The following is a 576,716-nucleotide window of genomic DNA, read 5'->3' on the forward strand; positions in this document are numbered from 1 at the left end:
TACTTCTACCGCCTCTTGCCGGAAAAAAGATTTGTCTCAATTGACCTAATCAAACCACACTATGTGGCCGATCGATACTGAGTAGTAGGCCACGTGGACTCCAAAGTAGCAGACACCCTCCTCTCGCTGCAATTCAAGAAGTTCAAACGGAAAGACTCATCACGTTCGAAGAGTCCCCTGCACGGCATGATGGACTATGCATTAATGCTATGGAACTCGTTTCCCTTGAACCTGAAGTTCAAATTCAGAATCAAAATGAAAGACAAATTTCAATTCAACCATATACAGATGTCTACATCAACATGCCTCGACAAGAGCAGACTACGATTTCCACAAATCCTGATGCAATACCAACAACTGATAGAACTGCTTCTGGCTACTTCATAAACTTTGATACGTTTTCTTTGGATCCAAGTAAAACTGAAACGATGCCAGCCCAACAATCAAGCAAGCAGCAAGTTAAAGACTTTCTGAACTTTCTTAAAAAGACTTACCTGGTATCACCTTGGGTAGAACTATGGGTAATTACTGGGATACTTTTCTTTCTTTTCTGGTTAGGCTTAGTAATAGCTTTTAGCATGCTTGTTAATGGAGAATACCTTCAACAAAGCTCTGCAGCCCAAAAGGTGTATTTAATTTTAAAACCACATCAATCATCTCATCGAGAACATAGAGACTTGTCATCAGTGAACATTACAGCAGTTCCTATACCTAATGGTATAGTTTGTGACAAGGTCGATGTCAATACATTGAGTCCGACCGAACTTTTAAGAATTTCTCATTTATTTAAAATATCGTTGAATGACATCATTACCTCAAGTACATTTTCCAATGATTAGGACTTTGAAACTGTAAATAACATGTTGTCAGACTTAGAAAAATCTGCTGCATTTTCTAATAGTGAAACATTAGAAAGCACATCATGTAGTGTAGTTCTGCGCATTGGAATAATATACACTATAGTTGTGGCATAGGACTGAGGTCAGTATGCCTCTATCGAGTACATTAAACGTAATTACTTTATGTGCCAGCTAACTCAAGAGGCCACTAGAAACTCCTTGAATAAACAAGAAGGGAGTAGTTTCTGGCAACCGCATAAACATGACAACTTTGTTTCCCTTAGAATCTGAACAGGTCTCAGAATTGTGGAAACAACAGATAACAGTTTCACTCAGTCAATCGTGCATGCTTAGTTTCTTCAGAGTTACACAGAAATAGATAGATGGGCGTTTCAATAAAAGGATTTATTGAACAGTCTTGTTTCTCGTGTAAGAGATATGAGTTGTTACAATCGCAAGACAGTATGTGAGATAGAATACATACAGCGTAAGCAGTAAGAAGAACTAATACTGCAACAGCATTGTCTTCTAGCTATGACATATATTCATATACACATACATAAATAACATAGGCTAAAAAGTGGTATTCGTTTGATGCTTCTAAATAGTTCTACCCCAGTGTACCTAACCTAAGTGAAGTACAAGGTAAGAAGTAGGTGCTGTATTCTATAGTATGGTTAGCTATAGTTTTGCAAATGCCAAGAGTCCCTCTAGGTTCTAGTCAGCTCCATACCTTAGAATGAAAGAGGTGGCAATCTCTTTCCGGGTCTCAAACTCTAACACCCCGCAAAGGGAGTCAGAACACTGGGAGCTGGATTCTCTGCGAGCAAGGATGACAGCGTCTGGTCAGTGCGTCAGGCGGGGACTCGGATTCTTCTGAACTTGCCGTGGCGAGCCATATCGAGCTGTGCAGCCGAGACGTGGTTTGCTATGGTAAGGGAAGGTATATTTATACCTGGAAGGTGCTTAGGAATGATAGCATTGACGTAAAGTTGGGCAGAGGAAGACGTCATGAATGAACCCCTAAGGAATAGTAGTTCATGCATAATAGATGAGTTCTTGGAGAAATCAATAATCCTAGCTAGGGAAAGTCCCAATGGCTTAAGGGTCTGGTTTCTAAGAACTCGTTGTGACGTGGGGATGGACGGATGTAGGTGACCATGCCTGTATTTGGATAGCACGGCTAATGCCTAAATAAGGACTGGGATTCTGTGCCTATATAAGGGCAATGCGAATTGTGCCTATATAAGGACATGATTTAGGAAAACCTATGTACGGACATCTAAATCGAAACACAACACCCACTTCACTTTCGAATGAACGATAATACTTAATGCTAAACATGAAATGCTAAACATTTAAAACGGATTACCGCATGTTGCTAAAAACATTTGTAAAAGCATACTAAAATAAGTTTATTGTAACAAATGTTTGCTAGACATGAAATACAAAGGTGCTGTACATATTAAATCAATGTTTCATTCTAAGCATCTGTTTACAGTGAATGCTAAGTGAATGAAAATAAATATATACCCATATGATGAAATGGCTCACGAGTACAGAAGAAAAGGTCAAAGCCATTTTATGTCATGGTACATAAATGAAATTGTGGTGAATAAAGGTGACAATGTGTCTCTGGAAGTGTTCAAAGAAGTCTGTTCTCTATGAATAGTTCTACTTTAAGCATATTACTTTGCCATAAAAAGAAAAATTCAATTTTAGAGAGGAAAAAAAAACAAAAACAAATTTTAGGAAAAAGTTCCAAGGTTTTGTATTGTTTTGAAAAATGAAGGCCAAATTCGTAGCTTTGCCGGTACATTGTGAGCCGAGTCAAAAGCCAGTGTAAGGAGCTGGTGAAAACATGAAATCCTCTATTCCTGTAGACAAAAGATCGTCTACCCATGTCGGTGATAGTTGGAATACCTCGTTTAGAAGATTAACTGCACATAACTGTGAAGCATCGTCAGAAGCAATGTTCGTTTCCTTTTTTTTATAATTATATTTTTATTAGCAATTCCAATAAATACAGATGAGCAAGTCGATCGTACAATAAATATAGCAGCAATGTAAACACATTAATACACACTCTATGATGACAATAAAAATACATAGCGGAAGAATACAAAGCAGTATGGAGGGAACAGTTCGAGCTGGGAAAAATTCATAGACTACTTAATATTGCCGAACTCCATTCGCCCAAGCTGTAATCGGTGCCTAGATTTTTTCCCCCAAAATTCTAGACCGCAATGCTCTAGTAGCAAATATGGCTTTCTCTTGATTATACACCCCCAAAAATCTGGCTAACCACATCTGAAAGCTGGGTGGATGCGGATCTTTCCATTGTGCTGCTTGTATGATTCTAAAAACAGCCGTCCCTATAAAAAGACATGCCTCTTCTTCACGACTAAAACCTAGGGTATTATCATATCCGAGAATATAAAGTGTGCTAGAAAACACCATCTTATGACCAAATACCTCCTCCCAGAATCTTAACACCATATTTTTAATTGGTATTAGTGCAAGGCAGTCCGAAAACATGTGAGGGAGAGTAGCCGGTCCTAATCCGCATCTTGGGCAGGAGTCGTCTGTTCTTTTTCCCCATAAAAACAGCTTGGCAGGGGTAAAATACAGATTAAAAATTGTCTTGTATAATTGTGCCTTCAGATTTGAGGATAAGAATAGTTGAGATATTAAAACCAGGCTCATGTCAATATCGATATCGGGGTTACGTAGTTTTTCGACCCATGAGGCTTCAACACTATCTAGATCGCTTGGAAGCTTCTCCTGGAGAGTATTATATATAGTTCCTATCCGAATAGAATCTCTAACAATGACATCCATAAATGGTACAGTTTCAATCGAGATCGTATTGGACCCTAAAATAGAGTTAATTTGAATAAACTTAAAGTAATCATTATTCGAAATTCCAAAAGTGCTTTGTAAATTTAAAAATCTATGGCCTGTCCCAGCCCCCAAGAAGTCACCAACTGTATGTATCCCTGCTCTATCCCATTTTTTTGCAGTTGCATCATTAACATGTGATGGTAGTATCGAGGATTGCCAAAGAGGTGTGTATCTATTAAGTTTCGGGATTTCCATCAGCTTAGCGGCCTGCCTCCAAACCTTCCATGCACTAATAATAATCCTCAGCTTGTTATTTTTATAATATCTTACTTCGGTTTGTCTTAAAAGAAGTCCCTGAGCTTCTTTCCCCAATGCTATTTCATAGATAGAGGGAATCACAGTATCTTGATTATCTACCTTCATCACAAGGAGGGGTGCCATTTGTTGAAGAAGGGCTGCCCAATGGTATAGCCTCAGATTCGGAGCAGCCTGCCCTCCTCTATTTTGAGGAAGAGATAAATATTTCATTGACCTCCTGATTTTCCCATACTGCCATATAAAACTAGACATTTGGGACTCAAGCACTTTCATGATTTTTTCCTCTAAAAACAGGGGAATAGCCCGAAATAAATACAGTATTTTAGGGAGAGTATTCATTTTTAAATAGTTACATCTACCAATAATGGATAGATGTAAGTTATTTACCCTTAGAAGATCTTTAGTAATACTCTTAATTAGAGGATCATAATTCAGGTTGTTAATGTTTTCTATTTTTGCAGTGATGCACACTCCTAGATAGGTCGCATTTATTGCAGTCCGGGGGTCAGTAAATATAATATTTTCCGTACAGAGAATAACCGTCTTGTCTCTATTTAGAGAATATCCCGAATATTGTCCAAATTGACGTGTAATTCTTTCAATTTCGACTATAGCCTCAGCGGGGTCTGATGTTAAAACTGCCACATCATCGGCGTATGCAAGAATTTTAGTCTCGTGTTCCCCAACGATAACTGGCTTTATTTTCTGGCTGTATAATAGTCTAATGATCAGGGGGTTTATATATAGCGCAAACAATATCGGGGAGCAAGGACACCCCTGTCTCGTACCTCTTGAGATATTAATAGGTCTCGATTCACATCCCATCATTTGTAACTTGGCCCTGGGTTGTTGATACATGGCCTTAATGGAACTAATAAGTCCCGGCCCAAGATTACATTTTTCTAAAACTCCCCACAGAAATCTCCAAGACACACGATCCAACGCTTTTTCAGCATCGAGGAGGATCATTGACATCGGGTCCCCCGTTTTTGACATAACATCAAACAAGGTAATAGCCCTGCGGGTATGATCTGTTGTACCTTTGCCCGGGACAAATCCATGTTGCCACGGGGATACCAGATGTTCAATAACCCTCCCGAGTCGATTAGCCATAATTTTTGCATATAATTTAGAGTCCGAATTAATCAGGGAGATCGGCCTGTACGATGTAGGTAAATCTGCTGGCTTGCCTTTCTTTGGGAAGACGATTATGTTAGTATCTCTCCAGGATTCAGGGGGGTTCCCGCTTGATTGTATATCGATAAACAGGTCAACTAAATATGGTAAAATTTGAGTACCTAAAACTTTATAAAGTTCGAGGGGGATCTTGTCGGGACCAGCTGCTTTCCCTGAAGCTAAGTCTGATAGAGCTAATTGAAGCTCTGCAATGTCAATTTCTCTATCCAGATCCTCCCTAGTGTCATTATCAATTATTTTGAATCCTTCCGTATCTCTCATAAATTCCCTAATAAAAGTTTCTATTTCATCTGAGTTATCAGATTTATCCAAAACATCTGAACCCTCTGGGATATCGTTTTGATATAGCTTTTGGTAATACTGTTGGAAAATTTCAACGATATCCTCAGAGTTCGTATATTCTTGGCTGTTAGCTTTAATTGTAGTTATAGTGTTATATGTGGATTTCTGTCTAGTACGCATCGCCAATTGCTTCCCCACTCTATCTCCATTCTCATATAGCTTAGCTCGATGTGCTTGAAACGTCTCTGCCGCTTTCTGATTCAGCCAGCTGTTAAGTTCTGTTTTGAGAACAAGTATACGACACATACTGGCCCCCGCCTCCCCACCATTTGATATTAACGACGTATGTTTCTCTTCAGCTGTTATAAGTTCCTGCATCAGTACTTGCTGTTCACTATTTTGTTTTTTCCGATGCCATGCCACATAACTAATCGTTTCGCCTCTGAGGGCAGCTTTAAAACAGTCCCATACCGTTCCCCTCGGTGCGCTATAGCGATTCATATAAAAAAATTGTTGTGTCCAGTTTTTAATATATATAATGTCGTCCTGATTAGATAATAATTTCCTATTGAATGTCCAGGTAGTGCGAGGTCTAGTGAAATTATCTAATTGAAGCGACAGAATCAAGGGATTGTGGTCGGATAGTAGTTTCGGAAGTTTAGTGATCCCAGCATGATCAGCCAGGTCCGTTGTTGTTAGTATATAATCTATTCTTACGTATTTGCTGTGGGGGTGCGAGAAATAGGTATACCCAGGATCTGAATGTTTTTTTTTTACCCATATGTCCACTAAGCAATGGATATCCATAAGTTGACAAATTGCTTTATATACTTTCGGTTTTCTTCCCACATACCCTAAACAGTTTAAACTTTTATCTGGTAATCTCATAGATATATTAAAATCTCCACAAAAAACCATCGATTTAGGCCAGAACACAAGTTCTGATTCAAGATCTTTAAATATTTGAGGGTCATCTAGGTTCGAGCCATAAACTGAACAGATAGTTACGCCGGAGGTTAGTTCTATAACTGCCCATCTCCCAAGGGCATCAGCTTTTTTGCGCGATGTTATTTGAATAGATGATTTTACTAGTATAGTTACACCCCGAGTGTTAGATGTTTGTATTGTACTAACAGCGATATCATATCCTCCAAATTTAAGCAGATCTTTTTTTTCGCAGGGTAGATGCGTCTCCTGTAAACAAACTATATCGAAAGATTCTTGCTTAATTATTTGTCCTAGTCGATTTCTTTTATTTCTGTCGTTCAGCCCCGCCACATTCCAAGAACAAATTGTTAGTCTACCCATTTTGAGATATTAATTAATCTCCCAGAGCTTATCATCTTGGATATACCAAATGAGTAAAAGAGCCTATATGTAAGTCTTACATTGCTCATCAAAATATGAACCAAAACCATCCTCATAGTTATTTGTTTTGCCACTGTTTTCGAATTATTTATTGGAATTGCTTTTTTTCCCCATTTTTCCACCCACACCCTCCCACACCCCCTTCCTGTACATGACAGGCCCCCCTCCCACCCAACACCCAGAGTGAGGCATACAGACACCAAGGTCTGTTGTGATGGTCGTGCTCGGTACAACCAGAGCGTGTGCCGATTAAGTTTCACATTCACTGTGCAAAGTTCAATTAATCCCTTGTATTATTAAAGCAATAACAATAACACAATAACATCAGCGGAAGAGTAAACCGTCTCATCAAAAGAAAAAGAGCAAAAAAAAAAAAAAAAAAAAAAAAACAGAAAACAAACGCAAGCGCAAGCTACTCTCTAACGGTTGGATCCTAGTTTTATAATTATGATTATATTTCCCTCCATGTCCTTTCCCTTTCTTTTCCCTTTCTTTTCCTTTTTTTCCTTTTTTTTCCCTCTTCCCCCCCTTCCCCTCTCCCCCTTCTCTTTCCCCTCCCTTCCCTCCTTTCCTTCTCCTTCCCTCTCTCCTTCACTCCTTCCCTCTTTCCACTCCCCTTCCCTGCTCTCCCTTTTTTTTCTTTTTCTTTCCTCTCCCCTTTTTAAATAAAGAATTCCGTTTTCTATTCCATTCTATTCCTTTCTGTTCTTTTATTCTTTTTTTTTTCCTACCTCCCTTTCCCTATTGTATCTACTTCAACTCTTCTAAATACTCCTTTGCTTTTATTTCTGAGGTAAAGAACTTAACTTCTCCTCCCCAGATCACCTTTAGCCGTGCAGGATTATTTAGGTAGGCTTGAGCTTTTTTATCCTGAAAAGGTTTAATTAGCTGGCGCAGCCTCCAGCGCCTTTCAACAGTCGAGTGGCAAAAATCTGGGCGAACGAAGAACGAAATTTCATTCCTCGTTCGCCTAGACTCCGGCCTGGCCTTTTCAAAAACAGCCTGACGAAGCAGGAAATTGCCAAAAAAGATAAGGATTGCACGAGGGTAAGTCCCAGTTTTCTGCGGTTGTCTCAAGGTAAATGGCATACGGTGAGCCCGTTGAATTTCTTTGGCCCAATCCCAGCTAGCAAGCTCGGGCATAGTATCACGAAACAGATCTATTACAAAAGAGAGAACATCCCCACTTTCGGCCCCCTCGGGAACCCCCAGCAGTCTTAGGTTATTCCTTCGCTGGTAATTTTCGAATTCTTCCAATTTCCATTTGACATCTGTCAATTCTGCTTCGTGAGAGCTCACCCTAGCTGCAACTGCTGCAGTTTCGGTCTCATTAGAAACAATCCTTGACTCAATCTCAGTCAAGCGCTCACCAAAAGAGCTACATGTCTTTGTTAGTCTGCGCACTACTCCCTGGACTTTGCGCAAAGCAGTCTGTGCCTTACGCCAGTCCTGAGATGTTTCTTCCCGATGTGCGGCAACAGCTTGTAGGATGGTATCGAGGGCCGAAGGTGCAGGGTCTATATGGATTGTGGAGTCGGATTGTTGTTGAGAAGTGGGAGCAGGGCAAGGGGCGATTAGTTGGCTAGTAGGTGAGTAATCCCATGCTAAATCCTTCAAACCTGAGTGAGTTTTTTTCTTTTTCAAAATCGTTTTTGAGTTAACCTCAGTATCTCTGTCCCCTTCCTCAGACCCGCTTTCGTCAGTGGTGCATGAGGCGGATTCATCTGACTGCCCTGCCCCATCCGACAGGGAAAAAAAATCGCTGGGATCTAGCTCGGTATCTAGCTCAGCACCGCTCTCTGCGCTCTCTATATTCTCATTCTCATGAGCGTGTGTGAAATTCAGCGGGCCATCCGAAACAATACTAGCTATCATGTTGCGTTGGGTCTCCGCTTCTAAACACCCACCATTGACACCCTTCCCAAAGGAGGAAAGAACCAAGACAGTCATACCTTCTTCTGCCCCTGACCTGCCAAGAACCGCAGCCAAACTGGGAGCATCAGGAGCATCACGAGCAGTGGCAGCCTCACACCCCCCACCTGACACGGAAAGCGGGGATGAAGCTGCCGGCTCACCCCCATTTTCGGCATCCGTCTCTGTCACCAACGCCAACACCATTACAGGTGTATCAGCTGCGGCCGGAGCTGCATTTCCGCATTCACCAATCTTCCTTTCCCGACCCGGAAGCGGAGCTCTCCGGAACAGCTCGGCCACCGTAGGACCATTCTTTGCATTGCCTTCCTTAGGTTTAGTAGCGTTTCCACGTCCTGCTGCCTTGGGAGCTGCAGGGGCATCGCGCACCTCGTCGGGGGATCTCGCCGTCTTTCCTCCCACCTCAGCAGTCTCCCGCTGTGTGAGTCTTGCCGCTCTCGCCTTCGCTGCAGCAGCCGCGGCCGACATCTTCGGTGCCATCCAGGCGCTCGGACCAGCTTCCAGGTGGGTTACTGGTGCTTCTTGCGTTCTACCCCAGTAGCGTAGGACGGTGAGTCCTATAAGCGTTGCCAACCTTAGTATTGTATATTTGCCCTCGGCGGGATATCCTCCAAGAGGGATCGGAGCCATTCAATCAGTCAGCACTGCACAGCATCTGTCTCAGCCTTTCCATGCCGGCACTGCTCTGGTTAACGGGCACTGCAGCCTCAAGCGACCGCCATCTTGCCTCTTTTGCCGCTCTAGCAATGTTCGTTTCCAATGTTACCTGTGTGCCGGTTGATCGATCTCGTACCTCAGCAGTAGCATGTTGCGTCTGTGAGATCTCAACGAATGCAGTCATCGGGATTGGTAGCCTCTGGGGACAACACAGAGCATGGGCCGTAATCGGGCCCAGCAGAGTATCGATATCCGTTGGCATGACTGATGGGAGTGTTAGACAGATGTCTAGCACGCATTCTTCACCGCAAAGCAGGCAGCGTAGAACAGGTAAGATGCAATCTTGCCAGATTGGTCTGAATGACAGAAACCATGTGGTATTCAATTCTCGTAGACGAGGTAAGCCCAAAAGTTGTACTATGCGCTCACGACACTTCCTTTCCAGGAGAGCTTTTTCCAAGGTGCTGGGAGTGACGCTGGTGGATAGCTTGCCATAGCGTAGTAGTAGGAATAAAAACAGGATTCCTGCAACGAGTGCTAGAATTAGCGGCAGACCACCAAACACCGAGTGCACGAAGTTTGGAATGATTCCGAGGACTGCTTGAAAAGGTGTTAACAGTCCTGAACATATGGTCTTAAATACATGCACAATACCACTCGTATCAGACATGTTTAAGATATGTCCCAACATTTCTGTGAAATGTGTAGGGCAGTTTGTACGTAACAGAGCCTGTATCTCAGCCAAAGTCCTTGCACTTTGTAGATCATAGGTTTCTTTGGCCAAGGTCAAAGGCACGGTTTGTTGTAAAAGAATGGCTTTCATTCTGCTTCAAGTATCAAATCGTATAGAACAGATGTTCAGTGAAGGCCATAAAGGCGACTTCCTGACTGTGTCTATTTGGGGGAACAAAACTTGCATACAGCAAGTGACCCTGGAGCCAACCGTTACCAGATATGGGATGCCTGGCAACATGCCACAACAGCTCTGATCATTCAACATGAGGTAACTCCCATTTGAAAATTGGCCAAACGTTGGATTAATCACAGCGGCTGGTGAACCTTGCAGGTGGCAGGATACATTTGCAGTAGAACCGCTACAGGCCCCGTGTAAACTAATATCCCAACATATGAGTGAACCGCTCAGTGCATTTTCACAGTGTGTACTGCTAAGAAACACTTCACGCCCCCACTCCAACATCTGTGTGTGTAAGGTAAATCCCAGGATGTCTTGATGTATTCTTTACCCAACCTTTCATATTTGCTTGCTTGCATTTGTTTGAGGCAATACTGAAAATGGAAAGTTGTAACAGGCAGAGTTATTTTGCCATGAATGATCCATTCTGTAGCTGGTTTTTCTACTACTGTAAATGGCAATTTTTCCAGTTTTTCAATGCTCAGCACTGTATACTTTGCTCCCCTTTGTGCCAGTTTGATCTGTTTATTAGTGAAATTGTATTCAGAAAACAGAGACGACGTGTTGATAAAACGCCAAGGCACATAGCCTGCATGCAAGTTTTGTAGCTTCCAGCCTAATAACAGAATACAACGTAATTGAGACTGGTCTTGTCGCAGCCAGACCAAATCTTGTTCCACAATGTCTATAGCAGAGGATACAATGTTGCCCGGTGATATATCCTGGATGACAGAGTCGTTAACCCATTGTCGGCCACAGCAAGAGATTTCAGTAAAAAAAATTTGAGTTTTAAAAGAAAATTTTATTAAGGAACAAAAAGATCCATAGTAGTAATAACATACATTATATAAATGGAATACATCGCAAAAAGCTTCATGAAAACAAGAAAGAAACAGAAAGAAGGAGAAGAAAAGAAGAAGAGAAAGAGAGCTGTATCAAGTAACATAGTACAACGATATGTGATAAATATAACAATTAAACAAAAATAATTAAACAAAAAGAATTCCTCTATTAAGAAACTTATAACTCAGCAGGAGGGAAAACAGAGATAATAATCAACAGTCATTAATAATAACAATTTCAAGGAGGTTTGGATACTTCCTCGTTGCAAGGACTATGTAAAGGAAGGGATTGGGCAGACATATTCAGGAAGGTAGTGATGGGTAACCATAATAAGTCCCGCTTAATAGCAAGAGTAATGGGATAACCATAGGCCCTGTCTAGTCTGTGTTTATAGCAAACCCCATACCACCAGGCTTGAAAGGAAACACTCGAGGTATCCTTCCACGCTTTCGTGATTTGTTGAAATGCTACAGCTATAAGTAAATCAACAATGGATGTGTTAATATTAGAGGAGGACCATATCTGTGAAATGCTACCAAGAAAAATATGGGAAAGAGAAAAGGGAAAATTTGAAGAAAAAATTGTATTCATTTGTTGCCACACTCTACCCCAGAAAAGATGGACAGCAGGACATGTAAATAACATATGCTTAAGATCGGCTACCAAGGCAGAACAGGACCAAGAGGTAGACGGAATAGAAGAATCAATTTTATGTAATGTGGACGGGGTAATTAAAAGTCTAATATATATAAAAAATAAAGTTTGAGTTGTATTTGCTGCTCTAGAAGACTTCCTTATTTTGATCCAAATGTTATCCCAGGTGGAAATAGAGAAAGAATCATCTAGATCTGATTCCCAAGCGCATTCCACAATAGATTTCTCTCGAGTGACAGATGTATCTCGCAATTTTTTTTAAATCTGGGAAGCGGAAGGGGAAGAATATAAACATGCTAAGGCAATGGGAGAAGAATTATAATGTATGGAGGAGCAAGTAAGAGTATCATAAGCATTTTGAGCCGCCGTTCTCAATAATGTATATTTGGAATGAAAATATAGGGGAAGAGAAAAAAGAGTTTGAAGAACAGAAAAGGGAATAAAAGATCCATCTTGAAAAAGCTGGTGAGTCCATTTAAGACCGAAACCTAACCAATCATTCCAAAAAAGAGTCCTATTTTTGATTTTGATAAGATTATTATACCAAATAGGAGATTGCAAAAAGCGAGCACGATCGTCCAAATTATTCAAAATAATAGGACGAAAGATTTTGCGAATATTTTTTTTTTTTTTTTTTTTTTTTTTTTTTTTAACCTATCATTAGTTTATATTTATTAAATACCTTTTCAACAAATCAAACACATGTCTGGCATTGCAGTTTCTCTACCTGCCACAGTGCACAACACTCAGTCTTGAAAGGTGACTAAAAATGTCCCATAGGGAGTATGTATGGTGAGTAACCACTTTACCTACAGAAAAAGAAATCTAGAAAGTACAGTGGGTTGACAGGCTGCATTAAATTGGTTTCTAACCTGCTTTTTTTTTTTTTTTTTTTTTTTTTTTTTTTGAAAAAGTTTTTATTGAACAATAATTCGGTTACAAGTATGGGCCTTTTGCGAATATTTTTAAGGATGGGAAGAGAACATTTCTTTGGGGTGTGTGTTAACGAAACAAATTCCTCAAACGTAAAAGGGTGAAAGAAGTGGGAATCAACCTCTACCCACAAAGGCTGAGAACTGGGGTCAGGTATATGGTCAGAGATGGAAGAAGCAGAGTGCGTAAGGAAAAATGAGGTGTGATACGAGGAGAAGTCAGGGAAATTAACACAACCTAAATGTTTAGGAGATTTAAGTTTGGAAAATGAAATTCTGGCTGGTTTGTTTTGCGTAAAATTTTTGATAATATAGAATAAATATTTGTGTAATAAGATTTAGGAATATTAACTGGAAGATTCGACAAGAAAAATAAGACTATTGGAACTAACATCATTTTGATAGAATCTAATCTGCCCCACCAGGATAAGAACAGGGGATGCCATCTGTCCGTAAAGGTAGTGAGGGTTATGAGCAGATTTTTTTAAATTTAATGCTACAGTATCTTTAATAGAAGGTGTGAACCAAAGGCTGAGGTATTTGATTTTAGTTGGACTCCAGTGAAAGGAGGAAGATAAAAAGTCAGCATGAAAACAGAATTTATTTAGAGGAAGGATTTCACATTTGTCCACATTAAGTTTATAACCTGATACCAAAGCATAATCCGAGACCTCTAATAGAAATCTCGGCAGAGAAGTTTGAGGTTTTGAAATAAATAAAAGAATGTCGTCTGCGTAAGCAGAAATCTTTAGATGTTTATCACCATAAGGAAAACCAGAAATTTCGTCAGTCATACGAATTTTTGTTAAGAAGGGTTCTAATGCTAAAATAAATAAAAGAGGAGAAAGTGGACAACCTTGCCGGACACCTCTGAGAAGAGGAAAAGAGGAAGAGACAAGACCATTAGCTAAAATAAAAGACCTAGGAAAGGAATAAAGTAGTGAGACATATGAGAGGAATTTAGGACCAAAACCAAACCAAGAGAGAGAAGAAAAAATAAATTGCCAATTGACTCTGTCAAAAGCTTTCTCAGCGTCCAACGCAACAGCTGCTAATGATTCCTTATAAGAATTAGATTTACTTAAGACATTAAAAAAGAGACGGGTATTGTCAGAAAGGGGACGGCCTTTGATAAAATCACATTGCTCTCTACTAATTAATTTCGGTAGAATTTTTTCCAAACGAAGCGCACGAATTTTTGCAAAAATTTTATAATCTAGTTTAATTAATGAGATCGGCCTGTGAGTTTTACATAAAGTGTGATCTTTATTTTCTTTGGGAAGAAGACAGATTAGAGCTTCCTGAAAAGAACCATCAGATTTCTGTGATGTAATAAAAAAGGAAAATAGTTGGTAAAGTTTAGGAGTAAGTAGGGAGGAAAAATGGGAATAAAACTCTATGGTAAACCCATCTGGGCCAGGTGCTTTACCTCTTTTAAGAACTTGAATAGATTCCAGAATATCCTTATGTTGTATATCAGCCTCCAATGGGGAAAAATCAACATCCGAAGAGGAGGGCGAAGGAATGGAGGACAAATAACGAGTAATGTCAGACAGTAAAGGTGAGGATTCAGGAGTATATCATTTTTGGTAAAAACCTGTTAATTCAGCTAAGATATCTTCATCTTTATGGACCGTAACGTTAGAGGAAGTAACAATGGAATCAATTTTAGTACGTTCTTTTTTAACTTTGAGGAAATTAGCCAGAAGATTACCGGCTTTATTCTGTGCGCTGTAATACTTAGCACTAGACTTAAGTAAAAACAAATTGGCAGATTCAGTGGAGAGTTTGTTAAAGGAGAGTTTGGCCTTAATAAGATTGTCCAGGTCAGATTGTTTCTTAGTTAAATAAAAGGAATGCTCTAGTCGTTTAATTTGAGTGTTAAGTAAATGAATAGAATGAGAGGCTGTACGCCTTTTCCGGGCAACAAATGAAATAATGAAGTCTCTAGAAGAAGCTTTAAAGGTGTCCCGAAAAGAGAGAAGGGGATAACTGGGAAGAGTCATTATCATCAAAAAATAAAGAGGCAAATTCAAGAAAGGCCTGTGTAAATTTAAGGTCGAATAGAAGAAAGTTATTAAACCTCCATCTCCTAGTGCCTTTCACGGGAGGGATTAAATCTAGAATTAAGGAAACCGAGGCATGGTCAGAAACCTATATCAGAGTGAGTATTGTGTTGAATAAGGGCTTTGGAAATAAAAATATAATCCAACAAAGTCTCCAGGAGTCTACTAGAGCTCTTTGAGAAATAGTAGAGGTAAATAGAGAATGCATGGGGGAGGAAGAGAATCTAGAATCAGATCTTCTATCTAAAAATGGATCCATAACCATATCACAATCACCACCTAAAATAAGGTAATCATCAGTGTATTGCATGAGCAAGGATAGAATATGGGGCCAAAATAACTTATCCTGAACAGTGGGAGCATAGATATTAAAAATAGTTAGAGGAATTTTATTCATCAACAAAGAGACTGCTACCCACCTACCCTCCGAATCATTATCTTGCTTAACAAGGTGGACATCCAAACGTTTATGGCATAAAATAGCAACACCATTACGTTTTCCAGATCCAGGAGAAGCAAAAACATGTCCTACCCAATGACGGCGCAATTTAGAAATGTCAGCATCCTTAACATGAATTTCTTGTAATAGTGCAATATGAGACAGAACTCTTTGACGTTTAATGGGGGAACCGAGACCTTTAACATTCCAAGATAAAATATTCAAAGACATCTAAGGATATGAACTAAGACTTAAACTTAGAGAAAAAACGAATGTATAAATAATTAAAGAGTGAACATAAACTGGTACATGTGTAAAAGAAAGAAAAACAAAACATTGCAAGCATAAGAACTATCAAAATATGCAAAGAGAAATAAGTTACATAACCATATACATAATTGAAGAACTGCCATAAACAAATTATATTTAGAAAATGAGGAATTTAGAAAATAGAGAAACATATGAAACTGAAAAAGGAATAGAAGATTGAGACAATAAGATGAAAAAGAGAACCAGGAAATATACCGAATTAAATGAACAAGGAGAGAAAAATAGAGAGAAGGAAAAGAGCAAGGAATGAAAACAAAGAGGAAAATAGATAAACAAAGAGGGAAAAAGAGTCTAAGAGGAACAAAACAAAGATAAAGAAACAGATCAAAAGAAGCTGTTGATATGAAAATGAGAACATATTAACAAGAAGACATACCACAAGAAGACAAGAAAGATGGGGATGGTGGAACCACACAGGGGAGAGGGGACGCGACGAACGGGAAACCGCAGAACAACAACGACAAGGAGGACGTCATCCAGGAAAAAATGAAGGAGATAACATACAGGGGACCATATATTCATATCTGATGAGAGAAAGAAAGAACAAATATGTTAACAGCATATAAAAGTAAATAACGTCATTGCCAAAATACAACAAAGCAAACAACAAGTAACCAATATGAAGAAATTAAGACATTTACGATCTGAATACGTCCATGGAATCATGTCGACAAGTATTCAAAAATTGTTGAAGTATAGCTGGGTCTTCATAATTTGTTGTCTTATTGTTATAAGTCACCTTAAAAAGACAAGGGTGGAAAAGACCATATCTAGCATTGAGACTGCGAAGAGTAGGTCTCATCTCCAGGAACTTTTTCCGACGGTCTGCAGTCACCTTGGCATAATCTTGAGCAAAAAATAGATTGGAACCACGCCATGAAATCTTTCCTCGTTGTTTGGCAGCTTGAAGCACCTTGAGTAAGTCAGTTTATTCCAAAAAATATAAAATAACTCCTCTAGGTTTTGCTGAAGAGGATGAAGAGTGAGAGATCTGACCCAGGCGATGAGCGCGCTGAATATTTAATGGAGGAGTGTCAGGAAGACCAAGAAGAGACGGAAGAAATTATTGAAAAATTTAAATTGGATTAGAACCTTCAAGACCTTCAACCAAACCATAAATGCGTAGGTTATTGCGTCTATTGCGGTTTTCCAAATTTTCAACTTGTTCTTTGAGGTGACCAATCTCTTTATGTAAAATGGGAACTTGATTTATGGAGTCCTGGGCTGAGTCGACTCTCTGCTCGAGGACCACATCCCTTTGAACAGTGTGGGACCAGTTGTCTTCGAGACTTTGTAGACGTAGATTGGTTTCTTCCATATACGGTTTCAGAGCACAAATTTCTTCAAGGAGATGAAGACTGGAGATGAGGGATTGGTAGGGGAAGGAGGATTAACTATCATCCTTTTGCCTGATGTAGAAGCAGCTGGCAGTTTGGAAGCCTGTTTGGGACGAGTGCCTGAAGTAGCAGAGCCTTTAGGGTCAGAAGACTCAATGGGTACTTCATCCATATTGTCATGCAAGACAGTTAAAGGATTAGGATCAGCCAATGAGAGATTGCCAGCTTGTTGCGTCCCATTACGAGTGCCACGAGGCATTGCCATGAAGAAAAGGAGGCAAAATTCCTTACAATAAGGCCAGAAAAAGCCACAAGGGAAATAAAGGCACTGAATAAAAATAAATCTCAATACAAGAAGGGCCAGCAAGGAGCATTTACGTAGAATAAAAACGCACTAACATTCCAGGAGAAAGAAGCTGTAGTGAACACCTCATGAAATAATGAGAAAATGTCAAAAAATGTCAAAAAGAGGTGAGGAAAAACCTTTGAGCAGACATTGGCAGTGTAAATTATGAAGACTGTAGATTCCAGGGAAATTGGCGGCAAGACGAAAGAAGCATTAACAAAATAAACAAAACAAAATGGCGGCCGTAACTCTGACGAGCCGCTCTTGAGGAGAAAAATCAGACCGACATCCTGAAAACGCTCCGCATACCTCTACAATGGTTATAAAGCATAGCGGAGAGGTTCCGACGTCTGAATTGCCGATTTTGGAGGTCTGACACACGAGGAGAAGAGCCTGGAGAATCTTCGTCGCTCACGTTGCTGCGGAGCTCCAGAGAACGGCGGCCATCTCCGACAGCTCCTAACCCACGCCCCCTAAATTTCTCTAAATTAATACGATCAATTTCTCGTATTCTTTCTGCGGTGTCTGCTTGGGTAATCGTCCATATTTCATTATGAGCAGCATAGATGCCGGCATATATGAAACATTTTTGATGCTGTTTTCTTGGACCTAGCAAGAAATCCCTAAGGTCTGCGCCTTCTTTGAGGATTGCCGGCGCCACTCCTCACCACTTAGCGCCTGGGGACTTAGCTGTCCTCTATTCTTTTAGCATTGTATATATCTTAATCTGCTACGCTTTTAATACCTGCCATTACTTTGTGACTGTGTGCTCGCACTTTCGGTGTCCCTGCCCGATCCGCCGCGGCTGCATTGCCGTTAGAGCGGCGGGAGAAAACACTGCAATCACCCAGTACCCACTTCCGGCAGGACGCGGTCTAGTCGTCCGCCGGAAGGGAGGGTACTTAACCACACATGTGTCATACGCGCAGCGGACGAGCGCAGCGGGCGCGCCTAAGGCAAGCCCGTCTGCGCCCGTCCGTGGCAGACCGGGGCACGGGGCCACACCCCCTGGCAGTCTCCTACCAACTCGCACATACACTAAGGTGGAGCTCACCAATCTCCGTACGAAGATCTCTAAGGAGTGTGAGCATGGCATGGATCTTAGTAAGCAAGACCAGAAACTGCCCTGCAGGCACTGTGGATACATAATGAGCGGACACGCCACAGGGAGCCTTTCTGGTTTTCCCAATCCGCTAGGTAACAGCAGGAAGATTAGCTGCGCCCTGCTCAACTGCAGGTCTTTAAAGAAACATAGGCTAGAGATACATGATCTCCTGACTGATAACAGATGGGATATGCTGTTTCTAACAGAGACCTGGCTTGACGAGGACTCGGATCCTGAACTCAGGGAGGCTCTTCCCCAAGGATATGAAATCTGTAGGCAGGACAGACCCAGCGGGAGAGGGGGGGGCATCGCAATAATTTACAGGGAGAGTGTCAAATGCACCATAGAGCCCGCTAATTTAGTGGACAGCGAAACAGGAGCCTTCTCCATCATGATTGATACCAACACGGTTATCAAGGGTCTATTAGTGTATAGACCTCCCGGTGGCAGTAGGGCCTTTACAGACAGCTTTTTACATAACACCATCTCCTCAGCCATGCGCTTCAATAAATTCCTCCTGCTGGGCGACCTCAATCTACACTTTGAAGACGCCAATAATACAGCAGCACAAGAAATGCGGCAAGAGCTGCATACCATGCAGCTTGAACTGTGCTCTACCCTCCCCACACATCGTCTAGGGCATCAGCTGGATCCCATTTTCAGCAATTGGGATAACATTAAGCAGGACTCCCCATACCTCTGATATGGACGGATCACTTTCTGGTCCCATTTTGGTTCCATGTGAGGGTTCATAATAACCAGGGCCAAACCACTGGCACCAGGAGAAGACAAAGGAAATGGGCTAAGTTTTCACAAGACACTTTCAGGGATAGTTTTATCCAGGAAGGTCCCCCCACTGGGCTGGGCACCACTCTCAACGAGGCTTGCGTAACCCTGGACGCACACATTACGCATGCACTGAATTTAGCAGCTCCCTGGTCTAATAAGGGCCCGGAGCGACGAACTAAATCAGCACCTTGGTTCAATGCGGAACTAAAAGAAGCCAAGGCTGCCTGCAAACGGGTAGAGCGAGCCTGGAGAAGGGCCTACCTATCAGAGGCAGGAATGCTGTACAAAGTCAGCCTCAAGAACTACCATGCCTTGATCAGGAAAACCAAGGCAGCGTTCTATGCCGATCGCATTGACAGGGCCAACTGCTCAACCAAGGAGCTATTCACGATCTACAAAGAGATCTCGACACTAGCTTCCACGGATGAACAGGCGGGCGCCTCTGCGCAAGCCTGCTACGAAATCGCTGAGTTCTTCCAAAAAAAGGTGTTGGACATTTATTCCACCTTTCCATGTGACGCCAGAACAGGCTCCAATAGACTCCCCCTCCATGAGGAAGTCAGATGGGGGAAGAGAAGGAAGGCTGCATCAACCTGTTCCATGTTCCAGAGGAGGAACTTCTGATGACAGTAGCGAGAGGAATTATATCAGGCTCCCCCAGGGATCCTGCACCGGCCAGAATCTTGGCTAGTTCTATGAGCTTCTTAGCCCCATATGTCAGACACATACTCTCTCTATCCTTTGACTTAGGCAAGGTTCCGCCTGGGTGGAAACAGGCAGTCGTACTACCCCTCAAAAAGAAACCTCAAGTTAGTGCCACTCAGCTCAGCAACCTGCGCCCGATCTCCCTCCTACCCTTCTTTTCCAAACTGGCGGAAAAACTGGCCAACCAACAACTTACAACACACATAGAGGCGAACGGCCTTTTTCACACTAGCCAGTCGGGCTTTCGTGCTCACCACTCCACGGAGTCAGCCCTCCTCTTTTCCACTGAGGCGCTGAGGAAACATGTGGATGAAGGGCAAGTAGCAGCACTGATACTCCTTGATCTCAGTGCCGCCTTCGACACTGTGGCACACCATACCTTGCTACAGTGTCTGAAGAGAGGGGGAGTGACTGGAAAAGCGTGGCTATGGCTGGAATCATTCCTGACTGACCGTAGCTTCTATGTGGAGCAAGGGGGCAACAGATCAGATGTTTTTGATCTTAGGCAGGGAGTCCCTCAAGGATCTAGCCTCAGCCCCACCCTATTCAACCTATACGTTACACCTGTGGCGCTCATCGCTGAGCAGTATGGGGTTGAGGTAGTAACGTATGCCGATGATACTCAGCTGGTTGTAGCTCTGACCCAGCCAGCTGAGCAGGCTGCTAGAAAGTTCACATCCTGTCTCCAAGACCTCTCAGGTTGGATGGCCAGTGATTGCCTCCGCCTGAACGGAGACAAGACAGAGGTACTTATCGTCGGCAGATCCCCCTCAGTTTGGACCTCGGCCTGGTGGCCACAGGCCTTGGGACCACTGCCGATCCCAAGGGATCAGATGAAGAACTTAGGTTTCTGGATCGACTCAAACCTGACCTTTGACTACCACTCCCGGCGTGTCTCTGGCACTTGCTTTGCTATCCTACGCAAGCTAAGAAAGACGCTCGATTTGCTCCCAGAATCCGCTAGGAAAACCTTAGTCCATGCCCTAGTCACCTCCAGGCTGGACTATGGGAATGTCCTATATCTGGGAGCAAATGTAAGCTGCCATCGAAGACTCCAGACCATCCAAAATGCCGCCGCTCGCCTGGTGCTTCGGCTGTCAAGAAGAGCTCCCTCAAAAAAAGCCTTGGAGAAATTACACTGGCTCCCTATCAAGGAACGTATTGATTTCAAGGCTCTATGCATTGCCCACAGGATAGTCCAGGGGAAGTGCCCGGGCTTCCTGCGCAACTTGCTCCTTCCCTACACTCTTGCTCGACAGTTGCGCTCCCTCGGAGCTGGACTCCTCTCGGTCCCTAGAATTAAGAAGGCTAGGATGGGAGGGAGATCCTTCCGCTCCCTAACTGCCCGTAGATGGAACACCCTCCCCCCCCGACTACGGAAGGAACCATCAGATTTGACATTTCGAAGAGAGCTGAAGACACTTCTCTTCCCCAAAGGATAACCCCTCTGCTTTGCTTGGTCTTGTTGAGTGGGTGCTGCTGTAATCCATGATAGCGCGGGGACACACTGGTAAGTGTAACCAGGCGCTCTACAAATTCAGAAATAATAATAATAATAAAGATAAGTGTTCTTTCACATCCTCTAGTGTAGATTTCTGTAGCCAATCAAGGCATCATTTTCCTACACTGTATTTTGTTACTATCCCTGGATGCTGTCTTTGAACATAACGTGAGTCTGGCCTAATGATTTTAAAACCCTGTATTCTGTTCAGGAATCTTTCTTGACAGATGCTTGTGTCTGTGGGCCAGAGCAACCATTTTTCCCATTCAGGATCTGATCTGTTGTTTTGTAAAATTGTATGTACGTCGACCTCCCCCAGTGTAGTGCTATTACTTGCAGGTGTAGGTATGGACGGTGTGTTCATGTCTTTGATCTTGGCTAACCCAAGGCAAGACGTTTGTTGGACAGTGTCATTCAAAAACATTATTTGCTGTGGGATGATGCAGGCTCTAAACAAAGCTTCTATCCCCGCACTTGCCAATCTTTGTACCCCAGACAGATTTTGTGTCAATTGTGTCTTTCCAAAAGTTGAAACCCTGTCTAGACAGTTGGGCAATAAAGGCTGCAGAATAAATCCGTTTTGTATTAGTTAACATATTTTTCACTCCTGTTTTGTTCACATTCTTAAAGTAAAATGTTTCCGGATTGGATGTATTGTATCCTGAAAAATATGGAAGCTTCATTGCAAACGTTTTTGAGCTACCCCTTGGTGGTGTAGGACAATGTTCCCATCGGTTATACATAAATACATTTCTAGGTGTTGCAGATTTATGCAAGAAATGATGACCATGGTGGTTGTAACAATAAAGCTGTTCATAGTCTGTTGAACCCTCTAAGTATTCATGGTTAGAGAATGCAGCAGACCTTTCTAGATCAGACATCATGTTATTAACAGTCTTAAAGTCCCAATCATCAGAATAGGTACTGGAGGTAATAAAGTCACTTAATGAAATCTAAAATAAGTGTGGAATCTTCAAAAGTTCCAACGGGCCGAATATATCATATAATCCGTTTTGTCCCAAACTATACCATCTTGTATAGGAACGGCTGTGATGTTCACTGCTGACATGTCTCTTGCTTCACGATGGGATGATTTGTGTGGTTTCAAAAGTACGTTCACATTTTTACTTTCTTTGTCCAAGTGAATATATCTTCCATTTATCAGCATGCTCAGAGTCATTACTAAAGCTAGCCAAAGCAGAAAGAAAAGTATTCCAGAAATAACCCATAGTTCAATACATGGTGAAACCAGATAAGTCTTTTACAGGAGATGAAAAAAGTCTTGTGCTCGTTTTTGGAAAGTTCTTTTGGCTGGCATTGTTTCCGGTTCGCTTGGATCCTCAGAAAACGTATCAAAGTTAATGAAATAGCCAGAGGCAGTTCTGTCAATGGTTGAAATTGCATCAGGATTCGTTGAAATCGCTGGCACCAGTTGATCACGTGTTACGTTGGTTTAGACAGGTGTATCAGGACGAGCTGTTATTTGGGTTTCAAGAGGAATGAGTTCCATAGCATTGTTGCTTAGTCCTACATTTCTTACTGCTGACTCCTCGATGGTGATGAGTCTTTCAGTTTGAACCTCTTGAATGGTAGCTAGAGGAGTGCGTCTGCTACTTGGTCGGAGTCCACAAGGCCCACTGCTTAGTATTGGCCACATAGTGTGGGTTGATGAGATCGATTGACAAAAATCTTTTCGGCGGCGGCAGAAGTACTGTTCTTGTTCCGCGGATGGCTAGGACAGGTACTGGTTGTCTGTAAGAAAGCCCAAATTCCTTCTTGTCCGCGATCTTCTCTCTGACGAGATCCCCAAGCTTTGGGATCCAGACAGGCCTTGCTGGGACAGCTGGAATTTCCCCAGCGGTGGTTGGCTTCAGGAACTCGTTGCTTTGTTTCGATCTTAGTTCATTTAAGTCCTGTAAAACAGCCAAACGATCTTTGATTTCAAATGGTTTATTTTCCACCACTGTGCCTTTACATTCAAGATCTGGAACCCAGATTCTTGTCCCAAATAGGACCTCATATGGAGTGACCCCCCCCTAGAGAACTTCTTGGCAAATTGTTTAATGAGCGTTGGAACCCATAAAGATGTTTGACCCACCCATCACTCGAACCTAATACCCTAGCTGTTATAGACTGCTTTATGTCCCGGTTTTTCCTTTCCACAACAGTATTTCCCTCAGGATGAAATGGCAAGGAGTACCGCAATGCAACGCCCAAACTGGCCATGGCTTCTTTGTAAGCTCGAGAGCTAAACGCAGGGCCCTGGTCAGAATGTAGTGTGTCAATTGCGTATGTGCCGATAAAGACTTGCAAATCTTTCATAACAGTTTGAGCGTCAGCCGAGCGCTGAGGCCATATCCATAGGAACCTTGATTTTGTGTTTTTGGGATTGCATTTGTCGAAAAGGACGCCTGCGTGTAGATAGTCTAATGCTGTCTAACAATGGTGTCTGTACTGGGAAGGCTACTTCGCAGCCTGGTGTCTGGTGGCGTTCTGCACAGCGATCTCTACTGTCGTCAATGCAGTTATTGATGAAGATGTGAATCAGTGTTTTCATTTCAGGCCACCAGTACATCTCTTTTAATGTTAATATGGTTTTAGAGATCCCCTGATGTGACGGACCCTCTCCCAGATGTGCTTCATAAATCAAAGCTGCTCTACGTTCCTTGTTTGGAATTACCCTATCCCCCACTCCAGGGATTGGAGCAAAAGGAACGTTGTTCGCATCAATTATATACGAGTATTTGAGTGGAAATTTTTTAGGTAACGCTGCACCACTGCCTTTACTTGGAACATTGACAGCCAATAATATCTCACTGTCTATTCTCATTTTTGAACGAGTGATCGCGGCTTCGTCAGCCAATTAATTCCCTGCAACGTGAAGGCCATCACGTTGATGACTCAGCGTGTGTATCACGTGAGTGTTTTGTAGTACGTCTCGCAACTGAACTACTTCTTCCCAAAGCGTTTTATGCTTGATTGTGCCAGCTTTTGCATCTTTGAAACCATTTTGAAGCCAATTCTGTAAATATTCATTATATGATTGAACACAGTAAAATGAATCGCACACTATAAGTGTGAGGAATTCGCGATCCGTATTTTCAAGTGCCAATTTGAATGCTTGTAGTTCAGCTCGCTGAGCTGTACAATCTCCTAGAGATTGTGTTTTAGTGACCATTGGTCGGAATTTACCATCGCGCATGCGACCTTTAACGATTGCGCACGCTGCACTGCAAGCTTGCTTACTTTCCGTAGCGGGTTGTGCTGATCCGTCAGTATAAATTATAAATTCGTACTGATCAAGAGGGAGAATCTCAATAGGCAGAGGACATTCATGTTCATATTGCAGGAATGCTTGTGTTTTTAAATAAGGATCAAAAACATATTCAACATCTGTTGCAGCAAGAGAATTAACCCATTGTATCCATCTTGGATGTAAGGCTTTTGCATTTGGAATGCTCGCTTTTGTAACTGCCTCTAAGGCTTGTAACGGAGTCACGACAATAATGCGTTTCCCCTGAGGTAGAACTCTTTCTTTTGCTACTGCGGTTTGAACTGCTGTCAGAATTTTTTCTGTCGAAGTGAAGCGCATTTCCGATTGTGTATACAAATGTGATTTGTATGCAATTGGTACTTTTTCACCATTGAAAGTTAAGTAGGTGAATCCGCATTGACCCGAAATTATTCGGGTTTCACTAAATTGCGTGTATTTACACGTGTTTGTAAGTGATTTGTTGCTAACATATCAGCTTGAAGTGAATGCAGGATATCTGTGTGTTCCTGTGTCCAATTTTTTTTTTTTTTTTTTGTTTTTTTTTTTTAAAAACCTTTATTTGTGCATAGTAAAAGAACAAATACGGGCCTACAACCATCAGGCCGGCCACAATACGGTTGAGCACAGAGACAAACAATACATCCCCTGTGCGTCAAGGTCAAGATTAGCAACGATTCAGGATTCATACACTGGAGGGATCCTTGACACCGGGGGAAGGAGAAGTGAAGGTTAATTTTAAGGTTTTCAAAAAAAAATTTTTTATCGAGAAAAAAAAGGCAGTAAAGGATAGAAACAAGGAGATTCGAGTCCGCAAGTCGGCTTCATACACTGGAGGGCAGCAGCATCATTAAAACAGCCATAGAAAATCTCATACAGTAAGGCGATGCAGTTAGATAACAGGATCATCACAGTAGTAAATACGCACCCCCTAAAAGCCGCCCCCACTCAATCCACCCCACACCCGGACCCCGAATCGAAACAAGTATAGCGCAGAGACATGAAAAAAAGAGGCCCATAGAACTAAAAAGAAACAGTAAATTACCCCCCCACCCTACACCAATGCGGAGGCTATGGCCTACCCCCCCCCCCCAGCATAGTGCCTGTCGCCCAATGAACCCGAAATATAGACAAGAGAGAGAGTAGGAATAGAGTAAAGAAACTAAGAGAAGAAAGAAGAAAGGAGGTGGGGAGGAGCCCACGTATCCTCGGAGCGCCCGACACCACCGGCCAACCAATCCTCCACACACTGAAATCCCACTACACCCAAAGGCGGTCGTGTGAAGATAGCATGTAACACCAAGGCAAAGAAGGCAGACAGATCGCGACGAGTGCGCACAACATATGTAGACAATTCCAGTCCCAGTCCAGCCCGGCCGTGAAGCCATGATGATAGAGAGTAATCTAGCCCTGGCCCGATCGCGGGCGGACGATTAGACCCGCCCCCTCGTGAATGCCCCGCATCCCGAACAGACAAAGACAATATGGCCACTTGGGAGAAGATGGAGAAGTAGAGTCACAAAATGGCCGCCGATCATCTATGGAGGTCCCCTTGCACACCATATAAAATCCAGACCTGGCTTGTAAAGTACATGAGTTCCACATAAAAGGAGCCGTAGGCCACCGTGAACGGTTCCTCGAGGTCGCCAGGTGTAGTTCAGCTGGAAACTCCTGCGGGCACGGTGAGGCAGGCAACAACAAAGCAGGCAGCAATGACCGGGGAAACAAAGTGTCTGCCATTGAGCAGGAGAGCGATTGATCCTGAGCGCCGGGAAAGCCAAATGAAGACACCAGTGTAGCACCGTTATACCCAGTCGTTGCTTCCCCGCAGGAGGACCACAGCACTGGCAGACTCACGTCTTGTTGATCACAAACGGGGCGCTCACGGCCCGCAGCAGACAGTGTAGAGTCGAACCGCTCACTCAGCGTTTGCAAGCCGACACACAATTGCAGACGAAAGTCCCGCAGGGCAGCCAGAACGGAGCCGTATGTCAGCGGAAGCTGCGTCCCCACAACGGCAGCAATCCGGGACGGCACTGGGGAACTGGAGTCTGGTAGAGGGAGGGCGAAGCGGGCAGCGGGCGAGACCGGAGCATCACCCCCCAGCAGCGAGCAGGCAATCAGCGCCATGTTTTACCGTTGAACGGTACCGTGGCCAGGGGGGGGATCGTGACAAGGAGGCAATTCCCAACAGGTCTGCGCCGCAACAGGTGAAAGCCAGCAGGCGCTTCCCCTCCCTCGGGCTCTCTTTGCAGCCGACTAGACCATAGAAGAAGGGGGTCTGCAGCCTTCCACAGCGTGGTCCACAGAGCGGGGTAGGAGACCCGCCACACCGGGGCTTACCCTCTAGCTCCAGCCCGTCAGGTGCAGGGTACAGGAGGTGTCCGGGCGTCTCTCTCCCGGCTCTTCTGGCGACCGTACGTGGCGTGAGGCGGGATCGGGACCTCGGGCTCAGATTTGCACCAGCGGGTCTGGTGACTGCAACGCTTCCAGAGGGCCGGCCGAGGCCACAGTAGAGCAAGGGTCCAGGGCGGAGAACAAAGGCACCAAGAACTCCGGCATCCGGGCGGGCTAAGACTTCGGGAAAGCGACGGCGCAGTCAGCGCGTCGTCGCACGCGTTGCACCTCGAAAATCGGCAAGGATAGGAATCAGGATGATAGTCCGAGGCCAAGGGCCGACGGAGCCGGGCGCTCAAGCGACTGCTCCGGTCGCCATCTTGGCTCCTCCCCCCCTGTGTCCAATTTTTGATTTTGAAATCAGTTTTGATTAATTCGTAGAGAGGTTTAACCCTTTCTGCGTAATTTAGAATGTAAGTTCTTCCAAAATTCAGGAAACCTAGAATCGAATAACTGGCACATGCATCAACAATGCCATTTGCGATTCCTTAATAGCGAAAAATAAGGATTCGCTAATAAGCAATTGCAGAAGGCTATGCATGTAGAAATTGCTTACAAAATAGCGATTTCTAAACATTCCTTAATTGCTACTCGCAAATTGCGAGTCGCAATTAAGGAATACCTCCCCATTGATTCCTATGGGCCTAGAGGCCCATAGGAATGAATGGGAGGACTTTCTCAATTTGCTAATCTCAATTAGAGAATCGCAAATTGCTCATGCTATTTCAAGGGTGCCAGGGCGTCAAAAAGACACCCTGTTGCACCCCTGAAATCTGCATATGAATACATCTTGCACACACACATGCCCCAAGGGCATGTGTGTGTGTAAAATGGAACTTTGAAAAATGCACTTTAGTGCATTTTTCAAAGTTTTTGCAAATTACCATGAAGTTCAACTTCATGGTAATTTGCTCCCCCTATTAGCGAAATCGCTAATTTTTAAACTTTCATGCATTGCATTTAAGGAATCTCAATTTGGGATTCCTTAAATGCAATCGCAATTTAAGGAATCGCTATTTAGAGATTCCTTAAATAGCGATTTTTGCATTTGGGATGATGCATCCCAAATGCAAAAATACCGGTCGCATAGGGGCAGATTCTGCTAATCTGCCCGTTTGCGAGCAGTTTTCTCGTTGATGCATGTGGCCCTAAGTTTTTCAGCGTTTTTGGAGGTTGGAGCAGTGCACACTTTTCTTAAAAGTTAGCTGCAAGGCTTTTGCCTTCACTTGAAAGCTCATATCCTAGGAAAAGGACATTGAGATGGGCAATTCTTGATTTTTTTAAATTGAATTTGTAGCCCTCAGAGGCGAAGCCCAGTATAATGATATTCACCCTGTTCAAGTGACTTTCAAGGTCATCGTCTGTCAGATAGATATCATCGACTTATGACAATGCCTCTTCATCATAAATATGTAGTAACTCTGTTGCTCTTGCTGAGAATAACCCCGGGCTGTTCTTGAACCCTTGAGGGAGTCGACAAAAGGGACCCTGGATCCCCATTATTGAGAAAGCTGTCAAGTACCTACTTTCAGGTGCTATGTTTTGACAAAAGAACCCTGTGTGCATTTTGCACTGCAAATGTCTTAGAACAAGTGTTCAGGTGACTGTATTCCAAAACTAGATGATATGTATTGTTAGGTCTCGCTGAGTCAGCGCGCATGCGCTGCTCGGAGAGACATTTAGTAGGTGAGTTTTCAAAGTGCTGCTGGCTGGCCTAGCGCTTGCGTTCACGCGAGCGTGCACGCGTGCTGCCGGCAGCTTTCAGTGCCCGAGGCGCCATCTGGAGCTTTCCCTTTTTCTGTCCCACTCGCGGGTTGGACGGCACGCACCCCTGCTTTTATGTTTTTTCACACGATCGCGATCACTTTCCTTTTGCTTGTTCATGGTGTGCCTGATGATGCCATGTCCAGATGCAACATGAGTTTTTCTGTGTACAAAGCGGCTGTTTAAAACTGGGCTGTTTCATGTTTGAAAGAAAACTGTCTGCGCGTTGCTGTCAACCCCAGGAGCCAAAATACATAGCTCGCTCATATTTGCAGATTAAATAGATTGCACTTTCACAGTTGCACTTTCTGCGTTGACAACTGACTGATTTACTGGTGCAAAATATTTTTCTTTAAGTGCTCTGGTGGTGCAAATATCTGTCACTTTTCAACTTGTCGGGTGTTGTAAGTGTTGATGTAAAGTTGCATCAATGCCAACATAAGTGCAAGATATGTGAACGGGAAATGTTAGAGCACATGTGCTACTCCCCGAAAACGCTTCTAAGCCTCATCAGGGATAGTAAGCGCTATATAAATATAATTATTACACCTGATTGTTATGTCAATTATATAGACACAGCATTGATCAAAAGTACTTCAAGGATGCCATAAATGGCATGCATTTTGCTATAATTGGTATAAATTCAGCTGGTTCAAAAAATAGGAATGTTGAAGCACCACTTCTCCTAACCCTCTAACTCCTTCTCAAATTCCAAGTTGTTAATTTTTTGTGTGCACAAGCCAGTCCTCACCTCATCATTTAAATAGCCTATTCAATGCGTGTGGACCTCAGTGATTGCAGGGCGATGGAGCAGCTAATATCATTTCTGGGGCCTAAAACCTGAGCAATGATTTGCACACCGAACAGTAAGTATATAGGGGTCTCCACAGCCTGGAGCCGCACACCTCAGCGTTTCCTCCTTTCAAAGAAATACCATGAACTAGTGAGGAGTACACGCACTGCGCGCAAACTGACAAATAAACTCAAACAGCTGGAAACCTGTCGCTCCAACACCACTGCGTCATCACGTTTCGACCTGGCGTCCATCTTAGGAAATATACAGTGCTGCTGCTGATAAAGGCGGCGTGACGCACAATCATTATTTTGTATCCACTATCGTTATTAAATCTTGTGTTCTCAGCCCAGTGAGGTTTTTTTCTTTTTTTGGGGGGGGTAAGTTAAGGATAATAACCTCAACGAATTTCATGAACCCTGTGCCATCCATAAACTTTAATTAAACTATTTCTTAGTCGGACTACTACAACTATTGTATATGCGGTACTCCTGACAACTAACGTGGACAGAGCCAACCGCCCCCTTCTCCCCCCCCATCAGTACTCCTCAAAGAACTTTTTTTAGGTTGGTGACAAAAGGTCTGGTGGCAGCTGTGCAGTCAAGCCAGACCTAAAAAAGTAAAACGGGCCCTCATGATTATGTGCATAAACATCTAGTGTTTACATGAACCTGAGTCTAAGACTAAAAATAGGTAAAACGAAAAGATACAGATGTTTACTTATGTATTCTGCCTATACTCGTGAATAGTACTCTCGGTCAATCTCGCAATTATTTGTAGGAAACTTTTAATATTATGGTAAGCACCTGGCCAAAGTAAATGCAACATTCAAGAAAGATTTACTGGTGGTGCCCAGTGCGACAGTGTTAGTTGGCGCCCCCCCCAATGACCACTTCCACCACGGATTCTTTCACTAGCACCCTTTAACAGTGACCAAGTCTCCATAACCACTCTCTCTCAGATGTATAGAATTAGTTGTATAGCGCCACCTATACCAGTAAAGGATGTCAGAGCACTTTGCATCAAACACACATTACACAAAGACAATCAAACATACGTGTGTAAATCAACCTATAGGAAAAATTACATAAGCCAAAGGACTAAAAGTGTAGGAGTCACATGTCATCCATACTGGTAGGCCGTATAGTTTAGGAGTGCTTGGTGTGGAGAAGCACAAAATCAGAGTCTATAAAAAAAAGAAACCGCTTAGTTGGGAGTTTTGTTTAATAATAAGAATTGATTTCTACCCAAATTAATCCTTTTTGCAACATTAATCTATGCTTAAATTTATACTTTGCAGTGTGTATACAGTTCTGTGATGAAAGTTAATACCACACTGTTCTATATTAGGACTTTAAGTTATACATTGCAAGTAACAAAAGGATGTCTCTTTTAAAAGCAGTAACCTGCTGATCAATTTACATTATATGCACTCTGTAATCTACTTGGTACACGTTCTTTGCAGCAGGCATATGAACCCTCTGCACTACCTTCACATAAGTCAAAACATCAACTATACAAAACTCCAATCTCTCTCCAGGAAGAACATTAATCACAGGAGTTAACTTGACATCTTTGTGAGGCCTGGTAATTGCCGGAGGAAAGGAACGCAGCAGCAGGTGCTTTAAAAGCATAATAAACTTGCAAATACTACGCCCCCAGGAAGCCATCACCCGGCGCAGTGGCACCGGTCACACCGCCCCAGACTTGTGGATTACATAAGAAATATGGATGTATCTGTTAGCTTGATCACTCTATGATTTGTTTTAATGAGATGTCACTACCTAGGTATTCTGGGTGAAGAGACCAAGTAACATTTAGTAAAGGTTGGTTGCGTAGTTTCGGATATGAGAATGCTGTGACTAGGAATGGTGTTTTCATACAGTTATAAAATGTAAAGACAGAACCTTAACTGTGTCTCTGGGACTTTAGAGGTCGTTTTGGGAACATTGGAGGCCAAGGTTAATTTTTTTAAACCAAAAAAACAAATATTTATACTTCCATTTAGTTGTAAAATACATACATTAGAACTGTGACTGTTTGAGGGTAGTTAAAGTGTGTTTTTCTTGTCCCTATCCCCCTTTTTCATTCGTTACCTAATATCCTTAATTTCTCTCATTTTCATTATTTGTCATTCACCCCCATCTTGGTGAGTGCTTAGCTGGCTTTGCTGACATTCATTCTATGGCCCTTCAGTCTTTCTGGTTCAGTTCCTCTCGCAGGTTAATTATGGCCCTAGATCTTAGTGCAGATGTAACTGCTGAAGGGGGCCCTGAAAAAAAGCACTTGTCCTCTTGCAACAGTAAGCAAAACAAAGACCACATCAGCAGCAGTTTTCCCTTTTAGAGAATTAGTATGGCACAGGTGACAGCAGCACATGCTTCACTCTTTGGCACAACACATAACGTAGAGGTATTTTTTTTTATATTTATAAAGTTTTATATGGCGCAAACATGGCCTGTGAGGGTATCAGAGCGCTTTACAAATGATCAGAAATAGGAAAACAGGGAAGCAAACAAAAGCATAATCAAAAGAGGTGCACACTGTGTAAATAAAAGAAATTAATTTCACAAACAGAGGAAGGCAGCATCTCCTGGACAAGTCGGAAAAACAATAGAGATTGACGACAGTCTAGTAATACTCATGGGGGCAGATTTTGAGATGAATTATATGGTCTAGGGCAGAAATGAATTTAAATAAGTAGTAATTTACCTTAAGTAGTTGAGGGAATATGTCTGATTTCAGGTGGCAGAGAGTTCAAAATTCTCAGTGCAATACCTGAGAAGGCTCTCCTGCAACTTTTCTTTTTATTGAATTTTGGTGGTTTCAGTACCAAGGTGCTGGTGCTTCTAGAGGATTTGCATCCACTTGATAATTATAGTTTTTGTGCCAAGTATCTTGAGGCATTGTAATTCAAAGTTTTAGGGGTCATGAAAGCAATTTTTACCTGCATCTTTGCTTCATATGGGAGGCAGTTAAGGGATTTAAGATCCAGGGAGATGTGATTGTTCCTTTTTAGGTCGAGCCAAGCGCTGCGCGCATGGGCTGCTCTAAGGGAGGCTTCTTGTGAGGGCTCAAAACTTCTCCGTGTGGGTCGGACTCCTCCCACACATCTGATTGGCCTTTGCATGTGTCTTTCAATAATGAAAGCATGCAAATGGCCAAAGGCGGGTGCATGTCCCACCTCTTCTTCAAATGTTCACTCCCACGGCGTTTTGCTCTTGGGAGCGAGCAGAGGTGCGCAGGCTGGCAGCTGCATTCCTCCCTCGTCATGGATCAGGTTACTAATTAGCAGCCTGCGATCCATGTTTGCACCCCTCCCACTCTTTGTTTGTTCTTTGTAGCGCGGTCCGGTTTCACTTTAGAGACCGTGGACCGCGCTTGCTGAAAGTGACAATGTATTCCAACAGTGTGACTTTTCTTTCAGTTCATAAATGGCACGGAGAGTAAAGAGAGAAAAGCAACCCCCCATGCCGGTCCACTTTTCTACCAGTTGAACCCTCTATTCTGTCTATAAACACCAATTTCATCACATCTCTCAAAAAGGCACACATTTTGGGGTTAACAAGGCTTTCGCATGTTTACATCGTTTCGTTTTCAACCCATCATGTGTTTTATTCATCTTTTGATTCCTCATCTAGTTGTGAGTTCCCTTCTAGTTATGTTTCTTTCATTGTACCTCCCGCTGTGGATTCCCATTAAGGTTCTCTTGAAACATGGATGGATGTCTGGCAACAGGGGCGCTTGTTACCACTCTCTCGCTTATCCTACTAGTTTGCGTTCATACTTGCTTCCTCTACTTCATTGTTTTGCCTGTTGTCGGTTCCCTCAGTCGTTCGTGTTATACTTGTCTCTGACTATGCTCTGTATTCCTTGTGGACTACCCGGGTCTAAATGTACCTTGGATTTACCACTGTATATGACAGCACAACTCTGCTTCCCAGGTGTAGTGCTATTTGTTTCTTCGGTTCTTGAGCAATATTACTGGTTTGCCTGGGGCTAGTTACAATGAGACTCCAAGTTGCATGGAGATTATTAAGTTATGCTCCATATATCATGTTTGTGACGCTGTGCAGTTCTGTGACCCTGAGAGTCCACCCCAGGTCTTTCACTCTCTCACTGTCTCTCTCTCTCTCACTGACTGACTCTCACTCTCTCTCTGACTGACTCTCTGACTCTCTCTCACTGACTCTCTCACTCTTTCACTGACTGACTGACTGACTAACTGACTCTCTGACTGACTCTCTGACTGACTGACTCGCTCTCTCTCTGACTGACTCTCACTGACTGACTGACTGATTCTCTCACTCTCTCTCACTGACTGACTTATTCTCTCACTCTCTCTCCCACTGACTGACTCTCTCTCACACTGACTCTCTCTCACTGACTGACTCTCTCTCACTGACTGACTCTCTCACTGACTAACTCTCTCTCTCTCACTGACTCTCTCTCACTGACTGACTCGCTCACTGTCTCACTGACTGACCCTCTCACTGACTGACTGCCTGACTCTCACACGCTATCTCTCACTGACCGACCCACTCCCTAAATCTCTCTCACTGACTGACTGACTGGCTGACTCTCTCACTCTCTCTCACTGACTGACTCTCTCACTCTCTTTCTCTCTCTCACTTACTGACTCTCAATCACTCTCTATCTCACTGACTGACTCTCTCAAGCTCTCACTGACTGACTGACTGATGCTCTCACTCTCTCACTGACTGACTAACTGACTGACTGTCTCTCTCAATCTCTTTCTGACTGACTGACTCTCACTGACTCTCTGACTGACTCTCTGACTGAATGGCTTACTCTCTCACTGACTGACTTACTCTCACTCTCTCTCTCTCTCACTGACTCGCTCACTCTCTCTCTCATTGACTGGCTCTCTCAGTCACTGACGCTGATTGACTCTCTCACTGACTGATTCTCTCACTAACTGACTGGCTCTCTCACTGACTGACTGACTCACTGACTGACTGACTCTCTCACTGACTGACTCTCACTGACTGACTCTCTCACTGACTGACTCTCTCACTGACTGACTCTCTCTCTCACTGACTGACTGACTCTCTCTCTCTCACTGACTGACTCTCTCACTAACTGAGTGACTAACTGATTGACTCACTCTCTCTCTCTCTCTCTCACTGACTGACTGACTCACTGACTGAGTCTCTCACTAACTGACTCTCTCACTCACTGACTGACTCTCTCACTGTCTGACTCTTTCTCACTGACTGACTCTCTCTCACTGACTGACTCTCTCTCTCACTGATTGACTCTCTCTCTCAGTGACTGACTCTCTCACTCTCTCTCACTGACTGACTGACTCTCTCTCTCTCTCTCACTGACTGACTGACTCACTCTCTCGCTGACTAACTGACTCTCTCACTGACTGACCGACTAACTGACTCACTCACTGACTGTTATCCAGGTACTATTTCCCAACCTTCACCCTCCTGTTATTTATGCCCCCCCATAACAAAAAAACCCCATAACCAGCAACCATTGGGACAGGCAGATAGAAATTGCCAGCATTAAAAGGACAAAAAAAAAACGAGACATTATTTATTGTTAATACTTTTTTAATATGGTCGTTCAGTTGTAAATAATGCTTTCTTGGTCATTTATAAGGTAACAAAAATGCTTCTGACATTTCATAATCATAAGTTTTCAGCATGCTGCAGACTTCTGTACAGCACAGCTTAAAGACATAGGCAAAGTCAATATCTCTGGCTAAACAATTATAAGGTCCCAAAGGCGAGACCTGTTGGCTATGCCAATGCTTGTCTGGTTTGGAGACAGGAAACAAAGGATTGTTCATTGATGAGGTGCATGTTTCAATCACCCCTTGGTATTCAAGTTGACCTAAGATCTCCCTGACCTGTTTTTTAGCTTCTTGCTTAATTGGGTACTGCCTTTGTGCAGTAGGTTGATTTTTAACTGTATCTTGTGGTGAGGTGAGTCCTCATCCCATCCTACATGATCTTTGTATAATGCTGGGGCCTGGGCAACTGCCCATTTCCTGGCATATGTATATTTTAGGTGTATTGGAACATGTTTGGAAAAGGCTGGCATAATGATGTCTTCGCCATGTGGGCACTCCCTGACAAATTCTGGTGGCCAGTCCTGTTCTGCTAGAAGTATATCATAGCCCCTTGAAAGTGTCTCCCAAAAGAGTGCTCTCACTTTTCTTGGTAGGTCTCCCTCCATCCGGAGCGTTATTTCATATAACCTTTGAGGAGTACTAACCCTGGTGTCTACAGTCTCAACTGTGATGTACTCATTCAAGTCCACTATCTCCAGAAGTTCCTTCAGGTTCTGGTGAGCTATTTTTACTTCTGCTGCACTGTCCAGCATTGTCTGAGCCCATTCTCTGTTCTTGAGTTGTGTTCTCAGAATTCTCGGCATGTCTGATCTTCAGACCTGCTACCTTCTTCTTAGTGAATTGAGGTTTTGGTTTGTTTTTCTGAACGTGTTGTTCGTCTTTGGACTTTATGCGTTCTTCTTTGTGATCTAACCGTCCTCTTCTTTCGGATGTCTGTGACGATATCCGAAAGGTACGAGAGGAACGTGTATCAGTATCTTGATACCTGTCGTGATTTCTCAAATTATCCCTATTCCTGAGGTTATACCTCCTTTGAGAGGGTTCCTTTTGGGGAGACCTACCTCGGGATTGAGAACGTTTCTCTTTTGAATGTTGTTTGTTATTTTCCCACTTCTTTTTAGATGTAGGATTGTGTTTAATAGAATCCTTCTCAGGACCTTCAGACAGTTGTGGTTTAACTGGCTTCCCACCCAAACTATCTCTGCCTAATTCTTCATAGGATTTTTCTATTATTCTGGGTAGTTCTTGTTGATGTTCTGTTACATCAAATTCCCTTAAGCGTTGGCGGATCGCCACTGATGCTGCCTCCCCTTTAATATTAGATAATATTATAGTTGAGACATGGTTGAAGTTTTTTTAGTAATTTCATACCTAAATTCAGAGCAGGCTCTGCCCCGTATTAATTTCGAATTTGTTTTAGGACATCGGGTATTACCGCAATAGACCGAACGCCATGTGTTTTAGTATAGATAGCAGCAAAGACTGTGCCCCAAGTGGTGCAGCCTTCCAGATGTGGTGTGATCCCCATTGGTAAACAGATTGTTAGGATTCTGTGTTTCTCATAAGGGCTAGTATTAGGAAATACTACTTCGATTTGAGTAATTTTTTGAGCTACCCAGAATGGAATTTGTTCACGTTTTGTGGGCATTTTACCCATGACTGCGTGTAAAGTCTGTGGAGTAATTTTTAGTGTATTCCCCTGGTGAGGGGTTTGATTTGGACTGGTTAATAGTGGTTGGCCTGTGAAAGTCCGCATGACATATTGGACTAATTGTCTGTAAATTTGTATTAACTCTTTAGTTGAGTGAGTAATTCATTGTCTGACATCTCCTCGATGTCAGGATGAGGTGTGTAGCCAGCTAAAATCGGCCATGTTGCTCCTGGTCTACCTAGTGGACCGAGCCTGGTAATGTGATTGTAATGTTTTAGGGCGCCTTTAAACCAGAGATTATGTTCCTGGTATGTGAGTGGAATTTCAACATCCTCGAAGGGAATATATTCCTCAGGTGGTTCATCTTCTTTATAGAAGTGAAACACTTTTGTTAAAGGATTTGATTCTGGGAATACTATCCATGAATAGAATACCTCTGTCTGAAAAGATTCATGTGCCTCTATCACGAAAACTGCTCTACCACCTCTTGGTGTTAGGCCATGTTTTATAAGTTTTAGAGTGATGGCTCTCCTTAAATTTAGATGGATGTTTAGAACACCCTCATCGGTTTCATTTAAACCTGTAAGATTAAAAGCTGTTACGACTTGATCAGTCGTAGCCTCACCGGTCACCGTATTATTATCCCCGTTTTGGGACATTGTTTTTGAAAAATGTAGAACAAGTTTCAAGGAAACAAAGATAAGGTGCACAATATTTTGGAACACTGTATCCTTCAACGTTGAACAAACCAAACAGCTAATACATAGGATTTTTGTCCTACTCAGCTATGGCGGATATTAACCCTACCCACTCCAGACGTCTTATGGAGTATTATGAGTAGGGGTCTCTGAGAAAAGCACGACTGAGTTACTTCAGTATCTAGCGTTAAATTAGTGCCTTACCAAACATGTTGGGGGCCATGTAGTGTAGTTCCTATTTCCCTTATAGGCTCTGCGCATTGGAATAATATACGCTATAGTTGTGGCATAGGACTGAGGTCAGTATGCCTCTATTGAGTACATTAAACTTAATTACTTTATGTGCCAGCTAACTCAGAGACCACTAGAAACTCCTTGAATAAACAAGAAGGGAGTAGTTTCTGGCAACCGCATAAACATGACAACTTTGTTTCCCTTAGAATTGTCTTCTAGCTATGAGATATATTCATATACACATACATAAATAACATAGGCTAAAAAGTGGATACTCGTTTGATGTTTCTAAATAGTTCTACCCCAGTGTACCTAACCTAAGTGTAGTACAAGGTAAGAAGTAGGTGCCGTATTCTACAGTATGGTAAGCTATAGTTTTGCATATGCCAAGAGTCCCTCTAGGTTCTAGTCAGCTCCATACCTTAGAATGAGAGAGGTGGGAATCTCTTTCCGGGTCTCAAACTCTAACACCCCACGAAGGGAGTCAGAAAACTGGAAGCTGGATTCTCTGTGAGCAGGGATGACAGCGTCTGGTCAGTGCGTCAGGCGGGGACTCAAATTCTTCCTAATGTGCCGTGGCGAGCCGTTTTGAGCTGTGCAGCCGAGCCGTGGTTTGCCATGGTAAGGGAAAGTATATTTATACCTGGAAGGTGCTTAGGAATGTTAGCATTGACGTAAAGTCGGGCAGAGGAAGACGTCATGAATGAACCCCTAAGGAATAGTAGTTCATGCATAATAGATGAGTTCTTGGAGAAATCAATAATCCTAGCTAGGGAAAGTCCCAATGGCTTAAGGGTCTGGTTTCTAAGAACTCGTTGGGACGCGGAGATGGACGGATGTAGGTGACCATGTCTGTATTTGGATAGCATGGCTAATGCCTAAATAATGATTTAAGAAAACCTATGTACGGACATCTAAATCAAAACACAACAATCAGATTTTGAAACAATGTATTGTTATCAACACTAAGGTCAACATTTTCTGCATGAATCTGCTAATCCTAGTAATGTGTTCACGTACCATCAGTGGGAACATTGTCCAACACCGCCGAAAGGCAGTTCAAAAACATTGAAACAAAAGTTTTCATATTTTTCAGGGTTTAATATGTCTGACCTAGCGTCATATTATTATAAGGTTGCACCAACATCAGCACAGAAAAATATGTTAACAAACACCAAACAGATTTACTCTGCTTCCTCTATTACCCAGCTGTCTGAACAAGGTTTCAACTTCTGGAAAGACACCATAGACTTGAAATAAGTCTGGGGTACTAGAGAATGTCAAGTTCAGGGAACTGAACATTTGTTTAGAGCATGCCTTATCTCTCAACAGATCATGTTTTTGAACGAGAAAGTGCAACAGACGTCTTGCCTTGGACTAGCCAAGAACAAAGACTTGAGCACACCTCGGCTGCCGACTCCATCACACACCGAGGGTAACATAACATCACAGAAAGAGATTACAGTAGATGACATTATACAATACAAGAGATCAGACCCGATTGGAAGAAATGGTTGATTTGGCCCACAGACACCAATAGTTGTCAGGCGAGATTCATGGGTAAAACCGAAGGGTTCAGTATCCAATCAATCAATCAATCAAATAATTTGTAAAGCGCACTACATACCCACAAGGGTTTCAAGTCGCTGAGGGTGGGGAGAAGGGGGTGCTGTTGCTACTGGTCGAACAGCCAAGTCTTGAGTTGTCTCCTGAAGGTTAGAAGGTCTTCGGTTTGTCGTAGGATGAGGGGGAGGGTGTTCCAGGTCTTGGCGGCGAGGTGGGAGAAGGATTTGCCTCCGGCTGTGGTTCTACGGATGCATGGGACGGTAGCCAGGGAGAGGTCTGCGGAGCGGAGTTTCCTGTTGGGTACGTAGGAGAGTCGACTGTTGAGATAGGCTGGGCCGGTCTTGTGGAGTGCCTTGTGTGCGTGGATCAGGAGCTTGAATGAGATTCTTTTGTCGACAGGGAGCCAGTGCAGGTTCCTCAGGTGAGGGGTGATGGGGTCGCGGCGCGGGACGTCGAAGATCAGGCGTGCAGAGGCATTCTGGATTCTTTGCAGTCTGTTGATGAGCTTGGTCGAGTCTGCTGCTGACTAGTGCCTTGGTGACTGTCTTCCTTGTGTCTGTCGGGATCCATCTGTAGATCTTGCGGAGCATACGGAGGGTGTTGAAGCTGACTGGAATTGTTGCAGTTGGAATCTGGATTGTTTTGTAGGTATCGACGGTGGAGGGCTGATGAATCTGAGAGAATATCCATTGCGAACAATATTCAGCATCCAACTGTCTATTGATTTTTTGCCACTCTGCCAGGTAATGTTGATTGATTACCCCTACCGGAGCAAGTTTTCTACTTCATACTGGCCATTTCTTAGTCGGCGTGAGTGTCGAAAGGAGTTGTCCCCAAAAAAGGGAGATTCAGGATGCGCTGTTGTGATTCAGGTTTAAGAGATGTCAGGTGCAGTCATGAGAGCCGCCGAAGGGCCACGCCGTGCGGTATTTGTGTGCAGCAAGAAGAGATGTGTCCGCTGCTGTGCTTAGGACTTGATTAGAGACCACAAGACATTCTGTCAAGATCTCATTGCAGTTGTCTCGTTTGTCTCTAGGGAGGTAGTCCACAAACTGTTGGAGCGATTCCCACAGTGCCCTGTCATATCTGCTTAGTAAGGCTGTGGCACTAGCTGCTTTCATGGTAGTCGCTGCTGTGTTGCAAACCTTCCTTGCTACTGAGTCTATTTTTCAGCTCTCTTTTTCCGATGGCACTGTCAAAGCTGGAGCCATAGCATGTTGCTTCTTCGCTGCCACCACAATGATGGAATTGGGAGCAAGGTCTGTCCTGCAGGAAAGCTGGGTCCTACTCTGGAGGACTGTATTTCTTCTGCAGCTGGGATGGAGCTGACTAAATTAAAGAAGGCGTCAGAAAGAGCTCCATAGCAGGCTCTAGGAGACCCGGAACAAGAGGCAACAAAGGGCATGAAGATTGTCTTTGCTGTAGAGTCTCAAATATTACAAACGTTGTAGGTGTTGGAGTGGACACTGGAATATATAATTTCGAAGCACCCCACACCAGAACATCTTGAAAGATTGAGATCTCATCCACCGGTGAAATGCGTGGGGGAGGGAAGTCCGAGAGTGTCGGAGTGTATCTCCCGGTGCTTGAGTAGGAGGTGTCCTAGGTATGTCTTGAATGACAGATTGGCAATGACGGAATAATTTTTTTGATTTGAAGATAATTTGTATCTTCAAGTCTCAGGTACTTCGATGGGCAGTATTTTTGCCCCTTCGTTAGCCAATCTGTATGTTCATGCTTTTGAACACAATCACGTACTTACTTCTGACAATCCTTTCCGTGATCAAATAATGGTGTGGAAACGCTATATAGATGACATTTTTGTCATCTTTAGAGGTACCGTTCCAGCTGTCACTGAATTTCACGACTGGTTGAATCATCAAAATCCCTTTTTAAAATTCACAATTGAACACAGCAAAGAGAAGTTACCTTTTCTGGATATTTGTATTTATCCTGTAGAAGGGTTTCTAGGCAGTGAATTATACAAAAAGCCTATGGCCAGAAAGTCTCTTCTCACTTTTCAAAGTCACCATCCCAGAGCATTGCGGGAAAACCTGCCGGTGGGCCAGTTTCTGCGTGTTCGTAGAAACTGATCAGACACTGATAACTTTCGAAAACATGCTCAGAATCTCTCTGTGTTCAACTGCAAGAGTGTCAATATCCTCCACATCTAGTGAAAAAGGCTTTGAAAAGGGCTCTGAACAACAATCGAGAAGCCCTCCTTGAACCATCTGTCATTAAACCTCCACTTACTAGACTCACATTTGTACATACTTTTTGCACACTAACAAATAGGGTACAAAAGAGTATACGCAAACATTGGCGGATTTTAAATATTAGGCCAGATACTCTACCCATGCCCCTTTTCTTATATAAAAGAGGAGCTAATTACGAGACAGTCTTGTACATACTAGACCTAAGACCTCTACACCGACAAGAATCAATACGTTGTGGGATTTACCAATGGTACAAGGACATTTCCCTTGTGGTTCTTGTACAGCATGCCCACAGACTCAACCGACTAAACAAGTGGATATTGGTACACAGAAACCATGGATAATTAAGAAAAACACAAATTGCAACTCTGAAAGAGTCATATATCTGATTACATGCCCGTGCTCATTGAGGTATGTCGGAATGACGAAACGCAAAGTGAAGCTGCGCATCAATGAACATAAAAGCACCATTCGGTGCAGGAAGCAGGCGACGAAACTCACACAGCACTTTCTTGCATATCAACATAAGGCAGATGAATTGAAGTGGACGGTATTAGAACAACCCTTTATTTCCACACATGTCAGCGATATCACTCGATTCCTGTTTAAAAAGGAACAACAATGGATTTATAAACTCCGTAGTGATACTCTGGGTCTGAACGATGATATCCCGTGGACTAGTCTTTAAATTGATGGTGGAACATTTGCTGATGATTGTCAACGATATCACTACTCTCGTACAAGTTTGAGTGTGGCCCCGACTTTGATGGCAGCGTACATCCCGGTGTTTATATCTGAGGGCTTTGCTATCACTTACTATCAGTATTCAGCATAGTGTAATTTATGCAGGGTACAGATACATTAAGGTCTTGCTGTTTAAGCTCTCATTACGCATTTCCTTATAATCTCAGTGGTCATCTAGATCGACATAAAGATTGCGCTATGACTATTCTAAGGTGTTGAGCTAAGCGCACTTCTGACCTAAGTTGATTTGTAATTTATACATAACTAATGTCAATCACAGCTGCATGACACCACACTGCTTTTGTAATCTCAGAGCGGTGTCTGTGACGTCCGGATGGATACGATGAATACTATGAAACTACATTTCCCATGAGCCCTTATCGACGCATTTCACGCTGGCACACACACATTTATACGAGTCACAATCACGCGCCGGTACCTCCCCGTCCAGCTCTACACAGCCGGAGGTACCGACGGACAGGTTAGTGCTCTCCACACTTGATGCTCTTTACATGTAGCCTATAACCAAATTGTTTGTGTGCCGAGTTTAACTTGGATATTATGGTATCGGACCGGTGCTGTATCGGTCTTCTGAAGAGGTTTACCATGGCCACGTTTTAATAGTCCTGCATTGCGGTTTGCGCCTGAAAAAAACGTTAACGAATTAGCTAATAATTGTTACGGTTCAGATTAGTATAGCCCTCTGTTTACCATAAGATAGTTTGGATAAGGCAACAGCGGTCGCCCAATAAAAAGATGGGTTCGAACACATTGTGTATTTTACTCTTAGGACGATAAACACTGTAGTGAGCAGTTGCCTTCTCGGCACGATAGAATAGTTAACTACAGATAATAAAACTCCTTTATGAAAAGAATGCTTTTCTCTATATTGATACACTTAACATGGTATATGTTCAAAGAGTTCAGTCTTACTCAGCCTTCATCATCATGGACAGACTGCATGTTATGTCTCTGGACTGATTATACGTTGTGTTTACCATGATCTTGAGATGGAAGAAAGCGCGTAGAGATTCTAGTGCTCAATGCAGATAACGTATTGTAAATTATACGCTATACCCATTTGTCTTGATACAGAGCGGGGCCTCATTTATCTGAGCGGATGCCAGGTGAGGTGAGGGGAGTCCCCGTATTTTGACGGGTAAGCGTTTCAAATTTTTAATTGGTTTTGGCATAATGTGCTAAATATTTCGCATTGGCCTACAACAGTTGATTAAATGCTGATAAAATGCTGACTCAAAAGAGCTGTCTAAGCATCTACAAATAAGTTTTTGTTGCGGAAAATGTTTGTGAACATTATTATTATTATAATTTCTAATATTATTGTTTTCAGGATTTGGGAACAACTCCACGATTATTTGGGAGTTTATGAAAACCTGCATTCAAGTAGGTTTTGTATATTTTCATTCTTGGTGTCTTCACTTTTGGACTACACGCCTAGTATAGCAGTAGCACAAGGTTATTCTGGTCCTGACGAAAGCCGGATTGTCTTTCAATCTATAGGCTGAAACATGTAGACCCTGTTTAGGACATTAGCAGTAATTTGGCAAACTGCTCTTGTACTGTTTTTAACTTCATCACTTGGTCAGCTATTAATAAAATGTCTGTTCTGACCAGTTAGATGATTTTAACATTTGCACTCACGTTTTTGGTTCACTGGCACTGCTTATACCATCAACCCCATTTAAACATGTGTTAGCGACATCACGTGGATTCTTGACAAAAGATATGAACATTTGAATTGAATTCTTGTCTCTGTTTATGTTCATATATCATGCAGCCCTCATGACTTGGAGGGAGTTGTATGAATGAATGAATCCCAAATGATGATGTATGCTACTTTTAGTGGCTGATGGGATTCACTATAAATTATATTGTTCACTCTCTTTTTCTTCCTCAATTTTTCAGGATGCTTATTTACAAATTGTAAAGCTCATCGTTATTGACCCTAGGTTTCTTGGATGATGTTGTATGTCTTGAATGAGACCTTTCTTCGTGGCGCCAATGATGGTGAAGCTGAACTCAGACAAAACTTAGGTTCTACTCTTTGGCAAGCAACCCTCTTTCTGGTCTTCTTCTTGGTGGCCTCAAGGGCTGGGTTGCCTCCCCATTCCGGTGCCAAAAGGGAAAAACCTGGGAGTACAGTTTGATGAAAAACTGTCTTTTGTGGGACATGCCAATGCCATTACCTCATCATGTTTTTACATCTTTAAATCACTCAGGAAGGTTCTTCCTTTTATCCCTATGGACATACGCAAAGGAGTGATCAGAACACTGATCCTCTCTAAAATAGATTACTGCAACGGGCTCTTCATGACCGCCCATAAGAAAGCACTGGACAAACTACAGTCGTAGTCCAAGTCCCTCTCCCTACTCCACTGGCTCCCGGTCAAGAAGAGGATTATGTTCAAGGCCTTGTGCAAAGCTTTTAAAGCCCTCCACTCAGAGGGTCCAGCCTCTATTAAGCAACTCTTCCATCTGTACACCCCTGCCAGAACATTAAGGTCGGTCTCCCAGGCTAACCTGGTTGTCCCCAAGTTAAAAGGGCTTCCTGGGGAGGCAAGAGCTTTGCAGTGGCCACTGCCAAACTCTGGAACACGATGCCATCAACACTCAAAATTTCAGGAAATCTTTTCACGTTTCGGAAAGCTCTTAAAACGTATTCAACCACTAGTTTATCCCGCTCCCCCACCCTTCCTGTGTTTTACTAGACTGGTGCTATTTTTTTCTTCAGATCCACCCCCTTCTTTAATAGTCAGCGCCTTGATACCCACGGGTAGTAGTGCGCGTTAGAAATCATTATTTCATTTTATTTCATGGGAGTGTCTTGAGTGAGTAGAGGAGTGTCTTTGTCTGTGAGACCGTTATCAAGTATGAGACCTAGGCTGGACATTGGTCTTGGGGGTGGAGGTGGTGGCAGAGGCGGAGGATGAGGAGGCAGCGGAATTGGAGATCTTGATTCCTCTTCTGGTAGAGGAGGGGAAGAATGCGGAGGAGGAAGCGTTGGTGTCGGAGAGTGAACTTCCTGAGATGGAGAATTGGTCCGGGAATAATCCGTAGTATATATATGTCTTCTCTTTTTGGGCTCTTCCTGAAGCCTTGAGGAGGCTAACAAAGTCACTGAAGATGATTTTTCAGCCGCTCTCGACGTTGATCTACTCGTCAATGGCGACCATCGATGCCGCCTTGATGGTAGGTCATGTTTCGAGTCAATCGGTGGTGTCTCGGCGATAATGACGTTGTCTTGGCGTCGACCGACAGTGGGAGTGCGTCGGCGGTGGTGTCTGGACGTTGAGCGAATGTGGCAGTGTGTCGACGTAGATTGGCGGGGATGGGTTGAAGCCGATAAAGACCTTAATTGCAACCTTCAAGGTGTCGCTGTCTGCAGTGGGCTTCCTGATGTCAAACGGCGTGTCCTCGTCATCGGCATTGCAAATGATGTAGAAATTCTTCCTCTCGACGTGGAGCATTGACGTCTTTTCGACATTGAGCCCTGGGTCGACGGTGAACAGGTCGGCGCTGAACCTCCTCTCGACATCGTCGTCCTCGACTGGGACCGGCGTTGTTTATCAGTCCCTCTATTGGAGAACCTCCAGAGGCTGAAGACCGAACCCTGGAAGAGGACTGACCCTCTCCTCACCCTGAAGTCCCACCTGAAGATTGTACCTGCTGTTTTCGCCGCTCCTCTGCGCCTTGGAGGCGAATCTTCTCCCTGTCACGCAGAGTGGGCTTTAAGAAAGTTTTACAAATCAGACATGAGTCAGGAACATGAATTTCAGTAAACAAACTCTGAGGATCAGTCTTGGCCTTGGCCTTTCTACCACAGTCTGAACACTTATCAAAAAGAGATGACATTTTAAAGTGAAAACTACAAATTCCTGTCAGAAAATGTAGAGAAAGGCCAAAGATGCAGAGTGTAGTAGTTTTTGGGGAGATTCAGAAGTGAATCTTGAAGAAGAAAACAAAATTGGTCGAGCTCAATGCTCCAGGGTCATGATAGCAGGAGTTGTAAAAAAGAACAAAAGTAACTGCCACCAGCTGTGTATGATGGTATACTGGTGGTCTCTAGAGTCTAAAAGGCACAGCTGCTATTTTCAAGACATATAATGGCAGGCTATTCTGTCGTCTCTTTCATCTCTATCATGAAAAAAAGAGTTTTGTGAAGGGAATTCTTCTGTGTGTTAAACACTACAAAATTGCAAAAGATATCGTGTACTGGCATCCTTTCTTTAACCCCTTCAGTGACACGCCCTTCCCCCCTCCTGTGCCGGGCGTTGCATTAGTGGGTGGGGTTCATGACGAGGTAGTCTCGTCATGGGCACAGCGCAACCGTGCTCCATGACGAGACTATCTCGTCATGGGCACAGAAGAGGTTAAGACGAAGATGCGGCCATGTAGCCTTTGTATTTAGGCTGCATTATTGTCTCTCTATCTCTTAAGTGTCTTCACAGGCCTTCCTGACCAAAAGCGAACAATATCCACTTAAGAAGCTATATCTAAAAGAGGTGCTCCAGGGTTCCTGCATGTCGGCGGGACTATTCAAGTGCTCATGACTATACATGGAAATCCCCTACGAGAGAAAACGTACTAACCTGTACACTGTGGTTCTTCATTATCAGTTTTAGTGGCAACAGTGATATAAGCAGTGTTAAAGCATTGGTAGCCAATTCACATTGTTTTAAAACATTCAAACTTCAACCAATCAGAGCAGAGACCCTGAAGCACTCATCCACTGCAGAATCACCATACCTCCGATTCCAAGCAGAAAAATACAGAGATATGTTATTGGTAAGCCTTAACAGGGAGAAGGAAGGGTCGCGTGTAATCCTATGAAAGATATCAATACTGGAGAACCACAGTGAACAGGTAGGTAACTTATTTTTTCTCCAGTATTGTATCTTTCATAGATTCACATGCTTGAATCAGACTAGTAAGCAGTACCAGTGAACAATGGAGGCAGGTAAGGAAACCCATCCTACTGTGATAAGAAGGAAATAATACAGTTATATACAATGTATAAACGTGAATTCAACACAAGGATACAAAAACTAAATGTTTCATACCTTATGAAAACAGGCAGCCTGGCCAACTGCCACATCTGTTTTTCTCCAGTATTCCAGGCAGTAGTGCTTTGTGAAGGTGTGGGCATTAACCCACGCTGCTGCTCTGGAGATGTCAAGCAACGATACTCCTGCAAGCAGGGCTGAAGAAGCAGCAACTTTACTCGTAGAATGTGCCTTCACCTTCACAGACACGGTCTTCCTGCTTTCTCGCGACAGAAGGAGAGTGCTGCTGACACCCAACCAGCAATACCTGTTTGTGACAGAGCTTGTCCTTTTGTTGGTGAAACAAAAGAAACCAGGCGTTGGTCAGTGTAGGAAAGTAAGATCTGCTTCCATGGTTACCCCCACTTTTTGATGATGTTACTCTGTTTAATGACTAGTCTGACTGGGATCCTTACTATGTTTTCTCCTTAAATTTGACAGCGGTAAGTACTAAGGTACCTTCTCAATTGGCCGCTGGATACCATTCTAAGTCCCTAGTATATGGTACTAAGGTACTGAGGGCATAGGTACACCAGGGGTCCCCCATAGGCTGCAGCATGTATTGTGCCACTTACGAGAGACCACTCAAGCTGTGACTACTGGCCTGCCTTGGCAGCCTGTGCAAGCTGTTGCTAGCACCACTTATGACAGATATAAGTTTTCTTTTATCTGAGGTCATTGCACCTAAAACCTGTAAGTCATCCCTAAGGTAGGCCTTTCAATCCTGAAGGCAGGGTGCTCTGTTGTTTCTGTACTCCAGAGATCTCCGGGCTACAAGAAGATCCAGCCTCCAGCATCTCTTACTGCCAAGATCTTTATCCTCACTGCATCCTCTGCACTGTGGGCCTGCAACTTTGGTGAGCTGCTTTAGGTCCTCTAGCGACTCCTGTGCCTTCGGCCTGTGGGGCCCCTTGATGGTCTTCTTTGGCATCAGTGGGCTCCCCTGCTTGCTCGGGAGCTGCCCTGACTTGCCTGCAATTGGCGAGTCCCTTGGACCTTGCTGGTCTGAACGTGCACATTGTTAGTTTCACACATCTGTTGCTGCTACTAAGGCTTGTTGGTGCTCCCGGACATCGACCCCCTGGTTCTCGACTTCTGACGTAGGACAGCTTGTGAACGGCTCCTGGTCTTCCACAGCCTTGCCTGGTCCTCACAGCTGCAGCAACAACGACGACACAGTCATCACTTCGGCATCTTCCGTCATCGGTGGTCATTGATCTTCCGTGCCTCCTGGTCGCCTCCGAGTGGCATAGACTCTGTCCACTCTGCTTGCAGGTTCTTCTCTTCAAGAATCCATTCTTGGATTCCACCGGACTCTTCCACCTTCTTTGCCAGTGGCATCTTTCCTGAAGTCCTCCATTGTGGTCTATGGCAGTTTCCGATGTCACTTCACACCTATGCACCTGGCTTCCCTGGTGTAGGTATACGGGTTCCTGGAGTACCTATGGGTGGGGTAACTCTCCCGCCTTCTGTCTTCCACGGGGTGTCTTCAGGGTCCACTGGGAAGGGTACTTTTTGAAAAATGCAACTGTGACTTTCCCATTGATTTGCACTGAGTACACGGCTGTGTTTCCTCAGTGGGGTTCCTGGGTACATACCTCAGGTGGTTCCTTGTGTCCCCACCTCTTCTAAGTCTCCTGGTGCAAGTCTCGACTTGGGTCGCAGTACGCCTTCCACTTCTTTCGTATATGGTTTGGTTTCCCCTAGAAACCACTGTTTACATTTGAAGTATTGTGTGTATTTGTGATTATATCTCCGAGTAGGAGTAATACCAATGTGTTAGGGAGTGTGTATAATACACAGGCATATTTTTATAACTACACTGTGTGATTATTTTTTGTTTAACTTACACTATATGATTAGTTCTGGTAAAAAAAGCTGCTTAACACTCCTTCTAGACTAAGCCTGAAGGCTGCTCTCCGTCAGCTACCACTTAGAGAGCTTTCTATGGTTGTCTAAGACCACTAAAATCACCATAAAAGTTGTCTGGATTAGTGCAAGGTGCCTCACTAAAATAAGTGTGCACGATATACTAGGCCAGCCTTCTACAGTCAGATTTCCTGAAAGTTTTGGTTCTCTCGAGGTAGAACTTAAGGCAGTGTCTGACGTCAAGAGAATGCAAGGCTCTCTTCCCTGCAGAAGATGGTTTACTGAAGAATATCGGTAAAATGATGGGCTCATTTAGGTGGAAAGATGTTGGTACTTTCGGGATGAATTTAGGGTTAGTTCGGAGAATGACTCAACTTGAAATTACAATTATGGTTTTTGAATTGTTAAGGCTTGAATTTCCCTTATCTCCTCTTGGAGGTGAGAGCCAAAAGAAAAGCTACTTTCCAAGAGAGAAATTTCAACTCAGCCTTATGGATTGGTTGGAAAGGAGCTCTCATGAGCTGAGATAAGACTGTGTTTAGCAGCCATACCACGAGAGGAGGCTTTACTAGAGGGTAGACCTGAAATAAGCCCTTCATGAGCTCCTTAACCAGCCTGTTGGACCATAATGACAGCTGTCCTGAATGTCTCCTGAATCTGGTTGTAGTGGCTAGATGAACTTTAATAGATGAGTGAGAGAGTCCTGATTTCTCTAGCAGTAGCAGATAAGGGAGAATCTGCTCTGGAGCAGATAAGAGATGATGAAGAGACAGAGAGCCACACCATGAGCAAAACCGGTTCTATTTTTCAGAGTAACATTTTTTGGGTGGATTCAGCATGAGCATTTCTGAGAATCGAGAGTCCTGAACTCATTGTTGTGAGGAGCCAAGCTGATAAGTTGAGAGAACGAATCTGTGGATGTACAACTGGCCCCTCATTCATTGATAGCAAATCCTACGCTGGTTGGAATGGAATATGTGGGCACTCCGATAGGCGAAGAAGCTCGGTGAGCCAATACGGCCGTGGTCACGCTGCGGCTATGAGTATGAGATGGCAATGTTCTTGCTTCATCCTGTGAATGACCTTGGAAATAAGTGGCATGGAGGGAAAACATACGGGAACATCCCTGTCTATGCTAACTGGAATGCATTTCCCCAAGAACCCAGTTGAGGGTACCTGCTGGCGTACAAGTTGCATTTCTTGTTGTGACGAGTAGGTAAGCAATTCAGGGTTGGAGAACCCAAATGCTGAAAAACCTGCATTAAATGCTGTTGATGGAGTCCTCACTCGTGGCACTGATTGTCCTTCTTAAGGTGTCCGTCCATTAGTTCTGTACCCCTGGGGCATGCCCTATTCTCAAAGTGATTTTGTTGGCCAGCAACCATTCCTATATTTGTTGCACTTGCGCTGACAGAACCTGTGATCATGTCCCTCCCTGTTTGGTGAGCTAAAGCATGGTTGTAGTGTTGTGTGTTCTCATCAAGTCCGAAGAGTTGCAGAACCTAGAAAGGATAGCCTGAAGGCCTAGGAAGAAAGCTTTCAACTCCAGAAGGTTTATGTGTGACAAAGCCTTATGAACAGTCCATTTTTCAAGAACCTCCAAGTCTTGCAAGTGAGCTCCCCAGCCTTCTAGAGAGGTGTTAGTCATCATCACTACATGTGGCTGTACAGGAAAGAAAGAAAGACCTTGAGAGACCTTGTCCGTGTTCATCCACCAATACATTATCAACTTTATCTGTGATGTAATCGAAATTGTGTCCTCGAAGGTGCCTGGGCAGTAAATCCACTAACCGTCTAGTTGTTCCTGCAATGGTCGCATGCAAAGAAGATAGTTTGGAATCAATGGGATGCAGGATGGCATCATTCTCAACATGGACTTGTAGGTTCTTACAGAAGTGGACCTTCTTGTTGAGAGGGATGCTGTGAGTGATTTGAGACTATGAATTCTATCTGCGGTTGGGAAAAGCCTTGGCCACCTTTGTATCCAGAATTGCCCCTGGATGGAATTAGGCATGATTTCTCCTTGTTCAGCTTGACCCCTAAAGTTTTGAAAAGTCGTAGACAGTCTGAAGTAGATTCCCTTGCCGAGTGATAAGGGGATCATTTTATTAACCAGTTGTCCAGGTATGGGAAAACCTGGTGCCTTGAGTTCCTCAGGAAAGCTGCCATTCGAGGCATGCATTTTGTGAAGTGTGGGAGTCGACCGGAGGCCAAAAGGAAGCACTCTAAATTGGTAATGGCACCCTGCCACCTCAAACCGTAAGAACCTTCTGTGCTTTAAGTGAATGGGGATATGGAAATATGCATCCAGCAGGTCCAGGGATGTCATGCAATCCCTGCATCTACTAGCTGCAGAATCTCCTAAAGGGAAAACATCCCGAAGGGCTGTTTCTTGATGAATTTGTTTGAGAGCCTTAGATCTATTACTTGCCTCTTCTTTCCTGACTTCTTTGTGATGAGGAAGAGGTTGGAATAAAATCCTGTGTTGCATTGATGTAACAGGACTTCCTCTATTGAATTTTTGTAGAGAAGTAAGCAAATTTCCTCCTTTAGCAGAGAGGGATGATGATGTAATGACGTGCTCGGAGGAAGATTGGGAAGCTTTTGAACAAGTTCCAGGGGCTGGATTACGCGCCAACACCCATTTGTCAGAAGAGATGCTCTTCCAGTGATTGTAAAATTTGGAGAGGGGATTTCCGAATTGTTGTTGTAAGACTGAGGCGACTAGTGCCTGTGCCATATCATGGTCTTCTAGAACAATCCTGTGACTTTCCTCCAGCTGGAGGTTGTCTACGTGTTGGCTGCCTAAAGTATGAGGAAGCTGTGGTCGTCCTGTATGGTTAAGAGTATGGTGGTCGAAAAACTTGCTGGGAGTAGGGTTGATACCTACTTTGCTGAAATGGAACTTGAGAAGTAAATTGTCCTCTGACTCTGCCCCCTTGAATGTGCCACTGTTGTAAGGTGCCCAGTGAATGAGCAGTCCTGGTATCCGACTTTATGGACAGCAAGGCATCAGCCACATGTTTTCCAAAAAAGTTTTCCCATTCAAAGGGCATGTCCAGAATGTTTGCCTGCACTTCTGGGTGAAACAACGTTGCTGTCAGTCACCCCTGGCGACGCAAGACGGTCGCTCCTGCCATCTGTCGAAAGGCAGTGAAAGAGACGTCCACGTCTGCGTCAATGATTTCTGAAGAGGCCCTTTACTCTTCCATCAGTATTTCTTGAACTTCGTTCCTCTTGTACTCAGGAAGATAATCCAGGAACGCCGACATGTCAGACCACATCTAACGGTGATATCTCCCCCGGGATGGCCAGCACGTTAGAAGCCCTGATAGAGGTTGCAGCCATGGCTGAAAATTACTTCCCAATATTCCTAATCTGCGACCTTAACTGGAGGGGCTGTGCAAGGTGAAGACGGATTTTTATCCCATTGTTGGGCTACTTGCATTATTACAGAATCAGGACAAGGTAGACCTATAAAGCAAGTTGGTGAATTGTCAGGAGTCTTATGTTTCTTGTTAGGTTTGGAACAACAGCAGACACTGAAGCCAGTCCCTTAATCAATTGCAATCCCTCCTGCCAGATGTAAGCAAAAATGGGAATAGATCTTGCAGTAGGACGAGCAGTGTCTTTAAAATCATAAAGAAAGCATTTGGTTCACTTAGCTGGGAGAGGAAGATCGAAACTCTTGGACACACTTTCCAGGATATCATGAAAGCCACCAATATCTGCTGGAGGCAAATCCATCGGAGAAGGGGTCGGCGAAGTAGACAGTGGTGCTATGTAGTCGTTCCATGTCGGGTGATCCCCTGCGGACTCAAAGGGGATATCCCCTTCCTCACCATCGCTATCACCCAATAAGTCTTTAATTGTAATAGGTGGTAATACATGTCTTTCCCTTTGTTGTGGTCTTATAGGGCTCTGCGAAGACCTACTGTCTCTGGAACGTCTGGAGGTATTGGAGTGTGCAGCGTCTGGGCATTCGCCTCAGGAAACCTTTTATAATATTCGTTTAACATCATGCACAAATGGGTGACCAAAGAGAGACTGCAACAGAAACCCCCATGTGCCTGATGCTGTTCCTCATCAGGCTCCTCATATGGGTAATGTTCTTGGGCCAATACCTCGCCTCTGTTACAAAAAGAAAATTCACCCTCCAGATTCGTAGAAGGACCTTGTTTGGCATCCTCATCCTCAGTTTCTTGGCACTTCACATTTAACTTCCCACAGTCACTCACACCATAACCTGACATTGCTTGCAGCATAAGGGTCTATACATGATAAATGTAAAGACAAAAATAAAGGTCCCACAGTGGACAACAACTGGGAACTGAAACCGGCCCTGGCAAACTGCTCAGCCGGCCCCCCCTGGGGGGCGGGGGGGGGGAGGGTTAGAAGTGCAGCCGAGCTGTTTGTTAGGGACGGTTTCGGCCAATTTTGTTACAGGCAGTGCTTGAAATGGACAGTACCGGCCCATTTAAAACACTGGCTACAAGGGGCCGATATTGCCGGCCCGGTAACAAAAATGGCCCCCCCAGGGGCCCAATACCGGCCCCACCATGGCGGCCCACTGGGGAATTGCCCGGTGACTGCTAGGGTCAGTCCGGCACTGACAAACGCGAGCAACACAGATGGCCAAAACTACTGAAAAAAAGACATTTACAGTGCTCATCAGAGAACAGTGTTGGGTGAAGGACCAAACAAGCAATAGTACGTCACACAGCTTTGCCTATGAGGTGACCGTGTCCACCACAAAAGGTAACAAACTTTTCCCAGGGCCCTGCATAAATGGATTTTGAGGAAGGGCATCTGGGGGGTGAAGAGGATAACCCCACTTCACAAGGCAAGTTGTAAGCAGACAATTGCTGCCACGCAATCTCTATGCATTGAGGTTTAAACTGCAGAGATTTGATGGACGGTACTTACCCTGCTGCTGAGACAGGAGATCCATCCGAAGTGCTAGCCTGATAGTAGGATAGATATTCATGCTCAGGAGTTCCAGGTGCCACATTCTACTGGCCCAAATTAGGGACACTAGGATAAATTGGGTCTGGTTGGTCCTGATCTTCTTAAGAACTTCAGATAAGAGAGGTAATGCATGATTACCATGACCATTCCAGACAAATACATTTCCTAACAAGTGCTCTTGTGGTAATTCGAATGTGCAAAGGTTTTGACAAAGTAGGTTCTTGACAGTGACAAAAAGATCTAATTTCAAAGATAGCAGCTGTGGTTTTAATAGATGAAGGGCGCCTTGGGAGTTTTACACTAATTTGTTTCCAAAAGCAAACTGTATCTCAATGACGGTGCTAGCAGGGAGGGGAGAACCACCAATCTCCTCAGAGTTTTGTGATATGCAATCACAAATACATAAGCAACATTTGACACATCCCCAGCACACGTTAAGCAGTGAAATGCAAATACATTAAATGTATGGCAATAAGCAAAATATTTTCAAACACATGTACATTTTTTCCCTTTTTGTTTTTAATTTCCTTGTATTCCTTCAGACTGAAAGACTTCTCCGGACAAACATAGCCAACACGTGTTTCGTCGCCAAAGGGACAGTATCCCGCGACTTTTTCAAAGCTCTGTCCTTTTAGGCAAATAACTAATAGTTCGTGGTTATAATTCCGTCCCTTACACCGTACTCGGACACTCTTGGATATCGCTTGAAGATCCCTGACTTGGGTTTCTCATTTTCGAAATTTGACGTACAACCATGACTGACTATTTTGACCTTCTGATCTTATACCATCTAACTTGGAACACATAGAATCCCTCGTAGGACGGAATTATAACCACGAACTATTAGTTATTTCTAGATTAAACAAATGCAATAAAACAATTCATAACGTTTCCTAATTAAAAAAACAGTTTTGATACAACTAAGCACAGAGCTGCAGATAATAACAGTTGATAGCGACCTCAGATAATTAAAACCCTCTTTATAAGAACACGGACGAATATCTCTTAGGATAGGCTTAATAAAACGGGCTCTTGGATCTTTATAGTGTGTGCAAAAAAGCATGAGGTGCATTGTGCTCTGCTTGGCTACGTTATTACACGGACAGGGGGTAAGTCTCTAACACCATCCCCCCGGTTTTGGAAAAGCCACAAGAAAGCGCAATGTGCTTAAGCGGAATCTGGTCATTAGGAAACGTAGTGAACATGGGTGGTGAAAGACAGATAAAATTGTTGCTGATTTAAAAGAGCGCGATCCACTATGTTATTGTCCTGATTTGACAAACTTAAAAACTTATAATAGGCATTTTTAATAACCATCTTCACATTTGGTTGAATGGATTCCGGGTTTTTGTGAAAATCTTCAAGGCCTATCTTACAAAAAATTTCTTTAACATAACGAAGCCAGGGGATCGCCATTGCGTTGTCAAGATTCATACAGTCCTTTAGAATGCCTCTTGAGAATGGTAAGTTTTCTGAGGTCCAGATTTTCCCCCAAAGAAGCAAGGGGGCAATATTGATTCTGTCAGTCACATATTCTAGGCCCACCTCAGAATGAAGTAGAAGAACTACTGGGGATAAGTAGGAGTCGTTTTAAAAATGTATTTTCTGATATTCTAATCTGTGCACTTTTGTGATAGCCCCATAGGTGGCCACTGACAGACATTTGGATTTATACAATGTTTTCAATTCAGCTACCGGCTTGTGACCTAGTTTGCTGGCAAAACGAAAAAGCCCCTCTATAGTCCTATTAGTTTGTTGAAGCCTCATCATGATCAAGTTGTCCCAGCTCAGTTTATTATTAAAAAGATTCCCCAAGTAGGTAAAATTTGGCACTTTGTCCATTAACTGTATCATTTACTATATACTTGCGTGTTTTAGTTTTATTTGGGCAACAGGTCATTATAAAAGATTTACTAAAATTAACCAAGGAGGAGTAATCTGCGCTTTGTGGGGTTCCCGGAGGGGTTTGGAGGAGGAAAGATGGAACAGTTCTTGACCACATGGCTTGTTAGTTGGCTTCTTCCGGAATCGTTGTCTCGCTGTTTTGTTATTGAACGGGCTCACAGGGCCCTCATGTAGAGGCTGCCCCCGGGTGCCAGACCACGACCAGTCATAGCAAAAATCTTAAACTACCATGACAGAGACTTCATCCTGAAACAGGCCCGACTCAAGGAACCTCTTCAATTTGAAAACACCTGTATTCTTATATTTACGGACTATACGAGACTGGTTCAACAGAAGTGGCAGGCCTTTATGGCAGCGGAGGTTTGCCTTCGTGAACTGAAACTGCCATATGCCCTTCTGTATCCTGCCAGACTGCGAATAGTCTATCAGTAGCGCTCACTGTTCTTCAAGTCGCCCGAAGAAGTCTTCACTTGGACGGATGAAACGGTGAGGGCGCGGCTGCACACGCCGCCCATGCTGGATTCGGATTCCTCGACTAGTGAAACTGTCTGTAAATCGCCTTAGCCTAAACTCAAGGGGTTCAGACGATCAAGATCCAGGTGCCGCTCCCAGTCTCGTAGCTATGCCAGCAGATCTGCTTCGGTGACTCGGCAGGGGGAATTGGCCTTGTAAATGTATGGTTACTCTTTCACTGGGGGACCTCTCAAGTATATCCGCTCTGACCGACGGGGCAAGTGCAGGGGCTAGAACCCTCGTTTGACCCTCTGTGGTCAGGGGGAATGCCCGCAGCCTATGGGTGGTTTTTGTGGGATCCATTGGTGGGGGTCGGCAGACGGCTCCCATTGGGGCCCCCTTGTCGCGACAGATACTTCAGCTGTTTTGAGGTATTGCGGGGGGTGGGGCGGGGTTAGTTGGGTTGATAACGCTTTTTGTATGCATTGTATTTCTGTTTTTAGGATCACTGTCTGCACTCTAGATGATACTTATTTGATGCACCCTGATCTGGGAGGTTCTTGTTATCTCACTGCACTGCGTTGCCGCTGCCTTGAACTGCTGCCTCCTCGTTGGTTGTTGCCTATATTGCTCATTGATACTACTGGCTCTGTAAATGTCTGCCCCCGCGGATGGATTGCGGACCCCTGCTGGAGCTATCCGGGTGGTGAGCTGGAATGTTAGGGGTGCGCTGGACAAGGTGAAGAGGGGGGCCATACTCCAACAGGCGAAGCTTTATACGGTTGATATCTTGATGTTGCAGGAGACACACGTCTTGGGAACCAAGGCCCTCTGCTTTCTTTGATACGGCTACTCGCAGGTGTTCCATTCTGGGTTTACAGGGGGATCCCGGGGGGGGGGAAGGGTCGCTATTCTCATTCACCGAAGGGTACCGTATGTCCATTCTAAGACGTAGGCAGATCCGCAAGGGAGATACGTCTTCATTAAGGGTATTATCTATGAGGAACAAGTTGTGTTGGGTAGTGTCTATGCCTCCCCTCCATTGTCCCGGTCACTGGTTGAGCGTCTTACGACACTGTGGGGGGAGGTACCGGATGGATTGGCAGTTGTGGGAGGCGATTGGAATGATGTGATGGATATGGCTGTAGATAGATGGAGACGGGGAGGCCCGACCGCTTTGTCCAGCCACCAAATTAAGTTCCCTAGTGTCAGGATTCGGCTGGGTTAATCCTTGGTATCGGCTGCACAGGGAGGAACAGGGCTATACATATCTCTCAGCGGTACATAATTCACTTTCAAGATTGGACTATCTCTTCGTACCATTAGGGGTAGTTGGCAGGGTGAGGGAGGCAGAAATTCTTCCGAGGGGTCTATCAGATCACTCCCCGGTTGCGATAATGTTACAGCTTGGCCCCTCGAAACCACCCTTTCGATGGCGCCTCTCCCCCTGGAATCTGCAGGATGAACAGTATAGAGACCATACAGGACAGGCTAATGACCAATATTTAGAGTTTAATGTTGGTTCGGTGGCAGCAACCGAACCCCCATGGGAGGCTTTGAAGTCGACTATACAAGGCGTGGATATCTCATATTGCACCGTAGCGCGTAGGACTAAGAAGGAGTCATTACTGAGGTCCGAGGCTCATATTATGGAACTCGAACGGGTCAGTAGAGGGGAAGGAGGTGCCTTGGCCAGTTGGTAGTTGCTAGTGGCGAGACAAACGCATGCAGAACTGTTGATGGATGAGGCCCAGCTGGCATGGTTGGCATCCCATAGTAGGATTTATTAGTGGGGGGACAATTCTTGCAAACTACTGCATCACTTGTGCCGGGGAGCTCTGCGTCCCTTGGTCCTGCCTGAGATTTCAGGACCTGACGGGAAGACCCTAGGTGATCCCTCTGCCATTGCGGAGTTTTGTGCAGTACCATGCAGAATTCTATGCCCCGAAGGAGTCCCTATCGGCTGGTATTGTACACCGCTTCATAGAGGACCTTCCGCCCCAGACACTATCCGATGTGGCCCGGGATCTTCCGCTTACGGAAGAGGAGCTGGGCTTAGCTCTGGGTGACCTTAATTCTGGAAAAGCCCCAGGCCCTAATGGGTACCCATGCGAGTTCTTCAAGAGATACTCTACAAAATTGGGGCCCCATCTCCTTCGGGCGATGGAGGAGGCACGGGAACGGGGATGCCTCCAGCGGGACTGGAGGCATGCAGAGGTAGTTGTGTTTCACAAACCGGGCCGACCCCCAGACCAACATGCTTCCTATCGCCCTATTTCCTTATTCCTATTTCCCCTCGTGGTTTCGCCAAGTGAACTCGGCACTGGGGCAATTCTTGTGGGTGGGAAAGGCGCCCAGGGTGGTGCTGCGGATATGTTTTCAATCGACATACTGTGGTGGTTTGGCCACCTTGGATGTCCAATCCTACTACATGGCTTCGCACTTATTGATATTAAATAACTGGTGGTATGGGGACAGGTCTGACCCTGCCTATGCGGTATAATGGAGATGTATGGGGGCCATTACTCTACACACTATTCTTTACTCGACCTTGGTGCGCAATGCCCTGCCGTCTGCCACTAGGGTGGTGTTCCAGGTGTGGAAGCAGGCTTTGTGGAAGATGGGGTGGTGGAGCAGGTTGACAAAGGAGACTCCGCGTTGGTTCAATGGGAGATTGCCACAGCTAGCCGGTCTAGCGGGTTTCCGAGACTGGGACAACATAGGGATCTCTACTCTGGGGGATGTGATGCGTGGCACAGTTCTCAAGTCCTTTCAAGACCTACAGCAAGAATACCAGATGCCAAAGACTCAATTTTATAAATACCTTCAGTTTAGGCATGCCGTCCTCCTTAGTGTCGCAGGATTGAAGTCTCTCCCGGATTTTAGCCCCATTGAAGCTAAATTGTTTATGGGAGACCTACAAGACCACAAAATCTCCAAGATCTACCAGTCTCTGGTGACAAACGTTCCCTCTACACTTGATAAACTGAGGGTGGCTTGGGAAGAGGACCTTGGCCCTTTAGACGGAGAGGACTGGACGGAGGCGCTAGCCTCCGCCCGGGAGGCTGCAATTGCAATGCGGGAAAAAGGGGGTGGTGATGGACAGAGTTTCTGAATGATGCAGAATACTCTTACCAAGTCAAGAGATCATGGTTTTAATCCATCACCGTTTTTTAGCTCACTGCACCATCCCAGCTCAGAACCTGGCTACATGCAAATTAGTCTGTACCTGTCCCAGTGCATGATGGGAACAGGGCAAACCAAACTACCAAGCCAATTCTTATACTGGGAAGGAAACAAGCTTCCGGGGACCGGTTTCTGGCATCACAGCCTTCGTCGGCCCGGCTTGCCTGAATCCTGATGGTGCAATGAGCAAGGGACTCACGTCTGAGCATACCCTCCCACACTGAGTGTGGATAAAATCGATTTGGGAAAAAGGGGGTGGTGATGGACAGAGTTTCTGAATGATGCAGAATACTCTTACCAAGTCAAGAGATCATGATTTTAATCCATCACCGTTTTTTAGCTCACTGCACCATCCCAGCTCAGAACCTGGCTACATGCAAATTAGTCTGTACCTGTCCCAGTGCATGATGGGAACAGGGCAAACCAAACTACCAAGCCAATTCTTATACTGGGAAGGAAACAAGCTTCCGGGGACCGGTTTCTGGCATCACAGCCTTCGTCGGCCCGGCTTGCCTGAATCCTGATGGTGCAATGAGCAAGAGACTCACGTCTGAGCATACCCTCCCACACTGAGTGTGGATAAAATCGATTTGGGAAAAAGGGGGTGGTGATGGACAGAGTTTCTGAATGATGCAGAATACTCTTACCAAGTCAAGAGATCATGGTTTTAATCCATCACCGTTTTTTAGCTCACTGCACCATCCCAGCTCAGAACCTGGCTACATGCAAATTAGTCTGTACCTGTCCCAGTGCATGATGGGAACAGGGCAAACCAAACTACCAAGCCAATTCTTATACTGGGAAGGAAACAAGCTTCCGGGGACCGGTTTCTGGCATCACAGCCTTCGTCGGCCCGGCTTGCCTGAATCCTGATGGTGCAATGAGCAAGGGACTCACGTCTGAGCATACCCTCCCACACTGAGTGTGGATAAAATCGATTTGGGAAAAAGGGGGTGGTGATGGACAGAGTTTCTGAATGATGCAGAATACTCTTACCAAGTCAAGAGATCATGGTTTTAATCCATCACCGTTTTTTAGCTCACTGCACCATCCCAGCTCAGAACCTGGCTACATGCAAATTAGTCTGTACCTGTCACAGTGCATGATGGGAACAGGGCAAACCAAACTACCAAGCCAATTCTTATACTGGGAAGGAAACAAGCTTCCGGGGACCGGTTTCTGGCATCACAGCCTTCGTCGGCCCGGCTTGCCTGAATCCTGATGGTGCAATGAGCAAGGGACTCACGTCTGAGCATACCCTCCCACACTGAGTGTGGATAAAATCGATTTGGGAAAAAGGGGGTGGTGATGGACAGAGTTTCTGAATGATGCAGAATACTCTTACCAAGTCAAGAGATCATGGTTTTAATCCATCACCGTTTTTTAGCTCACTGCACCATCCCAGCTCAGAACCTGGCTACATGCAAATTAGTCTGTACCTGTCCCAGTGCATGATGGGAACAGGGCAAACCAAACTACCAAGCCAATTCTTATACTGGGAAGGAAACAAGCTTCCGGGGACCGGTTTCTGGCATCACAGCCTTCGTCGGCCCGGCTTGCCTGAATCCTGATGGTGCAATGAGCAAGGGACTCACGTCTGAGCATACCCTCCCACACTGAGTGTGGATAAAATCGATTTGGGAAAAAGGGGGTGGTGATGGACAGAGTTTCTGAATGATGCAGAATACTCTTACCAAGTCAAGAGATCATGGTTTTAATCCATCACCGTTTTTTAGCTCACTGCACCATCCCAGCTCAGAACCTGGCTACATGCAAATTAGTCTGTACCTGTCCCAGTGCATGATGGGAACAGGGCAAACCAAACTACCAAGCCAATTCTTATACTGGGAAGGAAACAAGCTTCCGGGGACCGGTTTCTGGCATCACAGCCTTCGTCGGCCCGGCTTGCCTGAATCCTGATGGTGCAATGAGCAAGGGACTCACGTCTGAGCATACCCTCCCACACTGAGTGTGGATAAAATCGATTTGGGAAAAAGGGGGTGGTGATGGACAGAGTTTCTGAATGATGCAGAATACTCTTACCAAGTCAAGAGATCATGGTTTTAATCCATCACCGTTTTTTAGCTCACTGCACCATCCCAGCTCAGAACCTGGCTACATGCAAATTAGTCTGTACCTGTCCCAGTGCATGATGGGAACAGGGCAAACCAAACTACCAAGCCAATTCTTATACTGGGAAGGAAACAAGCTTCCGGGGACCGGTTTCTGGCATCACAGCCTTCGTCGGCCCGGCTTGCCTGAATCCTGATGGTGCAATGAGCAAGGGACTCACGTCTGAGCATACCCTCCCACACTGAGTGTGGATAAAATCGATTTGGGAAAAAGGGGGTGGTGATGGACAGAGTTTCTGAATGATGCAGAATACTCTTACCAAGTCAAGAGATCATGGTTTTAATCCATCACCGTTTTTTAGCTCACTGCACCATCCCAGCTCAGAACCTGGCTACATGCAAATTAGTCTGTACCTGTCCCAGTGCATGATGGGAACAGGGCAAACCAAACTACCAAGCCAATTCTTATACTGGGAAGGAAACAAGCTTCCGGGGACCGGTTTCTGGCATCACAGCCTTCGTCGGCCCGGCTTGCCTGAATCCTGATGGTGCAATGAGCAAGGGACTCACGTCTGAGCATACCCTCCCACACTGAGTGTGGATAAAATCGATTTGGGAAAAAGGGGGTGGTGATGGACAGAGTTTCTGAATGATGCAGAATACTCTTACCAAGTCAAGAGATCATGGTTTTAATCCATCACCGTTTTTTAGCTCACTGCACCATCCCAGCTCAGAACCTGGCTACATGCAAATTAGTCTGTACCTGTCCCAGTGCATGATGGGAACAGGGCAAACCAAACTACCAAGCCAATTCTTATACTGGGAAGGAAACAAGCTTCCGGGGACCGGTTTCTGGCATCACAGCCTTCGTCGGCCCGGCTTGCCTGAATCCTGATGGTGCAATGAGCAAGGGACTCACGTCTGAGCATACCCTCCCACACTGAGTGTGGATAAAATCGATTTGGGAAAAAGGGGGTGGTGATGGACAGAGTTTCTGAATGATGCAGAATACTCTTACCAAGTCAAGAGATCATGGTTTTAATCCATCACCGTTTTTTAGCTCACTGCACCATCCCAGCTCAGAACCTGGCTACATGCAAATTAGTCTGTACCTGTCCCAGTGCATGATGGGAACAGGGCAAACCAAACTACCAAGCCAATTCTTATACTGGGAAGGAAACAAGCTTCCGGGGACCGGTTTCTGGCATCACAGCCTTCGTCGGCCCGGCTTGCCTGAATCCTGATGGTGCAATGAGCAAGGGACTCACGTCTGAGCATACCCTCCCACACTGAGTGTGGATAAAATCGATTTGGGAAAAGGGGGTGGTGATGGACAGAGTTTCTGAATGATGCAGAATACTCTTACCAAGTCAAGAGATCATGGTTTTAATCCATCACCGTTTTTTAGCTCACTGCACCATCCCAGCTCAGAACCTGGCTACATGCAAATTAGTCTGTACCTGTCCCAGTGCATGATGGGAACAGGGCAAACCAAACTACCAAGCCAATTCTTATACTGGGAAGGAAACAAGCTTCCGGGGACCGGTTTCTGGCATCACAGCCTTCGTCGGCCCGGCTTGCCTGAATCCTGATGGTGCAATGAGCAAGGGACTCACGTCTGAGCATACCCTCCCACACTGAGTGTGGATAAAATCGATTTGGGAAAAAGGGGGGAAATAAGTTGGCAGGGTATGCTCAGACGTGAGTCCCTTGCTCACTCTGCCACTGGATTCAAGCAAGCCTGGCTGAAGACGGCTGTAATGCCAGAAACCGGTCCTAGGAAGCTTGTTTCCGGTCCAGGGAAGGCATGGCTTGGCAGTTCGGGCTGGACTGTTCCCATGAGGCACAGGGTCAGACTGATTTGCATATGGCCATATCTGAACTGGGGTGGCAGAGTGGGCTAAAGAACGGTGATGGATCAAACCCAGATCTGTTGACTGGGTGTGAGTGTTTGATTGGTTCTGATGCTCCGTCCATCACCACCCCCTTTTGTACCGCTTTGTTCGCCATAAGTTGGCAGGGTATGCTCAGACGTGAGTCCCTTGCTCACTCTGCCACTGGATTCAAGCAAGCCTGGCTGAAGACGGCTGAAATGCCAGAAACCGGTCCTAGGAAGCTTGTTTCCGGTCCAGGGAAGGCATGGCTTGGCAGTTCGGGCTGGACTGTTCCCATGAGGCACAGGGTCAGACTGATTTGCATATGGCCATATCTGAACTGGGGTGGCAGAGTGGGCTAAAGAACGGTGATGGATCAAACCCAGATCTGTTGACTGGGTGTGAGTGTTTGATTGGTTCTGATGCTCCGTCCATCACCACCCCCTTTTGTACCGCTTTGTTCGCCATAAGTTGGCAGGGTATGCTCAGACGTGAGTCCCTTGCTCACTCTGCCACTGGATTCAAGCAAGCCTGGCTGAAGACGGCTGAAATGCCAGAAACCGGTCCTAGGAAGCTTGTTTCCGGTCCAGGGAAGGCATGGCTTGGCAGTTCGGGCTGGACTGTTCCCATGAGGCACAGGGTCAGACTGATTTGCATATGGCCATATCTGAACTGGGGTGGCAGAGTGGGCTAAAGAACGGTGATGGATCAAACCCAGATCTGTTGACTGGGTGTGAGTGTTTGATTGGTTCTGATGCTCCGTCCATCACCACCCCCTTTTGTACCGCTTTGTTCGCCATAAGTTGGCAGGGTATGCTCAGACGTGAGTCCCTTGCTCACTCTGCCACTGGATTCAAGCAAGCCTGGCTGAAGACGGCTGAAATGCCAGAAACCGGTCCTAGGAAGCTTGTTTCCGGTCCAGGGAAGGCATGGCTTGGCAGTTCGGGCTGGACTGTTCCCATGAGGCACAGGGTCAGACTGATTTGCATATGGCCATATCTGAACTGGGGTGGCAGAGTGGGCTAAAGAACGGTGATGGATCAAACCCAGATCTGTTGACTGGGTGTGAGTGTTTGATTGGTTCTGATGCTCCGTCCATCACCACCCCCTTTTGTACCGCTTTGTTCGCCATAAGTTGGCAGGGTATGCTCAGACGTGAGTCCCTTGCTCACTCTGCCACTGGATTCAAGCAAGCCTGGCTGAAGACGGCTGAAATGCCAGAAACCGGTCCTAGGAAGCTTGTTTCCGGTCCAGGGAAGGCATGGCTTGGCAGTTCGGGCTGGACTGTTCCCATGAGGCACAGGGTCAGACTGATTTGCATATGGCCATATCTGAACTGGGGTGGCAGAGTGGGCTAAAGAACGGTGATGGATCAAACCCAGATCTGTTGACTGGGTGTGAGTGTTTGATTGGTTCTGATGCTCCGTCCATCACCACCCCCTTTTGTACCTTAATTGCAATGCGGCTCCAACTAATTCAATTTAATTACTTACACCGGATATACTATACTAGAACCAGGTTATGGAGGGCAGGCCTAGTGTCGTACCCGCTCTGTCTCAGATGTGGTCAGGAGAATGGTACTCTGTTTCACATGGTCTGGCAATGTACGTCGATTGCAAAATTCTGGCACAGGGTTTTGGCCTGCCTTGCGGAGGTGTTGGGGTGGGAGTCCCCTATTCCCCTATGTTAGTACTGTTACATATAATTGAGGGTGTAGGGGGAAATATATATAAGTGCCACTTGATGTTACTGGGATTCACATTAGCCAAACGGGACATTGCACGGAAACGAAAGGCAAAGGAAGAATGGTCTGGATTTTAACACTGGTCTAGAGACGCCTATCTTTAAAGTAGGGGGGTGCCCGAAAAAGCATTCCAAGATCTGAAAGCGTTGGGCGGATTATAGAGGCCTTTACTTGGAGCCTATTCCTGCTGGGGATGCTACGACTGTGGGACGCCTGGGTGGCACTGTGGTTCAGGGGATCAGTGGTTAAGCGGGATTTGCGATGGATGCAGTGGGTGCGGAGAGGACATTTGAGATGTAGTACAGAGACAGTGCATTGGGGGGATTTTGTTGGGTACATTTTATTATTTCTCTTTCAGAAATGTCTATACCAAATGTCAATGCAATATTTTGTGCTTTAAACAGTAGCAGATAGCCTCTGGGTTACAGGGCTCTGCATTGTATGTGCCACTTGACGCAATAACGTTGTTTCTAAAAATGCCACCTCAGGAAATAGACGGCACTTATAATCTACCAGAGAACATCTGCTCAGCTTGTTAGCTCTGGGATCCCGCCAGGTGACTGGTGACCAGGAAGATGTCTTAGTGTTCTAGCCACCCCTGGAGATACAAAGCCGCCTGGCACAAGACCCAGGACTCCATGTTGCTCTGACTGTTGCAGTACCAATGGCAGTGGCGTTTTCCGTGAGAAGCTGCACCAGCTTCCCCTGGATAAATGGCAGGAATGCTTCAGGGTCAGACAAATAGCCTGTAGCTCCAGAAGAATGCTGTGGAGTCGGCAATCCACTAGAGAACAGAGGCCTCTGATCTCCACCTCCCCTTATAGCTCTTCAACCCAGCAGTGATGCATTGGTCACCACTGTCAGCTCTAGGTGGGAAAAAGAGTGGCATGGCATAGGGTAGATTGTGAATAGTTAGGCACCACTGCAGACCACAGGCCATCTCATTCGAGACTTAAATTGTGCTGGAACAGCAGCCTTGATACTGGGCCCACTGGCACTTTACGTTCCACTGCAAGGCTTGCATACGACACCCTAAATAGCAAGGAGGATGCACAACACAAAGAGGTCAAGGAGTCTCAAATAGATCCTCACAGGAATCCCAATGTGTGCCCGAAACATTGGGATCATAGCCTGAACTTGTTGTGGCAGACGAAAAGCCCTGAGTACCACCAGGTCTAGAACTGCCCCAATGAATAGAAGTCTCTGTGATGGAATCAGCTGGGTCTTAAGCTCATTTATTGTAAATCCCGATGATGTTAGGAGTTTCACCGACTGCTGCATGCACGTCTTCAGCAGCCAGTCATTGAGGTACAGGAATCCAGGAAGTATCAACATCCAAAGATGGGATAGCGACCACTGCTATCTCTTGGGTGAACTACCAAGCTGTGTTGGTAAGGCCTGCAAACTGGAAATGCTTCTGGTCCACTTTTAATCACAGGTACTGTATGTCGGGTATATGAAAATATGCATCCTGCAATTCCAAGGACACCATAAAGTCACCCAGGCCCAGAGAAGAAAGGATCTCAGCCAATATGAGCATTTTGAATTTGTCCTTCTGCTGAAAGGCAGTCACAGTTCTGAGGTGCATGTTCTCAACATTAACAAAAAGATCTAGCCAGGGCTCCCCCCACTAGTGAAAGACCCACTGTGCCAGCTCATGATGTAAAAGACACACTGCTTGGCAGTTCGGGCTGGACTGTTCCCATGAGGCACAGGGTCAAGACTGATTTGCATATGGCTTGGTTCAAACTGGAACGGCATGGTGAGCAAAAAAACTATGGATTTCGGCCCAGATCTCTGTACTGGGGTGAATGTATGACATTGTTCTACACTGCTTGGTCATTCCTAAAAAGAACATGACTATGCGGTCAAACCGCCCGTCTGCCCCCTGCTACACCACTAAGCTTAGGTCCGAAAAATCTAAATGTAAAAGATTAGAAAGAGTCTGGCGTGCCAGCAAAGAAATCCAAGATAGAAGGCTATATAAACTTTCTTTGACCTCCTATCATCTTAACTTAAAACGGGCAAGATGCCAATTTATTCTCAATCAAATTGAAAGCGCGGCAAATACTCCTAAGGCGCTCTTTGTATAGTTAATGAATTTTTATCTCCTCGAGCCAGCAGTCAATCCCCTGTGGAAACACAGGACTTCTGTAACCAGTTAGCTAGTTACTTTCAAGACAAGATTGCCAGAATCTATGCAAACTTTCCATCTCAAAATGTGCCACCCCATGGTGCTTTTGGTTGTAGGGAGCTGGAAAGAAGGACAGGCTGCACTTTGGAGTGTTTTGCCCCAATTACTCTCGAGGAAGTCTCCAATGCACTCGCTTCAGCCAAATCTGGCTCACCAACTGATCTTTGCCCTCCCAAAACAATGGCTGTTAGCAGCCAGTTGTGCGCCTGTTATTCTCCAACTATACAACCTATCCATTCAATCGGGGAATATTAAAAAAATATAGAAGGAGGCTTTTGTGCGTCCCATCTTGAAGAAACCTGCGGCTGATCTGCAGGAACTTGGCAATTATCGTCCGATCTCTCTTTTGCCTTTATTGGGGAAAGTACTGGAAGGCATGGTAAATAAACAACTAAGCCAATATCTAGAATCAAATGAAATATTGGACCCTTCACAATCGGGTTTTCGACTGGGCTACAGCACCGAGACTGCAATTGTGGCATTTACGGATTCGCTTAGGTTACAAATGGATGTAGGGGGCTCGGCAATACTGATTCTGCTGGATCTCTCCGCAGCCTCCCACGAAGTGCTAGCGGAGAGACTGGAATCCTGTGGTATTCAGGGTAGAGCCTTAAACTGGCTACGTAACTTTCTGACCGGTAGATCTCAGACCATCATGCTCGGGCCACACTTGTCAGATTCAATCTCTTTAGACAAAGGCGTATCCCAGGGATCATGCCTAAGTCCGACCCTATTTAATATCTCTATGTCTCCGTTAGCTGGGATAGTGGAAAAATTGGGCTTTGAAATCATCTCTTATGCTGATGATACTCAGCTCATTTTCCCGGTTGGTTTGGACTTAGCTGCAGAGAAAGCTCAATTTGCCAGAGGAATGCTCGAAATTTCAAATTGGATGTCTCGGAACTGTCTCCAGCTGAACCCTGCAAGACCGAGCTAATGCTGATAGGTAAAGCAACTGTCAGCTGATCAGATGACTGGTGGCCAGCCAAATTGGGAGTTGTCCCTATTCCGACTCTATGTGTAAAAAACCTGGGTCTAAAATTAGATCAGGCTCTATCTATGAGGGACCACATAGCTGCGACTACGAGCTCTTGCTATTATAGCCTGCGTTTTTTGCGTAAAATTCTTCCTTTTCTGCCCACTATCCATCGTAAAACCTTGGTCCAGGCAATGGTCATCAGTCGCCTGGACTATGGCAATGCCCTACTGGCCGGGGTAGGAGAGACATTGTTGCATAAACTCCAGGTCATTCAAAATACGGCAGCTAGGATGGTTATGAACCGTCCAGCAGGTTCCGCATCGGGCCCTTTGCTTCGAGAACTCCACTGGCTATCAGTGAGGAAAAGATAGTTTAAGATCTGTTGCCTTACGTATTCGGCACTTAATGGTAGAGGCCCTAGATATCTTCAAACGAGACTTGTTAAGCGCCCTCCTATTAGAAATCTGCGGTCTGGTACGCAGACTCTTTTACAAGTGCCACGCAACAGGCTATGCTGCTCTGGAGGAAAGTCCTTTTCATACTTGGCGCCTAGATACTGGAATGAGCTTCCAGACTTTCTTCATAGAATTACAGTGTATACCACCTTTAGGAAACAATTGAAAGCCTTCCCTTTTTAAACAAACATCACCTGTTCCCTTCCAGTCTTTTTGGGATAACTTTAGCAAGCGCCGAGATGCCCCCGGGTGAGTCGTGCGCTATAGAAGTTCTTCTAACATAACATAACATAACATTCTGTCCATCAACTGTTGTTTTTGCATTTGTCACCCCGAGTGGGAAGGGTATGCCCAGACGTGGGTCCCGTGCTCTCCATGCCACTGGAATCAAGCTATCCTGGCTGAAGTGGGGTGAAACGCCGAAACCGGTCCTAGGATGCTTGTTTCCAGTCCAGGGAGGACCTGGCTTTGCAGTTCGGGATGGACTGTTCCCATGAGGCACAGGGTCAAGACTGATTTGCATATGGCTGGGTTCAAATTGGAACGGCATGGTGAGCAAAAAAACGATGGATTTAGGCCCAGATCTCTGTACTGGGGTGAATGTATGACATTGTTCTACATTCTGTCCATCAACTGTTGTTTTTGCACACTCATGATGTAGACATCACTTATAATCTGCCAGGAAACGTCGGCTCAGCTTGCCAGGTCTTGCATATAGGGAACCCGCCAGGTGACGGGTGACCAGGAAGATGTCCTAGTGCTCTAGCCGCCCCTGGAGATCCAAAGCCCCCTGGCACAAAACCAAGGACCCCATGCCACCCTGACCGATGCCCCCATCCTTTTTTGGAACTAGCAGGAATAACAACTCAGAGCATGGCACTCTATCTGTCACCTTTGGAGAGTAACAGGGATACCTTCTTTAGCAGGATGGCCAGATGCTCCACCAAAACTCTCTGTTGTAGGACTGATACTGGGTGAGGAGAGGTAGGGTATAGCCTTTCTGAACAATTTGCGAGACCCATCTATCAGATGTGGTAGATCACCAATCCAGGAGGAAATGCTGGATCCGGTCTCCCACTAGTTGAGCTTGTGCTGCTGAGGGAAAACTAAAGTGGTTTGTTAGCTGTTGCAGCAGGGGCAGAAGATTTAGAGGACTGATGCCCTTGCTGGCCTGCACAATGCCTCCAGGTACCACCCCACTGAAAGGAGTAGAGTGCATGCTGCATCACTTGCTGGGAAGATTGTCTTTGCCTATACACATATCCTCTGAAATATTCCTACATTTTCTGAACTGGCACAGAAATGATGTGACAAGGGTCAGCAGCCCCAAGGAACACGTTGTAGCTCTGATGTCTTCAAAATGTTCCAAACTAGAGTCTGCTTTCTCTCCGAAGAGGTGAGACCCATCAAAGGGCATATCCATTAGTGAAGCAAGTAGATCATCAGAGAACACAGTGGGCCTCATTCAATGATGTCTATGCAGGACAACACCTGTACTGGCCACCCTGCCTATGCAGTCCATAGTGTCCAAACAGGCATGGATAATATACTTGCCCATCAAGCATCATCTGACCCAGACAGGCTCTCAGATCCTATGAGACTGCCGATAAGATCTTGCTCGCAAGTTACAAAGGGCATATGTGTGAGTCCAATAGGCTGAATGTGTTTACGGATCGCAATACCAGGCTAGAAGAGGAAAACTTGTTGAATTGGCTAGAAATGAGTTAGGGTTCACCATAATAGCCAAGGCCTGTACAATGAGTCTCTCCTGAGTAGGGTCATTGGTGTGAAAATCTGGATCACCGGGTGCAGGCCTGTGAAGTCTGGCCTCTGCCAGCTAACAGGCATGCAAGCACATGGTTTCGACCAGGAAGACATTAGAGCTATTAGAGTATCTGGGAGTGTATCATTAATTGAGTGCAAAGGCACAGATGGTACTAGCCTAAACTGTAGAATTTCTATCACAACATTTGTGTTAGTCTCACTGGAGGGTAGCTGTAATTCTAGCATCTTTTCTGCCCTTCGAACTATCACTGCAAATGAGGCACTTTCTTCCTTCTGTGGCCAATGTGGGGAGTTGAGCTATATCTTAGGAGTTATCAAGCCTACTGGCGCTTTGTAGGCTTGATAAGGCATTGTCAGTGTAGTGAGAGGAGCGCAAGTCGTCAACCTCACCATTATCACTATCTTGTGGTACACCCTGCTGTGGCACAGGAAGACTCATAATCCAGCCTCTGCGGAAAGCTGCAGCACAGTAGGGGTGCAGGGATATTATTGGGGTGCATGACAGCCTATCTTCGAGACTAGCCTGGTCAACTGTATCAGTGGAGGGGGCTCCAACATATCATCACCCAGATTTTCACTAAGTGCATGTCGTGTTCTAAAATATTGAAAGCGGGTGAGAGTCTTCTTAGCTTGTTCTTTGTCTTGAAATGCCTCCCACCCCTTAACCTTCCCATTCTGGAATAACTCCCCCATTGAGGTCCACCCCCCCAGTTCTTTCAGTGCCACTACCAACCCCCTCTGACGAATCAGTGGAAACCCGTAGCACCATTCAATTGAAGCATGTGAGGAACATAATACAGCACCGGCCTGTTGTTTGAGTGGCTGTCGCCAAGCATATGTTACTGAATTAAGAGTCAAAAATGCTATGGCGTCTGGACAGGTTGTGGAACAGAGTCTGCGGGAGTATAAGTGGGTACGCAGCTGCGTCACCCTATAATATAATTTTAAGTCTGGGTTATTCAATCCCCCCCAATATCATACAGCAATGTAAGGATCTTCCACTGAATTCTGGCTTGTTTTCCAGCCCAAACTAGCCGCAATAGCTTAGACCATATCTCTGTAAAGAATGACTTCAGTTAGAGTATTTGCATGTGGCGAAATAAAGGAATCGAAGGAAGACTATTGTTTTTATGAGCGCTATCCTCCCCATTAGGGATAGTGGATCCTGGATATTAACCAGTAATTTATTATGCGGGTGTGTATGTCATGCACTGAGGAATAATGAGTTTATCCTCCGTCTCCTGGGCAGCGGTGTCTCCATATGTCCACTAACCCTGTAGTTTGCTATTTCGGATTGCCCTAGCAGCAGCGGATGGGCGGCGGGGAGGACCCTTCGAGCGATCGCATGATGAATCTAAGACAATTGAAATCAACCCCCCCAAAGCTGTGGAAGATCACCCCACTGTAACAGGCGGGCACTCAGGGACTGGTAGAACTTAGGGTCATCATAACTGGGACCATATACCCCTACCAGCACCACCCTCAATTCACCTTTCCGGCAGGTTGCTATCACGTACCGACCCCCTGGGTCTGGGAACACATGCGTTAAACGTACCTCTGATTCTCTATCCACCCATATCAAGATTCCTACTGAGTGTGTGGAGAATCCGGCCGCATAATAATGTCACTGTAATCGCAGACTGGTTAACACATCGCTGTCTAAAGGCAAGTGAGTTTCTTTAAGTATCGTAATATCTACTTTTTGTCTTTTAAGGTATGCTACAGCTTTCCAGATTTTGCGGCGATCGTTTCCAGACCACGCACATTCCAAGTAATAAATTGCAATGTTTGCCTATTGAGCGGTCCAGACTCTACTTGAGCAGCTTCTTGAATATGTGCCATCACAGCATTGGCTTTAGATCTTTCTGTACTTGTGATTGTGTTTATTTTTTTCGCCCTCACCATGTTGCCAAACATAAAACCCCTTTCCCGCCCACTCTATGCGACCCCTAACTGTACATAGCTAAAACAATGCCCTCCCTTGTCCACCCATGCAATCCCCAGACAGAAAACAAAAACAAACTACGTAATACATAAGGTGGTGCACACACAGGGGTGGATGTTACCAGCTTACTAGACCCATGATCACCCCAGCCTCTTTATCCGATGAAGGAGGAGGATGGGTCTTTGAATATGCCCGCAGCCAGTTTGTGCAAAAAAGCAATTCAGCCCTAATCCACTTAACAGAAACGGTAACAAGTATGTGTAATACTTGACCCCCGCTGTCCCCTCGCATAGTCCAGCCATCAGCATTGCGTCCATAAGGCACCAAATAACAGACCCAACACTGCTAGAGGGTAGTGCCAAATTATAATCATAGTAACAAACATTGCCCCAGCAAATAATTGTATCCTTATTATTAGAATCGGTCTTACCACTGCAATAGTTACTGGGTCCACCTGATATGGCCAGTCTATATTTCAAACTCGGCCATCAGCAACAAAGGTTGGAATTGGGATAGAAAGGGGAAAAACACAAAGGGAGAGATGTCCCCTCGTTCTTTGGCTCAAGTTCCACGTGTCCCACACTTGGAGTCCGGTAGATGGTGAGTCCTGCCCTCTTATTGCTCCAACACTCCTGTAATTCTTGATCTTCCGGTTTGATCATACTGTTCCTCGGTATCTTAAGCCTCCTTTTTATGACCAGGGGCACTACGTGGGGATTTCCTTCTAATGTTGCTTCCCTCCATGTGCTTAAGGAAATGAGTCACCTGTTGTGGGTCAATGAATAAATGCGCCTTTCCCTCTGACAACGACAAGCTCAGTCCTTTGTACTGTAGAGTTTTGAGGTCCCGTGCCTTGCGTAGCTCTGCGTCCCTGTAATTTAAGAGTAAAGTTATTATTGGGTGAGGCCTCGCTCCAGGGATAGGCCTGGGTGCTAGGGAACGATGGGTCAGCTCCACCACAAATATCTCCGAGAAGGCTTCTCACCCCAGCACCGTAGTTAGCAGGCGTTCCACGAACTGGTCCATATTGCCTGTGTTGGTGGTTACTCCAACGATGCATTTATTATTTCTCCTGGAGTGACCCTCCAAATCCTCCGCCTTCATCTGTAGTGAGTGCAACATTTTTTCCATCTTTTTGTGTATCGTTGACTCTGCTGTTAACACTTCTTCCACATCAGACACTCTGTTTTCCACCTCATCCAGTCTCTCTGTATGTTTATTCAGTCATTTCAACATCCTGTCCATGTGGAATGTGAGAGCATCTATTTTTTTTTTTAAACCTTTATTACAAATTTCAAAAAATATACAGACACGGGCCTACAACCTCCAGGCCGTCCGCCAACAAATGACATAATCATAACCACACCAATACAAGCAACAACAACAAATAACCAAGTTGCAGAGTAGTGTCACTGGCGGCGTTGAGAGGTCGCAAACATCACATATAGCGGTTTCATTTTAAGTGATGAAGAACAAACAAACAACGAACAAACCCACAAGGCAGCAAAATTCGAAGTGGCAAAAGGTGCTCATCACAGCAGGGAGGGATCCATAGAAGGACAGTAACAGGAGGTGGGAAGGAGGGCAGGTGGCAGAGACAAAATTATCACAGTAGAACAGGATCGCAGGAATGTGCAGACTAAGGGGACAAGGCATCGAGAGCATCTATTTTAATGCTGATCTTGGTTAAACTCCTCTGCATAACTGCGAGGATCTGCTTCAGTTCGGGTTCAGTGGGAGGATCATTGGACTCCGCTCCAGTCTCCGCAGACGTTGTGTCTGTCTGCCGTGGCTTTTAGGTTTTCCATGAGTCAAACTGGAGCTTGGGTTGTTTCTTATCTGTTGATGGGATCGCGACTTCGCTTGTGTACTTATCGTCTGCTTTCAATTCCCCAGCACCAGGTTCCACGGTAAGTCTAGGACTATGTTCCACGCCAATGCACATCCTAGGTTGTGTTGGATTACTGTCCCCCTATTTGTTTGCTAGGACCAACTCGCTCGTCTCTCCTACTCATCAGTATCTCGAGGTCTCAGGCACTGTCAGAGCTAAGGAGACAGACTGCAGGTATCTTTAATTGTTTCGGGCTTACTGCACTGTCTGCTCTCAAGTCCAACCTTTAATGAGGCTCTGAATCAGGGCACACTGGAACCTGGCTGTTCTCAGGTGCTCTCTGAATATCCCCAGATGGCTGGCACAGTAGCGTGTTCACATCCGGTTCCCAAGTCTCAAGGAGAGGGGCGTTCATGGCCTGTGTTATTTAGGGCCTATTAGCCCCAAATGATGCCGCTGTACAGATACTGTTCAGTCAGCAACTCCCCCGGCCCGCTGCTTTCCATAGGCCTCTGCTCCAGACTGTGGACGCTCACCTCCTCTACATCTCGTTTGGACCAGTCCTCGCATCGATCACACAGAGCAGGTGACCACCGGGGTCTTCAGGCACAGTCAGAGCCCCAGTGGGCAGGTAAGGGAATACACGCCGAGGCAAAATAGTGATCGGCGGGTTAGTGGTGCATCCACCTCCAAGGGCGCGGCCTTGCAGCATGCAGCCCGGATGCGGCAGGCCCTCATCGCCAGGCCCGTCCCAAGTTCTTCACTCCTCGTCACCACTCTTGGGACTGTTTGCAGCCCGGCAACCTGTTCTCAGCGAGGATCCTCTCTCAGGCAGTTTTATTGCGGCAGGATTCTGAAGGATAGGTAACCAGGTTCTCAGAGCCTCACACAAGTGCGCCCAGCTTGGAGCCAGGCAAGCTCCGCCCGCGAGGACCTATATTTATACCTGGTGCCCTTCCTCTAGAAGATGGGAGAAGCTTCTAGAGATTTCCCTTAGGTCCCCAGACATCCTGCCTTTTCAGTCTTGGCTCCAGACGAAGTACAGGGGGTATATAGTCCTTTTTGTGGAGGCAGGACACAGCAGTGTAAGTAGGGCTGTGCCCACCTCCGCATGACCACAAGGTCTGTAACTGCTTTTAAAAAAAGCAATCTTTTTTTTGTTTTATGCAGCCCGATTTCCTTAAATGAAAACGGGATGCATTAGAAAATCAAAAAATAAATGTTTCTTTTTCATTTTTTAAGAGTAGGAAGCAGTCCATGGAACCACTGCCTACACTTAAATATTTTCTTAAACATTTTCAAAGGGTAAGGCTCCCCAAGAGGACCTTTTCCCACTTGCAAATGGGTAAACACCAACTTTGAGTTGGTGACAAAGTACAAATGTTTTGTGATTTCGGTCATAAATATTAGTGCATACCACTAACTTGGTATTTGGAAGGGACACCCGAAACACGTCTCTTCCAAATACCGAATTGTTATTAAGTCACAAACTCAAATTGTGATTTGGTAATGGTTTACAGAATAGCAAGTTGAGTTTGATACAGATAAAAAGCCTTTTTGAGTTTACAAACTGGTTTGCAACTGCAAAAAGGCTTCGTACATCTCGCCCTAAATTACTAGTAAATACCCCTGCAGCTGAAACAAGGCCAAGTGGCAGGAAGATGAATTGATAGTGAAGTTTGAGGACGCAAAAGCGCAGAAATCTTTGAGACTCTGGATACATTGGTATTTGTAAATGTGTGCTCTTGAGGTCTAAAAAAGTCTCCTGGCAAAATCAAAGGCAGGATTGATTGGCTGTTACCATTTTGAATGGATTATGAGGTTAAAAGTATTAACTTCCTTCAAAGTCTATAACTAGGCAGAAATCTGCCTGTTTTTGAACTAAAAACAGGATTAACCCCACCTTTTTCTGCTGTAACCTGGTTGGATATGGCTGCCTTCTCCAGTAGCTTTTGAATTCCTTGTAGTAAGGTTCTATAAAATAGGACCGCGGGGAGCGGAGATGGGACCTGTAGGCGCCTCTGTGAAGATAATCTTGTATCAGTCAATCGTCTGAAGAACGCAAAACGTGTTGACACTGAATAGTGATAAACGCTCGAAAATCTCTTCAGAGACTTCCAACTGGACCATCTTTGGAAAGTTCCCATGACTGACAGGGAGCAGTGGAGGTGGGCCAAAGCTAAGCTTTGTCAAGAGTAGACCCCTCCCCTTTCCTCAAATGAGGCTAGTTTTGATTTCTGGAACCTGGAAAAGGACCAAAAGCTCCCCTAGACTCTGGGCACCACCTCTGAAAAAATGCCCAAATAAGCGCCATCAAGTTTGAGACTTCAGCTGATATTTTTACTAATCTTGCAAGCTGAGGACCAAACAATTTTGCCCAGTAAAAAGTAAATACCTTATCAGAGTTTTCTGTGAACTGTCCACTCTCCAAATGTTCATCTGTTTTTGTCTGCTGTGTAGCTACCAAATAACCAAATGAAGCTGCACATCTGGTCAAATGAAATACCGGACAAAATTGGTGTACAGTCATTCCTTTGTTGCATTCACTCAGCTAAATATTGAAAATCTCAGAGAAGAAACTGAGACAAACAAGTTACTTACCTTCGGTAACGCTTTTTCTGGTGGATACAGTATCTGCCTGTGGATTCCTCACCTTGTGAATATCCCCTGCGCCAGCATCATTCGGAAATTTTTGTAGCTCTCCACGCCGACGTCACAATAGCATGGCTCCGCATGCGGCTCCACTGACGTCACTGGAGCCATAAGAGGGCTTCGTCGGCGTGATGACGTCAGTTCCGCCCTTTTTTTTCGTGCCTTCGAGGCACACGGATGGACCGTCAACAATATATATATATATATATTTTCTCCAAAGCCCTTGCGCTCGAGATATGCACTCAACGATGCTCCGACCCCTTGGTCTGTGTTGGCCTCCATGCAGCACGCTTCCCCTCTGTCCAGATTTAAAAGCTGATACTCGACGCGTTTCGAGGCAGACGCCTCTTAATCATGAGTTGACAAAGGCACAGTAAGCTCACCTGTTGATTTAGCTTGTTATTTATTCAAGAATCCGCCCATCGTGGGCGTGGCTTACAGTAAACGCCACTTTGCATGATGGTGATTGTAGTCATACAGGTGAGTTCTAGTGTTAATCCTTGGTAGGCTCCATGCCTCTGTGTTCAGTGAACTTCTTCGTGAAATCCTTTAGTAGGTAGGGACTTTGGGACTGCGCGCTATTCTTTGCAAGGGAACATCGTGCCATAGAAAGGAATGTGACCTTCCCCAGCCTTTCAATCCGAAATGGTGCAACACTCGTTACCGCGGCCCGGGTAGCCGCGTTCATTTATTTTCTCCAAAGCCCTTGCGCTCGAGATATGCACTCAACGATGCTCCGACCCCTTGGTCTGTGTTGGCCTCGATGCAGCACGCTTCCCCTCTGTCCAGATTTAAAAGCTGATACTCGACGCGTTTCGAGGCAGACGCCTCTTAATCATGAGTTGACAAAGGCACAGTAAGCTCACCTGTTGATTTAGCTTGTTATTTATTCAAGAATCCGCCCATCGTGGGCGTGGCTTACAGTAAACGCCACTTTGCATGATGGTGATTGTAGTCATACAGGTGAGTTCTAGTGTTAATCCTTGGTAGGCTCCATGCCTCTGTGTTCAGTGAACTTCTTCGTGAAATCCTTTAGTAGGTAGGGACTTTGGGACTGCGCGCTATTCTTTGCAAGGGAACATCGTGCCATAGAAAGGAATGTGACCTTCCCCAGCCTTTCAATCCGAAATGGTGCAACACTCGTTACCGCAGCCCGGGTAGCCGCGTTCATTTATTTTCTCCAAAGCCCTTGCGCTCGAGATATGCACTCAACGATGCTCCGACCCCTTGGTCTGTGTTGGCCTCGATGCAGCACGCTTCCCCTCTGTCCAGATTTAAAAGCTGATACTCGACGCGTTTCGAGGCAGACGCCTCTTAATCATGAGTTGACAAAGGCAGAGTAAGCTCACCTGTTGATTTAGCTTGTTATTTATTCAAGAATCCGCCCATCGTGGGCGTGGCTTACAGTAAACGCCACTTTGCATGATGGTGATTGTAGTCATACAGGTGAGTTCTAGTGTTAATCCTTGGTAGGCTCCATGCCTCTGTGTTCAGTGAACTTCTTCGTGAAATCCTTTAGTAGGTAGGGACTTTGGGACTGCGCGCTATTCTTTGCAAGGGAACATCGTGCCATAGAAAGGAATGTGACCTTCCCCAGCCTTTCAATCCGAAATGGTGCAACACTCGTTACCGCGGCCCGGGTAGCCGCGTTCATTTATTTTCTCCAAAGCCCTTGCGCTCGAGATATGCACTCAACGATGCTCCGACCCCTTGGTCTGTGTTGGCCTCGATGCAGCACGCTTCCCCTCTGTCCAGATTTAAAAGCTGATACTCGACGCGTTTCGAGGCAGACGCCTCTTAATCATGAGTTGACAAAGGCACAGTAAGCTCACCTGTTGATTTAGCTTGTTATTTATTCAAGAATCCGCCCATCGTGGGCGTGGCTTACAGTAAACGCCACTTTGCATGATGGTGATTGTAGTCATACAGGTGAGTTCTAGTGTTAATCCTTGGTAGGCTCCATGCCTCTGTGTTCAGTGAACTTCTTCGTGAAATCCTTTAGTAGGTAGGCGGGCCGCGGTAACGAGTGTTGCACCATTTCGGATTGAAAGGCTGGGGAAGGTCACATTCCTTTCTATGGCACGATGTTCCCTTGCAAAGAATAGCGCGCAGTCCCAAAGTCCCTACCTACTAAAGGATTTCACGAAGAAGTTCACTGAACACAGAGGCATGGAGCCTACCAAGGATTAACACTAGAACTCACCTGTATGACTACAATCACCATCATGCAAAGTGGCGTTTACTGTAAGCCACGCCCACGATGGGCGGATTCTTGAATAAATAACAAGCTAAATCAACAGGTGAGCTTACTGTGCCTTTGTCAACTCATGATTAAGAGGAGTCTGCCTCGAAACGCGTCGAGTATCAGCTTTTAAATCTGGACAGAGGGGAAGCGTGCTGCATCGAGGCCAACACAGACCAAGGGGTCGGAGCATCGTTGAGTGCATATCTCGAGCGCAAGGGCTTTGGAGAAAATAAATGAACGCGGCTACCCGGGCCGCGGTAACGAGTGTTGCACCATTTCGGATTGAAAGGCTGGGGAAGGTCACATTCCTTTCTATGGCACGATGTTCCCTTGCAAAGAATAGCGCGCAGTCCCAAAGTCCCTACCTACTAAAGGATTTCACGAAGAAGTTCACTGAACACAGAGGCATGGAGCCTACCAAGGATTAACACTAGAACTCACCTGTATGACTACAATCACCATCATGCAAAGTGGCGTTTACTGTAAGCCACGCCCACGATGGGCGGATTCTTGAATAAATAACAAGCTAAATCAACAGGTGAGCTTACTGTGCCTTTGTCAACTCATGATTAAGAGGCGTCTGCCTCGAAACGCGTCGAGTATCAGCTTTTAAATCTGGACAGAGGGGAAGCGTGCTGCATCGAGGCCAACACAGACCAAGGGGTCGGAGCATCGTTGAGTGCATATCTCGAGCGCAAGGGCTTTGGAGAAAATAAATGAACGCGGCTACCCGGGCCGCGGTAACGAGTGTTGCACCATTTCGGATTGAAAGGCTGGGGAAGGTCACATTCCTTTCTATGGCACGATGTTCCCTTGCAAAGAATAGCGCGCAGTCCCAAAGTCCCTACCTACTAAAGGATTTCACGAAGAAGTTCACTGAACACAGAGGCATGGAGCCTACCAAGGATTAACACTAGAACTCACCTGTATGACTACAATCACCATCATGCAAAGTGGCGTTTACTGTAAGCCACGCCCACGATGGGCGGATTCTTGAATAAATAACAAGCTAAATCAACAGGTGAGCTTACTGTGCCTTTGTCAACTCATGATTAAGAGGCGTCTGCCTCGAAACGCGTCGAGTATCAGCTTTTAAATCTGGACAGAGGGGAAGCGTGCTGCATCGAGGCCAACACAGACCAAGGGGTCGGAGCATCGTTGAGTGCATATCTCGAGCGCAAGGGCTTTGGAGAAAATAAATGAACGCGGCTACCCGGGCCGCGGTAACGAGTGTTGCACCATTTCGGATTGAAAGGCTGGGGAAGGTCACATTCCTTTCTATGGCACGATGTTCCCTTGCAAAGAATAGCGCGCAGTCCCAAAGTCCCTACCTACTAAAGGATTTCACGAAGAAGTTCACTGAACACAGAGGCATGGAGCCTACCAAGGATTAACACTAGAACTCACCTGTATGACTACAATCACCATCATGCAAAGTGGCGTTTACTGTAAGCCACGCCCACGATGGGCGGATTCTTGAATAAATAACAAGCTAAATCAACAGGTGAGCTTACTGTGACTTTGTCAACTCATGATTAAGAGGCGTCTGCCTCGAAACGCGTCGAGTATCAGCTTTTAAATCTGGACAGAGGGGAAGCGTGCTGCATCGAGGCCAACACAGACCAAGGGGTCGGAGCATCGTTGAGTGCATATCTCGAGCGCAAGGGCTCTGGAGAAAATATATATATATATATATTCACTGAAAAAACCATAGGTTTCACACATGTTATAGTTAGTGGAAATTTTACTGATAAAAAACCAATGAAATTGCCCCGTTATAGTTAGCGCAGGCAACTATAACTCACGCGACCACAATCCTCTGCTGATGCTAATACTGTATTTAGACACTTATTTGCCCATGCCTTCTTCCATACATTTTTAGCTATACATATATTACAAATATTTTTTTTTCATAAAGACACATATGTCATCAGCAGAGGATTGCGGTCGCGTGAGTTATAGTTGCCTGCGCTAACTATAACGGGGCAATTTCATTGGTTTTTTATCAGTAAAATTTCCACTAACTATAACATGTGTGAAACCTATGGTTTTTTCAGTGAATTTGCAAGGTTTTTTAAATGCTAATTCCTAACTATAACGTGTGTGAAACCTATGGTTTTTTCAGTGAATTAGTACGGTTTTTTAAATGCTAAGTTTTTTTCCCTTATAATAAGCCCTGTACATTTGGTGGCCTACGGCCACCAAAAGCACAGGGGGTGGGGTAAGTGTGGATAGTGTTTTTTTCCATTGTAATAAGCCCAGCACATTTGGTGGCCTTCGGCCACCAAAAGCACAGGGGGTGGGGTAAGTGTGGATAGTGTTTTTTTTATTTTTATTTTTTTACCGTACGCTTACCGTAAGCGTACGGTAAGCGTACCCCGCGAAATTGCCGAAAAAAAAATAAAACCGTTTTTGCACTTGGGGGATGTTTGGGGACTCCCTCAACATGACTATGTGGGAGGGAGTTGTCAAAACAGCCCCTTTACATGTTTTTTGGCTTCCGATTTTAAAAATCTCTCTCAGTGCGAGAGACACAATGGCGGCCGCCGCTTCCTGGTTTCGGCCGATTCGAATGTTTACTAAGATCTAAGAGCCAATCAGAATCGCGCTCGCGCACGCCACCGTACGCTTACCGTAAGCGTACGGTAAGCGTACCGTAAGCTGGCTCAGATATATATATTGATTTAAAGGCTATTTTCTCAGAATCTACTGAACAGATTTACACCAAACCTACAAAAGGCACTTCCTTGACCTAGGGACTACCTCTCTGCCAAATTTTGAGTAATTCTGTTCAGCCATTCGGGCTGTAGCTCGTTCTAAAGGTCCTATGGAAAAATGCATGGGAAAAACGCGTTTTGGGACCCCCCTTTTATCTCAGCCCCCGCTTGACGAATCCCCCCGAGACTTTCAGGGTAGGAGCGGAGCGTAGCGCCCCACCTATTTTGAGAAATTCGCGAGGATTCGTCGACCGGCGCCAAAGTTATTCAAAATAGAATGTTGAGGTTTTCCTATGGAAACGTGGTCCTAACTATAACTACCTACTGGCTATCGCCAGTAGGTAATATATATATATATATATATACAGTATACACAGTACATAATATTCAAACCAACACACACAGTATGAAGTCAATGCAGGAAAGCAAAAGAAATAACACACTTCCTTTGACAGTAACAGACAAATTTTGTAACATTATCACTATTGTAAGTATACAAGGGTGGACAATGGGGAGGAGGGTGTGTCAGTGAGGAATCCACAGGCAGATACTGTATCTACCAGAAAAAGCGTTACCGAAGGTAAGTAACTTGTTCTTCTGATGGATACATCTGCCAGTGGATTCCTCACCTTGTGAATAGATTCCCACAGCAGTCCCCACTCCCGGAGGAGGGTGTCTACCCTTCTATACCAAAAAGTCCTGAAGGACGGAACGAGCAAAGTGTCCGTCCCTCCTCACCTTGGAGTCTAAGCAGTAATGCTTCGCGAAAGTGTGGAGGGAGGCCCAAATTGCAGCCCTAAAAATGTCCTCCACAGGAACACCTCTAGATAAGGCAGATGTAGAAGACTTTGCCCAGGTAGAATGAGCCCTTATACCCTCTGGAGGTTCCTTACCGGCCAAAGAGTAACAGATCTTGATGCACAAGATAATCCATCTGGAAAGGATGCGCTTGTGCACCACTCTGCCTTTCCTGCAGCCAATGAAGCCCCCGAAGAGCTGGTCACCCACTCGAAAGTCTTTAGTTCTATCGAGGTAAAAACTCACTGCCCTTTTAGGGTCTATGAAAATAAATGAAGGGCAAACCCAATATACCCTTGAGGGCTTGGGCAGATAAATTGTAAAGGTAAAAGTGCCGACAAGGGATTTTGTTTGAAACAAACTACTTGGTTACATATTTCAAAAGATTTGATTGGTAGGTGCATTTGGATGAATTAACACCAGAAGAAAGTCAATCAACTGAACTAATCATCGAATATAGAAAAACACACACGGGGATTCTTATTTGTGAATTAAACACAAGTCTTTTTATATGTCAATCGAAAATAAAAAGGAGTACAGGTGAACCATTGATTTGAGCAATACTTCATGAAAAAGGGGTAAATCAGATCCACAATTCATCAAAACAACATCTATTCCATTATGGTTTGAACAGAGACCAATCTCATTGTTGAGAAAATAATCAACTGTGCATAACAAATAATCTGAAAACAGATGATATAGTCGACGTTTCGGTCTTGGGTGAGGTCAATCCGTCAGACCATCTTCAGGACAATTATTGCATAACAAAGACTCCTATATGAACATAATACAAACAGTTACACAGATGTAAACATGATTGTGCTATCAATATTTAATACAAAATCAATTTAAAAACAACCCGTGTGCGAGAGGTGATTTTCTTAGTATTTTATCAAACATATCTTGTCTCCGTCTTACTGACGTTATCAACAGAACTGTGGTAAATATTTCTCCTTTACCGAGACTGAATTTGATACAGGAACATAGTAAAATAGCTCAATAAAATGAGAGGCAGAATCCGTGGTATTAGAGGTTCGGAATGGGCTTTATTCCATTTATTCGATTATAATCGGTTGCTCCCAATGTTCCGTCACCACGAAGGTTCAGGAAGTGAAGCACACACTTTATTGACAAGAAGTAACTTTTATAGTACATACATTATAATGAAGTGAATACAGTAGGCGTAACAATTGATAAGGAAATTGACGTTTGGTCTGCGTAACCGAAAATGGGTGTAATAATGAGTAAAAAGGAACATGATTGGTTATGATGTCATACATAGGTGGATCTATAAGATAATACTTGGCCTAAATGCGCGCGCAGCAGTATGACGTGTAATTGACGTGTAACTAGGGGGTGACGGGGATTTGACATTTAGCTCTATATGTGGAGACGAGAAGTCTGGGGGGTCAAGTCAACCTAATCCCAAATCATATCTAACATCCCATGTTTAAAGAACTATGTTATCCACAAAAGAAGGACTCTCGGACAGAATCTATTCTATACTGACTGTGCGTGCGTGTACAAGCGTCTAAGTGTCTACACTAAATGCGAGGGGGTAGGAATATTCCATGGTAACAGTGCTATGAATTACTTGCATGAGGACAGAGAAGTTGGGCCTTTTTGCTTGGTAACTGGAAGAATGTTTACTTAAACTACTAGGCAGGAATGCATCGGCTGAGGGGGAGGCAGATAATTCGAAGGTGAAATACAGTTCTTGGCAGAGAATGGGCTGATGTCAGGCTTCGTGAGCTGCGCAGAGAATGAGACAAAGTTCATGGTCACAGATGCAGGCTCGGACTGGAGCTTTCAGAGGCCGAAGGCAAGAGGAATTTGATGACAGAATCAGGGCCTACTTGCCTGGACTGTAAAGTGGCATAAGTGAACCATATAAAGCCGGTGGCTTTTCATACTTAGGAATGGAATATCCAGCCTATTCATGGCGGATCTGACAGAGGACATGTTGACGGTGGACGCACATGTGTTTGCGTCTTTATAACTGGAACTGGAGGGAACATACATGTACTTGTGACATGCACATGGAACCGTTGGGGTCCAAGATAGGGGACATAACTGACCAGAAAAATCCATATTTCCACATTCCCTCCTTGTCCCCTACTTGCCCTTCAGGAGATATCAATCTTCATCAATCCATTGATCTGTTCATATAGCATCATTTGTTCTTCTTTCTTCTTCCGGGATCTTGAATGAAAATCTTGATGTGGAATGCACGATGTGGCACACAGACCACAAATCGCTGGTCCACATTGTAGACATAGACAGCAACTGAATAGTATGAGAAGGCCAATACCTAGGAAGGATAAAACTCTCCATCCCCAGGCCGATACCGCATTCCAAAACTAACTGGACCAAGTCCAAGTGCCTGGGTTCTGGTGTATCTGGCTTACAATCTTATGAAGGCGAGTGATGGCTTTATATACAGATGGCGAATTTTCTGGTATGAATACGCAGCAGCTTGATCCGATGACCCTACAAGCTCCGCCCCTATCAGCCAGGATGACGTCAAGGACAAGACGATTTTGAAGCACAACAATCCGCATAGCAGACTGCTCTTCTGTTAAATTGCCTAAGGCGGAAATAGTTTCATTTACTACTGCTTCAAGGGTTCTAGTTAATCTACGTATCAGCTTACTATTGGTAACTGTACCTATATAGGGAAAGATGCCTTTATTGAAATCTACATACTTGTCCCATGCCGTCTCAGTATAATCGACAATTGGGAGATCTCTCCGCTCTCTATTGTGTACTAAATGAATATTTCTATAATAATCAGGAGGAGCTAGGAAAACAGGTGGCAAAAGGAATGCTATGTAGCAGGTACCATCCCAATCTAGAGGTAGACGCATATATGCAGTCTGACCACATATAAAGTAGGAGTGGCGATAAGCTCTGAATGAAGATTTGCCTTGATCACTGAATTCTACTGTAGTAGTGCATCGACTATGGCCCATATGTATGGAACCAACCTTTCTTACACACAATTCACCTTTTGCTGGGAATACTGACATGGTGGGTAAGACTAGCTCAACTTCGGATACGACATTTAGAATCATGAGATTAGGTGTAAAATTACCTAATCCATACACTTCATTTTCTAGATCAGTTCCTGTTCTTTTGGGGCGACCCTCCTTGTCAGGGTAGCAGACTTTGAGTAAAACTAGGTTCAGGTTTCCCCATATCCAATGATCTTGGTAAACTGCTGTGTCTGAGTCTATGGAATTGATTAAACTGAACCATGCTCCACAGGAGCCATTATGTGTGAATGGATGTGGAAAGAAAGGCAGGACTCCTTCATAATTCTGATAGGGAGGGAGTCGGCCACACACCCAACAAGTGGTGGCATTACTAGTCTGATGGGAATGATGTAACATACTAATGAAAGTGTTATTGCGCAGCGCAAGTCTATAAGACAATTCATGCGGAGGTAAATCACTAAAAGAATGTTCAGCAGCAACATTATAAACATGTCTAGAAATAGGGTAATATATGTGCAACAACATACTTGTAATGATTATTAAAAGACTCAATAAAAACAAAATTAATAATGTCACTATGCAATGGCTACGCAGTGATTTACAATACGCCTGTCGTTTCAACATTTTTCGGGTATTTTCTCTACTCAGGTCCAAGGGATACATGTCAGAGACAATTCAACCGCTTCACCTTGGAGAGGACTTAAACAATCAAATTGCTCGACTGGTTGGGCCTAAGCTTTAGTTTGTAATTTTCAGATTTGTTAGGTTCAACAAAAGGGAGTTTTGTATCAGTCTGTGAGGGAGTGCAGGGCACAATGTCTATATCCGAGGATAGTCCATGAAATTTCTTGATGTGGCTTGAATGAATCCAGCCCTTGCGGCCCTCGATCTTCACGGCTGTTCTTGTGGTCAACAGGACCAACTTGGGTGCTTTCCACCTGGGTTCCAGCTGAGTCTTTCGGTCGAAATTCCTCACAAAGACGAGATTACCCGGAACAACGTCATGGGGTTTCACCTCAGTGTTGTCGGGAAAAGCTGCAGCTACCTGTGAACGAGAAGATTGTAGTGCAGACATCAAGGAAGCCAAGTAATCTGTCAGCATATTACAGTCAATATCAGTTATTTTGCGTGGTATAGGCGTCCCCCACATATTCGGTGGTCTACCGAAGATCACCTCATACGGGGATAGCCCTGTTCGAGAGTGTGCTACCATTCTCATGTAAAAGAGTGCAACTGGTAACGCTACTACCCAGTCGACACCTTTCTCTCTGCATATTTTGGACATTCTAATTTTCAGTATCTGGTTATGTCTTTCTACGAGACCTGCTGCCTCGGGGTGTCGGACACAGTGGAATTTCCACTGATAACCTAACAGAAGTGAAACGTGTTTCATTAATTCGGATGAGAACGGCTGGCCGTTATCTGAGTAAACAGCACGTGGTAAACCGTATCGTGGGAAGAATTCTCGAACCAACTGTTTGGCAGTAGTCGGGGCAGTGTAATCTGAAACCGGGTATGCCTCCGTCCAACGGGACAGAGCGCAAACAACTACGAGAACATATTTGAATCCTCGACATCGTTCCATCTGGATATAATCCATCTGGAGGACTTCAAAAGGATGATTAGGAGGATGAAATCCACCCTGTTCTACGGGAACGCTCTTTCCTGGGTTGAACTGGCAACAGATCATACAGGTACGGACCTTTTGTTTTGCTGCTGCTCGTAAATGTTTATTGAACCAAATGTGTTGAATGCTGTCTAGCATAGCTTTTTCTCCTAGATGTGCTGGACTATGTATAGTGTTAATTATAACTTGGACCATTGAATCAGGAAGGAACCATACAGACTTTTCCTTCATCATCCATCCTTGGTCCGTTTGGATCCCTCCTAATTCAGTCCATTTCTTTATTTCGTCTGGTGTAGCATGTGTCTGTATGTCAATTACGTCAAGAGTAGGATCTTTAACTGTCATACAATGTGTCGGTGTCTGGACTATTGTCTTTGTCATGTCGGGGGTTTGAGTTTGAGCAGTCAGTTTAGCTGTTCTGTCGGCTAGATCATTGCCTTGGGAAATGATATCAGTAACCTTCGTATGGGCCTTACATTTCATAATTGATATTTCAGTGGGTAGATGTATTGCATCTAATAATGCATGAATGAGGGGTCCGTGCTGAATGTGGGCACCGTGGGAAGTTAAATAACCTCTCTCTCGCCACAGCACGCCGAAGTCATGTACAACTCCGAATGCATAACGCGAGTCAGTGTATATGTTGACTTTTTTATTTATGGCTTGAATACAGGCTTGTGTCAGAGCGATAAGTTCTGCGGCTTGAGCTGACAAAGTATTTATACGATTAGTTTCAATGACTTCAGTATCTGTTGTGACTGCGTAGGCGGCTACTAACTCTCCTGTACTTGTTCTCATGCATGAACCATCTACATACAAGGTCAGGTCTGGGTCTGACAATGGGACATCGGTTAAGTCTTGTCTGGGTTTTGTTGTTATTGTAATAACTTCAATACAGTCATGGGCTAGTGGGTCTGTTCCGACTACTGGTAAAAGTGTGGCAGGATTCAATGTGTTACAGCGTCTGATGTCTATATGTGGCTGAAACAATGTAAGTTCATACCCTGTAAGTCGTGCTATGGTCAAGTGTTGTGTTTGTGTTCTATTTACAAGAACCTCTACTGCGTGTGGTACTTGAACTGTCAATGGATGTCCTAACACTATGGCATCGCTTTGTCTGATTGCTAAAGCTGTCGCTGCCACTGATTTCAGACATGCAGGCAAAGCCTGAGCTACGGGATCTAATGTACTAGAAAAATAAGCACATGGTTTGTGTGATCCTGCTTGTTCCTGAGTGAGTACTGACAAAGCAGTACCTTCGCGTTCTGTAACAAAGAGTGTAAACTGTTTTCTGTAACATGGTGTTGCTAAAACAGGTGCTTGACATAAAGTTTTCTTTAAGCTTTCAAAAGCTTGTGTATGTTCTTGAGTCCAAGGGAGAACAGTCGATGTGGCTGCCTCCTGGGTTGTCAACTGAATGAGTGGTTTTGCTAGAAATGCATATTGCGGGATCCACTGTCTACAGTATGAAGTGAGGCCTATGAAAGCCCGCACCTCCTTTTGTGTCTTGGGTATTGGCATGTTAGCTATTAACTGAATGCGGTCTGGTGTAAGCTGCCTTCCCTCCTTGGACAGCGAGTGTCCAAGATAAATAACTCGCTGGACACAGAATTGCAGCTTAGAAGGGGACACCTTGTGCCCTTTTTCGGCTAGAAATTGTAAAACTGTCAGTGATGCTTTTTCACATTCAGGTTCGCTTCGGGCGGTGATCAGCAGATCATCGACGTATTGAAGCAGAGCAGTGTTAACTGGCATGTGGATACTGTCAAGTTCTCGTTTCAGTGCTTGGCTATAGATGCTGGGGCTTTCTGTAAATCCTTGAGGTGCGCGTGAGAATTTAAAGCTACGTCCATTTAAACTAAATCCGAACAAATATTGGCTTTCCGGATCTATTGGGACGCTGAAAAAGGCATTCTTGAGATCGATTACAGTGAAGAATGTCGCTTCGGAATCAATAGCTGTCAGTAATGACGAGATATCTGGGACCACAGGGAATTGTGGCACAATGCATTTGTTTAACTCGCGCAGATCAATAACCAATCGATATACTGGCGGGGCCTTCGGATCTGTTCGTTTAAGAATCGGTATTATCGGTGAATTACATATATTGGAGTCTGTTTCCACAACTACTCCTTGGGCAATGAGCTCGTCAATGATTTGTAGTAAAGCCACTACAGCATCTGGTGGTAACTTGTATTGTCGCATTCGTGGTAGCACCACTCCTGCCTTTAATGTGACTTGATATGGTGTAATATTCATGCATCCAACATCAGTAGGGCCTTGTGCCCATAGACGTGTAGGTAAAATCTGTAATCGGGGATCCATGTCTCTAGACACATAGTGACCTTTAAAATCACGTAAAAACAATCTTACTCCTTCCGGAGAACAACATATTATGGCTCCTAGAGCTTTTAACGTTTTTATTCCTAATAGATTTTCTGGACATGATTTAGTAAGCAATAAATCTGTGGTTCGGGTCAAAGGTCCTATCGTAAGTGGCAGAGGTTGTGACACTTCATTAACAATAGGTTTTCCTGAAAAACCAAGGGAAATATTCTGTGAGCCTGAGAGGGGTGCCCCTGGAACTTCACTACGTTTTATGGTCGTTCGACTTGCCCCTGTATCGAGTAGAAATTTTCTATCTTGGCCTAATAATTCACTATGTACATAAGGTCCTTCTTGGTCTACTGGGATTTCAATAAGGGGTAAGTCAACTTCCCTCTCTAGGCTTGTTCATGCGTAACGCTGATACTCGGGATATTCATACTGTGCGGTCTGATACATTTGTCGTGTTGTTGTCTGTGTGGCAGCAGCAGGCAACGGTGGTGCAGCTGGCACAAACTGTATTGGCTGTTGTGCGGCTGGCATGGCCTGGGCATGCTGCGTAGCTCCTTGTTCATTCTGATCTTGTCTAAGTGGCCGTGATCTTTCTTGTGTTTTACCTATGGCGATATTATGTTTTAAAACTGGACAATCGTGTACGTAATGGCCTGGCTTTTTACAATAATTGCATGTCCCTTTTACAGGTCCTGCTGAATCGGAATGTGTCATACCCCTTTTATGCCCTTCAGCTGGAACTGTCTGGGAAACTAGCATTTTCATTTTCGTGTCTTTCATGCGTCTGTGTTCATGTTCTTGTTCCTCTCTAATTCTATTGTGATGGTACTGTAACATTTGTAACATTTGTGATGGAGTGTTACCTTGCCAGGTACTCTCGAATTTTAATACTCTATTCTTTACTGGGGGCAGAGCATTTTCTACTAATTTTGTTACAAACAGATGTGGGTATGATTCGCTACTTGCTTTTATGCCACTATTTATACCAAAACATTTTTCAAATCGGGCATAGTAATCACTAGTGTCTTCATCTTGCTTCTGCTTACAGGCTGAAATTGTACCCCAATCTTCCTTTTTCGTAGTAAATAAACGTGGCAGTACCTGTACTAGTAGACCTGGTAGTGCTTTAGTTTTGTCCCCAAGCCCCGAACCTGGACCTCGGGCCCTTTCTTCTGCTTCTAATGCTGACCATTCTATCTTTTGGTCACCTACCTCCCACTCTTTTTCCTTGAGTTTCTCATAAATGCCAGCAGGCATCAACACCTTTAATATTGTCATAATGTCGGGGTAGGTATACTCTCCCATGAGTAACATGTCTTTAATTTCTCGGTGCAAACCCCGCTGGGTCTTTGTCATGACTGGGTACCACTTTCTTCATTTCTAACAATTCTATTTTCGATATGGGCGTATATACAAATACGCGTTTAAACTGATTGTCCTCACCCTTTATTGGGTGCACTTCTCGTAAGGGATTCTGTCTATCTATGTGATACGTAGTTCTTTCCTTGACGGACAATGGAACATGTTCTGAACATACAAAAAGAATATACTGCTTTCTTGATTCTAGAATTTCTTTAATTAATTCAGTACCTGGTCCTCTCCATTTATTCATAAGTAATTCAGTCAGTATGTCAGGCAAGGGACCAGGGTCCGAATGCTGACTCCGATATAGTATAATGAGTTGTTGAATCATATAAATCCCAGCTAACCTTTGTTCATCTGGGGTAAGATTCAAAAATGTGCGTACTACTGTATCATCACTATATTTTCCGGGACTGTCCACCCAATGGACAGCTGCCCTGGCTAAATCTTGTTCATCCATAGAATCGAGGAAATGATAACCCCTTCGTTCTCGGAGTAGTTTGTCTGCGGTTTGGAACGAATGCTCGTTAGACCTTATATTAATTATAGGTATTTGAAAATTCCTGTTATTATCTGGACATATCGGATGTATTGAGTCAGTATGATATCTAGTCTGATTCCTATTACAAGATCTTCCTTTACCTACATAGGCTATGGTGTCCGACTGTCCTGTGGGCAGTCCTGACCCTTCTTCCTCGTTTTGTTCGAACTCGTCTACCTCTAATCGCTCTTCGTGTAGGCGTTCTATTTCTTTACGGATCTTTCGGCACATGGCTATTATACAATTTTGTTTATCATGTCTCCCTTCCGATATATTCTGGCTCCATCTTGTAAGAATTTTCATTGCTTCCGGGTCTACCCCCGGTCGGTCTTGATTTCTGATCACACAGTTTATGAGGAAACGTAACAGTTCCCCCTGTATCTCTACTTTCTGGTATTCCATAGCTCTGTAAATACATTCTGGATCTCGCCCCATTTGGACAAAATGATATATATTATCTAGATGCGCAGTCATTCCTGGTAACTTCGCTAAATACACTGCGGCTCGTCTGATACGCAATGATGCCAGGGTCATTTCGTCCTCTTTTCCAGGCACCGGGTCATATCTACAATCTATAAGAAGTTCCTTAAGCGCACGGGCACTAAGGAGTTTGGGTGTACGTGAATGCGCTGACTCTTGAAAAGTAAGTTTATTTATTCTGGGTGGCGTAGAAAAGATATTGGTAGCTCCTCCCGCGGCCCCATCTGGGGCGTCGGGTGTAAAAGGATTCGTCGAACGTGACACAGCAACTACAGGTGTGGGCACAGCCATAGAAGTAGCTGTAGGAGCGGATACAGAAACAGATGTGCTTGCCGGAACTTGTGACTCGATTTGTTGCTGTAGGGATACGGGCACTGGATCTTGGCGTTGAACCTCCCTGGTATGCGGTCTATGTGGGGCGGAATTAGCATACTCGGGAGCTGCGTCATCTAAATATGAGGAAAGAAAAACATCTTCTGCGGTTCTAGGATGCCCCTTAGGATGTACCTTTATTGGGAACAATGGGGTTGGCAAGTCTTTTGGTGTTTCTGGAGTAGCCTTAGGTAATCCTTCGGCCAGAAGGGGATACATACCATTCATAAGGGCATTTCTTTGTCTGTCTACTTGTTCTGATTTCACTCGGATACCTTCCTCAATTAATAGATTCTCTCGAACTTTATTGGAATTCTCTTTACTCTTCTCTTCCTGTCTACGTGCTTTTTCTGTTCGTCTATGTGATTCTTTACGCCATAATTCAACGGCGTCTTTCTGTGACTGTCTGACTTTCCTTTTCCATAACTCTTCCTCGACTTTCATGATGCACTCTGCATCCCAGGTCCCCGCTGTGGGCCACCTCTGACTTTCTGGTAATCCCTTGGTATAGTCTACCCATAAATCAAGAAATAATATAGCGTCTAAGCCATGTTTGTGATACATAAAGTGCCCTGGAGTGTCCCTAGGAGGAATAGGGACGGCTTCTTCGAGAACCCCTTTTCTGGTAGTGATCTGTCTTAATTTCGAAAAGAGCGGCATATTGAGAACTGACCTTATACTTGATTTTTGACCTGATACTTGAATTTGAACAGACTTAATACAATAAACACGATAATGAACAGTCATTCATACCACGATATACAGAACATACTTAAACACTTTAAACATTTAACATTAAACCTTTAACTGAAACAACAATGATGATCGTCTGCATAACTAATCACCAAGCTTAATTCTCGACAATAACTAGACAATAACTAGACTCTTCGGAATACTTGATATACTGCTAAACAGTACAGATACACTGCTAAAACAGTGCAGACCGGATTTGTGTACCCAAACCCGTCTTGACCGGCACAACCTATGTGCACGTCAGAAATGCCTCCCCAGCAATGGTACTCACCGGGTAGCTTCGGAAACGGAAGGCCTCAGTAACTTGAACTTGAACCGGACCGGACTCGACTCGACTCGTCTCGTCGGACACTGGGCTTGACTTCGGACTGGTGGGTCTCTGTATACCTCGGATCTTGCTCTCTCAGCTAGGCTCTGGTCGGGATACTTCGCACTTCTCACCGCCTCGTCTGGGTGTTGATCGCAGTCTCAGTCGCCCCCGCTTGACCGGAGGGAGATACAGGAAATCCTGCTGGTACGCGTTATTGTCCGTCCAGCTGTGGCAGGAGACCGGGCCTGCAACGCACCGCCGGCGCGTGAGATGAGAAAGTGTCCCTGTTCGGGCGCCATCATGTGGTAAATATTTCTCCTTTACCGAGACTGAATTTGATACAGGAACATAGTAAAATAGCTCAATAAAATGAGAGGCAGAATCCGTGGTATTAGAGGTTCGGAATGGGCTTTATTCCATTTATTCGATTATAATCGGTTGCTCCCAATGTTCCGTCACCACGAAGGTTCAGGAAGTGAAGCACACACTTTATTGACAAGAAGTAACTTTTATAGTACATACATTATAATGAAGTGAATACAGTAGGCGTAACAATTGATAAGGAAATTGACGTTTGGTCTGCGTAACCGAAAATGGGTGTAATAATGAGTAAAAAGGAACATGATTGGTTATGATGTCATACATAGGTGGATCTATAAGATAATACTTGGCCTAAATGCGCGCGCAGCAGTATGACGTGTAATTGACGTGTAACTAGGGGGTGACGGGGATTTGACATTTAGCTCTATATGTGGAGACGAGAAGTCTGGGGGGTCAAGTCAACCTAATCCCAAATCATATCTAACATCCCATGTTTAAAGAACTATGTTATCCACAAAAGAAGGACTCTCGGACAGAATCTATTCTATACTGACTGTGCGTGCGTGTACAAGCGTCTAAGTGTCTACACTAAATGCGAGGGGGTAGGAATATTCCATGGTAACAGGGCTATGAATTACTTGCATGAGGACAGAGAAGTTGGGCCTTTTTGCTTGGTAACTGGAAGAATGTTTACTTAAACTACTAGGCAGGAATGCATCGGCTGAGGGGGAGGCAGATAATTCGAAGGTGAAATACAGTTCTTGGCAGAGAATGGGCTGATGTCAGGCTTCGTGAGCTGCGCAGAGAATGAGACAAAGTTCATGGTCACAGATGCAGGCTCGGACTGGAGCTTTCAGAGGCCGAAGGCAAGAGGAATTTGATGACAGAATCAGGGCCTACTTGCCTGGACTGTAAAGTGGCATAAGTGAACCATATAAAGCCGGTGGCTTTTCATACTTAGGAATGGAATATCCGGCCTATTCATGGCGGATCTGACAGAGGACATGTTGACGGTGGACGCACATGTGTTTGCGTCTTTATAACTGGAACTGGAGGGAACATACATGTACTTGTGACATGCACATGGAACCGTTGGGGTCCAAGATAGGGGACATAACTGACCAGAAAAATCCATATTTCCACAGAACAGTTGTCATTTTATATTGAATAGTCGCCTGCGCGAAAAGATAAATTCTAGCAATAAATGAAACATGCTTACTTTCTAAATTTTAGAAATTTCACGAAACCTGTTTAAAATCGTGGTCTAGACGTTTCTAGTTGATGCTGTAACAAAAAATAGAAAACACAGCATTTAACGAAAGTGAATCATTTATGATGATTTGAAAGAAAGAAGAGTCCAGGTAGTGAAATCAAATCCTACCGGGTAGTCTTCGAGATTTCTGACAGCAAAATAGTCTAAGCGCGAGGGAGTCCTTCCTCGTATGATTTCACAACTGTATAATGAAGCAAAAATGCCACAATATTACACAATGACTTATAACTGCACTGTCTGTTCTCTGTATATACAGCGATATCTATCAAAAGAGTAATTTTATTCCCAAAGTTCAATGTTTGAGCAATGCCTTTAACTTCTAGTGTCAGCTTGAGTAAAGATCGGCTAATCAGTGACAATTTTTATTAATCTAAATCACATGAATGTCTAGCTCATGAATTGGCTTTATTGCACTCGTGTGGTGGCATCAGAAAATTCATGCATATTAGCAGACTTATAGAGATGATCTTCAACTTGATCGATATCGTTCACACACCGCCGTGTATGGGTGTAACGACTAACTGCATACATCAGGGGGGATGTCAAATACTTGAGTGCTCACTCGTGTATTCCTCACAATAGTGAGATGACAATCATAAGGCAAAACTGAATATTTATGCCTTGCATCCGATAGTCAACCAGGGGAAGTTTTAATTTGTAAGGTCGGACGGCAACCGGACGGGAAACTGACAAACACGTAGTGCAAAAATTAGACTGTCAGCACACTGTAACTTGATACCCGTATTGGAGTCTCTTAGTCATTTAAAAAAATGTGCTTGTGTATCCTAACGTGTATGACTGAGGGTCTTGGATACATATCTTTACTTTAAAGCAAAGATGTCAAAGACATAGTTGTTAAGAAGCTAGATTAATGATTAACAAAAGTGAGAAATCTCAGTGACTTAATAAAAAGTAACGGATCGCGAGGGTAGTCGAATCTACTTACATGTCTTCTGCAAAAGTCGGAACACGCGGGGGTCCGTCCAAGTCCGGGGAGCCTAATCTGTCTAATGACCATGGAGTGGTTTTAAAGGAAAGCGCTACGACAAACGGAAGCCATTGTAATTAATACCGGAAATGCATCTAGTTGGTTAGACGATGCAAATGGGCGGCCATCTTTGTCTACCTCAGTTATTATGTCTTAACGTGCTATCGGTCCCAATAATCATTACATCCTCATTAGGATTGGAACGTTATTGAGTTTTGGTATCGGGTATCTCGAAGAACGAGTTTGGTCAGGTCCTAAAGGTCTGAGTTCACTTGTGATCGTTAGAATGATAATGCGTCCACCGAGTATATCAGTATGTTCATTAGACAGATTAGGCTCCCCGGACCGAGTATATCAGTATGGTCAGTACGGTCATTAGACAGATTAGGCAGATTAGGCTCCCCGGACTTGGACGGACCCCCGCGTGTTCCGACTTTTGCAGAAGACATGTAAGTAGATTCGACTACCCTCGCGGTCCGTTACTTTTTATTAAGTCACTGAGATTTCTCACTTTTGTTAATCATTAATCTAGCTTCTTAACAACTATGTCTTTGACATCTTTGCTTTAAAGTAAAGATATGTATCCAAGACCCTCAGTCATACACGTTAGGATACACAAGCACATTTTTTGAAATGATTGAAATGACTAAGAGACTCCAATACGGGTATCAAGTTACAGTGTGCTGACAGTCTAATTTTTGCACTACGTGTTTGTCAGTTTCCCGTCCGGTTGCCGTCCGACCTTACAAATTAAAACTTCCCCTGGTTGACTATCGGATGCAAGGCATAAATATTCAGTTTTGCCTTATGATTGTCATCTCACTATTGTGAGGAATACACGAGTGAGCACTCAAGTATTTGACATCCCCCCTGATATATGCAGTTAGTCGTTACACCCATACACGGCGGTGTGTGAACGATATCGATCAAGTTGAAGATCATCTCTATAGGTCTGTTAATATGCATGAATTTTCTGATGCCACCACACGAGTGCAATAAAGCCAATTCATGAGCTAGACATTCATGTGATTTAGATTAATGAAAATTGTCACTGATTAGCCGATCTTTACTCAAGCTGACACTAGAAGTTAAAGGCATTGCTCAAACATTGAACTTTGGGAATAAAATTACCCTTTTGATAGATATCGCTGTATATACAGAGAACAGACAGTGCAGTTATAAGTCATTGTGTAATATTGTGGCATTTTTGCTTCATTATACAGTTGTGAAATCATACGAGGAAGGACTCCCTCGCGCTTAGACTATTTTGCTGTCAGAAATCTCGAAGACTACCCGGTAGGATTTGATTTCACTACCTGGACCCTTCTTTCTTTCAAATCATCATAAATGATTCACTTTCGTTAAATGCTGTGTTTTCTATTTTTTGTTACAGCATCAACTAGAAACGTCTAGACCACGATTTTAAACAGGTTTCGTGAAATTTCTAAAATTTAGAAAGTAAGCATGTTTCATTTATTGCTAGAATTTATCTTTTCGCGCAGGCGAATATTCAATATAAAATAATGACAACTGTTCTGTTGATAACGTCAGTAAGACGGAGACAAGATATGTTTGATAAAATACTAAGAAAATCACCTCTCGCACACGGGTTGTTTTTAAATTGATTTTGTATTAAATATTGATAGCACAATCATGTTTACATCTGTGTAACTGTCTGTATTATGTTCATATAGGAGTCTTTGTTATGCAATAATTGTCCTGAAGATGGTCTGACGGATTGACCTCACCCAAGACCGAAACGTCGACTATATCATCTGTTTTCAGATTATTTGTTATGCACAGTTGATTATTTTCTCAACAATGAGATTGGTCTCTGTTCAAACCATAATGGAATAGATGTTGTTTTGATGAATTGTGGATCTGATTTACCCCTTTTTCATGAAGTATTGCTCAAATCAATGGTTCACCTGTACTCCTTTTTATTTTCGATTGACATATAAAAAGACTTGTGTTTAATTCACAAATAAGAATCCCCGTGTGTGTTTTTTTATATTCGATGATTAGTTCAGTTGATTGACTTCCTTCTGGTGTTAATTCATCTAAATGCACCTACCAATCAAATCTTTTGAAATATATAACCAAGTAGTTTGTTTCAAACAAAATCCCTTGTCGGCACTTTTACCTTTACAACTTTTAGGGTCTAAGCGGTGAAGCCGCTCCTCCTCCTTGGAAGGGTGAGGGGGAGGATAGGAGGCAGGAAGGGTAATGGACTGCCCCAGATGGAAAGGAGTTACCACCTTAGGCATAAAAGCAGCCCTGGTCCTGAGTACCATTCTTTCAGCATGAATGGTCAAGAACGGGGGTTTCGAACTCAGAGCTTGAAGCTCACTTACCCTCCTTGCTGAGGTAATGGCAATGAGAAAAACTGTTTTAAAAGACAATAGCCTTAAGGGACACTTGTGCAAGGGTTCAAAGGGAGAACCCATCAAGTAAGTTAAGACAAGATTTAAGTCCCATTGAGGCACAATTAAATGGAGTGGGCGGAAATGTGTTGGTAAGGCCCTTAATGAACCGTAACACAATAGGTGATTTAAACAAGGACGGCTGATCCGGCAAGCAAAGGAATGCCGACCAAGCCGATAAATAAACCTTCACAGTAGCTACAGCCGAGCTAGAGAGAGAGCAAACTGAAGGATGTTGGATAAACGAGCCCTCAAGGGGTCAATAGACTTCTCCCTGCACCAATGGACACATTTGGACCACCTATAGGAATAGATAGACTTGGTGGAGTGACACCTGGCAGACAAAATCACGTCCACCACGTCGTGAGTGGCAAACAGGTCCACGCGAGGAGTTCCCCACGTCCGAAAGACGTGACGAACCACCTCCGGATGGAGCCTCCACTCGTGGTCGGCAGAGAACTGCAGACTGAGACTGTCTGCACGCACGTTCAGAACTCCGGCCAGATGATTTGCCATCAGACAAATCTGATGATCCTGAACCCAGGACCAGAGACGCAGAGCCTCTCTGCAGAGACAATGCGACCCCACTCCTCCCTGCTTGTTGACATACCACATCGCAGTAGTGTTGTCCGTCAGGACTTGAACCGACTGACCACGAAGGGAAGGGAGGAAGGCCTTGAGTGCCAAACGTATCGCCCGCAACTCGAAAAAGGTTGATATGAAGCAACCTTTCCTCTGGAGACCAAAGACCCTTGATCTCCAGATCCCCCAGATGTGCACCCCACCCTAAAGTGGATGCATCCGTTATCACGGTGGCCACCGATGGAGGTAGCTGGAAGGGCTTTCCTTGAGACAGATTGCCCTCCACGCTCCACCAAGACAGATCCGCTGCAGCTTCTCTGGAGATACTCACTGTTGGACCTGTCAGCCCTTTGGGTGGTCCCTCCTCATCATTATTTATTTTGTCCCACTTTTGCCTCAAACCCTGTTTGAATTTTTCCTTTTTGGGAACCACCAGACTTTTTGGTGTTGCTGCAGATTCAGGGAGCCATTTTACCTACCCCGGAAACTTCTGTCTGAGGGCCTGAAGCACAAAATGGTGGCCACCTGTGACATCACCAGCATCCACTGGAACCTACCAGCACCTTCCAGAACATTCCAGAACCCTGTGACCGTTGGAGGCGGTTTAGAATGTTGGGGAGTTAAGACAGAGAGTTGGCAGTTGGAGCTGGCAGTTGGCACCTGACTGGTGAGGAGTGAGCAGCAAAAACGTGAAGGAGGAAGGAGTGAAGCAGCAGGGGTGGAAACTTGTGCCTGGAGTGGGGTCCATAAACCCACCCTTGATACTAGTCCCTACTGACGGAGCCCAGCCTAGAGCCCTGTGTGGGAAGAAGTCAGAAAAACCATCCTGAGGACCTGGACAGCAGGAACAGGCCTTAGAGACAAGAGAACAGCAAGATCCTGACCTGGAAGCTGGTTTCCCTGAAGTCCGACGTCGAGTAGCCTAAGACCTGGAGCCCGAGGTGGAGAAGCGGCGCTGACTGGAAAAGCAGACGTCGTACCCGGAGCCGCCAGAGGTCGAGAGAGGGCGCCGTCAGAGGTCGTGAGGAATACCAGAGGTCGAGGAGGAAGTCACCCGAGGTCGAGTGAGCGGCGTCAACGGAGGAGTGGAGTTCGCCCTCCGGAGTCGTCGGAGACCGAGGTGAAGGGTAACGGAGGTCGGGAGTGAGGATCGCACTCCGGAGTCGCCGGAACCTGTGAGAATCGTGCCGGAGGTCGGGAGTGGAGGTCGCACTCCGGAGTCGCCGGAAACCTGTGAGGAGCACCGGAGGTCGGGAGTGAGGATCGCACTCCGGAGTCGCCGGAACCTGTGAGAATCGTGCCGGAGGTCGGGAGTGGAGGTCGCACTCCGGAGTCGCCGGAAACCTGTGAGGAGCACCGGAGGTCGGGAGTGAGGATCGCACTCCGGAGCCGCCGGAAGTCGACATCGAGGCAAGGCCGGCCGACGTCATCGAAGCCGAGGTCGCCATCGGACCGGAGCCGCCCGAAGTCGACATCGAGTAAGACTGCCCGACGCCATCGAATCGGAGGTCGAGATCGAACCGAGGCCGCTGACATCGAGACCGGATCCGCCTGCCGGCGTCGTCAAAGAACTGACATTGTGCCGAGGCCGCCGACATCGAACCGGAACCGCCTCACGGCATCGATACGACTCCAGCGGCGTCGGAGCATCAGAAAAAGGGCAGTAAGTGGAGTAGAGGGCGCCTAAGGCCCTGTGGAGACCTGAGAGACTGCTCTAAGAGGCTAGGGAGGTGCTGGAACCAACCTGACTGTGCCAGGGGTGAACTGGGACTAATCTAGAGAAGTTGTGTGGAGAGAGAGAGCCAGGTCTCTGGTATTTTCCCCCTTTATCTACCTCAGTTTAGGCCTCAGCCTTGACCAAGCCAGGGAGTAGACACCCCCAAGCCTTCCACATCCCCACAAGCTGTGCCTGGGCCAAATCAGCCCGTAGGAATTCAAAAGTGATCTGATTCCATGAGTGTCACTGTCAGCTCTTAAGTATTTATTAGGGGCACTGTATTTATTGTATTTAACCTATTTATTGTTCCACTGTATTTATTGGTCCACAGTATTTATTGATGCACAATATTTATTGGGTACAGTATTTATTGCCTCAGAATATTTAATTGCCTGTCTGTATTGCACTTTTATTTATGCCTTCAGTATTTATGATCACCCCTCTTTATTGAATCATTAAGCCAGTATTTATTTGACCTGCACTTTCTAAAAGTTTGTATATTGTGATTGTTATTTATTTTCTCCAATCAGCAACTAAGAGAAAAAGCAGATAAAGAAAGATATTTTCATAATTTTTACGGTGTAGAGTCGTTTTTGGAACGGATGCACGCATGGTTATTGTTTGGGTATGTTGTATGCTTAGCACGGAGCCCGATTCCTGACCACTCGAGCCAAGCTACCACAGTGTGTCCGGAAGACCACCACCACCCCTTCTAGTGTGGGAGTGGTTTTCCAACATAAATTGGTGTTCAGTGGTGGGATAGAGCTGTGCCTACGCATACTCAACAATAACTGTGGGTAGTCCATAGGCCTACACCGGGAGTTTTCTCAAGAGCGGCCTTCCTAATTGTGGGTTTTTGTTTTTTCCAAATTTACTCTGGTGGTGGGAGGAGGTATTATTAAAGGTACCCCCCTGCATAGTTACTGCACAAAAACCTGTCCTCTAACCTGAGTGGGCAAGATGGAGTTTGTACTAGAAAATCTAGAAACGTACACTGTGGCCCAACTCAGGGAGTTTTGCCAGCGGGAGGGGGTGTACTGTCCCCCAGGAGCAAAGAAGGGTGCACTCCAAACCAGCTTAAGGGCTTGGGGGGAGGCACGCCGAGAAAGCAAGGCTGAGGAGGAAGACAGGGATGGAGAGCCTGACCCCGAGGGGGCTGAGATGTACCAACCTGAGGTGGGGAACCTGTCAGCAGGGCCCAGAACCATTTCTAGGAAGGGCAGCAGTGCCTCTAGCGGTGGCTTGTCTGAAGTGGAGCTAACAGACCGGAGGGAGAAAAGACAGCTCACATGGGACTTAGCAAGGCTGGAAAAGGAGAAGGAGGAGCAGAGGATGTCCCATGAATTACGACTGAAAGAAATAGATCTTCAGATCTTGAGAATCGGGGCACAACCTGTTCCTAATGGTGGCAGCCAAACCCAAGAGATCACCAGGGAACCTAAACCATACCTGCCTAAGGACATAGTAGCTAGCTATGGAGTGGGCGACGATATCGCCAAGTGGCTAGCGGCCTATGAGGTCTCATTGAGGGCCCATGGGGTTCCAGAGAAGTACTGGGGAGGGGGATTGTACAAGTACATGCCTCCAGCGGGTAGGGATGCTTTATTGGCCCTCGAGGAGGATGAGCAGACCCACTACCCCACCATGAAACTGGCGCTCATCAGAAAGTTTGGACTAACACCTGAAAAGTACCGACAGAAGTTCAGGGGTAGTCACAAACTGGGCACGCAGAATTGGGTGGACTTCCTGGACTATGCGAAGAAGGCAATGGAAGGTTGGATTCAGGGCAGTGAAGTGAGGAACTACGAGGGGTTGTTTGACCTGGTACTGAAGGAACACCTGCTCGAGAAATGTTTCCCTGAACTGCGGCAACACCTGGTGGATAGCAAGCTGACCAGTCCCCGGAAGCTTGCTGAGGAGGCGGACATTTGGGCTAGTACCCGGGTGTCCACAAGGGGGACTGGAGGGGATACTCAAAAGGCCGGACAGGGCGCCCCCCAGAAGAAAGAGGGAGGGGAAAAGAAAAAGGAGTTCTCCAAAGGCCCCCAAAATAACTTCCAAGGGAAGGGAATAGGATTCACCCCTAAGGCTAACCCGCCCAGAAACCCTAATCCTGGCCAGAGTCAGCAGCCAAGGGTTGTCCATTGCTATGAGTGCGGTGGCGTTGGACACTATAAAGGAGATCCGAAGTGCTTGAAACGACCACCCCCTCCCACTGGAGGAAAGACCCCCGGAGTAGCTAGTGTAGTGCTCGGGGAGGAGATGCCCTTAACTAAGGGAAGGGAGTGGGCGGGTGTCACTTTAGTGTCCCTGGGAGAACGGGAGATGGTTCCTAAGATCCAGGTGCCCGCAAATACCGCAAAGTATGGGCAATGGGTCACCATCAACGGCCAAAGAGGGGAGGCTCTGAGAGACACAGGAGCCAGTATGACTATGGTGCGTAGCCAACTGGTGTCTCCAGAGCAGGTAATTCCAGATGTACTCCACCCAGCCGCGATGGCTGACGGCAGAACAGGCCACTATCCAGTGGCCGAGGTTCCCTTTGAATGGGGGGGGGGGGTTGCAGGTTCACTTCGAGTTGCCGTAAGCCCTGCCGTGCCCGTCGATTGTCTGCTGGGGAATGACATGGAGCACAACGCTTGGAAGGAGGTGGAATACCGGACTCACACCGAGATGCTGGGTACACCTGACTGGGCCTGTGTTAGCACAAGGTCCACGACTACCCGAAGAGGGAGTTCATTTCGGCTGGAGCCTGGAACAAAGGCCCAGCCAGCTGCCAGTCAAGGGAAGAACCGAGGACAGGAGGAGCCTGCCTCGGCGTCCCCACCCCGTAGGACGGATAGGCCACCGGAGGTGGTGGACCAGGAGTCTGCGGTGGGGGACGTTACCAACCTGGAGGACCTACCCATCCCGGCCGAGTGGCACGTGGAGGGAGGCCCGTCCAGGGAGGAATTCTGCCAGGGCCAGAGGGAGTGCCCTACCCTTGAGGGGCTGAGGCGACAGGCCGAAGCCCAGGCAGCAGGGAACGTTGAAGGGAACTACAGTGTTTACTGGGAGGATGGCCTCCTCTACAGTGAACCCAAGGCACCCCTACACGGATCGTCACGAGCCTTGGTAGTCCCTCAACGTTATCGAGCCTTCCTTCTGGAGTTGGCTCACGAGATACCATTGGCAGGACACCTGGGGCAAGACAAGACCTTCGCCCGTCTTGTCCCACACTTTTATTGGCCTCAGATGAAAGTGTCGTCCGATACCTACTGCCGGACATGTGTGTCTTGCCAAGCCAGTGGGAAAATAGGAGTGAAGCTGAAAGCTCCCCTGGAACCACTTCCTGTCGTTAGCACCCCCTTTGAAAGGGTGGGCATCGACATTGTGGGTCCATTAGATCCGCCAACTACAGCTGGTCACCGGTTTATCCTGGTTCTGGTGGATCATGCCACACGGTACCCAGAGGCAATACCTCTGAGGACCATAACAGCACCTGTTGTGGCAAGGGCCCTGATGGGAATCTTTACCAGAGTGGGTTTTCCCAAGGAAGTTGTGTCCGACAGGGGGACCAACTTCATGTCAGCGTATATGCGGGCAATGTGGAAGGAGTGTGGAGTGACATACCGGTTCACAACTCCTTACCACCCCCAGACCAATGGTCTGGTGGAGAGGTTTAATAAAACCTTGAAGGGCATGATCAGAAGTCTGCCTGAAAGCCTGCGGAGGAAATGGGACGTCCTCCTACCCTGTTTACTTTTTTCCTACAGGGAAGTGCCACAGAAGGGAGTGGGCTTCAGCCCCTTCGAGCTTCTGTATGGGCACCCTGTACGTGGACCTCTCAACCTGGTGAGAGACGGATGGGAAAGAACTCCCAGAAAGCTTCCCCAGGATGTGGTGAGCTACATGCTGGCCTTCCGGAGCCAAATGGCTAAGTTGTGGAAGCAAGCTTCTGACAACTTGGAAGCCAGCCAAGCAGTAATGAAGGCGTGGTATGACCACAATGCTCACCCGGTGGAGTTGGAGCCTGGCCAGAAAGTGTGGGTGATCGAACCGGGAGAGCTTAGTGCCCTCCAGGATCGCTGGTCAGGACCCTTTGAGGTGTTGGAGAAGAAGGGTAAGGCTACCTACTTGGTGGACCTGAAGACCCCTCGTCAGCCCCTGCGGGTGCTGCATGCCAACCGCCTCAAACCCCACCATGAGAGGCCCGAAGTCATCTTGATGATGGTGACTGACGGAGGAGAGGACGTGGAAAGCGAGCCTCTCCCTGATCTGTTTGCGTCTCAAGAGAAGGATGGGTCGGTGGAGGGAGTGATTCTCTCCCCATCTCTAACTCCTGAACAGCAGGAGGACTGTCGCCAGGTCCTGGGGCAGTACTCCTCGTTGTTCTCCCTTGTCCCGGGTAGGACTCACCTGTGCGTCCATGACGTGGACACAGGAGACAGCCCACCTGTGAAGTCCAAGATCTACCGGATGTCAGACAAGGTGAAGGCCAGCATTCATAGTGAAGTCACTAAGATGCTGGAGCTAGGAGTGATCGAACCTTCTAGCAGCCCCTGGTCCAGTCCGGTGGTGTTAGTACCAAAAGCTGCACCACCGGGTGCCCAACCAGAACTGAGGTTCTGTGTGGACTATCGGGGACTGAATTCAGTGACCAAAACTGATGCTCAACCGATCCCTAGGGCGGATGAATTGATTGACCGGCTGGGAGCTGCCCAATATCCAAGTACCTTTGACCTTACTTCTGGGTACTGGCAGATCTCTTTGACTGATGGAGCAAGGGAAAGGTCAGCCTTCTCCACGCCCAATGGCCACTACCAGTTCTGTGTGATGCCCTTTGGGCTCAAGAACGCACCTGCCACGTTTCAGCGCCTGGTAAACCAGATCCTCACCGGAATGGACAGTTTCTCTGCTGCTTATCTGGATGACATAGCCGTCTTCAGTAACAGCTGGGAGGATCACTTGCGTCACCTGCAAGCTGTTCTCCAGGCCCTGAGACAAGCTGGATTGACGATCAAGGCCAGCAAGTGCCAGATCGGGCAGGGGTCGGTAGTGTACCTTGGACACTTGGTGGGTAGGGGAGCGGTGCAACCCCTCCAGGCGAAGATCGAGGCCATCATGGCCTGGGAACCCCCCAAGACTCAGACTGAGGTCCGAGCATTTTTGGGCATCACGGGATACTACCGTCGCTTCGTGAAGGGGTACGGTACCATCGTAGCCCCCCTCACGGAGCTCACGTCCAAGAAACAACCTCGACGGGTAGTCTGGACGGAGGCTTGTCAGCAAGCCTTTGAGAGATTGAAGAAAGCCATGTGCGAGGCCCCGGTCTTAAGGGCCCCAGACTTTTCCAAGGAGTTCATTGTCCAGACAGATGCATCAGAACATGGCATTGGGGCAGTGTTATCGCAACTCAACGAAGAGGGTCTGGATCAACCCGTGGTCTTCCTATCCCGGAGACTACTTCCCAGGGAACAGAAGTGGAGTGCAATAGAGCGTGAAGCCTTTGCAGTGGTATGGGCTCTGAAGAAGTTGCGGCCATACCTGTTTGGCTCGCACTTCCTAGTTCAGACCGACCACAGACCCCTTCGTTGGCTGATGCAAATGAAGGGGGAGAATCCCAAGTTGTTGAGGTGGTCTATTTCCCTACAGGGGATGGACTTTCAGGTGGAACATCGGCCTGGAGTGGACCACGCCAATGCAGACGGTCTCTCAAGGTATTTCCGCCTTAGTGATGAGAACTCCCAAGGGGTTGGGTAGCTCTCCCCACTTTCAGCTGGGGGGGACGCGTGTTGGACCTGTCAGCCCTTTGGGTGGTCCCTCCTCATCATTATTTATTTTGTCCCACTTTTGCCTCAAACCCTGTTTGAATTTTTCCTTTTTGGGAACCACCAGACTTTTTGGTGTTGCTGCAGATTCAGGGAGCCATTTTACCTACCCCGGAAACTTCTGTCTGAGGGCCTGAAGCACAAAATGGTGGCCACCTGTGACATCACCAGCATCCACTGGAACCTACCAGCACCTTCCAGAACATTCCAGAACCCTGTGACCGTTGGAGGCGGTTTAGAATGTTGGGAAGCTAAGACAGAGAGTTGGCAGTTGGAGCTGGCAGTTGGCACCTGACTGGTGAGGAGTGAGCAGCAAAAACGTGAAGGAGGAAGGAGTGAAGCAGCAGGGGTGGAAACTTGTGCCTGGAGTGGGGTCCATAAACCCACCCTTGATACTAGTCCCTACTGACGGAGCCCAGCCTAGAGCCCTGTGTGGGAAGAAGTCAGAAAAACCATCCTGAGGACCTGGACAGCAGGAACAGGCCTTAGAGACAAGAGAACAGCAAGATCCTGACCTGGAAGCTGGTTTCCCTGAAGTCCGACGTCGAGTAGCCTAAGACCTGGAGCCCGAGGTGGAGAAGCGGCGCTGACTGGAAAAGCAGACGTCGTACCCGGAGCCGCCAGAGGTCGAGAGAGGGCGCCGTCAGAGGTCGTGAGGAATACCAGAGGTCGAGGAGGAAGTCACCCGAGGTCGAGTGAGCGGCGTCAACGGAGGAGTGGAGTCCGCCCTCCGGAGTCGTCGGAGACCGAGGTGAAGGGTAACGGAGGTCGGGAGTGAGGATCGCACTCCGGAGTCGCCGGAACCTGTGAGAATCGTGCCAGAGGTCGGGAGTGGAGGTCGCACTCCGGAGTCGCCGGAAACCTGTGAGGAGCACCGGAGGTCGGGAGTGAGGATCGCACTCCGGAGTCGCCGGAACCTGTGAGAATCGTGCCGGAGGTCGGGAGTGGAGGTCGCACTCCGGAGTCGCCGGAAACCTGTGAGGAGCACCGGAGGTCGGGAGTGAGGATCGCACTCCGGAGCCGCCGGAAGTCGACATCGAGGTAAGGCCGGCCGACGTCATCGAAGCCGAGGTCGCCATCGGACCGGAGCCGCCCGAAGTCGACATCGAGTAAGACTGCCCGACGCCATCGAATCGGAGGTCGAGATCGAACCGAGGCCGCTGACATCGAGACCGGATCCGCCTGCCGGCGTCGTCAAAGAACTGACATTGTGCCGAGGCCGCCGACATCGAACCGGAACCGCCTCACGGCATCGATACGACTCCAGCGGCGTCGGAGCATCAGAAAAAGGGCAGTAAGTGGAGTAGAGGGCGCCTAAGGCCCTGTGGAGACCTGAGAGACTGCTCTAAGGGGCTAGGGAGGTGCTGGAACCAACCTGACTGTGCCAGGGGTGAACTGGGACTAATCTAGAGAAGTTGTGTGGAGAGAGAGAGCCAGGTCTCTGGTATTTTCCCCCTTTATCTACCTCAGTTTAGGCCTCAGCCTTGACCAAGCCAGGGAGTAGACACCCCCAAGCCTTCCACATCCCCACAAGCTGTGCCTGGGCCAAATCAGCCCTTAGGAATTCAAAAGTGATCTGATTCCATGAGTGTCACTGTCAGCTCTTAAGTATTTATTAGGGGCACTGTATTTATTGTATTTAACCTATTTATTGTTCCACTGTATTTATTGGTCCACAGTATTTATTGATGCACAATATTTATTGGGTACAGTATTTATTGCCTCAGAATATTTAATTGCCTGTCTGTATTGCACTTTTATTTATGCCTTCAGTATTTATGATCACCCCTCTTTATTGAATCATTAAGCCAGTATTTATTTGACCTGCACTTTCTAAAAGTTTGTATATTGTGATTGTTATTTATTTTCTCCAATCAGCAACTAAGAGAAAAAGCAGATAAAGAAAGATATTTTCATAATTTTTACGGTGTAGAGTCGTTTTTGAAACGGATGCACGCATGGTTATTGTTTGGGTATGTTGTATGCTTAGCACGGAGCCTGATTCCTGACCACTCGAGCCAAGCTACCACAGTGTGTCCGGAAGACCACCACCACCCCTTCTAGTGTGGGAGTGGTTTTCCAACACTCACAGACTCCCTGAGATCTCCGTTGTGCTGATACCACTGCCTGCGGAGGCACCACTGGAGCACCCTCATGTGCCAGCGTGCATGGCTGACCAACAGAATGCAGGAAGCAAACAGACCGAGCAGATGAAGGACCTTCAGGACTGGAACGACCGCTCCATTGTAAAACAAGGGAATAATTTCTTGTATGTTGAGAATCCTTTGTGGAGGTGGGAATGCTCAACGCACAGTAGTGTCCAGTACCGCCCCTATGAACAGGTTGCGCTGAGAGGGCACCAGGTGAGATTTGGGCACGTTTATCGAGAAACCCAATTCGTACAACAGTTGAGTTGTAACTTGCAGATGATGAAGCACCTTCTCTGCCGACTCCGCTTTGATCACCCAGTCGTCCAGATAGGGGGAAACTAGAATCTATGACCTTCTGAGATGGGCTGCCACCACTGCAATCACCTTGGTGTAGACTCGAGGTGCAGTAGTAAGACCAAACGGGAGAACCGCAAACTGATAATGTTGCGACCCTACCGTAAAACGGAGATACTTCCTGTGCGACTCCAGGATCAGAATATGAAAATACGCATCCTACAAGTCGATCGACACCATCCAGCCCTTCTGTTGTAGCGCCTGAAGAACCTGCACAAGGGTGAGCATCTTAAACTTCTCCTGCTTCAGAAAAAGGTTCAAGATCCTGGGATCCAGGATTGGACGTAGCCTGCCATCCTTCTTGGGTATCAGGAAATACCTGGAGTAGCATCCCTGACCCCTTTCCCGCTCTGGAACCACCTCTATCGCACCTTTTTCCAGTAGTTAGGACTTCATCCTGCAGGAGAAGAAGGTGGTCCTCTGAGCAAGCACCTTGGCAAGGAGGGTAATTTGGAGTGAATTTCCGAAAGGGAAGAGCATACCCATTTTCCACAAGATTTAGAACCCAAAGGTCTGTAGTGACTGATTCCCAATCTTGCAGAAAATGGGTAAGCCGACCCCTCCACAGGACCAACATGATCCAGAATGGTGGATCTAGGGCTGCTCTGCAGTGGTAGGAGGGAGGGAGGAAGAGGGCTGACGACCTCGTGGGCGACCTCTGTTTCTACCCCTGTAGGTCTTATACAGGGTATTTTGCTGCTGCTGAGGCTGCCTGTAGGTCCAAAAGGACGACCTCCCAAAACCTCTGTACCTTCTGAATGAGGAACCTCTAGGCTAAGCCTGCAGGCCCAGAGACTTAGTTGTGGCTTTGCTGTCCTTGAACCTCTCCAAGGCTGCATCTGCTTTCTTCCCAAACAGTCCAGAACCATCAAAGGGTAGATCCAGAAGTGTAGCTTGCACATCTGGAGAGAACTCCGACGACTTAAGCCAAGCACTTCTTCTAGTGGCAACTGGAGAGCCCATGATCCTGGCAACAGAGTCCGCAGTGTCCTAACCACTCTGTATAACCTGTCATGCAGCACCTTGAGTGTCCGACAAGACCTCATTAAAATTCAGCCTATCCTCCTCTGACAATTTAGGAGCCAGCTGTTTTGCAGAATCCATCAAGGCGTGGCTGTAACGGCCCAAAACTGATTATAGTAACAATGGGGTAACCCAGTATCCCTCAGAACCTGGGCAATCATGTAAAGGTAAACAATTGGTTCTGTCGGGTATAGATTATCTCTTTAAACCATCAGGGCAATCATCGGTTTACTTATATGGAAAACAGTTTAATCAAAAACAACACACATGGAGAACATAAAGGGTATTACAGAAGTTTTATAAATTGCGTCATTTATAAATACCCACATTCATTTGTATGGCTGTCAAAGAAATTATAAAAAGGCGCTGTGATTCGTGACAAGGTGAATCTGGTGCTCAGTGCTGTGGTGAAGGTGTGCAATATATACAAAGTGAGATTTCATAAAATTGTCTTTTTACAAGAGGCCAGTAAGGAACAGATGTTTGAATAGCTCTGTATAATAAATGAATTGGACTTGACACAGAGTCTTTCAACTGGTCCAGCGAATGTGTCGACGTTTCAACCCAGGGAGCATTACTATATTAGTCAATGCGGGTCTTCATCAGGACAGGGGCAATGAGGACAGCCTACGAGATAGTAAAGGTATAGGTCAAGTGTGTTGTGAGGTTACGAGCTATAAACTGTCATAGCTGGAAAGGCGGGAAACTCACCTAAGAAAGCCCATACAGCAAGGATTCTTCCAAACGGGGGGACCCTATTAATAAATTAAGCATAATAAGGAACCAGAAAGCTAACACGTTTGTCTGTTCCCCACTTCCCTGATATTCATTACCGATAGAAACCGTGGATGATCAGAATTAATTTCCTTCACGGGGTGAGTCATGCCTAGCGTTTTGAATAAGCGCTTGCGTACCCTTTCTATTTATTTATTTGTTAGCTTTCTGGTTCCTTATTATGCTTAATTTATTAATAGGGTCCCCCCGTTTGGAAGAATCCTTGCTGCACAGTACACTCTGGTTACTGTCTGAATCCTTAAAGAGATACACACGCCCCCTTGAGTTGTATGGGCTTTCTTAGGTGAGTTTCCCGCCTTTCCAGCTATGACAGTTTATAGCTCGTAACCTCACAACACACTTGACCTATACCTTTACTATCTCGTAGGCTGTCCTCATTGCCCCTGTCCTGATGAAGACCCGCATTGACTAATATAGTAATGCTCCCTGGGTTGAAACGTCGACACATTCGCTGGACCAGTTGAAAGACTCTGTGTCAAGTCCAATTCATTTATTATACAGAGCTATTCAAACATCTGTTCCTTACTGGCCTCTTGTAAAAAGACAATTTTATGAAATCTCACTTTGTATATATTGCACACCTTCACCACAGCACTGAGCACCAGATTCACCTTGTCACGAATCACAGCGCCTTTTTATAATTTCTTTGACAGCCATACAAATGAATGTTGGTATTTATAAATGATGCAATTTATAAAACTTCTGTAATACCCTTTATGGTCTCCATGTGTGTTGTTTTTGATTAAACTGTTTTCCATATAAGTAAACCGATGATTGCCCTGATGGTTTAAAGAGATAATCTATACCCGACAGAACCAATTGTTTACCTTTACGTAACGGCCCAAAAGGCAGGTGGCATTTGTGGACTTCAAAGCCATACTTGCCGAGGAGAACACCTTCTTGGCCGACTAGTCAAGCTTTTTAGACTCTCTATTGCAAGAAAAAGCTCCAGAAGACTTTTTCGATAAGGCAGCTTGAACCACCAGACTCTCAGGAGAAGGATGGGAAGTTAGAAAGTCCGGATCTCCTGGAGCCGCCCTGTACCTCCTAGCAACAGATTTAGACACTGCCGGAGCCGAAAAGGGCTTAAGCCAAACCTCCATAACTGGCTCAGTGATGGCATCATTAAAAGGAAGCAAAGGTTCTACCACAGTGGAGGGGGAATGAAGAACCTCCGTCAAGATGTTTGACTTAAATTCAGCAGTTGGGAACTGCAAGTCCTAAACCTCCGCTGCCTTCCTTATAACCGTGTGGTAAGGAACCACATCCTTAGAGGGAGCATCTGATGGAGGAGAAAGCTCCCATTCTGGGGACATATGAAGGCCACTTGCCTCCTTTAATTCTTCAAAAAAAGTCATCCGACTCCTGAAGTTCACCCTCTTCCATTTCCTCTGCCTGATACCTCTGTTCTTCCAAGACCTCTGCGCCTCCCGCCTGGATCTCATCCTCGGAACCGGCGTCGGCGGCGCCACATACAACTCCGACGGAGCCGGAGCCGGCGTCGAACACGGATCCGGAGGCACAGCCTGAGTCGAACGATGTCGAGCTGGAGCCGGAGAAGAAGGGAGCGGCGTCGATGTCCTCGGCGCCGGGAAATGCCAAGACGGTGCCGCTGAAAAGAATGGCATAAAGGGAGCATGAGCATAGGCCTGAGGAAACCCCAAATGAAAGGCCATTGGACCCATTGGACCCGAAGGTGCTCCAGAGGGGTACATTGCTCTTGAAAAGACACCATACATGGCATTCAAATGGGAAGGATGGACATTTTTACTAGACTGACTCTCCCCAAAATTGTCAATGGAAGAAAGACCCAAGCTTTTAGTAATGCCCGACATTCTCTTGAAACCCGTTCCAAATTGGTATAAGCAATTTTACCTAATTCCTGGGTGATCCTAATTCCCAGGTAGCGCATGAATGGAGTAACGGCCAGGTTTAAGTTTTGGATGTTCCAGGTCATTACCTCAGTCTTTCCTTCGTTGATTTCGTATCCCGAAAACTGCCCGAATTCCTTAGCTCTCTTGATAATAGCAGGGAGAGCCTTCACAGGGTCCGATGTATAGATTATTATGTCATCCGCATAGAGTCCTATCCGCTTAACCCAACCTCCAAACTCAAAAGAGGGAATGTTGTTATCCTCTCTCAATATTTGAGCTAAAGGTTCTATATACATATTAAATAGGAGGGGGGAAAGCGGACAACCCTGTCTGGTACCCCTCGTAATTTTAAATTGTTCAGTAAGAACTCCATTAACCAGAAGTCTGGCCCTTGGGTCGTTGTAAAGAAGCAAGATGGCACGACGAAAGTTATCGCCTAAATTAAATCTTTTCAGCACCGCGGCCAGGTAGGGCCAGTTGACCCTATCGAAAGATTTGGTGGCGTCCAGGGTGAAGGTGGCCAATGGGAGACCGAATGAGGTTGCAATGTCTATTGCTCCGACCAGGTCGTGGGTAAGATCTGCTAACTGTCGCCCTCTTATAAATGCCTTCTGGTCCTGATGGATTACTGAACCGATCTCACTCCCCAACCTTCCAGCAAGGATAGCCGCAAAGATCTTATAATCGTTGTTTAGGAGTGAGATTGGTCTGTATGACCCGCAGTCGGCCGGGTCCTTGCCAGGTTTAGGGATCAACACAATAGTGGCCTCATTCCATGATTCTGGCGGGACCATACCGTCTAAGAATATGGCGTTGAAAAGGGCATTCAAAGATGGAACTATAACTGAACCCAAGGCACTATACACCTCCCCTGGAATGCCATCCGGGCCTGCGGCTTTCGCTCGCTTCAGTTGTTTGATGGCATTCAAATGGGTCTTGTCCCGGGCCAGGAAAGGGGGGGAAAGGCTCAGACTGAGGCATCACCGGACTCGGGCCAATCAGCGTCGACAGTAGAGCCAATGGAGTCGACGACTCATCAGGAACCAGAGCCGGAGAAAGCATCGGCGCTGGAGATGGAGCCGGAGAACGCTACGGAGAAGCTGCAGGCGAAGCCGGGCGAACAGGTGAAGCCGGATTCGACACAGAAGGAGAGGGAGAAACATAGTCCTTACGACGTCGAGGAACTGGTGAAGTCGATCTCGGAGCCATCTCCTTATCTGAACGGCGTCGAGAGCCGTGCCTCTTCCTCTTTTTAGGTTTCTTTGACTTTGAAGCATGACCCGACGTCGACTTCGAACCGGACCTTCACCTCGAACGACTTCGACCTCTCTTCTCCTTCCTCATCTTCGCTATGAATAGCTTGGCTTCTCTTGCCTTTAATGCCTAAGGGTTCATCTTGCGGCAACAAGAGCACCCCTCAACATCGTGATCCAATGACGGGCACCAGACACAATCTTCGTGTGGATCCGTGATGGACATGTGTTTACCACTCTCTACAGGGCTGGACATGTGTTTACCACACTCTCTATAGGGCTTGAACCTTGACTTCCTTGTCGACATCTTTAAGAAATAAGCAAGATGAGACCAGAAACACAGCAGAAACACAAACTAACTAGAAAAGCTACGGAGAGTCCCAAAAAAACGTTAGTGTTGAAGGTGCAGAAAAAAGGGAACGGACGTCATCACGCCGACGAGGCCCTCTTATGGCTCCAGTGACGTCAGCGGAGCCACGTGCGGAGCCATGCTATTGTGACGTCATCCTCGTCGCCGTGGAGAGCTACAAAAATTTCCGAATGTTGCTGGCGCAGGGGATATTCACAAGGTGAGGAATCCACTGGCAAATGTATCCATCGGAAACATATGTTGCATATCTGTTAGTGAGAATAGAGAAATGTGATTCAAAATGTGATCTTTTGACTCCGACTTTTACGTTTTTGACGATGGGTTCGGAAGAACGTGCACCCTCGGAGATTATTGAACCTTGTGAAGAGAATCCAGCAATAACGTAGTGTACCGTTACAACAAGAGGAAAAAAATATATTTCGACCCGAATCCTGGAAAATGTAGCTTTTCCACTTCTTTCCACTCCATTGACAAGAGTTTACATCCAGTTTGCAGTTGGACCTTTAACAGTTCTTTTCACTGGTATTTCTGAAAGTCGTCTTCTGTATCATCATCATCCTGCAGTGTATGTAGTCATATCAGTATCAGGCTGCCATCAAGGCTTCTGGGAAAAGTAGAAACATATTTAAACTGTGCAAAAAGAACAAATGATGGACGGAATACTGATTTATTCAAACATTCACCCCTAGTCACAGATCTGGGTTAAATCCATTGTTTCTTTTGCATGCCTTGCCAGTTCAGACCCAGCCATATGCAACTTAGTCTTGACCCTGTTCCCCATGGTAACAATCCAGCCGGAACTGCCAGGCCAGGTATTCCCTGGACCAGAAACAAGCATTCTGGGACTGGTTGTGGGGTGACACCCCTCACCAGCCGGGCTAGTGTGAATCTGGTGGCATAGCGAGCACGGGGCGCACGTCTGAGCATACCCTTCCCACTTATGGCAACAAATACAAAAAGAACAAATGATGAAGGAATGCTGATTTAATAAAACATTCACAGATAGTCACCGGTCTGAGTTAAATCCATTATTTTATTGCACGCCTCGCCATTTCGGTTCAGACCCAGCCATATGCAAATCAGCGTCTTGACCCTGCTCCCCATGGGAACAGTCCAGCCCGAACTGCCAGGTCATATGAATGTCTTTTGCTTTTTCGCCATTAATGTGCCGGGTATGCCCAGACGTGGGTCCCGTGCTCACTGTGTCACTGGATTCAAGCTAGCCTGGCTGATGAAGGGTTTAGCCCAGAAACCGTTTCCAGGATGCTTGTTTCTGGTCCAGGGAGGACCTGGCTTGGGAGTTCGGGCTGGACTGTTGCCATGGGGAACAAGGTCAAGACTGAACTGGGGTGGCATGGCGAGCAAAAATACAATGGATTTAACCCAGATCTATTGACTGGGGGTGAATGTTTGATTTGCTCTGCCTTCCGTCCATTGTCTTTATCTTTAAACTGTACAACAGCAGCAACTGAATCGTCAATCATTTTCTGCAACAAAACAATTTTTTGAAGTTCAGAAAGAGCATTGGCTGCATTTTCTCTTACAACAATTTAAGTATCAGCCTCAGAACACTCCTGATGTTTGTGCTTGGTTGTGTACCTTTTAGTCTTCATAATGCCCAAAAGAAACAAACAATGTAACAAAGTATACAAATTCTTGAGCCCAGGTCAGATTCATCCGCTTTCTAAGACAGAAAAATTAGGATGTGCAGAGCAGTTTCTGGGCATTTATTTTGATGCTGGGATGTGTGGTGTTTTTTGTTTATTGCACCAGGTAACTCTTGGGGCTCAACCTGTAAGGCCTGAAAAAAGGAAGATGGACCATGAGGCAATGGAATTGACTAGATCTTGATGAAATGCAGCGATGGACTTGCAATACAATTCATAGTTTGAAATAAAATTTAAAAAAATTAAAAACTTTTAAACTTATTTTGACTGCTTGTGCAGCAGAGGTTCTCAGACAGCTAGGGAGAAGAAGCAGCAGCAAAACTACTAATTAACATCTAGCCTATAAAAATGGCCACAATGTGGCGCTCAAGGGACAAGAAACCGAGACAATAAAAAAGACTAAACCACAGCATCCACAAAGCTTACTCTTGCAGAAAATGGCAGATAATGCTGAAATAGAGAGCATGATATTTGTATCTCTATAACAATTCATCTCTTAGAGGTCCCTCACATGTTAACATTGAGAGTCCCAAAACTTGAATATGAAACTTTAGGGCCATCATTCCCAAACCTAAACAAAGTCACTCCTTTTTGCATATGTAAAACAGTGGTATGGTCTTTGAACTTAAAAAAAGCAGATTGGCAAGTAAAATCCTATTTCTCAGGACTTTTACATAAGAAAAATTCAAGCAACTTGAAACTTCTTTAAATCATTTAAAATATTTTAATAAGAATAAATTACATTTTTGTCATAAAATATTATTTTGCTACACATTTTAAAATGAATATTAGCGTATTAAATATATTTCTGTAAGGTGGGCAAAATAATTTGGGTGACGGTTAATTTAATACAAGTAAAATAGCATTTGTACTTTTGTGTTTGAATATTGTGACCATTCCTTCACAGCAATTGTGTCGTTCTAAAACTTGAGTGCAAAAAATGCTGTTCTTCTGTAATTGATAATTTTTTTCAGTAAATAAGCCATTAGTTGTTTTCACTCAAATCAAGATCACATCAGAATTCAATGTCCCACTTATTCATTCCTTAATCCATTTTCACGGTTACTGTTCCTCCTCCGCCAGTTAACCTTTTCAGAGTAGGGAAGATATGATCAAACAGTGCCACTGACAAGATCATTCCTGAAATACAAATTCAAAGAAATAAGAATTTACTGTAAGCTACTGCCTTTCTCAATAAACAATTTTTCTTAACTATATTCCCTCTGCCTTTCCACTTTAGGAGCACACTCACAAACACCACCAAGGGGGTTTCTTTTCCAAGAATGTAAAATGTGGAAAACCCGTACAACGAACAACCAATAACAAATCCAACAGGGCTCAATTGTGACTGTTTTTGTTGTGATGGCTGCAGCTGTTGTATTATACGTTAATATGGATCTATATGCACTACATTCAAAGAGGCACATATATACAGACGCAGACAACAAAAACATAAGCTTACTTAGGTAGGTGCTTAAATGAGACTAATCAACATACGTGGGGGTGCAAATACAGATGGTTAGATGGGTGACTGCATCATGGGAGCAAATGGGATGGGCAAAGAATTTGAAAATGTGTACATTTCACTTTAGCTAAAACTAAAACATACTCGATACCCAGCACAAGAGTGTGCCTCATCCACAAACCTGTCAAAACAAAAGGAGTAGTTTCTTACCTGTAACTTAAGTTCTCTAGTAGGGGTATTTCCATGATAAGACATAAGCACTTGAATAGTCCTGCGCACGTGCCGGGATCCCAGAGCACGTCTTTAGATATATCTTCTTAAGTGGATATTTTTCGCCTTTCTTCGGAAGGCCTGCAAAGACCCTTAAGAGATAAAAAAGACGACAACAATGCAGCCAAACTAAATAGGTTCCAATGGCCAAAACTTCATCTTAAAGTGAAAAAGATAGCCAGTATACTATGTTTTGTGCAATTTTTTATGGTGTTTAACACACAGAAAACTCCCCTTCACAAAACTCCTTTTTTCATGATAGAGATGAAAGGATGGGCTATAGTAGCCCCTTAGGCTGCCATTATAGGTGTTAAACTAGATGCTGTGCCTTCAAGAAAACTCCAGAGACCGCCAGTATCCCAGGATGCACAGCCAGTGGCAGTTACTTTAGTTCTTTTCGAAGGCAATGAGAAATGAATGCCTATTCTGTATGATGGATACGTCTGTCTATTCCACCGGGGAGGAGGGAGGGTTGCTTATGACTTATTATGGAAATACCCCTACAAGAGAACTGGGGTTACAGGTAAGAAACTATTCCTTCTCTTGTAAGGAATTTTCATGTTTAGTCATAAGCGCTTGAATAGACTAGCAAGCCCATCCCTATAAAACAGACGCGGTGGAAGAGTCAGAGAATTGAACTGCAAGTTTAAGCAAAGAGGTTCCGAAGAGAAGCCTGACCTACTTGAGCATCTGCCTTGGCATCAGAGTCCAGGCAGTAGTGTCCTGTGAATGTATGGACTGACTGCCAGGTAGCAGCCTTATAAATCTCCGAAATGGGTATATTACGAAACAAGGCCGCAGTAGCTGCTTTCCCTCTGGTAGAGTGAGCCCTAGGCTTACCAGTAAGGGATTGGTTAGCTTTTTGGTAACAGAGTAAAATACAAGAGACAATCCATCTGGAAATGGATTGTTTAGAAGTCGCTAGACCTGTACGGAGAGACCCATAGTTTACAAATAACTGATCCGCTCTCCTTGTATCCTTAGTTTTGTCCAGATAGAATTTTAAAACCCTGCTTACATTCAGGGAATTAAGCGTTCCCTCCATCCGAGAAAATGAATGCTAGAAAAAAGAAGGCAAGGAAGTCGTTTGGTTCACATGGAAATCCGAAATTACCTTAGAGAGGAATTTAGGATGAGTACTCATAACCACTTTAGATGTATGGAAAACTGTATATGGTTCTTGACAGCAAAGTGCCTGAATTTCGCTAACTCTGCGGGCAGAAGTGATAGCCACAAGGAAAGCTCTCTTTCAAGACATATGCTGAAAAGTAGCCTTATGAATGGGTTCAAAGGGCGCTTTAATTAGCCGAGAAAGAAACACATTAAGCTCCCAAGAAGGGGAAGGACTTCTAATGGGAGCAACAACCTGTTTTAAACCCTCCAAGAAATCTTTATTGACAGGAATTCTGAAAAAGGAAGTTTGTGAAGGGCATTTCCTGTAAGCAGTTGGGGCTGCCAAGTGAACCTTAATGGAAGAAAATTGGAGGCCAGATTATGCTAGATGAAGCAAGTATGGAAGGATAACATATTCCTGGCAAGTGGTAGGGTCCTCATTCCTCGATGAGCACCAAATACAGAATCTCTTCCATTTATGAGCATAAGCGGAGCGTGTGGATGGCCGCTTAGCTTCCTTAAGAATGTCCATGCAGTTGAGGTAATTTCAAGTGTCCATACTACACTAGTTCAGGAGCCATACTGCCAAATTCAAAGAGGAGACTTTGGGGTGCACTATCGGTCCTCCAAATTTTGTTAGTAAGTGTGGTTTGCATGGCAGCCTGAGATGTGGACGGATAGACCGGTGAAGTGGCCATTTCGGGGCTAAGAGAATCATCTTCACCAGTGATTGAGAGAGCTTGATGAGGACTGCTGGGATCAGGGTAACTGGAGGAAAGGCGTAGAGAAATCTGCCTGACAAGTTGATCCATAGGGCATTCCCCAGGGTTCCCGGTTGGTAGACCTGGGAGGCGAAGCTTTGGCATTTGCTGATTTCTGCAGTGTCATACAAATCGTCCTCTGGAGTAACCCATTTTTAGAATACATCTTGTACCACATCATCGTTTAAGACTCACTTGTGATTTTCCTGAAGGAGTCAGCTTAGAAAGTCGGCCTGAGCATTTTGAACACCTGGGAGGTGAGTTGCTGTTATGGTCAGGTTTCTGGCTAGAAGCCACTTCCAGATTATCTGGGCTTCCCGAGATAATAGTCTAGATCTTGAGCCTCCCTGCTTGTTGAGGTAAAACATTGTTGTTGTATTGCCCGTCTGTACAAGCAGAGAGCTGGCACAGAATGACGGCTAAAAAGCTTTTAGAGCCAAATTAACTGCTCCTAACTCTAGCAGATTGATGTGGTAAGGGGATTCCTTGAGTGACGATTTGCCCTGAATTTGAAAGTGATCTGTATGGTCTCCCCATACCAGGAGAGAGGCATCCGTGACTATAGTTTGAGCCGGTATATCCTTGTGAAAAAGAGTTCCTCGAAGTAGATTGGTGGGTGAACACCACCATTTGATGGACCGGAGGGCATGTTGAGACAGTTGAATCCGGTCTTCCCAATCTCCTGTTCGTTGGTCCCATTGGTCTTTCAGACATTCCTGCAGGGGTCTCATGTGGAGACGTGCATTTGTCGTGAGGAATATGCAAGACCCCGTGGAGCCCAGAAGAGGAGACCTTCCTCACAGTCGGGTGCAACATTGTCATGAGAGCCTGAGCCTTCTGAAGGATCGATAGGCGTCTCTCCTCCAAAGGATACACGTTTGCCGTGCAAGTATCAATGGATGCTCCCATATATTGTAGGCATTGTACAAGCATCGAGATAGACTTCATTTGATTCATGTGAAGTCCCAATCGAAGGAGAAGGTCGGAGGTCCAATTGAAATGTGGTTGAGCCTCCTGACACGTGGATGCCTTGATCAGCCAATCGTCTAGATCGGGGTAGACAAACACTCTTTTTCCTCAGATGGGCAGCTACCACCGCCATGCTCTTGGAGAAGATCCTGGGTGCCGACTTCAGGCCGAAAGGAAGTATAAAGTATTGGTAGTAGTGGTTTCCCACTGTAAACCTCAAGAACTTGCGATGTTTCTTTATGATGGGGATGTGGAAGTATACGTCTTGTAGGTCTATTGCGCATAACCAATCCCCTCGATGTAGTTGAGGATAGATCTGGTGTAATGCTAACATCTGGAATCTTTCTCTCCGAATCCATTTGTTGGCCTTCCTTAGATCGAGAATGGGTCTAAGCTCGTTCTTGTCTTTCTTTTTGACGAGAAAGAATCTTGAATACAGCCCTTTGCATCGTAACGAAGGAACAGGCTCTACTGCCTGTTTTCGTAAGAGAATTGCTTATAATTGTGATAGGTGGAAACTTGACTGTTTCGGAGGCACTGATGGTGGAGGGCTGATGAATCAGAGAATATCCATTGCGCACAATGTTCAGAACCCAACTGTGTTGTGTGATTCTTTGCCACTCTGCCAAGAAATGTTGAATGCTTCCCCCTACCAGGGGGAGGACATGATTCAGGGCTTGGAACCAGTAGGCATCTTGTCTCCTTGTGAAGGTTGTCCTGACCTTCCTCTTGGTTGTTGTTTTTTGGTAAGGTTGGTAGGATTGTTGATACGATTGATGTGTGCCTTACTGTCGACCCTTATACCACCGAGGGGTTTGAACCCTTTGTGTTGAACATCGGCGTGAGAAAGGACGGAAAGATTCTTGTTGATTTTTGGGTCTTTCGAGATCAACAGCTTTAATGTTTCCATCTCAGCTTTCATGGGGCCATCTCCTCGTCTGCATGAGAGGGGAAAAGTGTAGTACCTGAGAACAGAAGATTCAGGATGCACTGTTGTGCTTCAGGCAAGTCAAGCGAAGCCATGAATGCCATCTGAGTGGCACTCCGTGACAATATCCATGTGCAGCCAGAAGAGATGTGTCTGCAGCAGCACTATTTACTTGGTTAGATACCATAACTCCTTCCATTAGATCTCGTTAAAATCCTCTCTTTTATCTCGAGGTAGATGTTCCACAAATTGTTGGAGCGACTCCCACAGGGCTCGGTCATATCTACCTAACAGAGCTGTGGCACTAGCAGTCTTCATGGAAGTTGCTGGTGTGTTGCACACTTTCCTTACCAGTGAGTCTATCTAACGGCTCTCTTTGTCTGATGGAACTGTGGATGTTGGATCCGTAGTATATTGCTTTTTAGCTGTCACCACAATGACTGAATCTGGGGCTGGATCTGCCCTTCGGAATGTGGGATCGTGTTCAGGAGGACGATGCTTCTTTTGCAGCCTGGATGGAGCTGCCTTAATGGAAGAGGGTGTTAGAAAAAGCTCCATTGCCGGTTCCAAGAGGCCCGGCACCAGAGGAAGCAAGGGACAAGATGCTTGTCTGTATTGAAGAGTCTTAAGTATCACAGAAGCTGATGGCGTCAGAGTGGAAATTTGAATGATCCATTTGGAAGCCACCTGCACGAAAACTTCTTGAAAAGGAGAAATATCGTCATTTGGCGGTGGGAACGAGTAGAGGAACGTCTATGGCTGCAAGAACGATCCCTCGTGTGGGACTTGGACCGTGTCCTTCGTGGAGTAGTAGGCGGAGGAGGAGGTGTAGTAGGTCGAGGAGGAGGAGGAGGTGCGGTTGGCCGAGGAGGCGTCGATGTAGGTGGCCTAGGTTGATCATCTGGAAGATGAGGAGGAGAATGAGTAGGTGATATGGTCCTAGAGGGAGAGTAAGTTCGGGAATACTCCAAATCCGGAGAGTAGATTAGTCGCCTCTTTTTCCGAGCCTTCTGGAGTAAAGAAGGAGCTGCAAATTCCACAGGAGACCCATCTTTCCCTCTCTACGTTGATCTACTTGTCGACGGGGACCTCCGATGTCGTCCCGAAAGAGAACTTCTTCTCGACATCGACTTCTAGAAAGTCGACCGAGTCCGTGATCGACTGTGTTTTCTCAACGTCGAACTGCAGTGTTTTCTCAACTGCGATAGGTGGAATCGATCGCCGGTGGCGTGGTGACTTCGATCGGCGGTGATGTGTCGACCTCGATCGACGGTGATGTGCCGACGTCAAGTGATGCGATGTTTTTGCCGGCGATCTTGTTACCATTTGCGGTGGGCTTCTCGACGGCGAACGAAGAGTTGTCGCCGTTGGCGTAGCCACCGCCGAAGCTCTTCTCCTCGACGTTGAACATAGACGTCGTTTCGACCCAGAGCTCTCGGTCGATGGCAAACAAGTCGCCGCTGTGACTCCTCTCGACATTGTAGCCTTAGACGTCAACCGAGACAGATGCCGTTTTTCAGCCCTTCTCCTGCGGGGGAGCCCCCCAGAGGCTAAAAGGTTTTACAGATGGAACAGAAATCAGGAACGTGAGTAGCAGGCAGGCAAATAATGCACACTCTATGAGGGTCAGTTTTGGCCTTCTTCCTTCCACAGTCAGGACATTTATCAAAAAGAGATGGCATTTTTTAATGAAACTGTGGTAATTCCTTTCAGGAAAAGACAGAAAAAGGTAGAGAAAGGCCAAAGACGTCGAGTGAAACACTTAGACGTAATATTCTGAAGAGATTTTAAGAAGAAAAAAAATAAATTCAATGCTCTAGGGTCCTGATAGCAGGAGCCGGAAAAAAAACTGAAGTAACTGCCACTGGCTGTGCATCATGGGACACTGGTGGTCTCTGGAGTTTTCTTAAAGGCAAAGCGTCTAATTTAAGACATATAATGGCAGCCTATGGGGCTACTCTGTCCCATCCTTTCATCTCTATCATGAAAAAAGGAGTTTTGTGAAGGGTAGTTTTCGGTGTGTTAAACACCATAAACAATTGCACAAAACATAGTATACCGGCTATCGTTTAAACTTCATGATGAAGTTGTAGCCATTGTAGCCTATTTAGTTAAGCTGCATTATTGTCTTTTCTATCTCTTAAGTGTCTTTGCAGGCCTTCCTGAAGAAAGGCGAAAAATATCCACTTCAGAAGATATATCTAAAGAAGTGCTCCAGGGTACCGGCACTTGTTATTGTATATTGTATTGTAAGGGCGGGACTATTCAACTTCTTATGACTAAACATGGAAATCTCCTACCAGAGAAAAACACATTTCACGCTCATGAAGCTTGCAAATTGTGAATGAAATGTGAGGCTGTAATTTTACATTTCGAAAAGGGATTTACAAAACCCTAATTAATATCACTCAAATGTCTTCACAACACCACATAACAATTTCCGGTGTTCCCTTGTTTAAACTGAGTAATCACACATTGGTATATTTCATATATTCACATGCCTGAATTACTGCAGCAATCAACTGTAGTTAATGTGAAGCAGTAGTGTTGAAAACCCTCATTTGGAGGATTTGAGATATACTCTATCCATTGCTCAGATAGTCATTACCAAATTAAATAGAATACGGGATCATTAGAAATGTGAGGATGTAGCGTCTCATATGAATATGGAAATGTTACTTTTAATCCTGGTTCTGGATCATAGATATCCTCTCTGAAGTCATAATCGTAGTGTATTCCACTCAGTGTAAGGGGATCTTAGAACACTTCTCTTTTATCAAGCAAAAAAATGCGTCTTGAACAAGAGGTAAACACTGCAATATTCCAAAGAGCAGGTCCCTGCAGATTAAAATTGCACAAGATTGAAAACTATGCACTGGCCCTTTAAGAGAATGGACGATCAATCTACCTAAATGCACTGTAGTCTAAGATTGCCTTAAAGCTCTTCTCTTTTTGAAGGAAATTACCACAATTACCACAATACTAAAAGTGTAAGTATTAAATGACAAATGGGGTGGAGGAAGGGTTATTTATAACTTCAGTTGGGATACCTAGAATTACAATTACCATTTCCTGTAAAACTAGTCTGTTATGATCAAAATTGTGTACGGTACTCATGGCAAAAGAACTTAAAGGGTACTAATCTGCCTGTTAGATGTAACTACCATTACGAAAGCTACCTTCCGGGTGTGGTATGTAATGAGGCCTTATGAATGGGTCCAAAAAGAGGAACCAAATTAAGTTCCTATGGCGGAGAAGGCTGCCTTTCTGGAGAAAATTAATTTTCTTTTTTTAACCCTATAAAAATAACTTTACAATAGGAATTGTGAAGAAGGATCTTTATGTAGGTCCTTTTCTGTATATTGTGATGGCAGACAAATTAATTTTTAGGATTAACTGTTTTATTGGCGTATTGTACACATACACCCGCCAATATCACTCAGCCGGTGGTACCTGCTAATTGGTAGTAGCAATGCCGTAGCAAAAATAGGCAAATAATATCCCCCTTACACTCCCCAAGAAATGGCAAATACATGATTCAATGTAGGTCAGTGCTAGTCCTGTCTGGGGGACTCTCATGCAAATGAATGTTTAAAACTGAGTGAGTCATCCTCTTGACAGGAAATCAGGCAATACATATTTTTAAAAGCATCAAATCTATTCCTTTTCAACAAACATGAATTTCTGGCAGATGGACGTAGCTTCCTTGAGAATGTTCATACAATCCTGGCATATGTTCAGATGGCTGAGTTGCAAAGCCTCAATAGCCATGCTGCCAAATTGCACGGATTGAACCTTAGGAAGATGTAGTTTCCCTTGCATCCGGTACAACAGCTAAGTTTGCACAGCAGATTACTGTGAGGTCCCATGGATAAGAAGAAGTCGTGGACCACAACTATCTCAGCCACTAAGGGCAATGATTATAGTAGTCACATTTGAGTTTTTCATCCTTATTAGGACTTACAGGGCCAGCAAGGTTGGGGGAAAGTTGTAAAGAAATTTGTAAGAACAATTAACCAAAAGATCATTGGTCATCAATCCTGCCTCTCAAACCCTGGACGTGACGCTTGACCATTTTGTGGATTGGCAAATGGCAAACAGAATGTTTGAGGAAACCCAAAAAAACATTCTAGTTAAGAACCCATTTGTGGTTGTAAACAAAGTATTTGCTCAAAAGGTTTGGCTGCCAATTTGGATGGCCTATAAGAAGCACAGCTTGAATGTATATATTACCTGCTAGGCGCTGTGTCCTGGCGCCACATCGTTTGAGTTTCCAGAAATAGAACTCTGGATCTTTACCATCCTGGTTGTTGAGGTTATGTACTGTGGTCATGTTGTCTGTAAGGATCAGGAGTCTGTTCACTGTTAAGGAAAGTAAAACAAAAAAAGGCTTTCTCTGCCAGACAGACTGCCTTTAGTTCCTGAACACTGCCATAATGCAGTCGCTGTTCTCCTACTACAATTTCTACACACACACCCTCAGATCTTGCAGATGGGCTCCCCACCCCATCAGGGATGCATATATGTAGGAATGTCTTTGGGGGCTCCTGATGAAAGGGAATTCACTATTGAAGATTGGCTGCCTTGCACCACCATTTGAGAGAATGTTTTACTGGGATAGCCTTAGGTTGCTCTGTCAGTTGTCTTTCAACTAAGACCATTGATCACTTAAGCATTGTTGCAGAGGTCTCATGAGGAGCCCTGTATTGGGTAATAGGAAGATGGAAGAGGCCATTTTTCTCAGGAGGGATGAGGAAAGGGTGTTCTATGAAGGTGATGGTATTTTTTTTAACAATGGTAGATACTTTCTCCTCTGAAGTATACATTAGTTCTGTGTTTGATGTTGCTCCTAGGTAGTTGCAAATTTGTTCAGGGGGTCGAAGTTGATTTCGCGTGGTTGGTGTGAAGACCTAGTGGATGCAGCAACATATTGTTGATGTTGAAGTGAGTTTTTATCAGCCAGCAATCAAGACAGGAATAGATATAAATTTTGGTTTGCAAAGACGAACTGCTAACATATACATGCTTTTTGAAATGCTTTGTTGAGCTGATTTCAAGCTGATGGGAAGGACTGGGTACTGGTAATGAAATATGCCTTCTGTTAACCTCAGAAATTTCCTATGCTTCTTCGACTGTCAAATGCATAAATGGGAACCTTGTAGGTCCACAAAGCACATCCAGTACCTTTTAATGAACAAAGGGTATATCTGGTAAAGAGCTAACATTCTGAACTACGGTTTCTTAATCCACTTGTTAGTTTGTCTCAGTTAGAAAAATAGTCTGAATCCTTGTTTAGTATCTTTTTTTTTAGGGACCACAAATGCCTTGAAAACATGCCTTTTTATCTTAAAGAGAGGGGACATGCTCTACTGAGCATTTTGGAAGAAATTAATCTTCCATCTTTAGTAAATGCAGCTGATGTTTTGACACAGGGTTTGGAGGGATTGATGGAGGCAGAGATTTTAATTGAAGGGTGTAACCACTATGTATAATTTGTAGGCCCTATTTGTTAGTTGTTAACTTTTCCCACTTTCAAAAATGAATTGAGATATTCCCTCCAACCATTGTAGTGAACAGACAAAAAGGAAGGGGGGGGGGTGGAGGGGAGTCATTCTCGTGAATGATATTAGGACTTCCAATAGAAGGAGAGTTGCTGGTGGTGTTGACCTTACCCTTGCCTTGTGACTGTGAGAATTAAACAGAATTGATAGAGTGAACAGGAGGTGTATGATCTTTAACTGAGCGTCAGGATTCAGAGATGTCCGTCGCATACAGGACTCACATCGGAGGCAAATACCACTCCAAAGTTCAGTGACGGCTAGATCAGCAGAATCAATAGAAGAGCTGATTATTTGGTTGGGAAATTGTAGCCTCTAAGTTGTCTTGTCACCAAGCTATTTTAAGAGTTCTTCATTTAAGGTGGCCAGGAACTCCAATAAGGCTCTGTTAAATTCCCCAGAAAGGCAATGGTGCTTGCTGTTTTAAATGCGGTTGATGTGGAACCACAAACCTTACATACCCTGTTGTGTAAATACATTCACTCTCTTCAACTGGGGGGGCAGCAGCATGCTTCTTTCTGATCACCAAGACTATAGCCAATTGTGGTTTAGGCTCTTAGCTTAAATATGCCAGGTCTTGATCTTATACTTTTTTAGTAGTCCCAGGGTCGCCATTTTTTTGTGGCTAAAAAAAGTTTTATTCCCTCCACAAGTTCTGCAAAACCAGAATCCTAGGCAAGGTTTCCCTGATGACAGAAACTGTGGACTGAGAAACTTCCAACTTGTCTGTTAAGCTTCAGCACTCCGCTTAGAAGCACATCATGGACCGTGGTGATGTCATCTATGGATGAAGAGCGTACTGATGAACATGATGGTAACATAGAAGTGTATGATCTATAGGGAATTGGGTAAGTGTTGTCTTGAAGAAGTAAATGTCTGGTTTTATATATCTTAAGAGGTGATACAGGAGGAGTAGCTGGGCGATTCAGAGGTGCATTGGAGATTAATTATGTTTTAGCATTGGTGATATATATACCTATATCCACTTGTGTAGGAGGTTGGCTTAGCATATGGTGCACACTTATGTAAGTGAAGCACCCTGCACTAATCCAGACAACCTTTAGGGTGATTTTAGAGGTCTTTGACAGCCACAGAAAGCTCTCTAAGTTGTAGCTGTGGAAAGCAGCCTTTAGGCTTAGTCCAGAGGGAATGTAAAGCAGCTTGTTTTACCAGTACTATCCATATAGTGTAGGTTAAATGAAAAATAACCACACAGTGTAGTTATAAAAATATGTATTTATATAAACACTCACGAACACATTGCAATATCTCCTACCTGGAGATATAACCACAATACTTTGATAATAGAACACGTAAGTGGCACAAATACACAGTGGTCCCAGGGGGGAGACCAAACCATATACTAAAATAGTGGTGTGTGAACCATGACCTAAGAGACTGGACCCAGAAAACATAGAAAAGCAGGGGACCCAAGGAACGACCTGAAGTAAGTATCCAGGGACCCCACAGAGGTCATGTGAAGAGTGGGAACACGACTGCTTGCTCAATTCAAGTCAATGGGTAAGTCGTGTTTGCAATTTTAAAGAAAAAGGACCCTTACTAGAGGACCTCAAATAAACCCTGTGGAAGATGGAAGATTGGAGAGTCACCCCACATGCGGATACTCAAGGAACCAGTATACCAACACCAGGGAGGCCGGGTGCATAGGTGCGAATTGACATCGGAAACCGCCGTAGACCACAATGGAGGACTTAAGTAAAAATGCAGCTGGTGAAGAGACTGAAAGAGTCCAGGGCAACCCACAGGTGGATTTGAGTTGAGAGGTACCTGCTAGCAGAAGGGACAGTCTATGTCACTCAGGAGGCATAGAAGACGAATGCCCACCGATGTCGGAGATGCAGGAGAGTTGACGGTGCCCTTGAAGTTGCAGCTGTGCAGACCAGGCGACGCTGTGAAAGACCAGGAGCTGTTCACAAGCTGTTCCACTTCGGATGTCAAGAGCCAGGGGGTCAGTGTCCGGCAGGGGTACCAATAAGCCTTGGCAAACAAGGTAGTATTTAAAAAAGGTGCAGTGTCAGGACCAGCAAGGTCCAAATGACTCACCACGAGCAGATAAGTCAGAGTAGGCCCAGAGCAAGCTGGGGAGCCCATTGGAACCAACAAAGACGCTTCAGAGGACTCACAGGCCAGAGGCACAAGAGTTGCAAGAGGACCTCGAGCAGCTGAACAAAGGATGAAGGTTCACGATGCAGAGGATACAGTGCAGGTAAAGATCTTGGCTTCAGGAGATGCTTGAGGCTGGAGCCTCTTGGAGCAAGAAGATCTCTGGTGAAGAGAGTCAACAAGCCTTGGCAACGGCAAGTCGACACGGTGCACAGGGGTACTGCTCCAGCGGTTCTGATGAGGGATACTGGCTTCAAACTTGCTGTGAAGACAGTGCAGGCCTCGAGGGAGTTGCAGAACCACCACCTGTGTTGCTCAACCTTTCGGAGTCCGTAGGAGCTCAGGAACAGCAGACCGGTCAACATTGTTACGGTGCACACAGGTGCAGGGAAGTGAATCCTTCACTCCAAGGGAGATTCATTGCAGTGTCTTGGATGTCCACAGGCCTGTAGAAGAACCCATATGGAGCACAGGCACAGACGACGCAGAAGACTGGCAGGAGGACGAGACCAGGAGCAGCAGGAGTCTTCCTAGTTGCTGTCTCGGTTCCCAAAGCGAAGTCCAAAGTGCCCAGATGGTTGAAGATGAAGTGGTTTCGGATATGAATCTTGCCCCAAAACTAATCCAAGGAACCGCCCTTAAGTATCCTAAGGAAAGGGCTGTGATGATTCAGGGTTCGCTCCACAGGAGGGACTGGACAGTGGGGAGAATACTCCCATGTCCTTTGTCCAGTTTTGCACCAGAGCGGGAGCCAATGACTCCCTGAACTGGTTCCAACTGGAGTATGCAAGGAGTGCACAATATGTGCCCTACAAAGCATTATAGTGGCGCTGGCAATCCCCCCCCCCACCCTTTCCCAATACACTAAGCCCTGTCTGGGAGGTGGTCACACCTCCCTGTGAAAGGAAACCTATTGTCCTGCCTTCCCCTGCTCAAACTTGGCTCAGCAGAAGGAGGGCAGAATCGTGTCTCTGGTAGCCAGCAGCCATAGTTTGCTGTCTGAGTCTAGAAGACTGGTAATGGGAGCACCGAGGGCCTCCCAGAGGAGCTTTACAGTACATGGAATCATACCCCCAAAACCATAAACTGTGTTGGAGGTAGGATTCCAACATGTTTTATACCAAACAAGACCAGGTTTGTTACAGCCAGTTTCGAGTTAGCAATCGTGTAATGACGCATGGCCACTATGTATCGTAATGGCTGTTGCACTTACAACACAGGAGAATGGACTCCGAGGGTTGAAGAGGTGTCCTGCTCATGCAGGGGCACCCTCACACTTACAACCGAGCACCCTGCCTTCAAGATTGAAAGGCCTGCCTTAGGGATGACATAGGTTTTCAGTGCAGGGACCTCAGATATAAGGAAACTTGTATCTGTTGTAAGTGGTGTTAAAACCAGCTAACACAAGCTGCAATGGCAGGCCTGTAATTGCAATTTGAGTGATATCCCATGGGTGGCAGAATATATGCTTCAGCCCGTGGCGGACCCCTGGTGTACCTATGCGCTGGGTACCTTAGTACCATATACTAGGGACTTACAAGGGTACACCAGTAGCCAATCTGGGGTGTGCCCAAGTACTCACCATGTCCAATTGAGGAGAGAAGCACACTACTGGGATCCCGATTAGCAGGATCCAAGTCAGACTAGTTTGTAAAACATAATGACACCAGCAAAAAGTGGGGTTGTCCGAGAACGCAGATCCTACTTCCCTGCACCCTGATAATTGTGACTGGTCTTGGTGGAAGATCTAAAGGAGCAAACGAACCATGGACATTAGAAGCACTGATGACAAGGATGATACCAATGGAGTAAAAAAAAAAAAATGTCCAGTAGGTGATCCTGAAATTACAGACGCTGTCAAGTGCTTCAAAGGCAATCATCTCAATAGCAAACACCTCAACGTTGATCATTTAGAGGGTGTATCGATACTTCTCATTTTGATGGCAAATGTTTTGACACCATCTTTTCGATGGTGACAGTGAATGCTTCAACATCGCATGTGCCAATTGTTCGGTGGCTGGGAAATGAGAGCTTGCCTGATGGAACCTGTATTCCTGCATCAAACTCTTATATGCCACCAGGCTGGACTTCAAAAAGAGAAGACGTTGGTGCCGAGCCATGCTTCAATGTAGCCTGGTGTTTTTAGCAATGGGGTGGGGGTGTAGGATGTGGAAATGATTAAACCTATTTTTCTTTTTGAATTTCTCTTCAAGACACATTTCTGGGGAATGCACGGTCTCAGTACAGGTAGCACCATTGCTGGATGGCTTATGGTGTCTCTTTCCTTCCTCCTCCACTCTGAAATCTTTCAGCATTTCTCTTCAATGAATCCTCTCATGTTTTTAAGTGCAACTTTCGTCATTTTTTATTATAAAACCGCATTCTTTGATTCACTGTGAGAAGAGTAAATGCATCAGAGAAACGGAATGTGAGTCAGAAGCAGTCTAGTTCCCCCCACCACCTCAAGAGGGTCAATTCACAAAAAGTGAAAGCATTTGTGCAGAAATCCCCTCAAAGAAGGTAAAAAAAAAATTTAAGGAAAAATTTCAAACACATTAGGAAGTAGAATGAAAAACTAAAGAAATTAAATTTGGAGAATCCTCACAAATAGGGTAAAATACACTATAGTGTTCGGTAATGCACTCAGCACCAGTTGGAAAAAACGAAAACGGTAAAGCATACTGCCAGTACAGTGCATTATGGACGATGGAACATCCAGGATCCTTAACCCCTTCGGTGCTCATGACGGAACGGTTCCGTCATGAGCGTCGGTTGAGCTGTGCTCATGACGGAACCGTTCCGTCATGACCACGCCCGCGCAAGCAACGGTCAGCACCGCGGGGGAATCCGCCCCGCATTAAAGGGGTTAATGGAGCAGTTCATATTTTTCAACTTTATGTACTTTTAACCTACATGCTCCTTTTCCTTATTTTTTCTCTGTCATATGGGGGTTTAAAGGTTATTCCTAACATGCTTTATCATGATTCTGCAGCACCACCTATCCCACAACACCTGGGATTTGGACCGCACATACAAACACTGGTACTTTGTGAAGGTGTACGTAGTTCTCCATAATACATCTTAGCAAATGTGAGCAAGCTGAATGGCCGCAAAGAACAAGTTACTTACCTTCGGTAACGATGTATCTGTAAGAGACATTTATTAGTTATAGTTTCCTTACCTTAGAATCACCCCCAGGCGTCAGACTGGATCCGGAGGAGATTTTTTTTCCTCAGCAGTGCTCCTGCGCATCGGTAGGTGGCATTGGTCAACTACGCATCCGTCGTCGAGGTCGCCGGGATAGCGTCCCGGTGTCTACTTAGTCGCCGCCCCTACGTGCCAACGTCAGTTCTGACACCACTTTCCACGCCAGAAGAACAGAGCAATGGAAGACACTGACCACTGGTGCACCACAACAAGGACCCAGCAAGGGAGTCCAAAACCCTAGATGTCAGTTTGCACAGCAGGGAGGATAGGTGGGGCGGTAAGGAATCTATAACTAATGAAGGTCTCTTACAGATACATCGTTACCAAAGTAGGTTGTTCATCTGAAAGAGACCATTAGTTACAAATTCCTTACCTTAGAATAGATACCCCAGCAATACCAAACGAGGAGGAGGGTCTGCAAACCAAGTTCACACCAGAAAGTCCTGGAGGACAGAACGGGCAAAGTAGCTGTCCCTCTGGACTTGACTATCCAGGCAGTAATGTCTGGTGAAGGTGTGCATAGATGCTTATGTGGCCGCCTGGCAGATGTCAATAAGTTAGACTCCACGTGACATAGCAGTAGTTGCTGCCGTAGCTCTAGTGGAATGCGCCCGCAGCCCCACTGGAGGTTCCTTTTTTGCTAAAGCATAATAAATCTTTCTACAAAGGACAACCCATTTTGAGATATGCTTTTGGACAGCCTGACCTTTCTTGGCACCCATATAGCCATTGAAGAGTTGATAGTCTATCCGGAAATCTTAAGTGTGGTCAAGGTAAGAAGACCGCGCACGTTTCGGGTCCAGACGGTTGAGTCTCTCCTCCTCTTTGGAAGGGTGCGGAGGTGGGCAATGTGATAGTCTGTCTGATGTGAAAAGGGGTGACAACGTTAGGTAGAATTGAGGGTCTCGTTCAAAGCCCCACTTTGTCCGGATGCTAAGAGAAGAAAGGGGGAATAGAGGAGAAGAGTTTGAAGCTCACTAACTCTGTGAGCAGAGGTGAAGGCAACAAGAAAAGCAGTCTTCAGTGTGAGAAGCCTAAGATGACAGTTGTGAAGAGGATCGAAGGGAGTGCACATAAGTTAAGTCAAAACAAGGTTCATATACCACTGAGGCATTATGAAAGGAGATGGAGGAAAGAGATGAATAATGCCTTTAAAGAACCTACTTACAATAGGGGACTTGAACAAAGAGAGCTGATCTGTTAGCCGAAGAAAAGTAGGAATCGCTGCCAGATAGCCTCTAAGAGTGGACAGAGCCAAGCACTACTGGGCCAAAGAGAGAAGGAACAAAATAACCTCAAAGAGGGGCAGAAAGGGGATCCACAGCCTTTGCTGTGCACCATGCCACAAACTTGTTCCATCGATAGGCGTATACCATCTTAGTGGAGGCACTCTGGGCTGCCAAGATGACATTACAAACTTTGGGTAGAAGATCAAAAGCTGTCAACTGTCACCACTCAATCTACACGCAAGGAGGTAGAGGCTGGACAGGTTCGTGTGGAGAACCATCCCCTGCTGCAGCGACAAAAGATCCTCCCGAAGGTGTAGTCAGATTGGAGGATCGATAGCCATGGTCAGGAGCTCGGGGTACCAGACTCTTCGTGCCTAGTTCGGTGCCACAAGAATTTAGGCCCAGATCTCTGTACTGGGGTGAATGTATGACATTGTTCTGCATTCTGACCATCAATTGTTCTATTTGCATTTGTCACCCCGAGTGGGACAGGTATGCCCAGACGTGGGTCCCGTGCTCTCCATGCCACTGGAGTCAAGCTATCCTGGCTGAAAGCCCGAAACCAGTCCTAGGATGCTTGTTTCCAGTCCAAGGAGGACCTGGCCTGGCTGTTCGGGTTGGACTGTTCCCATTGGGTGCAGGGTCAAGACTGATTTGCATATGGCTGGGTCCAAAGTGGAATGGCATGGTGAGCAAAAAAAACGATGGATTTAGGCCCAGATCTCTGTACTGGGGTGAATGTATGACATTGTTCTGCATTCTGTCCATCAATTGTTCTTTTTGCATTTGTCACCCTGAGTGGGACAGGTATGCCCAGATGTGGGTCTCATGCTCTCCATGCCACTGGAGTCAAGCTATCCAGGCTGATGAGGGCTAAAAGTCCGAAACCGGTCCTAGGATGCTTGTTTCCAGGGTCAAAACTGATTTGCATATGGCTGGGTTCAAACTGGAATGGCATGGTGAGCAAAGAAACAATGGATTTAGGTCCAGTCTCTGTACTTGGGTGAATGTATGACATTGTTCTGCATTCAGTCAATCAATTGTTCTTTTTGCACAAGAATGACTTGGACCCGGTCGCGCTTGATCTTCTTCAGCCCTCGGGGCAGAAGTGGTACCGACAGAAAGGCATACGGGGGCTGCAGTTCCACTTGCGACAAAAAGCATCGCCGAACAAGTGTCGCCTTGGAAATTCTAATGTGCAGAACTGCTGACATTGCGCGCTCTCTTCAGTGGCGAACAGATCTAACGAAGACTCTTCCCACTGCTGAAAGAGAGCTTGGACTACCTCCGAGTTAAGACACCATTCATGATCCACCAGGCACCAACAGCTAAGTTTGTCCGCCCTGGCATTCAGGGAACCTGCCAGGTGTCAAACCACCAGGGTTAAGCCTTGACGTCCCAGCCATGTCCAAAGGTGGAAAGCCTCTTAACATAGGGTCCACGACCCCACCTCGCCCTGTTTGTTGCAGTACCACATGGTGATGGTGTTGTCCGTAAACACCTGCACTACCTTCCCCTTGAGGGAGGGCGGGAAGGAATGCCTTCAGTGCCAGGCGAATCGCTTGAAGCTCCAATAGGTTGATATGGAGCCCGGACTCCGCCGGGGACCAGACTCCTCTGATCCCTGCCTCTCCCAGGTGGCCGTTTGAGTTACAGTTCAGATGATATGTGGTCAAGCAATTTGGGCTAGACTGACCCTTTTGGGCAAAAGTCAAGACTGATGAGCACATGGTTTATTCACTTCTATAATGGAGAGGCATGAACTGGAGTGTATTCACAGTAAAGACCAGTGCTTTACATTAACTGAAGCCCTCTCTCCACCTCTCTGCTTTTTAACAGTGACTGGGGAAACAGGGATGCTTGGGTAAACTTTTCTAAAAGACTGCTGCACGTGTGACATGTGACCTAGGTCCTTCAATTTTGGGTTAAAAAATTCAACAAAATCTCAATGGCAAAACAGACACTTGGCCCTATTTTCCACGTTTTACCTCAATCAGGAAACATGGTAAAACGTAGTTTAAAGAGTGTGAAACAAACAAAAGTTCTTTAAAATGACATAATGTGCATTTCCTTAATTTTAAAATAGTTGTAAAAAATAAGCATAAAAGGTGCAAAGAAGAATATGTTACCCTTATTTCATTAAAATAAACATAATTTGCTTGAAACAGTATTACCTGCAACAGGTCCAAGCCAGTACACAAACAGGTTGTCTGAGATGTTGGTTTCCTTGCAGAAAAAATTTAGTGATAAGGCTACAGCAGGATTAAACATGGCCCCAGTCAGTGGTCCAGCTGAAAAACAAACAAATTAAGGTACTAAAACCATCCACATGATAATTTCTACAACAACAATGAAAAGTGGACATCTTTACAAGAATAGATATTGACGTGTTTTTTAGTGAGATGAAGAAATAACCACATTCAGTTATCCATCAAATCTCACTAAGAGATCTTGGTAAAACAAATTTCAGAAGCTTTGATTTGTTTTCATGGCAATACCATCCCTGGAGAACCAATGTCACAGGTTGGTAATTGTTTCATCACTGGATACTTGTGGCTTGTTTAAATAGGCAAGAAAGAACCATGGACCACAAAGGAGGGTTAGAAGAAGAAACCATTTCAGATGCGACTTTTGAAGAGGAGTGGCCTGCTAGACCATCAACATCTTAATGCAAGTTAAATTAAACATCAGTATTTTTAGCCAGGACTTAATTCGGAACCCCGTTTTCTAATTTTGCGGCATAAAAAGGCTCAACAGCTGTGCACTACTTTTAATGAGGGAATACAAGCACCTCAAACGAGCGGTGCACTGCTTTTAATAGGAGACTACAAGCAACCCTCAGCGCGATGCAATACTTATAAATGCAGACTACCAGCACCTCAAAGCAGTTGTGCAATACTTTTCATGGGAGATCACTAACACCTTAAAAGAGCAGAGCAATACTTTAAATGGGAACCTCCCAGCACTCCTCCGATATCAAGACATGTATTAAGCAATCTTTTTCGAGGTGTCATTAGTCTCGCAATGACAGGTGTGCCTAGCAGGGTGTGTAGAGAAACTGGGCCCTCCTTTCGGACTTCTCTCTCTCAGTTGACGGGTGTGTGTAGTAGTGTGTGGAGTGACTGGCCTCTCTGCAACGATAAGAGTGTGCAGTAGAGTGTGGGTAAGGCCTGGCCCCTCCTTTCATAACTCTGTCTCAGATGACAGATGTGCATAGTGGGATGTGTAGAGGGACTGGCCTCTCTGCTAAGACCTCTCTCTGTTATGATGGGTGAGCACAGTAGGGTGTGGGAAGCGACCGGGCTCTCCTTTCAGACCTTATTTCAGACGAAGAGTGTGCGTAGATGGGTGTTTAGATGTACCTTAACTCTACTCACAACTCTTCTATAACCAATGAGCATAAATAGTAGAGTCTGATAAACACCATAGCCAGTAAGACTCCTTCATACAGTAACAAGTGTGCATAGCAGAGCGTGACACTCCTTCCTATTTTTCACAATCCCGTGAGAGTGTTTCCAGATTGTATTTTTTTTTTTTTTAAAGATTCGGGGGCGTGGCTAACCGCTGAACATGGCGGACGCCGTTTAGTTGAGCTCCAAGCCCGGGCTGCATAATCCTGTTGAACCGCCATCCATAAGAGCCCATCGGAGTCTGCCTGAAGAAGCAGCACGAAGGTGTGTTGCAACTGACCGGGAGAGCTGATTACACCGTTGCTGTCGCTGGCGCAGGGAGAGATTTACGGTGTGCGGCCTACTCATCGGCCGTGCAGGGTGAGACGGAGAAGGCCAGGAACTCGGTGAGGCCGCCTGAGAACCAACGCAAGCCCGACTACTCCCCATTGGGGGCACTGGGGGAAGCTTAGCCCAAGACGCCAGCTCATGCCCTTTTAAAATCTGTTAAGAGAAGCGCAGCGGCACAGACGCCCGGGAGGCCGTCCCACTACCACCTCCCTGCGGACCCTGCTGGAGAGCGGCCTGTGACACGGCAGCGCTACAGGGCACGCTCGACGCCACACACTTGATCCATGGCACAGACTGGGCGAGGCGCCGGTGGCTACCAATAAAAGTATGCCTGCCCATGTCTGGAGACAGCTGAGAAAACGGGAGCGGAGGCACGGAGACACCCTGGGGGCCACTCACTAACCGGCTCTCTGCAGCGCTCACCGGAAATCGGCCCTTGATCCTACTGTGCTGGGAGGCGCGATCGGCGCCATCTATTTAGCTGCAATACCTACGGAGGGGAGTGGCCCGGACAAAGTGGAACGCCAGCGGCTCCTGACGAGCGCGAGTCGCGCGTCATAACGAAGATACAGGGCCTGGAGAGCGGCCTACTGGGGCCAGAGGCCCGGACTGAGATTGTGAAAATTAACATGCAGAAGAACACCTCTTGATACCGCAGGTTAGGGTGTTCCAAGGGGGGGTGGGGTGGGGTCCTTCAATCAATTAATGCTGGCGCGAATCAAAGAACCCCCCCCCCACCCTCCTCCGGAGTGCGACATATCTCACAGGCCTGAGTTGTAATTTATGAGGTCACTAGTTGAAATAAACGCGACTACGACCGGAGCACTAATGCTCCACTGACCGAACCTTTTGGGGATTAATCACACCGGATAGCCAGTGCTACTAGCGGGGAGCACCAACTCAGAATCAAGCAGAGACTGCGGGAAGCTTATTAACCCGACCTGTCTCAAAGAGCTAAAAACAACCGGGGAAACAGTTTGCTAGTGATTTAAATTAAAGACGGAGAGCCTCACTTGCTTGGGAACCAAGAGGGAATTGGCCCCACAATTGACAATTGATGATTTGCTGGACAGTGGCAGGGATCTCCCAACTCTCTCCCCCCCCCTCCCCCCTGTTTACCCCCGCTTCTGGCCAGGTAAAGGACACGTAGCGACCGCTACCAAAAGATCTCGTAAGATGGCAGCATAAGCAGGAATCGGAGTCCTGTACCCAAAATTTGGAAACACAGTGTGTGAGACTAAAGAGTGACATTGTTCAATCAAATTTAAGTGCACACATTGTTCGAAGCTGGCAAGAAGACGTGCCAAAGAGTGCGGTGCGTAAACTGCTGCGTGAGGACACGGAGCTTCCACTGGACCGTCAGCCCTACCCACTTGACGCCAGGGTCTCACATCACCTACGGAAGCCCTCTCGCTCCACTGTAGGTGAAGGCACCGGGAAAGATGCACACAGAAACGACATGGGGCGCACCAAGGGGAAGATTCAGGAGGCGACCACAAACACCACACAACATGCGGAGGACCCAGAGTACACAAGAATCCCGATGACGCTAACGGGTGTACCACCTACTAATGAGGAGACCTCATGGGACAAACTTGACATGATATTACGAGAGGTCAGGGAATCCAGAAAAGCCATTGAACAACAAGTTGGCGCTCTCACAACTGGGTTCACACTACTCAAAGCAGACCACGCAAAATTAGCGGACAAGGTGAAAGCCCACAGCCCAACGCTGGATGAAGTAGTACCACAACACAAGGAGCATGCGTGGCAAATAAAACAATTGCAGAAACAGGTCACAAGCCTCCAGGACCGAATAGAAGACGCGGAAGGAAGGGCCAGAAGTAATAACGTACATGTCATTGGACTACCAGAGCGCAGTGAGGGCCCGGACGCCGCTCGATACATGGAGCAACGGTTCAAAGAAAATGTGGCACCTGAGGGGCTATCAGACTATTTTTGCGTGGAAAGAGCCCACAGGATACCCCCTGGGAGGCCCAAGGCGAGTGCCCCACCTCGCCCACTAATAGCCAGGATGCTGAATTACAGAGACCGCAACACCCTGCTCCAGAAGGCGCAAGAGCGCTCCCAAATAAGATTTGAAAATTGCCGAATATCGCTATAGCCGGATTATACCCTAATGGTCCAGCGACCAAGGTCCTCCTTCATGGCTGTCAAAAAGAAACTAAAAGACATGCAATTGAAATACGCACAATTCCCTGCACGACTGAAAATCATACACAACCATAAGACTTCTTTGAGAGCCCCGAGGACGTGGAGGAATTGACTGAGGTAATGGACCCGGCCACGCTAGCAGGAACCGCCTCACAGAGCCTACCCAACAGCCCAAGACGTACAAACAGGCGACCACGCTGCATGGTGAAATCAGTCCACAAGGCACAATTCTACAGTCCAACGCAGCAACAAGTACAACAAAGTAAGGAACAAGCACTCAAGACAGCGTCCACGTTCAGAGACTGATCTACTTATGGCTTCTGCCTCCTCAGAGGACAACACGATCAGATCGGACTCCGAGAGCAGCCTGACTTTGTTCCCTAGTTTGACGCTCCAGACGGTGGATGGCCTACTGGACTAAAAGGACTGCAAGAATATCCTACACACTCGGACGGACTTACAACTTATTAACTGTGATGCTGAAGTTGGTGTCAAAGCACGTATCCTTTTTCTCTGTGATTTAAAATGGCGTTAATTTAGAATGTACATTAGTCCCGGGATTCACCCCGAGCTCGACCACAAGTAGACACAACACCATGAGAGGTGTTAGTGATGACCCCCTATCTGCGAATACACCATGTAGATACAGTACAGTTACACAGGTTGTGTTTTTTTGCTTGGTCCAGTATAGTTCCCCAACTGGGCCTGGTATTGGAAGTTTAGGAGGGGTGCAGGGGGTTTGAAGCTCTGGTACAAATTGTTTGTCTGATAGGGATTGTGGCGTCTCTTTTATATCTGCAATGTCACCCTACACCTCCACACTGTGATATATATGCTTAACACCTACAACTTAATCACATGAAACGTTTGGGGTCTAGGATCCATACAGAAACGCCATAGGGTACATACACAGCTACTCAGGCGCAAAGCACAGATGGTATTCATGCAGGAATCTCATCTCACAGAATCGGAAGCGGCGAAAATGCGCAAGAAATGGAAGCGACAAATCTTGCCCACCAACTATTCTGCTTTCGCCAGGGGCGCAACGATATGGATCAGACACGGGGTGCCATTTATAGAATTAGAGCGGCGTACTGACATGCAGGGAAGATACTTAATATTACGCGGGACACTTGATGGCATGCACATTGTATTGGGTAATATTTACGCCCCAAACTTTGATCAAGATAAATTCTTTGCTGGACTCAACCAGATCCTAATGAAAATGCACCCATGGATTATAGGAGGGGATTACAATGCGGTCATGGATGTTATTCTAGATCGCCCACATCCTCCCCTACATGGAGTGGGATCAGCAAAGCAGGCAAGGGCTCTGTGTGTGGTCCGATGGATGGGCATTGAGTGATGTGTGGAGACAGACACCCGATACACAAAGAATATTCATTTTACTCTCCAGTTCATTTGTTGCACACGAGGCTTGACAGGATCTTCTGCTCAAGAATGATAGCTAGATATGTGTTGTGTGTGACTTGTGCCGCTAAGACTTTCTCGGACCATAATCCTTTAGAAATCACCTTCTTCTGGGGCAGGATCCCCACCCCAGTACCCACCTGGAAATTGCGACCCCAATTATTAGAAGAAGCGGTGCGCCGCACAACCCTGGCTAATACTAGAATGTGCTATTTTACGGACAATAATAACACTGCGTCCTCCATCTCTGTCGAATGGGATGCGTTCAAGGCAGTTATCCGGGGTAATGCGATTAGTGCTACAGTGGGAGCCAGACAGGAAATACACAAAAATCTAATAGCGACAGAGAATAGGATGAGCATACTGGAACAAGAGGCTGCGAGTGACGAAGCAAGACAGGCCCAACTACAGGAGATACGTATCTACCATGCGGAACTACTAGAGTCCCTTCGGGTCATAGACTACAGAACATATACCTAACTAAAACACGCAGATGCAGACAAATCAGGGATTTTATTAGTGAGATTATTGAGGGATGTTCCCCCGACTATCATAGTAAGCGAAATCACTACACCTAGGGGTGATACTGTCACTACTAAAAAAGAAATCAAAGAGGCCTTTAGCCTTTATTATGCTACACTACATAACAAACCAGATACAATAGACAATGCCCACATAGACACATTCCTAGATAATTTACCCTGCCCACAGCTCACCGCAGAGGCTGGGAAAGCATTGACAGGTCCAATTACCAAGACTGAAGTAAAAGTGGCTATGAAAGGACTCCCACGAAACAAAGCACCAGGACTGGATGGACTCCCGATCAAATTTTTTGACACTTATGCAGAGGCCCTGGTTCCCCAACTGGAGACACAGTATAATAAGTCACTAGAGTTATGTTGCCTACCACCATCCACAGCGCAGGCGCTGGTAGTTTCGCATCCAAAACCTGGAAGGGACAAATCAGATATGTCTGGATACCGCCCATTGTCCTTATTAGCGACAGAATAGAAGATATTGAGCAAAATAATAGCAAATAGGCTCCTACCATTCCAACATAAACTTATACATATAGATCAATGCGGATTCCTACCAGCCTGCAGTACATCCCTAAACTTCAGGAGATTGCACCACATTATGGCAACGACCCTGAAACATTACCAAAATGGCGGCTGCATCGCACTAGACCTACGACAAGCATTTGACACGCTAACTTGGAATTATACGTTTAAGGAGATAGGGAAATTTGGCCTACCCCCAGAGTATCTCAAATGGTTACATTTACTGTACGCAGCCCCAATGGCCAGAGTCCATACGGGTGGACATATCTCAAGTGAATACTCTGTATTCAGGGGCACATGACAGGGGTAGCCCATTGTTGCCACTGTTATTTATACTAGCGCTGGAGCCCCTAGCACTTAGGTTGTGGCTAGAGGCTCAGCACCATGGAGTCCCGATAGGAGACGTAACACATCTGATCTCTGTCTATGCAGACGACATAATAATATACTTGCGAGACCTTCTAGGTGCTCTAGATCCCATCCCTGACTTCTTCAAAAGGTTTGAGCAGATATCAGTCCTTGCCATTAATGGAGCGAAATCCAATGCCGCCTTCTTCCAAGAGAATACACATCCAGAGGTCATTGATTTTGGGACATGTTCCCTCCCAGTGGTGCAGTACACTTTCAAATACCTAGGTATACAAGTCAATCGGTCACATACGGATATGCTAGAGGCCAACCTTACCAGAGTGATTAGGTCAATACGCTCAAGCGTCGCCTTTTGGACCACGCGACCACTTTCTGCAACGGGCCGAGCAGCCATATAAAAATGGTGGTTTTCCCACGACTCTTGTACTACTTCTCCAATGTACCGATAATACTACCATCAGTCACCTTCAAAACCCTAGACATATACTCTCCGACCTTATATGGGGAACCGAAAGGCGCAGGATAAGTCTCAAGAAGCTACAATTGGGAACCAGTAGAGGAGGATTGGGTGAACCCGACCTCAGAGCATATTATTATGAGAGCCAATTGCAGTGGGAATCCTACTGGACAGCTGGCAGCAATCTGCAGGAGATCGGTTACACGATGCATGACATTGACCAGGGTACCTTACATACATTGTTACTGCCACAAAGTAAAATTCCCCCAAACCCACCACCCCTACTGCGTACAGCACTCCACTGCTGGAAAGCGGTGTTACAATACACATCCCATTGACACCCCTACGACGGGAACATCCCACTAGTGGGAATCCCACCAACTAGCAGAGGGTTCACAAAGCGCAGGATGGGAGCCTGGTTGGAGGAAGGAGTTAGCACAGTGGGTGACTTATTCAATAATGGGATACTGATGGACCGCGAGAACTTTGCGAGAGAAACCAGAGTGCCAGATCATTTATACTCGATACATGCCGCACTACTGCAATACATCAAAAAGCATTGGGCCCCTCAGAGACGAGAACCCCCAACCCACAAATTGGTTAAGACGCTATACTGAAGAGGGAGACATCTTATAAAATGGCTACAAGTCGGAATACGGACACACGCCGCAATAGAGCTCATAGAACTACGTGATACATGGGTGGAGGATATAGGGCGGGAGCTCTCAGCAAAGGAATGGCGCTGTCTTTTAGAATGCCCCAAACAAGTATCCAGAAATGCAAAGTTTAAATTTATACAAACTATGGCACTCCATAGAGCTTACCTTAGACGCTACACCGGATGTTCTCACAAACACAACACCAATGCCCTCGATATCACCTGGATGAGGCAGACTTAGTTCACATGATATGGGCATGCCCTCGCTTAAGAAGTTTTTGGGAGTCAGTTAGACTTCACATAGTGGCAGTCACACAGCTAAATGTGGGCAACACCGTTGAGGAATGTATCCTAGGCCTATACAAGCGCTCGACCAAACAAAAAAGTACAGCTTAGGTTCATGGACCTCGCCCTATTAATAACAAAAAGGGATACCCTATGCGATGGAAGTCAATGAAACCCCCTACTGTGCACATTTGGCATAGTGAAATGCTCCACTGGGGTGGAGCTGAGAGCACCGCGATACGGTGGCAGGAAGCTAAGGGTCTGATATCTATGGAATGGGATGCTATGCTGGAAGCCCATAAAGGAGTGGATTTAGAACCTGGAGATAGCATCCCGAACTTGTAACAACACGCAGCATATTTGCAACAAGTGTGAGATACAGTTATGTTATGTTATGTGATATTTATATAGCGCACTGACACCAAAGGTTTCCTGGCGCTTAACCACATAAGAGTGATAACGGCAACAAAATGAAAAGTAACAGTAAGCGGACTAACAAGGAAGAGGGAAAAGGGAAGTTTTTAGCAGTTTCCTAAAGTTGAGTAGGGAGGGACTCGACTTGATAGAGAGAGACAATGAGTTCCAGAGGGACGGGGCCAGAAGCGCAAAGCAGCGGCCACCGAACTTCTTGGTTTTAACTCTGGGAACAGTCAGTAAGTGAAGATGAGCAACGTAGGTTACGTGATGGTCGATGAGCCGTAACTAAAGATTGCAAGAAAGCAGGACTGGTGCAATGAAGGGCTTTATAGATAATACACGCCACCTTAAAAGCTGCCCTTTGTCCAACTGGCAGCCAGTGAAGTTGCTGTAATAGTGATTTTGCTGACTGCCACCTAGGGAGTCCGTAAATGAGACGGGCCGCCTGGTTCTGAACGACCTGAAGGCGGTGCAAAAGACACCGAGGGAGTCCATGATAAATAGTTTGAAAAATCCAGATGGGACAGGACCAGGGAGATAACAACCTGAGTTAATACAGGTGATGAAAGTAAATGGCTGATCTTACGGATCTTCCTGAGCTGGTACATGGAGGAGGAGATGACAGCCCCTACTTGGGCTTTTAGCGAGAGATCTGCATCAATTATCACGAAAAGGCTTTTCACTGATTTAAGCGGGACCGGAAGAGGGCCCAGTTCAGTAGGCCAAAACTGCGGACCCCAGTGAGCAGAACTGGAGCCAGGGAGGAGTAGTTCAGTCTTCCCCGGATTCATCTTTAGTTGATTAATATTCATCCATTCCAGTATATGAATCATGACAGAATGGAAGGTCTTAGCAGCATTAGGGGAATTGAGAGGAAAAATGATTTGTAAATCATCGGCGTAATCATACACCGTGATATCCCAGTTCCTAAGTGAGTGGATGAGAGGACGGAGGTAGAGGTTGAACAACAGCGGTGAGATAGAGGAACCTTGGGGGACTCCACAGGTGGTTACAGTTCTCCCAGCTGTATAGGGGCCTAAACGTACGGCCTGTGTTCTGCCAGTTAAGAAGGACATAATCCAATTGAGAGCGGTGCCCTGGATGCCTGCCTGTGCGACACGGAGGAAAAGGATGTCATGGTCCACCGTGTCAAATGCGGCAGACAGATCCAGAAGCACCAGAGCCTGAGGAGTACCAGCGTCCGCATTACTTCTCAGAGTGTTCAAAACTGCGAGGATGACCGCCTCGGTAGAATGGGCAGGTCTGAACCCAGCTTGATTGGGCTCGAGGTAACTGGAGGACTCAATGAAGTGTGAAAGAAATTGAGTAACACGAGCCTCCAGTAACTTTGAGAAATAAGGGAGGAGGGAAATGGGACGATAGTTAGACGGTTCCCCAGGCTCTGCTCCAGATTTCTTTAGAAGGGGTACCAAAATTGCCTCCTTAAAGGATGCAGGGACAGTACCGCTGTTGAGGGAGCCATTCAACAAAGAGAGGATGCAATCCGGTAACTTAAGGCAGATGTCCCGCATAACTGAAGGCGGGCAACAATCGCTGGGAGAACCCGATTTGACTCGGGTTGCGAGTCGAGCCAGTGAATCGGCGTTAAGAGCAGGGAACGTCGTAATAGTCAAGTGGTTATTGGACGTTGAGTCCTGAAAGGATGGCTGGCCAGGAGAATTAATCGAGTCTTTGATTTTTATAATCTTTTCAATGAAGAAAAGATTAAGAGCATCACATGTCTCTTGAGAGGGGGTCTGAGCAGGAAGAGTTCTATCATCGGTAGTAAGCTCGTTCATAATTTTAAACACTTCCTTGGATTTATTGGTTGCTGAAGAGAGCCTATCCGAGAAGTGGGCTGATTTGGCTAGGGTCATGGCTGCTTTGTATTCTCTACGAGCAGTGATGTAGAGTAATCTAGCTGAATCGGAATAAGTGTGCCTCCAGATGCGTTCCTGTTGGCGTACTTTTAGTTTATGTAATTTAAGATCATGCGTATACCATCTGTGAGAGATGGAGTGCTTAGTAGGGGGGAAACGTGTCAATGGGGCAAATTGGTCACTGGCCGGCTTTAGCCAGTTGGTAATGTTGCTGTCTAATGTGTCAAGATCAGAACAGACTATGGGATCCTAGGCTGGGCTGGTGTCCACTAAGGTCGTGAAGAAGGCCTGGGAATCCAGTGTGCTCCACTTTCGAGAAAGCCCGCCAGCCATACGAGGAGTAGGGAGCCTGCCTGTGAGGGTAATAACAGTGTCGACTAAAAAGTGGTCTGACTAGACACAGGGAGAGACAATAGGCTGAGACAGCACTAAGTTATGTGACCAGATCTGATCCAAAATATGGCCCTTGAGGTGGGTAGAGCAAAGAATCGGTTGCGTCAGGTTCAGACTATGCAACGTTTCAAACAGTTCGAAGGCATGAGAGCCGGCGTTGAGGTCGTTGTACCAGTAATTGAAATCGCCGATGAAGGACAGATTCAGTTAAGTGATGCACACTATAAAGTTATAGAACACACGACCATGGAGTAGGTCCCAAGGATATGCCCATAAATGATGGTAAAGCCAGAACAAGAGCAGGAAAGGGAGGGGTATGGATGGGATAATTTAGCAAATAACTATGTTCATAATTTTTTTTTTTTACCATAAATTAATTAAGAAATGTACAGTTCTTGGCTGATGCATGACAAATATGTTAGTGCCGATACAGATATTATAATGTAATGGGAAATGTATTTAAATGCTGAACACCATGCGATATAACACTGTCTTGTGTGTCCGATTCCTATTACATGGGTAGCCAACTCGACTGTTTAATGGAAAATCAATAACATTTTTATAAAAAATGTTTTTAAAGATTCAAACCTTCTAATCAAAACAGTCATTATCTCATCCACACTTCCTCTCAAACACAAGGACCTCTATATGCATTCCTACGAACAGAGTGCATTGAGAACTCATCTACCCCTTTTTACTATTGAGGATCCCACAAGAGTCTCGCAAGATTGAAGAAAATAAATGTATATTGTTTTAAAGTAACTTTTACAAAGTAGTTATTCCTTAGACACCGCCTCTCTAAATTTAGGTGGACATCATACTTTTCTGCTGCCCCCATACACAGCTTTTTTTTACTTAATTTCCACAACAACTCCAATTTTTCACAGTAAACAGTAATGGTGGTCATTTCATTTCTACCATTCCAACAGCCAGCCAATCAGAGCGCTCACTCTTGCGGGACTCGTGGGAGGCTCTCACTCCCACGAGAGTGTGAAGGCTCACAGGAAAAAACGGGCCCTCTCAACCAATCACAGGGCTCGATTTTTGTGCTCTTTAAAAAAAAAAAAAGCCCTGGAGGATGGGGTCCCCAGGGACTAATAAGGATAGGGGAGGGGGGCCATGCAGCCTCCTCCCTTTAAAAAAAACCTAAAATAAAGTCCTTGTGGGACGGGATCTCCATTGGCCAGGCCCTGTGGTCAACCTGGCAGCGCATGGCCAAAGGCCGTGTGCAGTTGGCTGCCTTAGGTGGGGTAGGCCACAGGGTTTGGCGGCATTACAGGCTTTGTGGTTAATCCCACACTGCGCACAGCTGGCTGCATAGGCTGGGGTTGGCCAAAGGCCTGGCCTTGTAGCCAATCCCCCCCAGTATGCATGATCGAAGGCACTGCACAGTGTGGGGTTTGTTTTTTTGGTTCTTTCAGTGAATATGTATATGCTTAAAATGGCCTAACTTCATTTATTCTGAAACATTTCGCAAAGCTTTTTTGAAGAAAAAAAAGAAAAAGGAAATGAAGGCCAACGTTAGCAGACAGACAGGCTGCACTGTACATGACAGTAAAATTGTAACTGCTTCTGAGGGCTTCACTCTTTCTTTTGTGTCCCATCATGCACAACAGGTGGCAGTTCGGTAGGCTTTAACTATAACGGCTGCGCTTGTTTAATTATTTAATATGTGTGCTGTTCGCTTACACATTATCGGCCGCGCTTATTTAATTACCAGCGCAGGCCACTTTCACTGTAGCAGCCGTGCTACAGAACCATTTGAAATCATTTTTTTCACTTTAACGTTGGCCGCGCCCCTTTGTTTAGACGCTGCTCACTGTAACTTGAATATGCAAGTAGCGTCTAAAAAAATGGGCTCGGCCACCATTAAAGTGCTTTCGCATTTGCGAGCGTTTGAACTCTTGGCATTAAAAATAGCAATGCCTTTTATATATGTGTTTTTAAAAACACATCAATAAAAGGCATTGTCATTTACAATGCCAATAGCTTAAACGCTCACAAATGTGAGACCTACTGCATTGAAAATGCTTGTTAAACAATAGCCATGATTCCCTTGTAGAACCCACGTACCACACCTTTGTGACTTGCAAACATTGGCGGAACTACCCAGTAGACAGAATCTCTTTTCTCCTCATACACTCTAAAGTCACTTTGGTGCTACGGAAATCTGAGGTGAGGAGCTCTGAGGAGAAGGTTCTAGAGAGGAGCTGGCGCCTGATTGGCCGGAGTTCGGACTAACATAATGACAGAGATAGACTACGAATGTCTTTTTTCTCTTTCCATGTATCTCTATGGAAATTTCATATAGGGACATTCTTGATGTTATTACTTACTTATATCTCTGTTTTATATGATTACTTATGTATATGTATATATATATATATATATTATGGCTGTATATATTGCTATATTATTTACCGTGGGACTCCCACTCCGACGACGGGGAATATTCAAGCATGTGAATCTATGAAAGACACCCCAATACTGGAGAATGTGTCATGCTTGCACTCTCAAGGCAAGCGGGTCGAATCTTTTCCTGCTAGTACCGTAATGCATCTCGATGAGAGACACTAAAACCTGTGCATGGGGGAACCCCTGAGTGCAGCACTGTTCTACATACCTCTCATGATTTTGAAAACCATTGGTAACGCAGATTAAACGTATATTGCCACAGGACCCAGCCTCCGCTACTTGTCCCATGCTTATAATAATCTGGGCCGCCTTTCCTGAGACATTGTCTGTACACTTGGTTCAAAGTTAAGAACAGAACAAGATATCCTAGTGTTTCCGTTGCCGCTCGGAGACAACTTCTAACACCTAGACACATCACTGCATCAGAGCCGTACCTCTAACAAAGTTGTTTTATTATATAAACAGTGCACTGTCCCTTTACAGGTCAGAGGGGCATTCCAGTCATGAGGGTTCTGGAATGAAGGCTGCGTTTGACCTGTAGCTCAGCTAACGCTGCAAAAACCAAAGGAAATGATGGACGGAGTGTTGAACACTGCAAGCACTCACCCCCAGTCAACTGATCTGGGTTTAATCCATCACCGTTCTTTAGCCCACTCTGCCACCCCAGTTCAGACATGGCCATATGCAAATCAATCTGACCCTGTGCCTCATGGGAACAGTCCAGCCCGAACTGCCAAGCCAGGTCTTCACTGGACCGGAAACAAGCTTCCTAGGACCGGTTTCTGGCATTTCAGCCGTCTTCAGCCAGGCTTGCTTGAATCCAGTGGCAAAGTGAGCAAGGGACTCACGTCTGAGCATACCCTGCCAACTTATGGCGAACAAAGCAAAAACCAAAGGAAATGATGGACGGAGTGTTGAACACTGCAAGCACTCACCCCCAGTCAACTGATCTGGGTTTAATCCATCACCGTTCTTTAGCCCACTCTGCCACCCCAGTTCAGACATGGCCATATGCAAATCAGTCTGACCCTGTGCCTCATGGGAACAGTCCAGCCCGAACTGCCAAGCCAGGTCTTCACTGGACCGGAAACAAGCTTCCTAGGACCGGTTTCTGGCATTTCAGCCGTCTTCAGCCAGGCTTGCTTGAATCCAGTGGCAAAGTGAGCAAGGGACTCACGTCTGAGCATACCCTGCCAACTTATGGCGAACAAAGCAAAAACCAAAGGAAACGCTACCGCTAACGCTGACCTTCCATCCTCAACTTGCAGAGAGGGATTGCCAATCTTACTCCAGACTAAGCCAGGTATGGGGTCTCGGGCTACCCTAAAAGATCAGGCAGAGGGTACACCAGATATGCTCTCAGAGTAGGGATAGTGATAGCAAGGGATATAGAAATCAGACTGCCAAGTTTGAACTGTTCATTCTTTTCACCATGTTTGTAATGCGGGTTACTTTGCTTTGTTTTATCTGCATAATGATCCCAGCTCATTCTCTCTATGCAAGATTACTATTGTTTCAATAATTGTTTTAAAAACTTGTCAGGTACTTATTTAACGGGTCTCCTGAGTAGTTTGTGTGTGTGCCCAATGTTTCCTAGTCACATTTAAACGGAGACCTCTATGGTGTTAGGGACAAATCCTCCTGAGCATAATAGAAAGTATTATCTTTTTGTCTGTAGGTTGTTCAAGCTTGTACCATTAAAAGTATACCCCACAATAGTTATTCCCTCTCTGAACTCCATTCACTAGAATATTGAATGCAATCAATATTCCTGCTAATTGCAGACCTGCTGTTACAGCACATTTAATATCACATAAGCTACAAAATGCGGGTGGACATTACGTTTGTGGTTGAGTCTCACAAAGATTATAGAACTGAGGTATTCTACTCATGGGTCACTATTCCAGTAATTGATGCTAACACACAAACATTTCAAACATACGAAGAAGCTGCATTAGCAGGCCAATACAGAGCTTATGATGACTTAGAAATACCATTAACATATCAGTAACATCAAAATGTGTTCCAAGGCGGCCTACCACAAACATCACACAATGTCCAACTGGGTCCACTCAACGATGATGGGGTTACATGGTCAGCATTGGCTGGTTACATATCATTCCCATATTTAGCACTGCTAAATGCGAGTAATCTATGCATTCTTTATACTGCTTCACCTCCACTATACGAATACCTAACTCAGTAAAATAAGAACTGTCCCAGCGATAGTTGTTCAAGCTGTCCAGCCACAGTTAGCTGCGACTACAATCAGTCCCATAAGTATCAATGCCATTATGGGTAAGATTCCCACCAGACAGGAGGAACTTCCATTGTGGATTGCATAATAACAAATTAGCCTGAAGCAGTGTTTCCCCATCCGGACCCCTGAATAAACATAGAATTCTTATAATGTACTAGCCACTTGGGATGGTTCCCACTATTGACGACTGTGCCACTCGGGGTACATTTTTTGCTGCAGTTTATACCATAACACACGGTACACCATAATTTGCTGTTTTGCCGGAAATGATAGAAGAAATTCCAAATGAATATGGGGCTGCTCCAGCCCTGAATTTAGGGATGAAATTAATTGACAATTTTGCTACAGTATCCTCAATTTTATTAAGCAATCTTAAAGGGAAAGTAACAACATTGGTGACACGCCAACGCCTCAAGTAGGTTATAGTAATAGTCTAAGAGGGTGAATAACCAAAAATTATTGTGGATACCTATACATCTATAGGTCGAGATACTTTGGGAGCCAGACCAAATAAGCCACAGCTGAAAGGTAGTTCTGAAAAGGACAATGCCAAACAAGTACCATAGTCTTCTAAACATTTCTGAGACAATCAAAAGAAATGAAGAAAAAAACTAAATCACAGGGTGGATCTCTGCAACCGGAGACCTATGATAGACTGTACAATTTACATAATTGTAATACAATAAAACAGCCCAATAGGTATCAGTACACTGATAAATGTCTCTCATTCCTTTCAAGACTCATCGGACAACCGATCAGAGAGATGCAGCGCGATTAGAGAGCAGACAAGAGTATGTGAAACAGAAAAAGGACTCACACCGCTCATGAGACGTCAGAAAAAAAAACGAGAAAAAAAAAAAAAAAAAAAAAAAACTTCCACAACAAAAACCCCAATTCAAAAAGAAGGCGGTTACAGGAATTTTGGCTAAATATGCCACACATATTGAGAACTCTCCTTCAGAAAAAAACTAAGGCAATGACTGCTAGACAGCGCGGCAGAAGACACGATATTTCACTAGATTGTTCATGAGATTCTGGATGCGAAAGCAGCTGACTACTTCATAGAAGTCGAAAGCCCAGATCAATGAGTCAGCGCTCCAGACTTTTTAGATTAAACATAAAAATTTTAGGTGACATAATGTGGACCATTTAGGTAATATTCTAGGAAAATGTAATACTTAGTTATGACATTCGCTTAGCAGAGGTCGATTGGCCTCCAGAGATTGTAAGAACAACCCCACAAGGAGATGAGGTCCTTTTACCATAATTTTCAGTGCTTGCCCTTGAAGAGATTAAACAAACATATTCCGCAGAATGGGCTCTTGCACAATCCCTGGCATTATACCTCAACCATATGTGCTGGAATAAGGAGTTGCCTTTCATTATACTTATAAATTCCAGCCCACAATTGCAACCACAATACCCAATTAAATATGAAGCGAAAACTCCTCTAAGGGAAATTCTCACAACTTGGGCACCAGAGAATAGCTGAACCCAGCGTATCTCCTATGAATAACCCCTTATTTCCGGTAGCTAAACCACATCATTCCTACTGCATAGTCGAGACTACTGACATTTAATCAGTCATACACACCCATTTGAAATTCAAAACTCACACAGTACACCTTTAATGAAAAATATAAAACAACTTTGGATATATCTAATGGTTTCTTCTGCCAAAACATTGCGCCTGAAAGCAGAGATTTAACAGCATTCTCCACGCTCCGCTCACAATGTCGGTTTTGCTCACTCTCTCAGGGGTATAGCAGTCCTGGACTGTTTGCTGCCTGGGTAACGACAATTCTACATGATATTGACCCAGAAACATTGTTCAGTGTTGATGATATATATCTAATGGATGAGGACTTAAACACACACTTACCCAGAGTTAATCGCATTGGATTGTGATTTGCTGAACAAGGCTACAAATTCAATTTCAAGAAAACAAAAATAGTTTTTCTCAGTGTCCTATTTTTAAGGGTATGAGCTATCAAGTGAGGGCAAGAGTCTGGCGCCACATTACTTAGACAAATGTGCCCTTTTACAACCACCATACAAATATTACAATCCTTGTTAGGATTCCTCAATTGTGGCAGAACACACATACCAGATTATGCACTACGCATAAAGCACTTACACAATTTAATCTGCTCTAAGTTTTCCAGTACACATTGGACATCGGAACATGCATAAATACTTGGATCCCCACAGATTGACATACTTGCATCAAGACACTTGACTAATGACATAGACTATGTCTTTGACCCTGCTTTACAAACTCAAGATTTTCTCCAATATGAACACCCCATGCCCAGTAACATTTTGACTCTTGACCAGTATAAACACATCATATATATTAATGGTTCAGTCCAGCCTGCTAGGTACTAAACATCAACTGTCAGCGGCTTGTGCCACCGTACACGGAGTCATTATGGATGGAAAATTCCATCATCAAAAAACTTTTACACAGTCCCTAGGGGATTGCACTGCACAACTGGCTGAACTAAAAGCATTGATTCTGGCACTGGTGAATACGGATCCTGAATTTCCCACACTCCTAGTGTGACATTAGTATTACTTTGAAAACGTACATTTTTGGCACCTGAATGGATTCAGAGACTCAAAGGGGAATATTTTCATGCACATGTTGCTTTGGGGAAAGGTTGCACAACTTAAAGACAGTTAACCACAGGCTCATGTGATACACACATTGAGTCATCAGTGGGTTGGAATGCACGTTGTAGGGAATTAATTGAAGCCGCCAAATTTGCAGTTAAGACTGCTACAGTAACTGTGACTACTCGTTCACATACCAGGATAGATGAAGATATCATGGCTGCCGACTAGTCTTCGAGGCACAGCACCCCTTTACCTAAGAAATATCAAGTACAATATTCCTACCACTTAAGCTCCCAAAATATTCCTTTTGTACTATCCCTGGGGTGGGTGATCGAGTGATTCCCAACCCAGACCGTAGGCTAGAATTAAACATAGCCCCGCATGAGGGTGTAGCGACTGCCCATACGGGTGTGGCACTCACAATTTCTTTGCTAGAGAAGCGCTATTGGTGGCATGGTCTATACAGACAAAGCAGTATGTCCTTCTGACATTTGCCAATAAATCAAAAGCTCTGTTGCACACCCACCGCAAACATCCTTCTTAGTTTCAACAAACCACTCCAATGCGTGTACCTAGATCATTGTGATCCTCTAAATTCGGATGGTACATTTAAATTCATTCTACTAGCTGTAGATTCTTGCTCCAGATTCCAATGGGTGTGGCAACAATGATCAGCTGGCGCTTGCATTGATAGTAAAAATTTGCAAGTCTTTATCTGGACATATGTAGTAGCTGCATTCCACTTAGACCAGGGCCCTACTTTTGCCTGTAAGGATTGCAGGCATACTATGAGAACCCTTGGTGTGGCTGTGCATTATTTCTCGCCCTATCATCCTGAGGGAAATTCGATTGTGCAAAGGAAAAACCGTGACTTAATTTAACAGCTAGAGTATTAGGTTCAGGTCATAGTTGGATCCATCACTTGTATTGACATTTCTAAAAAGCCTGCCAACGATGGAGTGAAGGAGCAACCAGCACCTTCTGGATGAATTTCAAAAGCTGGGATTCTAGTTCGAGAGAAGATTGCAGTAAAGAAGACATTTGGCCCATCATACCATGCACTGGTGCCAGTCCTCGGCGTTCTAGTTACAAGATTCATGATTTTGCCGCCACTTGCTGGTTGTAAAGACAAATGACTTGTCTTCATTGTTCACGTAAAATTGCATCATGTGGCCAGTTCTACAGTGTAGGCCACAAGGACTCCTTGGTAGATCTCTGACCCACTCACTAACTTACGGTAATTTTCTCTACACGTTTTGAACACCACCAATGTTATTTCCCCCACTGCTGGGGAGGGCGGGGAATTAACGATTGTTGATTTCAGTTACTGCTAATACAAGCCATACATCAGATGTGATTATACAGTTGCTTCTGCTACTTCTAACAACAGAGTTGTTTATGATGAACCACCGTTGGAGGTGTCTACCAGTTCTATGCAGCTAACTACAGCTCCTGTTTTTCAGCAAACTGTTTCTGGTTACTTTGTCAATGTTGATGACTATTCTTCTGATTTTTCTGACACTTCACTACATGGTGTACGTGATTTTCTCCTTTGGCTGAAACACACTTATCTGATCCCTCCATGGCATTACATTTTGATTGCCATCTCATTACTTTTCATGCTTCTTTGGATTGAATTTGTGAGTGTTTTTTTGTTGTTAATAGACATTATCTCCCAGAACGCTCTACTGTAGAACTAGTGGTTGAGGTGCTGAAATCTCATTTGTCTTCACACAAAGTGCGAAGAGACCTGTTCCTTGTGAACATTTCTGCTTTTCCAGTTCTTGATAGAATTTTGTGGGATAAGGTCCCATATGATATTTTCAGCCATGTAGAGACACTGCAGATACCTTACGTATTTAAGATCACGATGGGTGATGTGATGTTCTCTAGACATATTTCTGATGATTGGGATGTTAAAACAGTTTCCTCAGTGCTTGAATATTATACTGTATAAGAAAGTGAAGATTTGTAGCTTAACTCTGCTAATTATGGAGAAATGTTACATCAATGCTCATCATTATTTACACAGAGTTAATGTTCCATACACAGTTTTTGATTTCACACAATGGGAACATTGCCTACTGCCCCAGTGGGTAGATCATAAACATGCATGGACAACTTTGCCTATTTTTCCAGACATAATCCGTTAGATCCAGTTTCCTTTTTTTCCCAAACTTACCCCCTTCACAGGCGAAGATCAATATGCTCACCCAAACAAAATTGCTTTATTCTAATTAATTTATTTCTCAACTGGCCCTGGCAAAACACAATTGATTAAAAATCAGTTTGGGGGAAGAAAACATTGGCATGTGCAGGACACAAGCACTTTGTTTAGAACCTGCTTGATTCTGAAACAAATAATCTTTTTGAACAAGTCATTGCAGTTGAGCCTAGTCAAAGCTAAAGAAATACATTTGTTCAGCATTCCCTCAATTGTCTGCTTTGATAATTGGCAACACTTATGAAATTACACTGTGTGACAGCTCAAGGTTTGCGCACAATGGTACATACAATTCAACACTTTCAGATCATGACCAATGTTCCCTCTAACTATTCTTCCTCGTGTGCGGTAATAGAATATTTGTGTGCACACTTTTCTTGTTAGTGTGCGCAACTGAGTGATGAGATGTGCAACTAGACAAATCGACCAGCTACCACTTAAATGTTGAAAACCAGCATTAAAGTTACTCCTTAGACACAGATTGGTCATCATACATGCACTCGGTCACTCATCCTTGTACTTGTGCATCCATTAATCACTTATTCATTCTTGCATTCACCCACTTATACAACCACAATAAAACACATACACAGATTCTTCCATGTATACAAGATAAAAATACAAAACATGTTATTGGCTAAAAATGGCAGATGTATGCTTGCAATAACAAAACTAAACAAAGCAGCACATGGACATCTTGCAATGGTATTGTAAATAGTGGTGGACATCTTGCAGTGGTATTGTACATTGTGTACAGTTACAGCTGACTGCCACGTTAGAATTCTGTAGACCATCTTGCAATGGTAAAACAATGATGCAGTGTGGATAATATCATTACATGGTGGTCAGCTAGTTTAGAGGCAGCAGTTGGGCAAGTTGCAGTGCACTGCAGATGAAGTAAGCGTCAAGCAAGTAGTCAATAAGCTCCATCTTTGGAGCAGTAGCATGCTTTAAAAATGAAAATAAAAAAAGTAAATAGAACCACTTGTAGCAGAAAAGGGAAAACTAAAAGACTGGCCTACTAGCTTTGACACTGAGGTCACTCATTTTCAGACGGATGTGCACATGTGATCAGACAAATATCACTTACAGGGTAAGAGAACCAAAAACTGAAGTGGACTGACCGATTTTCCTATGCTCTATGATGTCACTGACGGAAGAAAAGTGTAAATGACAACCATACAGACCAGTGGCAGAAGATGGTTGACCATAAGCCTCTCTCTGTATCTACAGGGAAGCATATGTATATATATGTATGTTTTTTTTTTTTTTACAAGATCCTGGTATACAAATAAACCTGTCGGGCCTTCCATAAAGATTCTAGCAAGAATTATTACAGTGTGAATTTTGCACCCCTAAGGTTTGTTGAAGGGAGTATTCAACACGAAAATCCTTGCCTAAAAACTGTAATCTGTGAGACTCCATGTAACCAAATACATCTGTTGGTTTTAAGAGGGTCTAGTAAGGATCCATCTATAAATGCCTATTGGCTTTTACAGATGTTTCATAGTGAATAAATCAGGTCTACCGCTTTTTTCGGCACTTTTCATATGAGACAGATCCAAACTATTGCATCAGAAATAACCTTCTCAGTGAACCAATCAGGTGTATAGCTTTTGTCATTGGCTTGTCACTGTAATCAAGTCCGGCCAAATGTATTGAGAATAAGCTTTCCTACAAGGCAACCATCATGTATCCTGCAATAAAATGACAAACATACAAAATTATAGTTCTCTAAAGAACTAACGGATTGCATCTTGCATAAATAAGCATTAGCTTTGCATAATTTTCCCCAAATTTTGGGGAGCTCCATGAATTCTCTACACCCCTAAATCTTATTCTTTTATTGAATTATGTTTTAGTATGCCATGTTTTTGTATTTCGATTTTGGGGTGGCTGGGGAATTTGCTGCAGAATGTATTAACCAAAAGTTATCAATCCAACACATGGTGTCAAATAATGAGTAAAGGGATAGTGTTTCTAGACAAATATCTTTTACTCTTCTCCGAAGAATATGCTAAGCCAGATTTCAGGTTAGGGGGAAGAGGTAAAGGCAGTGTGGCTAACGGACTGTTTAACACCACTTAGGCTCCCTTCAGCAGAATGCTTTATTTTCACTCACCGATTGTATTAATCACTCAAAAACTTCTGCACTAACTCACTTAGCTTGCACGCTGTCACGCTAATTTTTTCTGTATAAATTCAAGAGAAGCTTCAAACTCTTGGTCGTCATTTATTCGTTCAGTCACTTCATGGTTCACTCACTGACTTGCTCATTCACTGACTTGTAAACTCACACTCACTAAGTCACTATCATGTGCTTAGTCACTCACTCATTTGCATACTTCTTCACTCACCTCAATCACTTGCATATATCATTCAGTCGCTTACTGACTTGCACACTCTTGTTTGCTTTCTCACTCACTTACTTGCTGCTCACTCTTTCACTGATTTTTCACTTGCTTATTCATTCACTAATTTGCACACTTGCCATCCTAACACTTACTGATTCATTCACATATGCACTCATTCCCACATTTAACTGCTCACTCACTCACTTGTATAATAACTTCACTCCACTCATTGACTCACTCACCCACTGTTTCACTGATCTACTCACTTGTTCATTCTCCTACTTGCTTGGACAGCCACATATTCATTCAAAAACCCACAAATTGACTTGCCCATTCACTCATTCCATTTCTCTTTCTTTCACTCACTGCTAACTTGCATAATCACTAATCCATTCATTCAAATCAAGTTACTGCATAAAGTTATGATTATTTGAATTATTTTGATTTGCAAAGGAGGAATACAGTTTGTGTCTATCTTTAGCTCTTAATCTCCATTTTAGACTTGCCTGAGAAGGTTGTAAGAGGGTGTGGACTCTGCAGCCGCCTGGCAGAATTCACTGTGGTTTGCCTGCTTTCTAGAAGGACTATTTGATCCCACGGTGGCTCATCTGAAAGGCCCCAGGATATGACAATGTCTCTTGTCTGGAGTGGAGTGAATTGGGAGAGGGCACACAAGGCTGGCATACACTTCAGGTTTCCAGGGTGGCTCTCTGGAGCTGTCTGGAGGTGGGTGTGAGTCCTCAGGGACCTGGCTTGTGTGTAATGGCCTGTGATTGGGAAGACCTCCGCGAACCCTTGCTTTCTGGCTCACTAACCTTACCTAGTATGTGTAGTCTTGTTTTTATAATGAGATAAGTACAATTGTGCAATCACTCTCCGAGTGCCCCTGAACGGTTGATGACCTTTCAAAGACTGAGATCCTGGACATGTATTTTCAGTTGTCTAAAATGCACTCAGTCACCATCACTAGAAGTACCAGCTGCGGGAGAGGGTAATCAGCAACATGAAATTACCTGGATGCCTGAGCAGCACAGACACAACAGCTGTGCTCAGCCTCGTCAAATTAGAAACTCAGAAAACTCTTGCCTCACTTTATTGTGACACACAGGAGAATGTGGAAACTCATTTACAAGTAGCTTGTAAGGCTCTGCTGTATTGTCCAAAACTTGGACCTTAAACACCCTACACTCCCAGAAGAAACCATCCAGCGAGTAGAGCCCCAGGGAGGCGTAACAAAGAATCTGAGCAAAGGATGAAACGGCCTAATTTCACCTTACTCTCGGAGGGTAGGCAGAGAGCCGTGCAGACTGGACTCAGGCTGCAGGGAAAGATTTAAAGTGTTCTCCTGCTGCTTCCGGGCGCCCTGCATGTATTTATATGCCCTCTATTAGCAGTTATAAAGGTAAAAAGAAGTTTTAAAAAAAAAAGCATTCAGCAGCGCAGCTTCATAACTATCAGCGCACTTCAAAGGCTCCAGTAAAGCGTTTCATGAATGCCGTGGAATCCTTTGTAGTGTGTGCTGATTGTACATCTTTGCACGGAGGGAGGCAAAGGTGTGCGCACCCGCGCTGTTTAGAGGGAACTATGGTCATGACCGGTGGTTATTGTGGCCAGTGGACACAAATGGTTGTTATGCACGTTGTTTAAACTACTCACAGGGCTTTAATGCTAGCAGACCAGACCCTTGTTACACCCAGTTTAACACTCAAGAGTCGTTACTACCTATTCCGTTGGAAAATAATGCCAGCGATGGTTGGAACACTCCACTTTGTCTGCAGTGAAAGAACAACTTGCTCTCCTATCAGAGGACATGGATTTTTAAGATTTTTTGCTAGGACCTAGGTCTCCATGCTGTAAAAGATTTAATAATGCTACCTATAATTAAATTTGTAAGTTGTCACAAATGGAAGCTGCTGTACTTTTAAATCAAATTGATCAAGATAATCTGGCAAAAGCTCTTGCTGTTGTTGATAATAGCATGAATACATTGTCAACTCGCAGCTATAATTTGAACAACGTTGTATCGTCTGCAATTGACAATATTAAAAGTGACAAGTCTTCTCTATACCATGGGCAGAGTCAGCTTAGGTCTATTATGCAGTTGAGCTGGACACTACATGTCTTGAAATCTTGTTGATTGCCCTGAAATTTCCTGAACACTACAGAATGTTCTGCCTTTTAATTTAACGTGTAGGCAACAATTAATCGCAAAGAAAGACACTACATACACAATGTTAAACATCGAGAAGTTAGAACAGTTGCCATTCTCAGTAGCGGAGACTCATCAGCAGTATGGTTAATACATGGGATGATCTCATTACTAATTTCAACGTTTCACTTCACATCTTGCATGAAACATTTTTCAGTAGGAGTTTTGAAAGAAGGGGCCCCACATACAAAATATACTTGCTAGACATAGGGAAAATAACAATATAAAGGAAAAAAACTGAGCAAGTGTATACAATAGGAAGAGTATCCAAGCAACATAGCAATTACATAATACAAATCAATGTGCAATGCTTACAAATCTTAGGCATGACGATGTTGAATTTTTTGATAGAAATACTTTATAAATTTTTCAGTAGGTACATATGAGCATTTAGGGAAGAGTTTTGTTCATGAATTGTGGGCCTTGCCCTTTGAATACAGGTGTGCAAGTGGGGAACGAGAGGCATTCCTTAGTGGAAACGAATGTGAATCTTTGCTTGGCCACTCACTCATTTGCAAAGAGGTAACACTGCAGGGGCATGTAATGCGTCGATGGCCAATTTGGTGCATTACTTGGAGAGGTCCAGCTTCAATTCGCCTAGCCATTAGATTACTTTTGAATGGAAGTTATTTGATGTTGAAGAATCAAAGTTGCTGTGGGATGAGAACAGGTATCCCATATGAAGTCTCAGTCTCTCAGATAGTCTCATATTGCAATTCTATGCTATTCATTGTTACAGGAGTAAGCTTGTGGCCTTCCATTCAAACGTTGAAGATTAACTTTGACAAACCGATCAGACTAAAAGCCTGTTTCAGAAGAACGTGGCACATACATCTGCCCATGAAACATCTGAACTTCAAGTAGCAAGGTCATCCTCCAAAATCGAATCGCTACTATGCACAAACCTACCTTGGCATTTTGGTGAACTGGTGAAACGCATATTTAATGCTTGTAGCACTGCGGCTGCTGTGCACTTTGTTTAAGGTCTGGCACTATCAGCTCCTTTCAAACCATTTTTGGAGCGATACCGTCCTTAGTAAATTCTGTTTTCTAGTGTTTTTTGAGGCATACCACTTTTGTTAATCTTGATTTGTGGTATTTTGATTCTATTTTGCAATTGATATTTGACTTCGTGGCCAAATGGCGATGGATCTACCACACGTCCAACTGTGTTGTGAATGCATGGTGCAGGTTTTTAGGAGTATCTTTGCTTCAGAAACGGAACAATAACTAGTTCCAAACTTTTCAACCAGTGTGGTTTACCTGCGTGCAACCTGTTTTTCGCTGTCTGTGGTTGCCTTTCGAATGTGCACTCGACATCTGCCTTGCAATACAATTGGTACACTCTATGGATGTGGATCTGCTGATACGTCCGATGAGGACCCATTTTCTGAGCTGTCCCATGAGATTGCATTTCCTTCAGGATACCTTCTTTGAGCCATTCAATTCTGGGGATATGGATGCTTCGGCTCCTAGGCTCTTGGATCCTGGCTTTTCTAATGCAGGTGTGCTGCAGGAGGACACACCTTTGGCATCAGCTGAGGGTGATGACCACGCATGTTCTTTGGAACTAATTAACAAGGCCATTGCGGAGTTATTGTCTGCGGATGTTGAATCCATGTTGGAATCCCTTGACAATGGAAACATGGATATCATCTTGGGCACCTCCTTTGATTTTTAATTCGCCCATTGTTTTAAGAAATTGTTTCCAACATTGATTTTTTATTATATGTTTTTTTTAAATTGCCATATTTTTAGATGATTTTGGTTTGTGAACGTGGCTATTTGTATTATTACTTTTAGTATAGGTGTAGAAGCGGAGTCTTTTCACAGTCAAGGGGAGGGTGTAGTGAGGCTCTCGCGGACCTACTTTGTTTCAACATTTTAGATTTACATTTCACACATTTTAGCACACTTCATTTTAACTATATTATTTTACATGTTTGATGTCGGAGAAGGCACTGCACATAATGCTTTTTTTCAGGTAGCCTTTCCTGCCACATGGTACACTTTGATCAAGGCTAAAAACAGAACAAGTTATCCTAGTATTTGTGGTGCCTGCTCAGAGACAGCTTCTAGCATCTACACACATCATTGCATCAGTGCAGTGTCCTTTTACAGGTCAGAGGGGCACTCCAGCCACGACAGTCTTGGAACGACAGCTGCATTCGACATGCAGCTCTGCTAACGCTGATCTTCCAACCTCATCTGGCAGAGAGAGATTGCCAGACCAACTCCAGACCAAGTCATCCAAGTATGGTGTCTCAGGCTAACCTAAGAGACCAGGAAGAGGGTACTCCCGCTATGCTCTCAGAGTAGGGGTAGTAATAGGTAGGGCTATATACATGTAGAAATCAGACTGACCTGGTTGGACAGTTAATTCTTTTCACCATTTTAGCAATGTTGGTTACTTTGTTTTATCTGCCTAATAATCACAGTTCATTCTCTCTGCAAGATTGATTGTTTTAATAAATGTATTGAAAACTTCCTTCATATTTTTCGTATTTTTACCAAGGGCATGCATAAGTATACAATGAAAGGGGTAACATCTGTTTCTACAATTTTCTTGGGGATCAGAGTGTCATGTTCGAGGTTTTCTACTCTGGAAGGTTTATAGGTTATGGTGACGCACTGTGAGCTAGCTAGGAATAAGGTCAACTGTCCCTGATGGTGTAGATGGACTCAGTCACTGCATTCTGACGCCATGTTATCATAATATGCAGTCCTACTTTTTCTAGTAGAACAATAACTATGCATTGACCAGGCAAGACTAACTTAGGGCAATGTGTAAAGTATTCATGCAGTTCCAAAATAGTAATAAAATAAAATTACCAAACAATAAAAATCCCAAACTGAATTAGAACAATAGTGTAAGAATTAATAAATAAAAATGACACTAAAATGACAAAATTCCAATAAGGGGAACTGGAGATACTGCTAAAAGATTTAAGGAAAAATAGCACAAAAAACACAAAGTGCCAATGATAATCTACAGTCACAATAGACCAGGACCTAGTCACAATTTCAGTCTGACCAGGGTGGAGAGCAAGTCAGATATACCACCCAGGTTCACCCCGGGAAAATATTGTACATTCTGATTAAGAGTTTAAAGTCCCATTCAACCACAGGAGTACACTTCTACAGCACCCAGCACCCCAAGGAAGATAATTACTTACAGGGTGTCAGGCAGAGGCAGACAGCAAAGTACAGTCCAGGTTCAGTTGCCACTGATCACTTGGGCACTTCCAGGAAAAGGTCTCATGCAGCTTGTTGTCTCCCTGCAGCCACACAGGATGTCAGCCAACTGACTCTTAGAGTCCAGTTATTTGTCCAGGGTATAAGACTGAGCAGGCCCGGTCTTTAAGGGTCCTCTAAGGTCACAGACAGCAGGTCCAGCCCTCTTCTGATCTTCTGCAAGTCCAGAAAGTGGGCACCTGGAGGTATACATTTATACATGCCACCAGCTAGTAGCTGGGAAGATACTCCTGAGCACACCCTAACCAATGGGGCAATGGTTCCTGGGTCAACGCTACGAACATTTTCAGTTACTGTTTGCCTTATTGCAAACAGGCCCAAAATGCCATGTCTCAGGGCATTTTCAAGTTGGGGAAAGTCTTTGGCCACACTAAACTTAGGCTCTACGCTGTTGGGGTGTGTGTGCAGAATGTACTATAGTAAACCTAGTTTCCTCCCACATACAACACTAAAATACAGTTTGAGGAAGGCAAAGTAACTACAAGAAACCCACAGATAAAAATCTGGTAGGACAAAAATAGAGTCCTCCAGCAACTATACACGAGAGACAAGAATTGTCTTGGCATGCTGTTCTCTCCCTTTCAAATATATCATTAAGTGTTATATGTGGCTCACCAGACCTGTCAAGCAGGATTTGACATTGTAGGACATGTTAGGCAGATTTGTAGAGTGCACTATCACCTGGGAGGGTATCCTAGTGCTGAGCTGGTGTGATCCTAGCAAAGTTTAGAGCCTTGTGGGACTAATCGAAAATCCAGGTCTTCAGCTTCTGTGTAGTAGCACCACACTTTAGGGGTGATTTAAGAGCAGGCTTGACAGCCTAATCTGATTTTTCGTAAGTGCAGTGTCAAAAAGAATGCCCACAGTCACCATCCTGCATATTCTGTGGAGTTCAGAGGAATCTGCCCATTCAGGTTAGCATATTGTTTGCTGAGGGGAGGAATTTCACACCAATTCGAGGCTGTGTACAGGCTGAGAGCTGGCAGAGGTCTATGCTAAAATCAATCTGCAGACACATGGGCACCCGTGACCATCGGGCTGCTTTGAGTATCCTGAAATCCTACCCAAGTGTCCTTTTTTCCTGTGGGGTGGTTACGTTTTTAAGCCATGCTTGGATAGTCAGGCATAAAGCCCTGCGTGGGTCGCCCTAATTAAAATCTTGGGTGACACTGGATCTAGGCAAAAAGCCTCGAGAAGCATGCCGCATTTATTAAATTCTTGACCACACGGGGACGTCACCTTAACCCATGAAAGTCTCTTTAGAATGAAAAAGCACTGGCACTTTATATAACACCGTTGGGATGAATTGCTATGTTTTTACTATTTCTTTTATATAATTGTTTTTAATCCATGCACGATTTTATGGCATGAACCTGCAGAAACTCGCATGCTTTTAGATAATTGTTTTTATGTTCTGTGGTGCAATATGAAGTCTAAGAATACTGTGTATGCACAATCTACAGCTCAGTTATGCATCCAAGAATTTTCTCAATCGATTCACCCGTTTTTATTATTTGTACAATGCTTTTATGAGACAAGTTATCAAAATAAAGCAATTGGAAATGGCTAATTAGCCTCCTGACAGTTCAGGCTAGTAAAGGAAACTTTCTTTTCCTAAATAATTATTAAAAATATGACCACCACTGAATTGGAATTTTGCCAACTATTAATAATAGCGGTATAATTATTTTTCTAACTGATCCGTGGGCTGATTCGTCCATTAATCACACACTCCTCTATTTACGATCTAAACTGTCAGAGGTCGTTTATGTTCCGTATGTTGTGATCTTTTTGTTTTGGTCCTATTATGATTGTTACCCACAAATGTGATTGTTTTGTTTCTAGTTCTATTGTGATTGGTATTCACGCTATGATTGATTTGTTCTGATCCTACTATAAAGCGCTCCAATGCGCACTGGACAAGTCTGCGCAACACAAAATTAAAATAAAGTAATAAAAAAAATAAAGTCCTATTACCAAGATAGAGTATTCGTTTTTTATTCTGTACTCTGGTTTTCTATACAAGACAGCTAGACCTGTCACCATGAAAAAAGATTTTAGGGCCTGGTCACAGGAGAGACATGGCAATATTAATGTTCTACAGGGCCCACTTATAAATACCATACACCCTACCTTGTGGGCTACAAAGTTCACCCAGGAGTAATTTGCTAGTTTTCTAGAGGGAGGTTTTTATATGTCAAAAGAACAAGTTACTTACCTTCGGTAACGCTTTTTCTGGTGGATACAGTATCTGCCTGTGGATTCCTCACCTTGTGAATATCCCCTGCGCCAGCAACATTCCGAAAGTTTTGTAGCAGTCCACGCCGATGAGGTCGAAGACGACGTCACAGAGGCATGGCTCCGCTCGCGACTCCACTGACGTCACCGGCTCCATAAGAAGACCTAGTCGGTTCCGCCCTTTTTTCTGTGCCATCGAGGCACACGGACGGCCTGACAGCAATATATACACAGTACATAATATACAAATCAACACACACAGTGTGGATAATAAAATAGAAAGGCAAAAGATACAACACAATGCCTTTGACAGCAACAAATACATATACTAAAAGGTATACAAGGGTGGACAACGGGGAGGCGGGTGGGTCAGTGAGGAATCCACAGGCAGATACTGTATCCACCAGAAAAAGCGTTACGGAAGGTAAGTAACTTGTTCTTCTGATGGATACATCTGCCAGTGGATTCCTCACCTTGTGAATAGATTCCCACAGCAGTCCCCACTCCCGGAGGAGGGTGTCCACCCTTCTATACCAAAAAGTCCTGAAGGACGGAACGAGCAAAGTGTCCGTCCCTCCTCACCTTGGAGTCTAAACAATAATGTTTTGCAAAAGTGTGGAGGGAGGCCCAAGTTGCCGCCCTACAAATGTCCTCCACAGGAACACCCCTAGACAAAACAGAAGTGGAAGACTTCGCTCTAGTGGAATGGGCTCTTAAACCCTCTGGAGGTTCCTTACCAGCCAAAGAGTAGCATATCTTGATGCACCAGACAATCCATCTGGAAAGGGTGCGCTCGTGCACCGCTCTGCCTTTCCTGCAGCCAACAAAACCCACGAAGAGCTGGTCGTCAACTCGAAAGTCTTTTGTCCTGTCAAGGTAGAAGCTCACCGCCCTCTTAGGGTCCAAGCGGTGAAGTCTCTCCTCCGCCTTGGAAGGGTGAGTGGGAGGATAGAAGGTAGGGAGGGTAATGGACTGCCCCAGATGGAAGGGAGTTACCACTTTAGGCAGAAATGCAGCCCTGGTCCTGAGTACCATTCTTTCAGCATGAATGGTCAAGAACGGGGGTTTTGAACTCAGAGCTTGAAGCTCACTTACCCTCCTTGCCGAGAAGATTGCAATAAGAAAAACCATCTTAAAAGACAACAGTCTCAAAGGACACTTGTGTAAGTGCTCGAAGGGAGAACCCATAAGATAAGTCAAGACAAGGTTTAAGTCCCATTGAGGCACAATAAAGGGATTAGGAGGAAACTTGTTTGTAAGGCCCTTTAGAAATCGTAGAACAATAGGTGATTTAAACAATGACGGCTGATCCGGCAAGCAAAGGAAAGCCGACAAAGCCGATAAGTATCCCTTAACAGTAGCCACAGCAAAACCTTGCTGAGCAAGAGAAAGGGCAAACTGCAGAATGTCAGATAAACGAGCCTTCAAAAGGATCAATTGACTTCTCTCCACACCAGAGTACAAATTTAGACCACCTATAGGAATAGATAGATTTGGTGGAATGACGTCTGGCAGACAAAATTACATCTACCACATCAGGCGGGCGAGAAAAAGAATTCAGGTTGCCACGTTCAATCTCCAGGCATGAAGGTATAAGCTATGGAGGTGGGGGTGTAGAACCTGCCCCTCCGATTGCGAGAGGAGGTCTGCCCTCAGAGGGAGACGGAGCGGAGGGCACGAGGAGAGGTGGAGAAGATTTGTATACCACACCCTTTTTGGCCAATCCGGGACGATCAATATGACTTGGGCCCGGTCTTGGCGAATCTTCCTCAGAACCCGAGGAATCAAGGGTATCGAAGGAAACGAGTAAAGGAGTTGAGAGCTCCAACTCAACTGAAATGCGTCCCCCAACGCTCCCTGCATCGGATACTGGAGACTGCAGAATGACGGGCAGTGAGCATTCTCACGAGTGGCAAACAGGTCCACCCGAGGAGTTCCCCACATCCGAAAGACGTGATGAACCACCTCTGGATGAAGCCTCCACTCGTGGTCGGCGGAGGACTGAGACCGTCTGCACATACGTTCAGAACCCCGGCCAGATGATTGGCCATCAGACAAATCTGATGGTCCTGAGCCCAGGAACATAGACGCAGAGCCTCTCTGCAGAGACAAAGAGACCCCACTCCTCCCTGCTTGTTGACGTACCACATCGCGGTAGTGTTGTCTGTCAGGACTTGAACCGACTGACCGCGAAGTGAAGGGAGGAAGGCCTTGAGTGCCAAATGAATCACCCGCAATTCCAGAAGGTTGATGTGAAGCAAACTTTCCTCTGGAGACCAAAGACCTTTGATCTCCAGATCCCCCAGATGCGCACCCCACCCCAAAGTGGATGCATCCGTTATTACTGTGGCCACCGATGGAAGTAGATGAAAAGACTTTCCTTGAGACAGATTGCCCTCCATGCTCCACCAAGACAGATCCACCGCAGCTTCTCTGGAGATCCCCACAGACTCCCCGAGATCTCCTTTGTGCTGATACCACTGCCTGCGGAGGCACCACTGGAGCGCCCTCATGTGCCAGCGTGCATGGTTGACCAACAGAATGCAGGAAGCAAACAGACCGAGCAGACGAAGGACCTTCAGGACTGGAACAACCGCTCCATTGTAAAATAAAGGAATCATTTCCTGTATGTTGATAATCCTTTGAGGAGGAGGGAATGCTCGACACACAGTAGTGTCCAATACCGCCCCTATGAACAGGTTGCGCTGAGAGGGCACCAGGTGAGATTTAGGCACGTTTATCGAGAAACCCAATTTGAACAACAGCTGAGTTGTATCCTGCAGGTGATGTAGCACCTTCTCAGGCGACTCCGCTTTTATCAGCCAGTCGTCCAGATAGGGGAAAACTGAAATCCCCGACCTTCTGAGATGGGCTGCCACCACTGCCATCACCTTCGTGAAGACTCGGGGTGCAGTAGTAAGACCAAACGGAAGGACCACAAACTGATAATGTTGCGATCCTACCGTACACCGGAGATACTTCCTGTGTGACTTCAGGATGGGGATGTGGAAATACGCATCCTGCAAGTCGATCGGCACCATCCAGTCCTCCTGATTCAGCGCCTGAAGAACCTGAGCAAGGGTGAGCATCTTGAACTTTTCTTGCTTCAGATAAAGATTCAAGATCCTGAGGTCCAATTTTGGACGCAGTCTGCCGTCCTTTTTCGGAATCAGGAAATACCGGGAGTAGCATCCCTGACCCCTCTCCTGCTCTGGAACCACCTCTATCGCACCTTTTTGTAATAATTTCAGGGCTTCCTCCTGTAGGAGAAGACGGTGGTTCGCTGAGCAAGCCCCTTGACAAGGAGGGTAATTTGGAGGGAATTCCCGAAAGGGAAGGGCATACCCATTTTCTACAAGATCCAGAACCCAAAGGTCAGTAGTAACTGATTCCCAATCTTGTAGAAAATGGGTAAGCCGGCCCCCCACAGGACCAGCATGATCCAGAATGGCGGATCTAGGCCTGCTTTGCGGTGGTAGGAGGGGCTGAGGAAGAGGAAGAGGAGGAGGAGGAGGAGAGTTGACGGCCACGTGTGCGACCCCCGATTCTGCCTCTGTACCCCTTATACAGAGAGCTCTGCTGTTGTTGCTGCTGTTGCTGTTGGGTCTGCCTGTAGGAACGAAAGGTTGCCCTTCCGAAACCCCTATATCTCTTAAACGATCCTCTTGACTGGGATTGAAGGCCCAAAGACTTAGTCGTAGCCTTACTTTCCTTAAAACGTTCAAGTGCAGCATCTGCCTTTTTGCCAAATAGTCCAGAGCCATCAAAAAGCAAGTCCAACAGCGTTGATTGCACATCAGGGGAAAACTCTGAAGACTTAAGCCACGCACCCCTCCTAGTGGCAACAGAAGACCCCATGACTCTTGCTACTGAGTCCGCTGTGTCCAGTCCACTTTGTATCACCTGACGTGCTGCTGCCTGGGCATCCGTCAAGACCTCATTAAAACCAACCCTATCCTCCTCAGATAGTTTTGGAGCCAATTTCTTTGCAGAATCCATGAGCGCATGAATATAGCGTCCCAAAAGGCAAGTGGCATTTGTAGATTTAAGGGCCATGCTGGCCGAAAGACCTTTTTGGCCGACTGATCTAGTTTTTTTAGCTTCTCTGTCACTTGGGACCTGAGGAAATGCACCCTTAGATTTCCCTGAACAAGCAGCCTGAACCACCAGGCTATCAGGCGACGGATGTGAAGTTAAAAACTCTGGGTCCCCTGGAGCTGCCCTATACCTCCTGGCAACTGTTTGAGAAACTGCGGGAGGAGAAAAAGGCTTACGCCACACCTCCATTACAGGATCTAGAATGGCCTCATTAAAGGGCAACAATGGTTCTGAATCCGTAGTTGGAGAATGCAGTACCTCTGTTAGAATGTCTGACTTGAATTCAGTAGAAGGCAACTGCAGATCTAACAGCTTAGCTGTCTTCCTTATGACTGCATGATATGGAGCCACATCCTTTGAGGGTTCATCAGAAGGTGGAGTAATTTCCCATTCAGGAGATAAATCCAAGCCACTAGCCTCCTTAAGTTCTTCAAAAAAGTCATCAGACTCCACAAGCTCTCCTTCTTCTGCCTCTTCCAAAAGGTACCTTTGCTCATCAAGCACCCTTTGAGCCTCCCTCCTAGACCGGATTCGTACAACCGGCGTCGGCGGCGCCGTGATCGAATCCGACGGCGCCGGTGCCAGCGTCGAACGTGGTTCCACAGGAGCAGCCGGCGTCGAGCGAAGTCGAGTCGGCGCCGGTGAAGAAGGAAGCGGCGTCGATGTCCTCGGCGCCGGCAGATGCCAAGACGGCGTCACCGGGAAAAATGGCATGAAGGGGGCCTGCGGATATGCCTGAGGCACTCCTAAACTGAAGGCCATAGGACCCGAAGGTGCACCAGTGGAGTACATGGCTCTTGAAAATACCCTGTACATTGCATTCAAATAATGCGTGGGATCCTGACCTGGTCCAGGGAACGCAGGGTACTGATCAGACATCACCGGACTCGGGCCAACCGGCGCCGACGGTGGAATTTGCGGGGTCGAAGGCTCACCCGGTGCTGGAAGCTCCTCAACCGGAGCCGGAGACAAATTCGAGCCGGGGATGGAACCGGCGCCGGAGATGGAGCCGGAGAATGAACCGGTGAAGCCACTGGAGAAGAAGGACCAGAAGGTGAATCTGGAACGGGTGAGGGAGACACAGAGCCCTTACGGCGTCGAGAAGGTGACTTCGAAGCCGTACTCTTGTCAGAGTGACGTCGAGAAGAATGTCTCCTCTTCTTTTTGTGCATCTTTGATCTTGAAGTATGCCCCGAAGTCGACTTAGACGCTGACTTCGATCATGACCTCGTTCTCGACTTCCTCCTTCCACTCTTCTCTTTTTTCATCCTTGCGATGAAGAGTTTCGCCTCTTTCCTTGAGAGCCTTGGAGCTCATCTTGCGACAGCAAGAGCATCCATCCACATCATGGTCCGAAGATAAACACCATACACAGTCGTCATGTGGATCTGTGATAGACATATGTTTTCCACATTCCCGACAGGGCTTGAACCCCGATTTCTTTGTTGACATTTTTACAAAAAAAGGACAGAGAAGTCCAGTAGAAACACAAAGTAACAGTGAAGCTACAGATAGAGATTCCCGAAATCCGTTGGCGTCGACGGCACGGAAAAAAGGGAACTGACGTCATCACGCCGACGAGGTCTTCTTATGGAGCCGGTGACGTCAGTGGAGTCACGAGCGGAGCCATGCCTCTGTGACGTTGTCTTCGACCTCATAGGCGTGGACTGCTACAAAAGTTTCCGAATGTTTCTGGCGCAGGGGATATTCACAAGGTGAGGAATCCACTGGCAGATGTATCCATCAGAAAGGGCTATTTTGACAGGTCATTTTGCAGGTTTTCACTACAACAGTCAGGCTACACAGGGTAAGCCTGAAGCCATATTTGCACTGCCTCTATAGTGGATGGGACCATAGACTCTGCAGTCTACAATTGTTATGTGGGATTTATAGAGAGCACAGCTACTCAAAAGTGTGTCCCGGCCCCAACGGAACAGTAAGGGCACAAGAGAGCTATCTAGTGGACAAAGAGCCAGGTTTTAAGCATTTTCCTGAACAGTCTTTTATCCTCCATATGCCCGTGTTCTAAAGGAAGGTTGCTCCAGCCCATTGGCCCCAAAAGAGAGAAAGACAACCCACCACCTACTCTTCCAAGCCGGACCCTCTGGGCCGTGGCCAAGAGAATGTTGGAGGACCGCAACTTTCTCGCCAGGCTGTTGAGGGAAATCCTTGATGACAAATAATCTGGTCCCGAGTGGTAAAGCGCTCTGTGCACAAGGATAGAGGTATTAAAAATAATCCACTTTTGCTCAGGAAGGCAGTGCAAATTCCGCAAATGCAGAAAATATGCTCCTTTCTAAGTAAACTGAGAACGAGCCTAGCTGCAGAATTAAGCATAGTTTGAAGTTTCCTCAACAAATATTGTGGAAGGCCACCATATAGTACATTAGGATAGTCCAGCCTGGACATGACCTTCGCCAAGATCACCATGATCCGAATAGGGACTGACAATAAGTGTAGGAATTTCTTGAGCATACGCAGTATGCCAAAACATTTGCCAACCACAGAATTAATCTGATAGAGAAAGAACAATTTAGTATCAAATTTCACACCCAGGTTATTGACGGTTTCCACATGCCTATTGGGTGGAGGTGCCCCCTCTGGCCAGTGCACTTCAACTTGAGGTCACAATTGTGCTGCACAGAGTACCTCCGTCGTCTCGTTATAACATTTCAGTTGGAAAAAACTCATCCTAATGGAAAACGTCTGAGAGGCATGGCTTTATCACCTTGTTCAACTGGCACCCCTTTATCAAATATGAAAATTATCTGTGTCATCAGCATAGGAGATTATTTTGGCCCCAAAAGATTCCACCAATTCAGCGAGGGGAGCCATAAATATTAAACAGTGTGGGGCTGGAAGGTGACCCCGACAGACATTTAGGCTGCCCGAGAAGAAAGGCGGTAGCCAGACATTTCATCGACTTCCAAGCTTCGTCCTTGATGCCAACCTCCTGAAGTCGGTTAAACAGTCTGGCATGCGGGACCGTATCAAATGCTGCAGACAAGTCTGGCAGTACCAGGACTGCCAACTGCCCAAACTGATGGTGCCTTTGATCATCTCAGAGAGGGCAGTCTCAGTGCTGAATCTTGGCCTGAAGTCAAACTAAGTAGGGTGTAATAATTTATTTACCTCAAGATGCTTAGAGAGTTGGTAATTCACACGTTTTTCCAGCAACGTAGATGACTGACAAAAGGGAAATTTTAGACCTGTAGTTGCGGGGATGTCAGGGTCTGCATTTGGCTTTTTTAGAGCCAAATGCAGACCCTTCATACAGCCAGGGCAAGGATCGGCCGGTGAGTCTGATTTAAGATGAAGAATAGCCCTCCTGGAGTCTTTCAGGGAAATCTCATTAAACTCACTCAAACAGGAAACCACATTAGGTGATTGCATAGCTCTAAGAGCCTCAACATCGAGTGGCACAGCTGTTATTAGACTATTCTGGATCTCCTGAATTTTGTTGTGAAAAAAGAGAAGCCAAATTTAAAACCTTTTTTCCAAGGGGGACTTACTTCTATGGCATTCAACTGGGTCCGAGAAATCTATTACAATCTGATAGATTGCTCTCGTTTGTTTTACTTGACGCTTTTATCCTATATTTTAAAATTCTCTCTTTGAGTGACTTATCAGTGTCACATAGCTTTTTGAGAGCACTTATATTGGCATTCAACTTCCAGGCCCTGGGTGCCCTTTTCATACCATATACTAGGTACTTACAGGCAGTCAGGAATATGCTACTTTATCCATGGTTAAAGGAGGAGTACAGGCACTTTACTACTGATGATGATGAATTGTATTCACGTTCAATCACTTAAAATCAGTACATGACAAAAACAAACCGGTATTGCTAAAATCAAACGATGAGGTATAAAATGAATGTTTGTTAAGAAATTAATGAGTGCATGCAAGACTGCATAGACAAGAACGTCAACATGATTTCAATAGTGCTTGTATATTTTGCAAAAATTAGTGACTCTCTTTAAAGTGCTGATACGTAAAGTTTAAAGTAATTAATATAATACGTCAATAAGTGTTGAGTGCGATATTGCTGTACTCTCGGGCCTTAAGGTTAATAAAACTAAGACCTATTTGTTCCCAATAGCTGGGCGTTTACCTAGGCCAGAGGGGCTGCCGCCTGAATTCCTCTTGGGGCAGCATACATTTAAATATTTGGGCATACATATTTTCCACGACCTGGATGATCTTAAGGACGGGAATTTGGGTTCTCTTCGCTCTAGCGTTAATTTCTGGAACTCGCTGCAGCTGCCCACCATGGCCTGAATTACGGTGTCCAAAATGGTTATGCTGCCCCGGCTGCTTTACTTTTTTGTGAATCTCCCGGTTCTGATTCCGCGGAGTTGGTTTTCGGCCTCTGCACGCTCTCTTGCGGCAACTGGTTTGGGGCGATGGCCGACAGCGAGGGTCCTTACAAATCCTACAGCGCCCTGTGTCGGAGGACGGGCTCGGGGCGCCTATATTTGAATATTACATGTTGGCCGCTTACCTGCAATTGTTAGCCCAATGGGTAGAGGGAGTGAATGAGGGAACGTGCCTCATGGACCCAGTATCTAGCCGAGGACTAGTGATGGCTAAGCTCCTCTTGTCAGTTACGTCTATCCCTTCCTGCTCTCTTTTGCAGCGCATGGCTTTCCAGGCGTGGAGACGGTGCAGTGGCAGTAGGAGGCACCCTGTGAAGTACTCCCCCTTGATGGGCCTTCCGCACGGAGACCCTCAATCTGTGTTCACGGATGCCCAGCTGGCTTGCTGGTCAAGTGCAGGGCTGGAGACTGTAGGGGATTGTTACTTCGACAAAGCTCTGATTCCTTTTGCGGACCTGATGGAAGATAGTGGACTCCGCCCTGGCCAATTCCTGCACTATGAAGCGTTGAAGCGCGCGTTTTTGCAGCTATGGGGCCCCGGAAAGGAGGAGCCCGATACACACCCGGTCCTTCATGCGCTACTTACGCTAGGCACGGCAGGGCACCTTGTGAAGTGGCTCTATGCCGCTCTGGTAGAGGCCACTACCAGTCTGCTGGATAGGTTACGGGCACGATGGGATGCGATGGGGGTAGGGTTCTTAATGACTCAGAGTGGCGTAAAGTATTGCGATATCCTGGGAAAATCTCCCAGAACTCCAGACTGAAATATATACAATTTAATTATACCCACATGACCTACATGACGCCGCATCGGCTCAATGTGACATATGGAGGGGAAGTACGGCCATGCCCCAGGTGTATGCATCCTGATACAGACTTTGTACATATGACTTGAGATTGCCAGAGGTTATGCCCTTACTGGGAGGTTGTGTTGGTTAAGATCAACGGCGTGCTTGGTAGGGAGTTGGCCTTAACAATTCAGACGTGTCTGTTAGGTCTCTTCCCCAGACCGCCTAAACGTAAAGTCGGGAATCGCTTGATAGATCTTGCGCTGGGCTTAGTTAAACGCAGGATCGTGATGGAGTGGAAATCTGCTAGAGGACCGCGGATCTCGGCTTGGGATAGGGAGTGGGCAGGAGCGGAGGGCACAGCATTGGTGTGGCAGGAAGCTAGAGGAGTGCGGAAGCTCCCAATGGCCCAACAATGGTGGGAAGTACTAGCTGCATGGGAGATGCCGGCGGAGTGGGGCAGTGATGAGAGAGGATCAGATGGGTTGTCATGCCCAGATAATGGGACCGAAACGCTTGAGCCAAGACAGTTGGGGGCGGCTGTGGTTTGATGATTAATGAGGGATTGGTTGACTTAGATCATGCTCGACTCTGGTCCGATCTTCGGAGATGGGGGGCACCTAACCGGGGGGGGGGGGGGGGGGGGGGGATGAGGAGGAGAGAACCCTGCATCAGCCCAGTTTGCTTGTATTGGTGGGTTGGGATGGTTCTCAGCTCCGCTAGTTCTTGGCATATTGCTGTGACCGCACCATTCCTCTGCACCAGTTAGCTACTGTTGGGTTATTCTTTGGTTTTATTTTTTCCTTTCTCTTTTTGTTCTTTCTTATTGCTAATTAATGTGGCTTTAAATATTGTCAATGGCAAGGTAAGATCTAAATCATGAACGGACATGTGCAAGATAGTTGGATGCTTAGATCATCCCAAAAGTGCAGGTCCTGGGGGTTCCTAGGAACTACACGACACTGTCCCAGGTTTGCTCTGTACTAGTTTGAGAACGCTCATCTAGGGAGTCCCATAACAAAGTGTATACACAGAGGTAAACACTGTCCTCCAGGTGTTGCAATCGGCCAAAGGGGAAATCAGACTACTAGGCAAGCACATAGTGTTTTGTAGTTCCTACGAGTCCCCCAGGGACCTGCGTGTTTTGGCGGACCAAAACTGAGGGCTTGGTGTCCCAACCGCTTCCGGACACCCCCACAGGATATGTCAGCCGTTAGACTAGCTTACTCTACAGTGCCACTACCACCCCCTGTATTCTACAGTGGTGTAGATAGTCTCTGGCAACCACTGACCATGACAACCCAGATTCCTCATGGATCGTGGAAAACAGTACAGTATGTTTTGCTCAGACGCTCGCGCTTGCTTACTCTCAGAACATACACAGGATGGCGATTAGGACGTTTCAATAAGTATTTAATGGTCCAGGGTCAGCCTTGTGTAAAACATATATGCTGTGACAATCAGTAGACCGAAGCATGCGAAAGAGATTGCAAGTACCAATATCGTAAATAGTAAATACATTGCTAACGTAGTGCTAATAAGATGAACAGAAACATTTCAGATGAAAACAGTAGCACTTGCATATTCCTAAAATGCGTGCTCCAAGTAATTTGCTAAAATGTACCTAGCCTAACTTGGATGTGTAGGTGTATATGCGTATAGATATATATATCTGTAGCCAAGAACCCCCCAGGGAAGAACCAGCCCCTCACCTGATGGTTGGGAATGAAGGACCCCGTCTCTGCGTCGAGGATGACAACCCGCAAGGGATGTCAGACCGCGGCTTGTCAGAGATTCGGCATGCAGGACCCCCATCTGAGCTTGGAAGGAATTCTCTTCTAATTTGTAGGGGGAGTGAGGGTCTTTTATACTAAAGTGGTCACTCCAGGGTTTTATCTTGAATCAATATGTTTTTAAAACAATCATGGATGTTTTGAAAACAATCATAAATGTTTTAAAACAATCACCAATGCTTTTCTAAACAAGTGAGACGATGCACAGCTGGCTGTTGGCCAAAGATGAAAAAAAGTGGTGACCCTTATACAGAATAAATCTGCCGAGCCTGGGGACATGTTTATTTACGTCAGGTACAGGGATTCAGATAGAAGATTAAGAGCCTGGTGTGGAAGAGCCAGGAGTAAGCTATTATGTAAAAGTTCACCTGTTTAGAATCGTTAGTCATTTGGATGGTATAATGTATGTAAAATGGGGTGTACAAGACAGGGCTATCCTAAAGGACGACACCCACTCCTCATCAAAAGGTCAGCAAGGTCAGCTAGGTAATGATAAAGCTAATGCTATTAAAATGCATAAAATCATTTATAATAAAACACTTTAAAAGCCTGAAACATGTTCATAAAAGAAAAGTTATTTTTCCCTAAAAAAAGGGTTCAAAAGGTCCTCTAAACTTGTATATATGTGTGATTACTGCACTGATCACCTTCAAAGCCATAAAGCCCGTTAGAGGCAAGAAGAAAAATAAAAAGTCAGTCAGTTTTGACCTTCAATTTTAGTAAATGTTTAAAAAAAAAGTGGCCAAACGTTTTCCAGCACAGGAGGCCAGATTGTTTTAAGAATCCTGTGCTGAAGACTCAACATCGCTGAACATTGTATCCACTGGTGGCAGTAGCTCCAATACCTCCAGCATCATATCCAGTGAGCAAAGCTGTTCATCTCTGGTTCCCATGGCAGCCACCGAGGAAGCTTTAGATGACTGCACGCCTGATACCGATGCCTGTACCTCTGGGGCAGTGCCGATATCCAGCTCTCGAAATGCCGTCATCAGCATAGGGAATACGCTGGGGACAACTGAACATGTAGGCCTGCAAAGTGCTTCTATGTCTAGTGGTGCAACCGGTGAAAGTGTCAGACACAGGTCGAACACGCAGCCGAATCCGCAGAAGAGGCAATGGAACACAGGCAGGCCACAGTCTAGCCAGACCTGTCTGAAAGACAGGAATCAATACTCACTAAGCTCTTGCAGCCGATGTGTAGTCAGGTAGAACACCATGCCGTCATGACAACGTCGTTCCAGCAGTATTCTCTCCACTTCTTGAGCAATTGCGACATCCATTGCAAAGCAAGAGGATGAAAATTAGGATGCCCTCTACCAATAGCAGGACCACAGGAAGCCCTCCAAAAAAGCTTCCAAGTACAGAGTGTGTCAAAGCTGAAATTACTCCGAAGATGGTCTGAAAGGTGGTTAAGAGACCTGATCCAAGTCGCTTAAATAAGTGTATGATCCCACTTATATCAGACTTGTTAAAGATATGATGAACCATTTCTCTGAAATGGATCGGGAAGTTCAGACGGATGAGGGCCTGTATTTCTTGCAACCTGGAGATCAAAAGTCTCTCGGGCTGAAGTTAAGGCCACAGTTTGTTGAAATAACATGGCTTTCAGTCTGCTCAGCGAATCAAACCTTATACTGGAAACATTCAATGAAGGTCACAGTGGTGCCTTCCTAACTGTGCAAGCCTGGGAAACAATACTTGCTTACAGCAAACAACCCTGAAGTTTACTGTGACTAGATATGCAATGCCTGGCACCATTACACACAGCCTTGATCATTCAGCACTAAATAATTTCCATTCAACAGCAATTCAAAAGCCGGATGAATCAAGGCAGCTGGGGAGCTGCCTTGATTCAGTGATGGTGAGGGATGGATCAAACCCAGATCTGTTGACTGGGTGTGAGTGTTTGATTGGTTCTGATGCTCCGTCCATCACCACCCCCTTTTGTACCGCTGTGTTTGCCATAAGTTGGCAGGGTATGCTCAGACGTGAGTCCCTTGCTCACTTTGCCACTGGATTCAAGCAAGCCTGGCTGAAGACGGCTGAAATGCCAGAAACCGGTCCTAGGAAGCTTGTTTCCGGTCTAGGGAAGGCATGGCTTGGCAGTTCGGGCTGGACTGTTCCCATGAGGCACAGGGTCAGACTGATTTGCATATGGCCATGTCTGAACTGGGGTGGCAGAGTGGGCTAAAGAACAGTGATGGATCAAACCCAGATCTGTTGACTGGGTGTGAGTGTTTGATTGGTTCTGATGCTCCGTCCATCACCACCCCCTTTTGTACCGCATGGTCCAGCTCAAACCGGTTGCATGGGCTACCAGCCCCTGCTCTGGCGCGAAACTGAACAAAGGACATGGGTGTAGCCACCCCTCTGTCCTGACACTCCCATAGGTGGGTCCCCAGAGTTTGTCCCACCCCTTTCTTGGGTATAAAGTAGGAACCCCTGACTACAGGACTTTAGATTTACTTGGACGAAACTCTGATACAGAATCCCAGAACTTCTACTATCTACACGACGTTGGATGACCGAAGAATCTCCCTTGGAGTAAAGGAGTTACTCCCCTGCAAGGCAGGCACCAAAGACGCATCTGTCCGGTTTGCAACTACGCAGCTTCTGAAGGACTCCGAAGACTTTGCAACACAGGAGGTGGGTTTACAAGCTTCCCCGAGGCCGATCCGTGCTCTCAGCAATCCTGAGATCCAAAGCCCTCGTGAGGACCGTGCAACCCGAACCCCTGGAAACCGTGCACATTTGCAGCAGCATATGCTTCTTGGCGATCCCAGAGGCTCACTTTTCCTTTCCATGGCAGCAGCACTTTGCAGCAACTCTCCATTGAAGACAGCGAAGATTCCCGACACCATTTGACACCTATGCACCCGGCTTCCCTGGGTTAGGTAACACGAGTACTCCGGTGCTCATGTGGGTGCTGGCCTTAGAACCTTCTAAGTCTAAAAGGGTTTGCTCCAAGTCCTCTCCTAAGTATCCTTAATCTCTAAAATTCCAACCTCGACTTTCCCATAGGATTGTACGGAGCTCGCGGCTGTGTTCTCACACTGCACGCGTCCCCCGTGGGTCCCCTGTGTCACTACCTTGGGTGGTTCCTTGGGGTGCCAGCGATTCTACGTGCTCTAGGCACTGTGTCTAGTCAAGTCGTGGTGCTTATACTACTTTCTTAATATATGGTTTGGTCTCCCCCTGGGGCCCATTGTATATTGTGCTATTTGCTGTCGTTTTAGAACTGTAATATTGTGTGCCTTGCTCTCTAATCTCATAAAGAGGTTAGCAGAGAGTGTTTAGTAATAAATACATTATATTATGTTTGCTGCTTCATGTTTGTGAAATAGATGGGCTGCTCCGTGCCCATTGTTTTAAGAGGCCACCCTGAAGGGTTGGGGGGTCCTGTACTCGGAGGATTTCTGTGGTTGTTGGAAACGGGTAGCGTGGTGCAGAGCGGGTGGGCCAAAATCTGGACGAAATGTGCAAAGCATTCACGCAGTACACACAGGCGACACACAAGGCACACTACAAAAAGAGACACTACACCAGTTTAGGTAAAAATAACTTTTGTATTGTCAGAACACAGTATATTTGGTAATCTCTACACTGCGCAAAACTGGTGCTCGGTTAAAATTTACAGGGGAGAATTATATACAGGGCAGGGCCAATCGGGCCCCTGCCGGAATCATTGCGACTTAGAAGACAATAAAAATAAATCCATCAGCCTCAGACCTGCAAGGAAATCATCATGGCATAACATTAAGCAATAGTCCGGAACACTTGTAATAAAAACATCATGGCATTCCCCTATGCATCACCAATATGAGTGACCCCTGAGCCTGAGGCAGGAATTAGGGTAGGCAGTTCATTGACACATCAAACCCTGGCATCGCAACACAGCGCTGCACATAGCAAGTTACTAGCACTTCACATATGGCATTCTAACATAGCGCTGCACATAGCAGTAGGCTTCCCGTCCAGTTTAGCATAAGGCGTGACATTTAGGCATCATCCTGGAGCAGTTGAACACCACTATCTGCATCACATTAGGCATACCCACACGTTATGCCTACAGCATGTCATCATCCTGCGCAGGAGGGTGGGGGCCCCTCTGGGACTCTAACAGGAGGCTTTGCCCCACGTTGCTGCAGTGCACCAATAAAGCCCACAAGTTTCTGGCCACGTAGGAGACCCTCTCGAACCTATGTGAGCCCTCACTGGGATTTGTAATTCACTCGATGCTGCCCAAGGTTGTGATGAGGAAGGGACACTGGGGCCCCACTCGCTCCAAATGCGCCCCACAAGGTCCCAAAATGTAGCAAGCTCTTGGAGCCTTAAACGTAGCCAGCGCTTGGAGCATTAAACATTGCCAGCCCCTACAGCGCTTCCCATTATCAGGGGTCCAAGCGCTACCCCTGGCACTTGCTTGGAGCCTTCCTTAGGTCACACTGGTGCCGGGGGGGGGGGTGCGGGGGGGGGGGGCCCTGACAATGTGCCCCGTCGCCCTCACAATCCCCCGCTCCTACAAAAGGCCCCTTCGTTGCAGCCGCCTGCTTCCGCGGTGCAGCTGTGACGGCTGGGGCTGGGGCTGGGGCAGGCACTCGCTCGACTTCAGGGGGCCTCAGGTACCGACCCCGTACCTCGAACGGCCCCCACCGGTCTCCACATGCAGCCCCACTCACCGTTAGTCCTTGAGGCGGTCACCAGGGGCCTGTGGGTAGCCGCTCCTTTCCCTCGGCGTCTCCTTCCCGCAGAGTCAGCAGGCGGGGAAGCAGATCGAGGGGCTCCCACTGGCAGCGGAGCCCCTCCCGTAATGATCGGGACCTGCTCCGGGCTTCAGTCGCGGGAGCCAATGAGAGCGCCGCTTCCGGCGAGGCGCGGCCGATGACGCGGCTGGCACCCCGGTCGCCTGGCAACGCTCCGCCGACACTCACAGGGCCTAGCACCGCCCTCGTTGAAGCCGCGGCGGCCCTCCCTGGACCTCGGAGCCACCGCGACCTCCTCCACCAGAGCGTTTCTCCCTCCCTTGGGCCCGGGCGGCGGTGGTGATCTTGGGACACAGCAGCGCTCTTTCCGCCCGGCCACGCTGCCAGAGAGGTCCCGGCCAGCGGCGGTGAGTTCTGGCAGCTCTGCAGTGCGGGGTGGGCTCCTGCCGTAGGAAATACTGAGCGGCGCCAAAACCGCGGGGTGGGCACCCGCGACAGTCCTCAAATGCGGGGTAGGCACCCGCTATGGGCATGAGAACCGCGGGTAGGCTCCCGCCGGCTTCAAACGGCCAAAAGGGAGGCAATACCCGGGATGGGCTCCCGCATAGTTAAAGGAGTACGTACAGCGCCGCCATTACGCGGGGTTAGCTCCCGCGGCGCTGGCACATAACCAATTCTCCAGGGCCACACAGCGCCCCTGCGCCAGGGAGTATAGCGCTTCCTCGGCGCTAGGCAGTCCCACCTGCTGAACACAGTCAATTCAACTATAGCGCTCGCCAAATATAGCGCTCTCCTTCCACGGGCAGCTTGAATATAGCGCTCTCTTTCCGCAGGGACTGCAGTCCGGGTCCCACAAGGCGCTTGCTGGTTCCTGCCCCTTCCTTGGTTGAGGGTTTCTTGAGGGGGGGGGAAGTTGTATTGGTGGCGGACAGTAGTCTAACTAGTCTCTGCCGGTCGCCCCTGGGTTCTCCTCTCACCGGGCCAGATCAGTGGGTTAGTTCAGGATCCCTCACTCACTTAAAAGGCAGCACCTAAGCCCTGTCACTTTCAGAGGCATAGGTCTCTGACTAAACCCTACCGCCTAAAACTCCTGCGTAGACTTCTCCAGGTCTGTGTGGCCCCAACTATAGCTTTCCCTGCCCTGGGGACAGTAGAGGGGGGGTAGGTAGGCTCAGGGCCCAGCACACAGGCCCATGTGGCGGTAACCACTGGCAGCGGGTCCCCTCTCTCTCAGGTCCACCCTCTGACTGAGCACATGGCAGCCCAGCTCTGCCCTTTATACGCCCCTCACCCCACCTTCCAGACAGTGCCAGAAGCTTCTAGAAGCGTCTGGGGAGACTGGCTCTAACTGGCCTAGGGGGAGGGGTAGAGCACCCTGGGTGCCAGGCTTCCCTCCAAAAGCTGGGTTTGTTGGGAAATAAGAACTAGACTGTTAGGCCAGCTCAGTCAATTGGCACAAGCACACAGCCATGGCATCCATTTTAAAAGTTATATGTTTAAAATGGGGAAAATCAGTCTGCGTACTTTATCGCACAGCATTCAATCTTCGCATTTACACATCATGCGATTTCCCAGAAAAGCGAAAAATTTAGGGAAAAAGGGCCAAGTCCAACAGTGGTGATGTTAAATTGGGAGCATGACCCACTTGCCCTCTCATGACCTACCAAAGGAAATGCTAAACCGAGCGAAATGTGAGAGTGCATGGAAGGGATTCGGGAAGGAAGACATCGTTTCTGATCGTGCTGGAGACGGGCATTTTCATGGCGCTTTGGAACAATTGAGCACTAAGCAGCAACTATGAACACACAGGACCAGTTGCAATTTTATTTGACACACCAACATCGTGCAGATAAAATGAGAAAAGGATTTCCCTACCTGTATTCAAAACAGAACTTATCCTGCATTATGGGAAATGTATTTTTAACAAACTGGTCATGTGACTCAATGGTTTTTAAGCATGCACGCTTGCACTTTGCATTTGATATTGCTTCCACCTGTGAGCAAGGTGGCATTGATCACCGAAACGCGTAAGGAGACTGAGGCTTTCTTGTGCTGCTGTGCCATGAATAAATGCAACTTTTCCAGTATTAGGCCTCTGTTTGCTGCTTCATGTTTGTGAAATAGATGGGCAGCTCCGTGCCCATTGTTTTAAGAGACCGCCCTGAAGGGTTGGGTGCTCCTGTACTCGGAGGATTTCTGTGGTGATATATATATATATATATATACACACACACACACACACACACACACACACACACACACACACACACACACATACATACACCTTGTGTGGTTCTCCTTTCATTTAGTCATTCAAGAGGTTAAAATCTGGTAAACGAAGCTGCTTTACATTCCTTCGAGACTTAGCCTGAAGGCTGCTCTCCATAGCTACCACTAGGATAGCTTTCAATAAAGGTGGTCTTAAACCTAATCATCAATAAGGGTTATTTGGACTGGTGCAAGGCGCCCACTATAACGAGTGGACAGCATATACCAGGCCAACGTCTCACACATGAAGTGACACTTCTTTGCCCGATAAAGACCCACTTAAAGCATTACCGCAGTCAGTACCACTTAAGAAAACGTCAGTGTCCTTATTTCTGCACCTATATCTATACGGCAACTCCCATGTTTCCTTCACCAAATGCCTCAAACCTGCCTGCTTGGATGTATCCAACATAATATTGGAACTGAAATGTCATGATTGGCAGTGTGATACAGCCCTGAATTAACCATTCTGTAGACAGTGACTCTGTTACAGTGAAAGGTAACTTCTCTAATTTTTCAATGAGGAGCATGGTGTACTTTGCGTCTCTGCGTGCCAGAGTCAACTGTCTGTTGGTCAGATTGTAAACCGAGAACAAACTTGTGCTGTTAATGTATCGCCAAGGCACGCAATGATTGCAGCATCCAAACTAAAAGCATAATGGAGCGCAATTGAGATTGCTCATGTTGTAGAATAAACAAATCAAGTTCCATTACGTCGATTGCCGAGGACGCAATGTTGCCAGTGAATAAATATGTGAAGAAAGTGTGGCCATACCATTGTCTACTACAGCCAGGGCCTTTGTTAGGCCAATCCTATCAATTTCACGTAATTTCTCAGCAGCATCCTGTTGGGAGACTTTCCACAGTTCATTCTAGATGGCATACAAGAAGCGTTTCTTACGCGGTTTCTTGGGACCTAACAAGAAATCCCTAAGATCCATGTTGTCTGCTAGAAGGGACAAGTGTTGTTTCACCTGTTGTAGTTCTGAGGTTTTTAGCCATTGTAGGAGCAACTTCCCAACACTATAAGAAGTCACTACCCCTGGGTCGTCTGTCTGTACATAGTGTGGGTCGGGCCTATGGATACTAAACCCTCTGCTGGTACCCTTCAATCTTGCTTGACATCTATTTGTGTCGATAGGCCAAACCAACCATCCCTTCCAATCAGGAGCTGAAGAATTGTATGTACCATTCTGTATCATTGCACCCAGCATTTCCTCACTTATCAGTGTGTCTTTCTATATACCGGCAATAGGTATGGGTGAAGGAATGACTGGTGTTTTCACGTCTTTCATTTTTGGAAACCCGTAGCAGGTAGTTTGTTGTACTGTCCTGTTCAGGAAAATTATTTGTAAAGGAATGAGGCAAGCTCCAAATATGGCCTCTTTTCCCTGAACCTGCCAATCTTTCGTCCCCTAGATGGATATTGTGTCTATCGTGTCCCTCCAATAGTCAAAACCTTGTAGTTGGGAGACGATAGCTGCTGAATATATGAGCTTGGTATTTGTCAGCATCATTTTTTCTGCAGTTGCATTAGTCTGTACTAGCTTATAATAGTATGATATTGGGTCTGATTTATTGAGCCCTGAAAAGTGTGCAAATGTCTGTGCGAATGTGGCAGGTCGGTGGTGTCGGCAGTGTTCCCATTGATGGTAAGTGTTTACAGTGCGTGGAACACTAGATCTGTGCAAAAAGTGCTGACCATAGTGCTGGTAACAATACATACTGTCAAAGTCAGATGTGTCTTCATACAATTCCCTGTAAGAAAAGGCAGCATATTGTTCTAAAGCGGAGAGCATAGTATTTACAGTCTCAATGTCCCAATCATCAGAGAGGATACTCAGGGTAATAAAATCATTAATTGAAATTTTGAATACGTGTGGAATTTTCAATTTTCAGTTGGACCAACTACATCCTTTGAAACCCTATCCCAAACTATACCATCAGGTACTAGAACTGCTGAAATGTTCACTGGGGACAAGTCTCTTTGTTCACGGTGTGATGATGTATGTGGTTTCAAGACCAAGTTCACAGGCTGTACTGTAGAGCGATAGTGGGAGGTAATGTCCATTCAGTAGTAGGAAAAAGACAGTTACTATACCAATCCAAATTAACAGGAAAAGGATCCATAACGCAAACCAAAGCTGCAACCAAGGGGACACATGGTAAATCAATTTCAGCCAGAGATACAATTGTCGAAATTGTTCTTTCTTGGAAATGGGTGGCGTTAGCTCAGGTTCACTTGGATCTGAAGAAAAGTCATCGAAGTTGATGAAGTAGCCAGATGCAGTTTGATCTATCCTTGGGAACTCAGCAGTGTTTGTAGAACTGGCAGTTGCTTCTTGTGAAGACACGTTTATGTGAAGTTCATTGTTGGGCCGAATTGCAATTTGCGTTTCAGTAGTATTTTAGTGTTGTTCCGTTTCAGCTGGTGTGATTCGTACTCTGTTATTGGCAACTCCTGGATCTAGCGCAGAGGAGTCTTGAAACATTATTAGTCTTTCCATCTGAACTTCCTGTATAGTAGCAAGAAGAGATCTGCGGCTACTCAGGATTCCACCCGTTCTGCTGCACATAGTGTTGTTTGATCAGATCAATAGACAATTCTTTTTCGGCAGGCAAGAGGCGAAATAAGTACTGTTCTAGTTCCTTGAACCGCCAGGACAGGTACAGGTGTTCTGGAGGATGGCCAAAACTCCTTCGTCCCATGATCTTTTCGCTGACCAGGTCCCCAACCTTTGGGACCCAGACAGGTCTTGCCAAAACCGGTTTCACTACCCCAGTGATGGTGCATTTTACTTGGAAGTTGCTTTGTAATGCCCAGAATTCAATGAGATCCTGTAAAACGGCCAAACTATCATTCAATTCAAATGGTTTTTACACCCGCCACTGTGCTGGCACAATCTAGGTCAGGTACCCACATTCTTGTCCTAAACAGGATCTCATAGGGGGGTATGTCCTCCCAAGGATTTTCTTGGCATATTGTTTAGTGCCCTCTGGACCACGTATAGGTGATTGACACAACTACCGCCTGCACCTAATACCCTTGCTGTTAAGGATTGCTTTAGGTCCCAGTTTTCCTCTCCACCACCAAATTTCCCTCGGGATGGTAGGGGGAGGAGTACTGCAAGGCTAGATGCATACTTTCCATGGTTTCCTTGTTAGCCCGAGAGCTAAAAGCAGGGCCACAATCGGAATGTAACGTGCCAATTGCATATGTCCCGATAAAGACCCACAAATCGTTTATAACAGTTCGAGAGTCAGCCGAGCGCGGAGGCCAAACCCATAGAATCTAAAGAATCCACTGCCACCAAGATATACTTGTAAGTCCAGCTGAATTTAAGGTGCCGCAGTGGCCGCAGTGATCCAAATTGACACATACTTATCTGAAATGAGTAATGGTGTTTGTGGTGGCCGTGCTATGGTGGAACCTTTCATCTACTGACAGATGCCACACTTTAAGGAAAAAACTTTTGTTTGTTTAGACAAACTCAGCCACCAGAATCGGTGTATCAGTAACAAAACTGTAGCAGTGACTCCTGCGTGTGCAGATCCCAGAACCTCGTGAGCAGCTAGTATTAAACCTAATCTGCGATCCATGTTTGCTATAACTCTATCCCTCACTCCTAGAATTTGAGCATACGGTGTGTTTTGCGCACCTAATTCATAGGAATATTTGAGTGGAAATCCCTTTGGAACAGCAGAGCCGTTCTTTGAGACGTTGACAGCTATCAGTAAATCTTCGTCTATCCTCATGCTAGAATGAGTGATTTCAGCAATGGCAGCAGTTCGCACTGTCGTCTTGGCGGCTTCATCAGCCAGTGAATTCCCTTTAACATGTGCGCCAACATGCTGGTGATTCAAGCGGTGAATAACTGGAGTCTGTGGCAGGCATGCTTTCAGTTTTACCACTTGTTCCCATAACAATTTATGCATAATTGTGCAACCCTTGGAATCTCTAAACCCATTCTGGCCCCAGTAATGAAGATATTCATTGTAAGACCGCACACAGTAAAACGAATCGCATACTATCAGTGTGGGGAATTCCCGATCCGTATACTGTAGTGCCAATATCAGGGCATTCAGCTCTGCCAACTGCGCTGTAGAATCTCCTAGAGATTGCGTAGTCATATTGCTGAGATGGAACTTACCGTCGTGCATACGACCCTTCACTATAGCACATGTAGCGCTATACTGTTTACTTCCTACGGCAGGCTGAGCAGAACCATCAGAGTAAATGATGCAATTATATTTTTTTTAGAGGCAAGGAGAGGGTATTCTTGTTCATACTGCAGGAACATTTGCGTTTTTAGTGTAGAATCATATCTTTAATCTACATCTGTTACAGTGAGAGAATTAGCCCATTGTATCCATCGTGGATGCAGTGCTTTTGCATTTGGAATGCTTGCTTTGATAACAGCTTCTTAAGTTGGTACCAGGTTTAAGACAATTATGCGTTTCCCCTGTGCTAGTGCTTTCTCTCACTACAGCAGTTTGTACTGCGATCAATATCTTTTCTGTTGCTGCAAATCGAATTTCAGCATTTGTGTACAAATGTGATTTGTATACACTTGGAACTGTCTCACCCTCATTGAAGGTGAGGCAAATATATCTTGATAAACCCGGATCACCAAGTTAGTGGTATTTACACGTGTGTGCAAATGTTTAGATGCTATCATGTCAGCCTGAACTGAACGGAGAGTGTCTGTGTGTTGTCGTGTCCACTGATGTGGTGTGAAATCAGGTCTGATTAAGTTGTAGAAAGGTTTTACTCTTTCTGCGTAATCTAGAATGCATGTCCTGCCAAAATCTAGAAATTCTAAAATGGATTGCAAAACTTTTAGATTTTTGGGAGGTTGGAGCAGTGCACACTTTTCTAAGAAGTCGGCTGCAAGACTCTTGCCTTCACTTGAAAGCTCATATCCCAAAAACAGGACATCGAGATGGGCAATTTTAGATTTCTTGAAATTAAATTTGTAGCCCAAATTGGCGAATCCCACAATTATGTTGTTCATCCTGCTCAAGTCTTCAAGTAATTAATTGTCTGTTGGGTAGATGTCATATACGTAGGACACAGCCTCCTCATCGCAAGTTTGTAATAATTCTGACACTCATGCCGAAAATTGCCCTGGGCTATTAATTGGGGAGATGCAAGTTTTAATTACACCTTGGAATTGGAGTTGGTCTAAGATTCCTTTGACCTGTCTTTTTGCATTGTTTTTTATAGGGTGCTGTCTCTGTGGATTTCAGTAAATTTTAATGGAACTTCGTGGTGGATAGACTCCATGTCCTACCCTACATGGTTGCGGTACAAGGCCGGAGCTAGCGCCCACTCCTGCGTCTATGGCTGTTTTAAAGATTCTGGAACGAGGTCAGAGAAAGCACGCAAAATGACACTTTCCCCTTTTGGGCACTCCATCACAAACTCAGGCGGCCAATCTCTTTCTGCTAGCAATATGTCATATCCATATGTTAAGTTCTCCCAAAAGAGACCTTTATCTTTCTTGAGATGTCCCCCTCTATTTGAAGTGTAATTTCATACAGTCTGTGTGGGACACTAACTCTGTTATCGGGTGTTTCCACCGTGATGTGTTCATTCAATACTGCTGTCACCCGCATATCCTTCAGGTTCTGGCGAGCTATTGTTACTTCTGCTGCGCTGTCTAGCATCAGCAGAGCCCATTCCCTGTTCAAAAGCAGAGTCCTCAGTAACCTGGGCAGGTCTAATTTTTAAGCCAGCTACTTTCTTCTTTTTGAATTGACGTTTGGCTTTAGGTTGCTCTTCCTGTTTAGTAATATAATCTGAAGTGCTATGTGTTTCCGTTTTTGCCCTTGGTCGATCTTCTTGCTTTTCCTCTTATCGCCCGTCCCTCTCCAAGTTTTTTGACCAACCCCGAAGGGATCAAAGGAACATGCATCAGTATCCTGATACCTGTCAGGTTTCCTAATGTTATCACGATTCCTACGGTTGTACCCCTTTTCAGAGGACTCCCTATGGGGAGACCCACCCCTTGATCGTGAATTCTTTTCTGAATTGTTGTTATTTTTATGATTTTTGTGTTCCCATTTCTATTTAGAAGAAGCAGGTGCTTGCTTCTAGTTGCCTTTGTCGGGACTACCCACCATTTGTGACTTCCCGGCTTTGGTTCCCAAATTATCTCCACCTAATGCAGCATAGGTTTCTTCAATAATTTTGGGAAATTCCTGCTCTTTATTTCTGGGTGCTATTTCCCTTAGGCGGCTGTGTATGGCCAATGCTGCTGCCTCACCCTTTATATTGCTCAGAATGATTGCAGAGACTTGAGCAAAACTACCCATCAGTTTAATTTCCAAGTCCAGGGCAGGTCCTGCCCCGTACTCATTCTATATTTGTTTCAATACTTCTGGAATGACTGCTAAAGAAGGGGTACCATGTACTCTGACGTAAACTGCAGCAAAGATTGTTCCCCGAGTGGTACAATCCTCAATCGAGGGAACGATCCCCATTGGCAAGCAAATGGTTAGCATTCTATATTTTTCCTATGGACCCGTATGGGGAAATATTCTTTCCAGCTGTGAAATGTTTTGAGCTATCCAGAACAGAATTTGCTCCTGTTTGGAAGGAATTGTCCCTATTACTGATTTCAGTGTATGTGGGTTACTTATAGGTGTGGTCTGATGTGGACCAACTGGAGCATTTCTCGCAGGTTGGACTGTTAATGTTCGCATGACGAACAGGAAAATGTATCTGTATAGCCTGACTATGTCTTTGTATATTGTACGGACTTCATCCACTGAAAGTGTATCTGTCTCAGGATGGGGAGTGTATGTCGCTAAGACCGTCCAGGTCGCTCCTATGCTGAGCGGACCGAGTATCACAACAGATGTGTGTCTTTGTATGAAATGTATTCTTCCGATGGTTCAGTTATAATGTATGTGTGGAACAATTTAGTCACCAGATCTGCAGGTGGGAACTGAACCCAAGAATAAAATACCTCTGATCCGAACACCTCGTGTGCCTCAATCACAAAGGTAACACAGCCACCTGTTGCTGGTACGTCGTGTTCTAACAATTTCGGAGTATCTGCATGTCTGCAGTTCTCTGTGATGTTAAGAGCGTTTGTAAATTCTTCTTCCCCATTCCCTGAACCATTGCTCGTGGACTCAGTCATTCTCAAATGGAGGAGAATAAATGTTTTCAGAAATGTAGGGTTTTCCACAATGTGGGGAACAGTTTATCCTTACAAGCTGGCTAGACCTTCAGCCAATACAGAGTATATCTGCTCAGCTGAGGCGGATTCCCCTTCCCACTTCAGACGTCTCTGAAAAGCGTGAGTAATAATAATAATCCACATTTGTAAAGCGCGAACAATCCCTCGTAAGGGTCTCTAGGTGCTGGGGGCCGTCAGGAAGATTAAGCAAGCTATTGCCCAGAGTCACATGGTGCTGGGCTAAGCTGCCTCCGGCGCCGGGGATCGAACCGTGATCCCCAGATTCCAGAGTCAGTCGCCCTGGCTGCGGCGCCACACCTCTTCCCTAGAGTAGGGCTTTCTGGGAAAGCACGACTAAACTACTCAGATTTTTACTGTTAATATGAGAACAAAACCAACGTTGGCGGCGCCATGTCGTGTAGTTCCTAGGAGTACCCCAGAACCTGTGCGTTTTGGATGACCTAAACTGAGGGCTTTGTGGCCCAACCGCTTTTGGACACCTCCACAGGATATGTCAGCCGTTCGACCAGCTAGCTCTACAGTGCCACTACCATCCCCCTGTATTCTACAGTGGTGTAGGTAGTCTCTGGCATGAACATGACAACCCTGATTCCTCAGGGATCGTGGAAAACAGTCAGTACGTTTCCCTCAGACGCTCGTGCTTGCTTTCTCTCAGAAAATACACAGGATGGCGATTAGGACGTTTCAATAAGTATTTATTGGTTAAGCGACATCCTTGTGTAAAACATTTGTGCTGCGAAAATCAGGAGACAGAAGCATACGAAAGAGATTGCGAGTACCAATATCTTAAATAGTAAATGCATTTCTACTATAGTGCTAATAAGATGAACAGAAACCGTTCAGATGAAAACAGCAGCACTTGCATTTTCCTAAAATGAGCCCTAAGTAATTTGTTAAAATGTACCTAGCCTAATCTGGATGTGTAGGTGTATATGCGTATAGATATGTATATCTATAGCCAAGAACCCCCCAGGGAAGAACCAGCCCCTCACCGGATGGTTGGGAATGAAGGACCCCGTCTCTGTGTCGAGGATGACAACCCGCAAGGGATGTCAGACCGCTGCTTGTCAGAGAGATTCGGTATGAAGGACTCCGTCTCAGCTTGGAAGGAATTTTCCTCTAATTTTTAGGGGGCGTGAGGGTCTTTTATACTAAAGTGGACACTTCAGGTTTTTTTTTGTATAATCGATACGTTTTTAAAACATTCATGGAGGTTTTCAAAATAACTATAAATGTTTTGAAAACAATCACCAAAGCATTTTCTAAACAAGTACGATCATGCACAGCTGGCTGTTGGCCAAGAATGAAAAAAAGTGGTGACCTTTATACAGAATAAATCTGTCGTGCCTGGGGGCATGTTTATGTAAGTCAGGTACAGGGATTCAGATAGAAGATTAAGAGCCTGGTGTCGAAGAGACAGGAGCAAGCTATTAGGTAAAAGGTAACCTGTTTAGAACCATTATAGTCAGGTGGATGGCATAATGTATGTAAAATGTGGTGTACGTGACAGGGCAAAGGACATGACAATAGTAAGGATCCTATGTTTCTCAACAGGACCCGGAAGAGGGAAAACAGCATCAAGATGATCAATTTTCTGAGCAATCCACAGGGAAAGTCCTCACAATTCTGAGGATGTTTACCTATCACCAAATTATTAATAATGGGACTAATAACAAGACCCCCACCGTGTGCAGCCTGCATAGGAGGCGCATCCCCAGGTGGAGCCGCAAGAAAAGCACAGGCAACAAATTGGACCAGGAGTCTCTAGAGAAGAACAGCCTGAGCATATATACTCAAACGTACCTCCGCCATATTGGTGTTAAGATAATTAGGCTATGAAGTAAAACCGGCCAACGCAGGCCAAGTGGCCCCATCAATACTCAAGGTGCCCATTCAAACAGTTTCAATAGGATGGGGTAGGGCACCATTAAACCAAATCTGGGGCTCCTAGGCCATAAGAGGAACTTCAACAACCGCATACTGGCAATAAGCTGCCGGAACAGTGGCAGGAGTGTAATGATGCAGGAAATGTAACCCATGAGTAAAAAAACTTTGAAACGGTATGCTGGGTTCGCCTCGACCACAAAAACAACCGGAAACCTTGCATTAGAGACTCCATGCCGCAACAAATTTTGAGTAACCACCGCACAGTAATGAGCCGGAATCGCAACCGGTTGAGCCATTAAACAGAACTAAGGGACTCAAACTGCAACACCAACAAAGGCAACAAAAAAATCCTTTTAAAACTAAAGCTTGAAAAACCTACAGCAATAGGTAGTCCCTACAAAGTAAAGAGGCAGAGCCCTCCCACCATGGACATCTACGGAAAACGGTGCAAGGGTATTGTGAACAAGCACTATTCAGGGGGCCTGTGAATAAATACCAGACAAAAGTAGGCACGCCATGTTGCAGGGATTCTGTGTAGGTACAGAACTATGCTTGAGCCCATTAGTAGTTATATATCTATATGGGTAGATCCAATGGTACTGGGACCTGGGTATTAAGCAATACAGTGGGGGATGGTCCCAGTAAACAATACTTTGCAACAAAGCACATAAAGCATATATTGTATATTCATACAGGTTTAGAAAAACAATACATAGAAATGGAAGATTGAACAGTGTTATTTATTCACACTGTCATGTTGTCAAATGCATATAGTACATAATCAAAATTCATACAAAAAGTGCCCGGAACGACAGGGAAAAGAAGGGATCATAAAAGAAGTGATTTCGTGAGTGTAAAGTGTGTGAGCAAGAGGTAATTGTGCAAACAATTGAATCGTAGTTGTCAGCAAAAGATTCTAAGCTTGATTATACCACCATTAGTGCACCATTATATACATGATTTATCCTAGCCAGCCTAAAAGATGAAAAAACACAGTGGAGCAACCTCTGTTGTTTGTGGCTGGCTCAGAAAGAAGTGTCGATATTTCGACCCCAAATATTTGTAGGTTGAGTGGCACCTTATGAGGGGGTCTTCATCAGGACTGTGGAGGGGGAGGGGGTGGCGGGTTGTCTAGGGCATCTAGGATTGAAGTGAAAAAGTATTAAAAGTAAGCACCTCCATGGGAAGGGAACATTAAAAGCAGTAAACAAGGGGCCAGATGGTCCATAGAAATTACTGTAGTTGCCCTGCAGGGAGGGCTATGATGGGGCAAGGGTGGGGCCCATGGGCTCCAAAGAACAGAGAGCGGAAAAAACTGCACCTGCAAAAGTAAGGCGTAGTTACAAATCTAAGTCCCTCAAATCACCACAGGGATCAGAGGTTAAAAAGCAGAAATGCGAAAAATTCCAAAAGTTAATCAGGGACACTCATGCTCATACGAGGAAGTCAGGCTTGTCCCAGCCACACTGTTAGAGAAGTCCTGCCAATATACATCGGCTATAAACTAAACAGCACAAATCTGTGGATCCAAAGGGGGAAACTTCCAAAGCCAAAAACTACAAGGACCTTGTACTATCCTTACAAAAACATTACCCACCATCTCTTACATGCATCTGAAAGGGATGGAATACCTGCTCTTTTCTCCAGAATACTGTGCACGTGAGGGCAAAGAATCTGTGGAGAGGGGGCAAAAAAAGAAGGGCATGGAAATAATAAATGCCCAATGGCGCCTAGAGCGCTAAGAAAAAAAGGCCAAGCATGGACTGAGTCCGTGAAAGACTCACCGCTCCTCGTTGATATGGAAGCGTATCCCAAATTGTCAAGGCCGGGCAGTGCTAGATCTAGAGCAGAAAGATAAAAATGCCAAGCATAAGTCCGTGTCCGGACAAAATACAGTAATTTAAAACACGATTTGGGAGTGCATCCTTCAGAGAGGCTTACAGCTACTAGCCAGCTGTAGACTGTGGCAGGATGGAGGGAAACGAACAATCCCTCCGTCATCCTTAAATAAGCATGCGCATTGTCAAACGCGCCAGGATGACGTGCCGGTAACAGTCGCTAGATGCAGGTGAAACTGCATCCCCGCGTTGTGCACCGTTCGAATGGAAAGAGACAATAAACTCACTGGAGGGTTTTTTCGGGTCGGATGGGAATTTAAGAAAGAAAAGCCGTCCCCGCAGGATGCCAAGGTATTAGTGGCAATATAGCCAAATTTAGCAGGGTGCTTTACCATATGGGAAATTCAGCAGAGTTAGCGTTACTGAGCCACTAGAGACGTAGGGCCTATGTCAACAACATAATAAAAAGCGTAAACAAGCGGTGTGGATGCACACTAACGTAACTTTCTCAAGTTCCAATACAAAGGTAAAAAATAACATTGTTAATCAGAAAGCGGTCTCGTAGCATTGGGGTAGTCAATATTACATTTAAGGTCAGAACAAGGTGTAAGGTGTAAATACATACAGGGTCAAGATACATATGAGGTCACTGTTCAACCTGTTATTAAGACAAACAACAACACATGTTTCATCATATTCTTAGTTAGTATAAAACAAGATATTACATCAGATCCATGAGATCAGAAAGACGTTCAAGGGTGCCCTACTGATGCAAGTTCTATTTAGTGATGGAAAGACAGAAAATCAACAGCCCCCTTGACTAAAATGCATGTGAATGAACTCATGTTAAAATTCCATGTGAGCAGTCATTATTAGCACATTGTCTGTCATGTTGATGTATACATAATACATACATCAGAGACCCCACGGGACAGGATAAATAACAACCTGTATATTAGTACATTGTCTAAACCATGGCCCTTCCTGACAGAGTGCAAATATGTAATGAAGCATCAAGTTCATTCGGAATATCAGAATAGGGGAAGACCCTCACTCAGATGTAAGGCACGCTAGCTGTCCATTTTGTATTGAGTCCAAACGTGTCATCCATTTACACTCCCTTACATTGAGGATAGACATGATGTTGCCCCCTCTTGGTCCCAACGTTGCTTTCTCCAGAGATATCCATCGGAGTTCCTCAGCGGTGTGTGTGGCGGCTTTGAAGTGTTCTACTAGGGGGGGGCCCCTGTACATTGCACCATATTCTGCTGCAGTATTTGGGCTTTGATTTTCTGCTGTGTCTGACCCACGTAGATGAGATCGCAGGGGCACAGAATCCCATAAATGACATTGCTGGTATTGCAGTTGGTGAATGCATGCAGGTCAATTTGATGTTGTTTATATGAGAACCTTTTAGTTTGGATGGTCATTGTACAGGCCTTGCAATGGCTGCATTTGAAGTGTCCTAGTAGAACAGGCATGTTCCAGAGGGTTTGTAGGGATGGTGTTGCTGGACTCTCAAGGAAAGAGCGGACCACGTGGTCTTTCACGCTCTTCGCCTTCTTGAATGAATGCATGGGTAAGTTAGGTTGTTCAATATCCTCCGATATAAGGGCCCAATGTTTGTTGATAGCCTTTTTGATGACATTACTCTGGGTGCTGAATGTGGTAACACAGTTCATCCTTTGCAGAGTGCTGTCACTATTGCCCTTTACAGTGAGTAAGGCTTCCTGGGGGCTATACCAAGCCCTCTTCTGTGCTTTCTTTATCAGACGTCTGGGATAAACCCTCTCAAGTAGTCGTTAGCTCAAGTCATCAGACTCCATCATGTAGTCTTCCTTCCTGGAGCAGTTCCTACGAATGCGTAGGAACTGTCCCACAGGTAAATTGACTCTCAAGCCCCATGGATGGTGACTACTGTACCGTAGGGGTGAATTAAGTTCAGCTGGTTTCCGGTATAGTGTTGTTTGTAATTTGTTATCCTCTTGGAAGATCGTTGGTGCCAGTCCAAATCATGAGCACGTCGTCGATCTAGCTTCTCCACATCACCACTTGGTCGCGGTATGGATTATTCGTGTGGAGGACAAATGTGTGTTCAAAGTTATCCATAAAAATGATAGCCAGGTCTGGTGCAAATGCAGCCCCATAGCCACACCCTTGGTCTGTATATAGAAACTGCCTTGAAAGAAGAAAACGTTTTTCATCATGGCGATGGAAAGTAGTGCAATATTGAATTCTGTAGGTACAGCCATAGGTGCAGGTCGCTGGTCAAGTGCATGTCTAATCACTTCCAAAGCTGTCATCTGGGGAATGCTTGTATATAGTAATACAATATCACACGTCACCAACAGTTGCTTGTCAGCATCAAAAGGAAGTTGATCAAACCGGTTGATAGTTTGTAAAGTGTCCCTCAAATAGGTTTCTGCAGCCTCCGCAATTGGCTTCAAAAAGAAATCAATGTACCTGCAGAGTGGCTCTAGCATGGAGCCACAGCCAGAGACAATAGGCCTTCCTGGTGGGTTCAGCATGTCTTTATGAATCTTCGGCAGGGTATAGATGGTCGGTAGCCGAAGATCTTTTTGATTCAAATAGTGACATTTGTGTTCTGACAGGAAGCCTGGTTTCAACACGTCTGTGGTTACAGACAAGATCTCTATTCCCTTCTTTGTTTGCCCTCTCTCCACAGATTCTTTGACCTCGCGTGCGCAGTATTCTGGAGGAAAGAGCAGGTATTCCATCCCTTTAAGATGCATGTAAGAGATAGTGGTTAATGTTTTTGTAAGGATAGTACGAGGTCCTTGTAGTTTTTGAAGTTTCCCCCTTTTGATCCACAGATTTGTGCTGTTTAGTTTATAGCCGATGTACATTGGCAGGACTTCTCTAACAGTGTGGCTGGGACAAGCCTGACTCCCTCGGATGAGTGTCCCTGATTAACTTTCGGAATTTTTCGTATTTCTGCTTTTTAACCTCTGATCCCTGTGGTGATTTGAGGGACTTAGATTTGTAACTACCCCTTACTTTTGTAGGTCCAGTTTTTTCCGCTCTCTGTTCTTTGGAGCCCACGGGTCCGCACCCTTGCACCATCATAGCCCTCGCTGCAGGGCTACTACGGTAATTTCTAGGGACCATCTGGCCCCTTGTTTACTGCTTTTAATGTTCCCTTCCCGTTGAGGTGCTTACTTTTAATACTTTTTCACTTCAATCCTAGACAACCCGCAACCCCCCCCCCCCCAGGTTCATGTTTATTGTGCTGTACAGTATACAGATCTTTCAATCAAGTGGACCGTATATTACAGTGTCCGGTATCACATATCATTTTCGAAGATAGAAGGATAATTTTTAAGAGAAAGGAAAAAAAAACAATTTGTGAACCCTATGGACCCTGATAGTGAATATGTCACTTGAACTGGGGTATAACACAGGAAAAACTAGGGGATGGGTATGGAATTTCACATCCGGGCCTCTCAGACTAATGCTCGGACAGTCGTGTGGGTGTGGCGCCCCAATGGTTTGCGATTGTACCGACTCTTAGGCTCGACCGGCAAGTGTGGCAGTATGCGCTATAATACAATATATGCTTTATGTGCTTTGTGGCAAAGTATTGTTTACTGGGACCATCCCCCACTGTATGAGCCCATTAGTAGGCAGGGACTGAGTCGTCCTACCACCTTAGTACCCATGTGCCCAGGGCCGACTAGCTAGTGTCTCACTTGTTTTGCCCTCCTACTCACTCACAGAGGAACAAGTGATTAGACACCCAAGAACAACACTCCCGACCCTCTCAGGAATCGCGGTTACAGGACACACCCTTTCCCTTCTCACACTCGTACTAGTCCAAATTAAGATCTGATAAGAGACACGAAAACAGTTTAAAATGTTTATTTTTAACTACTGTGCTCTAGTATGCAGTATATGTGCCAAAATATGTAAAATAAAATGCCTAACACTAATACGGTTAGCATAGTAAGTAGTCCATATATCATAAAAGGAGCGGTCATTATTTAAGACAGTGTAGCCTAACCTTCCTCCCCTTCTACAGGAGCAAAATGAATATATATCAGAAGATCTCTGGGTGTTACCAGCAGACCCCGTACCTTAGCATACACAGATGAAAGTTCTACATCTCAGGTGATGTCGTAATCTCTTCCCTGGAAAGATCCCTCTCCAAGTGTGATGTTACCCATCTGTGCATACCTATATAACAATAGTACGTGTTCCCAATTAATAGCTGCATTTGTGTGTTTTGTCCAAGTGCCAGGGCCTGACCAGAAAAATATAACAAGGGGTGTTGTTGTTTGACCTGGTCTATGGTGTGGACTAAATCCCAGGAAAGAACAGAACACAAAAACAGCAGGTTCTGTGTGAAAGCAGTGTGGCACAAAGCAAAATAAGTTTGTATAGTAACGTGCGCAAAGCAGAGGGCGGTCTGCATTGTGCTCATGCTTACATAGGGAAAACAACCATGGACCTGCACGGTACACATGACAGTACGTTGTGGTGGCTACTTATGTGGGAACGTGGAGTTAGCACTATCTCAGAGATGTCAGATGGAGCATCTATATTCTTTGTTTTTAATATTTTATATGGGGTCCAGGTGGATCGCTGGACGAACTGGGTCCCAGAGCGGACGATGCGGCAGGGTTGGACTCTGCACTGATGTATTTGTTTGGCTGTCCATTTGAGTGTGAAAGCATACAGCGCCGCTAATGGACATACTCTGGGCCACGTTTGATATTAGTATTCTGGAGACTGTTGCAGCATAATGGACTTTGCATGAGCAGGCTTAACACTGCCCTGCCAAACAGATATATTTGGGAGCTACGCCTAACACTGGTGGGCCACAGACTTTCACAGAACAGTATACACGACTTTAGTAGGATTGTCATATGATGAGGAATAACTGTTTTTTGACGTTCTTCCCTCTTAATGTACATCAGTAGATCAGCCCTGAAAAATTCAAGTAGACAAAACACGTGTTGGCTGCCTTTGATCTTTTGTATGTTCCTACATTGCAAGAATCTGAAAGATATCGGTAAGATTTCACTATTAAATGGACTTTGGATTACTACATCCATACTGCGTTTTCTTTGACTATTATTAATGTTTAGATTGCATTGTATTGAGTGCTTTGGTAAAAATTATTGCATAAATATGGCGGATGCTTTCCCCTCAGCTATAGTCTTACAACGATTAGGTAGTTTCCTTCTAGGCATTGTGCTGCAGTGGAGGGGCTTGCACGTTCAAGCTACTGTTTATTGGCAGGTTGTTGGCTGATGGATGATTTTGGAGTGCAAAAGAAGGCAGTCACCATGAAGACCCATGACAGCAAGGTGGATGTTCAGGTGGTCACCAATGAAAAAGGTGTGACAGGTGATGGAGGAGCTTACGGAGGGAGACAAACTGCACCAGAATCTAGTCTGCCGTCTCTGCTTCCTTCCGGCTCAAACCTCCAGCCGCAGCAGTAGCACCACATCCACACATCTCCGCCTCTCTACTGATGCACCTCGGCTAAACTGGTCACTCAGACTCCACTTCCTAACAGCACAAAGGGGCCTGAGGAACCTGCTGCAAGGGAAGCAAGGTGTGAAGCAGCTGATGAGCAAGGCAATGTATGGGCCTGGTAGGCTGGGAATGAAGCGAAGGGGGCAGGGTCCAGGTCCAAAAGCCCCCAAGAATAGTGTCTCACTGGCACATTGTTGGAGGTCTGGTGGAAAGGCTGGTAGAACGTATGTAGGGCAGCGGCGTGAGACTAGCAGGAGATAGGCAGCTGGGAGCGGGCAGCAGATAATGGCGTACGTAGCAGATGGTGAGCGATGAACGGCAAATGCCGGACAGTATGAAACGGGGTACCTGGGGAGCAGTGCCTGGAAAATATTAACCTCCCCACCACATTTGCAGCTCAAGCTCACCTCAAAATAGTATGGAAGCAGAAGTGGCGAGAAATCGCAAGTGGGCATGAGCGAAGAAATGGAGGCAGGAGGCTAGAGGTGGAACCATGGTGCAGGCCGTTCAGGCGGATACCTCCGTGGTGCTGTGCAACTGCAGTGAGGGCTCTTGCTGAACTCTGCTCCACTTAGCACTCCGAAGGGGATCCTGGCTCCCGACTTTGCCACAGTGTCATGTCAGCTCCTCTGCTGCACTTGATGATCTTGGTGTTCAGAGTTCCCCACTTTACTACTGGTTAGCATGGGTAAGATGCACAACTATGCAAAGCCAGCAAAAACATAGGGTCCAGCAAAAGATGAAAAATGTGGAATGGCCATACGGAAAAGGCAGATTTCCTATGATGGTATTTGATAACTGAATGTGCCCCAGACCTATTTGCAAAAGCCCTTCACTGGACTACCACACTTTCAAGGGATACAATATTTGATGTTACAACAACATTTTTAGGCCTGGTGAATGTATTCACTCAGAGTCCGAGAGAAAGCCTTGCTCTGAGTGGGTCTCTTCAGCTTCATTTTGGCTTTGAAACACGATATTTAGGTCACCCATCCAGAAAAAACGTTAACAAGAACCCATAAAAATCATAAAATGACAATCAAAATACATAATATTACAAATATGCACAACTGAAAATGAGAGGCACTGTGTTCCAGACACAGACACACCTTGACCCTCCTACCATGTAGTTGGCTCCATATTTCCAATCAAACAGCAGTTTAAACTAACGGTGGGTGAGCCAATGAAAGCTGGAGCTTGGCTTGATTCAGTTGGTTAGCTCTGGCTCGGCTTGAGATCCATAGGGAACGTTGAGCCAAAAGTAAGTGGAGTGGAGAAGCCTTAGCTTCAGCTTTATATGGACAACCCTGTGCACCCTCACATTATACTCCAAGCATCCTGTGCGCAGCAGAGAAGGGGCGGATCAGCAAGGCTGGCTAATTCAAGAAAAGCTTGTGACACTGGTCAGACCCTCCTTTGTTGTACACAGAGGGGCTTGGAGAATGACGTGGTAGGGTGCAGAGGGAATAGGAAGACTTGCTTAAAGGTCCCTAGTATATGGCACCACGGGTACCGAGGGCATGTAAGTTAAAGTTTCCCCTGTGGAAAGAAGCATTTTTGGTACCAGCACGAGTGTGTCAAAGCAGAGCATGACTCCCAGGCTGCCACTGCTTTTAAATTGCTACCTCAACTTTGCGATTTAAAATAATGACAAAGTCCACACTGTGTGTATGTGTGTGTATATGGAGACCTATTGAGCTCTAAGGCAGAGTGCCATATACTAAAAAGTGGAACGTGTTTAACATGTTCTTACAACAAAAATCCCGAATTGTCATTTTTACTGTAGAAAGGCCAGTACCCTGAATGGCAAGTAAAGGGTTGCACAGTGACCACTCAGCTATGCTAACTTCTAAATGGGACTACTAAAGTTGGTACTTCGAGGTATCTAAAGAATTGTTGCATTAAACCCGACTTGATGCTTAAGTCAATTTTAATGTAACTTTTGAGGAAAGGGTAAACCAAAAAAAGCTGCCACTCTGTTGCCCTAAGTTTTCCATTGACCGTTTACAGTTGCTGGCCACAAGACAGCCCTCTGTCCCCTGGGGGAGGAGTGAATGACTCTCTGGGAGGAACACAAAGGGCCTGCCGCTCGAAGAGGTGTTAACTCTCCCTGGCAAGAAGGCCAAACAGGGTGTGAGTCGAAAAGATGAGCCTCAAGAAGGAAGTCCCCTTTGAAGACCAAATGGCAAACACAGACACAAGAGAGACTGCTGTTTTGTTCTGCTAGACAGGTAGGTGTCTGAGAGAGAGGGAGAAACAGTTGCCAAACCAGTTTACCCGTGGGCATGTAGCCCTTAGGTAGCCACCTGCCCCCCCTAGGGCGGGCTACAGAGCTCTCCCCACACAGACAGGGATCCTGCCATCTTGGGAGTGAGCAGAATATTGCATTCTAGGATAAACTGATGCCACACTTTCCAGGAAGTCATCATGTGAGAGGGGACCTGGTAGTCTATTGTCTAGTAGTCCCTGCATCCTGAGGGAACGTTCTGGGCTTCAAAGTGCTAGAATGGGAGGTCGCGCCTTCCGCTTTCTAGCTGCCACGCATTGGAATAAACTCCCCATAGGGCTCCGGATGGAGACTTCGGAGACAATTTTTCGGAGAAAGCTTAAGACCTGGCTTTTCCCATCCGTAAGTTATCCCGTCTAATTCCTCCTTGCTTTCACCTCATTGCCCGGAACTTGGTCTTTTTTGCCGCAGCGCGGGGACACACTAGCTAGTGTAGCCATGCGCGTTATAAATTTGTTTATTATTATTTATTAAAGTGGCACCTAGACCTCCGATCACGTCTTTACTGAAGAGGGGACCGAAGAAGGATTGTCCTGCTGTTCCTTGAACCCAGCAAAAAGAGGCTGCACCAAGACTGGACTGCACTTGCTGCTCCTTCAGCTAGCAAATAGAAGAATGTGTCTGTGGTGCCCTGCTCAAGGAAAAGTCATCCCTGAGCCTCAGACAGAAGTAACTTGGTTGGCTGACTCCCTGTTACAGCTACTGGTAGACCAAATCCCGGCCCTCAAAAGTTGCACCCAAGTCGGCTGGACCCGAGAGAATAGTCAGAGTGCAGTTTGATCGCCCCAGTCAGGAGTTATCACCAGTTAAAGGGAACAGCTGGTTTTGCTGCAACCAGAGAACAGTGGCAACTGTTTGTTTTTTTGAACTTCAACCAGACTTCAGGGGACATCGACCCCTCTTGCGAAAGTCACCCCAGTGAGCTCGTGGACTGAGGAGTAGCCACAGGAAGACCCCCCCGTCACCGGATCAGCACTCAGTATCTTTCAAAATCTTCAGCCTCCTGCATCCCTTGCATCATAACCGCTCCACTGAAGTCTATGCAGTTCGCCCATAGAGCCTAGAACTGAAGACTGCTTTGTCAGCTAGGTAACTGTCCTACCAGGCCTCACTGGCATGTGACTCATTCCCAGCTGAAGTTGGCTGCCCAAAGTGGGACGGAGTAGTAGTTTACAACTTTACTAAAGATGTCCAAGTTAAGGCGAACCGTGGTAGTTGTCAACGCTTGTTTCTGATTTGAATGAAAAGCAGTGATTTAATATTTGCTAATTAATTTATATGTCCTGAACCCGCTGGTGGATTTTGTTCATTTTTGTGTTTCATACAAAACGAAGAACTATTTTTATGAACTGAGGTTGGATTTCCTTTGTATCATCTTTCTTTCTTATCTGACTGTTTTGGTACTCCTAAATGCTTTACACCTGCTCCTTTAACAAAGCCTGACTGCTCAAAGCCACAACTACCCAGGGTTTATCTAAAGATTTGCAAACAAACCCGACTGGACTCAGGATGGGTCGGTGAGTGTATTACATGGTGAGGTCGCGCAACCGCACCACATAATAAATTGCTTGCCTCACACAGAGGGCAAGAGAAAAGCAGTAAGACATGACGGCAAAATTAAGTGAGATATGGGAAGAAGAGAAAGAGAAATCGAGGAGGAAGAAAGCAAGGGACTGACGAGAAAGAGGAACCTGAAAGAAAGAGGATAGAGGACAAAAAAGAGAAAGGCAGCGGGGAAACCGGGATAGAGAGAGTAAGATAAAGGAAAGGCAGATAACAACATACACGAAGAATAAGGGGAAAAAATCTAGAAATATTTACATATATTTTTTGGTGGTTCTGTTTGACTCTAAGAATCAAGCCAGACCCATGATTTGGCTCTAACTTGCGCACCTCTCGTTTAAATAAGGCAAATGACACTGTTTATGCTCACACTACTTCAAGAGCAGGAACCAGGTGTTTCACACCCATCCTACATGCTGTTAAAACAGAACTCTTCGTTAAAAGACCCTCTAAGTTGGAAGTGCAGTGATATACAGGACTAATATTTGATGGACTGTCTCAAACAATGTTTTATAGGACACAGATTTGTCTACGAGATTCTCAATTAAGATCAATGTGGTCCTTTAGGCTGGCCAAGATGAGACTACTTAAAGTGAGATTTACACTTCCGGAGTGACACTTTGGTATACCTGCCACATGTCGACGCTTGGACTTTGAGAAATCTACTCCGCACACATTTCCACCATAGCCCCACTCCACCAAGAAAGTCACTCTGAAAACCAACTCACCTGCCGCTACAAGGCCCGCACAAGTCAAGCCGAGGATGTGTGCATGGTAGCGGGTTTCGAAGTGGGGCAGCATCTGCAGGACAGATTGTATGACGAAGGAGCAGCCCAGCTCCGCCAGGGCGCCCTTTTGCACGGTGGTGTGCAGGTGGCTGGTACACTCTGGCCCCGCGTGCGTGTACAGATTGGTGATTCCTGTAAGGAGGGCTTGCCTGACGCACACCCAGGCTCCGATGGCGCCACCAAATTGAAAGATTACTTTCTCTGTGGTCTTGCCAAAATCCGATTCTCCAATCAGCAGGTGCTGGAGGGAAGTGCAGGGGTTGCAAAGCCCACAGGAAGAGGACAATGTGTGCAGCACAATAGTTGTGTAGACTACGGGAAGCACAATGGGCAGCTTTACATTACCAAACTCGGACAGCAGCAGAAGTTGATGTACGAAGAGACAAAGCTCAAAGGTGTATATGGCCTCAATGGCCAAAACATGGTAACGTTGCGGGATGACATTTCTCAGGCTACGTCTGCCCCCCTCACACACCGCAGCAATGGAGAGCACAGCAACCATCGTTTTGAGCACATTTTCCGTTTCCGGAGATATGGTCGGGATTGAGGTCGAATCTTCCGACATCCTTACCCCAGAGGCCACCAGTAACCTCCAGGAGACACTCGGGGTCCCGACGAGCAGTTGGGCTGAGGGACGCTGCCAGCGCAGCACGACAGTTGCGGTTTACCTTTCAAAAATCGAGAGCGCGTTCCGAGATGGTCTAGGGCACGCGCACAGTACTCGTACTCTGATAAGCTGCTAGCCACCTCTCCTTTTGATTCATTGGCCTGGGGGAGACGGCGGGAGAAATTACGCTTCGTACCACCCACACAAGTGCACTTGGCCTCTCAAACGAAGCTCAGGGCCGGACAGGCTTTTGATTCCACCGGGCTTTTCACCCGGTGGGCTTCAGCAACTGCAGGCCGTTTTTGAAAGCCCAGGGCTACTCTTGGCGCCTCTACCACGAGCACAGGGAGGCTTCAACAGAGAGTGAGGGAAGGCGAACATGCACAGAAAGCCTTCGGAAAGAGGAGAGAAAGAAGAAGCGAGAACGGATGGCTGGAAAGACAGCCATATTACAAGAGGACGAAGAGAGGCGTACTGGTTTGAGTTCCATTAGGTTCTCGAGACTGGCCTTGTCAGAGCTACACACATTTGCTAACTCATGGCATCTTCGCGGCTACCTCACGCCCCATGGACCGAATCTAAACACCGTGGTGCTTTAATTACATGTTTTTAGATACGATAGCCAATACTGTTAAGAACACACGACGGTAAACAGTGAAGTTGAACGAGTTCTTTATTATGATAAATACACCAACACAGGCTCCGGGAACGGAGCTCAGGAATGTGCTGTGCTTTGCTTCCGGTCATCAACTGTCAAGTGACGTTGCCAGCTGAAGAGGGCGCGATCAGTATGGTGTCCTCAACAGGGACACTACTGATAGACATAACACATCTTCCCCCGAAAGAACAGAGATAGAACAGTAGAGGAAAAGAAGAGAAGAAGAAGAGAGAGAAAAAGAGAAAGGAAGAGTATGAGACTGGAGAGGGAAGTAAGATACAGTGTTTAAATACACAATATACAGGTTGCTATTCACAGATGTAGTCAGAAAGTCACACCCTTCTCCCGACTCTGCTCATACTGGGGGCTCTTCACTCATCTCCGGAATGGGAGGCAGCTGTCTGCTGACTCTACCTGTGTTGCCGTTCCGGGGGGGAAGGCTGTACACAGTTTGCCGGCTGAGGTGGAGCTATACTGGTAGAGGTAAACTCATATGTGGTGGGCTCTTGTTCAGACTCACAGTCGGATGAATCAGACAATGGTCTGCTGTTTTTACTCACTTTGGTTTGTTCTTGACAGGATGCCCCTTTAGTAGGGGTGGCAGGTTTCTCAAATATGTGTCTGCACACTGAGAGGGCAGAAAAGTGCCACACTCTTCTGTCGCTTAACTAGGCTGAGTTGCAGTACACCTTGTGTACAATCAAGGGTGTAGAGAACCTTGTCCTGCCTCTTGCTTACGTATCCACTCTTCTTAACCTTAACGGTGTCCCCTACTTTGAGCTGTACTGGTTTGCACCCATGCTTATGATCAAAATGGATTTTGTATTTGGTCTGTGCCTGCTCTACTTTTTTCCTTACTTGGTCGGCTGACCAGTGTACTCTTTTAGCGGCTCTGCACCAACCCACATTGTCTTTAATAAGGGGAGTTTTGCCCCGCATGAGTACGAACGAGCTGTGGCTTGTGGTGTCATTAGGGTTGATGTGGTACACCCACAAGGTTTTAAGTATTTCTTGCCTCCAACATAGCCTGTTGCTGGTAGCTAATTGGATGATGCCCTTTAAGACTCTATTAAACCTCTCCACGGCCCCGTTCCCAGCGGGGTGGTAGACGGAGGTTGTCTTGTGTTCAATTTGATGTCTTTCTGTGCATGCTCTGAAAGCATCTGACATGAATTGTGGCCCATTTTCGCTGACAATTTGTTTAGGTAGCCCTTCTCTTATGAATACGCTATCTAGGAATTCCACAATGTTTTTTGAATCGGGTGTAGTGAGAAACTTGAGTTCGGGCCACTTGGTAAAATAATCTACGATGAAAACGATGTACCATTGTTCATCACGTTCCAGGACTGGTCCCATTATGTCCACCGCTACTCTTTCCCATGGCATGGAGGGGCAAGAGATAGGATGAAGGGGAGGTCTAAGCATGACCTGTGTCTTGTCGGAGTTTATGCACATGTTCTCTTTTACCCTGCTTTTTGTTTTTACTATTCCCAAGTGACCCTCATGACATAAGTCCATTATTCTTTTCCTTAGTGTAACCGGGGGAACTGCTCTTCCACTCCTCAACAGCAAACCCTTTTCGTATGATAGTTCGTCCTTTACTTCAAAAAAATGTCTCAATGTATCAATGAGTGTGCTTTTGCACGCCCACCCTTTCTGTAACATGTCAATTACTTTGCATAGATCAGTGTCTTTTTCCAGCTGTGCGAGCTATTCATTCTTCGAGATCCCCTGGAAGTTCTTGTTTATTCTGGAGACACATGTATCTTCACTTTCTGTGGAGTTAAATTTCTGACTGGCATTCTGCTTAGAAATTCTGCTACCACATTTTTTTACACCTGGTACGTAATGAATTGTGTAGTTATAATCAAACAACTCACCGATAAGCGTGCTAACCTGGGCGATGCTGCATACAAACCTGCAGTGGTGAACACTTTGGTGAGGGGCTTGTGGTCTGTGCACAAGGTGACTTTGTTTCCCCACACAAATTGACGGAAATGTTCTAAAGCCCATACGCATGCTAATGCCTCACGTTCGATCAATGAAAAGCTTTCTTCAGTTGGCGTCAGTGATCGTGATACAAATGCGATGGTGCTTTCTATTCCTTTACTGTCTTTTTGGGTTAGCACAGCACCCAGACCTTAGAACTAGCGTCTGTGGTGATTGTGCTTTTGAGCGAAAGGTCAGACCCCTGTAGTGGCATGGTCTCACACATTTCTTTTTTGAGAGAGATGAATGTGCTATGACACGTCGCTCCCCTCGAATTTGTTCTTTATTTTTAGTAATTGCCTCATTTCGTAGGTCTTGCTTGAAAAGTTTTTAATAAACTTTGCATAAAACTCCACAAGGCCCAGGAAGGACCTCAATTCATCTTTGTTATTGGGTACAGGCGAGTCCCTGATGGCGTGTAGTAGGTCCTGTTTGGGGCGGATTCCATCGCCATTAATTTCATGGCCCATATAGTTTACTGAATTAAATTCGAGTTTGCATTTTTTGTGTTCTGCAGTAAGCCCTTTAGAATCTAAAATGGAGTACTTGTTCAACCTACTCATCGTGTTCCTCTTGACTTTCCCATCACAAGGATGTTGTCTTGGAACATCAGTATCCCGGTCACTCCCTTGAAAATATTGCTCATCAGTCGTTGAAACATAGCGGCTGCTGATGCCAGACCGAACGGGACCCTCGTGAACTGGTAACACCCGAAGGGTGTGATGAAGGCTGTAAGTTTTACTGTCGCGATGAAGCGGAACCTGGTGGTATGCTGCTTTTATATCGATCGTTGAAAACCACTTAACCCCTTTAGTTGTTGCTAACATTTCGTTTATTTTCGGGAGGGGAAATTGCTCGACCACTAGATTACTGTTAAGGTCGCTTAAGTCTATACACAGTCTCAAGCTGCCATTTGGGCGTTTTGCCACAACCAAAGGCACAATCCACTCTGAAGCCTCCACCTGTTCTATAATTCCATCTTCAAGTAATTTCTCTAATTAAATTCTTACTTCTTCTCTTATCGAAAATGGAAGATTCCTGACCTTATGTACTGCGGGGTATGCATTAACTTGGATCTTATGTTGGTATCCTTTCAAGGCACCAATCTTGCCATTAAACACATTACTGTATTTGCTCATCAGGGTTTTACCATAATTGTTTTCACCTTGGACAACAAGAACTGGTTCTTTTTTGCTTGGTTCGAGAATAATTCCTATATGTCCTTGGTCCATCCATCCCAGCACGGAAGGCCCAACGGCGGACACGTATAGTTTGCAGACCGACTCTCTTCCCTTGTATTCGAATTTTTGTCTTCTGAAACCATATACATTTATCGGTTCTCCTGTGAAAGATTTTATTTTAATGTCTGCTTTATCTAGCGGTTTCCCAATGCTTAGTGAGAATTTTTCTTCCCAGGTCTTCCTGTTGACAATAGTATATGGAGATCCTGTATCTGCAACTATGCTGATACTAACTCCACCTATTGTCATGTCGCATGTGTTTTTTTTTGTCCTGATAACTGAATTGTCACTGAACTCATTGACTGGTTAGTCCTCTATGCTGAGTACACATGTTTACATCTTCCTCATCATGTGACTATGTTGTCGGCTTCATCATCATGTACAATTCGAATTGAGCGTGTATTCCTCCTGTGGCACACCTTTTGAAAATGACCTACGATGCCACAAAATGTGCATTTCACACCTCTTGCTGGGCAGTTCTTGTCATCTGCCCAGTGTGAGTTGTTTCCGCACCTGTAGCAGCACCTCTTCTCGTTGCTTTGTTGTCTACTGTATGTAGACCTTTGTGCGGTATTGCTCCATTTTTGTCTTGGCTTATGTTTTGCTTGAATCAGCCTGCTCACGGTTTCATCTTCCTTTTCTTTGGATTCTGAAAGGACTGCTTTGGCACAGCGTCCAGTCAATTCAGCTTTTCTTGCAATATCAATTATGTTTTGCAAAGGATACTCTCCCTTTGCCCATAAGTTGTCTTGTATGTCTGAATTTGACCCCTGCATGACTATTTGATCTCTTATAAATTCGTCATGCAGAGCCCCAAAACGACAGTTCAGGGCTAAATCCTTGAGTGCGGACACAGTCATCGACAGACTCTTCCTTGCCCTGCTTCCTATGGAAGAATTTGTACCCGTCTACACCTACACACACAGTGGGCTTGTAATATGTATTCAGGTCATCAATTGCATTGGCATAGACATTATCCTCACTTTCTCCCCTGGCCTTTGTTAATTTTGTTGTAAACCTTGATGCCACCAGCCCCTAAACAATGCAGCAAAAGTTTGAGTTTCTTTTTAGGGGAGAACTCATCATCATATTGCGAAATATAATTCTCAAAGTACTCTCTCCATTCTTCCCACTTGATCACGGAATCACACACGCCAGGTAGGAATGCTTGTGGTGGGGAAAGATTCCATAAGTATCCAGATGCCATGCTATAATTTTTGTGGTTTTGCTGAAAGTTGCAACCAGTCTACACTGTTCAAAATAATCTCTTTAATTGCAGTTAGGTAATTTATTGTTCAGAATAGCACTCCAAGAATAGGTGTAAAGTTAACTTTTTTTTTTTTTAAATGTGTACAAAATGCTTCAGTTCACGCAATGAGCACTATCGCTCAGTTTTATTCTTAGCACATGCTTTATGTAGCCTGCAAGCTCTGCACCATACCTTTGTCCTTGTTAGTTGTCCGCTTCGTGCTCGTGCCTCTTGTGTTGCAAGGGATTTCTCCAGTAAGAAGCGTTAGCGAGGTCTCTTTGTATGATAATAAGGCACTTCCTGTTTTTCTTGAATTGTAAGATGGCACACAGTGAACGTGCGCGTTGCATCACCAGAAAGACTAGACCCCCTCCTTCACAAATGTGGTTCCCTTGTTGTGCGTGACATGTCACCTCGTAACCTTCATCTGATAGTGACGTATGCACCAGCTGGCGGTTGCACTTCGTTATTTCCGTTGAACCACCTTCAACTGTAAATTGCCGGGTGTCACAACAGTGCTTCAAATTAACATAAAGTCTTGTAAAAAAAACGTTCTTTACATTCAATATTTCTTTCATAAAAGTTCTCGTTGTATACTAGTGTGGTACTGAAAATTCTGGACCTGTGTTATAAACATCGTCGTATCATGACGATTTTGGTATCAGCAGACCGAGAATGATTAGAATACTATGCACAAGCATTTTCGTCATATTCGGGTGACGAAATCACCCTGAAATCAGAGTTTCCGTCCTGAACCCTCGGGTTCCATTTAAACGGCAGCCATTTTGTGATTGCCCTCACATAGGCCAATGACTAAGGCCAAAAACGAGTCTGAAGGACACGTACACCTTTGCTGACTCCTCTGTGACCTGGGCAAGCTGACTCCACTGCCTGAAGCCAAACCTGTTCGGCCAGTTCCTTTCCCAGTGGTCGAATGAGATTAGTATCAAGGCACAACATATCATAAAACCTTTCATCACACACAAACCATGCCTAATCTTACACACCCCTGTCCCTGTTTCTTTCTTTATGACTTGCTTTACGAGGAGGAGGTGCCCGTTTTTATTGGGGGTCCGTCGATATCTGATGAAAGTACTGAGCCTTGCCGGGTAATTGATTGAGGGCTGGACAAACTGAAATATGGGCTTGTCATCATGACTCTGCTTTTTCTTTGTAGTGAAAATGTGTGAATGGTCAACTGTAAAATAAGGGATGTTTGCCTAAAGCATAATATTTTGTATAAAAAGAGAAGGCTGGCTTTGTAAGGGAGCAGTCTCCTGAGAATATACACCGTGTTGTACTTCTAGGATACCTGTTACTGGCTGCAGCCAATAAACACGATCTTTGACTTCACCAAGAAGACTCTGTGTTTCTGTAGTCTGAAACAGGAAAGACTCGAAGTCTTAGGGTGTGTTCCCTGGCACCGCTGGGTTCTGAAAAACCCAGTACTTCAGTTGGCGCCCAACATTGGGCGATTTCAGCGGTACCGGTCCAAGCCAGAGGTTTGTGAGAAAATTCTGAAGGAAGGCCGCCACTTCATCTACCCCTGTATGTCGACGTGGTCCGAAAGTCTTTGCTGCGAGGTTCCCCGCTTCCCGACGGCTACGAAGGACTGCTGCCCTGACTATCGCCCTGTTTTGGACCCTTGATGATTGGTAGAGCGAAACGATAAACGAGTCTTCTGGTGACGTCATCGATACCTCAGTTAAGTATAAGTGGAGCGTCTCCCAGTCCTTAGTTTGGTTCTTAGTTTGGTATCCCCTTGGGATCTTTGATTTGGAACTTGCAAGTACCAAAGCCGAGGGACTCGTGTATTCACGAGACTATCGTATTCGATAATCCTTTGAAGTTTGAAGCTAGACTGGAGAGCGAAGATGCCTGGTCTTAGCAGACTTGGAAATTTGTTTTGTCTTGGTTGTAATAGGGATTCCCGATTGGAGGACTCGTGTCCGGTTCCTCCGATTGGAACTCCAACCTATGAACTATATGTGAAACATGGCACAGGCCCCCTCACATATAATGAAGTATGGATCCGATACACCAGGAAAGATGGTGTTTTAAAATGGCCCCAATATGGTAGTTTTGACACAGAGATTCTGGATAATCTGGAGGTTAAACTTTTTAAGAAGAAAGCCCGGCCGGCGATGTTTGACTCTTTCCGCCTATAGCGTAAGGAAGCCAAACAGAAGGAAATTAAATTAGCAAAGAGAAATAAGAGAGAAAAGGGTATCTCGATAATGCAAGCTGCTATGCAGTTTAAAGATAATGAAGAAGAACAGATGAGTGAGCAGTTGCACAGGCAACGTAAAATGGTGATCGATAAATGTTATCCAGTTTTGCCGCTTCTTCAGCAAGATGCAGCAAAAGAACTTGAGAAAGATCCTTTAATGTCACACTTGTTGAGTTCGCCACCCCCTTATGCGCAGAGTGCTACAGCACCTCCGCAACCTTTAGTTGTGCAACCTCCGGTTATTGTGCCTCAGGTTCTTCCACAGCCGCCAGCTCCTCTTCAGTTGGCTCCTACTCCTGTGGCGCAGCCCCCTCAAGGGCCGCCGACTTAGCTACCTGCTCCATCTGTACTTCCTACGACTTGGTCTACTACATCGACTGCCTCTTCTGGTGTTCTTCCTGATACTGCTTCTGCCTTGCCTCCCTCTGTTTTTCCTCCTGTTCTTTCGTCAACTTCTCCTTCTGTCCGACAGAGAATGACTGATACTGTTGCTAGCCTTATATTTCCTCTCTTTGGGTCATCTGGTGTGACCCCTGATTCAGGGCGTAAGCAGTCGACTGCCTAATTCTCTCTCTCTCTCGAGAGAGAAATGTTTGACCGTATGGCGCGTAAATGGGTTATTTACCCTTTAAGATATGATGTGGAGTCTGTTATGGATGTCTTCCGTCAATGGGAAGCACCGAAACAAAGATAAATTTTTGAGAAAATGTGTGCTTTCCTTTGTGAGGAATTGGAGGATAATGATTTGGAAACAAATCCGCCTGATTTGTGCCGTGTACGGTTTGAGCTTGCAAAGGGCACGATTGTGGGTTCTGATGTTGAGAAAGCAGTTGCGACGTTGTTGTCCTTTAGGAATAAGGATCCTTCTCAGTCACTGTTTGAACATGACTCCTCTGTTAAAAAAAAAGTGCGACAGTACTCAATGAGAGAAGTCCCTCCGGTATGGAAGGACGCCGTTGCGGCTGATGTCGCTAATCAAATGGATGCTGTTCCAGCTCATTTTCAGCGTGTTTGGGTACATGTTCCTTGGAAGCGAGCTGAAGTTTTAGCCCTTAAGCAGACTTTGCCTGACCCCCGTAAAAACCATGCAGGGTATTATCAGGAATTATCACAGACTGCAGACTCATGCATTATGAATTTAGCCGACATGGACATGTTATTTGGGAATGTTGTTCCACAGCCTTTGTGGGGATTGATTCGCCATACAGATCATGCGCAAGAGTTAGGTGACTCATGGGCTAATATTAGTGCTGCAAATGATAGACAAGTTGGTGGTGCCAAGCCTAAGCCTTTGGTAGCAGAACTTCCTGCTAGGATCATCACTTACATGAAGACTTTAATGCCTGCGATGCGTGTGAATTGGGATAAATTGTCTGCGTGTAAGCAGAAGAAAGATGAAACAGTGTCTGATTTCTTCACCAGGTTTGAGGAAACGTTTATCGACCACAGTGGTCAAGATATGAGTACAGAAGGTGGTCAACGGTTGTTCGTTGACAAGTTTGTGCACAATTTGCTTCCCAAGCTGTGTAAGAAATTGAAAGATTCAGAGAGTTCTTGGGCCGTTTCCTCTTCAGCACAAATATTGGCTACTGCACAGTACTACGAAAATAGGGATAAAGATGAGAAGGATAGAGCAGACAAGAAAACTAAAGAATTAAAGACGAAGGTTCTTTTACAACAGGTGTATCCGCCACGTGGTGGTCAGAGTAACTATCAGCAACTTCAACAGTTTCAGAGAAACTCGCAAAGGTTCGAGTTTTCTCAACCACGTGTTCCTGTAGGTCCCAATCAGTGTGCATATTGTAAAGAAGAGGGTCATTTCAAGTATAGTTGTCCTATTTTGTTACAGCGTACCAATGGTGCTTCTAGCGCAAGAGGTCGAGGTGTTCAACAAGCTCCTAGAGGTAGAGGACGTGGAAGTTTCCCCCAGAACGCGCGTTCCTTGCCGTCTCAAAATTCAATGAATAGTTTTGACCAGCAAAATAACGCGTCTGGTAGGACGGCTCAGTACTATGCTGACGACTACTATGCAGAAGATGAGAATATGGAAGGTAATGATTGCTAGGACAGCCATAGACAAAGAGAGGGAGTTGTTTCAGTTCCAGTAGATCAGAGTGGACCTTATGTTAAGGTGATTACATCAGGTGTCAGAGCCTTTTCTGTTGGATACTGGTGCTACAAAGAGTTCTATTATGCACTCAAAACTCCCTGGCGCACCTTTGTCTGGCGAGATTAATGTTTCAGTAGGTTTTTCTGGCGCCCCGGTTAGGAACCCGATTTCTAGTCCTATGTCCCTTTCTGTTGGACCTTGTGAATTGGAAGCACCCCTTATTCTGACGACAGGTTGTGGTGAAAACTTGGTAGGATTGGATTTGTTGAAAAGATTGTATGCGACATTATATTGTTCTCCTTCGGGAGTACAACTTACACTGGGTAGGAAAGTGATCTCTCCAATGTATTTGTCGAAGGATGAACTTCAGACCGAATTGTCGTTTCTTCCTGATATTCTTTAGGCTACTGGTCCTAATGATGTGGGTCTTTTGGAAATACCGCCATATGTTGTGACATTGAAAGCCAATGTTAAATTGCCACGCATTCCCCAATACAAACTCTAGTGAAGGTGAAAAGGCGTTGCTAGCGATCATTTGTGATTTGATTGAAAAAGATGTAATTGAAGAGACAAGAGGCAACGTTTGTAATAATCCTGTTCTGCCTGTTTTGAAACGTACTGACCCTTCTCAGCCACCTGTTTACAGGTTCGTGATTGATCTTAGAGAGGTCAATAAAATAGTTGTGCCACAGTTTCCAGTTGTTCCTGATATCACTGCCCTATTGACTATGATCCCAGCTTCCGCCACCTGGTTCTCGGTGATTGACTTGAAGAATGCTTTCTTCAGCATCCCGATTGCCGAGGAGAGCAGGGATATTTTTGGCTTCAGTTTAGGAGGCCGAAGCTTCCGCTTCAAACGCGCTCCTCAAGGTTACTGTGAAAGTCCATCAATATATAGTCAGGCTTTAAAAACACAGCTTGATGCAATTGTTTTACCTGATGGCGCTACCCTTATTCAGTACGTCGATTTGCTAATCGCTGCAGATACTGAGGAGATTTTTAAAGAAGCCACCTTGTCGTTGTTGCGTCATTTGTCTGATTTACATCACAAAGTGTCTCTTTCAAAACTGCAATATTGTCGACAAGAAGTGACCTACTTAGGTCATCTCTTATCGAAGGAGGGAAGGAAACTGACCCCAGAAAGAATTCAGGTAATTGCAAAATTGAGTGTGCCAAGGACACAGAGAGAAGTACGTGCTTTCTTGGGCATTACATCATACTACAGACAATGGATATCGAATTTTGCTTTGCTGGCCAAACCTTTGGTAGCATTGACGTGTAAAGATACACCGAATCCCGTTCCGTGGTCTGAAGATTGTCAGAAAAGTTTTTCCGAATTGCGTAATGCATTGTGTTCGGCTCCTGTGTTGGGTACCCCCGACTACAGTAAGCCCTTTACACTGTATGTCCATGAGAAAGAGGGTTGTGCATTGTCAGTGCTGACACAGTCTTTTGGAGACAAGCAGCATCCATGCGCGTATTTTTCGTCGACTTTGGATCCGGTAGCTAAAGCATTGCCGAGTTGCTTGAGAGCCACAGCGGCAGCAGCTGTTTCTATTCGACAGTGTGCTGGGTTAGTGATGAATAATATGTTGATTGTGATGGTTCCACATGCAGTGGACACGTTGTTAAACAGGACCAAGACACAGCACTTAACTAGTGCTCGATTGTCAGGTTACGAGTTGACACTGTTAGCGAGTCATGTGCACATAAAGAGGTGCAATACGTTGAATCCAGCCACGTTATTGCCAATTTCAGTAGAGACAGATGATGTTGAACAGCATGATTGTTTTCTCAGGACAGAAGAAGAAACGAAAGGGAGAGTAGATCTTAAAGATACTCCTCTTGTAAAGTGTGATGGTACCTTATGGGTGGATGGTTCATGCTTCAAGCTTCCGAATGGTGATACGACTGCAGCATATGCTGTCACGACTTTGCATACGATTGTTGAAGCTGCACGTATACCACATAATTCAGCTCAAGCAGCAGAGTTGATTGCACTTACGAGAGCGTGTGTGTTATTGAAAGGAATGAAAGGGACCATATATACCGACAGCCAGTATGCGTTTGGTGTGGCTCATAGTTTTGGACGATTATGGAAAGAACGTGGGTTCCATGGAGCTAAAATTCAGCATGGTCAGTTGGTGAATGAGCTTCTTGAGTCACTGACCTTGCCGTTACAAGTTGCGATTGTGAAATGCAGTGCACACAAGAAGGTTACTGATGATGTTGGTCGTGGCAATGCATTTGCTGACGAAATCGCAAAAGAAACAGCAAAAGATGTGATGAATCGAATGTATGTTGCAGGCCCTGCAAGATGGGTTGGTGACGTTGGAATGTGTGAAGATACGATAGAGAGTGTGAAGTCTCTTCAAGCTGAAGCTTCAGAGAAAGAGTTGAGTGTGTGGAAAGAAAGTACGGGTAAATTGGATGAAAATGGTTGTTGGGTTGACTTGTCAGAACATCAGCGATGGTTGTTACCCGATACGCATGTGCTTGCAGTGGTGACAATGGCTCATGGAATGGCCCATATCAGTGTGAAAGGGATTTGTAAGTTGTTGGCTCCAGTATGGCAAAATGCTGGAATTCTTAAATGTGCAGAGAATGTGGTCAAGAATTGCATGGTGTGTCTGAAATACAATCCTGGTAGGGGAGCCCCAACTCCAGCTGGTCATTTTGCGCTTCCAACGTATCCGTTCGAGGTTTTGCAGCTAGATTTCATCCACATGGAAAGGTGCAACAATTTGAAATACGTACTCGTTGTTTGTGCCTTTTCAAGATGGGTAGAAGCATATCCCTTAGAAGACAACACTGCCTTATCCACAGCTAAAGCCCTTGCCAAAGAATTCTTCCCTAGGTTTGGAATGCCGAGAATGGTCTGGAGCGATAATGGGAGTGAATTTGTGGGTTGAGTGATGAAAAAAGTATGTGAGGGGCTAGGTATCCAGCAAAAATGCCACGCTGCAAATCACCCCCAATCAGCTGGACTAGTAGAGTGCTATAATGGCACGCTAAAACTGAAGTTGGCAAAGATACAAGCGAGCTCTGGTCTTAAATGGCCTGACGCTCTCTGCCTTTAGCACTCCCATCAACAAGAATGACTGTGCATTCGCGAGTGGGACTTAGTCCCTATGAAATTGTGTTCGGCCGCCCGGCCAACATATGGGGAGTGCCAAGGCCGACAAAATTCAGTGAGATCGAACACCCTGTACTGCTTGATTATTTGTATGAATTGACGGCTAAATTGCGTGTTTTACACCAACAGGTTCACGATACTCTGCCTCAGGTCTCTGAAGCTCCAGGACATCTTATCGATCCTGGATCATGGGTGCTGGTCAAGAACTTCCAGCGGACAAAGAATGACCAGCCCCGTTGGACCGGCCCCCACCTCGTCCTTCTCTCAACAAGATCAGCTGTTCGAGTGGAAGGGAAAAATAACTGGATCCACGGCGTACACTGCAAGAGGGTCCCTTTGCCTCTACCGTACGACCGGTGGGTCCAGGAGGGGATCGCTGACTCTGAGACTGAGACTGTGCCTCGTTTTCTGCCATTTAGCGATTCACGTGTAAAAGGAACAATTTCTGAACGAGAAAGTGACACTATTTTGCAAGAAGCTGTGCCACCGTCAATTCGATTGAACACTACAGAGCCTGAACTCTTGTTCCAGAACCAGACAGTACCTGGAAAAAGCAGTTATAATTTGAGGCCGAGAACTATGGACAAATAAAAAATTCTTTTTTTTTGCTATTTTTGAAAGTGCAGCTCTCTCATCTGAGAAACTTTCTTATTTTTGTTTTTCGAACCGCCATCCGGGTTCAGCTGCAGGGTCGTGGTTGCCCAAGTCTTTGGAGTGCAGCTGAAGACGTTAGGTTGACAGTTCTGGTCGGTCTAAGGGAGTTGCCCTGGACTGACAGAAGCATTCCTTAGCATAGAACTCCCTACCACCGCGAGCAGCAATTAGAGAGGATGGAGTTATTCGAGAATGAGAGACCTGCCAAACAGATGGACTTTAAAGCCAGAATGTGTATAATGATGACAAAGAAACGATTTTTGATATTATGTATTTTCATGTTGCTTAGTGTAATGACGTTTTTAATAGGATATGTTTTATTCTCTTTTCAAGTGACATTTGCACCCACTACACAGCCCATACCTCCTTCTACTGTTTCCTCGCATTCTTTTCACCCTCTGCCTGAACACGAGTCCGCTAGAAGATTAGAATTTGTCAATAATTCATTCATTCAGCTTCTACACCAACACCAATTAGTAGTGAACACAACTAACTGTTGGGTGTGTGGTCTTATGCCTCATACTACTGATAAAGGTATCCCTTATCTGGTCCTGCCTTTCAGCCAGAATGGTTCTGTGTGGGCATATAGAACGGTGTTCATATACGCTCATGAAGCCAACCCCCTACGTTCTGTGAAAGATAATCCTAAGAATAGTGCTCTAGTTAAGGGTATAGTAGATATGATTAGGGAAGATATTTCCTATGAGACTATCCTGAGAGATGAGACACTAGCATATATTGGATGGAACATAACAGGATATGGAGTTACTCTGAGTGAGAACCAGCGAGCAAAGAGATCCTCCCCGATTTGGATTGTACCCCATCAGGGTCACCTATGTCTGCAAGGTAATGGCAAGAATCCCAGAGCTCAGTTAGGGAAAAGTATCTGCACTGAAACATATGTTTTTGCGTCTCAGACTTCCCCTTCGTTCCTAGCAGCTAAGGGTACCTATTTCATCTGCCATAATAGAGCCTATACATGGTTGCCCCCTGACTTCTCAGGCACATGTTTTGTTTCGTTCCTGTTGCCTCCCACCTACACGGCCGCGGCAGATTACCATAAGACAAGGATAGTTAGAGGTATCATCAGTAAAGAAGACACTACAGGACAAGAATTTGGAGATTTCGTAAAGGGTTTTCTGCCGTTTTGGGGTCCTATGGTTAACAGCAGGAACATAAGGCAATTGACAAGGGTGGTTGAATCCACGGTAGTTGAAACCGCCGGTGCCCTTAGTAATTTGACTGCTGAGCTCCAGTCGGATCGCCTTATGACTCTTCAGAACAGGGTCGCATTAGAAGTCATACTTGCAGACCGAGGTGGGGTATGTAAAGTGATCCAATCAAGTTGCTGTGTTTTCATTCCAGATAACGCTCCGACAGTCTACCAGGCCATTTCCAAACTGCATAAGATCTCCAAATCTATTCACGTGGATAAAGAAGATTGGTCATTGATGGGGTGGTTCTGGGAACTGATATGAACCTGGGAATGGAAGATTCGGGTAGTCATTGGGATGATCTTAGCCATTCTTTTACTGTCCTGTCTGTGTGTACAGTGTGCTCCTGCAATATGTGGCCTCTGTGCTACATCGTGTGTAAGGAAACCTGTATCAAGAGACGAGCTAAGTAATAGGATGATGCTACAGCAACATCTCAACGACTTTATGAAAATAGACCTGGACTCAGATTAGCGTGAGTATAGGCTATTGCCTATGTAAGGGCAAAAAGAGGGTCTGTGGTATTGAAAACTCTGGACCCGTGTTATAAACTTCGTCGTATCATGACAATTTTGGTATCAGCAGACCGAGAATGATTAGAATACTATGCACAAGCATTTTCGTCATATTCGGGTGACGAAATCACCCTGAAATCAGAGTTTCCGTCCTGAACCCTCGGGTTCCATTTAAACGGCAGCCATTTTGTGATTGCCCTCACATAGGCCAATGACTAAGGCCAAAAACGAGTCTGAAGGACACATACACCTTTGCTGACTCCTCTGTGACCTGGGCAAGCTGACTCCACTGCCTGAAGCCAAACCTGTTCGGCCAGTTCCTTTCCCAGTGGCCGAATGAGATTAGTATCAAGGCACAACATATCATAAAACCTTTCATCACACACAAACCATGCCTAATCTTACACACCCCTGTCCCTGTTTCTTTCTTTATGACTTGCTTTACGAGGAGGAGGTGCCCGTTTTTATTGGGGGTCCGTCGATATCTGATGAAAGTACTGAGCCTTGCCGGGTAATTGATTGAGGGCTGGACAAACTGAAATATGGGCTTGTCATCATGACTCTGCTTTTTCTTTGTAGTGAAAATATGTGAATGGTCAACTGTAAAATAAGGGATGTTTGCCTAAAGCATAATATTTTGTATAAAAGGAGAAGGCTGGCTTTGTAAGGGAGCAGTCTCCTGAGAATATACACCGTGTTGTACTTCTAGGATACCTGTTATTGGCTGCAGCCAATAAATACGATCTTTGACTTCACCAAGAAGACTCTGTGTTTCTGTAGTCTGAAACAGGAAGGACTCGAAGTCTTAGGGTGTGTTCCCTGGCACCGCTGGGTTCTGAAAAACCCAGTACTTCACTAGCCTCTTCCCTTAATTTTCGATGGTTTTTCATTTATGTTTTGAATGAATTTCTCTCTACAGTTCTGTTTGAATCCACAATAAAATTCACAAACCTGTTTTGAAATATCCAGCGTGGTCTTTTTTTTTCCAAGAAGATATCAATCCTTATTTCTGTGACGTATTTCATTATAATTTCTGTTGCGTGAGATGCGCCACAAGAATGTATTTCAGGTTTTCCTAAGTAGGTGGGTTTCGGTGTTGGTGCCTCGTTGCCACTTTGTTAAGAACTCACAACGGTAAACAGTGAAGTTGAACGAGTTCTTTATTTTGATAAATACACCAACACAGGCTCCAGGAACGGAGCTCAGGAATGTGCTGCGCTTCGGGTCACCAGCTGTCAACTGTCAAGTGACGTTGCCAGCTTATGAGGGCGCGAGCAGTATGGTGTCCTCTCAGGGACACAACAGGTAGCACATATAGTGTCCTCACAGGGACACTACTGAAAGACGCAACAAATACCTTCAGAGTTTACTAAAATTATATTTATAATATACTTAAAATTACACATAACATGTGACGTCGGTACCCTCAGTGTGCCACGGCATATTCCAAAATAAAGACTAACTTCCTTATTAATTTAGGAGTTGCCCCGCGCAGTATTATAGGTGGAAGGGGAATACTGCTCTGGCCAATTTTGAGGTTTATTGGGTATGTATAGGAACACTGGACCTGGTTTTACCAGGTGCACAACTACCCAAGGTACATAGCACCTTAAGAAGGGCTGCAGTGACAAGTGCAGCCTGCCCCGATGCCAGATGCTCCTCTTTCTTGTCCCCCAGATGCACTACCCGTCACCCCCGTCCCAAAGTGCTACAATGCTGAAGTTTACTGTGTGCCCAATGCAGGTTGTAAATGTAAATAGAAGATCAGTTTCGTGTTTAGGTCAAACATGTGGAAAAGGACACAATCATTTGTGGTCTATTGGTTATTACCACATTGATAGTTGGATTTAACAGAATGGTTTCTTGAGTCCCTGGTATCCCCGCATTTAAATTCGTCCAAGTCGTATCAAGGGTCTTAGTGGTATGACTGCTTTGTTCTATACTATGAAAGCTATTTTTCAATTAGATGCCATGTAGATCACAAAGCCTGCAGTAATGTGCAACAAAGTTACAAGTGACAAAAAACAAGCAAGAAACATTTAGTTACAAGGTGAAAAGTCAATTATCAGAAAGAAGATTAACATATATGAAAGAAAAATAAATAGTAGAAATAGCCTATCGAAATTACAATACAGGGCTGCTAACTTCCAAGTGGAGAGCCTATTTTTGGTGCAGAAGAATGCTGCAAAACTGTAAATCCCAGCATCTGGAAGTAAGATAAAAGCTACAAACAGAACTTTATAAATCTCGAAATAAATAACCCTGCTTTAAAAGATAAATATCTGCTCTGACACCAGGCGCCACTCAATGCACGTGTCACAGAAAAATGGGCTTAGTAGTCTATTTCTGGTACCGAACATAGAAAGCATACAGTCAAGCTGCAATGGACAACAAACCACTGTAAACAGAATTATCTAGGACACCAACAGCAATCAGCAACCGTTTAGCTTCTGTTGTCCCATCAAGGAAAAGAATGGAAAAGACAAGATTAGGACAATGAGAAATAAGTAGGGCTGCAAGCTGGGGTGAAGGCGATAGTCCACGGATTACCTTCCTGGACACCAACGAAAAAAAACAAAAAAAACGAAATAACGCATTACATTTGGGATTAGTCTATGTTTTAAAATCATAATGGATTAGTCAATGAATGTTTTAGAAGTAACACATTTGCTAGAATCACGTGCATCTAGCCCAGAAGCCTATCTAAATAGCACAAGTACTTTGAGTACCCTAGGAACTGTGTGGAATGGCAGATGTACTAACATCTCAAATATATTATTTATTTAATGATCTATAATAGTTTAACAGTCAACATACAGCACAATGCAGACAGTCAGCGAGTGCCTTCATGGGGGATGGGGACGGTGGGGGGAGAGGGGGTTGCAGACTTCAAATTAAGATTTAAAGTTATTTGCGCTAACAGCAAGGTGAGATCCATACATTTAAATTCAACTATACTGTTTTTTAGGCGCCCGAAGTATCCAATAATACAGATGACCAAGTCACTTACCTTCGGTAACGCTTTTTATGGTGGATACAATATCTGCCCGTGGATTCCTCACCTTATGAATACCCCCTGCGCCAGCATTCCGGGGAAATTCTTTCCTAGCTCTCCCATGTCTACGAGGACGTCATAATGCTACGGCTCAGTTCGAGGCTCTGCATGTCGTCACCGGAGCCATAAGAGGAACTCGTTGGCGTGCTGACATCAGTTCCACCCATTTTTTCCGTGCCACCGAGGCAAACGGGCGGACCAACACATTTTCACATGTATACATAGTATACTAAAGATATATATACTGTATTAAATAAAAATAAGTACCAGCAGAATCGGGTCCGCTTCGTCTGTTTCCCAGGATAAAGGGACAGAGCTCAAGGCGAGTAATTTGTATATTATGAATATATATATATATATATATATATATATATATATATATATATATATATATATAATCTACTGGCGGTCGCCAGTAGATAGTTATAGTTAGGACCGAGTTCCCATAGGAAATCTGAAAATTCTATTTTGAATAACTTTGGCGCCGGTTGACTTACCTTCGTGAAATTTTCAAAACTAATGGGGCGCTCCGCTCAGCTCCTACCCTGAAAGTCTCGGGGTGATTCGTCAAGCGGGGGCTGAGAAAAAAGGGGGTCCCAAAACGCGTTTTCCCCATGCATTTTCCTATAGGACCTTTAGTCGAAGGTACCGCCCGAACGGCTGAACAGAATTACTTGAAATTTGGCAAAGAGGTAGTTCTCAGGTGAGGCATGTGCCTTTGGCATATATGGTGTCAATCTGTTCAGTAGTTCCTGAGAAAATTGCAGTTAAAAGTACATAAATATCTATATGCGCGCACGGTGCGCGCTCCAAATGTCCGCAAGCGTAATTCTGATTGGTGGTTAGATGTCAGTCAACATTCCAATCGGTCGAAATCAGGCAGTGTCGGACGCCATTTTGTGTGTGAGAGTGAAAAAGAAAGGTGGAGAACGTGAAAAGGGGGCAGGGTAGAGAGTTCCTGACCCCCTAGCCTTTGTCAGGGGGTCCCTGAAGGACCCCGAAGGGTGAAAAAAACTTTTTTTTTTTTTCAAACAATCGCGGGGTGCGCGCACGGTGAAAAACACGTAAAAAAAAAAAAAAAAAAAAACACATTTTAAACTGTTTATAAGTTTATAGAAGATATTAACTATGCTGTTCAACTTTATCCAAATAAAAAAAAAAGCTGTGCCATTCCATATTACAAGATACAGTCAATCTATAACTATATACATAGGTAGTTTATTGTAAAATAAATATATAAAAAATATAGTAATAAATACATAAATTAGCATTTAAAAAACCTTACAAATTCACTAAAAAAACATAGGTTTCACACACGTTATAGTTAGGAATTAGCATTTAAAAAACCTTGCAAATTCACTGAAAAGACAATAGGTTTCACACATGTTATAGTTAGCTGGACATTTCACTCGTACAAAACCATTGAAATTCCCCCGTTATAGTTAGTTCAGCTAACTATTACTCGCGCGACCGCAATCCACTGCTGATGACGTCACATATTACATCACTCATGACATGGTCAGTGACATCACTCATGACATCTCAAATGACATCACTGATGACATCATCCAGTGACTATGTCTCTTTCTGAAAAATAAATATTTTTTATATATGTATATCTAAAGGTTAATGGAAGAATAAATGGGTAAATAAGTGTCTAAATGGATGTTTTTTTGGTAAAATTAATTGTATAACTGACTTATTAACAGTATCTTAGTGAATACAGTGATGTAATATGTGACGTCATCAGCAGAGGATTGCGGTCGCGCGAGTTATAGTTAGCTGAACTAACTATAACGGGGGAATTTCAAAGGTTTTGTACGAGTGAAATGTCCAGCTAACTATAACATGTGTGAAACCTATTGTTTTTTCAGTGAATTTGCAAGGTTTTTTAAATGCTAATTTCTAACTATAACGTGTGTGAAACCTATGTTTTTTTTAGTGAATATATATATATATATATATATATATATATATATATATATATATATATATATATATATATATATATATATGTATTCATAACAAGTCTCCCAAGATGGCCACCAGAGACAAAAGAGCCCAAATGTAGCACAAATATCACCGAGATGTAGCCCAAGTATAGCCCAATGACAGAAATCCCAGAGTGTTTTAAAGAACAACTAGAGCGCTAACAGTCTTACTTATGACAAAGGTATGGCACACCTGCAGCCATCTTGATTGGAATAAAGTGGTAACATTTAAAACATTTAATTTGCAAAGGAACAAAATGAGGGGGTTCATTTTGCCATAGAAATTATGACTAGTGCTGCAGAAAGAAAACTTAGGGCACATTTTGAGTGACTTCTCAAATCCTCTTCTATTTCATTAAAGAATTCTGAAATACAGACTGAAACATGCACTTTGAATACCAGCAGCAGACTTCCCTGGTGAGCAGTAGCTTTACTAGAGTGATCTAATGAGGAACTAGAGTGCTACCATTCAGAATTTATGGCAAATGTGTCACATCTGAATGCCTTCTTGATGGAACCAAAGTAAACAAGCATTGAAAATGCAATAGGTCTCGCCCTCGTTTAAGTTAAAGCAATTCTGTTTGTAATTAGGTGGCTTTTTAGCTTTGCTTTTATTAGTGTTTTTCAAAATTTCATGTTAATAACATGCATATCTGTATATGTATGCATGCATTTATATTTGTATTTATATAGATATGCAGATTATATATATGTTTATATATGTATGTATATACATATATATATACACACAAACATATATATAAATGCATATATGTGCATAGGTGTGCGTGTAGAGAGAGGTAGAGATGTAGAGGTAGAGAGGTAGAGGTAGAGAGGTAGAGGTAGAGAGGTAGAGAGTAGTAGAGAGAGAGGTAGAGAAAGGTAGAGAGTAGAGGATGAGTAATAGAGAGTAGAGAGAGAGTAGAGAGAGTAGTAGAGAGTAGTAGAGAGAGTAGCAGAGAGTGAGTAGGAGAGAGTAGTAGTGAGTAGTAGAGAGTGAGTAGTAGAGTAGTAGCGAGTGAGAAGTAGAGAGTAGTAGAGAGTAGTAGAGATTGAGTAGTAGAGAGTAGTAGTAGAGTAGTAGAGAGTGAGTATTAGAGGGAGTAGTAGAGTGAGTATTAGAGAGTGAGTAGTAGAGAGTGAGTAGTGGAGACTGAGTAGCAGAGAGAGAGTAGTAGAGAATGAGTAGCAGAGTGAGTAGTATCGAGTAGTAGAGAGTGAGTAGTATCGAGTAGTAGAGAGTGAGTAGTAGAGTGAGTAGTAGAGAGTGAGTAGTAGAGAGTGAGTAGTAGAGAGTGTGTAGTAGAGAGTGTGTAGTAGAGAGTGTGTAGTAGAGAGTGTGTAGTAGAGAGAGTAGTAGTAGAGTAGTAGAGGGTGAGTAGTAGGAGAGTAGTAGAGTAGTAGAGAGTGAGTAGTAGAGAGTGAGTAGTAGAGAGTGAGTAGTAGAGAGTGAGTAGTAGAGAGTAGTAGAGAGAGAGAGTAGTAGAGAGAGAGAGTAGTAGAGAGTGAGTGGTAGAGAGTAGTAGAGAGAGTAGTAGAGTGAGTAGTAGAGTGAGTAGTAGAGTGAGTAGTAGAGAGAAGTAGAGTAGTAGAGAGTAGTAGAGAGTAGTAGAGAGAGTAGCAGAGAGTGAGTAGGAGAGAGTAGTAGTGAGTAGTAGAGAGTGAGTAGTAGAGAGTAGTAGCGAGTGAGAAGTAGAGAGTAGTAGAGTAGTAGAGAGAGTAGTAGAGGGAGTAGTAGAGGGAGTATTAGAGAGTGAGTAGTATCGAGTAGTAGAGAGTGAGTAGTGGAGACTGAGTAGCAGAGAGTAGTAGAGAATGAGTAGTAGAGTGAGTAGTATCGAGTAGTAGAGAGTGAGTAGTATCGAGTAGTAGAGAGTGAGTAGTAGAGAGTAGTAGAGAGTGAGTAGTAGAGAGTGATTAGTAGAGTAGTGGAGCAGTAGAGAGTGAGTAGTAGAGAGTAGTAGAGAGTGAGTAGTAGAGTGAGTAGTAGGGAGTAGTAGAGAGTGAGTAGTAGAGTGAGTAGTAGAAGAGAGTGAGTAGTAGAGAGCAAGTAGTAGAGAGTGTGTAGTAGAGAGAGAGTAGTAGAGGGAGAGTAGTAGAGAGTGAGTAGTAGAGAGTGAGTAGTAGAGAGTAGTAGAAAGTGAGTGGCAGAGAGAGTAGTAGAAAGTAGTAGAGTGAGTAGTAGAGAGAGAGAGTAGTAGAGAGAGTAGTAGAGAGTGAGTGGTAGAGTGAGTAGTAGAGTGAGTACTAGAGAGTACTAGAGAGTACTAGAGAGTACTAGAGAGTACTAGAGAGTAGTAGAGAGTAGTAGAGAGTAGTAGAGAGTAGTAGAGAGTAGTAGAGAGTAGTAGAGAGTGAGTAGTAGAGAGTAGTAGAGAGGGAGTAGTAGAGAGGGAGTAGTAGAGAGGGAGTAGTAGAGAGGGAGAGTAGTAGAGAGAGAGAGTAGTAGAGAGAGAGAGTAGTAGAGAGAGAGTAGTAGAAAGTGAGTGGTAGAGAGTAGTAGAGAGTAGTAGAGAGTGAGTAGTAGAGTAGTAGAGAGTAGTAGAAAGTGAGTAGTAGAGAGTGAGTAGTAGAAAGTAGTAGCGAGTGAGTAGTAGAGAGTGAGTAGTTTAATTTAAAAGGAACACAATGAGAAGGTTCATTTTGCCATAGAAATTATGATTAGTGAGGAAAAAAGAAAAATTAGGGCACATTTTGAGTGACTTATCAAATCCTCTTCTATTTCATTCAAAAATTCTGACATGCAGACTGAAACATGCACTTTCAATACCAGCAGCAGACTTCCCTGGTGAGCAGTAGCTTTACTACAGTGATCTAATGAGCAACTAGAGTGCTACCATTCAGAAGTTATGGAAAATGTGGGACATATCTGAATGCCTTCTTGATGGAATCAAAGTAAACAAGCATTGAAAATGCAATAGGTCTCGCCCTCGTTTAAGTTAAAGCAATTCGGTTTGTAATTAGGTGGCTTTTTAGCTTTGCTTGTATTAGAGTTTCAAACTTTCATGTACATACCATGCATATGTATGCATTTATGTATATGTTTGCATGAATTTCTATTTATATAGATATGCAGATTATATTTATATGTTTATATATTCACTGAAAAAACCATAGGTTTCACACATGTTATAGTTAGCTGGACATTTCACTCGTAAAAAACCAATGAAATTCCGCCGTTATAGTTAGTGCAGGCAACTATAACTCACGCGACCGCAATCCTCTGCTGATGACGTCAGATATTACATCACTGTATTTAGACACTTATTTACCCATGTCTTCTTCCATTAATCTTTAGCTATACATATATTACAAATATTTATTTTTCATAAAGACACATATGTCATCAGTGATGTAATATCTGACGTCATCAGCAGAGGATTGCGGTCGCGTGAGTTATAGTTGCCTGCACTAACTATAACGGGGGAATTTCATTGGTTTTTTACGAGTGAAATGTCCAGCTAACTATAACATGTGTGAAACCTATGGTTTTTTAAGTGAATATATATATATATATATATATATATATATATATATATATATATATATATATTATATATATATTCACAGAAAAAAACCATAGGTTTCAGGCACGTTATAGTTAGGAATTAGCATTTAAAAAACCTCAGAAATTCACTGAAAAAACCATAGGTTTCAGGGGTGTTCTAGTTAGCTGGACTTTTCACTTACACAAAACCACTGAAATTGCCCCGTTATAGTTAGTTCAGCTAACTATAACTCGCGCGCCCGCAATGCACTGCTGATGACGTCACATATTACATCACTCATGACATGGTCAGTGACATCACTCATGACATCACTGATGACATCTCAAATGACATCACTGATGACATCATCCAGTGAATGTCTGTTTTTCTGAAAATTAAACATGTTTTATATATGTATATCTCAAGGTCGATGGAAGAATAAATGGGTATATAAGTGTCTAAATGGATGATTTGTTTTTGAAAAATTGATTGTGTAACTGACTGGTTAAGTGTATCATAGTGAATACATGGCTTGGTGAGTAATGTTTAAATATGTAAATATCTGTTTCAGTCTCTCACTTTGTGTATAAGTGGCTGCATGGGTTGGTGAGTAGCTACATGGGTGTCTATATAGGTTATTAGTTGTTTTTTTGAGTAGCAGTCTGAGTGTCTGCATGGTTCGGTAGGGGGTATTATGTAGTGCATAGGTGCATGAATGAGTGACTCACTGTTTGTATGTGTTGAAGACAGCATGTGTGCAGGACTGTATGGGTGGATGAGTGTGTGTATGGGTGTGTTAGTGAGTGAATGACTGTCTCAATAGTGTCTTTATGAGTAACTACATATGTTTTAAACTAGTATATGTGACTATTGGTGTATATAAGTGAGTATATGTGAGAGTGAGAGATTGAAAGAGTTCCTGTATGAAAAAGTATGTGTTTCTATAAGTGATTGTTTAAAAGACTAAGTATGTGTAAGTTTCCATAGAAGTAAGTGTGGTGGTGTGTGTATAACTGTATATGCAAGTAAATGTATGTTTGATTCTTTATTAGCATGAGTGACTATGTGTGTGAGTAACTCTATGGATGAGTGGCATTGTGTAACAGGATGTATAGGTGTATGAGTACATATGATGAGTGAGTACATGTATGAGTGACTGTATAGGACTGTTGGTGAATGAGTGGATGTGTATGTGGATCTTAGAATTACTGAAGAGGTTGTTGTAACTGGTATTGGTATGTCCATTGTTTTGAAAATTTTAGTCTCTATTTTTGAATGTGTGTATCAAAGGTTATATTAGGGCGAGAGGAGGTCTGCCACTCTATCACAAGGATGATGTCATCAGTGATGTCATTTGAGATGTCATCAGTGATGTCATGAGTGATGTCACTGACCATGTCATGAGTGATGTAATATGTGACGTCATCAGCAGTGCATTGCGGGCGCGCGAGTTATAGTTAGCTGAACTAACTATAACGGGGCAATTTCAGTGGTTTTGTGTAAGTGAAAAGTCCAGCTAACTATAACACCCCTGAAACCTATGTTTTTTTTCAGTGAATTTCTGAGGTTTTTTAAATGCTAATTCCTAACTATAACGTGCCTGAAACCTATGGTTTTTTCTGTGAATATTATATATATATATATATACACACACATACACACACACACACACACACACACACACACACACACACACACACACATGCATAACCAATAAGTGCATGGAGAAATAGCAACAGATCAAGCATTTCCCACTATTAAAACATAAGCATGATAAAGTCATATTTAAAAAAAACTCATGTTAAACGGTTAAAGCATCTTTTTGGTAGAAACAGGTGGACAACGGGGAGGCAGGTGGGACAGTGAGGAATCCACAGGCAGATATTGTATCCACCAGTAAAAGCGTTACCGAAGGTAAGTAACTTGTTCTTCTGATGGAAACTTCTGCCTGTGGATTCCTCACCTTCTGAATAGAATCCCAAAGCTGTACTTCACCCAGAGGAGAGTGTCCACCTGACTAGACCAAGAAATCTTGCTAAACACAACGAGCAAAATGGTCATCCCTCCTAACCTCCGAATCCAAGCAGTAATGCTTTTCAAAAGTATGGAGGGTGGACCAAGTTGCTGCTTTACAAATATCAATTACAGGAACACCTCTGGCCAAAGCAGAAGAAGAAGATTTAGCTCTAGTGGAATGAGCTCCGATACATTCAGGAGGATCCTTCTAGGCCAAGGCGTAGCACATCTTGATGCACAAGATAATCCACCTGGAGAAAGTCCACTTGTGCACAGCCTTGTCTTTCATCTTCCCAAAGTAGCCCACAAAGAGCTGATCATCCAGCCTCAGATCACTTGTTCTGTCCAAATAAAAGCTGATAGCTCTCTTAGGGTCCAAACGATGAAGTCTCTCCTCCCCCTTGGAAGGGTAATGGGGAGGATAAAAGGTGGTTAAAGAAATGGACTGTCCCATATGGAAAGGAGTAACCACCTTGGGAAGGAAAGCAGCCCTGGTCCTTACAACCAACTTATCTGCATGAATGGTCAAGAATGGAGGATTCGAACTAAGAGCCTGAAGCTCACTTACACTCCTGGCCAAGGTAATGGCAATCAAGAAAACCGTTTTAAACGAAAGAAGCCTCAAAGGACAAGTATGAAGAGGCTCAAATGGAGAACAAATTTAAAAGGTAAGAACGAAATTTAAATCCCACTGAGGCAGAATGAAAGGAGTGGGAGGAAACTTATTTGTAAGGCCCTTAATGAACCTCATGACAATGGGGGACCTAAATAAAGATGGCTGGTCTGGCAAACATATAAAAGCCGACAAATAGCCCTCAACAGTGGCCACAGCACAACCCTGCTGGGCCAAGAAAAGTGAAAACTGACGAACGTCCGACAAGTGGGTCTTTAAAGGATCAATGGATCTCTCTCCACACCATTTAACAAATCTAGACCATCTGGAAGAGTACACAGACTTGGTGGAGTGTCGCCTGGACGATAAAATAAGATCCAATAACATCCACCATATCCGGCGGCAGAGAGAAGGAACTCAGGTTGCCTGTTCAATCTCCAGGCATGAAGGTGCAGGCTCTGGAGGTGGGGGTTTAGAACCCGCCCCTGCGACTGCGAGAGGAGGTCTGCCCGGAGAGGGAGATGGAGCGGAGGGTGCGATGAGAGGTGAAGAAGATTTGTGTACCACACCCTTCTTGGCCAATCCGGGGCGATCAATATGACTTGGGCCTGGTCTTGGCGAATCTTCCTCAGAACCCGAGGAATCAAGGATATGGGAGGAAACGCGAAAAGGAGTTGTGAGCTCCAATCCAATTGAAACGCGTCCCCCAGCGCTCCCTGCATCGGAAACTGGAGACTGCAGAACAACGGGCAGTGCACGTTCTCGTGGGTGGCAAACAGGTCCAACAGAGGAGACCCCTACATCTGGAAGATGCGAAGGACCACCTCCGGATGAAGCCGCCACTCATGATCGGCCGAGTAATGCCGACTGAGACTGTCCGTACGAACATTCAGCACACCGGCTAGATGATTTGCAAACACACAAATCCGATATTTCTGAGCCCAGGACCAGAGTCACAGAGAGAATACGACCTTACACCTCCCTGTTTGTTGATGTACCACATCGCGGTAGTGTTGTCCGTCAGGACCTGAACTGACTGCGAAAGGAAGGAAGGAAAGCCTTTAGTGCCAAATGTATCGCCCACAATTCCAAAAGGTTGATGCGAAGCAACCTTTCCTCTGGAGACCAAAGACCTTTGACTTCCAGATACCCCAGATGAGCACCCCACCCTAGAGTGGAGGCATCCGTGATTACTGTGGCCACAGGCGGAGGAAGCTAAAAGGGCTTTCCTTGAGACAGGTTGCCCTGCACACCCCACCAAGTCAACACTGCTGCAGCTTGTCTGGAGATTCTGAACTTCTCCCAGAGATCTCCATTGTGCTGATACCACGGCCTACGGAGGCACCACTGGAGTGCCCTCATGTGACAGCGTGCATGACTGACCAACAGTATGCAGGAAGCAAACAGACCGAGCAGACGTAGAACCTTCAGGACTGGAACAACCGCTCCAGCGTGAAATAAAGGAATAATTTCCTGTATGTCGAGAATCCTCTGCGGAGGCGGGTATGCTCGACACACAGAAGTGTCCAGTATTGCCCCTATGAACAGGCTGTGCTGAGAAGGCACCAGGTGAGATTTGGGTACATTTATCGTGAAACCCAAGTTGTGTCTTTGCTTGCAAGTGGCTTAACACCAACTCTGGAGACTCTGCTTTCAACTGCCAGTCATCCAGATAGGGGAAAACAGGAACCCCATACCTTCTGAGAAGTGCCGCTACCACCGCCATCACCTTCGTAAAGACTCGAGGCGTGGAAGTGAGATCGAATGAAAGAACAGCAAGCTGATAGTGTTGCGATCCTAGCGTGAAACGGAGATACTTCCGATGCGACTTCAGGATGGTAAGATGAAAATATGCATCCTGCAGATCAATGGACACCATCCAGTCTTCCTGTTGTAGCGCAAGAAGAACCTGAGCCAAGGTCAACATTTTGAACTTTTCCAGTCTGAGGTAAAGGTTCAAAATCCTGAGGTCCAAGATCGGCCTTAATCAACCGTCCTTTTTGGGGATCAGGAAATACCGGGAGTAGCATCCCTGACCCCTCTCCTGCTCCAGAACCACCTCTATCGCACCTTTCTGTAACAAGGTAAGAACTTTCTGCTGCAAAAGCAGTAAGTGGTCCTCTGAGCACCAACCCTGGCGAGGAGGGTAAGGAGGAGGAAACTCTAAAAAAGGGAGGGTGTCCCCATTCTCTACAAGATTTAAAACCCAACGATCTGAAGTGATCAGTTTCCAATCTTGTAGATAGTGGGACACCCGACCCCCTACCAGACCAACAAGTTCTTAGATGGGGGATCTAGAACTGCTTTCCTGAAGTACCAACGGAGGCGGGAGGAGAAGTGGAGGAGGAGGAGGATTGCTGCCGAGAGGCTCCCCTAAGACGCCCTTTATTCTTCCCTCTATACGATTTGTACAATGGATTCTGCTGCTGCTGGCCTTGCTGAGACTGCTGGCAGCCACGAAAGAAAGCAGCTCTTCCAAAACCAAGATACCGCTTGTAGCCGTATCCCCTGGACTGCACCTGGAGGCCCAGAGACCCTGCAGTAGCCCTGCTATCCTTAAAACGCAGCAGTGTCCAGACCCGATTGTATGACCCGACGGGCCGCAGCCTGAGAATCGGAAAGGGCCTCCAAGAAATTATTTCGATGCTCTTCAGTCAACTTTGGAGCTAGTTGCTTGACTGAGTCCATCAGAGCATGGATATACCTACCAAGAAGACAGGTTGCATTAGTGGACTTCAGAGCAATACTAGCAGAAGAGAACACCTTCTTTGCTGCCTGCTCCATCTTTTTAGAATCCCTATCACTAGGTATGGTAGGGAAAGAACCAGAAGACTGCTTTGAAAAAGAAGCCTGGACCACCAAGCTTTCTGGTGATGGATGCGAAGACAGGAAAGCTGGATCCCCAGGAGCAGGCCTGTACCTTCTTGAGATGGAACAAGAAACTGCCAGAGCAGACAAGGGCTTCTGCCAAACTTCCATTATAGGCTCCGTTAAGGCCTCATTAAAGGGTAGCAGCGGTTCAGAGGCTGAAGAAGATGTATTAAGAACCTCCGTAAGGATATTAGATTTTACCTCCGCTGAGAAAAGTTGCAGATCAAGCAATTCAGCTGCCTTTCTTATCACCACGTGATAAGGAGCAATGTCTTGTAACACTCCAGCCTTCGGGGAAGAAAGATCATATTCAGGAGAAGTATCCAATCCACTGGCCTCCTGTAAGCCCTCAAACTCATCCACAGACTCAACAATTTCTCCTTCCTCCTGATCCTGTGCATATTCCTCCTCCTCAAGGAGTCTCTGCGCCTCCCTCCTAGAGCGCTGTTTAAGAATAGTCGGTGCCAAGCGCAGCGCCGGTGAGGACATCAATGGCGTTGGAGGAGCCTCAGCTTCAAACCTCGGCGTCGATCGAATTCGAGGCGGCGCTGATTCGACAGGCGATGGAGTCCGCGGAGCCGGAGTGGAAGACCTCGGCATGGGAAATGCCAAGCCGGAGTCGACGGCAAGAATGGCATAAAGGGTGCTTGAGGATAGTGGTGAGGAACACCTAAGTTAAAGGCCAAATTATCCATGGGGCCCGAAGGCGCACCAGATGGAGTAGAGGCCCTGACAAACATGCCAAACATTGCATTGATAAAATGCGCTGGGTCTGATCCAGGAACAGGAAAAGGAGGATATGGATCCGTACCTTCATGAAGCGGAACCACCTGAGGCTGAACTGGAGCCTGCGGAGCTGGGGACGGCACCCGCATAGGTGAAGCCACACGCCTAGGAGACGACTCCCTGGGAGTCAGACATAGCAGGAGCCGGAGAACCTTCATGCGACGAAGAGCCCGTCGACGCTGGCGACCTCAGAACCGGGGATGGAACCTGCGTCACCCGTGGAGATGGAGTCGGAGAAGAAGAAACAAAGTCCTCTCTTTGAAGTCCCTTAGCTGGAGAAGGCGACCTCGAAGCCCTGACCTTCGACGAACGGTGCCAAGAACCATGTCTCCTCTTAGACTTCTTATGTTTTTTCGATTTCGAAGTATGAGAAGACGATTACTTCGCTCTTTTACGACCCCTCTTCTCCTTTTTGGCTCTGGCCATAAACAGCTTAGCCTCGCGCTCCTTAATGGCCTTTGGATTCATTTTCCTGCAGCTACTGCATTCATCGACGTCGTGATCCGACGATAAGCACCAAAGACAATCTTCATGTGGGTCAGTGATTGACATGTGACCACCGCACTCCCTGCAGGGCTTAAACCCAGTCTTCCTAGACGTAGCCATTGGAAATCCTCGAGGATACAAAGTTCTCATAAAATGGAGAGTCCCTAGAAAAACCGTTACGCGTTGACGGCGCAGAAAAAAAGGCAATTGACGTCAGCACGCCGACGAGGTCCTCTTTTGGCTCCGGTGACGTCATGCAGAGCCGCGAGCGGAGCCGTAGCATTAGGACGTCCTCGTCGTCGACATGGGAGAGCTAGGAAAGAATTTCCGCGGAATGCTGGTGCAGGGTGTATTCAGAAGGTGAGGAATCCACAGGCAGAAGTATCCATCAGAGAAGGGATGATATACCCACATACTTTGGTTGAAAACATACACATGTTTACACACTAGAAAACTTCTCCAGTTGCATTTGGTCACCTAATGAACCCCCCCCTTTCTTTAGTTCAGTCAGGTGTGACTATTGCCCATAGACCTTGCGTAGCAATGTTTCAATGTACCAACCCTTTGCTTCTAATTCCGATCAAGAATGGGTACACTAGGACTGTAGCTACCACAATTATATGCTCTCTCAACAAGGAGGAATATGTGAATGGTGGTGCTCATTCATCGCACCATGTGTATTTGTGGTTTGATATTGTTATCTATGGGCAGTTAACTCAGAGAGGATCGATACATGTGAATGGCTGTTGATACACTACGTTTGAAGGCGTTTTATTTATGTTTAATCTTTCTGGTTGTATTACTTGACAAGATTATTTACTCCAAAGAGGACACGCACATTATTCACTTTTGTGTATTTTGCCTTGTTATACCATACGTAATGTTTTTGATCACAGCTGGTGGTTTGACATCATTATCTATGGGCATTTAACTATAGAGAGGAGCGATGTGTGGTTGTCTGTGATATAACACATTTGAAGGTGTTTTATGTATTTATGTTCCATTTTTATTATTTTAATTGTGTAACTTGTCTTGAAGATCTACTACTATGAGGATTGGCTCTTCATTCAATTCTTTTGTATTTCGGTTGGTTTTTCCATAGATCATGTTTTGATTACTACTGACCCCCTGCTACACACTACTGTCTATATTGATGCTATATCTTCATAATTCCCATAGGCAGTTATCCCTCCCGGTCTTTTCCTCTTGGACACCACTACAAAGCTTATGTGGAACCGCTACATTCTATGCAATAGAGGGATTTAATTTGTGCATTTTAAACTTCTATTGAATGGACTCATAAGGATTCTACTATAATAAGGAGAGCGGTCTATGAACTAGACGTACATGAGGTAATTCCACACGTTATAGGGACGAGCAAGGGGGGGGCGTGGCTACGACAGCAATGGAGGCAGACGTGTCTGGGTAGAGCTCAGTCAGAGGCTCCCCATATCAGGCTCAAATCTCCGTTTGCAGATATCCGCCAGGGTTCACAACTACTGAACCGATATGAGCAAGATCTAAAGCTCCGCAGAAGCTTTCACCTTGCCCAGACCCTGCATGCCACATCGGGACTTTTAAACGCGAGAGCTGCCCGGTGAGTTGCTGCCGCGCGGGCGAGATTAGTCAAACGAGCCCGCGACTTGACCCCTCCCACAAGGCTGCAGGCAATGGCGCAACTCGCACAAAGTGACTCCAGAGCGCGCTGCTGAAGCCATTCCTGTCGGGGGCAGAATTGACACGCGCAGAGAGACTCTGGTCCTCTCCACAGACAAAACGGGGCCACCCACTTGACATCGTTGTTCTAATTCAGCCAAACGGAGGATTTCGCACCACTGGGGGAAAACGAAAGTAACTCACCCAAGCCTGGATTAATCTCACGCCACTGTCGAATGGCACGGAACAATTATTCTCTTACGATTTTGTGGCCCTGAACTTCCAGTTATACTTGCTGACCTTTTACCTCGCCTGGACTCTTCCCGAGGCGCCGGGACCTCCTGGTCAGTGGGACGCCTCACAGAAAGCCGCAACAACTACGCGAGTCCAGGGCTTGACTCCGCCCATAAGGCCGCCACTATCAACATACAAGCCCCAGAGGATTCAGCACTGCAGGGGAAGTAAAAGTGAAATCAACCCACGCTCGTATCGGCTCCGAGATACAACCACCTGTTGTGAGGGACGGGGTCACTGTGCTGTGATCCCAGGCCCTGTCACCATGGTGAGCTGATCACGGAGACACAGGATAAGACCGGACACATAAACCTTGAAGTGGGCTCCGTTAGAGATCACGGTAACAGAGACACACACAGTCTGGACCACACAGCACCAAGGGTCAATCATCAACACCAGACCGCTGTGCGACGGGCGAGGCAAGCTGTGAAATAAGGATATGCCTCAAGACATCCAACAAAACGACCCAACAGCAAGCCGCCAACGCTTCTGAGACAACCCTGTATGGATGGCTATCTTTACCTGAACAGCAGTGACACCCTCACAGAAACTCATCCATTGCCACGGTAAGCACTGCGCTGAGCTGCTAAACATCGAAGCCGCTCCATAGGTGCCCCCAAATCCAGGTCGTGAGACAGTCGCATCGCAGCAGAAGTGAGCCGACGCACACACGAGGATCCCATAATAGCATTCTTAGTTGCAACGCACTGACTACTTGGTTCTCGCCGGCGCAATCACGAAGTAGGCAACGAACCATACAAGTCAAGTGGTGCTGCACTAGTAAAGCGATACACAGTGCGAGATACTTTACACACACACTCTGCGACTAATGTCGGGTGGAACCCGCGCAAGGACTGGAAAAGGAGGAATACAAGCACCACCTATCTCATCCAAACCTAAAACGGATAAGATGGCAAAACAAGGACTCATAGATCAAGCCTCTAGCAAATTAGAGGCGGTACTTGCTGCAGTAGAGAAGTTGGAGGACACGATTAACCAAACTCGCAGAGCAAAATAGATAAGGTGGCCATTGACCTCACCCATCTCCATGCAGATCACCGGAAACTAGCTGATCGCACCACTACCTTGGAAACCACACTTGCCAATATTAAACCACAGGTGACGCAAACGGCTAAACATGTACAGAATCTACTGAATCGAGTGGAGGTCCTGGAGGAGAGGGCTGAGGATGCCGAAGGGCGAGCACGACGAAATAATGTATGCGTAGTGGGCCTGCCGGAGGGCAAGGAAGGGAGTGATCCAACCTTCTACGTTGAAAATTGGCTTCCTGGGGGAACCCTCTCACCCCACTTTGTGGTAGAACGTGCGCATAGAGTACCAGCGAGACCCCCTCCTACAGGCTCAAATCCGCGGCCACTCCTTATCAGACTGCTCAATTACAGGGACAGAGACACTATATTGCAAGAAACCAGAAAGCTACAAGATGTCCAGATAGACCACCACAAAATAATGTTTTTTCCGGACTACACTATACAAGTGCAGAGGCAGAGATACTCATTCATGGCAGTAAAGAAACGTCTTCGGCAATGTGATCTAAAATACGCTGTTATTTCCAGCACGCTTACGAGTGCTTGCTAACGGTAAAATGCATTTCTTCTCCACCTCAGAGGAAGCGGAGGACTGCATGGACACCTTCAATACCGCGGAAACTGAAGAATCAGTCACCAAGGCAAAGGCACCAGTGTTGAGAGCCCATTTTCGTTGCGGTAGGAGAGAGCGAAGACCGACAAAGACACGACCAGTTCCTACTGCGGGGCCACACTCAGAATTGATACTCAGCGGACAGCGTGAAGCCCTTCAGGCAGTAGCTGAAATCAGTGACTCCTTGATAACCGATGACGCTTCCAACTCCAGTCACAATGAACAAACGAGTGATGTTGACCGAGCTTATGGCCTACAGACTTCACAGGACTCATGCGATCTACCGACTCTTACTGCGCAAACGGCTGACGACATAGCATGAACACTGAAGGGTATCACTATTGGATGCAATGCAGACTGAGATATTGGTACTTAAGTGCAGGTGTGGCCAGTCCTTTACTGCACAGTCCCACGAGATGGCCAATGCTAAGAATGCATATACAGACATGAATCTGGGGTATGATTAGGGTCCGAGTTGGGGGAACAGTTTAGATAGCATAATTTGTCGTCAATTCTTGTGCTTCCACTCATGTCTATAGTTAAACGGGTATCATTATAACAGTATATGTAATCCCTACCCTTACATATTCAGCCTGGAGATGGGGAGCCCCCACGAAATAGTTCACTTACATTGACATTTTACATAGTACAGTGCGAAGCACATCCCCCCCTAGTCATTGTTTGAATGTTACCTCTATTGATGCTTTGGACGATTCCTAGTTGCATATGTGCCCTTTTGGAATTTTTTTAAGAGACTGTTTTTTTTTAGATGCCATCTATTACACGCTGGACTATGGTAAGTAGAAAGCTGCAATAAAAACAGTTAGACAAGCTGTTATTTGCTATGTTTATTGTACAAAATGTGTTTATCGAGTGGATATTTATCCATTCAATGTCAGTAGATCGCAAACATGGTTTCGCTTAAGATAGGCACGTGGAATGTGAGAGGCATACATACCCCATCGCGTAGATATCAAATATACTCGTATCTCAAAAGACACCAAATACAAATAGCCCTACTCCAAGAGACGCATATAGCTAAATCTGAAATCGCGCACCTACATAGTCTCTGGCGCTGCCATCTACATGCAACAGAATATTCATCATTTGCTTGAGGGGCACACTTATATAGGTTAGGCCAGGAGTTCCATTTAAAATCACTGACTCGTTGGTAGACACAGAAAGGCAGATATGTTGCAGTTAAAGGCACATTAGATGGCAGGCAGATTGCTATCGCATCGCTCTATGCCCCCAACACAGAACAGGCTGCATTCCTAGACAATTTATCGCGTGTACTGGTGCCATGGCATGACACTCCCATGATTCTGGGGGGAGACTATAACAGTGTACTGTATGTTTCTCTGGACCGCTCTTTTCCACCCCTTCCTGACATGAACACGCACACACACAACGCTATGAAGGCATTGACTAACTGGGCAACACAGTGACATTTGATGGAGGTATGGAGACATCGCAACCCCCACGATAAAGTATATTCCTTTTATTCAAGGGCTCATGGACTACGTGTGCGCTTGGACCGTTACATGCTTTCAGAAGAGTTGCTTCCAAACGTCTCAACGGTATATTATCTGGGTAGGACGCATTCGGACCATAACCAACATGTTCTTGAGGTAGAATGGGAACATACCAGACCGCCAATCCCTATCTGGCGGTTACAACCCGACGTCCTATTAGATGCACCATTTCGTGACTTGCTAGCCACCAATATCACACACTATTTTGAAGATAATGTAGGCACAGCCACAACACCGCAAATAGAGTGGGATGCATTTAAGGTGGTAGTCAGGGGCAACTGCCTGAGCGCGCAAGCTGGTATGTGTAGACAACTGGAGGTAGAGCTAACAGACGTTGAGAAAAAACTGCTCAAGAAAGAGGGTGAAGCGGTGAGGGGCTTCACAGCACCATTGGCACCGGACAGGGAGGAACATTCACGATTGTTAGAGTGACTCTGCCATTTAAATTATGCAGCGCACTCTGTGCGGACACATCACATGGGGGACAAACCGGGTAAATTGCCGTCATGGCTGACACGGCAAGATGTTGTGACCACACCTGTGACATCTATACGCACAGCACGAGGAGACATTGTACACGCACAGAGAGAAATACACAATGCTTTTACAACACACTATGCCGGATTTTTATAAATCTCACTTGCAGACTACAAGCGCAGACATACAGGCCTTTCTCACCGAACTCACATAACTGGCACCGGACCAACAGGGCGAACTCAACGGTCCTATTGTAACGGAGGAAATCAGAGAAAACATTTTCTCATAATCAAATGGCAAATCACCGGGCTGGTAGAATTCTATAAAGCATGTTCAGACATACTCATACCGCAGCTGCTACATGTATACGAAGCAGCAATAGAAGACTCAGCATTTACACCCACACAAACCGAGGCAATGCTGATCTCCCTCTTAAAACCTGGCAGAGATCCTGAATCTCTAGGCTCCTACTGCCCATTGGCACTACTAAACACCGATTATGAAATATTCGCTTCCATCTTAGTCAAAACGTATAGCCCCATTGGTGAAAACTTTAATACACCAAGATCAAAATGGATTTGTTCCAACTAGAAATACCTCTTTAAATATACGCAGGCTGTTCAGAATCCAAAAGTATGCCTTAGAACGCTGGCCACGCTCCGGATGCCTGGTGCTGGATCTGGAGAAAGCCTTTGATTCTTTGGAGTGGCCTTATCTTGCAGCAGTATTATGCAAATACGAGTTGGGAGATGGATATATGCAAATGATACAGCTATATCAGCACCCTACGGTCCGGGCTCGAACGGAAAAACTAATATCTGAAACCATACATGTAAAGCGAGGAACCAGGCAGGGGTGCCCACTATCCCCACTGCTCTTTTTTCTCGCAATGGAACCATTAGCAGTCCTACTTCAAGAGAGCGGCGCGGATTGGGGCATCCCCTTGGGAGATGAGCTACATGCGGTCTCCCTGTATGCGGACAACTTGCTTTTGTATATCAAAGACCTACATAATATTCCTCCAGCTATATCCGAACTCTTTCGGAACTTCGAGACAATGTCAGGACTCAGGGTAAAATGGTCTAAATCGGTTATCTACTCTTTCAATAATGATGTTACCGAGGCAGACATAATCATTAATGGGACTGCCCTCACCTGGTACCCAAATACATTTAGATACCTATATATATATATATTCACTGAAAAAACCATAGGTTTCACACATGTTATAGTTAGCGGAAATTTTACTGATAAAAAACCAATGAAATTCCCCCGTTATAGTTAGTGCAGGCAACTATAACTCACGCGACCGCAATCCTCTGCTGATGCTAATACTGTATTTAGACACTTATTTGCCCATGTCTTCTTCCATACATTTTTAGCTATACATATATTACAAATATTTTTTTTTCATAAAGACACATATGTCATCAGCAGAAGATTGCGGTCGCGTGAGTTATAGTTGCCTGCACTAACTATAACGGGGGAATTTCATTGGTTTTTTATCAGTAAAATTTCCGCTAACTATAACATGTGTGAAACCTATGGTTTTTTCAGTGAATTTGCAAGGTTTTTTAAATGCTAATTCCTAACTATAACGTGTGTGAAACCTATGGTTTTTTCAGTGAATTTGTACGGTTTTTTAAATGCTAAGTTACTTTACGCCATTCGTGGCGTGCGCGCCCACTTAACGCAGTTCGTTCCGTGCGCGCACGGTGCGCTTCGCGCACCGTGCGCGCACAGTGAGCACGCGGTGCGCTTCGCGCACCGCGCGCCCACTTTACGCAGTTAGTGCCGTACAAAGCAAGAAAGCACGTCAACAAATCTGTTTCTGCTTTCCTCCGTGACTATGGTATGGGTGCCATTTACCACAACAACTTGCGTTATGACATGCAAGACATTTATAGAGGAGATGGTGTGCACTTCAATGATGAAGGGAACAGAGTCTTCCTCTTGAACCTTAGACTCTGCATCGGTACTTACTTGTAGGTACCACTAAAAAATCATTTCATAAACACAACGGCTCTTTTTAGAGCCCCCTAATATCTAAACACTTAAATCTGATTTTCATTTTTTTTTGTTTTTTTTTTCTACCGTACGCTTACCGTAAGCTTACCGTACGCGTACCCCGTGATTTTTTTTAAAATCAATAAATGTTTTCTTTGTACTTTACAGTCCTTCTTTGACCCCCTCACAAATGTAAGGGGGTCTGTAACTCTCCTCATTGCCCCCTTTTCTTGTTTTCACTCTTTTTTTTCTGAGTGAAATACACAAAATGGCGGCCGCCGCTTCCTGGTTTCGGCCGATTCGAATGTTTACTAAGATCTAAGAGCCAATCAGAATCGCGCTTACGGTAAGCGTACGGTAAGCGTACCGTAAGCGGGCTCAGATATATATATTGATTTAAAGGCTATTTTCTCAGAATCTACTGAACAGATTTACACCAAACCTACAAAAGGCACTTCCTTGACCTAGGGACTACCTCTCTGCCAAATTTCGAGTAATTCTGTTCAGCCGTTCGGGCTGTAGCTCGTTCTAAAGGTCCTATGGAAAAATGCATGGGGAAAACGCGTTTTGGGACCCCCCTTTTATCTCAGCCCCCGCTTGACGGATCCCCCCGAGACTTTCAGGGTAGGAGCGGAGCGTAGCGCCCCACCTATTTTGAGAAATTCGCGAGGATTCATCGACCGGCGCCAAAGTTATTCAAAATAGAATGTTGAGGTTTTCCTATGGAAAAGGGGTCCTAACTATAACTACCTACTGGCGACCGCCAGTAGGTAATATATATATATATATATATATATATATATATATATACATATATACATATACACATATACATACATACACATACATATATATATATATATATATACATACATATATATATAGGTCCCCAATGGGTATACTTGACGGTAACCTAGTACGAGCCATCTCTTCTGTCAAGGCGCAGATGCAGTTCTGGAAAACCCTCCCATTAAACGCAATGAGTCGTGTTACGTTAGTCAAAATGATAATACTACCAATCCAGAGACCCTCAAAGATACAAAATTTCAGACATAAAATATCAAATACAGGAGACAATGAAAAAAAACAGAATATAAATATTGTATTCTAAAGATTTACAGTTAAGAACTATAGATAAAAAGTTTTAAAAAGTACACAAGAATAATTCTTCCTGAATTAACAGCGAAAAAGATGGATCTCATGGGTGTATAAAAAAAAATGTTCTCCTACGCCACATTAATGAAACGTGAGACCGAGAAGACTATAGGCGTAGAGGTGTTGGTTTGTAATATTCTGAGTGCCTGTTTATAGTTGGTAACCCCAAGATTTCTGCAAGGTGGAACAAGCCGGCGATGTCGTATGAGTTTGTACCCCGTACAGAAAAAAAAAACGTGGGCTACAGACTCTTCCTTACCCCCACAAGCCGGGCATTCCATGGACTTATCAGTCGACCATTTACATGAGAAAACCCTAAGTGGGAGTGTACCGTATCTAAACTGTAAGTAAAGTTTTCTCGCAGAGATCGGCAATATCTCATCCAGGAACGGCTCTACTCTGTAAACAGTTTTTAGATTAAAAAATCAAGTGTGAGTGAGCCCAACCCAGGATTGCTAAGATTAGTCGAGAAACTGCACGTGCGATGTAAATTAACCTAATCAGCACGAGACATCTCGGCACAAGATACAGCAGGATTAGTCCAAAAACCGGGGATGCCCAATTTCATACTTGCATTCTTTATAAAAGCAAACCAGGGCAATTTATGAGTTCCCACAAGGGCCAAAAGCTCTTGGGTTTCAAGTCTAAAATGCAACAACTCAGGGGTGACCCAAAGTCTATGCCAATATAGTAAAGGTCGTAAGGTGGCTACTTCTTCAATAGATCTAATACCCAAGTCCATTCTAATGGGTTTGAGAGGGGTGCTAGAGGGTAGAGTCAACAATGATCTGAAAAATGCATTTTCAGACCTATAGATGTCAGATATCGAAGAGCGGCCCCACAATTCTTCTCCATATAAAATAGCACCACATGCTTGGGCTCTATATATTTCCACGATGGAAGCGACAGGCTTGGTGGAGGACTCTCTGTGGAGTCTTAATATGCCATCCGTGGTTTGTATCAATCTTAATTTGGCATTGGCCAGTTGTGGGCCCCACTCCATTCTGTCAGTCAGAGTAATGCCCAGATATTCAAACACAGTGACCCTATCCAATACTGTACCATTCAAAGGAGGATTGGGACATCTGGTCTTAGGAGGATTACAGACCATAAATTTAGTCTTTTGTGGGTTAATCTCCAACCCCCTTATATGACAGAAGTTGGCAAAACTGTCCAGGGCACGTTGGATACCCATAGGCGATTTGGACAGTAGGAGGGTATTGTCTGCGAACATTAATGCGACCACCTGATCGTTAAGTAGTTTTGGGGCATCGATGTCTTTGACCCCTTTAAGGTGGGTAATTAGTGCATTTACAAAGAGACAGAACAGAGTGGGGGCCAAAACACAGCCCTGTCTTACTCCTCTCGAAACTGGGAATCTAGTTGTTAGGACACCCTGTTTACCACTCCTAACTTGAGCAAAGTTGTCCAAGTGAAGCCGCCTAATGATATTAAGGAGGTTAGCGGGGACCCCCATGTCCTCCAACACTGCCCATAAAATTTGACGGGGTACCAAGTCGAAGGCAGATTTAAGATCTACAAAAATTAAGTAGAGGCTGCCACCCTCTACTTTAACGGTTTTCCAGTATAAAAGTTGGAGCCCAAGGAGCTGGTCGACCGTAGATGTCTTATCCCTAAAACCTGCCTGATAGCAACTGAGAATCGACTGGTCCTCCATCCAAATCTGAAGCCGATCGAGTATGATACGTGAAAAAAGTTTTTGGCTTACATCGATCAGGCTGATCGGGCGATAGTTGGCCGGAAGTAAAGGGGATCCTTTTTTTAAAGACTGGAATAATCTCGGCTCCCACCCAGGTATCCGGTAATTTAGCACCCATGATTATAGAGTTAAACAGATAGCAAAGATATGGAACCCACATCGCCACTTGATCCTTATAGAGGTCACCAGGGAGGTTGTCGAGCCCTGGCGCCTTACCTGCAGGGAGCCTTTTTATAGCAGATTCAACCTCCACTAAAGTGACTCTGAAATGGGACGCTTCAATGGATATGCGTGTGGGGCTAGGAGAAGAACATTCTAATGTCTTCTCAACATTCTGGGACAAAAGGTGGGAGGAGGGATCGAGAGAAGGATTGGATACGGTTAGGGGAGAATACAAGAGTTGGTAATGCTCAACCCATTTCTCTGGTGCGGTGTTGGGGTCGTCTGCCTTACGGCCAACCCCACTACCATTTCTGATTATTAACCAAAATTCCCTCATATCCCTATTCCCAAGTGCAGATTTTTTAGCATCCCATTTACTGTTAACCCAGTTTTGTTTGGCCTCATTTAACACGGTCTTATAGTCCAATCTCTTTTGCCTTATCAATGGTCTGTTCAGAGATTTGATGGCAATCAAAAGTGCCCCCTTTGCAATCTTGCAATTATGGTCGAACCAGGTAAGGGGTGGCTTGTTCTTCCTTGGTTTGGGCAATGTTGGATTCAATATATCAGCAAGATCAGACACTAAGCCCGAATGGATATGGTATATCTGTTGGATGTACAAATCCTGGCACTGATCTAAATGAATCAATAAACATAAAAAGTGCAACAGAAGACCATAAACTGGATCACCATATATTTATTTAAGACGATTAGGTGAAAAACAGACAGTATATAATACAAAATAGCAATTTGAGGCTGCTCCAGAGGGAGACGTGCAGTGAAAAAGAGAGTGCTCAAGAGTGATGTGGTGAAGAGAGAAAATTCAACGTAAATATAAGAAGTTCAATATGTCAAAGCAAATAGCAGGGGGACCGGTTGCAAATCACCGTCCCTGGGTAACCTGGCCCAATTATATTCACAAACGACTGTTGTATCAATTCAAACTAGAAAGCAATTCTAGAGTAGCACGTGAAAACAAGGAAGGGTCCAGGTTAGATTAAATGGGCGTCGACGTTTCGATCCGACTTATGGCCACAAGGGGATTTTTGTTTCCTCGGCCTGGCGGTACTGAGAGACGTGGATAAAATACTGGCCAATCGACAGTATGTAAAATACAATGTGAGCAAATCTGAACGGGAGGGTTTGGATTCTCTGGAAGCGAACACCAATATAGTGATAAAACCAGCCGACAAAGGGGGTGCAATTGTTGTACAAAACGTGGATGATTACAAGAAGGAAATCCTAGGCCAGTTATCAATTACAGGCAACTATGAGAAATTGAGAAGGGATCCCACCCAAGAAATTTCTAATAAGATAAGAGTTGTTACACGTGAGGCTTTTGAATTGGGCATTCTTAACAAACTTGAAAATGAGTACCTCAACAATAAACATCCTAGGACACCTACAATCTACACCCTCCCTAAAATACATAAACGTATGGAGTGCCCACCTGGTAGGCCTATAATCTCTGGCTGTGGATCTATTTTGGAGCCACTCTGTAAATATATTGATGTGTTTTTAAAACCTATTGCCGAAAGTACCTCCACATACTTAAGACACTATGCAGACGATCCAACTAGTCGATGAGCGTCTACATGATGCCGCGAATGACATCCTGGTTACTATGGATATAGTTTCACTGTACACCAACATCCCACAGTGTACTGCCTTAACGTGTATTGAGTCGGTATTAAACAAGCGGCCAACACCACACAGAGTCCCGACTCAATTTATCATTGAGCTCTTACGAATTGCCATGACCCGTAATTATTTCACTTTCCTGGGGGAGTACTATGTACAAACCAAAGGCGTGGCTATGGGGCAAGCTTCGCGCCTAACCTAGCAATCATATTTATGAACGAATATGAACAACGGTTTGTCCTTAATGAATACAATCCACATAGAGACTGTATATTGCTGTGGCGACGTTATATTGACGACGTTTTTATGATTTGGAAGGAAGATGAAGAACACCTGACAGCCTTCCATCAGTGGCTTAATACCTGCTCCCCGGATATTCAGTTTACCCTTGACTTTAGTAGAGAGACAATTAATTTTCTTGACATCACAATAAATGCACAGTCAGGGAAACCAGCCTATACAGGAAAAGTAGTGAGCGCAATACCTTGTTGAGATATACTAGCCATCACCCCCGCAATTTGAGAGATAACTTGCCCTTGGGGCAGTTTCTGAGGATAAGGAGGAACTGTTCCAAAAATGAAGATTATTTTGAGGAGTCAGCTGGTCTTCTAGCCAGACTGAGTGAACGTGGTTACCCCACTAGACTACTAAAGAGAGCACGCAAACGTGCATGGCATAACCATAGGGACGTCTTATTAACCCCCAAGGTTAGAACCGAGGACAAGGAAGAACGTCTTGTGTGTGTAACTACTTTCAATACGAAAAGCAACGCAATAAAGAAGACTATTAATCAGCATTGGCATTTGGTGGCTGATGAGTTGGGGAACATACCTACCCCTCTACATGCTTTCAAGAAAGGCAGAAATGTTAGGGACTCCGTGGTCAAGTCTCTATTGGATATACCAAGGGCTCTGGGACAGACCACACTATGGGGGTTTCCACCTGTCAAGGGCCACCACAAGTGCGGCTCATGTAAAGCATGCCCGATGTCAAAGGAAATGACTGAGTTTGTACATAATGATCGAACGTACACATTGAATGAACATAGTAACTGTAACACTAGTGGCGTCATCTATGCCATCATCTGCCCCTGTGGTTTCATGTACGTTGGACAAACTGTCCAGCGAGTGAAGTGCCGTATTTTGCAGCACTGTAGCCGCATACGTTGTAGGGTACAAGGTGCCCCATTAGTGGAACATTTTACATTGTTTGACCATGCAGCTGACAGCCTCTTTTGGTGGATCTTAGAAAAGGTTAAACCAAACCCTAGAGGGGGTGACTTCAGTATGGTGCTTAGCAAACGTGAGTGTAAATGGATACACTGCTTGAACACTGTTACCCGGGGGTTAAATGAATTTGAGGAGATCAGTAGACAAGTGGCTATACTCACTAACACATGAATTTGGCCTTGAAATAGCAAGCCCTCAAACCATACTGGTTGTGTTGTGTTGTTCTGTTTCAGTTTAGAGGGGCCTACAATCTGCCGATTAACAATTGTTCCACCATACAGCTCACTAGTGATCTAGTGTGTGACCGCATTGTTTTATTAACTTTTGTTAAAACTCTAGCAATGCTATGAGATGTTTTTCTGTACAATTATGTTTGTCATTTCTGTTAAATGGTTTTAGATCCAACTATGTAATATTAATGTGTAGATAAAGCATTGTGAATATAAACTGTCTTTCTTAAAACATCCTATATTATTGTAATTGTCTTGAAGAATATGGGCAATTATGCCTTTTTTCCTTTTAATTCAAACTTTCCTTTCACCGGGCAGAGTCTTTTCTCCCTTTCCTTCTGTGCGCACCGATTACGTTACCGGTAACTGACTTAACACGCCCGCGCGCCGACCCGCTCCATTAGGCATTTTTACAAGCCTGTAGACGGCCGCGAATTGAAGACGCCCTCCCCCGGAGAGAATTGATTACACGACCTATGTAAGTAAGTGCACGGCACCCGGCAGTTCAAATAGTCATCAAGCTTTTTCCAGAGTGGAATTAAGCCTCCTCTAACACGTCCTTTTTTATATAAATGTTGCTTCCTCCCGGTAACGCTCACGTATGCCTTACGAGCAGGGAAGCAGCCGCGTGTTTTAGGCACTATCGTTAGAATTAATACCGGAACGAGTTTAGGTATAATTCTTGGACTGAATACCGGAGCGCCCTTTTTTGGAGTCAGACCACTACTAGAGGTTTCCATAGATAAGTAGACCTATCTTGTACGGGTGTACGTTTATCAATTGTCATGTATAATTTAAACGTGTATTATCCCCCGTGATCGCTTAGTGCTAGTATTACTAAATTGGTTTTAGTCCTATTTAATCGCATCTAATAAGGGACACGTATAATCAAAAGATGCACCAATCTCCCGTTAGTGCCAGCGTGAACATTACTTATCGGTCTTAGTCGGCTCAATCATGTTTCTAGCCTACCACATGTGAATAGGTCGCATTGGACAAGTAATTTAATTTAAGTAGAGTGGACATCGTATAATTTAACGATTGTCATGTAACAACCCTTGAGACACTTGGTAATTGTGCATTTACCATCCCCCTTGTTTTCTTGTAGGTGACTGTGAATCTCAATCATCTCTTTTGGCCCACCGGGGAGCATTTATTGAAACCAAGTGTGAAGGTATTGACCTCACTCATTTTAGTGGTTATTAAGTAACCTATGTGTCATATTTAGTATACTTTTCTGAAATATGATTATTTTCCTTTAAGATTACGTTGGGAGACTAATAGCCCCATATTGGAACCATAAAAGAAACCATGGATTCCTGTTCTCACTTATACCTGATGGGTGAGACTACCTTGTCATGTACACTAATTGTGTGATGGTTTTAACCTTAGTGCAACGTCTTGACCTTTGACTCCCCTTTTTTAGGTTGCCCAGTCTAGTCCTGATGAAGATCCGCCAGGCCGAGGAAACAAAAATCCCCTTGTGGCCATAAGTCGGATCGAAACGTCGACGCCCATTTAATCTAACCTGGACCCTCCCTTGTTTTCACGTGCTACTCTAGAATTGATTTCTAGTTTGAATTGATACAACAGTCGTTTGTGAATATAATTGGGCCAGGTTACCCAGGGACGGTGATTTGCAACCGGTCCCCCTGCTATTTGCTTTGACATATTGAACTTCTTATATTTACGTTGAATTTTCTCTCTTCACCACATCACTCTTGAGCACTCTCTTTTTCACTGCACGTCTCCCTCTGGAGCAGCCTCAAATTGCTATTTTGTATTATATTCTGTCTGTTTTTCACCTAATCGTCTTAAATAAATATATGGTGATCCAGTTTATGGTCTTCTGTTGCACTTTTTATGTTTATTGATTCACTCAATAATGTGCTAAATGAAAATTTTTTGATTATTCCATTTGAAATATTGGTTCAGGACCAGTGTTTTTCATACCACATAATACCCAGGTCCATGATTACTTTGGGTTACCCCGTTATTTATAATGGTCACTGATCTAAATGAGCAGTTAATTCTGAAAGTGCCTGGTGAACAGCTTGGTATAGAGTGGTCATTTTATCAAGAGACCTTTTCACCGTAGGCCATTTAAGCCTTCTTCTGTCATTTGAAAGAAGAGGGGTACCACGGGTGACAGCTCTTTCCTCTATAATTAAGCCCGTCTCAGGGAGACTTAGATCAAGGAGAAGGGCGTCATGGTCGCTATCGTGGCGCGGAAAAATCATAAAATATATTCCCCTAGGCCAAGTCCTAGTCTCTACCAAAACGTAATCAATACGAGAGGACTGGCCAGGGCGATTAAAGGTTGATCTACCCTCCAAATCTGATTGAGAGCGGCCATTACAAGCTCTCAAGGAATGTGCCAAAGTAATAGAGTTCAACTGGAGGGCAAGAGGAGTCCATGACTTAATCGGTGGGACTTGGAGATCAGGAATGGACCAGAGTGAGTCCTTCTCAGAGGTAATAGACTCAACAATGCCCGGCAAAGGTTCGTACTGACAATTAAAATCTCCAGCAATAATCAAAATGGTCTCTCCCTGTACTGTTGGAATAAATTTATCTAAAATATCCAATAAGGACGATTCTTTACCTGACTGAGTGGGCCGAGAATAGACATTAATAAGGGTCAAGGTGGATTTGGAAGAAAAGGAAAGTCTAACACATTGTAAATCAGGAGAAAGAGTATCTACCTGGGACACAGAACAGCCTAGGTGAGAACCAATTAGGATAGACATGCCCCCGAAAGGTCTACCCCTCTCAGCAGTTAGAGCCGGGTTGTTAACAGATAGAAAACCCAACCTGAAAAAATGCTCCCTAAGCCAAGTCTCCTGGAGCAGGCAGACATCAAACTGGTCGATAAAAGAGCCCCAATCTGGTAAATCCATCTTGTTACGGAGCCCCGCTACATTCCATGACAAGATGGTAAATTTATTAGCAGTTGCCGATGGTTCAGGACCTTTAGTGTTTGGGGATCTTAAGTCCGAGACTGTTGTATTATTTCTCGAATCTCCCAGTGTATGTTTCAGTCAGATTATTTCGAGAACTGGAGGGTTTGGTCCGGGAATTGATCTGGAATAAGAGAAGGCCCAGAATAGCACTACAGAAATTGTATGCGCCAACAGAAAAGGGTGGTTTGGCCGTTCCCGAATATGGAACTATACTATTTAGCAGCCCAAATACAGTGGGTCACAAAATGGAAGAGTGGCAAAAACCTGACTGACACGGCAACCACGGCGCCCCCGTGGACACAATTTCAACTGTATAACCTGTTTTATCCACTTGCGAAATCCCTCCGTCCGTCTCAGATACACATAGAGCTGGCCCATAGATGCTACCGGAGAAGTCCACAACTCACAGTGACAGAAACAGCACCGGCACCCTGGCATGAGGCAGGCATAGAGACATTGGGAGACTAATATATAGAGGGCACTCTTCTAACCTTCAAAAACTCAGGCAGCAGATAGTGGCATACGGGTGGGTCAATTTCTCCTACACACAGCTATAACGCGGACTATGATACAATACTTGCATGTTATGGGGGAAAGGTCGCAAGTGATACAGTGGCTAGTGGAGGCCTTACTTGCACATACATTAAAACCACTGACAAATCTCCGTGCACGATGGGCTGAAGACAGAGGCCAACCCTGGACAGATAGGGAATGGGAACATGTACTTGCTGTCTCTATATATATACCACGGAGTTCCAAATTTAAACTTATACAAACGTATATAATACACAGAGCGTACCTCTCACCGGATAAAATAAACAAACACTTCAATATAAACACATCCACTTGCCCGTGGTGCCAACTCAATGACGCTAGCCTCCTACATATGTTATGGTCCTGTACCTCACTGCAGACATATTGGTGTACGGTCACAGAGACGCTTACGAAATGCACCAAAATCCAAATGCCCAACACAATCTGTATCCTAGGGATTTATACACACACTAAGGAAAATAAGGTGATCTCCAGATTCCGTGACCTGGGCCTAATAACTGCAAAACGACTGGTCACCAAAGATCCCCCTGCGGCGGCTAGTTGGATGAAATCCCTAGAGGTGTGGACACAGGCAGAAAGTACCGTCCTACACAGGAAAGATGGCGGGGCTGCGTAAATATCCAATAGCGCAGTCCTGGGACGCTATCCTCGATGCACTTAACACACTCCAATGCTGTGGAACACACACCACCTTCACAGCCGGCAGGTGATAATGCTGATATTAGTGCCAAGTGAACCCCCCATTCTATACGTGTCAGCGCAACTTAGCTTATCTGTTAGGATGAGATCCGCATCTGCATGCCTAAGAAACATTCCGCAAAAGCAAAATTGACATAATCTACTCTAACATCCACCCAGTCATAAAGCATGAAACGCACCTCAAACCAACTCCGTAAAATAGGACTCTGCTACAGCACACCCTTGGATGGCACCCTCTACAATGTTTCCTTTATTGGTAATACTTTTGTTCTCCCTCTTTTTTTCCCCTAGTTCTTGGTTTTCAAATTAAAATACTAATATCTACCAATTTATACGGTGCTCATACATATCAAATATGCGTCAATGTTAGCAATGCACCGGCATGTATTATATATGTAAAGAGTGCCTGCAAGTTGACAGAAGAATTCGAAGACTTGAAATAGTTGACAGAAATATGCACATACAGGAAGTAAACGCGGTTTGTTAATGGAGGTAACAATACACGCATGTAAACGGAGAAAGTAATAATCTGTACATGTATGAAGGTACACATGCTATTACTGTATATATTGTTGCACTCTCATGATGGGAACGTCCATTTCTGTATTTACAGGATTGTAATAACATCACTCCTGCAAAGTATGACGCATGCGAAACTGTATGTTTAATTGCATAAAAATCAATAAAAGATATATATAAAAAAAAAAATGGGGACGAGCATGCCCAACAAATTGGTGAATTCTATTATAAGGATCTTACTCCCGGGGAATGTGTCCTTATTGTGACAAATTAGCTTTTTTTCGGTAATAGATACTGTCTTTTTCATTATTTCCTATGAGACGATAGACACCTAGCCTGAAGTTCTACTCTCCACTTATGTGGTCCTCAAAACTAATATGAAATGTTTAGGCAGATAAAAAATGTTATGTTTGTTACATATATGGATTTGTCTGTGTTTGGTATTCTATGCACATAGTGGACTCCTATGGATTAAACCTTTTCAGGAAACGTTCTCCCGATTTCAATTTGAAGCCTTAATATGTTTTTGGATTTCATATGTGCCACTTAGTTATATTTTATGTTTCAACACAAGTGTCATGTGACAGTTAAGATACATGTTGTCACTTGTTTTCTTCCTTTAATTGTATGTTTATATAATGTCTTAAAATGTATCAGTTGAAAGTGTCTTACGTTTGTCTTTTGCTTTTTGTATGTTATTTTCAGCTCTGATGAAGTTCAATAAGTAATTTGAACTTTGGCAGGATGTTCAATAAGTCATTTGAGCGTTGGCTGGATGTTCTTTATACAGATGTAAAGAAGGAATAAAATTATATTTGGAAAATACATATTGGACTCCTACGGATTAAAAAATGTCTTGGTGCACCTTTCCACTTGTTGCTATTTCAAGACTGCAGGACAGTGGTACTAAACAATGGCAGGTACCAGATAAGCAGAGTACAGGACCATATATTTGTTTGGAACTTTGATTGAGGTGCGGTCTCTCCAGTCCGCCGTTGTTTCATGTGTTTGGTTGTCATCAAAAACCTCTTTCCAGCAAATGACAATTAGGGAGCAGTCCCAGAACATAAGCCTAAACCATGTCATATCAGCATGGGATCTACGGCAATCCAAATTAGAAGATAGGTGCCCTGGTTAAGCATGCCCTATGTAATACGTTATATATATATCAAAACACTTATTACGTAAAAGTTTGTGCAGATACGCGAGGTCTTGTTCCACTCTTTGTCACCAAGACCTCTACCCAAGTCTGCCTCCTAGCTGTCCTTTAGGTCAGTCAGGGGAACTACTATATGTGTCTGCACGGCCTTCCTAAGCCATGCAATTACTTTTTTCCCAGCCCCCCCCCTCCCCCCTCCCCCCATAATAGAGTGCTTGAACTAAAGCGTGTACTTCAGGCTCAGTGTGTGTGTTTGTTCAATAGGTACCAAATGTCCCGTTGAGTTTAAAATAGACTAAAAACTACCTTGCATGTATTCCATATTACTCTACTAAGGATTCAAATTGAGATAAGCTTCATCCTAAAAATGTCACCCACTGTTTGGAGGTACGCATTTTCCCAATGTTCCAGTGATTGATTTGGATAGGGCATGCCAAAAACTAGGAATAGTTTGGATGACTGGAACCTATGGGGGTTAGACAGCCAGTTTTTCTGAAGCCCCTGTCATAGTTAAACAGAGCTACATTTAACATGGAAAATTTTACGAGGAACAGCCGCTTGAGAGAAACAGATCCCACACTCTCATATTGCCGACTGCGCCAGGAGTATATCTCACCTCTGTGAGTGAACAGCCTGCCAACCAACAGGATGTCCACTGGAGTTGTGCCGTTAAAATAGTGCCGATATCGCCAACCCTCCCCTGCAGCATATTAAGGTACTTGTTACACACTGCATTAAATAATCAAACCATACAAAGTTTGTTTGAAAAACAGATTGCTTCAGGTTTATTTCATACATGAAATATGCCAAAGTGGTGGGTTAACTTACAGGCAATCCAAGGGCAGGCAGCGGTGAGCAACCTAAGCTGCCCCACCCGCCTGATGCAGGGGCGTAACACAGGGCCCCGCAGCCCCCGCGGGGGGGGGGGGGCAGGCTCCAGGGGGCCCCCTCAGCACAGCACTCTGGCTGCGGAGCTCCTGATTGAGCCCGGAGGGGGCCCCTCCACGTGCCCTCCAGGGAGACCCCCTCGAGTTTCATTACGCCAGTGGCCTGATGAGCCAAACGCACTGTGGCCAACTCAATCGGTGCTACCGTTTTATCTGGGGATTTTCACCCTTAAATACCGTGGACCACCAGTCCTTGACTTTACTCATGCCTTTTTAGGGGGGGGGGGGGGGGGGGGGGGTAGTTGCAAGGTAATCTCTGGGTTGCTTAGGCTTACAACCGCCCAAAGAACTAGCAGGGCGCGGACGCTTCCATCCAGGATCCTGCCATAAATACTCCTGGCGTTTGACTCCCTTCCCATTCGCCGCCCCGCTCCCGCCTCCCAGCTGCTCCTCCCTCGCTCCGCCCCCCCTACTCTCCACATATGGCAGAGTGGCTAACGCGCAGCTTTGACACGCAGCGGGTGCGCCCTAAGCGCGCCGAAGGCGCGCCAAAGGCAAGCCCGTCTGCGCCCGTCCGCACCTGGCCCGCACCCAGCGCCCGGACCCCTGGCCCCCGCAGATGCCAACCCACCCGCCGGGCTTACGCAGCAACCGAACTCAACGCACTCAACACCGGTCGGATCCCCGGTTGCTACCGAGCCACCCCGAGACGCACCCACGGACCCTTCAGCTGCCATTCCTGCAACTTCTCCTGCATCCGGACCTGCACCGCACCCGCCAAGCCGAGCACCAGCAGCAACCACCTGAGGTGCATCCTACTCATCACTCGCTCCGTCCACAGACACGCCGTGGAACTCTGGAACCTGCTCGACACAACATCTCCAGACGTCGCCTTCCTCACGGAAACCTGGATGAACGCCTCCTCAGCGCCCGACATCGCCATCCCGGACGGATACAAGATCACCCGGAGGGACCGCGTCAACCAGTCTGGAGAAGGCATCGCCATCGCCCACAAGAACACCATCCGCATCACGACCAACACCGACGACACCCTCAAACCGCCGAACACCTGCACTTCCAGATCCACACCGACCCCAAGAACACCCTCATCTACAGACCCCCGGGACCACGCACACAATTCAGCGAAGACATCGCCGACTTCATCAGCCTGCACGCCCTCCCCTCCGCTGACTACATCCTCCTCGGGGACCTCAACTTCCACCTGGAGAACAACAACGACCGCAACACCACCACCCTGCTGGACAACCTCAGACTCAAGCAGCTGGTGACCACCCCCACCCACTACGCCGGCCACACGCTTGACCCAGTCTTCTCCTCCAGCAAGGACATCTCCTTCAGCCACGCCACCGGACTCCACTGGACGGACCACAGCTGCGTCCACTTCAGCTTCATAAAGAACACAATCCACCACCACCAGCAACAGGCTGCACACAGAAGCTGGAACAAGATCACAGCCGACCAGCTCGCCGCAGCCCTGAGCCAGGACCCTCCCGCCAGCTCAGCGAACCCCAGCCATGCTGCCAACAACCTCACGACGGGTTTGCGTAGCGGTAGCCCACTTGGACACGGGGAGGTCTGGGTCAGATGGTGTGTATTACTGGATGGGAGAACTGACAGGTCTGATCTGGCCCTGCGTGGATGGATACATATACGTAAATGCATTGGCATGTACCACAGATGTAATGAGGATGTAACACTGCTGGCTTGTGTTGTTGGTTACTGTTTGTAACGTTGTGTAACTTCAATAAAACTTTAATAAAAATAAAAAAAAAACCTCACGACATGGATCAGCAACTGCGCAGACGACCTCGCCCCACTTAGGACCCCGCCCAGCAGACCCGGCAGTAAGAAAGCACCCTGGTTTACCGACGAACTCAAGAGCTCCAAGAAGAACTGCCGAGCCCTCGAGAGAGCCTGGCGTAGAGACCCGACACCAGACAACATGACCACCCTCAAGCTCGCCACTCGAAAACACCACCAACTGATCCACACCACCAAGAAAACAGCATTCAAGGAACGACTGAACAACAACACCCACAACAGCAAGGAACTTTTCAACATCGTCAAAGAGCTCTCCAACCCCAGCGCCGGAAACAACAACATCACCCCATCGCAAGACCTCTGCAACTCCCTCGCCTCGTACTTCCACAACAAGATCGCAGACATACACAACAGCTTTAGCACACAGCCGACGCACCCGACGATCGCACCAGCGCCCCCCACCACCACCCTCCGCGCCTGGACCCCGATCAACACCGAAGAGACCATACGCACGATGAACTCCGTCCACTCCGGATCTCCAACCGACCCCTGCCCCCACCACGTCTTCAACAAGGCCGACTCCGTCAATCGCTCCCCATCTACGGGACATCAACGCCTCCTTCGACACCGCAACCTTCCCGGAGAGCTGGAAGCACGCCGAACTCAGCGCCCTCCTGAAGAAACCATCAGCCGACCCCACCGACCTCAAAAACTACCGCCCCATCTCGCTCCTTCCGTTTCCTGCTAAAGTCATCGAGAAGACCGTCAACAGACAGCTGGCCGCCTTCCTCGAGACAAATGGATCCCTCGACCTCTCGCAGTCCGGTTTCCGAGCCAATTACAGCACCAAGACCGCCCTCCTCGCAGCCACTGACGACATCCGAGCCCTGCTCGACAACGGGGAAACAGCGGCCCTCATCCTCCTGGACCTCTCCGCGGCGTTCGACACTGTCTGCCACCGCACCCTAGTGCAGCGCCTCAGCAACGTCGGAATCCAAGAGAAGGCACTGGAGTGGATCATCTCCTTCCTCGCCGGAACGACACAGAGTCCGCTTCCCCCGTTCAGATCAGAAGCCACCGAAGTCATCTGCGGCGTCCCTCAAGGCTCCTCGCTCAGCCCCACCCTCTTCAACGTCTACATGAGCCCCCTTGCGGCCATCGCACGCCAACACAACCTCAACATCATCTCCTACGCCGACGACACCCAGCTGATCCTCTCCCTCACCAACGACCCCGCCACCGCCAGAGCCAACCTACACGAAGGGATGAAAGACGTAGCCGAGTGGATGAGGAACAGCCGCCTGAAACTGAACTCAGATAAGACGGAAGTCCTCATCCTGGGATCGTCGCCCTCCGCCTGGGATGACTCCTGGTGGCCCCCGGCCCTGGGCAGCGCACCCAAACCAACGGACCACGCACGCAACCTGGGCTTCATCCTGGACTCCTCCCTCTCCATGACCGGACAAGTCAACGCCGTCTCCTCGTCATGCTTCAACATCCTACGCATGCTACGGAAGATCTTCCGGTGGATCCCCACCAAAACCAGGAAGACGGTCACCCAGGCCCTCGTCACCAGCCGACTGGACTACGGCAACTCCCTCTACGCCGGAACCACTGCAAAACTCCAGAAAAGACTCCAGAGGATTCAGAACGCCTCAGCACAACTCATCCTGGACATCCCCCGACACAGCCACATCTCCGCACACCTAAGAAACCTGCTCTGGCTCCCCGTCAACAAGAGAATCACGTTCAGACTCCTTACCCACGCACACAAAGCTCTCCACAACCAAGGCCCAAGATACCTCAACAACCGCCTCAACTTCTACACTCCCACACGCCAGCTCTGATCGACCAGCCACACCCTCGCCGCCGTCCCCCGCATCCGAAGAGCCACAACGGGAGGAAGATCCTTCTCCTACCTGGCCGCCAAGACGTGGAACTCCCTCCCCACCCACCTCCGCCTGACCCAAGACCACCTCGCCTTCAGGAGGCAACTCAAGACCTGGCTGTTCGAGCAGTAGCGGACCCCCCCACCCCAAGCGCCTTGAGACCCTCCGGGTGAGTAGCGCGCTATACAAATGCCTTGATTGATTGATAGATAGAGCACCCCTGCTGTGCTCATTCAGATGGTACCCCTATGTACCAATCAGACTCCGGACCACCCTGTAACTCTACCTGCAACACAAATTAAAATATTGATATACTCAGCATTGGTAGGGAGGGTGGCAGCGTGTCTGGCAGGGGGAGGGGTGGGGGGGCTTTGGAGGCAAAGAGGACGACCAGTGGTTGGGGGCAGAAATGAGTACCTGGCCCCAGCCCCCTGCACGCCGGAGGCTAATGACACGTTGAAAGTTCCAGACCTGAGTAACTCCCGTTGGCGGTCCCAGGCAGTGGATGTGCCAGAATGCGGTTCTACGGTGGCCGCCCTCTTACAAGGGAACACAGGCGTGCGCCATGAGAAGCCGCATAGTGCCGATACTGGCAACCCTCTCCCAAAGCATATTAAGGTACTTAGAACACACTGCATTAAATAATCACGCCACACAAAGTTTGTTGGAAAAACAGATTACTGCAGGTTTAATTCATACATGAAATATACCAACGTGGTGGGTTAACTTACGGGCGATCCAAGGGCTGGCAGCGGTGAGTAACCTTAGCTGCCCCACTCGCCTGATGAGCCAAATGGCATCGTGGCCAACCCAATCGATGCTATCGTTATATCTGGGAATTTTCCCCTTTAAATGCTGTGGACCACCAGTCCATGACTTTACTCACGCCTTTTTAGGGGCGAAGCGTTGCAAGGCAAGTCCCCAGTCGCTCAGGCTTACAACTGCCCGTAAAACAAGTGGGGCACGGACGTTTTCATCCAGGGTCCTGCCGTAAAGACTCCTTGGGTTTGGCACAGAGCACCCCTGCTGTGTTCATTGATAGGGTACTCCTCTGCACCAATCAGCCTCCGGATCACCCTGCAACTCCGCCAACGCCCTGGATGTGACAGCCATCACCCTGAATGTGTTGTGCCCTAAATTCAACATTGTTGCGCAAGCACGACCTCACTGGTTCCCTCAGTAGACAGTGTACCAGTGGGCATTTGGCTGCTTGCACATTTATGGCCTGCACCACTGCCCTGTTATCTGACCAGAACAAAACCCTTTTTTGCAGAAAATGCCCCTGGTTATAAGTGAAGTGCCACCATTATAGGGAATAATTCCAAGACCGTGATATTAGCTCTGCTCTTTCTTTAGCAGGCAAGAATTGGACTATTTCTGTGTGCACCACTCACTCCCCATTATTGTGCCAAACCCTTCCCTGACTGATGCGTCAGTAAAAAGGCACAGTTCGGGGCTGCCGGACTAAGGGAATCACCATATTATTATCCCATTGAAGCTGGCCAAGAATTCCGCCCACATTTCGAGGTCCTGTTTCAAACCTTTACTGAGTCTGACTAGGTGTTGTTTATGTGTCAAATTGGCTGTGGCCCTGACCAATCTTCGGGCAAAAACCCTACCTGTCGGGATCACCCTTGCTGCAAAATTCAGTTTACTAAGTAGGCTCTGGATGTTGCTGAGGGTGGCTTTGTCTTAGGCAAATACTGTCCGGATGACCTGAATCAATGCCTTCACCTTTTCCAACGGGAAGTCTGGACAAGCCCTTCACTGTTTCTAGTTCTAGGCATAAAAAATGTCAGGACCTGCACTGGTCCTTCAATCTTATCGGGCAATAAGGGGACCCCTAGTTGGTCAATCAGGCACTGAAACGTTTGCAGTGCAACAGTGCAGTCTGTGTCCTTTCCTCCCTTATGAACAGGAAATCGTCCAAGTAAAGTGTTATCCCACTCACACATTGTGACCACTAGAGGCCCACTGCAGGAAGTAGCTGAAGGCCTCAAAGTAGGCCTATTATGTGGGTCCTACTGGAACCCTTCTGCCTCACTGTGCGTGACCTCTGTACTTAGTCCAGCTCACTTGAAGCACTTCCATGTGACTCAAAACAACAACTAGCAACAACTTGATGTGCGGCTGCTTAGTGAAGATTTCAAGCAGTTGCACCTGCCTCTAGAGAGATACAGGTTTGATTTATTTAAACTATAATTTTGCCCATCTATAATAACAACCAACAACCCCCAGCACCCAGAAGGTTCCTCATGTTAATTGATTCGCCAGGGAGACATGCATGTTCATGAAATACACTTTTTAATTTTGAAGTGACTGTTTATTCACACATTTGTTAAAAGATGTCTTAAAATGAATGTGTTCCTGCCGTTATATGGTGCAGGGCACCATATTTGCTTCTTTTACTTCAATTAGTTTAAATAACGCTGGTCCATTTAATTAGCATCATTATGAATGCTAGCTCTCTTGGCAGCAGAGTGTGGCTGTACGGACCATGGACCATACTTTTTAAGTATCACTGGCCTACTGCCAGAGCGTCCTGCCGCAAAGGGTAGAAGAAGCATATCTATACCATATTGAGGCTCCCGTGCGGGGTGACGTGTCCTGCTAAAATAGCCCCTCAAGACCGTTATGCGTTGGTGCCTGTCCCCACTATTGTACGTTGTGGCACAACTCCTGATGGGATGGCCTTAAGTAATGGATGCCCCTATGTAATTGCAATATGCCCAACCTTTCTTACAAGGAATGTCTTGTGTGCAGCTAACTACTGCGGTGTGCTGCCCACAATCTTATCAGGCTGCTTAATTGCTAACAATGTCAGTAGTTTAATGACAATGATGTTTGAAATCTAATAGTCGCAGTTCCATATTCTCACGCATCCCACCTTATTGTGGGTCCTATTTGTATAAACTGGAGGACCGGTGAAGTTTGTAACTGTCTTGGCAGAGTAAGTGGTTATTTTTATTCAGATTATGCACTTTAATGGTTTCAGGAATCAGAGTTCTATCAGTCCCCATGTTGCTTTCCATGACCCCAAACAATCAAAAGAGGATTTGCTTTTGTATACCGTAGGCTGGGACAATGAAGTTGTTCCCCTTGTACCTTTAAAATTCACAAGATGCTTTAGCAGCGGAGTATTTTTTGTACTCATTTACAGCAGTAGGTTGCTTTCTACATGTTATGTTCTGGCGAGAAAACACACAAACCCAACTTTGCTGCACCAGACCACGAGGCAGCTATCACATCTATATAGTGAAAGCATTCTATAGCGGTCAGAGGGCCTAAAGCCAATACCCATAACGCCCTGCCCATAAAACCCTCTAAATCCAGGTATGAGTGTGAAGAACAAGTTGCTTACCTTCGGTAACACTTTTTCTGGTGGATACAGTATCTGCCTGTGGATTCCTCACCTTTTGAATACCCCCTGCGCCAGCATTCCCGCGAAAATTCTTTTCCTAGCTCTCACACGTCGACGAGGACGTCACAATAGCACAGCTCTGCTTGCGACTCCGTATGACGTCATTGGAGCCATAAGACCTCGTCGGCGTGCTGACGTCAGTTCCACCCATTTTTTCCATGCCTTCAAGGCAAATGGGCGGACTGACACATTTTCAAACATATACACAGTATACAAAATATATATACATATGCAGGCACACATAGCATAACTAATATTAGCATGGAAAAAGGGCAACAGACCAAGCATTTTCCACTATTAAAGTATAAGCATGAAAAAGACATATTAAAAACATTCATGTCAAACAGTTAAAGCATTCTTGGTAGAAACAGGTGGACAACGGGGAGGCGGGTGGGACAGTGAGGAATCCACAGACAGATACTGTATCCACCAGAAAAAGCATTACCGAAGGTAAGTAACTTGTTCTTCTGATGGACACATCTGCCTGTGGATTACTCACCTTTTGAATAGAATCCCAAAGCCATACCTCTACCGGAGGAGGGTGTCCACCTGACTAGACCACAAATTCTAGTAGAACAGAACAAGCAAAATGGCCGTCCCTCTTAACCTCCGAATCTAAGCAGTAATGCTTTGCAAAGGTGCGGAGGGAGGCCCACGTTGCTGCCTTACAAATATCAACAAGAACACCTCTAGCCAAAGCAGAAGAAGATGACTTAGCTCTGGTAGAATGAACTCCGATACCTTCAGGCGGATCCTTCTTGGCTAGAGCGTAGCAGATTTTGATACACAAGATGATCCATCTGGAAAGAGTTCGCTTGTGTACAGCTCTTCCTTTCATCCGACCAATGTAGCCCATGAAGAGCTGATCATCCAGCCATAATTCCCTGGTCCTGTCCTGATAAAAACTGACCGCCCTCTTTGGGTCCAAGCGATGAAGTCTCTCCTCCTCCTTGGGAGGGTTAGGCGGAGGATAGCAGGTAGGTAAGGTAATGGACTGTCCCAAATGGAATGGAGTAACCAGCTTAGGAAGGAAAGCAGCCCTGGTGCTAAGAACCAACTTATCTGCATGGATGGTCAAGAATGGAGGTTTAGAACTAAGAGCCTGAAGCTCACTTACCGTCCTGGCCTGGTTAATGGCAATCAAGAAAACCGTCTTAAAAGATAGAAGCATCAAAGGACAACTGTGAAGACGCTCAAATGGAGAATCCATTAGAAAAGTAAGAACAAGATTCAAATCCCACTGAGGCATAATGAAAGGAGTGGGAGGAAACTTATTTGTAAGGCCCTTAAGGAACCTCATAACACCCGGAGATTGGAATAAAGACGGCTGATCCGGCAAAAGAAATAAAAGCCGACTAAGCCGATAAATAACCTTAAACTGTAGCCACAGCACAACCCTGCTGGGCCAAGGAAAGGGAAACACATCAGACAAGCGTGACTTCAAAGGATCAATGGAACTCTCCACACCATTTTACAAATTTGGACCACCTGGAAGAATACACAGATTTGGTAGAGTGCCTCCTAGAGGATAAAATGACATCCACCACATCAGGAGGGATAGAGGACGAACTCAGATTGCCCCGTTCAATCTCCAGGCATGAAGGTGCATGCTCTGGAGGTGGGGGTGTAGAACCTGTCCCTGCGATTGTGAGGGAAGGTCTGCCCTGAAAGGGAGACGGCAAAAGACACACAATTGATGGACGGAATGCAGAACAAATCTAAACATTCACCCCCAGTCAAGAGATCTGGGTTAAATCCATCATTCTTTTGCTCACCATGCCACCCCAGTTTAGACCTAGCCATATGCAAATCAGTCTTGACCCTGTGCCTCATGGGAACAGTCCAGTCCGAACTGCCAAGCCAGGTCCTCCCTGGACAGGAAACAAGCATCCTAGGACCGTTTTCGGGGTTTCAACCCTCTTCAGCCAGGATAGCTTGATTCCAGTGGCACAGTCAGCCCAGGACCCAGATCTGGGCATACCTGGCGCACTTAGGGCAAAACAGCAAGAGACACACAATTGATGGATAGAATGCAGAACAAATCAAAACATTCACCCCCAGTCAAGAGATATGGGTTAAATCCAACATTCTTTTGCTCACCAAGCCACCCCAGTTTAGACCTGGCCATATGCAAATCAGTCTTGACCCTGTGCCTCATGGGAACAGTCCAGCCCGAACTGGAGTCAAGCTATCCTGGCTGATGAGGGCTGAACGCTCGAAACCGGTCCTAGGATGCTTGTTTCCAGCCCAGGGAGGACCTGGCCTGGCAGTTCGGGCTGGACTGTTCCCATTGGGCACAGGGTCAAGACTGATTTCAATATGGCTGGGTTCAAATTGGAATGGCATGGTGAGCAAAAAACACAGATGGATTTAGGACCAGATCTCTGTACTGGGGTGAATGCATGGCATTGTTCTGCATTCTGTCCATCAATTATTCTTTTTTCATCTGAAAGGGAGACGGAGCAGAGGGTGCGATGAGAGGTGAAGAAGATCGGTGTACCACACACTTCTTGGCCAATCTGGAGCGATCAATATAACTTGGGCCTAGTCTTGGCGAATCTTCCTCAGAACCAGAGGAATCAAGGGTATGGGAGGAAAAGCGTAAAGGAGTTGCAAGCCCCAATCCAATTGAAACGCGTCTCCCATCACTCCCTGCATCGGATACTGGAGACTGCAGAACAACGGGCAGTGCGCGTTCTCTTGAGTGGCAAACAGGTCCAACTGAGGAGACCCCCACATCTTGAAGATGTGATGAAACACCTCTGGATGAAGCTGCCACTCATGATCGGCCGAGTATTGCCAACTGAGACTGTCCGCACGAACATTCAGCACACCAGCTAGATGATTTGCAAACACACAAATCTGATGGCCCTGAGCCCAGGACCAGAGTCGCAGAGCCTCTTGACAGAGACGATACGACCCTTCACCTCCCTGTTGGTTGATGTACCACATCGCAGTAGTGTTGTCTGTCAGGACCTGAACTGACTGACCGGGGGGAAGGGAAGGAAGAAAAGCCTGCAATTCCAGAAGGTTGATGTGAAGCAACCTTTCCTCTGGAGACCAAAGACCTTTGAAACCCAGATACCCCAGATGAGCACCCCACCCTAGAGTGGAGGCATCCGTGATCACTGTGGCCACCGGTGGAGGATGCTGAAAGGGCTTTCCCTGAGACAGGTTGCCCAGCACACACCACCAAGTCAACTCCGCTGCAGTGTCTCTGGAGATTCTGATCTTCTCCCCGAGATCTCCGTTGTGTGATACCACTGCCTGCGGAAGCACCACTGGAGTGCCCTAATGCGCCAGTGTGCATGACTGACCAACAGTATGCAGGAAGCGAAAAGACCGAGCAGACGTAGAACCTTCAGGACTGGAACAACCGCTCCATCGTGAAACAAAGGAATCATCTCCTGAATGTCAGAATCCTCTGCGGAGGTGGGAATGCCCGACACACAGTATTGTCCAGTATTGCCCCTATGAACAGGCTGCGCTGAGAAGGCACCAGGTTAGATTTGGGTACATTTATCGAGGAACCCAAGTTGAACAACAGTTGTGTTGTTGCTTGCAAGTGGCGCAACACAAACTCTGGATACTCTGCCTTCAACAGCCAGTCGTCCAGATAGGGGAAAACAGGAACCCCTTACCTTCTGAGATGTGCCGCTACCCCTGCCATCACCTTTGTAAAAACTCGAAGTGCAGAAGTCAGACCGAACGGGAGGACCGCAAACTTGTAGGGTTGCGATCCTACCATGAAACGGTGATACTTCCGATGCGACTTCAGGATGGGAAGATGAAAATACACAGATCGATGGACACCATCCAGTCTTCCTGTTGCAGCACGAGAAGAACCTGAGTCAAGGTCAACATTTTGAACTTTTCCTGTCTGAGTTAAAGATTCAAAATCCTGTGGTCCAGGATCGGCCTCAATCGACCGTCTTTTTTAGGAATCAGGAAATACAGGGAGTAGCACCCCTGACCCCTTTCCTGCTCTGGAACCACCTCTATCGCACCTTTCTGTAGCAAGGCAAGAACTTCTTGCTGCAAAAGCAGCAAGTGGTCCTCTGAACACCAACCCCGGCGATGAGGGTAAGGAGAAGGAAACTCTAAAAAAGGGAGGGTGTACCCATTCTCTACAAGATTCAAAACCCAATGGTCTGAAGTAATCGATTTACAATCTTGTAGAAAGTGGGACACCCGACCTCTTACAGGACCAACATGCTCTAAGATGGGGGGGGATCTAGAGCTGCTTTCCTGTGGCACCAACGGTGGGGGGGGGGGAGGAGAAGAGGAGGAGGACTGCTGCCAAGCGGCTCCTCGAAAACGGCCTCTATTCTTACCCCTGTACGATTTGTATAAAGGGTTCTGCTGCTGTTGACTCTGCTGAGGTTGCTGGCGGTCACGAAAGGAAGCTGCCCTTCTAAAACCTCGATACCGCTTGTAGCCGTACCCTCTAGACTGCGTTTGAAGGCCCAGAGATCTTGCAGTCGCTCTGCTATCTTTAAAGCGTTGTAAAGCAGAGTCAGCCTTAGTGCCAAACAGTCTCTTACCATCAAAGGGCAAATCCAACAGGGTTGCCTGAACATCAGGAGAAAATTCAGATTATTTTAGCCAAGCTTGTCTCCTTGTTGCCACAGAAGATCTCATTACTCGGGCCACCGAGTCAGCCGTATCCAAACCTGACTGTATAACTTGACGGGCAGCAGCCTGCGAGTCAGTGTCTCAAGGAAATTAACCCGATCATCCACAGGTAGCTTTGGGGCTAGCTGTTTAACAGAGTCCATAAGAGCATGGATATATCTTCTAAGTAAGCAGGTAGCATTAGTAGATTTCAATGCCATACTTGCAGATGAAAATACTTTTTTAGCAGCCTGCTCCATCTTTTTAGAATCCCTATCCCCCGGGATGGTAGGGAAGGAACCAGATGACTGTTTGGAGCAAGAAGCTTGGACCACCAAGCTTTCAGGTGATGGATGAGAAGACAAAAGCAGGATCACTAGGAGCTGGCTTGTACCTCCTCGCAATAGACCTGGAAACGGCTGGAGCAGTCAAGGGTCTTTGCCAAACTTCTAAGACAGGTTCTGTCAAAGCCTCATTGAAGGCTCAGATGCTGAAGAAGACGTATCAAGAACCTCAGTCAGAATGTTAGATCTCAGCTCAGCTGAAGGTAATTGCAGGTCAAGCAACTCAGCTGCTTTCCTTACGACTACATAAGGAGCAACATCCTGTGAAATCCCAGCCTTTGGAGAGGAGAGTTCCCATTCTGGGGAAGTATCCAACCCACTGGCCTCCTGTAGGCCTTCAAATTCATCAACAGATTCGACAATCTTTCCCTCCTCCAGTTCTTGCCTATATTCTTCCTCTTCAAGCAGTCTCTGCGCATCCCTCCTAGAGCGCTGCTTCAGGATCGGTGGCGCCAGAATCGCCGTCGAAGGAGGCCCATCAGGATCAAGCCCCGGCGCGGATTGAATCAGACGGCGCCGACTCGACAACAGATGGAGTCCGAGGATTTGGAGTGGAAAACCTCGGCGCCGGAAAATGCCAAGCCAGAGTCGTTGGCATTAATGGCACGAAAGGTGCCTGAGCGTATTGATGAGGCAAACCCAAATTAAAGGCCAATGGCCCCACGGGGCCCAAAGGCGCACCAGTAGGGTGGGAGGTCCTGGCAAACATGACAAACATGACATTAAAAAAATGCATAGGCTCCGTTCCAGGGCCAGGAAAGAAGGATAAGGATCCGTACCTTCCTGAACAGGTTCCACCTGAGGCCGAACTGGAAGCTGCAGAGCAGGTGGAGCCGGCGCCCGCACAGGCAAAGTCACATGAACAAGAGAAGACTCCCTGGGAGTCGGAGACCTCCTGGGCGTCGCAGTACCTTTTGGCATCGAAGAACCCCTCAACGCTGCCGACCTCGGAGCCAGTGAGTGAATCGGTGATGGAGACACAAAGTATTTTCTCCGACGTCGCTGAGCCAGTGGAGGCGACCTCTATGCCTTGCCCTTCGAAGAACAACGCCGAGAACTATGCCTCTTCTTCGACTTCTTGTGCTTCTTTGATCCTTAAGTGTATGAAGTCAACGACTTCGAACGTTTTCGACCCCTCTTCTCCTTCGCTTTAGCATTGAAGAACTTTGCCTCACGTTACTTTAAAGCTTTAGGATTCATTTTCCTGCAGCACTGACACCCTTCGACGTCGTGGTCGGAAGACAAACACCAACGGCAATCATCTTGTGGTCAGTCATCGACATATGACCGCCACACTCCCTGCAGGGCTTGAATTCAGACTTCTTAGAAGTAGCCATATCTGAAATCTTTCAAAGAAACAAAGTAATCACGAAAAAAATGGAGAGTCCCTAGAAAAATACGTTACGCGTCGACGGCGCGGAAAAAAGGGAACAGACGTCAGCACGCCGACGAGGTCTTCTTATGGCTCCGATGACATCAAACGGAGTCGCGAGCAGAGCCGTGCTATTATGACGTTCTCGTCGACGTGGGAGAGCTAGGAAAAGAATTTCCGCGGGAATGCTGGCGCAGGGGGTATTCAAAAGGTGAGGAATCCAAAGGCAGATTTATCCATCAGAAGCCATGCTTACATCATTGCTCTCATAACCAATGCGAGAAAGTTAGCAATTTGACATGCTACACGTTCATGTGTACTAGCACTGCTCAATAAAGAGGGGCAGTAATGAAATCAACTGATGCAATTGGGCATTCAGAGTTCTTCTTCAGTAAATGTTCACAATATCCATCAGGTTTGAATTCTAACGCTATGACTAGTACAAATATACTTGACAGACATCTCTATTACTGTTCCCCGTGGTTGTGTGGCCGGAGTTGATTGGCATGTGGTCTCTTGGAATGAGCATGAGCTTGCATGTTTGGGGGGGGAAGGGGAGAGAAACTGGTGTAATGGCTGAAAGCCTGTGCAGCCTTGTAATCCAAGTAACCTAACTGAGCAGTGTTATCCCCAACCTGATGGGAGTCCTTGTAAAATCAGTGCAGACTTAGTTGGCCTCTGCCACATTCCAGGCTCCAGAATGTGCGCTTAAGAGCTTAGCATGTAGTAAAAATTCAAAAGAACCTATTAGCCTCATGGCAACAACGGTTTCTGGGTAAGTCCTGGTTTGATTACGAGCTGAGTCATGTAAATGCCAAAGGCAGATAATTCATCTGCAGTGCCAAAATAGGTAAATAAACGTACGAGACAAATGGAAATCTGAGGAAGTAACAGTCTGCACTACTGTTTTCCCTCCTTAAGGAGCTGCGTAAAATCAGCTTTGGATTCTTGTGTTAGAAAGCCTGGAACACCAGCAGCCTCTTCTGGTGCAACCACTAGTGCCCTAGACAAGTGTCTGCCAACACATAACCATCACCAAGACACAACTTCGCTATTAATCAAAATACACATTGTGGTTTTCAGCAGGCACCTTAAACCGAAGTCTACTTTATGATGAGTGAAAACTGTGACGTGACAAAACACAGATCTCTGCAGGTAGCTCTGACCATTACCATTAAAACTACCCTCTGAAAAGTGTCGGCCACATAAATAGATCCTTCACCCTTTTACCAATTAAAGTATGGTAAGATATTGCAGCGTTTCGCTTGATGATCGGGTTTGGCAGCATCGCTGATGCTACCCCTATGCAACTTGTGTTCCGGTGACGAACTAGGCTCTGACAAGTTGTCAAGCCGGCCGGGAAATTCCATGGAAACTGTATTTGATAGATCTCGGGAAACAGGAGGAGCGGTCCGAGCGGATACAACACTGAAGAAGTTGAAGCAGCAAAGAAAAATCGGGGCAGCCTGCATTATAAACATCTTGTGGGATCTGGGGAATAATGCGCAAAATAGCAATGGGACATGCCCTGAGCTGTGCTCCTGGTATCTTGATTGCTCCCACAGGCAGAACAAGCCAGCAGGACCTCGATTCCCTTACCTGCAATAGAGGGTAAAATACAAAGCTGCTTGAAGGTGTTAGGTACTGCTGACAAAACTGGAAAACGTGAGGCAGATCCATGATGTCCACTTGTGTGCATGTTTTCGGTGAGCATGGGCTGATATGGCGGCTCAATTGCTTTGTACAATGTCCTCAAACGTCACACAAAATGTTTATCTAACAAAGTGATGTTAAACAGTTCTGTCATTGTACAGACAACATTGCAAGTTTGTGTTCAAGGACCTGTTTGTGTCATAAATAAGAGACTGGCTACAAAATTCACGCTATTTCACCAAAACGTTGAACGTTTTGAGAAAATTCTCACCCACTCCTAATCTTATCCCGCAAAAGAAAGCAGGCATTATCTATGGCCAATATCACGATTAAATTACAACTCCCTTGCGAGGCTAGCGGGGGAGGGGGTGGAAAACATCACTGATACCACAATGATAGATGAAACCTCCATTTCAAGCAGAGTGCAAGGGGGGGTTGCGGAAAACATCACAACTAGCGATCATTGCCCTCTTAGTAAAATGTGTGAAAACGGCCTGATCATGTTGCGCATCAATCACAACCATGCTTGGGCCTCTGTAGGTTCTGGGGGGTGTTCAGAAAAAGCTCACTAAACCACACCAGTTAACCCTGTAACCTTCTAAATGAAAAAAAAATGCTTAATTTCAGTAAGAAGGTGAAAATTATTTTCACTGTTATTGAAATAGAATGCACATTTTAGGCTTAGCTTTTCTTACATAAGAGCTTATGTGTAGACATTAAAACCTTTACCACGTTGTTTCACTTAACCTCCAATTTACGAGAAACCTATCATATATGACATGATGTAGATATAAACTTAAACCCACAGCGGAAACTTAAAGAGCATTATTCGGTGTCAAGCAAACCGTCCCTTTGAAAATATACCCTGGCTGAGATTTAATCTATGTAGAAACCTTCATTTTGTTGTAGGTCAAGCATTCGAGATCTCTTGTATACTTTAGTATACTTTTTTGTTAGGTCAAGCATTCAAGACCTCTTGCATACTTTAGTATACTTCTTTGGGGGCTTACAGCCATCCCCCCTGCTTTTCATTTGTTTGCTTCAGTGTCCTTTATAAACAAATTCTTGCTAGGAGTGAGTCCTGCCTCTTTGTCCCTCCTTTTTGTCTTTCGCTCCTCCCAAGGAGCAGGGGCCGAGTACTATATCATTCAGCTTTGTGCGATTATGTGGTGTTTGGTGCGACTTTTTTTATTCATTGCTTCCTGCTGGGGTTACTGTTTGCAGTGGAGTTCACTTAATATCCTAGTGCTGTCTACAAAATGAGGAATGCAGCATCTAGATCACTGCCCCAGGCTTCCCCCATAAACTGGCTTGTAAAGATAGTTCTTTGCTTCTCACATTTGCCCGAGGGCGTTCTGCATAGTGTTATCAGTGTAGACTTGTCCCAGACTGGGCCCTCTGTTTTATTTCCATATGCTTGCCTGTGACCCCAACCTGCGGCAGGAGAGGGTGGCGGGGAAGAACCAGGGGTGCTACGCGAGACAAAGAGGTTAACATTGTGCCTACTTATACACTTTCTGGTTTGTGGGCAGGAGCCACCGGACAGAGTTTTGCAGCTTTTGGAGATAATCTTGTATTTTATTTTTATGCAGAGTTGAATTTGGAAACTGACGTCAGTAGCTGCTTGTTTTGAAGTTGACAGTATTACAATTCACTTTGTAATTAAAAGTTCCAGAAGAACCACATTAAAGACTGGTGCCTCCTGACGAACATATTTCACTTTTGTAGTAGCATGCAGTCTGTTAGTTAGAGGCCTCTTTTGGGATTTATTTCATTTGATGATACAGCTGCAGCAGCACCCCAACAGAGCGGCATGGCTACTGAGTGTCTGTGTGCCCCCTTGAATCCAGTTTCACATCTAGGGGCTGAACCTACGTGTGGTCTCGCCTACTTTGTTATGTCGGCAGCAAATGCCACGGCCTGCCTGCAGTGCTGCTGCCTGCCTCAGCCTACAGCATGAACGGGAGCCCGGCTCCAAGCTCCCACCTTCTAGCAGGTGATCTTTTGGGCATCGAAACCCCACACCTGCTATTCTACAAACCCACCAGTACCTATTAAGCAATGTTGTGTCTTTGGCCACCAGCAGCTATTTAAAAAAAAAATAATAAGCACCGGCCAGAGCATCTATCCATCTACCTGCACTCACTCTACCATCTATTCATACCTGAATCAGTTATCCATATGCACACCTATCCATCCATTTAACTGTTTCCATCATCCTGGGCATTCGCCTAGTCATGCTTGCATGCATCTATCCATCCTTCTGGACATACTCTGCCATTAACTCATCCGCCCATCCATGTACGCATTCACAAGAACACCATTCATTAATCCACATGGAATCTTCCATCCTTCCACCCATCCATCATGCAGAGCATCCACCCTTACAGACACACTTTCCTGGACACTGTTTCAACTCAGCACCACTTCAGCATTAGCGCAGCACCATCTGAGCACCAGTACAGCATAACCTCAGCACAACCTGAGCACCACCAAAGCATCACTCAGCACCATCTGAGCACCACCTATGCACAAGCACACCACCACCTCAGCACCACCTCCGTATCTCTCAGCACCAGTGCAGCACCCTCCCCAACACCAGCACAAAATCCGCTCAGCACCACCACATCGCCACCTCTGCATCAGCACAGCACCATCTCAGCATTAGCATAGCACCATCTCAGCAATAGCATAGCCCCATCTCAGCAATAGCATAGCACCATCTCAGCAATAGCATAGCGCCATCTCAGCAATAGCATAGCGCCATCTCAGCAATAGCATAGCGCCATCTCAGCAATAGCATAGCGCCATCTCAGCAATAGCATAGCGCCATCTCAGCAATAGCACAGCGCCACCTCATCAGTGCATCACTTCCTCATCAGTTCACCACCAGCGCAGCACCAACATAGCATCAGCGCAGCACAACCTCAGCACCAGCGCAGCACCACCCCATCAGCACAGCACCACCTCTGCATCAGTGCACCACTGCAGCCTCACCTCAGAACCAGCACAGCCCCAACTCGGCACCAGTGCAGCCCCAATTCAGCAGCAATTAAGCACCAACGCAGCACCATTTCAGCATCAGATCAGCACCACCTCAGCATCAGCACAGCCTCACCTTAGCACAGGACCAACTCAAAATCACTCAGCAGTACCTGAGCACCCTCTCAGCACCACCTGAGCACCAGCGCAACATCACCACTTCAGCATAACTCAGCACCAGCTCAGCATTACTCAGCACCACCAGAGCACCATCTCAGCACCCCCTCAGCAGCAGCACAGCACCACCACAACATCAGCACAGCACCATCTCAACACATCACCACCTCCGCATCAGTGCACCATCACCAGCGCAACCCACCTCAGCAGCAATTCAGCACCACTTCAGTATTAGTGCATCACCTCAGCACAGTACCAATTCAGAATCACTTACCACCATCTCAGCACCACTTGAGCATTAGTGACGCATTTCTGAAAACTAGACACCTGGAGGAGTCCAGGGAGGTCTGGCTTGTGTGAATCCCCCAATGTTTTCCTACCCAAAATCCCCTGGAAACCTCAGATTTAGCTGAAAAACCCCCATATTTTTCTCATATTTCTGTGTGGGAAAGTTCTGGGATCACTGGGTCGACACAATTTCCTATCATCCAGTGTCCCCCAGGTCTCCACATAAAAATGGTATCCCACTTGTGTGGGTGGGCCAAGTCCCCACAACGGGAAAGGGGCCGAAACTTATTGTTGAAGAATCGCGATTATCCATCACAAAACAACCTGGTTTTGCAAGAGGGGTCACCTGGGTTTTTGGCACCGGGCTCAGCAGCCATCTAGAAAAACCTATCAAACCCAGACATTTTTGAAAACTAGACACGGGGGGAGTCCCAGGAGGTATGGCTTGCGTGGATCCCCCAAAGTCTTCCTACCCAGAATCCCCTGCAAACCTCAAATGTAGCTAAAAAATTTAATTTCCCTTACATTTCTGTGTGGGATCACCGTGCCGGCACAAATGTCTTATCATACAGCGTTCCCCTTGGTCTCCCGACAAAAATGATACCTCACAGTGTCCTATACAATGATCAATACAATGGATTATACATTTTCGTTGTAGGATAGTTATCAATCATTTAATCCTACTCAATGTGCTAATCTAGGGCACATCTGACTTGATACACAATGCATTGATTCATCAAACCGTAGTGCAATAACAATTGGTTCACAATGTGAATGGCTCAGATGTTTAGAAAGCGGACAGTGTATAGACAACGAAAATGTGTAATCCATTGTAATGGACACTGTTACACAATCATGTTTTTATCGAAGTGATGATTTCACACTTTTAAATGTTATATATAAGAGAGTAAAAATATATAGTTCCAACAAGGGGACTACCCCCCCCCCCCCCTTTCATATTTGGGTGGTCATAACTGACTCACTCTTTTTACAGTAGCTTTCCCGTCTTACCTTGAATCCTAGAGGAACTTCGTACCCTTTTTGTATACAACATGATTAAAGTAAAGCGCGGGTGCAGCGATTGTAGCAAAAGTAAAGAAATAGATTTTTTTTCTATTTCTTAACTTTTTCAGCAATCTCGGCATCGGCGCTTTACCTTTAACCATGTTAAAGGTCCACTTTACACATGATCACCACTGCTCCTGTATCCAGAACTGCCACCATCACAGATCTCATGTCTGCTGGTGCTTGACTACATGCTTTACAAGATCTTTGCAACAAGACCATGAGACATGCATGTTTAGGAGAAATGTGTGTATCTGACGGCCATGTTGAGTTTCCCAAAACCTACACTACCTCCTGGGTCATCCGCATCACTCAAGGCATCCAGCAAGCAATGCGAGTCGTGCTCTTTCACTTCCACTCTGCCATTTGCACAAAGCCTTTTAGAGGGCTTTTTCCAAAATGAAAACCACTTCACCTTGCATAAACACTATAACTGGACAATTTTTAAGATGCGTATTTTTTGGGTCTGTATCAAGTTATGCATGTAATCTTTCGTGCTAAAAGAAAGTTCAGTTAACCGACTACCATCTGCAAGTATTGTATTTATACATGAATTACATGCTTCATTGATTCTAGAAGTTTGCTTGCCAAGGGTACATCTTAATGTGTGTGTCAGTGTCCTTGTCCGTGCCTGCTCGTTAGTTGATGTTTGTTTCTATATATTCATGTGTCTGTGCATGCTCATTATGTTGTACATCTTTAATCTTCTATCTGCGTTAGTTCTGCATTCATGTAATGTCAGGCCTATTGACTTTGTCAGTGCTTGTTCTGATTGTATGGTCATTTATCTCTGTGCTGATCACTGCCCTATTTATTGCCAACTCCGATGCCTGGGACTTCTTCATTTATTAGTGTTCACAAGACATTGCGTCTTCTGCCTCGTAGCAGTAGCACATTGCTATGTAACGGATTTGAATAAGGGCATTGGAAATCGGCTGCTGCTGTTAACAGACTCTAGCCCATAGATGCAGCATGATTTAATGTTGCCATTCCCAACTGTTGATTAGAGTCTTTCAGCTATAGTACACCAGTGAAAATCTCTGCTGTCATGGGATGTTCCTGTCTTGGCAATCTTCACTAACTTTTGGAAGGGAAATCAAGTGGACCAAACATGCATTTTTATCTGGTCATGCTGGAACTGAGGTAGTATTTCAAACTCTTCACAGTAAAAATGGAAACCCATTGAGAAATGATAATATTGAATCGATGCACACGAATTGCAAACCGAACATTATAACTTAAAATCGCTAAATATAACTCTTGAAGGGATACTTAATAGCCTAAGGTTTTCACACTCACCAATCCATGTACCTCAACTCACTGGCTGGAATTCTGGTCATCTATTTTTATTACAACTAAACCGCTTCAATTTGAGTGTGTTTGTTCTCTCTGATCTCAGGAAAACATTTTAGTTCAACACACTGCAGCAAGCATTCCTGCTAAAACCTGACTAATACAATTTTTGCACACATCTACCAACCTCACGACCGGGCTTATTTTTTAGATTAAAAAGTCTTCATAATCTGTGAGAGCACACTGCCATACTCCAGAACTTGGATACCTCTAACCCACAAAAGTGTGAATACTAAAAATCTCCGTATAATCAAGCTCTCATCCAAATTCTGTCCCAGAAAATCTCACCCAGACACCAACCTTTGCTGTGTGCTTCACAAAGCCAAACCAAAACAAGCATTGGCATAGCCAATAAGTCTCGCCTTTGGGACCTTATAAGTGTTTAGCTATGCAACAGTTAATGTTGCACCAAGAATATTGTGCTGCATAACTAAATACTTATAAGGTCCCAAAAGCGAGACCTATTGGCTATGCCAATGCTTGTTTAGACAGAGGTTGGGGCAGAGGAATAGGGCGCAACAGAAGAGGAACACAAAAACAAGTCCATTGGCAAGACCAACCGACCGGTGGCATGGATACCCGGAGCAAAACACGAGACAAGAGGATCTAGTGGTAAACCTCTCACATCGCATTCTCACTGAACCTGAGAGCGGTACTACAGATGGGCCTAGGCTTTGTTCCTACACCCAAAGTAGACAAGTTCAGAGAGCACTGCGAGATACACAACTTGTTTCGCACAGTGCGACTCAAATCCTTTTTTCACGACAAACCACCCAATGAACAGGATGACTCAGGATTGAGGAATCCTTCGTCCTTCACACCAAACAACAATATGGTTCTGGTAGAAGTACTCGCATTTGAACAGGCTGTTCTAAAGGAATTAGCCCTTCCTTATAGACAGACACCGTTGCATAATCTCTCTAACACAGAGGCTATGACATTAAAGAACCTCTCAGAAGACGTGACCATAACGATAAAACAGGCAGACAAAGGTGGGGCCACTGTAGTACAATCCACTGTTGACTATGACACAGAGTGCAATCATCAACTCTCCAATGAAAAAGACTACGAAAAATACTACACTCCCAGTACGATCGACCGCACCGCACGCCTGACAACTACCATTTCTACATTGGTTTACGAGGCCGAGTCCAATGTTTGGATTAGCCGCAAGGAAGCTGATTTTCTGATTACCAAGGAACCGAGGGTACCATACTTCTATACCCTACCAAAAATACACAAGGGTACTTCCCCGGTTCCTGGTCGTCTGATCGTCTCTGGGATTGGCTCTATCCTCGAGCCAAGTTCTGTGATCACTTCTACAACCGATAGTGAGAGATATACCCTCTTTGTGAGAGACACCACTGACATCCTTAAGATTATCGAAGAAACACCTAATACAGGAGAGATTGACCTCCTCGTCACTCTTGACGTGGAGGCTCTCTACACGAATATTCCCCAGAGAGAGACCTTGTCAGCTGTTGAAAATGCTTTGGAGTGGTCATCACCCACCCCCATCTCCTTCAAAATGGAGTGTGCTACCTTGGCTTTGACTGAGAACTTTGAGTTTAAACAGCTCTATCATCAAAGCCAGGGTACATCTATGGGGAGTACATTTGCTCCTAGTCTAGCCTGCCTGTATATGGCAGCGTTTGAGAAGGAAACTGTCCAGAGTACCATTAATCCATACCACAACAATCTGAAACTATGGAAACGCTTAATTGACGATATTCTGGCATGGGACACGTTCCACCTGTGAGGAATTTGTGAGGGGAATCAACAATCAAAATGACTACCTCAACTTTTCCCACACCATCTCAGACACAACTGTACCATTCCTTGATTTGAACATCACACTTACTGCAGACTCTCTCAACACCACCCTGTACAAAAAAACCAACTGACCGCAATAGTCTACTTCTCTACAAAAGCCACCACCCGAAAGAGTTAAGAGACAACTTGCCTTTTGGCCAATTTTTACGAATTAGACGTAATTGCAAATTGGTCACGGATTACAGAACAGAAGCCAATACCCTGGCATCTAACCTCAAGGCGAGAAACAAGTGAGGGATTCTCTGAAAAGAGCAAGGAACAACCCAAGAGAGACACTGCTTGAGGTACACCAGAAACCGATTACTGACACCCTCACTTGCGTTACATCCTTTACCCCGGACTCTGCCAGAATTAAGAAAATCATCCTGAAACACTGGCACATATTGGGCACAGGTAACCTACAAATACCTAAACCCAGGTTTGCATACAAGAGAACACGCAACCTGAAAGAGGTCTTGATACACACAAGACCTAGGAAGAATAACACCGATACATGTAGGACTCTGTGAGGTCTCCCGGCAGTAACTGGACACCACCCTTGCGGGTCTTGCATAGTTTGCCCACTCACTATCACATCTAAAGAAATAGCTTTACTGACCAACTTCAGATGGACTTTGAAAAAACACACAAATTGCAATACCACCCAAATTGCAATACCAAGCAATGCATTTACATGATCACCTGCCCATGTGGCCTGAAATATATAGGGATGACCATGCGGCCTGTTAAGACTAGGATCGGCCTAGTGCCCGCAACAGGAAACGGCACAAAACGTAACGTGGTCACACTTCAATTTCGGAGTGAAAAATTACCCTTTTTGGCAAAGTGCCTAGCTGTAGTTTTTGAACCCTAGCTCTGCGTGCACCTTGGGAAACCTAGAAAACCTATACATTTTGTAAAACTAGACACCCAGGGGAATTCAGGATGGGGTGACTTGAATGTCTCCCACCAGGGTCTGTTACCCAGAATCCCTTGCAAACCTAAAAAATTGTCAAAACAAACACATTTTCCCCACATTTCTGTGGTGGAAAGTTCTGGAATCTGCGTGGATCCACAAATTTTCACCCACCCCGCGTTCCCCAAAGTCTTACGAGAAAAATGGTACCTCACTTGTGCGGGTCGGCCTCGTGCACGCATCAGGAAATGCACAAAACGCAACGTGGTCACACCTCAATTTCGCAGTGAAAAATGACCCTTTTTTGGCAGAGTGCTTAGCTGTAGTTTTTGAACCCTAGCTCTGCGGGCACCTTGGGAAACCTGTATCCCCGGTGTCGGTTCAATAGGTATCTTGGGTCAATTGTGAATTGGCCTGGATCGACCTGTATAACAGATGTTCTCGTTAGACATAACCATGGGAAAAGATGGGATATCCAAAGATATTGGAAAAGACGCATCGCTCACTGAATAGGGACATGCTTCATCATTGGCGTCTTTCCACACCCAGGTAAGGTGGTACTACCTGGGCGGACTCAACCAAAAGATGAAATGGGAGTTCTTATATAAAATAATGTCTGGTTATGCAGGGAACCAGTTCAGTTATGAATACTAAAAATACCTCCGGGTATACCCCTGTTCCGAAACTTTATTCTTGGGGTACCTGGGGTACAAGATAAAAATGATATTATAATGGGGTTATTTTGAAATTATTGTTTCAAATGTACCCGCTTCATATGCCAACATGTTTCGGCCCGCGCATCGAGCCCACACGGGTCTGGGGCCTTCTTCAGGGCTGTCTATTGTAGTAGATGGTTTCCCTGACTCAAGTTTGAACATGTGCTGCATGCAAACCCAGACACGCAATGAGGCCTATTGCACTCCCCTACGAATTAGAATCCAGTAGATTTTCTGGAAAAAGAAAAATAATAATAATGTCAAAATCGTGTTGGAACTCAATTTGGAACTCACATCCATCGTGACATATATAGTTCAACTTTATGTGGATATCTCAATCCACCCGTGGTTGGTGCGGTGACGTCTATTCCATAATGTTTATCAGTGTCAAGTACTTAACTTTAACTTGAAAGTGGCTAAATAAAAAAAACTATATACGTGACCAATCAAACCTATAAACTCTCACAATCGTTGTCTGAGTCTTTTTTGGGGGGGAAATAACTATGTAGTTTTTGTGCGCCCCGTGTTTAATATCCAAAAAAGTGGGGGCATGAGTCGGGAGAATTTTAACGGTGCACAGAGTGTGAAACCGATATCGTTTCCCAACCCTCTATTTTTTAATGTCAAAAGCAGATGCTGTATTGAGCAGATAACCTTCTCACCTACTGGTTGGTGCTAGATTGCACCATGCGGGTCACGTGAGTATTGGAGCCGTCTTGTAGTCACACACTGAGGGTATAAGACAAAGCATCAAGGATACAGTCAGTGTTCAAGGGGTTAAGAGCTACAAGAAAAACGTGTGTTTTTACCCGTATAAAATAGCCGATCTGAATGTAAAACTGCACCTCCTAGTGGTATATCACTCGTACACTCAAGGTAGGGAACCTTGCGGTTTCTGTGGTAGTATATATCACGTTCTAAAGTGCCGGTCTGTATTTTACTCGACTCTTTACACAGGTACGAAATCCGTTGGTGAATGGTAGGACTGATTGCCCGTAGTGCCCTGTTTAATTAAACCAGTTTCCAACATCAACTCGTTCGGGCAAGGAGCTAATGGTAGCATGAGCAAGTTTAAAACAATACGCATTCGTACACCAAACATACAGTGTAATGTAGAGATGCTCAAAGACACCAGTACATACGCGTATCTTAAAGCAGACATCCACTCTATTCAATTACGTCTTACTTCGTCAAAGATCGGTCTCCGTAGGTACACCTATAGTGTTCACTGCCCGCCGTCGTTAAACTCGAGTGTGTGTGTAGTATTTTTAAAGTGGATGGTACATTTCCGTTTGTCTTCAGCGTAACGTGCACAGCGTGCAGTGTGATTGGGTACATACTGTCACGTGGACAGGCGGAAGGACGTACATAACTAATGTTATTCGGGTCTTAGTAGTGTGACATGTATGCAGTGGATTTGTGGGAGATGTAGGCTAAAAGATTAGCGTTAACGTGGAATGCAACTAGTGGGAAACAGAAGCGGGAAACTTTGTCCGCGTTATATTGAGATCAAGATCACAACCGCTTACAGCCAGCAGCACAATAAAGAACTCCCGGTAGGGGATATCAGTTAGTGTTCATGTAGCCTCTGCTTCAGTCTTACTAGTGTTGCAATCAGCGTGTTAAGGGGTAGAGAGAGGAAAAAGGCTGGCCATCCTTCTGCTAGTTGGTATGACCATTCAGCAATATACGGAAACGTCGTTCCCTGCTACACTAAGGAAATATCTTGTGACAAGAACCGGTCTTATATTGACTAGATTTAGTTTGCATCACATGAAGTCTGTGTTGGTTCTAGACGCGTGAAGCACTATCACATCTACACCTCTGATTGATTTGATGGTGATAACATAATTCCTCATTATAACTCTAACTCCAGTGATTTATGTATATATAAAATCGACATTTAGGGGTTGATGATTACAAGAGGACATTAGTCAATGTTCCACACTACCAGTGATGTTCAAGCTGTATGTATGGCCCTACTCATGTTAACATAGACCATGGAATTTCTTCATTTAACCCATTGCTGACGCTTGACAACCGATAGATCCATCGTTGTTCTGCTTTCAATAGTTGTTTCTCATTACATTGGTTGGGCAATCTTTCAATTATTGACCAAGTAAAATCATTCTCACTGTGTCTCAGCGTTTGGAAATTTCGCATCATCTTGGTGACAGTCTTGCCGCATCGGAAAGTACTGCGATGTTCATTCAGTCGTGTTTTGACTTTGCGTGTGGTCATGCCAATGTACTTTAGATTACATTTACAGGTCATGATGTATACCACATTCTGGCTGTTGCAATTCGAGAACGACCTTTGTTCCCAAGGTGTTAGAAGTCCCAAGTCGATGATTTTACTAGCTTTTGTTAAGGTACACACATTACAGCCACCGCATGGAAAGTGTCCCACAACTGCGGGTAAATCCCATAGTGTATTAGTATTCCCGCTGGTTCCTGTCTTCTTTTTGGGGCGGGTGTGTACTATTGCATCCCTTATGGATTTTCCACGTTTGAATGCAAATAGGGGCTTGGGTAAATTCAGAGTTCCTGAATTAAGGGTCTTCCAGTGTCTTGATATGATCCCCTTTAATTTATTGGATTCAGTGCCAAACGTGGTGACGCACACTAATCGTGTGTTCTCGGGTTTGGGATGGGATTCCAATAGAGCTTCCCTAGGGTTGTTCATTGCTCTCTTGTTAGCTTGTTTGATTAGTCATGGTGGGTACTGCTTAGAAAATAATTTCTGGGATAATTTCTTAGCGTGTACCGTGTATGTTTCCTTGTCTGTACAGTTCCTGCGTAGTCTCAGAAATTGTCCTACCGGTAGGTTATCCTTCAAGGTTTTCGGATGAAAGCTGTCATACCTCAATAAGTTGTTGACATCTGTAGGTTTATAAAAAACCTCTGTTTTCAATATGCCTGTATCGGGCCAGATTTTAAGATCAAGGAAAGTGATCCAATCTCTTTTTATGGTCATAGTAAACTTGAGATATTGGTCTCTTGTATTCAACCAGTTTAGGAAGTCTACTGCTGTTGCTTCGTTACCTTTCCATATAAGGAAAATATCATCAATGTATCGCTTCCACACCGGTATATTCTCAGCATACGGATTGGTGTCAGTGTAGATAAATTTAGTTTCAAAATCATGGACGTATAGACCTGCTATACTGGGTGCACATGTCATGCCCATGGATGTACCATGCGTCTGTAAGAAAAAATCACCCTCATATTCAAAGTAGTTTTTGGTAAGTGCCAGTCTCGCGCAATCCATGATGAACTGTATGGGAGTGATAGATGTCCATTCCTCATTACTTAACAGGGCTTCGATTACTCGTAGGGAGGCTTCTTGTGGAATGCTGGTATACAGCGCCTCCACATCTAATGTAATCAATAGATCTGCGGATGCATTGTATGGTATCAACTGGAGGTTGTTGAGAATGTCTTGGGTATCTTTCAGGTATGACGGCATTTTTTGGACAATTGGCCTTAAAAAATGGTCTATGAATTTTGACAGTGGTTCCAAGATTGACCCAATTCCGGAAACGATTGGTCTTCCCGGTGGAGGGTTTACATTCTTGTGCACTTTAGGTAGAATGTAGAAATAGGGAATTTTAGGGTTGGGTTCTACCAAAAAGGCTGCTTCTGCTGTTGTAATCCACCCCTCTTCAGCCGCTGTCTTGATCAATGTTGATATATTCAATTTAAGGTCTCCTGTGGGGTCTCTCTGCAATCGTTTATAATTGCGTTGATCATCCAGTAGTTTTTTGCATTCTTGCTGGTACATTTCTAAGGGCATCACAACTGTGGCGCCCCCCTTATCTGCTGGTTTGATGACGATATCGTTCATGCAATCGATGTTTGTGATTGCTTCTCGTTCACTCGGAATCAGGTTATTGAAGACTTTCTGTGCGTTTGTTTTCATTTTGTACACTTCTAGGGTGACTGCCTTCTCAAAGGCGAGAAGGGCAGGTGGCATAGTATGATTGGGTGGAATGAACCGAGATTTTCTTCTGAGGCCGGTGTTTTTGTCCTCAGTTGGTTCTTGTGTGTTATCTGTGTCTGCAAAAAATACTGATAATCTCAGTTTGCGAAAGAATTCTGACAATTCAATCCTTAGATTGAATAAATTGGTCCTGGTCGTGGATACAAAGCGACCAGGACCAATTTATTCAATCTAAGGATTGAATTGTCAGAATTCTTTCGCAAACTGAGATTATCAGTATTTTTTGCAGACACAGATAACACACAAGAACCAACTGAGGACAAAAACACCGGCCTCAGAAGAAAATCTCGGTTCATTCCACCCAATCATACTATGCCACCTGCCCTTCTCGCCTTTGAGAAGGCAGTCACCCTAGAAGTGTACAAAATGAAAACAAACGCACAGAAAGTCTTCAATAACCTGACCTCGAGTGAACGAGAAGCAATCACAAACATCGATTGCATGAACTATATCGTCATCAAACCAGCAGATAAGGGGGGCGCCACAGTTGTGATGCCCTTAGAAATGTACCAGCAAGAATGCAAAAAACTACTGGATGATCAACGCAATTATAAACGATTGCAGAGAGACCCCACAGGAGACCTTAAATTGAATATATCAACATTGATCAAGACAGCGGCTGAAGAGGGGTGGATTACAACAACAGAAGCAGCCTTTTTGGTAGAACCCAACCCTAAAATTCCCTATTTCTACATTCTACCTAAAGTGCACAAGAATGTAAACCCTCCACCGGGAAGACCAATCGTTTCCGGAATTGGGTCAATCTTGGAACCACTGTCAAAATTCATAGACCATTTTTTAAGGCCAATTGTCCAAAAAATGCCGTCATACCTGAAAGATACCCAAGACATTCTCAACAACCTCCAGTTGATACCATACAATGCATCCACAGATCTATTGATTACATTAGATGTGGAGGCGCTGTATACCAGCATTCCACAAGAAGCCTCCCTACGAGTAATCGAAGCCCTGTTAAGTAATGAGGAATGGACATCTATCACTCCCATACAGTTCATCATGGATTGCGCGAGACTGGCACTTACCAAAAACTACTTTGAATATGAGGGTGATTTTTTCTTACAGACGCATGGTACATCCATGGGCATGACATGTGCACCCAGTATAGCAGGTCTATACGTCCATGATTTTGAAACTAAATTTATCTACACTGACACCAATCCGTATGCTGAGAATATACCGGTGTGGAAGCGATACATTGATGATATTTTCCTTATATGGAAAGGTAACGAAGCAACAGCAGTAGACTTCCTAAACTGGTTGAATACAAGAGACCAATATCTCAAGTTTACTATGACCATAAAAAGAGATTGGATCACTTTCCTTGATCTTAAAATCTGGCCCGATACAGGCATATTGAAAACAGAGGTTTTTTATAAACCTACAGATGTCAACAACTTATTGAGGTATGACAGCGTTCATCCGAAAACCTTGAAGGATAACCGACCGGTAGGACAATTTCTGAGACTACGCAGGAACTGTACAGACAAGGAAACCTACACGGTACACGCTAAGAAATTATCCCAGAAATTACTTTCTAAGCAGTACCCACCACGACTAATCAAACAAGCTAACAAGAGAGCAATGAACAACCCTAGGGAAGCTCTATTGGAATCCCATCCCAAACCTGAGAACACACGATTAGCGTGCGTCACCACGTTTGGCACTGAACCCAATAAATTAAAGGGGATCATATCAAGACACTGGAAGACCCTTAATTCAGGAACTTTGAATTTACCCAAGCCCCTATTTGCATTCAAACGTGGAAAATCCATAAGGGATGCAATAGTACACACCCGCCCCAAAAAGAAGACAGGAACCAGCGGGAATACTAATACACTATGGGATTTACCCGCAGTTGTGGGACACTTTCCATGCGGTGGCTGTAATGTGTGTACCTTAACAAAAGCTAGTAAAATCATCGACTTGGGACTTCTAACACCTTGGGAACAAAGGTCGTTCTCGAATTGCAACAGCCAGAATGTGGTATACATCATGACCTGTAAATGTAATCTAAAGTACATTGGCATGACCACACGCAAAGTCAAAACACGACTGAATGAACATCGCAGTACTTTCCGATGCGGCAAGACTGTCACCAAGATGATGCGACATTTCCAAACGCTGAGACACAGTGAGAATGATTTTACTTGGTCAATAATTGAAAGATTGCCCAACCAATGTAATGAGAAACAACTATTGAAAGCAGAACAACGATGGATCTATCGGTTGTCAAGCGTCAGCAATGGGTTAAATGAAGAAATTCCATGGTCTATGTTAACATGAGTAGGGCCATACATACAGCTTGAACATCACTGGTAGTGTGGAACATTGACTAATGTCCTCTTGTAATCATCAACCCCTAAATGTCGATTTTATATATACATAAATCGCTGGAGTTAGAGTTATAATGAGGAATTATGTTATCACCATCAAATCAATCAGAGGTGTAGATGTGATAGTGCTTCACGCGTCTAGAACCAACACAGACTTCATGTGATGCAAACTAAATCTAGTCAATATAAGACCGGTTCTTGTCACAAGATATTTCCTTAGTGTAGCAGGGAACGACGTTTCTGTATATTGCTGAATGGTCATACCAACTAGCAGAAGGATGGCCAGCCTTCTTCCTCTCTCTACCCCTCAACACGCGGATTGCAACACTAGTAAGGCAGAAGCAGAGGCTACATGAACACTAACTGATATCCCCTACCGGGAGTTCCTTATTGTGCCGCTGGCTGTAAGCGGTTGTGATCTTGATCTCAATATAACGCGGACAAAGTTTCCCGCTTCTGTTTCCCACTAGTTGCATTCCACGTTAACGCTAATCTTTTAGCCTACATCTCCCACAAATCCACTGCGTACATGTCACACTACTAAGACCCGAATAACATTAGTTATGTACGTCCTTCCGCCTGTCCACGTGACAGTATGTACCCAATAACACTGCTCGCTGTGCACGTTACGCTGAAGACAAACGGAAATGTACCATCCACTTTAAAAATACTACACACACACACTCGAGTTTAACGACGGCGGGCAGTGAACACTATAGGTGTACCTACGGAGACCGATCTTTGACGAAGTAAGACGTAATTGAATAGAGTGGATGTCTGCTTTAAGATACGCGTATGTACTGATGTCTTTGAGCATCTCTACATTCCACTGTATGTTTGGTGTACGAATGCGTATTGTTTTAAACTTGCTCATGCTACCATTAGCTCCTTGCCCGAACGAGTTGATGTTGGAAACTGGTTTAATTAAACAGGGCACTACGGGCAATCAGTCCTACCATTCACCAACGGATTTCGTACCTGTGTAAAGAGTCGAGTAAAATACAGACCGGCACTTTAGAACGTGCTATATACTACCACAGAAACCGCAGGGTTCCCTACCTTGAGTGTACGAGTGATATACCACTAGGAGGTGCAGTTTTACATTCAGATCGGCTATTTTATACGGGTAAAAACACACGTTTTTCTTGTAGCTATTAACCCCTTGAACACTGACTGTATCCTTGATGCTTTGTCTTATACCCTCAGTGTGTGACTACAAGACGGCTCCAATACTCACGTGACCCGCATGGTGCAATCTAGCACCAACCAGTAGGTGAGAAGGTTATCTGCTCAATACAGCATCTGCTTTTGACATTAAAAAATAGAGGGTTGGGAAACGATATCGGTTTCACACTCTGTGCACCGTTAAAATTCTCCCGACTCATGCCCCCACTTTTTTGGATATTAAACACGGGGCGCACAAAAACTACATAGTTATTTACCCCCAAAAAAAGACTCAGACAACGATTGTGAGAGTTTATAGGTTTGATTGGTCACGGATAGAGTTTTTTTTATTTAGCCACTTTCAAGTTAAAGTTATGTTCTTGACACTGATAAACATTATGGAATAGACGTCACCGCACCAACCACGGGTGGATTGAGATATGCACATAAAGTTGAACTATATATGTCACGATGGGTGTGAGTTCCAAATTGAGTTCCAACACGAATTTGACATTATTATTATTTTTCTTTTTCCAGAAAATCTACTGGATTCTAATTCGTAGGTGAGTGCAATAGGCCTCATTGCGTGTCTGGGTTTGCATGCAGCACATGTTCAAACTTGAGTCAGGGAAACCATCTACTACAATAGACAGCCCTGAAGAAGGCCCCAGACCCGTGTGGGCTCGATGCCCGGGCCGAAACATGTTGGCATATGAAGCGGGTACATTTGAAACAATAATTTCAAAATAACCCCATTATAATATCATTTTTATCTTGTACCCCATGTACCCCAAGAATAAAGTTTCGGAACAGGGGTATACTCGGAGGTATTTTTAGTATTCATAACTGAACTGGTTCCCTGCATTACCAGAAAAAAATGTATATAAGAACTCCCATTTCATCTTTTGGTTGAGTCCGCCCAGGTAGTACCACCTTACCTGGGTGTGGAAAGACGCCAATGATGAAGCATGTCACTATTCAGTGAGTGAGGCGTCTTTTCCAATATCTTTGGATATCCCATCTTTTCCCATGGTTATGTCTAACGAGAACATCTGTTATACAGGTCGATCCGGGCCAATTAACAATTGACCCAAGATACCTATTGAACCGACACCGGGGATATAGGCATCAGCAGTTGCTTCTGTGATATTCTATTGACGGGAGAGTGCAACTGCCTTGTGTCTCTCACTCTCTTAAGTGCTACAAAAAAACCTTGGGAAACCTAGCAAGCCTATACATTTTTTTAAACTAGACACCCAGGGGAATCCAGGATGGGGTGGTGGGAGGCAGTCAAGTCACCCCATCCTATCCTTAAAGTGTGTATATAGTCTGGTGGTGTGCCTTTGGCACCGAATGTTGCTCTTATGTTCGGTTATCCTAGTCTTCCACCCTTTTTGCAAAGGACCTCTGCCTATCTGATGCAATGCCCTGAGTAACCTGTGCAGGAGGAGGAGCGGATAGGAGTGATGTGGGAGGGATGAGGGAAGGAGGCCGCTCTTCCCTCCTTACGCTCTGCCACCAGATCGCATTATACTCCAAGGCACAGGTACGAGTCACAATTTAGTACATCAATATAGTATATATAGGCCAATACCGATAGTGTGGTCTGGGTCCAGAAGACAACTCCTCGGGTAGCTCAATCACGGACTCACACGGGGCAAAATTTCGGATATTTGAGGACCACTTAGAGCCAACAATCAGGGGTCCAGCCTGGGGGCCTCAGTAACTGCCCCTGGGTGTTCTAGGCAGCAAGCACTAAGTAGTCCCACTTAGATGACTAGGTGAAATGTACATACTCAGCCTCCACAATGAGTAAAGAACTAGCCCCCACTAACTAACCAGGGGGACGGCCACTCCCAGATCACAGAGTGGCATCCAGCAGTCTTTCAAGGCCAGCTGTGTCTTGCAGCCTCCCCATGCTGTCGACAGCGGGATCGTCCTACAGTTGCAGGGGCCTCCCTGATGCCTCGTGTGGTGAGGGCGGCGGCAGATTATAGACTGCAACTGCTGAGCGATCAAAAGAGTCAGGCCCAAGTCCACACAACAGACGGCAGTGCGCGGGTCAAGATCCTGCAGCATCCCGGGGCTGGAAGCACAGGCCCTGCCAAGTCCTCGAGGGCCAGGGTTTAGACTGCACCCTAATCACATCTAGGGCTCTCCATCTGCCAGGGTGGTGCTAGCTGATGGTTGCGAGGCTCCATTAGCCCTCGTCGGTAGCTGGTAGCGGGAACTCTCTGCTGCTGCCTGGCCTTTCATACAGCACTTCTGCCGGCCTCGGTGAAGAGACTGAAAATCCTGAGGCTTGAATCAACAAGCAAGGTCCCTACTGTGTCCAGGGGTATCATCAGGCCTGTCGGCAAGGATGGCCAGATCATGATGTTGGGCGCCCGTCAGATTTTGCTTAAAATGCTTCCACCATCTTTCATGCTCGGCCCGGCTCATTTAAGAAACTTTTAATCCTGGTGTGGCAAAACTAGCTCCTGAGACCAAAGGCAAACTGGATGGGGTGCCTGAAAAGCCAGGTTTAAGTTGTTTTTTTTAAGGCTGGAAAGTTCCTCAATTGGCACAGAGAAAAAGGAAGCTTGTTCCAGTTGTTGCAGCCAAAAATGATAAAGATCGATTATCTGATCTAGTGCAAGCAAGGCAAGAGGGGCTGGCCAAGAAGAGACTGACAGAATTTAAAGCACAAGTTGCATAATAAAAGGAGAGCTACCTTTTAAGATGAGGAGGTTCCTTTTTGTGTAAGGCTATTTTAAATCAAGTGTTTTAAACAGGGTGCGTTTCTACACGAGTAGCCAATAAATATTCATGAGATGTTTCGTGATGGAAAAAAAAGAGCAGAAAGGTAAAGGGATAAGATAGGTGGCTGCATTTTGGACCTATTGCAGATGGTAAAATAGGTGTTGGGGAATCCCAAGGTATAGGCTGTTTCTTTAGTCCATGTAAGATGAGTTCTTGAACTAAGTCATTCGAGCAGGTGTATGAAGTAACAAATATAACTTGCGTAGTAAGCAGCATTTTAATAATGACAAAGCAGGTAGCCATAGTGAGGTCCTGATCTAGAACACCCAAGCTTCTGATGAACTAGGCTGGAGTCAAAGCACTTCCCATGCCTGTTTGCCACCAAAGAGGGGACCAGATGTTAGATAAACTGCTAATTAGAAAAACCTCCATCTTGTCTCCATTCAGTTTTTCAGTTCGACGACATTCAGTTGGCAATGTCCGTCAAGAGCAGAACTCGATTGAGTGTTTATGAAGTTATTAGAGAGGGAGACAATAATTTAGATATCGTCTTCAAGTTGTTAAATGCTAAGTCTCGAACAATCTCAGTCAGAGGTGCGACATGAGAGGGCATAACGATGGAAACTGTGGTACACTACATGTAAGAAAAGTGGAAGTATACTGATATGGAGGCAAATGGATGGATTGAGTAGAAAAGAACACAGGCAATTTATGGCATGGAGGCAGATGCCAGTGCTTTGAAGACTGGTACAAAGAATAGTGTGAGACACCGAATCAAAGGCCGCAGAGGTTGAGGAGAATCCGGGCAGCCGAACTGCCTTAATCCAGGATCAGACTAAAATTGTTTGTGGCAGCCAGGAGAGCAGTTTCTGTATTATGAGATGTGTGAGAATCCAGATTGAGAGGGGTCAAGTAAAGCATAAGCTTTTGCATAATACAAAAGCTGTGAATCTACCATCTTTTCAAAAGGTTGGAGGGCTTTGGAATAAGAGCGATAGGACTGTAATTCGCCAGAATGCTGGGAACAGATGTTGACTTTTTGAGTAAAGTAGTACCAGTCATGTTTCCAGACAGAAGTTAAGGATAGAGAGAGATAGAGAAATATGAGATGTAGTCTCTACGTTATAGATATGATTGGGGCAAGAGGGGAATTAGACTTACATTTTCTGTGAAAATGCCTTGTTGTGAATAAAAGATAATTTTCACATTTCTGTTCAGCAAATGCAAAAAACTTTATTCAAAGGTTCATTTTTTAAATATGTATGATACACCTTGTTCACTGGTGAAAGTATTTTTTGATAATTATATTAACAAAAGTAGGTTTTCAAAATCAGATTTCCATGCTGGACTCCAAATTACTTGGCCTGCAGCGGTTGGAGCTTTGTGAGTTACTGAGGAAAGTGATAGTTAAAGAAAAAGTGGAACACCTGGGCACTGCTAAAATATGAGAATATGAGGATGTCTAGCCATAGAGGAAGCACAAAACCTTATAGAAGAGATAGAAACCTTCATAAAATGAAGGTGCGTCTAGACATTGGACAGTACCATCCAAGTAGAGCTAGCAACCATGCTGCCCCCGATAAAGCCTAAGGAGGGTGCCACCTTGCAAGAAATTATTTTGGCAGTAGTGAGAAAGGGCTTAGGGAGGCAATCTTGAAAGTAGTGACAGTAAAGAAAAAGGTTAGTAGATCCTGTTGTTTTTCAAGCTCGGTCAAGAATCGTAGCACAAGATAAACCAACTGCAAATCATCCATGGAGAACAGCTTTGCTAGGTGCGTAATCCGCTAACCAGTTCCCAGATTGTCTGAGGGGGATGCACAATTGGAAAACACTCCAGTTCTTGCAAGTGATGAAAGCTGACAATGTTCTAAAGACTCATGACAGCAGGCAATTAAATCTCCTTGAAGGTGGGTCAACAGACTTCTGAGATATGGGTCCTCTCTTTCCAGACAAGAGTACATTCCTAATCCTGCAGCATTGTCCATGTACATGTTCCTTTTCTAGAGGACATGGAGCTGTGGTGGAGGTCACTTATTACTATGGAAAGCTTGATGTTAATTTTCGCCTATCTTCCTGCTCCCAAAACAGGTTTACATGACTGCTGGATCAGTGGCTAAACTGTTATTAACATGGGGAGGTTACTGGCAAGGTTTTTAATTGGCTTTGGTAATAAACGGTTATGTTTTTCCTCAGATGTTTACTGCTGACCCGTCTCAATGTAGGCAGTCATATGTGTTCTTTATATAACATAATAATAATTTAAAGCATTAAATAATACTTGTTGCCAGAAGTTCAAATGAGCTTCAGTCCTAAAAGTGATTAAGCATCAATGAGACATGAAAAGTCTCTCTTCCAGCAGAACAATAGAAGTGCTTCATAGAGTGGGAAGACTAAGAGGTAAACACTGACCACTTACCTAGAAATGTGTCAGTTGGGAGAGGAGCGGATTCCCCTGAAGCAGATTTGCACTGCCTTTGGGGCTTTAGTGGCGGTGGTAGAAGGACCTGGAGACTACAGGATCGATAGTAGGTTGGCATCATCTGATTGAGCAGTGTTGACGTGCATGGTGTGAGATACTGCTATGGCCCTCTGTTGAGAAACCACATTCACTGTGATATCCTACATGCTAAAGTGGGCATTATATGATCTAGGAGTAGTGGATATTTGGAGGAAATAATACAGAAAGGAAAGGGGTTATTTATTTTACTCATGTACACCCACAGTATTTTTACAATTAGATGATTTGTTAAGTTCATGTGTATATGCAGTCAAAATTTATGGAGGTTGAATATCTAGGTAGAACTCTTTCGGACCATCCCTCCTATAGGTGCATTATATGATGGTAGCAAAGGGAACAAGGATCCCCCCACCCCCCTCCAGTATCTCTCCCCTACTGTGTTAACCAATATCCTCTTTCGAGAAGACCTCAAACAGGAATTTATGCAATACTTTGAGATTAACAAAGGTACTGAATCCTCTTGAGGGGTTGAGTAGGATGCTGTGAATAGGTTTATCCAAGGGTTTGCATTGAATAAGAAAGTAGCCATCAGAAGGATACTGATAAGGAATATATCACTGTTTGAAAATGCTGTCACAAACTTAGAATGTTGACTACCAAGTGGCAAACCCTTAATGGGGCTGCTGCTGGAAGAGAAAGGCAGACTCATCAGATTTCTGAAGAGGCTGGAATCTTTCCAATGTACAGCTTCACAACAGTAGTTATAAAGGGAGGGAACATATCCACAATTAGCTTGGTTACTAACGAAGGCAAACCTGCAGACACACATATTAACTATAAAAAATGACCAGGCTGTGCTGATCCATATTCAGAAAGAAATTGAATGGTGTTTAGGAATTATTCTAAAAGTCTGTTCATCTGTCTACCCCCTGCCACTAGACGCTTTTTCATCCCATTTTATTATTTTAACATAACCAGCCATCTGGAGTGCATTACAGATATTGCACCCATTTAGCCAATTCTCCGTTCCACTTCTGGAAACTAGGGCCAGGCACAATCTTCCAACTCCTGGAGATGTAACACTTATTTAAGATCAAGATCAAATACACAAACCTGTTTGTTACTTTGTTTGTCTTTGCCCTTGTGTATGAATCTAGTATAGAGCCCTCGGGAATAGCCCTATGTGTATAGCTGATAACTGCAGAGCACGCCTACACCATGTGATAGAAATCTGCATCCCCTCCCCACATTTGAGGCATATAGTAGCAAGGTTCGACGAAGTAGTGCAGAGAACTCTCAAGGAAGCCGGGACTGGGTAGCATTCCTCCTCCACTCACAGAACCAAATAAGGAGCAGGGCCAACGGGGGTCAGTTCCACACCAGGCGGGTGACACCCACACCCCCACTCTCACGTGTCCCGTACGGTCTTTGACCCGACTGTCCGATGTGGAGCCCACCGTGACGATACTGGTAAATAACACACCCTACAGCTTTCTGATTGACACAGGGGCAACAACGTCCTGTCTAAAAGAAGGGATCAGGCTCCTATCAAAGGGCACACAGGGGTTCTCAAAGTGGTGTTCCACCGGAAAGGTCCCCGTGATGTGGAACCTCCAGGGGAAGCGCTGCTCTGCTTGAATGCCGTCGAGATATGGCCCAGATACGGAGTCCGGCTGGCCACCAACCAAGCGAACGCAATGTGGGCATGGGTCATCTTCATCACACCCAGTCTCAGTAGACAGGAGATAACTGATGACTAGTTGCTTGGTGAGTGCCCAGGGGCCTCAGAAATTATCTTCAACAATTCCATTCAAATTAGGGTGGAACCACGGAATGAGGCCCTGTTGCCATTTGGCAGTACTAACATGGCAGGAACAAGATTTGGCCACAGTGCTGCTACAGCTATGAGCAAAGAGACTCTACGACGTAGGGTTCATCAACACCGCCAAACCCGTAAGAATAACAATGCGAGAAGGAGCCATCCTGCCCCGGGGGTGTCAATACCCACTCTCCAATGAGGTGGATGAGGGTATAGCACCCATGGTCCAAGAGCTAGTCGACCAGGAGGTCCTCCACATAGGGTCTCCCCCTGCAATACGCCAAGCTTCCCGGTCAAAAAGAGTAAGGGATTGGCCAGGCGTCTGGTGCCGGACCTGCACCACCTCAATGACATTGTGTTCCCTGTAGTACCAGACCCTTCTATCACATTAACATACCCCCGCTATTTTTCTCCAATAGACTTAAAAAGGCATTCTTTAGCATTTTGCTGCACCCCGACAGTCAATACCTGACAGCGTTCCCCTTCTGCGGGGTTCAGCTGCTCTACCATAGACTGCATGAAGGGTAATGTGAATCCCCCAGTATTTTCAACAGAATACTGAGGAAGGAACTTGCCAATTTCCAATAGAGCAATACCCTTATACAGTACACTGTCAACATCTTGATATGGAGTCCCGCTGAACATGCCCACTCCCACACGACGCTATTCCATATTCGCTTATCTCCAGAGACACTCGGTCGGAATTGCCCTATTGCAGGAAACACACATGACGCAGCCGGAACTAGACAGACTGCGCAGGCACTGGAGAGGGCAGGTGTATGGTACTGTGTTTTCGGCCCATGCGAGGGAAACGCTCATCTGGGTGACAGCGGGCGTCCCGTTCATTTGTACAGACATGGTAATAGACCCTGAAGGCAGATACACTCTAGTGCACGGGACACGGGACACTTAATGGTCAATCCATATTGCTGGCTTCGATATATGCACCGAATGCAGACCAGGCATCATTCCAAACGCAGTTATCTCTGGTGCCGACCCCTTATGCTGGGCTCCCCTGGTTGCTAGGTGGGGATTTCAATTCAGTGCTTGACGTGCACATCGACAGATCCTTCCCTCCTCTCCGTAAAACATCAGCTGTGTCAAACGCGCAGACACTCACAGATTGGCTCTCGCACTGGGCATTGTTAGACATGTGGCGGGTCCTCCACCCCACTGAACGTATTTACTCCTATTATTCGGCGACGCATGACCAACATGTACGACTGGATAGGGTGGTAGGGTCCCAATCTTTGCTACCATTAGATGAGAAATCGGAATACCTAGGGCGGACACACTCCGATCATAACCCCCTGTGGTTTCAGCTCAGTTGGGAAGCTGGTCGGACCCGTACACCCACATGGCGTCTCCAACCATCTGCGCTGGAAGACTACGAATTCCGCTCCTCTTTAGGGACAGCTATCCTTACATATTTTTACCTCAACGAAGGTACAGCGAGTAATGCGCTGGTGGAATGGGACGCCCTCAAAACAACACTCAGGGGTCACTGTTTAGGGGCCACATGGAACATACGGAAGCAGCTAGCAAAATCAATCACACGCCTTTAATCCCAACTGCTACAATATGAGCGTGAGTGGGAGGGAGGAGGCAGACACTCGAACTGTCTCGAAACCGTTCAGACACAGCAAGCGGGACTCCTGGAGCGCTTGCGATGCCATAATTACACAGCTCACACACACACCACAGCGGATAGGGCGGGCCGCCTGCTTGCCTGGCTACTAAAACAAGAGAGTAACCACGCCCCGATTGCAGCTATACGCACACCAGAGGGAGACCTAGTGTACACACAACGTGAGATTCACAGGGTCATGGTAGTTCACTATACACAATTGTACCAATCAAGAGTCCGCTGCTTAGGCCAAGAGCTGGAAAGATTTCTAGAGCAGGTCCTGCTCCTCATAGCCTCAGAAATGCATCAGGAGACACTTAATTGCCCCCTCACCTTGGAGGAGATCGGGGAGGCGCTTTCATCCATGGCACCTGGAAAACGCCGGGCCCAGACGGTCTGCCTACCGAATTCTACAAGGCTTACCAGGAGTCTTTGGTGCCACACTTACACACGCTTTACACAACAGCACTGGAGGAAGACACACTACCCCCTCGATGCGCGAGGCGTACCTAGTGTCTCTGGTCAAACCAGACCAGGACCCCACAGCCTTGGGGTCTTACAGGCCACTGGCGCTCCTTAATGTGGATTATAAGATACTTGCCAAAGTACTAGCGGAAAGTTAGGCGCCAGTAGTTTCTGAATTGGTCCACAGTGACCAAAATGTATTCGTACCCAAGCGGAGCACGTCACTGAACCTGCTCCGGTTTTTCAGGGTGGCGTCGGACAGTGTACAGGAGTGGCCCAGGACGGGATGCCTAATCTTGGACCTGGAAAAAGCATTTGATTGCTTGGAGAGGAGCTACTTGTCGGCATTATTGCAGCGATATGATCTGGGTCTAGGATTTCTGAAGATGGTGGGCCTCTTATACAAGAAGCCCATGGTTCGGGTAAGGCTGGATCCGTACATATCCGACGTCATACCAATATGCAGGGTTACCAGACAGGGGTGCCCGCTATCGATACTCCTGTTTGCGTTGGCGATCGAGGACCTAGCGGCGGCATTGCGTGCAACATTAGGAGACGGAATACCTCTAGGAGATGCAGTACACCAAGTGTCGTTATATGCGGATGACCTGCTGGTATACGTGAGAGACATAGACGACATTCCGGCTCAGTTGGCTCGCACTCTGCAAGACTTTGCCGCCATCTCGGGACTTCGAGTGAATGCCAGTAAATCCTGTATTTATGCGTTCGGGGAGGGGAGGCAGGATCCGGGATACACCCTTAATGGTACGAGGGTACAGTGGAGAGGGGACACCTTCCGTTACCTGGGAATCCAGATAAACCGCCAGCCGGCAGACCTCTTTGACGGTAACCTGGGAAGGGCCTTCACGGCCATCAAGTCCCAAGTACACTTCTGGCTACTGTATTACTTTGCTAACTTACCTATATTTGTTCCTGCGGCCTTCTTTGTCACACTCTCTAAACTACTCCGGTACTTCCTCTGGGGGAGTAGCCGACACAGAATGGCACTAACGAAACTCTACCTCCCTACAGACCTAGGGCGGCTGGCTGCGCCTAGTTTTTAGCTGCACAACTGCAGTGGATAGCCCGCTGGCTTGCGGATAAGGGTCGGGAGGACACGGCGTTTACACTGCCCCCACGCTCCCTGGAACAGATACTTAAACTCTTCCACCCAGTCACCAAAACTGCGACACCGCTTCTTCTGGCGGTGGCGTACAAATGCTATCGCAGGAGCCTTTATCTCACCAGAGCTTTGGTCCCCTATGCACCGGCAATACCGTTGGAAGGCTCCCCTAGTGGGCCCGGGGCGCTCACATCTCTTGCACTCACGAGCTGGCGAGACGCTGAAATACGGGAGATCTATATCGTGATGACACACTTATCCCATATGAATCTCTGGTTGAAGATGAGGGACTACCACCGGGGCAATTCCTAATGCACCGCTTCCTGATTGCGACCCTGACCGCTAAATGGGGGGACATGTCCACAGAACCAAGCCAACACCTTACCATACAATACCTCGACGTCATGGGGCGAGGCAGGAACCTGGTCCGTTGGTTTGCGGCGTTACTCCGTACACATGTAGCGATTACTCTAGATCCCCCTTCGTCGCAAATGGGAACTGGACCTGGGGAGATAACTAGAGGACAGGGAATGGGAAAGGGTATTGAAGAGCCCAGTGTTTATACCCAGAAACATGAGATTCCAACAAATACAATTGTTCATTGTACACAGGGCATACCTTACACTTGAGATGATCAATAGGTATTTCCACCGCACGGATGCAGTGTGCCCTAGATGTGCCGAACCCGGGGCAGGACTGGTCCACATGCTGTGGAGTTGCCACAGACTGCATACATATTGGCACACAATCAGCGAGTTAATGCGCGCATGCACAGGTCGCGACATACCCTTTGACTGGACTGTTTACCTGCTGCACCACTTCCGTAGAACTCCGGCCACAAAAGTAATATCCCGGTTCCTTGACCTGGGGCTAGTGGTCGGCAAGTGATTTCTCACCAAGAAGTGGAAGGCGCAGAACCACCCACCTCATACACGAGCATGGAGACACTCGCTCTCCGCATGGACCAGAGCAGAGGGAATTGCCATCCAACAGGAAGAGACACTGGGATTGCGGAAGGAACCCATAGCTGCTCAGTGGGAGGGACTGCGCCAACCACTTCAGCAACATTCTCAGGGGGACAACCCAAGGGGGAGGGATGTGAGCCCAGAGTAGGTGCCGTGGGCCATGTCCATGTGCAACCTTAATGTTCCATGTATACACATATACTAATTGACACCAAGGGTGAGCACAGCTGACGCCAATGTAAGGGGGCAACTGTCAGACTGACGAAAAGCTGTTGGGGGAGCGGGGGGGGGGGGAATACTTACGCTAGCACCGGTCTATGTTGTGGCTGTTGATTGTTTTAACTATACGACATCTGTTCAGAAGTCCACACTGATCGATCTGAAAGACTTTACGAGTTGGACTAATGGAACCATGCTATCACTGAACTGTAACCTATATCATTTATGAAATGAGCTGAATACTGGAGTCAAACCCGCTCTTGTGCAACAGACACAATATGTATGCTTGAAATGCTCAAACTTCATGTAACAGTAGTATGCTTCCACTGTTGATAGGTGGTCCAATGTATAGATGGCTCTCAGAGCATGTTGCCTTTCATGAACATGTAACCTAAAAGTCAAAAAGAACAGATTGAAACCAAAAAAATGGAGTCCTGCTGAAAACCTGTGCCGCGAGAGGGTACAGAGTGGAGATGGGTAAGTTTCAGTATGTACAACAGGAGGTTAGTTACCTGGGCCAACTAATCTCCGCGACCGGTTGGCAGATCACAGTGGAACGCACAGACTCTTATCAGGGCTATGTCACCCCCAAAAACGAAATAGGGTATGTATACTGAAGGCCATGAAAAGGCAAAAGCAGGCCACGAGGAACTAGCATGGACGCCTTAGATGCACAAGACTTTCTACAAAATGAAAATAGAGATAGCGCACTCCACAGTGTTAGGAAAACGCAACTATACGAAGGAATGCTTATTCAGCCACAGTGACAGGTGAGTCATGTCAGCTGCCATAACACCAAAGAACCCCCTGGGCCACAAGTCCCCTGCTTACTACAGTCATGCAGGGTCATTTCACATGCAAGCAGACGCTATCAGCAGTGACCTTTGACGTCAACAAAAGCACCTCCATTGTGATGAGGGCACCACTAACACTGTATGCAGAGCATTCAGTGTTTGCGGTCATACAGAAGAGCAAGAGCACACTGACTACACAACAGGCGTCAGGATACAAACTAATGCTATCCAGGCCATCTCTAAAAATAGTGTAGTACCATCCAGTGAACCCAGACAACTTTCTAGCTCAAAAGGTCATTGAGGGAGAGTAGCCCCATGACTTTGCAACATACAAACCTGAAGGACTCAGTCAGGCAGAGGAGGATCCCATCCTAGATAGTGAGCCATTGTTCATTGACGGATCCTTCACAACAGACCAAGAGATGGGTGTAAGACACACGGTGCAGTGGTAGTAATGGCTCATAGCCCCACACCCTAAGAGACACTGCAGGTCACTGCATAGCTAACTGTCCTCCCCCACCTCTCAACACAAGCAGCAGATCTGACTGCATTTATTGAAGCCCTCAGCCAAAGCTCGGGAAAGACAGTAGCGATCTACTCCAATTCCGCTTATGTCACTACCATGGTGCATTCTAGCATACGAAGGTGGAGAAGCCAAGGGTTTCTAAAGTCAGATGGCATCCCCGTTGTGCACAGGCACATCCTAGAACCACTAATAGACGCACTAACTTTACCTTAGCAGCTGGCTGTGGTAAAATGTGCTGCTCGTACCAGGGGTAAGTACTTCATATCTCGGGGAAGACATTAGCTGACCAAATTGCGGAAAAGGAGGCGTATGAAATGATCAGAGATGCACAGTGTCAAAAAGTGTCCCTTTTTGCATGATTACCCCCACTTTTTTGCCCGATATCTGATGCAACCTGACTTGATGTGCGCAGGGTCCCTGCCAATCAGGTTCCCAGGGCCTGTGTTCTTACCCAAGACTGTACCTTTGTATCCACAAATGGAACATCCCTGGCCACAGGTAAGCTCCTTGTAAAAGGTACCATGGGTTCCAAGGGCACTGTGACCAGGGAAGGTCTCCAAGGGCTGCCGCAGCTATTGTGCCATCCTTAGTGGCCCTGCTCCTTAAGAAGGGAGGTGTGCCCACCTTTGCCAACCTCACCCCTCAGGTGAGGGAGGCGAGGTGAAGCACACATCTCAGTCCCCTCCATCTTGAAGATGAGATGACACATCAAATTAGGGAGAGGCTCATGCCCCCTTCCACGGGAGGGTGGCATAATAGGGGTGCACCCACCCCAAGGAGGAGACCCATTGGTCCCAACCTGCACACCCCTTTAATGCCCCTAAATCTAGTATTATGGGGCAACCCTGAACGTGCCTCTACCGATTCAAGAGAGAAAGAAGGACTGAAGAGCTGCGCTGACCCAGGAAGGAGAAGAGGACACCAACTGCATTAGCCCCAGCCATAGCGGCCTGTCTCATCTGCGACCTGCCAACAGCAAGAACCCCGGCGAGTCCAGCAGCCAGCAACCCCTAGAGCTGGAGGACCTGTCCTGGACCGTCCCACAGACTCTGTTTCCCATGAGCACCGGATTTGCTCAACCAAAGACTCGCCTCCAGAATCCAGATTCTGACGACTTCACAATTCTGCACCAACCCATGGCACGCGTTTGAGTAGCCCAGCACCAATACCCCAAGGAGGTCTCCCTAGCAATCCTGACCTGGGATCTGGTGATCCCCAACCTCCCTTACGACTCCTGAAGACATCTGCAGCCTCAACCTGAAGGGTTCCCCCGACCGCGACCAGAGCTGGCAAGAAATCCCGACGCTAGAAGACACCCCTGCACCGGACGCCTCACGGCCTTGGGTGGCCCAACCGACGATGTCCATGCATCCCCCCAGATCTAAACTTACCCCTCCAGCCGGTGGTCACCTTCAGGAAGTCTCCCTGCCCGAGCCTGCAGTATCTTTCTGAAACCAAAGATCTCCATTGGAAAATACAGGGCCCTCGATATCTGTTTTGCACCCTGCACCTGGCCGCCCCAGTGCCGCGGGCTGTGCAGCTCCTGTGCTGGTTGTTGGCCCCTTCAGTGCTTACCTCAACCCTAGGACCTTTGCTCCTACACCCCAGTGGCCTGCTCCTCAGCAGATCCATAAGCGAAGGCCCCCTTAGCTCCATTGGCTAACACTGGGCCCCTGCACTCTGCACCCGGCCGCCCCACTGCCACTGATGGTGCAACTTGAATGTCCATTTAGATCTTGGGGAACCTTGGTCCTAACCCCCAAAGCTTACCCTCTTAAGTCGAGTACTTATCTCCAAAACTGATAACCATTTTCCTCCCATAGAAACCCATGTTATAAGATTTTGGGCCTAAAAATGTTTTAGGTGTGGGTTAAAGTGAACTAAAATTGCAAAAAATAAAAAATATTACTTACCTTGTATGTAGAGATCCTAAGGTGTAGTATCTAGGCATACCTCCCACAGTACTCAAAGTAATCCAAAAGTAGAGAAAAAGTAACTACTGTGTAATTTAAACTGCTTTCAAAGCATTTACCACCCTTTAACAATTGTCATTTCAAGCACAACTGCATTTCCTTGAACAGCCTTGCATTTTGAAAGTATATATCACTTACCTGTGCCAAGTCCTGCCTGGTTCTAAAATAAAACATAAGTATACTTTTTTATACTTACCTAATTAGTCTGGATTGTGTCCTGACTGTGTGTCAGTCCTTGATTGAGTGAATACAATAAATGCTTAACACACCCTCTGGATAAGCCTAACTGCTCGCTGACACTACCACAAAGAGAGCTGTTAGTACTTAATTTAGCCTCTCCTATACCTCTAGACCCGGGACTTTGGTATAGTATGTACACAGCCAGCTTCCTACATAAAGGTACTCCCTTTACAGCAAGCTACAGAATCATCACGTGACAAGCCGTACTCAGAAACAGCAGGGTTATACTTGAGGGAGTTGCCAGAGACAGCATTGCCTGACAAAAAGGAGCAATGGATAGCCAGGGGTTGCACATAAACTGCGCACGACCTTGTATACCGATATCCACAGGGAAACCCGCCGTGCTAGTTAACATAGCTTTACCCCAATTCGTACTTACCAACACACACAGCAAATGACAACATGATAGCAGAGCTCAACATAGTTCGTTCCCAACCTTACCGAGGCAGTAACCATGTATTCAAACTGATACACTGTCTTCCAGCTATACTCACTCAAACTTACACTGAATGTCACGTCATTGACTATCCCTCGACCAACAGGACCGTTTGAGGCACTACACATCGCCTTCATCGATATGATTGATCGATGTGCTGACTATCGATACCTGATAGTAGTGGCCTGCCCATACTCCAGGTGGATTGAAGCCGGCCATTGTGTACACTGTGACGCTAAGGCAGCGGCAAAGTCCCTCATCAGGGAAGCGATACCAAGATGGGGAGTACCAGATGTCATCCAATCAGACAACTGTAGGCACGTTTGCAACTACACGTTTGACCACATCTGCGCCCTTTTAGGTATAACAGAAAAACTGGCCTCAGTATATTACCCCCAAAACAATGCTGTCATTGAGGCTCAATGGCTTGTCGAAAAATTAAGTATAATCTGCGCCAGCCTTTAGAAAAAGTGGCTCCACTATCTAACCCTAGCCTTGTTTGCACTAAGAAACACTTCTAACAGCAATCACTACTTTACACCACACCAAAATTGCAACAGGTAGGCTTATGAGAATACCCATCCAAAATACACTGACCAAATTAGGCGCTGAGGTGAGCTCTCAGGCACTAGGAGACGAACTGCATGTTTATCTCTTTGAATTAACCAAAACCGCCAAGTTCCTATCCAAACAGGTCAACCATCGGAACTCTAAGTACACCACCGTCTAGCTACCCTACCAAACACCTCAACCTGGGCAGGAAATCTACATCCGCAATTTCTGAGAAAATGGAAGCAAGCCAAGTTTGAAGGGCTCTACAGAATGATCTTCGCAACACCTACCGTCCTCAAGGTGGAAGGAAGAGAGGCCTGGGTTCAACTCTCCAATGTACGACTAAAACCTTCCCTGCCAAATCCTCCATCAACTGTGCTGCGGACTGTTTTTTTTTTTTAACTGAGGTTTACAAACCAACTCTTTTGCACTTTACCAACGCAAAGAAACCCCCAATTGCCAGAATACTACAGACGTCTCTGGAAGTCATACCAAGACCTGCAATGTTCCAAAAGTTAAGTATTGTGGTACCATTGTATATCCTCTGTTTAGTATGGGTGTGGCCACATCCATTCGTATCTAGAAATCTGCTAGGTCAAGTGGAGCCTACTTCAACTTTTCTACAGCGCTTGAGTAGGGACCTCTCACACAACACTTACAATTATACTGAACCCAACACTGGTATTTCACACGCACTACACAGCACACTCTTACACAACACATGGTATCAGCACATCAGCCAGGTTATGTTACGTCTGTTCACTGACAAGACATGCTGTAGGCGCAGAGAGGCTTTATCTATCTCATGAGATAGCCCCCGAAAGAGCAAAATGTCTCATCCACCTGTACCTATGTAGGATTAGGGCCAAGATACAACCTAAAAGAGTAGAACCCCCACAAAGCAGTAGTAAACGTAACTCGATACGAGACCAATTCAACAGCACTGTACCTTTTCACTGAGCCTAGCAATACTCAAACCAAGCTAGACAGGATGCGCAGGTGGGGCTCTACAGGGGAGTAGGACAGTGGTGGTGAGATGCACACCTGTTTTATCCATCGTTACAACCTTTAGTACGCCTTATTTACTCATTTTTCATTTTGTTGGCGTGCACCCCGGCTCGGCGCTCCGCCCAATTGCGCTGAAATCATACTAACGAACACGAAGGACCCAGTTATGGCTCCATCAGGCTGCACAGCCACTACCAATCAAAGAATCAAATTAATCTTCAACTCATCCTTTAATCCGTTTTTTTCTTCTCTATTTTTCTCTCTCTCTGTTTCACCTTTAAGTATTCTTCAATTCATTTTACTCATTCACTTGTTCATTCCCAATTTCCTCATCAACACAGGAGAGCCAAAAGTTTCCATGTCACGATTTATTTGAGAAAACCCAATGCATTTCGGGATCACCCTTCGTCAGGGGTATCTAAGAAAACAAGTCATTTGAAAATAGATCACCAACTATTCAATGTAAAGCTTTTCAATGTAAAACTTTTGATACAATACGTGAATTAGAAACGTCATTTAAATTTAAATTGCGGTCAGCTCGTACATGAGTGGGGGGGTTCTGCGCCCTCATGACCATACACACCCCAACCCTGGTCATCCTTGTAGAGGATATGTCTGATTTGTTACAACATCTGCTACAGAAGAGGAAAACTCCATTGCATCAGGCTTGAGAAAAACTGACTGCTTATTATTTTGGCTGGGTCAGTACAAGGACATTGAATTCTTCCGCAGACTGTTTTCTGATACTCGAGTGAATGCAGGAGGGTCCATACTCTTCTTCACCATGCAGACAAAGGCCCACCTGGTTACCTGCCCGTTGGTTGCAGATAACTAGGTGGGAAATGTTAAAAATGAAGAACAATACTGATCTCTGCCTAAATGCGATCAAGGAAGAACTAAGAGCCATCCGCCTCATGGTGATTCAATATCTGTATGTGTTTGACTTGATGACCGTGATGGAGGGTGGGGTTGGTGCCAAGGTCATTGCATCCTGCTGCAGGTTTATCCTCGGCAATGACATGGATAATGGGACGTTGACTCTTGCTATCCAAGCACTGCATTGGCTGATATGGTAAAGGAGGGATGTGTCCCTGAGCAGGACTGTCTTTTAGTTGGTTCTCCTGGCTCCCCGGTGGGAGACCAGACTGTGCATATTGTTGCTGCCAATTCTCATTCTTTTACTGTTTTTGTGTGGTTTCCTACAAGTGGAGGTTTTCTGCTCTAAAATAGCAGTCATCAAATTAGGTAGAATGCAAGTAACTCGGGAAGTAGTAATAGTCAAAACAAAAATACGCCAAGCTCTAAATAATGTAACTATCATGAAGTGTAGGATAAATTATGGGGCGTGGCTTAACACGCGATGCGGACGGACGTGCCCGGGTAGAGCTCCCGACTGAGCTCCCCTACCCCGGGTCGATTCTCCGACGCAAACCATCCTACACGGCCCGAAACTGCTGGCGGACCTGTCTTGAGCCCCGGTGCACGTTCCGGCTGCCTCCGGTGAAGATCGGCGGTAAGACTCCGCACCGACCCCAGACGCGAGGTTGGGGCCGACTTGGCAGCGGCGCCGCTGGAGACCCCGGCGACGCAAGTCCGCGGCTTCCGGCGGCCTACTGGGCCCAGAGCTGCGGCCTCCAGGGGGAAAGTTGCGGCAATACGCAGAAGCCCGCGACCCTAACTGAGCGGCCCCCTACAAGGCTGGGGCTGGACTCGGAGCGATCTGGGAGACCCACCCCCCCCCCCCGGAGATACGATCGGGGGCGGTAGCACGCCGAAGGCGGCCCTGGGGAACCACGTGGGAGGAGAATCGGACGCCTGGCCTGCATGAGAGTTACCTGCCTGGGGTCCCGAGGGCGGCGGAGCAGCGCCTGGGTGAAGACAGTACCTATCCGCTACCACACTGCCGATGATGTCCTCCAGACGCCACTAGGGCTGACTCGCTTCCTGAAGGAGAGAACTACTCCCACGGACATTGGAACCTGGGGGCGCATGAAGGGAAACTGTGACTCCCCCCCCCCCCGCTCCGAAACGGCTTACCATGAGCTAAGGCTAGTCCCCCCCCCTTCCTGGAGAACACTGTGACCTGGGGACGGACTTAAACCGGCCAGGGGCAACACCACTGATGGATATGGCTACCATTATCACCGCTACCCGCCGGCGCCATGGGATCTGACGACGTGACTGGCTGAACCCCATAGGCCTTTGTAGCGCAGAACTTGCGCCTCCAGACACCGCGGGGGGTAAACAAATCCACAGAGAGGGCAAGAGACGCTGATGTGACTGCACAGCCTGGCGGGGAACACCTGGCGTCCGCCCAACCGACATCAAGCCCCTCACTACCTGGCACCTCTGGAGCCACGACAACCAGGGCACACTACATGAGGCCCTGAGGCCCACAGCTGCAGAACCTAGAAATGCACTGGGATACGTGTGTGGGACACCCCTCTCCCTGGAGGCGACCTACTGCCCACAACGACAGCCTCGACGTCACAGGGGTGATTCACCACGCGGGACGGACCCTCACCCCCCCGCGGCAGGAGGGAATACCTCGCAAGCACCGCCAGCCCCATGTCTGGAGGGGTGAGAACACGCATCGGATCAGGGAACGCGTCAACAAAAGGAAAGCAAGCGAAAGCGACGCCCCGATGGATGCCGAACAAGTGGCGTTGAAGCTGGACAGCGTCCTAGCAGCCATGGAAAGGATGGAAGAATCCCTCCAACAGACACGCACCTCCCTGGAGACCAGAATAGATGGCGTGGCAATAGACCTAACCCACCTCAGGGCCGACCACAAGAAGCTACAAGATCGCACCAAGGCGCTGGAAGACATAATGGCAGCCGTTGAACCAAAGGCGACGCAGACAGACAAACAAGAACAAGACCTCCTAACCAGAGTGGAATTTTTGGAAGACCGAGCCGAGGACGCGGAGGGACGGGCGCGAAGAAACAACATCCGCCTAGTGGGCATTCCGGAGAAATGGGAAGGGATGGATCCGGCTCGCCGTGTGGAGGACTGGCTAAGAGAACTGCTGCCAGAAGATGTGCTATCCCCCTACTTCGTGGTGGAGAGAGCCCACCGAGTGCCCACGAGACCGCTCCCCCCTGGCTCTAACCCCAGACCGTTTGTCCTTCGTGTCCTCAACTACAGGGATCGCGATGCCATACTACGCGAAGCCAGGAAACTAGGGGGAAGTCAACATAGACAATGCCCAGGTGATGTTCTTTCCGGACTATACTGTGCAAGTACAGAGGCTCTCCTTCCTGGCAGTGAAAAGACGACTGCGCAATGCAGGCCTCAAGTACTCGCTACTTTTCCCTGCCAAACTGTGAGTGGTAGCACGAGACAAGACACACTTCTTTACGAGCCCTGAGGAAGCGGAGGCCTGGCTAGATGGAGGCATGCCCGAGGCGCCGAGAAGAGCGCTGGGAACTACCACCACAGAGCAGACCCGAGGACCAAGAAGACGACGCCGACGCAAGTCGCCCACGCCTCCACTGGCCAGAGATGCGACGATTCACTCCCCATCGGTGGACCTAATTCAGCACGAACAGCGACGTCACGCCGCAAACAGTGGATCTCTTTGGCTGACTAGAACCAGGCTGCGGCCCGCCCCCTGAAGCACGGTACAGGCCTACCTACGCTCCTGGCTAGTTACCTCACCCCCCATTGGGAGAATCATGGGTCTACCTGCGTCCAGACCATCTCCGCTCCAAGAACTCGAGGAAGGAGCCGGACACTGGGAGTACATTTTCTGTTTGTAGACACGAGACTCAGTCACCCACAGCACAGTCACGAACACCTGACCTATGATGATACCCCAACGATCTGATGTCACAAGAGACGCTCGGAGAGGAGTATGTCCCCCTGAGACCCTTGCCCACGCCTGGTTGACACCCGGGTAAGCCACTGACGTGGCACTGAGCGGCAGACACTGAGCATCCGCCAGACAGCAGCGGCCTCCACACCTCACCCGGGAGGGACGCCGAGCTCTCAAAAGACTACACCGTTTTGTTTACTGTTAAAATATAAACCACAAGATACCCCCTAAGACTGTACAGTTTACGAGCTCACTCGAGCGTTTGGACGGCGACATGTTGTACAGCCGACCTTTTGGCATTTTTGACTTTGTTGCCATGTTGAGGCTATATGTTTTCCCTTTCTTCCCTATCCCCATGTACTGCTGGAGATCATGGCACTGCACACAAGGCACCAACAATAACCTTGCGGTGGGGGCGAAGCGCTGGACTTGGGGGGAACACTGCTGGGCGTTCCACCTTGGGAGGGAGCGGGGGACGCTCACACACACATGACTGCTATGGCTAGTGTACAAATATGCACCTGGAACGTCATGGGAATGCACACACCGGCAAGACGCTACCACATTTACTCATATTTAAAGCGACATAAAATCAGCATAGCGCTACTCCAAGAAACGCACTTAAACAGGGCTGAGGTACGGGCGCTGCACCGTAGATGGCGAGGGCAACTGTATGCCACGGACTATTCCTCATACGCTCGCGGAGCACTGATATGGATCCGCCCTGGGACCCCTTGGGAGGTCACAGATGTTGCAATAGACCGGGAGGGCAGATTTGCCGCTGCACAAGGTAGGCTAGATGGACAGCAAATTGCACTAGTGTCCCTATATTCCCCCAACGTCGATCAGGGCGGCTTCCTGGCGCGTCTTTCAGCGACTATGGCACCTTGGCATGCAACCTCGTGGATACTGGGGGGCGATTATAATTGCACACTGGACACAACACTGGATCGCTCCTCCCCACCCCCAGCTAACGCCTTCACACGGGGAGCCACAAAAGCACTACTGGAGTGGGCCACACAGTGGGACCTGCAAGATGTTTGGAGAATACGCAACCCGGGGGACACGGGCATATTCCTACTACTCAGGCGCTCATGGCTTACACGTCCGCCTGGACAGGTTCATGGCGTCTACTGGCCTTCTACCGCACGTAACAGATACACATTACATGGGCCGCACGCACTCAGACCACAACCCACACTTTTTGTCCATATCCTGGGAACAACCGCACCCCCCTGTGCCCACATGGCACCTGCAACCTGCATTGTTACTGGACGCGACTTTTCGCGGTTCCCTACTCATGTTTGCTGCACAGTACTTTGAAGACAATGCAGGCACGGCGTCCTTCCCTCAGGTGGAATGGGACGCCTTCAAGTTGGTGCTCCGAGGGCACTGTTTGAGAACACAGGGCCACATGAGACACCAACTGGAGAGTGACCTAACTAGGTTGGAGTCTGACTTGCTCGCCAGGGAGGAGGGGGCTATAGAAGGTGATGAGGACCCGTTACACGACGCCCACACAGAACATGCGCACTTATTAGAGCGACTCCGAAACACCAACTATGCTGCACACTCAGCGAGAACACACCACCTAAGCGACAGACCCGGCAAGCTTTTAGCCTGGCTGATTTCCCAAGAAGCCCGTTCAGCCCCGGTGGCAGCCATACGGACAGACGGTGGGGAACTAGTATACACACAACGTTGCATACACGACGCCTTCATCGCCCACTAGGAGGCATTGTATCGCTCCCGCCTCCCAGTCCCCCACCCTGATATTGCTGGCTACCTCTCCCCCCTGCAAATGCCACAACTGACTATCGCACAGCAGGATGAACTGGGAGCCTCACTCGCACCGGACGAGCTCCGAGAAGCAATATTTAACCTATCTAATGGCAAATCCCCGGGCCCGGACGGGCTGCCAGCTGAGCTTTACAAGGCTGGCTCGGATATCCTCGTCCCAGAACTTCTGAGAATGTACAACGCGGCGGAAGAAGACGCCGCTTTACCCCCAACGTTAAATGAGGCCACTCTGGTCTCTATCCTCAAACCTGACAAAGATAGCACACGGATGTGCTCTTATCGCCCCCTGGCGCTGCTAAACACGGATTACAAGATACTGGCCTCCGCATTAGCCCGGAGGCTGGCCCCCCCATGTGCCCCACCTGGTACACCAGGACCAAAATGGCTTTGTCCCTACACGCCACACTTCTCACAATATCCGACGCCTCTTTCGGGTGCAGGAGTACGCTACTCAGCAATGGCCCAGAGCGGGATGCCTGATACTGGACCTGGAGAAGGCCTTTGACTCGGTCGAGTGGCCGTACCTGAGAGCAGTTACGGAGAAGTACCAACTAGGGGGAGGGTACGAAGCCATGGTCGACCTGCTCTATGACAGACTGACAGTCCGAGTCCGCACGGGCCAGCTCCTTTCAGATGCCATCCGGGTCCGCAGAGGCACTAGACAAGGCTGCCCACTGTCGCCATTGTTGTTTTCCCTGGCCATGGAACCCCTGGCCGCGACTCTCAGGGCACATGGACCGGAATGGGGAATCCCATTAGCGGACGGCTTGCATGCGGTGTCACTGTACGCGGACGACCTATTACTATACGTCAGAGATATAACTGACATCCCCGCCTCCCTTACTGACATTTTCCGCACCTTTGAGGAAGTGTCGGGCCTGAGAGTCAATTGGTCCACATCGGGGGCCTACCCCTTTAGTCCGGACACGCCTGAATGTGACATCCGTCTGGGCGGGGACAAGCTGCAGTGGTACCCTACTACCTTTCGCTACTTGGGGATACGAATATACAGGAACCCAACCGACATCTTGGAGGGGAACCTCCTCCGAACAATAGCTTCCATCCGAGCGCAAATCGGCTTCTGGAACACCCTACCCCTCAATGTGCCTAGCCGCATTGCGCTGACTAAGATGATTGTGCTGCCTAGACTACTCTATTATTTTGCAAACATACCCACGTATGTTCCCACCAAGCTATTCCGCGATCTAGAGGTGCTGCTGCGCAGCCTCATCTGGAACAAGGGGAGACCACGAGTGGCGCTGACCAAACTATACATGCCCACAGACTCGGGAGGCTTGGCAGTCCCTAACATGGAGCTATACTACCTCTCGGCGCAGATGCAATGGGTGGCGGGATGGCTGAGCGGCAAACACCTAGAGGATACCGCCTTGAACACAGCTGCCTGGACACGAACGCAAATTAACACGCTGTTCCATCCGATCACCCGCACTCAATGCCCCTCCCAGATATACCTGGCTGTGGTGCGCAGGTGTTTCCTGCGGTGCCTTCGTCTCACACGAGCAACTAAGCCATATGCCCCGATCTTACCACTTTTAGGCACACCTGGCCCGACGGGACCGCTTACTGAAGCCCACTTGACTAGCTGGGAGCGTGCAGGGGTGGACACGCTGAGTGACCTATACGCGGATGGTGAATTGCTCACCTTCACAAACCTGACTGATAGCACAGCTCTCCCGACGGGGCAGTTCCTACTGCACGCGTCCCTCTTGTGCACGCTTACTACTTCCTGGGGCGACATCACAGAAGAACTCCCGATGCACAGCTTTATACAATACCTGCACGTCATGGGCAACGGCTCGCACATCATACACTGGCTAGCGCAAGCTCTATAGGCACACTCGCAACCATCCACACTACCGCTGAGAGAACAATGGGCGACAGACAGGGGAAGAGATTGGACAGATAAAGAATGGGCATTGATCCTGGCTGGCCCGACCAACATCCCACGTAATCCCCGCTTCAAAATTATACAATACTACATATTGCAACGTGCATACCTCACGCCCGACAAGATAAATAGATACTTCTCACTAACGGACGCAGCTTGCCAGCGCTGCTCGCTACCGGGAGCAGACCTCCTACACATGCTGTGGCACTGCCCTGATATACGGGCATATTGGGACGAAATATTGACACTACTCGCGCGCAACACTGACGAGCAACTGCCACACACATGGGAGACATGCATATTAGGATTGTATAAGTGCACAAAAAACAACAAAGTGCAGGCACGCTTCTGGGACATGGGACTCATAACGGCCAAGCGCTTGCTCACTAAACACTGGAAGGCCACGACCCCCCCGCACACTAGACACTGGAAAGCCTCCTTCATCAACTGGGCACAAGCGGAGAGTACGGTGCTCCTTCGGGAGGAAACCGCGGGACTCCGGAAATTCCCCATCGCCCAGCTTTGGGATGACCACCTTAAAACATTTCAGATGGCCTGCCAGGAACAAGGGATAACCTGAGACTATAGATCTAACCGATCTCTTGATGTCAGTCAGAGACGGCTCTAATGCTGCAGCGGAGCTAACTCCCTCCCCCCCCCACTCGCCTCTGGTGGCCTCTGCTCCCGCCCTAAATGAGACTGACACCAGAGATACATCACCATGCGGATATAACAAACCAAACGAACGCTGCTGCCGCGATTCGACGCTACTCACACATCAACTAGCTGGGAACACAAACAAGAAGGCATAACCACCTCGCCCCACTCTGCCCTTCTCCCCCCAATGTAGCAGAGCACCCTGCGCACCAAGAAAATAAGTGTGGGCATCGACGCTTTGGATTCACAACCTGACTGGGGGTTCCCCCCCCCCCTCCCGTCCGCTGCTTCCCGCGCACAGTGCACAGCCCCGCCGTGCCCCACTGGACGGCTGCCGACCCCCCGCTGCAGCACCTGATGATCTCCCCCCCCCCCCTCCCCTTGACCCCACCTGAATTTACAACCTAACCCCTACTCCCCCTACTGCCACACAAGCGTAGGGAACAGTTTGTTTACTGGTCAAGTTCCCTGGCCGGACTCCTATCTTATCTCGGATAACAGATGATGGGCGCATCGTCTGGACTCCCCGAAGCGATACCCTATTAAACACACACGGCTCTCTGGCAGCAGAGATGCGATGGCATACGCGCCCTACAAGGGATGGGTACATCCAGTGCTCTCAGTGAGATCTTGACAAGGGCACATTGAGTTGAATACTGGACATAGCCCCGATAACCAGCGGCTTCAGGGGTGTAGCGATGGGGGGACAGATGTGCGCCACGCAGCCCGCACATGGACCCCAACTATAAAGCTGTAGACTAGACTCGCCGAACTTAAGCGTTAGCTTCTATGCCTCAGTGAGCTATACCGAAACACTACTGCCACGCTCCGGCAAGCATTGCGAACACGACGCTGACACAGTGCCGCCCGGGGACCCCCACGCTAATGATTAACCACGGCGCTTTGCACAACTCTCAATAAGGGCTTGGGTGACGACCGCAATGGCCACAATGCTAGCTGGAATACTGCGTTATCTCTGTTACCGACACTAAGAAAAAGGAAAAACATAGACCTGTCATTTATGAAGATAACTACCTAACGACTGTAACAATACCACCATGTACAACGCCGCCGGACCCACGGGTTACCGGCTGAATGGCTGGGTCATATTATCTGGAAACCTCTACTTAATGTCTAATCGATTAGCCACCATGGATGGTGAATGTATACTGTATGATGACACAGCTGTGAACAATAAAGGTCTTCCAAAAAAAAAAAAAAAAAAAAAAAAAAAAAAAAAAAAAAAGTGTAGGATAAATTATGTAGTTGACAATTCATCGGGCCGGGGGGGGGGTAGTTAATATTGAAAAATATGATGTTGATGTACGCAATGACATATGTACGCATAACAACTAACTCACTGTTTTCGAATGCACCTGATCTGACCCCCCCCCCCATTCAACCCGGAGTCAGAAATAGGTGGTTTGGCAGGCCCTGCAACCAAGGCCTGAGGCAACTGATTGATAGATCACCGGTGGGGTGAAACGTAGCCAGTAGACAAACACACAAACAGGAAAAACCCTGATCGATCCCACAGATAGGCAGCGACACCACAATGGTCCAGGAAGATTGGCCCCAATAAAACACATATGGCTGGAGGGGTGCGTGCATTCTCAAAACACCATAACGTTAGATACCTCATGAAGTTAGGAACAATCAGCCAATCATAACACAGCACGCACACTACACGCAGTGATCACATGCTCTTCATGCTGGATATCTGGACACGTTACCCACTGGCCCACACTGTGTCCACTCCAGATTGAGGCCCTCCTGCATTTGTTATCAGAGGGTCAGATTTACGGCCGCAAGACTAGGCCCGAATTCCATTCCCAAAAGATAATCTACAAATTGCTATATGACGCTTCGTGAAATGTATATAATGGCGCTCAGAATCAAGGTACTTTGAGACAGTCCTCAGACCCCGACTCTATAACTGTGCTCCTGTTCGCAGGGTTTCATTAAACCAACTGTTCCTGTTTTGCCAAACGCCTTGTCTTTTGTTATTTCAAGGTAAAATCGCATTCGGGCAACATCACCCTTCACCTCTACACGCCCCAGAGTCTTTGCTCTTTTTTGCGCATGTGCCATTGTTGACTTCAACCAGCTTTGGAACTAGTATATTATGTATAAGGCATATAATTCAACAGCCCTGTAGTCTCAGTCTGGCATCCACCCCATGCCATCTCCTTTACTGCAACACACACTTTCTGCACATTGTTATATCTGCATCCTGTGTTGCAGCCTCTTCTGGTGACAGCATAGGGAGCCCCACTGCGTGGATATAATCAAAGGTGGTATGCATAGGACCAGCTACTGCGGCAGCATATAGGTGTTAATAAAACTCCACAATACTTTATTGATTTCTATTTGGGAATGGACCAATATACCCGTATGTTGTGGATTCCCAGTACAGGAGATACGCTCTCTTCAGGATTCACCAGTTAAACAAGCAGCGTTCTTGCTTATTGCCCCTCATCATGAGCCCTGGCCAAATATTCCCTGTAATCAAACCATTTCTGTTTGACTTTTAGAAGTATTAACTTCTTCCTTGCTCATTCATAGAAACCAGCAGTTCATGAAGGCCTGGTCTATTTCTCTCCACTTCTTGTCAGGCTACATTGTGAGACTCGGTTAGTCATACCGGAACCATTGTTGATATATACACTGCCCCTTTATGATAGTCTTAAAAGACTTCCATTCTACAAATTCAGACAAGGCCATTGCCCCATTTTCTTTAAAAGTGAATGTGGATTACCTCCCCAATAGTCTAGATCCTCTAGTGAAGCTACACCCAGTCTCCAATTTGTGATGGATGTTCTAGCTGTGCCCTATCTCATCCCCCATCAATAGTGGGTTATGCTCAAAGAAGGTTCTAGCTAAATACGCAACATGTTCCACATCAGCATGAACTTCAGGGGAGAAGAGAAACTTGTAAAGTCTCACATGCAAGTTGTTCATGATAGAAGAAAAGTATTCCCTACTATTGGGGTGATATAGCCACCATGTATCAACCAGGCCAACAAGAGCTCCATGCTCGCAGTACCCTCGCAGTTCTGTGTGTCCCTGACGTGGTTAGTGGTGGGTGTGATCTATCTATTAAAACATCAAAGGAGCAATTAGGTCTACACCAATATTAGAGGATAATGAATTTTGGTGGCCATCTACTTGGCCAATTTGTCAAGGAGCACCTGTTTATCTGTATTTGGGGCAAAACGTTTACCAGCACATCGTCTCTTCCATGTAGTCGGTCCCCAGTGATGAGGTTCCTCCCCACTTTATCTTTGATACTGGAATGGACTGGAATAGGGCCTCCAGTCAAACCCAGATTAGCACTCACCTAGTATATGCACAGTAATGTCTATAGAAAGCCTGTCCTCTCCAACATTTTTGCAGCTCCAAAGCCTCCACTTTCATAACGTTTCTCTTGTAAATGGTCTATTTGTGCTCCCTTCTTTTAATGTATGATTTAATGTTATATCTCTTTAACATGGAATTAAGCCTTCTCACGTTCGAGGTGAGAATCTTCACCTTGCCATATTCATTTCTCAGATCACCCATAGTTTATCTGCACAATTATATACCCTGCTAACCGCCTATCCCCTGCAGAGCATGCTCTCACCAGCCTACTTTATGTCCTAGTGATTGCACTAGCAACGTAACGGTCAACCAGAAAACATAGCACCAACTTTTCTCTCTCTGGACTGATGGACATTTGCCCCCTGTTCAAACAAACACCTTTTTCTGTTATCAGGGCCAAACAGGGAACCCAAAGCAGCCCTACCAATTTTGATAGACCAGCCCCCCTGCTGCATTTGTCACTAGGGGCCGATAAAGCAGAACTGCTGCAAAACCAGCCCCAGTAACAAAAACGACCCCCACCACTGCAAAACCGACCTTCACCCTTCTAGCCTCACGGGGAAACGTTCGATGCCCACTGCGGCCAGTCCGGCCCTGCATGTTACTTGTCCTCCGCCATAATTCGTCTCCTGACACTAGCAGACGATACAGTGGGCAGGGTGGCCACCAACTAAATGTGCTCTTGTTCCCCCCACCCGCAGCTTTTAGGATACAGTTATCAATCTTGCCCCAGTTTGTGATGTATGGGACCATGCCGCTCCATTTTCAGCTTCACTTTCTTCTCCATCTCCTTCAGGACAGACTCAATGTCACAGATCATTTATTGCTCTTGGGCTTATCTTGGTGGTGGTATCATACTGCCATTGTGTCACTGGACACCTTTGGGTCGGTGTCTATCTACCCTTCGATAACTCCCTAGTAGTAATTGAGAGAAAGTCTTCCGTAAGAGTTGACGCTGTTGCCACTGCTTTGTCTCTCTCCGGCTGCTACTGACAGGTGTGCCATCCAGGTCTCATTCTCCTCTTCCTCTGTAGCTTCTACCACCAGAGTGCAGATGTAATCTTCCAGAGTTTGTTCGTCAAGTTCTGTTTCTTAGCCCATTCCCAGACCTCATGGGGATATGTGAAAATGTGAGACACTTTTTTGGTCAAATCCTTTAACTTATGCAGAAATAACAGTGCATACTTCCTTATCATCTCTTGCAACTTCTTTGCCTCTATGAAGGATGCTCTTTGTCGCTGAACAGCTGCTGTAAAGTCAGGGAATATCATGAATTTATTGTTCTCCACGTTGAAATGGCCTTTCAATCGTGCTTCGTGCAAAATGTGCTCATAATCTCTATACTGCAACAGCCAAGCCACTAGAAACTTTGAGGCCACCAAGTGGCAGGGGCCATGCTGGTACACTGTGTGCCCTCTCAAAGGCAAAAAACAGCATCAGTCCCTCGGATGCTACTGTGTCCCGTAACCAGGTCTCCAGATAGGTTATCCTTCAGTTTTTTCAGTTAGGCCAACCGCTCTGATGTTGCTTCTCCTCTCCTTCCCTTTGAAGTGATCCACCTGGTACCCCAGGAATCTAACATGTTTAGTTAAGTCATTCACCTGTATCTGAAGATCCCCGGCCACAGGACTAAGTTCTGCTACAGTGGCCATAATTTTATGGCCATGGTCTACCAATTTACTGTGATCATCTCTAAGTGAGGCAAGATCTATCGCAACTGCGTCAATTTTGTTTTTAACTGAGCCCTTGGAATAGGCAATAGCTGCCAATATTGCATCTGGTTTGTCCGAAGTTGCAATGTTAGCCAATTCATGGTGTTTTTAGGAGGATTTGCCTCCCTGCTCTGCTTATCTTCCCTGTTCCATGATCAGGCCCTCTTTCAGCTTTGAATGCCTTTCCATGGTATGGACCAGGTACTGAAACCTAGTGCAAAGATAACACCTATCATTGAGCCCGTTTGAGAAAAGGCTCAAACTTTGCAGGTCTCTCCTTCTCAATTTTACAGGCTATGTGCATGGAATCAGAATCCTTATCAAGGAGCAAATTCAAAACTCAGGTTAGTCAAGGGGTATAGTGTTTCATAACAAGGCATCACAACATCACTCTAGAATGTCAGCATGCTCAACATGTATGGTGCCTCTCATGCAAGGTCCAGCAACCTGATATAATTGGCTGGTTTCTGCACACCTTCCTTTATCTGTGCACCCAAAGTCGCAAGGTAGTGCACGGAGACAGAACGTGGGGCTACCTTCACGGCACTTCACCCCTCAGATAGTGAGCAGGATGTCTTTAAAGCACTGGGCAGGGGTGGACCATCTTTATACAGGCCCCGTTTCCTGCTGGTGTCACCCATCTCCATTATGGTGTCAATCTGCCCACTATAGAGAAGCTTTACTCACTCCTCCCGTGCCTCAACTGCAGTCTTTTGGGCAGGTGGGGGGAAGATGGCCTCAGTCCATGTGCAGGCTACTACAGGCCCAATAAGTTAGGCACCTCTTTATATTTCCACTCCCTCACAGTGGGAAGCGCACGTCCGTTGCACCCTACAAGAAGGCCCTACAAACTCACAGGGCCCAGCCAACTCACTATTCACCACTTCTGCTCCAGGCCTTTAAAATAGGGAAGGAGGGTTGGCCACCTCGACTGTTGTACAGGTCAGCCCCGATCACAACCAGCTCTGTACTTTCATCACCATGGACCACAGGTCCCCCAGCAGCACCTTCTGGCAGGGCCCTAGATATCTCCAGGCTTTCTCCGATTCACATCTACACAGCCGCAGACAATTGCCAGAAGGCCTGCCAACAGCTACACACGCATCTAGTCATTTTGAGTAGGAAGTGATGAGTCTGCCATAATTCCCACCAAGAGGGCCTCTGCTCTTAGCACCTGTGGCCATCACTGCAGTGTTGTTTGAGCCCTTGGATTATTTACCAGGGCTCAAGATTTGAATTGCTGGGATAAAACTTCAGGAAGCTCAGGTTTCCAAGAGCCAGGGTGTCCAAACCACCACCCTGTCACTCCCATCCTAAATAATGTCCTTGCCAAGATCAGATGATTGCTCTCCTAGTGATCGTACTTGCAACATAACTGTGAACCAGAAAACATAGCCTTTCCATTGTTCTGGGACTGTTGCAGGAACAACAGGAAGACTTGTCAATGACAGTCCAGGAAATAAAGCTATCCAGCAAGGAATGAAATGCAGACAAGAAAGTGGGATAGAAGGTGTACCTACATTTTTTTTTTACAATCAATGGGCATTAGTAGCTCTTAGACTTGGCAATTTTTGAGGCAATCACAGAAACCAGAATGCGACCTGACTGAAAACAAGCATTGAAAATGCAATAGGTCTCGCCTTTGATTAAGTTAAAGCTATTTGCTTTGCTAATGGTATTGTATAGCAAAGCAAATGGCTTTAACTTAATAAAAGGCGAGACCTATTGCATTTTTAATGCTGGTTTGCTTTAAAATGGCCAATATCAGTATTGTTGCTTTTAAGATTTCATCTTGAGTAGGATTTTGGCTTTGTGAACTTGCATGTTCATACTTTGAGTTCTTGGATTTTTTCATCTCAACCAGGTATGAGGATTTATAGCCATGCTTCGCCCTGAATTATTTCTCATTGTTCATTTGCAAGCGGTGAGAAAGAACTAGGGTTCTAGAAGAGTCCAACTGTTGCTCTCACCTACACTAGTAAATGGGTCAGAAATATTTGTAAGTCTTTGGTTTCCAGTCCTACCAAGGTAGAAATCCCAATGCCTCGACTTGTTGAGTTTGATTAGGGCACAGACCTCAAGTCTTTTGAGGTCTATTTGATTTTCTCATCACTTCACTTCTGAGACTTCTCTTCTTTGTTTGGAATATGCATATCCGAAGCTCACCTTGTCTCTATGCAACTTGAATTACTTCTTGGATCCTAAGAAAGCCACCAGAGTCAATCTTCCCTATACCCCTTCTGTGTTAGCCGTAACAGGTTCCTTTACTTTCGTCGTCTGGAACATGTCCTCGTGAAAGGAATCACAAGTCACTTCCCCTTTGAGGTGGTGAATGTAGATTGGCTCGGTGTCTGCATTAAGTGGGTTAGTAAGAGGTGTTACCAATCGATGGCCTCACTGTGAGTAATTCAGCCAGTGAGGTATGTCCTTTTGAGGCAGTTGTGACAAGTGTGCGGCACTGTCCTGTCCGGTTAGTTGCTTGTTGTCCCCATGACAGTAATAAGACAGCAATTTACACCTCAAGATGGGAGCACAACGCCCTGTGGAGATTTGACAAAGAGCCAATGAAAGTGTGAAAGATGTGAAAGTGTAACTCAGTGGTAATCTACAGCTAAGAATGGTAAACTGAGAACTGTGCAGTCCATGACAATTTAGAAGTCTGTATGATGACTGATGCACCATGTACGGGGGTAATGACATTAAGATCTGACTATTGCACAGCAGTGATAAATGCCTGAATCTATGTTTATTGCTACAGTTGCTATAACTTTTTTTATTTGCCCACATTTTTCACTAGAATGACATAAGATACATGTGTACAAAATGCACTCACAGTGTACTTCAAAGTCAAAATCGGGACCAGATAATTGAAAACGATCTTGGCCAAATCTATGCAAATGCATTCAGATCTACCCCCAGCATGAAGTTAGGTCAAGTTGAGATTGACCATTTGAAGCAAAATGCAAATTCAGCGGGGAAACCAATGGCTGGTCATTTTGTACTGAACAAGGACAATAGCAATTCTGTGCAAGACATACGTGTTTAAAGCACCTTGGGGTTATATGTCAGAATATTGTTAACAAGACCATCTTCACACATAAATAGTGTGGCCTAAATATGATTTACTAAGATTTCACTCCATTGGGTGTAGATTTTCTATTAATGTATGACAATGAGGCGCTATTTCTGTAAATGATATTTAGGACACTATATTTTTGTCAGATGATACTTAGGCCAGATAGTCTGAATGCCTGAGTCTAAGCAAACATGTTTAGGAAATAGTATGCAGGCTAGATGATTTATAGTGAGGATAAGGCTTCCTGAAAAGAAAGTAGGGTCAACACTCTGTGCCTTTTGCTGAGAAAGAGCTACTCTGAGTATTTGTTTGGCAGGAAGAAAGGTATACATTTGCGTTTTATGTTATACATAGAGTTCCTATTAACTTGGTGAACAACCTCACCTCTGGAATAATAACTGCTTCCGCATTGCAATTGTGCATCAATACTTATTGCTGCTTAAACCAGAAAAAAAGTTGTAAAAAGTAAAAGATTTCTGGCACTTATTTAGGTGGCCTTCTGCATTCTTTAGTGGTGGACAGCATTTCAGCAAGTTCAATGCTGAGGAGCAGAGTAGGTCAGGAGGAACTAGTACTACCATATATGGGTTAGTTGTTGCCAGCATTTCATCTGGAGCTCACATACACTGGTGAAAGAAGGACGGACGGTGTCTCAGCAGGGACACTCATTGGGAATGAATTGAAAGCATTTTATCAGGAAATCTTACACACTTGGAAAGTAGGAGAGAGTGTATTCAGGAATTCTCTCACACCGAAAGGAATTACAGCATTTCAGCAAGCACTCCTACGCCAGTGACTGGAGTACAAAATTACACAAGGTGCGCTGATATACTAGGAACGGGTGATTCATTTTCAGCAGAAATTCTAATACTGACGTGGAGGGTGGACAGAAAATGGATATGTGTTTCTGCAACAGTAAAAGCAGGTCAGCATTTCAGCAGGTCCTAAGAATGGGGGATCGTGCTGGCATTTACTTCCATACACTGGTAAAGAGTTGGACAGCATTTTAGCACTGACACCCACGTCGACAGGAGGCCAGAGTCGACCCATACATTAGAATAATGAGGGACAGCATGTTAACAATGTTCGAACGGGGCGGGGGGGGGGGGGGGGCACTTGCTGAAAGAAGTGTCAACTGTGTAAATTCAGGCTGGTCAGCATAGTCTGTTAGTGTCAAGCAGGGCCCTTATGTCCTCTCATCCCATGCTCAGTGGCGTAAGAGAAAATTGTGCCCCCCCCTGCAGAATGCGCTGAGGGGCCCTTGAATCTCCAATATCTCAGTTATTCATTGGCCTTGAACGGGACCCTCTGAATGGTTGGGAGCTGCTGAAGGCCCCCCTCCTACCCTACGCACCGGAGGGGTCTCCGGGGATCCGTTACGCCACAGTCTATGCTTTTATGTCCATATCGTGCCATGATCTGTCTTTGAGTGCGTGATTTCAGCAGTATGTGCACGCTCGGTGCAGACCTGTGCACGTGCACACTATTGCTGGGGCACTCCCAGGATACTGCCAACTTCTAGGGTTACTGCCCAGAATGTGAGTCTCTGGGAAAGCCTTCCCTTCAAACGTGTACTTTTTGTGTGTCCTCGCAGCCTTTGAAGAGGCCTTGAGCATGGCGCGGCTGTGTTAAAGCCCGGCTAATCGCCGACATGGCCTGGCACCATGGGCGAACCGCGGATTAGTCATGAAAGAGACCCTACGGCATATTTTCTTTGAAAAATTAGCCACTTGAGCAGGACTGAAAGTGTCCTAGATGTTGCGGTTACATGAAAGCACAGCGAGGCATTCTCTGCCGGCTGCATAATGCACCGGCAGCTGCTCGGAGAATTACTGCGCAATGCTGCACCGAGCCGGTGACCCTGGGATCATAGGTGTGCACCGGGCTTCTGCGGAGTCCAGCAGCCCGTGGGTTAAAGGTGTTCATGGCAACGGCAGAGTCCGGCAACACAGGGGTTAATGGTGTGCAACGGCGTCCTAGGCAGTCCGACAACCCAGGGTGAACAGTGGAAGGTGGAATCCAGTGATCTAGGGGTTAATGTTTTGCACACGACCCTGCAGAGTCCGGCAGCCTGTGGGCTCAAGGTATTGTGCATACCTATATCTACAGACTACGGCAGCATAAGGATGAGAGTTGGACATGGTCCCTGCAGAGTTCTGTAACCATACAGGTATACACCTATGTAATCCGGCTACCCAGGGTTAAACGTTGACGTTGTGCACTGGGACCTGCAAAGTCCGGCTATCCTGGACTGACTATGCACGGGTGCCTGTAGGGTCCGACAAACCGCGGGTTCAAGGTTTGTACAGTGCCCGCAGATGTGGGTAAACCGTGCGGTAAAAGCATGCATCGGCCCAGTGAATTCCGGCAACCCAGGGAGAACCGTGTGCACCAGGCCCAGTAGAGCCCAGCAGCACAGTGGTTAAATGTGTCACCTAAACCTATGCCGAGTAGTAAGACGACTGATGAATTACACCCCAAGGCAGGCTCTAGCCGCGTTTGTCCTGCACAGGCCCCATCAGGCAAGTCACTCGTGGGTCAGGCCTCCAGACCACCTCTCGCCATGTTCATATTCCGACTGTGTCTACTGCCCAGCCAGCTCTCTGCCCCCACCCCGTACACACTGCACCACCACACACATGATCTGTTTAGTACTGCCACGAATCCCTGCCTCACTCCTGTCAAGATCCTTTTTAATGTACATTCCTCGCCTATACTTTCTAAGCGAGATGGTGCAGGCGAGGTAATGGTAGATACCAATAGTAAGCAGATACTAAGACCAGTGGTGCGCGCACACCACAGAGGAGCAGGGCCGGGAATCGAAAGTAGTGGTGCGCGCGCACCATAGAGGAGCGGGGGGGGGGGGGCACGGCAGCGAGGCGAACGCACGCTGCTGCGTGTGCTGGCCACTGACGGGAATGGGTGTTGCAAAGGCGGGACATGCGACCACCTTTGCTCAATCGGATGCCTTTTTTTAAAAAAAAAAACACGAAAGCCAATGGCGAAAGCCTGATCACACGCACGAGCGTGTGAGCAGCTTTCAGAACCCCCTCACAAGAGGTCTTGCACTGCACGAGCAGTGTTGCGCACTGCAACGCTAGGCGCAAGACCTAAAAAGCCAATACAGATCTTATACACCCTGATCTATGTAGTTTGATACCGCAGTGGAACAAAATGCCAAATTAACGTAGGTTGGCAGATGTAGTTGTAGAGGAACAGGACAAGGAAATAGCACAAGCTTACATACAAGTATGTGATACTATCAGATGAGAATTTCGTTTCAGGGTTCTTCATGGAATAGGATGTGGACTGAAATTTGCTAGATGCATACAACTAATGTATTACATCGAGAATTAAGAGAAAGTCAATATCCGATTAGAGGACTTTGAGGTGACGCGCCAGGCAATGGTGCCCAATTACCCCACTAATATTTGCACTGGCAATAAAGCCACTGTCAAATTTCCTGTAGAATGAATTGATAGGTGCAGCAACAAAGGTGGGTGAAACAGAGCACATATATCACTCTATGATGCCAATATGTTGGGATATTCCTCTCAAACATTAGATAAACATGTAACGCCATGACAAAAGTATTTACACTATGCGCAAATAGATTTGGGATGGCGTTACATCCTTGCCTGGAAGGACTTTGATTTTATTTTTAATTTACAACCATTCTCGGAATGAATTTGCCAGGTGCAGGTTTCCACGCATATTATTGGGAATGTCATGTGACATATCCTGCGGGTTCCTATTGCCCCATGCCGAAATTCTCCATAGCATAGATTGAAGAACAGGGGCAATGTAGCCCTCTTTGCGAATGGACAATTTTTTCCTGTGTAGAAAGATTTATCCCTGTGGAGAAAGCCTTTTCCCTACAACTACAACTGAGGAGATGATGTAGCCTAACGGCTAGGGTGGTCGATCTCAAATCCGGGGAACCAGGTTCGAGTCCCTGCAATGACGCTCAACATCCTGTGATTCTGGGCAAATCACTTATTCTCCCTGTGCCTAACAAAAATGAATATTTCCTTGTGTAATGCAACTGGAGCTCATGCAAAGCTCTCTGATACCTTCCATCAAGTTTGCGCTATATAAAACTACGAAACAAACAAACTTCACCAGATCTGGAGCTAATCAGTCCCCCTTCGCATTCTCGAAGAGGAGTTACTCCAGCTCTTGGCTGGAGTACATTTCTGACCATTTCCGGGTGGGAAGTGGATTGAAGATTACGTTTTTGCGACTTACTAAATTGGTACCATGCTGCTGTTCTAGTCGAAATAGAAGCAGGGTACGTTTCTTTTCACTACTTTTTTTCATTTTTACCCGGAAAAGTCAATTATTGCTAATAATGCAAGTGGTGTTGCTCTGAGAGGAAATTATAGGAGGTCAGAATGAACCCTCATTAAGTAAGCTAGAAAGAACAAGAGTCCCCGGGACCTAAGAAAAGTAGTGGGTGTGCGTGGAGGGATGAGGACAGCAAGGTAACACAAGACAAGCTGATTCACTCTTGTGCTATTCAGGCAGCAACCTACCAAGCGTATCACCTCTCACCCTTGCATGTGCAGGGTGCCTCTCTAGCTGGGGTCGTCGCTTGATCTTACTCGGGCTCGCCAGACTGGTACGCGTAGACCTTTGAGAGCCTTCAAGAGCCTCAGAAGGACTTGGGGTAAGAACCCCTGCTTAAATTTTGGGGTTATTCAACCTAGCAGGAGTATGTGGAATCTGGCATTTAAAGTTTGTGTGGTTTCTGCTTGTGATTGCCCTGCCACATCCTCTCTCATTCATGGGGTGCATCTGTCGAGCAGCACACAATATGAAATAAAATGGTGCATGGCTACTGCTTTTGCCACTAATTCTCATACATGCCCTTTTGATGTCCTTCTACTCATTCAATAGCATCTCTGCCGAGCACATGTTGCTGTATGAATTACTGGGCCTTCTCTGATTTCCCTTTTTTTTTGGTGTAAGAGCACCACTGCATCCAAGTGCCCCTGTGACTAAGCTGGTGAGTTTGTATTATAATGTTTGCATTTATCTCTCATATGCCCTCACCCATCACACCTCAAAGCACTGCTTCTCATAACACAAGAGCTGCACCTCTGTGGTCATCACACATGACACAACAACACTTCCCATATAGGTACAAAATAAAAACAACACCGCTTGCTATCAGTTCTGGTAAGCAATTCAGAACCACACATAGGGGGTAGTAAGCGATAGTCATATACTACAATACATAAATGTACTTATGGAGAAATCAGCAGTAAATCCATTTATGTCACCCAGAAATTATTTTGTGAATTTCCGGAAGGAGTAAATGGAGGTCATTTCGGCTGTAAACATGTGTTTACAGCGAAAAACACCTGTGTAAATCAGGCCAATATATTTTATCAGACTAAATCAAAGGTCAATATGTGAGGACATTAACACTATGCACTCATGTTCCAATTTATAAATTGGACTATTTCTAAACGATGTCATAAAGTGCGGACCAGGCCTCCTGGACGTCACAGTTTTGTCCATCACAGAGAAATAGTATATTGGACAACACATCCATTTGAACATCAAGAGAAATGGTCTTTGGTACATGTTTACTTCAAATTAGGCAACTAATCTTAAGGAGTCTGGTAAGGAACCAGTAAACAAACAGGAATGATGTCAACTGTACATGGAACATGACATTTCTTTGAACTACACTTACTCCGTGAAACATATTGGGAACGTTTTCATATTTCTGTCACACTGTCCCGAAAGAGAATGCGTATGAGCTAGCCAATGATTTGTTTATGTTTAAGGTGCCAAATTCAATAGGTCGATTGATTTCTTATTCTCAAACTTGTACTCTTGAATATTCATCATCATCATAGATTTCTTTATTTCGGTTTATACACCATAAAAGAACAGACACAAATAGATACAAATATTGCTAAAAGAGTTAAAAAGGCTAAAAATCATGGTAAAAACAATTATAGGTTAAGATAGTACTTGAAATTAAAACAATGAGGTTAATCACATAGCCCAGTCCATGGTTAAACTTTAAGAAAATTCATCCGTGCCCACCACATTGAGCTTAAAAAACGTGATACCGCATAGACAATGTGAAGTTCATTGTTATATTTTAAGAGCCTGAATGCTTCTTTGCAATGTGTTGTGCCAAGGTTCCTCCACAACTGGATCAACCATCTGTGTCTAATTGTATGGTATCCCTGGCAAAAGAAGAAAACATGGAGTTCAGACTCCTCACCCGAGGTACATGCAGGACACCCCACTGAAGTACCACTGGACCACTTGTTGATGAAGGAACGCAAGGAAAGGCAGCTATGCCGAAACTGCACATACAGTTTCCTGGCTAATGCCGGTCGGATTTCATCTAGGCATGGCTCAATATTGTACGTAACCTTCACATCCAGAAAGTTTGATGTAAGAGAACCAGTGGTGGAATCTTCAGGGAGTTTATCGAGTTTGCCACCCCAATAACTGGTAACTAATTGTTTATGCGAGATTCTCAGACAGGCTGTATCTGGATTATCCCAAAGATCGTCTCTGCCAATTGCACAGACCTTCCCTAATATGTGCAAACCATGACAGCTTTCCTATGCCGGGGAGTCTCAAAATTTCTAAGAGCTCAGATATGTACTCGGCCAGTTCCGGTGTCACCCAGATGTGCCGCCAAAAGAGTAGAGGTCTGCAGCCAATTTCCTCTGCGATGGGTCTCACCCCTAGATCCATACGCAGTGGAATCAAGAGGGGAACTCACTGGTAATCCGAACAACTGCCTAAGAATGTTTTTCTCTGTTTTAACAATAGGCCTAAGGTGAGAGTGCCCCCAGAGTTCAGCCCCATATAGGACAGCACTCCTAAGCTGGGTTTTATAGATCTTCATGACTGGACTTACCTTTAATATTTATCCCAGACCATTTTCTTCACCTTTCTATATATTATATCTCGTTTACGTATGAAATTCTTGATAATGTTATTAAGCATTTAATGAAAAAAGCTGCAATAAAAAATAACTCTGAATTTAACAGCTTCATCCTGCTTTTTTTTTCCTTCCTGCCTACTACTTTGCTTGATTGTCAAGTACAATTGTATACAGGCACCGAGAAAACAAGCAACGATTGGCTTTCCTATGGTGCATGTATATATTCAGAGGCTAACATAATGCAAGCAAATATGAGCACATGAAGCATACATACAGCACAATTAATCATCACGGAGTTTGTATGGTATTTAAATCCGCTCATTACCAACTAAACTAAAATCATTGCACTCAATGATAACATGACTTTGGGGCAGTTATGTTACAATCAAAGCAATACAACACAGCCATCCATACAGATGCTATGTGCCCAGACCAACAGACATCCAGGTACTGATGCAACCAAACCAACCTGCATTCAGGCAAATCTGCAGACAGTCTATAGTCACCCATGCACAGAGTTCAAAAGATACTAACATCATAGCACCCAGACATACAGCTAACTGCACTCAAACCAACACAAAGAAGGCCGCACAACGCAACCAACGCAAACAAGTAAAACACAAACTGCCACAAACAGAGCAACTAGACATACATGCAGTTGAATGCATTCATGCATGCATACATAGATGAATTAAAGGACAGTGAACACTTAGTGTCCGCTTTTAGCCCATTTGTGGAGGAAATCACATTTGAGGTTGAGAACGGAAGAGAGTCAGTGACTATTTAATACTTGGCCTCTCTCCAGAGGAATTGCCTCTACCTGCTGATGAAGATTTTATCTCACAGGCCCATCCAACTCGTGCCCTCTTGGAATGATCACCTGTATGCAACAATTTTCAAGTTGCACACCTTTATTATCACCCATATGTAGCATTCAAGTCAGTCTTAAACAAGCCCATTCAGCCCTTTATCTCACACCTGTATCCATAAAATGTTTCTGAAAGCACAAACATTTAGCAGGTTTACATTTTTGTAATAAAGGCTGATGTATTGCGTTTATTTTGTTGGCAATTTGAGTTCCTTTTGCGTTACCACTTTTTCAAGGGATTTCATGTCGTTAGATATTAACATTTTGCTACACTGTTGATAAGCAGCCAACTTAGCAAAGTAGGGATTTCTGTGGTCTCCTTTATCCTTAACCATGTTTATTTCATATATGGGCGTGCCCCTACAGATATGAATGTTCCAATGCAAGGGAACACTGAAAAGATGAAAGGCAAGAAGAGAAAGCACATAAACGAACTGTTAAAATTACGATTCCTTTCGTCAGACGAAGGTCATCGCCACAAAAGCGATTATAGAAAAAGTGCAAATACCATGGACTCAGCAAAGCTACAATCTACTTTAAGAGTAGCACCATAGAAAGCAGTGCAATAGTAGAACTCCCTATGCCAAGCAGGACACTTCCTTATCTCGCTTCAAACACCAATTACAAAGCCTACTGTTTTGCACTGAAGTCCTAACTACAATCTATAATAGATGGCAAGAAATAAAGCTAGACCTAAAAAGAAAAATGACTTAGCTGCAAATAAAAGTACCAGACTGTAGAAATTGTTCAGAATAGTAGTGCAACATATGTCCTATTAAAAATAAACGTTATCAAAGCTCGGTTCTCCTGAGTTCACAATTACTTCAACTTCTAAACTGCTCATTTTGCTACTTCAAATGATTCTAGGCCAAGGCGCTTGATTTTAGGTCAAGGCACTGTGGGAATGTCACTGCCACACATACTATACCACTAACTTCCTCGTGTGTATGCCTTGCCTGGGAATTTTACATGCCAATCACTCACATTGGGCCACATACTTATATGTATTTTCTTTCACCCTTTCCCTAATCCCTTCATGCTTTTTGGGAGACCAGTGGTAGACTAACATGATCAGTCAAAGCAGTTCGGGCATGCTAAATATCTGTTTTCATCTGCCTCTTTCCTCTATCTTACATGGCTTTTTTTATTTGGTGATTGGCCATGCTGCTTCGGCGTACTTCCATTCATCGTTTTTGTTTTGTTGAAAGTGCCCAAAATTGACCCCACAACTTTGAGGGCACTGCACCACCATTTTCTCTCTTTGGTGAACAATGTGGTGAATAAGCGCAGGTGGTATAATCATAGATGGTATGCTTTAGTACCCACATGACCACTTACCGCTTGCAAGGAAGGTATATACACTAAGGCTAATTTAGGACGACATACAGCAAATACGTATCTTGGAGAACAGCGTACCTTCGAGAAATATGATCAACTCGAGGGATTGCCAGTTGCAAGGTTGTGTGTATTGTTCATGATTTAACCCTGAACCCCTGAGATTTAAACAGCAGCCCATCCTAAGTGGTAGAAATCATGACTTCCACCATAAAAATGGGAAAAAAGTTTTGAAACGCATGCAATATTAATATTTATAATCTGAGCAATGAAGTCAGACAGGTTTCATGCACACACTGTACATTCACCACGATTTCAGAAGGAATGAAGTATGAAGTTGGTGGCCCTTTTAAAGCCAGAGTGGGGTGGGCATGTATTACATTTTAAAACGATGAGTTATCCAGTGTTGCCGATAAGAGTTGTTAGATCAATGGAAAAACACACGGTGCCCTTTAGTTTTTTTTTTTTTTTTAAATATTATTCGCAGGCTTTGGAGGTGAACTTTCAGAGATCAGCAGCCCAGCTACTGTGGGCTCAAGTCAGCCTCTGATTGTAACCAACCCCATCAACGCCCCCCCTCCCCCCCCCCACAATGATTTCTGAACTCTACAGGTTAACAAAACAGTCATACACAACAGTCATACACAAAACTATCTGAAACGGCTCAAACTAAGGCTAAAATGTAGCTTACAAGAGCTCAAACACCCCAGGATGTCTAATGTCCCTTGTGCCGCCTAAAGTCACAATACAGCTTTAATTATCCAAAGATGGTATAGTAAGCCCAAAACTCACACTTCCAAACTGACGATACAAATTATTACACCAAAATTCACCAATATGTCTTGTTTTTTTTAAAAGCAATTTTTTTTCCATTTACATCTTCATACCTCACTGCTGCCGTTTCTAATTAACACCTGTTCCTCAGTTTATGGTCTTAAACCAATTCTATCCGATACCATTCCAATTTTTCACAAACTCTAAAATATGGATCTAATAATCGCCGCTTATGAAATATGTGGCTCTAAAGTCTACAAAGGCTGCCTCCTCTCAAACGCCCCAGTATGGATTTATGTACATTATACCTATGGATATGTTACAAATGGTTTAAAACTCAGCAAAGTGGCATTATAACATAACCACCACACTGAGAATAAGACAAAAACACAATACCTATAACAAATCATAACCAACTGAATCACACTCTGGTCTGTGATGGGAATCTCTGAGGAAAGCCACCTAAGTACTAATAGGTCTACAAAGCCATACCATTGGCAGAATGTATGCTATACAAAGTCCATTAACATTACCACAAACTCCCTAGTTAAGGGAATACTATTCATCTTAACAGCTCCAAACTCCCCATACAGCTCGTTACACCCAAGCTCTACAATTCTTTCCATATCTCTCTCTACAATTCGCTGCTGAAGTTATCAACAACGTGTCTGATAAGGCTTTGTTGCCCCCAAAACATGTCAATATTGTTCCAGGTACCTCCAAATTTCCCAATGAGGCATAGTACCCCCAAACTCCCCAATATGGCTCCGGAAATACCTTAAAAAAAACAAATACAATTCAAATTACTCCAAACGCTCGGCTATTGCTCATGTACTGTCCAAGTTAACCTCCCACATATGGCTTCATTCATCCCAAAACTAAAATTGATTCCAATGGTCCTTAAAACATCAGAAGGTGGTCCAATGAATCTTAATCTGTCCAAAGAACTTGAAATGTACTAATTTGGTCAACAGTACCATTAAACTCTCCAGTATGGCTCACTTTACTGCAAACACATCAGAATGGTTACAGTATTACCAAATTCACAATAAATCTAGAACTACCAAACATGGAATAATCCCCAAACTACACCATGTGCCACACTAAACATGCTTCCAAAAACTCCCAATCGTCCGGCACATTCTCTAGCATCTCTTATATTAACCTTAAATTTCCACAAGAATGCTTAAACCTCCACACCCCCCAACCATTGCTCCATTTAACATCTACCATGACTAAATGCCTTAAAATTTCTCAACATGGATCACTGACTTCTTGAGTTATAAATATGGCCTATAATAAATTCATGTTTTTAAACATAGTTGTATGGTTCCAAACAACTATTTAGGGTATGTCCATTGCCTTGCCATCATGGCAGATCTGCAGACAGACACTTAAAGAATAAGCAAGTTAGAGAAGATGTGGCGTAACGGTCAGAGCTGTCGACCTTGGAACCAGGTTGGAGTACCGGCGTCGGCTCAACATCCTGTGATACTGGGCAAATCATTTAATCTCCCGTGCCTAACAAAAATGAATGTGTCCTTGTGTAATGTAACTTGTACCCATGTAAAACGCTCCAATATACCTCTGGGTTGAGTTCAAGCTATATGAAACTGCAAATGCTGGGATTACAAATCCTGCCTCAAGATACCAGTAAAAGTCTCAAAATACCAGTAAACTCTCAAACTGCTCATTTTCTGAACCAGGCATGAACCCATGTACAAGCTTCCATTAGTACAAGGTCACCCTGAGGATCCACACACCTGCTATCATGAGGACGACGTAGGTCAGACCAATGAGGTGGACACGGTACCAGGTGTCGTTCAGCAGGTGAAGCACGCAGTGGAAGACGAAGGCGCAGCCCATCTCCACGGCGACTCCCTCTGCCACGCTCGACTGAAGATGGGGGGTGCACTCTGGCGCCGCTCCGCTATGCACTCGGATCAGCCCCAGCTGATGCAGCTTCGTGGCAGCCAGCCAAGCTAGGGGGGCGGCTGCGAACTGGAAGAAGAGCTTCTCGGTGGCTTTGGCGAACGAGGACTTGCCGGTCATCGAGTTTTGCAAGGTAATGGTTGAGCTGCACTCTGCACAGGTAGAGGCCATGCTATGCACCACAATGGTAACATAGAGAAAAGGCAGGATGATGGGCATGCGAATCTTGCCCACCTCGAAAAGCACCCAGAACTCGTGCAGAAGGAAGCACAGCTGGAAGGTAAAGATGAACTCCATTGCCAGGTATTGCTTGCTCAGCGGGATGACGTCGCGCAAGCTGATCCTGACGTAATAGCACAGCATGACTGTGAGCATCAGCACCATCAAGGACAGCGACACGTCCTGGACCTCGACCATGGTAATGGGGCTGTCCCATGAGTCTGCCATGATGTTGAACCTGGGCAGCACTCAGGCCGCTCACAGGCGTGGCTGACGTGACCCGGCCGTTCAAACTGTTGAAATAGGTCAAGCGCGTGTCAGAGCAGTTGAGCCGCGCGCGCCAAAAAAGGCTTGGCCATTGTGATTGGCCACTAATGTTAACACCGCGCAGTTTTCATTGGCTAACATACGGCGCAGCGACTCTTGGGTGCTCAACCTATGTGGCGATTGGACGGATGCTATTTGGAACGCGCATTCGCTTGCCAGACGTTCACTGACGGGCGCTGGTTTTGGTTGAAACTTTGTACAATGGTGTGGGCTGGCTCTCCGATATCGTCGGAGTTGCCGGGGCCCCCGTATGTCAACGTTACAGCTGCAGTCTGCCCCTTGGTTTAGTCCTTCCCTGAAGGAAGGGGTGTGACTGGACTGGGGGCCTTAATGAAGGCCAAGTGGAGAAGAGCCCAGGCTGTAATGGCTAAGGGGAGCGAAGGCAGGGAAGTTACTGGGCAGCAGATTAGTACACTGGGTTCAGCCCAACCATAAATGTAAGCATGGGAAACAGGCGTGTGTCACGGGACCCTCTTTCTCCTGGGAATGTATTACAAACAAATACATTTCAAGCATCAGGCAATAAAGGGCATAGTGAACTAAAACCAGTGCTTTAAATGGAAAAAAATAAGTGCAGGTACTCTCCAAAAGGAGCGATGGACTGGGGGTGGAGTGTGGGGCGGGGCTAGGTTGGAGCCAGGGGCGGGGCTAGGTTTTCAACCTTTCCAAACTTTATATGCAAGAAATCCAAGTGCATTGTGAAAAAATCGGAAGTATCTGTTCAATGGTTATTGCCCTAATAATCATTTATAAAGCATTTACTAATAATGGTATGTTTAAAACTGTTTATCCGGACATCGTCCATCTTATGTTTCCATTGGGGCAGATAATGGGTCGGTCACAGTATTCGTCCGTCCTCCCACGCCCGTACGGTTCAAATTGACCCTCATGTCCGGATAAATCTTTTCGTAAACAGACTTGGTTAACCATATTGAATATGAATAATTGACAATAGAGAAAGCTTACTGTTGAGCCCTGAAGAAGTCCATGTGTGGACGAAACGCGTTGGCGGTTGCATAATGAATAAAGACGAAAAATCAACATCAACTAAATACCGTTGTTTCTTTATACAAGCATACAACTACACTATAATTGTACCTTATTGTGGATTGCTGAGAATCGAATATTTACAAGTGTGCAGAGCTATCTCTTGTTGTATGTACCTAGAGAAACCAGTTGGTTCTCTCCTGGTTTCCCTAGCTTTGGGACGTAGGGGATTGTGTCCCAGGCTCTTTTGCACCTTGTTTGCTGCTTAAAATTTGCTGAGACGTTTTCGATTGGTGCGGGTTTTCGGACTTCGATCCCCATTCTTCTGTGACCTATGTTCAAAACGGTCTCTGACTTTTGCCATCAGAACTTTGCATGCTTGAATTTTTAGAAACCCTTACTTATGAGAAAGGGGAACCACGAGTCCCAGCATGCAAAAGCATTACCAACAAAAATCTTTAACTGTCTGAAAGTGTAAGGCATTCAATGGAGATGCCTGTCTCATTTGGATTATGTATGGTTTCCCATACGAAACAAGGGGTTTAAATGCACCAAACCAAACAAATTGTGTTGCCTTTAAGGTGTTTTTTTGTTTGAGGGTAATCAAACAAGGGGCAGCAAGGGCCACCGAGAAGGTCAGAATGGCGTGGGCTTCAGATTGGTGCTGTTGTTAGAAAGGCCACCAACCCAAATGCTCTGTATCATAGGCATCCCCGCCTCAAACCCCTGGCACTGGCATCCTAGCAGGCCATGTCAAAACACCTGGGCATCAGCAACAAGAATTGACTTGCTCAGTTGTGTGAGTGCACACTGTGGGCCGAAAGCCTCGCAGCCCTTGGGGCATTTAGGGAAGTGTGAAAGGCACCAGACGAGAACACAGACAAGCCACATTTGCAAAAACATGCACTCTCACCGTCGCGTTCTGCTGAGGTAAGGCTGCCAAAATGGAGAGCACTGGGGGTCATTCAGTTCTTGGCCTCTCTGCTGAGATTGCTACAATGGTGCCGGTCACCAAAGAGACCACTTAACTGTATACAACTGGACGCGAAACCACCAATGTTTAGGTAACTTTTGTCTGCCCTGATAAAAATTCAGCCTTTCAGCATTATACAGGTTACTAAAGAGGGTCAAAATGTTTCAAGGGGAACTCCTCGCACCTTTGCTGACCTTTTTTAAAGGACATATGAAACACAGCCATCTCAAAGCACCATTTACGTTGAGTTTGAGGAAACAAGTCACCTGCCTAAGATTACTGGGGCACGGCGTTACCATTATCCCCGCTTTAGCGGCAGAAAACTGCAGCTAAAGCAGCGATAATGGGCTTGATAATATGCCCTGGAGAATTCCAATAGAAGCCCATGTTGACACCAGAACATGGGCTTCTATGGGAATTCTCAAGGGCATATTATCAAACCCATTATCGACGCTTTATCGGCAGTGTTCTGCCGCTAAAGCGGCGATAATTTTAACGCCGTTCCTTGATAATATGCCCCACAGTTTGATAAGTGTTCGAGCTACAAATAATAAAACCTACAAACTATGCATTTGGCAGAAAAGTGCCTCCTGCCCTCTTCTCTTCCGCACACCGAGCCCCTAGCATTTAGTACTTGAAGGACGTCTATTGTCTCATGCGTTTAATTGGGTTGGGGAGGGTGTGGGGGGTCTGCTCAAATGCCTTTCAAACCCAAGGGTCTACTGTATGGGCTTGACACAGGAACTCTGCGCTCTTGATAAAGCACCCTGGCTCGCCCCTTCGTTCTGCCTCTTCCCCGGTACCTCCTAATTTAATGTACTGTAGATCTATTTGAAAAGGAAACAACAGTGTTGTCGTTTGATTGCACCAAACCAAACAAAATTGTGTTGCCTTTAAGGTGTTTTTTTGTTTGAGGGTAATCATACAAGTGGCAGCAAGGGTGGGAATTTACATGCAAGTAAAAATGGCTAATTTAAATTGTTGATGAACTAACATTTTCAGTCATTTAAAACAATGGCATGGTAAAAAGCTGTACTGCCTAAAGAATGCGCCCCACATCCTCCTTCATTAGTTTTATGATGGACTCTAAACTCCCACTGTGCAGGATCAAAGGGTAAACCAAACACCCTGCCGCCCCACGCTGCTAGAAGAGTTGCAGAGAAGCACAACAAGATTGATGTGTCCAGGTGACAAGCGCTGCTGTTCTAGCGCTCCTGTGCGAGCTCAGCTCGGGATTGCAGAATCGGAGCAGGTCATGTGAAAAGTGCTGCCGAGGTAGGAGAAAATGCGAGCAGCACCACCTGAGTACCGGTACTCTCCTTGTTCTAGAAGAAGTTCCGGTACTCAAGGGGCAAAAATTAAAAAGTGCCGGTACTCCGTACCGGTGAGTACCAGCCCATTTTATAGCACTGACTAAAACGCATGTAGCCTGGACACAATTAGGTACTAGCCAGTGACAAATGTGGACAGGTGAAACAGGGAGCAATGGACAATGGGTACTGAAAGCAACTTAAGTGCATGCAGCAGCTCCCAAAAATTATTTCAATGATAGTAAAACTAAGGAACCCAGGAAGCATTGAGGAGGAGGCATGGGTCGCTCTAAGGACATAGCTGGTAGGAAGGCACAAGTGTTGGAGGTGAGTCAGAGAGATAGCAGCTGGTGCAAAGGCATCTGGTCATGTGGATTGGAACGTAAATGTTAATAAGTTGATTTCCATTATAGGTGCTAAGCAAGGAAGGAGTCCAGCCAGATCGTGAAGGGTGTATTGTTCAGCAACTGGGTAGAGCAATTGGGAACACAGTAAAAGGGCATGGCGGAAAAGGCTCTAGTGGTCGGAACAAGGCAATGGTACCAGCGTTGTGTAGAGACCTGCAAACATTGCAGCTTGAGTCTCCATTTTAAAAGACAATTTTGAGGAGTTAGTGGTGTGGGTCAAACACTTTGTGGTGTGGGCCAAGGTTACACGTAAATATATGTCCTGCGTCTCAAAGCATCTGGCAGCAGTAGCATACAATATAAAGCTGAAGGGTGCAATACCAAAATAAAAAGATTTGTTCTCCAGAAAGCCTTAAAAGGAGGGGCCACATGCGAAAATAAGACCAAACATTGGGGCTTTCCGGGTTATCGAGCTGGTCCCAACAGCCAAAGGTGACAAAAGCAACAGGTCTCCTTTTGTAAGGATAGCTGATTCAGACCGCACAACATAGCCTTACAATACAAAACAGCTCAAATGAGCAGGTGACACTGTATATAACATTGAGTGGGACAGCCCTCATTGCCCGGTTAGGCTCCTGGCGGGGTACATGAATAACAGGCAGGAGTCCATCGCTAGGATACCTTCTCACTCACAAATCTGGGATGCCAGAAGTTCAGGGGGTACTTTATCTGGACATTGGCGCAAAAAGGCATGGAAAAATGTAATGCTTAAGCAGTATAATAAAATCATTGCTAAGATCTTATTTTTCATCATTGCTGTGTTTGTGTTCTACTTCACATAGTGCAGAGCGGTGTGGGTGATCAGACATTGTTACCTTTCGAGGGCTACAGACAAAGCTGGCGGCAATGGGGGAAGGAATTCAGCATTCCTCTTTCAACGGACAAGGATGCACTGCTTTAAAGATTCAAGCGTACCGCACCCGGTCAAGAAACACTAATGTTTTGATCTTCCACTTGAGGAGGAAACAACTTCCCAGCTATAGGAAGGGGCGACTGGTTTCATATTGTAAAGAAGGACCTCACTAACTTGGCCATGAGCATGTATGACACGGAAGTGGGATACTCAGAGATTATTCCCGGGAGGTCCCTGGCAGGGGCTCCATCTCAAGGGGTGGTATACAGTTGTCAGATAGAACAATAAACATCATAACTTGCGTCAACAACAATATTACAGTCTTGATAGGCTGTCGAACATTGGGACGGATGAACTTCTACGGAACATATGGGCAACATTTAATGCAAGGGTTTGTTGGTGTATTTGAAGAATTGCGGCACAGCTATGGCGGGGAGGGGGGTGGGGGCGTTCCTGGCAGTGAAAGCTCCCAGCAAGGCTTGGCTGTACTTACAAAGTGATCCTACATAAACATAGCATTTGCCGAAGAGGAACAGGCCACAAACAGGTGACAGTCAGGACCCAGAGCAAACTGTCAGGCTAACGCAATGGCTTTGGGGGTTCCATTTGAAGAAAACAGTCAAGGGCAGAGCCTATGGCCCAGAAGAAGTTGGGAGGTGTGGTGGCACCGGAAGTGTAAGGTCACCAGGTCGGGTTGGAAGCAGACGCTTACCTTAAGAAAAGGCGTGGTGGTACTGTAAGTGAAAGGTCACCCAATCAGGTGGGAAGCAGACGCTTACCTGGAATGAAAGGTGTGGTTGCACTGTAAATGAAAGGTCACCTGGTCGGGTGGTAATGAGACGCTTACCTGGAATGGAATGTGTGGTGGCACCCAAAGTGAAAGGTCACCCGGTTGGGTTGGAAGCAGATGCTTACCCGGAATGAAAGGTGTGGTTTCACCGGAAGTAAAAGGTCACCCTGTTGGGGCTGGAAGCAGACGCTTGCCCAGAGTGGAAGTGAGAAAAGAAAGGTGAACCAGCGGTGCTCGAGCAAAATTTCCTCAGCGGTGCCAGGCTGAGGTTCTCACCACCCTAAAGTGCCCAGAAAAGCCACCATGTGTACACGAGGCACTGCCAGCCTGGCTCCAGTCACCGCCACCCCTACTTGGCAAACAGAACGTGGCTTACCTGCTTATCGCGCTACGAACAGGTGTTGGGGCGAGAGGGTGTGAAACACCTTCCAGTACCAGGGACATGCCAAGGGAACACAGACCGGGCCAGGCTCATAAATGGCATGCCCCACGTCACCTACCCCGGGCTGTGCCAGGGCACTCCGGTGTCACGGAGCTAGGGTGGCATCATCGGGAAGGCTGTGAGTACAGTTCAAACAGCTGTAGTAAATACTCCCATGGCCGGCCCTTCACTTGGCACGCAGCCGGGGCAGAGGTGGCAGGGCCCTTAACACCCTATGCTTTTCACCCTCTCCGCTTGCACAGACTATGGGGGTGGTAAGCGCAGTAAAGGACGTGACAGAAGCTCTTCAACTCCCCCACCCCCTTCCGCTATTCCCTTCAGCGCCCTCAGCTAGAGCGAGCAGGCAAGAGTTCAGCCCAAGAAAAACAATCTGCAGTAAGTTGGAAATGCAAACACCCAGACAGTCCTGTTCCTAGCCCAATCTCAGCAGAATGAACGAATGTTCGAATGAAGGTATTTTTAAAGCGCGCACGACTACTCAAGTGTCCCGGCGCTGAAGCAGCCACGGGTCACCAAGGCACGTTATGAGCTAACAAGAGCTCGCATCTCTGGTCTTTATGGGGCCATGTGTTTTGAAACACATGGCCCCATAAAGATAAGAAAGCTTTTACTTCAGCCGGAAAGTGTACGAGCCCGACCAAGTGGGCCGGCCGAAAAGTGGAAATGTCTACGTCACGCAGTGCTCTTTCCCAATGGCTGGCCACCGTTTAGCATAAACGGTGACGCCGGCCAATGGGAAAGAGGGGCGGGGCTTGAAGCCCTTTACAGCATTCCCTCTAAATCATTAAATCTCGCCAGCAAGACTGCGCATGTGCGCAGCCCACGCAGGCGAGACCTAAAAAAAGTGGGGCTAAAATATATCCCTGTTTCAGGCCATTTTGGGTTAAAATCTTAGGAGTCAACCCCTTGTCTCACCCCATTAAGACTCTGCACCAGGTGGATGTGTGAAGTGCAATAATTGGTCTTAATAAGGCACTAGGGATCCTCAGTCTCACTAGTTTGCTCCATAGGGTGTGTCTGTCAACTCTATTAAAAGCGGTGGAGAAGGCGACAAACACACAGTATACCACTTGCGATTTGGCCACCACGTACTTATCAAGTACAGGTTACATTACTGCAATATTATCAGTCATAGAATGTTTAGGCCTAAAGCTCGCGTGGACTGCCGGTATCACGCCCTTCAAAAAAAGCCCAGTACTTGAGATGGTCCAGAACGCTTGAGGCGAAGATCTTCCCTGTTGTATCAAGAAGGGCAATTTGCCGATAATTACAAGGAGAAAGGTGGGAACCTTTTTTGTGGAGGGGGACTACTAGACTTCCAGGCCATTAACTTGGACTTTGACCCGTTGCATAACAGTAGCAGAAAAGTGGAGTGAGGAGCCTGCTTCAGCCTTCTGGGTCACCCTGCGGTACTATTATGGGAATCTTGTCGGACCCATCACTGCAGAAGATCTTGCTTTCCTTATATATATCTCTTTATGTTTCTCCTTGGGAGCCATTATGTGCTGAGCAAGCTCAGGAGCAGACTTAGAGGACTCCTCACAACTGGGTGTGGCAGGATCAATCCCATACAGTTCAGAGAGATAATTAATCCATTCCTGCTGTGGGATGGGAATTGTAGACAGTTTTACCCTACTGCCCGTGAACTTGGAGATGAGCTTCCATTTATTTGTAGGGCTGCTTGCTGTTTTACTACCCAGTTCTTATCTATGGTGTTTCTACTATTTATAGAGTGAATTTTCCTCCTTTTCTTTTACAGAGCACGAATGTCTTTGCCGCTGAGACTGAGAAAGCAATAAATTGGAACCGAATGAGTTTATTCAACTCTCGAAAAAAGTTCGGCTTCCTTTGACTCTTTTTTTTTTGACTTACCGGGTGTTTACGGGTTACACACCTCCTCTGAATCATATAGACAACATCCTAGATTGTCTCTTCAAATGTCTGAATAGGATTTCTTTCTATCGATGATTTGTGTAAATGATTGCTGCATTCATCTTGGTTATGTTATTAGAGTTCCATATAAGTCGACCTTGCTTACAGGCTATGAAAGCATCCACGTTTCATTCTACTAAGGACCAAGACGAGGTTAAGTGTAGATGTAATATGAATTCAGAGTATAGCAGTGTGTGATCACTGCCTTGAACAAACTCAGCATTAAGGGGTGAACATTTCTGATATAGGTCAAGACTGGTTATGATGTAATCAGGAATAGAGTAGCCAGTGACCCCCTTTCTGGTAAAGGCAGCTGGGACATCCCTGTCTGTTCTTCCATTAGAATCACGCCGTTTATTCCATTCAGCGATTCCAGTAGCATCCTTCCGTGTTTATCAGCCTTCATCTTGGGTGGAAACACAGAGTCAGGAATGGAGCAGGCACCTTCCAGATCCTTATTTCTATATGCTTTATCGTGGCATTGGAGAATTTTGTGAAGTCGCCCATTGTTATCATTTGAGAATTTCCTCCTGACTCGAGGATGGACTCTATTAAATAAAATATCTAATTAAATGATGAGTTGAATTTTGGGCCAGAAGCAACATAAATGATGAATAAGAATAAAGTGCCTGCAGAGTAAACACTTACGTTGAGAAGTTTTGTTTTGATTCATTGTATATTGTTGCACAGGAGTAGTATTATTTAAAAGTCTCACTGTATCTCGACTTTAAGGAGGATAGATAGGCCACCCTTGGCATGACCTTTCCTAACCCTTATAGCAGAAACATCAATGACAAAATAATTATTCCGTCAAATTAAGTTACAGATCAGGTCTCTTGGAGACAAATGATTGTTGGGTGAATTTCATCAGGCTGTGCAACTTAGATGTTTCCAATCCAGCCAGGTTCCAAGAGATAATTGACAGATTATACCTAAAAAGGAAGTTTGAAGCCACTACTTACTTTGTTTTCGTGTAAGCTCCATTTTTAGGTCTCGCCTGGCTATCGCGTAAGCGATCGCTCAGCGAGACTTTAGTAAGGGGCTCCCAAAAGTGCTCCCAAAAGCGGATTGCATGGCGAGCACACGCACAATCACATGCATCGTGCCGCCATGCAATCCGTTTGACATCATACTTCAAAGGGTCCGCTCACCCGCCTGGAATGCGCTCCCCCGCCAAGAGCGCGCCACGCTCCGCCAGGCTTGTCTTGTTTTAACTTGGTCCGTGCACTTTCATGTTTTTTAACTTGCATCGCCGTGCATGTTCATGTGTTTTTAACTTGCACCAGGCACTTTCATATTTTTAGCTCGAGCATTCGAGACCTCGTGTATTAGTTAATTCCTCCTGTCTGAACAAAGCGCCATCCTTGGGCTGCGCTTGTTTACAAATTAGGCACTGGTGCTTGCTATAATTCTCTGGCCAATGCGAACAGCTGCTTTCAGGAGACGTCATTTCCGTGGCCGAGTTGAGTTGAAGTGGTATGAATGCTGCCGTCTCATTGGCCGCGTCAGAGCAGCGTTTGAATGCCCGACTGAGCTAGGCTTCTCGAGTCACTCACTGACAAAGTGGTCGAAGCACTCTGAGGCTTGGGACACGCACCAGGTTTTTCTTTTTAATCAGCATTGCTTCATTCCTTCTGTCTGAACAAAGCGCCATTCCTTTCAGTTTTGGTGAGACTAACGCACATCCTGCTGCTTAGTTGCTCCCACGCCCTTCCAGCACTCTACCAGCCCACCCAGGCTCAGTCTTCCTCTCACCTTTATACAGCCATTGTGGTCTTTTGACCCCTTCCTTCCTCAGCTCTTCTCGGACCGAGCCACTCTGTTGCCTCTGGGCTTTTCCGAGCCCTCTGCTGATCTCCCCTGCAACCTGAGCCCCCCTGCTACCCCAGTAGTCCTGTAGTTCTGTGCTCCGTTGCCCCCACTCCCCCGCCACCTCAGGGTCCCTTTTGCACCCCGGAATACCCTAGCGCAGCTGCCATGAGCTCCCTGCAGGAACGTCAAGTACGCTATACTACACTTCGTTGGCAGCAGGGAAATGCCCCATTTGCACCATCACGCACAATCCCCGGGCCTCTGGGCATTCTGCAGCCTCGCCAAAGGGTGGCGTTTCTGTTAAACAGCCTCCTGTCATATAGTAAACCGCTTATTGGTGCAGTATGAATCGATTTATAGAGCGCCAACAAGTCTGAAGCAAAGTGCTGTAGATAAATATCAACATTTAGTAGACACAGTTTCATATGAGGAGTTTCATAAGTAATATTGCAAAGTGTATATGTTGGATTGCATCTGTCTTTGATGATATATACCCCACCCTAACTGCTAACGCAGTATCTGCGAATCACAAGATTGTCCTCATGCACGTGTGATCTACTGCAGGCTGGAACCGTTAGTTTTGGCAACCATGTTTTCAAAACTTCCCACTGTCCCATCGTTTTTAATCCCCCTACCCTCACATTCTTGCTTTTAATTCCTCTTATCCTCCCACTGTTGCATTCAGTTCTCTCCCAGCCCCCTGTCTTTGCTTTCAATTCACCCCACCCTCCCATCGTTGCAAAACTAAATACTTAAAAGATCCCAAAAGCGAGACCTATTGGCTATGCCAATGCTTGTTATGTTAGCTACTTAAGGCAGGCTTTAGTTCCATATCTGTCTACCTCTTTTATCAATGTGTATTGTGAGTGTGTCTACGGATCCATTGTTGCACTGAAGGCCATTACGACTAGATAGTAAAATCGGATGTTTTCCGCCCAAGTCTTCCACAAATGTGCGCTTCCAAAAAAGCGCACCTCTAAGTGTGCCTCCTGGCAGGAGCCGCAGTTAGGAGAAAAGGTAGTGGCAGTTGAGGGCTTGGCCAGATTCAACGAGATGCAGAGAAGATTCACAGATGGCTAAATGCCCCTTTAAATATAATTAGACCTGAGAAACACCGTGCAGGAGAACATGCCTGGGTTCCTGGTGGACCACCTGGGCTCAAGCCATTAACCTAATTGATTAGATTGGATAACTCAACGAGATGGATATCCAGGCTCTACACCATAGCTTCCGCATCAAAGATAACAAGACATATCTGTGGCAGACAGGAGTGGCAATCTGAGACTGGGGAGGCATTGATCGAGATGAAGTTGCTACATTGCAACAAACCAACCAGGAGGGTCTCAATAAATCATAGGCATAAGCTATTCCACTTTAAATTTCTGCACAGATCGTATTTTACTCTGGAGAGTCCCCCTGAATAGATTCCTCTAGATCCCATAACTGCTCACACTCTGGAACGTCCAATGGGAGGTTTTTACATCTTGCCTTGCCCTGCCCCCGATCTTAGCATCCTGGAATGAAATTGTTCATACTATCTCGATCATGATAGGATACCGAGTCGCATCCTCTGACAATGTGATTGCAGCATGTTAAATAGGAGTGGGCGGAATTTGCGTAGTCGTGCTACGCAAAGCTCTGCGAAATGGTAAAAAAAATCTCTGCGAGCACACATGTGGAAATTTAGCGTGCAAACTGAACATTATCTGCGCCATCTTGCCTCTCCCCAGCACCACGCACCGCGAATGCACGGCCGCCATTTTAGGCACCCCACTCTCTCCCCGCTCATTTTCGATCACCAGCGCTTTCCCCTAGCGCTGCGAGCATCCCCCCGCGCGCCGGCCACCCCCGCTCTCTCATACAGGCCATAAACCCTCTCCTTCTGCGCGACCCTGCTACGGAACCACATCCGACCGACATCCCATACATGGTCATGCCTCTCCTTTGATAACCCCCCTTCCTCTGCGCCCCATTGTCCGAACTGGTCCCAGGCCATCACCTAGCCCTGCGGATGCAGTTTATTGCCCCTACTGTAAGGGAAACACCCCGCATCAAAGGGATTACAGTAGATCAAAGCCCCTACCCCCTGAGACCCGGCCGGTTGCACACACCCCCGGGAATTAGCGGAATTCCCTGCTGCGCGATAGCCATCTCCCACTGCGGGTAGGGTGGGAACCTCTACTGTAACTATGTGTGGGATCGGATCTGAGCCGGGGCTTCAGGGGATGTTCTTTCAGGCATCAAGAGAATCTCAAGAATGTACTATATGTAATAAAGCAATAAACCGGTGTATAAGAGACCAGGTCTCAGAGATGCGGTTAGAGCACCTCGTGACGATACCTTGCTGTCTGATCTGATGTGTTCTGCTCTGACGGAATAAAACTTTGTTTCCTGCCTTCCAGTCTCCGGCGCCTGCCTCTTTTATTGGTAAATTATCGAGTGGTATGAGAGGCGATTACCGCCGGGCAAATACTTGAAAGGTTATCGACTGAAACTGCCGCTACCATTTAACAATTGGCGTCCCAAACGTGGGGCCCATCAGCGACACGTGGATCCAGTGGGAGAGGTCCCGACGACAGAGTGAACGACTGCAACGATCGGGAGAGCTCCTGCCCAATAGACCCTCGTCTGGCAGCCGATCATCCGAACTTCACTGGTTCCGAGCAGACCTCTCTCGAGTGATCTACGGTCCTGACTGGGAACCATCAGGAGTGCCGCGGCAAATACGGAGAGTAGAGGACGATCGGGCGCTGGAGGCGGAAGACGAGAAACTGTCCACGCGGTCCGGGTAAGGTCGTGATACACGACAAAATGCGAAATAATTGATTGATTGTTTAAAGCTTTGGAAATACTAGTATTGCTCATTGATTGTGCTCATTGATTGTTCTCTTTGAGATATTCGCTGTCTACAAACGGGGAGGAGTAGAAATACTCTCTCTCTCTCCCTTTGCAGATAGTGAAGGGTAGGTAACGCAGACTTTTGTCCCCGTTGAAACCCGTTGTGCCTATCTTTATCTCCCCATTGATTGATTGTCCGAACATTGATTGTTTTGGAGAATAGTGCTTTTTGAGATATTCTCCGTTTGCAAATAACGTAGAATAGGAATATTCTGTCTAGTCTTTGCAAATAGTGAAGGGTAGGTAATGCTGACTTTTGTCCCCGTTGAAACCCGTCATGCCTATCTTTATCTCCCATTGATTGATTGATTGATTGATTGTCCGAACACTAGTTGTTCGATATTGGTTCTTTGGAGGTATTCTCTGCTTGCAAATAACGAAGAATAGAGATATTCTGTCTAGTCTTTGCAAGCAGTGAAAAGATAGATAGTGCTGACTTTTGTCCCCGTTGAAACCCGTCATGCCTATCTTCTCCCCACTGATTGGTAGTTGGTTCTGCCCGGACCGCTTATTAGAGGTGAACCATCCGGCTCCACTGGAAGGCACCCCTAATAAGGACATGTTCACTAAATATGGACTAGTCGCCGTAGCTTATAGCAAACTGTGGCATAAATATACCAAGAAGGACCCCGAGAGTCAGTGGCCACTGATGGGATCCTTCGACGACCATAAGATAGAAACGCTAGAAATAGCTCTGCGTAGCAATAAGACGACGCCTACTATGCTTGACAGTATCGGCATGTGGCGCAAAGAAGCAACGCAACGGAAAAAGAGGGAAGAAGTAAAAGCAGAAAAGGAATTACGAAAGGCAGCTCACCTTGCCGCTAGAAGGTTAGAAGAAGACATAAAGGAGAGAAGGGAAACTAAACTAAGACAGGAGCCCGAAACCTCAGGCCAGTATGCTGTTAGGACCCCTTCTTTGCTCTACCCTGAGTTGTCCTCCAAGCAGCGAACGAATGATGAATTACTGTTAGGTCCCCCGATCATTTACATGCCCCCTCCATATGCACCCTCCCAGTCAGTAGTGCAACATCTACAACCCCCGAACACGAGCGAAAGCAGTACAGAGGCCTCGGTCCTCACGGCCTCCGTGCCGGCCGAGCCTCCTGTGCTGGACACAACGTCGGCTATAACGTTAGACGACCCAGAGATGAGAAAGAAAGAGTCCACCAGAATGAATCGGCTAGCGAAGGATGAACGAACAGGAATCGACAAGATAGTAAAGGCACTGGTAGGATCCTTTTTGACCTTACAAAAACTAAAATAACGCTAGGAGTTAGCCCTTTGTGGGACATATGAAACCAAGGGAAGGAGTCAAGCTCACGGTCGAGACGACCACGAGGTAGCCCGACTCCATTACTCTCGCTACCTAAACATGTCTGCCCTACTGCCCACCCCGCCCAATAAGCATGACAAAATCCCGCACAAACGGAAGCCTGCTGACGCCCACCATCGACGTCACCAAACTAGGGCTAGATCGCGCACAATTGGGCTATGTTATTTTTCCGATTGCACAGTAACCTCCTTGTGCTCGTCATCAGATTGCAAATATGTACAAACACTCCAACGAAGTAGTATAGTTATAACATTTTAATAACTTATAGGATATAACAAACACACCAACAGGGTAAACAGGTTAAAACACGTTTTAAAACAACTATTTACATGACAGTCTGCTGCAACCTCCATCCCAAAGCCTTAACGTCCACGTGACACCGTCCTCTCCTTCCTCGAAATTGCAACATTGGCCTGTTTTGGGCGGTTCTTTTAGTCGGCTTTGGGCTATAAAAGCCATGCAAAAATCCATTGACCTCAGTGGCGGACGACTGTGCGAATAGGCCGGAGGCTATACGAAGCGCCGAAGTTCTGGCAACCCCAAGGCGGAGCCCGCCACGCTGTGCGGGCCTTTCCGCTTTCTCTTCTTTCTTTAATGAGGGCTGATGCCCTGGCGGGGGGAAGCGACGCGGACGGACCTCCCCCACCTCCCCAGGTGGAGGCTCGCCTGCAGATGAGGGCACCCCAACCGTCTTTGACTCACCGGCCAGCTAAGCTGCACCCAACCGTCTTTGACTCACCGGCCAGCTAAGCTGCACCCAACCATCTTTTTCATCGGTCTGCTGGATCGCACCCTGCCACGTCGAGTGGATCCTCCCATTCTTTTCTTCTTCCTTCAATAACGGAGGGGTGCCCTGGCCGGGGGAAGCGACGCGGACGGGCTTCCCCCGCCTCCCCAGGTGGAGGCTCGCCAGCAGACGAGGGCACCCCAACCGCATCTTTCACACGTCAGCCAGCTGAGTTGCGCCCTGCCACTTCATTCGCCGTTCGGCTGAGCCGGCGCCCCTGCACGCGGCCGCCAGGCAACCACCCAAGCACCGGGTTCACCAGGACTGCCGCTAGCACCCGACGCGAGGAGTGGGCCCCCGCAGCAAGGTAATCGGGGACCCACCCCGGTGGTGATACCATCCAAACTGCTGTCATCGCTGCTACTGGAATCACCCCGGTAGCAGTACCATCCGAACTGCCGCTGTTACTGCTGCTGGCTCCTCTCCGGTGACTGTACCGAAGAGCTGCTGCTACTGCTGCCCTTGAACTCCGGCGGTCGACTCCTCCGGATCCAGGCCTAAAGCCCACCGTGAGACAATTCTGGACTCGAAAGCTTGTCTGCTTGGGCATGGGCCCCACCCTTGACAAGATGCTCCCCTCAGCCTTGCAGAATCGGCTGGAGTCATTTGACACTCGACTCCCGCGGACTTCCGGTAAGGACAAACCGCCGCCATTGCTCTTTGCCCCGGACGGCAGCCACCTTGCCTCCGCTTAGTGCAGTGAGAAAGACTGGTTCGAAGCGTTGGCGGAAGAACCCGCCTCCTGCCCCGCCCCAAGAACGAACCATGGCATTTCTACGGGGTCGCAGTGACGCCATGCTGACGCAAAATTGACGCTAACGAAAGTTCTCGAACTACTGAAAGGGATTCTGGTCCAACAGCAAATTCATGGAAAGACTTAGACTGTACTCTGGCCCGACTTCGCCCCAAGATGGCGCCGATGTAGGAGAGGCCTACACACCCTTGTGGCGTCCCAGTCACGTGACATTTGTGTTAAACTGATATATATATATATATATATGCGATGCTTCCACACATGATGGTCGGGGAGGGGCGGCAAGGGAACCGATTTTATGCCGTAGTAGCGTTGCTCATGACACTCGACGCCTCCCCACCACGTGGCCGGCCTGAACGGTTGTAGGCCCGTATCTTGTATGCTGACATTGTTTTAAATAAAGGGTCTCTTGAAAGAATTACGGAATCAGTGCCATGACTAATCACATAGGTTGATAGAAATCTCTTCATTTGAATAAATGATTGTTACCCCCAAGCAATAGAAAACAGATAATGCAGTCCCCATTTGCCTGAATCTTTTTGATTAACGGAATTTGTACCCATCACACCTATCTTTTCCAAGAGTTGTTAAACCATGGTCAACCATAGCTCAGGGTATATGCCGAACGCAAGGTATGGTATCTTGCATCCTAAATACACGACCGATTGAGAAATGCATATATGACAAGGGAACCCGAATTTAGGAAATGAAATAAATTAGAGCATCTTTGTCTCGGACAAAGAGAATAATAGGTCTGTGGTATCACCCATTCCTGCGACTAGCCTGGTACGTGGTAAGTAGAACTTTTTCGTGTCTGCGCGCGCTGGGGTACTTTGAATACTGCACATCCCCTCCCCTCTTTTTTCCCCTCTATAGGTCACGACAAAGTTCCGACTGAAGAGTGGAATGGACATGGACCGCACAGAGTTCAATATCAGGGAAAAACATAGACAAACGTTGTGAGATAGTGCGTAAAATTACAGACCACCATTAGGAACATGAAAAAGTGTATGATATGATTGTGCGTGTGTTCTACGATTATACGGCATGAATGTGTATGCGTTTTATATTTGGGTCACTTGAAGAGAGCGTCACTGTATGATTGAAGCACTCGTCCACCGATCAAAGGGAGGAGAATAAAGGGTCCGACACCCCCTAGGATAAACTACAAAATACTGAAAGTACGCAGCATAGAAAAAGAGGACAGGAAAGGAGAGGTCCCGATGCTCAACGTAGCCCTGAGTCTCCATCTTAAAGTTTCTGCACTTGATGCATGTACTGTCACACCCTATCCGGCATTTGTGTATACGTGATCACCGAACTTATGTCTTTTCCCCGCTTGTGTTTTCTTACATGGAACAGACCCATGCTACTCCATGTTGTGTGTGCACCAAGTGGCCTATTTTCTTACCCATGTCTCTCTCGTTTTGTGTCGTATGTATGCCAAATAGCCTACTTGATGCACATCTCTCTCTCTCTCTCTCTCTCTCTCTCTCTCTCTCTCTCTCTCTCTCTCTCTCTCTCTCTCTCTCTCTCTCTCTCTCTCTCTCCTCTCTCTCTCTCTCGCTCTCCCTCTCTCCCTCTCTCCCTCTCTCTCTCTCTCTCTCTCTGTCTCTCTCTCTCTCTCTCTCTCTCCCACTCCCTCCCTCACTAAAAAGCCTTCTTACCCTCTTTTCTGTTTGAATAAATTAACGACACATACCTTTTCGGTAAGTGTATAATTGGCCTGAACACGGTGGTGTTCGAACAAATTGACAGAAACAAAACGACCATACTTTACCACGTTACTACCTCTCCTTTTTGCAAATGTTGAGCCTAATCGGCTGAGAAAGAAAGGACAGGTAAGACGACTGATGTCCCCCAATCTGACCCTCAACACGGGGACTATATGTCAGTGGTTTTTTTTTTTTTTTTAAGGGACACCATCTCCACCGCCCAGAATTACCCCCGCCCAATTACCCCGAAATAGAACGTCTAAAGCACCCCGCCCTCCCAAGATAACCCCAGCCCTATATTAGCCGCCTCACTAATAATACATCGCCTAAACTGTTAAAGGGTTACCTATTGTCGCCAGCAAAAATAATGCTTAGCCTATGTCCCTCCCCGAAAATGGATACTCGTGAACCCGTGACAGTAGCACCTCGCACTTTCTTTTCATAAACTTAGCAGTCCTCGGAAGGATATATATATTAACAAAACTTGTGTTGAGACGAACAAGCCTCTGCCGGAGAAGCCGGTTCGAATTTTTAATAGACTAGAAGGTTGACAGATGTCAGGCTTCCTGCAACCAGTATCGGGCGCAGGAATCGGCACCTAGGGGGCCAGACGATGGACAGAGACACCCACAGAAACTTGCACCACAGCAATGATTAATAGATTAGTAACGCACACACTAACATCAGAGTTAAAAGACACCAATCATGCAGCAACCGATAAAAACATGTCCGCAACTACTCGGTGGTTGGGAGAGAGGATGAAGTATGTAAATGTCTTCCCTGCCAACTCTCTAAGACTTTTGTTTCTTGTACCCATTTAAAGATAACGTGCTGCCATCGGAAGGGAGGGGTCGGACGTGACGCACAGCCTGGCTGCAGACCTTGGAACATCTATGACATCGACCAAGGGGGAGGCTACGAAGCAAAAAGGGCGTGGAACGAGACACCATTTTCAGGATGATAAGCGCGAGGGGCTACATCGAGACCCCCTGTTCACCGACCAGCGTGCCTGAAGACTCAACCCGTCGGGCCCGATTGGTGGGCCCAGTGCTGGAAGATTCTGCTCCCCTTGGTCCACATTTTTGATCTGATCCCACTCCACCCCCTCTTCCCTCGGCGTCCCGAAGCACGTCACACCCTCCTCTCTCTCACCATCTTTTATATGGATTATGAATCTGACCTACCCACAGAAGAACAAAAGGCAGGTACCCTGTCTCAAAGTACCTATGGTGAACTGTGTTAATGAACAGGGCTGTGATCGGAGAACAATGAATGATCACACCCTGCAACGTGAGAAATTGGATTTGAGCTGGACCTTAGCTCCACCGCCGGTGCTCAACAGTGCCAACGAAAGAAGAACAACAATGAGAGCTTACCAGTGATAGCTCTTCATAAAAAGGACACTGGAAAGAAGAACCCATGTCAAAGTCGAAAATCCTCTCCCAACCACCTTTTTATACTAACTATCTTCTTATCAAGTTTTTATGGTGTTGCATCAATCACTTCCGACTGTACACTGAGAGGTTAAGGAAATGTAACTTTGTATAGTAACATCCATACAACACCAGCCATGTACACGACTACACTGTAACTCTGTATGTATTACCTCCCCGCCTACTTTATCACCTGTAAATAACTATAAGCAAATATGTCAGATTACTCCTGCATGCCCTAAAAACTCTGTATCTTTAAGGAATGTACGAAAGACATTAACGATATTATAGCTGAAGGTTAACGAAGAATAAATGACGGCCAGGCAAGCTGGCGAGACATGTTAAAAGGGAGGACTGTGGAAATTTAGCGTGCAAACTGAACATTATCTGCGCCATCTTGCCTCTCCCCAGCACCACGCACCGCGAATGCACGGCCGCCATTTTAGGCACCCCACTCTCTCCCCGCTCATTTTCGATCACCAGCGCTTTCCCCTAGCGCTGCGAGCATCCCCCCGCGCGCCGGCCACCCCCGCTCTCTCATACAGGCCATAAACCCTCTCCTTCTGCGCGACCCTGCTACGGAACCACATCCGACCGACATCCCATACATGGTCATGCCTCTCCTTTGATAACCCCCCTTCCTCTGCGCCCCATTGTCCGAACTGGTCCCAGGCCATCACCTAGCCCTGCGGATGCAGTTTATTGCCCCTACTGTAAGGGAAACACCCCGCATCAAAGGGATTACAGTAGATCAAAGCCCCTACCCCCTGAGACCCGGCCGGTTGCACACACCCCCGGGAATTAGCGGAATTCCCTGCTGCGCGATAGCCATCTCCCACTGCGGGTAGGGTGGGAACCTCTACTGTAACTATGTGTGGGATCGGATCTGAGCCGGGGCTTCAGGGGATGTTCTTTCAGGCATCAAGAGAATCTCAAGAATGTACTATATGTAATAAAGCAATAAACCGGTGTATAAGAGACCAGGTCTCAGAGATGCGGTTAGAGCACCTCGTGACGATACCTTGCTGTCTGATCTGATGTGTTCTGCTCCGACGGAATAAAACTTTGTTTCCTGCCTTCCAGTCTCCGGCGCCTGCCTCTTTTATTGGTAAATTATCGAGTGGTATGAGAGGCGATTACCGCCGGGCAAATACTTGAAAGGTTATCGACTGAAACTGCCGCTACCATTTAACACACAGAGTTCCGCGAACACGCGGAATTGATTGTCCCGCCCGTTCGCGATGCTTTTTTCCTGTTCGCGAATGCTGTTTGCATGCTCGGGGGAAAATATCTCACGAACACGCATTTTGAAAGCGTGAACAAGCAAAAAATTCCGTGAAGCCATGGATCGCGGAATTTTTGGTAAATCCGCATTCTCCACGGAACTCGAAATTACCCAAATTCCGCAAATTCTGCGAGCGGAACGGAATTTACCGCCCAGGCCTAGTGTTAAATTGATCCTGAGTGGTGGCAGGAGATTCAAAGAAATAGTATTACTACTGGCAAAATGCAGAATGATCATGAACTGGTGATCTATACCTAAACAAGAGGACAGGCTTAAAGGCATGGGGCCCAATTACGATCTTGACAGACAGGGTTTATCTGTCACGAACATGACGGATATCCCATCAGCCAAATTACAATTCCATTAAGTCCTATGGAAATTGTTATTTGGCGGATGAGATATATGACACGTTTGCGACGGAGTATCTCATCTACCAACATCATATTCAGCCCCATGGTCATGTGACATGTATACATCCCTAAAACTGCACACATCCAGTCCCAAAGACAAATGGGACCCACTAAAGGTCTACCTTGCAACGAGTGACATCAACTCCCAGGCTTCTATAGATGATGTCAGCGTTGTAGTAGGAGCTCCGCTCCCTCGGCGGATCATGGCTAAAATAGTGTTATGTTTGGGGAGAAGTGGGGGGACATCGAGGCACGCCCAAATGACATCCTGTATTTTGCTGCAGAAATAACTGCGCAGGAATGAGTTGTACACGTACAGCGTAATAGGATTTAGACACTTAAGATTGCTTTTAACCACCTCTATTCCCTTATACTATGATCTTCAAAAAGTTACACAGTGAGGGAGTCTTGTACCATACAGATCAGTGTAATGTGAAGATTGGTGAAGTTTATATGCAAATGAATAACTTCTGACAATGAATGGAACTGTATTAGTAAATTAAACAAACAAATGAAATTGGGAACAAGGACAAATGTTGCAGTAAATATGCTCTGGTTTACTTAACCTGTCATAAACGGGGTGCAATTTAAAATATATACTGGGGTTAAGGCATCTGCAGCAGACATCATCTTTTTGTGCCCAACAGTTGTCAGGAGATAATAACAATGGCAAGATGTCTTTTGTGGTTAATGTACGTTCTGGAGGTAGCATTAGACTCATCATATCATAACAAAGTGTATAAAGTTAACATGGTTGAAGCAAAGTACAATATACAGATCACAGTTTTGTGTTTTATGTGGATAGCTCAGTGGGTTACTGCTTTTGTCAAAGATGCCTTCTGTTGCTTGCGGTTCTTAAATTACAATCTTAATATAAGAGAGTGAGCTATGAACCATTATCAAGGAGCTACTTGCAAACTGCAAGGCATAGGTTTAAACAGGGCTTTAAGTGGGATGAAAAAACTGGGGGTCTCACAATATAATTAAGGGCGTGGCTTAAAAACACGTAAGCTGAAAATCTGTGCTTAGCATAGTGTGCTGCCCGACTTGCATTTGGCTGATTCTGCCATTGCATCCAGATATATGATACAACAAGTAACATCATACCTACAACAAGTCAGGACTATTGGCTTTGGCAATGGTTGTTAGTTGCATAAGATAAATAAGCGGCAACTATGGCTTGTAGATAATATTGAAAAAGCTTCCACTTAAACCCCTGGTGACACCACGACAATGTTGCTGCTACTGAGTTTCAAAAGGAGAAGAGAAATCCAGAGAGAAAATGACTCTCTATGAAGAATTTCCCTTCCCCCTAAAACGCTCACCTGGCATCATGACGTTATGCCCTAACTTCTCCACTGGTGAGAAGTGAGCGGTGTGAGCACGCGCACAGGGTGTGCCTGCTGTCTCTGCAGACCGGGAAAAAAGGACCGCCTGTGTCAGAGCACAAAACAGAGTCAGATAGAGACCCGTTTCGAGGCCTCCGTTAAACAACTGCCGGTGCTCAGCCCTGGTGAGACCCGGCCCACTTAAAGCCCTGGGTTTAGAATGTTTTTTTCTCAAAAGGTCGTTATTCTAAGTTTGCTAGAAAGACTTCCTTAAAGAGGCAAAAAAATGTCTTATTAGTACACACAATCCAGGGGGGCGTGGCTTCGGAGCCGTTGGAGATGGCCACCGTCATCGGGAGCTCCACGGCAACATAAACGACACGGATACTCCGGGCTTCTTTCCTCATTTGTTGGACCTCGGAAAACGGCATTTCAGCCATCGGAACATCTCTGCTACCGTTGTAGAGGTATGCGGACCGTTTTTGAGATGTCAGGCTGATTTTTTCTCTTCCAACGCGGTCCGTCAGAGTTGCGGCCGCCATTTTGTTTTTTGTTTTATTTTCTGAATGCCTCTTTCGTCCTGCTGCCACTTCCCTGGACATTTATAGTCTTCATGACTTCTGCTGCCAATGTTTGCGCAAAGGTTTTTCCTCACCTGCATTTTTCTTGCAACATTCACATTATTTCTTGAGGTGTTTATTACAGTTTCTTTCTCCTGATTTGCTGGCTCATTTTTTATTTTTTATTTTTACTCGTCATAAAAGTTTCTTGTTGGCCTTTCTGGTATTGAGAGTTGCTGTTATTTATCGCCTTGTTTCCCTTGTGACTCTCTCTGGCCTTATTAACAGGAATTTTGCTTCCTTTTCTTCATGGAAATGCCTCGTGGCACTCGTAATGGGGTGCAACAAGCTGGCAATCTTTCCTTGGCTGATACTAATCCCTTTAATGTCTTACATGACACTATGGATGAAGTACCCAGTGAATCCTCTGAATCTAAAGGTCCGTCCGCTTCAGGCACTCGTCCCAAACAGGCTTCCAAACTGCCAGCAGCTTCTACATCCGGCAAAAGGGTGAAAGTTAATACTCCTTCCCCTACTAATCCATCATCTTCAGTCTCTATGGAGCTTCTCCTGGATGAAATTCGTGCTCTGAAACCATATATGGAGGAAACCAATTTGCGTTTACAAAGTCTTGAAGACAATTGGTCTCACACCATTCAAAGGGTTGTAGTTCTCGAGCAGAGAGCTGACACAGTCCACGACTCCATGACTCAAATCCCCATTTTACATAAAGAGATTGGTCACCTCAAGCAACAGGTTGAAAATTTGGAAAACCGCAATAGGCGCAACAACCTACGCATTTCTGGTCTGGTTGAAGGTCTTGAAGGTTCTAATCCAATTTCATTTTTTCAATCATTTTTTCTGTCTCTTCTTGGACTTCCTGAAACTCCTCCATTAAATATTCAGCGCGCTCATCGCCTGGGTCGGATCTCTAACTCTTCATCCTCTTCAGCAAAACCTAGAGGAGTTATTTTATATTTTTTGGAGTATACTGACTTACTCAAGGTACTTCAAGCTGCCAAGCAAAGAGGAAAGATTTCATGGCATGGTTCCAATCTATTTTTCGCTCAGGATTATGTCAAGGTGACTGCGGATCGTCGGAAAAGGTTCCTGGAGATGAGACCTGCTCTTCGCAGTCTCAATGCTAGATATGGTCTTTTCCACCCTTGTCTTTTCAAGGTGACTTATAACAATAACACAACATCTTATGAAGACCCAGCTGTACTTCAACAATTTTTGAATACTTGTCGTCATGATTCCATGGTTGTATCCAGATCATAAATGTTTTAATTTCTTTATAGTGGCTACTTGATGTTTGCTCTGTTGTTTTTTGGTAATGATGTTTTTGACTTTGTTGTAGTTTTTCTATTATATGATGTTAACATATTTGTTTTGTCTTTCTCTCATTAGATATGGATTTATGGTCCCCTGTATGTTATCTCCTTCATTTTTTTTCCTGGATGACGTCCTCCTTGTCGTTGTTGTTCTGCGGTTTCCCGTTCGGCGCCCCGTCTCCCCTGTGTGGCTCCACCACCCTCATCTTTTTTGTCTTCTTGTGGTATGTCTTTTGTTATTATGTTCTCATTTTCATATCAACGGTTTCTTTTGACCTGTTTCTTTAGCTTTGTTTTATTCCTTTCTTTTTCTTCTTTTGCTTTTCCTAGCTTCTTTTTCCCTCTTTGTTTATCTATTTTTCTCTCTGTTTTCGCTTCTTGCTCTTTTCCTTCTCTTTATCTGTCTTTCTTTGTTCATCTAATTCGGTCTATTTTCTGGTTCTCTTTTTCGTCTTATTATCCCAATTTCTTCCTCCTCTTTCAATTTCATACGTTTCTTTATTTTTTAAATTCCTCGTCTTCTAATATAATTTGTTTATGGCAGTTCTTCACTTCTGTATATGGTTATGTAACTTATTTCTCTTTACATATATTGATAGTTCTTAGGCCTACAATGTCTTGTTTTTCTTTCTTTTACAAATGTACCAGTTGTTGTTTATTCTTTAATTACTCATACTTTCGTATTTTCTCTAAATTTAATTCTTAGCTCATTCCTTTAGATAACTTTGAATATTTTATCCTGGAATGTTAAAGGTCTTGGTTCCCCTATTAAACGTCAAAGAGTTCTGTCTCATATAGCAAATTTAAAAGGCGACATTGCGTTATTACAAGAAATTCATGTTAAAGATGCTGAAATTTCTAAATTGCGTCGTCATTGGGTTGGTCATGTTTTTGCTTCTCCTGGTTCTGGGAAACGTAATGGTGTTGCTATTTTATGTCATAAACGTTTGGATGTTCAACTTGTTAAGCAGGATGTTGATTCAGAGGGTAGGTGGGTAGCAGTCTCTCTGTTGATTAATAAAATTCCTCTAACTATTTTTAATATCTATGCTCCCACTGTTCAGGATAAGCTCTTTTGGCCCCATATTCTATCCTTGCTCATGAAACACAATGATGATTACCTTATTTTGGGTGGCGATTGTAATATGGTTATGGATCCATTTTTGGATAGAAGATCTAATTCTAGGTTCTCTTCCTCCCCTACACATCCTCTATTTATCTCCACTATTTCTCAAAGAGTACTAGTAGACTCTTGGAGACTTTGTCACCCTACTCTTAGAGAATACACCTTCTACTCACCTCCTCACTCTTCCCAGTCCCGGTTGGATTATATTTTTATTTCCAAAGCCCTTATTCAACACATTACTCACTCTGATATTGGTTCTATTTTAATTTCTGACCATGCCCCAGTTTCCTTAAGTCTAGATTTAATCCCTCACGTGAAAGGCACTAGGAGATGGAGGTTTAATAACTCTCTTTTATTGGACCCTAAGTTTACACAAGCCTTTCTTGAATTTGCCTCTTCATTTTTTGATGATAATGATTCTTCCCAGTTACCCATCTCTCTTATTTGGGATACCTTTAAACTGCTTCTAGAGACTTCATTACTACATTTGTTGCCCGGAAGAGGCGCACAGCCTCTCAAGCTATTCATTTACTTAACACCCAAATTAAAAGGCTAGAGCACTCTTTTTATTTATCCAAGAAACAATCGGACCTGGACAATCTTATTAAGGCCAAACTCTCCTTTAACAAACTTTCTACTGATTCTGCCAATTTATTTTTACTTAAGTCTAGTGCTAAATATTACAGCGCACAAAATAAAGCCGGTAATCTTTTAGCTAGTTACCTCAAAGTTAAAAAAGAGCGTACTAAAATTGACTCCATTGTTACTTCCTCTAATGTTATGGTTCATAAAGATGAAGATATCTTAGCTGAATTCACGGATTTTTCCCAAAAATTATACACTCCTGAATCCTCACCTTTATTGTCTGACATTACTCGCTATTTGTCCTCCATCCCTTCGCCTTCCTCTTCAGATGTTGATTTTTCCCCATTAGAGGCTGATATAACACATAAAGATATTCTTGAGGCTATTCAAGTTCTTAAAAGAGGTAAAGCCCCTGGCCCAGATGGGTTTACCATAGAGTTTTATTCCCATTTTTCCTCCCTACTTCTTCCTAAACTTTATCAGTTATTTTCCTTTTTTATTACAACACAGAAATCAGATGGTTCTTTTCAGGAAGCTCTAATTTGCCTTCTTCCTAAAGATAACAAAGATCACACTTTATGTAAAAACTATAGGCCAATCTCATTAATTAATCTAGATTATAAAATGTTTGCAAAAATTCTTGCGCTTCGTTTGGAAAAAATTCTTCCGCAATTGATTAGTAGAGAGCAATGTGGTTTTATCAAAGGCCGTCATCTTTCTGATAATACCCGTCTCTTTTTTAATGTCTTGAGTAAATCTCATTCTCATAAGGATTCATTAGCAGCGGTTGCATTGGACGCTGAGAAAGCTTTTGACAGAGTTAACTGGCAATGTATTTTTTCTTCTCTCTCTTGGTTTGGTTTTGGTCCTAAATTCCTCTCATACGTCTTGCTGCTTTATTCTTTTCCTAGATCTTTTATTTTAGCTAATGGTCTTGTCTCTTCCTCTTTTCCTCTTCTCCGAGGTGTCCGGCAAGGTTGTCCACTTTCTCCGCTCCTATTTATTTTAGCATTAGAACCCTTCCTAACAAAAATTCGAATGAATGATGACATTTCTGGTTTCCCCTATGGTGACAAACATCTAAAGATCTCTGCTTATGCAGACGACATTCTTTTATTTATCTCAAATCCTCAAACTTCTCTGCCGAAATTTTTATTGGAGGTTTCAGATTATGCATTAGTATCAGGTTATAAACTTAATGTGGATAAGTGCGAAATCCTCCCTCTAAATAAATTTTGTTTTCATGCTGACTTTTTATCTTCCTCTTTTCACTGGAGTCCAGCCAAAATCAAGTTCCTCGGCCTTTGGTTCACAGCTTCTATTAAAGATACGGTAGCATTAAATTAAAAAAAATTGCTATCATCCCTCACTACCTCTACAAACAAATGGCATCCCCTGTTCTTATCCTGGTGGGGTAGATTAGACTATCAAAATGATGTTAGTTCCAATAGTCTTATTTTTCTTGTCGAATCTTCCAGTTAATATTCCTAAATCTTATTACAAAAGTATTTATTCCATATTATCAAACAAAATTTTTATGGCAAAACAAACCAGCCAGAATGTCTTTTTCCAAACTCAAATCTCCTAAACATTTAGGTGGTGTTAATTTTCCTGACTTCTTCTCGTATCACACCTCATTTTTCCTTACACATTCTATGTCTTTCATTTCTGATCATATACCTGTTCCCTTCTCTCAGCCTTTGTGGGTAGAGGTGGAATCCTCCTTTTTTCATCCTTTTACGTTTGAGGAGTTTGTTTCATTAACACATGCTCCAAAGAAATTTTCTCTTCCCATCCTTAAAAACATTCGGAGAACCTTTCGTCCTATTATTTTGCATAATTTAGATGATCGTTCCCGCTTTTTACAATCCCCTATTTGGTATAATCGCCTTATCAAAATTAAAAATAGATCTATTTTTTGGAATGACTGGTTAAACTTTGGTCTTAAATGGACTCATCAGCTTTTTCAGGATGGATCTTTCATTCCCTTTTCTGTTCTCCAAACTCGTTTTTCTCTCCCCCTATCTTTTTATTCCAAATATACATTATTGAGGACGGCGGCTCAAAATGCCTACGATACTCTTACTTGTTCCTCCATACAATATAATTCTTCTCTCATTGCCTTAACATTTTTACACTCTTCCCCCTCCGCATCTCAGATTTATAAAAAATTGCGGGATACGCCTGCCCCTCAAGAGAAATCTATTGTGGAGTGTGCTTGGGAATCAGATCTAGATGATTCTTTCTCTATTTCTACTTGGGATAACATTTGGATCAAAATAAGGAAGTCTTCTAGAGCAGCGAATACAACTCAAACTTTATTTTTTATATATAATAGACTTTTAATTACCCCGTCCAAACTACATAAAATTGATTCTTCTATCCCGTCTACCTGTTGGTCCTGTTCGGCCTTGGTTGCCGACCTTAAACATATGTTGTTCACTTGTCCTGCTGTTCATCTTTTCTGGGGTAAAGTGTGGCAACAAATTAATACCATTTTTTCTTTCAATTTCCCCTTTTCTCTTTCTCATATTTTTCTTGGTAGCATTTCACAACTATGGTCCTCCTCTAATATTAAAACTTCCATTGGTGATCTCCTTATAGCTGTAGCATTCCAACAAATCACAAAAGCATGGAAGGATACCTCAAATATTTCCTTCCAAGCCTGGTGGTATGGGGTTTGTTATAATCATAGACTAGATAGGGCTTATGTTCATCCCATTACCCTTGCTATTAAACGGGAATTATTATGGTTACCCATTACTACTTTTCTGAATATGTCTGCCCAATCCCTTCCTTTACATAACCCTTGCAACGAAGAAGTTTCCAAACCTCCTTGAAATTGTTATTATTAATGACTGTTGATTACTATTTCTGTTCTGCCTCCTGTTGAACTATTAGTTCTTTAATAGTGAAATTATTTTTGTTTAAACTGCTATTGTTATTGTATATTGTTATAATTTGTTCCTGGTAATCATTCCTCTCTTTCTTCTTCTTTTCTTCTCCTTCTTTCTATCTCTTTCTTTTGCTCTTATGATGCTTTTTGCAATTTCTTTCTTTTACCAAATGTATATTATTATTGCTATGGACCTCTTTGTTCTTTAATAAAAATGTTCTTTAAACTTAAAAAAAAAAAAAGTACACAAAATCCAACTACTGCATTATGTTATAAACCCTGACTGTATTTTTCCAGTCCAAGCACCCATAGCGTATGAGGCCTACCATAATGGATGAAATGCGACTTCAACTCCTTGTACCCTTCATTGTCATATGTAACATTTTCTGTACAGTGTTTTAATCACTTGTATAATTCTTTGTTTATGTATAATGTGTGTGTGATTTAAAGCGCCCTGACGCTCTCCATTGAAATGGGCAGTACTATAAAGGAAATTAAATACAAGAATCAATTATTAAGTGCTATTTAAATCATCAGTAATGTAATTACTCACAGTGTGCTACATCTGACATTCTTTTCAGTGCATACATATTTCTTACATTCAGGTGCTGAGCAAAGACAAAAAATGCCCTTCAAATCATAGTTTCTTATAAGCACTTGTGAAGTGATAACAAGCTGAGTGCCTTTATATATCTTCATTTTATTGGCATGGAGGTTTTAGACTCTAAATAGCTCCTAGTGAGGATAAGACTCCAACAAAAAGAGCACTGCTACCTGATGGGCCTTTAAGTGAGGCTTTTGATTTGGGCCTAGCTGTAAGTGAAAATAAGAAAGCCCCTTACCCCATGCAGGTGCAGGAGCTGCTCAATGTCCGCATTTCATTGGGGCTTGCTTATTTCCTGGACTGATTGGCTGTCAGCAAACTGTTCTCAGTTCACTTCAGCTGGGTTAAAAATTACAGAGAAACACTTTCGGTAATATGACTAGTTACAGACAACCGGCACACATCCACAATAATGGACAGTCAGTGTACATATTGGAGAGGTGGTTATTCCAATGAGATTGATAGGATAAATGAGGCTGGTGATAGGTCAGTAGTTTGCCAATATAATTGGGATGCAGGTTTTCTTTCAAAATGGGAGTTTTAGTGACATGTTTTAAAAGGCCAGCAATGACTCCCGATTGGAACTCGAATTGATCAGGTTTGTTGTAGCCATGAAGAGAGGAGGCAAGTTATTTTTAAAGCAAGAAGCTGAGCAAGGGTTCATCAAATAGTTTGGTGCTTTTGCCTTACTGGCTAAACAACTCAGAAATTTCCATGGGTCAAAATGAGATGAAGCCAGATTGCAGCAGAGGCATCAGAATTTAATGGTCTGGGGTGTTGATGATGGATTTATGGATTTTGGAAAATTTGGATTCAACAAACTTGATGAGGTCCTCACAGTGTGGGGATATACAGGGATAACTTGATAGAGCTTCTGGGTTGGGAAATTCCTGACTGATATTGAAGATTTCCTTCATTTGAGTGGATGCCACATTAATATGTTTGGTGAAGTCTTTTTGGCTCCCTTGATTGCTTTGAAATATCCTCTTTTATGCCCCACAACAGTATATATCTCATTCTGAGACCTATGCCATTGCCATTCCAGGTTACAGCTGCTGCGTTTCTACTGAGCCTGTTCAAAGTGGCACCATTTTTAGGAAGATCTGTGGTCTAACTAGAGTTTCCTGGATTTGGCAAGGACTAGAGTGGGCAAAATGCTCAAGTATCACTTGTCAAAGAGTGTCTCTGGGTCATATGTTACTGGTTGGTCAATTCAGATAGCACTGCAGATTGATACAAAGGGCCAGGTGTACGACCATTCCATTTTGCAAGTCGCAAATTGCAACATTTTGCGACTCGCAATATGGAATGTACAACAGTGTCTCAAACACTGTTTGCAATTCCTAATGGGGTCACTAAAGACCTACCTCATTAATATTAACAAAGTAGGTCGCAATTTGGAATCTCACATATCATAGGGATGTACCCTGCTGAGCATCAGCAGACCACCATGTCTGTGTTTGCTTTTTAAAAAAAGCTACTTTTTATTCCTTCAAACTCAGTCTGTTTTCCTTATAGGAAACGGGATGTGTTTAAAGGAAAAAATGAAAAGTTTTCTTTTAATTTTTTTAAGGGCAGGCAATGGTCAGTGGGACCACTGCCTGCTCCTAAAAATGTTTTTCTTATACCTTCACAAAGCGCAATACAATCGTACACACCAGTGCGAGACTCTATTAGGAAGGGATGCCCTTGGCATGTCACTTCCTAATACCGACTCGCAAACCCTATTTTGCAAGTTGCAATAGGTTACAGACTCTCAAAATTGTGTTTGTACATACCACAAACATTTTTAGCAGTTGCAAACGGGTCAATTTCCCGTTTTCGACCTCTAAAAAGGGTCGTACATCTGACCCAAAGTTCTTCATGCTCAAATTTCTAAATGCCTCATGCCGGTGGGAATAACTGCTTTATTGATGGGGGGTCATGGGTTTTCTGCTAAGGTTTAATAGATTTATGGAGAAGGACTGATCCGACCACAGCTGTGGTTAATAAGGAATGCTTGAGATTGCAAGGTTATGCATGAACCTATGGCCTAGCTATGTGTGTTTGGCTACTCATCACCTGTTTGAAGTTGCGATGGTGCATGTTGCTGAGAAAGTCTTTTGCAGGTCTGAAATCAATCTAGCTTGTTAGATCACAAATTAAAGTGGGAGTTGGCTCGAGGAGCTTAGCCAGGAAAGGGGTGTTATATATCGGTAGGCTGTGGACCAGAACTGAGATGAAAACCAAGAAAAACTGGATGTAGGAACATATAAGTGGATGCAGGCATGTGCATGGCAGGTGTACGAGTATACTAAAGTAAGGTGTCAGTGATTGTGTGTGTGGATAGAAATCTAGCTGCATAGTTGGGTGGATAGATAACATTTATATATAGCGCACAATTACTGAAAGTCTCTGCTGGCCACTCCCAGAGATGTAGCCTGTTGGTCAGGAGACTCAGAAAAAGAATGGTTTTATAGAAGCATTAGATGCATTGATGTGTTCCTCCATGTTAAGGTACATAGCATGACCTCTTACACAGAGGCGGCTCCTCCGCAATGGCGGAGGAGCCAACAGGTGGAAAATAAAACAATGTTCTATCATTTTCTTTTTCTTTTGCCGGCTCTGAGCCAGCATGTGTAGGGAGTGGCGGGCCGGGCCATGGGAGGGGGTGCTATGTACACTTCCAAGTGCGCATGTGTGTTTGGTCAAACATGCATGCGCACTTAGGTTTCTCCAACCGGGCTGTATTGAACAGCCGGGCTGGAGAAATAGCACAGACTCTCTGTCCTGAGCGGAGTATCTTTTCAGCCTTGTCAGGCCAATCCCCGCACTGCTCTCAAAGCATGAGAGCAGCGAGGGGATCACACAGGGAATCTGTCCCAGTGTCTGCTGCGACCATGAAGAACACGGAGGTGCAAAACGGGAGGCGCCCTGCAGCTTAAGGGAAGTTTCTTTTTTATAAAAATGATTATTAACTCCCCCACGCTACCCCACCCGTGCTCCCTCCACCCGCCTCACCACCCTTTGTTTGTGGCAGCCGCCACTTTTTATTTGCCCTCTGTCTCATCCTCTTGTGTTATCATTGATGGATGACATGGGCAGACGATGAACTGAGGCTTCCGGCTCAGATGTATGGTGCCATTTTCTGGATGCACTCAGGCCCTTTGCTCCAGTCAGCCTTGTGGAGAAAACGTCTCTGAATTTGATCCTTGCTTTTACTGTAACTATATGGCTTTCATGGTGGGCTTAATGTGATTGCATTTTCAGACGTTTAGGCGCATTCTAGCTGCTTGGTTCTGTAGCTTTGTAGCATAGCGGTGGCTTTCTTGGGGAGACCTGTGTAGATAATGTTGCAGTAGTCCATTTGTGCCATCACTAGAACTCAGTTCTACCCAGTTGGTATGTTTGGAGCAGAGGAAGGATTTTGTGAAGTAAAGAGAGCTGGAGATTTATACACTTAACCTTGGCATGGACTTGAAGGAGGCAGATGAAAGTTCTGAGTCGAAGGCTATCCCCACATTCCTGGATTTTTGGGTAATTAAGCTAGGAATCATAAACCTTGAGGGCAGTTGAAAGGGTGGTAGGATGGATTCTGATTCTCCTACAAGAATTATCTCCCTTTTGGGTCCATTTATGTAGGAAATTCTCCCTGATCAAGCGCAGCACAAGGAACAAACATATAGTAATATTGGTGGGAATATATGTTTTTTTGCCTATCTGGAAATGAATTTGAGTGTCATCTGCTACCATCTAGAGAGTCACCTGGTTCTGATTGAGTAACTGTTCCAGGGGCATATCCAGACACCAAGTAGCAGGCAAGACAAGAAAAATAATTTGACAGACGCCACACAGCATCTGGACATGAACAACTGGACGGAACCGATCTCTGTACTTTGCGGCGATCAGATCATGTTATGACCACCTGATGTTACAACCTTGCCAGCAGTCAATACTTTATGGTCAACAGTGTCAAAGGCCACAGCTAGATCTAGTAGCAGGCAGACTTAATTTTCCTCTAGGGTCTACATCAATACCGGTGGTCATGGAGGATGTGATTTAGTTCAATATACTCTTGCTAGAGAAAGGGAGGCTGAACATTGGATGACAGCTGGACAGCATTGTAGAATCTGATTTTTGTTTTCAAAAGAAGGTTGGTGATTATGGCATGTTAAAAGGGACAGGAATATCTTCCTTAAGTCATTCAGAAGTGGAGAGTCCAAGCTCATTTGAAGGTTGTCAATTTTAAATAGTTTGGTATCAGTGCAGGACTGAAACAAAATTTATGTAGTTTCATGCAGCACATTCTGTGTCCTATCTGGGGAAACAGAGCACTTTACATAGTTAAACAGAGACTCAAATTAAAACAAGCATTGGCAAAGCCAAAAGGTCTGGCCTCATTAAACTGCTAGGGAAAAGACTTGCTATGTTATATAAGTGGTTGATCCAGTCACCCATGTATCAGTCCATACACTCAACCATCCATACATTTATAAACTCAAGCTTGCATTGACCCATACACACAAACCTGCCTATCAATGAGACATAAGTCATTGGTCATCACAGCTAGCTCCCTATCGATGAAATATAGCAATGTCATCTCAAAGTAATGGCAGATTTTTATCCTATGGGAGGCCAGTGGAGGAAATTGGCTGGAAGAAGTCTCATGTTGAATTGAGTTGAGCCTCACCACCCCTGCTCTCTCAACCGGAGACAAAATAAGGTTATAGTTTACTGTTACTGAAGTCACAGCTAACATAGACAACAACGGCCCAAACTACATCTTGAAAAGAGGTAGGCCAGGCAGAGATCAGTCACTCTTCAATAAAGCCATGCTGTAAGGCAATGTAATATACACAGAACACCAAGAATTCCTATAAATTATAGTCTTTTTGTCCACGGCCCTTTTAATGTAGGGTGGCAGTAAAATGTGAAAAACATGAGACTTCTGAAGCTAGCACACGTCTGGTTCAATGAATTCTGTTAAAAATGGCAGCAGAAATAAAATAGAAAAATGAAATTTGTGTCTCAGAAGACCTACACCATAGTGGTTCTGTCCTCCACTTTTTAGCTCTAAAACCTTGAATATGTTTACAGTTTTCCCTCTTCAAACAAAGAGTGATATTGGGAAAACCAATGCTTCTCAAAGTTTTACTTTCCTGAACTATAAACTGAAAACAGGGTTGGACCAGGACAGAATGTAGGCCGGGACACTAAAATGAAAGTGGCCCCATTAGTGAATTACAAAGCTAAATAATTGGCCCATGTTTGCAAATGTGGACAGTTTTTACCTGGTAAAGGCACTCTACATTACTGTTTAGCAAGATATGGAAGACTGAATGGATTTTAGCTTGTTTCAGACAATGTTTGTGGTAATATGATGTAAATCAACAGTAAAACCTGGCCCATGCAGACTTCTTTGAGTGGGTGGGGGGGGGGAGTTGGCGGCTGACTGGTTCTCGGGGGGCGAGGGGATGGTGGTAGTCGATAGACACGACTTGCCCACCTCCGCCGCCCCCATAAATAGTGCCGCCTGTGGCAGACTGTAAGCACACACCCAGCTACGCCACTGGGCTTTCAAGCTCCAATAGAAAGTGGGGCCAGGAAGAGATTGCGTTATGCTGCCATAGAAGGGGTAGTATTTGTGCCATACTAATACCATAACATAACAAATATTTATTCTACTGAGCTGCACCATGTGTTATACGATCCATGTACTTCTGCCGTTGCTATGAGATAGCGAAGCGTTATCACTGCACTGCAATGGTCTTAAATTAGAAATGCAGTCCTTGTTTCAGGAAATGTAATTACAGTGGTGTAGATGATTCTTCCAAGATTCATCATTTGGAAAAGCCTAATGTTAGCCTCTAACCACAATCTAAAAATGAAGTTTTATTGAGACTAATGGATATTGTCTAATAATGATCTCTGTAAAACAGTGGGGTTGCACTTCAATGCTGCTGCAGTTTTTAGGTCTTGCCTAGCGTTGCAGCGCGAATGCGCTGCCATCACTTTGCGAGGCATGCAGTATACACTATAGTGTGGAAGCTTTGTGGAAGCTCTGCCCACTCTCCGGCCATTGGCTTAGGTTCTAAATGCTGCCTTCCAATTGGTTTTAAGCTTGTTAGTCCCTCCCCATAACAGCCATGTCAGTCATTTGTGTCCTTCCACGGCTACTGGCCCCTTCGCAGCACAGTCTACTTTCTTCCTGTGCCCCCCTCCCACAGTCTGATGCCTTCTCGCCTCCGCCCCCCTCGTGCCTCGTCACCCGCACGCCTTGCTATTTGCAATGCAATAGGTCTCGCGTAAATGCGAGTCCTATTGCATTGCCAATGCTTGTTAGTATTACTCTAATCTGTTTTACACAGTGCTTTAGGGTCACAACATTATATAACCTATCCTGTAGATGAGACAATATCCGCGGTTCAGCAATTAGACAAAAGAAAATGTATGCTCTCCGGCTTTCCCTTATTCCCCGTGCAAATGTCAGTGCCGACATAGCCCACAAGAGGGCAGCAGAGCTCCAAACAAAATGACTTTGCAGCAATTTATTTTCAAGACAAACTGTCCATCTCAGAACCATCATTTCAATGTACATTACAGAATATGAAAATTCTCTATTTCCATACATGTGGGCTAAGTAAAATTAAGCAATCCAACATACTTAAGAACTGATTTCAGACATTTTCAATTGTGCGCCCCAGGGAGTATTGTTCTCTTGTTCCGATCATGATATTGCTTCAAGAGGAAAGGTTTATCCATTCGTTAAAAAGAGCGGCTTAAGTGTTTTTTACACTGGAAAATAAACATCCGGGATTAAACAAACAAAAAAAAAAAATCTAAGATTTAAGTACTTGAACATTCCTTGCTGAGTACAAACGTGTCCCCTACCTCTCCTGGCCCGACCAGTCTCCTGTATGTGACAATCTCTTAGGGCTCCCAGACATTTCCCAGGTCACAGCGCGGGCAAGAAGATGTACTCTGCATGAGGAAGAGAGGCTCTGCTGCAAGGTAAACCATGCGCAGCTTGTTCTAAAACCCACAGCATAGCAAATATGCAGTAAGTATGTTTTAAAAATGACTTAAAAGGTGTCGCTTTGCTACAGAGTACATGCAGTTCTCTTAGTTTATTGACTCGTTCAAGTAAGTGAATTGAGTATCTGTGGTGCGCCAGACCCCTGAACTGATCACTTCACTGGTGTTACATTTTGAAATAATACAGCCTGCTGTTACCGCTGTGTGTATCTCCCAGCCTCTCCTGAGGCTTGCTCAGCACCATGCTGTCATGACACTGCTAACTGCGCCAGCCGGAGTCCGCGAGTCAGCGGACTCTAATTAATGTACGCTATAGGCCCCGAGGCAGCTGGGCTCTGTGTTAGTGCCTCTCACACCCCGTTAGGGGGTTCTGCAGTGAAAACGCAAGTCCTTGCTCCTTTTAGTGTTAATTCTTAGCGGCGCCATGTGACCTGCTTTATAGCTGAATGCTTTTTTTTTCTTTCTAGTGGTGACATCTGAGGCTAATATTAGTAGTTACTTCACAAGTCTTTCCTGCTTACAGCATTCGCCTATGAATAAGGTGGCCCCTGCAGTGACAGCTTTGACGGCTTAGTTCACCCCACTCCAAGTGAAAAACCTTTTCCCATCACATGAATGCTTTGCATGGCCTCGTCTTGGACAACAAAAACCACCTGGTAAAAGAGATTTGTTTTATTCCTCTTGTTTTACCATGCTCCTTTTCTTTTATTTCTGTCTAATTGGCATTGCTTCTGCCTTTTTATTCTTATTAGTCAATGCATTATGCCAACCAAAATTCACAAGTTTATTATATGATCAGCATTGTACAACAGAAGCAAAAAAATACCAATAGAATAAAACACATACTTCCTATCACTTTTATGAAATATTTAAGTGAACAAGACTCGGTGTCAAGAACAGAAGTATGGGCATGGTCTTCAATGCTATGTCATGTAAAGTGATGCTTGCCCACTTTCATATCTGCCAAGGTTTCAGATTGTTATGACTCAGCCACCTCATGAATTTACAGCAGTTTTAAGATCTAGAGTTTCTCGTTGCTCAAATGGGTCAGATTTCTGATATTTATGTTTCCCTCTTCTTTTATTGGTTGATTTTGCTGGCGAGAAAATTGCCACTCATAGTGGTTCTGATGGCACTCATATTTACACAGAAATTATGAAAATGTCACACATAGCAATCTAAAACCTTAGCAGCTATGCTCTCGGGTAATTTCCGTGTTTACTGCCTCATGTGTCAGCTGCTCTGCGTTTCTCCCACCGGGACACCGGAGCAGTAAACCCCGAGCCCTGCAGCGCACAAGGAACTTCACTTCCATTACAGTCCATTAAAGGAGCAAGTTGGTCAGAACACGAGCCCAAAGCACTTCCACACGAGGGGTGCGGGAGCCTGCGAGTGGAATGTGAATAGGAAAGCACTGCGCCACCGTGGGATGAGTGCTGTGTGCATCGTCGAAGGAAAAGTATTTTTCAGATGGGTCAGTGCTTAATTTGTCAAATAATGAGTACCGGTGCCCAAAGCTCTGCTCGGAAGCCCTATCAAATAAATGTCGGCGGGCCGAATACCAGGGATCTCTAGATTTGAAACCACCCCAGGCCTCTTTAATCCAGTACCTGACACCCTTGGCTCGTTTATTCCTCTTGCTGGTTTCTGCTGTCTCCCTTTGTGACTGTACTTAAGTCTTTCTCATCCTCCTTCTTTCCCCTTTGTGTGTTTAGGTCGAGCATTCGAGACCGCTTGTATATACTTTAGTATATCCTTATTATATACTTATATGTGTATGTACTATGTGGGCTCTGGAGATCAGCCCTAGGACTTGTCTGCTTCCGCTATTTGCAATGCAATAGGTCTCGCATAAATGCGTGTCCTATTGCATTGCCAATGCTTGTTAGTATTACTCTGTTTTACGCAGTGCTTTAGGGTCACAACATTATATAACCTACCCTGTAGATGAGACAATATCCGCGGTTCAGTAATTAGACAAAAGAACATTTATGCTCTCCGGCTTTCCCTTATTCGCCGTGCCAATGTCAGTGCCGACTGAGCCCACAAGTAGGCAGCAGAGCTCCAAACAAAATGACTTCGCAGCAATTTATTTTCAAGACAATCAAACTGTCCATCTCAGAACCATCATTTCAATGTACACTGCAGAATATGAAAATTCTCTATTTCCATACATGTGGGCTAAGTTCAGTTCTGTTCAACTGCCTCTATTTGTCTTGATAGAAAACGACTAGCAGAGGTCAGTAAAATACCAGAATCACTTTAGCATGCTCTAGATTCCAGTCCATAGAAATTGTCTTCCACAAGCACTCGTAGATAAAAATATTTTTTTCAAATCTTGTATTTTCAGTGATATGACCATCGAAGGCCCTAATTCTATATTAAAAACAGAGGTTTGGACTATACCATTTCCCGCTGAAAGGCAATATTTCTCTCCATGTGTTCCCATACCTGGCGTGTCACGCAGTTTGGTGCTTACTCTCCCTCCATTTTAAAGAACAGTAGATGTTCAGCAACCAGGCTAATGTGCTGCATAGCTAAATACATATAGGTTTCCAAAGGCGAGACCGATTGCATTGCAAATGCTTGTTATTGAAGCCCACACAACCTATTGTGTGCAGTCATGTCCAGAGTCTTAGTTCTAAATATAACTAGGGTCAAACACTTTATACCCAAGACCAGAACAAGGGTACAAAATGCAAACTAACACAGGTTCTGTGGGTCTCCTTCAATACAAACCTATGCACCATATGCAGACCTCTCATAACATTATCCACAATTTGACGTATTGTAAAAAGAATAACGGAGGCCTTTTATGTTGTACATAAAAGTTTTTTTTAAATAATTTAAATACAGATCTCCTTGGGATATCAAAACATGTATGTGAATAAAGGCAAGCAGTAGTCTGAAGTGCAAGTGTTGTAAAAATAGACAAAGTGATTCACACACTATGTTCACATTCAGGGATGTACAATGATTTCCAGAGACCCAAGTCCAGACATGCTGAATTCTTGTCTTTACGTGTTCTGAGAAACAATCCGTGAATGATGTTGATGTTTCGACCCTTCCATAAATTATAAGGGCCTCATCAGGGCACGCAATAGTGCCACCTGTCTCATGCACGTAAGGAAAAGAGAGAAAGGCCTATCAGAAACAATTATTGCAGCATGAACCAAATAGCACAGCCTTATCACATACTGGGGCTAACTCGTACTCTGTGAGTCAGTCCCTCTCAGAGAGGAGGTGTTATTTATGAGTCCACAACTACAGAGTAAAAGAGAAGGAAGCAGCCAGGACCCGTTCTTCCAAAATGTAGGAGCCTCATAAAGTCCTGTCACATTCAGGCACAAAAGGTCTATTCCATGACAACCCCACACTCCCAGGCCCAACTGGGGTGGAGAAGTGAGCTAAAGAACGATGATGGATTCAACCCAGATCTGTGACTGGGGGTGAGTGTCTGAAAAGATTCAGCGCTCCGTTCATCATCTGCTTGTGTTTGCTTTGTTCGCCCTAAGTTGGCAGGGTATGCCCAGACGTGGGTCCCTTGCTCACTTTGCCACTGGATTCAAGCTAGCCTGTCTGATGAGGGCTGTTAGCCCGAGACCGGTCCCAAGATGCTTTTTTCCGGTCCAGGGAAGACAAGACTTGGCAGTTCGGGCTGGATTGTTCCCATGAGGCACAGGGTCAAGACTGGTTTGCATATAGCTGTGTCTGAACTGGGGTGGCGAAGTGAGCTAAAGAACGATGGATTCAACCTGGATCCGTGACTGGGGGTGAGTAGCTGAAAAGTTTCAGCGCTCCGTCCATCATCTCCTTGTGTTTGCTGAACGTCCACAACCTGGTCACAAGTGGGGACCCGCCAATGAATGACTCTAGCAACACTCATCCGGGTCACACTGCACGAGGCATGTCATGATCAGCAGTGTACTAAATGTAGTCATCTTAATATGCATCCCATGGAAGCATCCAGAGTTACTTGTAAAGTCTAAAGCGGCTCATAAATCTATGTTCTAGCTAAATCATATTCAATCTTAAATGTAGAAAAGCAGGATGCTAGAATTACCCTGGATGTTATGATATCAAATGAAAACAGACAGAAGTGTCTGTGTTACAACCATCTAATCACCCATGGAGCTATACTATTTTTACAAAAACAGCCATTCAATCTGAATGGTTCCAATGTATAGCTCAACTTACTTTTTTGTTAGCCGAGACGTACCGCTCTCACTGTGCTTCAGCACCTGGAACCACCACAAAAACAGTCTCATTTGTGGTTGGATCACAGTCTAATGCAAGGGTTCTTGTGGAAATGCTAGAGCCTAACCTCATACACCTGTCTATCATGTTGAATGGAGTAGTGAACTTGATCCGTATAGTTCAGAAACTGATTAACTGGACATAATGCCACCCAAGGGGAATTACAGATGAGGTGCCTTCTCCCCCCCCGGTTTTATTTATTTATTTAGAAAGTTTTATATAGCACGAACATGACCACAGAGGGTATCAGAGTGCTTTACAGTTAATGCAGCAAGAAGGGTACAGGCAAACAAACAGAATCAACATAGCAAAAAGTACACAATCTTAAAAAGTCAGACATTCTCGTGAGCCAGGCAGCTGGGTCACAAATCAGTGGCTATGGCCCCAGAATCAAATGGGGAAGCCAGACTGAGGCTGACATTTCTTCATCATTGACTTCTATTTTGAAGAGGACAGTGGAAGGGTTCACCCTGACTTTGGGGGGAGTGGAATTCCAGATCCTCGGAGCCATACCTGAGAAGGCTCGATTATAGGACTTTTTTTTCTTGAATTTTTGTGGTTTGAGTAATAGGGTGCTGGCGCTTCTGGAGGCTCTTGAACCACATAAGAGCTCCAGTTTCTGAGCGAGGTGCATCGGGGTCTTGAAGTGGATGGCTTTGTGTGCCATGCATGCAATTTTTAACTGTATCCGAGCTTCATATGGAAGCCAATTCAGGGCCAGCAAGCCCGGAGAGATGTTGTTTTATTTTTTAGTGCCAGTTAAGAGCCTAGCAGCAGAACTGAGCGCCACCCTAAGAGGAGCCGTTTTCACTCTGGGCAAGCGCAAAGCGGTGCGCTGCCATAGTCCAGCTTTGCGATCACTAATGCTTGCACTGCAACCTTTAGGTCATGAGTAGGGAGAAAGGGTTTGAGCTTCCTTAGGATGCTGAGTTGGAAGTTCGCTCCTTTGGTGAGGGAACTAATGTGCTTTTGCATGTTCAGACTTTTGTCTCATATAATACCCAGCGAGGATGCAGAGTCCACGAGATGAGGTTTACAATTAAGAGCAGTAAGCTGATTCAACCATTGTTCAATGACCAGAGATTGTTTGTGAGGTGAGATTAGGAGGAATTCGTTTTTTTTTTAATAGTGCATTTAGTTTCAGGTGGTTACGTGTCAGCCATGTTTGTGTTTCGAGCAGGACGGAGTTGAGGGACTGAATGTCTTCCGGGGAGGCGATCTTCAGGTATAGTTGAGTATCGTCTGCAAACATGTGATAGTGAATGCTGGATGATTTCAGAATTTCTGTTAGAGGCTCCATGAACAAGTTAAAGCGTGTGGGAGAGAGTGCTGAACCTTAGGGGAACCCCCAGCGGTACCGGTGCAGGATGGGACAGGGATTGGTTCACCTTGAAGCTTTGGGATCTGTTCAGGATGAACGAAGAGAAACAGTTAAGTACAGGCCCGCAATAAAGAAATAAAGAAATTTAAAAAAAAAAGTGCAGGGCCAGACAGCCCCATCTTGTGTTCCAGGAGGTCAATTAGGTTATCGTGTTTGACAGTATAGAATGCTGACGAAATGTCAAGAAGGATCAGTGGGCATGACTCATTATGATCCAGCATTCGTAGCGCATCATCGATAATGTGCGTTAGCGCCGACTCTGTGCTATGGCCCGTGCGGAAACCAGATTGGCATTGGTCCAGGAGTTGGAAATGGTCGATGTGGTTACATAGTTGGGCAAGTACACCTTTCTCCAGGAGCTTTGACAAGGTGGGGATGTTGGAGATTGGGCGAAAGTTAAGAAGGTCCGTGGGATCCGCAGTTTTTTTTTTTTTTTTTTTTTTTTTAGAATCGGGGTAACTTGACCCGATTTCATTTAATCCGGAATAGCACCTTGCCGAAGTGATGCATTGACGATCGTAGTCCACAATGTTAGTAAGGAGGATCTGACTTCCGGGAAAAGGTTCGATGGCAGAGGCTCGCTGAAGTGATTGGAAGGTTATAGAGTCGACAGCATTTTGCGTATAGTGCATTCATCCAAGGTTTGGAACAGACTCCAGGATGCACTGTTTTTGGGGAGGTAGGGTTGCACAGGGTCAGTCATATCCAAGCCTGGTGGACGGAGGGAGATTAGTGGACTGATCGACAGGTGGTCACAGGCACAGCATAATTCAGTTTCAATCTTAATAGTCTTATCTGTGAAGAAATCTGCAAATTCTTCACAATTAGGCAATGTCCTTTGACCCAGTGACGCGGCGTTAGGATGACTATTAGCTTGAGACTTGATGAGTTCGAACAGTTTTTTTGGACTTTTTTTGCTTGGTCTAGTTGAGGTCTGAAAAAGGTGGCCTTTGAGCATCTGATGCGTTTATTGTATAGGCTTCGCAGGGATCTCAAGTGGTAGAGATGCTCAAGGCAGGGATAGGACCGCCACAGCCTTTCTGCAAGTCTTAAATTTCTTCTTCCGGAATTAAGACTATCAGTAAACCAAGGTATGGAGAGTTTAGAGGACATTATTTTAAGCTGTAGTGGTGCAACCGAGTCTAGTACGTTAAGCATTGAGTGGTTATAGTGGGCCGTAAGGTCGTGGACATCTGACATGTTCGGTGGGGGGGGGGGGAGGAGTATGTTATCGCAGAGAGCTGTCAGATCTTGCAGGTTGATGTTCCGTAGACATTTTTCAATTGTTTTGGGTTCTTAGGCTGGGCTTTACTTGCTCTTACTGATTCCAGGATGAGGAAGGTGATGCAATAGTGGTCTGTCCAATCACTTGGGAGGATCGAATCCAGGAGGATGGAATGGGCTTACCAATGACAAGATCTAAGGTAGCTCCTTTGATATGAGTAGGGCTATCACAGATTTGGATTAGGTTGAGGCCCAGTAGGAAGGATTTAAGGCTATTGACGACCACATCATTTGCGTCGTTCCAGTGGAGGTTGAAATCTCCCAGGAAGATCTGAGTGCCATGGAAGTCTGCATTGGCCGAGATAATGTCCATGATCTGTTCAGTGAAGGGAAGGTTGTCGCGAGGGGGGTGGTAAAATGTGTGCAGATTGCATGAGTGATTGTTGCCACCAGTCATTTCAATGCATAGGTATTCACAGGACGGCAGGAGGTCGGCCTGTAGTACTTTCACTGTAAAATTGCTACGATGTAAACATGCAATGCCTCCGCCTTGACCACTGGATCTGTCCAACCTAATGATATCATAATTGGGAGGCATTAAAAAGTCCAGCATGGGGGCAACTGAGTCATTTAGCCAGGTTTCCGTCAACATTACCAGGTCAAGAACCTGGGCAAGGATGAGGTCAGCAATGTCTGCAGCGTGTTTAACAGCCGATATATAGTTTAGGAGCACGCATTTGAGACTTATGTTGGTGTCTGTTGGTGCCGGTAGAGTGGTGGTGACTCTCGTGAGGTTATTTTCATTTAAATTTCTTGTGGTTGGCCTAGGTTCCCTGAAGGGATCAGTGGGGATGGATTCAATTTGTTGCAAGTTTGAAATGGTGGGGGGGGATGTGCTGGATCATATGAAAGTAGGAGAAAATGAATATCCATATCAGACAGGGAGGCTCTACTTCTGGAGGGGCAAAAAGGGTCGTTAGGAAGCGGAGCGGAGGCCCGCCTATGCAGTGTGTGGGTGACGTGAGTAGGTGACCGCCGAGTGTGGGGGGAAGGGAGCCAGGTACACCCGCTATCTGGGAGCGAGCGGAGATGGTGATTGTTCATGGTGGAGCAACTTAGTCTGGAGTTAGCACACAGGGCTACCTCGCTCAGACATCCTTCCAGTGACGTGTGTGGATGGGATTGGGAGGCTAGGTCCAGGGGACCCTGGAGCTGTAGAGGGCTAGTGAGGGCAGGAGAAAGTATGGCGGGTGGCGAATGAATGTGCCCCGAGGGAAGGGATTCAGGGAAATGGAGCTGCGAGCTCGGAAGGATGGGTAGGATAGGGGAGGAGGGGACTCACGGATAGAGACACCTGGAGGCCGGTGGGAGACTGTTGGGATTGTGGGTTGGGCTGTGGGAAGGGATCCTGGGGAGAATCAGGGCAGTGCTGTGAGCAGCGGAGCTTGGGGAGTCAGGGCTAGCTAACAGTGAGGGGGGAGCATGTAGATTGGTGTTATGACTGTGCTGTCACATCTCGTTCAAAACGTGCATTGAAGGGGATATGTTATTATGAGTTAGGATAGGTAGAAGGGGGCCCTTCGAAGCAGATGTGGGTTCAGAGAATGGTGGTGGAGAGGTAGGAGATAGACTTTGCAAGGACTGGGGGGCCAGACCTTCCGCGGGGGGCGGAATTGAAGTTAGCCACTGTATTAATGATGGTGGGTAAAAATGTGTCAAATACCACTAGATTGTGATCTGAGGCTTGTATAAGGATGGTTCAGTTTTTTTAGAGGGAGATGGTGGCTTCAGCTCTGTAAGCCGAGGAGGGCGCAACCATCAGTCTAAGTCCATGTGGAGTTTTCAGGGAAGTGGAGATCTCGAGCAGAGAGTAAATTGCCTTCCACCATTGAGCATGACGTTTAGTGTAGAAGATGAGGTCATTTATGGTAACACCCTTTCTGATGGAGAAGAAGGGGTCTGAGATAAGGGTTTCCCGATGGGTTTTAAGTAGTATATGTTTGAAGTTTTTTGCAGCATTTTTAGATAGGTTCGGGGGATATCTGATTCGGAAGGCGTTATGGCCAGTCGGTTCCAGGTTGGGAGAGATGAGGTTCGAAAGTTTCAGCTCCATATCAGCACATGTCTTGTCTCCGAACAGAGGAGGCGTAGGTAAACAAGAATCTAGGCAGAGGTCAGCTCCGACCATAGGAGACGTAGGGAGGCCAAGCGTCTAGGGCAGAGGTCGGGGTTTTGTCGAAGCAGTTCAGTGTGAGAGCAGATGGAGAATTGAATCACACTTGCTAGCAACACACCTTCTGGTTCCTTTGGGTGTACTAATACCATGAGGGCCAAATTATCGAGGACTAAAAGACTGGAGGCTGGGCCGTGATGCCTTAAAGGCAGTTCCTGGGATGGATTTACATCTTTATATGGAAGGCAGTTCAGGCAGGCATTTCATGCACGACCATAAGGAAATAACCACCTAACACTATGTGGTATGGAGGCAAACTAAGCAGGGCCCATGTGAGGGATATAGGTAAAATGACCCTTCCAAGATGGCCACCATAGGTTGGGAGCGGAGCAAGCCCATTCCTATTTCAATGCCCTACAGAGCATGGAGACCACGGAAGGGGGTGCTCTCTTCAGTTCTGAAGTAAGAGGTATGCAATGGGAGTCAAACAACATAATCAAAGGCAAAAACAAAATGAGGGCCCAAAAATGTACACATCAGCCCATAAAGAATCACCAAACAGATCAGGCTCGCGTGGCAACCACAAACCTGCTATATGCAGAACAGGAAGAGCCGGCAGCACCTGCAGGCAGGCCAGACCGCTAGGCCAGTAGCCCCCATGCCCACCACTCTTCACGTAATCTGGGCAAAAGAGACGGCAGCAGGAGGGAAAATTCGATACCCCCGGAATTCAATACCGGGAACGCACATCCCCATCAGCTTTCGTCAGCCATATGGGAGCCTCTGGACCTCGCCGTGGTAGGCTTCGCCATCAAAAAACCAGAAAGACGCTCAGAAATCACAACTGGCAGTGGGCTCTTCCGCCGCACCACAGGAGGCACGGGCATTCACTCACCGGTGCGGTGGCAGGCAGTCACGCCGCAGGATGCAATCACTTTGCACTACGCTCTTCCTCCACACGGGCACTCACTCACCGGGGAGTGACAGCCAGCCCCACCGGACCTGAGCTACACTTGGCACTCTATGCCGTCAGCATTGCCGCTGACCGCGGCCCCCGCAGGGGGCCACTCGGCGGTCGGCGCCTTAGTGGCCCCGGGGCCCCGGTCACCCCTCCCCACTCCCTCCTTCGGGGGGGGCGGGGGCAGGGATCCTGATTGTGCCCCCCTCCGTGTCGGGGGCCGGAAGTGACGCGAAAGGCGCGTCACTTCCGGGCCCAGGTGTGAGGGGAAGGCTATTTAGCCTTCCCCCACCCTCACTGGCGACCTCTTTGTCGTCGGTTAACAATGCTGGCCCGTGGCGGTAAGGTCATGACCGGTGAGCAACTATTTGAAGGTCTGAGGGGGCGGGCATCATCCTACGGAGGTGCCCGCCCAGGGGGAGGGGCCATTGGCCCCTCCTAGAACTTCAGGGGCAAGGTAACTGGTGCTTCAAAGGGGCGCGGGTTGGGGAGTCACGCTTTCCTTAGGCTGGTAGCCACCCCGCGCGCGCATACTCATGACGTCACCGGATGGCGCAGAGTAAGGGCCCTCCTTTAGTGGGTAAATGAAGTTCACGGCGTGGACCGGGTAATTACCGGGCCCGGCTGCGCATGCGCACACCTGTAGGGGAGGCGCAGCTAGTAGGACCTGACACCGGTTAGCGACCTTGCCATATGGCCCAGAAATGTTAGTATACAAAATTGCAGAGGAGGATGTTAGATTCGGTAGACAGAGTTCGGGTTGCTTATGTGGGCCGCCTTCAACGGTCACTGATATGGGGAACTCACACATATCTAACTGTAACCTAGACACCCGGGTGGGTGCCTAGTCGGGCAGGGCAACGCAACCGAGATAGAATGGTAGTTATTATCTAATGCTAAAGGAAGTCTGGATTGAGCCACTAGATGGTGTAGATATGGGTGCAGCTCAGCGCCCCAATCCCATTGAATTCGGGGACGCACTGGCATAGCGGCAAAGAATAAGTGGTCACCACATAGCGCATCACTAGGGCCTAATCACGGCAAGGTTACCGGCGTGATTGTCCAAGTGGTTGCGGGTGCGCCGCTCGCGAGCGGATTGCAACCCGTGGTTTTCCTCTGTCTCAAATCGACCGATAGTTCATGGTTAAGCCGTTTGGCCTGCAGAACACTGAGCTGGGCTCCATAACCAAGAGTTAGGCTTGCAGGAGGATTAGCTGAAGGGACCATATAGGAATAGGTCCAGATGTACTTTGGGGGGCATTCCCCTGCAACCAAAGACAGATTTCGGGTTGCGCAATGAAGACCTTCCACCCGGCTGGTGGGTGGTATGGTTGTTATATAGCAAGTGTGCGGTCGTTCAAAGTTTGGTAAAGACCACGTAGAGCCCCAGGGCATCAGGGCATTATTGACCGTGCAGCACTCGCTACGTTCAGAATAGGGCCGGTATTTGCACCAAAGTCTCCGGTTGGTTCCCACAGACTTGTCTGCTCCCAAGGTTATCCTCCAGGGGTAGAACTTGAGACTAAGGGGGTATTGCCTGCTTCGGCGGCACAAATAAGCGATAGCTACGCCGGGATGGAGTTACCATGCAGGTCCTGCCACCACTGGGTTCCCCCCAGGTGATGGGATCAAGTTAGGTGGGACCGCGAAGTCTACGGTTCTTGGGAAACTTCCTGCAGTAGGGCATTTAGCAACAGATAAGATACCAGCGTGTGAGTATCAGATATCTGCTTTCCAGCAGCTCCGTGCCCTGGGAGCACACGCGTTGCCCTAACTCTGTGGCCCTCCCACAAGGGAGCCGGGTAGCAAAACAAGTGAATAGGCTCCTTAGGCGGGCCTCTGGCCTTCAGCTGGGTGTAATCCCCATCAATTGAAGAGAGGCCCAGGTAAAAGGGGCTTTCCGTAATGCTTGGAGGACCATTGCGGTTGGTGGCACCCCCCACCGGAATCACTGGTCGCGTACGGCAGCTGCAGGAGACTGGTGCTGCTGTCCCAATATCTGGGGTGTCAGCGGGGCAAATACAAGGGGACATTATGACAGCGCGCAACGCTTAAGCCAAACAGATTCCCGAAGCTGGTATGCCTATGGGATCATCACTGAGGGATCCGTAGGGGCATAATTCCTATAAGGTATAAGGGATGGTGGGCAGGGGCAAGAGTCGCCCCTTGCCCATGGTCACGCGCTGGCAGTGAGGTGCACTCCTGTGCCCCAGGTTAACTATCTGAGGGGACTGTACAAATGTTAAGTAACCCTTCTCGTCATAATAGTCAAAGCGGGCAGGCCCAGGATTGTGAATAGGTGTAACCTTCCCGCTGGGGGGGCGAATAGTTATCGCACATCTTCACAGGCCCCTCTATTTCAACAGACCCCATCCGATTGGGATAGCGTCTAGGGATTGGGGACATAGATGGGGCCATCTACAATCCAGGAGCTATAGCTCACTGGTATGTCTTGGGCCTGTGATTATAAGGGATCTCACAGGGTTTGAGTCCCGCCCAAAGGGGTTTGGGCTTTATTCGCCATGAGATGATCCGGGGGAATGTAAAGGGGTACTTCGACTTGGATGGAGTACACCTCTCCCAAAGAGGCATGGATCTGTTTTATTGGATTTAAGCGAAGCATTGGTGAATAGAGGGTGCAGGTAAAGAGCTAGGTTGGTGGGGGGCCCTGGCTGCGACGGTTAGCCGCCTCCAGGGCTGTGGCGGAGTTACAGGGCGATCTGGAAGCAGGCCGGTACAAAGGGTACCTCTGCGCGGCACCACGTGGTGCCTGAGCCAAAACGAGGAGCCTCCAGAGAGGTCCCGGAAGCCGGTCGGCGCCCCGCTAGGCCTGTGGGCGGTTGTGGGCCTGAACAACCGGGGGCTTGCTATGCGACGCTCCGCCCCGAGAGGGGGGGTGTGAGTAGAATCTCAACGGCACGTGATCGAAAAAAGAATCACTTGGGGGGCAACACTTGCGGGTCGTTCCCGTGCTGCCCGGCTCATCAGGCGGGGCAGGTGAAGTAGATGGCCGCCTGCCCTTGGATCGCCCGTAAGATAACCCACCTATTACATATCCTGGAATTATGTAATAAATCCTGCAGCATTTGTTACCCAGTTACAACTGTTTCTTGTGTCTTCTTTGGGTAACCTAATTTGGGGGAGGGGGGAAAGCGGGGTGCCCCTGGGGGTACTATGCCGCTGACCGCGGCCCCCGCAGGGGGCCACTCGGCGGTCGGCGCCTTAGTGGCCCCGGGGCCCCGGTCACCCCTCCCCACTCCCTCCTTCGGGGGGGGGCGGGGGCAGGGATCCTGATTGTGCCCCCCTCCGTGTCGGGGGCCGGAAGTGACGCGAAAGGCGCGTCACTTCCGGGCCCAGGTGTGAGGGGAAGGCTATTTAGCCTTCCCCCACCCTCACTGGCGACCTCTTTGTCGCCCACCTCGCCTTTTTACCCTCCCTACCGCTTACCCGGCGTGGTGTGGTGGGGTGGGGTTTTTGGCTGAACGTTTTAATGTTTTTCTTTTCGTTGCAGGCGGAGTTACAGGGCGATCTGGAAGCAGGCCGGTACAAAGGGTACCTCTGCGCGGCACCACGTGGTGCCTGAGCCAAAACGAGGAGCCTCCAGAGAGGTCCCGGAAGCCGGTCGGCGCCCCGCTAGGCCTGTGGGCGGTTGTGGGCCTGAACAACCGGGGGCTTGCTATGCGACGCTCCGCCCCGAGAGGGGGGGTGTGAGTAGAATCTCAACGGCACGTGATCGAAAAAAGAATCACTTGGGGGGCAACACTTGCGGGTCGTTCCCGTGCTGCCCGGCTCATCAGGCGGGGCAGGTGAAGTAGATGGCCGCCTGCCCTTGGATCGCCCGTAAGATAACCCACCTATTACATATCCTGGAATTATGTAATAAATCCTGCAGCATTTGTTACCCAGTTACAACTGTTTCTTGTGTCTTCTTTGGGTAACCTAATTTGGGGGAGGGGGGAAAGCGGGGTGCCCCTGGGGGTACTAGGCTCATCAGGCAGCACCTCAGGGTTCGGCTCATCGGGCAGCATCTCAGGGACCGGGCATTCGGCTCCCCAGGCCGGTGGCAAGACGTCACTGTGCTCAGCGGATCAGACCCTCGAGCCAACTATACAACACGGATCTCGGCGGCAGGGGGGAGGGTGGTGAGGTGTTCTCCTTGCTGTGCCCCGAGATCACTGTCGCAACAATGGGAGCTCGGGGGCGGTGAGCGGCAAGCAAGAGACTCACCCCGCGGCTGCTGCGACAGAACCCGTGCCAGACTAGCCAAGGCTCCGATCCCCTCTCAAGTCAGAGGCGGACCACGGGGAACATCGACATCGTAGACAGGCTTCAGGTAGGTTTTTTGCCAGATGCTCTTCTTTGCGGGGGTGTCACTTAGATAGTTGCGTTGAAGATGCGTTATTTATGCGGGGATGTCGAGTAAAAGGGTGGATGGGGGCATAAACAGGGATATTCACAAAAGAGTGATCCCTAGCCCCAGAGCTTCTTTGGCGAGCTCCAGCCCGGCGGCCATTTTGTAACCATTTTGGCTACAGCCTCTTTGACTATAGCCTCTAGTCTTTAAATCAGGAGCAAGATCAATGGCATAAAATAAGCCCCGCAGCCCCTGCGTTGCGGGGGGGGGGGGGGCTCACGAGCTCCAGGGGGCTCCCTCAGCAAACGTTCTAGATGGTGGGCCAGGGAGGAGGGGGCCCCCATGTATAATTTGCAGGGAGCCCCCTCAAGGTTTGTTACGCCACTGAGCAAGATGACACCTCATGGTCCATAGCATTAGCCTCTGTCAACTCCCAGTCTGCATTCAGCCCTTAATGAGGTGTGATATTCTTTCCAGGAAACACACGATAGGTCACAGTGATTCACATGTTGACCTGAATAGGCAAAGATGGTAATCTGAGCTCAGCAGAGGGGTGGGCGCTGCCATCCTGTTGGCACCCCAATGTCAAATCCTGCCTGCCTGGTCTGTTTGAGCCATATGTAACACTTAGGCAAACTTGAAAGGGAGCAAACATGATGCCAGGACAATTCGTGTGTGTCTCCTGGCTGGGTGCTGCAAGCCCCCCTTTGTCCTTCCTGACTGCTATCCCTTGGTTTGTTGTGAGTACAGGGCCTGTTTTTAATTGGATTTTAGTGTTCGATACAGGAGGACACTAATGATTATCATAGTGCATTCCACTACACACCCACAATCCTCAGAGCCCACGTTTAGTGTGGCCGAAGAATTTCACCATTTTGAAAATGCTCTGGCACATGGCATTTCGGTTCTCTTTGCAGTAAGACAAACAGGAACTACTGAAAAAGTGGGTAGGGTTTCCCGAGGAACTTTTACCTCATTGATTAGGGAGTGCCCAGGAGCCACCCTCACACGCTAAACATAAATGTTATACCCCATGTCACCTCCTTAGAACACTTTCTGTACAGTGGAAGAACAAAAGGGGATTGGACATGTTGTCCGTGCCTGGGAGGAGCCATGAAGGGCTGCACCCACCTCCCCCTTGTACTCAGCTAAAAATGTGGACATCGAGGTTCAGTTGGTAGATCTCCTTTGTGGCTAAAGGAACACAACTCGCTTCAAGAGGCCTTTGTTCTATAGTGCCAAGTTAACCAGTGACTACTAGACTATGCGATTGGCCTCTGCCTGATACCTTGAGTGTCTCTAACTGCCCTCTGCTGAAGTCATGGGGGCCTTAGAAGTGTACTCTTGTGGTTGTTTGGGACTTAGAAATAATTTCAATGTTTTTCATCTGAAAAGTAACAAATTCATTCCTTGTCTGCGATGGGGCTTAAAACCTTTTTTTTTTTACTTTTTGATTTCCGTACTTTCTCCAGGAACAATCTGCCTAATGTATCCAACCAGAACTCCATCGCAAGAGGATTATAATTGTGCCTAGGTACTGGCATTCTTTTTCCACAGACTATCCATGACACCCTTTCCATTTAAACATTTAAAAATACATATCTATGGTTCCCCTTATTGGATTTTTGTTGTTTTGGTGTCATTTGGTTTATTAACTTTTACACAATTTTCTAATTCGTTTTTTTTTTTTATTGCTTTAGGTTTTGACTTTATTACTGTTTTAGCACTGCATACATATTTTACACAAATCCCCAAGTTAAGGCTGTCAGCTCTATGTCAAGGCTACCCAAGGCTTTGAGCACAGGTTAATTTAGTGACTTTAAGGGTTTACCCTGCCAAGAGTTGTGATTATTCTTTGAGGTTGGGTGTGTTGCCCACCTCAAATAATAATCCAATTTCTTACAGGCATGTTCTGCAATATGTGCAAGAATTTGGGGAGCACTATGATCATATACAACACGGTTTGTTCAAAAGTGAGAGGGGGCTTGAACGTCAACGTTAGATGTCTCTCTGAAACTCAGATAGAGCCTTGCATAAATCACAGTTACATAATTCTTCCACATTTATTTTAATGTAGAATTGTAAGAAATCTAAGAAATATGAAAGACTCACTTGCTCCTTGGAAGCAAGAAATGTAGACCACCATCTGATCCCAGCCTAACAGATGATACAGTACTAATTTGGGACAATTAATGCTGAATCTACAATATTTTCCAAACAGAAAAAGGTTTGCGTCAATAGATGTGGCAGGCTTGGCAAGCTACAGAAGGATGACAATTGCATATAATGATATTCTCTCGTACTATTTTGAACTCCATGGGATTCCAATGAATGCGTCTCACTTTACCTAATTTGCTAGGGGTTCTAACATTAGTGCAAAAAGCAACAGTGAGGAGGGACATCCCTGTCTTGCACTTCTCACCAGTGTGAACGGAGTCTAGTCACATGCACTTTTGCCATCAAGTTAGTACATATTAGTCCAATCTAGGCCAGGAAATATGCGTTACAGTCAATTTTCCAAAAGACTGCTAACATATATGGCCATTCAACTGAATCAAAAGCTTTGGCTACATCAAACAAATGTATTCCCAATGGATTTACAAGTCTAGCAGGGTATTAGGGCGGACTAATTGCCTGCATGGTGATGGACGTGCACCTCTGCCCCGAGTGCTCCAGCTGCATGGATAGCTGAACTCCTGGTAATGATTTTTGGGCATGGGCAAACACAAATCAGGTGTATGTGCTATGGCCAAGGCCTGTCTCATTGTAATGCAGTCTTATTAGACTGGCAGGGGCGCACCATATGTTACCTACGTAGTGGTAGGGAACTACTGCCCTTACTAGGAATGAAGTGACACGAGCACTGTGGTGGCAGCATGTGTTTAGTAAAACCCTGTCGCATTAATGGGCTTTTTTATCTGAGTCACTGGAGTGGTGCCTACCAGCCCACTCTTGTAAAGTTCCACCGCTATGTACTTAACTCATCCTTGGCTAAATAGTGACTGTGTGTAGTGTCAGGGCAGTGCAATATATTCGATTGTTCGTGCTGGGGTGTATGCATGGTACAGAACATGAAGGCCTGTGGGTTCCATTTTGGGACATGAAGCCAGACTGAGCTGGGTGCATTAATGTCTTCACCATTGTACCCAATCCGTCCACTAAAACTTTAGCCAGGATTCTAGTTTCTAGTTGTAGTAGAGAAATGGGTTAGGATGTCTGTAATTCAGCTTTGGGCTGTCATTATATGAACTAATATGATGAAGTCACTTATAGGTCATTGGGCAAGTATCACTACCCTCTAAATGCCTCATATATTTGGAGAAATTGCACTTCCCAGCCTACTTGGTTAGGAAGTAACTTGAGCTCTCCAAAAAGTATTATGTGCCACTAAATAACCTGAAGAGTGTTTCTTACCAGGATTTCCTACTCTGCATATAGCAATCCGATTCCTGGCAATCAGACGTTTTTTCAGGTGCATGGCCCATTAGGAGTCACTCTCGCCTCCCCAAACTTATCCACCTCCCCCAATATTATGAGATTCATATCCAGACGTATGTAGGCTTAACAGGAAGTATACACAACAATGTCTCGTCAGGGGTAGTAAGTGCTATATAATAATATATATATAGACCATACTGAAACTAATACACTCAGCAGTCAGTCTATTGTGGTTCATACAAACTGCTTAATAATTCCCCTTTATGCTTAAACACTCTTACACTCACATACAACAAAATTGCCAAGGGTAGTATCCATCATCAAGTGCTACACCAGTCCACAGCAATAACCCACCTATCACCAATTGAACAGGCACAAAATAACTGCAGAGATCTGCTACATACCTCTCGTCAATGGAGGACTCTAATTTAGTCCGACACTGCAGGTCCCAACTAGCAACATACAACACTTCATGGCATCTCACGTTGACAATCAGATTTGGGATTGTATTAACTAACTACACCCCAGCATTTCTCTACACCACTTCTCTCTTCAAATTATGCCTGCTCAGGACATAAACTTTAAACACAATATGTCAGAATTAACAACCCAGTACAGTGACCAGCAAAGTGGACAGAAGAGATGCCAAAAAGGATCCCGCAGAGCTGCTTAAAGCTGCCAGCTTACTGTAAACTACAGATGAAGCACCTGTCTTTCACACGTCTTCATCCATCGCATGACTAAGCTCTGTGTCCCATAACACGATAACCACACCTCGCTGGTCCTCCTTTCGCACAGCATGGAAAGACATCCCACATAGAATCAAAAGCAAAGACAGCACACTTCCAACCAAATACCCTTAGCATGTAGAGTGCTACACAAGAAGGCAAATGCTTCAGCGCCCCACATAGTGGCAGTAAGAGCTATGTAAATGTTTCAATACAATACAATACAATAATGATAAGAGTAATCTATTCTCCAGCTCAGGTAATCTCAGCTGCTGAAATATCTCTCTGTGGGTCTGCCCAGATCTCCCCAAACAGAAATGATGTGAATCTCCTGAGTAGTATAGTACCCCTACTGGAGTCAGATGTCAAGCCTGCATGCACAGGGCAGTGATACCTTACCCATACCAGGTTCTGGCCAGTCCCACCAATAAGTGCTTCTTCTACATGAGTACCACTGCCGGTTTGTGTCTATGTAGCCTTTTAGATGCTATTCCCTTTTGATCTTATTCCCCATTAAGTTCAAATTCCAGGGTACAAATTAAGGGAACCTCCTGTGTCATCTCATATATTGATCGCTATCTTAGATTAGATTGCAGAACATCCCCAGTGCATTGGGTCAAGTGAAGGTGGATCTCATAGATGCTTATTTTTGTTTGTTTTAATTCCACCAGAGGCATTTAGTCTAACATCCCTACCCTGAAACACTGCTCTGAGAGTCTAAAACTACCCACATCCCCAGATCACGGTGCGCCACCCAGTCCGAAGTAAAACCAACTCTAAATACTTCACAAGTTTATTCAAGCCATTTTATGGACTAGGTTAAAGAAGCCCATTCTCTCTCAAATTTCTAATGTGTTGTATTACACAGAGTAGTCTCAACAAATAGGAGCTGTAGGAGCATCCCAACAAATCACTTTGGTTGAATATTATTTCTAAAACGGTATTCTCCCCCAGGAGCGTGAACATTTTATTACTTGTAGACTCATAATACCCTCATGTATTGGTCCCTTTTTAGCAAACCTTATCTAACCCAGACATCAAAATCAAACGAATACAGACCCTTTTCCATCTAGAATCTAATCGATTCATTGAGGACAGGGTAATTTTTGACAATTTGCTTCTAGACTCAGTGGTGTGTCTCAATGTTGTGCACATCTCTCCACCTGTTGATCTCTTTGAAGGACGCAGTCAGACTCTCATTCCTCCTCGGTTGTCTCATCTATCTTATGGTGGTGTTTCTTCTCCAGATCCGTACGCTTCATGTTTCTCTACTACCAACTTGTCACCAGTCCTTCAGCCATTAAGGCATTGTCTAGTGTCAGATTGCTAGGATTCCCTCTCAGCCAGCCAACGTAGCCGAGCAGTGAAGATCATCATTTATTTTGTCCTTTCTGTCGTAGTTCTCTCTTCATAGCATCCAATGTTTTCCTTTGTTCTCTCTTGGTAGCATCCGATGTTCTCCTTTCTACTCTCTTGATCGCATCCGATGTTCTCCTTTCTTCTCTCTTGATAGCATCCGATGTTCTCCTTTGTTCTCTATGGGTAGTATCCAGTGTTTTCCTTTGTTCTCTCTTGGTAGCATCCGATGTTCTCCTTTGTTCTCTCTTGATAGAATCCAATGTCCTTCTTTGTTCTCTATCGGTAGCATCCAATGCTTTCCTTTGTTCTCTCTTGATAGCATCCAATGTTCTCCTTTGCTCTCTCTTGATCGCATCTGATGTTCTCCTTTGTTCTCTATTGTTAGCATCCAATGCTTTCCTTTGTTCTCTCTTGATAGCATCTAATGTTCCATTTTGTTCTCTCTTGGTAGAATCTGATGTTCTCCTTTGTTCCCTCAATAGCTTCAGATGTCCTCTTTTGTTCTCCATTGCCAGCATCCAATGTTCTTATTTTCTCTTGGACAGCCTGGATAAATTCTGAGAAGACGACGATTGTGGCACCTTAGTACTGCAGGGGCAGAGACATTTACAGGATGGTGTCTCTATGCCTAAAATAGAGGATAGAGGATATGGGTCTTAAGTACCCTGGGTCTGAGTCGCGGGAGAGGGACCAGGAAGGACATGGGGTGCTCTCTCTCCACCGAGAATAGTATTAATAGACTCCTTGGCTGCTGGCCATTAATAGGAGTGATTTGACAAATCACTCCGAAGCAGGAACCTGGCTACCTGAGGTACGTATACTGCTCCTACAAAAGTGATTTCATCCAAGTTTGAAGATCAAATATGCAGATGTAAATGTGTGAAGGTAATTTCTGAGGTCCATTTTCAGATAGCACTGCTATTCTTGTTGTTCTGAAAGAAAACCTTGAGGTGAAGTATTTGAAAGAGCTGCGTAAATAGATGGTGGATACAAATAATAGGAGGATGTAGGAAGGTGAAAGAAAGGAAACGAAGAATGGACAGATGGCTGAAAGGATAGAGGAAGAAATAGTAAAAAGATTTGATGGGTGAAAGGATGTATGGATGAATGGGTATATTGACAGGTGACAGAATGGCTGAATATAAGAAAAGATATATTGATTGAAAAGCTAAAGGAACATTTAAATGCATGGATGAAAACATGGAAGAATGAATTGAGGGGTGAAAGGGTGAAAGGAAATCTATTCTAAGAAAAGTCTGATTTGCTCACTTATCTTACTTGGTGTAATTAATGTATCGTTCAAGTGGGGGTATTTAAATTTTCTGGCTACTCTCTTGCTGGAGAGTTATAGATGATTATTAAACCTTTGTGAAAATCCGTGTTGGTAGGACCCCCTCTTCGGAGGCTCTATCTTAGTGAAGTATCTTATAACGCTCTGGTAACAGGGTTCCACTTGTAGGCCGTAGAGCATGGCCGAACCAGATATCAATGAGAGAAAAAAGGTCCTAAGTCCCACTCCTGTAGTACTGTTTTAGTTTAAGGCATGATAGATCATCCTTTTTTGTTGCGGGTGGCATGAAGTGTGGGTATCGGTTGCTCATGAAAGTTTGAGAAACCGGTCTGTGGTTACTCCTAGTTGGTCTTGACCGCTGGATTGTGTGATTTTGCAGTGCTACCTCGGAGGACACGTTAATTCGAAGTAAGGCCAGCACATATCCATGTGTTAAAGGGAAGTAATTGATGGTGGCAGGAGAGCCCAGACTGTTCTTTGATGAGGCCTTCTGTGTTGTATTAATTTGAGTGACTGTTAAAGAGTTTGAGGAAGGTGATATCACAAGATAGGAGAAGCCTTGGTCTCGTTGGCCCTGGTGGAAGGGAGGGTCTCGTTCATGATTCTTGTCCTGAACTGTGCCCTCGGGGTAGCAGTGAGTGTGGCAGACACTGGAAGGTCAAAATTACTATTCTAACTCCAGTCCTAGAATACCTGCGGAAAGAGCAACTTTACCCCCAAATATTTCAGGAGGCTTATTTTATAAATTCCCCAAGTATTTTAATGAATGGTTGAAAAGTAGTAATATTGAATGACAGAAAGTGCTGCCCTAAGGGCGCAGCTCAGGGCGAAGAAATCAAAGAATAGAGCTGGATGGGGTCTGGGCGAATAGCAGGGGTGGGGATTTACTGGGGTCTGGAGTGCTCCTGAGCAGGAGCCGGAGAGGATATGAAAGGAGCTGTCTGGTAAAGGAAGGGGATGTTTGGGTGAGTGGGGGAGAGATGGTCAGTGTTAAAGAGGAATGAGAGAAAGAGGGGTGAGTAGACACGAAGATTAGAGAAAATGTGTGACAGATTATGGGGTGGAGAGAAAGGGGGCAGGGTGGCTAGGGGTGGAAGGAGAGTGAAAAGCATAGGGCATAACATGAACAACAATGCTGAGAAATGAAAATAGATTTAAAATTGGGATGTAAAATGTACCGTCAACTTCTATTCGCATCTGGCGTTTTTCCTGCCCTTAGGAAACACCTAATGATCCCATTTTCTGTGCAATTAAGAATCTTTTCAGTTCTTTCTCATCAAGTAACAGGAGTCCCAGGCTGGTTAGCACGATACAAAAGGGTTACTCAAAGGGAAACAGTCCTTCAAAAGCCTTTATGTTCTTGCTCTGGGCATGAAGAGAGAAAGGGCCTGGAGGGCCAATGTTCTCTATTTATCACAAAAGAATGCTCAAGTTTCAGGAGAAAAGGACCCACAATGGCGCATTTCAAGGCTGCCCATGCAATTATTTTTCTGCTTCCACAAATTAATCAAAAGTTGAGTACAATCATGCAATGAAGCACATCCTGGTATCCTGCCAGCCTTTCAATAATCTTAAAAATGAACAAGCGAGACACATAAGAAAAGCATTACAGGGTGATCCTAACATCAGGCAATGGTTAAGAGCTTCTCTCTGGATGGTTGGATTTTATGCCCGACTACACCGATTATGCAAAGTTTTGTTTACACCTGCGAAGTTCTGATTCGCGCCCCCAGCTTATGGTGTTTTTTTGGTTTGTGCAGAATCTTTCGCTGAAAGTTTCCTTTTGTGGAACCTTCCTGTGTACAATGGCATGTGCAGGAGAAAACACTTTTCAAACAAGAGTATTAGAAGCACAACCATTTTGTTAATGTTAAATACGGACATATATGCATATTCTACATATGGTTTAGTAACAGCCATGTTGTTACAAACAGCGGGACATGTAGGCCTACCCTGTGTGGCCTTACAGTTGCACAGTAAACATGCACCAACCTGCCAAAATAAGCCTTTTCAGACAGGTAAAAACGTCCCTTTTAAATAATAGTAAGTCACCCCTTTGTAAGCCTTGAACCCACAAGATAAGGGTGCTTGGTATTTAAAAGTGTAACATGTAGAAAGTGAATGTTACCATGTCCCTACAGTAACAATGTCTTCAAAGCTGACCTAATTGTCCTATGTAGAAAACTGGAGCACAGATTACAACACTAATGCAGTATTTTGGGAATAGGGTCAGCTAGAAAAAAGGAAAACTTTGGCACATTTTGTAAGCTGTGAACATTTTCACAGGCGTTCATAAAGAGTGCAATAGAAACAAGTACTAACCAGGCCAACAAGTCTGCTTTTGTTTTCAACCCTCGACTAAAATATTAACTGCTTGCTGCCATGAAAAACACGAAACAAAACACCGATTGCTTTCAGCGTACATTGCATTTAGAAGATAAATTATTTTAGGTATGATTATTCAGTTTAATTTATTTTGATATATAAAATAGTCCCTCATGCAGTCAATGCAAACACTCCATGGGAGGTAAAATGAACCACTAAACAGCCATCACCATAGGGGAGGAGTACTCCTCTGGTTTAAGTCAAAGCCCACTCAATGTTGCTACTGTTAAGATGCTTCTGCTGAAAACATACAAACCCAAAGTTCACTATATTTTTTGATGTAACAGGAAAGTCCAACGTTTTACTGGCATTCACTGCCATGTATCACCTATCATATGCACTTTTTAAATTCAATTAGTAATACAAGTGGAGAGCCGACGTCTAAACATATTGCCATTTGCTATCATCATGAATTTAGTGGTTAAATCACTTTTCAAAAACACTGTCATCACAACAATTACAAGGAAAAACGTTCAGAGCGTGCATAAAATGTCCCCTATTACCACCTGCACACACTGGTGGTAGATATGGAGGTAAAAGGAACTAATACCTGTGTTATGGTGTGTTTTGTGTCAGTTTTACTTAACAAAACGCTCAACTGCAAGGTCAAGCCTAGTGGAATTCTTTTATTTCTACTATCTGGTTCTCCTCCTGATTTAGCGCTGGTATCTAAGAGAGCACCATCGATTAGGGGCGCCCTTAGTCGCGCCATGAAACCGAGCTTCAGTTTGAGGGGCTGGTTTGGGTGGTCAGATTTCTCGATGACGTGTGGTACACGTTTGGAAACCGAAACGTATCTCATTGAGGTATATAAGGCGGCGTCCCTGGGGTCTACTCCTCTTTGTCTCTTTGGACCCAGGGAAGCCGCAAGAACGTCGGAAACGAGGCGAGGCGGGTTCAAGGAGGCCTGGTGTGGTGTGTTTCAGCATCGAGCCATTAGCTCAGTTAAGTATTGTTGTGGTGCTCAGAACCCTAGTTCACGGGTTCGATTCCTTATGAACCGATTGGATTTTGATTCTTTATCTTTTCTAATTGATTCTTTTTTGGTCACATTGCTAATTTTCATTTTGATTGTAGGGGACGCGCGCAACAAATTCTAAGAGAGCACCATTGTATCTCACTTCACTTAATGATCTTGGACGGCGCATATTGTTTAATTTACCATGTTATTCTTAGATAGAACTATTTGGTTTTTCCCTTTTATGGGTATATTGTATGGTCTGCTTATTAAGTGTTTTAAACCACTGAATTACTTTCATCAACTTCTGTTTAAATGGCAGCTCCTATTTTCCCAATCCTTTGTGTAAATAGCCTGAAATGTTTGATATAATCAGGGTGTCAGCACACTGTTAGGAGGTACTAAAAATAAAACAAATGACAGCCTCCATTGGAATATTTAATTATGTGAGTCTGGCTGAGACCAGCAGACTCATTGTACTTGCTTACACACCAACCAGTCACTGGTGGCGGCTGGGGTAGTGCCTGTTCAGAGATTGGAGGCTGGTAGCACAGTGCCCCTTCTTGTTGATGTGCACCAGGTTTGTCTTGTACAGATCACCCTCAGGGGTGAAAGCGATTAAGTCCTCGCTCTTCCTTGGTCAGAATGGAGCTGCATGTCCAGGGACTGCTTGGGGTCATTATGATGCACAAAGGAACCATTTAAATGAAGCACATAACCTATAACTGGCATTACCCTACCGCGCAATATAACAATATATTTGTGAAAATGCAGTTCAAAGTGTACCTCCACATTAGCTCTATTCTCTTGTTCATGAATGTCCATTTAGTGCTGAATATTGGGAGAATATGTTACAAGAACTACAAGACACACAAGATGCGCTCCCAGATGGGTAATGGGTATTAGATTTCAGGGTCTCCTGAACTACACCTTGTGACCTAATAGGGTATGGCACATTCAGAGAGTCGGTGCTACTGTCCTGCTATGCCTGATGACTTGGATGCCCGCGGTCTCCATTTCCCGAGAGGGGGGAGGGGAGAGCTCTGGAATCAAACATTAAAGTTGAATATTGTTTATGTTTTATGCCGGATATTGCTGCATGCACCCCATGATTGGACTGTAAGATATAATGTATGCCGACATTATCAATTATTACGCTGTAAACGTGATCTGCTATCTGGTTTAGTTTGTTTGATATTGAGTTTATTTCATACTGAACCATATACTCCTGTCATAAACTGATATGCATTGCATCAGGCGTCTTGTACTAGCATCCTTCTTTGATGGCATAGTATAATGCGCATATTGTGATAAAAAAAAATCAACAAAAATTGGTTAAAAAAAAAAAATGTATGTCCATTTAGTACACACATTCTTTTTTCACAATATGTATGTCTCCAGTGAGATGACGTCATTGACCTACACTAAAAATTGTTCCAGTTTCACTGTTCAGGGCCCAGCATGCTGATCTGTCTGCAGCTCTGCCATCCGATACTGAGGGACCCCAAGTACACACCACTAATGCAATCTATATATCAGAGTTTGATGGCCTTGGAGACCGCTGGATGAGGGAATAAGAGACACAAGAGACAAAGCTCTAAAGCGATTAACTGAGAACAAGACCAGCTTTTCTACCAACATACAAACCTCAGAATTCAAAGTCAATTTGGAGTCAAATGCACATTCCCATGGATGTAAAGGAAATATCAAAAGGGCAAAAAATATTTGGGAAATTGAAATCTCAGCAAAAAGAGGATTAGACAAAGGCAACTACAGATCAAACTGCAACAGAAACTCCTTCATAGCCATAGTTTTTGGAAAGTTTTTACTGGTGAATTTGAAACAGATATCTGGATCTTTTTGTTAAGTAATTTAATTCCTGTTATTTTGGAGAACCGGACTACACGTTTGTCATACCCATTGCATGCTTATAACACAAAAAAACAACACACTTATAAAAGTGAATACAATGATAAAAACAGCAAATGAGGCTATAAATACCGCTCACGGTCACTAAAATGACCCCAACCACTGGTACACTCCTAAAAACAAGAAAAGACAGTACCAGTGTAGTGATCGTAGCGATGGAATGGTTCAAACAACGTCTTTAGTCCACCACCAAGAAAACCGTGCAACCTCGAAAGTTCAAAAAACAGCCAAGCAGGAGGAGAGATTCCCCCCTCCGAGAGGTTTCTGTGAAGGGTGCCCTACCTTCGTTGGTGAAAGCATTGTTGAGGTCACTGCTTAATAACTGATGGCCTGGTACAACTTCTAAGGGACTGTTATGGCATATTTACTTCCTGCAGACAATCACTGAAAACACAGAACAGCAAAGGAAGAAGTGGGGGATGGGGCTATTCCTGTGCTCCTCTATGGACGGTCTCGATCCACCATCTTGCATTCACCATGCTTACAGATATTCATGATTGGTTGCAGAAAACCTTAATTGTCACTTCAAAACATTTCCATTTACTTGCACTATTTCAAATATAAGCGCTTGAAACAATAGAAAGATAGGGGGAACAAACAAAGGAACAAATGACACTGATCACACCGCTACACAGATGGTCGGGAACTTTTGGCCTTACAACTCCCCCAATTTCCACCATCTACCTTCCTTGTCTGAAGGAAAGTTTATTGTGAACTAGGTCATCAACCACCAGCTCACTGAACAACTAGAAAAAAATCAACCTGCTCAACGTCTCCCAATCCGGCTTCTGTGCCAACCACAGCACCGAGACCGACCTGGTCGCCATTACCGACAACCTCAGAGTCCTTCTTGACTGCGGTGATACAGCAGTTCTAAAACTCCTTGAATTCTCGGCGGCATTTAACACGGTATTCTATTGCACCCTTATCAACAGATTCAACCACATCAGGATCCAGGGGGGATGCCCTAAAATGGATCGCATCTTTCCTCACTGGATGAACTCAGAGAATCCGCCTGCCACCCTTAACTTCAGAACCCAAGACCATCATCTGCGGTGTACCCGGAGGATCGTCCCTCAGCCCCACCCTGTTCAACACCTGCATGACACCCCTCGCTGACATCGTCAGAACCCATGGAGTCAACATCATATCCTACCCGAAAGACACACAACTCATCCTCTTGCTCACCGGAGACCCCTGCACCATTAGGACAAACGTATGCAACCCCATTACCAGTGTCGCCGACTGGATAAGGACCAACTGCCTGAAGCTCAACATGTACAAGACGGAAGAGATGATCTTTGGGAAGTCCCTGTGGTACAACAGCTGGTGGCTCTCCGAGCTTGGACCCACTCCCACACCACCAGACCACAGCTCAAACCTCAGCATCATTCTCGACAGTAAACTCACCATGAAGCACCAAATCAACACAGTTGCCTTCTTCTGCTTCCACACCTTCCGCATGCTCTGAAAAATAGTTCCCCAGGCCCTTGTCACCAGCCAGCTGGACTACAGAAACGCGCTTTACTCCAATATCACTACCCAACTCCATAAGAGACTCCAGACCATACAGAAGGCAGTAACTAGACATCCTCAACCTCCCCAAATGAACCCACATCACCCCCCATCTCAGAAACCTCCACTGACTCCCCATCCAGAAGAGATTCTAGTTCAAGCTACTGACACACGCCTACAGAGCCTTCCACGACCTAGGACCAGAATACATCAACCATTGTGTGAACGTCCACCAACCCGCCAGACACCTGTGCTCCACCTCTCTGGCCATTGCACACACACCCGCATTTGTGGCTCCAACAACGGAGGTCGCTCCTTCTCCTACCTAGCCGCCGAGGCCTGAAACGGCCTGCCCCTTTGCCTACGAACATCACCCTCCCTGGCGGATTTCAGAAGGGGACTCTAGACCTGGCTGTTCGACTGAGACCAGCAAAAGCTCAGTGCCCGGATACCCTCAGGGCTGAAGAGCAGCGCTTTATAAATATTTGACTGATTGCTAAAACCAATTCGTTATTTGCAATTATTGGCCATACACCAAAACAGACTAAAAATCCACTGAACAGCACACTATCAGTTTGTAATATTTTCATTTCACATTGTATTTTATACCCTCTCTTCTTGAATGCTGCAAGAAGATGAAGACCAGGCTTTTGAGTAGTCCCACTAGGCCCTAGGCTTGGCTAGGCTCACACCTGCTCGGCACCAGGATATCCTCCCTGGTGATAGCGCACTTTACATATCTGCTTAACATATCATGGCATGGCTTTTAGAACAGTCCCAGGAGTACTTCCAAATGTAAACAGACTACACCCAAATCCAATACTGGCTGGAAAACAAACCAGGGCACCACTGCAATATTTAACTGGCTTAACACTATCTCCCTTTAGAACAATCTCAACTAAGACCACTATTGTACTTTTGGAAGGAGCAGCGTCTTCTGACTGGCATTCAAAAGTGAGGACACTGCCATCTACCTGTGTACAATACTGAAGAACTGAAACCCGGAAGTACAACCACCCAGTATAATCAGCTTCGACGGTTTGAAGGAAGCCTCTTTTTTTACCAGTACCTCCAGCTTTTCACAACAGAGATAAAGGAGCTGCTACCCTATAGCTATGTCTGGTGGGTAGTGATATGAAGACAAAGGCCTTAAGTGGTATAGGCTCCTTACGTCTGAGCTTATGGGTGATCGAAACTTGTGGACAGTTGATTTGAGTTCAGGCCTTTTTACTTGTACCCCTTAAAGCAAGAGAGCATTCTGACTACATTCGAATATCATCCCATACCTGGGGTCTTTTCTTTCCCTGTAGGCTGTGGGTTTTGGGTGTTACTAGTGCAAGGTTACATATTTGCAGTGTAACTCAATGGTGTCATACACAGGATGCAATCTGTGCATGGTTAATTCACCTACAGATTGTCTTTGTCCTTTCGACTCTGCTCTACATCATGCATTTAGGGTGGTGCCTTGGGCAACATCCTAAGACGCTGTTTAGTCGGATGAAAAAAAATACAGATGGCCCCCTGACAGACGGGTTCTGCCTCCTGTCACACCGAACCAAGCCCACTTTTTTATCTTGTGCAGGGCTTTGCCTAGCAACAGGTAGAACCTGAGTAACAGAGTATAGTTATGGTTAGAGCTGTCTGAATGGCCCCATTATTTGACCTCACTCTTCCGCTCTGCCCTCTAGAAACCCATGAAAGATATACTCTGCCCTGATTGGCAGAGTGCTTTGGTGGCCCTGTTTGGCAGAGTGCTTTGGTGGCCATGATTGGCAGAGTGCTTTGGTGGCCATGATTGGCAGAGTGCTTTGGCGCTCCTGATTGGCAGGGTGCTTTGATGGCTGTGATAGGCAGAGTGTTTTGGTGGCTCCGATAGACACAGTGCTTTGGTGGCCATGATTGGTAGAGTGCTTTGGTGGCCATGATTGGCAGAGTGCTTTGGTGGCCCTGAAAGACAGAGTGCTTTGGCGCTCCTGATTGGCAGAGTGCTTTGGCGCTCCTGATTGGCAGAGTGCTTTGGTGCTCCTGATTGGCAGAGTGCTTTGGTGGCCTTGATAGACAGAGTGCTTTGACGGCCATGACTGGCAGAGTGCTTGGACGGCCATGATTGGCAGAGTGCTTTGGTACTCCTGATTGGCAGAGTTCTTTGATGGCCGTGATTTCCTACCAGTGCCCACAGAGCAGGATACATCCTGGCTCCATTTGGGAAAAAGGGGGTGGTGATGGACAGAGTTTCTGAATGATGCAGAATACTCTTACCAAGTCAAGAGATCATGGTTTTAATCCATCTCCGTTTTTTAGCTCACTGCACCATCCCAGCTCAGAACCTGGCTACATGCAAATTAGTCTGTACCTGTCCCAGTGCATGATGGGAACAGGGCAAACCAAACTACCAAGCCAATTCTTATACTGGGAAGGAAACAAGCTTCCGGGGACCGGTTTCTGGCATCACAGCCTTCGTCGGCCCGGCTTGCCTGAATCCTGATGGTGCAATGAGCAAGGGACTCACGTCTGAGCATACCCTCCCACACTGAGTGTGGATAAAATCGATTTGGGAAAAAGGGGGTGGTGATGGACAGAGTTTCTGAATGATGCAGAATACTCTTACCAAGTCAAGAGATCATGGTTTTAGTCCATCACCGTTTTTTAGCTCACTGCACCATCCCAGCTCAGAACCTGGCTACATGCAAATTAGTCTGTACCTGTCCCAGTGCATGATGGGAACAGGGCAAACCAAACTACCAAGCCAATTCTTATACTGGGAAGGAAACAAGCTTCCGGGGACCGGTTTCTGGCATCACAGCCTTCGTCGGCCCGGCTTGCCTGAATCCTGATGGTGCAATGAGCAAGGGACTCACGTCTGAGCATACCCTCCCACACTGAGTGTGGATAAAATCGATTTGGGAAAAAGGGGGTGGTGATGGACAGAGTTTCTGAATGATTCAGAATACTCTTACCAAGTCAAGAGATCATGGTTTTAATCCATCACCGTTTTTTAGCTCACTGCACCATCCCAGCTCAGAACCTGGCTACATGCAAATTAGTCTGTACCTGTCCCAGTGCATGATGGGAACAGGGCAAACCAAACTACCAAGCCAATTCTTATACTGGGAAGGAAACAAGCTTCCGGGGACCGGTTTCTGGCATCACAGCCTTCGTCGGCCCGGCTTGCCTGAATCCTGATGGTGCAATGAGCAAGGGACTCACGTCTGAGCATACCCTCCCACACTGAGTGTGGATAAAATCGATTTGGGAAAAAGGGGGTGGTGATGGACAGAGTTTCTGAATGATGCAGAATACTCTTACCAAGTCAAGAGATCATGGTTTTAATCCATCACTGTTTTTTAGCTCACTGCACCATCCCAGCTCAGAACCTGGCTACATGCAAATTAGTCTGTACCTGTCCCAGTGCATGATGGGAACAGGGCAAACCAAACTACCAAGCCAATTCTTATACTGGGAAGGAAACAAGCTTCCGGGGACCGGTTTCTGACATCACAGCCTTCGTCGGCCCGGCTTGCCTGAATCCTGATGGTGCAATGAGCAAGGGACTCACGTCTGAGCATACCCTCCCACACTGAGTGTGGATAAAATCGATTTGGGAAAAAGGGGGTGGTGATGGACAGAGTTTCTGAATGATGCAGAATACTCTTACCAAGTCAAGAGATCATGGTTTTAATCCATCACCGTTTTTTAGCTCACTGCACCATCCCAGCTCAGAACCTGGCTACATGCAAATTAGTCTGTACCTGTCCCAGTGCATGATGGGAACAGGGCAAACCAAACTACCAAGCCAATTCTTATACTGGGAAGGAAACAAGCTTCCGGGGACCGGTTTCTGGCATCACAGCCTTCGTCGGCCCGGCTTGCCTGAATCCTGATGGTGCAATGAGCAAGGGACTCACGTCTGAGCATACCCTCCCACACTGAGTGTGGATAAAAACGATTTGGGAAAAAGGGGGTGGTGATGGACAGAGTTTCTGAATGATGCAGAATACTCTTACCAAGTCAAGAGATCATGGTTTTAATCCATCACCGTTTTTTAGCTCACTGCACCATCCCAGCTCAGAACCTGGCTACATGCAAATTAGTCTGTACCTGTCCCAGTGCATGATGGGAACAGGGCAAACCAAACTACCAAGCCAATTCTTATACTGGGAAGGAAACAAGCTTCCGGGGACCGGTTTCTGGCATCACAGCCTTCGTCGGCCCGGCTTGCCTGAATCCTGATGGTGCAATGAGCAAGGGACTCACGTCTGAGCATACCCTCCCACACTGAGTGTGGATAAAATCGATTTGGGAAAAAGGGGGTGGTGATGGACAGAGTTTCTGAATGATGCAGAATACTCTTACCAAGTCAAGAGATCATGGTTTTAGTCCATCACCGTTTTTTAGCTCACTGCACCATCCCAGCTCAGAACCTGGCTACATGCAAATTAGTCTGTACCTGTCCCAGTGCATGATGGGAACAGGGCAAACCAAACTACCAAGCCAATTCTTATACTGGGAAGGAAACAAGCTTCCGGGGACCGGTTTCTGGCATCACAGCCTTCGTCGGCCCGGCTTGCCTGAATCCTGATGGTGCAATGAGCAAGGAACTCACGTCTGAGCATACCCTCCCACACTGAGTGTGGATAAAATCAATTTGGGAAAAAGGGGGTGGTGATGGACAGAGTTTCTGAATGATGCAGAATACTCTTACCAAGTCAAGAGATCATGGTTTTAATCCATCACCGTTTTTTAGCTCACTGCACCATCCCAGCTCAGAAACTGGCTACATGCAAATTAGTCTGTACCTGTCCCAGTGCATGATGGGAACAGGGCAAACCAAACTACCAAGCCAATTCTTATACTGGGAAGGAAACAAGCTTCCGGGGACCGGTTTCTGGCATCACAGCCTTCGTCGGCCCGGCTTGCCTGAATCCTGATGGTGCAATGAGCAAGGGACTCACGTCTGAGCATACCCTCCCACACTGAGTGTGGATAAAATCGATTTGGGAAAAAGGGGGTGGTGATGGACAGAGTTTCTGAATGATGCAGAATACTCTTACCAAGTCAAGAGATCATGGTTTTAATCCATCACCGTTTTTTAGCTCACTGCACCATCCCAGCTCAGAACCTGGCTACATGCAAATTAGTCTGTACCTGTCCCAGTGCATGATGGGAACAGGGCAAACCAAACTACCAAGCCAATTCTTATACTGGGAAGGAAACAAGCTTCCGGGGACCGGTTTCTGGCATCACAGCCTTCGTCGGCCCGGCTTGCCTGAATCCTGATGGTGCAATGAGCAAGGGACTCACGTCTGAGCATACCCTCCCACACTGAGTGTGGATAAAATCGATTTGGGAAAAAGGGGGTGGTGATGGACAGAGTTTCTGAATGATGCAGAATACTCTTACCAAGTCAAGAGATCATGGTTTTAATCCATCACCGTTTTTTAGCTCACTGCACCATCCCAGCTCAGAACCTGGCTACATGCAAATTAGTCTGTACCTGTCCCAGTGCATGATGGGAACAGGGCAAACCAAACTACCAAGCCAATTCTTATACTGGGAAGGAAACAAGCTTCCGGGGACCGGTTTCTGGCATCACAGCCTTCGTCGGCCCGGCTTGTCTGAATCCTGATGGTGCAATGAGCAAGGGACTCACGTCTGAGCATACCCTCCCACACTGAGTGTGGATAAAATCGATTTGGGAAAAAGGGGGTGGTGATGGACAGAGTTTCTGAATGATGCAGAATACTCTTACCAAGTCAAGAGATCATGGTTTTAATCCATCACCGTTTTTTAGCTCACTGCACCATCCCAGCTCAGAACCTGGCTACATGCAAATTAGTCTGTACCTGTCCCAGTGCATGATGGGAACAGGGCAAACCAAACTACCAAGCCAATTCTTATACTGGGAAGGAAACAAGCTTCCGGGGACCGGTTTCTGGCATCACAGCCTTCGTCGGCCCGGCTTGCCTGAATCCTGTTGGTGCAATGAGGAAGGGACTCACGTCTGAGCATACCCTCCCACACTGAGTGTGGATAAAATCGATTTGGGAAAAAGGGGGTGGTGATGGACAGAGTTTCTGAATGATGCAGAATACTCTTACCAAGTCAAGAGATCATGGTTTTAATCCATCACCGTTTTTTAGCTCACTGCACCATCCCAGCTCAGAACCTGGCTACATGCAAATTAGTCTGTACCTGTCCCAGTGCATGATGGGAACAGGGCAAACCAAACTACCAAGCCAATTCTTATACTGGGAAGGAAACAAGCTTCCGGGGACCGGTTTCTGGCATCACAGCCTTCGTCGGCCCGGCTTGCCTGAATCCTGATGGTGCAATGAGCAAGGGACTCACGTCTGAGCATACCCTCCCACACTGAGTGTGGATAAAATCGATTTGGGAAAAAGGGGGTGGTGATGGACAGAGTTTCTGAATGATGCAGAATACTCTTACCAAGTCAAGAGATCATGGTTTTAATCCATCACCGTTTTTTAGCTCACTGCACCATCCCAGCTCAGAACCTGGCTACATGCAAATTAGTCTGTACCTGTCCCAGTGCATGATGGGAACAGGGCAAACCAAACTACCAAGCCAATTCTTATACTGGGAAGGAAACAAGCTTCCGGGGACCGGTTTCTGGCATCACAGCCTTCGTCGGCCCGGCTTGCCTGAATCCTGATGGTGCAATGAGCAAGGGACTCACGTCTGAGCATACCCTCCCACACTGAGTGTGGATAAAATCGATTTGGGAAAAAGGGGGTGGTGATGGACAGAGTTTCTGAATGATGCAGAATACTCTTACCAAGTCAAGAGATCATGGTTTTAATCCATCACCGTTTTTTAGCTCACTGCACCATCCCAGCTCAGAACCTGGCTACATGCAAATTAGTCTGTACCTGTCCCAGTGCATGATGGGAACAGGGCAAACCAAACTACCAAGCCAATTCTTATACTGGGAAGGAAACAAGCTTCCGGGGACCGGTTTCTGGCATCACAGCCTTCGTCGGCCCGGCTTGCCTGAATCCTGATGGTGCAATGAGCAAGGGACTCACGTCTGAGCATACCCTCCCACACTGAGTGTGGATAAAATCGATTTGGGAAAAAGGGGGTGGTGATGGACAGAGTTTCTGAATGATGCAGAATACTCTTACCAAGTCAAGAGATCATGGTTTTAATCCATCACCGTTTTTTAGCTCACTGCACCATCCCAGCTCAGAACCTGGCTACATGCAAATTAGTCTGTACCTGTCCCAGTGCATGATGGGAACAGGGCAAACCAAACTACCAGACCGCCAATGGTTGTATTTTATCTGGCTTCACAAAAAGACTGTGCAAAAGCACGTTTGCGAGGACCAGACCCTCCCAAATGTTGTGTTACTCCATACCAGGTACCTTCAGATGTCCTGTGCTGCGACCTGCCTTGGAAGGAAAGGAAGCTGTGTGGTCAGATGCTAGGCGGTAGTCTCAAGCAAGTGACCGCTGCTGGAGCCTTGATGCAAAATGATCAGGACCAATCCAAGAGATCTGTGCGGCCAGGGGTCAATAAATTTCAGAGACGTGTTCCAGCATTTGGAGAGCGCCCGGATTGCTGCTATCATGCAAGAGGAGACTGGCTGCCTGTGCCTGTTTTCTTTCCGCAGGGGGACACAGAGAGGCTGATCATGCGAGTCTGAAGCCCAGCTAGTGTCCCAGTAACTATGGCTGGTTGCCCCAATTCTGAAAACATTTGTAAATTTAGCCTTTTTACCTCTCAATATAGCACATTGTAAGCAAGCGTTACCAGGCACTAATCTATGGTGCACTTCACCAATCCCAACAGGTGATTCTGGGAAAAGGGGGTGCTAGGTGAACGTCTTGACTGCAGCCTGCTGTGAGAGTCAGGCTTGTGAAGTTTAGTAGCTCTGCAGGACATGCTTTGGATGATATCCCATCTCAGCACCATTACTCCCTCTCTTGATTTTCTATTTGATGGAAACCTAAACAGACCCCCCTCAACGGTGCCAGTGATCTTGAACCGAAGCCCCTTGCTACTGAACCATTGAGTGGAAACCCTGGTCTTGCTTTGGAGGTGTTTTTTTAGTTACTACAATTTTTAAGTGTTTTAAATGGAAAGGAAGCCACCAGGACTCAGCATACCCAGAGGTGCAGCCTTGGATCCAAGGAGGAAGAGAAACTAGGGCAGACAGCAGACTTACCATCAAAACCTTGTGTACATCATGTCTTCTTCGCTGAATAGCTGCAGTAAACAGGCTGTAGTGAACAACACGTGGGATCTCAAAGTCTAACGAGGACACCAAAAACTTTTCTTATACTCTGACATCAACTAGGTTACTGTAGGATAGCAGCTTGCTACACAGGAGCCAGTATTGTTTCTCATCCGCAAAAGGATATATCATCTTCTGTGTTGTACTGGCACTTATTATGGCTTTCACACCTTTGGCTCGATTTACAAAGCGACTGACCATTCCTAAAGTTATGAAAGCAGAGTTTCCACACTAGAGTCTCCGCACTCGTGGTAGGATCTTCGCACAGCGCACTCTCTGGAGTGTGCAAGTCAGTGGTGGCTACCGTAAATAAAAAATTGGTGGGGCGCAAAGGCACGCCACACACCATTAATCTGGGAGCACAACTGCTGCAGCACTCCTCTTAGCTTTCCACGAGCAGGTAGGAAAAGTAAGAACTTCTTGCCTGCTTGTGGAACGCATTTCCAACCAATCCTAAAGCTGCTCTCATGCTGTGAAAGCAGCTCCAGGATTGGTGGAGCTCATTTTGAGGGTATGGGCCTGTGCCAGCAACTTCACAGCCTTTGGATTGCTGGGTCTACAATGCGCATGTCGAGCTGGCTGTCACAAGACGTCCGGCCAATACGACATGCGCACTGTACACCAGTACTGCCATCCTGCATTTGCCGGATTTAGCCCCACCCCCACCCTCACCACTACACAGCGCGAGCCAGTGCGGTGGCAAATAATTGAAATGGCATAGAAATGCCATTTTATTTATTTGTGTTTGCCTGCTGCACTTTCAGCAGGTGGGACGACACTCCTCTGCTCCTGACAAGCCGCAGCCGCTAGCGCCAGTACAGAGATTCCACAGCGAGTGCGGAGATTCTACTCTCGTAACTTTACAAGTCGAAAGTCCCTTTGTGAATCCGGCCCCTAAAGTTTGTCAAAGAAATAGCTCTGACTCACTAAGCACCTAAGCACAAGTACCTGTGTCCCACAGTATCTGCGGCTGCCCGCGGCCCACGCAGGCTGCCACCCTAAAAGGGTGGCCCTTTAGTGCCATTTAGGCACTAACCCACCCCCCTCTAATGCCGGTACTCAGGGAGGAGTCCCCCCTCCTTGCCTGTGGCTCGCTAGGCGCGTCACTTCCGGCGCGCCGAGGAATGGGGGTGGGGTATATATGCTTACCCCGCCATCCAGGAATCCTCTGTTACACCGGACACGCCGTCTGGACACAACGTGTTCATGGTGGTCTCTTTCACTGTGCTGCGAAGTTGGACGGGGATTTCTCGCGGTGAGTCTGGGGTTTACTGCAGCGATCTTGGTGACCGGTGGTGTACAGCGATGGTTGATGTTTAGAGGTTTTTGTGCCGTTTTGCCCTGCCCGAGCGCTTTGGCGTACGCCTGGGGGGTGGGGGGGATGGGAGGGCGGGGGGTACAGGGTGAGCAGCGTGGGCCAGGAACGACGGCTCCAGGGCAGGGTTTGTGGTGATTGTCGGTCTTGACTCTCCACTTAGTGTTGCTTTTACATTTGCATCATGTAAACTCTTTCCAATTGGCCGCTCGATTCACCATCCCAAAGCGTTTCTTGTGTGACGGCGCTGAGATGTTTTGTTTACACCCGTCAGAAATGAAATCAGAAATGTGCCCGTGTGCCTACCGCGTCACAATTCACTGCGTAGCCGTTAATATTTGTCACATGTTTGTAAACCTCCCTCGGTCAAGTCCTACCTGAGACTTTGATGCTTTGAGCTCGGCCTCGAAGCGCTTGCTCCGGACAATTTGGAGTTGTGTCTTGGAGCTCATGTCTCTCATGAGAGAGGCGCCCGTCACCCTGCACACCCACAGTGCAGCAAGGAGTCGCGGCAGCGGGGTCCCAAACATAGACCGTACAGTGACCTCGTGACCTTCTGCTGGCTTACGGCGGCTGGGAAACAGCGGGCTTTGGTGACAGAAGCAGATGGAGGCACTTTGTTTCTAGAGCGACCGTTAAGAGTAGCTGCTCAAGGAGGGTGTGGAAAAGTTTTCCCAAAGTGCAGGCCCGTATCTCGTCGGTTTAGGGCCGAGCGTGTGGCTGCGTCCGCCCGGTTGTGGTGCTGCTTTCCAGGCGAGGAGCGGGGAATCATTGGGTTTGTTGATTTGCGGTGGCCGTTGATGTATTTACAGGTACACGGACATTGGCTTAGCAGTCAGCGGAGTGTGGTTGGTCGGCGTGCTGTCTGCCTTTTCAGAATGGGGGCCGCGTCCTGCTCAGGCGGAGAGCGTTACAACAGACAAGGGCATTTTGCAGTCTTTCCTTTGAACCCCGGTTTATTATGCCTATAATTTTTCTCAGGGTATTGGTGTCGGATGAGCCTTCGGTCTGGTCGGATTGTGTCCAAGTTGCGTCTGTGCTTGAGATGCTGGGCCTGCAAGACAAAGTTTCTTTGATGCACCCTTTGTCCCCGTGTGTGCTTGGTTGGTGGACACCTCATTCAAGAGATCTTTCGGTAGCGCAGTGCCTTGGGTCATCTGTTAAGTGTCTGAGAACTGTTGCTGAAACATCACTTAATTACGTAAAGCTTTATGACTTGGTTACTTTCAATAGGCGGCTCTACAACATAGGACAGAGATTGGCTCTGCGCGGGCTTTGTATGGGGGAACGGAACAGTTTCGGCGGCCACCTCGAGTTGCCTTGACCCACCCCGATTCATGAGGATGAATTGCCTTACATAGAGTTTTGTGGTGCTCACCGTTCGACTGGCCCGTATTGAGAATTTGAAGGTAGCTCCCCGCTGCCTTTCCAGGGAAGGATGCGCCTGGTGGGGGTTGGCGCTCGGGTGGTGACCTACATTGCATTGCCTGGGGTCTGTGGCAAGGGGAGGGGCCCATCGCACGATCGGCCCCGATTTTGAAATTAAATGTTGTTTTTCTACCGCCTTCCCAGGGGAGGACAGAGTAGATGGTTGGCACTCTGGTCGCCAACGGTAGGGTGTCTCGCGGTCGGGGGGCCTCTCACCCGTCGGCTCTGTATAGTAAAGGTAGGGGCCGACCCTAGGAGTAGTACTGGCCATCAGGCAGTTCATTGAGGTCCCCCAATTCACCAGACGCCGCTGCGGGTGCCAAGATTGGCCATTACGAGAAGTCACTAGTGGTTTGGCACCACCAATTACTATCCAACATGCGTGTTAATGGAGAACGCTTCAATAAATTGGTTATTCCTGCTCCGCCACAATGGACGAGGGCCAGGGTGTGATACCCAGACCCCGATGCAGTGGCTCGAGGGAAGGGGCACTCATGCCGCCTCCCAGGGGAGGACGGGTGTTGCGGATGATTAGCGCACAGGTTGCCACGGGTAGTAGGTTCCCAGGGGCTCCGCTGAGGGGGGACCAGTGCCTGATTGGCTTGCATGGGCTATTTCTATTGTGGCAAGTGTATGGGGGCTTCACGGGGCCAGTGGCGGGGGTTTGAGACCCCCGTCATCCTCTGGCAGACAACCCCCCTGTGGTGTGGCAAAGGTGCCAAGAGTAGTTAATGCGTTCTGAGCGCATGGTGCGGCGCTCCCGGCCGGTCTTAAGACGCACGTACTGGCTAATCCTTCTCGCTGTCGGGCAATGCACAGCTTTTTTCAGACCTGCGGGTGGTTTTGACACGTCACGGCATCTTTAAGCATCATTAGACTGCTGGAAGCTGATTATTGATTCTGGGGTCCTGGACAGGCTAGAGGGAGGGAGAATCCATTATCCCAGCCCGTTGGAGTAGGAAAGTATCATTAAATTGTTTTGCCCTCCAGGTGCCGCCTCCTAGGCTCCGTCAAGGTGGGGGACGGCGGTGGCAGGGGTTGAAGGTCCTCAGCCAAGATGGCCTCGGGCCCTGTTTGGTGTGCCGTATTCTGGCGATGGTGACGTGTAGAGCTTCAGCTCTGCCATGACGAGGACACAGGCCCCAGCCTCTCAAGGGGCCACCTAATTAAGCCTGCTCTGATATGCAGTCCTGCCTTGTTGACCCAGCCTTCTCTGGTATGGGCAGGGGGCTCTAAGTAATTCTACGTCCGGATTGATCCTAGGGCTTATAAAATGTGTAGATCACAAGGTGGTACTGCGCTACTGTCCCCGCACTAGGCAAGCTGCATCAAGGAGCACTGTGATCATCTACACCTTACTTCTGTCCCGCCCGCTTGACGTTTTACCACACTTAAGCCATTTGTTGTGGGATATGCCCACCTCCCAGGCAGGGGGGGGGCTTGCCCCCTGTGGCATGGCATTGCGTTGCTTTCTTGTCTGGTATGTTGGGCGGACATTGCTAGGGGTCCTGCCAGGCAGAATGCATGCTGGATGTGCATGTGTGAGCAGGCCCCCATGTTTTGCCCTGGGGGCTTGGGCTGCTGGCTGTGTCATGCATATTACCAGTCCACTCAATACTGAGCGAAGGATAGGCAGGCTAAGTAGCACCAGTAGCCGTCAGCGGACACGTGCTGTACCACGTCAAATACGCAGACAGGTCTTTAAAGTTAAGAAGGACCAGACTACCCAGGAAGGAACAAGTTAACTATGTTAACTTGCCAGTGCAGAGAATTATTATTCCGCACAAGTGAGTGTGGATTTAATGCTATGTTAGTCTCAGCTCTGTAGGTATGTCCCCTAAACCTGGGGGGCATGGTGCTCGACATTGCCCATAGTAAGTAAAGTTTTGTAATGTGCTGTTGCCAATTATAATATCATCTGTACCTGGTTTAGTGTCCAGGCTAAGGGGTGACCGAGTGACAATCGGGTGTTGGAGGCGTACAGCCGGCTGGCAGGCCTTCTAGTTGTAGGTTTCCAACTAGGGCCTGTCCAAGCAAGGGTTCAAGTGCCAGAAGTTGGTACTGGGATACAAGTTCACAGGTTTGTGGAGCGGCAGAACAAAAGGGAACTTGAGTTCGTCCTCCTGGTCGCAGCTTCAGAGCCTGGTAGGTCCACTCAGCATTTCATCCTTCAGAAGTCGATAAAACAAGTACCATTGAGTTGAGTAACAATAACAATGTTACTTAGCGCCAAGCTACCATGGGGTGAATGTATTCACATTCAGTCAGAAATGGAAATTTTAAAGGAACGTTGCTGTATGCTGTGGGCCCACTCAGCAGTGTAGTATGCGACAGTTTTGCACAAATTCCATAAGCCGTTTGGGTGGCGCAGGCAACAAGTTTAACCCCGCCGAAACAAAGCAGGGCACTCTGTGTCTGATGCACAATAGACATACATTCACAAACCAGAGTAACACCATTTAATTGGCGCCGTAGTTTACCACCAAAATGGCCTGCGCTGATGTCTGGTCAAGGCCACCAATGATGGGCACGTTGCTTAAGTTAAGCTATAATCACTCACCCGCCCTTTAGCCTGGCAGCCTGACCAGTGTGGAAGTGGTCACCTTACAAGTGCGCTGTGTTTTAGAAAGTTGGGGAAACACTGGTTTAGAGCAAAAGGGGCAATGGCGTAGTAAGGAACACTAGGCATTCCCTGATTCAAGAAAGGGCAGGTAGTTGGACATACTGTTCCCCCATTCCCACTGACTGGTCTGCTCCCTGGTACACATTAGCAGCAGTATGGGAGAGCCAGACCTCACCTAGGGGGTCTGACTTGAGTTTGAGGGACAAGTCCAATGTGTCACATTTACTGAAAGTAAAAAATCTTTTTATTATCTTTGCATAGTTACAGACCAAGGAATGGCGGCATGGCCCCCGGGTGCTGGGGACGGTTTTTGTTGGTTGTCAAGCTTCTCAGGTGTTTGTTGAAAGCTTGCGCAGGCTGTGATGTCTGCAGAGTTTGGGGCAGGTTAGCATCCCCACCTTGCATTAAGCATTCCAACAGCACAGTAGTTGACAGAACATGGGAAACGCCTTCCCAAATCTGTCACCAGAACACAAGGTTAGTCAGGGCCAACTTGTCTGTTGGGCGGCTTGTGCAGCAAAGGCTAATTACACTCTTGGCACAGTCACACCAGTCCAGAATTGAAGCATTGCCTTACGTATCCCTGGGCATATAGGAATGCCAGACAAGCAACCAGGGGATCACAGAGCACTCTGCTCTTAGTGTAATATATGCAGGCTGCATCACCTCACCTAGGAAGCAAGCATTTCTGTAGGTGCTCGTTGGACCCATACAGGACATCAAGTAATAATTTAGCTATGCTAACTGCCGGTGATGAGAATTTTAGTGGGGAGCAATTGAGCACTACAGGTGGCCATTCCTTGCTTGAGCCAGATGATGGCTTTAGGTCCCTGATAGTACTCACACACTGGTCCAGTGGCTACGGGTCCATCGCACCCCAGGTTGGGGGGTCAACTCTGTTAAATCCTTGGGTGTACAAGGAGGGTATGTGACTGGTGCATAGGAAACCCGGATGGAGCATGGGAGATGCTGGCAGTAGGTCCCAGCACTCCACCAGTTCTTCCCCACCGGTGGTATTAAAAGTATCCCCAATTTTCACCATGTAAACAACACATTAGAAGGCTTGGGATACAAGTTCACCTGTCCGCTGAGCTACAGCAGGCTGTTCCGTTAGGGGAAAACTACAGCAGAGACTGAGAGGGGGGAGGTCCCCCAAAACATCCTGGCCATCACTTTGTTGTTCACAACAACTGTGCAGGTGAGAGTCCAATTACCTGTGCATAGTTCATTCAGATACACAGTATCATTTCAATTTAACTTGCTGTTGTTGCAAGCGTGAGATTCCCCCTAGGTCACATTATCAGCATCAAAGCTGCCTGGGATGTCTGGGTGCAGCCACCACAGATCTAACTGAACAGGCAACAGTCCGGCAGGAAAGGAGGGATGTTGAATTGATTGCCCAGTCAGCAATATGACTATTGCACAGGGGGATGGAGGGTGATTTAAGGGACACGGGTGGTGTGGCGACAACGCTAGATGGTCAGCTTATGCTGGGTAGGAGGTCCCGCATCACCAACCAGAAGGTTGCCAAGTGGCAAAAACCAGTAAATAGGTTTAATATATGTGTGTCTCTGGCCTTACAGTTGTGTGGAGCCAGTTTTATTTAGAGGTACGCCCAGGTGAAAATTGTGTGCTTCTCAAGGTTCTCATGACCAATGCAGTTTGTGGTATATCCCAGTGGACCTCTGAAGGTGTACTGCAGCTAACATGAACCTGGGAATCTGGGATTCCGACACTTTTGTGGGAAGCAGCCAGGGTCAGAGATGGATAGCGTGTACTGTGCATTTGTGATCCGACGGCAGCTAAGCAAGCGGGGTGCACTGTGTAAGTTGTCACTACACGAAAGGGTGAGTTGTCGCCATTAGTGGGCAAAACACATATATTGTTTCAAACCAGATTTGACACCATTAAGGTGATCACCAGGGTTTAGCAATCAAAGGGGTCTTTGCAATTGTCTGGCCAACGGAGCGAAGAAAGTGCACCCCAGAACCAAGGGTAGGTGACATGTCCCTGCAGTTAAGCTCAAATGCCCCGCCCGGTTAGCTATATTAGCCACGCTGGGTGGGGACGCTGTCAGCCAACATAGTGGCTGCTGTCCCAATAAATGGGGAAACAAGGTGTCAAGCACAAAAGGCTACTATGTAAAAAGAACATTCGGCACATCCAGTATACCCAATTTTTTTTTTTTTTTATGGAGCAGGTATTTTTCCACTGCTGGGGCTGCATAGGGTGGACAGTCTGACCCCCCCCCCCCCCCCCCCCCCCCTTGGGAATATTCTAGGATGGGGGTAAAGTAGGACAGGGGGAGCTGAGCAGGCGAAATTCCCATAAGGAATGAGGGATGCTTGGCAAGTGCAGGAGGACACCCTTGCTCGTTGTCACATACTTCTAGTTATGAACATTCCTGTGCGTCATGATATAGCAATCAAAGGGACTGTGCAAATGTTCAGTATAAACCTTATTGCCCTAATAGCCAAAGTAGGCAGGCGGGTTGTGAGAGCGGTCACATAACAAGTGGGTTGCTGTCCCAGAGATGGGGGACACAGGTGTTCAGGCACACACGGTGCTAGAAGGACAGTAGCTAGGTGGTATCAGCAAATAGATGGGGCAATGTGAGCCATGGTGTCTGTGGAACTTTCCCGCAGGAGGGTGAACAGTTAATTGCACAAGTTCACAGGCCGAAGGGGCTTTGGTTTCATCAGACACTAGCTGATCCAGGCTAACGTCAAGGGCTATTGTGATATAGATGAGGTTCATTTATCACTGGTAGGGATGGATCTCTTCCTTTTAGATTTGCAGGAGGCTCTAGAGATGAGAGGTTGCAGGTGAGAGTATAGCTGTTTTGGTGGGGGGCTCTGGCGGTGACAGAGGCCGCTTCCAGAGCTGTGGCGGAGTTACTGGGTGATCGGGAAGCAAATGGGTACAAAAGGGTACCTCTGCAGGGCACAATAGGGGTGCCAGAGCCAAATCCCAGGAGCTTCATGGCAGGTTCCTGGAAAACCGCATTGGTGTCCCGTTAGTCCTTCGGACGGTTGTAGGCCTAAACAACCGGGGGCTTGCCTTCCTACGCTCCGCCCTGAAAGGGGCGTGAGAAAATAAGGGACCAATGTGTCACGTGATCCAGAAAGAGGATCACCCCATAAGGTGCAGCACTGATTGGGTTCTCCACAGTACTGCTTGGCTCATCAGGTGAGCAGGACAGCATTGGTTGGTTACAGCTGCCTGCCCTTGGATCGCCTGTAAGATAACCCACCATTTTTTAATTTTTTTTTAAAACATAGTTATTGTTTTTTTGCGCAACCACACATAAAGCCTTACACAATTTGTTTCACCATACTTCCTGAAAATAAAGCACAAGCCCCCCGCCAATCATACAATACCTAACGCAGGGTCATAGAAATCCCTCCCAGTCTATACAACGTATAAACCAATAAGCTAAATAACAAAACCTCTACCCCTAAACACTATGAAACTTCTAAATTCCCTCCCCCTCCCTCAGTCCTCATCTGCAACGCATGCGGCCGTCTCTGCCCTCTGATATCGTACAGTCCAAGGAATACCAATTTGTCGAGTTATGTGATGTGCCCAGTTTGCTCCAAGAAGATAACCCACCATATTGCATACTTTTGTATGGAATAAACCTGCAGCAATATTTTCCCAAAGAAAAGTTGAGTTGTGTATTTATTTACCTAGCATGCATGCACTGTGGTTGTGTGGGTGGGGTGTGTTGCCAATAATGGCACTTTGCGGCTGCCCGTGGCCCACGCAGGGGGCCACCCTAAAAGGGCGGTCCTTTAGTGCCATTTGGGCACTAACCCACCCCCCTCTAATGCCGGGACTCAGGGAGGAGTCCCCCCTCATTGCCTGTGGCACGCTAGGCGCGTCACTTCCGGCGCACCGAGGAATGGGGGGTGTATGTATGCTTACCCCGCCATCCGGGCATCCTCTGTTGCACCGGTCACGCGGTCTCCCACCCTGCTGCTTACCCGGCGTGGGGATGGCAGGCAAGGTACATGGAATGTTGTAATGTTTTCTTTTGTGTTGCAGGCGGAGTTACAGGGTGATCTGGAATCAAATGGGTACAAAAGGGTACCTCTGTAGGGCACAAAAGGGATGCCAGAGCCAAATCCCAGAACCCTGAACAACCGGGGGCTTGCCTTGGTACGCTCCGCCCTGAAAGGGGCGTGAGTAATAAGGGACCAATGTGTCACGTGATTCGGAAAGAGGATCACCCCATAAGGTGCAGCACTGATTGGGTTCTCCACAGTGGCTGCTTGGCTCATCAGTCGGGCAGGACAGCATAGGCTGGACCTATCTAACGTCAAACTCTACAACCTCCAGTAAACTTTGACTGCTCATATGCCAAACTTGGGAAGCAGAGGACAGTGTAACTTGAGTACTGTAATGTACCAGAGGCCGTGGAACACCGGTGGTAAACTACACAATTCACCAAGAATACTGCGAAGTAACCACCCACAGCACCGGGCCACACAAGCGCCTCATACAGGCTCTTTCAGCTGCAGGTACTGGCCCTTGCACTCTCTCTCTATGCTAGGTGGTATTTTGGAAGCAAACTTAGAAGAGGGGGAGTGGGTAATAGAAAAAGATATCTAGGGTGCATTGGCCTCATGCAACGAAAAGAAACATATCTAGAGGGGTAGAAAATGAGGGGGCCTGGTACTGAAAATACACTAATGAGAAAAATGTATATCCTTCCTATCTGCTGCAGCAATCTTCAGAAGACCAGTTATTAAAGAGGCGCTTTCTGGTACGGACACCAGATGGCAGCAAATCTCACTTGTTGTTAGTGGGACAGGGATAGGTAGTTCAAATGTTAGAAACGTGCAGTCAGGTGTTAAAGAAAAGCTTTGAAGAGTAGTCGCCCGTCCACAAAGGACAACGATGAGGTCACTTATGGGTGCTAAGTTAATTGGTTACCAAATTAAGGCGCAAAACAAATTTAAACGAGTATCGTCAAAGACAGCATTTCTCGGCAATGCGAGCTTTCTTATTTGTCTTTTATCCATGTAGCCCAAGAGCTCACAATTGAAGCAGGGAAGCCATGATTTATCCTCGTGTTATGGGTTTGCCCCTATATTTTTGTTTATTTTCTGTTTTGTACAAACCGCGTTAAGGCGCCCCGCCCTGCGCCACCCTGAGTGCGCAATCCGTATTCGGCAACAGATGCCGAAGCGCGACTGCCTAGAAGTAACTTTACCTTCGTGCCATTAGGCACAACATAGCTTGGTTGGTTGATGCCCCTGCTGGACAATTATATAGGCAGCCTGAAGAAGCCACGAGGACGGTTCTGTTACTTGCACCTGCTCGGCACGACATCTTTAAAACCGATTAAAATGCGGAGAACGTGGGGCGTGTGACATTATTTTTATTCTTGCACCGCACCTCAAACACATTGTGATTCTGGCCTAATTACATAATACCAATATCTTCTGCTTCCTGCTTCTTCTAAATGCTGAGAGCATGAACATGACATATAGAAACACCGAGGAATTAGGAATTAAAGTTGTCTAGATATAGTGAAAAAGTTCTATGTACTAGAAAGTAAATTACCCCATGTGTTTCTCCATATTTTCTTAATTGAAATCTTGATGCATAAAACATTTTGGGATTGAAAACCATTAATATATTGGATGTTCACTTGTTTAGTAATGTCTTTTTTACATTTATGTTTTTTTTAACATTGTGTATTTAATATACATATTTGTTGTTTAATGCTTTGTAATTCAACACCACACATGTATTTTTTGTATGTAGATTAATTTGTCCCATTTTGATGTTTGACTATACATTTAAAATCCCAAAAATACAATACCGGTGCAAGCAAAATTTGATCCGTTTGTCCCAGCGTAAATTAAAAGACGCTTTATTGGAATAAAACAGGTTCAGGCTTTCTCCTTTGTTACACATATATAAAACGGCCCTGCCAGAACCTGGCCTCTAGGGCCAAACTCCTCTTGCTACTAGAGAGCATGAACAGAGGCATTCAATTGAACCATTAATGGCACATGCTGTCGGAGATCCAGACAGGGGACGGCTCCTCCGTTTAAGGGGAGGAGCGTTACCCCACTTAATTGCCCAAGAAATTTTCCAGAGATGAAAAATAAAATGGTAATGAAGTTAATTCATTCATACCTTTCTATGTTCCCAGCTGGTCCTGAACCGAGTGTCAGGATGGAGCGGGCCTGTTGAGTGGCAGCAGTGGTGGGCTGCATGTGCACTAGGTTATAGTCCGCATCTCCATTTATCCGGCCTTCTTGTGATAGCCAACCTGACATGCGCACTATAAACCTCTCAACCCAGCTGCCTTACACAGCCGGGTTGAGAGCCTACACGAGCCTCCAGTGTTCTCGGGAGCAATGAGAGAGGTTGCTCCCTCCAATCATGGCACTGCTCTCAACAGCATGAGAGCAGCACCAGGATTGGTTAAGGCCAGCTGGAAGTAACATAAGGAGAAGAAGACGACTGGAGCGAGGAGGAGGTGTCTCCAGAAAGCATTATAAGTATCTTTTTATTTATTTCTTTTAGGTATTTCATTTTATTTATGTATTTTATTTCAATGTATTAACCAATTTTCCTGTCCCTCCAATCACTGTACTTTCCAGCAGCCGCTGCTTCTAGGCAACAGGAGGCGAGGGTGTGGTGTTACGGCCAGAGCTGGTTATGGAGCTGGGAAACCGGGTTCAAGTCTCTGGGTGAGCTCAACATCTTTTGATCCTGGGCAAATCACTTAATCTCCCTGTGCCTACAAAAATAAATGTGTACTTATGTAAAGTAACTGGTGCTCACGTAAAGCGATCCAATGATACCTTCAGTGGTGTTTGCGCCATGTAAAACTGCATTTAAAAAAAAAGAAATGTGATCAATGGACACGGGTGGGTTCTAAGTATCCCTTTGGCCAAAAAGAGCATGTGTAAGTCCGTGAAGTGAGCTGTATGTTCGCTTTATAGATATGTCTGCCTGCTCTTATATGACAACCGTATATGTCCGTACAGCAGTGGGTCCCAATCTGTGTGCCGCAGCAACCTGGTGTATACCATCAAAACTAGCCAGAAGTGTCGCAAATAGATGTGCACCAGTTTGGGAACCGCTGCGTCTGGCCAGTTTTGTGTGGTCAGTACTCATGCACCAGTTGTTTGGTGTGAACGGACTGTTAGGTGGCTTTCCCCTGCGGCACTAGATTGGGTTGATCTTCGTTGTTTGGAACACCTACGGCATAGTTTTCGTGCAGTCGTTGCAACGCTTGGGCAGGTCTGGATGTGGGCACCGTTGTGGTACACTGGGGGCAGTCTGGGTGTGGCTGTATATCCTACATGTGCGCATTGAGTGTGGAGCACGCTGGAGTGATGGTACTGCCAAGTGTATTGGTGGAGGACAACTTGTAGATTGAAGCTTGAACTGAGTTTGATGTTGCACTGGAGCTTGCAGCATGATGGCAATACTTTGTTCTCAGACTTCTCTGTGAATTTTGTTGGCTGTGCACATGGTATGGGACCACATCCAGCCATACAGTTGTGTCACTGAATTTGATTGTGTTGGTTGCCTTCGTGGCTGGAGTTTGCAGAGGACTTATTTAGGGGTGCATGGTATCCTCTTGATTGCTGTGCTTTGGAAGGTGGTCCAAGGCATGGTTGAGTTGTGACAGCCGAGTTGCCTTGCGTAGGAAATGCAGCTGGCATGATGGAATCCGGGATGCACAAATGGCCTGGGGCTCCTTGTCTGGAGGCTCAGAACGGGAGGGGGACCATAGATGTGGGTGGATGCAGGGCTGGGGTTTGGCGCACCTGGTGCAGCTGTGCACCTGCGACATTTTGCCTTCTTCCATTTTTGGTGTTTTCCGCCGGGTGGCCCAGTGTCAGCATGGGCGCCTGCTCTGTGATGCTGCAGAGTGAGGATGGACACGATGTGGTAAACGGGCATTCGGATTGCATCCTTTTTGTCACCTTGTTCAAGTGGGGCATGCCATGAATGGAGTTGTGGTGGAGTATTGGTGTTTCTTTCAAGTCAGGAGAAGAGTGGAGGTTTGGATCCACCCTGCCGGTGTTGGAGTCCGTGGCTTCCATGTTGCACACAGATCTGGCTCACCTGCTGGACTGGAGTTGCTGCCCAGTGCATGAGGTAGGGCATGGGGCGCAGCTCACTGGCTCCTTGATGGGAGCGGGTGGAATGGGGATCCTGGGAGGCGATTGCCAATGTTGTTCGGGGGCGTTTTGTAGTTGGGTAGCAAATAAGAACAAAGACATATAGGCGGTGGTGTTCAACCACGTTACAGGTACAGACTCGGCTCACAGCGGGCGTGGACAGCGCTCCTCTTGCCTTCTTCATGCAGTGTTACACGCTTTTGCCTTTGTGATTCTGTGTTTCTGGTGGCACTGGATTCCCCTGGATTACATTTTCCAGGTTTGACTGCTGGACACTGATTCCTGGTTTTTGCCTGGGGCTCTTTCACTCTCCTGTGAGGGAGAGGAGGAGGAAGTGGGTTGGTGGGCCCTCTTTTGCGGGTCTCTCACAGCTGTGTCTCCGGGGTCCAGTGCTGAGGCCGGGAGACTGGCTCCATCAGGCCTCGGGCAATCGGCAGCGGCGAGCCAGGGGGGGGCCTCCACCCTTGGACGGGTGCACTGGGGTGTGTGTGGTGAGGGGGGACAGCAGGCACAGGGTTCGTGCCTCACTTTGAGGTGTGGAGCTGGCACGCTAGGGGGCCCGGTGTGAAGGGGGACAGAGACCCTGGGTGTGGGCTTCCACTCTGAGGCATGGGAGCTTAGGCCCTGGGGCATGGTGCTGGCACACTGGCACACTGGGGGGCTGGTGGAGGGGGTGGCGATGGGTCCGGGCTGTGCACCTTCACCCAGGGTTGCGGTGCTGGCAAAGAGACGTAGGAAGCCCGGGGTGTGCACCCCCTATCCTCCAGCGCAGGACTGCATCCGTGGATGTGCTCACTGCTGGTATTGTGCAGGCTGGGGGCGGGAGGGAGGCTGTTTGGTTGTGATACCTTCTTCAGCTTCATCCCAGCTGTTTTTGGGGAGAGGGATGGAGGTGCTCCGGGGGCCCAGGCTTGTATCTCTTCACCCAACAAGGAAAAGTGACGTGGTGGGGAGCCACAGCCAACGGCCAGTGGGTCGCGGGAGCCATGGGTCAAAAATGTTTGTGAACCACTGCCGTACAGCCTTAGAAAGGTGCTTGAATGTGCCCTTGTGTAAAGCAACTGGTGCTCCTGTAAAGCGCTCCAATAATATCTTTGGGTGATGCTCACACATAAAACTGCATTTAAAGTAGCTTGCAAAATGGGAGCAATGGATGGACACAAGTTCTTGGTCCATGCTCTGGGGGAGGGCCATACACAGGAAGAGGCATGACGCATTCATTGCATGGACAAACAGGAACAAAGGATTTGAGGGTGATGATAGAGTGAGCAAATGGGAAGCCTAAGGGCAAGCTGAAGCCCCTAGATTCAACATAATACGTCTCGATGTCTATCCGAGACCTAAAAACTGCCACAGGGAGTCACCGTACACACAGCATTGCATTTTACTGCATTAGTTCTGTATGTTCTAAGCAAAACATATAAAACACTGAGTTATTTGTTTAAATGATTTGAAGAAAAAAAATTCTTGGCTAGACTTAAACTTTTGACAAATGCCTGCGTCGTACACTTCCTCTATTGGTTCTTTTATGAATCTGCGGACCATACTGTTTAGTGGGCCCATAATGTGTCAGAATGTAAGCAACAAAATTTGTTGTCACTATAGGTACCAGATTGTCTATTTGTATGAGGTGCAAACTATACACGAGGAACGTCACAGTGCCCAAGAAACTTTAAATAACCATTGTAAAACAAAAAAATTGCATAAAAGTATTAACAATTATGAAAATAAAACAGTCCCGGGAGAGAGAATCTCATGACGCCAGGTAGAGGGCACTCATTTGAAGAAGTCTCTAGAAGGAAAACGCACAATCTGAGGCGGTCGGGCTCAAGGTGACTGCTTTAAAAACATCAGAGGGTTTTAATCTTACGGAGCTCTCCGTCTGTAAACCCTGAGACCTCCCCCACCCCCGGATATAGTCCGAATCTCGGCGCTTACAGCTGGGGTGAGTTTTGAGGGCTGGGGTGCTTTGCAGGTTCTGCAAGCGACTTTCAACTTAATTCGAGCTTTCGTAAGAAAACAGGTATGGCAGGATCAAAAGTCTGCAATCTAGTAAAAACCAGTCTGGAGGAAGACTGCCCTCAGGAGAGCCACAGCGGCCCTTGGAAGACCAGCAAGAATGACATATACCACATGCTGAGACAACCCTATTCGGGAGAGTTTGCACCAAGGCGCAAAAAATAACCCACAAAAACAAAAAAACAAAAAACAGAGCTTAGATGAGGAGCTAAACCTCACCAGTTCCCAATGGAATTGACTGCTGTTATCCCCACGACCCTTCCCCCATCTGCTGTTAATATTAGGACTTGAGCTCTCTGTGTATACCATAGTCCCAATTATAAGTGGACAGGCTTCTTTCAACCTCTTTTCAGCCGCGGCCCGTGCAGGTAAGAGCGGTGGGGCCGCGTGAGGGGGTATTTCAATGGACAATGACGAGGGAAAATTAAATAAATAATTATTCAGGTCGCGGCTGCCTCTGTTTGTGCAGGATCGGAATTATAGATCATGCAGAGTTTACCACAGCTACTAATACCAACTGCAATAAACTCTGTACTCACAGAGTTTCCCCCAGATATATTCCAGCAGGTCAAACCTGACAAAATATAGTCAGAGGCAAAAGCCCAGTAAATACCTGAACTTGCAGATTTAGGGGCAGAAAGTACCAACATGTGATATGGTAGGGCTCATGGTTTTATGGTATTAACTTTTTGATATTTCCATCTGTATTTATTCATATTTATTTTCTACAACATGTATCTGTCTTATTTATTTTGGGCTCTGTAAAAAAGTGAAGTTGAAACTAGTAAATTCCACTATTATTTATTCAAATAACATAGACTCATATTTGAATGCCTCACTGAAATGAATGAACATAGATGATAAATCAATACACTCTTATGGTAACATGCATATTGTAGTATCAGTCTTATGCACTTTTACAGCTGTTCAAGCCTCTTTAGGCAACTTTCTCTAGTAACTCCCTTATCAGTCAGCCTGCACAGCCTTTGGCCAAGGACTGACAACACTTAAATCACTCAAAAACATCCTCATTCCTGTTTTCTATCCATATTTAAATATAAAAAAGTACAACCAAAAAAATAGATGTTTTTCTGCCTGTATTTATCTGTAAAAATCTGTAAAAATGGGAAAATGGCAGCATTAATTATGTCCCATCTTGAAGGACAAACCTCAGTAACTGGAGGAACTTATCACACCTGATGAATTTCAAACCCTAGGATTGAATAACTCCTCATGTCTTTATATTGCACTCTTGTTTAGGGCAATGGCTTAGGAAACGTCTGTTATGGTCTTGTCCACATGTGCCGTACATATTATAAGGAGCAAGTTGTATTTTCTGGGGAAACTTCCATTGGTCTCTTTTCCACAGATGCTTCAAATATTATGACACAATTTATTTTACTTAGCATGACCTTTCCTGTTGACACCTCTTCACTTGTAGGATATTCAGATGCGCTTATGAGAAGGATTTAGATCCAGCGATTGTTTTTCAAAGGGTAGAACATTTGGAATTTAAGAGAACCATTTGGAACCTGGTGCTTCAAGGAAAGTTAGGGATCCAATAGAAATAAAACTTGATGTAATAAAGCAGATATCAATGGCTGTGGTGTCATTTACCACTCTTGCATCCAGAGTTTATGAAATTATTGACCATCCACCGCTCAATTTCCTGCAAGTACTCATCGCTTTTAGATGTTTCAATGGAAAAGCCCACATCTACTAGGAGAGTATCATCAGCACGCTGCTGCACCTGGGATACCCATTTTCACAAGATTCTTGCACTGCTCCACATATACGCTGACTATAAATAGACATATGTTAGCACCTATGTAACATTAACTGTCATGATCTCCAGAAGTGATTCACCCTCAAGCAACAAATCAGTTACTTGACGTGACTTCATTTTCAAATCACATCAAATGCACCAAGCGACCCAGCAGAATAAGATAGATGCCGCCCACATCCAACATAATTTTTTTTACACCCAACACAATAACCTCTACTTGTAGGGACCAAGAGTTTGCTGTTAAACACTGAAAAAAATAAATTGCATTTTTTTTAAAAAAAGGAGACCTTTACAATACTGTCCATTTGCTTACAACAAACATCTGTAATTCCTGACATACATTTTAAATTCTACACCAGGGATTGCGATACAAAACTATTTGAACAGCACATTTTGCAAAGGAATATACTTAACACATTTCCAACTTATCACACCTTGAAAAGCCAGCCTCCAAGTCACTTAAAATAATGAGCATCCATTATAATAGGAGAGCTAATGATTTAATTTCTTCTACATTCTTTAAACATTGAATAGCTCCATGATGTGGGTTTTCACTGTCACCTAAACATAAATCAAACATTCAAAACATCAGGCAGACCATCTTCGAAATATAGAAGCCCAATGATCTTTAATTTATTTAACACAAAGCAACCCATCAAGTTATGTTGTGAAGTGCTGTGCAGTTCATTTAAAAAAAGAAAACGGAACCACATCTCACTCAGGATACCTTGGAAACGATTAACAACTCATTTATTATCAGTCCTAAACATACCTTTAGAGACACACTCCTTTTATGAAATGCATGCATGGCTCCAACATCACTGGACTGACAAGAAAGACATTAAATAATTCTCGAAATGCAGAAAACACTCCTTTTAAATGCAAATAACATTTTAGAAAATAATCCAGATGCAACTCCTTGACTTTTGAGTACGTCTCTTACGCAATTTATAAATTCAAATACTGTGTAATACATTTCCTATTGTTTGAAAGATATCTGAGCCAGAGAACCTTCCATCTCCATGGTCAATTTTCTTTTTTTAAAAACAACTCAGTTTGGAAAGTGTTTAATTGAAGTTAATGTTAGTTATGTTATAACAGCATAGCCAGAATTACTTCTAATAATTCCTCCATGCATACTTTTTATCAAGTGTGTGAAGAGTCTCCCTAGACAACAATGCTATATTTCAGACCTTAGACACATGAGGCAGACAACTGAAGTTAGAAGAATCTGTATACTTCCGAAATTCTTAATGTTTCACTTGTTTCTAGCTCCCAACCATGATTTTCCTTAAGCTACATATGCATACATATAAATATATATATATTTAATCAACAATGTGTTTTTGATCACAGTCTTGAAAACAAACTAGTTGGGGGGGACGTGACCGGGGTGGAGACAAGCTAAGACAGGTCTCCCCTGAACTCCGCAATCTGAGCCCCGTATTACCCCTTAATTGGCGGCTTAATTCTCAAGATGGGCGAGCTTAGCCTCCACATGTTGGCCTGGCTACGGGGTTGCGGGGGAGGAATCGACTTGGTGATGTCAGCTTCGCTCAAAATTTCCCATGAATTAAGACCTGCAAGGCCAAGCAACCAAGATGGGTGCCGCATTTTCTCCGAAGCTGCCCTAGAGCTCTCAAGCTCCCCTCCTGAAGTTGGCATCACAGGCGAATCCTGAGCCCAGTGCTCCCACAATCCATATGAACCTCTAGAGGGGCCTATGATCAACAACAGGATGGCAAGCAGAGCGATGAGGAGCGGGTGGGGCCTGGTGGGCTGAGGCGCTGAGTGCACCGCTCCATGGTCCTGCCCCAATTTTGATAGGACAAGGGGGCGGACACTTTTGCAAACCTGGGCTGGATTGATCTCAGGGCCTTATCAGTGGTGGAGCGCTGTGCGATGCGACAGAACCTTATGAATCCCATCATCAACTGAGATTCAGCTGGAAGCCATGCGAGTCCCCCTGCTGCCGCGTACCTGGCACCATCACCCTGAGGGTAAGTGGCTTCCTCGCAACGGAGCTGTGTAAGTACCAATTCCTGCTGTGCTGTTATTGTGGCCCCCAACTCGGCCAACATTGGGCTGTTGCCTAAAGGGAATCACCAGGCCCCTCTGCCCCCCAAGATTTTTGACCCACATGGGCCCTGAAACCGATGCCTCAAGGTGTCGGAGAGAGCCCACAACCACTAGCAAGGGAAGACACTGAGGTCCATGATCTTGCGGAACTGGGGAGGACCTAGGGGCAAAGACACCACGCTCAGCCACCGGCGGACAGAATGCACTCGGCAGGGGAGTCCCCCTGACCAGTCTGCGCCTGTGTCTGTGAAGGACGACTGGTGGTTTTCCTCGAACTGTACACTGCCTCTATAGGTCTGGTGGATAGAGTAGGTCACATGGAAAGGGTACACTTCGTAGGCCTCATTGCTGGCTGCAGACTATGAGAAAGTGAAAGGAGGCCTCCTTGACCATTGCTCTGCCCACACCAAAAAGTCAATCTGAGGTTCTACAGCGACAGCCTACCCCCCACCCCCCATCTGTCGAACGTCTTGTAAGCATCCAAAAAAGCATAGACCATGGTGGCTAACAGTACACAACCTTCTATGGACTATCCTGTCTATTGCCCATGTCACACTGCGCACCCCCTCATTTACCACTATGACATCCTTAAAGATAGTCTAGCTTAATGTGCAAAGTCTTAAGTCTCCGATCAAACGCTGAGCACTCCTGCTATGGCTCAAACAAAAAGAGGTTGATGTTGCACTACTGCAAATGACCCACCTTCTTAAGGCAGGCACTAAACAGCTCCTACCTTTCTCGTCCCCCATGTAATTCCACGCTTCCTACACTCTTAAAATACAAGGGGTGGCAATCCTTATATGGAGAGACCTGACCTTCCAAATCGATAGAACATACACAGATTGAGAGGATCGCCAGGTGGGTATTTGCAGTAAATTGAGCGCGTCCCCGTTGACTGTTATCTCCCTCTATGGCCCCAACGAGGATAAAGAGAATTTTTCTGCTGCTTTTTTCCCTAGAATCTCTTATTTTGCTACAGGCGCTATCATATTGGGGGGCTACTATACCGCCCTACTGAACCCCTAGATAGATCGTTCCCAACCTAGACATGGCGAGTCCCACCCATCCCCCTCACTGGGTCATGGGATAACGGCCCTGAATCTAGCAAACGCTTCGCATCACCACCACCCTGGCAAGAAAGACTATATGTTTTATTTCAATGTCCACAGAATTTACTCCCGACTTGATTATTTCCAAACTTCTAGGAGCCTGCAATCTAGACTGATAGATTCAACTATCAGCGTTAAGTTGGTGTCTGAACAAGCCGCAGTCTGGTTGGTGGTGAGTTTCGTAACACTGCAGAAACCATTCACAAAGTCGTGGATAATAAACAAAATGACGCTGAAAGATACAACCCTTAGAGAACGTAGCAAAGTAACAATCGAACATTATTTTGCATAAAACGACAATGGTGAAGTAACCCCCTCTACTCTTTAGGACGCAGCTAAGGGGTAATCTAATTTCCATGGAACCCATTGTAGCTAATATTCAGAGAAACCCTAACATCCATGGAATGAAATTGGGAAATAGGAACATATTCATGCCTTGTTTGCAGATGATAGCCTCTGCTTTTTGACCAGCCCAGAACCGACGATACCTGCATTACAAGTGGAAATGTGCTGCTTGGCACAAGTGCCTGGCTTCAAAAACATTATTCGAACTCAGAAGGCATAGGAGAGGCAGACACACACAATCATCTACGAGAGACATTCCAACAAGGGGGGGGGGGGGGGGGGGGAGTGGTTGACGTGGACTGAAGTATCCATTAGATACCTTGGGGCCAACTTCTCGTCACACACTTGGTCACTTTATGAGAGCAACATCCACTCCACTAATCTCTGCCCTATTGAAAGAACTATCATGGTGGGACAAATTTAAAATGTAATGGTTGGGCAGGTTGAACAACCTAAAAAAGAATTTCATGCCACGCCAACTCCATACACTATAAACACTCCCCCTCACCATACCTAAAACAACGCTGCTGCTAATCTGACGAAAAATGCTCAACTATTTATGGCAAGACAAGTCCCCAAGAGTGGACGCTCGACCCTCTCGCCCCATACACGAGGGAGGCTTAGTACTCCCCAACATAACATCCTACACGCTAGCCACTCAGGTATGCCTGTCCCTAGACTGGAATCATAAGCCAGAGAGTAAACTGGGATACAAGACAAACAAACATTCTTGGCCATTCCACTTAAAGACCTATTATGTTGGCCACACAAGATTGGCCTGTGATCCCAGTCCATCCTCCCCACAACAATTAACCCTTTCGCTGCCAGGCCTTTTCCCCCTCCTGTGCCAAGCCTTTTTTTGGCTATTTGGGGTAGTGTGCGCTTAGGCCCCTGTAACTTTTTGACCACATTAGGTATCCACGTCAAATTTGCGTCCTTTTCTTCCAACATCATGGGGATTCTAAAGGTACTCAGGGTTTGTGGATTCTCCTAGAGGGGTTACAGAAATGAGCCAAAATACAGCAAAATTTTGTTTTTTCGGAAAAATGGGAAAACCAGGCTGCAAATGAAAGCATCTGGGTTTTTCCCTGCAAATGTTATCAAAAAAGGGTTTGTGGGGTTGAAATCACCATTTTCCCAGCTTTTCGGGGATACCAGACTTTTGTCAGAAACCCAACATTTTTTACACAGTTTTGGCATTTTTCTGGGACATAGCCTATTTTTGCTACTTTTTGTGCTTTTGACCTCCTTCCAGTTAATGGCAGAAATGGGTACAAAAGCAATAATGGATCCTGGAAAGCTATACATTTTCAAAAAGAAGACAAAATTCTGAATTCAGCAAGGGGTCATTTGTGTAGATCCATCAAGGTTTTCTTATAGAAACTAACAGTTAAATATAGGATAAATTGAAAATTAGTTGAAAAAAACAGCATTTTGTGTCAACGTTTTCACCTGTAACTTCGTCTAATTATGACAGCTCTTTGAAAGCAATATACCATTGCATCCGCTGGACATTACTGGTTGTGGGGATATATAGGACTTGTAGGTTCACCAAGAACCCGACGAACCCAGAGCCAAAAACTGAGCAGCAACTTGCAATGGTTTTTTATTATGTACCGGGTATATAGTAATTATTCTGTAAAAATGTGTACATGGAAAAATCGGTATGAAAGACACCTATGTATTTCTGAAATGGGAACAAAATATAGAGTTTAGAAACAATAGATATTTGCACATTTCTGAAATTGGGAATACTCATACTAGCATGAGAATTATCAGTCATTTTTTAGAATGACTTCTTTTTTACACAATATCTTTCATTTGGAAGGCAGAAATGCATCGAAAGTCAATAGATAATAACAGTTCCTTTACAAATCTGAATTACCCTAAGTCTCCCGATAAAAATGGTACCTCACTTGTGTGGGTAGGCATAGTGCCCGCGACAGGAACCGGCGCAAAACGCAACGTGGTCACAACTCAATATCGCAGTGAAAATTTACCCTTTTTTGGCAAAGTGCCTAGCTCTAGTTTTTTAACCCTAGCTCTGCGGGCACCTTGGGAAACCTAGCAAACCTATACATTTTTGAAAACTAGACACCCAGGGTGACTTGACTGCCTCCCACCAGGGTCTGTTACCCAGAATCCCTTGCAAACCTAAACAATTGTCAAAAAAAACACATTTTCCCCTCATTTCTGTGGTGGAAAGTTCCGGAATCTGCATGGATCCACAAATTTCCACCCACCCCGCGTTCCCCAAAGTCTTACGAGAAAAACGGTACCTCACTTGTGTGGGTCGGCCTAGTGCCCGCGACAGGAAACGGCCCAAAACGCAACGTGGTCACACCTCAATTTCGCAGTGAAAAATGACCCTTTTTTGGCAAAATGTCTAGCTGTAGTTTTTGAATCCTAGCTCTGCGGGCACCTTGGGAAACCTAGCAAACCTATACATTTTTGAAAACTAGACACCAAGGGAATACAGGATGGGGTGACTTGACTGCCTCCCACCAGGGTCTGTTACCCAGAATCCCTTGCAAACCTAAAAAATTGTCCAAAAAAACACATTTTCCACACATTTCTGTGGTGGAAAGTTCCGGAATCTGCGTGGATCCACAAATTTCCACCCACCCCGCGTTCCCCAAAGTCTTACGAGAAAAATGGTACCTCACTTGCGTGGGTAGGCCTAGTGTCTGCGTCAGGCAAGGGCCCAAAACCAATTGAGGAGACATCAAAATTGCCTATCACAAAACAACCTGGTTTTGCTAAGGGGGTCCCATGAGTTTTTGGCCCCGGGCTTGGCGGCTATCTAGGGAAACCTACCAAACCCACACATTTCTGAAAACTAGACACCCGGGGGATTCCAGGGAGGTATGGCTTGCGTGGATCCCCCAACGTTTCCTTACCCAGAATGCCCTGCAAACCTCAAATTTAGCTGAAAAAATCACCTTCTTCACACATTTTCGTGTGGGAAAGTTGTGGCATCACCGGGCTGACACAAATTTCCTACCACCCAGCGCTCCTCCGGGTCTCCCGATAAAAACGGTGCCTCACTCGTGTGGGAGGCCCAAGTACCCGCGACAGGCAAGGGCCCAAAACGTAGTGAGGCGACATGAAAATTGCCTATCTCCAAACGACCTGGTTTTGCTAGGGGGGTCACTTGGGTTTTTGGCCCGGTGCTCGGCGGCCACCTAGGGAAACCTACCAAACCCACACATTTCTGAAAACTAGACACCCGGGGAATTCCAGGGAGGTATGGCTTGCGTGGATCCCCCAATGTTTCCTTACCCAGAATGCCCTGCAAACCTCAAATTTAGCTGAAAAAATCATATTTTTCACACATTTTTGTATGGGAAAGTTGTGGCATCACCGGGCTGACACAAATTTCCTACCACCCAGCGTTCCCCCGGGTCTCCCGATAAAAACGGTGCCTCACTCGTGTGGGAGGCCCAAGTACCCGCGACAGGCAAGGGCCCAAAACGTAGTGAGGCGACATGAAAATTGCCTATCTCCAAACGACCTGGTTTTGCAAGGGGGGTCACCTGGGTTTTTGGCCCGGTGCTCGGCGGCCACCTAGGGAAACCTACCAACCTCACACATTTCTGAAAACTAGACACCCGGGGAATTCCAGGGAGGTATGGCTTGCGTGGATCCCCCAACGTTTCCTTACCCAGAATGCCCTGCAAACTTCAATTTTAGCTGGAAAAAATCACTTTTTTCATACATTTTTGTGTGGGAAAGTTGTGGCATCACCGGGCTCCCTCAAATTTCCCACCTCCCAGCGTTCCCCTGGGTCTCCCGGTAAAAATGGTGCCTCACTTGTGTGGGAGGCCCAAGTACCCGCGACAGGCAAGGGCCCAAAACGTAGTGAGGTGACATCAAAATTGCCTATCTCAAAACCACCTGGTTTTGCAAGGGGGGTCACCTGGGTTTTTGGCCCGGTGCTCGGCGGCCACCTAGGGAAACCTACCAAACCCACACATTTCTGAAAACTAGACACCCGGGGGATTCCAGGGAGGTATGGCTTGCGTGGATCCCCCAACGTTTCCTTACCCAGAATGCCCTGCAAACCTCAAATTTAGCTGAAAAAAAATAACCTTTTTCACACACTTTTGTGTGGGAAAGTTGTGGGAAAGTTGTGGCATCACCGGGCTGACACAAATTTCCTACCACCCAGCGTTCCCTCGGGTCTCCCGATAAAAACGGTGCCTCCCTACTCTTTCCCTCTGACCCCGCTGGTTAACAAACTGTACTTTGCCCGGGCATAAGGGATCCGAGGGTCCATACCTGGAACAGGCGCCACACCTCGCCCCCCAAAGGACTTCGACAGGGGCGCTCTCCGGACTTGAGCAGACTTAATAAAAACAAGCATTGGTAAATGCATTAGGTTTCGCCTATGTGATTCATAATAAGTTGTTGTTAGTAGTTTGGTGAGTAGTTGCAATATAAGTTATTGAAAGTCTGTTGAAGTGTTAGGGATTGTTCCTTAAGAAAAGCAACATATTTTGTTGTTACTGGTTTTTTATAAAATGGGATATTAGGTAAATGGGGTAGTACACCCAAGTAAACAAGTAAAAAACTGCTTGTAAGCAGCTTTATATGTTTGCAATTGCCGCCATACAAAGGCAACAAAAAGCTGTGCTAAAGCATGGTTTAAGAGAAGGCAGGCGTCGGATAAATTCAGCAAAAAGCTGTTGCAAACGGCGCTCCTCCCCCAAATTTATTTTGTAACCCGAGTTAAAGAAATAATGGTGACATTAGTTGAAATAAAATGAGTCTATACGGGCACTACCGTCGAAGTGCATTCCAAAAAGTAAGGGCACAGTGCTACAGTGCACAATGGTGATGAGTTGAAAGATGTGGCTAAAAAACTCCACTGTCATTTTTTCGGTCTTTCACATAGAAGTATATTTATATAAAATAACACACAGTTTAAATATAAAATAAATCCAAGTTAAGTTACTCATTTGGAAATACAGCATCGTACTTTATGAAACGTCTATTAGTTAAAGCATTGCATAGGTCTGTACCTGTACTCAGAGAGACAGGAATTAAGTGGTGGCTCCTCCGCTTGGGCAGAGGAGCGTCGCCCCACTACTCAAAAGGAATAAATAAAATGATAATAATAATAACAGATCGTTATTATCATTTTAGTTTTCCTATTGCAGTAGGTGGTTCTCGGTGCGGGCCTGGACAGAGCAGGGGGAGGAGTGGACTGCACTCCGTAAGTGCGCACGACTGCTTAGTCGGCCCACTTGGGCAGGCTAAACAGTCCTGCACACTTTGCATCTTCCCCACCAGGCTGTAATGCACAGCCTGGTGAGGAACATACCCAGACTCCCATTCCCCGTCTGAGCGCCGATCCACGGCGCTCAGACTAATCCAATCACAACGTTGTATTGCAGCATTTGATTGGCTATGGGGAGCCTCGAAGCCCAGGTGCTTCCAGCAGGGCGGACCGGAGACAGGAAGAAGAGGACAGAGGAGAGGTGGCGGCCTTTAGTTTTCCGATAAGTGTTTTTTTCTTCTTTTTAGGTCTCGTCTAGCGTTGCAGCGCGAATGCGCTGCCATCGCTTTGCGAGACATGCAGTATATATTATAGTGTGGAAGCTTCGTGGAAGCTCCACCCACTCTCTGCCCATTGGCTTTTGTCTTAAATGCTGCCTTCCGATTGGTTTGAGGCTTGTTAGTCCCTCCTCATTCATCATTTGTATCCTTCCACGGCTATTGGCCCCTTTACTCCTAGCACTATTTTCTTTTAGGCCTCGTCTAGCGCAGCAGCGCGCATGCGCTGCCATCGCTTTGCAAAGCATGCAGTATATACTGTGGTGTGGAAGCTTCATGGAAGCTCCTCCCACTCTCTGCCCATTGGCTTTTGTCTTAAATGCCTAGCGTTGCAGCGCGAATGCGCTGCCATCGCTTTGCGAGGCATGCAGCATATACTATAGTGTGGAAGCTTCGTGGAAGCACCACCCACTCTCTGCCCATTGGCTGTGGTCTTAAATGCTGCCTTCCGATTGGTTTGAGGCTTGTTAGTCCCTCCTCATTCATCATTTGTATCCTTCCACGGCTATTGGCCCATTTACTCCTAGCACTATTTTCTTGTAGGCCTCGTCTAGCGCAGCAGTGCGCATGCGCTGCCATCGCTTTGCAAAGCATGCAGTATATACTGTGGTGTGGAAGCTTCGTGGAAGCTCCTCCCACTCTCTGCCCATTGGCTTTTGTCTTAAATGCTGCCTTCCGATTGGTTTGAGGCTTGTTAGTCCCTCCTCATTCTTCATTTGTATCCTTCCATGGCTATTGGCCACTTTACTCCTAACACTATTTTTTTCCCTGTCTCCCTACCCCATCGCCCCCTCCCTCAGTCTGTGACTTTTCAACCTCCCCTGCCCCTCCCCCCCCACTCTCGTTCGTGTTTTCTTGCCTGCCGGCACTTCCGTTTTCATCTTTAGTATTGCCACCTTGAAATATGTGCGTTCAAGATGCGTGCTGTACAAAAACTTCTCTTGTTTAATGAACTAGATTTTAATGCTACTCAATATAATAAGACTCTAGGCAACATTCGGGGTATGAATGGCAACTGATGCCTCTTAGTTCACAAATGGCATTGTTGTCGGGCAGGAGGAGTGGTAGTGTTTTAACTCCTGCTTAAAACAAGCACTTTTAATAACTTCCTCTCAATTCAGTGCTATAATCTTGTGTACTGAGGTGACGCGCTAAAGAAATGCACTTTTGTGAATTCTGAAGAGACATTATCGCACATTTACATCATGTTTACTGTATGATTAACATGCCGATCATTTTCACGTCTCGCCCACTGGCTCGTATTTGCTTGGCTTTTCTCCGGCTGGCTCTACCTGCTAATTAATATATTGGCTTGCGCACCTCTAACAAAGAGAGATAAATGGATACAGGACAGTGAGCCCGGTAGATGGTAGAAAAATAGACTGGTGCAGACAAACAGACAAAGTCAGTCTCCATTGCCTCACGTCAGAATCATCACTTTCAATAACCTCGAAATCTGCCGGCAACTCCTGCATGCCCCAACCTCATCCCCCTCACCTATTCTTAGCAGAAGCGGCAGATTCTGAGCTGTGCCCTGCTGGTGCAGAGGAGCACGGCAGAGTCTGTAGAAGCGCTAGGATCCCTAGCCTCTCTGGGCGGGCACCTAAGCCTTCCGGGTGCCTTCACACTCAGGATAAATGAATACATTTTGTTCTGTGCTTTAGTCGCCCCTCTGTGAGCACTGTCTGGTAGATGAACCTCTGTGTTAATATGCACATTCAAAGAGGTGGTTGGGTACAAACAAACAACAGCCACAATACCGTAGGTTTTGAACGTGTAGTTAAATAACTGCTCATCGAGTACCTCATTGGCTGATCATTCCATGGCACTACCAAAACTACATTTGGACACATTTGCTCAACTGTAAAAGACTCCCTTCTATGGGTCATTTAACAACTCAGGGCTTTGGGGTTACGTAACCTACTTTGGATGCTGTGTAAAAGAGTAAATACACAAATTAATGCAATGAAACTAAGCAACCAGTACTGTCTAAAACACTGTGAAAACTGACACGCATTCTGGCATTTTGTTTAGTAAATGTCGATTTCCTCATAGATGCGAGTAAAGTACTCTTAATACCTTAATGAAATCTGCACTCTTAACTAATAGCACCGGGCGACCTTTGACAACTAGGCAATGAATACATTTTCATGTACCCCTGAAGCCCCCCTGGCCCCGCCCCGTTGGCAAACTTCATTGCCTCCCAGTGTTTTGGCGATAATCAAGACGCAGGATAGTGAGTCAAATAGTCCAGAAAATGAAAGAGAAGCCGGGATTCAGATTCACTTGCTCTGATCGCGTTGTTTAGTCTGTAAGCACTACTTTTATTAATGAGTTTCGCATTATTAAAGCACCACAGTGTGCATGTGTGGCGACACTTCACCCATGAGGTACGTGCCAAGCAATTGTTGACACAATCCACACTGCGTCTTTTTCAATATATTTATTACAAAGTGCAGGACCTTTCCAAGGGATTTTGCATTCTACATACATTCACTCCAAAAATAAAACGTGTAGGTAAAAAAGAAATTGCCATTTACGTCAATAGCTCTAACTCACAAATGCGAGACCTATTTGCATTGCAAATGCTTGTTTCATCAAGTCCCCATTCCCCCCCGGCTCACCACCCGGGTTCGGTAGCAGCCGCTACTGCAGGAATTGACTGCTGATTGGAGCAGTGGAGAATAGTTAGGAGCGTAGTCAGGCCCCTGATGGCCCTCTGGCGCAGGGGCCTGTGTTACGTCCCTTTAAAAAGCACACACTCCATAGACAAGCTGGATACTCCTTTGTAATAAAATAATACATGTGTGCCATCAGGAAGCTTCTAGTGATTCCAAAATTGAAAGGCAACACAGGCTTCAGAGCTATCTTTACATTTGCAGATAATACCGTTGTGCACATTTACACTTTTTCAGTTAAGCAGGCGCTCTGTGAACAAGGAGTGTTGACCTTTGTGTTAGATAAAAGCGAACAACATCTCCACAGTGAATGGGTTGTAAAGATTGTGAAGTACTGAAAATTAGCATAAGGTATAGTGGTGCCAACATTAAATTACTGTCGGAGACGCTAAAACCAAGGAAGGATGTGTTTGTGGTTGAGTTAGTGTTAAATTTACATAGCACATGTGCGGTTTAATGTGATAAACATGTTAGACAAAGTGATAAAATATAGTAAGTAAATGCTAAACAAAGTTTTTTTGTCATTTGTGGACCCCCAAATATATTTCGTAAAATGTGTTTTCTAAATACGCTAAAATTATTTTAAAAAGTCATTGCGTCCCAAGAATCTAAAAATAATACAGCTTTAAAAAAACATGCATAATGTGTGTAGACAGGAAAAGATTCGATAGAAGAAATTGGTGGGCACATAAAGCACGCTTTAAATGCGTCCATACATGCAAACAAGATTTATCAGATCTCTGCTTCAAAATAAAGCAGGAAACAGAATTTTAAAGGAGTGTGTTCAAAGAGAAGAATGATTTTTTTTTTTTAACAACAGTCGTGTAACAAAGCCAATGAAAAACTGTGTGTAAGCACGCTTTAAATTAGTGCATTAGTCGTCGGAGAAAGTCCACAAAATGCTGTAATAAACTATGCCTCCCCCCAGATTTTTTTTCTACATGTGTTAAATAACTAAAAACTAGTCAGTGTTCCCCAAACAAAATAATTAATACAGTTCTAAAAAAACATTGACAATTCTGTGCTAAGAGGATAACATGATATCGAAGTAATTGCAGCCCAAAGGAAAGAGCGCTTTAAAAACGTGCTTTCCCCTTCAAAAAGAAAACAAAGTCTTCCTAGCCTCTTCAGCGCTGCGCGGATTCCCGCGCGGTGCTGATAGATCTGAGCGCGGGCGGGGCCATGACGGAACGGTTCCGTCATAAGCACAGCCCAACCGACGTGCATGACGGAACCGTTCCGTCATCGGCGTCGAAGAGGTTAAAAGTGTTACAATGTGCCTGTCTCTTCTTTGTGAAGAGATGTTATCAGTATTCCTGCTCTGTTGAAAATTATAACCATACTTAATCCCACAAATATCCAATCAGAATTGCACCCTTGTATCTCCTCTCTGAATGGTACTGAGCTCTCTTTTAAAACATTTCTCTATAGGTTTTCGCTATCTGCTACTGGGGGAGGCCTTAGCCGACTTCCACGCTATTGCATTAGTTCTCTTCACCAACAGTGCCAAATCCAGAAATCTAATGCTGACTTTTCATGCTTTTTGAAGGGGAAAGAGGCCAAGTATACAATATTCTGGACAGCTAAGGTTCCTTCTATCCAAGGTTTCCACCATGCGGTTGGTAACCTTGTTTCAACGACGAGCCAGTCTTCACCTGTCATCGTCTAGAAGAGGCCAGGACTTCCCTTGTGACCTTACAACTCAGGACTTCTTAAGGTACTGTTGGGCATTTTGGGGCTTCTGTTACTTTGCACATGAAATTCCTAGCTGCATTAGGATTGGGAGTGGATTGAAAAAGGAGTTGGTCTGTTTTGGACCAGTGAGGTCAAACCCTTTGCCTTTTTTTTCTGTTCTCTTAGTCATGCTGGGGAAGAGAAGCTGGGGAAATGAAGTCCAGTCCCTCTAAAACACGACTTTGGATGGTTTCATTGATCGGGTCATTGATAAGGAAATCCAACTAGCTGAAAGATGTCTCTCCCTTACCACAGGCACACTAGAAATGTCACTGACACTTACAAGACACCGTAACTCTACTATGGAGGCCCACAGTCACGCCCCTGGGATGGACTTATCTAGAAAGACCTGTGTCTCTTCCCCTCCTCTTCTGGCTACTGATCTAGACCTTGCAATACTGCCCCTGTGGTGAAATGCAAAACCATGTGGGGTGAGACAAAGGAACTGTGAAGATCAGCTTGTAACGGGGCCCCTACAATCTGAATCTGAACTTCTTTGATAGAACTCAATAATGTCACAACTGAACAGATTTGTAATAAGTTTAAATACATATTGGGAAACTGTGTTTGCCCTTCGTATGATTGTTTAGGGTCTATCACATATCAATAGTTCTTATTAGGGAGAGGTGGGGTTGGAGCGGTGACCAATTCTTAAACTGTTAGCAAATCAACAGCTATGTCTGTGTCAACCCAGAAGTATCGAGTAGGGGTATAGGCTATGAGGTAGGGAAGAATGGGGACAATCCCATTGATAGTTTTCATTCATGTGGCCAGCAGGCTATCCAGCAGCCGAATGGAGTTCTCGAGTGGCCCAAATTGATCAAGGTACTCATCACAAGTTGCAGAGGCCTGAGAGCACTCCTTTATGCCACGTACCCCCAGCTGCTTGCCCATATTTTGTGGTATTTGCAAATGTTCCCCAGTTTGCTCCTCAGGCAGTGGAAACAACAGGTCAGTTAATGAATAAGGCCACACAGTGGATTCACAGGAACATTGACTATTGCTTGTTTTTTCAACAATGCTTAGGGTAGGTTGGGTGGGTCCTTCTGAAAAGGAATTCAGTGGCAATTGTATTATTAATTTTAGACATACATTGCAGGAGATTTGATCCAACTGTTATACTCAGGATCAATGAGACTATGTCCTATTAAGGTACTGCCCTTAGGTTCTTCTACAGGCACTCGAGACCAACTCCACTGGAGCAGAAACTAAACCCCCGATCCGCATCTTTTCTGTCAGTAGCCACCCGAATCCCTATCAGCAATTGATCCTCAGTGCTATTAGATCTCCCCGTGAATTAATTTATGCTTCTGGACGATGCCGCTCATTAACCAGACCTTACTTGTAATAATCTAGAGTGTGAGCCCAGTAAAGCGGAGAGTGATTGAGCTTCAGAATCATTTTCCATCCCACAGGCTACCCATGTTTTCACCGTCCACAACTAATGTCAACAAATTACTAAGTTGGAATATATAGATTGAGTTGCCATTAGATTGTGTTGGGACAACTGGGTAGGGTATGTCAAACAACTAACAAAGCAGCTAGGTACATAAAATAGCACATCCCAACTGTCCCTTATTCACAACTTGGTGCACACTTAAAACAGTACCAGATGTTACTGGTACTGCTGCAGAGTAGAAACAAACATACTATAGAAACAACAGGGTGAACCCAAGCAGTTATCTTCTTGTTATAAAACATAAAACAGAGCGACACCCAACATGTTTTGTTCTACGGAACTTCGTCAGGCCATATGAATTGTAAGACCGTCTGTAGCATCTACATTTTGGGGGGAGGGGGGGGGGTGGAGGAAAGTGTCACTGGAAAGGGTCACACCAGAGTCCTTGTTCTCTATCAAAAGCGGCATATAGCACTCATTTCAGTGACCCTTTACTTTCACCAATATATGGGGTTGTGAGGTACAGAATATCTGTGTGTCGCTATATTATATGTTTGGAAGTTGAAAATTAGTCATCCTGGATTATATAGTGCTGCGAAGGTGTTGAAATTGGACCAGCATATACGTGGACTTTGAAGAAATTTTGGGAACCTATAAGAGGAAACGTATACTGACACTAACCTGTTGTTCAGGAGTATGGAGAATAAAAAAAAGCTAGCGATCTACAGGTTGAGGACAAAAAGGGTCTTGTAGGCGTATTTATTTTATATCTTCCAGTAAGTAGCCCCAGTTATGCTGTACAGTAGGAGCTTGGCCTGGATTTAGCTGAGAACAAGATCAATTTAGCTCCTCTTTTACCATAGGGTTCAGTCGGGTGCAATGCTAATGCTTTGTTTATGTGACATGGGTAACCAGATTCCTTGGCTCTGCTGCTTTCAGTCAACTTGTAGCAAACTTGGCAGTCCCCACATTTTCCAAAAGAATTTTTAAAAAAAATAGATTGATGCTGGCTTAGAAAGTTTTATGACCACGCACACCGTGATAGGGAGGACCTAACAAAATATCTTCATCACGAATGAGGTTTGATGCAAACCTCCTCTGGTTTGGAACCATACTTGGAACTGGTTCAGGAAGGGGCCTGTTAGATGCCAACCATGCTTCCCCTTGGGCCAGTATGATGCCGCTGCTGTTGTTAGTTGTCCATGTGATAAATTTCCTTGGAGAGTCTGCTACATTTTGATTTTTTTTTTTAAACTTTTATCAAACATTTGTGAGGGGATTTTTAATTCATGTTCATTAGCGTTTAGATTTGACAAGATGTAAACCTGCTCTGTTATACCTTCACTTGCTTAATACTCCGGAGGGGTGCTTCAGTGTTACTATTTTTCTCAAATAAGCAATACGATATAGAAAAGTACTTACCTTCTGAGCTTTGGGCAAATAATTCATTGTTATCATTGTTCATGTATTCCTTTTTGTGATATTCATTGTTGTAACTGCTTTGGTTTTATGATTGTTTTTATTTGTTTAATCTTTTTGTTTTACTGCTGATTTGAATTGTATGCGCTTTTTAAAATATAATTTAAAGATTAAATAAACCTTTATTGATGATGATGATGATTTATATTAAGGCATTCCAATGCTTTAGGAAAAAGCTCTGCATCCGTGTACAACCGTTTTTTTTTTTTAATAATTTTTTTTATTATTTGCAAATTCCTTCATAACTTCAGCCTCTCCACATTTGGTACATGCAATTCACAGTAACACATTGCTCTTCTTAGTTCACATACAATATTATTATGCGACATATCCATAAGAGTGTACGTTATTATCCGAGTTCCTGTGCCCTGTCTCTCACTGACTGCTAACAGTCTCCACATTCTGATATCTATTACCCTCAACTTTCCCCACCAACCAAACTACTACCCCCCCCTATCCCTCCCCCCAGTGTGCTCCCCCAACAGTTTCCAATCTCAGTGTGTCTTGACGTATAGGTGTATGCCTACTTTGTGCCGTTACTATTACCCGGCCCCTATCCCCATGTCACCCCGTGCCCTCCCCTTCTACCGCGTTTTCAGTTCCCGCCGTTCCCTCCACACTCTCAGAGCCCTGTGGTCTAGCAGTGGGCCAGGTCATCTTCCTGGCCTCCGTCAGCTCTACGCAGTGCCTCAATTAGCGCTTCCCAAGCTCGCGCCCCCTCCAACATCGTCTCTTTCTGATACCTATGCGCCTGCATCCGTGTACAACCATCTAGGACATTTTGTTGCGGTTGAGCAATATATCCTATTGATTATGTAAGGGGTCATGTAGATCTTATGCAGCCAAAAAAGGGGTATACTTGTACTGTGCATTTCCAGAAACACTGTGGACGTATTTAAGAGAGTTCCTCCAATGCTTATGATCCAATTCGCTTACCAAGTCTGCCATCTATTTTCCCTTGACATGGGTCAAATTCCTCTTTGTAAGCGAGAAAGTCTTTATGAAACCAAACCATTAAATTCTGTCCCTCGCCTTTTGTAAGCAGTAATTGCAACACTTCATGTATGTGGGATTCAGTACCGTTAGTCCCCCATTGGCTGAACCATGTTGATGAAAAGAATGCAAGGAGATTACATACGTAAGCATCCACATATTTTCCTTTTTAACCATATCAGGGGTACTCAAAATAAAGGGATACCAGAGTAGCCTTTAGGTATTTTTATTTCTAATATCTACCCTGAAAAGAAATGTCAAAGTATTCGCTCTACTGAGGCTGAACACATCCTGGTTTCTAGGGTCCAGGACGAGACCTGATGATTAAGCATGCCACTAATAAAGTGGGCGAGGGTCTTACTAAAAAATAAAAATATATTTTAAGTTTCCAACACTGCATTCAGGTTTGGCAATCCAGCTCTGGTACTTTGTGAGCTGTTGACTAAACCGGGAGGCAGTATCCACAGTACCTTTTCAATCCTCACTTCCCTTATATAGCTACAGTCCATCATTAGCAACGCAAAAAGAATTAGCAACTCCATTCGCGAAAACTAATTTTTCCTTTATAAATAATTAGGAGGGCATGATAGCAGAACAAGTAGCTCTGCCATTTTGAGATGATGTAGCATCCAAGATTTTATTGGCTCTACCGCTATTTGGAGATATATCGGAATGAGAACCGATGAGGAAGCATGCCACTAAAAGTGGGAGAGGGTCTTACTATAAACTAAAAATATATGCTTAGTTTATAGCCCTCCATTTAGGTTTTGTCCAAGTGTACCTGTGTGAATTGTTGTCCAGTGGAGCTGGCATTTGTTGAAGCTTTACCCAGAATGAGAATTGTGAGATCTGACTGAATGTAATACAGTGATCTCTATAGGTCACAGACATCAAGACGTTTTCAAAAGTCTTTGTACTTATTAACCAGGTGATGCACAACATATTTAACACAGAGGACGCAAACCTTCCTACAAAACTGGTGAAAAGTGTTTTTCCTAAATGAATCTTTCCAGAAAGTAAAAAATAAACCTTGTAAATACCTTACTTATAATCCTTGAAATATAATCATTAGTAGCCCTGCAAGCATCCTTTATATAAATTGTTTCATCACTGCGTACAAAATTAAGTTGAATCGACACACTGCACTATGCTCTTACCCAAAATGGTTAGCAGCAAATGTTTGTCCAGCAAGAGGTTTGTCAATATTGAAATCATCAGAGTTTGGACTATGGCAGAGGGTTACTTCACTGTACAAGGGGAATCCCAATAATGAAGCATGCCACTTTTAGTGGGTGGGTGAGGGAATTCGTCCTTTTAAAGGGATATCCCGGTGTAGGTAGGTCCTTGGTTACAACAGTTGTGTAGACTGTTCTCTGTTTTAGACCCAAGGGCTCTTGTTTGTGGTAGCCTTTAGTCAACTCTTGCGGGTCTTTAAACCTCCTCGAACACTCTTTTTGTTGTGATAAAGGGTTACTTCTTCACAAGCATGTCAGATATCTTATAGGAAAGAATACCAAGAAGCCCTAATAATGTCAGTAGATTTGGAAAAAGCTTTTGATTCAATAAGGTGGGACTTTCTCTGTGCTAAGATGGCTAGTATGGGATTGGGGGATGGGTGGATAAGGTGGGTCCAATTGTTATATACTGATCCCACGGCTCGGGTAAAGGCAAGTAGGGTGATATCGCGACAATACAATGTGTTTAGGGGCACAAGTCAGGGATGCCCATTGTCCCCGATTTGGTTTGCTCTGGCCTTTGAGCCATTGGCTGAATTGTTCAGACTGACCGGCCCACGGCATGGGATGAGAATAGGGGGGAGAGATCATATTATCTCACTCTATGCAGACTTCCTATTAATATACGTGGGTGATGGGAGTCGAGGGGTGACACAAACACTGGGGCTGTTGGAGACCTACTCTGCTTTGGCGGGGATAAAACTAAATAAAACGAAAACGCATATATTCCCGCTACTAGGAGAAATGCAGTGCCCAGTAGATCTTCCTGCAGATCCGAACTGGGCTCCCCGTACATTTAAGTATCTTGGGATACAGGTATTCCATGAACTGGAAGGTCTTCGTGAGGGAAACCTGACCCCAGTCCTGTGGTCCCTTAAGGCGTGTGTTCCCTTTTGGCGCTCACTTAAATTACCCGCAATGGCTCGGATCGCACTGACCAAAATGATTATGCTTCCCAGATTGCTGTATTATTTTGTGAATCTCCCAGTGATAATTGCACCCCAGTGGTTCACTGGGCTTAACAGATTAGTACGCAAATTGATCTGGGATGGGGGACAACAGAGAGTTGCATTGGCTACACTACAAGGAACCACAGACGAGGGAGGACTTGGGGCCCCAGAGTTTGAACTATATTTTATGGTGGCCCAATTGCAATGGCTAACCCAGTGACCAGAAGGTTGGAATGCGGAGACACTACAAACTCAAGTTATTACCCGACTGATGGCTGGGGTGCTACATCCCTCAATGGTCATAAACGACCCGGGTGTACTTCTAAAGGTGGCACTATATAGTTAGAAAAGGTGTTGGAAGGCGCACAGCGAAAACCTTGCCATACGCACAAAGCCAGCCCCTGATTGGGCTTCCGGGAGGTAAACCACCTACTTTACTTTCAAGCGCCCAAATGACCAACTGGACAGAATCTGGAGTAACAACAGTGAGAGACTGCTACCACGATGGAATGCTGATTCCGTTGGAGGAACTCCTCACTCATTATGACCTGGGTGGTGGCCAATTCCTCACTTACCACGCAGGAGTAAATACATTTAAAGAGCTACCGGACAGAACTCAGCAGGAACCACAAACACATAGAGCTTACAAGTGTTGCTGACATTGGGATCTGCCAGACACTTAGTAAAGTGGCAATACAAGTCACTGATCAGTATGGTGACAACACCTCTGGAAGGTCTCCGGGTGAGATGGAATCGGGTAGTAGGGAGAGACCTGTGGGACAAAGAATGGTCCCAAGTGTTAAGGAGTCCAAAACAAATATCTAGGAATGTCGCACTAAAACTCATCTAATTTAACTATGTGCACACCCCATAGGTTAAATGTTATGCATGGAGGGGAAACCCGTGGATGCCCTAGATATGGCCAGTAAGATGTGGGGGTTCATACACATGACATGGGGAAGAGGGATATTGCAAAAATACTGGGACGAGGTGCTGGCCCAGATAAATCTCACCTTGGCCAGAATATCGCATGCACAGTTGAGGTATATCTCCTGGGATTGTTCTCTAGACCGAAGGTTAAGAATGTGGGTTCCCTATTTGCAGACCTAGGACTAGTTTTGGCACGCAGGCAAATCAGCATAAACTGGAAAGCGCCGAAAGGTCCCTCAATAACGATGTGGGAACAGACAATGGATAAGTGGACCAAGGCAGAGGAAAGAGCCTTGCAAAGGAAGGAGGCTAAGGGGCTATGCAAACGTCCTATCACTGAGCTGTGGACGGACATATTGAGATCTTGGGCTGGTAGGAAGGATGAGCCTAGCAATGAACAGGGGGATGCAGAGGCGAGCACAGGTAACGATAGTGACACGTCTGAAAGCTTATAGGAAGGAGGCGTGAGACCTCACTAGGGACGAGCCCGCACCTCTTAAGAGAATACATCGATCATACTAGACACATATGGCACGCCACTGGACAGCGCTACGTTATATAGGTTTCACAAGAACTGGGACAGTTCGACTGTTAACAAAAACAAGATATGGCTTCAAAGAATGTACATAGATGTAACTCGCCAAGATTGTGATATTACATTGAAAACAGGTATGATCGTTTGAACAGTAATACAGTATAACTGCATTGTATGCGTACAACCCAAAAATAGAATTGTAAGTTATGGGCAATGATAATATGGACAGGTTGGCTATTCACGGATAAAAAGGACATTTAAACACTGTGATTTAGGATCAACGATGCCTATATGTATGATATTATGGAAAAGTATAAGAAAAATAACAATAAAGACATATCTAAAAAAAAAAAGCATGTCAGATATCTTGTCCGCCTATTAAAAGTGTCATGTGGTGCAACAAACTTGTAAGGAGATAAGTAGGATATCCATCCTGTTTGTGATGAATTAGTCAATCCAACAAACTCTAAATTAGGCTACAAGTGGCCGTTGTATTTGCTTTTACACGTCTGAAGTGGAATGGTTTTTCCCAATGTAGCTCAAAATACTATACGCTTGGGTCCAATGTCTACACAAGCTCAACTTTTGTCTAAGGCAGTGCTCAAGGGTAAAGTGACAGCACCTGCAAAAATGTTTAACATTGCACATTGAATACTGCAAGCATAGGGTATAATAATATCTTTTTGTTTTTGGCTAAAATACAAGATAGCAGAACAAACAATCTTCAATGGTTGCATAGAAGAGGGGAACGTTAACTCCCAAGTTACTAAAGCTAAAGCCTTATTTGGTTGGCCTGCTGTTCAATTATAGTGCTGTGTAGTTAGAGTGAGGTTTGACTCCATATAGTAGGTATTGTCATCTTCCAATTTTTGCAATGTAATGTTGATAATAGCGGAAACAGCAAAGGATCTCCAACAACGCTCTACTCAATCGCTTTTATGCCAATCACAGACACAAGAATATAATACACGTACCTCAGTGTGACACGTGTAAAACATACTCTGCAATGTGTTTGTTAAAATAATGGCTCAAAATAAGGTTTTGATCAAATTATGAATACACAAATATGGGAACACCTATTTGGTCTTTAAAAAGTAATCACCGATGAGCATCTTTTCTAATGTCACCCACCTCACCCAATCGCACGCTGTATTGTCACTCACTTGAAGGATAGACCGTATTCAGCTCCAAAACCACACAGGGACTCCCAATCTTACAGACTCAAAACAGCACCTTAGACCTTTCCCTTGACATGCAAGACACAGGTACACACGCCATCATGCATCCCGAGTTCTAAGCAACTCTGTTACCACTATCATTTCATAAAATGGCTGCCTCCGACGACGTGGTCAGGTACACCAGCCATAAACCAATGCAAGAATGTAGCCTTCCCAAACAGATCGCATTCAAATATAACTCCCTGATCTGAATTCACAACACCATTTCAAGGTAAAGAATCTTTTCCTAGATGCTGGTTGGAATGGATATCATTTAACTGCAATACAAACCTTAGTTTACACCTATATCTTTCTTTCGTACAGCATAACGATAAGGCCAAAGTCAGGTGGCAATATATATATTAGTCACCATACACTCTCTCTAGTGTGTGTTTAATCACAGAAGCACTTTCATATTTTGGCAACCCTTGACCAAAACCCATTTGACACTATTCATCTGACCTTACAGAATAATGTCGGTCGTACCACCTCAAGGTAAAAGTGTCAGACATGAGAAGAGTGAGTAAGAGTGCATGAAAGTGTGCCCTTGAACTCTGATCAACCCTCAGCTGGCAGCCAACCCTTGGTGCACTCGACAATGGGCAACCAACCACCGCCTTTGGGTGTTGCCTGTACAGCACACGCCATAGGGGCCGACTCACGCTGCAAATGGCCTTTGACTGTGCTCAGCTAGCTCTGGTCTCAGTTGGCCGTAGGGCCTGTGTCCAGGAACTGCACCCAACCTGCTACAACAAGCCCACAGACCATTGTGCCCACACCCATGACAACCCCTGTGCTGTGTGCCGCTGGAGATGGCCACAGAGACTGGCGTCCAGCCAAGTCTGGCATTCATCCCTCTGTAGGCACCAACCCTCGCTGGCACGGCCAAAACAGTGGGGTCTGGCCACGAGGCATGGCCTTTGGCCAGGCCCTGCGCCCAACCAACCACAGGCGGCCAATACACACTGTACACAGACTTCAGCCTTGCAGGGTCTGGCCTACAACTATGCCATGCACCAAACCCCGCCAAACACAGGGCTTGGACCCTACAGCCTGGCCTTAGGCTATGCCATGTTTTACATTTTTGGATTTGCAGATCCTAATTTGGTACTGCAAATCTAGGGCAAAGTTCATGCTGGGGTGTCGCAAACCCAGGGCAAGCTTCTTCGAACCATGTAGCTCCTTTCACTGGTGATGCATGGGTTGAAGAAGCTTGCCCTGGACTGGCAGTACCATGGCATGAAACTTGCCCTGGAATTGTCAACCCGTGTCAAGATTTGATGATCAAGGGCACCTACAGTGGCAGCCGGGACCCAGTGGCATCTTTCTTGGTGCTGAGGATACACAAATCCCAAAAAGGATCAGTGGAGCTTGCATGTTTATATTTTTTATTGCTTCAACAGGGACCATTTTAGGGTCCCCCTAATACAGTCTCGGAACAGGGGGAGCCCACCGTCCTGAAATGGAGACTGCAAGATATACTTTTATCTCTCAGCCAGCCAATCAGATTACTTTGATCTATGATTCCAACTGGAACTGTGCATATGAAAGGGATGACAGAAAAAGCCGTTCCCTGGTCCAAAAGACTTATTTTTTCATTTAAGATTTGTGGTGGTTAAATTTATCCGCAAAGGCCAAGATATATAACTTGCAAGGTTTTTCTGCAACTTTTTTAAATGCTTATATCTCAAAATCCACTTAACAGTTAGAGCACGCCAATAGGAGCACACTTTAAGATTAAAGGTCTACCTGCATGGCAAGTTTGGCAAGTTTGGTGTAAATCTATTCGCCAGTGCCGGCTACAGGCAGAAGCTACATTTCCTATAGGAGTAAAATGGAGAAAACGCACTTTTTCAGCCCCTGCCTCCTTTAACTTTTCATTTCCTGCATTGAACTGCACAAACAAGGAGCACACTGGACCTCAGTTGACTATACCAAGTGAATGTCAAATTTTGTGCAAATCCATCCACGCGGTCAAACTTTATAGCCAAAAAATGCCTTTTCAAGGGAACGTGCGGCGTAGATGAAGAGTCCGCTGTAAAGCAGCAATGCTTCCTTGATCAGCCATTACATGGAGGAATATCATTGTGTTTACAGTGATGCAACCTAATTACCCTAATGCTGGTGCACAAGGCACGAAGGTAAACAATCACTGATTGAGCAACTCCGCATCTTTCTCCTGTACCATGTTTCACAGTATGAACCATTAATGGAGAAAGTGGGCCCTTATTGTGGGGAAACTAGCTTTAGGCTAACTCACGCTGTGATGATAGAGCTGCATGCTTAGTTTTGGGCTGCCTGTGTCCAAGTTTTTCCTGAAAGGGCACGAGACTGTAATCTCCCTAATAATATTAAAGAAGGTCTTTTTTTCAGACACAGCCTCTAACAAGCATATAAAAAGGTAGGCATTCTGGCTTTGTAAATTGAAACTGCATTTTTTTAATTGAGTGTCGATTGTGTGTTTAGTTGTGCAAGATTATGAGTGGGTGAATACACACATTAGTAAAAGGGTAGATGAATGGATGGTCGAGTGAACAGATTCATCGATACGTGGTTGTGTGTGCATGGATGTATAAAAAGTGATTGTATGTGCATGAATGGGTAAATGAATGAGTGACTGAATGTGAGTAAGTGGATGAATGAATAAGTCCGTGGATGAATTAATAGCTAAGAATACATGGGCATATGGCTGGGTGAACAGAGAAGTAGAGATAGACGAATGGGTAAAAGGATGGGTAAGGCAAAGGCTTGGATGGGTAAGGCAAAGGCTTGGATGGGTAACCAGTTTGTTGGTAACAGATTATTCCTTTCTCCAGCTAATGCTCCTCACTCACCATTTAAACTATCCATGCCCCAGCCATTCAGCAATTCATTCATCTAAAATCAAGCAGTGCATTTGCTCATACGCTTGTAAACTGTTCATTGATAATCAAGCACATTCACTAATAAAAAGCAAGGCCTATTGGTTCTGCCAATTATTGTGAAATAAGGTGCAGTAAATGCCATCAACAATCACAACTAGAATATTCTGAGTGTTTGTTTTGAAAAGAATGTAACACTATCAAAATAAAAAATAAAAAAGTTTCAATAACTCGATTAAATTGTATAGACCGCAGACATTAAAGTAAAATTGTTTAACATACCCATAACCTTTTCCTTGAGCAACTGACACAACAGTTACCCTTCTTTAAACAACGACTGCCACCCGGGTAGGTTGGCCTTTTGCTGATATCCAAACTATGGACTCCTCAGCTCTCCTAGGGGTCACTGGGCCCTCCCAGATGCCACATCTTTCAGTAGGTATGGAGTAAGGCACACAACATGCTGTGAATGGGGAGGCTGTGCATCCAGGCTTCAAGACTGCTGGTGATTGGAGTCTTACACAATTGATGTACCACCATAAGATAAGAGTAGCTACAAAGAACCCAGATGTAACCGGTATACATAGTTGGCTATCCTGAAATCCTGACATAGACTACACGCTTAGGCTCATACTGTATACTCCTGCACTGAATAGTACATGATTTTAGTTTCAGTTTCCCTGTAGCACACATTGATGCCTCTGGGCTAACTCCACCCGGCCCTTTTATAAGTCTGGCTGTTACCCAAGGGAATGAACTCCAGAGACAAGCGTTCATGGAGGGTTTTGTGAGTGCTTCTGTGTTCTAACTAAAACAATAATATGGAGATCCTGGAGCTCACACATATTAATTTTGGAAACTTCATGCATCTGGCGACGATTTCAAAATCCAGGACGCGACAGCTATCCGGCCTTCCAAAGGTCAGTAAATGAAGCGTACCACTCAATTGCATAATAGGAACACTTGTCATTTACACCACAAGGAACACAAGAATTGAGATGTGAAGCACTGCATCAAAAATAAACAATTTATTATGACCATCAATCATCTGCTATTTAGTTAGAACTAGAAGATCGGCGAGCCTGAAGCGACAGACAAGAATCTAATGAGGGAAGTGAGCCTTTTAAAGCAGGACCCTCCATCAACATGACATCCCAGTCCCACCTACCCTGCAGGGCGAGAGACAAAGGAATAAAAGGATGCCGCAGCCGGCTTCTGAGGAAGACTCGAAGGGATCCCATATCGAGGATTTAAGAATGGGATAAAGTTCACTCCTCTGCCCAACACACACTGATTATCTCTGAGAAGGTTTGAAGCCCTCACTTTATGGATTCTTTGTTTTTATTGCTTCTCATGTGCACGAATGGTAGTGATTGTACTCAGCTACTCGTCAAAACATATGAAAACTACTACACGAAAGCACAGAATAAGCCTTACACAAACCCAGAAATCGTTTTTGAATCTTCACATTTAATCCTCATATCAAACTTGAATCAAATGCTTTAAAAATGCACATCTTTGTTTTGGGTTTAAAAAGGCACTTGGATACATTTGCAGCATCTAATAAATTACAATCCACAATGATACCGCAATTCAGCCAGAAAACAACTTTAGCTTCAGGGAAGTGATATCATGAATCAGCTGCCGCTGAAAAGCACAATGGCCCAATTTGTATATTTGAGGAAAAAAGTGGATTTCACGATCAATTTATGGACATTGACCAAATGCAAATAGCTCTTCTCTAAGGTACATTTCTGCTAACCCAAGAAGATGGGATTGCATTCATTGGGGGCTTTAATGACAAGCATCAGTAGGCAGCTTTAAAAAGAGGTGGAAATTAAACCATGGCTACTCAAAAACAGGGTGAAATGTAAAAACAGAAGAATCATCCTGGGTTAGTAGAGGTATGCAACGAATCTCAATTAGTGCCCCAGAAAATATGCGTGCGCAGTTCCATACGCTGAGGTTCTCGGACAGAATTACAGATGACGCTGGCCGTGAAAGAAAAAGCACAACCACCAGCTGTACTTTGTTCAACCTTTGGTTGTCTTAGAAGGCCTTTAGTAAGCCCCTTAGACCTTTGTCTGGCTGGTCAGCGGACAGTCTGTTATCAAGACTGACAGGCTACATTCAAACTCTCATTTATGGACTAAAGTTAGTATTTAGATTTTGGGTTTTCTTCTCCGACGACCAGTGCATGGGTCTAAGAGTAGGTGTAATACGATTATACGTCGGTATATTTACGCACGCCCCAGAACACAAATTCTGGGAGGATCACGATTTCTGTACAAGCTCATCTTGAGAGAGTTATAATAACCTACATTTGCACCATATAAAGCTCAGGTTATTTGTGGTTGATCCGTCAGCATCACTGTTCTGCCCACAGAAGAACGGTAAGTGGTCAGCAAGTGAGAAACCAACCTCGGGATGTACTTAGAGGGATCACTTTCCTCCCACCTGAAGATGTGAGTAAGTAATCTTTTCCTTATAGGACCAGGCCACACAATCCACAGATACATCAATTATTTGGACTTAATTAAATCACATGTCCCCAGAAAGTGTTGGGGGGATTGGGACACAAAGCTCTGAATGTTGCAGGCCCGATCCACAAACTGCTTTTACACCCGATCCACAAACTGCTTTTACACCCAATCATCATAGTCTTTATTCGAAATTTAAAATTCATAAAAGACACGAACAACAACAAAAAAAAAAGCACATAATAAGACAAGTATTAAAGCGCCATAGAAAATACATAGATCCATAAAATCCATCCGATCATAAATACTTAAAAAATACAGGTTAAAAAAGCATTAAACAAGTCGGTTGACTAGATGGTAGGATAACATATAGAATATTAGAACATTGGAATGTTGGGAGCTCCATTGAAAACAATGGAGTGCTCCGGGCTTATAATGGCTGGTATAAGCCCGGAGCACCAACATTCAATGATTTGAATCCCCTCGCGCTCCCTGAAGGCTTCGTTTTGTAAGAACATTCTACCCTCTAGTGGCAGAATGTTCTAATAGCCTTATAGCCCTTCGTAGCAGGGCTATACCGCTATTAAAGTCCCGCTGCGTTAGTTAAAGTCCCTCGCCTTCGGCTCGGGCCTTTAACGCTGCAGCGGGCCTTTAGGCTATACTACAGTATAAAAACATGAGTGGAAATAACCATTAAGCGATTAAACAGGGGTCTTATCACAATACAAAAAGAAAAAGATCCATAACCCAACACTACAAAACCTCAGTTGGGAACTATCAGAGTGTGCATGGGAGCTTTGTTCCTTAGAAACCATGCCCAACCCAGGTATTTAGCAAGAGCGATAGAAATAATCGGTAGGGTGTTTGTACGTAAAATCCTTAAAGCAACAACACTACTCCTTGTGCCTAAAGCTTTGCACAATGTGGACAACCAGACTCGTCTTGGGATAACATATGCAGGACAAACAAACAAAAAGTGGGCAGTTGATTCAGCTTGCAAGCCACAAGCAGGACATGTTTCCACACCCACACTTGTCCACCTGCTTGTGAGGGACCTAAGTGGTAGAGAACCGGCTCTTAGCTGGAAATAAAGTTTCCTGTCACCAGGTTTAGTGATCAGGTCCCAGTAGGGTTACACCCAATCATTTTTATTGTCAGTAGATATTAACGCAATGGCAAGTGTAATCTAAAGCAGTGGTACTCAGTGTTTAACTCTCGGGGAGCATGGTTCTTACTGCAGTGTAAGAAAATGCCTCTTTTTGCATGTTCAGCCCTATTTTATCTGGACTGATTCTGCTGGGATTTTGGCTCTGTGCACTGGAACACTGCTAACCAGGAACCAGTGCATGGGGGTCTGACTCGTAAAATATGCATAAATTGGCTACACTCCTGATTGGCATATTTAACATACCTAGAAGTCCCTAGTATATGGTACAAAAGTGTACAAGGGCCTGTAAGGTAAATGCCACTAGTGGACTGCAGCACATATAGTGTCACCACTAAAGTGACGATGCAAAGTGTGTCTTCAGGCCTACCCCTGCAGCCTGGATAAGCAGTTTGAAAACTGTCAATTCAACTTCGCAAAATAAACCTATTGTTAGGTCTAAACCTTCCTTTTCAATACTTATAAGTCTTCATTAAGGTATGCCTTATATACCCATAGTGTTACAGCAAACAAATGATGGACGGAATGCTGACAATGCAAACATTCTCCCCCAGTCAAAAGATCTGGGTTAAATCCATCGCTCTTTTGCTCTCTACGCCACCCCAGTTTGGACCCAGCAATATGTAAATCAGTCTTGAACCTGTGCCCCATAGGAACAGTCCAGACCGAACTGCCAGGCCAGGTCCCCCCTGGACCGGAAACAAGCATCCTGGGACCAGTTTCAGGGTATGTCACCCTTCTTCAGCCAGGCTAGCTTGAATCCAGTGGCACAGTGAGCAAGGGACCCACGTCTGGGCATACTCCATCCCACTTAGGGGGAAAAGTGTTACAGCAAACAAATGGTGGACGGAATGCTGACAATGCAAACATTCTCCCCCAGTCAAAAGATCCGGGTTAAATCCATCGCTCTTTTGCTCTCTACGCCACCCCAGTTTGGACCCAGCAATATGTAAATCAGTCTTGACCCTGTGCCCCATAGGAACAGTCCAGACCGAACTGCCAGGCCAGGTCCTCCCTGGACCGGAAACAAGCATCCTGGGACCAGTTTCAGGGTATGTCACCCTTCTTCAGCCAGGCTAGCTTGAATCCAGTGGCACAGTGAGCAAGGGACCCACGTCTGGGCATACTCATCCCACTTAGGGGGAAAAGTGTTACAGCAAACAAATGGTGGACGGAATGCTGACAATGCAAACATTCTCCCCCAGTCAAAAGATCTGGGTTAAATCTATTGTTCTTTTGCCCACTACACCACCCCAGTTTGGAATATATACCCAAAGAGCAGGGAGCATGCTTTTTAAAAAGTAAGACATTTTAGGTTTGACGTTACCTGGCAGTGAAAAACCTCCAAAGTCAGTTTTAACTGTGGTGAAACTAGCTCTCCCTTAGGAAAGCACTGGGTTACATTAGAACATCTTATAGTGCTTAAGTTTACTTGGGGAGTAGCTAGAAAAATGATTCAAAGACTCATTTTAATGGTAATTTAAAATCCAACTTACTGGTCAAGTCGTATTTTAGATTACTATTTTAAAAATGACTCTTTTAGAGAGTTGTCCTTTTTCTGCCTGAACCAAAAGCGCCTTTCTGCTAGTGTTCACTGTGATCCAGGAGCCAGAGCTAGCAGGGATCGAGCTCAGGTTTACATTACTGAAACCCTTACTAGACCAGGGCCATTATTACTTGTGATGGACTACCACTCACCCCAACTCATAAGCCACCTTCTCACAGGCATCATAAAGCGTTGCCTACGGAGAGATTCTTACAACTGTAGTGCCACACAGGGCAAGCATTTATTTTAAATTGGAGGCTCAAGAGGCTGTTCTAATTAGTTCTCTTCACTCCAGCTGCTCCCACAACACTTGTTTTCAGGGGCGGGGTTTGTCTAGAATAAGTACAAATGTTTCAGGATCCCAGCATCTGAGGCATCAAAGCCTGAATATTTAATGGCAGGTTGTCATCTCTAAGCTGCAAGCTGTTGCTGGAGTCCCCACTGGAATCAAGAGCCATCAAATGGCTGCTGTCGAGCAGAGCATATAGGGAAAGGATAAAATAAACAAAGCCAGAGGACTCCATGCATCAACGAAAAAAACAGTCGCAAATGGGCAGATTCTGACTCGGCCCCTTTGCCACCGGTATTTTTGCATTTGGGATGCATCATCCCAGATGCAAAACTCGCAATTTAAGTAATCGCAAAATTTGAAATTACTTAAATTGCGATTGCATTTAAGAAATCGCAAAGTGCGATTCCTTAAATGCAATGCATTAACCTTTAAAAAATTGAGATTTCGCAAATAGGAATCGCAAATTATTGTCAATCTAAAGTTGATGGTAATTTGCGATTTCTTTGAAAAATGCACTTAAGTGCATTTTTCAAAGTCCCATGTTACACACACACATGCCCTTGAGGCATGTGTGTGTGCAACATGTGTGTGCAACATGTAGATAAGTTGTTATTTCAGGGGTGCAACAGGGTGTCCTTTTGGCACCCTTGAAATTGCATGCGCAATTTGCGAGTACCTATTGGGTACTTGCAAATTGCGCATGCAATTCCCATTCATTCTGAATGGGAATTAATTTCCATAATTGCGAGTCGCAATTAAGGAATGTGTAAGAATCCCAACATTTTTTTCCGATTCCTACATGCATAGGCAATAGCGATTCTTTAATTGCGATTTTTTAAAAATTGCAATTAAAGAATCACTATTGTCTATTTTGATGCATGTGCACCAGAATGTTTCTGCCTCTCCTGCCTTCAGCTGTTAGAACTGGACCTCCCAAGCTGCCACTGTCTTAGTAGACCAGGCAGTGGAGTGAATGCAGGGTGGGATAAACACCACAGAAAGCCACTGCTCAGCTCACCAGAGCCAGGCAAGGGCTGCGTGCTGTGCTGGAAGGAGCATTAAGAAGTTTAAAGAGTTACTGTACTCATATCTTTATGGAAAACAATAAGGTGTGCTGGATGGAGCATTATACAAAACTGCAAAAGGGCGATCACAGACATTATGGAATTAGTAACGAATGCATACTGGTGGAATTGTGAAATATTGCAAACGAAATTGACAACAAAATAATGCAGAAATTAAACTAATAACAGGGTTTTACAATAAAAACAGTGTGCTAACTGGGCACAGCCAAAATCGGTGTAATGCACTATCTGGAGAATTATATACAATACAGGGTGTGCTAACTGGGCATAATGGAAGCCAACTGAAGCAGTGGGTAACTCCAGGTATAAGGATTGTTTTCACTTGTGCAAGGACCGAACTATCCTGACCACACATAAGAAGGGCCTAAATATCTGAAACGGTTCTAGTGGTAAAGTGCCTCAAAGCTCTTTGTTAAATTTTATTTAAATCCCTAAATGTTTCTACCATGTTAGTGGCCTAATGTGTTGCAGAATGATACTTTTTTTCCACTAGTGTCTTAAAATCGTAGAGGGGGGAGCAGCCAGCTACCTTGCAGGGTAGTCCTTCGATCATTCCAGTTTTGTAGCACCATTTTCTTTACAAATGAGAATTTGCCAATGTTTTTCAGATTTTCTTTCAGAGACCATGTCTTTGGTAAATTGCTCTTTAGATCTAATCTAAGGTTGGTCACTATCACTGGACAAATGTATATTGTATTAAAAGCACACTGTGCCTGTAAATGTCTCCCGGAAATATTTGCTGTGAATATAGCTGCACATTGTGTTCATGACCATACTAATAATCTAAACATGCTACACATTGCTAAAGATTTTTTCTGCGTCTGTTTAAGTATTAGCGCTGGAAGGAATTCTGGCAGCTTCCTCGCTGTCTCAACCAGCAAGATTTATCAATACATTTCTCGTTGCGATATCCACTGGGGATACTGCCGATCAGTAAGACGTGACGCATACACGTGCATACCGGCTCCGCCTGCTCACACCCGGAGAGCACAGAAGATGGCCAAGGACATACCTTTTTTTTTTTAAAACAAACTTTATTGAACCTCAGTTTGAGTACAATATATCATATGCCAAGGACATACCTTGATCAGTAAGATTGAGGGAGCTTCAGATTTTCCAACAATCACGCTGGCATGTAATGTTAAAATACATTATGCGACAAGCAGAGAGCATGAGAGGAGCTAAGGGGGCAAGGGAGACAAACGCGAGTTTGTAGGTGTCCTAAGTGAGAGAAAACACATTATTTTGCAAAATAACCAACATTGTTCAAGACTTTCAAACAGAAAGGGAAAAGTGTGTGCCTTTCTGTCTGTATGTAGGTAAAAATTCCTATTGAAATCCGACAGACACCTCACTATACCCGACTGAAAGAACCGGTACCCAACTATTTAGCAATGAATACATTTATTAGGGAAGTGTAACACCCCAAACATCCCCCTGAAACTACGCCCCTTAGGACGGCGAGGATTGAGATGGCCAGCATAGCTACTATAGCCTTGCTAAATAAATACACCTTTGGGGTGAAGAGAGTTAAAAGAATCTAAACAGTTATCATTTATACCTCGAATGAAAAATGTCCCTGTCTCACTATTTGCTTGCAAGAGTGTGCCGCTTCCCTTGTACATAAATGGATATTAATACAGAATATATGGAAGTCAAGATTTCAAAATGGGTATTTCATTGAGGAATAAACAGCCTATCGTGGAGAGGCAACATCGCTCTGCGTTAGAGAGGCGTAGAGCGTCGGAGAGTGTGGGGAATCTGTGATATTCACCTCACGTACGGTATTCACATGCCATGCATTGATTGATTTGATAAAGTGTTGTCTACTTATTTCATATGGCCGTCAATGAAGCCAATAAACAGTTTAATAAAAAAAAAAAACGCTCTGCGTATAGGATGATCAATTTGTCTATAAGCAAAGCATTTGACTCACCCTTTGAATGTAGGTGCAAAATGTTACACAATCAGTAGCCAAAATCCACTGGGTCCCTCTCTATATTTAGTGTTGGTGCTGCAAACGAACCACTGCGACAAAACGCAACTGCTCATTGCAGCCAACCAAGACCTGTTCAAAATGAGGTAATGAGCCACACATTGAGAGGCACATTCGGGCTTCCTGATGTTTTTCCCCGTAGCCTCATGGCCTTATTTGTTCACAATGCCTGAATTCATGGGATGTTTGCCCGTTTTGTTGAATTGGAGCGTACGCTCTACTTTTAGTCTTGCGCAAAAGAGCTGCATTCAAAAACAGACTTCCTTGAAACCGAGAGGCACAGTAATTGCATGAACTCGCAGTGGGCCTGATTAATAGTATAGGTGGTATTTATTGTACATGATCAATAACTATACCACAGGGCACGTTATTTACCGGGTGTGATAAATAACACCTATTAACAATTGTTGGGGAATAATATGCCGATGTTGGTGTGAAATCAGCATGATACGATAAATTCTGTATGGTTTTCCCCTCATTAACTTCCAGGTTTGACCTGCCGAAATTTAACGATGATTTAGTTATTTAATGAATACAATAATTATCAGACGCATTAAATACCTAACAACTCGTAATCGGGCCCCAAATCTGTACCGCTGCATATTCCAGTTACTGCCAACTTCAAGTGATGCGGTAAAACTATATAAGAGCACAGAAAATAATTAGAAAGCTGGTGTTCACTATGCACAAATTCTGCAAAATGTACCAAACGTTTTACCATAAATTATTGGCCATTTATGTTACAAAAAAAAAACAACAACTAATTCGATGACAATACCTGAACTGCCAACCCAAGTTATGCAATTATGAACCTTCTTGGGAATGCCCCCCGGAGACTGAATGCTCTCCATACAGATATGAGGCCCACTCCCTCACATGAAGTCTTCACATTCAGGCTACAAGCCCATCTACTAACCCTAGTCTCCTCCCTCCATACAGTAAATGGCTGGAAATAATTCCTGATTCCCTCGCCATGGCATAATGCTAATTCATTGTAAGTCTCTGCACTATTAATGAACCTGTCTTAGTCACTGCATATACCAGCACCACGAGTCTCGATCTAAATCCAGACTATCATTGGTTAGCGATAGGTCTCCCCATCCCATTGAAAGGCATTATCCTCTTCTATTGTATTTTCCGTGCATGTGTTGATTGATACATGACTACGGGCAGTGCTTTAAATGGGCCGGTACTCACCGGTACTGAGTACCGGCACTTTTATATTTTCTCCCCTTGAGTACCGGGACCTTTCCTCAGAAAAGGAGAGTACCGGTACTCATGACGGCCCGGTTTTGATGCGGTTGGTCCTGCACTCCCGAGCTCCATCCTGGGCAGCTCTTTCTGAACAGCCTGCAATGGGTTAAAGCGCCTTTGAAACGGAGCTGAAGACAGGGCTGCGCTGGTTCAAAAGCGCCAGCACAGCCGCTCGTCTTCAATAGAACACAGAGCTGCGTGTTCCTCTCCGGAGTGAAAGGAAGGAGGAGTATCGCTGCAAGGTGTCTTTGAGGGGATCGGAAGGTATCCATAAAACCTAATAGGTGCGAGTGTGGGCCACATTGTTCAAGGCATGCAGCTTGTTAGCATGCCCACTGTTTTAAACGCCCGCAAATCTTCGCCCATCAACAATTTAAATGAAAGGAATTTGCATGAAACAAAATCCCTGCCCTTTAGATTAAATCAATGCGTTCATGCTTTTTTTTTAAGCTGCAGCACTAGTAATGATTCGTCAGTGTGCCATTTATTGATGTACATTTGATTTATAACCATAGACTTAGGTAAGTACTATGTAAATGGTTAGACATTTTTACAATGCATGCATATTTTTTGCATACAAAGCTTCGAAAGGTAAAAAACATAGCCCTGCCCCTTGCCACGCCCCAATCTCCACCCCCAATCCACTGCTTATTTTTGGTGAGTACCTCCACTTATTTTTTTCCATTTAAAGCCCTGACTACGGGCATCCTATACACCACAGCATGTCTCCTCCAGGGACCGAAGGAATATGATCACATCATCCCCAATCCTGATGGAACTCCATTGGCTCCGCTTGCCGGCCCGCACCACCTTCAAAGCCAGCTGCATCATTTACAAAGCCATCATCACCAGCACTCACCCTTATCTTGCAGACAACCTCACCGTCTCGGTGGGTCTCGACACACTCTCAGTCAAGTCAGGACACCATCAGACTGGAGACTAAGGGGGTCATTAGTATAGTGGGCGGATCGCCACCGCCCGTATGGCGGTGGCGATCCGCCAGCTAAAAACCTCAGCCCGCTGCAAATTTCCCCCCGCCACATTACCATGGCGTGGGGGACCCCGGCGGACGGGAAGACCGTCCGCCTCTTTTCCGCCGGTAGGCAATTCACACGATTGCCTACCGGGCGGAAAAGCAGTTTATATGGTGGCAGTCTCTGGTAGACACCGCCATCCATATTACTATGCAGGTGGTGTTTGACATTTGGGGCCTGTAGCGGGCCCCCAGGGATTCTGGGGGGTGGGAGGTACACATGGGGGGGATACCTATGGTATCCCTGCTTTTCAATGTACAACGTGGCAGGCACCGCGCGGTGCCTGTCACGTTGTGCATTGAAAGGCACAGGCTGCCTTTGTGGCATTGCGGCGGGCGGTGCTCTCTGCACTGCCCGCTGCAATGTTGCAGACGCGCCATGCGCTCGCCAGTGTGTTGGGCGCATGCTCATCGGGAGTGGGGGAAAGCCGCACCCTCAGCGGGCGGTCCCGTTTCCCGAGGGTATGGCGGGCAGACAAAGTCCGCCCGCCATACTAATGGGGCCCTAAGTGTAAAAAAAAATGCAAAAAATCAACACACAGTGCAACAGGCCTTGTCCTCCTATGCAGCCGGGATCCAGCCAAAAGGGACCCCCGCGCCCCCCCAACGCTGCTCCAGTTTAGGGAAGAGTTGAAGACAAACTTCTTTAAAGAACTCTGCATCACAATGCAGTAACTTTCCACTAACCAGATCCTTGTAATCACTGGACTGTGTGTCTGCCTTTGACCTCGCACAGCACACTGCTGTCTGTCTGGCTAGATCTGTCCCACACAGATGAATGTGTCATTGTGTATTGTAACTGGTGCTCACGTAAAGCGATCCAATATCTTCGGGTCGAGTTTGCGCTATATAAAACTGCAACAAAAAAAGCGTATACATACTAATGTCTACTTTTGTACATGTCCCTTTTCTTTTCTGCCACTACACAATAATGTTATACGACTAATGACCCCTACAAATGCTATGTAAACCCTATCAGGGCTTGGCAGCATTATAGCAAAAACTCCTAAACAAATGGATGTAATACAGCATAGAGCTCTCGTCCTAGGGTTTACAGGTACGCATTTAAAAATAGTTATTAGTGTATCACATTCTGAAATCTACTAGATTTATACAGTCAGCCATTTCTCAAGTTCTGCCCGAAGCGCATTACACGTGAAGTTTGTTAGTTACTGATTTCCTACGAGACGTGCACGACAAGCTTTTATTTTGAAGTACAACCTTTAGGGCAGGGCAGGGCAGAGACCGAATTCCAGAGTCCACAAGAGTGGCGCGTGAGGGTTTTGGCTCAGTGGCGCATGCCCATTTTGGCCAACGTGCAAGACTACGGCCCCGATACATCACGGAAGTTGCTGTTACTGCAAAGCACGCGGAGTCTTAAGAATGGCATACAGTGCCAAAAACACCCTAAGGAATCCACGCGCCAGAAAGGCCACGCCTCTTACAAAATTCCCCTGACATCCCTCAGCTACTTCCAGATCCTTTTCCACCATTTTACCCTCCCCCCTTGAGTAATTTACCGCGCACAAGTTTTAGCTTAACCTTTGGGCTTTTTAGTCAACTCCTTTTGAGAGAGCTTAAAGTCATCCTCTAGAAAATAACACAATAGAATGTGCCAGGGCTTTAAGCGGCCCGGGTCCTGTCGGGCTCTCCATTTTTGCCCTCACCATCAGTGAGAAAGGAAATCAGAACTCTTCCGCAGTGCCACTCTTCACTGCCTTTGATGTAACTTCAAAGAGACTCGTTCCTTCACAGTCTCGTCGTTTCAGAACTGAAACATTTTCAATATTCTATACAACAAAGCGATAGTTGTTGCTTATTCATCTTATGCAACTAACACCCACTGACAAAGCCAATAGTCGTGGCTTGTTGTGACATCATCCCAGGTTTTAGCATCTTCTCCCAAATGAGCACCTATTATTTTTCTAACAGAATTTAAATGTATTATTACGTGATGTCACCTGTACATGAAATCGATGGTGGTCAATCAGACTTTCTGAGCACAAGACCACATTCTCATCTGCAAGACTCACAATGAGTCTGCGACCATGCTCCCCATTATGAGCTGTACACCAAATATGGCGAGTCTGCACTCTATCTGCTTGTGTGATGTTGACTTGCATGCGTAAATAGAATAAAGCTAAGTGCAAAACCAATTGTGATAGTCACAAGCGTTGGTTTTGCACTCGAAAATGCAGTCACACAAAGACATGTGCGAGAAAATGTAATAACAGAGCGTGGGAATGGCTGTTGCAGAGTTGAAATAGAAGGCAAGTATGCGAACACCCACAAACCTACATTGAAAGTGTTAAGCTTGCCCTCAGCACTTGTTTCCGGGGGTGGGGGGGGGGGGGGGGGGTATTGTCTGGAAGAAGCACAAACGTTCCAGGGTCCCAGCGTCTGAGGCATCAAAGCCTGAATCTTTAATGGCAGGTTGTCACCCCTAAAAGGCAGCTGTGAGCTGCTGCTGGAGTCCCCACTGGAATGAAGGGCCATCAAGGGGCTGCTGTCGAGAAGAATATGAGGAGAGGAAAGGAGGAAATACACAGTCTCTGCTTCTTCTGGACCTTCCAAGCTGCACTGTCTTACCAGGGCTGATTCCTTCCCCACTGTTGAGCAGACCAGGCAGCGGAGTGAGTGCAGGGTGGGACAAACACCACAGAGAGCCGCTGCTCAGCTCGCCAGAGCCAGGCAAGGGCTGCGTGCTGTGCTGAAAAGACCATGATGGAGTTGACTTCGTGTACTCACAGCTTGATGGAAAACAATAAAGTGTGCTAAATGGGGCATTATAGAAAACTGCTAAAGGGTGATCACCGAGACATTATGGAATTAGCAGTGAATGCATACTGGGGGAATTGTGAAATATTGCAAAGGAAACTTACAACAAAATAATGGAGAGATGAATACACTGGGCTTCAAGGTGCAATATTCACAACCAGTGTGTGAATGCTCCCAAGTACAAGACGAACCCCGAAGGAGTGAGACTCTACTCCAAGGTGTGAGACTAACAAAGTGTATGCGACAGCACTCTTTTTGAAAAATGCACGAAAGAGAGTGTGTATGACATGTATCCTATAAGTGAGGCAGGGCCGCAGGAAGCACACACAGCGAGTGTTACGACAGGTTGCAAGCAACAGACTCCGAATCTGCACTCATGTACACTCTGTGAGCCACAGACTGTGCAGTTTCACTCCACTGTATCCTGTGAGGCGGTGCTACAAGGAGTGAAACTATCACACTGCGAGTGACTGCTCCAAGGCATAAAACCCAATGAGTGAGCACAACATCCAATCAGTGAGACATTGCTGCGGGCATAAAAAACGAGAGAGACAGTGTCCCAGAGTGGGAGGGAGACCAACATGGGGTTTATCACTATAAGGTTCTGAGAGAGCAACCTGGACGAGATAGTGCACAGACAATAAGGGTAGCACTCCAAGCATAAATAAGGTAGTCGCCGAAGGTGAGAGGCTCACACTTGAACGCGACAATAAGTGGGTGGAGAAAAATGGAGGGTCTCTCAAAGGGGTGTGGCCGATGTAATTAAGGGCATGGCTTAAAAACACTTGGGGCCTTATTACGAGTATGGGGTTCTGGGACTGCTGTACTTGCGGTGGCGGTCAAGCAATCACCACCCATCCACCCTAGGAGGAGTGTGGAGGTGGGACCGCCACAAGAGCACCAACCACCTTCATCAAGGATCCCGCTGTGGCGGCATTCTAACAATGGGCTCTAACAGGGGACCCAGCTGATTCTGGGCCTGGGGGTGCATGGGGTGGGGGGGGGGGGAGAGATACATGTGACCCCCTGAATTGCACCCTTGACCTTACACGTGTGGCAATCATGACATGGTGCATGCCACACTGTGAAGGAACGTGCTGCAGGTTCTCTCACGGCGGTGGTATGCTTGTTAGGCTCTCCTATGAGCCTAACATACCACCGCCTACCCTGGATTAAAGTCGCAATCCGATGGGCGGAATCACCACGGCCTTGGCGGTCTTCCTTGGAGCACGGCGGTGGCGGTCCCAGTCGAATACCATCAAAGTCGTAATAAGGACCTTAAATTAAAAATCTGTGCTTGGCATAGTGTGCCGCCCAAGTGGTATTTTGCTGCTTCTGTCATTGAATCCTGATTTATAATAAGTACACCTACAACAGGCCAGAACTAGAGGCGCAGTCAATGGCTATTAGTTGCATAAGATAAATAAGAAACAACTATGGCTTTGTTGTACAGAATATTGAAAATGCTTCAGTGCTGAAATGTTGAGACTATCAAAGACCTATAACGAGTCTCTTTGAAGTTGCATCACAGGCAGTGAGGGGTGGCACTGCTGCCGAGCTAAGATTTTTTTTTTCACCCTGTGGATGACGGCAAAAATGGAGAGCCCAATATGGACCCGTCTCAGCACCTGCTTTTAAGAACTACGGGTGCTGAGTACCGGCAGGATCCGGCCCACTTAAAGCCATGGTGACAAAATTGAATGTGTGAGACTCATTTAAAGAGTGACATAGTGCAGGTTGTGAGAATCACATGCAATGAGCAATGCCGAGGCTGAAGATGTGAGACTTACACTGAAAGAGGTGCCCGCTCTTCAAGGGTTTGACACACTGACCTCAAAGGGGCTCACGGGATAAACCCTCAATTCCTGCAATAAAGATACAAAAACGGAGACTCGGTTTTGAGGACTTCTTAGTGATTCAATAAGTATCCGCAATAGAATAATGGAAAACTCCAAAGAAGTATACATGAACATCATGGGCCACGCCTGTTACACAATAGTCGCTTCATCAGGCCCATAACGATGCAACATTCGGGTATGCACAAAAGATTATGTTCACAGACCCCCGTAGAATTAAACTCAGAGGTCATCATGCTGCGAATACTGATTTGGAGCACAGCCTTTGAGCTGAAATATTACAGGTATGGTTTAATTCAGATCTTGTGAAAAAGATTTTTTATTACATGTCTCATGGAACAAAGAACTCTATTTCACATATACACTCTGAAAAAGAGCATAATATTTTGTGCATCCCGAGAATATTGCATCGCTATTGCAGATTGGCCCTGATGAAGCGACTATTGTCGTGAAACACCTGCTGGCCCATGATGTTCATTTCATTTTTGAAAAATACATACTTCTTAGAAGTTTTCCATTACTCTAGTGTGGATACTTATTAATTATTCAATCACGGAGAAGACCTCACAACCTGGTCTCTTGTTACTGAATGAGGAGAGAGTATCTATGGGGGGAGTGTACGGGTGTTCTGCCCCCCAGGAACCCCACTTGCACCCACCTGCATACACCATAGCAGTAATGACCAGTGCCATCAAGTGCGGGCGGTGCTGTGGCCGGGCGGCGGGCAGCAGGTACAGGGTGCTGTGCAGGGTGAAGGCGCAGGCCAGCTCCACGCCTGCCCCGTGCCACAGCCCCGTCTGGAGGTTGCTGGGGCAGCCGACCCCCGCGCGCGCATGTAGCGCCGACACCGGCAGCCCTCGCAGCACCATAGCCCAGAGCCGTGCCCCTGCTGCCCCCAGCATCTGGCAGCCCACTGCACGCCCGGTGGCCCCCACCGTGGCCCGGTCGGCCACCAGCAGCTGCAGCGCGCCCGTGGGGTTCAGCAGGGCGCCGGCGCAGGTCCAGGTGTGCGCCAGGGTCATGAGGTAGGTGAGGCTCAGCATGAGGGCGGCGGGGGCATGGCCGACCACCCCCAACAGCCAGAGCTCGTTGGTGCAGGCGCAGAGCTGGAAGCAGCACACCAGCTCCAGGGCCGGCTCGCCCGCCCGCAGCCCGCGCCGCGCCACAGCGCACAGCAACAGGGTTCCGGGCAGCAGCAGCAGCGGGACCAGCGCCTCCTCCATGGCCCTTGTCAGCCGGCGAGTGAGGCCCACTGCCCGTGTGTGCATGCTACCCTCCTCCCCCTGAGCCCGGGGCCAGCCATGGGGGTGTGCCATGGGACCTTCTCAACCCATTGCCGGAAACGCGCTCCTCGAAGAACTCTATGGGGTAATGCAAACACAAAGACACGTGGAAGGAAGGCCGCTGGGGAGCAGGGAGCCTCCAGGCATTCCTAGCTGACAGGGAGGCGGGAACCGAAGGCAACAGCTTGACAGGAAGAGCCTCCCAGGGCCAGCATCTGGGACTTTTAGGGAAGAGGCGCGTCCCTGCAGAAAGAGGGAAAGACGCCTGCACTCCGCGGCGATGTCTGTAGGTGGCACTGTCTGCACAGTGTACACACTCTGTTCCCGTGCTTTGGAGAAGTGTCAAAGTCCTGCATGACAGTAACTCCTTGTTCAGTTACTCGTTGTTTAAGAGCGCGTGTTTCTTTATGCTTGCCAGAGAACTACGCAATGCCACAGTTAGTTATGCATGCTACTTTGTTTCACTTCAGTATTTAGAAAGTCACCAATGAAAGGGCTGAGGGTTAGTAACTACTATTCAAATGCAATTCAAATTAATTTCTGAAGTAGACGCCTTAGATAAGTAGATTATGTCAAGGAACACACACTTTTTTTTTAATTAGTAAGGCCACGTGCGATGCAAAACTTTTAGTAGGTGATTTAGTAGGTGAGTAGTAGCCCTTTTCAGTACAGAAACTGTACTCTTGGATAGTGTTTCTGTTTAAAACAGCTGTCCCTGCAGGGGCGTGGCTTAGTCCGTGAGAGGGGGCGGGGGAAGGAGCTATAGGTTTTTCGACAATCTCTCTGGCATATCATGTTAATCATTATATGCTGTGCCACTGGAATTATGCGACTGTGCGGCCGTGGCGATTTTCACTAAATTGCAGATTTTCAGCATTTGCCACATTATCCATCATCTGCTGCATAATCTGCATGTTAAAAAAAAAATAGTTTCTAGCTCAAAAGGTTGGAAAGTTACTAAAAACTGAGCAGCACAACAGACCTAACAGCTACAGACAGGCTCTGGGTTACAGAAGCTTCATCATAGCCAAAAGTAATAGAGTTAAGGTGAGGAGGGCGGTGTCCCACCCGACCATGGGGGAATGGAAGGCAGATATGGACTGGTGCATGCAGGCAGAGGGCAGTGGGTATCCACAGAAATGGCCGAAGGTTTAGGGGAGGTGGCATGAAAGCAGGGGAATGTTGTGCACACCTGTTACTAGAGTCGATCCGAGGGAACTGGATTGAGGGCTGCTACATGGAGGGCCCTGCCACTGTGGGTTTGTTGCAGAGGCCTGGCAAATTGAAGTGTATGAGGAATGTACGGCACACGTCTACTGCTATAATGTATCTCGATATTCTGTATAATAAGAGGTGCTGTCATCGCTGTTTTATGCTTATTCATGCAATAATTTTTTTTCTTTTTTTAAAAGAGCGGCATGTATTGCCACACAGTGGAAGGCCTGTTGCCTGGTCAACTTTCTGTTGCTTAGTGCTATATTTGGATATTAAACTACTGGTACTAATGAGATGCACCCAATGCCCAGACAGTGTTAAAAAGTGTAAAAAGTACAATATAACGAAGTAAAACTATTTAAAAATGTGCAGCATTGTGCTGCATAACTTGCCTTTTCTGGCTGCATAATTTATGCAACATTGCCACTTAATTTGGCCCTCTCCTGCTGCATAATTCCAGTGGCCCTAATTATATGAGAAGCAGCGCATGAGGGGAGCTTACGGGCCAGTGGAAAGGGTAAGGAGTGTGGCTTCTGAGGGGGTACTTAAAACACGGTGCAAGACCTTAACAAGAGAGACCAGTGTGTGTGTGTTTTTGTCTGAGTGAGTAGTGGTAAAATCAGAGAGACACGTTTCCGTACCCGATTGAAAGCTCCTGTAACTATTCATTACATAATACATTTATTAGGGGGTGTAACACCCCCCTGAAGCTATACCCCTGACATGTACACATACATCATGTGCACATACATCATGGTCGCAGGTTCAGATCCTGTTGGGCCCACTCAACCGTGCATCTTTATGAGGTTGATAACATTAAAAAGAGTATATTCAGCACCAAGGTGCCCCAAGAGACGAATGTGTGCTTTATAAATACATATGTTATACATATGTTATACATCAAAGAAATACAATATATTTTTGAACATATAATACATTATGTGGTGATTTAGCTTTCATGAAATCCCAGCTGAGATCAAGGGGATGGTGTCATGATGAGGCTGTTTTCATAGGATTATGAACCCCACGAAAGTAGGCATCATGTTCATTACCTAGCTTGCTTTCTACAGTTTTCATTTTTGTAAATATATTGCAGCCAAAGGATGTACACATGAGACAATGCCATTGAATGCTGGAGTGTGATTGGAAGCTATATTCTAAGCTCCACAAAAAAAACAAAGACAAATTAAATGAAGGGAAAAGCTAATGTGGTTTATTATTCCTTTTTTGTAAATACCCTCTGTTTGTGATGTACTTGAGACAGCTGCAGATCCACAAATTAATGTTTTGTGTGACATTAAGGGTAGAGTTCTTTCAAATACTGGTATTTATTGTCCATTTCTTTGAAGCATACATGTAATCATTTCAGCTTTTTTCTCATTTAGTATCTATTTACACAGTGCACATCATCGGAAGCTGCTAAATGTTAATTTTAGATAGCTTATATTGCATAAATCTAGATCCAAGGATAAGCAAAGCACCTAGGGGCTAATTACGAGTCTGGCGGTCCAATGGACTGCAAAACCCCTGGTGGCGGTGCAGCTTGTGCCGCACCGGCGATCTGACTGCCTTATTATGACTTTGGCGGTCAGACCACCAAAGGACCAATGCAACTGCAGGGGATCCCTGTTACCTCGGCAGTGGCGCAGTGGTCTGAGGCCGCTGCGGCACAGCCAAGCATATTATGGGTTTTCTCACTGCCACAGTCTTCATGGCGGTGAGCCTGCCATGAAAAGTGTGACGGTGAGGGAATTTAGGGGCCCCTACGGGGGCCCCTGTTGCCTCAGGGCCTGGGGTGCATGCAGTGGGGGGCACATGGTGTGGCCCCCTGTCTTTATGCACCCTCTGTACCTGCATGGCATGGACTTCACAGTCCATGCCGTGCAGGAACGTGCTTTGTCAGTGCCTTTCTAAGGCTCACATATGATCCTGTGAAAGGCACCACAGTGGGCACGCCAAAGCAGGACCGCCTGCCAGGATTACAAATCATAATCCGACAGGTGGTGAGCAGACGGTTTTGTTGGTGTGGCAGCGGAGCACTGGATTGGCGGCCCGCTGCCACACCGCCAAACTAGTAATTAGGCCTTCAGTGAAGAGCATTTGTATTGCAGCTGGAGAATCTCAATCACAAAGTGCTGTACGTAGAACAGTGAGGTGTGTGTAAGATGTCTTCTTGTAACCAGATTACATAAAACGTGATAAGAAGGGGAATGGACACATGAAATGGGGACAGTATTAGATAAGTTCCTTTTTTTGCACCCTCAATATTTAAAATGTTAGATACATGGACGTGAATTAATATGCCCAGAAACATACAGTGTTTTTGTTAAGCGCTAGAATCCAGTCCTCTCTTATGCAAGGTAAAAAACCTAAGCAGCGGATCCAAATCTTCTCCCTTATTTTTTGTTTTATCATTCTATGTTGTTGCAGTGGACTTTCCTCTGACGACTGCAGCGTAGGTGTTAGCTCCAAGTCCCCCTATCTTGCAGAATGACTCAATAGCTATGTTTATTAATACAGGTTGCTAAAATAGTCTCTTACATTGGTTAGATGCTTCATGTGCATATAAAAAGGTTGTAAATAAACTAGGATGTAATAAAATCTAGCACACCTTTAGGAGCTATCAAAATAAATTAAATTAGTGCCTCTGATTTTACAAATTGATACGAAAAGATTAAGGGCCTGATGACGATGTCGGGCGGACTTCAGTCTACTTCAGTGATTACTATATTCGTTTTTAAAACGTTCATGTTACATTTACCCCTGAAGAAGAGAGCAATTCTCGAAATGCATTGAGTTCAATATAAATAAGGATGAAAGATGTATCGTGTCATCAATATACAACATGTTGGAAACAGCATACGGCTAATAAAATCTTTGAAACGTGAATATCTTTGAGTTCAACCTGTTTGAACTGAATAAAATGGGAGAAGAGTGTTTATCGAACTGGTAAAAGAAATGTTTAAAGGAAAAGATGATGTGAATCGTATTTTGGATTGCAAGGGCCTAACGGCCCCCTTTCAGAGGCTGTGCACCTGGACTGTGGAACCATTTGGGCCACAGTTATGCTAGGACATAATACTTGCCACAAGCTCACCCCATTTTTTTCAAACTCACTCCCACTCACTGTCACTCACACTCCAGTGTACTCATGCACTCACACTCACTGATTCTCAATCGTACAAATACACTTACACACACTCACCCTTTCACACTCATTTACTGTCACAAGCAACTGCCAATGAAAAGGGAGCTTTGCTTTAGACTCTTGGTGTCAGGTGCTCTACTTTGATAATGAGTAATTATTGGACTCCACAGGGCCCAGGGCCCTGTTGCAACTGTACTTGGTCCATCATAGATAGCTACACCCCTTATTCACCCCAACGCCCTCTCACAATCCCCCTTCACTCACTTCTTTTGACACACTGACACTCCTTTATTCACTCCCTCACACTCACACTCACTTTCACATACACATACTCAGTGTCACGCTCACTTACTCTCACTGATTCTCTACTCACTTTCACTCTCAGTGGCAGCCTCAAACACACTAAAACAAGCTTTCTCTCGCTCAATCTCATTCACTCTCAATCACTCACAAACGCACTCACATTCACTCATGCATGCAGAAAAATGACACTGTTTTTTTTTTACTTTACTTACTTTGCCTCCTTTGCAGCCAACTTGATTGCTCCATGGCAGCAGCAGTGCAGGAATCTAGTCCTGGACATTAAAACCAATAATGCATGATTTCCAACAGGGAGGTACACTGAGCAGCAGGGCCAGGTTTAAAAAGCATAAGACCCCTCTCCCAGCTTCTTGAACTGGAAGCACAGCCCTATCAGAAGCTGCAACAGTACTTTGGATCCTGCCTCTTATGCTCTGTGTTCCTCCTGATTGGCCTCAAGGATGCACTGATGTGTGCCGTGACAGCCCCATTTAAAAAATATATACTGTGCTGCCTGAGGTATGCGCAACATGTCTACTAAAAAATCGATTGTGCCTGTTTGAAGGATTTTAGTTGAATTATGCCCCTAAGACATGTGCCTTTCAGACATCCACCTACAGAATGCTTTGTTTTTAAACAAATCTTTAGAGTTAGATTGTACCTCAGACCCATCAGCCCCCATCCTCCTCATGTCACCAGGAGCATAGAGACAAGGCCTAGAGTCCTCTCTTGTTGACTGGCAGTGTTCATAAAAACAGGAAGGTTGTGTTTTCATGAACACTGCTAAATTAAGTAATCAGCTGTTGTGGGCAAAAGCAAGGGGCAGCAACTGGCAGCTCACAGGTGGCAGGGCTGCGCCGTGACACCCCTTATAAGGAGCTACCATTGCAGCATTGTCTAAGGAAAAAAAATCTTGAGTGCAATGTTGTGGACAGAAGCCCCATCCCTTCCAGCCTTTCTGAAGCTAGAAGTAAGATAATGGTCTTGTCCTCAGGAAGAGATGCAGACCATTTATGCCTCAGGGAAGTCTGTCCCTTTGTGACTTCCTAAGGTCCTCCTGTAAACGGCCATCCTTACTATGGATGTTTTGATGGTGCGGTAGGAAACAACGGCCAGAGGAAGTTGGAAACCAATAAGGTTGTTAGGACATTGCAACAGGATATTGCAACATATTCAAAGTTACAGCCCCTTGTTTTTGTACTCCCCCTCCAACTCCCCGACCTTTTTTGTTATGAAGAGGCCAAACACTTTTGACGTTGCTGATAATCTTCATTAGATCACGACCATCAAGATCTGTTTACAGCCACCTTCCATCCGCAAGCTATAATAGGACCCTCCATGCTGCTCCTTGCATGCCTCATATTAAAAGACAAGAGAAGAGAGCAGTCAGGGTATGGGGTCATTGACAAAGAACTGACCCCTCCCACTTGCTTAGGGCAGTGGCTGTATGGTGCTTTAGTGTTCTCCTGCAGCTAGAAATTCAATCGTCTAGTGTACCAACTACGGCCAGAGTAATTTGTCGAACGTTATCCAATATATTTTTCAGTATGTTATACTTATTCCATTGTTTTAAATGGCCAGGTACTGTCCGGTACTGAGTACCTGCACTTCCTTAATTTGAAAAGCAGTGAACCGGCACTTCTCAGGAGCAAACAGCCACTCTAAATAGTCAGTTCCTGCACTTCTATATTTCCATTTAAAACACTGATCCTATACTATTTAATGTATCTCCCAATGTTACTCAGTTTGAAGTGAGAATCATAAATCTACCCCGCCACAGTCCAACACTTTCCACAATTTAGTGCCGTTTGGAGTAGGAATAGTAAATCGGACTCTGCCCCTCACCACCCCCCCCCCAGCTGCCTGAGTCCAACACTTCCCCCAGTGTTGTTTAGTTTGGAGTAAAAATAGTCAAATCCCCCATCCACCTCAGAGCCCAATGCTTTCCCCAATATTGCTTAGTTTGGAGTGGGAATGGTAAATCTACCCTCCCACCCACAAACATATGTTAATAGTTATACATTTAAATATATTGCAATTGTTTATTAGTTTGTAGATTTATATGCAATGACTTTACCCTTTTAACATTTAAAAGTAATTTATTTGTGAGATATTCAATTTTATATTTATTTTCAGATAAACCAATGTTTATAGAAGTATTTTGATTATTTAAATTGATTTATGTATTGTTTATTTAATATTTTGTAATGTAAACATTATATTATTTTTTGATTAATGTTCATTAAATGTATGTATGTTTATAATTACATTTCAAGGTAAATTCATTTTAATATATAAAATATATTTGTAAAATGGATTGCAATTTTTCTGGAGATTTAAAATTAATTGTAATTAAATACATATATTATTTTTCTGTAATTTTAATGGAAAGTACATACATTTACAAACTTTAATTACAAGATAAATCTTTTTTAATTATATAAAATATATATAGTACATATTGCAACTTTTTTAAAATGTAAAATTAATTTTAATTAAATGTAATGCTTTAAAAATATACTTTCTATATGATTTACTCGATATTTTGATTTCCAATATTTTTATTTTTAATGTTAATTTTAAGAGTCCATATTAGTGTAATCTATATTTATACTTTAGATATTTTAAACTTTACTTATTTTTGTAGGATAATATTTTGGATTAAATATTTTTGTTGTTTAATTAAAAGTATAGGGTTGTCAATATTGTTGTTGTCTATATTTTGACTTCAAAGTTATTGTAAGTCCATATTTTTTGTTGTTTGTATTCATTAGTACAGTCGTTGTTATAGCGCTCCTGCTGGCAAAGCAAATAAATTGTCCTCTGCGCCTTCCCCCTCTCCTTGGGAATAGCTAAAAGGAATGGATAGATGCTCTGCAATTGAATGTATGATTTATGAGGCATTGAGTTGCTGATAAATCCTGTGATAATATTTCTTTCTTCACATTCCCGAATTCTGATGCATGTGGTATGAGACACGCCTGTACCGTGTTTGAAATGCATATTTATATCTCTGCTTGTAGAAACTGTGAAGGGGAAAACTGACACTATGTGTTACCCTGAAACTCCTTCAGTACAATGCTTATGTGATATCACCCAAAACTAATAAAGTTTATTAAAAACTGGATAGAACATCTCATTTCACTGTGGAATAATACATGCACATATATGCAATTGTGTCCAAATCCTGGTTCCTCCCATGGTAATGCATTGGATTCATTATACTATACTTGCTCAACCATGCGTGTCAATATGCACATGTTATCTCATTGCTACTTTATTGTGTAAGTGGATGATGTCTTTCCAAAAGTGCCAACTAAAATGTTTTTGATAGAAAATCAATTAAAAAACAGTCTGAAATCTAGTGCTAATTGTAAATGTGATAACATTTCATGTTTCCATGTAACATGTCCACTACTTGTTTGTGTTTCCATTGGTTATACAATGTATAGCTGCAGCCACCTCGAGTGTGGTCTGGGGAAAAGAAATCTCCAGGTCCAACAAGTGTCTTGTTTGAAGTTACGTCAGAGACCAACGCCCAGCAAGACCAGCCATTCGTGCAAAGTAGAGGAGGGAAGCAGTGGATGTTGTGACTACAGTTGTTTCTGCAAGTGTTCTCTGTCTTCATGCCTTTTCCCATCTTTCACTCTCTTACCTTTGTATTGCCCTGCCGAGGAAGTGGCACACTGCTAAATATGAGCGGGGTTCTCACTTTCTTGGGCTTCCACGGGTACGCCAACCTCAAGCCAACCTCCATTCTGTTAGCGTCCATTAACCAATAATGAAGAGTAGCAACTACACAGAATATCAGATACGCTAAAGGCACTATAGTACCTTCACTCTCCCGAAACCTTCCAGGCACTACAGGAGCACCTCAGAGTATTTATCACATAGATGTTACGACTAAGCAAGTGAATGGTCTCTCGTGTTCAATCCCCAGCCTCCCAGAAGCCCATGCTGAGACAGGAAGCAGAACATGACGAGGCCCGTGAAAACAGAGGAAAGAGGGTAGTAAAGAAAAAGAGGTACAGATTGTACTGCAACACAGAGAACTTGCTTCTGTTGCAATATGCAAAAACAACAGCATAAAAGGAGCAGGATGCATGCAACATCAATAGACAGTTGTGTACAACACTCACCCTCCCCCAGGCTTGGTTCAACTGGCCCCAGGTTACTGGCAGAGGTGCAGGCAGCTGAGTAAGCAAGCAGAATCTACCAGGCTAACAGAAGGAGAGGGCAAAGCAAACCATATGATACAATACATTTCTAAAGCACATGGCTACCTAACAAGGTGTCCCGACGATAGTGAGTAGAATTTCCACATTGTCTAAAGGCACAGGCAAACTTAAGAGAAGGTTAGTGCAGAAACAAAGAGAAGCGTTTTAAGTCATTTCCTGAAAATAATTTCAGATGAACAGCTTCTCAAGGCCAAAGGTAAGGCATTCCGCAATCTTGCTGTCAGGTAGGCAAAGGAACTGCCCCTCTTCTGGATTTAACAATCAGAGGGGTTTGAAACTATTTGAGGTTGTTAGAAATCAGGGAGCACGCCTGAGAGGACAGCTTGAACTGATGCCTGAGATAGAGGGGTCCCCTTGAGTAAAATATTCTAAAGGCAAAAGTAAGGACCTTAAACTGGAGGATTCCTCTGTTAAATGGTAGCCGTTGAAGCTGACGGAAGTGACTTGAAATCGAACCCTGAGGAGGGATTTTAACGGATCATTCAGGCAGCAGCGTTTTGAATGATCTAAAAACGCTGAATAAGAAAAGTAGGGAGCCCGAGATACAGAGTATTAAAGTAGTCCAATTTGGAAGTGATGAAGGCATGTACGATAGTTGTTTGCTGTTCCGTGGGAATTAAATGTAGCCTACGTCTCAAGGATCTCAAAATCAGAAAACAAGAAATGGACAATGTTTTTATCTGAGGTTCAAGTTCAGCTCAGCAATAAATTTGGCTACGGGTGACATACATGCATTAAAAAGGGTAGGTATAACAGCCGAACCCTGTGGGACTCCGCATTCCAAAGTCTTTGCTGCAGACGTAAATGGAGGGAGAAAGCCTGCTTGCTGTTGCTCATAAAAGATTTAAACCATGACAGGGTGAGATCAGTAATGCCCATGCCTTCCAGTCTCTCAAGAAGAGTAGCATGAGAGACCATATCAGACGCCGCAGACAAATCTAAAAGCATCATAATAACTGGAGAATTTTGGTCAAGATCAATTTTGATATGCTCGGAGACCTCAAGAAAAGAGGTCTCAGTGCTATAACCATGACAAAATCCTGACTGCGAGTCATGTAACAGATGGTTTTCCTCCCAAAAAAGTGTAAGCTGTCTATTAATATTTTTTACACCAGTTTTGCCATAGTGGGAAGAAGTGAAATGGGCCTAAAGTTGCTCAAAATCTTAGGGTCAGCAGAAAGCGTTTTAAGTAGGGGAAGAGAAAGGGCCTGCTTCCAAACAGAGGAGACCCTCGACTGAGCAAAAGATTCATTAAGCAAGCTATTCACCGTGGGAATAAACCACTGGAACTGCCATTTTAGGAATGGTCGGGGCAAGGGTCAAGTGGGGATCATGACTTACAGTTGACCAGATCATTGGCTGAATCTTTAAGAGAGATGGGAGAGAAACAAGACAGGAATGGGGTAGAAGGAGAGGAAGGAAAACCCAAGGAGGTTGTGGAAGGCTGAGGAAAAAGATCATAAATAGCCTGAATTTTATTATGAAAAAAATCATAAAAGTCTGCTGCACAAAGTTCCGTTGATGAAGTAAGAGTATTTTTAGTCGCCAAAGGAGAGTACTAGCCACTTTAAACAATTCTTTGGGTGAGTTATCTGCCTCAGAGATTGGCAGGGCAATACAAGCTTTATAAGCCATATATATTTCTCTATGGTATTTCTTGAGGGCATCCTGATAAGTTGCCTTGGCTTCTACATCATCACATCAAACAGGAGGGAAAGCAATTGCAATAACTAAGAGATAAAAACAAAAAACCTGCAAGGACATACTAGAAGACGAATAAGGTGCAAACAAGAGAGGGGCCGGGTGCAATGTATACTGAGGTATGATTAACCCACCAACGTGTAAAGGTTCCCGGCTTGAGTAGTGTCTCTGCCCATTATCACTTGTACGTGAAAACTGCACCATGGCGATTGCTTTCTCAGATTGGACTTAGTTGTTGAAAACAATGCACACAGAGCTATGTAGCCCCATCTTGGGGTTGGGGCATAACTGAAAACCATCCCTTGCACAAAACATGTGTTTATCCTCCAGTCCCCGTGTGTGTGCTGGCAGCCAGTTTTCCAGTCCCAGTAACCTAAGAGAGTACCCCATAGCCTCAATCATGCTTATTGCCCTATTCATGTCTCTGTTTAAGGTACCAGTGCGAACTTAATTGCATGACTGTAATTGGCACTCACAGACAGGACCCAATAATAGGTAACAATTTCAATACTTCATGCATAAACAGTTATCGTATGCTTAAAAACTTTGCAAAAAAACAGACATTTGAGGTAAGCAGTTTCAGAGTGTTGCAGGTGTTGCAAGGTGCTCTATAGAGGAGCCGCTCTCCACCTAAACCTGGGGACAACCTAGAGTTCCTTGCTTCCTTTTGTGCATAATTTATGCAGAACTATTAAGTTATACCTTTCGAAACGTGTGTCAGGTGTTACTTTTATGAATTTCAGGTTGGCGTGGATGGAACTTTACCAATCCAAAGCTGTAATACTTTGCCTGGAGTGGTAAAAGGCTTTAGGAATTTTACAGCTGGGTGTGGATGGCACCAGCTAATCCTACGCTTAAAGACTTTGCTGTAAGAACGGCAGAAGGCTTTGTCCATTTCTAGCTTGGAGTGTATGGAAATATGCGAATTCCATGCTTAAAAACGTTACTAGAAAACAGACATTTTAGCTGAGCAAATTCAGAGTGTCGCTGATGTTGTAGGGTGCTCTACATAGGAGCTGCTGTCCAGCTAAACTTGAAAACTGCCCAGAGTTCCTGGCTTTCTTTTTTGCATACTTTTTCAGCATTCTTAAGCCTGAAAGGGTGTTGTTTTGGCTTATGCCTGGGGTTCCCTTGTGTCTGGACAAAGCTATACCTCTCTGAAGAGGTCTCATAAGAGTGAAACATGTGTCAGGGCTGCTTTTATGCATGTCAGGTTACTTGGATGATATTTTACTGATCCAGATCTGTTATTCTGTGCCTGGAGTGGTAAAAGGCTTTTGTCATTTTACAGCTCGATGTGGATTGAACTAGCTAATCCTATGCTTAAAAACTTTGTTGTAAAAATGGCAAAACGTTTTGTCTCTTCCTAACTCAGATTTGATGGCACCGTGATAATTCTGTGCTTAAAAGTTTTGCTAGAAAATAAAGCTTTTCAGTGTCTTAATTTTTCAATAAGCAGCGTGAGGAGCCCACTCCTGATCTGACTCTTTTCTTCTTCAATTTTATGGGCAGCGTGGGAGGCTACTCCCACCCTGCCCAACTTACCTTTTACATTTTTTTGTGGGCAGCGCAAGGAGCCCACTCCCGTGCTGCCATAGCTATACCCTCCTCTGGGACCCCGCTGGCTTCCCTGCCAGCACACTACTTGGTGCTGGCAGAAGCAGGCTTCTCTTGTCTGTGGTGGGGTACCCAGGACATGAGGCTGTATTCGACTCGAGGTGGGGGCGCATGCCCCTCCCGTTTATAAATAAATAAAGTTGCTTTGGGGATGGAGTCCTGAGTCAATACTCAGCTCGATAAGGGGAGCCGCATGCAGGCCGTCTCCTCAAATATTAAAAATATATAACCCCGGGGCCCTTGCTCTCCCCAGGGGTCATTCATATAAAAAACTAAAGACAGCTGATATTTTTTTTCCCATAATCCAACGCGAGAACCATGGGACTGCAGGGAAAAAATACATTCTTTTAAAAATCATGGCCCCAGGGGTGACCAAAAAAAGGGGCTTGAGATACCTTGCCCCATATATATATACATATATATTATCTACTGGCGGTCGCCAGTAGATAGTTATAGTTAGGACCGTGTTTCCATAGGAAATCTGAAAATTGGCGCCGGTTGACGAATCCTCGCAAATTTTTCAAAATAGGTGGGGCGCTCCGCTCCGCTCCTACCCTGAAAGTCTCGCGGTGATTAGTCAAGCGGGGGCCGAGAAAAAAGGGGGGTCCCAAAACGCCTTTTCCCCATGCATTTTTCCATAGGGACCTTTAGTCCAAGGTACAGCCCGAACGGCTGAACAGAATTATTTGAAATTTGGCAAAGAGAAAGTCCTCAGGTCAGGGATGTGCCTTTTGAATATCTGGAGTCAATCTGTTCAGTAGTTCCTGAGAAAATTTCAGTTAAAAGTACATATATATCTATAGGCGTGCACCATGCGCGTACGGTAAGCATAACGTACGCGCACGCTGACGTGCGCGAGCGTAATTCTGATTGGTGGTTACATGACAGTAAACATTCCAGTCGGTCGAAATCAGGAAGTGTCGGCCGCCATTTTGTCTCTCGCAGTCTGAGGCAGTGAAAAACAAAGGTGGAGAATGTGAAAAGGGGGCAGGGTGGACAGTTCCTGACCCCCTAGCCTTTGTCAGGGGGTCACTGAAGGACCCCCAAGGAAGAAAAAAAACGTTTTTTTTTTCGAAAAAGCGCGGGGTGCGTGCACTGTGCGCGCACGGCACGCACAACGCATCGTGGGTGCTCGGTGCGCGAAGCGCACCGAGCGCCCACAGCGCGCACGGTGCGCGCACGGTGAAGAACCTGAAAAAAAAAAATATTAATAAATACATAACTTAGCATTTAAAAAAACGTACAAATTCACTTAAAAAACCATAGGTTTCACACATGTTATAGTTAGGAATTAGCATTTAAAAAACCTTGCAAATTCACTTAAAAAACCATAGGTTTCACACATGTTATAGTTAGCTGGACATTTCCCTCATAAAAAACCAATGAAATTCCCCTGTTATAGTTAGTGAAGGCAACTATAACTCACGCAACCGCAATCCTCTGCTGATGACGTCAGATATTACATCACTGATTAAATATGTGTCTTTCTGAAAAATAAATATTTGTAATATATGTATAGCTAAAGATTAATGGAAGAAGACATGGGTAAATAGGTGTCTAAATACAGTGATGTAATATCTGACGTCATCAGCAGAGGATTGCGGTCGCGTGAGTTATAGTTGCCTGCACTAACTATAACGGGGGAATTTCATTGGTTTTTTACGAGCGAAATGTCCAGCTAACTATAACATGTGTGAAACCTATGGTTTTTTCAGTGAATTTGCAAGGTTTTTTAAATGCTAATTCCTAACTATAACGTGTGTGAAACCTATGGTTTTTTCAGTGAATTTCAAAGGTTTTTTAAATGCTAATTCCTAACTATAACGTGTGTCAAACCTATGGTTTTTTCAGTGAATATATATATATATATATGTATATTACCTACTGGCGGTCGCCAGTAGGTAGTTATAGTTAGGACCCTGTTTCCATAGGAAATCCGCAACATTCTATTTGGAATAACTTTGGCGCCGGTCGACGAATCCTCGCGAATTTTTCAAAATAGGTGGGGCGCTACGCTCCGCTCCTACCCTGAAAGTCTCGGGGGGATCCGTCAAGCGGGGGCTGAGATAAAAGGGGGGTCCCAAAATGCGTTTTCCCCATGCATTTTTCCATAGGACCTTTAGAACGAGCTACAGCCCGAACGGCTGAACAGAATTACTCGAAATTTGGCAGAGAGGTAGTCCCTAGGTCAAGGAAGTGCCTTTTGTAGGTTTGGTGTAAATCTGTTCAGTAGATTCTGAGAAAATAGCCTTTAAATCAATATATATATCTGAGCCCGCTTACGGTACGCTTACCGTAAGCGTACGGTGGCGTGCGCGAGCGCGATTCTGATTGGCTCTTAGATCTTAGTAAACATTCGAATCGGCCGAAACCAGGAAGCGGCGGCCGCCATTTTGTGTATTTCACTCAGAAAAAAAAGAGTGAAAACAAGAAAAGGGGGCAATGAGGAGAGTTACAGACCCCCTTACATTTTTGAGGGGGTCAAAGAAGGACTGTAAAGTACAAAGAAAACATTTATTGATTTTAAAAAAAATCACGGGGTACGCGTACGGTAAGCTTACGGTAAGCGTACGGTAGAAAAAAAAAAAAAAAAAAAATGAAAATCAGATTTAAGTGTTTAGATATTAGGGGGCTCTAAAAAGAGCCGTTGTGTTTATGAAATGATTTTTTAGTGGTACCTACAAGTAAGTACCGATGCAGAGTCTAAGGTTCAGGAGGAAGACTCTGTTCCCTTCATCATTGAAGTGCACACCATCTCCTCTATAAATGTCTTGCATGTCATAACGCAAGTTGTTGTGGTAAATGGCACCCATACCATAGTCACGGAGGAAAGCAGAAACAGATTTGTTGACGTCCTTTCTTGCTTTGTCATCGCACCGCGTGCCCACCGTGCGTGCACGGCACTAACTGCGTAAAGTGGGCGCGCGGTGCGCGAAGCGCACCGCGTGCTCACTGTGCGCGCACGGTGCGCGAAGCGCACCGTGCGCGCACGGAACGAACTGCGTTAAGTGGGCGCGCACGCCACGAATGGCGTAAAGTAACTTAGCATTTAAAAAACCGTACAAATTCACTGAAAAAACCATAGGTTTCACACACGTTATAGTTAGGAATTAGCATTTAAAAAACCTTGCAAATTCACTGAAAAAACCATAGGTTTCACACATGTTATAGTTAGCGGAAATTTTACTGATAAAAAACCAATGAAATTCCCCCGTTATAGTTAGTGCAGGCAACTATAACTCACGCGACCGCAATCTTCTGCTGATGACATATGTGTCTTTATGAAAAAAAAATATTTGTAATATATGTATAGCTAAAAATGTATGGAAGAAGACATGGGCAAATAAGTGTCTAAATACAGTATTAGCATCAGCAGAGGATTGCGGTCGCGTGAGTTATAGTTGCCTGCACTAACTATAACGGGGGAATTTCATTGGTTTTTTATCAGTAAAATTTCCGCTAACTATAACATGTGTGAAACCTATGGTTTTTTCAGTGAATTTGCAAGGTTTTTTAAATGCTAATTCCTAACTATAACGTGTGTGAAACCTATGGTTTTTTCAGTGAATACATATATATACACACACACACACACACATTACCTACTGGCAGTCACCAGTAGGTAGTTATAGTTAGGACCTTGTTTCTATTCAAAAAGCGTTTTTTCTTTTGCCAATATCTTTGGCGCCGCTTGACGAATCTTCGTGAAATTTTCAAAACTGATGGTTTGCTTGGGTCAGCCTGAACTGCTGCACGGAATTACACCAAATTTGGCAAAAAGGTAGGTCTTGGTTCAGAAAGCGTGCCTTTTTTTAGAATGGTGTAAATCCATTCGGTAGTTGCTGAGAAATGTAAAAAATAAAAATATTGATATCTGAGCACCCTAGGAGGATTTACAAACCCTCCCAAGCACGAGCTTCATTCTGATTGGCTGCCAACACTCCACACCAGAATGTGTTGGCAGCTATCTTGTGACTTGGTAAAACCAAGTCACAATATAACAGTAAAACAAAGATAAAACACAAGAAAAGAGGGCAGGGTAGAAATACCCTGAATCCCTAGGCCTGCTCAGGGGGTCCCAAAAAAGCATTTTCCTAAAAGATATCAGCCAAATTCACACTGAGTGCACGAATCTGGCAGAAAAAACAAATAAAAACGAAGTGGGGCTCCCGCGCTTTGTTTTCCTTAAGCCCCCGGGTGGGCCAGATCCCAGGGGCAATGTCCAATTAATTAGCAGGGGCCTGCAGTGGCCCACGCAGCCCTGAGGACCGCCACCTTCCTGGGGCTTTATCTAAAAATGCGTGGGGGTTCTCCTGCCCCCCCCACACTGCCCCGGGGACCACCACCTCCCCGGGGCATCGATAGTTAGGAGCGGGGGCCTCGTGGGCCCCACTAGCCCTGGGGACCGCCACCTCCCTGGGAATTTCATATTTTAGGCAGGGGGCCTCATGGCCCCACCTGCAGCCCTGGGGACCGCCACATTCGAGGAGCATTGGTAATTAGGAGTGGTGGCCTCGCGGGCCCCCCCAAGTCATGGGAACCACCACCTCCCCGGGGCATTTAATATTTTAGCGAGGGGGGCCTCGTGGCCCCCAACCCCAGGGATCGCCACCACCCCAGGGCTACTTTGAATAACAAAGTGTGGGGGGCTCGAGCCCCCACACTGCCCCGGGGACCACCACCTCACCGGGGCACTCTTCATTAAAATGCGAGTGTCCTTTGTGGCCCCCCCAGGCACCGGGGACCACCACCTCCCCGGGGCTTAAAACAGTTGGGACTCCTGGAGCCCTCGATGGCCCTGGGACCGCCACCCCCTTGGGACGGCTCCAGCAATGTCCCGGGGTGCCCACCCCCAGGGCATTGCCATTTGTTATGGCAGGGCGGGAGCACAGCTCCCAACCCTGCCATAGCAAACTCTGCTTTGCTTCTTGGAAGCCAGAGCAGGGATCCTGCTCTAGCTTCCAAGAAGCAAAACACAATTGCTTTTGGACAAGGGGAGCTGCATGTTAGCAGCTCCCCTTGCCCAAAAGCTATGCCGGCTCCCGCAGGAGGCGGGGAGCCGACTGGGACTGCAAGGGCATTGGGGCTCCCCCGTGGTCTCCAACATAAGGACCCCATCCCCCGGGGCCAAAAATGGCCTTGGAGGGGGACCAAGTGGTCTCCTCCCATAAAAGTAAAAAAAAATTTTTTTTTTAAAAGGGAAGCCAGGCCCCGGGGTTAGGGTCCCCGGGGCCAAAAGTGGCCCAGGGTAGGGGGTCCACGTGGCCTCCTTCTATTGAAAAAGGTTTTGCCAGGCCCCTATAAATATATTTTTTTAAAGCCCTAGCCCCTGGGGATGGGGTCCCAGGGCCGTTATAGGGCTCGGGGGGGAGCCGTGTGAGCCCCTACCCTGAGTCAGGCCCTGGGGGATGGGGTCCCCAGGGCCCAAAAAATATTAAGAGATGGGGCTATAATGCCCCCTTCTAACAACAAAGAAAAGAAAAGCCGCATCTCGCCAGAGGCCCCGCCACCTCCCTGCAGCACTCTGCAAACGCACCTCCTGGCGCGTTTTGGTTTTGGGGATGAAGTCCCCTAGAATCTTATGGATCCTTAGGGGCCAACTAGCCCACCAGGTACCTCCAGTAAGCCCCACACAGTGGGATTGCTGAGAGGTGGTCCGAGGCCACGCCTCTTTTTACACCACTCTGCAAACGCACCTCTTGGCGCATTGCTGGTGGGGGCGATGAGGTCCTCTTGTTTCCTGAGAACCTCAGGACTAAAGTGGACTTCATACCCCGAGCAACAGTGCGCCAGAAAACACGTTTGTAGAGTGGTGTAAAAAGGGGGCGTGGCCTTTGATGACTCTCAGCAATCCAGCTTAATTGGGCTTACTAGAGGTAACAGAAGGGCTAGTTGGCCCCCAGGAACCTCAGAGGCAAGGGGACTTTATCCCCCAACCAAGAGCGCACCAGGAGGTGTGTTTGCAGAGTGGTGGAGAAAGGGGGCGTGGCATGTGTCCACCTCTCAGCGATCCCACTGTGTGGGGCTTACTGGAGGTAAGAGGTAGGCTAGTTGGCCCGTAAGGACGCCCAGCTGCGAAGGGGACTTCAATCCCCATCCAAGGGCGGGCCAGGAAGCGCGTTTGCAGAGTGGTGGGCAAAGGGGGTGTGGCCTGCTATTAGAACTTAGCAATCCTGCTGTGTGGGACTTACTGGAGGTAATAGGAGGGGTAGGTGGCCCCCAAGGATGTCCTTGGGGGCCAACTACCCCTCTTGTTACCCTCAGTAAGTCCCACACAGTGGGATTGCTAAGAGATCTTTGGAAGCTATACACCACTTTCTCCACCACTCTGCCAATGCGCCTCCTGGCACACTACTGGTTGGGTGATGAAGTTCACTTTACTCCTGAGGGACTTTGGGGGCCAAGAAGCCCTCCTGGTACCTCCTGTAAGTCCTACGCAGCAGAATTCCTAAGCGCTGGTCAGAGGCCCAGCCCCCTTTCTCCACCCCTCTGCAAATGCGACTACTAGTTAAAGAAGCATTTACAATGTTATAGATCTCGCATTTGCAGAGCTATTAATGTTGTAAATGTAAAAGTTTTTTACTAATGGTTTTTGGGGTGAAGTGGATGTATGTTGTGTGTAGTGAAATTATGTGGATAGAAAGTATGTGGTATTCAGTGTATAGGAATTTTGTAGAGTGGGATTATATGGAGAGTAATTATGTGGTATGGTAGTCTGTGTTGTGGAGTGGTAACCTCAGGTTTAGTCTTCCTCATTTTCATAGAAGCTAAACCTTAAACTCAATGAGACCAAAAAAAGAAGGAACAACTGAGGAGCACTTCTGGACCTAGTTGAAGGTATTCAAAGGGCCACTGGAATTTTGCGACTGTTTGGCTGCACTGACTTTCGCACAATTATACATTTTGTGCATTTGCCACATAATCCATCATCTGCTGCATAATCTGCGGATTTGGAAAAAAAAACCTTGTTTTTAGCACAAACTGCTCAAACGCTACTAAAAATGCAGTGACAAGTGTTACAGCGTGGGGAAGGCCCTTTGCAAACCTAGAATGGTCACCTGGTACTTATTGCTAAATGTGGGTGTTAAATTGGTACTAATGGTGTGCAAACCACTCTTGGTTCTTTCTGCTCCTCTCGTGCCACTTTCTGTATTTGTTGCTTCTTTCTGCACCTTTCTTTTTTTCTGCACTTCTTTTGCCTCTTTCTGCAAATCTCTTACACTCTCTGCACCTCTCCTGCCTGTTTCTGCACCTCTCTTGCCTCTTTCTTCACTTCTCTTGCCTCTTTCTGCACCTCTGTTGCTTATTCTGCACTTCTCCTGCCTCTTTCTGCACGCCTCTTTCCTCTTTCTGCACCTCTGTTGATTCTTCTTGCACTGCTCCTGCTTCTTTCTGCACCTCTGTTCCAAATTTCTGCATCCCTCTTGCCTTTTTCTGCACCCCTCTTCCCTCTTTCTGCACCTCTCTTGCCTCAGTTTGCCCCTTGTTCCCTCTTTCTGTACCCCTTTTGCCTGTTTCTGCAACTCTCTTGCCTCTTTCTGCAGTTCTCTTGCCTCCTTCTTCACCTCACTTGCCTCTTTTTGCACCTGTGTTGGTTCTTTTGCACTGCCCTTGCTTCTTTCTGCATCTCTCTTGCAAATGTCTGCACCCCTCTTGCCTCTTTCTGCACCCCTCTTACCTGTTTCTGTAACTCTCTTGCCTCTTTCTGGAGTTCTCTAGCCTCCTTCTGCACCTCTGTTGCTTCTTTCTGCACTTCTCCTGCCTCTTTCTACACCCCTGTTGCTTCATTCTGCACTTCCCATGCTTCTTTCTGCAGCTGTCTTGCTTCTTTCTGCACCTCTGTTGTCTCTTTCTGTGCTCGTCTTCCCTCTTTCTGTACCTCTCTCACCTCTTTCTGTACCTCACTTGCCTCTTTCTGCACTTCTCTTGCTTCTTTCTACCCTCTGTTGCTCTTTCTTGCCTCTTTCTGCACTTCTCTTGCTTGTGTCTGCACCTTTCTTGCCTGTTTCTGTACCTCTGTTGCTTCTTTCTGCAGTTCTCTTGCCTCTTTCTGCACCCTTTGTGCCTCTTTCAGCACCTCTGTTGTTTCTTGTTGCACTGCTCTTGCCTCTTTCTGCACCCCTCTTGCCCCTTTCTGTACCTCTGTTGTTTCTTACTGCACTGCTCTTGCTGCGTTCTGCACCTCTCTTGCACATGTCTGCACCCCTCTTGCCTCTTTCTACACCCCTCTTGCCTCCTTCTGCAACCCTGTTGGTTCTTTCTGCACTGCTCTTGCTTCTTTCTGCACATCTTTTGCCTGTTTCTGCAACTCTCTTGCCTCTTTCTGCACTTCTCTTGCCTCCTTCTGCACCTCTGTTGCTTCTTTATTGCACTTCTCTTCCTCTTTCTGCACCCCTCTTGCCTCTTTCTGCACCTCTGTGTCTTCTTTCTGCACTTCTCTTGCTTCTTTCTGCACTTTCGTTGCTTCTTTCTGCACCCCTCCTGCCTCTTTACGCACCCCTGTTGTCATTTCTGCACTCGTCTTCCCTCTTTCTGCACCTCTCTTGCCCCTTTCTGCACCTCACTTGCCTTTTTCTGCACTTCTATTGCTTCTTTCTACACCTCTGTTGCTTCTTTAAGCAATTCTCTTGCCTCTTTCTGTTCTTCTCTTGCCTGTTTCTGCACCTCTCTTGCCTCTTTCTGCACCTCACTTGCTTCTTTCTGCACCTCTCTTGCCTCTTTCTGCACCACTCTTGCCTCTTTCTGTACTTCTGTTGCTTTTTTCTGCAGTTCTCTTGCATCTTTCTGCACCCTTCGTGCCTCTTTCAGCACCTCCGTTGCTTCTTTCTGCACTTCTCTTCCTTCTTTCTGCACCCCTCGTGCCTCTTTCTGTACCCTTCTTCCCTTTTCCTGCCCGTCTCTTGGTTCTTTCTGCACTGCTCTTGCCTCTTTCTGCACCCCTCTTGCTTCCTTCTGTACCTCTGTTGTTTCTTACTGCACTGGTCTTGCTTCTTTCTGCATCTCTCTTGCAAATGTCTGCACCCCTCTTGCCTCTTTCTGCACCCCTTTGCCTCCTTCTGCACTGCTGTTGCTTCTTTTTTGCACTTCTCTTCCTCTTTCTGCACCCCTATTGCCTCTTTCTGCACGTCTGTTGCTTCTTTCTGCACTGCTCTTGCTTCTTTCTGCACCTCTTTTGCCTGTTTCTGCAACTCTCTTGCCTCTTTCTGCACTTCTCTTGCCTCCTTCTGTACCGCTCTTGCTTCTTTTTTGCACTTCTCTTCCTCTTTCTGCACCCCTATTGCCTCTTTCTGCACCTCTGTTGCTTCTTTCTGCATTTCTCTTGCTTCTTTCTGCACCCCTCGTGCCTCTTTCTGCACCCTTCTTCCCTTTTCCTGCCCGTCTCTTAGTTCTTTCTGTACTGCTCTTGCCTCTTTCTGCACCCCTCTTGCTTCCTTCTGTACCTCTGTTGTTTCTTACTGCACTGGTCTTGCTTCTTTCTGCATCTCTCTTGCAAATGTCTGCACCCCTCTTGCCTCTTTCTGCACCCCTTTGCCTCCTTCTGCACTGCTGTTGCTTCTTTTTTTGCACTTCTCTTCCTCTTTCTGCACCCCTATTGCCTCTTTCTGCACCTCTGTTGCTTCTTTCTGCACTTCTCTTGCTTCTTTCTGCACTTCTTTTTTTTAAAACTCTTTTTATTAATATTGTTCAAGAGATCATACAATACAATAGGCATTTCCAATGGTACCCAGTGAGGCGGACACAGTACTATGAAAACAATACAATCACATGTGGATATAAGGCTTAGAAACCCCCCAATGACATTCAGTTTCCCATGTTCATCCTTCTGTATTTTCGCCAGGACGCTCATATTCTTTCCCATTTCTTGACGCCCCCCCTACTTTTGAAGACTGTTTCTTCAGCGTGCTGACACCAATCGAGGTCCCGTCTCCACTCCTCCAGCGTTGGAGGCAGAGGCGCCCCCCACCCCTTGGCAATGTTCCGCTTCGCAATCCCTTCTGCAAGAGCCAACCATATTCCCTCGTATCTGGAACAGTCAGAGTCACCTTTAATCATTAGTAGCAGCCACTTCACATCTAATTGGACCGTCACTCCCACTACCCTGGACATAGTATCCATGACTTTTTGCCAGTATCTAGCAATCTCTGGACATTCTCATAAAATATGCAAGAAGGTTCCCTCCCACTGGCATCTCCTGACACACAAGGCTGTAGGGATCCTGCCCTATGGGTAGAGGTGAGTACGAGGGTAGTAGGTTTGGTGCAATATCTTGAGTTGTATCAGGCTAAATCGGGAGCGAACTGCAATTTCTCTTGGGCTCTGGATTGCCTCCTGCCACTCCTCTTCATCTATAGATCCCACGTCTTTAGCCCATGTTTCTCGGAGGGCCATTAGGGGGTCCGGCACATTATTTATCAACTTACGATAGATCGTGGAGGTCGGTTTCTCAACAATTGGGTCTTTTACACCCTATCCTCTAATGGGGAATACTCTGGAACAGAAGTGCCCCTATGAATGTGGGTGTGCAGCGCATATACGAGCCTCAGGTGCTGATATCTCTGGGTCTGGTGTAAATTATATTCCTGCTGGAGTTCCTCAAAGGTGAGGGGAGAGTCTCCTTTCCATACATCTCCCAAATACTCAATGCCTATCAATTTCCACCCTTTGAAGCCTGTTAGGGCTGCTACTTCATGCAAAGGATCCCCCACCCACAACGGGGTTCTACCAGTCAGTTTCCCTGCCCAGCCTACTAATTTATTGGCTTCTCTCCATCACTGTATCACCACTTTGGCATGCCCTGGCCACTCCGATCTGGATTTTCGGGAGTATAGGAGAGGCTCACAGTTTCTTCCCGGCATGACGGCTCTATCTGCTCTATAAGCCGGTTCCTCCATACCCGCGTATACCCAGTCGTTAATGACCTGTAGCTGCGAGGCCCAGTAATAGAGCCCAATGTCAGGGATTGTCAGGCCACCATCGTACACTCCCTTCTGTAGCTTATGTAGCGCGATTCTTTGTGAACACCCTTGCCACAACAACGTTCTGACTTCCTGCGCTACCCGTTTGAAAACTGTCGAAGGGACCGTGTATGGGGTGTTCTGGAGGACATAAAGGAGGCGCGGTAGTGTCATCATTTTAAATAGGGCACCCTACCCATGAGTGAAAGCAGAAGGGTGCCCCAGTGGCTGACATCAGCTCCGAAGCAACTCATTTGGGGCCCAAGATTCCTGTCCAGGCACGCCGTCTGGTCCTACTTAACGTGGATACCCAGGTATTTGAAGCCCTCCGACACCACTGGGGCCACACACCGCACCGCAACTCTGGGGGGAGGGACCTGACAGTGGAAAGATCACTGACTTGGAGCAGTTGATGTTGTAGCCTGAGTAGCTACCAAATAGTTCGAAGATATGTAGTACTCGTGCCATCGAGTGGTATGGTCATGCAAGGTACAAGACAATATCATCAGCATGGAGCGAGATTCGTTCTTCCCACCCGCCTGGTGCCACTATGCCCCATATCATTGGGTCCCTCCGGATCCAGTATGCCAACGGCTCCAGAGCAAGGGCAAACAAGAGTGGAGACAAGGGGCAATTGAAAGGATTTCGATACTGCCCCATTCACACACCCTAGTGTGCCTCGTATAGTAATCTCACCCAACCACAAAAATTGGGACCAAAGCCCAGCCTGTGAAGCACCATGAACAAGTAGGGCCACTCAATGCAATCAAATGCCATTGACGCGTCCAGCGTCATCAATGCCGTCTGTTGGGCCTCAGGATCGCTAGTCATATTGTGTATGCCATATAGTCTCTGATGATTATGCCGGGTGCTTCTACAGGGCATAAACCCTGATTGGTCCACATGGACGAATTCCGCGATGACGGACACCAGCCTGTCTGCCAGAGTTTTGGCCAGGACCTTGGCCTCCACATTGATCTGTACTTCTGTTGCTTCTTTCTGCACCCCTCTTGCCTCTTTCTGAACCCTTCTTCCCTCTTTCTACACATCTCTTTCCTCTTTCTGCACCTCTCGTCTCTTTCTGCACCCCTGTTCCTTCTTTCTGCACATCTCTTGCTTCTTTCTGCAACTCTCTTGCCTCTTTCTACAGTTCCCTTGCCTCCTTCTGCACCTCTGTTGACTCTTTCTGCACCCCTCTTGCCTATTTCTGCACCCCCGTTTGCTGCATTCTGCACATCTCTTGCCTCTTTCTGCACCCCTCTTGCCTCTTTCTGCACCTCTTTTGCCTCTTTCTGCACACACAGGGCTACTTTTAAACTGACCTCAGGCACACACGCAAGCGCAGCAAAGGGCTGCTGGCCTCTAAACTGCCATGCCCTATTATATGCTAGGGACTTAGAGGTAGTTTTAATCCCCCTGCCCTATTATGTACTAGGGCCTTACAGGGGAGGTCATGCCAATCACAGGGGTACCACAGGGGTACCCCAACCCTTAGTGTACCCTAGTGTATGTAGGTGTTTTACTGTATTCTAAGTGTCTTTCAGTATAGCACTGGCTCCGGGACTGGTTACGCAGAGCCCAGGGTCAGTCAGTGTCAGTTACCACCAGTACCAGTCAGCAAAAAGTTGGACGGTGCCCAGGGCACAGGATGACTTTGCAACAAGGCCTCTGTCTGCACCTCTGTTGCTTCTTTCTACATCTTTCTTCCTCTTTCTGTATGTCTGTTGCCTCTTTCTGCATTTCTCTTGCTTCTTTCTGCACCTTTCTTCCTCTTTCTGTACATGTCCTACCTATTTAGAAATTAGCATTTAAAAACCCTTAGACATTCACTGAAAAAAAATAGGTTTCAGGGACGATATAGTTAGAAATTAGCATTTAAAAAACCTTTGAAATTCACTGAAAAAAACATAGGTTTCAGGGACGTTATTGTTAGAAATTAGCATTTAAAAAACCTTAGAAATGCACTGGAAAAAAAGCACAGGTTTCAGGGACGCTATAGTTATATGGACCTTTCACTCATACAACACCAAAGAAATGTGGCCGTTATAGTTAGTTGAGCTAACTATAACTCGTGCCCCCGCAATGCACTGCTGATGATGTCACATATTACATCATTCATGTCATGGTCAGTGACATCGCTGATCAATCAATCAATCAATCAATCCATTTATAGAGCGCACTACTCACCCATGAGGGTCTCAAGGCGCTTAGGGTGGTGGGGAGGTGCTGCTACTGCTCGAACAGCCAGGTCTTGAGAAGGGCAGCAGGTCCTGGGTCTGTCGCAGGTGGATGGGGAAGGTGTTCTTGGCGGCGAGGTGGGAGAACGATCTGCTGCCGGAGGTCGTTCGGTGGATGCGTGGAACGGCGGCAAGGGCGAGGTCAGCAGAGCGGAGCTGGCGGTTCGGGGTGTAGAAGGTGAGTCGTTTGTTGAGGTATGCTGGTCCAGCTTTGTGAAGTGTTTTGGGAGCGTGGGTGAGGAGCTTGAAGGTGATCCTCTTGTTGATGGGCAGCCAGTGCAGGTCTCTCAGGTGTTCAGTGATGTGGCTGTGGCAGGGGATGTTGAGAATAAGGCGTGCGGAGGCGTTCTGTATTCGTTGGAGTCTTTTCTGTGGTTCCTGCGTAGAGGGCGTTGTCGTAGTCCAGCCTGCTGCTGATGAGGGCCTGGGTGACTGTCCTTCTGGTTCCGGTGGGGATTCATAGATCTTGCGAAGCACGTGGAGGGTGTTGATGCAGGAGGAGGAGACGGCGTTGACTTGCTGCATCATTGAAAGTGATGAGTCCAGGATGAACCCCCAAGTTGCGTGCATGGTCAGTGGGGGTCGGGGCAGACCCAGTGTGGCCGGCCACCAGGCATCGTCCCAGGTGGAGGGGGTGGAGCTGTGGTAAATATTTTCATTACCGGTACTATTTTTATGCGGTAAAGTCTATTAAGAATAACTCAGTAAATATAAGAGGCAGAATCCGTGGTATTAGAGGTTTTTAAAAGGCTTTATTCCTATACAAAGGAATACAATTCGAATTGTAGGCTTTCTATTCCATCACCACGAAAGTTCAGGAAGGAAGGGCATACATTATTGACAGATAGGCAGTTTTATAGAAAATACATTACAGTGAAACAGATGCAAGAGGCGTAACAGCTGATAGTACAGATAAAAGGTGCATACGTAACTAATAGAGGCGGATGTATGGGCGTAATTTAATAAACGTCATTATACATGATGTCACAAGTGGGTGGATCCATAAAAGAATCCTGCAATGTCAGCAGAAATATTTGGCAGAGATGCGCGCGCAGCCGCATGACGTGTGATTGACGTGCAACTAGAGGGTGAAGGGGACTTGACATTTAGCTCTACATGTGGAGACAAAAGTCTGGGGGTTATGTCAACCTAATCCCAAATCATATCTAATATCCTATGTTTAAAGAACTGTGTTATCCAAAAGGAAAGGTCTCTAGGATAGAATCTATTCTATACTGACTGTTAGTGCGTGTACAAGCGTCTAAGTGTCTACATGAGATGCGAGGGGGTAGGAATATTCCATGGTAACTGGGCCTATGAATTACTTGCATGAGGACAGCGAGGCCTGGCCCTTTGCACGGTAGCTGGAGGAATGTTTACCTAAACTGCTAGACAGGAATGCATCGGATGAGGAGTGGAGTAGATAATCTTGAAGGTGAAATACAGTTTTTGGCAGGCAATATGCTGGATCAGGCACCGTTAGCCGCGCAGGGAGTAGGACAAAGTTCATGGATACAGATGCAGGCTCAGACTGGAGCTTTCAGAGGCAGAAGGCAGGAAAAGGCTTGATGACAGAATTCAGGGCCTACTCGCCTGAATCTGTAAAATGTGGAAAGTGAACCACATAAAGTCGGTGGCCTTTCATACTTAGGAATGGAATATCTGACCCATTCATGGCGGATCTGAAAGAGGACATGTTGACGGTGGACGCACATATATTTGCGTCTTCAAAACTGGAGCAGGAGGGAACATACATGTACTTATAGCATGCACATGGAGCCGTTGGGGTCTACGATAGGGGACATAACTGATCACAAAATTCATATTTCCTCATTCCCTCCTTGTCCCCTACGGACCCTCAGGAGATATCGATCTTCATCAATCCATCGATCTGTTCATATAGCATCATTTGTTCTTCTTTCTTCTTCCGGGATCTTGAACGAAAACTTGGATGTGGGATACACGAGGTGGCACACAGACCACAAATCGCTGGCCCACATTGTAGACATAAGCAGCAACTGAATAGTATGAGAAAGCCAATACCTAGGAAGGATAGGATTCTCCATCCCCAGGCTGACAACACGCCCCAGAACCAACCGGACCAAGTCCAGGTGCCTGGACTCTGGTGTATCTGGCTTATAATCTTATGAAGGCGGGTTATGGCTTTATATACTGACGGCGAATTTTCTGGTATGAAAATGCAGCAACTTGATCCGATGACCCTACAAGCTCCGCCCCTATCGGCCAGGATGACGTCAAGGACAAGACGATTTTGAAGCACAACAATCCGCATAGCAGACTGCTCTTCTGTTAAATTGCCTAAGGCGGAAATAGTTTCGTTCACTACTGCTTCAAGGGTTCTAGTTAATCTACGTATCAGCTTACTATTAGTGACTGTACCTATATAGGGAAAGAAACCTTTATTGAAATCTGTGTATTTTTCCCATGCTGTTTCAGTGTAATCGACAATTGGGAGATCTCTCTGCTGTCTATTGTGTACTAAATGGGTATTTCGGTGATAATCAGGAGGAGCTAGGAAAACAGGTGGCAGAAGGAATGCTATGTAACAGGTACCATCCCAATCTAAAGGTAGACATATATATGCGGTCTGGCCACAAATGAAGTAGGAATGATGGGAAGCTCTAAATGTAGACTTGCCTTGATCACTGAATTTTATTACAGTGGTGCATTTACTATGGCCCATGTGTATGGAACCATTCTTTCTTATACATAATTCCCCTTTTACTGGGAATACTGACATGGCGGGCAAGATTGGTGTAGCTTCAGATTCAACGTTCAGGATCATGAGGTTAAGTGTAAAATTACCTAATCCATATACTTCATTTTCTAGATCAGTTCCTGTTCTTTTGGGAAGTCCCTCCTTGTTAGGGTAGCAGACTTTAAGCAAAACTAGGTTCAGGTTTCCCCATACCCAGTTGTCTTGATAAACTGCGGAATTTGAATCTAGGGAATTAATCAAACTAAACCATGCTCCACAGGAGCCATTGTGTGTGAACGGATAGGGAAAGAGGGGCAAAACTCCCTTATAGTTCTGATAGGGAGGGAGTCGGCCACATATCCAACAATTTGTGGCATTGCTGGTCTGATGGGAATGATGTAACATACTGATAAATGTGTTGTTGCGCAGCGCAAATCTATAGGACAACTCATGCGGAGGTAATTCGCTAAAAGAATGTTCTGCAGTTATATTGTAAGCACGCTTAAGAATAGGGTAATACATGTGCAATAGTATGCTGAAAAAGATAATCAGAAGACTTAGAAAAAACAAAATTAATAATGTTACTGTGCAGTGACTACGAAGTGATTTACAATACGCATGCTTCTTAAGCTGCATCTGTTGATTTCTTTCTCTATTCCGGTCTAGAGGATACATGTCAGAGACAAATTCAACCGATTCACCTTGGAGAGGACTTAAACAATCAAATTGTCTGACTTGCTAGACCTCAATTTTAGTTTGTACAGTTCTGGTTTTGACTGCTCAACCAAGGGGAGCTTTGAGTCTGTCTGTGAGGGAATACAGGGTTGAGTATTCACACTGGATGGTAGTCCATAAAATTTCTTGATATGACTCGAGTGCAACCACCCTTTCCGTCCCTCGATCTTCACGGCTGTCCTTGTAGTGAGTAGAACTAGCTTCGGCGACTTCCACCTAGGCTCCAGTTGGGTCTTCCGGTCGAAATTCCTGACCAAAACCAGGTCACCAGGAACCACGTCATGGGGCTTCACCTCAGTATTATCGGGAAAAGCTGCGGCTACCTGTGAACGACAAGATTGTAGTGCAGACATCAAGGAAGCCAGGTAATCTGTCAGCATATTACAGTCAACATCAGTGATTTTGCGAGGTATAGGCGTCCCCCACATATTTGGTGGTCTACCGAAGATCACCTCGTACGGGGATAGCCCTGTTCGAGAATGTGCTACCATTCTCATGTAAAAGAGCGCAACTGGTAAGGCTACTATCCAATCGACACCTTTTTCCCTACATATTTTGGACAATCTAATTTTCAGAGTTTGATTATGGCGTTCCACGAGACCTGCTGCCTCGGGATGCCGGACACAGTGGAATTTCCATTGGTAGCCTAACAAAAGGGAAACGTGTTTCATTAGTTCGGATGAGAACGGCTGGCCGTTATCTGAGTAGACAACACGTGGTAAACCGTACCGTGGGAAGAATTCTCGAACTAACTGTTTGGCAGTAGTCGGGGGAGTGTAATCTGAAACCGGGTAGGCTTCTGTCCAACGGGAAAGAGTACAGACAACTACGAGAACATATTTGAATCCTCGACATCGTTCCATTTGGATATAATCCATCTGGAGGACTTCAAAAGCATGATCGGGAGGTTGAAATCCACCCTGCTCTACGGGGATGCTTTTACCTGGATTAAACTGACAACATATCATACAGGTACGAACTTTTTGTTTAGCTGCTGCTCGCAAGTGTTTGTTGAACCAAATGTGTTGAATGCTGTCTAGCATAGCTTTTTCTCCTAGGTGCGCTGGACTATGTATTGTGTTAATGATAACTTGAACCATGGAGTCGGGAAGAAACCATATAGATTTTTCCTTCGTCATCCATCCTTGATCCGTTTGGATCCCTCCTAATTCAGTCCATTTCTTTATTTCTTCTGGTGTAGCATGTGTCTGTATGTCAATTACATCAAGGGCGGGATCCTTAACTGTCATGCAATGTGTTGGTGTCGGAACTATTGTCTTTGTCATGTCAGTTATGTGAGTCTGATTCTGAGCAGTCTGTTTAGCTATTCTGTCAGCTAGGTCATTACCCTGAGAAATGATGTCGGTAACTGCGTAAGCGGCCACTAACTCTCCTGTACTTGTTCTCATACATGACCCATCTACATACAATGTCAAGTCTGGATCTGACAAAGGGATATCTGTCAAGTCTTGTCTGGGTTTCGTCGTGATAGTAATGACTTCGACACAATCATGTGCCAATGGATCTGTTCCGCCCACTGGTAACAGTGTGGCAGGATTTAACGTATTACAACGTCTGATTTCTATGTGTGGCTGAAACAATGTTAATTCGTAACCGGTGAGTCTCGCTATAGTCAAGTGTTGTGTTTGTGTGCGGTTCAAGAGAACCTCTACTGCATGTGGTACTTGTACTGTCAATTGGTGTCCTAACACTATGGCATCGCTTTGCCTGATAGCTAAAGCTGTTGCTGCCACCGATTTCAGGCACGCAGGAAGAGCCTGAGCTACTGGATCTAATGTACTAGAGAAATAAGCACATGGTTTGTGTGATCCTGCTTGTTCCTGAGTGAGTACTGACAAGGCAGTACCTTCGCGTTCTGTAACAAAGAGTGTAAACTGTTTACTGTAACATGGTGTTGCTAAAACGGGTGCTTGGCATAAAGCTTTCTTTAAGCTTTCAAAGGCGTGTGTATGTTCTTGAGTCCAAGGGAGGACAGTCGATGTGGCTGCCTCCTGTGTTGTCAACTGGATGAGTGGTTTTGCTAGAAATGCATATTGAGGGATCCACTGCCTACAGTATGAAGTGAGGCCTATAAAAGCCCGCACCTCCTTTTGTGTTTTGGGTGCTGACATGTTAGCAATTAACTGGATGCGGTCGGGTGTAAGCTGCCTTCCCTCCTTGGACAGCGAGTGCCCAAGGTAAACAACTCGCTGGACACAGAATTGCAGCTTAGAAGGGGACACCTTGTGCCCCTTGTCGGCCAGAAATTACAAAACCGTCAGTGACGCTGTCTCACATTCAGGTTCGCTTCGGGCGGTGATCAGCAGATCATCGACATATTGAAGCAAGGCAGTGTTAACTGGCATGTGGATACTGTCAAGTTCTCGTTTCAGTGCTTGGCTATAGATGCTGGGGCTTTCTGTAAACCCTTGAGGTGCGCGTGTGAATTTAAAACTTCGTCCATTTAAACTGAATCCGAACAGATATTGACTTTCCGGATCGATTGGGACACTAAAGAAAGCATTCTTGAGATCAATTACAGTGAAGAACGTTGCTTCTGAGTCAATAGCTGTGAGTAATGAAGAGATATCTGGGACCACAGGGTATTGTGGTACAATACATTTGTTTAATTCGCGCAGATCAATAACTAATCGATATACTGGTGGTGCTTTTGGATCCGTTCTTTTAAGAATCGGAATTATCGGGGAATTACATACATTGGAGTCGGTTTCGACAACCACTCCTTGTGCAATGAGCTCGTCAATAATTTGCAGTAAAGCCACTACAGCATCTGGTGGTAACTTGTATTGTCGCATTCGTGGTAGTACTATTCCTGTTTTCAGTGTAACTCGATATGGTGTAATGTTCATGCAACCAACATCAGTGGGGCCTTGTGCCCATAAATGTGTAGGTAAATTCTGCAGTCGGTGATCCATGTCTCTGGACACGTAGTGACCTTTAAAGTCACGTAAAAATAGTCGTACTCCTTCCGGAGAACAACATATTATGGCTCCTAGAGCTTTCAATGTTTTTATACCTAACAGGTTTTCTGGACAAGATTTAGTAAGCAATAAATCTGTAGTACGTGTCAATGGACCGACCGTAAGTGGAAGAGGTTGTGTTACGTCATTAATTATGGGTTTTCCTGAGAATCCAAGGGAAATATTCTGTGAGCCTGAGAGGGGTGCCCCTGGAACTTCACTGTGTCTTATAGTTGTTCTGCTTGCCCCTGTATCAAGTAAAAACTTTCTGTCTTCCCCTAATAGTTCACTATGTACATAAGGTCCCTCTTGGTCTACATGAACCTCAATAAGGGGTAAGCCAACTTCCCTCTCTAGGCTATGTCATGTATATCGCTGATAATCGGGATAATCTGCTTGTGCATACTGATACATCTGTTGTGTTGTCGCTTGTGTTGCAGCAATAGGCTGCGCTTGTGGTGGTGCTACGATCTGTTGTGGAGCTGCCTGTTGCGGAGCTAGTTGTTGCGGAGCTAACCTAGGTTGTGCATGCTGAGGGATTTGTTGTTGATTCTGATCCTGTCTAGGTGGACGTGGTCTCTCCTGGGTTCTACCTGTAGCAATATTATGTTTCAGGACTGGACAATCGTGTATATAATGACCTTGTTGTTTACAATAGTTGCATGTCCCTTTCGTAGGACCTGCGGAATCACCCTTTTGATGACCATCAGCTGGAACTGACTGTGCAACAAGCATTTTCATTTTTGTATCTTTCATACGTCTTTGTTTGTGTTCTTGTTCTTCTTTAATTCTATTGTGGTGATATTGTAACATCTGTAACATCTGTGATGGGGTATTACCTTGCCAGGTACTTTCGAATTTCAATACTCTATTCTTGACTTGCAGCAGAGAATTTTCAACTAATTTTGTCACAAACAGATGTGGATATGACTCACTACTTGCTTTTATGCCACTATTTATACCAAAACATTTTTCAAATCGGGAATAGAAATCACTAGTGTCTTCATCTGGCTTTTGTTTACAGGCTGATATTGCACCCCAGTCTTCCTTTTTCGTAGTTAATAAACGTGGCAGTACCTGCACTAGTAGTCCTGCTAGTGCTGTAGTCTTTTCCCCAAGTCCTGCTCCTGCAGCTCGGGCCCTTTCTTCGTTTTCTAATGCTGTCCAATCTATCTTTTGGTCTCCCACCTCCCATTCCTTTTCTTTGAGTTTCTCATAAACACCGGCGGGTAATAGGACTTTTAATATTTTCATAATGTCGGGGTAGGTATACTCTCCCATGAGTAACATGTCCTTTATTTCACGGTGGAAACCTGCTGGGTCCTTGTCATGGCTGGGTACTACTTTCTTCATTTCTAATAATTCCAGTTTAGTTATAGGCGTGTACACAAACACGCGTGTAAAGTTATTACCGTCACCTCTGATTGGGTGTACTTCGCGTAACGGGTTCTGTCTATCTATGTGATACATTTTTCTTCCCATGATGGGAACTGGAACGTGTTCTGGGCATACGAAATTTAAATATTGGTTTCGGGATTCTAGAATTTCCCTAATCAAATCAGTACCTGACCCTCTCCATATGTTCGTGAGTAGTTCTGTCAATATGTCAGGTAAGGGTCCTGGATCGGAGTGTTGGCTTTTATATAATATAAGGAGGTGTTGAATCATGTATATACTAGCTAAACGCTGTTCGTATGGGTCAAGATTCAGAAACGTGTGTGCAAGTACATCATCATTGTATTCGCTGGGACTGTCAGCCCATTGTACTGCTGACCTGGCTAATTCTTGTTCGTCCATGGAATCGAGCATATGGTACCCCCTTCGATCTCGGAGTAATTTATCAGCGGCTTGGAATAGGTGTTCAGGGGATCTTGTATTTAACATAGGGGTTTGAAAATGTCTATTATGTTCTGGACGTATCGGGCGTATCGGGTCATTAAAGCCTCTAATATTATTATGGGGTCTTCCTCTACCTACATAAGCTATCGTTTCTAATTGTTCTGATTCTTGCTCCTCCTCTTCTTCTGATTCTACTCTGTCTGTTTCTCGTCTTTCTTTATGTATTCGTTCTACTTCCTTGCGGATCTTTCGACACATGGCGATTATACACGCTTGTCTATCATGTTTCTCTTCTGATATGTTCTGACCCCATTTGACAAGTCTTTGCATGGTATCGTGATCTGCCCCAGGCCTGTCTTGATTCCTAATTACACAATTTATGAAAAAACGTAGTAGTTGTCTTTGGACATCCACTTTCTGGTATTCCATAGCTTCGTTAATACTTTCTGGACCTCGCCCTGTTTGGACAAAGCGATATATTTCGTCTAGGTGTTCACCCATTCCTGGTATCGTCATTAAATATAATGTAGCTCGTCTTATACGTAGTGATGATATGAGCAATTTATCCTGTCTACCTGGTACTGGGTCGTATCTACAATCCACAAGCTGTTCTTTAAACATGTCGGATGTCGCTAGTTGGGGTGTACGTTGGAGTGCTAAATCTCTAAGGGTCTGTTTATTTCGCGGCGGGGTGGCAAACATGTCTGTCGTACCTCCTGTAGCACCATCTGAGGTGCTAGGCACGAAAGGATTCGTTGGGCGTAGGATAGAAATCGTAGATGCGGGAAAAACTGTAGAAACGGACGGACCTGTTGGGACTTGCGTAGGAGTTTGTGGTTGCGGGGGTACAGACGGATGCTCTTGGTGTTGAACACCATCGGCAAGCGGTATGTGTGGTATGGCATTAGCATACTCGGGAGCTACGTCATCTAAATAGGAGGAAAGGAAAACGTCCTTTGCTGTTTTGGGATGTGTTTTTATCGGGAGCAATGGAGGAGTTAAGTCTTTTGGTATTTCCGGGATAGCCTTAGGTAACCCTTCGGCCAAAAGAGGATACATACCATTCATAAGAGTGTTTCTTTGTCTATCTACTTGTTCTGATTTTACTCGGGTACCTTCCTCAAGTAATAGATTTTCTCGGGTTTTATTTGAATTCTCTCTACCTTTCTCTTCCTGTCTGAGTGCTTTTTCTGTACGTCTATATGATTCTTTACGCCATAATTCAATGGCATCTTTCTGTGACTGTCTGGCTTTCTTTTTCCATAATTCTTCTTCTACTCTCATGATGCAATCTGCATCCCAGGTCCCCGCTGCGGGCCATCTCTGACTCTCTGGTAATTCTTTGGTGTAGTCCACCCATAAATCAAGAAATAATACGGCATCTAGGCCATGCTTATGATACATAAAGTATCCTGGAGTGTCCCTAGGTGGAATGGGAACAGCTTCTTCGAGTACCCCTTTTCTAGTTTTGATCTGTCTTAGTTTTGAAAAGAGCGGCATTTTTAGACCTTATTACTAGAACACACTTTATACAATGAACACAATAATGAACAGTCATTCACACCACAATATATAGAACGTATTTAAAACATTTAACACTTAACAGTTAACAGTTTTACGAACAATGATAACTAATAGAAAACTAGTTACTGACATAATACTGACACTAGATAGTACTTATTTATATGCAAGACATACTATATATACTGCTAAACAGTACAGATACACTGCTAAAACAGTGCAGACCGGACTTGTGTACCCAAACCCGTCTTGACCGGCACAGACTATGTGCACGTTAAATGCCTCCCCGGTAATGGTACTCACCGGGTAGCTCGGAACGGAAGGCCTCGGAACGGAACTGAAACTGGACCGGACTGGACTCGACTCGACTGGACTCGGAACTTCGGAACCTGGTGGGCCTCTGTATACCTCGGATCTTGCTCTCTCAGCTAGGCTCTGGTCGGGATACTTCGCACTTCTCACCGCCTCGTCTGGGTGTTGATCGCAGCCTCATTCGTCCCCGCTTGGCCGGAGGGAGATACAGGAAATCCTGCAGGTACGCGTTTTTGTCCGTTCAGCTGTGGCAGGAGACCGGGCCTGCAACGCACCGCCGGCGCGTGAGATGAGAAAGTGTCCCTGTCCGGGCGCCAATTTATGTGGTAAATATTTTCATTACCGGTACTATTTTTATGCGGTAAAGTCTATTAAGAATAACTCAGTAAATATAAGAGGCAGAATCCGTGGTATTAGAGGTTTTTAAAAGGCTTTATTCCTATACAAAGGAATACAATTCGAATTGTAGGCTTTCTATTCCATCACCACGAAAGTTCAGGAAGGAAGGGCATACATTATTGACAGATAGGCAGTTTTATAGAAAATACATTACAGTGAAACAGATGCAAGAGGCGTAACAGCTGATAGTACAGATAAAAGGTGCATACGTAACTAATAGAGGCGGATGTATGGGCGTAATTTAATAAACGTCATTATACATGATGTCACAAGTGGGTGGATCCATAAAAGAATCCTGCAATGTCAGCAGAAATATTTGGCAGAGATGCGCGCGCAGCCGCATGACGTGTGATTGACGTGCAACTAGAGGGTGAAGGGGACTTGACATTTAGCTCTACATGTGGAGACAAAAGTCTGGGGGTTATGTCAACCTAATCCCAAATCATATCTAATATCCTATGTTTAAAGAACTGTGTTATCCAAAAGGAAAGGTCTCTAGGATAGAATCTATTCTATACTGACTGTTAGTGCGTGTACAAGCGTCTAAGTGTCTACATGAGATGCGAGGGGGTAGGAATATTCCATGGTAACGGGGCCTATGAATTACTTGCATGAGGACAGCGAGGCCTGGCCCTTTGCACGGTAGCTGGAGGAATGTTTACCTAAACTGCTAGACAGGAATGCATCGGATGAGGAGCGGAGTAGATAATCTTGAAGGTGAAATACAGTTTTTGGCAGGCAATATGCTGGATCAGGCACCGTTAGCCGCGCAGGGAGTAGGACAAAGTTCATGGATACAGATGCAGGCTCAGACTGGAGCTTTCAGAGGCAGAAGGCAGGAAAAGGCTTGATGACAGAATTCAGGGCCTACTCGCCTGAATCTGTAAAATGTGGAAAGTGAACCACATAAAGTCGGTGGCCTTTCATACTTAGGAATGGAATATCTGACCCATTCATGGCGGATCTGAAAGAGGACATGTTGACGGTGGACGCACATATATTTGCGTCTTCAAAACTGGAGCAGGAGGGAACATACATGTACTTATAGCATGCACATGGAGCCGTTGGGGTCTACGATAGGGGACATAACTGATCACAAAATTCATATTTCCTCAGAGCCAAGGATGAGGACATCCGTCTTGTCAGAGTTCAGTTTCAGGCGACTGTTCTTCATCCATTCGGCGACGGCCTTCATTCCTTTGTGGAGGTTGATTTCAGCAGTGGCGTGGTCCTTGATGAGGGAGAGGATCAGCTGGGTGTCGTCGGTGTATGAGATGATGTTGAGGTCGTGCGCTCGGACGATGTTGGCGAGCGGTGCCATGTAGATGTTAAAAAGGATCGGGTTGAGGGATGGTCTTTGGGTAACACTGCAAGTGATCTTGGTGGCATCGGAGTGGAATGGAGGGAGGCAGACTCTCTGGGTTCTGCTGGTGAGGAAGGTGTGATCCAGTCCAGGGCTTTGTCACGGATCCCTGCGTCATGGAGGCGTGTGCATAGGGTGTGGTGGCAGATGGTGTTGAAGGCGGACGAGAGGTCCAGGAGGATGAGGGCCGTGGTTTCATCATTGTCCAGCAGGGTCCTGATGTCATCGGTGGCGGCTGATGACATCTCAAATGACATCACTGATGACATCATCCATGTGATAATCTGATGCAACTCCTCACACTCTAAAATAACCTTTGATACACCCACTCTAAAATACAGACTACCATTTTCGAAACCATAGACACACCAATACCAGTTACTACATACCCACTCACTGATTCCTAGGTCTACACACACACATCCACTCATTCACCCATAGTCACTCATACATGCAGTCACTCATCAATACAGCACAATCATATGCACTCATATACCTATACAGACACTCACACACCACCACTCATCCATAGAGTTACTCACACACATATTCAGTCATGCTAAGAATCAATCACACTCCCATTTACTCACCTATACAGGTATACACACACCACCTCACTTATTCATGCAGATACTAACACATACTTACTCTCTTATACAATCACTGATACAAGCACACACTCATCCATACAGCCAATCTCACAATCACTCACTCTCACATATAGTCATTTGTATACTCCAACACTTACATATACTACCTTTCACATATGTACCTAGTCACACATGTACCACTTGGACATCCATTCACTCACCAACACACCCATACACACACTCACCCACCCATACAGCCCTTCACAGATGCACTCTTGAATCCATACACCCAGTGAATCACCCACTCACACATCTATGCACAGTGTCACACACACCCCCACCCACCCACACAGACACTCAGGCACCCATACAGATATTCAGACAACCAGTCAATAACCCATATAAACACTGATGTAGCTACTCACCAACCCATGCAGCCATTTACGCACCAACTGACAGACTGATACAGACATTCACACAGTTTATTCACTAACCCATGCATTCAGTAAGAGACGTTTAATCACTCACTTGTACAGTCAGTCACGCACCTACTAAATCATTCATTCAGACACTTATACACCCACTCATTCTTCAATACACCTTGGCATATATATATAAACTTTTCAGAAACACAAGTCACTGGATGATGTCATCAGTGATGTCATCAGTGATGTCATTTGAGATGTCATCAGTTATGTAATATATGACATCATCAGCAGTGCATTGCGGGGGCGCAAGTTATAGTTAGCTCAACTAACTATAACTGCAGAATTTCTCTGGTTTTGTACGAGTGAAATGTCCAATTAACTATAACATCCCTGAAATCTGTGTTTTCCTCAGTACATAATATAGTCGTATATATATATATGTGTGTGTGATTTTATATATATATATATATATATATACATATATATATATATATATATTATCTACTGGCGGTCACCAGTAGATAGTAATAGTCAAGACCGTGTTTCTATAGGAAATCTCAAAATTCTATTTTGAATAACTTTGGCGCCGGTTGACGAATCTTCGCGAAAGTTTCAAAACTAATGGGGCGCTCCGCCCAGCTCCTACCCTGAAAGTCTCGGGGGGATTCGTCAAGCGTGGGCTGAGAAAAAAGGGGGGTCCCAAAACGCGTTTTTCCCATGCATTTTCCCATAGGACCTTTAGTCGAAGTTACAGCACGAACGGCTGAACAGAATTACTTGAAATTTGGTAGAGAGGTAGTCTTCAGGTCAGGGATGTGCCTTTTGTATATATGGAGTCAATCTGTTCAGTAGTTCCAGAGAAAATTGCAGTAAAAAGCACATACATATCTATAGCCGCGCACCGTGCGCGCACCCTTACGCGCGCGAGCATAATTCTGATTGGTTGTTACATGTCAGTCAACTTTCGAATCGGTCGAAATCAGGAAGTGTCGGCCGCCATTTTGTTTGTTTTCAGTACGAGAGTGGAAAAGGAAGGTGGCGAACGTGAAAAGGGGGCAGGGTAGAGAGTTCCTGACCCCCTAGCCTTGGTCAGGGGGTCCCTGAAGGACCCCGAAGTGAGAAAAAAACATTTAAAAAAAATGTTTTTAAACTCGCGGGGGTGCGCACAACGTGCGCGCATGGTGAAAAACCATAAAAAAATTTAAATAAATTTAATACGTAGTTTATTGACAAATAAATATATATAAAAAATAATAATACATACATAACTTAGCATTTAAAAAACCATACAAATTCACTGAAAAAAACATAGGTTTCACACACGTTATAGTTAGGAATTAGCATTTAAAAAACCTTGCAAATTCACTTAAAAAACCATAGGTTTCACACATGTTATAGTTAGGTGAATATTTCACTCGTAAAAAACCAATGAAATTCCCCCGTTATAGTTAGTTGAGATAACTATAACTCGCGCGACCGCCACTCTATCACAAGGATGATGTCATCAGTGATGTCATGAGTGATGCCACTGACCATGTCATGAGTGATGTAATATGTGACGTCATGAGCAGAGGATTGCGGGCGCGTGAGTTATAGTTATCTCAACTAACTATAACGGGCGAATTTCATTGGTTTTTTACGAGTGAAATATCCACCTAACTATAACATGTGTGAAACCTATGGTTTTTTAAGTGAATATATATATATATATATATATATATATATATATATATATATATATATATATATATATATATATATATATATATATATATATATATACAAAAGTTCATCCTCCTGTTCTGGAGCCCCCGACCCTACAGGGCCTCATCTTTGTCTTTTGTGTTGTTGCTGGATGGGCTGCTCCGTGCCCATTGATGAGGCCGCCCTGTAGGGTCGGGGGCTCCAGAACAGGAGGATGAACTTTGTATATGATGGAGGAGCATGACCCACTCCCACGCTGAACCTACCAAAGGAATGCCACAAGAGTGAAAACTGTGCGTGAGAGGAAGGGATTCGAAGAGGAGGACATCCTGCTTCGATCGTGCTGGAGACCGGAGTTGTTACAGGCCACTTATGGAATGACATCACCATGAAGCAATATTGATTCACCTGGCTATTTTTCAACAGAAAACTCCAAAACGCTACCAGTGCGTGTGCCAAGTAAGAACTGTATTAAACCGTAAAAATGAGGACTACCCGAATGTATAAATGAAAGGACTGTAACAATGCACTGTGGGAGCAGTAGTCTGAATATGCGGCCACGTGACTAAATGATTTCAGCACACATGAATGCACTTTGCAGAAAGTACTTTGACCCATGACCAAGGCCAATTACGTGCCGAAACGTTGGGAGGGAGTTACCTGCTGTGCTGCTGGCCTTTAATAAAAACGCGTCTCCAGTATTGGGCCTCATCTTTGTCATATATATATATATATATATATATATATATATATATATATATATATATATATATATATATATATATATATATATATATATATATATATATATATATATATATACTGACTTTAGTACAACAGGAATCACATATAAGTGCTTTGTCTGATTTATCGCAATGGATAGTCTAGTCATCAACTCATGAAACAAATAACCCAACTATATGACGATTTGTTTCAGACTGTACACTAATGAAATTCCATACGTTCATCAATGCTAGATACCGCCCCTACTGCAAGTACAGCCAATATAGATTACATGTGTTGACGGACCCTCAAATATATACTTAATGAACATGATTGTACATATGCATCATTGAACAATTTGTAATGCTCCAACATATTCATTGCATCCCAAATTTTGCACACAATAATTTAAACCAAAATGGCTATCTACTCAACATGTCTATCATGCACAGCCCATGTAACACCGGTATTTAACATCTTTATTTTTGTTTAATACAATTTGCTAACTGATGACATGGTAATCTGTTCTAAAATACGATGTCATAAAATACATTGTAGAAGGCAATCAATTGCAACAACTGTAGTACTTAATAAAATCATGTTGTATATCTATATCTTAATTATTTGCAAATGATGCAAAAGATGAGAGTGATGACCATCGATGTCACATGTTCATAAGTTGGTTGGGTTGCTGTATTTGTACATAAGTCCATTGTCCTCCTATCACATTGCAGAGGGAACCAATTTGTAAAATCAACCACTTGTCAATTCACATATAGGTTTCCTTAAACACTGTAAAAGCAATATGATATCATATGCAATACATAGGTGCAAATGACGCTATTTATGAGCAGCATAACTAATCCACATAAAGGGCCTTTGTGCTAATCCAAGTGCTAAAAGGGGGCCTATTTCAATACAGGCTGTATAGGATCTTCTTCAATCCCGACATCCACGAATATGTGCAAATGAGGCTATTAAGGGTAGCACAATCAATTTATATAAAGTGTCTCCATGCTAATTAAGGTGCTCAAACAGGACTTACATAAGTGTACTTGTCAATTTACATGTAGGTTTCCTTAAAAAATGTAAGGACCATATGAGATCATACTCAGTATGTAGGTACTAATGACAATATCATGAGCAGCAATTTATGTAAGTGTCTCCGTGTTCTTGAATCCCTAAAATTTAGAGTATATGCAAATGCCGCTATTAAGAGCAGCAATGACAATCCAGCTAAAGTGCCTCTGTGCTGATTAAAATGTACACATAATGCCTACATAAGCCCATGCCACTAGTTGTAAGGGGGAACCCATATATTATTGTAGACATCCACCTTAGTATTCAGTTGATGCATGTGAGATGTAAGATAAAATGTGAGTTCCATGGTATGTACCCAAACCTATGTCATATTGACCTCCAGTAAGAAGACAGAATATTTACAAATCAGCAAAAGAATGGTTCCTGGAAAGTGCTCATGTGCGTGTGGAAATCCAGCGAATGTTCCGAAAGGGTCAGGTTTTGTCAATATTCCATTCGGTTACCCCTATGGATGGGCTAATTTAATGGCCATATGAAGGTAGTCTCCTGACTAGATATCCATAAGCTCTTAATAATAAGAAGGAGTGATGTATTTATTTCCTCAGAGCTGCAGAATATCAATCAAGGAGTATATCATCATGTACCGTTAGTGGTGGTATAACTGATATCTTGCATCTCAATGACCACCATGAACAATATAGTCATAATATTTAAGCCAATATGTCTTGCTCAATGTGTGCATCTCGTCATATCTTATAAGTGAACCTTATGTAGCTATTCAATGATATGTGTGCATGCAACCCTTGTTATACAACAAAGAATGAAAGCCATAGGATATTCTATATATCAACAACTCTATATGGTGGTTCCATGAAAATACACAACATGTCTATATATTCAGCAAAAAAAGGAGAACTCTACTAACCTATGTGTTGAGAAAAGAAAGTGCGCTTGATGATTAAAAATGGGAATTGTGATACTTATCTATTAGTTAACGCTAGTATATGATTATATGAAGTAATACATCTTATGTTTGACCAAGAAATGTTAATATATGACCATGAAGGGAAAAATTACAATGCATACATCATATTAATTAAGTGTATGAAATCACTTCTAGAGTGATAACAGATCATTCCTTAAAAAAGTGACAGTGATCAATATAGTTCATCATTACAGTCTGCAGAAAGGAAAACCAAGTGTATCAGATATGAACATGCAACTCAGCATCAAGGTTGTGACCCCCGAAGTTTCTCTGTGCCCAGCAAGATGGTCATTCTGGACTCACATCTCCTTAATTCAAGTTCGGCTTTGATGTGCTTATTCCCATTGTTTCTCAAACTGCTCGGGTTCCCTTGGTGTACATCCCAAAAATGTTTGGCCATAGAATAGTTCTTGTCATGATTCTTTATGGCCCTAATGTGCTGTAAAATGCGAACTTTAACCTTTTTGATTGTACTTCCAACATATCTAATTTTACAGTCACATGCGTGGACGTACACAAAAAAGTCTGTGCTACAAGTAATGATTTCGGTTATTTGATAAGTTGTTCCCTCAAATGTCTCAAACGTGTTTCTGTTCATTCCGTGTGCACAGGCCTTACATTGTTCACATTTCCAAAATCCCAGACTCCGCTTAGTCAGCGAATTCGACTTGTCACCAATTAACGTATTCCTAGTCGATATGTCACCCAGAAATTGAGCATTCTGATCGGTTATTGACGTTCGTTGACCTATCTTCATTTTGATATGTTCATCATGCTAAAAGACAAGCCAATTTCGGGTGAGCACAGTTCTTATTAATTTGTTTGCATTGTTGTATTTAAAAAAGAATTGGATCTGGGACTGTTCTGGATCGGTGCGCTTGTTGAGCCTGAGCCAGAAATTTCACTGTACCCATTGCCAAATAACAGTTGATCTCTATGTTTGGACAACAGTCTCTGGGAAGCCTCATTTAAAATCTCCTGGGGATACCCAACTCTCCAGGAATCTGCCCATCATAGTTTTAGCCTCCTTTTGGAAAATTGTATCAGATGAACAGATCCTGCGGACTCACTTGGGATGCCTGCTATTGCCGTGCAGGATTGAATTGCAGGCTGTGTCTTTGCGGAAAATCCGTGTATTGATAACCCACATCTAGAAGCACATCCAAAAATTCAATATGGGTCCTGCATCATTTAGCTGTTAGTTGGATGTTATATGTGTGACAGTTCAGCTCCTGGATGTATTCTTGTAAGTGGGCTTCATCTCTATCCCAAATTAAAAACAGGTTGTCAATGAAACCCACTCAAAACACAACCGTAGTCTTTTGATGGTCATGGGCAAGTATATCTGACCATGCCACCTCCTTTTCCCATCATACCGTGTATAAATTGGCATATATGGGGGCAAAGGAGGCACCCATGGCAGTTCCTTGAGGTAGATCTTATCAAACAAAAATACATTGTGAGTGAGGAAATATTTCAACATAGTAATGATCATTGAGCATGTTGAATGTAGTGCAAGGGACGAGCTCTCAAAAAGTATTTGCAGGCCTCAATGCCATATTTGTGTTGGATGGATGTATAGAGGGACGTGATATCCGTAGTGACCATGAGGTAATGTTAGGATTCTTAGATAAAAATCATTCTTATCTTGATTATACAAGGGCAAGCTGGTGAAATATTTTCAGAGAAAGAGGTCTAGGAATCTTTATGTATTTTCCAGGCGGGAACCAACCATGGAGGTCTTCCTGGGTGGTTGTTCCTGCCCTACTGTATTTTCAGCAGAAAATATATCACAGGATTCCCTGGATGGTCAAACTTAAGATATGCATATTTGTCAAACTGGATGAGACCTAATTCACGCCATTTCTTCAACATATTGTGATATTGAATTTGATGCGCACTTGTTGAATTGATTTTGAGATTCTCATAATGGTCTTTGATGTTCAACTCTCTGTATGCCTCCCTGGTATACTAATATTTGTTCATGATGATGATGTTACCACCCTTGTCAGAGGGTTTAAAAACTATGAATTGATGTGCTTTGAGCTGGTTCAGCTCTTGTCAATCTTTGAACGTAAAGTTGTTCTTGCCTTTATATCTCGATGTTTTCCTCAATTTATTAATGTCTTCCACCACCAGTTCATATTTTATTATCTAAATAATTTAATTTGTTTAACATTAGTTCCTATTTGGTGTTATTTTATTTCCCTAGCTCCATTGTTTTCTGTGGGAGTGTGTTACAGAGCCTGTGGTGGCCATGTGTGGTACTTTACTTGCTCCAAGGATGGGCTGAGTTCTTTTGAACCAGCTTTGACTCTTTAAGGGCAGTAGTAACTTTAGAAGTGTAGTTTTTGATAATACTATTTAGTGGGTCTGTTTGTATTATACAGATGGTGGTTAAATATATATATGATTAGCATTGTTATGATGACTTGCGCTATACATATGTATGTGTATGTTTATGTATATCAACCTATCTATATATATCTATATCTATCTACATATGTATATATATATATATATATATATATATATATTCACTGAAAAAACCATAGGTTTCACACATGTTATAGTTAGCGGAAATTTTACTGATAAAAAACCAGTGAAATTGCCCCGTTATAGTTAGTGCTGGCAACTATAACTCACGCGACCGCAATCTTCTGCTGATGCTAATACTGTATTTAGACACTTATTTGCCCATGTCTTCTTCCATACATTTTTAGCTATACATATATTACAAATATTTTTTTTTCATAAAGACACATATGTCATCAGCAGAAGATTGCGGTCGCGTGAGTTATAGTTGCCAGCACTAACTATAACGGGGCAATTTCACGGGTTTTTGATCAGTAAAATTTCCGCTAACTATAACATGTGTGAAACCTATGGTTTTTTCAGTGAATTTGCAAGGTTTTTTAAATGCTAATTCCTAACTATAACGTGTGTGAAACCTATGGTTTTTTCAGTGAATTTGTACGGTTTTTTAAATGCTAAGTTACTTTACGCCATTCGAGGCATGCGCGCCCACTTAACGCAGTTCGTTCCGTGCACGGTTTTTATCAACTTTAATAAGCCCTGTACATTTGGTGGCCTTCGGCCACCAAAAGCACAGGGGGTGGGGTCAATGTGGATAGTGTTTTTTTTATTTCGATTTTATAATTTCATGTTGCCAAAATTTAGTTTTTTTTACCTATTAATAAGCCCTGTACATTTGGTGGCCTACGGCCACCAAAAGCACAGGGGGTGGGGTAAGTGTGGATAGTGTTTTTTTTTTTTTTTTTTTTTTACCGTACGCTTACGGTAAGCGTACGGTAAGCGTACTCGGCGAAATTGCCGAAAAAAAAATAAAACCGTTTTTGCTCTTGGGGGATGTTTGGGGACTCCCTCAACATGACTATGTGGGAGGGAGTTGTCAAAACAGCCCCGTAACATGTTTTTGGCCATCTTGTTTGATAAACAACACTCAGTGCGAGAGACAAAATGGCGGCCGCCGCTTCCTGGTTTCGGCCGATTCGAATGTTTACTAAGTTCTAAGAGCCAATCAGAATCGCGCTCGCGCACGCCACCGTACGCTTACGGTAAGCGTACGGTAAGCGTACCGTAAGCGGGCTCAGATATATATATTGATTTAAAGGCTATTTTCTCAGAATCTACTGAACAGATTTACACCAAACCTACAAAAGGCACTTCCTTGACCTAGGGACTACCTCTCTGCCAAATTTCTAGTAATTCTGTTCAGCCGTTCGGGCTGTAGCTCGTTCTAAAGGTCCTATGGAAAAATGCATGGGAAAAATGCGTTTTGGGACCCCCCTTTTATCTCAGCCCCCGCTTGACGAATCCCCCCGAGACTTTCAGGGTAGGAGCGGAGCGTAGCGCCCCACCTATTTTGAGAAATTCGCGAGGATTCATCGACCGGCGCCAAAGTTATTCAAAATAGAATGTTGAGGTTTTCCTATGGAAAAGGGGTCCTAACTATAACTACCTACTGGCGACCGCCAGTAGGTAATATATATATATATATATATAGACAGATAGATAGACAGATAGATAGACAGATAGATAGACAGATAGATAGATAGATATATTACATATTATTTGCACGGAAAAACACGTTGAAAGCTTAGTTATACACAGGTATGGCATTCATTGTGTGTTGCATACTACAACTGTGGAATTTCAGAGTTTTTTTCAGGTTTGTGCTCTCAGAGCCATGACAAAGCTTTAGCTGTGCTTTGTGCAATAAGTGTTTTGTTATGATGTACTGTATTTACCTGTCATGTTCAAATTGCACTTTGGGCACAGCCTTTGTTTTGTGCAGCAGGATTTTGCCTTTTGCCTAACTCACCATAAGCGGCCAAATCCCATTGCTAATGACCTTTGGCAACAAGCTGGAAGGATTGGCTGTAGAGCCTTGACTCTAGCCAGTACGTTTCCATCCCTCCATGGCCAGCTAGTCCCTGAGCGCAGTCTGCCACAGACAGCCAACTCCAGCCTTTAGTCATGCATAGTGGGGTTCAGATTCAAGGGCTCACCTTCAGCCAGACCTGCAACATCTGCGTGCGCATCTTGTCAGGACCTTCTCTCAACCATGACCTTTTTGTTGTAAAAAACACGATTTTACTGTAAGAATTGCAGTATTTTCAGTTTTGTTTTCTTTTTCCCATTTTCCTACTCCTCCATTTGAATCTACCAAAATATACAAAAATATCAACCCTTTCAAGCCCACCTGGCACCTTTTTCAAATGCTAAATCTCAAACACAACTGAATGGATTTACAGCACACCACTTTCATGCCAAGATTGCCATGAATCCAATGAGGTTTGAGCACATTTTCTGTGTGAGCCAAAAAGGAAAACACATGGTTATGGGTCTAAGAAAAAATGCCATTTCAGGGGGAAGTGCACCTGAACCATAAAATAGTAGTAGTACACACTGACAATAGGCAGTGTGTAGTAGTTGTGGCTATATCAGCGTTTCCATTGAAAAGCTGTTTTTTTATTTTCTTAATAACTTGGAAATTAATCTTCAAGGAACATTTTTTTAAAAAGTTCACCAGATTTGAGTTTGGTTAGACGAGTTTTGTGAGATCTGTCAAGGAGGAGGAAGAACTATAAATAGAGGTAACAAAAAGATAAATCTCTGCAGTGTGCTGCAGAAAAAATACTGAATGGAATTACGATAAACTTGACATGAAAGCAGAACTTTTCTAAAGGGAGGGATTTTGTTTGATTTGATATAAATCTGTTCAGTAGTTAGAGATGCCTGGACCTTTTGTTTGGGGAGTTCTGTGAACACAGGGTTGCAGAACATCCATGGCCCAGATGAAAAAAATAAATAAGGAAGCTTTTTCTCCATTCATCCCTTTTGTGTCTGTGGATCCAAAGCTCTCTTACTGACCGGTCGGAAAAGAAGTAAAACTTTGGTGCCTACCATCACAGGAAGCGGGCTCAGGTGGGTCCAAACTAAAAATGTGAAAATAAAAAATTGGACAGTTCTTTTGGCTGCCTGCATCAGGTTGGGCGCATACCTTGCCATAGGCCAATCCCTGGGGTCAACCCTTGCTGCATTTTGTGCAGTATTGGTTGGACTACTGAAGCAGGTTGGGCTGCCACTATGCCAGTGACACAGGAAAAATCAGATAAGAGGGCGGCATAAAATATGGTGGTATCGCATACTGTAAATTGAAAAGTTGAGTGGGTTTTCGGGTTTACTTTTACTGAGCCATGACACTTAGGCACGGATTACAATTATGTGCGGGAACTTTCCGCCCAACTACTTGTCAGATTCGGTTTTGACCGGCTCGTGGTCAGCGGTTCCGCACGACCGATTATGATGCTTCTGAACACCTTTCAGAATGTCTCCTATTGACTTCAATGGGAGCCTGTGTTCCTACCGACAAACCAGGCTCCCATAGGTAAAATGGGTGGTTGCGTAAAACCTTGCACCCTGTAGTGGGGCCTGCCACACAGTGCAGGGTTTTAGAGGGGGTTCCATTGGGAACCCCCACGGCCCACAACCGGAGGCCTCAGGATGAAGGGGGGGCCAGCTCGGACCCCAAAAGACAGTTTCCGACTGCCTTTCCTTGTTGGACAAACTGAGTCGGAAAGGCTGTCCAAATCCGATATAGTAAAATCTGTTGGTCGGAAATACCTTCCGTAGAGCTGTTCGATTTAACTCCGAATGCCAGTTGGAAGCTATTCAGATTGACCAAACGGTTTCTTTTCCAACCGAGAACATCATAATCAGTCGGTCGAAATTGTTTCCGATCGAGTCGGGTGGATAGGTTCCGACAAGGTGTAGGGGAATCCGAATGCTGATAAATAAAACGAATTTCGTTGCGCGCGCTGCATCGCATTTTGCGAGGCAGCGCGCGCAAAGGAATTCGTTTTATTTATTTAAATGTGTACTTACCTCTGTTCATCCATATTCCGGTGTTTACATTTCCCCACCCTGCCCCTCCCCCGCCCCGCCTCTCTGCCCCACCGAACTCCCTCCACGAACCGCTACTGCCTCCCACACTCTCATCTACTACCATTCTTCATGCAGAGCAATCATGCACTATGGTGCAGGGACAGGAGGAATAACACACATCCTGGAAGGTTTGGTGGCCCCAAAGGGATACAGCAGGAGTGACCAAGCCAACGAAGCAGTGGGGGAAAGGGCGTAGTGAACTACCTGCTTAATCACCGGCAGGGGGGTTCCTCCCAGACAATGACGTTCTATCACATAAAAAGAGGAAGAGAAGGAGAGGCAGAATTGGAGAAAAGATGATAAGAAATAAAGAAGGAGCAATTATAAGAAATGTAACATAAAGGAGAAAAATAAGCAGAGAAAGAAGGAAAATGAATAAATGTGGTAGAAAGAAATGAGAAAGAAACCCTAAAAGGGAAGTTTTGGCTTTATGTTTTGCTAGCATGCTGCACTCATTCTCTCAATACCATTCGTTATATAGTTCCAGTGGCGGGTATTTCATTTTTCTGGCTACTCCTTGTGGGATCAATTCAAACAATCAAAAGAGAGGGGGGACCGGGAGCCTATTATTGGTCCAGTGCCCGTGCTCCACAAGGGTACTATGTAAATAAAAAAGGGTGGCTAGTGGCGTGGGATGCCCGCACCTTCTGGGGGGTTAAACTCGGGTGTCGGCACGATTCGCCTACCCCGTCCGGACGCCTGCCCTCGACGGTAGGGCATCCCACGCCACTAGCTCATGAAGACACTTCTTCTTTACACTTAGGTCATTTTTGAAGGGGGCGTTAATCCTATTAGGATGCATGTGAGCCACTGACTAGTAACTGTAGGCTTCTCCCTCCCCCCCTCTTCTTTTCTCCTTCTTATTAGACCTCGTGTGGGCTACTATCTCCCCACCGTGTACACAGTTTTTTGTGCACTCACTACACCTCACCTACACTCTTGGTCCTGAAGAAACGCCAAGGATCGTTTGACCGTTTTCAGGCGTGAAACATGTCGACCTTTTATGCAGTTACCAAAGGCACATTGCGCCCACGCTGGTAACCCCTAACCTACGGGTTATTTTACTCTGCCAAGGGTACCTCCGCATTAAAAACCTTTTTTTTGGATACCCTTAGGCATTTTTACTCGCACGCACGCACTGCCCTTCACACCCTACCTGTTACCCACATACCCACATGCACCCATCGGCAGCTCTCTAAAAGATCTCTGTTAAAGAGACCCTTCGGGGGACCCGTACGGCATTGCACCGCCGGCCCGACGAGGAGCAAAAACCCGATGATGAACCATGACATCCCTTGGGATGTGTGAGGGTTCTAAGAGACAAGTTATGTCTTTTTCATACCTATGACCTGACACCCCTTTCCCTCCCTCTCATCTCTGCTTTCTCTTTCTCCTTTTCTTTTTAGTCCCCCTAATTGCGAGGACTACAGTGTCTACTATTTGTATACACAAATCCTGGAACAGTGCCCCCCCTTTTTTATTTACATACTCCCTGTGGGACACATTTCTTCTGCTCCTGATCACAGGCTCCCAGACTCCCCTGCACCAACCAAGATGCTGCTGTCATGATGGTAATACTATTACCCAGCATGAGAGAAGCACTGGGATTGGGAGGAGCAGGCTGGTTTTACTGAGAGCCGATGCCTGCTGCTCTCCATGCAATAGTCTGGAGATATCTAAGCACGCATGACCTGGCCTCAACACTCGGTTCTGACCATGAAAAATTAAAGGATAATAAAACTGCTTTATTATCATTTTATTTGACATGTTTTTATCTGCTGGCTGAGGCAGTGGGGCAATGCCTCTCCACCATGATGGAGGAGCCGCAGCTGCTCTACAGTACTCTGGACACACCCCACCCTAGAGCTTGGATAGTCACTGCTGGGTTGAGTGCAACGAGGTAAGGTGTGCATGTGACACATGTGAATGCGAGGGTGTGCGGCATGAATGACAGTGAAAGTGTGTGGTGCCATGTTGAAGATAGGCAGACGAGGAGACACAGAGATTCAAGGGAGTTCAAAGGTATGAAGTGGACACGCTGAGGATGCTTATTCTGCTTGTCGGTGTTGAACACATGCTTCTTATTCACAGGCCCCTCGCTCCTTCAAGTCCGTCTGAGACGAAGCCGAACAGACTTGGCTAAAAGAGGGCCCAGTGCAAATTTAACATATGTAACATGTGTACTGGAACAAGAAAACACACCTCCAAAATGTGCTCTAAAATAGAGTTGAGTACATATCCTAGTCACACCAACATATAAATCAACTATACATGAGTATTCATTTCAGAAAGAGTTTTTTTATGTTTATAATGAACTAATCATTTTTCCTTATTTTCTTATTATTTCAAGTAGCCCTTCAAATTAATCAAACACATATTTCCCACAAAAACATATACTTTACAATATGAACCTCACACGCATCACATACATATCATTCAAACACTCAACCTAAACGGTACCATACATACCTAATCACTCATTCATTCATACCATCAAGATAAAACATACACAGCGCCTTCAAATGAAACATCCTACAATCAATTATCTCAATTGCAAAACACAGAAACCAACTCATAAATACATAACATACATAACATACATACACACATAAGTACATAACATAAATACATAACGACCCTTCACGGCCCTCTAGATGTATAGCCTCACTGTCAGATAGGGATATTCATTCTCTCCTACTTTCATATGATCTGACACATTCTTCCACCATAACAAACTTGCACCAAATTGAAACTTGAGCTCTTGTGTGGATCAAGAGCCTCCAGAAGTGCCAGCACTCTACTGCTCAAACCACAAAAATTCAAGAAAAGAAAAACCTACAATCGAGCCTTCTCAGGTATTGCCCCGAGGATTTTGAACTCCTTACCCGCCGAAGTCAGGCTGAATCCTTCCACTGTCCTCTACAAAAAGGAAGTCAAAGTGTTTTTGATGAAGAAATTTCTGTCTTAGGTAGATTGGAGATTGAGGCCACTCTCGAAGATTTGTGTCCTACCTGCCAGGGGTCCCGAGGGTGCCTGGCTCTACAAGACTATGAACTTTCGCCCTTGTTTGTTATGTTTTGACTGCTTGTATCCTTCTTGATGTATAAACTGTAAAGTGCTCTGATACATTCGCGCTATAGAAAACCTTCTAAATAAATAATCAGCATACCATCATAATATATCTCATGTGACATTATTTGCAATATTTAGATATATTTCACTTCTTCTTTTTACATTTATATAGTGAACATCAGATACTGTTTATATCCTTGGTAGGTGTACCCAATCTTAGATGCATGTGCCAACGCGCGTTCCGGTGTTAGTGATCAAAAGATCACTCACCTTCTTCAGAGCTGACACAGACGGAAACAAAAAGAACAGAAAATAAAAAGAGGGAAAGGAAAGAGGTGGCCTTGACAAGAATTATATGTAAAAAGAAAAAGATATGTTTTAAAAACAAATATACGCAAATATCCCAATGATATGTATTTGATGGGTGGGAGGTTCACATTGTAAAATCCATGTTTTTGTGGAAAATATGTGTTTGATTAAATTGATGGTCTACTTGATAGAATAAGAAAATATGGAAAAATGAATAGTTCATTATAAAAATAATATAAATCTTTCTTAAATGAGTACTCATATATAGTTTATTTATATGTTGGTGTGGCTAGGATATGTACTCAACACTATTTTAGAGCGTGTTTTGAAGGTGGGTTTTCTTGCTCCAGTACTTGTTTTTTTCCCCGTCCCACTCCTTATATTAGTAGCTTTGGGGAGCTCCTTCATCTCATATATAACATATGTAACATGTGTACACAAGTGTGCATGCTTAGCCAGCTCTTTCTTAAAAAACCCATGGTGGACTAGTCTTTGGGCTTTGGGTAAAGGGTTGGGCAATGTGCTACCCATTCCATTTCTAAATGCTTGCTTTTCATTGTCATTAGATTTTGGTCGAGTGAAAGGGCAACGTGGAAATCAGCAGAGTGGAGTAGTCTCTGTATGAGGCAATAAAAAACCCCAAAAGATATTCCCATCTTTAACAAGAGAAAATATATTGCTCTTTTGACAGAGAGAGCGAACGGAGATCCTGCCTATCCTGTTTGTCTTAGAATCTTTGTCCGCATTTGCTGCTTTCGCACCACCTCAGCGGCATCTCAGAGCTTTCAGCCTCGCCTAGATATTCAGTAGCAGGTTGAGAAGGAATGTGTAATTGCTTATTTAAGCACTCTTGAAAAATAAAAATGCATTATTTATCAGTCTGAGCCCTCTTCTGTTTGCCTTGAAGGCTGGGTGTATATTTGAGTTTGCAGATGACAAGGTTTGCCTTTTACTGTTTGAGCAGAAATCTTGGACAAAGGAGACCTTGCTCGACTGTACACGCTCTGCTGTACATGGTCTGTGCTGTGGGTTTATCCTTCCGACTGAAGATGGTCAGGTGCTTTGGGAAGAGGTGTGTGACTTTAGCTGATAGTACAGTCAATACTGACTTGTCATCTGCACTCCTTCCTGCTCTTGCCGTCTACATGCCTTTAATTTACTCTCTTACATTTTACTGGCATCATATTTAGAAAACTAGCCTTTTCTGATTGCTACAGTGATTGATTTATTTAAGGCGTTGATCCGGTGAATGAAGTAATATTAAAACATTGGAATGTTGAGTGCTCCATTGAAGTGGTCTGGGCTTCTAATGGCTGGTAGAAGCCCACAGCATCAACATTCCAATGTTCGTTCACAGCAGCCCCAGTGGATTTCAACCCCCTTGGGCTCCAAGAGGCCTTTGTTTTACCAATTTGATCATTCTGCCTTCTAGGGGTGGAATGTTCTAATAGCCTTAGAGTCCTCCGTAGCAGGCTCTACCAGCCATTAAAGGCCCACTCACTTGTTAAAGGCCTGAGCCGACTGGAGCAGACCTTTAATGGCCTGTAGAGCCCGCTGCAGCAAGCTCTAAGGCTATATTAGTACATTGGAATGTTGGGAGATCCATTGAAGACAATGGAGTGCTACAAGCTTCTAATGGTTTGTAGAAGCACAGAGCTCCAACATTCCAAAGGGTTGTCGTTCACAGCTGTTGCTATGAACAAAGGCCTCACGGAGCCCGAGGGGATTTCAATCCCCTCGGGCTCCGTGAGGCCGTAGTTTTATTTGTTAGAACATTCTCTCCTCGAGTGGCGGAATTTTCAAATAACCTTCTAGCCCTCCGTAGCTGGGCTATACTGGCATTAAAGTGCCTCTCCCCTGTTAAAGTCCCTCAATGATCGCTGGAGCAGGATTTTAATGGCTGGTATAGCCCGCTACTACTGGCTCTAAGACTATGATTGGTGTCAAAACCCAAGCAAACATCATCAAACAAAGGAACAATCCAGAATGCCTATTGTCGGAGATTGTTAGCGATGCAGGGGTTGATAAAGAGAATGATTTTTATTTCTAGATGGGTTGGCCCAATAACTGACCACTCTGAGCCAATCGTGAAAGAATCATTACTGCTTGGTAGAACCCATTCCTAAATACTAGCAGCACCGCAAAGTAAACAACATACCAATTTACTAACAACACCTCCTCCGATCTAGCCAGCAGAGGCAACTTTAGATCTTTTCTGATGAGAGGGGAAGCAGAAGAGGCTGTTAAAAGCAAGCATTGGCAAAACCAATAGGTCTGGCCTTTTTAATGAAAGTGTATCCTCATTGATTGTTTGGCGAGGTTGTGTGAGTATGTATTTATTTATTTTATTTATTTGGAGTATTTATTGAGCATACGGCTACCTCCAACGGAGGTGTCCCGGCGCTGAGGCTACAGAGAAAGCTCATTGGCAGAGGAGACGGGCTAGGTGCGGTTGAACAGCCAGGTCTTCAACGCTTTCCTAAAAGCTGATTCTGGTAGGTGAATGTGAGAACGAATCAGTGGTTATGTGAATGAGTGGGGGAATTAGTCAGTGGTGTAGTATGGAGTGAGCCTATGGATGAGAGATCTATTAGACTGAGCGCAAGAGCTACAGGTGCAGCAGAATGGAAGGTACGTAAGAGTGAGTTGCAGGGGCAGCAAACAAGAGATATAGAAGACTGGAAAAAGTTGCAATAGAATAAATTAGGATGTTGCTTTGTAAAAAAATATGCAGGTTCAGCATATAGGTGAGAGGTCCAGGGAAAAAAGAGAAGCAGGTATAGCATAAAAAGTGATGCAGATGCATTGAGATTAGTAGTGCAAGAGAATAAGAGGTGCAGGTGCAGTAAATTGGTGAGACGAGCAGAAGAGATGCAAAAGGCGAAGATGTAACAGAACGAGAGACGCAGGAACAGTGGAATGGATGGCCTCGTGCAGTAGAATTAGATGTACCTTTGAATGAAAGATGGAATATTATGGGAAATACCGATAAAAGATGCAGGTGCAGTAAAATGGGTTGCAGATACAGTAGGAGTTGGGCAAGTCCAGAACAACTGGAGGTTCAAGTGCCCCAGAATGACAAGTGCATGTACAGTAAAAAGTAAGGTACAGATATAGCAGGAAGAAAGGTCAGTGCTCTGAAAATGCTAATCAGCTATAACTATCCAACGGAAGTCAAGGACATTTCACTTCTCAGTGGCTTAGAGAAAATACATTCAATCAATAATGTACTACTGTTTAGGGGGAGGATACATGAGAGGTGGGGACTCTGATGATGTACATCAGTAACACATTTTTCAGCTAGCCTCCAATGTCACTTGGACCACCTATCCCACCATTTACCACTTTGAATTGGCCTTGTGATGGTGTAAGGCATTAGATAAACGACCACTGTGGAATAACAATTTATGAAGGTATTTTCCCCCTGTTTTTCCCTTGTCACAATCCTCATAAGTGAGGTTAACACCTCCGATTGACAAGTCTCTGTTGAGCAAAACGTAAAAACCCTTTTAGTGTCTTTTCCTCCTCTTATAAAAAATATATATTACCCAGAAACCCTCCTGTTTTTAGTCCTGTCCTGTCCTGCATCAGAATATTTTTTCTCAGGAATTGCAGGAAAGGCAAGCTTTTGGTTGCAGGCTGACGCGGGTGTGTGTGTTAGATAGCATGCAGTGCTGGGCCACTACACCGCACTCCCCCTTCTTATGATAGTCCTGCTCATCATTGTGGGGTTTACCAGACTGCTTGGGAAAAATGCCACAGTCCAAGAAGCACACCAGGTGTATGTGAAAAAGTCTGCTTTAAAGAAACAGGTGTGCCTCACACCATACAAAACCTGACGCAAGCCCCACAGACTAAAAACAACTTCACTGAACAGATAATGGGCCAGATGTAGGTGGCTAAATACCGGTCGGTAACGCCGAAATTCAGTAAATTTCAGCATTACCGACTGGTATTTAGCCATTCCTAATGTAGGTAAGGAATCGGTAAATAAGGAATCGGTAAATACCGATTCCTTATTGCTCTTGCATTTAAGGAATCGGTAATAACGATTCCTTAAATGCAATGTAGGAAGCACATTAAAGAGTGCTTTTGAGCCTTAAGAAATCGGTAGTTACCACCAACTTCAAGTTGGTGGTAATTACCGATTTCCTTTAAAAAAAATCACTTTTTTGTTTTTTGTTAAGTGCTATGTGGCACACATTTATGCCCTTAGGGCATGTATGTTTGCCACATGTGCACGCATGCACATTTCAGGGGTGCAACAGGGTGTCCTTTTGACACCCTGGCACCCTTGAAAGTGCTCCCGCTATTAGCGATTCGGTAATACCGAATCGCTAATAGTGAATGTCTTCACATTCATTCCTATGGGCCTCCAAGCCCATAGAAATAAATGGGTAGGTATTCCTTATTACCGAATCTCAATTACCGATTCAGTAAAAAGGAATATTAAGGATTCTGTATTTTTTACCGAATCTTTACCTACATAGGAAATACCGATTTCTTAATAGCGAATTGGTAAAATTCACTATTAAGAAATTGGTATTAATAATCCTAATAGAGACCACCACCATAACCTTTTGTTTTTAACTTTACCCAATTTGAACCTCCCTTTCTCATCACAGAAAACTCCTGCCTGTAGCCCTGTCCTTTTTAACAACCACTACTATTTTACATTTTGAACCCTTTCAACTCAAATTTTCAAACTCTGAAATTCTCCATCGGCCATTCACTATACCCCTTCAAGCTGACCCAACCAATCAGTAACAAGATCCGCTGCCCCTCCAGCCTAGTGAGCAGCAAAATCCCGCCCTCACACATGAAGTCCTCCTAACATTGTAACGCGTGTTAGGGCCCACATTTAGTCTCCATTTTAGTTTCAAGTTTAAAACTTGACATCTTTTTCCAGTGGTGACTTTTTACACGTTTTCACATTTGCACGATAATGTACTTAGAAGACACTTTACATGCAGCTTATTCCTAGTACTCTTTTTTTGTCATCTAATCTGTACACTCCATCTAAGGTTAGGAACATAGAACAGGATATCCTTCTGCTCATGTTGTCCGTTGGAGACAGCTCTTAGAAAGCAGGCAAATCATTGCATCATAACTGCACCTTTCACCCAATGCGCTATGAGTGGTGTTTTATTATATAAAGTGCCCCTGCGCTACATTTGATGAAGAAGCACTTCAGCTGGGATTATCCTGAAATGCAGCACTGTGACTGAGATACAGCCCTGCTGATTCTGACCTTTATCCTAGAGAGAGCGATAGCCTGCACTACACCAGAACATCTCCCTGGCACATCTATCCAGGTATGGGGGGTCAGACTATCCCAATAGAGCTGGCAGAGGGTACTACCACTATCCTCTCATAGTATAGGTACTAGATAGGATTATAACCCCATAGTGACACTGCCATGGTTGAATTGTATATCTTTTTCACCATACTAATGATGTTGGTTAAAATGCTTTGACTCATCTGCTTGCTAATCACAGCTCATTCTCTCTACGCAAGAATACGATTGTTTCAGTAAATGTTTGGAAATCTTTATTCGGATCTTTCTTGTTTATAACTTGGGCAGGTGTGAGTAACAATGAAAGGGTAGATCTGTTTCCACGATTTCCTTGGGAATTAGAGTAGTCATGTTTGAGGTTGCCTATACCATCTGTTGCTCTGGTTCAGGGTAGGATTTCAGATGGGGCACTGTGAGCTAGCCAGGAATTGGGCCGACATTTCCTGATGATGTAGATGGACTCAGTCCCTATATTCTGAAGTTTATATTGTCTTAATACGCAATCCTACTTAATTCAAAGGAACAGTATAACACTAACCACTCATATAAAGCACTCTTGCTCATTAGTGACAACGTGGTTACAGACATCAATCCCCTCCCCTGCTCACCTGCTCCAGTCAAGCCATCCACTACCCACTACTGAGACATCACAAGACAACCACAAACTGAGAACCCAATGTCACAGCCTCTCATTAAACAAGGCCAGGGTGGTAGGTGGGTAACAGTAAATAGACAACTCTAGAGGAGTTGATAGACATGCTGGCAGCCAAAGCAAAAAGAAAGCCCATATACACCCACCCATCATCCATCCCTTGCATCCCTCATGTTGAAAGACACCCACCAGACCGTATTGAAATGCCTGGTTGAAGAGTTCCTCTGTTGCATGCCTCCAGGCCCTCATTGACCACCCACTTCAGAAGCAACGCTCTTCGTAACAGACATAGTGAAGACGTTCTACTTCCTAGTTACCAGTGACGATGTCAGTGGCCAAAAGAGTTCTCTGAAACTCAAAAAACGGACTCTTTTTCCAAGCCTTCTTGGACATTCTAATGTCTTGATGGAGGCTGCAGTTCCATCTGTATGGATGTGTGTATGTATGTATGTATTTCTAAGGTATTTATACCAGCTGTACATGGTCAAGGACAAGCATAAAGGCAATGCGTAGTAGGAGAGGAAGCTGGGTTGTGGACGGTTAATGCATTGTGGGATATACTGTTATTTAAAGTAGTGAGTTTTTAACTCTTTCCTAAATTAGAGCAGTGTTGGGGTGAACCTGATGGATATGGGGATGTTGTTCCAGATCCTGGGTAAATAGATAGAAAAGGCCTGATTTCTTGTATTCTTTTTACACTTCCTAGTCTGCAGCCTGATGGTGTCCTGGCTGAAGGGTGTGCCGAGAGCATTGTTTGCAAAATAAGCAGAGTGCTGCTTGTAATGGCTTTGTAAAGGATGTCGCTGGTTTTGAAGATAGTGCCAGCCGGCAAGGGGAGTGGATGGAGTTCCATCGGGATAGAGGTGTGGTGATCTTATTTCTTCTGGCCTAGGACGAGACGTGCTTCAGTGAATGGGATGCCTGAAAGGGCTGTCAGTGTTGAATCTGGAAAGCCAAGGAGTAGGGCATTTCCTCCATCCAGATGCAAACGTATGATGGCTTGAACAGCTGTTTTGATGTCGCTTTCGGTTTGAATTTTTTAGGAGAGAGAGCTGGTGCCAAGCTGTCTTTGTTTTTTGACATTGTTTTCCTTGAGGGTGAGGTTGGCATCCAGCGTGAAAGCATGTGACTTGGCATTTGGTTAAAGTTAAGGGTTTGAAGCCATCAAAGTTCTTTTAATTGACATAGGTTTGTATTGGATCTTGAATGTTGCTCTTGGAAAAGAACCGTAATTCTGTCTTGGTTGGGTTGAACTTAAAGTAGGTCCCGGACAACCTTGTGTGGATGACGTGCAAGCAATGCTCAAGGCGTTGGATGTCTGAAGCAGAGGAGGATTACAAATAGAGTTGTGTGTCATCTGCATGTTGGTGAATATTGATGCTGTTATTGGTGAGGAGAGCAACAAGTGGCTTCATGTAAGGGTTGAAGATGACAGGATGCCGTAGGGAATGCTGGGGAACTCTGCAGGTTATATGGATCTTTTTGGACCTGGAGGTGCCCATGTGCACAAACTGGCGTCGATTGGAAAGGTAGGAGGAGATCCACTGAAGGGCGATGCCAGTGAATCCCATTCGAGACTCTATTGTGTACATGAGGGTGAGCTGGTTGACTGTATCGAAGGCTGCTAGCAATATCAGGGGGGAGAGGTCATATTCATCTGTGATCGAGAGGGCATTGTCTATGATGTATAAGGTAGCAGTCTCCAAGCTGCAGCGTGATCTGAAGGCAAACTGGCAGACATGCAGGAGATGGTTAGCATTGGTGTGATCTTGGACAGACAACAATTTAAATGATCTTGCTGATGAATGGTAAGTGAGTGAGGGACTGGTAGTTGGGTGGGTTTTCAGAGTCTAGTTCTGTTTTTTTAGGAGTGGTAGGATCTGGCCTGTCTTGAGAACTTCCGGGAAGATGCCTTGAGTGAAACATGCATTGATAATGGTAAGTAGGGGTAAGAGAGCCTCCCCAGAGAAAGCATTCATGTAGTGCTGTATTACGATATTATCATCATAAGAAGTGGCTTTAAGGAAGCTGAGTATGTCCTAGGAGAGATAGGGCTTTGAAGGCTGACCATTGAAGGATTCTATGGAAAAGAAGGTTTAGGTGAAAGTATTAAAGCAGGCTTGGTGTCACTGATGTGCTTTTGCATTTTCTGCATTTTTTCACTTAAGAAGAGGTTGATGGCATTGCAGTTTTCTGTGAAGTGAGAAATAGGTGGTCCTGGCAGAGGGTTTAAACAGTGTTTGATGGTCTTGACAAGCATGCTGTTTCTGTTCGTGGCTTGATATAGTACTTAACTTTGACTGATGCGATGAGCTGTCAGTGTGTTGCACGGAGGGACTTCAGTTTGAAGAAGTCCTCAGGTATTCTATTTTTCTACAATTTTCTTTACTGTTTCAATATAGATTCTTTATTGCCAGCAAGGTCTTTAGTGTAACGGGGTGCTCAAGTCTTTGGCTTGCAGTTGTGTTTTGTAATTACGGTGTGGATGTCACATAGTGTTCCACAAAATTGCTGAAGTTGTTTAGAAGGGTGTTCGGACATGGAGTTGATTGGGTGAAAATGAGTTCAAGCATTAGGTTGTCCATGGAGAAGTCTTTAAGGGATCTGAAGGTTTGTTTTTTTCTTTTGTGTTGACCTTTGTTTGTTGGTAGGACGCCAAACAGGAAGATAGGGTTGGCAAAGTGCTTGGTCCAGTCCAGGGGTATGGGTGGTTTGCATTGAATTGTTGGTGATGCTGAAAAGAGAAGGTTGAGGATGTGGACTTTGGAGTGTGTTGGTTGTGTAACATGCAGTACCACGTTGAGTATATCGAAGAAGTTGGAGATGGGTTTTTTTCTATTTTTTGTTTGAGCTTGTGTTGTCTTGAAAGTTTAAATCACCCAATAAGGGGGTAAACGAATTTCAGATGGACAATGTGACGAGGAGATATGAGAATTTATCAAGAAGTCCTTAATGTGCCTGGAAGGCCAGTAGATGAGATGGAAAGTGGCGGTCCAAGATACAGAAAGTGGGAAATTGTATTTCAGCCCCTCCATGGTGATCGGAGTCACTGGCTTACCTATGGTGCAGGATCAGAAGGACTTATAGAGCACAATGAGAACTCCTCCCTGTTTATGTGTGCGGTCCACATGTTGGATGCTGTAGTCTGTGGGATGAAGGATGTCTAGGATGTTCCAAGATGTGGGCGAGAATCATATTTTTGTAATGAAGAGGGCATCAATGACAGGTGATGAGGTCTGATATTTCGGGTGCGTGGAGTACTGAAGAGTGAAAAATAATGAGCGTGAGTTGCTATTTGTGCTCTGTAGTTTGAGAGTGTGTGGTAGCTAGTGGGATGTGTACGAGGTTGGGTCTATGTGTTCTGAGGATACTATGAGAACGTTTGTGTCATCTGGGTCTAGATGTTATTGTGGGGATTGGCAGGTAGCTGAGTGAGGCACATGATTATATCCTACCTTGAAAATATTAGAGGAACAGGGGTTCTGGCCCAAGATACATCCTGCCCATATCAGGCACAAACAGGCAAATACCCTTGTCTGTGTTCACCCTTTGCAGGGGACGCTTGCAGTGGGATGCCCTGAACAGTTGATTGAAGTGGCGAGAATGCTGGAAGTGACATTACTACCTGTGCAGATGGATGATGAGAAATGCAGTGGTGTCACTTCCTGTGCAGATAGATGATGGGAAATTAAGTCCAGTTGTGTCTTTCTTTGAAAGACGGATTTGGCTGTGAAACAGTGCTGTTCACCTTCTGTACAGATGAATGATGGGAAATGTAGTGATTTTAATTCCTGTGCAAATGGATGATGAGAAATGCAGTGGTGTCACTGCCTGTGCAGATGGATGATGGGAAACACTCTGATCAAGTGGATAAGAGTATTACATGTCATTAAAGACGGCATATTCTGTTTCCATTTATGCATTACTGTCTAAAACCTATGCAGCATTTACAGCACAGTCTTTGTTCCATGAATTCCATTAGTTAATTGGATCTTTGGCAGGTTAGGACTATGACCCCATTCTTTACATGATGGCACAACTACTGCAACCGGATTCTGCTATTGCCTCCAGGTGTCTCAGGTGTGCTGTCAATTCAGCAGTTTCTACTAATTCTCGATGGATTCTTGGAAGGGGGATCCTTCTCAGAGGTCTGCAGGGGGGTAGCTTCATGGAGGTGTTTGGGGTGTTACGCCCCCAAACAAATGCATTCTTCGCTTGGTAGTTGATTTTGAGGCTCTCCAGTTGGGTCTGCTATGTCTTTGTCAGTTTTTGCACCAAACATAAAAGGCAAAACAGTGACCTTTGATGTAAAACAGGGGAGAGAAAGCGACAGGGGTATATATCTGGTTGCTGAATTTCAAAATGTGAAACCAGATACCCTGGAATCAATACCGGCCTGCCCAAATTGTGTGATTTTTCCTCCTTGAACTGCTCGGAGATCGGTGGGGTGACGCATTTCCGCCTTAGTGGAGGAGCCGCCACTGGCAAATGAGAGCCTTCATTTGTTTAATATAATGAACAATTCCAAAGAAAAATAGACATTTTAAGGTTCTAGAAGAACTTTCACGGAAGTGGTGGTACTGTGACGGACGTGAGGGTGTTGGCACATTTTCTTTTCACGAACTGCATTTGATTCAGCCACAAATTTACAGTTTTAAAAGAGACCCCTTTTCCAAAGCCTTTTACTGTCACTGGACAATATTAAAAATGGACTCCTGCCATCAGTAAGGACCCGAGAAATGTGCAGACTGAGATAATCCTTGAAAACTACTGCTACTTTAATGCTAAGATCAAGGAGATCCAGATATGACTAAGATTGGCAGGGATATTATGGATTCATGCTTGGTTGATAGTAAAATTAAATGTACAGGAAAGGTTCTAAAGATTTTATTATTGTATTTATGCCATAGAAAATCTATGTAACTGTTAAATGCTGATTCGATGTACTATTAAGAGTTATTTTAAAGATCAAGATTGCCAAGATGCCCAGGAGAATGATGGTGACGTTTTGTATGATTATTGTATGAGGAAATATATTTGATTTTTAATGTATCATTTCTTTTATTGCGGAGTTACTGCCGAATAAAGATTGTATAATAATAATACTGCTACTTTAAGACCAGGTCACTCAGTACAGCCATATTTTAATGAGTCTCCCGGTTTTACGAATATTTTGTATGTATTTTTTTATATTTCCATCACTGTTTAGCTATATTTATTTTTTTCGCATCTTAGTGGTTCTCAATGCTTACCTGTTGATGAAAAACGAAGTTGCAAATCATATTTCCACATTATTTCACGATAAATGCACATTCAAACATCAATATATGTAGGAATTTAAGGTACTGAGTAGCCATAAACATGAAACATTAAAACAATGAACTCACCTGAAAACATTCCAAGCACGTGTGCAGAATTTCAGCCATTTAAGATTAGTTTAGGAAATCACATGCCTTTAAAAAACACAAATCCATATGCTGGCAATATGCACAGCTATTGATTGACCTTACAGGCAAGAATAAAAGGACCGCGCTCACTTACAGCAAAGCCATTTTTTTCAAATTTTGAATATGTAGTGAGCACCTTATGTCTGTTCTGTACTTGCCTATATTTTCAATAAGACTGGTTCAATTTAAAAAATAAAACGCAAACAGGGAACGGGCTATTTTTCCGTCTTTGGTCGTGTAAAACTAAGTAAAAATTGAGAATTATGAGCCCTGGAAATAAAGAAAATGAAATGGGGATTTATTTAGTTGCTCCCTTATCTACCTGGACACTCTCCATAGCTTGTTTGTCCTGTGATGTCTGTGTCCAGCTGACAGAGAGTGCAAAGGTCAACCTGTAGTAAATAATCAATTTCATTGCTCCTAGAGGCAAGTTAGCAATTACTATTTAAATGTACCTCGACTTCACCTGCTATGGCTGACTTGTGTCAACATAAAGCTTAGGCCAGAGGTAGAATGTTTTATTCAGCTGTGGACTCTCTCGAGAAGAACTGACTATCAAGATTGTGCCTTTTGGTTCATTTTGAGGGCCACCCGCTTCGCTGGTAGTAAAAACAAAGAAGGAGGGGGTCAATCGGGTAGCTTTCGTGGCTAGAGTGTGGTGCAGGCGGGCAGGTTAGCGGCGGTCGAACCTAGGAGGGTAGGTGCAGGATACCCCTAGCCTTAAGCTGCCTTTAACAGCTGTGTTGTGAGATCTTGTGGAACCACAAGAAGTCATCTACAAATGTGAAATAGAGCGAGAAGGTGTGTCAAATGGGGGAACCTCGAGTGCTGAAGGCTATCTCTTCCAAACTGCTTGCATCTGTGTCAACAGAATTCATACACATAAATTAGAGACATCTGACTCAAAGTCAAGTGGCGAGTGAGTGGTAGCTCCTTTTTCTGCCACAAACTGATAAGTTGCCAATAACTGACATTTTGGGGGTGCTGGCCAATCATGTGCTGTATGCTGAATAACATTACCTTGGAGACCCCTGTTGCCACTGTTTTTTCCACGCCTTCCTCACAACACACTCACTGCGTCTTCCTTCTAGAAAAGTATAGCCAACAGGAACTTTGAGGGCTATTCTATCAACTATAACTAATCTCCCTCTTACAAAGTGCACTGGATGTCTCTGGGTGCCACTGCCCGATCAAAATGGGATCATATTTCTCAATCGCCCTGCCCTCATTTTCTAAGACCACATGCAAACAGTGTCTCATACAAGTTATTAGTTTCAAGGAGAGTCAAGTGCAGTCAGGTGCTCACGTGTGCTTCACACCACATCTGTCGCCATCTTGAACATGGTCCGATTCCACCCTCATAAATGTCTGACAAGCAGTGGGACCACAGGAAAGAGTCTTTTAATAAGCTCTGAATTCACAAATGTGTGCCAGACAAAACACCAAGATTGCCCCTCACCTTTCCATACACACATTGTATCAACACAGATTCTCGGGTTGTATCACTAAACCCTAGATATAAGGTGGGCCCATGGAATCAAGAACCAACATTTTTAGGCATTTACTCATTTTGTCACTATTTCATGTTTTCATGCTCCTTTGATGCTATTATTTTTGTTCTTTTTACTAGCCAATCTCTCTCCTGGACAGTGTGGTCAGCATCTACTCCAAACTAGTGGTTACTCGGCTAGAGGTCTGGGCCAAGCACCATAAGATTCTGTCTCCATTTCAAGATGGATTCCGTAAGTCACAAGGCACGATCAATCAAGCGGCAAGATTGTATATTGCCTGCATGAAGGACACTTTTGTAAAACAATCAGCTCTTTATTTAATATTCTAAGGATCTTAGAACAGGTTTTGACTCTGTGGAGAGACAGGCTCTCTGGTAGTATGGTTCGCCCTGGAGAAACAGGGCATCAACAACAAGCTCGTGGGTGCCATAGGGCTGCTCCACCAGATACCACAGCCGTGGTGAGATTTGGCCCCAGGGGAGAGTGCACCCCAAGTTTTGGCATAGTACTGGGCATTAGGGAAGGGTGCGTGCTGGCTCGACTACTTTTCAATCTCTTCATTATCAATGTCGGTGATCAATTATTAGCATTACATTTTGCTGTTTTCCAAAGATGCAGTCCTACTGGCCTGCACAAAACTTTCCATGCAAAAACTCCTCATGGGCTTCAAAACTTACTGTTCTAGGAAGAAACTACAAATAAATATTTCAAAAAACAAATATATGCAGGTCAACTCACGGCTCAGCCTGAAAAAAACATTTAGAGTTTATAATCAGCGGCTAGGCCGGGATGACTTTTACGATTACCTGAGGATAAGGTTCGATGCCAAGTTATCTTGGGTCAAACAGCTGAAGAAGAGTTAAGTGAGCATGCTCCAGCAATCAAATGCGGTCCTCCATTTTAGTAGTAGAGTTGGCCAAAGAGCGATTAAACCAGCGCTACAGGCCTAAGAGGCCAAAACTCATGGTGCTGACCTGTAGGGGGCTGAGATTTGGAGGAGGAACATGGCAACAGGCCTCCCGAAAATTGAAAAACAATTTCTGCCTCGCATATTACAGCTTGCCGCTGGGACTGCAATGGCAGCACTTAGATATGAACTGGACATGAACAGCATAGATGCTATTGCAGCACTAAAGCCACTCTTGTTTTGGCATCGAATATGGTCCAAACCGAATTTATCAACCTACCTCACGCCAATTTGTGACCTTTAGGAAAGTAGCAACTCCCATGAGCTTCTGTGGTTCAAACATATTGCAAGCACCCCTTAATACTATTGGTTGCCATGAATTTTGGATCAACCCTGAGGCCATGGGGCCCTCAACCCAAGATATAATAAAAGGGAACTATTGGTCATGGCTTTCAGAGCAGTACCATAGTAAATTGCTACTTATGAGAGGGAAAAGGAACTCACATCTAGGGGCAAGGTCTATATGGACCAATCATTTCAACCATTAAAGAGAGCATTGTTTATAAAATTCAGGGTAGGATGTCTCCCTGTAAAGTCCTTCACATGGAACTGGTCACAGTCCAGCGGCGTTTCCACCTGCCCAAACCTGCAAGCAAGTGATGATACTCTAAGGCACTTTAAGTTATAATGCTCTTTTTCCTTGCCAGTAAGAAGGCGATTCCTCCACCCCCTTTTTAAAAAGCATAGTAGACCTTGTATTGCGACCATGCACTTATGCCTAAGAGCCGATATCCACTCTATTTTCAACCCACATTTATGCTGCATGGAACCCATGTTCTAGACAGCTAAATGTCTGAGTTTTAGAGGTGCCCTAATTACTAGTAATTAATTGCAGCAATGTTACTTTTTTTGTTGTCAAAATTGTATTTATTAGCAATAGACAAAAAGAACAAGTCATGACATCTTCGATACAACGGAATGGACTGACAAGTGGCAAAAAAGGCCTCACCAATGATAACAGATGCTAGTGTAGGGGTACAGTAGTGCGAAAGAGGAGGCGAAGCGAGCCCTAAAACCACGCCCTGGGGACCTCAAACGAGTAATACCCAGGGTCCAGTAGACCGGTGTCAGTCGTCTAAGAAGAGTAGGATTGTCCATTCAAGTAGCCTCCGCGCCATGGAACATCAAACTCATTTTTATAGAAAAACCCAACTCCCCAACATCCCACCCCCTCCCACCCCATGTACCCAGTTGGGAAAAAGAGAGAAAGAACAGAAAGGAAAGCGAGAGCGATAGAGAGAGAGAGAGAGAGGAGAGACCCGGGGGAGAGCCCGGGGGACCAGGACCGGGGACGTACCCCTCGAATGCGGGGGCAGGGAAACGCCTCAGCCAGACTGCATAGGAACTGGGAAATGGACTACCAGGGGGACCCACCATCGGCGGTCTCAGCGGGCTACAGTTGGAACAGCCGCAACCCCCGAATATGGGGCGGGCAAACAGCCGCCGGCAGCCCCTGAGAGAGGAATGTCACCAACGGCCCCCATTTGAGCTCGAATGCAGCGTAGTCGTCCCTAAAAATATCCGCCATTCTCTCCAAGCTCAGAAGCCTCCAGAGGCGAGAATGCCACATCGAGGCCGTGGGGGCCGCCTGTTTCTTCCAGTTGGCGGCGATAGCCACCTTTGCCGCCCCTAGACAAAGCCACATGATGGCCTTATCTGCTCGGATTTGGTAGCGCAGGGAGGGAGCTCGAAGGCCCAAGAGCGCGGTGTCAATGGAGGTGGGGATCGGGTATCCCAGCATAGTCTTAATTTGCGCCAGTATCTCTTCCCAGAATGGGCGAATAGTCGGACAGGAGCACCAGATATGTTGAAAATCACCGAGCAGCCCGCACCCTCTCCAGCAGCGGTCAGAAGAGCCCGGGAACATGCGCCTCAGTTTAGCTGGGTATAGGTACCAATCCACCATCACTTTCGTGTGTGCCTCCCTTAGTTCAATTGAGTGGTTGTGTTTTGTGATGTCGGACCAAAGGGCCTCCCACTCCCGCTCCTCAATAGGTCTATTCACCACTTCCTCCCATTTACCCTTGAACCGTGGGTTCGGGGAGACTGCAGTGGCCAGAAGATGGCTGTATAAGAAAGAAATGACCCCCTTTATGTTAGTGGTAGAGTGTATGAATTTTTCAAACGGGGTCTGCGGCCTGCTGGTCGCCATCTGCACTGCAGACGACTGGAGCCAGTGGAGATATCTGTAGTGTTCAACTTGTGGAAGGTGAAAGTCAGACCTGCATTCCGAAAATGTCCTCAACCTAGTACCCCTGAGTAAATGACCAACCATTAAGCATCCCCCCTCCTCCCAGGCGGTGAATGTGGCCCCCTGGTGAGCGCCGGCGGAAAAGCCGCATGGCCGTGGATGGGGGTGTGAAGGGAAGGGAAAGTGGTCCATCTATTATCCTGGGAGATAGCATCCCAGACCCGCAGCGTCGTTCTGGTGGGCGTACTAATGTACGTGTTATCCGGCCGATCCTGTTTGGAGCGCCATACCAGGTCCCAAATCGTCCGTCCCGCTATCGACCTGTCCATGTGTAACCAATGTTTATCGGACTCTCTTTTAGACCATTCAACCAGCACACGAAGCTGTGCCGCCTTATAATAGAGGTGGAAGTCGGGAAGGCCCGCTCCGCCTGCCGAGCGGGGCCTCCGTAACAGGGAATATGATTGGCGGGCTCTCCCTCCCTGCCAGACATAACGGGAACAGAGAGAGCGCATGGTCGAAAAGAAGGAGAGGGGGACCTCAACGGGGAGGGCCTGAAATAGATAGAGCAGTTTCGGCAAGACCGTCATTTTAAGCGAGTGTATGCGCCCCAGCCATGAGATAAATAGCGGTTTCCAGCGTGCCAGATCCGCCTTAATTTGCGCAAGAAGGGGGGGAAATTAGCCTTATACAAATCCTCCACTAATGGAGTAAGCTGCACGCCCAGGTATTGGAGTGATTTAGTCGCCCATTGAAAAGTCGTGCTCTGTTGTAGCCGCGCGAGCTCCCCCTCGGGTACCGTGAGGTTTAGAATATAGAATTTGTCTAGGTTGATTTTGAATCCCGCCACCCGTTCGAGGCGCTGCAACCCTGTGTGGAGGGTCGGAAGTGATGTAGAAGGTTGGATGAGGGAGAGGAGGACGTCATCCGCAAAAAAGGATATCTTGTGTTCCTCCCCCGCAAACGGAATGCCTAAGATCTGCGGGTTGTGGCGTATGGCTAGTGCCAGGGTTTCTATGCTCAAGGCAAACAAAAGAGGGGAAAGGGGGCACCCCTGCCTCGTGCCTCTAGAAAGGGTAAAAGGAGCCGAGCACGTCTCATTGACTTGGACGCGTGAGGTGGGGTTCCGATAGTTGGCCTGGATCATTGCAATGAATGAATCTGCAAATCCCATCTGCCGCATAGTAGCGAATAAGAACCCCCAATCCACCCGGTCGAATGCTTTTTCAGCATCTAGACCGACTAGTAAAGCCGGCATGCCCCTCTTGGCAGTTTTTTCTATCAGATGTACAATGCGGCGCGTGTTGTCGTGGGTTTGACTTCCTGGAAAAAACCCGATTGATCGGGGTGTATCAATGCGGCCATAAGGGGATTGAGCCTGGCGGCCAGGATAGCGGAGTACAATTAGCATCCACGTTTAATAGAGCAATAGGTCGATAGGAGGAACATTGATCCTTACTTTTCCCCGGCTTCGGGATGACCGTAATAACAGCCTCCGCCTTGGAAGGGGAAACTGCACCCTGTGCGATAATGGCGTTAAAAAGGGACTGCAGGCGTGGGGCTAGGTCCGGCGCAAAGGTGCGATAAAAGAGGGCGGTGAGGCCATCTGGCCCCGGTGCTTTGTTGAGTTTGAGTGCCATAATGGCTTTGGTGACCTCTTCTATCGAGATAGGGGCACAAAGCCCTGCATTGGTAGAGGCGGCGGCCTTGGGCAGCGACAGACCTTGCAAATATTAATTCTGTGCTTGGGTTTCAAGAGAGTCAGAAGAATACAGCTTGCTGTAGAAGGAGCGAAAGCAGTCCGCCTTCCCTTTATCGGAGTGTACGACCGTATTTGTGGTGTCCCGTATCCCCTCTATATAATCTTTGTCCCTTTTAGCGCGGAGCTGCCGGGCTAAATGTCTCCCAATGTTGTTCCCCTGGGCGTATGAGGTTTGGCGCAGGCGCAATAGGGTGAGCTCGGCCCTGTTTGTGTATATCAACTTCAGTTTGCCCTTTAATGCCGTAAGTGGACGTAAGGTAATGCGGGAAGGCTTGGCCTTATGTGCCTGCTCCGCAGCCATCAGCTCCGCCTCCAACCGTTCACGCTCCGCTGCCCTCTGGCGGTTGAGCACAGAATTAAGTGCGATGCATTTCCCCCACAGTACTGCCTTAAAGGCGTCCCATCGGGTCAGCTCCGAGGTCACCTCGGTGTCGTTAAGGGTAAAGAATTCGTCAATGGCCTCTCGTAGCGCTTTGCGCAGCACAGCGTCTCTAGTGAGAGAGGCGGGAAAGTACCACTTAGGGTGGCACTCCCGTGGGCCGTACCAATGAAGGGTGACCGTGACAAGACTGTGATCAGAGACAGAGAGGGGGAGAATCTGAGCGTCCCTCAGCAATCCCGTCAGAAAACGATTGATAAAAATGTAATCAAGACGGGAGTAGGATTGGTGTACATGCGAAAAGTGGGTATAGTCTTTAGTGGAGGGGTGTAGTGTGCGCCAAGCATTACAGAGGCCCAGGTCCGACAACCGTTGTTTGATGGCTGGGGAAAAGGAACCCGATTCCACCCGCTGCGCGTGCGAGCTGTCAAGGTCCACTTGCCATACAAGATTAAAGTCCCCCAACAGGGCGACTGAGCCCTCCGCAAACCACTCCAATTTTGTGCAGATGGTGGACAGGAACCCCACCTGGCCTGTGTTTGGAGCGTAGATTGAGGCAAAAGTACATTTCTGACCCCTGATATTCCCCTTCACCATTACCCATCTCCCCTCCCTGTCCGAGCGCACATCCAAAGGTTGGAACTGTACCCAGCTATGGAACATCAACGCTACTCCCCGGTGTTTGGTGGTGGCTGAGGCTCTGTAAATAAGTGGGTATGACCTATGTCGTAACCTGTGTTCATCCCCCCTTGCTGAGATGTGTTTCTTGGAGTGCCATGACATCCAGGTGGTGGTCGGAAATGTACTTCAGCACCCTCTGGCGTTTCTGGGGAGAAGGAAGCCCTTGCACATTCCATGAACCTATGGACAAGGCCATCGCAGGACGGGTAGCAATTCTCCAGCGCAATTAGGTCTCAAAGCCTGGTCCCCATCTGCCCTATCCCGCCCCACCCTCCGTGGAGAACTCCCCACCCTCTTAGACAAAAAGAGAGAAATATAGAGAGAAAAGAAAGAAAAGAGAAAAAGAAACACCCAAGACACCCCCAACTCACATACCATCTGGAAACAGAGGACTCGGAGGGTATGACCACCCGCCCACCCCCTCCCCGGTCGCGTAACTCTAAAAGAGAAAAAAAAAGAAAAGGGAAATCATCCCAAAGTGCTGAACCCAGGTCCCAAGCGCTGGTGGATCATGCGAGCAGAGACTCAAAGTGACCTTTCCGTCATTGCCAGTGTCAACCCCCGGCAGAGTAGGCGCCATGTGGAGCCATCAGGGTCGACGCCTACTCTCCAGGGTCACCCCCCTCTGTAGATTCTTCTTCTGGGCGGCTCCCCTCATGGAATCAGCGGGGAGGAGAGCGACCCACCGTGGCCCACTCCCCGGTCTTCACCCCAGAGCCTCCGGCCGCCGAGTCTCCCGCATCCTCCTGCACAAACTCCGAGGGGGAGAGACCCAACAAGGCCCGGCCGGCCGCGAGGTCCACAACTGTCCGCTGCTTGTTTTTATATTCGAAAGAAAGGCCAAATGGGAAGGTCCATCTGTATCTGATGCGCTCCGCTCTCAACTTGGCCGTCAGTGGTCTAAAGGATTGGCGTCTCGCCAGCGTAGCCGGGGACAGGTCCTGGAACAGTGAACAGGTGAAGCCTTGGAATGAGACCTCTGGGGACGACCTGGCCGCCGCCAAGACCGCCTCTTTGACTTTAAAAGAGTGAAATTTAGCCAAGACATCTCTCGGGCGCCTTCCATCACCTGGCGCTAGGGAGCCGACCCTGTGCACACGATCGAGCTTGATTTTCAGAACTTGTGGCTTCACCACCTCTGCAAAAAGGCCCTCCAAGAAGGCCTCGAAATCGGGGCCATCCGCCCGTTCCTCCAGGTGGCGTACGCGGATGTTATCGCGTCGGGCGCGATTTTCCAGGTCCTCGGCTTTGAGCTGTGTCTGTGTGAGTTGTTCCTGGAGGGCCCGGATCTGTCGCGAGTGCTCCGAGGACTTGCCGCCCATGTCCTGCTGCCGAGCCTCCAGATCCATCACCCGCGTGCCCACCGCGTCAACATCTTGCCGAAGGCCAGACAATTTGTCATGAAGGTCCGAGCGCAGCTGGTCGATAGAATGCTGTACATCTCGGCTGACCCGCAACTCGGCCTTAAAGTCTCTCAGAGAGGACAGGAGGTCCTCTTTGGTCAGCGCCATTGCCTCTGATGGTTCGGTCGACCCTCCGGACGGTCTCTTATCCGCTGGGGTGAAGAAGTTGGTCACCGTGGCGTTGCGTTTGGTCGGACCCCTCTTAGCAGGCATAGGGCTTCCCCTGTCCGGGCTCCCCGCTCACCCAACGAAAGAAGTGGCCCCCTGACGGGAGCGCGAATGTCGCGGGGATCCCGCCGGACGCTACAGGCGGACACAGCGGAGACAGGGCCGGGGCAGTCAAGAGCGGGGTGTTCACCGACAGGGCCCCCGCACCATCCAGGCCTCCCGGCCGCACCGCACCCGAGGGTCGCCTGCTGCCGGATCTCTGCGCCGAGGTCCCATCCGCCACCGCCCGGTCTCAGGAACCACCCCGGGCGACCCGCGAGGAGAGCACCCCCGCAGGGCTCAATCACCGCTCCCCCGAGAGGTCAGGCCTCCTCCACTCCCAGGTCCAGAAGCGCGCGCCACCCGCCGACTGCCACTGTTATCCTTCTGAGGGGAGGCACGCAGCGTGGGAAGTCCGCGTGTGTCCAGATGCTGCCCCCCCGCTCTCCAGGGGAGGACGCTACACTCACCGGGTGGACCGGGACGTCACCTCCACTCCTCCGCTCCGGTATGTCGCCCAGGAGTCGTGCGGGGGCCCACAGGTGGCTAGCAATCACCCCCAGCAGACCCGGTGCAAAGGGTCGCAGGCAATGTCGTGTAGAGGGCTCAGCAGCAGTTCTAGTGGCCTCAGTGCCACGCAGACGGGGGTCCCCACGCTACACCAAGCCGAAAGTGTTCCGATAGGTCATCAGCGGGGCCGCGCCACTGGGGACCGCCATGTTGTATGCTTCGGCCGCGTCGCTTCTTGGCAGTCGGCGGGAGCCACAGGCGGGCAGATGGTCAGCCCGGATCTCATCCACTGATGCCCTACCGGCAATGGGGGGAACCCAGCAGGAGGCAGGGCCGTCTTTCTTGGTGCACTCCCCGTCGGCGTGTCTGCTTCAGGCGAGGATCGCGGCCGCCGCTTCGGGGGCCGCCATTTTGTAGGATGCAGCCGCGGCTGCACTGGTCGGGCGGCGGGAGCTTCAGACAGCCAGGACGCCAGCCCGGATCGTGCCGATGTGCCCCCAGTCTGTAGTCATGGCACCCGATAGATGGTAGGGTCGCCTGGGAGCCCTGGGACAGCTCCGCAACCGGGGAAACCCCAGGGTGGCATGGGAGCCGACTCGGATTAGGTCCGATCGGCCATCTTGCCCAAGCCACGCCCCGCAATGTTACTTTTTAACTGCGTCGATTGTTAAGTTGAAAGAAGTACATGAACACTGCCAAGACCTGTAACATTCTACCCGTCCACCTCAGACTATCTCCCATGCTACCCCAGTTCAGGAAGGACTTCAAGACCTGGCTCTTCGAATGACCCCAGCACTTAGACGGATCTGCTTCCCACCTCCCCCCAGCGCCTTGAGACCCTCACCAGTGAGAAGTTGCGCTTTACCAACCCTTGATTGATTGATTGGTGAACTAACCAGAAATGTCTTGCACACAGCACTTTAGCATGATTCACTAGCAGCACTTTGATTTTATTGCCTTGGTTACAGATGTTTTTACGTCTCCTGGTCATCCATGGTATCTATTTCGAATTTTTAATCACATCGACTCGCTCTAGTGTCACTATCTTTCACACGTACCTAGTGTATGCACTTCTGTATTAGAGAGGCACTTCTGATTACTCATGAAGAGCAGTGGTCTAGGGAACACCAACGTGCCACTGAAATCGTCCACGAAGTGGCAAATCTGTTCTTTTTGAAATCTGCAGTTACATAAATTGTTTTCAATACCAGACTAATGCATGAAGCTGGCGAACAAGGGCGCTTTGCGACTACCTGATGCAGGAGTTGTATCTAGTATGTTCTTTGACTACCTTGGGCAAGCATTCTGAAATATTCTTATGCTGTTATAGTTTTGATGCCCAGTGCTACATATGAACCATGTGCTGGTTTTAATGAACTTCTCGCTAGTCGCATCTGATTGCTTTTTAGCCAACTTGTCTTATGAACATGTGTAAACTGCTCTGTTGCCCTTGCTTATTTATTTTTTATTGTATTAATGTACTGGAACATGGATTTTGTTATTGGTATATTGTATAGTTTATGTTTTTAAGCTGACACAATAAAAAAACTTTTGAAACTTGTGTTTTTTTCTCTTTTGGCCTTTCTCCCAGATATTTTTATTTCTCCTTCTTCTCTTCCTTACCCTGTAATCATTGCATAAATGATACTGTACGAGCTGGCTCTTTGCACCTCTCTTTGTCTCAGTAGGCGGATCCTGGCACGCGGAAGGAACCTGTTCCTTGTATTTGCAGATGCATCGCTTTCACTGCATTGATCCCATGTTCTGGTTGTTAAGAAAAGGTTTGCTGTGCCCATTGTGTGGCTGAGTGGAAACCTTGCCTCCATCTATGACTGGGAGGAAACACTAGATTCTATGATCTCTTATCCGCATTGCATGTTTACTATTTCAGATTCTTTTATTAATGTATGATGAGCAAATGAGTATGTTGTGGTTGAATTGGGAATGAATGTTGGTATGATTGACTTTTCTGATTGTTTTATGTGGGACCTATATATATGTTTTGTATTGTGTATTTATTCAATTATTATATGAAAATTGATATGAATTGATTAATTATCCGAATTTCTATAATAAAATAAACCAACAAAGTTTGTAATCAATTGCCTTCTTGCAATCATGCCTTGATTTTGTCTGATTGTCAGCTCTGGTGGTGTTTTGTTTATATTGTTCTGACCCTTTCTGGGCCCTTATATATCTTTAGTCCATAGGCAGGTGGTTTTTTCTTGTAGTATGTTGTCTAATTTTGCCCCTGCACCATCTGCCTATTAATTTGTTCTCAGGGGTCCCCCTTTATATTGGTGAGTGGCAGCTGCATCAAATACCTTTTGAATTTGACTGAGCAGTCCTGTGCCCTCGCACAGAGTCTGATAGCAGGAATTCTTCTGAAAATGCTAGTAAAGAAGTCTTAGTGACCATCAATCATAGACTGTCTAATAGTACTCTATAGTAAGATGTTTAGGGGTAGCACTAAAAAGTGTGGACTCGGTTAGGGTCCTGTAGGGTTGTAGTTGGGAGTTGAATTGTCTGATGACTTAGCTTTGACCTCTTATGGGTGAAGCAGTGTTTCCTCATACCTCTGTCAGCCTCCATATTTCACTTAGCAACAAGGTTTGGATAAACTTTGATGTGGTCACCAGAGTGCTTCAAATGTGCCGGTGTGTGGGTGTACTCTGTATTACCATATTTACTCCATTCGGCCACCGCCACAACTCTGAGCATATTCTCATAACCGCCGTAAGATGGGACCCTGAAGTTATTGTTCCTGTCAACTACTAATGGGAACTAACATTACAATACGCGCATCCATTAAGGCTGCTTGTTGCATGAGTCTCTCACACTGGAGGACCACCTGCATATTACCTTAGGATAGTGCATTCTGGGCAACAATCAGTCATTTGAGACTTAAACGATTATTTGTTGTTAGTAAGTTGTGTCCACTTTATATGTTTTAAGACTTTATTTAAATCAACGTCCTAATCTAGTACAAATATTATGTATGGATGTAACTATAAATACAAACAATATAGTGCCAAAGGAAGCAATTAATAAACAGAATATTACAAAGAATTGCAACACCATAACAGTTGTTTCAGATGTTCATTTAATGGAATGACAGACACAGTCATATTCACTAACCGGTCCCTTCTAGCCCTTATCTAAGCTGCCTTAGAACCAGCTCTGTTGTTCTGTACCTCAAGAAGGCTGCTCTCTGTCCTTGCACTCTTGTCGTGGTGTTCCAGCAAGCTGATAAGGCTAAGCTGGCTCCGAGCATCCTGCCTGAGGCCTTCACCAAGGATATTTACAAGTCTGCTTGCACAAACCAAGTATCTGAGAAAGTTGGAGGTTCTCCCCTCTGCCTAATACCTGTCTGTACCGAGCTTAAATACACTTTTCTGATTATTTTTCATAAGAGCAGGCCTCGCAATGAATAATGTCCAACGTAAGAATTAACATATTATTCTTGTTGCACCTTCACTTAATTCTGTAAAACCTTACAAATTCTAAATATATATATATATGATAATTGATGCATTATCAAACTAAAGTAAAGCAAATGTTATACATTATACATGTGCAAATAATACAAATGCAACATGTTTTTATAACTAAGAAATGAACACTCAAATAAATAAATATATCAAATATACGAAATGCAGTGGGGTACATATGAAGAAAATGCAAAGATTACATCACAATTATTATCTGAGCAGTACATGTTGAGAGAATCAGATACTTATATATTTCTTCAAGAAGTGTTGCGGTTGGTTACGGTTTTTCCAGCACTTAATTTGTAAAAACATTTGTGCTAGGCCACTGCAGCTTGCACCTCCCATTTGTCTCTGAAATAGTTTTTAATAAAACTGACAATATTATTATGCTTTAAATTTATTTTAGGATAGATTATGATATTAAGGCTTTGGACATTCATAATAGCTCGTTTATACTTGCAGCAGTTACTTTTTAAATTACTAGGAGTACTAAATATTTTTGTTATACTTCTTGTTTTTATCCTGCTTCCAATGATTGTTCCACGTTATGTGTTATTAGATGCTTGTGGTGTCATGAATCCCAGACTGACACTTTCAGACCTTCTATGGTATGTCAGCTGTTTCTTCAATGAATCCCTGTAATCTAGTTTCTTCTACAACCCGAGCAAGATGGGTTAGGGGGTTGATATCTCAGGCAGCTATAGACATATCTGTCTTTGGAGCACCTTCCTTGAGGGGAGCCAGGACATCTTTGTCATTCACATGACGCCTCAAGGACATCTTGAAGGCAGCAGATTAAACTCATGACTTTGCATTTAGAACATTTTACTGTAAATCAGTGGCTCATGTCCCTTGTAATGTCACGATTGGCTTTAAGCTGCCATAATCGAGATTATGGGACATATTCTCAAGGAGCTATCGCCGAGTTAACGGCACTTTAGCGCAGCCACAAATTTATCACCCCATTCACAAGCTGGTGCTAACAGCCCATAGCACCAGTTTACCCGCGATAGCAGCAGCAAAAAACATTGCCACAGATGACCCCGGCAACTATCGCTAATGAGATGCAGAGTAGACGTTCCCGTGCAAAAAGCTACGACAACATCACTCCACAACATTCTCAACGACCAGCCACATTGGCGATAAGATCAGAAAACATCTGATAAGGTGCGTTAGCAGCAGGAAATTAACACCTGCTCTGACCTGGTGCAAAGTCGGACAACAACTAGCAACAGACAGGGGAGCACTGCCCAGAGCCAAACATGAAGAACAACAGATGCACCCGGGCAACTGAACATGCAGCCCGGAGCCCCAATGGGGCAACAACACCCACTGCCACCACCCCCAGGACCGCCCCAGTCCCTCCCGCCCCCCGCCTGGACCAACACTGAGGCAGCACAGACAAAGACAGCGACCTGCTGAAAATGCACCAACCTCACAGACCCAAAACCTGGGAACGTCATTGCCCACCACAGGCTCAAAAGGACATCCGTTCTACGCATCCTGACCACCATTGCCCACAGGACGTCGGTACCAACACAGCGGACAACCAACAACCGCCAGAGTCTGAGGAGTCTCAGCCAGCCACAACCAAGCCCCCCAACTGTCTTGGATGCCATCATCGGCTTGGTACCACACTACCTATCCTTCCCCCACACTGCACAGGAACAGCTGAAGACCAAGCAAGGCATCAAAGCCATAGCTGGATTCCCTCACGTGTCAGGGGGCAATTGAATGCACACATGTTCTACTTGTGCCCCCTGGTGACACTGCACACAATATCCGCAACCGAAAGTACACATATACCATCACAGTGCAGGCAATAGTGGACCACCAGGGAATCTCCACCAACCTCGACCCCAACCACCCATAACAAGTGCATGAGTCCTACATCTTCCGACAGCACATCAACACCCGGCGCTTCCTGGCTGGCACCTATGTAAATGCGCTGCTCATTGGCAAGTACCAAATGAACACACCACACACCTCATCTCCACAACCATGCAACACACAACACTGGGAATGCACACGTCACAAACTCACATACAACATGCCAAACAACATGCCCACCCACCAGACACGACAGCACAACTCACTCTGGCAACCTGGGCCAGCCATGCACATAAGCCATCAACTTCATGGCACCCCAGCCACACAATAGCAGATTGGGGGAAGAGGTGGGGACCAGGCATGTGCGAAGGGGGCAACTGACCGATGAATGACAATGCATAACAAATGTGGCGTCGAAGCGATGGCCAGACTGCAGTATGCAGACCACACACATATCCATGTCGACATACACCGCTGGTGTATGGAGTGCAGTGGACAGTGGATGCAACCATGTCACCCCAGCCATTGGGGAAGATCCCGGAAATGTAACTTGTTACGTCCCCCCCTGTAAGCGTGAGCGGAGTGGGCCAGCCCGGCGTACGCCAGGCCAGCGTAGGGGTGTGAATAAAAAGCACGTAGCTCTGAGCATGGTTCTCTTCCGGAATACCCAACGACTCTGCCAGGGTGGCGCCCCTCACCTCGCCACAAGGCCGTCGCCGTGAGCGATGTTGCCTGCTTTCCTGTGTGCCTTCTGCACCCCAGGCCACAGGGCCCCGTACCAGTCCTGCCAGGCCTGGCGCACCCAGGCCTAAATGCACACCTGCCGACACCGGCGTGTGTTGATGAGGGGCCACCACGTGCCGGTGCAAGCTCCAAGTCAGAGTGCCGCGAACCTGGCAGCCTCCTCAGATGATCACGGCCTCCGCGACACTGGCCCACTGTACTCCCTTCTCGTTGAGGTACTCCACCTGCTTGCACAGCGGAAAAGTAGGTCACACATTTGGAACTGAGTCTTCATTACACTATGGCAGAGAACATCAATCATGGCTGATTTGATCTCACTAAACTCCCATCGATGTGGTGCCACCAAGTCTGTGCATAACAGTCCATTCACAGGTGTCCGTGGGCCCACGCGAACTACTGCCCTCGGGCCACGCTGCGTTCGAGTCGTTCGCACATGTGGGACGGAGTCTTGATTTGTCAATGGCAGAGTACATATCATTGTACGCAAGGAGAGATGTAAGAGGATGACGCGTTTCAGTCCGGAGGGTAAAAGGATCATCGTCACGGAGGTGATCGAACACTACCGACAACTGCCCTGGTGTCACTAACTCTGTGCATCGCTAGACAACGACACATGGCTGTGGGTCCTTGCTGACCGCTGCATCTGGCCTACGCTGCGGGCGAGTAGGTCACACATTTGGGACTGAGTCTTGATCATACCTTATCTGAGTACACACATTTATGCAGAGTTTACATCACTGTACTCCCTTCGATGTGGTGACACCAAGTATATGCCTGGCATCCCAACCACACATATCTGTGGGTCCTTGATGACTATGCCGTCGGCCTACACTGCAGTCCAGCAGGCCTCACGCCAATCCAGTCCGTACCAGGCAGGACACGTCATCGTCGCTGACTGAACACCCGCTCGGCTCTGGTGCTTTTGCCTCTGTCAACCACAAGTCACCCTCAAATGTCATGTCAACATCGTGTGTTAGAGTTCCAGGAGGAGCTCGCTGAACTGTGTCTGACCGCTGCCTCAGGCCTCGACTGCGGTCGAGTAGGTCACACATTTTGAATTCAGTCTTGATTTATTTATGGCTGACTTGATGTCATTGTACAGGCCTCAACGCAGACTGCATCCCCTTTCAGCCCCGGTGCCACTAAGTCTGTTCCCCGAAACCCATGGACACTTTCTGGGTGAACTTAGGTGGCGACTGAGTCCATGGACTTGGGGTTGTCATCGCCATCATGCCGGTGATACTGACTCTGTGACTAAAACAATGCCGTAATTTTGTTAACAATAGTCCCTAGCGTAATCTTGGTTAGGAAAACTAATTCTACATAGACTTCAATGAGACTAAAACAATGCCGTGGCATTCCACTCCTCCATTTGCTGCTTCCGGACAGCTTCCACCCTCTGCATCATGCCCTGGAGGACAACTTCCACAGTCTCCCACAACCCTCCGCCACATACACCTCAGACATTGATGAGGACACGCTCAGCTCACGTGTCCCATCTGACTGCACCACAAGTCACCATCACGTTGCAGGGTGCCTGTGTCGGCCGCAGTGCATCCGGGGCCACTAATTCTGTGCTTGTCAGGTCCGGGACCGCTTCTTCTGAGATGTTGGATGGCCTCTGAGGCGATGGCCCTGCGGTCATCAACGCCATGTGTCTGTGGCCCTGCACTGCCTGCTGCCTCCGGCCTCAAATGCAGCCCACCAGGGCTCACACATCAAATCGAGTCCTGACCGGCCCGGACGTCGCATCACCCCAGGAGGCACACGCCACCACCGCCAGGACCAGCTCCAACCGCCCACTACCAGTGTCGAAACGGTCATATTGGCAGCCTGACGGAGTTGCCCTGTCGTGGATGCCATCTTCTGCCTGATCCCCTGATCAGCACTCCAGGTGCCACTAGCTCTGTGCACCATGAATCATCATCCATGACTATTTTGGTTATGTGCTGTGGGGTGCTCACGCAGCTATGTCACCTCAAGCAGTGTGGGAGACCTGGGAGGCGATGAGGAAGATGATGCAGGTGTGACACCCCCCCACTGCAGCTGCATCAGGAATGTCCAGAAGGGACACAATCCTCGACATTTTCTTCACATAAGCATGCTCAGATCTGGGGACCCAAGCGCAGCGCACTGCAATTCACGGACACTTCTGTTTGTATGTTGGGTGACCTCTGTACTTGCTCCGGCTCACTCCATGTTGCTCAGCAGTTGACTCTGTTATGCAGGTGTTTTCTGTTTCTATTGCACTGGTGTCCACTGTTCAAGTGGTTGCCAGCACCAAGCACTCTGTGCAGGCTGCCTTACACTCACCCCACACACATCCAGCACAGGCGTCACTGTACATGTGGCCCTGCCAATAAAGGGGCCGGGAGCACGTGCCCGTAGCCAGTTCAAGATGATATCTGCGTGTGTCCCTGTCGTCTTGTTGTATGCATGAGGGCCCTTACATTGTGCTGTGTACAGCGGATGCACACATGTCACCGCAGGCAGCGGGTTAGAGCTTGGACATTTAGCTTTATCGTCACCCACATAATTGGTAAGGGCAGTGGACTGTGCTGTCGTATGCAGAGCCAACGTGGGTGTGTGACTGATATGTGCGTGCCCCTGGGCGTGGTTCTGTACTGGGAATGTGCATCTGCATGTGTCAACGCAGCACATATGGAAACAGCAAAAACTAGGAGAAATTAAACATTTCTCCTCATTTCACCAGGTTAAGACCAGGTTTTCCCCGGGCTTAATGTTGTCTCTGCCTCCTATTTATGCCTTATGCCACCCTTGTAAATAGGGGGCAGCATCAAAATTAATGGGCCTTGCGGTAGAACGCCCACCACAAAACCCATTGCCCTCCCCTTTCACGCTAAGTGTAGAGTGAAAGGGTGCCTAAGTTTTAAAGCCACATTAAGTGGCTTAACGCTGCCATGTAAATAAGGTGAAGCCCCTATCGCCAACACAACGTCTGAAAAAGTGACATTGTGGTGGCGATAGGGGCATGTAAATATGCCCCCAAGTATGGTAATGGTATTACACTGATCCACAGCAGTTACTACCTAAACACGAATACTCCTTTGCTAATCTCGCGCCTTGCAGGCTGGGCCCAGGGCACATCCGGGGCCTGGCGTCTAGTGGTGGTTGTATGAAGTGCTCTTTTCAGTAGATGCTGGAAAACAGGAATTCCTTCATATTGCAGTTAGTTCCTTTACCCTATTGGAATGCCTTGCACAATCTTTCCTCTCCCAGATTTTTGGCTTCAAGGGACAGCTTCAATATTACAATAGCATACATGCCAACATTTTAGTGGAGGGAAGTGGGAGATTTAAAAAAAAAAAAAAAAATGAGGATAATGGATTTCTGGTGGGAGACAGCCAAAAGAAAGCCATTTTTGCTCTAAAAATCGGGAGTCTCCCGTCTGAATCGGGTCTATTGGCATGTATGCAATAGATTTAGGGATAAGGGACAGCTTCAATAATACAGTGATATAGGAATGGGCCAACAGGCGAGCTACGGTGCCTGAAGCTGTGAAGGAACCTACCTTAGCAAACCCCATACCAGTGAAACTGTTATTGTATGTATTGTCTAAGCAGAAATAGAAAATACAAAAGTAGGTTCGATACTGTGCAGGGTCTAACTGACCTATAGAGAAATCAGGCAGTGCCCGCACTGCCTGAAGGAAGGGCTGGTCTGACGGGTCAGTGTGTGGGCTGGTTTTATGGCCTGCTAGGCCGGTTTTTTAGGTCTCGCCTGAGACAGCGCTTTAGCGCTGCTCTGGCGAGACTTATAGTAAGCACTTTTGGAAGTGCAAACGAGTGCTTTCAGGCCGCCAACTACTGTGCATGTGTGCCGTGCGCGCGCACCATTTGGCAGCCTGAAAGCACTCGTCTTTCACTTTCGCCTGTCACACAGCCGATCACTTACATTTCGAGGGCGCTTTGATGTTTTCAGTGAGCCGCGCGGCCACTGAGGACATCAAAGCGCCCGTGAACACCATTTGCCACCCCCACCTCTTCAGCCAACTTACTCGCCATGTCTGCTCTGGATTCTTGTGCCTCTTTTTGTAACTCAGGAGCAGTAACATTGTCGTGGTGTCACTAGGGCTTCAAGTGGATGCTTTTTCAATATTATATACAAGCCACAGTTACTGCTAATTTATCTTATGCAACTAACAACGATTGACAAAGCCAATAGTCCTAACTTGTTGTAGGTATCATGTTACTTGTTGTGTGTAGCTGTAAACACGTAGCTAGAGCCGCCCACCTAGTGCTTAATTTGTAACAAATAAGTGCTGGTGTTTTAATGAGGCAGAAGCTTTACACTTTATACTTTTTTTTTATTTTGCGTAACACAGAGGACATCAACTGAAATTTAATAGTGGCTTGGCTACAGCCACTTTCCCAGTGCTTAATTTGTAACAGAAGAGGTGCCGGGGCTCTGATTAGATGGCAACTTTACACAGCATGTTGTTTTGTTTAGCCTGCCTAACACAGAGCACACAAACCGGAAAAATGGGGAGGGGATGTTCTTTAAAGGCCACTACTGCTAACTTACGAGTTTTGAAACCAGGTTTTAATGTCTGAATATGCTTAATAGCCTGTGATTGTGGACAAATTAGTTGATATTTCTATAGACACAAACATAAATATGACCTAAAGTGGAGCTACGTTATTATTTTATTTGTGTGTAGCTGCAAACACGTAGCTACAGCCACCCTCCTAGTGCTTAATTTGTAACAAAGGAAGTGCCGGTGTTTTGATGAGGCAGCAGCTTTACACTGTATATGTCTTTATTTAGTTTGCGTAATACAGAGCATATAAACTAAAATTCAATAGTGTCTTGGCTACAGCCACTTTCCTAGTGCTTAATTTGTAACCAAAGAGGTGCCGGGGCTTTTATCATGTTGAAGCTTTACAGAGCATGTTTGAATGGTTAGCCTGCCTAACACAGAGCACAGAAACCCTACAAATGGGGAGGACATGTTGTTTAAAGGCCAAAACTGCTACATGCCACACACTGATGCACGCCACACACTGCTGCACGCCACACACTGTTGCATGCCGCTGCACACCACACACTGCTGCACGCCACACACTGCTGCACGCGTAACACTGCTACACGCCACACACTGCTGCACGACACACACTGCTGCACGCCACACACTACTGCATGCCACACACTGCTGCACGCCACACACTGCTGCACGCCACACACTGCTGCACGCCACACACTGCTGCACGCCACACACTGCTGCACGCCACACACTGCTGCATGCCGCCACACACTGCTGCACGCCACACACTGCTGCACACCGCACACTGCTGCACACCGCACACTGCTGCAACCGTGACACTGCTACATGCCACACACTGCTGCACGCCACACACTGCTGCACGCCACACACTGCTGCACGCCACACACTGCTGCACGCCACACACTACTGCATGCCACACACTGCTGCACGCCACACACTGCTGCACGCCACACACTGCTGCACGCCACACACTGCTGCATGCCTCCACACACTGCTGCACGCCACACACTGCTGCACGCCACACACTGCTGCACACCGCACACTGCAGCAACCGTGACACTGCTACATGCCACACACTGATGCACGCCACACACTGCTGCACGCCATACTTTTTTTTTATTGTGCGTAACACAGAGGACATAAACTGTAATTTAATAGTGGCTTGGCTACAGCCACTTTCCCAGTGCTTAATTTGTAACAGAGGAGGTGCCGGGGCTCTGATTAGGTGGCAACTTTACACAGCATGTTGTTTTGTTTAGCCTGCCTTACACAGAGCACACAAACCGGAAAAATGGGGAGGGGATGTTCTTTAAAGTCCACTACTGCTAACCTACGAGTTTTGAAACCAGGTTTTAATGTCTGAATATGCTTAATAGCCTGTGATTGTGGACAAATTAGTTGATATTTCTATAGACACAAACATAAATATGACCTAAAGTGGAGCTACGTTATTATTTTTATTTGTGTGTAGCTGCAAACACGTAGCTACAGCCACCCTCCTAGTGCTTAATTTGTAACAAAGGAAGTGCCGGTGTTTTGATGAGGCAGCAGCTTTACACTGTATATGTCTTTATTTAGTTTGCGTAACACAGAGCATATAAACTAAAATTCAATAGTGTCTTGGCTACAGCCACTTTCCTAGTGCTTAATTTGTAACCAAAGAGGTGCCGGGGCTTTTATCATGTTGAAGCTTTACAGAGCAGGTTTGAATGGTTAGCCTGCCTAACACAGAGCACAGAAACCCTACAAATGGGGAGGACATGTTGTTTGAAGGCCAAAACTGCTACATGCCACACACTGATGCATGCCACACACTGCTGCATGCCGCTGCACACCACACACTGCTGCACGCCACACACTGATGCACGCGTAACACTGCTACACGCCACACACTGCTGCACGCCACACACTGCTGCATGCCACACACTGCTGCACGCCACACACTGCTGCACGCCACACACTGCTGCATGCCACACACTGCTGCATGCCGCCACACACTGCTGCATGCCACACACTGCTGCATGCCGCCACACACTGCTGCATGCCGCCACACACTGCTGCATGCCGCCACACACTGCTGCATGCCACCACACACTGCTGCACGCCACACACTGCTGCACGCCACACACTGCTGCACGCCACACACTGCTGCACGCCGCACACTGCTGCAACCGTGACACTGCTACATGCCACACACTGATGCACGCCACACACTGCTGCATGCCACACACTGCTGCACGCCACACACTGCTGCATGCCGCTGCACGCCACACACTGCTGCACGCCACACACTGCTGCACGCCACACACTGCTGCACGCCACACACTGCTGCACGCCACACACTGCTGCACGCCACACACTGATGCACGCCACACACTGCTGCATGCCGCTGCACGCCACACACTGCTGCACGCCACACACTGCTGCACGCCGCACACTGCTGCATGCCGCACACTGCTGCACACCGCACACTGCTACACAAAACACTGCTGCAGGCCACACACTGCAGCACGCCACACACTGCTGCACGCCACACACTGCTGCATGCCGCTGCATGTCTCACACTGCTGCACGTCTCACACTGCTGCACGCCGCACACTGCTGCACGCCGCACACTGCTGCACGCCGCACACTACTGCACGCCGCACACTGCTGCACGCCACACACTGCAGCACGCCACACACTGCAGCACGCCACACACTGCTGCAAGCCACACACTGCTGCATGACGCTGCACGCCACACACTGCTGCCCGCCGCACACTGCTGCCCGCCGCACACTGCTGCCCGCCGCACACTGCTGCCCGCCGCACACTGCTGCACGCCGCACACTGCCCACATCTGTTGCACGCCGCACAATGCTGCACGCCGCACACTGCTGCACTCCCCACACTGCTTTTATGCGAGTTTATGCTACTGACATTGTAAATGACAATGCCTTTTGTTTGTTTTAAGACCAAAACATAAATAAAAGGAATTGTAATTTTACAATGCCAATAGCTCAAACTCTTATAATTGCGAGACCTATTGCATTGCAAATGCTTGTTCATTGTTGACTTCTCTGACATTAAAACTAACATAGCCTGCAGCAAACTCCAGTCCAATTTATGCAGCCTTCCATACCTTGCATGAGAATTATACAGCGTTTCTTTTACAAGTTTAAATCCGCCCCAGATTTCAAACATGGCCACTTGTCCTAGCTATAGGGAAATGGATGTGGGCCGAGGCTGCCGACTTTGGACCTGCAGGTTTCGGCGTCGGCTCAACATCCTGCGATTCTGTACAAATCACGTCTTCTCCCCGAGCCTAAACAACCTTGTGTAACGTGAGTGGTGCTGACGTAAGAGCGCTCCAATACCGAGTTTGCTCTACATATATCTTCAAAAAAACAAACAAATTCACTAACGGGGGGCTACTTTCATTTTGAGGCCTAACCTAAATTATGACACAGTCCGACCATGATGCTGTGCCTCCGTGCGGTTTTCGATCAACCTACATTTGGGAAACCAAAATGGGTATTTTTCGAAATTTCGATGTCAATTGATGAGTCTGTGCTGCCACCTAGCGCTCATATATGTTTCTGCAGCGGCGCTAGTCGTCCGACATAATTTTTTGGTTTAATTGTATTAACTTTCATCTTCCTTTCTTTCTTTGTCAACAACAGTTTGAAATAAAACATGCTGTTTTTTCGTTATCCAACAAGCAGTTGCCCAGAAGGATTGGTGGACGCTGGCATATCCTGGTAGAATACATTTGAGAGGCTTGAGCATGAGGGAGCTTAAGGGGCAATGGGAAGGGATACAAGCAGTGCGGATTGCTAGGGTTACTTAAAGGACAATATTTTGTAGGAAAACCAACAGTTTTAAGAACCTTCAATGTAAAACTCCCTGGTGAAATCAGCCAGCCATCTCGCCATACCGAATGAAAGCACATGTACCCAACTATTTACTAGAGTACACATTTATTAGGGGGTGCAGTGGTCGAAGTGGGCAGGATCGGAAGAGCAGGGCATGTCCCTACTTTTTAAAAATGTAATAGAATCTGTTCCCCAACTTTTTAGGGCTCGCACCTAGCGATGCAGTGCGCAGCACTGCTCGCGCAGGCGAGAGCCCTTTTTTGGAGGGTTCCACAACGGACAATGGAATCGCACACGCACGAGGTCCACGGTATTGGCGTTTGCGGTCGTCTTTTTTAGACAGACAGCACGCAATAGGCCAAAGGCGGTCACGTTGTTCCGCCCTTGGCCTATTGGTGTCTGTTACACGCACGCCGACATCTGTTTTCAATTATCGTGCCCAGACATGGGTGCGATAATTAAAAACAGATCGCTCGCTGTGGCGCGCGCGCACCACTCGCAGGAGGCATCCAGAGAGGTAGCTTGTTTTATCTGAATACATCACTTAAAAAATAATTCTCCCACTTCAATACGTTGTGTTATTCTGGGATTCTTCGAGTTGTTCTGGAATGATATCTAGACGACGGCCGCTAGGCAATGGGGTTTTACTTGTAGGGTACTTCGTTTCCGTTTTAGATCTGACAATCACCACTTCCGCCACGAGCGATAGAGAGATTTGCCAAAGATCACACAACTTAACTCATTTGGCGGGAAACATTCGAGTTTAGGTTCCTAAATCTCGATCACACATTAGACCGTCCTAGAATGAAACAATACGAAACATAAAGTGAGGATGTGGTCTTACGGCCAGAGCCTACCAACTCTGGAACTGGGGAACCAGGTTTGGGCCTTAGCATCGACACATCATTCTGTGATTACTTACAAATCACGTAATCACCCGGGCGTAGCAATTATGAACGTGACCTTATATAATGTAACTGGTACTAACGCTTGTAACACGCTAGTTTTTTCAAGTTGAGTTTGCACTGTATAAAAATAAACAAACAAAGTAGAAGTCCTCTTTACCTTGTACTCCTCAGTACTTTCCTCCACGGGCACCATGGTGTGCGCCCGGTGTTCCCAGGACTCTCGGCACACCAGGCAGAGGGCCCGCTGGTCCTGTTGGCAGGAGAGCCGCAGCGGTTCGTGGTGCTTGGAGCAGCAGCCAGCCTGCACCTGCGCCAGCAGCTCGGACATGTTATCGAAGTGTCGGTTAGGCCGCAGTTTCTTCCAGCGGGACACCCTGCGGCACAGCGGGCACGGGAAGTTGCACTGCAGGCCCCGCCAGTTCTGGTTGATGCAGGACCGGCAGAAGCTGCAGCCGCACTCCACCGACACCGGGTCCCCTTAAGGGGTCCAGGCAGACTGGGCAAGAAGCCTCCTCCTGCAGGCTGTGCAAGGGGTCCGGAGTGGCGGTGGCAGCCATGGCAAACGGAGCTCCTCCACCATCAGCTCAAAAGAAACTGAGAGCCAGGCACGGTTGGCTCAGCTCTACTGCCACTCGAGTGTAAACAAGAACACAAGCGAGAACCTCAGCTGCAGCACGCAGACCGCCCACTAATCCACAACCAACGTGGTGGCCATCTTGTTATCTTTTTGGGGCTCATTTGTTTGTCGTTGCTAATCTGCCTTAAACCGTACAGGGGTTTCTGACAATCAACTGAGTTTAGGGAGAGTAATTAGAGGCCGTGAAAATGAGCGAAAATCAGAAATGATGTTGCATACTGTGATCTCCAGCATGGAGGGTGCTCTTCTTAAGGATAGTGCCCGGCGCGACCACTATCGAATCGAGGCTCTAGGAAAGCAGCAAATGAGCGAGTTGGAAAAGATATCCGAGGATGCCATTACTCAGCCAGAAAACCAGCTGCGAGCCTTTAATGAAGGGGCAGGAAATAGGATCTGAGTGGCATGTAAAACAAGCATTTGCAATGCAATAGGGTCCGCATTTGAGCTATTGGCATTGTAAATGACAATGCCTTTTATTTATGAGTTTTGAAAACCTGCAAGCGGTCCGTAAACAGGCCCTTTGTACTTATAGTCATTGCTTAAGAGAAGCAAGGCTGGCAGTAACTGCGCCTCTTTTCCTGCCAGCTTTGCTTCTCTTAAGCAACGACTATAAGTACAAAGTGTGTGTTTATGCACCACTTGCAGGTTTTCAAAACACGTTAATAAAAGGCATTGTCATTTACAATGCCAATAGCTCAAACTCTCGCAAATGCGAGACCTATTGCATTGCAAATGCTTATTTATTTTAGAAATGTGTCCCAGGACGGAAGAATCAGCCAAAGCCTATAGAAAAGGCACGGCTGTTTGTGGCCATTCAGGGATGGGCAGAGAGGTCAGAGAAGGAAAAGGACTCCGTCTTTTCCTTCTTGCCCACAGAAGAGAAGGACAGTGTCCACTTCTGCTCTGCCGTTGGCAGCTGGCCCCCTTCCTCCCCTCTTTCTTCCTCTTCGTCCCCTTATTTCTGTCTCTGTCTCACTCCTCACTTGCTGAAAAGTGTGACTTCAAGACCCAGTTCTTACCGTCTCTTTTCTCTCCTTTCCTTCATTTGTTCCCCTGTGAAATGGGCCCATAAAAGAAAGAAACACTTTTGCTGAAAATGTCGTCCTTTTCGGATACTTTTCTATCCCAAAGTGCAGCCTCGGGATGGTGAGAAGAAATTGTTCAAAAAACAAAAAATAAATAAATAACTAAATAAAGCGAGCAAGAGTGGTCCCAAAGTGGCCAGATTGGTTTTATTCACACCCAAACACATTAGCGGCACTTTACTGAGTTTGCCAGTGAAGCACTACTTTAGTTTTCTCTTCTTTCTTTGAACAGCATTGTTTTACCCGGGTGAGGAAGTGCACCATACCTGGAGGTCCTGCAATTCCTGGTTGATGCGTGGACTGGAAAATATTTTACTTGATACTTATCGTGTTTTCCTTATTTTAGTTTATAAAATGTATACAGTGGCTATGTGTTCGGGATGTGTTCTTTTTAAACCATACTGATTATGTTTGTAAGGACATAAGCGATGGACATTAAAACGTGTCCCTTCTGATTTCTGAATAATGAGTGTAAAAGCATTAAGGTAACCATAATGTTCCTGCTTACATTTCACATGGTTTACTTAATCTTGCATTCCCTATAAGTGTTTGTTTTTCCAGGATGTTGTTACTTTTTTTTCAGGCAGCATAATACTCTTGTCTAGTGCATCATTTGAATTGAGTTGCATCCAGGTGTTTATAGCGGGGCACAATTGTGTTGTAGCTGAAGGCAGTGCAAGCTTCTCTCAGTGGGGCAGTATAGTGTTCAGTGGGGGAGAGGATGTGGGACTGTGGTCAGAGCTGCCGAATTTGGAATTGGGGAATCATTTTCAGCCTTCATGATCAGCCCATGTAGGAAGTGTTCTCTTGAAATGAAAGGAAGAGGCTGCAGGTAGGTTTTTCGAAGAGAACTTTATTCCAGTAGTACGGACCCACGACAGCTCTCGCAGGCATCAAGGCAGTAAATGACATACGCATACAAAGGTTCTAGAATCACTGGAGACAGTGACCAAGTACATTCTAATTGCATTACTTTAGACAGCTTTGTAGATAGCAAAGACAAAATACAAAAGTACAATAGTACAACTCTCTACACACACCCCTTCATATAACAAAAAACCCCAAAATGAACTAAAATAAAATAATCAATAATACTCAAAATCATTAGAATGAAAAGGAGCAGTTCTGACACGGCAACTACTCCTTAGATGTCTGCCATCACCAGAACCACTGGAGACATTTTCATTTACCTCAGTTAAATTACCTGAATATGAAGTAACACTGCCATCACCTCTGTGCAATAGAGAACCAGAAGGACAAGCAATGCTCTCACCATTGATGAGAACATGTGTAAGATCACCAAGATCAAACCAATTAGAGTCAGTGTGAGTTTTCACTCTATGGTAGATGATATTGGCTTGTTCATCACTCAATCTAATTAAAGCATTGCGGTTCCACCATCCGCGATCCTATAATAAAACTGCAATCTTAGAAACTTTGAGTACTTTGACCGGTTCAGTAAATTTAGACTGTCCTTTACAAACTTTAACAGGTTTCTTAATGAGAACCCAGTCACCAGGAGCTAAAGAAGTTTCTTTAACATGCATTCTTTTGTCATAATTCCTTTTGTACAAAGTTTGTTTCTCTTTCACATGTTCGCTTACTTTCTGCAGATCCAGACTATGTGCTAGATCAACTTTATCCACCATCCAAGAGGGATTTAGAAGAGAAATCAGTTTCTACCTCTTAATAACACATAAGGGGAAACATCAGTGGTGGAATGGGATGTAGTGTTGTAACTCCACACTTTGTGACTCACATACTTGAAAACGTCCAACTTGTTAGCTATGGCTGCTTGTACTCCTTCTTTCATCAATTTGTTAGCTGTCTCTACAAGACCATTGGACGCAGGGCTATACAAAGGTACCAAGATATGTTTAACAACATTCTGTCTAAAAAAAAATTTGAATTCATCTGAAAGAAAATGAGTGCCATTGTCAGTGACGATCTCTCTAGGCCAACCTTTAATCAAAAATACACGTTGTAGGAATAAAATGACTGAACTAGAGTCAGCACTTCTAACAAAAGACAAGTACAGCCACTTAGATAAATAGTCAATACCTACAACTAGAAACCTTTTCTCCCTACCAAGCAAGTTGAACGGGCCATAAAAATCTAAGCCTAACTTCTGCCACGGACATTTAGGCCATTCAACAGGGCATAACGGAGCAGTGGTAGTGCGCCAATGTTTATCTAAGCATAAACACTCAGGAGACGTATCCACAAAGGATTTGACTTGTTCGTCGATACCAGGCCACCAATAAGTTTCTTTCATTTTGCGAACAATGCTTGAGATACCTACGTGCCCTTCATGGGCCAGGGAGACAATTTTGCTTCTCAAGCCCTCGGGTGGAGCAAATATGTCTTCCCTAACCAAGTTATCGTTAACTATAGATAGTTCAGAGGCAACTTGGGAAAAACATCTATCCTCAATGGACATGCTTCTGTCACATGGACAGCCATTGACTAAAAATCCCTTCACTCTTTTTAAACACAAGTCCTTATCACAACTTTCAAACCATTCATTTTCAGAGAATTTAAGATTTTGCATTAGGTCACTTACAGTAAAAAAACTCACAATCATCATCCTTAATAGGATCATCCAAGTACCTTCTCTCTAATGGCATGCGTGACAGACAATCTGCTCTGACATTCTTGCCTCCTGGAATATACCTGATATCAAAGTTAAACTCTTGCAATCTCGCAAGTAATCTGATGAGTCTAGACAAAGCTTTGTTCGAGCAACTGTCACCCAGCAAGTAAATGAGCGGTTTATGGCCAGTAAATAACTGGAACCTAGAACCCCAAATGTACATCTTAAATTTCTCTACCGCCCATGAGCACGCCAAAGCTTACCTTTCAATAGTGCTATAATTAACTTCTGCACAGCTTAGAGTTCTGGAAGTGAAAGCTACAGTATATTCCTGTCCATTAAGTATTTGGCTAGGCACAGCTCCCAACCCTTTAGAACTGGCATCAACTGTTACAATGCTCAATTCACCATGCATAAAAGGTCTGATGGCTGGTGCTTCCAAAATAAATTTTTTAACAGAATCAAAAGAAAGATGTGACTCCTCAGACCAGACATACTTAGCGTTTTTTTATAATAAATTCCTAAGTGGTTCCACTACAATGGCGTAACCCTGCACAAACCGGGCATAATATTCACTAAGACCTAAGAATGCCTTTAAAGAGTCTTTGTCTAAAGGTTTGGGTGCATCCTTGATAGCATAAAGTAAAGACAATTTGGGTTTTATTCCCTCAATAGAAGTGTTGTGTCCCAAGTAGTCAACTTCTTGAGTGATAAACTTGCACTTGTTTCTGTTAACAGTCATGCCAAATAATTCTATTTTCTCTTACACTTTTTCCAGTAGGACATAATGTGATTCTAACGTCTCAGTATGAATCAGTATGTCGTCTTGAAAGGCTTGGATGCCTTTGTGATGAGCAAACATTTGATCCATCAACCTTTGGAAAACACTTGCAGCGGATGCTAAACCGAAGGGCATCCGCTTATACATGTAGACCCCAAAGGGAGTGACAAATGTGGTTAGCAATTGCGACTCATTGGAAAGGGAAATCTGGTGGTAAGCTGAACGTAAGTCGTTAGTGGTAAAGTACCTGCTGCCCCCCAGCTTGGCTAGCATTTCTTGAATTCTGGGTAGGGGATGACAGTCTACCACTATATTGGAATTAAGCACTCTCAAATCTGCACATAGACGAATATCCCCTTTACTCTTACGTGCAACGACAGCAGCGGAAACCCATTCAGAAGATTCCACAGGTGTGATCATATCTTGCTGACACATTTCGTCTAACAGTTTTTTAAAATCGTCTCTAGCAGGGGAACTGGTCTGACTTTATGAATTACAGGAGTGACGTTCTTTTTCAGCTTAATAGTGTGTTGGAACCCTTTAACCAAACCTACTTTGTTGCTGAACACACTGGAAAATTAGGAGCACAAATTACCCAAAATTAATTTGTTACCACAGCTAGGTTGAAGAACACTAACAGGTTTTTGTTCTACAGAAAAAATTGGTAGATCTCCCAAAACAACAGGTTCAAGATGACCAGGTCTCAACATATAATGCCTAAATTTGCCTGATCTTGCCAACCCAAGATGTCATGACCATTAAGTGCAACCTACATCTTCGTAAAGATCTCTCTACCTTTAAATTTGATGGAATCAGAAAAATAGCCAGACATGATAATATCATATTCTCCGAAAGCTTTAGGATTAACGTCAGTAGGTTTGAGTAGTGCCTTTGACCAAAATTTCTTAAAGGTTCTTTCATCCAGTATAGTGATCGGAGAACCGGAGTCGGCCATGACACTAATATCAACAGTACCAATGGATACATTACACATAGGTCCTTTACATCTTTTTACGTCATTACTTAAAGTGTTAATTTCAATAGTGGACATTACATTACTCATGGCATCACATAGTGCCTCCTCATCAACATTGAGAAGATTAACTCTACTCTTTTCTTTAACAGATCTGCAAACAGTGTAAAAATGTCAGATTTGTTTGCAAGTATTACACCTTTTACCCCGTGCAGGACAATTCACACTGTTACCCATGTGATATTTTGATCCATATCTGTAACATACCCCTATTTTTCAAAATGTTTCTGTAATTTGGGTTTGGCAGAAACAACGTTTATATCTACGGCACTTGATTTACCAGTAGAAGTAATCTGCATGACTTTAGTACATTCAGCAGATTTGCAAACAGTATCTTGTGTTATGATTTTGGAAGAGACCACAGAACGTTTGATGCTGCGTGCAATATCCATCACTTCCTCAAGTGAAGGATTTTTACATGTTAAAATGCTCTCCTGACTTTTTTTATTAAAGCAATTAAAAACTAATTGGTCGCGCAATGAAACATCCAGGTTGGTACCAAACTGACATTTAGAAGCCAAAACTCCTAAGACTACTAAGTAATCTTCAATAGATTCATCTTGTGTTTGTTTGCATTTAAAAAACCTATGTCATCCAACCATTACAGATGGTTTGTCAACATAATGTTTGCCCATTTGTGCCAAAGCATCTGAAAACACATTCCATGTCTCATCACCGGATGGAGCTGGAACAATGGGCAGATTGTCAAATACCTCTTGACCAGCCCTACCTAAATGGTTAAACAAAAGTGCTCTTTTTCTAAAAGCAGAATATTTAGTACCATAAATAGCCTCCATGTAATTATCGAAAACTCTATACCATTTGTGCCAAGGCGTAAGAGGTTTGCCAGGGTTTTGTAAGAAAGGAGGTGGTTGCATGACATTGTTGGATGAAGCCATATTAAAATGAATACGCAAAGAGAAAGCACAGTTAACAGTTAAAGCAAATATAAGAAAACACTGTAATAACTAGTCACATAAAGGTAAACTACCAACATTAATGTTGAAAGTAAGGACTTTGGAGTTGCCGCAATGTGAATGTATTCGTGTAGTAGGTAGCAAGGTTGGCAAAAAGTAGAAAAGACGAGTGGTAGTCACTCGTAAAAGGACAAGTTAAATGAGAAAAATGTAAGAAAGATAAAGCAAATAACATGTATACAAAAAGAAAGTCCCTGCAATAAATCCTGTGAGATGAGGTATTGAAATTTGTGGAAGTAGCGACGTGAAGATTCCAAGTTATGGAAATTTTTTAATGTGTGCTTGTCACGGAAACAAGCAGAAGTCAACAGCCAAATCGTCGTACACACACAGGTATGTAATCAATGGCATTCAGAAGTGTCAAGATGGCCGCGACAGACGTGACGAACGTGTCGATGTGCAAGCGTGCTGTGCGTGTCTTTTCCAAAGCGAGTTGGGCACAAACAGCAGAAGAGCTGACGTAGGAAATGTTTACGAAACACAACAATGGAGAAGAAGCTGGATGCTGGTAGAGAAGTAATGGTCGGGTGCTATGGAATGCGGAGCCAGTTCAAGAGAAAACAAGGCTCAAACGGTGCGGACAAACCTTTAAAGGTAGGAGATTACTCAAGTTTTTTTCCATAAAGTCCAATTTTGTCCATTTCTTATCAGGTGCACTCAGGAAGTCTTGAGGTGATGCACGCAGCAAAAATAAAATGTTGAGGAGGTAGCATACAAGTAAAAGGAGCTTCCAACAGTCAGAAAGCACCGATAAGGGCGTACACAGAGACAGGAAAATCACCGCAATATTACATGTGGTTGGTGGGTCCGCTTCGTAGTAAAAATTGTTGCCAATAAATGTAGGAAGTGTTCTCTTGCAATGAAAGGAAGAGGCTCCAGGTAGGTTTTTTAAAGAGAACTTTATTCCAGTAGTATGGACCCACGACAGCTCTCGCAGGCATCAAGGCAGTAAATGACATGCACATACAAAGGTTCTAGAATCACTGGAGACAGTGACCAAGTACATTCTAATTGCATCACTTTAGAATGAATGACAGCTTTATAGATAGCAAAGACAAAATACAAAAGCACAATAGTACAACTCTCTACAGCCCACCAGACCGCACTCCTGAGGGAGCACATTTCCATGCTAGACCTTAGAAGCCCCAGTGTCTGAGCACCAGGATGTGGATCCTAGCGGTGGCATGTGTGGGTTAACCAGAAGGCCTGTCCACCACAATCCATACTGAAGTTCACCTCCAGTCTTGCGGACAGGCCTATGAAGCAGCACACCCTTAAGCAACATTGACTCTGTCACTGAGGTCATGGGACCCTTGAGGACAGTCTGCCTCACCCATTAGTACCTCCATTGGCCTTCCTCCAGCAGTAGCAGTGCAACTCACCAGGGATCGGAAATGCAGTGTTTGCACGCACACCAAACTAAGGGCCTAATTTACAAGGTTTTGGCGCAGGGCAGTGCCGCAAGGAATCTTGCCATGGTGCCCTGCAGCAAAAGAAAAGGGCAGGAATGTGCTGTATCTATGAGATATGGCTCATTCCTGTCCTTTTCCCCTGCGCTGGCGCACAATGGGCTGCCATGCGCCAACGCAGGTACCCTTGCGCCATGGTGCAAGGGTGTCTGTGTTGTAGAGGTGATCACAAGAGGGGTTCTCCTCTTTCAGCACACATATAAAGAGGAAAAATAAAAGGAGAAAAAAGGATATTTTTCCTAGTTGCACCTTCCTAACGTTAGAGTCTGACACATTCCCAAGTTTACAATTCCTCATAAATGTGGGAATGCTTCAGATTCCATGGGTGTTGCTTGGGAATGCCCACAGCAACACCCACGGAACGCCCTTTCAAGCAGTGTTCTGCGTGAAAGGGGCACATTTGTCAAAGACCATGAAAGGCCACACAAATTGGCTTTGCGTGGCCTTGTAAATATGCTGCGGCACATTGCGCCACCGGAGCTTAAAAAGAGTGACGCTCCGGCTGCACAAAAGGGCTGCTAGGGGCCCTGTAAATGAGGCCCTATGTTTGCAAGCTTCACAGACTCTCTGCTTCATGCACAAGCACTTTTAACATGTGCTGCCTGCTTTGAGGCCACTTGAATTATGCAGCAATGGAGGACAAAATTATGTCGCAGTGTTGACTAAATTATGCAACAAAAAATAGTCTGCACCCTAATGAGGTACATTTTCTGATACTTTATTCTTTTGATATTTTTGCACATACTAAGTCACTGCAAAATGTTTGCCTCATTAGTACCAGTGTCAAGAATTCCTGTCATACAAGGGAAACACGCCCTTATGTAAACAGGAGAGCTGTTACATAACTCAAGGAAAACACGCCCTTATGTAAACAGGAGAGCTGTTACATAACTCAAGGGAAACACGCCCTTATGTAAACAGGAGAGCTGTTACATAACTCAAGGGAAACACGCCCTTATGTAAACAGGAGAGCTGTTACATAACTCAAGGAAACACGCCCTTATGTAAACAGGAGAGCTGTTACATAACTCAAGGAAAACACGCCCTATAAAGGGAGGAACCGGGAGGTACAACGCTGTCGGATATTGTGTTCACACCGACGTACCTGCTTCGTGAAGAGCAGTGTTCCGGAGTGGTGCTCCAGTAAGGCAAGAACGGAGGTAGGTCGAGTCGTTACTCCCTGGGCCGTGTCTTGCCCCATCGTCACCTGTGAAGGACCCGGAAGCTCTACCGGTCAACCATTGAGCTTCGCTTTTTGACTCGGCTGAGTCCAAGCGCAGTGGCGCTTTTGCTGGTTGGAGTCGTAACTCCCAGCCCGACCAGAGACACAGGGACTGCCAGCTGTAACGCACACCAGGAGGTGTTTGCCGCGTTACAGACTCGGAAGTCCACAGGATCGATCGAGCGGCTGCTCTCGGTTCAGTCTTCTTGCTTGTGATTGGGGTATCGGTGACGCATCACCAGGAGGTGACTCCGCGTCCCGGTGCAGTCTGAGGAAGAGGTTGAGCGGCTGCTCCCTTCAGGTAGAGACCCCGGCTGGGTGTTTCCCTGACTCCTCGATTCTCCCCAACACTCTTCGTGCCCCTCACAGCCTACCGTTTGGCATTGTCGGCCATTTCATTTCTGCCCTCTGTTGGCATACGCCGGGACCGGCGTATATGCAGAGGACGGTTAGGACCATCCGTGCTGTGGGCTGGTAACGTACTTAGCCTGGAGGATTCCAGTGACTATAACTTGTTTATTCTTTGTATTATATTTGCCTTCATTAAAACAACTAACCCTTCACTAGTGGTTGCGTCCTCATTGTCGTGTCTGTTAAACGATCCTGAGACGTTCAGGGCGTTACAAAATATCCGACCTTAATAACACTAACTGTCTCCCGGTCGATAACAGACATGGCAACACTTGATGATGTGCTGGCTGCTTTAGCGGCCATGCAAGTTGAAGTGGCTGCCTCTAGGCAAGAAACAGCCGATGTAAAAGCCAGACTGGATGCTATCCAATTGGACCCGCTCACGCCCAGCACCTCCCTCACAAATCAGACCCCTGCGGTAGTAGTGGAAATGCCGGTAGCCATCCCCTTGGCGACACCAGAGAGGTACAGTGGGGATCCTAACACAGTGCAGGTATTCCTCACACAAGTGGCGCTACATTTATCGTGCAAACCAAAGGCGTTCCCCACGAGTCAGGCTCGTGTGGCTTTCCTTATATCCTATTTGGCTGGAAACGCGGCACAATGGGCCGTACCTCTGGTGAGCAGGGACGACCCCCTCTTATGTGATTGGGGTGCTTTTCACGAGGAATTCCTGAAGGTATTCGACAGAAGGGCTGACTCGTACACGGCGGACCGTGAAATGCTTGAGTTGAGACAGGGATCAAACGAACTGGTGCAGTATCTCAACGCGTTCCGAAGGCTGGTTGCGGAAACCAAGTGGCCTGTTGCTAAACAGACGGCGCTCTTCCATCAAGGGCTGTGCGATGAGCTCAAGGACGCCGTGGCTCATATTGACCCTCAACCCAAGACATGTGAGGGCCTTATCAACCTGGTATTACGGCTGGAACATAGGCTAAGTGAAAGAAAGGGGGATCATGGGAGAAAAGGAAAATCCCTTCCATCCTATGTGACGGTGGGAAGTCCTGAAACTTCCACCGCATCCAAGGGAGAACCCATGGACATCGGCGCAATACGAGCGAGCCTCACAGCCACGGAGAAAGAGTCACGCCGTAAACAAGGATTGTGCCTATATTGTGGCAAAAAAGGCCACTACGTACGTGAATGCCCTGCCAAACCGAAGACGTCACGTTATCGGGCCAACCGGTCGGTAACAGCCGTGGTGGACATACCGGCGGAAAACTAGAGGACTCCAAGACCAGAGAAGGGGCATCTCGGAGTCACTCATCCATCCCTTCACTTTCCAACTCGGTCACTAAGGGACAACGACACCTGTTTATCACGGTGCACGTGGGAGTGCATGACCAGTGGATACCCGTTGTGGCCATGGTGGATTCAGGGGCCACTGGCATGTTTATGGACCACAACGAGGCATGCAGGCTAGGGCTAGTGCTTCTTCCCAAAGCTGTACCCGAAGACGTCTATGCTGTAGACGGAAGGCGATTGGTGACGGGGCCCATCGGGCAGCACACGGGGGTCCTTCCGATGAGATATGGGTGGAACCATTTGGAACAAATCGATTTTAACATCATCCGAGCGCCCCAATATGGCGTCATATTGGGATTGCCGTGGCTACAGAAACACAACCCCTTTGTGGATTGGCCAACACATCGCATCGAAATGACGTCACCGTATTGCATCCTGCATTGTGGAATAAGAACGGAATCCCTTGACGCAGATGAGAGCGGGAGTCAGACGGTGGCTACAGCGGCAGAAAAAGATGTGGCTCTCCCCCAGGCTTATCACAGTTTTGAGGATGTATTTGATGAGGTGAAGGCGGAAGTGCTACCACCACATAGACAGTTTGACTGCCAGATCGACCTGGTGCCAGGGGCCAGCGTTCCCAGCGGCAGGCTGTATGCCCTGACGGAGCCTGAAAACGTGCATCTCCGGGGGTACCTGGATAAACTCCTCAAGCTAGGATTCATCCGCCCGTCCAAGTCTCCGGCCGCCTCGCCACTCTTCTTCATCCCGAAGGCTAATGGGGAGCTGAGAGCCTGTGTGGACTTTAGGGCATTGAATGCGATAACCATAAAAAATCGGTACCCCTTGCCTCTCATCAGTGTACTTCTGGAACAGGTCAAGAAAGCTCGTATCTACACCAAGTTGGATTTGAAAGGGGCATACCATCTGGTGCGCATGAGGGACGGAGACGAGTGGAAGACCGCCTTTAAGACCAGGTTCGGCCTTTTTGAGTACCTCGTCATGCCGTTCGGTCTGTGCAACGCCCCGGCAGCCTTTCAGTACTTTTTGAATGAGGTATTCAGAGAGGAGTTGGATATCTACGTGGTCGTATATATCGACGACATCCTCATCTATTCGTCCAGTGTGGAGGAGCACGTACACCACGTCAAAGCTGTGCTCCAAAAGCTGAGGGAAAACATGCTGTTTTGTAAACTCAGCAAGTGTGACTTCCACGTCACATCCGTGGAATTCCTCGGAGTGATGCTGAGTCCAGAGGGACAGGAGATGGCAGAACGAAAGATCAAGGCGGTGAAAGAATGGCCGGTGCACCAAAGCGTGAAGGACGTCCAAAGTTTCATTGGCTTCGCCAACTTTTACAGGCGGTTCATAGATGGATTTTCAGGAGTGGTGGCCCCAATCACACAGCTACTGAGGAAGTCCAAGGAGTTTGTCTGGTCCCCTGAAGCGAACAAAGCCTTTGAGGCCCTGAAAAGCGCCTTTGGTAAGGCGCCGGTGTTGGCTCACCCCGATCCGGATCTCCCCTACGTGGTGGAAGCGGACGCGTCGGATGTGGCGCTGGGGGCTATCTTGTCCCAACGCAACCACGACACAGGGGTGCTTCATCCCGTTGCGTACATGTCCCGCAAACTCAACGACGCCGAACGCAACTACCATATTGCGGAGAAGGAGCTTCTCGCAATCAAGGACGCCTTCACCGAATGGAGGCATTGGTTGATGGGGGCAAGACATGTGGTATCGGTGTACACGGACCATCGGAACCTACAGTTCATGACTGCCACTAGACACCTTTCTCCCAGGCAGCTGCGGTGGATGATCTTCTTTGCGGGGTTCAACTTCTGCATCACATATCGGCCGGGGACGGAAAACCGAAAGGCGGACGCCCTGTCCCGTCAATCTGCAGTTAAGGAACCATTGCCTGCGACCGAGCGTTCCATCATTTCCCCGAGGATGGTATTGGGGGTTATCCAACCGGATACTTTCCTGAGGGGAATAAAGAGAGGGATCAGGTCATTCGCATGGCGGAGGTGGCTCCTCAGTCACAGAGAATGGCAGCTGAAGGACGGGATACCCCTGAAGGGCAGGTGCCTATTGATACCCACGCCTAGGCTAAGGAAACAAGCATTCATCTGGTGCCATGACTCTCCATGCGCAGGTCATTTGGGCTTTGAAAAAATGGTGGCTAGCATGGGACGGCATTTCTGGTGGCCAACCATGAGAGTGGATGTCAGGAGGTGGGCACAGGAGTGTCCTACGTGTGCTACCATGAAGGCCGACCATGGCCGAACCCAAGGGCTCTTACATCCACTTCCAACCCCGGATAGACCATGGGATAGCATATCACTGGACTTCGTGGTGGGCCTACCGGTAGACCAGGGGATGACGGCAATACTGGTGGTGGTGGATTACTTGACGAAAATGGGGCACTTCATCCCCTGCAAGAGAGTCCCTACGGCCGGGGAATTGGCGTCACTACTCCTAAAGAATGTGGTACGACTGCATGGATTACCTGGGGTGATCGTGTCGGACCGGGGGTCGCAGTTTACTGCGCAATTCTGGAAGACTTGGTGCACTGCGCTGCATGTTAAGACCGCCCTGTCCACCAGCTACCACCCTCAAACGGACGGCCAAACCGAGCGCCTGAACCAAACGCTCAAACAGTATCTGCGATGTTTTGTGGACCAGGGCAGGGAAGAATGGGTCGACTTGCTATGGGTTGCAGAGATAGCCTATAACAACGCCACTCACAGCTCCACACAGTCATCTCCGTTCTATAGCAACTATGGCCAACATCCCAGGTTCTTGCCATTTCTACATCCGTTCAGAGAGGACAGGATTCCCGCCACAGCGGACAGGGTGGCACACATAAAAGACACATTGATGCGCTCAAGGGCTGTCCTAATAGAGGCCAAGAGAAGATACAAGGCTGCGGCAGATAGGAAGAGAAGGCCCGGGCCACTGTACCGCACTGGAGACTACGTCTGGATATCCACAAGAAACATGAGGTTTCGAAAGAACAGTGTGTTCCATCCCAAGTACATGGGCCCCTATCGAATTACCAAGTGTATGGGTCCCGTGAACGTGAAGGTGTGCTTGCCCCAGTCATTGCGGATATACCCTGTCTTTCATGTATCATTGCTCAAACCAGCACCCTCCAAGCCGTCTGGGACACCTCGGCCGGTATGCGTGGAGTCGGAGGTGGAGTATGAAGTGTCGGGCATACGGGCGTCCAAATGGCGCAGGGGGAAGCTGTGGTACCTGGTTGCGTGGAAAGGCTATGGCCCGGAGGAGCATTCATGGGAACCGGCTGAAGGGGTTCATGCTCCGCGCTTGGTCTCCTTGTTCCATCGGCGTTTTCCTGCCAGCGCTGGACCCGTGGGGAGCCGCTGAGAGGGAGGATGTACTGTCAAGAATTCCTGTCATACAAGGGAAACACGCCCTTATGTAAACAGGAGAGCTGTTACATAACTCAAGGAAAACACGCCCTTATGTAAACAGGAGAGCTGTTACATAACTCAAGGGAAACACGCCCTTATGTAAACAGGAGAGCTGTTACATAACTCAAGGGAAACACGCCCTTATGTAAACAGGAGAGCTGTTACATAACTCAAGGAAACACGCCCTTATGTAAACAGGAGAGCTGTTACATAACTCAAGGAAAACACGCCCTATAAAGGGAGGAACCGGGAGGTACAACGCTGTCGGATATTGTGTTCACACCGACGTACCTGCTTCGTGAAGAGCAGTGTTCCGGAGTGGTGCTCCAGTAAGGCAAGAACGGAGGTAGGTCGAGTCGTTACTCCCTGGGCCGTGTCTTGCCCCATCGTCACCTGTGAAGGACCCGGAAGCTCTACCGGTCAACCATTGAGCTTCGCTTTTTGACTCGGCTGAGTCCAAGCGCAGTGGCGCTTTTGCTGGTTGGAGTCGTAACTCCCAGCCCGACCAGAGACACAGGGACTGCCAGCTGTAACGCACACCAGGAGGTGTTTGCCGCGTTACAGACTCGGAAGTCCACAGGATCGATCGAGCGGCTGCTCTCGGTTCAGTCTTCTTGCTTGTGATTGGGGTATCGGTGACGCATCACCAGGAGGTGACTCCGCGTCCCGGTGCAGTCTGAGGAAGAGGTTGAGCGGCTGCTCCCTTCAGGTAGAGACCCCGGCTGGGTGTTTCCCTGACTCCTCGATTCTCCCCAACACTCTTCGTGCCCCTCACAGCCTACCGATTGGCATTGTCGGCCATTTCATTTCTGCCCTCTGTTGGCATACGCCGGGACCGGCGTATATGCAGAGGACGGTTAGGACCATCCGTGCTGTGGGCTGGTAACGTACTTAGCCTGGAGGATTCCAGTGACTATAACTTGTTTATTCTTTGTATTATATTTGCCTTCATTAAAACAACTAACCCTTCACGAGTGGTTGCGTCCTCATTGTCGTGTCTGTTAAACGATCCTGAGACGTTCAGGGCGTTACAACCAGTGTAACATACAAATGCAGCAGTGAGAAAGGTGACCAGTCAACCTTTGCAAAGGACCTTTCACTTTGCAGCATCACAAGTCACATTTTTTAGAAACTTTTGATCTGTTTGAGCTATGAACAATTTTTTCGTTAAAATCATCAGATTATGCAGAAGATGATGTATTATTATGTGGCAAATATGGCAGAGCCATACTTATATGGAGAACATTTTCAAACTAGGATTTTTTGCCATTCATGTTTGAACTGCTCTTGTGGAAAAAGGTAGGAGAAGTGCTGATGACAGAAACTGCATGGCTCGGTGACAAATGGCTTGTGATTTCACGTTTAAGCCTATTTGGCACTTTTTGTGATTGGAAATGCATCCCACTTTGTGAATATATTTTAATGCCAATAACTCATATTAAACCTTAAATACACATGTGTATCCATTGGGTGAATTACATGACGTAATAAGATGTAGCTGGTCAGTGAAATGCCAAACAAATAGTGAAAATTGGGATGTTTTGCCCTTTGTGGCCACATCTCTGAGTCTGCCCACCGACCCAATCCTCGGGTTATTCCTGCCCTCTAATTCTCTGCACACAGTTCCCCTACTTTTTTGTTTCCTGTTCAACCACTTCCAAACACCCCCCTGAAGCTTCGCCCCTGCCAACAAGCCAATAAAAACATTATCCTACAGCAGGGCCGGTGCTAGCCATGGGACATTTGGGCAGCTGCACAGGGCCTCGCACCCAGCCTACCAGCAAGAGGCCCCGCACCAGTGCAACACACAGCCGGTCCTCTTGTACCCCTGTCGAGCCAACTGAAAGAAAGGTGTCTCTTTGCAATTGGGCCCATGGGAGGGTGCCCCCTCCCTGGGCCTCTCAGACACTTCCTCTTTCTTGTCCCAGTTGCAAGGAGACACATTTTGCAGGTTTGTCCTGCAATTAGGCCTCCTGCCTGGCTGCTCATTCAGAGACACTGCGGGACGCACTTTGTCCAGCACTTTAGCGCCCCCATGGTTTTAACTTTAAGCCCACAAACAATTCTCACATCTTCAGCCCGATAGGAGCTGTAAAAGGGGTGCTTGTAGGAGGCTGAAAGGAGGAGCTGCTACCCAGGAGGAGTCGGCACAAAGCAGCTTTTGGAGCCCTGAATGTGTCATTTATGTAAAACAGAGGGGCCTCGCGCATTCCCTTTCTGCCTGGGCCCTGAAAATCCTAGAACCGGCCCTGTCTTACAGTCATACATACTGTAAATGTATCAGTCCCAACAGAATTGAATGGTGTGTTTACAGCTCCTAAGTACATTTTACGCACACTCCACCTTTGTGTTGTATCCTGGAAGTTAGCTCACATCTCCAAGTGAGGGCTGACTGGTGTACCAGGCATCACTGCCTCTGACGTAGGAGTCCACGTCAACACCACAGCCTGCTAGCTCCTGTCTGAGCGCTGTACCATTGCGCTCAGACCAATCACAACGCTGCTAAAGCAGCATTGTCATTGGTCAGGGGTTTTTGGGAGGCTCTGTGCAGCCTGCGGAAGGAGGACTAAGGTTGGAGGAAGAAGAGGCGGCGGCCAGTGGTCGGCGGTATAGGTAAGTAGATTTTAAAAAAATAATTATTTCCTGCCCCCTCCCTCCGTCTCCCAGCCCCACCACCCCTGTTCGGTAGCAGCCGTTACTGATGCTTAGAATTTTTCATCACAGGTAGAACTTTAAAGGGGAAATGGGTAAGACCATAGCAAGTGGTTTAGCTGTACTTTTTAATGTAATAAAAACATTTTTTAAAAGGCAAATCAAAATGTGCTCTATTCTGCTATATTACCGATCACTTAGCATCTTTTAAAGTGGGCTTTGAAAAAATGTGCCAGTCAAGTCAATCTTTATTCGGTTAAAACAATAAAAGAGCTCTACATATAACCAACAATGCACTACATCACAACAATTAGTTTTCCTGTTGAAAATGATATTTCCATACAGTATTTCAATTGTCAGGACACATTCTTCAATAATTAGGACACAATGTGCCTTATGCAAATGTAAACATAGGACGTTTGAATAAATTCAATATTTCCCTCAGCCCAACCAGCTCATCTCATCAATTAAAACCACAAAGTGCCTTGTGCAAATGTAAACGAGTAATATAATAGGGATGCTCAAGATCGCCTCAGGCACATCACCGTTAAAATATTTACTTCCCTACTAGACTACTCATCCTTACAGCTGCAGTAATACATTTATAAACCATCATACAAATATATTCCGTCTGTAAAGGCTGTGAATAAAACAAGGCAGGACTGCATCTTCCAATATTCATAGACTTCAACGGTGGGATTAAAAATTCTTACTGGGTGCAGAAAAGAAAAAGTGAATCATGGACTGCCATGAGCAGGTATCACAGGGGCATAGTCCAAGGTCAGAGTCAAGATATACATTGGTGGGGTACGTAACCAAGAGGCGGTATCTCGCTTCTCCCTGCCTCAATACTGCGACACCCAGCACGGTGAGCACAAACATCTACAGTCATCTGTGTTTCAGCCTGCAAGCTGAACTAAATTCATATTGTCATAATTCTGAGGTCACAGCATGGATTAATAAAACAAGTCAACCTGCAGAGGTATCTATGTGAAGTTTCTGAAATTCAACTGGTATTCAAAGATGGGTTTCAGGAGGATAACATTTGCTTCCTTTTTGCTTCCAATGCACATTAACATTACTTTCTGAAACAGTGTCTACCAGATCAATGTATATGTTGAGTCACAGTTTCTGTAGCAGATACTAACAGCCTTTGTCCTCTGACACGCCAGGAACAGACGCCTAGCTCCCAAGTGATCCAACCCTTTGAAGTAACCAACCGGGACAAAGTGTTTATTGATTGGAAGGGAGGACAGGAGGCATCCAAAAGTTGAGATTACTGGGCCCATTCATAAACTGCATCTTGTGGTACGTTAAGCAGCACTACATGTAGTTGTGCTACTGACGTACTACAAAATGCTGATCATTAACCGTGGTGAGACCTCTGCCACGCCTATCGTTTCTGTGCAGCGATCTCTGCCACAGGTGAAGAGATCTCCGCACATGTAGGTCTACGGAGTGACTGGAAAACGGGTAGTTCTTGCACCTAGATGGGAGAGGTTTAGAGAGGGATATAATGGGATTTGGGGAGGGACATGCACATACAAACACAAACCCACAAAAGAGTAAATGCATTGCTAATCACAAACTACACTTCAAAAGTTACTACAGCCAAAAGATCCCAAAATATTACTAAATGTGTGCCAGCCCAGCAATGTAATAGGTCCAGCACCACTTGTGGTCACTCACAGGCACTGCAACACACTCCCATGGAAAACAATGGAAGCGGGGACTTAAAATAACAACCCATGGGAAGTAATGTAAACAAATACAATTATTTTGACTCTTAAAACATTTTATAAAGTTTGTGTAATGTTAAAATATATTTATATGATTATTAAATACTTATTATAAAATGCAATAATCAACTTCTTTTAATATTGCATTTAAACTTTTGTTAACAACAAAAAATAATTTACATTAATTCGCTCCTTAACTTTTGATACGCTGTAATACATAGTAAATAAAAATAATTTTTTTGCGGTAGAGGGGGATTTTTAAACATTAATCTTTAAGAAATAATATCTTAAAATGAAAGAACTATGGGCCTAGTTACAATGTCGGTCGGTAAGCCTCTGATCGCTCTTTGGAGGCTTACTTACCGACATGGTAGGTTTACATTTCGACCGCCAAACTATAGTGTCGGAAGTTGGAGTGTAAACTGGCCGGGAAAACCGACTGGCTTCCAACAAGCTCAATGAACCCATCCGCCATTCGGAAGCCGATCATAATCCCTTTAAGACGCGTTGGCACATCCCTGCACCGTGTGGCAGGCACCACGCGGTGCCTGCGGTGTGGCAGGCACCGCGTGGTGCCTGCCACACGGTGCAGGGATGTGCAAAAACTTCCATTTTAAATTGGGAGCTTGTGCTGCAGGCGGTGTAGAACTGCTGCAGAAGCTCCCATTGTAAAATGGAAGTTTGTGAACGTACCATGTTCGTCGCATCCTAATTCGGGATGCGGAACCGCCGACCTATGGTCGGGCGGTTCCCTCACCGAAATGGTGTCGTTTGCCCGACATCGTAATAAGGGCCTAAATATTTTAATGATTGGTTTAATACACATTGAGGTCTCCAGGCCTCCATTGCTGTGATGGCAGCAATTTCTAATGAGTCGCAAATTGCGACCTACCTCGTTAATACCCATGAGGTAGGTCAGTTTGCAACCTACTAGAAATAGCTACTTGGGAATAAAAAAATTCATACATTAGAAATACCAATTTCCTAATTGTGATTCAGAGGTAATCACAATTCAAATAATCGGTATCCCTAATGTTTGTGCAGTTGGCCCCAAGTTAGTTGGTACATTCCATCCTGTGGAATGACAGTTGGAATCTTGTGGTAGATGTTCTATGGACTGCTGACAGAGAATAAGCTTGAAGAATAAACCTTTTAAAGACCTCATTTTGTGAAAAAATGTGACCTCTACAGGTACCATGTTATGCCTTTACCAGGTAATGAGACTATTGGGTAAAAATATGAAAAATCCTCAATTGGTCAACCCCCACGTGTGTGAAATATATACAAAGTTTTCTGAGATTCCTCAAATTTTACAGTCGATTCATCTCTCAATTTTCACACACCATCACATCCATTACATGAATGTCACGTAAATTTGAAACAAGTGAGGGTAAGCCAGGACAAGACAACACCCCCTGTCCAAAAGCCAGATTTTAGAACCCTAAAAGGCGAAGTACACGCGGTCAGTCCTGCTGGCTCCCATGAAAGTTCTTGAGGGCTGTAGCCTTTCCTATTAATTAGGCAGTGCAAACACCCCCTAATAAGTTTGGAGTCTAAAATTGCTTTCACCTCACGTTTCAGCTTTCCTTCCACACTTACAGGTGGTGGTAGGGTAGACTGTATGCTAGTTTCACAATAGGGTTTTAGGGGGGAAACCTGAAACACAGGATTTATAGGAAGAGACTGCACAAAGCAAGCTGATCCACCACTGGGTTGATTGTGCAAACTATTTCAAAAGATCCTTGCAGGTGAGATAACCCAGATAAGAATCTCAGCCAGATATGAGTGAGCTTCGTGGAGCGGTGACATAGGCCAATCTGGCCATCCCCTCCACTTCAGAACTGTATCCTGAATTGTCTGATCCATGTATAGCCTCGCCGCCCATTGCAGTGCTTCGAGGAAGGGTGGGGCCCTCCGCCCTCTCACCACAAGTGTTGATTGCTTGGTATGGGCCAGGGGCAAGGGACACAGATGGAGGAGGCCAGAGCACTGGGTCTATACTGAAGGGATGCTCCACTGCCCAGCTGGACATTGGCCCTGTACCATGCCGCATAACTGAAGATTAATTGCCTCATGTTGCGCTTCGCCCATCTACCATCTTCACCCGGGGCCCACATTGTTCTCCTTCGCCCAAGACTAAGGGACCTTGGACTTATTACTATCGTTCTCTCGTCCCTCTATCAAAGACCTTACTCCTGGGACACTCCACCAACGGCAAACAGAGGGCGAACTTGTCCCTGTAACCACTGCAGTATTTAGCGGGCATGCTTCTTCTCCCCCATATTCATGTCCACCCTCACCCCTTCCCCCACCTAGCACCCAGTGCAAAGACATCAACGACATACCCCAGAAGAGTTGGTGCCACCTACCCCCCACTACATCTCAGCGAGCTAACAGCCAACGACTGCTGGGCACAGTACATGAACCCTGGGTGACACCCACTGAAGCCCGCAGGCCGCTGTCGCCATACAGTACACCACCTACTCCTCCTCATCTTCCCCAGGCCTACCCGTTAGTTCAAACGGAGTCTGACTTGTCTCACTGACTTCCCCACCTCCATAGCACACTGGATGATGGTCTCTGGAAAGGCCACGCAGCAAGTACACTTTACAAAATCAGTGGGAGGGAGCTAATCAACAGTGCCAGTGACACCCCCAACCACACTATGGAGGCTATCCTTAGAGAAAAACAGCTGGGAAGCAACATTGGGAACACTCATCTCAGGTGAAGACCATCTGCTCTGAGATTGGACACTTTCAGGGACGAATGGAGGGCTTGGAAACAAGGGTGTCTATTTTTTAGAGAGCAAGTCAGAACAACTCGACTCCTGGGACGCCGACATATGGTACCTTCG

The 576,716-nt window shown here is 45.6% G+C and overlaps 1 protein-coding gene and 1 pseudogene across 2 annotated transcripts; both read right to left on the minus strand.

The window, feature by feature from the left end:
- Positions 1–117,153: 117,153 nt before the first annotated feature.
- On the minus strand, positions 117,154–465,795 carry LOC146805916 (aquaporin-11-like; annotated as a pseudogene). The gene is made up of 3 exons (XR_014967937.1): positions 464,999–465,795; positions 136,251–136,367; positions 117,154–117,592 (listed from the first exon to the last, which is right to left on the minus strand). The product of XR_014967937.1 is annotated as an aquaporin-11-like (transcript).
- On the minus strand, positions 205,374–206,227 carry LOC146805917 (aquaporin-11-like). The gene has a single exon (XM_085620669.1). It carries the CDS (start codon positions 206,184–206,186, stop codon positions 205,374–205,376), a length of 813 nt encoding a protein of 270 aa, XP_085476795.1. The 5' UTR covers positions 206,187–206,227.
- Positions 465,796–576,716: the final 110,921 nt, after the last annotated feature.

The sequence above is a fragment of the Triturus cristatus genome, chromosome 8 (genome assembly GCF_964204655.1).
Source record: "Triturus cristatus chromosome 8, aTriCri1.1, whole genome shotgun sequence".
Lineage (NCBI taxonomy): Eukaryota > Metazoa > Chordata > Amphibia > Caudata > Salamandridae > Triturus > Triturus cristatus.

Coding starts and splice junctions, on each gene's coding strand:
- LOC146805917 (XM_085620669.1), bottom strand. CDS start 206,186: ATGTCGGAAGATTCGACCTCAATCCCGACCATATCTCCGGAAACGGAA.